This window comes from Mytilus trossulus, chromosome 6 (assembly GCF_036588685.1).
Source record: "Mytilus trossulus isolate FHL-02 chromosome 6, PNRI_Mtr1.1.1.hap1, whole genome shotgun sequence".
In the NCBI taxonomy this organism is placed as follows: domain Eukaryota; kingdom Metazoa; phylum Mollusca; class Bivalvia; order Mytilida; family Mytilidae; genus Mytilus; species Mytilus trossulus.
The window spans coordinates 41,313,606-41,890,321 of NC_086378.1; the positions used below are offsets into that span (position 1 = coordinate 41,313,606).

The 576,716-nt window shown below is 32.6% G+C and overlaps 7 protein-coding genes and 2 long non-coding RNA genes across 12 annotated transcripts; 5 read left to right on the plus strand and 4 right to left on the minus strand.

The window, feature by feature from the left end:
• The first annotated feature begins 4,055 nt into the window (after positions 1-4,055).
• Positions 4,056-7,463, plus strand: LOC134723430 (putative nuclease HARBI1). Its single transcript, XM_063587044.1, has 3 exons — positions 4,056-4,366; positions 6,457-6,596; positions 7,220-7,463. The coding sequence occupies exons 1-3, from the start codon at positions 4,113-4,115 to the stop codon at positions 7,453-7,455; spliced, it is 630 nt and encodes a 209-aa protein (XP_063443114.1). The 5' UTR covers positions 4,056-4,112; the 3' UTR covers positions 7,456-7,463.
• A 23,729-nt stretch (positions 7,464-31,192) lies between these two features.
• On the minus strand, positions 31,193-281,200 carry LOC134721351 (fibroblast growth factor receptor 2-like). Its single transcript, XM_063584292.1, has 20 exons — positions 281,021-281,200; positions 273,871-274,052; positions 247,100-247,340; positions 221,001-221,151; positions 204,616-204,776; positions 197,932-198,083; positions 189,988-190,219; positions 185,553-185,697; positions 179,659-179,804; positions 177,685-177,807; positions 171,952-172,077; positions 155,818-155,984; positions 149,726-149,806; positions 145,716-145,890; positions 116,630-116,740; positions 115,871-116,049; positions 102,878-103,000; positions 69,085-69,196; positions 49,416-49,512; positions 31,193-32,892 (listed from the first exon to the last, which is right to left on the minus strand). Exons 1-20 carry the CDS (start codon positions 281,031-281,033, stop codon positions 32,718-32,720), a joined length of 2,892 nt encoding a protein of 963 aa, XP_063440362.1. The 5' UTR covers positions 281,034-281,200; the 3' UTR covers positions 31,193-32,717.
• On the plus strand, positions 147,445-150,572 carry LOC134721352 (uncharacterized). Its single transcript, XR_010107841.1, has 2 exons — positions 147,445-147,564; positions 149,749-150,572. It is a non-coding gene; the product is annotated as an uncharacterized LOC134721352 (long non-coding RNA).
• On the plus strand, positions 251,126-253,241 carry LOC134721350 (uncharacterized). Its single transcript, XM_063584291.1, has 2 exons — positions 251,126-251,668; positions 251,745-253,241. The coding sequence occupies exon 2, from the start codon at positions 251,852-251,854 to the stop codon at positions 252,716-252,718; it is 867 nt and encodes a 288-aa protein (XP_063440361.1). The 5' UTR covers positions 251,126-251,668; positions 251,745-251,851; the 3' UTR covers positions 252,719-253,241.
• Positions 281,201-288,794: 7,594 nt separating the features above from the next.
• LOC134721353 (protein sel-1 homolog 3-like) lies at positions 288,795-439,886 on the plus strand. Its single transcript, XM_063584293.1, has 23 exons — positions 288,795-288,906; positions 308,270-308,846; positions 340,331-340,457; positions 341,948-342,069; positions 345,145-345,260; positions 349,948-350,006; positions 351,303-351,435; positions 358,204-358,342; positions 363,905-364,107; positions 368,555-368,689; positions 371,385-371,502; positions 374,001-374,182; positions 375,315-375,452; positions 377,680-377,742; positions 380,321-380,494; positions 389,685-389,809; positions 401,280-401,363; positions 411,778-411,868; positions 418,717-418,807; positions 420,044-420,150; positions 427,390-427,517; positions 434,947-435,049; positions 437,896-439,886. The coding sequence occupies exons 1-23, from the start codon at positions 288,844-288,846 to the stop codon at positions 437,998-438,000; spliced, it is 3,183 nt and encodes a 1,060-aa protein (XP_063440363.1). The 5' UTR covers positions 288,795-288,843; the 3' UTR covers positions 438,001-439,886.
• Positions 439,887-456,637: 16,751 nt separating this feature from the next.
• LOC134721354 (amyloid-beta precursor-like protein) lies at positions 456,638-509,505 on the minus strand. 4 transcript variants are annotated; one of them, XM_063584295.1, is made up of 11 exons: positions 509,293-509,505; positions 505,130-505,297; positions 501,663-501,777; positions 494,292-494,513; positions 486,177-486,388; positions 478,512-478,607; positions 476,442-476,600; positions 467,354-467,582; positions 462,830-462,946; positions 461,996-462,162; positions 456,638-461,406 (listed from the first exon to the last, which is right to left on the minus strand). In XM_063584295.1, the coding sequence occupies exons 1-11, from the start codon at positions 509,344-509,346 to the stop codon at positions 461,134-461,136; spliced, it is 1,812 nt and encodes a 603-aa protein (XP_063440365.1). In that variant the 5' UTR covers positions 509,347-509,505; the 3' UTR covers positions 456,638-461,133. The 4 variants fall into 4 exon arrangements, with proteins under 4 accessions (XP_063440365.1, XP_063440366.1, XP_063440364.1 ...); XM_063584296.1 differs by having other exon boundaries at positions 509,390-509,494; XM_063584294.1 differs by having other exon boundaries at positions 509,272-509,463.
• Positions 509,506-534,401: 24,896 nt separating this feature from the next.
• LOC134721356 (RNA-binding protein 7-like) lies at positions 534,402-539,754 on the minus strand. Its single transcript, XM_063584298.1, has 3 exons — positions 539,487-539,754; positions 536,788-536,950; positions 534,402-534,896 (listed from the first exon to the last, which is right to left on the minus strand). Exons 1-3 carry the CDS (start codon positions 539,574-539,576, stop codon positions 534,469-534,471), a joined length of 681 nt encoding a protein of 226 aa, XP_063440368.1. The 5' UTR covers positions 539,577-539,754; the 3' UTR covers positions 534,402-534,468.
• Positions 539,755-550,155: 10,401 nt separating this feature from the next.
• Positions 550,156-553,303, plus strand: LOC134722712 (uncharacterized). The gene is made up of 3 exons (XM_063586334.1): positions 550,156-550,263; positions 550,945-551,008; positions 552,377-553,303. Exons 2-3 carry the CDS (start codon positions 550,985-550,987, stop codon positions 553,301-553,303), a joined length of 951 nt encoding a protein of 316 aa, XP_063442404.1. The 5' UTR covers positions 550,156-550,263; positions 550,945-550,984.
• Positions 553,304-566,894: 13,591 nt separating this feature from the next.
• Positions 566,895-567,790, minus strand: LOC134723431 (uncharacterized). Its single transcript, XR_010108060.1, has 2 exons — positions 567,681-567,790; positions 566,895-567,264 (listed from the first exon to the last, which is right to left on the minus strand). It is a non-coding gene; the product is annotated as an uncharacterized LOC134723431 (long non-coding RNA).
• Positions 567,791-576,716: the final 8,926 nt, after the last annotated feature.

A 576,716-nucleotide genomic window follows, 5' to 3' on the forward strand; every position in this document is an offset into this window, starting at 1 on the left:
CAGTTAAAATGAGAAAAAAAGAGACAAATTATACATACCCAGATCCTAAAAAATAAGATCTGACTCAAATAGGACGAGATATGTGCTCAGAAAAGATAAGCAATTCAAATTATGAATACGGTATCATGTTCGGGAATGTGGATCCACGAAATACAGAGACAGTACAAATCACTCCCAATATATAGCGATCGATCAGACATAGTCTCGGAGAGATGACACTCAATATATTTGTAGGGATACTAATTTGCTATCCCGAGCTTATTCTAAAATCTAGAAAAATATAGGCCTCTTTTACAATGGCTGGTGGAGGTGCAGGACTGATGATTTACAACAAAACGTATTACGAAAAACAAATATGACAGACATGAACATTTCGGCAACTTCTATTTAGATATTCATGAGCCTCGGAAAAGTGATATCGGGTCTGTTACTGTATATGACATAAAAATATACAGTCAACGTACTTTGACTGCTTAAATTGAACGAGTGCAGTGACGTTACGCACGATATTGCGTCCCAATTGGTAACGTCAAAATTTGACGTTTTACGTCGGTAATCGAGGATACTTTGTTCGTTTTGATTGTAATCATTTTTGATCGATATGGATACTTCAAAGTCTTGAATATGTACGAAATATTTGCTACTGGTAGATACGCAAGCAAATGAACTTTTCGGACTTCTGATTCGGCTTGTGTTGTATTTTTCTTTATATTTATTGTAACTTTAGTTTTTTTGCTCTTTTCTTTTTAGTTTCTTTATCTCTTTACAATATCTAATTCTCTCTGTCTCGGATATGAAATTCTGTTGTTCTGTAATTAATAGTTTACCTATTTATTGTCAAATTACCATATGTTTTTTTTTCTTCATTTTAGATAATTCTTCATTTTCTATTTGATTATAACTACTTTTATATATTGCAGTTCTTATCATGGTTTCTATGATTCTATCTATTTTCGAAATTTGTAATTTGGTTATTTTGTTTTTTCCTCTGATCTTAAAACATAAAATCGAACCGTACTTGTTATTTAAAAAAAAACCAATGAAATATCATATGATGATACGAACTGCTTTCAAATTCGATGGCCCAGGAGGATGATTGGACTAATGATTTCATATAAAGTGATAAAAAGCATGGTAATTTTAAGATACGCTCGTGGCAAGATTTGTTCAACTCCGATGCTAATCGACAGTTATTGCAACTATTTTAACTTAAGGTCGCCTGATGTCCGGCTTCTCCTACCTTTGATGACAGGTCAATAAAATACAACAAATGTCGCTTATACATGTCACAGAGCTCCAGATAAGAATTCATAAATTGGGGTTTTGACCCACCATTTTCTTATATAATTGGGTGATAAAGTTTTTTAATTGCATTATCAATTCCAATTCACCCCTCAGGTTAATATCAAATTGGGTTTTTCACCACCAAGCTCCTTAATGTATTGGGTTTTTTCATCGACACAATATTGAATATTTAGGCAATATCAACCCCATACATGTAATATATGTTTCTGTCTTTGTTTAGCTCTTTTATTTGGTTAGGGTTTTGGTTAGGGTTATTTGCTAGCTGTTTTATTTGGTTTATTCACTGAGAAGCAATAATTGTAGGTTAAATTTGTGTCCCGTTTCAAACAGTTTTTTTTTCAAAAAAAGGATATGTGTATTCACAGGCACTCGTCTTATACCTTTATATGATAAATTCTGAGACCAGTGCCTGATCAGTGGCTGTGTGCATGGTGTGTGTATTCATTAATTAACCGTAAAATGAATAAAAAATAGTATATAAACTAATTATACTTGAATGATTTTCTTTTATTCAATTTACATAAATCTGGGTTTAGTTGTCTTTTATTAGAACTTTTGATTTCTGATGCTTTATCTTTTCATAATTGATTGGGCCTTTCACTTTTTCCAACTGAATTCGTTTTTGATGAAACCCCGTGTTTATTAGCAATGTTTTCGTTATGGTAGGCACACACGCCCGTGCGTTCGATGGACTGTTCCTAAAGACACTGGCTGAGTCTTGTTATCATAACTTTCCCTCAATTTTCCAAAATAAGCCGAAAACATGCTTCTATTCAATATTTTAACCGGACATTCACTTTCGTTTTAATTCGATGTATGTTATGAAAAATCCCGAGCAATGCGAAAGAAAATATGACTACATGACACACGCTAATTGGATAAACACCGAGAAGATCGAAATATTTACAAAAACACGTGTACCTATCGAGCAACGGAAAACTCAAACAGGGACCCATTACAGCTACTTGATGCAGGGATCTATTTTTAGAACGACAGGAAATTTCCAATTATAAATATTATAAAAATAGTTTACGCGACGACTGTAAACAGATAAGGGTAAATAACACAAACGGTAGCCAATAAAAGGGTTGAGAACTCATGGTTTTGGCATATAATTGGGTTTTCCGTTGAATTAATTGGGTTGTTGAACCCTTCAATGGACAATTGCATTGGGTTTTCTATTATTTGTATTGCGTGATCACGCAAATACGCAGCTTATCTGGAGCTATGCATGATGTGGTGTTTAACACCAAAACAAAGAACAAACTTTTAGAAATAATTTGAAAATACATATATGTATAGCGTCCCGAATCCAAAACGTTCAAAACGTAAGAAAATTGCTCAGTGGACAAACTTGCAAGACATTTGATTTGTTAAAAAACGAAGTCATTTCGACTTAACAGCTTATCAAAAAATATGTTATCGTATTGTGGGGTGAAAGCTCAATTACGAAAAAACACTGTTTTATATGCTACAAATTGAATATTTAATAAAATGACGTTGAAACTGACAGTGTTTTTGTAAAAAGCGGCGAAATTCGACATTGGACAATCTTGCAAGACATTTTCCCGAGGCCAATGCGTTTTTATTTGTGGTGCTAGTGCTGTAAAATTCCGGATTTGAAATGGTCTATCTAAGCACATTTGTAGGAATAATTTATAAAAACAAAATTTTATATCATCTGATATTTTAAAAAGCGATAAATTTTGATAACTTACCATTTTCAGAAACCTGACCATGGCGAGGATTATTCATTTTTGAAAGAATAAATTTTTACCGTTCGATCAACACAAAAAACAGCAATGGCGTCATAAATTATATTAGACTTTTATCATTCATGCGAATTTTCGCGGATTTTAAACTTTTTATTAGACCACAAAAATTCCCGTAAAAGTTATTTTGCGAATAATTTGTTACGTCTGACACGCATATTTTTGACGTTTTGGTAATATTTGTATCATTATTTGAAATTATTATGAAAAGATAAAGAATAATTTTAATATTTTTGGAAACAGTAATACCTGCCTAATCTACGGATATAAATTTCATAAAGCTGAACTAGTTAGTTTTCATAGAAGAGCTATTTATCAAATTGCTCTGTCGCATTTCACGGCATTGACGCAATAACGTGCTTAACGTCAGTATAAAAGCCAATAACAACTAGTTAAAAATCTAAAGACAATGTGTGACACTCTTGTCCCACTTGTGTTTTTGTCAAATTATCTAATTGTAAAAACTTAGAACATTATGTGATAATGTGTTTTGTGGCAAAATTGACAATTACTTTTCATTTAAAGATTGTGTCAAGAAGAAAAATATTTAGATATCATTGATTTTAAGAAAGGTAGTTAATATTTTGATGAGCGTCATTTTTCAATCGAATATTCATTTCAGAATAGTTTCAATTCAAAATATTTTATTGTTCAAATATCAAATGTACATTTAAACAAAGGGATCGGACAAAAGGACATTTCAGAATAATTTGAGGGACGAACTCTTTCAGCATATTTCTAGCACTTTTCAGAACTTTAAAAAGTTAGATAAACATGATTAATCTTCGATGTTAACACAAGAACACTTTTATACTATCATGGGTAAAATGATGATTTTATTGTTAGTTCTTTTGAATTATATAGTACAGTCGTGCTTTCCATTATCCGGTTCGTATCGACGGAACCGGTTCAGGATAATAGAACATCCAAGGGCAGACGATACGATCCAAGATGGCTTCCGCTGTACCTGTTATTTCTTATAGTTATCCCTTTTTAGACGATTTTTTAGATACATCTACACTTTTTGATTATTTTATGCAATTTGAAGATTCAGTTTATAATGACCATTTTGTTACACCTTTAAGAAATAACATTAACCGTATACAAAATTATTATGAAACGGTTATTCCAATTTATACCTTGGATGAATTTAGGTCTCATTTTCGTATGAGCAGGTCTACTGTTGAACAACTTTGTTCACAGTTAGTACTTACTGGGGAAATACCCACCATACATGAACACGGCCGGTCCTCGATAGAGTCGGAAAAACAGCTCCTGATGTACATATGGTAAAATTTATCATAATAGTAGTAAAAAGAAACAAAAACGAACATTAGTATCCATTACACACGTTTCACAGAAGCCCAAAAGTATGAACAACACAAAAACCATCATATTCATGATATTATTGATTGAAACCCAGGGCTCTAGAATGGAACGCAAAAGTTACTGCTCCACATGTGGCACCAATTATATAATATACCATCAGTGGCAGTATCATTGAGACCTGCCAAAGAGATGGGTAGGATGTTGAAGATGTGGGATGATTGCCAATGAGACAACTATCCACAAAAGACCAAATAGTTATCAAAAGTACCAGGATTACCAAAATGACACAAACATTAACAACTATAGGTCACCATACGGCCTTCAACAATAAGCAAAATAACAGCTATAAAATGCCCCGATAAGACAATGTAAAACAATTCAAAGGAGAAAACTAACGGCCTTATTTATGTAAAAAAATGAACGGAAAAACAAATATGTAACACATAAACAAACGACAACCACTGAATTACAGGCTCCTGAATGGCATGTAAACCACATGATAAATATGATATATTTCAGTTGACTTATATACATGTAATTTATGAAGAATAAACATAAACCTGCGGCTAGACATGTAAACCTTACAATAATTTCATACACCATGTACACCATATAGAGTAAAACTGTTGTATAGAGTATAATAAAAAAAACAGACCAAAACACAAATACTTAACTATAACCACTGAACCATGAAAATGAGATCAAGTTCAGATGACACCTGCCAGTTAGACTAGTCCTACAATATATGACTTTGGAGGTTGATATACGTATATTCAACCTTTTTTAATATCAGTATCATTGCTGAAAGTACACCTTATAGTCCTACTTAGTTCTATACACCAAATATACTTGACCTATTGCTTATTGTATCTGAGATATGGACTTTACCAACGATGAGGTACACACATACCAAATATAGTAATCCTATTATCATGATTATGACAAGGATTTGTATAGTGAGATCTCACCATACAAATCCTTGATTATGATAAGAGAATTTAACATTACATAAAATTCTTTTTTCAAGTAGTCACTGATGTACTGTATTTGTCATTTGTTTATGTTATTTATACCGGTTTCTCGTTTTTTTTTATATAGAAGAAGGACAAAAGATACATGAGGGAAAGTCAAACTCATTTTAAACTAAAAAATAAACTGACAAGGCCATGGCTAAAAATGAAAAACAGACAAACAATAATACAAAGGACACAACATAGAAAATTAAAAAATAAACAACACAAACCCCACCAAAAACTAAGGGTGATCTTACGTTCTCAGAAATGTTAAGGATATCCTGCTCCACCTGTGGCACCCATTCTGCTGTTTATGTGATTGGTTGGTTTTCCTGTTTGAAAGGTTTAACATGTCTAGTACATTGACCTATAATCAGATTATGGTTTACTTTTATAAATTGTTATTTGGATGGAAAGTTGTCTTATTGGCACTCATACCACATCTTCCTATATCTTCTAAACCACAAAAATGAGGTCAAGAATATTGGACATATAAATTATTATTTGGATGGAGAGTTATCTTATTGGCACTCATACCACATCTTCCTATATCTACTAAACCATGAAAATGAGGTGAAGAATATTGGACATGTTTCTGATAGAAATTTTGTAACATGAGGCATCTATATATAAATTATGAAGCATCTCAGTTTTCCACCTTCAAAATTATCAGGCTTTACAAATTAAAGATTGAAAAACCCAATGTATGGCGTTCATTATCACTGAACTAGTATATATTTGTTTAGGGGCCAGCTGAATGACGCCTCCAGGTGCGGGAATTTCTCGCTACATTGAAGACTTGTTGGTGACCTTCTGCTGTTTTTTTTTTTTTATTGTCGGGTTGTTGTCTCTTTGACATATTCCCCATTTCCATTCTCAATTTTATATTTGAAGTTTTCTTTGTTTGACCTTATTATATAAGTAGGATAAAAGATCAAATTTAATAAAGGAATATTTTGTTGCAGCAGATTAATGTAGTTATATGTTTTACAAAGTCATTTGTTACTAGTATTTTAAAAAAACAGTTCCTATTCTAGGTATATTGCTACATCTGAAACCTACAGATCAATCAGTGATCGCTTTGGTGTTACAATGTCCTCCACTCATCGTGCAGTGAGAAGATGCACAACTGCTGTAGTGCACATTGCAGACCAGTACATTTGTTGGCCAGATGAAGGTATTATAGGCATAGTAAAAAATAATACATTGTTATAGGAGCTTTCCTATCATAGATCTTTAATTATATTCTACAGCTGAAGCTGAAGTATAAATATGAGTATTCTAAATATATACAATCTTATTTTACTACAATTTTAACTGGTTGAAGGATTGGTATCAACTATTAACACTGTTCTGACAAATGAAATATATTGCTTTTACATTTATATAACATGTATAAGTGCATGTATAATGCAGATCATAAACATGTTGAACAAATATTGTTAAAGTTGATAAAATGTGTATCATTGCAGCTGAAAATTGACCTTAACTCTGCCAGGTTTTACCTGCCGGTCCCAAGCCCGGAATAAAGAGGAGGGAAGTCAGCTACTAAATGTTACTAATTATATATTTTTTAAATTTCAGATCTTTACGTGACTCTAACTCTGCCAGGTTCAATCCACAAGCAATTGTCTCTTAAACTTTTTTTTGATATAATATCAGAGACAAGCGCCTGAGGTTCAATCTGCCGGTCCCCAGCCCGGAAAAAACGAGGAGGGGAGTCATTGTTAAATTTAAATATTGTTTCCAAAGGTGTGCAGACATAATACATGTTATATGAATAATTGATTTTGGTTTTAGCTAAACAAGCAGAAATAAAAAATAAATTCAAAGTCATCAAAGGTCTTCCAGGAGTGATAGGAGCTGTGGACGGGACACATATCAGTATAAGGAAACCAACAGACCATCCACAGAGCTACCTGAACAGGAAGAAAGATTATTCCATTATTCTGCAGGTAATAAATTTGGATATAAGAATGATTGATTATTGGTTGCTTAATGTCCAGTGGCAAATATGTTATGCATGTTCAGGATGAGAGATAAAAGATAACAGTTAGAGCCCTGTAACCAGCATTAAAATTTCTGAGATGAAATAAAGCCAGTTAAAATTTCTTTGCAGACATTTTACTTTCAAAATTAATTTTTATACCTGAATGTTGCCTTTTTCAATGTTTCTTCAAAAACAAATATACAAAAAAAATCTTTTGGGTACTTTGAACTCTTTTAACTTTAATTTAAGGAATGATTGTAATTTTTTAAAAATATAAGTTATTTAATTCTGAATTCCTTGTAAACAATGAAAAAAGTTGAAGATGTCATGGTGACATGACAAAATTATGTCTATGAGCTGAAAAACAAAACAACGTCAGCCAATCAAAAAACGTATTACATCTAAAATTAAATTATTAGCTTTTGAACTTATGCTTATATACATTTTTGTCTGATGAAGAAAAGTAATTTTTTAATGCTCATTTGGTGTTAATAAATGGAGAAATAGACAGGTATTAGCATTTGAAATAAAAAAAAAATCTACCCATTCAGGTGACGAAAAATATAATATGATTGAGACATATAGCCTATTGACTTATTTTACATTTCAAAGGGTGTGTGTGATGCAGACATGACTTTCATTGATGTTTTTGTTGGTTGGCCTGGGTCAGTTCATGATGCAAGAGTATATAGGAATTCACCTCTGGAGGAAAAAATTTCCCTTCTGCCAATTGAAAGCCATTTATTGGGAGATGGTGCCTACCCACTGACTAAGTATAAATCTTTAAAATATTTTGATAGGATTCAGTTAATGCTCCTTAAAAATTTCATCATATGATATGATTTAATTTTCTATATACATGTATTCAAACAACTGTATTATGCTGACAAGGAGTATTTTCCCAAAATACTGATTCAGTGGTAATAACAATTGTTGATGAAGGAGAGTAAATCGGATACAACTTTGCATAACTCACCCTAAGGTTTTAAATAGATAGGTATAGTGTATCACAAATGGTAAATGTATGTCATCACAATTGATTAGTACATATCATCACAAATGAGCAGTACAATTAAACAAAAATGAGTAGTCTAGTTAAACACAAATGATTAGTACAGTTAAACACAAATGATTATTACAGTTAAACACAACTGATAAGTACACCTCATTTCAAGCAATTAGTATAGTTAAACACAAATGATTAATCAAGTTTATTGCAAGTGGTTAGTACAGGTCTGGTCAACCCAAATGGTTAAAACAAAATAAATAGTAACTACTATTTATTTAGATATTTTTTTCACAAACCAAATTACAAAGGTATAGAGTTACTGATCATATGTAAGATATATATAATTATTCAGAATATCACTTTTCTAACAAGAGTAACCACAAAACTTAAGCAATGCAGGCAAAAAAGCATGCAACATCATTTTTTTAATCTAAGTAACGGTAAGAATAAATGATTATACTATTACGCCAATGGCCCCCAATATTTGGTGTGGGCAACTTAACTTTCATCTTTTCTTTTAAAAAAAAAAAATGTAGGACATGATCTTAAAATTTTAGTCAACTTCTTTTATTATACATGTAGTAATGGCCTTATTATATAATTTCAGTGGGCTAATCACACCATACAGAGACACAGGCAGACTTGCAAGTGAGGAATTGAAATTTAACAAAGTGCAATCTGCAACCAGAAATAAAATAGAGTGCACATTTGGCATGCTGAAAGGCAAATGGAGACGTCTTAAATATTTAGACATGCTCGACATACCATGCATGGTGGATTTAATTTTTAGCTGTACTGTTATACACAATTTTGTTATTCAAAGAGAAGGTACTCATCTCGATGATGACTTTGATGATGAAGACACTCTTCAACCTCCCAATTTGGATGTGCCAACACGATTAGCATTTCAAAAGAGGGATATGTTAAAGATGTCAATACAGTAAAAAGTGTCTTGTCCCACGGTTTTAATATTATTTCTAAAAGTCTCCATAGGTTAAACAGGTCCTTATGTTTTTTTACATCCTTGAAATGACAGACTTCTGTACCTCATAAAAGATTATCTTCCAACGAGAAAGCAGATCATAGATACTTTTCTTTTGATTTTTAAAATACTTAAAACAATACCAATGCAAATAACAGTTTTCCACCCTTTAAAAAAATTAAATATTTGAAAAAGGATTGAATGATTGTTGGTTGATTTCGGTTAAGTGGCAAATATTTCATGCCTATTCAGGACGATCATAAAATGAGGAACTGCATGACATATCAATATCTTATAAAGCTAAATGCTAAATGTGTTTCTCAACTTCAATATGCTCTTCTGAATTAATACAATAATTTGTTAATTCCTATAAATTTGAAAATAACTATCATTTATTTCATGCATAGTCATACAGGTTTCAATTTAGTTAACTTTAATGAAGGCCAATTTACTTAATTTACCATTTCTTAAAACATGCAAAAAGTTTTGTATAATAAGATGTTGAAATCTGTTTAAATTTGAAAACTATAAACATTTGCCATGATGAAACAAACCTTATTACAGAATTAACACAATTATCATTGCTGGTGAATAAAACAATACAATTTTATAGTTATAACTAAAATAAAACCTGCTTTGACCTTTTTTAACATTTTTACCTCCACCAAACATTATAAATACCTTTACATAAATGGTATGCTGTTTTAATCAGTTACTTTACAATTTTCTGAAATAAACCTTCAACTATAAGTATGAATCATCAATCTTATCATCTGTATATATATATATATAATTAACAAGAATACCTTCTCTACAAAATTTTATATTTTCAATTGAAATCACTCATATTTAATAGAGAAATATTTGTTCTATCTTCTCTTTATTTCTTTCTTTAACAAATAGAATTCTTGCAAGAAATCTGTCTTTTTTCTTATTGTAATGAATGATACAGATTTAATCAATGACTGTGTTAAAAGGATTTATTTCGTGTTAACTATCAGTTATAATTTAAAAAAATGAATACAATTTCTAATGTTAAAATAAATATCACAAGGAAAAGGGAAAACTGATTTTTTTCAAAATTATTATATTTCATGCAGAAGATAAAACAAATTTGAAATTTAATTTCATAATATGGTAGTGATTATTGAATATGAAAAGCTAATGAACTAACAAAACAACATTTAATCCAATAAAAATAAAGTTATATGTGCATGATGTGGGAGAATATTTATTTATCTAGTGTTATAATTCCTAATTGTAATAAAAATGTTAATAACTTTTGAAGAAAAAATTTGAAGTTTCAATCATCTTATACAATATATTTGAACAAGTAAAATTTTGTTTTTTCTTTTATAGGAAGAGGAAATGAGTGTTCTCTCAGAGTTTATCATAATAAAGCATTATATTGACAATTTTTGCAGAAGAAAATTTTTATGTGCTTTTAATTTTTTCAAGACTTATTTCTATACATTAAAGCTGTTTAACTTTGCAAAAATTCTAAGTTGTCAAATTATTATATTGAAAAATTATTGAAGCTGCATCAAGTTTTATTGGATTAAATGTTGAAAAAATCCTTGGTTTCTCATTTATTGCAACTATTCTTAAACACATTTATAAACTCTCTCATTAAGTCACATCTCTCTTTATTTATCTCCTTTACCATACTCTCAAACCTCTCATACCTATCCTCTCTCTCCCTCTTCATTTCCCCCAAAGAATCTGTTAGTTCATTAGCTCTTCTCTTACGGGGTTGCTTCCCTTTTCCCTCTTTTTGCACTTTGTCTTTTTCAACACTCAAATCCATGGAGGAAATGGTCTTAGCTGGACGGATGTTGGTGTTGTCCCCAACAGCTTCTTCCATTTCCTCCATGTATTTGAAGTTATGTGTTCCTTCGCCACTCTTTCTATTTTTATCCTCCACCTGTTTGAACTTTGATTCAAGCTTCTGCCACTTGGATTTCAGTTGAATCCAAGTGACAGTTTTAGCTTGTTCATCGCTTGTGGCATTGAACTTTATAGCAATGATTTCCCACACTGCCTTCTTTGTTAATCTCCCCTCCTCAAATTTGTTGGAATGCTCTTTTCTATATTCGATGAGCCTCTTGATGCTGCAGTCATCCCAGATATATTTGTCTGAAATTATGTACCATTTTACTTACTTTACATGTTAAATTATATGTATTATTTCAAATCAAGATTATGTGGACTGTTATAGAAATATTTCTTTTTGTTAAAATGTTGGATTAGTTTTCATTTACCTTTTGACAACTTTCATCTGTTAAGCTGATTGGGGATGAAATAAACAATTACAGTATTGCCCTTTTGAGGTTATGTAGATCTATGTAGTTCTGCTGTCTCTGTGACTCAAACGACATTGGTGATGAGTACCATTATATTATGAATTGTGGATTTTTTATGTTTGAAAGAAAAATGTTTACCTTCATACTGCTGGTCAAACTGTAATATCTATGAATTTGATCAACTGTTATATTTATGTAATATTGTAATATTAGAAAAACTATGTAAATTTATTAAAGTTATAAATGTTAAAGTTAGTCCATCCAAGTTTATTTCGTTGTGTTGTTCACACATGCTTGTAAAAATTGTACCTTATAGTTATATTTGTGTATGTTCTCTATAACTATGTAATTATAGTTTTATGAGTAATATAGTATTCGTATTCGTACCCAGATATACCTATAAAAACTACAAGGCAAAAAATGTAGTTCAAGTTAAGTAATATTCATAAAAAAAAAAAAAAAATCTCAAGCAATGAGAACTTTACAAATTGGTTTTGATTTTTGGTTGCTTTATGCTGTATCTGCACAAAAAGGTTATTCCAGTTAATTTTTTTTTCAACAAATGGGTTATTTAGTGAAATGACTCAGTTATTAGTTGTATGCATTATATGTATTGTCATTACAACAAAGTTTATTGTGTTTTTTCTTATTTTCCTCATGGAAGTGATTCAAAATTTGATGAAATTAAATAATGTTCAATTTTAGACACTTTAGACCTCAATGTGGACCAATTTTTTAACGGGCCCAAATATTAAAAATCTAAATAAATGGTTAGATTCTGGATTCAGCATATTGAAGAACCCCATATATTCAAATTTTTTTTGCAATAAAAAAAACTTTAATGTCAACCCTTTGGACCTTCATTTAGACCAATTTGAAAACAGGACAATACTGTGCAAATTAATATTTCTTGCTATTGGGTAAAACTGTGCACTGGAAAATTTCTTGCTTTTGCGCAATATTGTGCAATTAGATATTTCTTGCTATTGTGCAATACTGTGCAGTTGAAGATTTCTTGCTATTGCACAATACTGTGCAACTGAAGATTTCTTGCTATTTCCCAATACTGTGCAATAGAATATTTCTTGCTATTGCACAATACTGTGCAATTGAAGATTTTTTGCTATTGCCCAATACTGTGGAATTTTAAATTATAATAAAAAAATCTATAAGTTTATGTTCAGATTCAGCATATCAAAGAACCCCAAGAATTCAATTTTTGTTAAAATCAAGCTAAGTTTAATTTTGAACCCTTTGGACTTTAATGTGTTCCAATTGGAAAATAGGACAAAAAATTAAGAATCTGGATACATGGTTAGATGTGGCATATCAAAGAACCCCAATCATTCATTTTTTTATGAAATCAAACAAAGTTTAATTTTGGCTCCTTTTGGCCCCTTTTTCCTGAACTGTTTAGACCACAACTCCCAAAATAAATCCAAACCTGCCTTTTGTGGTCATAAACCTTGTGTTAAAATTTTATAGATTTCTATTTACTTAAAATAAAGTGAGAGTGCAAAATCAAATGTCTTTGGACAACGACCCCAACATGATACCAATATACAACCAAAAAAAACTTTACGATTGTAAACAAATAATGAAGCCTTTATGATATTATATTGATATACATTATATATTTTTTATCTTTTGAATAAATTCCAACATTAATTGTTTTCCCTTCCATTCTGTTTAATCTACAGATACAAGTTAAGAAAAAACACATACCATTTTCTTCCTCTGCAGCCTTGCTTGTTGATGGTACTTCTTGGTCTGTACATATCTTTCCAACACTGGTACTTGCTGATTTAGCTATTGAAATAAGTTTTATTTTTTTTATTTTTTTTTAACTATAGGACTTCAGTTTGAAAAGAATGATATTGTTTCTTGTTATATATATATATTTGTTGTAATATACATATTGTTTCCTTGTTATATTTACATTTTTATTGTATGTACTGTACATATTGTTTCCTTGTTATATACATGATATATGCATTTGTTGCTCAATATTCATCATTTTTCAATGAATGAAGAAGGACTGTGATAAAACCTCTTTTATTAATTCTACAATGATAATAAATTTCAAAAGGTATTTAGTAGTTTTATTTTAAAAGAGTTATATATTTGCTGAATATTCATAAATTTTCAATGAATGAAGAAGGACTGTGATAAAACTTGTTTTAAAGCATTTTTAATTTTACAAGGATAATAAATTACACAAGGTATATAGTATATAAATGTACAAATGTATATATATATGTGAAAATGGATAGCAAACAACATGCAGGTCATGATACTGAGTGTTGTTTAATATTAATGTTGTTTTTTTCACCTATTTTGTTTTGGCTCCGATTGTAACTGAGACTTATGGTTAAATAAACTATATTATATTAGTACTGTAATGTCTTATGTTGACCAAATCATTATACCGCAGCTTCGAAAAAGTGGGGCGTATTCTGTTTTACCTCTGTCTGTCCATTCGTCCATCCGTCAGTTTGTCCGTCCCATGAATATTTGTGTTGCATCTTTTTCATGAACAACATTACAAGGATTTCTGAAATTTGGTTTCAGGGTTTATTGAAGTCGGCTATATCGTTTGATACATTTTCAGATTCGTAACTCAACAACTTTGTGTTTACCGAAATATTTGGGCGGGGTATCATTAGTAGCTCGGCATATACAAATCCTTGGTTTAATTTAAGATTTACCACTATACCAAAATTGACTTATCAGGTTGGGAACAACACCTCAAATGAGGGGTAACATCTCTATGTCATGACTATCACTGTCTATGTTCTCGTCTAAACTGTGTTTTCTAAAAAAAAAAAAGACACACTGAGATTTAAAAACCTAAAATAACACACTGAGAAATCGAAATTATACACGGAGATATTATGCATGCCTCGTTCACACGTACATTTAATTCGAATTGAATTCGAATCGAATGCGAATTGAATTCGCTAATCGCGTTCACACACTCTTCTTTTTTATTCGAATTGATTCGAATTGGCTAATTCGAATTTACTTATTCGCATTAGAAAAACGTTTTTGTTAATACGAATTAAAAGTTAACGTCGTTAGGACAGAAAGGCGATTTTGACGCGCATTGCAATTACAATTAAAATTGACGTTAGGACGTTAAAAATTTCGAATGCGAATTAAACTAATTCGAATTAGTAAATGCGAATCGAATTCGAATTACGTGTGAACTCAGCATTAAAAAGCCACACTGAGATAAAATAAATTGAAAAATACCCACTGAGAATTTTTAATTACACACTGAGACTAATATGCAAATTACTAATGAATATTCATGAGATGAATAATTCAACAGATTAATATCTTGATCTCAAGAACTCTTGTCATTATAATGAAATGCGATTCCTTCAACCAACATTCGTAATAAATTTCAAGACTTAACATCGCTCATATGCTTAAGTATGTTGCCTAAAATTCAGATCATTACTACCAGTGTATCGGGATTTTTTTTATTACTTAAAACCATTTAAGCATGGGTCCTTTTCAACGTCTTCCAGCTGTTACCCTGATTTTGCAACGTAATCTTTTATAATGTAGTCGTAATTGCTTGTCGATATCGTGTCAATCGTACGGTTGTTTTATCCGACCATGGAAGTATTATGTCAATATAATACTTCCATGGACTAACTAACTTGATACGCAAAATGTTGTTTTTTTAAGTAACCAAGTTCTGTCGTTTTTAACTGTGTATATGGGAAATGTTTTCGAAAATCTAATTTGTTCATAATTCTTTTATGTAATAAACTTATTTAAGTTTTGAATTCGGACCTGGCTTCCCTTGTCAGATTACCAGCATGGCTAAAGGTATTGCTCCCAAATGTAATTTTGTGAGGTGACACGTCAAGGTATTCACTGGTGGTAAGCGGATGGTCGTAACTTAAAGTAACGACCATCTGAATATGGGAGACAACTCTAGGGATAAGTTTTTCTTTTCCGATTTTAGTGCAGCAAAAGGTTCAATTGAGTCAAACCGCTTGTCTCAAATACACTTATTGTGAGTACGTTGTTATCGAAACCAAATTTGACTCATAAAATCATTCCAATTTTCGTAGATAAGTCATTCAAAAATTCGAGCATGCCATGATAGGCGTAACTTTAAATTGTGATGGTCGTAATGTCAAATATAGTATTGTTGATGATGGTCGTAACCGACACAATATGGTCGTACATGTAACTTTGAAAGATGACCGTAACTCAAGTATTTAGACGAACTTTTTTCAAATTATTTTAAAAAGCACTGTCACGCACATTACCATGTTAATAAACTCGGTTGTCATATAAAGTTTACTAACAACAATATTATTTAATTTCTTACTCTGATAATGGTATGCAAAAATCAAGTTAACGAATCATCAAACAAACATTTTTTATATATTCCGAACGACCATCATTTAGGAGTAACAGTGACAACTTATCATCTCGCATTAAGCCAAATATTATGTTAGGGTTGAGTATTAATATATTTTTACTGTACGTTAAGGCATCAAATTGTTGAATACACGTGTATTCCCTCATACTTGCATGATAATAACCAAAAACTGCAAAATTTTCTTAAAATTACCAATTCAGGGGCAGCCACTCAACAACGGGTTGTTCGATTCATCTGAACTTTTCCAGGCAGATGAGTCTTGACCTGATCAACAATTTTACTTCCTGTCAGATTTGCTCTTAATGCTTTGGTTTTTGAGTTAGAAGCCAAAAACTGCATTTTATCCCCATGTTCCATTATTAGCCATGGCGGCCATCTCGGTTGGTTGGCCGAGTTACCGGACACATGATTTTTTAAACTAGATACCCCAAAGATGATTGTGTCCAGGTTTCAATTAATTTGGCCCATTAGTTTCAGAGGAGAAGATTTTTCTAAAAGATAACTAAGATTTACGAAAAATGGTTAAAAATTGACTATAAAGGGCAATAACTCCTAAAATGGTCAACTGACCATTTTGGTCATGCTGACTTATTTGTAGATCTTACTTTGCTGAACATTATTGATGTTTACAGTTTATCTCTATCTATAATAATATTCAAGACAATAACTAAAAACAGCAAAATTATCTTAAAATTACCAATTCAGGGTCAGCAACCTAACAACGGAATGTCGGATTCATCTGAAAATTTCAGGGCAGATAGAAATTGACCTGATCAACAATTTTACCTCATGTCAGATTTGCTCTAAATGCTTTGGTTTTTGAGTTATAAGCCAAAAACTGCATTTTACCCCTAAAAGTATGTTCTATTTTAAGCCATGGCGGCCATCTTGTTGGGTTGACCGGGTCACCGGACACATTTTTGTATACTAGATACCCCAATGATGATTGTGGCCAAGTTTGGTTAAATTTGGCCCAGTAGTTTCAGAGAAGATTTTTGTAATAGTTAACGCCGGACGCAGGACGACGACGACGGACGACGACGGACGCCAAGTGATGGGAAAAGCTCAAGCTAAAAAGATGATGTGATATGAGTGCAAGTCACTATGAATTATTCAAAACAGAAGAGATTACAGTTATATCAACTGATTGCTATATACATAGAGATCTTTAGTAACTTGTTCTTCTGAAAGTTGTAGGCTCCTGCAGTAGCGGAGGGAGCATAAAGTTTAAAACTTGTCCGTCTGTACGTACGTCCGTCTTTTATTCTGTCTGTATGTCCCATTGTTGGTTGCCATTCTCTAACTTAAGGGCATACGATACAGTAGAGACCTCGTTGATTTTTTCTTGAAATTTTGATAGAAGGTCAATTTCAATGTGTACTTTTCAAATATGGAAAGAAAAAAGTACCTTCATGACTTACTTTTTGAGATAATTTGGTTCGAAATTTTCATATTTGGAAGAAAATCCCTGAAATTTGATAAATAAGGACTTTTAAAGAAAGTAACAATACTTTTGAACGAAAAGTCATAACTTAACCGGTTTTTTTGGTTAAACAGTTTTAAGGTTAAACCAAATTATAATTTTCCGGATTTAGATTGCAATATGCGAATTAAAGAATTTGACCATTTTTTTACGTCATTTCGGAAGTGCAGAAAAAAATTGATCGTTGATTTTTTCTTGAAATTTTGGCGGAGTGTTCATGAAACAGTACTTGATTGATTGCAAAAGAAAAAAATAGGGGTCCATGTGCTTGTTTTTTCAATAAAAGCCATATACCTTAATATTTTACGACGTCTGTCAGTATGGCGCTAAATTACGTTATGTTAAGTTTTAATCGCAAAGACGTCGTATAATCGTTCCCGCCGTACAAGACTATACTCTCAATTATAATTATATGCAGGTGTTTTCAAAAGCGTTGATACTTATCATAAAAATGCATATGATATGGTTCCTTGTAAAATGGCAAAACATATGTGCTAAACATTTACGAAACTACATTTGGACCGAAACCTTTTTATAATAACGTAAGGGATATAACAAAGGTTACTAGCAGATTACTTTTTAACTGAACGGCAATAAAGAAAACTCTGATATAAGTATAAAGGTGCATATCGGTCCGACATTAGTTCTAAATTGATTCATTTACTAAAAGAGGATAGAATATTATTTGAAAGGTTGATATGGCAAAATGTGAACCAACTTTAATTTGAGTGAGGTGATACCATTAAGTGACAATCGTATATAACCTTCAACAATGACAACCGTACAACCTTCTACAATGACAAAACCGATTCCATATCGTCAGCTTTAAAAGGACATACTTCGATTTTTCGTTTTCTTTCTACATTCAAAAGATAATCATCTTACAAACTTTTAATATAAGGAGTACTTATTGTTTTACAGTTGAAGCTGTTTCATCTCATTATTGCCTCAATCAACCGAAAATGAAGTTTTAGTATAACATTTCATATGAAGTACAGCAGCCGTATTAGAAAATGATATTGAACGATGTCATTATCAATAGATAACTTCCATTACCTTTTATGCGGCGTATAGATATTTATATGATATTGGCTTACTTCTTTGTCTAAGAGTAGAGCTATATTGCATACACGTTGTTTGATCTGTTGTCCGATCGTCTAACAATATGTTTGTTACTTTTCTTAGAAATAACCTTACTGATCGCGAATGACTTAATTCATATTTGCTCATCACCTTGAAAGCGACGAGTTTTGGCGTGTGTGTACACTCTCTGATCTGTCTTTCTGCAATTAATGTACATTTGCTGATTTTCAATTTTTATCTCTCAATATGTTAAAGTACAATACAGATGTACCTATACAAATAAGAAGACTTGATATGATTACCAATAAGACAAATCTCAACCAGAGACCAAATAACGCAGAAGTTAGCGACTGTAGGACATGGGACAGCCTTCAACAATGAGTAAACCCCATACCGCAGAATCAGCTGAGAAACGCCCCTACAAGAAAACCAGTTCTGAAGAAGCTTTGTTCTTTTGTAAAAAATATAAATTGTGTTTGTACTCCTGGCTTGTAACTTATGTAACCTCTCTCGCTTGTTTTGTACATATTGTAAATATTTATTGTTGTATTTGTTATCTCTGTACCGATGTAATGCATTGGCTTAATGAGAATAAAAAGATATAGATCTATACAAATTCAAAACAACTGAAACGGGAAACGTACGGCCTGATTTAACAATGAACGAAATACAAATATGATGCACGATAACGAACCGTAAACATTGAATAATAAGCTCTTTATTAGCATGTGAACGGTTATTTTCTTGTTTTGGTCTACTAGTATTACGCCCAGTTTGATAAACAAAACAAAAATACAACCAATTAATAAAACTGACGTGTGACAGTTTTGGATCATTTGGTACTAATTTGCTTAAAATCAACCCAAAAATGACACCAATATACTTTTTTGAAATCTTTTTAACATACTTGTATTGACAGTTTTTTTGCATACACTTATATATTATTAAACACTTCTAATGCTCAGATTGGTTCTCACCGCGTGCAACACAGTTAATAACACCATATAGAAAAACCATAGAACTCCTTTTGTCATAAGACACTGTCAAACATCCAAACATACTATCCACACTCATCTGTGTCCACACTTGTATATTTTTAAAATATCAATTTTAAATCGGCAATTTGTGTATGTACCAAATTCAAGTCCAGAACAGGATGATACACTCTATTCATTATTTTATTTACGAATAGGGTGTTGTACGACTTTGTCTACTCATGAGGGTCTCGCACATGCAGTTGGTTATGGTTTTTTGTTGGTAGTTTGTTAAATGTGGCTCTACAATGACAACACTCCATACAATTTTAAGTCTGCCAAATGCTACACAAAAAAAATTAAAAAAATAAAGACAAAAATAATTTAATTCCGATTGTTTTTAATTCAAGACAGTATTATTATCTTCTGTATCAATAATTAAAAAAACTTCTTGTCATGAAAAATATTGCAAAAATTTGTTGAGGATAGCTGTTTTGTCTGTCACTCTTGGTGTTCGATTGATACGTTTTTCAGTGAATACCTGTTGTACACCACGGTTGTTATGATTTTTGTGTATTGATTTTAAATCATCCAACACCAGACCCGATTCAGCCATCCTACGCGCCATAGATTTTGTTAAAAAATTATCATTTATCACAGTTTCATAAGTTTTCTCATTTCTCTTTGTTTCTGTGTCAAATTTCTGTTGCTCCATTAGGGATTCAATACTGAAAGAATGTAAAAGTAGTTCTTTTTTACCAATGCTCAATTTTTCCAATATACAATTCAATGCTGAAACATCTCCTATTGCGTTGTGAGCATCAAACTGTCCTCCACAAACATGTTCATACACTGTAGACTGCTTATAGTTTGGAAAACCCGGAAATTGTTTTTTGAACAAAGGCAAGGTATCGACAAATCCCTTAACAACTGTCTTGAATTCGGCAAAACATGTAAAATTCTTTATATTAAAAATTAAACGTTTAGAGTCAAATAACTTGGCGTTATGGCCAATTAGTATTACTGGTTTGTATTGACTTAGCCATATTACAAAATTTTGAAATGCTGCTTCTCGGTTGATTGCTCGTATTGGTTTACCATGGTGAAAAAGAACACCCCTTCATTTGTAAGTCCAGTGACAGCGCTACTCATCTTTGAGATGGACTTGGTTGGTTGTATATAACAACTAAATTCATTATCGTTAAATTTACAGGCTATTTGTAGAATTTCACAGTCCTCTTGTAACGAACTGGTCTCCAAGTCAAACACAGTAAAATTACCATCAAAATTGGTCACAGTTTCTATGTTAGAACGATATCGAATCCCAGGTATATTGTTTATCTCAGTGACCAGTGAAAAACCAACATCACTTTTATACGTAGTCCCTTCCACTTTCTCTTTCTTAGCTATTTCTGTCTTTTTTTCGTTATTTGTTTTAATTTTCCTTCTTTTCACCTCTGGTTGTTGGTTATAAATCAGTTGCCGTTTTCGCTCCTTTGAAAGACATTCGCTTTGTTTCTTTGTAATTTTGTTGGGCGATAACCCAGCCTCTAAATGAAGTTCCGAAATGTAATGGTATCCGATATTTTTCTGAGCTACTGTAGCAGAAACTCTGTTCTTCAAACTTTCACTGGCACTATAGCATATTCGCTTTGGTGCTTTAGACGCGAATATGCTATTTAGAGACTCTACATCTTTTGTTGATCCCCCTGGTGCAAGTTTATGTGCATTGTTTGACATGGTCTCAAATACAATGTACAAATCATTGTAAAGGTCATCACCGGATAATGCTTTTCCGCCAGGTAGGGATTTAAAGCTGAAGTTATCATTGTCCGCTTTACACCAATTACCACATTTTTCATGTTGACCAAAAGCGTGTGGAACTATCGAGATAAGTGTTTCCTTAAGTGCATTTTCTTGTTTTTTTGTTTTGTGATATTGCATAGGAAAAGCATTTTTGAAAGTACTTTATAACTGTGGTAGTTAAAGTTTTGTGTTTTTTTTGCAATGTGTTATACATAGAATTTCCAACCGACTTCCTTGAATGATTTATATCACTCCATTTTTCCACTGGATGTCCCAATCGTTCATTCACTTGGGACAGTGTGGCAGAATCGTCATCCATCACTAACACACCTACTTGTGTTCCCCCAATATCTTCTAATGTTTTTAGAAGTTCAGCTCCCGTATGTGCCTCCATTGCTTTAGGTGATTTATTCCAATTTTTCTGGCATTCGTGATTTTCTGGTTCTTTACCCAATTGCGATGCTTTTAAACATATCCGACAGTGGTCTGAACATACTTTGAAGTTTAAAACTTTTCCAGTGTTTTGCCCAATTACAGATCCAACACCCGAGTGGCTACTGTACGAACGACCGGAGCCCCTTTTTTGCCAACACATGTCGTATTTAGCCGTTAATTTTGGAATGTCAGTGCCATTTGTGGTTTCTACGTTTAACTGCTCCCTGTAGTGGAAAAAAAATCAAATCTATAAACCATTTCTTACAACAACAAAAAAAAAAGAGACAAAAGCAAGCAATTTTCAAATGACAATAAGTTGTGTTTTGTTCAGTTTTTTTTTTTATTTTTGTGAAAATATACCATCAGGTGAAATACCATAGGGAGAAGATTATCAACACAAATATTCGGTAATTTTTAATTTCCATTCTCTAACTTTAGTATGAAACTTATACACAATGCTCGTTGAATGATACTCTCTAAATAAATGTATATTGCCTAGAAAAAAAGTTTAACCTTATTTTTTTATACAGATTAGACTGTTGGTATTTTCCTGTTTGAATGGAGAGTTGTTTCATTGGCACTCATACCACATCTTCCTATAACTATTAACCCGAATTAAGAACTATTTAAAGTGTTCATGATTTATCCAACCTTTCCAATTTGTACCGAGTATTAGGTTAAGAATCCCGGCAACATATTCCTTCTTAACCTTGAAAATGTTGCAAAAGCTTGCAGATTTCTGGACTTAAAAAGATTGGGAAGTTTTACAAGTAAGTATATAGCTTGAAATAAGAAAAAAATCCGTTTTATTAACAAATAACTTAATTTGATTTGTATACCTGTTTGAGTGATATCTGCCTCGCTCACCTTCCCATTGTAGCTTAAATAACATATACATTGTAGCACCTCGCTAATTTTATCTTTATCATAGTGGGTTACCCAAATAAGTTATGGTTTTCTTATATGAATAAATCCAAACATTTGTGTTACGTTTTCCAAAGTAGCATGATGTCGATGAATGGCTGCTGAACGTCCAGTGGCAAATTAAATGCATGTTTTAATCTTATATGAATATTAACTCTGCATGGACTAAATCTGTACTTAAGTCTTTAATTGCCCCAAATGAATTCGAACCTTCACAATCTTGTTGGACATGCTACATGTGTACCCTGCTCCAATAAACCTACACATGACATTATTATGTACAATGTATATCAATAACAATTACATGTGCTCTATTTATATATCGCATATTTCTGCCTTCTTTTCAGACAAAGGAAAAAACACGAAGTTTTGGTCCATTACGAAAATTCCAAGATTCCTCTTCTGATAAACCAACACCGGTAGAATGGATGAATAGGACTACAAAACATCAAGATTCAGTTAGATTCGCCGGTGGGTCTGAATAGCATGTGAATAACATCCACAAAGTTTTGGTAAGGATCTTTGTTTTCAAATCAATAATTTGGATAGTACATCGCATATTATTTTATGGTGTACAAATATCTCTGTCCCAACATGATAAGATTCGAAGCAAGTAAATATCACTTTTATTGCTGTTCTTTACCCTAGAGTAAAAATGAGGCTTTCATCAAGGAGTACATCTCCAAATGTTTACCTTGATTTTCAATATCACAAACTATCCAGCATAGACCAGAGACGAAGACTTGAAACATCTATATATGGTCTCAAAAGGTTTTAAAACAATGGAAAAAGTGCTTTCACAACAGAGGTCTCAGGAGTAGCTAAAACCTTAATTTTTCTAAACATTAAATTCAGATTGTCATTAAAGCTGTCTCTTCATTAACCTTTTTAATAGAATGATATATTATTTTTGCAGGATGCTGATTTCAAGAGCTTCCCAAATACTTCTCATGTTCAACAATCAAAATATTAACGAGGTTAGTAAAACTTAGTCTGCTATATGGAAATAAAATTGTGAAGAACCAGTATTAAATGTGTTTCCCATTTTTATATACAACCTTAATGTGACAACTCGTGATCTACAGTAACCCCGGTACTTTTGGCCAACAATTTGTGATCCTGATTTTGACCAATCTAATTAAAATATTGATCTCTGATTACGTTATACTGCATATGCAGTATAACGTAATCAGAGATCAATAAACCAATCTAATTAAAATATTGATCTCTGATTACGTTATACTGCATATGCAGTATAACGTAATCAGAGATCAATATTTTAATTAGATTGGATTTTGACGAACTTTTCCCATTTTTCAATGTTGTGGGTCCTTCTTTTTGACAATTTTTCTCATATATGAAAACGAATATTTAATTGTGTCATCGATTCAAAATATCAGTCTACAAAATCCATCTTCTTACTTTTATAAATATAAATATATTATACATGTAAATAGCATTTTGTTTTGTTTCAGACTAATGACAATGTTGCACCCGGATTCTTTAATATACAAAATTGGAGAGAAACTTTTGAAAGGAAAATGCAGATATTTAGATACAAATGTTATTTTCTTTAAATTCAAAACTAGATTAGACTGCATATATATAAAAAGAGAAGACGTGGTATGATTGCCAATGAGACAACTCTCTACAAGAGACCAAATGACACAGAAATTAACAACTATAGATCACTGCACGGCCTTCAAAAATGAGCAAAGTCTATTCTAAGTTATAATTCTGCGCCTCGAATTATGTTTTTTTTTCTTGACTGCTTTGAGGATCTGGAATTGGAGTACCTTCATTTCTTTATTCTCTAATTTTGTATTATTTGCTCTACTCTTGATGTATTTTTCTCATTAGTCTCTATCCTTTATAATTTAAAAGGTACCATCTATGCATGTAAAAAAAATAAAAGCCACAATAACTTGAAAAAAGTCAAACAACAGTTCAGAAAATAATATTAGACAAAACGAACCCCAATAGAAAAGCGATTGAAGTCAGGTTCCCCGGAATTGATCCAATAATGAATGACGTTTTGCTTTCAGATACCAATGTATACTGGCTGCCCTGCTGCACTTCCCACACCGACTATTCTGACCATCTTGATTATCACTGCAAAGAAGTCCCCAGAGAAGAAGACCAATCAAATCAAGAGGACTTTTACTGGAATGAAGAACCGTATTACCGGTCTGCACAATGTTTTTTTATGTTGTTGACATTTTTCCTTTTGCCAATAATTTTATATAGAAATAAGAAGATGTGAAATGATTCGTAAAGAGACAATCATCCACAAGAGACCAAATAACACAGTAGTTAAAAACTATAAGTCACTGTACGACCTCCATCAATGAGCAAAATCCATACTGCATAGACAACTTTAAGTCCCCGAAATGACAAATAAAAAGAATTCAAACGAGAAAACAAACGACCTAATTTATTAACAAAATGATGAACGAAAAACATATATGATACACAGAAACAAACAAAAAGCACTTAATAACTGCATGCTTCTTGACATACTTTATACAGATTGTGTATACTTTGTGGAGCCTTATTTTTAATGATAAGGATATTGCTATGTATCCAAGTAGGGAGCATCTGGCCTTTGTTAGTATTGTATGTTTTTTAGTTTTAGTTTTAGTTCATTTTTTTTTTTTTTGGGAGTGCAGTGTACCTAACTGCCACCTGCGTTTAGCAGTGTGACGTACATTTTCACGGAATTAGTACATAGTCTTATTTATATGCCAGCTGGAGTAGCACTCCACAGTTAGGTGTGTAGTTTCGCATTTTGGCTCCTGTGGATTTTTCAAATATAAGAGCTAGTGTGCAATAAAATTCATTTTTGAATAGCTGAGTATTTAAATAGCCTTCGTATTGGGTTTATATGAACATCAAGATTATATAATGTATGTAATATAGGCTGTTTTCTGTATGACAGTCCGTATTTGTATGTCCATACCATACATTGGTCCAGCAATTATTGTAATTTTTTCCAACTTTTTATCGCACGAACTTTGTGATTAGATTTTACGAAAAAATGAGGCGAAAGACACCCATTATTTTATTTGATCATTAGGAAGATTTATGAAAACAGTTTCTAAAAAGGTATCGCTCAAAGGCATTGAAATTCTAGTTTGATCCAAATTTTGGGGGAATATGTGACATGTTTACCCCCCTTTTTAGCTCACCTGACCCAAAGGGCCAAGTGAGCTTTTCTCATCACTTGGCGTCCGGCGTCCGGCGTTTAGCGTCCGTCGTCTGTCGTCCGTCGTCCGTCGTCGTCGTCTTCCGTCGTTAGCTTTTACAAAAATCTGCTCCTCTGAAACTACTGGGGCAAATTTAACCAAATATGGCCAAAATCATTAGTCGGGTATCAAGTATAAATTGTGGTCGGTGACCTGGCCATCCAACCAAGATGGCCGCCACAGCTAAAAATAGAACTTAGGGGTAAAATGCAGTTTTGGGCTTAAAACTCAAAAACCAAAGCATTAAGAGCAAATCTGACCGAAATTAAATTGTTTATCAGGTCAAGATCTATCTGCCCTGAAATTTTCAGATAAATAGGACAACCTGTTGTTGGGTTGCTGCACCTGAATTGGTAATTTTCAGGATATTGAGCTGTTTTTGGTTATTATCTTGAATATTATTATAGCTAAAGATAAACTATAAACAGCTATAATGTTCAGCAAAGTCAGATTTACACATAAGTCAACTTGACCTAAATTGTCAGTTAACCCCCTAAGGAGTTATTGTCCTTTATAGTAAATTTTTAACAATTTTCAATAAGTTTGTAAATTTTTACTAGCATTTTCCTCTGAATCTACTGGGCCAAGTTCATTATAGATAGAGATAATTGTAAGCAGCAACAATGTTCAGTAAAGTAAGATTTACAAACACATCACCATCACCAAAACACAATTTTGTCATCAATCCTTCTGCTTCTTTTGTTTACTTGAATATTCACATAGACCAAGGTGAGCGACACAGGCTCTTTAGAGCCTCTAGTTGCAATATTTGATGGTAAATAAATGCAGAATGTTGCCATGGATACACATAAAAGTAATTATTTTTCACCCTTTTAACTTTTGAAAATCAAATCTGTGGAAGATACTGATTACATACATTATTATGCACATGTACAACACAAACAGTTAGATAAATGTATTAGAAATCATTAAGGAATAGGAGATGATAAAACATTTTGTGACTCATTTTTAATTTTATTTTCTAACTGTGGAGTGCTACCTGATGCCGACCTTCGGGTATTGGATTTTCTCGCTGCGTTGAAGACCCAATGGCGGCCTTCGGCTGGTTGTCAACTCTTTGATCGGGTTGTTGTTTCTTTGACATATAACCAATTTCCATCCTCAATTTTATTTTGAATTATAAGTCCAGGAATATAACAACATTCTTGGACATGACTTGACCATAAATTCCAGATAAAAGTACAGCTCTATGGTAAAAGTTTCTTAAAATAAATTTCATGGTTCTCTAAAAAAAGACATTTGTATGTATTGTTCATATGGTCCTATGTTAAACAAAGTCTCCCGCTGGTCATATTGGACGATGGATCGGCTACAAAAAGACAACACTTGGTCAACACACCTGTTTCATTTCATTTCGTGGTTCTCTAGAAGAAGTTCAAAATGTAAAAGTTTAATAACGACGACGAGACGACGGACAATGATGGACGTCAAGTGTTGAGAAACGCTCACTTGGCACTTCGGGCCAGGTGAGCTTAATTGAATAGCAACATTTAGTTTAGTTTTTAATATTCTGAAACTAAAAATGCCTTTGAATTTTCTTTATCTAGGTTCAGCCATGTTATAAAACTTTTACAGATGCAACATTAAGTCACCATACGACCTTCAATAATGAGTAAAACCCATATCGCATAGAAAAGGTCCTTGAATTTATTGGCTCAATCTATTGATGTTAATGTTAAAAAAATACAATCATGAAGGCATTGGTCCTAGCTTTATTTTGTTGGAGTAAAGAAAAATTACCTGCTTTGAACTAGCTGTCAATTGTCAGTCAGACTAGTCTCGTTATCGAGAAAAAGGTGCTATTTCTGTGGTGATGGAATTTCTCGCTGTGTTGAAGACCCATATAGTTGGCCTTCGTCTGCGATTGTTTACTCTTTGGTTGGGTTGCCTCTTTATCTCATTCTCCATTTCCATTCTCTGTCTAATTTAGAGACTATATTAAAATTGGAAGATTTATATGATTGCTAATAAGAAAACACCAGACCGTAACATAGAAGTTAACAACCACTATAGGTCATAGTACGGCATTCAATAATGATCAAAACCAATACCGCCTACTCACAATTGAGACTGGTTTGGTGTAATATAAGAAGACCAACAATGTATCGCATTTCAGATCCCATAAGATGATAAAGAAAACTTGAGTGAAAAGGCTTAAAATTTTTAAAGTCCCCGACACGTACAAAACAATAACAGAAAAACAAATATGATATACAGAACAAACGGCAACCACTGAATTATAGGTTCCTGAAAAGTGATATGCTCATATATATGTACATAATGCAGGGACTAAAACATAATTGCTGCCACCAAACGTCCCCGTGGTCTTGGTCAGTGGTATAATAGTACAACATTAAAACAACTTTAAGAATCAGTTGAAACGGGTTTCACCAAAGAGATCGATACAATGAGCAACCCCCCAAAATACTAAAAAACAAACCCCAAAAATCACATCACAAAAACATATGGTATATATTCAGAGAGTACTCACAGTTACAAAATGCTAGTTGAATACCAATAACAACAGTTTTCTAATACAACAATAAACAGCTGCGCCATGAGCGCGTGATACGCCCGACGTCTTGTGTGGAAGTTTGCAATAATCATAAATAGTTTCTGAGAAAGTTTTAAGCAATAACCATATATTGTTTTTGAGACACGGCGGGACATGTGAAACCCCCAACCTTGTTTTTCTTTAAAAAAAACACCTAAATATCACTAAAATAAAATTTTGAATCAAAACCAGAGAGTATACAGATCTTTAGATTGATACAACAAAGAAGTGTGTAAAGTTTTAAGCAATAATCATAAATTGTTTTGGAGATATGGCACAACATGTAAAACAAACCTCCCCCTTTTTTTACAAAATACTCAATAACTCAAATTTTTTTTTTGAATCATCACCAAAAAGTATACAGATAATAAGATTAATATAACTAAGAAGTGTTTAAAGTTTTAAGCCATAATCAAGAATCGTTTTTGAGAAACACACACCTCTTTTAGATACAAAGTGCCGTAACTCAAACAGTTTTAATCTTGTTTTCACCAAAAAGTATACAGATCATTTGACCATCATAAAAAACAACTATTTTAAGTTTCATGAAATTTGGATAAGTCGTTCTCAAGTTACGGTGCGACATGTTTACGCCGGACAGACAGACAGACAGACCGACAGACCGACCGACCGACCGACCGACCGACCGACCGACCGACAGACAGACAGACAGACATACAGACCGACCGACCGACCGACCGACCGACCGACCGACCGACCGACCGACCGACCGACCGACCGACCGACCGACCGACCGACCGACAGACAGACAGACAGACAGACAGACAGACAGACAGACAGACAGACAGACAGACAGACAGACAGACAGACAGACAGACAGACGGACGGACACCGGACATTTGTATACCATAATACGTCCCGTCAAAATTAGACGGGCGTATAAAAATGTATTTTCTAAGACTCAATATTTATAATTTCCCAGGAATTATAAAAAAGAAGATGTGGTATGATTGACGATGAGACAACTCTCTACAAGAGACCAACTGAAAGAAATTAACAGGTATAGGTTACCGTACGGCCTTCAACAATGAGAAAAAGCCCATACCGCAAAGTCAGTTATAAAAATCCCCCCAAATGACAAATGTATAACAAATAAATAAGAATACAAACAGACTAAGTTATGTACAAAAAATCTGAACGAAAAACAAATATGTAACATATAAACAAACGACAACATGCATAGATTACGTTCTGACATTGAAATTCAAAACACCAATACAGACACGTGACATAGCGAAAGAGTTTTGAGTGTGTACACACTATGTACGATTCATACTATAAGATGGTGTCGAAAGAACATAACCGTTCATGATGGAATCATGTTTAACATTATTGAAAGGAAAAAAAATCGTAAAAAGTAACTAGTTTTACAGTGTGTTGCTTTTGAATCTAATGGTCATTGGTTTAAGAGAAAATTTCTAAACCAGTTAATTCAAAATATGTTTAATTAATAATAGAAATAGCGAAATCAACGTCTGATTGGTTGAAACTATACCACGTGACGTCGAACAAAACTTCATATTCCCTTCTGAGTATCATATTATAGCAGTTGCTATTTGTCCGGCTAGCCTAGAATAGTACCAGGACTATTTGTACGGCCAATACAATGCGCATGTCACTATAATATTAGTGTGTGCGTGTAATATTATCTTCAGCAGCACCAGGGGGTAACACATGTTTGTAACCTTAAGTGTTAGGGCCATATCTTGTTACTAGTAATTGATTTTTTTTCCTTCATACTAGTATATAGTCCAATGTGGATAAACAATACATCGAAAAAAATCATAAAATATCCTATACTTTTAATATAAGAAGAGAGAAGAAATTACTTGTAAAACAAATTTGGGTAGTGTTGGTCTCGTGCATTTTAAAGTTAGCGTAGTTAGCTAAAAAAGGTACAAAATTATTAATCTGTAGCTGTCAAAGAGAATTATAGATCCCTTGCCATAAAGTTATCCATATTTTGAGTGAAAGGTGAGAGATTTTTCTATAATGCCCCCCCCCCCCCCCCCCCCCTAAACATTTTTTTTTATTTACGTGAGGGGGTTTTGTGACACGGTGTGCTCCTTTTCCCAAATTTCTCTTTTTTAGTTTTTCTCCTGATCCAATCTTTGTTGTCCCGTGTTTTTCAATAACCCCACTTTTTATAATCATATTTCCAACATCCCCACTTCAAGTTTGCAGCGCCCTTGGTGCTACTGAAGATAATATTACACTAACGTCCGAACGCACATGATATGACATGCACATTTCCATGGCCGGACAAATGGCCCTGGCACTATTCGTCCGGCTAGTCGGACAAATAGCCACTCCGTATCATATTCCCCTCTGAACGTCGGGATAACATTGAGCGACATTATCCGCAGTTAATGTTTTAAACTTTTTTATCACATTTTTTTAAAGATAGTAATTTAAAAGTAATTTCGTTTTTAAAAACTATTTCAGACCTAGAAACAGAAATAAAAATATAATAATAAAATACATATTGTTTTATCAATTTAAATTCATTAAACAAATCCATGATATTACATGTGCTTCTAATATATATTTTTATTATTATAATCATAGTCCGCAGAAAATAATATTGCAAAACTTGAAAAAGTTGAAAAAAGTAAAATCACAAAAATACTGAACTCTACGGAAATTCAAAACGGAAAGTAACTAATCGAATGGCATAATCAAAAGCTCATACAAATCAAACGAGTGGATAATAACTACAGTGAAACCTGACTAAACCGAATCCTGCATAAACAGAAAACATGTCTAAACCAAACAGGTTCGTAAGCACCGTCATATCAAATTATGTGCGTTGTGAACCTGATAAAACCGAACATCGGTCAAAACCGAACAAAATCCTAAGTCCCGATGAGGTTCGGTTTAAACAGGTTTCACTGTATCATATTCCTGACTTGTTACAGGCATTTTCTTATGTAGAAAATGGTAGATTGAAACTGATTTTATAGCTAGCTAAATCTCTCACTTTTATGACAGTCGCATCATAATCCATTATATTGACAATGATTCGTGAACAAAACAAACAAACATAATAGATAAAAATGTCAAATATACAGCAGTCAATATTGTGTTATAATCTTAATGACTAAAAAAATCAAACAAATATGTAACAAAGAAGCACAAAATAGCATAAATTTGCCAAAGCACAGTCCATGGCACAATAAATGGATATATAAGCACAGAGCCACGCCACATACATACATGTACGAAAATATCATAAACTAAAATGACAGGACATACAAGTACCACAAGCATCTTTATCACAACAAAAACATCAAATATTTAATAAAGAAGCACAGGCATATATCAAACCTAACAACCTCACCTATCGCTTTCCTATTTTTGAACCTTTGCATTTTATCTATGTATGCCAAATCCACTCATAAACCATGTACACAGTCCTGTCAAACGTATACCATATGATAAGGCAGTTAGAGGCGGCATTTCGAGGAAATATTGTACGACTAACGTTTGGATAACTACCCATCAGAGACAATCGTTTATTTAATGATGCAGATGTAAGCAAATATAGGTTACCATACGGCCTTTAACAATGGAGAAAAACCATACCGTATGATACAAAAAGCCAAAGCAAATTAACTTAATGTAAAACAATAAATAGAAAAAAAACCCAAAGCCTGTTTAATGTGGAAATCAAATAAACGAAAAACAAAAGAGGATAGACAACGACCAACGAAAATCTTTTAATTCCAGGTTTTTGAAGATGATGTCTTTTAGAATTTGTGATTAAATGCAATCTCTTTTGCACTCAAGGTACAATTCATTTTCCATGAATAAATGTCTTGAAAAGATCAAGGGAATAATTTTTTCGACCCTTTTGTGTGTGCAACCGGAAGTGATGTACTATGATTTGTTGGTATTACACCTTCATTTACAAAATGACATGGAGACAAAGTCCTCTCGTCTGAAATTTTCATAAGTATATGACTGAATAACAGAAAGGATAATGAAACCAATTTATAAAAAAAAAAAATTAATACTCATGATACTAATTATATAAAATTCTGTCAATTTGGTTATAAAATCACACCCGTTCATCAGATGTGTTTTCCAACATATTATATTTGTCCTCTTGGTATGTATTCAGTTCTATATATTCTGCCTCCTGGGAAAGCAAAGATTCCACATCACAGACAATCTCTTTAAATGTTGGACGACTTTCAGGTTCTGCGCCCCAGCATCTTGTCATCAATAGGTACCTGTGAAACATCAGTTAAGTATATATGTTGAACTTTCGACACTAAAATTAGCTTTGTTAGTTGTTAATATTAGTTAATGAGAAATGTGATATACAGAAATGAGACAACAACCTTAACCATTACAAAACAACAAAACACATACTGGTCGGGCTAGAGTCTCTAATGAGCCTGTGTCGCTCACATTGTTATATCTGCATATTTAACAAAGGATACACTCCAACATCGCAGACGAGAAATTCTTGAGAAAAATCTCTGTTTAGCTGATCTTGTATTGCTGATCATAAAGTCTGTTTAGTTTCTCTCTATATCCTTTAGTTTTTGATGAAAACACAAAAATGCGCAAAAAAAATATATGTCATTTATGGGAAATCACTCTTATAAAGAGTGAAAGTCTACTAACACTTTCGACAAAATTTGACTTGTTAGCAGACTTTGCCTTGATAACCATTTTTGTGATCTTAAATGTCTATTTATTTATGAAAGTTATGGTTAAACCAAAGTTTTGGTGAAAATCGGCATTAAAGGGCAATTACTACAAAAAGTAGTCGTTTGACGATTTCCTCCATATTGTCCTATAAATTTTGATCTTGTATTTTTGGAAATTTTTGCTTATTGGTCTATATATGATAATTTTTAAGATACAAGTTGCTTCCTTTGAAATAAAAGAAATGCAATCGTGAATCCAAATAGATATAGGAAGATGTGTTGTGAGTGCCAATGAGACAACCCTCCATCCAAATAACAATTTAAAAAAAAAGTTAAACCATTATAGGTCAATGTACGGCCTTCAACACGGAACCTTGGCTCACAACGAACAACAAGATATAAAGGGCCCCAAAATTACTAGACTAAGTGTAAAACCATTCAAACGGGAAAACCAAATGTCTAATCTATAAAAAAAAAAAAAAAAAACAAGAGGCTCTCAAGAGCCTGAATCGCTCACCTTTATATTTTTGGTTAAATCTCTCATCAATGATTATTTTGGCTTTTCAATTTATGTAAATGTTCTTTGAATGAATAGGACTATTTTCTTCAAAAGCAAAAAAAAAATAAATCATTTTCTCCTATGTTCTATTTTAGCCATAGGAGCTATGTTTCTTGACATACAAGGAAATAAAATATAAAAATTATACTAGGTATTCTGAAACTCATTTAGCCTAAGTTTGGCTGAAATTGATACAGCAGTTTCAAAGGAGAAGATTTTTAAAAGTAAGTCAACATGATGAACAAATTGTGAAATAAGTCTTTAAAGGGCATTAACTCCTGAAGGGGTCAATTGACAATTTTGATCAAATTGACTTATTTGTAGATCTTACTTTGCTAAACATTTTTGCTTTTAATAGTTTATCTGTATCTGTAATAATATTCAATAACCAAAAACTGCAAAAATTCTTTAAAATCATCAATTCAGGGGCATTATACCTGCAAAACCAGTTACCCGATTTGGCTGGAAATTTCAGGACAGGTAGACCTTGACCTAATAAATACTTTAACTTCTTTGTCTCCTTTGCTCTAAATGCTGGAGTTTTGAGATATAAACCAAAAACTGCATTTTAACCTGTGTTCTATTTTAGCCATGAAGGCCATGTTTTTTGATGAAATAGAAAATAAAGCACAAACTTTATTTTATACACCCTACTGATCATTCAGTTGAAGTTTGGTTGAATTTGGTTGAGTAGTTTTAGAGGAGAAGATTTTTAAAAGTTAGCAAATATGATGAACAAATTGTGAAAAATTGTCATTAAAGGACAATAACCCCTTAAGGGGTCAATTGCCAATTTTGGTCATATTAACTTATTTGTAGATCTTACTTTGCTGATCATTTTTGCTGTTTACAGTTTATCTTTATCTATAAAAATATTCAAGATAATGACCAAAAACCGCAAAATTTCCTTAAAATTACTTCGTTGTTCTCGTCGTTGTATAGTCCCTAGTGTTGACAGTGGGTTACTTGCCATTTATTTTTATACCCCTTCCAAATTTATTTCTCCATGTTCAATGCCTCAAATTGAAAGTAGGGGGATGAAATTACACTGTAAAAAAGTTTGGGTCCCGAATTTTAAAGGAAAGTAGTGATTTGGTCCAGCTGAAAAAGGTTGAAAATGATCACTTTGGAAGCTGTCAAAAGATTTCAAGACGCCCTAAACATAAAATTGTCCATATTTTGAGTTAGAGACGATGAAGTTTTCTATAAATTTGATATAATTTGTCCCAAAAGTAGTACAACACACTGTAAAAGTTTCTTTGAGAAAGCGCAGGTGGGATTTTTTTAATTTTCATTTATGTTCTAAAAGAAATGCACTACGAATTAATTGTGTTCTCGGACAAATTAAGTGGCAGCAACCCAACAATGGGTTGTTTGATTCATCTGAAAATTTCAGGGCTGATAGATCTTGACCTAATGAACATTTTTACCCCATGTCAGATTTGCTCTAAATGCTTTTGTTTTTGAGATATAAGCCAAAAACTGCTGAAAGTATTTGGCCCAGTAGTTTCAGAGGAGAAGATTCTTGAAATAGTTTACGACGACAACGACAGACGACGACGACGACGCCAGACGACGGACGACGGACGACGACGGACGCCAAGTGATGGCATAAGCTCACATGGCTATGCGGTCCGTGTATATCTGCGTCCATTCGTTTTTCGTTTTGAAATATCAAAAACAAAAAACAAAAAACGAAAGTGTTTTCATTTTTCGTTTTTGATTTCTTAAAAAACAAAATGAAAAACAAAAGTGTTTTCGTTTTTCGTTTTTGATTAACGAAAAACTAAATAATTTCATTTTTCAATTTTGATTTCTCAAAAACTAAAATCGGAAAATGAAAGTGTTTTCATTTTTCATTTTTGATTTCACGAAAACAAAAAACGAAAAACGAAAGTGTATTTATTTTATCCTTCCAACACTGTTTAAATGTCATTCAAAAAATGACAATGTTGTCATTTGTCATTCATTTAAAGGTCGTTAAAGTATACATAGTCCAGCAGCTAAGTCCAATATTTTGGGACAATTGATCACTTTATGGTAAAAGCATGAAACTTTGCACAGTGTTAGTTATGATGCTTATAAACATTTTTGGATATGGAGCCATAAAAAAAAAATCCACAATGGCCGCCAATTTCAAAATGGCCGCCAACAGTTATGAAGCAGAGTCCAAAAATATAGTATAATTTATCATTAGAAAATAAAAGCACACAACTTTGCATATTGCTAGTTCTGATGATTATTGATCTTTTCTGAATATGGAACAATAAAAAAAAATCCATAATGGCCGCCAATTTTTAAAATAGCCGCCAGCAGTCATGAAGCAGAGTCCCAAAATATGGTATAATTCATCATTTGAAAATAAAAGCATAACACTTTGCATATTGCTAGTTACGGTGCTTATTACTCTTTAATGAATATGGAACAATCAAAAATAATTCCATGATGGCCGACAAATTCAAAATGGCCGCCAACAGTCATGAGGCAGAGTAAAAAAAATGGTACAATTGATCATTTGAAAATAAAAACATAAAACTTTGCATATTGCTAGTTATGATGCTAATTAATCTTTTCTAATATTGAACAATCAAAAATAATTCCTTAATGGCCTATTATCAGAAACTATGTCGGGTATAGGGTGCAATCAACAGTTTTTTTCTATGACGTCATGTTTTGAGGGACCATGCATATGTGACCCTTACTGGTGGACTGATTAATAAAGATACTTGTATAAAACTAGATATCACTGGAATCAGAATGTTCTCTAGTTTATAATGAAATAAAAATAATGTGTACTTTAAACATATTATAAAAATTTCATCCAATGAACATGGGGGAAAAAAGGTATAATTTTAACATAAAAAACTTGAAATCAGGTCAAGTGCACACCCATGAAGACATGATCCATGCACATTTTTCATAATCAAAACTGTATCTTTTTGTAGGTTTTTACCTGGCCTTTCAAAAAAATCTTGTTTCAGGGTATGGTTTCCTGCTCCGAAAAGAGCTACAGTGGCTGCAAATAAGTTTTCAATTTTCACTGCTAAAAAAACCCAGACTGTTTACAGTGTTGCCTCCCCTCGAAACATGTTTATTTAATATAATTTTTAAAATTATTTCAATCATTCAACCTGTTTTAATTGAAAGCTAATTAACTAATTTTTACAATCAAATACAAAAATCATGATACTTTTTCACCAAGTAAGTAAATAAACAGGGGTTTTCCTCCATGGTTATTTTTAGACGGGGAATAAACTAGTTTTTAGTACGAAACTGTTTATAGCACCCATATCTAGAAAGCTATTAGCGTCACTGATATGTCATTTGTAGACGAAACGTCGCATCTGGCATACAGAAATTATCCACAAGGAATATATAAATCAATTTATGATAATAGTTTTTGCAACATGGCTACTGAAAAGACATTCAGGGTATCAAGTGTAGAATATGACAAACCGACTAAATCAAATAATATTGATTGGGCAAATTGTATCCTATGCCAAGACAGTATAGAGGAAAAACTTATATGCCCATTTGATTCTAAACGTCTAAATGTTGGAGCTGGTTATCAATCTTTAGCTGACAATATTAAGAAGTTTCATAAATTACGATTGATGCCTGAAGGCCTTAATGTGTGCATTGAAAATTTAGATGAGGGATCTGGAATAGCACAGTCTTTCATTGACCAAAAGGCATGTTGGCACAAATCTTGCAACTTAAAACTGAACAGAACAAAGTTGAATAGAGCAGAAAAACGAACCTCACATGAGAGGATATATAATAAAGCAACCACATCTAAAAGAAAATTATACATAGCTTTTCCTTTCAGTCCAACAGTAACCCGTCTGTGTGCTATTTCCATAATGAAAATAGCCAAGAAGCCCTTGATGAGTCCTCAACATTTGGATAAGATACACGTGTGAGAGAATGTGCAGTAAAATTAAATGACACATCGTTTCTTGCAAATTTCAGAACTGTTGATCTAATTGCACAGGAAGCAAAGTACCACTCGGAATGTTTAGTTTGCTTATATAATCGTGCATCTCGAATTGAAACGAAAAATGATAATGTCGAATATAAGAAGGAAAGTCAAATCCATGGTATTGCATTTTCAGAAATAGTCTCTTATATAAATGAAACAAGATCGTGCAATGAGACCATACGTGTTTACAAGTTGTCAGATCTATGTAAACTTTATACGGAAAAAATAACATGTCTAGGTGCAGATGTTTCATCTCGAGTTAATAGTACACAACTAAAACACAGAATTGTATCTAATTTCCATAACTTACATGCTTACAAACAAGGCCTTGAAAACATTCTTGCTTTCAAAGATGACATTGGTCCTGCATTGAAGAGAATCTGATTAGAAGGCTTTGATAATGAGTTTGTCAACATATCAAAAGCAGCTAGGTTTGTTCGTAAAGATATTTCGCATCAAATTTAGAATTTAAAGGAACCTTCCCAAATGGATGTCAGGAAGTTTCTGTACCCCAGTCATTGCTTTCTTTGGTCCGTCTGATTCAATTTCGACCTAACATTTAGGATCGTTCATATTCTGAGTCGACATTAACAATAACACAGCCTCTAATGTAAAGTTGTACAAAAAAAATATCCTACCGTCACATGAAAGATAATGAACTACCTCCAGTTTGTGCTTATTTGGAAATCATGATCTACTGTCATGACTGTAAGACTAGAAAACGTGATCTAGTAGATACTTTCTTCAAACTTAGACTGACTGTCATCTACAACCAAGTGTTAGAAATTTCTACTTCCATGGCCAAAGATGCTTGTCGTCGTTATGTCCAAGAAGGTATTGTTTGCCCTACCAATCTACAACGAAATGCGTTTACCTCATCTGCTGTAGACAACATTGGTCACAATCCAAGCAGTATCTCGTTAAAAGATTCATTCCATGGTACAGGTATATCTTTATTCAAGCATATTTCAGAGGTTGGTCAAGGCGTTGTTTAAACATTTGACCAATCTGAACCTATTTGCAAATGCCAATCAAAGAGAGTGCCTCTTTTACCAAAGAGTTATTCAAATCTTCCACCAGCTGTACTAAGATTCAGCGAACCAGATATCCCATTAGTTGAAGGAGAACTTTCAATTGACATGTCCTTAGTTCCAGCTGTATTAAAAGGGGAAGTCAAATGGCTGAACAGCTGTGGATAGGATTTGACACTGGAAAGAACTCCCGATATATTTCAATCCATGGATTGTGCCTTGCTCTAGGACCATTGAAATTGAAAGTATTTCCACTGTTCCATTCATTTGCCAGTTGTAACACAGTCTCAGCTTTTTTTGGGAAAGGTAAGAAATCAGCTTGGGACATATGGTTCGTATATGAGGAGTTGTCAGAGGCATTTCTGCAGGTTATCGAGAATTCAAATGAAGTGGAAATTTTAAAAGTGTTAAAAGTAATAGAATGATATATTGTGCTTTTGTATGACCGATCTAGTACAGCTAATGTGGTAAATGAGTAAAGAAAAAAGTTATTCACGCAGAAGACAAGAACAATTGACAATATTCCTCCAACACTGCACTTCTTCATTAAACATACGAAACGTGCAGCTTACCAAGGTAGTGTTATTTTGGGCAATTGTTTAGTTGCAAATCCAAGTATGACCTCACCAGATTTATTTGGTTGGCAAAAACTCTATGGTATCATTCTGATCTGTGCTTGCTGAAGCTTCAATGACATGCATGTAAATTCTTGAAAGCAGCATTTAAATGCACAGCATTATGAAACTGCTCACCGGACTGTGAAAGAGAAACTGATTAAGACTGTGCTTTCTTTTGATTTTCCTGCATTTGTATCATATTTTAATTATAATTTTGATCTGTTGTTATGTTGAATAGTAACTTGTGAGTTTTTTTTTATTTCTTATTTCATTTCTTAAAAAAGAAATACTCTTTGCACTGATTCAATACTGCATATGTTGGATATTTTTTTCATTTCAGGAAAATTGTGAAATTTTCTTAGGTCATTACCTGTAGCTGTGAAAAATAAGAACTCATCAAAACGCCATGTTGAGTTATATCGGCCATTTTTATTTCATAGTTAATGTCACCTGTTACATTAAATAATAATATGCTTGTTTATTCGTTCTTGTATTGAAATAATTGATCCATTATTTTTTAATTATTTTTATACCATATTTAAAAACAAACATCAAATTTTCATATGTTAAACGGCGCCATTTTGATTATTACCGCCATTTTGAAAATATTATCTATGCACCCAAGTATTTATGATACATTGTAGGCCTTTGTCGATATCAAATTATCCAGTTTCACGAATTTGGTAAATTTATAACACACAATGATGGTGTATACATACGAATACTGTCTAACTTAGACATTTTGACGCGCCATTTTGAATTTAGACGCCATTTTGATAATTTCTGTATTATAAGGTTTAAAAAAATAATAATTGACATATCTTAATTGTATTTCCTTAAGTTTGTGACATCTTCTGAACTCATTAAAATTGGAAGACTTCATCAAGTGAATTATGTTATGCTTATGTCGGCCATCTTGAATTTGGCGGCCATATTGGATTTTTTTTCGTGGCTCCATATCTAAATTTTGTCTATACCCCTTAATCTTGCACTATGCCAAGTTTCATGCTTTTACCATAAAGTGATCAATTATTCTGATATCCGCTGGACTAACATGCACAGTTGTTGTCAGATCAATACTTCTTTATTCGAAGATAATGTCGACGGATGCAAAAGTCTTTATCAATTTAAACAATAAGGGTGCGTGATCTTTACTTTTAAGTTTGGAGAGGTTAATCTAAGATGATAATACTGAAGCGTATCTAGCCTCTTTTACAAATAAAGCAAACTATATATTGTTGGCGAGGGAAGGGCTCAAGGACCCCAGAAGAACTGGAAAAAATGATACAAAATCTTTCAGACCCTTTCTTAATCTAAAGCGCAAGTTTTAATTTATCTATTTTATTATGTTCTTGTCTCGGAGCAAAATATATAGATACAGTACTAGGGTAGGACTTTTAGTATTTACATTTATGAATAATATCAAAAGACATATGTAGGATGATGAAAAAAATAATGTAATCCACAAAGTCAAGTGTGTGGCTATTGTTAGTTTAAACATATTTATTAAAAGTGGATTGGAAATGTTCTCCCCGGAACGGGGATCGAACAAGGAACTTATGTTTTTGTATAGTCCGATGCACTAAACTATGTTACTTTTGTATAATGAGGATCAATGGTCTAGTTCCTCGTTGAAAACCCTCCAGCTCCCTTCAAGATGAAGAACGGGAATAAAAGCCCTGTTCATTAATAATTTGTATTTTTTTCTATATATTGTGTGTGATTTTGTCCCGTTTACATTTACTCCACATCTCTTTATTTTCTATTTCGGACCTGGACAGGGCTCAATGCTAGTTTAGCCCTCCAATGTTAAACGTCATATGTTGTTTTTTTTAAATTATTTGATGCCGTGGGATTGGGATTTTTAGCTAAAATGTAAACCATGTCCGGTTTTTAACTTGTATTTACAGCAAAGATAGCCAGTTTTGTGTTCTGTAATATACTGTAACAGTTTAATTTTATATGTCCGGTCGCATCGTAACTTCTCAAAACATCTTCCGAACAATATCTGGACATCGGTGTCGTGGGCATGTACAATTCTAAACCACACGTGAACGTTCTTAAGTCTTCGTAGATCTATTCCAACTTGAAGTCTTTTTGAGTTTACGACAAGCAGAACATGATATCTTATACCATTAAATATTGAAGCCATAGTCATGAAGATCGATTACTTGATGATTGGTGTTCCGTTAACGTAGCCGCAGAACAAAAACGCGAGAGCTACTTTTGAATATTTCTACAATTTTAAGTAGTTTTCCACTTACAAACACAATAATATTTTTAACATTTATTAAAATAATTTTTTTTTACAAATCAATTTGACTTGAATTTGTGATCCCGCTAACATGTTTAACCCCGCCACATTCAAAATGAATGTGCCTGTCCCAAGTCAGGAGCCTGTAATTCAGTGGTTGTCGTTTGTTTATGTGTTACATTTTTGTTTTTCGTTCAATTTTTGTGCATAAATTAGGCCGTTAGTTTTCTTGTTTGAATTGTTTTACATTGTCATTTCGGGGCCTTTTATATCTGACTATGCGATATGGGCTTTGCTCATTGTTGAAGGCCGTACGATGACCTATAGTTGATAATTTCTGTGTGATTTTGTTCTCTTGTGGAGAGTTGTCTCATTGACAATCATACCCATCTTCTTTTTTTTTTATATTTATATGAGTATATTAAATAAACATGTATATACCGAGCTAAGTCAGTTTATATCTTGTTTTTCGTCTGACTATACAAAAGGCGAGGAAAGCTACTTTGCTAGATCAGGTTGACTGATAAGCTGTCTATATAAAGTAATGGGACAATGCATGGCATGAAGACATCACCAAATCACCGTATGCAATACTCAAAAAGACATTGAGAGCTTACCATATAGTCATCAACTACCCACCAACAGGCCATGTTAACTCAAATCCAAGAGCACAGCAAAATGTCAAAATATTCTTTTCAAACTGGGTGACCAGGGAGAAAAACATTGAAATTTTCCAAAGAAATACACACACCCCTCAACTTTTAATAAGAAGATTTGGTATTAATGCAAATGAGTCAACTATCCCACAAAGTTCAAATGTAGTGGATGTAAGCAATTATATATAGGCAACCATATAATCTTCAACAATGAGAAAAAACATACGGTATTGTCGGCTACAATAGTACATGAATTGAAAAATATGAAACAGTTCAATTGAGACAAATAACGGCATATTTTAAAACAACATAAATTACGAAAAAAACATATAAAAGACATCAACAAACGAAAACCACTGAACAACATGCTCCTGAGTTGGAGCAGGCACATGCAATATATTGTGGCGTTTAACATGCTTGTAAACAGCCGGGACAGTTTTGTTACAGCACAGCATAAGAACTATACAAATCAGTGGAAAAGGGCTTAACGTATGAGATCGTTACAAAACAGAAGAAAAAAAAAGGTCTAACAAAAACACATACCGAATGAGGCAGGGTATTTTTACCTCGTTTTCAAACAATCAAAGAACTGAAGTACTGAACATCGAATGACTGCAAGTTCTTTTGGATTAACACTTTGTCAATATCAGAAAATAATATTTAAAAAAAAATTAAAGTGTAAGGTAAACTGGATTGCTGAAATTCATAAATTGAAACAATCTATTCCACATAATTGGATTCATATTGTTAAAAAAGAAAATTCTGTTAAAAGTCAGTAAATGTCCAGAGAAATAAGATCACATGGAAAGATCGTTATTTTGAGACTACATGTTTTTCAAATAAAATGTTATATGATTCACTAGCGAACAATATAAACGAACCATCAATAGGGATAAACAAGTTGCTTAAGGTTTTATCAATGCAAGAAGCTCCAAATATGAGGTCATTGTATAATTTTATTTTTAAACATTTAACTGAAAATAAATTAAAAAAAATCAGATGGAAACTGCTACAATTTATTGTAGAACTTACATGTTTGTACTACCAACAAAAAAGCTTCTATCACAATGGAAAAAAACTAAAAATAATATGTGTAACTTTTGTAACCTAGAAGAAGACTATAATCATTATTTTTTTAAGTGTTCTTATTTGACAAGATTTTGGCAACACATAGATGACCTCCTTGTAAGATGTAATATGGATTTTGTGATAAAACTACTGTAACACCTAATATTTGGGTACAAAATCACAGACAACAAGTATTTCTCAATAATTTTTTTGCTTACAATACTTAGTTATTCTATATATAAGACATATTATGTATCTGAACAGAAAACAAAAAATATAGATGTCTACAGAATTTTTGGGAATGAATAGAATAAGAGAGTAGACACAAATAGAGATAAGACAATAATTCCAATGTTATCAAAAATTAAAAATAACATAACAAATGAATAATTTTATAGTATTGTTATTCTGCAGTAACTGTTTAACTTAATAAAATGTATATCTGTCAATTAATCTAATCAGCTGATTATTCCCTGGGTAGTCAATGGAGTGTAACAGGGTACATCAAGAGAAACCTGGAATCTTGATAGTTTTTGTAACAAGTAAAATTTTTATGTTGTTAAAAAAAAGAAGACAACGCGTGATCGAACGACGCATGGATTAAACGAGTGCGCAGCACGAGTTTAATCCATAGCGGCGTTCGGTCACAAATTGTCTTATTTTTGATATTCAAATACGGCGATTAGTTATACTTTTTATTACATTGGCTAATGGCTTTTTTTATGAGATTAGTGTAGAAAATGTAAGGAACTATATGTAATTTAATGCAACCAATGTAATAATCATAATTATTTGTTCGTGAAGCCAGTTCGTAAAACGTTCCATAAATCTTCTGAGATGTATTCTTTTTTGGTTATCCCGAACTTTTTTGTTTGTTAAATCAATCAAATTAGTCTATATGCTTTGGTCATTAGCTATTATATTCAAGATAATTATGTTTGACCTCAATCTATTTATACCACAGACAACAAACTCAAACCAAACTATTGGAGTGAAAGTGTTTGAAACCATAACTTCATGCCGTTGTTTAAACAAATCTTACTTGTCATTTTTAGCTCGTCTTGTGAATAGGCAAAAATCAAATTAATTTGTTGTTTTGTTGTTTTTATACGGTTGTGATTAAGATTTACAATAAAAATACGATTTTTTTAATCTAAAATCCAGACAACATAGGATTGTTACGAAATAAAAAAAAACAAAAAAAACACCAACATTTAAACAACAAAACGATAGACAAAATAAACATGTAGCATTGAAATAAAATATAAAAATTTATTACAACACCATTTTTGACAACATGCCTCCTCTTTAAAGTTATCATTTCAAATATCTTAGTTATACGGAACACTATGGTATTAGTCATGAATCATTCACAGTTCTTGCATCCCAGCTCCTTTCTTCTAACAGAGTGGAGTATTTTACAAAGGCGGACAAGATAGAAGCTGTTGAATGTCGCTCTTAATTTTATTTTTAGTTTAATATGAAACCAAGATAGAATTCTGACTAATGACTGTGTACTATCATTAGTATATTGGATATTGAACATTTAATTCTACACAAAAAGCAAGTATGTACAACAGAGCCAAGTTATTAACATATAATGATACTCTGAAATTGACCATTGTTTACGATTGTAAACAAAAATAGCGGACCCTGAAAATCGCATTGTAAATAACTCATTAGTGGATACTCCTGTTGGAAATTCAATCGAAAGTGCACGACAAGTTTTTTATGGACAGCATCTAAACTATATACCTTTCAACACACCAGCAAACCCCAAAATTTCGAACACACAAAAACACAAATCTGTCTAGAATCTATATTATCTATAAACGAGATTTATACAAAATTGTCACATCTTGATGCTTAACCGTCGATTGATAAACGTCTAGGGCACAGGGACTCGGTTAGCAGATTAAAATTTTGTAAATCAATGTTTTTAATTTGTTTTTTATTATTTCCTGTCTATTTGAATTACTTTATTAACGTTTAACGTTGCCATTACTATTTCTTTGTTTTCTGACAATGTGAAGTTTACCATCCATATCCGTATACTGAAAAAACCTAAGGTAGCAATAAACAGTTAGGAAAAAATACTAAAATTTTCCCTTATGAATTTTACCACCCCTTTTCATTGCTTTCTTGCAATATCAAGCTTACAGTTTGTGTCATATATGGGCATATGTATGTAATCAGAATCTTCCATAGATTTTATTTCCAGTATATGAAATGGTAAAATATAATTTCTTTTTGGTGTATCCATGGCAACAATCTGCATTTATTTGTTATAAAATATTGCAAAGGGGGGGGGGGGGGGGGGAAAGATGTCACATATTTCCCCAAAATTTGACTAAAAGTAGAATTGCAATCGCTTGAAGTAATACCTTTTCTGAAACTGTGTACATATATCATTCAGCAAATCCAATGAAATTCATATGTCTTTCGTCTCATTTTTTTGTAAAATTGCGTCAAAAACTTCGTGTAGAAAAAGAGTGTTTGTAAACAGTACATTAATTTCTGGACCGATGGCCGGTCTAGCTATGAAAATACGGACTGTCAAACAGAAAACAGCCCATAAAACATGTAAAAAATAATCTTGATGCTCTTATCAACCATCTTTGAAGGCTATATTAGCACTCATCTGTCTAAAAATGAATTTTATTACACAATACTTTCCTATTTGAAAAATCCACAGGGGCCATAATGCGAAACTAAACTCCTAACTGTGTATTGCTACCTAAAGGGATCTCAGTCGCCATCTTGTTATGCCTTCCCTACTTTAGATAAAAAAATAATAATTAAAAATATTAATAAATTACTTTATACCTTACAACAGCCCTCATTTTCTTCCGAAATTATTCTTCTATCACATGCATATTATGATTTGTGGATTAACAGAACCCTTACACAGCTTCAGTTGCATTCGTGTCACAATATTCAAATTGACCGTTATGGAACAACCATTACACAGAAATATCGGATATGTTGCTTACTTTCGTTTCCCCTTCCCTTTTCATGAATGTGACCGACCGAATTAGACTACTAGTATTTACCGGGTTTGTAATTACATGAGCAACACAACGGGTGTCACATGTGGAGCAGGACTTGCTAATGCTTAGTCCGTTTCTGTGTGTGTTGATCCATTGATTTTAGCATCTGAGAAGAGGACAACACTTAGGAAATTTAATATTGACCAATGAACCATGAAAATGAGGTCAATGACAAATAATACCTACCAGACAGACATGTGCACTTTAGAACTAATCCATTTACCTATATAATAATTGATATAATCCTTATATAAATTGTATTTGAAAGACCGTAAAATGAATAGGTAACAACAGTTTTGTATCTAATTACACATTACAAGTTGGAAATTTACCGAACAATTTGTGTTTTCACCAGTTGCTGAACCATTGAACACAGAGTTCAAAGACAATGGACCTATACTAGACAGAAAATTCGTAACATCAGGTATCTGTTACATTCACCAAAGGCGAAACAAAAAACCGCGTTTTCTTTAAACTTTCAATTGCATTGACTACATTCTGTAGTATGAATATATACAAAACAAGCGGTCAAGAACTTAACAATATTGTATAGAAACTCGTCTATTGGTAAATAATCTAGCTATCTTTAACGCACTGGTATATCACTTAAAGTGACCGGCAAAATTGCAAGAAGAGGTGCAGGAGAAAACTTTTTTTCAAATATTATCTCTTCACCATAAAAAGCTTCTGTCAATGTTTCATCAAATTCTATGAAACAATAACAAAAAAATTGATGCGTAACAAACTTTAATCTCAGACAGTATCTACATGTACTAGTTGATTGTAAAAAAATAAGTCCATTTATCAGTAAAATACGGGAAAAGGTAAATAAATATTGATGCAATTTTGCTCTGGATACTGTATTTTGATCATAAAGAAGCGTCTGTTTAAATTTCATATTATTCCATGAAGGATAAGTCAGCTTTACTTTTCTTATTAAAAATTCTTCACATTTGTATTGTATTTTTATCGTTAATTTTTTTTAACGTTGTCTCTAATATGGATACTCTAAGCGTGCCTTGAAAAGGTGCCCTTAGTAGTATCTTGACCGGAAAAATGACTGAAATTTAGTTCACTTTTATTTCAAAAACCATAGACGAAAATATTAGGACAGACAATTTCAAACAATGAAACATACATGCAATTCCTTTTATGAAATTGACCACGCAAATGCATAGGACAGTCCCAAGTGGTTGAACAGTAAATGCGCCAACGACTGTAGACATTGTCAAGTCAATACAATATCCGACATTGAGACAATTGATGTATTTGAATTTCTATGGGAACATAAGCATTAAAACTTTCAGACAAGTAAAACATAATATCAAAAAAATTGCATTCTGATAGTGATTAGGTTTCAAAAGCTATCTTGTGGTGAGGGCACGACCCCGTAACATTTCCTTTATAGCGGTTATCTCCCCTAACACCGAAAACCTTGTTATAATTCTAACTCCATAACCATAATAGGTAGAAAAAAACAAAGGGTGGAATTTGTTCACGAACAGATCCTGGTTCTTCGTTACATTGGATCGAAACGATTCAACGACTCATTGGTAGGGTTATGCCCCTTTGAAAATTAACCAAGGTCGGTTGGCCACTAAAACTAAGAAACCGTAAGTTGTAGCCACCTAGGATCATCACCAATGATCATCAATTCACGTGACCATGAAAATTGACCTAAGATCAAAGGTCAAGGTCATGACCTAGATTTTGACCTTGTTATCGGATTTACTCAATAACCGTAGAAGATGGCTGATAAAATATAACTGAGAAAATGTGTGTCTTGTCGAGATCTATATTTATTATGTTGGATTCCTCAAAATTATTGGAACAACTGTTATGGAACCATGGCACCAAAACTGTTTTTGGGGTTCCGAAATGATGACTGTTTGCTTATAACTCGAAAGTGGTTAGAGATAGAAAGAAACTTTGTATTGCAAAAAAATTCATCATAATAAGATCTACAAAGTTAGGTCAAGGTCAGAGGTCAAGTCCCTAGCAATGACATAAAACACTTGTTTTTGAACTTAGAAGGCTATGAATAATATAAATATGAATTTTTTAATACCGGAAATGACATTTTTGTCCCTTGCAACGACACACATTGTATAAGTCACAATCACTTATTTTTTTAACTTTAAATACTATGAATAGTACATATGACATTTTTAATACTGGTGGTAATATTTTTGTCCTTAGCAACCACTTGCTATGAACATAAAAGTCGTTAGAAACCATATATTTTTTTTAACTAAGAAGGCAATTAATAAACGAAAAAAGGAAAGACCTTTCAATTGTTCATGAACAATTGACTTTTTAATTTTTTACTTCTTTTATCATTGTTGTGTGACAGTGTTTATGAGTTTATACTTGGAGCTTCGCCATTCTAATGAAAACGTTTGGATGCGTTTATCTTTTTTCATTATTTCATTGGTTCATATTTACATGTAGAATGTGTTTTGTTACCAAATTTTGAAGCAGAAACTTCAAACAGTAACATTTTAGTACATTGCACTTTTTATCTAGTAACTTGTTACATTTAAGAGTGTCTTGACCGTTTCCAAAATGACAAAAAAAAAAATTATTAAAAAATAAAGAAATGTACAGTTTTGTTTTCACACTTTGAATATTATAATGCATCATATTTTTTTATCATTATTTTGATTGACATTAATTTTTTTCGTGATACAATAAAACATGAAATCCATGTGCGTTTTTTTTTAAATAACAGATTTTTGGAAACAAAAAAGGGGGATGACCAAAAAAATTGTCCTGTCCCCTATGATATTTTATTTTAAATAAAACAGATTATTAGAACCAATTGAGTGTCATCATTGGTACTTTTGTAAATAATATAATACATGTACGATTATTACTCACAGTTCTTGTTTGCAATGAAAGGGTTTCTGTAACCATTTACCAATGGTTACATCTTGAATTACCTCCCTTACTGTCATTCCTGGATATGGCGTGGCTCCTGTGAATAAAAATGTCGATTATTCTGCTGGTTAAAAAAAATGTAACTTTCGTGCATTGTCTACGGCATCAAAACTTTATCAGAACTAGTATAATTTTAGGCCTCCAAAGACAACTTATTAAATATTCCTGTGATATTAAGGCATTTTATGTATAGACATGTGACTGTGTAAAATGTAAAGAGATCATCGATAACTACAAAAAGAATTCATAGGTAAAAATGTCAAATATGCAGCACTCAACATTAAAGTTATATAATCTTAATCACTTAAAAAACAAACAAATATGTAGCAAAGAAGCACAAAATGGCATACAAAAAAAGCATATTACATGTAACAAAAAATTAAGACAAGAATACTCAAATTTTCCATAGCCAATAACACAATGACGGGATGTTCAGTGGATATCACTTCTAACCTCTAATTAGAACTGTCAGAATAATGTGTCATACATGTAGAAATATTCTAGTCGTAGAACTGTTCCAGCCGTAGAACTGTTCTAGCCGTAGAACCAAATAATTTCTAGGTTATAACTGTTTTAGCTAGAACTATCTAAAATGTGTCAGGATGACAGTTCTACATACTGTCCTATAACAGTTTTCCTAAGAAGAATTTGACAGATTTGATGAAAGGTTAGAAGTGATCTTCACTGTATAAGTACCACGTCATATATGTAACGAAGAAACTTAAAAATATGCATGTAAACAAAGCACAAAGCAAAAAGTTGATATTGCCAAACATTAGACCAAACATTTAATGTTAATAATTTACAAAGACAAAGTACTGAAAACATAGAAAGTATAACATTATACGGTTTTAGTCTTTCCTAACAGTACTGATATGTACGAGGGTAGAAATGTACCATAAACACGTGTGTTAATTAATGGTAGTGTATAACACGTCATTAAGATGACAAACAACGCCAGTACCATAATCTCCTAAGACTACTTCAAGACCATTGTTTGTTATTTGTGAAGTTGATAAGGAATATCTATTAACAATGTCTTCCAATTAACTTATTAGAATACGGAAATTGATAACTGCAAAGAAGTAGGTACAGTAAGACCCATTTTTGGCCACAAAATATAACAGTTTTACAAGATTGTTAAAATTTAAACTTTCAGTTATCTATTGGAAAGTAGAATGATTCTGCTACATAGATATGGGCTGTTTTTGACAAGACAATGCACATTTATCTGGTACTTCTATCATTAAGTCATGTGTATGGCACTCTGCTTGGTTCTTATAAAGAGCTGTACTTAAAAATCTTCATAATTTTAGCATTTTTGTTAAATTCTAGATGGTTTCCGTCTTAAATGAAAGTGGCCTCATTTGTGTTCATTCTTAATATTAATTGTAAGTTGTATTTGATGGTAATACATAACATATATAAAGGTTGAGGATGAACACGGATGCGGACACTTTCATTTTTTACAAAAACCATCTGAAAAATTACTTTTTTTGGCATATTTGATAGATTTTTCATATTTAAGCTTAAATTGGAGCGTTTTTAATGAGAAAATCAGTTAAAATCTTACACATAAACTATTTGAATCAACTGAAATAGACACTTAAGTGATTAAAAGGTGTCCAAAATCTTCCGTAAGATGAACCTGAAATTTGAGGCCAAAACCGGCCCTTACCGGACCTATTCCTGTAAAATCGTCTTTTTGTCATATTTATACTGTAATAACATCGCATGATAAATGCGATATATAAGTCTAAACGGGAAGCAGAGAAAGCCGTCTCTATTGTTTCTTTAATTTCTAGTTCTGGGGGATATATTAACGGATCGCAATTAGAAAAGCTTTGATTGGTTATTGAAAGAACATCTTCAAACTATCTGTATGTTAAATTAAATGATCTGGCTTCTTTTATGTGCTAATTCCTACTCATATGAAAGTAAGAAGAGGTCTGCAAAGGAGAGGCGCACAGTTGGTTCCCATAGGAATGTCGACAATTTATTGAAAAAGTCTACCTCCAAATTTAACAAATATGTTGTCAATAAAAAAAACTCTAGCATACTGGTCACGAGTTCCTCTGTGTAGCATGTTTTACTTTTTTGTTCACTATTAAACAAATATGCCATATGGTTTCTCAAGTTATGCTACCATTTTTATGTTGAATAGCATTGTGGATTATTTCTTTTAGACGATTTTTAAAATTTCACATTTGGGATGGTGGTACATGTATTTATGGTTGAAAAATCTAATTCTTTTTTATAAAACTATTTTCAGAGAAAGATCGAGATCTAAATTTTCCCGAAGTTCTTTAGAGTAGTTTAAAATCCACATATGATTAATACCACTACGTGAGTAAATAGTTTTACAGTATTTATGTAGAGTAGACCCTCTTTCACTGCACAAATAAAATTCTTTCTATCTTTTTATTGTAAGAAGCTTCTGTCAAAGTTTTATTCAAATCTAGGATAGTGTACGAATCTAATAAAGGTTTTAAATCTTTAACTGCAAACTTAATGTAGTGTTAACTGGAAGAAAAACTACGTCCATTTTTAAGTAAAATACGAATAAACAGGTTCAAAATATAACAAAATTTCCTTCTAGATACTAGCTTTTGATCACAAACAAGCTTCTGTCCAAGTTAGGTAGAAATCCAGTTTAATAAAGGCAACAGTAGTATACCGCTGTTCAAAACTCATAAATCCATAGACAAAAAACAAAATCGGGGTAACAAACTAAAACCGAGGGAAACGCATTAAATATAAGAGGAGAACAACGACATAACACCGAAACGGTACACACACAGAAACGGACCAAGCATCAGACAAAACACCACGAGAATAACAAATATAACATGAAATTCAAATACATGAATTTGTGATAGACAAGTACCGTGCCACGTCTTATCTCAATATCTCAAAAATAAGAGAAAACACAAACGACTCAACGTTAAAATGCAACACACACATAAACGAACAATAATATAACAATGGCCATCTTTCTTGACTTGGTACAGGACACTTTTAAAGGGGAATAAAAGTGGTGGGTTGAACCTGGTTTTGTGGCATGCCAAACCTCGCACTTTAATGGCATAGTTAAATATAACATTGAGATGACAACATAATATTACAGGACTACAATACAAATAAATAGGAGAACATATTAGACAAAGAAAAACATGATTAATAGATAACAAAAAACATCAGGTTTAAAATTCAATACGCCAAAAACGCGCCTTGTCTTAGAATTTAAGAAAGTTATTAAAATTAACCACAGAGTGAATGTTATGTTTCCTGGCAGAAAACGAAGTCCATTTTTAAGTTAAATACAGAAATAGTTATCAAAGGTACAAGGATTATAATTTTGTACGTTAGACGCGCGTTTCGTGTACATAAGACTCATCAGTGACGCTCTTATCAAAATCGTTATAAAGCCAAACAAGTAAAACTTTGAGAATACAAAATACAAACAGTTGTATAAAATACGGCAAAGATATTCTATACCTGGCATAAGATAATCCTCAGGTTTTTGAATAATTCAAAGTTTTGTAAACAGGAAATTTATAAAAATGACCACATGATTGATATTCATGTCAACACCGAAGTGCTGACTACTGGACTGGGGATACCATCGGGGACGAAACGTCATCAGCAGCTACACCAACCGGGGTTACCCAGTGGTGTACATAGTTATCAAAGGAACCAGGATTATAATTTCGTACGCCAGATGTGCGTTTTGTCTACATAAGACTCATCAGTGACGCTCATATCAAGATAGCTATAAAGCCAAACACGTTCCTTTTTTTTAATTATATATATTTGTTGTACAGCCACAGATGTCACCCAGTAGTACTTGTTTCTATTCACGAGAAGGTCGACTGCCGACTAAAAATTGGATGCTGGAATGTAAGAACAATTTGCAAACTCCTGCTAATATGTTTTTGTGAATGTAGATGGCGTGGATGGGGTAAAATATTTTCAAGTACATTGTATACTAAGTAATAAGGTAAAAACGACGAAAAACGCGATGGCCGAAGGAATACAACTATAACTAGCAGAAGGATGACTTTCCAGCTTACGTAAAACATGTCTGAGAAGGATAATGATAATATTCTGGCCTAACAAAATCTCCGACAAAGACCTACAAGAGATAACCAACACCAAGGACAAGAGAATGTACTGATACAAAAGATTGGTCATGTTCTACGCAAACCATCTGAAGTAATGACCAAGGTAGCCCTTAGATGGACACCAGAAGGAAAAAGAAAAAGAGGAAGACCTAAAACAACATTTAAACAGCTGTAGAAAATGAATAAAAGGAAAGATAACACACCTGGGGCACAGTGAAAAAAAGCAAACATCCAAAAGGAGCGGAGAAAACTTTTCCTTGCTCATGGTGTCATAAGGAGTAGCAAGGACTAAGTAAGAAAGTAAGAGAATATCATCGCGAAAATGTTAATTCTGCAAATTTGCGGACGCACATTTTTTTCTACTCTCGTCGGGAGGTAACTCATGCAATTGGGATATCGAGACAACACCGCCTGTACAGTGTTCATCATTCGTCTTCAAGTATTTGTTAATAACCTTTACATGTCCGATGGATCCAATCATATAATTGGAACCTCGTGATAGTTCGTAATTACGAAATAACCAGACGTGTCAGCTTTTAAGAGTTTTTCTGTGCTAAAAGAAATAAATAAAAAGAACTGTTTGCACAAAATAAATGAAGAACATCGCAGTTTAGTTACAATCAATTTTATAAGGAGCATTTTTATTCCCAAGGCGTCCGTTGCCTAAACAAACATAGTTGTAACAATATATATATATATCATAGGCTCAAAAATAAAAAAAGAGAGGGCTTTTTTCTGGGAGCATAATGATATAGCACATGTGCATTTATATCACATCTCATTATTACAATATTAGCGTGAATAACAATAAATTCATTGTGTAAAGAAAAACAAACGGTGGTAATGTTGTAAACCAGCCACTGAGGTTTATTGCTAAATTTAATGATTATTTTAATTAATTGTTTTCTGGAGTACAATGGCAAATATTTCATGCAATTCAACATGAAATAATTTATTCCTAAAAAAAATCAGTAAGATGCAATCTTGGACAAAGTAATAAAGTTGTTTTTTAACTTATTTACTTATGTGTAACAATTCATCTGTCTCGTAACCTTGTACACCCTATGTAGAGGTCATCACGTGCATGTAATTTAAAGCCTCTTTAATCTTCAATACATATTTGATAATAAAAATACGTTAATAACATTTCACCGTATTGAGACGATTAAGAAAACCGTAAATAGTCTTGTATACATACATTCGTTAAAAATTAACAACCTTTTAACTTAAAATCTATCGATCATTTGCCATCCTTCACACGTCACGCACATTAGGTACCGCAAACAGCAACCTCAAGGAACATAAGTCCGGATATTTCCCGAATTCCAAGGTCGATTGATCTTAAAGTCATAAGAAACCTCAAATTAAAAAAAAATAATGCATATAGGTTTTTTTTATAACGCAATGGATAGTTTTCATTATAAAATTTATGTACATATACTTTTTTCTGAAGAAAATTCTTTAAATTGTTCATATTTAGAAGAAGTTTACTTTATTTTAATTGCATCCTCCAGGAAGCAATTCCCCGACAAATTTTCCGTATGCAAAGTGACCTCCGTGTGACCCATCTCGTAAAAATCCGTTGATCGCAATACGCATGGATGTCCTTAAAATAAACTATTATCTGATTGTACATGTTAAACGCGTGCTCAATATCCATGCTTTTTTTGTTTATTGTTGACAAACAGGGGACAATCGTTCCGGCTACGGCTTCAAAACACGAACTTTAATTACCTGCCATATTTTCACAACAACACTGACCGATTGAAATATAAATTGACGATTATACGAAATTTATGCGAAAAAAAAGATAAAATCGTACACAGATGACTAAGTTAATGATGTATGTATGCATTGGTTCAAGAATTGGAATAATATTATTTCTATAGGTCACTCGTTTTTAGGACTTTAACATATTTAACAAATCCAAAAAATAATCTTAGTAATACCCTCTTTCCTAATGCAGGTAATTTTCTTATGTGATCTTGTGAAATATGGACCTTTTGTTTTTACACATATTTCGAGATTTTGGCTTAATTTATTGAACTGAAACATGTGTCTTTTTACAGGTGGCGATTCCCAAATAACCACGGGAGTTTCCGTGTTTATTTACATTGGTAGGTAGATAAGACATTCGAGACCGAATCACGTGAGAAGACCAGCTTCAGTTAACAGAACAGACGAAGGCAGCATCGCAGATACCCCAGAAAGGAATTATCACTGACTTGGCAAACTGATTTGTAATCTATTTTTTTTTAGAAATCAGAGTGATGCAAATGTGCTAATTTTTTGTTGGAGTTCCTGTCAATTTAATACTTTCATGGTAGAAGCTGTGTTAGTAACAAATTACATTTAAACTAGGCATTAAGACGGAATTAATTGCAGAATAGCTAAATATCGTAAGATACATTCACATAAATGGTTATTGTGTTCAGTTCGTCAAAACAAGTGACAACTATGGAACGCCACAGCTGCCTTATTATAACAGTAACCATATCATTACGAGTAAAGATATATCATGAAGCAAATATTCTATACTATAACTATACATTTGAATACAATACTCTGTCAATTTGCTATATCACTAATATAAATTAATATACTATAAAGACACTTTGATACAACATCGAGCTACCTTTTCATAACATTCTGTCATTTCACTTTGTTATTAAGATAATATTCCATGCTATGAAGACATCTTGATATAACATCATCATGGAGCTACATTTTCATACTGATTTGTCTAAACTATAATGTGATATTGTTATGTCATAAATATACATTTTATACTATAGCGATATCTTAATATAACATGAAGCAACTTGTTCATACTATTTTGTCACCACAGTATATTATAACGATAAATTTGTATTCTATACAATCTGATGAACATCGACATAGTACGGTATGTTCTGATTATCTACAAAATGTCATGAAATTCTGTTGTGCAGTTTCTGAGGAGTTGCGATGACAAACTGTTGCAGGAGTTTATTATGGCAAATATGTTAAAAGGGGCCGTAACCCCTAGGGAAAAAAATGAAATCATAATTTCCAGTCGATATGCACGTAAACATAGTATGTTTTGATTATCTACAAAGTATCACGAAATTCTGTTGTGCGGTTTCTGATGAGTTGCGATGACAAATTGTTGCAGTAGTCAGCACTTTGTGTGCTGACATGAATTGTCATTGATATGGGTATATTTATAAGTTTACTGTTCACAAAATTTTAAATTTTTTGAATTACTAAGGCTTTTCTACCTCAGGCATATATTACCTTAGCGGTATTTGGCAAAACTTTTAGGAATTTTGGTCCTCAATGCTCTCCAACTTCGTACTTTATTTAGCCTTTCAAACTTTTTTTGGATTCGAGCGTCACTGATGAGTCTTTTGTAGACGAAACGCGCGTCTGGCGTATATACTAAATTTGGTCCTGGTATCTATGATGAGTTTATTTACAACCACTGAGTCGATGCCACTGCTGGTGGAGATGTATTTCCCCGAGGGTATCACTAGCCCAGTAGTCAACACTTTTTGTGCTGACATGAATTGTCATTGATATGGGTATATTTATAAATTTATTGATGACAAAATTTTTAACTTTTTGAATTACTAAGGCTTTTCATCCTCAGGCATAGATTACCTTAGCAGTATTTGGCAAAAACTTTGGGAATTTTGGTCCTCATTGCTCTTCAACTTCGTACTTTATTTTGGCCTTTAAAACTTGTTTTGGATTCGAGCGTCACTGATGAGTCTTTTGCAGACGAAACGCGCGTCTGGCGTACATACTCAATTTAGTCCTGGTATCTATGATGAGTTTATTTGCAGTACTATTTTGAGGCAAATAAGTTCGAAGGGGCATAATTTAAAAAAAAATTGAATCGTACTATCCTGTCGATATTCACATCTACATCGTATGCCCTTATTATCTACAGAGTTTCATGATATTATGTTGTGACAAGAACAGGACTGATGGACAGAAAGACGTACGGGCGAATAAAAACTATTAGTCCCTCTGCAACTTCGGTGTTGACATGAATATAAAATATATATTAATTTTTATAAATTGAATGATTTCAAAAGATCCAATGTTTGGAAATACTAAGGATTTTCTGATTCAAGGCATATATTTTTTTGGACGTAATTGACACAACTTTTTGTAATTTAGGGTTTTCAATGCTCTTCAACATCGTACTTGTTTTTTTCTTTCTAACTATTTTAATATGAGGGTCACTAGTGAGTCTTATGAAGACGAAACACGCGTCTAATGTATCATAGTATAAGCCTTGTACCTTTGATAATTATTTTCACCACTAGGTCGAAGCCACTGCTGGTGAACGTTTCGTCCCCGCGGGTATCACCAGTCCAGTGGTCAGCACTTCGGGGAATATTAACAAAACAGAAAATAATAGAATATCAAACGAAAATCTTTGATAAACTTTCAGATTCGATGAATAAAAATCCTCAGGAATACAGGAAATTACTAAAATCACTAGAAAACAAAAATATAGATGATTAAAAAGAAATGTTAAAGGACAGTGAAAGCACAATCAAACATTTCCAAAATCAAGGAAAGTTTTCAAAAATAAATAAAGATTTTCAAACCAAAATTGAGCAGAAGCTGAAAATATTGAAGATACTATTTCTTTTAACCCTGAGACAGACAGATATAGGAAGATGTGGTGTGAGTGCCAATGAGACAACTCTCCATCCAAATAACAATTTAAAAAGTAAACCATTATAGGTTAAAGTACGGCCTTCAACACGGAGCCTTGGCTCACACCGAACAACAAGCTATACAGGGCCCAAAAATTACTAGTGTAAAACCATTCAAACGGGAAAACCAACGGTCTAATCTATATAAACAAAAAGGCCTATTATTTGCTCTGAATTTAAATGTATTTTGAAAAACTTTAAAAATGGAAAAGCAAGCGGTCCAGATAGTGTGTTGAACGAGGTAATTTAAATTTAGTAGTCCAGTAACTACCAAAGCATATGCTAAATTATTTAATCTTATGTTAAAAACAGGACACTATCCAACTTCATGGAATTCTGCATACATAACTTTAGTACATACATCTGGTGACAAATGTAATCCAAGCAATTACAGAGGAATTTCTTTAATCAACTGTATATCCAAATTATTTAGTAGTATCGTAAATCAAAGAATGATTAAAACTATGGGGGAAAAAATAACTAATGCCCAGTTTGGATTTAGAGTTAATTAGTCATAGAACTGCAGACAGTGTATTTATCCTTAAAACTTTGATTGATAAATATATTCATAAAAATAAAAGAAAACTTTATGTCTGTTTTGTAGATCTTAAAAAGGCTTTTGATTCCATTTTGGAGAATTGGAATGCTTTATAAATTAGCTAAAATGGATATAGGGAAACATGTTTGAAATAATAAAACAACAGTTTATTCATACTGAAGTATCTTTAAAATATAAGGATAAACATTCTAGATTCTTTCCCATTGACCGAGGAGTAAAACAAGGGGACTAATAAAACAACAGTTTATTCATACTGAAGTATCTTTAAAATATAAGGATAAACATTCTAGATTCTTTCCCATTGACCGAGGAGTAAAACAAGGGGACAGTATTAGTCCCACACTCTTCAATTAATTAATTAATAATAATATAGTTGAAATTTTGACCATAAAGGTTCAAAACCCTTGAGAATATTAAATTCTGAAATAGGAAGTCTTCTGTTTGTCGATGACCTTATAATTTTATTCGAAAGTAAAGAAGGTCTTCAAATAGCTAAAATAACTTATCAAATTACTGTGAAAAATGGCAGTGATGTCTAAATACTAAAATAACAAAAACAATGAGCATTGAACAAAGAACTACAAAACTGGAACCATACATTGTAAGGTTCAATAATGAAAAATATGATAACGTTACTGAGTATAAATTTCTGGGCACTCTCATAAAAAATAATGGAAATCCAATTGCAAGTTAAACAGATTTATCAAAAAAAGCTAGGCAAGCTCTGTTTTCATTAAAAACAAATGCAGCCTTTTGGGGAAATTTCCCTGTAATCTTTTTGATTCTCTTATAAAACCAATTTTAACATATAATGCTGAAATATCATACATGGATACATATCAATCTTATTACAGATTGACTTGACTATACAAGTCTTTATATATATTCTTTAATATGTTATCTCATCCGATTTTTTAGAATTTTATGCATTTTTATCATATGTTTAGTAGTAAATACAGTAGTTTTGCATATGTGACAAACAGCCTGCTGTTTTATCCATATCGCGCAACTTTTTGATGCGCACCCTTTATCGCATACCCTTTAACACACCCCTATCCTTTATCGCACCCCTACCCTTTATCACACCCCTACTTTTTTTTTTTTTAACATAATGTTAGTTTTATTTTTTTTTGCTAAAGGAAAATTTTCCTCAAAATAGGTCATTTTTTTTTAATGACGTCATTGTTTGGTATGTGACGTCACGAACGTCAAGTTTTCATATTTTTGGCACACTAAATGCAACTATTAAAACACACAAATAAATACAATAATAAACAACAGCACGCAAATTGTATGGTGCTCCGGATAAGTAATTGAGCAGTTCTTTTAAGAGGGGGATCGGGTGTTTTAAGCTCGGGATTTCGGGATTGACCGTTTTGGGATCCGGGAATTCTTTTTTTTTTCGGATTTCGTGACGTCGGGATTTGCTTTATTTGAATTCGGGATTACGGGATTTCGTGTTTTTAAGCTCGGGATTTCGGGATCAGGACCCCTTATATCCCCCCTCTTTTAAGGCCTTTGAAACAAGACAAAAATAGAACTGAAGGTAACCCAGTGCTATGGATAAAAAAAATAGTTCATATAATATAATACTCTTCTGTTGAAATATATGATAAAGCGTATAATACATGGCAAAATACGTATCACATGCCGTATCACCCTCGACCAATATCATCCCTCGGGTGTAAAGGCCCTTGGGCTGAAATTGATGTCTCGGGATGATTCGACATATGATAAGGATTTTGCCATGTATTATTCTCTATATAATGCATATTTTGTTTTTTATGTATATTATTTTTCAACTTCTCTGTAACCTTTGTACTTGCATAGTTTTATGAGAATACACTATCTATCTATTATAGAGCAAAAGGCCAAAAATCCCAAAACAAAGATATAGATAATTTCCCTGGTTGATGTAGATTTTTTTTAAATCATTACAAATATCATACATGGATACATATCAATCTTATTATAGAGCAAAAGGCAAATCATTACAAATATCATACATTGATACATATCGATCTTATTATAGAGCAAAAGGCAGATTAAATTCCCAAAACAAAGATATAGATAACTTCCCTGGTTGCTTTAAGATTTTTTTAAATCATCACAAATATCATACATGGATACATATCAATCTTATTATAGAGCAAAAGGCAGATTAAAATCCCAAAATAAAGATATAGATAATTTCCAATATTTTGATAAGACTCCCTTCGAAAAGGTTCATGTTAATTTCTGTAAATATATTCTAGGAACTAAAAAAACATCTGCTTATTTAGGTGTTAAAGCTGAACTTGGTAGACAACCATTAGAAAAATATATAAAAACACAAGCAATTCTTTATTGGGCTTGATTAAATACTGAAAACATACAAGTTTTACATTAGGTAAACACCTTGATTCACAAGGAGTTTATACTTGGTCCACTTTTATAAAAGATTCAACACAAGAAATGAATATTGATATACAAAAAGTAATGTCCTTTCAAAATATGGAACAAGTTAACAAATTAAAGACTATTAAGAATATTACAAGAAAATTTTATTCAGAACTACTGGAAAATGAAATAAATAGTTTGAACGAAAATAACAAACTTTTTCTTTACAAAAATATTAAAGTCAAACAAGACCAAGAATTTTATCTAAAATATAAAAATTTTGAAACTAGACGTTTATTTACAAAAATTAGAATTAGTGACCATATCTTGCTCATTGAGAAGGGCAGATATCTAAAAATACCTCGAGACAATAGAACATGTCCAACTTGTAAACCTTAGAAGATGAAAATCACTTTCTCCTCCACTGTCAAATTAATAATGTTTATGTATAAAACCTTTTAATGACATGGTAATAGATAATCCTATGTTTCCAAATCTATTTGATACTCAAAAACTAGTTGACCTACTAAATCCTTCTAATTTAAACCAAGTGAAAAAAACAGGTTCCTTTATAAAACAGTCTTTAGAGCTGAGGACAGGGACTCTTAGTTAGTTTTACTTGTATATATATAGATATGTGTTTGTTCAACTCAGTTATTTTATTGCTGTTGTTCTAAAAAAGTTCATCGGAAGGTATCAAGACCTTGTTGATAAATATTCCGTATCAACTTCTCAAATAATACACGATGGTCTTGATGTATAGATTCTGCGTTCTGATGTTGTTTATCATCTTAACAACATGTTTTATTGTTCTTTCATTTGTCTTTGTTCTAGTATTAATATTACTTTTACTGTTGAATGGTTTTATGTGATATCAGTTTGATCTCGTCAATGTGTTTGTATTGGCTTTCAATTTTATGTGGTTTGTTTTGTATATGCGACTTTTTGTATTTCTTTTCTTCTTATTACGTGACTCTGTAATTTAAAAGATCCCGTCAGTATTATATTGGTCTATTATATGTCATTACGATATATTTCTATTATGAATTACTATATACGTTGAACCACAAACGTCAAAATCATTCAATCGCGTAGTGGTATTAACTATTTTTGGATTCTCATAAATTCTACCTATAACTTTAGACTAGTTTTAATATCGGTCTATTTCTGGAATTTATTCTTACATACTTTTGATTTTTTAACCCTGTATGCTTACATTGCCTATGTAAATTTTAAAACTGTTTGTATGCACATTGAACGACAACTTTATGTGACGTATAAAATTTTCTGACGTCAGACAAATTATATTAAATCAATTAATGTGTTCGTAGATAGAAGATGTTTTTGTGTTCGGTTAAATTGTCCCCTTTTAAAATTGTTATACGATGATGACTGATGTACCCATATTTTGACTATTTTATTAATTGTGACTGTTTATTTAACGCATCATGTAAATATAACGGAATTTGATTAGACTGTTATTAAAGTGAGAGGGTTAGCGCTATAGAACCAGGTTTAATCCACCATTTTCTACATTTGAAAATGCCTGTACCAAGTCAGGAATATGACAGTTCTTGTCCATTCGTTTTTGATGCGTTTTGTTTTTTTGATTTTGCCATGTGATTATGGACTTTCCTAATTGATTTTCCTCTGAGTTCAGTATTTTTGTGATTTTTCTTTTTGTTACTTTTGTTTATGTCACAACTATAATGTTACTTATATGACAAATAAAGTTTATTATTATAAAATATGGTCATTATTATAAATTTACTGTTTGCAAAAGTATAAATTATTGAAAATAATATGGATTTTTTTTTATCTCAGGCATATGTTACCTTATCCGTGATTGGCACTTTTTTTTAAAAAATTTAAGATCCTCAATGCTCTTCAACTTCGTACTTGTTTTGGCTTTATAACTTTTGATGTGAGTATTACTGATGAGTCTAATGTAGACGAAATGCGCGTCTGGCGTATCAAATTATAAGCATACTTGTATGGTACCTTTGGTAACTATTTAATAACAAAACAAAATATGCGGTAATAAATATAAAAAATACCTCTACAACCTAATTATATACATGTATATGGTAAGGACTTCTTTTACAGACGAACACGTGTAATCCAAATGGGAGCCTCAACAACCTCTTCCCTGGTTGCTTTAAGTTTTTTTTTAATCAATGCAAATACTCGTGATTTATTTACTGTAAAGGACCATTTAGCACTATTATCTATATACAGAGCTGATGGATTCATTTTTTTTTTCAATTAAAGCCGAGATAATCCTAATGAATTGATCAAAATTGCAAAAAATGTACACCTGTTGATGGAAGTCACACATGCAATTTCACACTCAAGCACCTAGTTCCTTAACATACTAATTTTCAGAGGTAACAGATTTTTAAACCAAAATATAGTCCACGTAAAACTGTACAATTTGAGTTTTCTAAAAAGCTCTACGAAATATGTGTGCATGTGATAGCAAATTTTGTTTAGGAAATGTGGTATTTTTATACATTGATTGATATGAAATGGATTTACTTTAAGATTATGCGTTATATGCCAGCTTTAGCTGGCACTTATGGTAGAAGCATCGTTTTGGAATAAAGAACGATAACTCTCTGTACACGATCCATCTGAAAAGTTTCGTCACTCTCGTTAAATCTCGTACGATAATTTTTTTTAATGGCGGCCGAATTTAACGTTTTAACGCGATCTTGAAAAAACGGGACAGATCGGAATAATTTCGATGTTAAATACGACATGAATTTTTATTTGTTTGCAAAAACAAGAATTCAGATATTTTGGCTACTTGTGTAGCTTATTTAAATTTTATTGTACCACGGAAATTACCGTAGTTATGACAACAACATCTGACGCCATGTTTCGTCTGCTTCAACATTCCATTATCAGTGAGGTCAAAACAAATGTCTTAATCACAGGTACTTCATTCAAAAATCACAAAAACATAGTTAACGATAACATATTTAGCGTAACAGTTCCGTCCAGCCATGGGAACACAGAAAAAAACTCTACAAGCAGTACATTTTGCATTTCTTTTTTACAAATTGGCCATGCCGGGCATGCGGGGTAAACTCCGTTGCACTGGTTGATCATGACTCCTTATGTTCATCTGCCACATATCATTATTCCCCACACCAAGGAACAGTGATAATTATACAGTTGAATGTGATCACGGTTATTCATGTAGTCAATGGCGAATCTAGCATTTTTCATAAAAAGGGGGGGGGGGGGGGGCTGACGGGGCGCCCCAGTCATGCTTCAGTTATTCCCTATATAATCATCATTTTTTTCCCAAGAAAAGAATCTCCCTCAGGATCCTATGGTAGCCCACAGACTAATTCAAAACTTAACAAAAGTTACAATCAAGACATCTTTTCATTGATTATGTCACACCTTATACAGTCCCAGGAAATGGAAACTGTTTTGTTTTCTCTCTCTAAGTTTAATCATAAAGGAGACTCGAGTCAGAGTAGTACATTTAGAACTGACTACTGTATATATTGTATGCTACAATATTGTCCAAAATTGGATTTCATGGGAAGATGGAGTTATTATGATAACCCATGAAAATAAACCATGATAGGTATATACAGGGCATGTTACTTGGAATAATGTGGGCTACATCCTTTAAAATTCAAGCTGCAGCAGTCACCTGCATATTTTATGCATTATTTTATCCCTGATCAAAACATTTTCACTCTTCCAAGTACTTTATCACTTTATTACTATCAGGTTCACATTTCAACCTATTTAGCAATACACACTTATGATATAACATCACAGTACCAAAATTGTACTCAGTAACCAAATTGCACCTATTCAACAAAAAATACCGGCAAAAATCTTACAAGTTTTGTTTCACCATGTGCAATTATCTTATTATCATCCTTTTACTCTGGTAGATTAATTAATGAGTGATAGATTTCATTTAGAAGCACTTTAAAGGTCTGAGTGGCTAGTAACTATACAGAGAACAATACCTGTTGTGTTTGTTCAATGGGACAATAGAACTGCAAAAAGTTTAAATGGACAGGTAACTATCAGGTGAATCTATGGAAAGGTTCAATTGGGTTCCAATAAAATGAGCAAATTAAATGTGTTACCATGAACATCCTTTTCTTCCAAAAATAATAGTTACAGCATGAAATAAAACAAAATCTCTGTTTATATCCCAGTTTAAAGGATTTGAAATTAACCATACATGTAATGATTTATGGAATTTGGATACTGGCCTCATTACAGGATCATGGATTGTTTGGATGTAATTTCAAACTCATTTTTCAATGACTCTACATGGACTCAAAATTAAATTGGTGTAACTCTATTGTAAACAAGGAAAGTCTACAAAATAAGCACAGAATAAACTTTTGTCTGTTACATAAAAAGTTGGGTAAAAAAACCTGACAATTTAGGTAAAATAAGGGTATTCTCATGTTAGCAACTTCACAACAGACTTACATTTTCATGACCAAAACCAAAAAAAAAGTACAAACCTAAAGGCAATAAAATGCTTTGCCATGCACAGCCTGATATGACAGCAGATGTATAATGAGCATACAAATGACACCAAAATTTTTCATGTCAGTTGAAATCAAACATATTTTAATTTTGGATCATTTAAACTTCAATATGGACTAATTTGAAAACAGGTATCAGGTGGACCCACATATTTCTATTCAGCAGAAGTCTCGAACTATATGTACATATCTCCTTAATTTCATATGATAGTAAGTCCTACAAAATATTGAAAATGTGTACATTTAATTTTTTCTAGCTCCTCTCATGTGAAAGCAGTACCTTTTTGGTCACTATTTATGTGTTGCGTCTAAATAAGAATTGTAACACTTTATAGTGACTGAACAGGTTAAACAAATACTTCTGAAGAAACAGAAAAAGAAGACGACTTGAAACAGCATGTCAATTGTGAATATATACTTACGGTTACTAAATATATTTTCTTTATCATGATACTCACATCAACATTATTATGATTATCACGAAGTACAAATCATAGGAAAAATGCACAAACTACAGATAAAATATTTAAAACACCCTATTTTGAGTGCATCTCCTGTTAAATCAGTATTTGTTGAGTCTATATATACTAGATGAGAATAATCAATGTAAATAAGGTAATTTTTGGAAGAAAAACTCAAAACTTTGATTAAAACCCAACCCCCAATAATGTTGTACCACAACCCCAAAATCAATTATAATCTTCCTTTTGTGTATTGAATCTTCTAGTAAAATTTCATATAGATCCATTCACTTATATTCAAGTTATTGTCTGGAAACCAAATGTGTCTTCTTGAAAACAACTATGACATGATTCAGCAAATTTTTTTACATTGCATCTCCGATTTCCATTCTCAATTTTATTTTGCTGTCATATAAAAACTTGATAAGTAAGCTACATCATGTGCATGTAATACAAAAATATTTGCAAAAAATGACATAAAACTGACTCTGAATTAGTACATGAAATTGAAGATGATCAGACATACAATTGTTTTTTATTTGAGTCGATATTTTTTACCGAAGCCCCTCGACTAAAATTATTTAGTCAAAATTTAACACTAATATTAATGTTTATCATAACAAATTGGCAGAAACGGCCTAACTATTATACGACCTTCATTATCACCTAAACAAACCTACTGTCTACAAGCTTACATGTGCGGTTTGGGAAGTTTATATGTTTTGAGATATATATAAAAGTTAAATTTAATTTGCATATATATATCTGAAAGATAAAATCATTTTTGGTGAAGATCTGGATTAAAAAATAAATTTGTCCGATGCTTGAACAGATTTTTTATTCATCAATTTATGAACCAGAATATTTTTTCAGGAAAAAAACCATAACCCCGCATGCCTTTTCAAGTTCAATGTTCGTTCCCTAAACATTTTTTATCTGAACTTATAATTTAATTTAGACATAACCAATACGTTAATGTAGCCTAGGACATTTGTTCTGAACATGCATGAAATATTTGCCACTGGTCGTTAAATAACCATCAACTAATCTAAACATAGGACATTGTCTTAGTATAAAGCTGGCATTTAAGGTAGTGCCTTCCTCATATTACACTCATGCTTTTAAACTTATATTCACCTTACTTGTTGACAATCAAAACATTTACAAATAGACACGTCTCTACAGGTGTGCCTAGATTGGCAGACGTTATAAATACAGAGAACGAAATGTTGTACAGGAACATTGTTTGGCAAAACATGCAGATTAACAAAGCCAAAAAACACGTAATAATAATTGGTATTTCAATTTTAAATTTCAGTGTCCACACCTGAGGCGAATCAATGCCTTATTGTAAATAACCTATTGATAATTTGCTGTCGGTTTTCATTGGATTCAATACTGCTGCACTATTGCGTTTTATGAAGTTAATATTAGATTTAAACAGGAAATAGAGCTTGCATCATATCTTTAAATCATTGTCTAAAACAATCGTGAGCAGAAAAAAAATTTAATAATTTAAATGTTCAAAACACGGTTATACTATTTAAGTATGCTTTTATTGTGATACGGTAGTGTGTGTATATTTAAAAAAAAATATTTATGGAAAAAAGGTCAATAAAGGTTAATAATCGCATATCTCATATATAAAACCAATCTCTTTCATTTAAAACAAATACCTATTAAATTATAAACGTTATAGAAAATACGTCGCTTTTTGTGACGTTGATTAATTCGTGTGACGCGGAGTGTCCTTGCATTTGTTTGTATTGTATTCCTGTCACATACTGTTGTCATTCAAGCGTTTTTTTATTATTTGATTTTGCATAACCTTTTGTTATAGTTCAGTATTTCTGTTGTCCCATTTCCTGTTTTTGTATAATCGATCGTGGCTATTGAACATCGATAACTTCTATTGCCTTTATTCATATAAGCCCGGCTAGTCTAAATACACACCGAATCATCATTTTAATACACCGAATAAAGTTTACAAATTTAGAAATGATATAAATGTTTACCGTTGACATTGGTACACGAAAGCCGAGTTTTGAGCCATTCGAATATGATCGTTTATTTATTTTGCCTAAATAGCTTTTCTAGCATTGCAACAAACAAATGCCTTTCTACTTTCTCTTAGATAATTTTTTAGTTTTAGATATCATAAAACGTTTCTCACAGGTAATTTATTTCGATTGGTTGTTTGGTTAGTTTGAAGGTTCAATTGTAGGTAGCTAGTTGAAAGATTCAATTCAATTCTTTTATTACTTTGAGCAAATAATGCTCATCAGTACAGACATGTAATATATATGCAAATATAATATATCATAAATAAATACTTAATGCATAAATAACTGATAAATGAATACATCCGAGAAGAATAATGATCTAAAATAAGTATTGGTTACTTATAACATGTCTAAGTTTAAATACATGGACACGAAATTCACAAAGGTTACATATGTCTTTTACATTTTCTGTGCTCAACAACTTTATAAGCTTAGATAACGATTGAACTGTTTCATTTGTCAATTTTGACGTATTTTATTTAATTCATTAACTGATTGAATGGTTGATTGGCACTGCTTTTTGACAGTTTGCTGAACATAGAGGCGCATAATTTATATTGATTGATCATTGTACTATAGTGATAAATAAAGGCAACACAAGTATACCGCTGTTCAAAACTCGTAAATCTATGGACAAAAAACCAAAATAGGGGTAACAAACTAAAACTGAGGGAAACGCATTTAACATAAAAGGAGAACAACGACACAACATTAAAATGTAACACACACAGAAACGGACTAAGCATTAGACAAAATTAGATAATACTTACCAAGTGTAACGATCTCCCACAATAGTACACCATATGACCAGACATCAGTTTTCTTTGTAAACATTTGGTCATTTAATGATTCAGGCGCCATCCATCTAATTGGTAGGGGTCCCTGTAACACAAACATGCTGTTTAAGAACAGTAAGATTTTCATCTTGATTTTATATCTACTAACATTGATTTTGTGTTTGATAGGGTTATATATGTTACAGTAAATAGTTGAAATTAGAAATTACATGTAAATACTAAGATTTAGGAATTACATGTAATCACCGATGTACTTAGTAAATACAAGTAATTCCTGAAACGGCTTAGTTATTACCAGTTATTACTTATTTTAAAATAAATTTTTACACCTATTTACTAACTGTTGAAACAATGTTGTAATATGGTCAGCTGATCAAAAGTTATGGTAATTCTAGCTTTAGAAGATCAGTGATCGAGTACTCCTAAGAAGTGATCAGCCTTAAAATGTACCATTTCGTTATAGGAGCATTACCTACTAAATTAAATTAAATATGATTTTTTTATAATTCACTTTAAGCAGTCAATTGGTTCTATTTTACTAAAATGGTTGATGAGTTGTGCACTTGCAAGTCAATAATTGGACCTTATTTAATACGTGTTCAATTCAACCCCTAGCTGGAGATAGGTTACCGATGTGTTCGGATTTAAAATTATAAGGGTTTCGATGAACCCTGTATCTCGCCTACTTTAGCTGTTAGTCGTAGGCTCAACAAAAATAGGAAAAACAATATTAAAATTTTCCTCCAGTTACTATCTTTTGACTAGTGCTGTAAGAAGCTTCTGTCCATATTTGGTTAAAATCCAGGATGACCAGGATGGTTTATGAAATCTAATAAAAGAAAACTTTAACCGCAAAGTGTATGTAATGTCAACTAGAGAAAAAACGAAGTATATTTATAAGGAATATACGAAAAAGGATTTATTTTTTTTACCAAATTTACTTCTTGAAAATTATCTTATGATCATAAACAAGCTTCTGTTCACGTTTGGTAGAAATCCAGGATAATTTAAGAAAGTTATCAAAATTTAAAGAACTTTAATCGCATAGTGAATATTTGTGGACGATGCTGACGACAGAATGGTTTGCTATGTCTCGCTTTTGCGACGAAAGTCGTAGGCTCGACAAAAGTCGCAGGCTCGACAAAAAGAAACAGAATGACAACATTGAAAGTAAAACAAAAGGGATGACTTATTCAAGTCACAAAAGTAGACTTTTATACAGGTAACATTGATAATGAAATTTTATTGCGGTTATATAAGCTTGAGGTTGGGGGTCTTGAAAAACTCACAAAAAGGAGAAATTCAATAATATAAAAAAGTGACTCTCAACACCATCAAATAATATAAATTTGTTTGTGAAGAATAGCAGCTTCATTGCAACAGTCTGAAAAAAAAAGTCGTAAATACACCTATTTTGTAAAATGAATTTGACTTATGTCATTGGGCAAGTTTATATGTAAAGTATGCCTGATGGAGATTTTAATATAAAGATATTATGAGATTTTAAGAATTATAAAGATTATTAAACGGTTTCGGTACATATACATCATCGGATATCAAATGTTTGGCTTTGAGCGTTCCTGATGAAGGTAAATCCAGAAAAGCGCTTCGGACGCAAGACATTTTTAAACGTCTTGTTTTCAATTTTTTTTTAACCAAATTTGGTATTATCGAACGTTTAACATAAAAAAAAAGAGCTGGCAAAGGTGCCTGTAAACTTCTCACAAATGTATATCTCAAGTTTCGATTGATATCATTGCATGCTGCAAATGATTTTTAAGGAGTTTCACAACTTTTAAAACAACCATTTTCCAATTTCAATTCACAAACACTTAAGACGTGCCTTATATTCATTCATCCTTAATTAAGGCCACACCAATTTAATTTCTTGTTCTACGGATTTTTGAACTCTACAAATTGGGGCGAGCGAGCGATTTGAAAAAATATCTAATTTGCAATATTTTGAGGCGAAGATTAAAAAGTAAAGGTGAGCGATTATAATTTTTTTTGTAAAGATAAAAAAGCAGGTTTTGACAATATTAAAACTTGATTCATCACTTGTACTTTGACATTTCTTTAATTCATGAAGTACTTTTTCCCTGTTCACCAAGAAATAATTAAATAAATAAATGTGGTATACATGTATGTATGTATGCCAATGAGACAATTCTCCATCCTAGTCATAATCAGGTTGGGAACAACCCCTCAATTTTATAAAAATCCCTTTTATGAGGGGTCAATATAAGTTATAATATATCTTTTTGTAAATAACACTTTTTAGTACAAAAAGGCTCATATTTTTCAAAAGTACTAAATATCTACCTGGTATTAAATGGACAAAACATGTCCAAGAATTTTGTAAAATTCCTGGACTGTAACCATGTTAACACATTCACTTTAATATTATTCAAAATAAGGACCCCTCTTTTAGAAAAGTTGTTTAAACAATTATGTTTTCTCCCCTTTTTAAGTAAAAAAATGTTTTTCAAAAGATTTGTATAGTAGCACTATATAAATCCTTGGTAATTCTATTTTCTTTTCTACAACAGTTTTTCAAAAGATTTGTATAGAGGGACTATTTAAATCCTTGTTATTTCTATTTTCTTTTCTACAACAGTAAAATGACCCCATGTCTGAGGGAGGGATGTTCCAAACCTGATAATAACAAATACAGGTCACAGTACAGCCTTTATCACAGGGCTATGACCTAGATCAAACAGCGAGCTATAAGGGACCCCGCAATTATAAGGGTACACAATTTCAACAGGAAAACTAACGATCTAATTTTTATATATACAAACGGGAAAATACCAATGAACAACATCAACAAACTATAACTGTTGAATGACAGGCCACTGAATCAAGTTTCCTGAATCAATCAGGACAGGTGCATAAACATGCAACCGGTATGGATAGTTTTGTATCGCCAGCATACAATTTAATTGCAGTTGAAGGCAACTCTTTCAGAAGTTCTTTGTACTCTATTCTAACAGCGAACATTTTTTGATAGGGATTATAAGTAAAGGGGAAAGAAACCGTGGCAATGTTTTGGTTTGCACATGTATTTTCCTCTGTTATATATATTTATAACGGAGCACTCCCACTTGGGATAAATGGGTTTCATGTTGAATCAAATATTATCACAGTTATTTACAGTATGATGGGTTGCTTATAGGTTTAAAATCGTTATACACAGGTAAGACTGTGATTTTAAAAGCGAGTGTTTATAGGTGGCACGGTAGTATTTGCTTCCAACGTTTTAGGTTGCTCCTTTGTGTGTACCCTTCTTAGGTGAACACGTATGACACTGTGATTGGACATTGAAATGGATTATCAACCAGAAACATTTTTTTCAAGTATTTTAACCAATTATGAGTCTGAAAAATAGCAATTTTCAAATGTAACTATTGAAATAATTTTTTTACAATTTTTTTAGAATATTACATTTACTGCGACCAAATATGATGTAAATAACTGGTTCCCTTAGACTGGTGACAATAGCTAAAAAAGTAAACGGTCATGATGGTGTTTCTCATTTATTTTTGAATATCTGAATGAAAGTACTTCAAGTTACAGTAGGTTTAAGGTCTTGGGGAGTGTTAGAAAGTCATGAAAATCTGAAAAATGTTAACATTGTCGCCTATGGCAGGGAAATACTACCGTGCCACCTTAATCGAGATACATGTCTCCCATGTTGTCATGGTAATTGCCGCTGTATTCAAATTCTTTTCTGTTTTGACACATGTAGCCTAAGTCATTAATTATGGAAGCATTCTTTGAAAACATTTTACTTGAATTATGCAGAAAAAGCTCTATTTTACCCCTCGGCAATAAATGCATGCAGTGGAATGGTGCCTGTTCTGAAGCTGGCTATGGCAGGAAGAGAGTAACCTGGCCAGATGGAAAAAAACCTGTTGAAAAGACTCACAGACTTGTATATATGGCACACAATAAAATATTACATCCTCATTTACAAAATGAAAATGAATATGGAGAACAATTAGATGTCAGTCATCTATGCAACAATAAGAAATGTATCATAATTGAACATCTTGTGCCTGGGTCTCATTGTATAAATATGAACAGACATGAATGTTTTAAAAAAGGAAACTGTTCGAAACCGCACTATCCCTACTGCATGGTATGATACAAAAGGTATTCTTATCCTATGATCTTTTAGCCTTCTTCGTGTACGCTTCGTGATCACCTCTTGCTGTGTCGGCCAGTTTTTGTCGAATATGTTTTTGGCTCTTAAGTAGCATACCCTTTTCATATTTATTTACCTCCTGATTTTTAGAGTATAAATCAAATTTTGCTTTAGCTTTCTGTTTCCTGTTCTTCATATATTTAGCAAATTTTTTATATTGTTTGTGGTTTTCATAATTTTTTTGTTCTTGCTGTAGGTGTGTGTGAACTTTAGATCCAGCTGTGACCGGGGTACCAACAGACAAGCATAAAACCATCGCGGATTCACCTGGGCCATGGTTTGCTGAAGAAACAGCGCTATTCGCCCTGCGTTGGAAATTTTTGCTGAATGTATTACTTCTAGGAAAGGAACGCCTAATAATTCTGTTGACACATTCAGATTTTTGGGTATTTGTTCCCAGTTTAGTGCGCTCTAATTCTTTTGGGCCTTGTCTGTAATTAATACATTTTCTTAATTCTGACTGCTGTTTCAGAGTTATATTCAATTTAAGGGTTTTAGGCAAATAGATGCTCTTGTTGATCCATGGATCTTCTATCCCCTTGCAAACAAAGGAATTTCTTTTACAGATACAATGTTTACTTTGATAACAAAGAATAATAGCATCAACTGTGTGAGACAGCTTTCTTTTGAAGGTTTGGAAATTCCCATCACAATGTTTTAATGCAGATTTGTATTCGGCATGACATCTTTGGCTTAGATCTAATGCGAATCTGCCAATTAGATAACTCGCTGTTTTTTAGTCCTAGCCGGCATCAAACTAGTTAAAATTTCATTTTTCTTTATCTGTTTTCGGTGAATGTCAGAAAAGTGTCGCGTATCAATTAAATGCTCAGGTGTTACTTTTGAATTATAGTTGGAGGCCAATTGCTCAGCTGCTCTATAGGCACTGCTGTCAGGGTCTGTAGTAATATGTCTTACTTCAAAACCCTCACTGTACAGTTTGGATAAAACCTCACTTACAATCCGCTGCTCATTCCCTATGCTTTCGACCATTTGTAAGTTTTGTGTACATTTACAATTTTTTTTATTGATGTTTTCATTACTATGATCCTTCCCATGACTGCACAGTTTATTTTTGGTGACAATATTGATTACGAGCTTTTTATCTGTCATGTTTTCAACAACAACATAACAACTTTGGGTAGCTGGCTGAAATGGAGTTTTACCAATACCACTGTATAGGGGATTATTATAACATCCGTCGCCTTCAACATCAATATGAGATTCTGGATGACCCCGCATTTTGTTCATTGTTTTTAGTTCAGTTCTTATATCAGCCATATCAGCTACATTTTGAATTTCAATCTTTTCATTCACTTTGTTGGCAGAATTTTGCATACCCTTTGTTGAAGGAGCAGGAATGTTGCCGCTCAATAGTACAGTAGTTTCAAAGTTTTCGGGCAGTTCATTATTGGCCGCAACCAGCTGCACACTTCTTGGAATGCAATTCACTTTTTTTTTAGTTGTCTTTTTAAGTCTCAAATAAGTCCTCTTAACATCCTTAACTTTAAGGCCTTTGGAAGTTCCATTTCTGTTTGAATCAGGCTGTTTTAAGGTAGAAAAGTGTCCTTTTTTTCTTTTAGTATTTCCTTTCATGGTTAAATATTTCACAAATTTTCATAAAAAACTTATCTTTGTCTACAGTTAGAGAAATTTAATTTGGTTTTTGTATCAGGGAAAGGTCAGGACAGGTGGAATTGGATCTGTCAATAGTAGCATAAAAGTTGACTCAGAATCTAGTTAGTCAGAGTGTGTTGAGTGATTTATAGTGCAAGAAAGTAATAGATATATAAACCTCTGACATCATACATCCAATAAAATGCCATTTCAATAATAATTTACCTCTAATTGACAGAAATGCATTAGGTTATCAACTGTTTTAATATTACACTAGAAATAAGCACTCTACTTGTCACTTTTTATATGAAATAGGAATAAAAACTTTGAAATTTGACAGAAAACACCTGAAATAATTAAAAATAATGATACTAAAAGGCCTCAAGCTGGCCTTAAATGTGACCATCAGTCTCCATTTTACCTTTAAATGAAGTGCATTTCATTTCTACTTCAAATAAAACATAATAAGATGCAGTGCTCATTGTATTTAATGTCAAAAATTATCAAATACTAATTAGACTTATTTCTTCTTTTTCAGAGTTGAAAACTGGATTTCCGCAGCATATGGGTAGTCGTTTGATTTTCCTCTGTTTTCATGGAATGGATGTATGAACACCTCAAGATTTTTCAGACAGTTTAAGAAATGATTATAGATAGTGAATAAAAGACATTTACAGCATATTCTTTTAATTAAGTGGTGGTTAAGGTGGCACGGTAGTATTTGCTTCCAACGTTTATGGTTGCTCCTTTGTGTACCCTACTTAGGTGAATACTTATGACACTGTGATTGGACATTGAAATGGATTATCAACCAGAAACATTTTTTTCAAGTATTTTAACCAATTATGAGTCTGAAAAATCGCTTTTCAAATGTAACTATTGAAATAATTTTTTTACAATTTTTTTAGAATATTACATTTACTGCGGCCAAATATGATGTAAATGACTGGTTCCCTTAGACTGGTGACTATAGCTAAAAAAGTAAACGGTCATGATGGTTTTTCTCATTTATTTTTGAATATCTGAATGAAAGTACTTCAAGTTACAGTAGGTTTAAGGTCTTGGGGAGTGTTAGAAAGTCATGAAAATCTGAAAAATGTTAACATTGTCGCCTATGGCAGGGAAATACTACCGTGCCACCTATAGATATCTTTTTTATAATATTTACATAAAACGGAGCGGGAAATGGACATTATTACATTTACGGATGCGGGGAGCGGGAATAATAAAAAAAAAATTGTTTTGAAACAAAATAAGTGCGAGCGGGTCCGTCGACAAGGAATCAAATTAGTGTGGCCAAATTGAGCCCTAACAAACCTACCCTTTGACTTTCTTATTTGGTATCTTTAATTATATCTTCAATTTTAAAACAAAAATATTAAAGTAGGAAATAGCTGTAACAATTACAAAAAAAATCAGTGAATACCAGTTATCACTGAAACAATTGGTAAATATATATAATTACTGAATTGGCTATTTATTACAGGTATTTACTGAAATGTTAAGTAATTACATGTAATTCCTAATTTCACCTATTTACTGTAATATGTACATAACTTTATATTTATTTCTTTACACTTATAAAAACTTATTGTCCTACATCATGGTCGATAATAAATAAACTTATCATAGATACCCGGATTCAAATTCCATATTTACGCCAGACGTGCGTTTCGTCTACAAAAGACTCATCAGTGATCATCAGTGACGCTCGGATCAAAAAAATGTTTAAAAGGCCAAATAAAGTACGAAGTTGAAAAGCATTGCGAACCAAAAATTGCTAAAAGTTTTGCCAAATACAGCTAAGGTAATCTATTCCTGAGGAAGAAAAGCCTTAGTTTTTCCGAAATCCAAAGTTTTGTTTACAGTAAATTTATAATTTTTAACATATCAAATAACTCAAGTTAACACAGAAGTGCTGACTACTGGGCTGGTGATACCCTCGGGGAAATAAATCTCCACCAGCAGTGGCATCGACCCAGTGGTTGCAAATAAACTCATCATAGATACCCGGATTAAAATTCCATATAAACTTTATGTATGTATTTGCACAAGACTATTTATGTAACCTTATTTATGTATTTGCACAAGACTAGTTATGTCATGTATTCACCAAAATGGTTAAATGTGTAATGATGGATCCTATATATAGTCGGAGATAAAATGATCTATCTGTAAGTTGTTATTGTCTTTACAAATTAGCTTTCAGTAGCTCATTTACTCTTAGAGCGATACTTTGTGTTTTTGTCTTTATAATGGTTAACTGTCTATCTAATTAATGAGTCAACGCATTTTGATCGATTTTCCAGTTGGTTCTTATGTTGTGCTGTTACAACACATTCCCACCTTAATAGTTATTAATGGGTTGTGCGCTCACAAAGATGTGACATTCTTTATGTGCCTATTCAAAATCAGGAACCTTCTATTCTGTGATTGTCGTTGTTTGATGTCTGTCATATTTGTTTTTTTCCGTTTATTTTCGTTGGGTTTTTTTCGTTGTTTACTTCAGGCAATTGTCTTTTTTTTCGGTTGAATAGTATAACAATTTCTCGTTTTACGGGCTTTTAAATGTGGTATGAAATTTGCTCATAGATGAAGTGATTATTGATCTATAATAGTTATTTAATAATCCACGTTATTTGTACTCTGGAAAAAAGTTGTCTCATTGGCAATCAAACCAAATCTCCTAATTTTGTATTCTTTCAAAATGTTTTAGAGTTTAGAATTAGTAATACTAGTGTACATAATTCATTTTTTTTTTATATATTTTAACGAAAAATCTCTGTATTACTAAAATCTTTTTACATCAGGGTTTTCGATATCACAAACTAGTCGAAAAATTAACTTATTTTTATCATCGGTACAAGGACATCAATCGTAAATATAAATCAACATGCAGATATCTTATACGTTCAGGTATTTCACAAATACTATATAACGTTGATAGAAAACTAGTGGCTCTTTAGAGCCTGTGTCGGTCAACCGTGCATATTTATCAAAGGACATTAACCAACATTGAAGACAAGAATATAATTTAAGACAACGTTGTTTTGCTGATCTTGTATTGCTGATAATTTTTTCAGTTTAATGTCTCTCCATATTCTTTAGTTTTTGCTCGAAACACAAAAGAGGGCGAACAAAATCCTCATTTAAGGGCAATCCCTTCAATGAAGATATACAGTCTTCTAATGATATCGACAACATTTTATTTGTTTTAGATCTTGCCTGGATAATTTTTTTTTATCTAAAGTTAAGATTTAAGTAAAACAAATGATAAAATTCGTCATTGAAGGGCAATAACTCCAATGAGGAGTCGGACAATTATTTCCTCAATATAGTCTAAACTTGCTGATAACTAGTGTTCATTAAAGTATTTATCTATATATCATAATTTGTAAGATATAAGATATAAGGCAAAAACAACATATAAGTAAAAATTAAATAACAAACAAACCGAACTTCGAAGAAAAACCCTGGCAAATGACAATGTAAGGTTATCATCAAAGGGCATTAACTCTTAAGTCGTCTGATGATTTCGATAATGATCTGTTGATATTGTCTTGGTGATCATTTTGCATCTTAAAAAATCTCTTTATGTATTATCATCTAAAAATAATAGGCAGACTAAACAATTGCTAGAATCCAACATTTTGAACATTTTGCCCTGCCATTTTTTGTTTTTAACGATAACGGTTTTCAAAATAATAGAGAGCCGTGGTGTAGTGGTTAGTGCATCGGACTACTAGCACAAAGGTTCCTGGTTCGGTTCCCGTCTGGGATGAAAATTTCAGGAGCTCAATTTTCGGCTCTCCCTTGACACCATTTGCGAGTGTGGTCTTGAAGTAACGATGATAGTCCGTCGGAAGGGGACGATAAATGGCTGACCCGTGTTAAGAGAGAGCCATATCTCTTGCACGTTAAAGACACCCTTGTAGACTTCGAAAAAGAGTAGACTAATGCCGCTACAAGGCAGCACTCTCACCCGCAAAGTGGAAAGGGATTAATATAAGTTGCAAAACTTGTTTTTCAATCCACTATAAATAAATATGTTTAAACCAAAATAATAGACAAACTTGCAATAAAATTAACGGTACCAATTTTCTTGCACCAGATGCGCATTTCGACAATACATGTCTTTGCAATTTATCCCTATGTTTTATATTTAGTCATGTTGGTCATCTTGGTTTAAAACAAGAAACCTAATGATGATTGTTTGATTAAATTTGATCAAGTTGATTTATGGGAGAACGCCAAGTGGTTGGAAAAGCTAACTTGTCCCTTAAGGACATACGAGTTTAAATTTAGACGTGTACACACTTGAAAATGTCTTATTTTGAAAACCTTTACTGTATTGGATGTATCGATAATAATAAACACAAAAGCGTCTTCAATGTTTCTTATGCTTTACTAGTCTAAATATACAAGAGAGACGTCGGCAAGTGACGACGTTGCGGGCCTATTGTTACGTAAATGGCGGTAAAATGTTAAACAAATAAAAGAGTATAAAGTAACTATAACTAATTCACAACATGCTGGGGGCCGCAAAATGCAATTACTGTTCATGTATTGGTCATGAAAAGGCTATTGAAAAAACACTTTTAACAATTAAAGTTCATATTTCCAATGGCACCAGTTTCACAATTGGTCTTGTGGTAATCAGTCCATTTGATGTCCGAAGTTTCACTGCTCTCACTACTCCATCATTCCCGGTGATCTAATCTTCAATAACTGCTAGTTTCCACATCATTCTCAGTGAATTGTCCATGATTTGTACGACTGAACCGATTTTCACATGTGCGCTATGGTCTCCGGCGACGCGATGAAATTCTCTTAATCCAGTGAGGTATTCCATTTTCCATCGTTTTGCAAAGTGTACTTTATGATTAAAACGTTTGCTTGCCTCTTTGAAATCTAAATTAAAATTATTGTCCTCTGAATCAGAATTGTTCTCTTGTGATAATGATCTTTCCTTAGCAGCTGTGACGGCGTAAGCGGCTCTGGATCTCGGATGTCGGACGAAACATACGTAATCGGGCTATCGTTGATTGCACGTTCAATTTCTATCAAAGTTGTTCGTAATACGTCAGAATTTACTTGTGATTTTCCGAGCACTTTTGTCAATGTTGTTTTCGTAATTCCAACTAGTCTCTCCCACCATCCATCGTACCACGGTGCTGCTTTCGGGATAAATTTCCAATTAATTTGAATGTTCATTTCCTTCGGAATGTCATGTGAGGCGGAAACAAAGGTTGGTGCATTATCGCAATACAAATTACTCGGAATTCCTCTCCTACTTACGAATCGTCTAAACGCTAATTTAAATGACTGTCATATCCGTAACTAGTTCTACATGTAGGTGTACGGCACGAATACACGCACATGTGAATAGGCAAATATACGATTTTGTAACAAGTCCATTATCTTTAACGAATAGTGGTCCAGCGGAATCAACACCAGTTGTCGTAAACGGAATCATATCGGTGACTCTATCCTTTGGTAGCGGAGGCGAAATTTGCTGTGGAAATGCTTTTCCGGTCACTTTTCGGCACTTTATACATTTCTGTACGATGTGGTTAACGCTTTGTCTAATGGAAGGTATCCAATATGATTGGCGGATTTGCGTAATTGTCTGTCCAGCACCAGAATGTAACATCTGCAGGTGCGCGTTCAAAATAACTAAGTCCGTAAATTGATTTTTCGTCAGTAGTATCACTGGAATAAAATTAACAGTACCAATTTTCTTGCACCAGATGCGCATTTCGACTATACATGTCTCTTCAGTGATGCTCGTGGCCAAAATATTTGAAATCCAATATTTGGAAACTTCGCGGAGTCGTCTAATTGTGAATTGTGTATGCGCCTGGCGCATCGAATGACACCTTCTGTATCTATGAACAAGCGCAATTGTCTTACTAACGGTAGATTCTTGTCATGTGACAAATTTGCGAGTTGCTCCTTTTCACTACTGAATTTTTCATTTTGAATATTTGTAATCAATGTTCGAGTTGCGCGGTCGATTTCATCTTTAGTAACATCTTTTTCGTGTCTATCCTATTTCCTCAAGTTATACGGTCGCTTACTTTAACATATATTCACAAATTTAAACACGTAGCACATAACTCGTAGTAATTTCTTCAATGGCGAGAATCTTGATAGGTCGATTATTTTCGAAATTCTATTTAATACACACAGTTTCATCTTTTCGTTGTCATCTGTTGTCGTTAACAAAAGAGTCTCTTGTTTAACTTGTGGGGTCCATGTTGTCCAACTGTTCTCATCCGATATGCATGACGGTCCTTGCATCCACAAAGTCGATTCTTTGAATTGCGTTGATGATATTCCTAGAGTTTGAATGTCGGCTGGATTTAAGTCTGTTGGTACGTATTTCCAGTCGTAATTTTGTGTCGTTTCTTTAATTTCTAGCACACGCTTCTGAACAAATCTTCCAAATGATTTTAAAGACGAAATCCAGTGCAGAACAATCTGACCGTCACTCCATAGTACTGTGCGTTGTGGTTTTAGGGTTTTCGTGAGGATTTTAGCCATTCGAGCTCCTATTACTGCAGCCATCAATTCAAGCTTGGGTAATGTCATTTTGGCGAGCGGAGCGATCCGGTGTTTTGCAATCACAAGAGAAGAAGTGTTTCCTTTACATAAGTCGGCACTGGCCCCATAAGCGCGTTGTCTGGCATCAACTAAGACATGTAAAGTGATTTTTTCGTTGCGTTCGTTCTCATTTTGATCGTTGAAATAATGTCGTGCGATTTTCGTATTAACTGTTACATCTCGGATGTCATCTAAAATTTCACACCATGATTTAACTATGTTGCTTGGTAACACTTGGTCCCAATCGTTTCCTTCTTTCCATAATTTTTTATCAGTAGCTTGGCTCTTACGGTCACTGGTCCGAGAATTCCGAGTGGGTCGTAAATTGACGACGATTTACGCAATACTTCTCTCTTTGTCGCTTGTGAATTATCAATATCTATACGATCTTCATTTAATTTCGAAAATGTCAATATGTCTGAATTCGCATCCCAAGGCATTCCAAGAATTTTCGTCTCGCTATCCGTATCAAGTACGTTTGCCTTTGTAGCTTCGTTGCTAAGTTGATTGCTATTTGACTTCCAAGTTATGAAATTAAATCCTGCATTTGTCATAAGTTCATTAGATTCTTCAAAGAAATTTAATGCGGCTTTTTCCGTATTACTACTTGTAAGTACGTTGTCTACATACCAATCACACTTGGTATTTCAGCAGTAGCACTTGTAACCGTTGATAAATGTTTCAATAATGAAGCGTTGAGAATAAATGGCGAACATGTCGCTCCGAATAAAATTACCTTTAATCTGTATGTCTCAAGTTTACTCTTGGGGTTGCTTGGATCTCTGAGCCAGAAAAATCGGGTGGAATCGCGGTCTTTTTCGTCTAGTCCAATCTGGAGGAATGCTTTCTCAATATCAGTTGTTAAGGCGTATTTCCCGTAGCGGAATCTTGTAAGTATATCTGTTAGCTTATTAAGCTGCGGTGGTGCAGAAGAAAGGCAATCATTTAAGCTGGGTGATTCTGAATCTTGACGACAACTGCAATCATATACTATACGTATCGGTGCAGTCGATGAATCTCTTTTCACTGGGTGGTGCGGAATATAATGCACTCGATTAGTAGTCTCATCTGGGGTCTCAACCTTCTCTATAAAACCTCGATTTTCTTGGTCGTTGATAATGTTACCTTATATCTTAAGCATCTCAGGTTCTTTAGCAAGTCGGTTTATCACGTTGTATGCTCTCTTTCTGACGATCATCTCGTTGCTAGGCAACTCCGGATGTTCCTATTTCTATGGGAACTTGGCGATGTACCTATTGTCTTTCAGATGAATGTTATTCTCTTGGTAAGTGGTCATTTCTTGTTAGTCCGTTTTCGCTTTCACTTCGCTGTTTGTTTCTGTTCCTATAGATTCGATTTCCCAAAATTTATGTTTTTCACATTCTTCTAGTCTGTGTGGGGTTAAAATATTCATAATCGATGACGTTGATTGATTATTACTGTTAGTGTTCAATTGTATAGGTCCTGATAGCAAGTATCCAACTTTGGACTGTACAGCGGTTGGTCCGGAACCTCCAACTATATCCCAATAATAATCGGCGTCAACTAAGACTGATATCTCAAAATCCTCGTCCTGTTAAGCTGGGTGGGCTAACTTCAATCCATTTAAATGTGGAAAACTCGACTGGTTCCTTGCGTAAGTATGTATCGGATGACCAATCTGTGGTACTATAATAACTTCAATAGGGATAAGCGTATTCGTCAGACCTTTTATACATATAGAAGCTATTTGTAAATTTCTAACCTTCTTGTTGGATTCACCGAAAGCGGATATCGTTATCGCTTCTTTCTTATGTGATCTTAGATTCAATAAATCGGTCATCTCTTGAGTGATAAAGATTCGCTGGGCACCTTCGTGGAATAGTATATTAGCGGTGTTAAAATACTTCTTGTCATACGTGATAGGTGCTACAATACTTGCAATCTAACCGATGATGTGGATGAATGCATGCTTGCGACTGCGGTATCTGTATCTGGTTTTGAGGTACTGCTATCTTTAGACTTGGTATACTGGTGTGTTTCATTCTTTGAACAAATACTTGTCGTTTATTAAAATTTTTACACGTTTTATCGGATTTGCAACTCTGTGATTTTCTAAGCAATTGAAACATGCCTGTTTCTCCTTAACAATGCGTTTTCGATCTTCAATTTCCGTAAGCTAATGGGGCGTGAACTCCTTGAAAAAAAGATGCACGGCTTCTTGGTTATGTCTCTTTTCCCTTTCTGATTTGCGTAGTTGCGATTTGTACCCGTAAAGAATGCTGATGTGGGTGTGTAATTTGGCTCTATATCATCACCGTTTACCGACTGACCCGCTTCCTTAATCGTTATCTCATGTTGAATAGCTTGCCGTAAGGACGGCAAGTTTCAGTGGTCGCCTCCGTGGGCACGTACCATGTTTTCTCGTATTTTCCCAGGTAATTTATTTAATATTATAGGCACTAAAAGGCTTCCGAACGACTCGTGAGACTCCCCTATACTTTCAAGGCCACGGATGTAGTTTTCCTAACTGTCGTAGAATTTTTTCAAATGTGTAATATTCGACGTTGGACTAGAAAGGCTGATTAAACTCTGCATGTATGTTTGAACTATCTTATGTGGTTGACCGAATCTTTGTTTCAGTACATGTAATGCTTTTCCGTAATTTGTGTTAGTTATTTGTAGACCTGCTATGCATTTGGTGGCTTCTCCGAACAGTTGAAATTTCAAGTAATTAAATTTGTGTACATCGTTTAAAGACAGGTTATCGTGTACGGCAGCACTAAACGAATCCCAAAAGGGTTGCCATTCTAACATATTCCCACCGAACGTTGGTAAATTTAATTTGGGAAGTTTGTGGTACATGCTGGAGTTTGAAAAAACGGACGCTGACGTATTTGCGTGCATGAAACTGGGCTGTGGCTGACTTTCTTGATGATTTGTGTAATAAATAAACTCGTGTGCATTTGGGTTTAGCAATGACTTACTTCCCTGTTTGACTGTGATTTCCGATTCCTTAATGATTTTTGTTTAGGTACACTCATTTCTATGTCATATGTGTATTTGTCGGCTTCCTCTATTTCTTCGCTCACTTCCTCTTCCGATAGTTCCTCCACAATCTTCTCGTTCAGTTGATCGATCGTTTCCTGCTTCTTCACAATAAGTCATCGAATGGTTGAAAGTTTACTAACGTCATATTCCGGCAAAAGTTTCTCGGAACTCTGTTCCACTTTCTTCAGTAACTTTGTAAGAACTCCCCGATGTCCAGCTCGTCTGGTCTTCATATTCGCGGTACTCAGTTTACGTATTCTTTTTTGTCACGGCACCAATGTTTTGGACGTATCGATAATATTAAACACAAAAGCGTCTTCAATGTTTCGTATGCTTTACTAGTCTAAATATACAAGAGAGACGTCGGCAAGTGACGACGTTGCGGGCCTATTGTTACGTAAATGGCGGTAAAACGTTAAACAAATAAAAGAGTATAAAGTAACTATAACTAATTCACGACACTTACTTTGCTGATTTGCCCTGGTGATTTGGTCCTTGAGATAGGGTAGGTAGTTATCAAAAGTACCAGGATTATAATTTTATACGGCAGACGCGCGTTTTGTCTACATAAGACTCATCAGTGACGCTCAGATCAAAATAGTTAAAAAGCCAAACAAATACAAAGTTGAAGAGTATTTAGGACCCAAAATTCCAAAAAGTTGTGCCAAATACGGCTAAGGTAATCTACTCCTGGGGTAAGAAAATCCTTAGTTTTTCGAAAAATTCAAAGTTTTGTAAACAGAAAATTTATAAAAAATGACCATATAATTGATATTCATGTCAACACCGAAGTGCTGACTACTGGGCTGGTGATACCCTCGGGGACGAAACGTCCACCAGCAGTGGCATCGACCCAGTGGTGTAAATAGTTATCAAAAGTACCAGGATAGCACTTTCAGAGATTGCTTGACCAGTATTGATTATCCTTGGCAGAACAAATCCAAGCCCGAATTGAACGGTCAACCCATGGTGGTTTCATTTTGTTTTAAAATTATGTTCACACTTTAAAGGGGCATTAGCTACGAGATATACAAAACTCACATTTTTGTTCAATGATAAATGAAAGTGAAAAAAAAATCGCTTTTACCTGCTAGTACAGTTCACTTTTGTCAAGATAAACAAAGAAACACCATATAAATTAATCACTTGAAAGGTAATTATTCAATCCATTACATTTGTATATATATATTATGTAAGCTAGAGATATGTAACGCATGAACTAGGCGTGTTCAGCTGTTAAAAGGAAAACACTTTAAAAGGGATAAGCTACGAGATATATAAAATCAAATTTTTGTTGAATGATTAATGAAAGTAAATAGTGAAATAAAAATTCGCTTTTAGCGGCAAGTTTTGTTAAAAACATAAATAAATATCTCTAATTTATTATTTAATTTAAAGTGAAGAATTCGACGTCATTTAACTCGTAGTCATGTGACCCTTAGTTAGAGATATGTTACTCATGAACTAGGCGTGTTCAGCTATTTAAAGGAAAAGAATATCAACATTGGGAGTGAAACAAGGGTAAAACATTTGGTTGACAAACACTCTTTCTTCATACAGATAAAAATGTTTAGTAATACATTAATGAGAGAAATCTAAATGCATGAGTTCGCTATATATTTATATACATGTTTATACATATGTTTAAATCGATTAATATGACCGACGGCAATCTCCGGAAGGTCACCTCGACGGTTAATTGGATGGCGCCTTGACTAAAATACACATGAAATGATGATACATATTATCGATTATATATATATATATATGATAATTGGTAGAATTAAAAGTTTGTAAACCAGGAGTAAACAATTCTCAGATACAAGAGTTTAGAAAATTGAAAATTCTTTTCATTTTCTTTTATATCAATCTTCCTTTCTCAATAGAAAATACAAAATGAATAAATACGCCGATTGAGTAGTTTAAGGTGATCACATACGGAATTCTTAATATCCGCTCGTTTCATCCAAGCTAATTAGTGTGAGTCGCAATTATACTTTTGTAAACATTTTAAATAACTCTTCATCAACTCTAACAAAGTATCACTAAATATTTATCAAGTTGAAAAAAAAATCTTATGTAATGACTCGTGGAAGTAGTATGTCATAAATGGTCATTGACCAAAAATTTAAATACGCGTGTATTGTCAGATTACCTCATCAAACCCGGAGGTCATATTTTGACAAATGTGTATTATTTCGAGATAAAATAATCAATTATGAATGCTTTTGTTAACCTAAGATCCGTAGATTAAGTTCAACTCATCCTATTTTGAAACATCAGCCTTAGAAGTCAAAATACATATATTTATATGGAAGCAAGTTCGTGACCACGAGAAAACTTAGACTCATTCAAAATTTAAGTCAACCGAGTTCGAGACATAGGTAGTACTTCATTTGCCACAGCGGCTTAACCCGGGTTAGCTCGGTCGACGCTTCCGGTATAGGCACAGTCGCTTTGTTGGCTTTTAAATCAGCCGCCGGTCAAATAGGCATACGCCGCCCTCGCCGGTCTTCACTAACCGGCAAGCAATCAGCCGGTCACAAAAGTATAGCACAATTTAAGATAAATTGTCGGAATTTGAAAGGTTAAGATTGATTTTTCCTTTTCAATCGGACTATATTATATGATACTGCATTGGTCCACTATGACGATAATAAATTGCCATGTTGGGGAGCTACCATTTGATTTTTATGGGGGGGGGGGGGGCTTGCATTTTTGTTAGCTGTAATCTCTGTCCTGCCTTTTTATTTTTCACTCTGTTCGATCCTACCTTTTTTTTTTAGTTTATCCTGACTTTTGTTTACCTAAATTGTCGTCCTGACTTTTTTTATTTGCAAGTGTCTTATCCTGCCTTTTTTTTTTACTCAAAACTCCTGTCCTGCCTATTTTTTTCCAATTTCATCCTAGCCCCCCCCCCCCCCCCCCCCTAAAAATCAAATGGTATCTAACTAAAATTTGGTTACACAACTGTAAAACAATATCAAAATATAACAGTTAAATTTACCTTTTAAAATAAAGGGCATGGAAAATTTTCTTAAAAATATTAATGAACGGACATGATTTCCAAGGAAATTATTCTGAAGACATGATTTTTATTTACTGTTAATGCACAACTCTTTATTAAAAAATGTTGAAATATAAATATTGAGGTTCCATTGTTTATAAAGATTTCCCTTTTAAAATAAAGGGCATGGAAATTTGTAACTTAAGGAAAATTAGTCTGGGGACATAGATTACTAACATCGGACTTAATATACTAGTAAATTCTGTAACCATGAACTTTTAATACTAGTAATATTTGTGCGCACAGACATATTTAACCAGGACAAATTGATCACTAACACAAATCCGGTATCTATAATGAGTTCTGAATGCATTATTTAACTCTGGAGTGTACTCAGGAGGCCATGAGAAGTGTTAAAACGTACATTATAGATAAGCTCATCATAGATACCAGGACTAAATTTTGAATATACGCCAGACGCGCGTCTCGTCTACAAAAGACTCATCAGTGACGCTCGAATCCAAAAAAGTTAAAAAGGCCAAATAAAGTATGGCGTTGAAGAGCATAGTTGACCGATTGATATTTTCAGATTTTATGGACATTTTTCAAATCACAAGTATTCAACATGCTAAGGGTTAATACCGCCAAATGCTGGAAAATACTGAAAAATTCTGGAAAATACCTGTCTATTGAAATTCTGAGTGGTCATTACTGTAAATACCACCTGGTCAATTATTGTTAGTAATGAAATAATTAAAGTGTTGAAGCCCTTTTTACTGCTTTCATTTCTATTTTTACACTTCGGTGTTGACATGAATATCAACAATGTGGTCATTTTTATAAATTTCCTGTATACAAAACTTTGAACTTTTTGAAAAACTAAGGATTTTCTTATCCCAGGCATAGATTACCTTAGCCGTATTTGGCACAACCTTTTCGAATTTTGGATCCTCAATGCTCTTCAACTTTGTACTTGTTTGGGTTTATAAATATTTTTGATTTGAGCGTCACTGATGAGTCTTATGTAGACGAAACGCGCGTCTGGCGTACTAAATTATAATCCTGGTACCTTTGATAACTATTTACACCACTGGGTCGATGCCACTGCTGGTGGACGTTTCGTCCCCGAGGGTATCATCAGCCCAGTAGTCAACACTTCGGTGTTGACATGAATATCAATATTGTGGTCATTTTTATAAATTTCCTGTATACAAAACTTTGAACTTTTTGAAAAACTAAGGATTTTCTTATCCTAGGCATAGATTACCTTAGCCGTATTTGGCACAACCTTTTCGAATTTTGGATCCTCAATGCTCTTCAACTTTGTACTTGTTTGGGTTTATAAATATTTTTGATTTGAGCGTCACTGATGAGTCTTATGTAGACGAAACGCGCGTCTGGCGTACTAAATTATAATCCTGGTACCTTTGATAACTATTTACACCACTGGGTCGATGCCACTGCTGGTGGACGTTTCGTCCCCGAGGGTATCATCAGCCCAGTAGTCAACACTTCGGTGTTGACATGAATATCAATAATGTGGTCATTTTTATAAATTTCCTGTATACAAAACTTTGAACTTTTTGAAAAACTAAGGATTTTCTTATCCCAGGCATAGATTACCTTAGCCGTATTTGGCACAACCTTTTCGAATTTTGGATCCTCAATGCTCTTCAACTTTGTACTTGTTTGGGTTTATAAATATTTTTGATTTGAGCGTCTCTGATGAGTCTTATGTAGACGAAACGCGCGTCTGGCGACCTAAATTATAATCCTGGTACCTTTGATAACTATTTAAAATTGTTAATTCCTAATAAAAAGTGATTGCACATATGTTTGTAAAAATTGATAATAAATAGGGAAAGTGCATGCCACTTTATAGTAATTTTATAACATAAAACAATTAAAAAAACAACTTAAAAACATCGAATAACATATTTAATCCAATTTTATTCAAAATACTGATCTAATGCCATGATATTCACAAGCAATTAGGATAATTCAATCAAATTTGTTGATTGGATTATACACGGCTGAGTAGTTGTGTAAGCAGTGCCACGTGCCCTCATTATTTTATAAAATAAATAATGTCTCTCTATTTTCGTTTTTAAAATCTACTAAATCAACTTAAATAAACAGCGTGCATCGAATACATACATTTGGCCTGTGTGCATATACGATAACTATAATGAGTTCTGAACGTACTTTTAAGTCCTGAGTGCACTCAGAAGTTGATGAGCAGTGTTTAAACGTACCCTAATATAGTCGACAGTTTGATTTTGTCAGAGTTTAGGGACTTTTTCTAAGGACATGGTATGATAAGAGGCGTTTTTGGCAACCTTCCCAAATACGTTTATATATACATCATTGATAGCCTTAGTATAGAAACTCTTCAAAACTATGATTTTTTATGGTCCGGTGAAAGGAAGGTTGCCTAGCAACGGTTTTAATAAATAGCCAAAGTATCACATATGCATTGCTTTCTTATTACACATTAGCATAATTCAAAATAGTATTGTTTGTTTAACAATAACTTGAGTTTGCAAAGGAAAAGTCACTTCAATTTCAGTTAAAAAAAATGCTTAGCAACAACCTAGCAATAAAAGTTTTCCCTAGCAACAGTGATGTTCAGTATTTTTTTTTATATTTTTTTTTAAGATATGATTTGCTGATTTTGTTAATAGTTTTTGTCTACATTTTCTCTCCATCCATCTTCTCCTATAAGGTTAAAAAGAATTTGGTCCAAGGTTGGCAAAACAGTATTGATCATGCCAAGGGTAAATAAATTATCAAAAAAGAGAGAGTATACTATTTGTGTGTAAATATTATGATTATGAATAGGTAAAATTTATGACATTTTGGTTTGAAACAAACATTACAGAAGCCATGAACTTCCCATTTCCTACATAAAAAAGGTTTTTGCTTCACAGTTGAATAGACAGGAAACATTTTATTGTTTAAGGGAGTCACTAATATCACTTTTATTACTCATCATTCAGATCATCGTAACTTCTGATAGCTTGATAGGGTGTACTCGACTTACTACATTAAGTATAAGGATGTTTAAATGTTGCTAAATAAGAGGAAGTTTGTTGTATATATAATTTTCAGAAATGTCCTCCGTTATACTTGAAATTGTACAAACACACATATTTAATTGTTTTAGATCTATAAAAAATCATGTATTTACACACATTCGAGGCCGTACTGTAACCTATAATTGATCTTCACTTTTTTTCATGTAGAGCTGTCTCTTTGACACTCAATTGTACTTATGTTCCACATTTCTTCTTAACAAGTAACAACAGTTCCGAAGAAGTATTACATACATTAAGTGTGCATGCTTCACGTTGTGGAATAATAATTGTATTGTCCTTCTTAATTTTAGCAGGTATCAGTTTGAAGTTTTTTGTTCGGACATTTGTAATAGATGGAGAAACATGTGTTTCAACTTTCAGCTTTGATTCTTCCGAATCATGACGAATTATGCAATGATCTACTAGTTCTGCAAAAATCCTTTTACCGTTTTGTTCAATAAAAACAACGAAACTCTGTCATTGGATTATCTTGAAAAAGAAATATATCGTTTACTTGAATGCATTACAGTATTTATATTGATTTGAATTTAACATGTACATTTCATAAACAGTTTTCACATAACAAAGTCAGTGGACTAGATATTAATAATGCGCCTCCCTTTACTCCATCCCAAAGTTTTCATCAGGGTCGACTTATACCAACTTTTAGTCTGAATGTTTCTATAATGGGGCAGATGTAAATGAAACATGAAGATAAAAAAAACATAGCCGACTCCCATGGAAAATCAAAACAAGAGCCTTTCAGAAGGCAGCTATCCAGATTTTTTTTAGAATTTATTTACATCTTGCATTTTTCAATCTTCCAAGAACCATCTCTCTTGAACGTGGAATGTCAAAATCATCAATATCATACTTGACCTCCGTGTTAACATCAGTAACAACATATAAGAAGCATACCTTATGATCAGAAACAGTAAAAATCGTCGATATCAAACTTGACCTCCATTTTTGCATCAGATACGACAAAAAAAATTAAAAGCTTTGATTGAACGGTTCATGAGTAAAGGACATGGACAATGTTTGGCAGCATTCTTAAATCACCAAAGTAATATAAATAAGAAGATGAGGTATGAGTCAACTCTCAATCCAAGTCCCAATTTATTTTTAAATTGCAGTACAGCAGGTTTGATCGTTTTATTGGTCGCACCAACCTTCAACCTAACAACCGATTTTTCTGTGGAAAATCCTGTTAAAAAGGGTGAAAGTACTTAAACAAATTATTATCATTTTTACAAGTTGCAACGCAATTAAGAAATGCAATCAGTACAATGACATATATGGATTAACCCAGAAATCGATTAAAGTAAACTGATAAAATCCTTTTCATTTTAAATTCATTTGTTATTTATACAGATACTAATTTCTGTAAACGTAACCAAATTATATCACATGAATTATCCCCCTCAACGGCGGACGGTGTAAATAGTCTATAAAAATGTAATAGCTAACCAGCTAACTGCAACGATACACTAGTACAAAGTCCTCAAAATACATTTTTTTTGCCTTCTACAAAAATCATAAGAAATATATTTGTCTTGTCTGATGAAAGAATTTACACGTTATAGTTCCCTGGACAGTTAATAATATCACATAGACAAGTATATACCTTCAAATTGCCGTTGTTGTTTTTTTTTAAATCACGACTGGTCATACAGTCAAAAAATCTGAAATCGCTTCTAGAATTCAGTCATTTGTACACTGATCGTACAGTAATTTATTTTGGGATCCTCAAGAAAAACATATTTTTTATGGGAAGTACGAACATTCTACTTAAATACGAAAAGAATATTGAAACAGTATATATTTAACTGTAAACTGATGCAAATATTTGCAATAAGGACTATTTGTTTTGTACTACGAGAGCAACATTGTCCATCGATTTCACCTTTTTCTATCAAGTTGGTGTGATGCACACGTATATTTTATATTATAATGCATGTTTTTGTTACAGTTACTAATATTCATGATGCTATACATATCATGAAGATGTTCAAAGCACCTTATAGATATAGGAGTAAACAAATGATGAGAAAAGTCACCATAGGCAAAATCGTCCTGTTAGCCAGTTTGAAGTCATCGCTTCGAAAATCGCGACTTCCGGATAGCGTACAAAATAGTATCTACACTGTGGTAGTGATTTGGTCCAGTTAACTATTTTATCAGCAATCAAAGTCAGGCTTCAATGTAGTTGTGAAACTGCCTAATCTAGAGGTGGCGTGAATCAGATGTGGATACTTAAAAATTTCGAAGATCTTTTAGAGTACATACAATCTAAGACTCTTTCATCTTGCAATAGTATTAAAACATTTGACTTTTCTAAACTTCACACAAGTATTCCCCATTCCAAACTAAAAGACAAATTGAAAGAGTGGGTATTGCTTTGGTTGGTAATTCATAAACAAAGAATGGCCAAAAGAGGGACGAAAGATAACAAAGGGACAGTCAAACTCCTCAATCCAAAACAAACTGACAACGCCATGGCTAAAAATTAAAAAAGACAAACAGAAAAACAATAGTACACATGACACAACATAGAAAACTAAAGAATAAACAACACGAACCCCACCAAAAACTAGGGGTGATCTCAGGTGCTCCGGAAGGGTAAACAGATCCTGCCCCACATTTGGCACCAGTCGTGTTGCTTATGTGATTACAAATCCGGTAAATAGTCTAATTCGGTAACTCACATTTATGAAAGGGAAGGGGATTGTAGTTACGACGTAAGGAACATATCCGATATCATTTGTGAAACGGTTATTCCATAACGGTCAACCAACTCGTGATGGCGTCCGTAAAATTTACGAAGGGATGATTTCAACTTCACCATTTGGAATTCTTGGTTTAATAGCTTCCTTGTGAGCAGTAACCCTCTATCAAAAAATTCATGATAGGAAATGCAAGCACGGGAATATCGTATCAATTGGGAGATAAACACCCCGTATGCAGGTGCTGCTGGAATGTTGATACTTAGAAATGGAAAGTTCACAATTGGAAAGCTGAAATCATCTCTTTTGTCGTAAAGTTTTGTTTATAACCGACCCTCATTGTCAATTTCAGGCGAACATAGACACAAATTGTCTTAAGGAGGATACATCCTACATTGAAAAGAATCACTCTGATTCAAAAATATTCTCTGGAACTGACATTATCGAGATGCTTGATTTCTTGATTGACGACATTTTTGTTACGTTTGGAGGACGTATTTTTCAACAGACTGTTAACATTCCTATGGATGAAAGATAAAACGTTAAAATATCGTTTTACTTTACTTTCCACGATATATAGATGATGTTCTCTCATTAAATAGTTTAAAAAATGGTGACTTTGTTAAACGCATCTATCCCATCGAATTAGAGATAAAGGATACATCTGATACAGTTAAGTCTGCCTCATATCTTGACTACATCTAGAAATTGAGAGTGGTTTTTATGTTGTGATGTTACGCGTTTTTTACAGGGTTTGGTTAAGGTTGGTGCAATTTAAAACGTTCATAATTTCTGTCTTAAGAATATATTATAGGAACGATCCTAGAACAGTTTGGATAAACAGGCACCAGTTCTCATACTGTATTCATATTTTAGGCATTAAGCTAAATGCCTGCACCTATTTTTCAGGGATTAAGCTGAAATCCTAGGATTTAAGACTAATGCCTAACATCATTTAGACAATAGGCGTACTGCTTAGGCAATAGCTGATTGTATACGGAGATAATATTATTCTGGTTTTATTCATAGTCATTTTCAAAAAAGTTTAAAATGTGTGTGTGGGTTCCAATTATAATTTTTCACTTAAGCATTCGGCAAAAGTCTGAAGTTTCGGAAAAAATTAAAGTGGTGGTTATGGTTTTTCTGTTTTTATGTTTGTGTTAGGGTTTTAACATGTACACTTCTTTCATGTATTTGTCATTATGGATCGAGTAATGCAGATAGATTAAGACAGCGTGTCTGCATCATTTGAGTTCTGACATAATTGTATACACAATATTTAAAGCAACACATGCCTTTTCAAGAATCAGGTTGATTATATGATGCATACCACAACTTGAAACAGTGTATTCTTTGCAGCTGAACAAGCATGTCTTATTCATCGGCATATTGTACCTCAAATTAAAAGTAGAGAGCGAACTTTTAATCATTACCAGAATACGGCTTTAATTATAAGAGAACAATTTTATGATGTTCTATCTACGGCTTTATAGTAATTTGTCTCATAAAAAAATAAAACTTAATGATGATGAGGAAAGATTTGTCATCGCGTATCTATGACGGTCTGGCACGGTCGGGACATTTGAAAGTAACATAAAAATCTTTATAACAAAATAATTCTTTATGTTGGTATAAATTCATTTTAAACATTTCAAAAGGAATAAATAAAATTATAGATATATATAAATGTCTCTAAAAAAACAATCAAAAATACTAAAATGGTACTTCATTGATTTTGTAACGATTTAACATTCAATAGAATAACTATATGTTAAGATGAAATTATAACCCTGTTCAGTGCAGACAATCTACACATTGACATTTTAGGATTACACATAGTGCAAAGGAATGTTATTCTTGCATACAAATGACACATCAAAAGAATTAACTATACGTTATACCATAACTATAACAACATTCGTGCTCCACCTTCAATGACGGTTCTGAATTATCAATAACACCAACTGTTGTAAATCTATAGGATAGTGACAGCTAATGAATTCCAATCCATATGGTTGTTAAACATTATAAACCTCTAACAGTATAAGACACAATACACCTCGTGTGATTGCATTAACTTACCCAAATAGATATGTTTTTAAAACCTAAACATTTTGACATGTTGTTTACGTTTTATACATGTTGGAATTATAATCATATCACAAATTCCAGTTAAGATTTGACTGAATATCAATATCCCGATATCGTCTGGTAAATATGCTACTTTGTTGACAATGCAATATTTAATTTTAATTTCCCACTGATAAATTGACGCAATCTTTATCCTTCTGTGCTTACCAGTGATGGGGTAATCGTAATCTGTAATCGTAATCGATTGGCATTGATAACATTTTTTTCAAGTAATCGACAGTAATCTGTAATCGAAGTCATTTTCGATTACACATGTAATCGTACTTTGATCGATTACAGCAAAAATTTGGGTGAAATCATCGATTACTTTTCGATTACATTTCGATTACATTTGTAAAATAGTTTGATGAAAAATAACATATTTTAGGGGAAAATATGTATGTTATCACTTTGTAGTACAGATAAAAAAATATGCATCAACAATACTTGAGAGTTAAGCAACTGCCGTATTTCTATATATTGTCTCAAGCTGCATTATGAGTAATCACACATATGACTATATCACACATTATCCCCTACATTAATTTACTTTATATCTAGCTTTTGAAACAAATGGATGTATGTGCTTGTCAATAATTCAAGAGCTTTAAGATTTAAATACTAAAATAGATCTTAAATAAGAAATGTGTCTGTCTTTTGTTAAGTACTGTACTACCTTTTTTAAAAGTAGTCAGCTTATTTGTATTAAATTTCCTGAAAACATCATTTTCAATCAGAGTGGAAATTAAAGCTTAGAATAGATAAACAGTTGAGTTCTTAAATGTTAATATATAGTTTTTTACATGCATATAAATTAAATAAAAAAGAACACAAAATCCTTTTAACAATGAACCAATGGCAATGCATAGCAATTCTTTTTAGAAATAAATACATTTACCCCTTTGACACTATAGCTATAAATACATATTTTGTATATAATTTGATTTAAGAAGTTAACAAATCTTAACAACATTCTTTTACTAATGAGATGATCAAAGTCTTCTAATCAATAACAAACATACTTTGTTTTTATTTAAATTATCTTGTGTCTAATTATGAAGGAAATTTACAATATTTAGCCCCAGGTTATAAATTGTACTCCAGTGGCAGTTTAATAATCTGTAATCAGGGTGGTTATCCATACAAAAGGTTTAAATCATGCATGTCACTATTAAAATAAATTTTGATCTTAAAAATTAGCTGAACTAATTAATTATTCTACTTTTTTATATTTCCTTAAACATTATAATTAACTATGCTAAAAAAATAATTTAAAGAGTAAACACAAAAAACCTGATGTATGTCAGTAAAAAAGCTAAATTTTTGAAAAAACAATTAGTCATGATCGAATAAGTGATTGTTGCAATAGGATGACATCTTTCATTTATGTTAAAAGTCAAAATTTCAAGATTTTTTTTAAATATATCTTCATCAAGAGATTTGATATAAAACTAGAGGCTCTTAGAGCCTGTGTCGCTCACCTTGGTCTAGGTGAATATTAAACAAAGGAAGCAGATGGATTCATGACAAAATGGGTTTTGGTGATGGTGATGTGTTTGTACATCTTACTTTACTGAACAGTCTTGCTGCTTACAATTATCTCTATCTATAATGAACTTGGCCCAGTAGTTTCAGTGGAATATGTTAATAAAAATTTACAAATTTTATGAAAATTGTTAAAAATTGACTATAAAGGACAATAACTCCTTAGGGGGTCAATTGACCATTTCGGTAATGTTGACTTATTTGTAAATCTTACTTTGCCGAACATTATTGCTGTTTATCTTTATCTATAATAATATTCAAAATAACCAAAAACAGCAAAATTTCCTTAAAATTACCAATTCAGGGGCAGCAACCCAACAACAGGTTGTCCGATTTGTCTGAAAATTGCAGGGCAGATAGATCTTGATCTGATAAACAATTTAACCCATTGTCAGATTTCTCCTAAATGCTTTGGTTTTGGAGTTATAAGCCAAAAACTGCATTTTACCCCTAGGTTCTATTTTTAGCCATGGCAGCCATCTTGGTTGGTTGACCGGGTCACGCCACACATTTTTTTAAACTAGATACCCCCAAGATGATTGTTGCCAAGTTCAGATTAATTTGGCTCAGTAGTTTCAGAGGAGAAATTTTTTGTAAAAGATAACTAAGATTTACGAAAAATGGTTAAAAATTGACTATAAAGGGCAATGACTCCTGAAGGAGGCAACTGACCATTTCGGTCATGTAAAACTTATTTGTAAATCTTACTTTGCTGAACATTATTACTGTTTACAGTTTATCTCTATCTATAATAATATTCAAGATAATAACCAGAAACATCAAAATTTCCTTAAAATTACCAATTCAGGGGCAGCAACCCATCAACGGGTTGTTCGATTCGTTTGAAAATTTCAGGGTAGATAGATCTTGACCTTATAAACAATTTAACCCCCGTGTCAGATTTGCTCTAAATGCTTTGGTTTTTGAGTTATAAGCCAAAAACTGCATTTTACCGCAAGGTTCTATTTTTAGCCATGGCGGCCATCTTGGTTGGTTGACCGGGTCACACCACAAATTTTTTAAACCAGATACCCCAATGATGATTGTGGCCAAGTTTGGTTTAATTTGGCCCAGTAGTTTCAGAGGAGAAGATTTTTGTAAAAGATAACTAAGATTTACAAACTAGAGGCTCTAAAGAGCCTGTGTCGCTCACCTTGGTCTATGTGAATATTAAACAAAGGACACAGATGGATGACAAAATTGTGTTTTGGTGATAGTGATGTGTTTGTAGATCTTACTTTACTTAATATTCTTGCTGCTTACAATTATCTGTAACTATAATGAAATTGGTCCAGTTAGTTTCAGTGGAAAATGATAGTGAAAATTTAAAAATTTGATAAAAATTGTTAAAAATTGACTATAAAGGACAATAACTCCTTAAGAGGTCAGTTGACCATTTTGGTCATTTGACTTATTTGTAAATCTTACTCAGCTGAACAATATTGCTGTTTACAGTTTATCTCTATCTATAATAATATTCAAGATATTAACCAAAAACAGCAAAATTTCCTTAAAATTACCAATTCAAGGGCAGCAACCTAACAACAGGTTGTTCTAATCATTTAGATCAGGCAGATAGATCTTGACCTGAATAACAATTTTACCCATGTCAGATTTGCTCTAAATGCTTTGGTTTTTGAGTTGTAAGCCAAAACTGCATTTTACCCCTATGTTCTATTTTTAGCCATGGCGGCCATCTTGGATGGTTGGTCAGGTCATCAGACACATTTGTCAAACTAGATACCCCAATGATGATTGTGGCCAAGTTTGGTTAAATTTGGCCAAGTAGTTTCAGAGGAGAAGATTTTTCTAAAAGATTACTAAGATCTACGAAAAATGGTTAAAAATTGACTATAAAGGACAATAACTCCTTAGGAGGTCAGTTGACCATTTTGGTCATTTGACTTATTTGTGAATCTTACTCAGCTGAACAATATTGCTGTTTACAGTTTATCTCTATCTATAATAATATTCAAGATATTAACCAAAAACAGCAAAATTTTCTTAAAATTACCAATTCAGGGGCAACAACCTAACAACGGGTCATCCGATTCATCTGAAAATTTCAGGGCAGATAGATCTTGACTTGAATATCAATTTTACGCCATGTCAGATTTGCTCTAAATGCTTTGGTTTTTGAGTTATAAGCCAAAAACTGCATTTTACCTCTATGTTCTATTTTTAGCCATGGCGGCCATCTTGGATGGTTGGCCGGGTTGTCGGACACAATTTTTAAACTAGATACCCCAATGATGATTGTGGCCAAGTTTGGTTAAATTTGGCCCAGTAGTTTCAGAGGAGAAGATTTTTGTAAAAGTTAACGACGACAGACGACGGACGACGACAACGGACGACGACGGCCGACGGACGCCAAGTGATAAGAAAAGCTCTCTTGGCCCTTCGGGCCAGGTGAGCTAAAAAACTAGCTATCAACTTATAAATTATAAACAATGCTTTAAATGATGCATTAGGTAAAGTTCTTAATTTCCACTTTACAAATGTTAAGCAATATAATTGTGTTTTACTCATGTAATTTTTTGTTGAAAGGTTGAAGTATGTAATTGACCATAATCGAAAAGTAATGTAATTACTTTTGATAAAGTAATCAATTGTAATCGATTACATACTTAAATTTGAGTAATCGATTATTAATCGATTGCACAAAAATCCTTCATGTAATCGATTATTAATCGATTACATTTTTCAGTAATCGTGTCCATCCTTGGTGCTTACAAGCACTTTGATTTTAATATTATTTAGTACGTTGGTTTTCCTGTTGGATTGTTTTTCACTAGTCGTTTTGGGTGCCCTTTATATCTTGCTCTTCGGTGTGAGCCAAGGTTTCGTGTTGACGGTCGTACTTTGACCTTAAATTGTACACTTTTACATATTGGGACTTGGATAGAGAGTAGTCTCTTTGGCACTTGTACCCCATCTTCTTATATCTTTATATCACAGATTGTGGTAAAATTGAAAAACTAGAGGCTCTAAAGAGCCTGTGTCGCTCACCTTGGTCTATGTGCATATTAAACAAAGGACACAAATGGATTCATGACAAAATTGTATTTTGGTGATGGTGATGTGTTTGAAGTTCTTACTTAACTGAACGTTCTTGCTTCTTACAATTATATCTATAATGAACCTTGCCCATTAGTAACAGAGAAAAATATTTGGTAAAAATTTACATAAATTTACCGAATTAATGAAAATTGTTAAAAATTGACTATAAAGGGCAATAACTCCTTAAGGGGTCAATTGACCATTTAGGTCATTTGACTTATTTGTAGATCTTACTTTGCTGAACATTATTGCTGTTTACAGTTTATCTCTATCTATAATAGTATTCAAGATAATAACCAAAAACGGCAAAATTTCTTTAAAAATTACCAATTGGAGGGCAGCAAGCCAACAACCGATTGTCCAATTCATCTGAAAATTTCAGGGCAGATAGATCTTGTCCTGATAAACATTTTTACCCCTTGTCAGATTTCCTCTAAATGCTTTGGTTTTTGAGTTATAAGCCAAAAACTGCATTTTACCCCTATGTTCTATTTTTAGCCGTGGCGGCCATCTTGGTTGGATGACCGGGTCACGCCACACATTTTTTAAACTAGATACCCCAATGATGATTGTGGCCCAGTAGTTTCAGAGGAGAAGATTTTTGTAAAAGCTAACGCCGGACGACGACGGACGACGGACGCCGGACGCCTAGTGATGAGAAAAGCTCATTTGGCCCTTTGGGCCAGGTGAGCTAAAAATGCAATGAACTCTTTTATTTGATGAAATATTGATGATCAAGTGTTTTCAAAATAGATGACCATTTGTTTAAAAAACGTTTAAAAGGGACAAAATTGGTTCTCTAATTTGTCTTCAAATGATCAAATCTCCAATTTCTAGAACATAGATTTTACCTAGTTGGTATTAGAAAACGTCATATGTCAATTGTACTTTTGCATCTGGAACACAACTTTGAATATATATAGCGTGGACACGAAATAGGTGATCCTTTTAGTATTATTTTACATCAATAAAACCGAAATTTATGTCTCAACAACAAATGATTTATGTACCAAAATATGCGATTTAGTTGCGTTTATTGTAACTGAATCTGTCGTCCAATATGTCTGGAAAATTACACAACAGATTAGTATTGACCTGTTAATTAGTTTATTGTGTATAATGTAAAACCTACATTTCACTTTAATATATCAGCGACTATGTTTGTTAAAGGAACAAAGCCCTGTATATTCATTGTATATAGACCTCAAATTATCAAATTATCATAGATGTTCCAGTTAAGTAACATAGTAATAATGTTTCATTGAATACTTGCGTTAAACACATTTCTTAAATATTTCTGAACATTTTTACCCGATACACTTTGTACATGGTAGGTCACAAACATCTTGAAAATTTGTTTTTAAACATTATTAACTAGCCATAAGTCTCAGATTTTCAAATCATCATAACTACTATTATTTCACTAATTTATTTTAATAGGTGTTTGGTAGGGAAAATTGAACCCGAGCTTTTAGAAATTTTTATAGTTATTCAAACAACTTTTCATATGTATGCAGTAATAATGCATTAATAAGTCCTTGTTAGGAATTAAACATATTGAAATACACATCTAAACATTTATACACTTGTTATCAGTCATTGACAATTGAACTCCCAATTAATCTAAAATTTAAAATTGTCAAAAACGTATTCAGACACTTTATATGGTAAAAAGGCTTCAAAAAAGTATTTCGTATGCGAGAAGAAATGAACAATTATTAACTTCCCCTATTGACCTCAGATTTAAATTGTCATAGCTACTCAAACTACTTTATATTCTTATCCTGCCTTGATAAGTACTTGATAGCACTCAAACATGTAGATAAAGTAACTCAGCCATGCATTTAATTCCATTTCTTTAAAGACATAACAATGAGGATCATAATGCAAAATACCCTATACATCTGGGTTGGAAAAATAATAATATTTAATACCCTAGATTCGCGGTAGTACGTCGACGAGCGTGCGCGAAAGCGTATAAAGCAAGGATCGATAAAGGTTTTCGAATTTAGATATTTTCTTAAAAATTTGCGTTTTATGTGCAATAAATATTGTTACAATTATTAATTTAGGAAGTTAGGAAGTAGAAAGCACTACATTTATTTATACGTCATATCACAAATATTTCCGACTTTGTGCGGTTTCAGAGAAGTTGGGTCTTTATGAAATCGGTCTCCTCCTTTAGTAGTGAATAGAAATAATGCATTAAAAAGTACTTGGAAAGAATACATCATGTATGAAAATATTTTTCTACATTTTGTTTAGCCAAAACAAATTGAACCCCGCCCCCTATTTACCTCAGTGTTTTTTTCTTATTAGCATAGCTATTCAAACTGCTTTATAAAGTAATAATTCATTAATAAGTACTTGGTTGAAATAAAACAATATTTAAAACATTTTCACTCGGCCCTGAAAAACTGAATTCCCCTACAGTTCACAGATTTTCAAAGTGTCATAACTATTCCAAATATGATATGAAGTAAAAATGCATATATAAGAACTTGAAAGGATAAAACATGTTAGAATTTTAAACATTTTTACCACGAAACTGGACCTCAAATTGTTAAGTTGGCATAGCTTTTCAAACTATTTTATACATAAAACTGCATTCATAACAACTTTGTAGGAATAAAACATGTAAAAAAAATAATGACAGGCAACGGACAATATTTTAAGATGAATATGTTGTTTTGTGTGGCAGGAAACCAGTGAGGGCTTGTGTCATCAAATCTAATGATATCATAGAATGTTATTTACATACCTTCGATGTCCTTTCATAAACATCACAACCCTCAACATCTCTACTTAGGCCAAAATCACAGATTTTACAAGTAAAATCTGGAGTAATCAAGATATTCCTCGCTGACAAGTCTCGATGGATAATCTATAACAAAGATTTTACATAAATCATAAGACTGTCCTCGGTCACGCAATTAATAGAACTAATTAACCAAATATTTACTTAGTCTAACACTGTTCCCATGTTTTAGTGTAAGAATAGATAATCGAGCAATGTTGCATTGTAAAAGTAAAAAAGGAAAACAAGACAGAAGATACAAGCTGCACAATTAAAAACTACAAACAAACAACTCTCTAGCTAAATAAATACATGGGGAATATGTCTAATAGGGACACAGATGAGGCCCCCGCTAGCATATAACATTATACAGGGACATAACCCAAAAACTGTAAAAGTGACGCTTCTAAAATTTGAACTTAAACTAAATTAAGTTGTTATAAGCATTATATATACATTTCATAAAATTAAGTTTTGACAAACTTAAGTTAGAGAACGGAAACAAAATATCATATAAGGTTATAAAGGGACATTAGGAAAGTGCTTGTAAGCACCGAAGGGTACTGATTGTTTTAATTTTTCAGTCAACATTGTATTGTATAAAACATTGGTTGTAGTAGATTTAATTGTAAAATTGAATTTTAAAATAGGAGTAATCTTCCTTTGTCCATAATTGTAGTTGATTCAATTGAAGAAACTCCAATTTTAAAAATTAATTTATTACAATTTCATCTTTGATATTTTAACAGATATAAGATTTATATTTTTTTTTATTTGTAAAGGAGCAAAACTCTAGAACAAAAAGTGACACCACCAAATTCAAACAATAGTTCACATGACACAACATAGAAAACTAAAGAATAAACAACACAAACCGCACCAAAAACTAGCGGTAATCTCAGGTTCTCCGGAAGGGTAAGCAGATCCTGCTCCATATGTGGCACCCGTCGTGTTGCTTATGTGATAACAAATCCGGTAAATAGTTTAATTCGGTAGATCACATTCATGAAAGGGAAGGAGATTGAAGTTACCACGTAAAGAACATATCCGATATCATTTGTGAAACGGTTAACGGTCAACCAACTCGTGATGGCGTCCGTAAAATTTACGAAGTGGTGATTTCAACTTCACCATTTGGAACTCTTGGTATAAGTTCCAAAACATTTGGTTGTAGTAAACTTTAGTAAGAGAACAGAAACCAACTTTTGGATGTACGGACGTACGTTCTTACAGACGGACAAGTGTAAAACTTAATGCCCCCGCCGGACATAAAAAGAAAAACAGCGAAACTACAAGCCATAATTTAATACACATGAAAATAAAAAGCTCCCCAAAACATAGATAAATGCTGGCCGTTGTAGTACTGTTAAAATACATTGATATGTTGTAATTATACAAAATATAACAGAATATTGATGTATCTGTTATCGAATACTTAAACAATACCAGATTCACAAACCATCAGCACAAGTTAATTCACTAATTCCACTGTTGACCGAGTGTAAAAGTTTAAAAGGGTTTCAAGACAAAGGATAGACATTACATTTTGAGACAGAAACGTCAAAAAAATAAAAGAACAAAACGGGACAAACTACAAAACCTATAACTAAAACAAAAGAAACACGAATCACTTTAAATCAAATAAGAGTAGCTAGGATATTTATTGAAAGTAAAAGTAAGGTATTAGTCGCATACGGTGATGTATACGTAACTATCGTAAAAATGTGGACGGGATTACGGGTTTCAATGATAAGAACACATCAGTGACACAGATATTCTAAATCGATTTTACAAAATCACGACGGCGTCTGTAAAACTTTTCGAAGGAATGACTTCAATTTAAATAGGAAAACTAGTTCATTTCATTTTAAATAATTTAGGTGTTTATTGTTTCTCAACAAAAACGGAAATCATAATCAAATAAAATTGGGTTACAATTTACTACAAAAAAAATATATATGGAATTGCGTCACATTTTAGAATAAAACGTAACGAACTCAAATTTGTTAAATCAAAGTAGATTTTCGTTTTAAATAGTCAGGGAAGTTGTCAAAAATAACATTAAATCAACCACATTTCAAAGAAAGAACATGGGCTATATTGAAAATTACGTCAGGTTCAAAGGGGAATTACGTCTTTGAAAGAAACTTTTAAGCTTAAAAGGAATTTAAAAACTATGTTACACGTTCGGTTATCTTAATGATTTTTTGTATCATATCTGAATCACACGCATTGCAAATTCAATTTAAGTATTATGAAATCCGATGTTTATTAAACAATTATAGCCTTTCAATGAGATCGATCCGCGGTTTTATCGAATGAGGACGAACGAGGTTATATCGTACAACGAGAAACATATAGATTGAGGACGAAGTTTGAGGTCAATATGCTTCTCTTATGTCGATATAACCTACGTATCGACATCATACAAACTTGGACATCTTGAAAACCATTCTTACTGTCAAAGTCTTAAATGTACATTTACAAAATGTAACAACAGAATCACAACAATCAATATACATTTGTTTCCTTATTTAATTATAACAATATATAACAACTAACAGATAAAGTGACAAGATATTTACAACAAGAACATTTTGTATATGACTTCGAAGCTACACCTTTCAAGGGTTGTTCACATATAGGTGAACATTGAAATTTATATAAACAGCTGCATTGCTGCAGTCATCTAAAAATGGCATCTTCATATCTGGATGTGGTACTTTTAAGAAATTTTGATTTGGCATCAATGTCTCTGGTTCATTGTATTTGTATTTTTCTTGGAGGCTCCATAACCAAATTCTGCCATAATTTCATCAAATTTATCATTATGTCGTTCATCCACGCGAATTAATGAATGTGTTTGTAGTTATGTTTTTGTGTTCTGTTAAATTGTTCCTTTTAAAATTGTTACACGATGATGACGACTGTACTCATATTTTGACTATTTTATTTATTATGTCTGTTTAGTTCACGCATCATTGTTAATATAACGGGATTTGATGAGACTGTGAGAAAGTGAGAGGTTTAGCGCTAAAAAACCAGGTTTCATCAACCATTTTCTACATTGAAAATGCCTGTACTAAGTCAGGAACATGACAGTTTTTGTCCATTCGTTTTTTATGTGTTTTGTCTTTCGATTTTGCCATGTGATTATGGACTTTCTGATTAGATTTTTCTCTGAGTTCAGTATTTTTGTGATTTTACTTTTCATAACAGTTTCACTCTGTGAGTTAGATAAAAGTTCTAACTCAAAATTTGCATCATTCAAGTCAACAGGAACATTTTCCTCTTCTTTAACAGAAAAGGTACTTTGTGAGATGCATAGAAAATCAATATTAAATATACTTTATTACTTTGAATTATAATTTATTGCACACGTTTTTTCACTTAATATTTCTAACATATGTCGTTTTTTCCTCTCGCAATGGGATCCTTGGGGTCCATTGCGATGTGTTTTCTGGTCTTCTTTGGAAACGGTCATACCTGCAGGTATATCATCTGAATAGTTATGTTTCCATGGCTACTTTGCCGTGGACTTTCCTTTCTCGTTGTCAATAGCTATGTTCTTGTGTGAAATGTCGTTTACAAGATCTGTTGACGGCTGGTTGATGTTTCTTTTGATTGGTTCTGATAATGAATATACCATCTTTTACTGAACAGCGGTCGGCCTTGGCCTCTAATACCTTGGTCCTCAATAAATCCAAATAGTAGTCCGCTCCTATGAGTAAGTCGATTTCAAAACGATCTTCACTATGCACAGAGTGTGAATAAATTTAAGTCCACTCAAATGTGGCAAGCTCCTTGTAGTCTGTGAAATATTGTTATGAATCGGAACGGCAATTTCCGGAACAATGAGCGTGTTGATATTTACTTCTTCTTTAAAATTGTCTTTATTGTCTATTGACCAGAAAAACCTAGTTTTCCCCCTTTTTTGCCCCTAATTCTTAAATATTTTGAGCCATAACCCCCCAAAGGCAATACTAACTATCCCTTCATGGTATGGAAACCCGTGGTCTAATTTCAGAGAGATTCACACACTTAAACACAAGTTATTGTTGGAAAACTACAAACATTCTTATTTTGGGCACCCCTTTTAGCCCCTAGTTCCAAAAGTGTTGAGATCATAACCCCCAAAATCAATACTAACTATCAATCTATGGTATGGAAACTTGTGGTATAATTTCACAGAGATTCTTTCACTTACACATAAGTTATTGTTTGAAAACTAAAAAAAATCTTATTTTGGGCCCCCTTTATTGCCCCTAATTCCAAAACTATTGGGACAATTACCCCCAAAATCAATCCCAACCTTCTTTTAGTGGTATTGAACCTTCTGGTAAAAATTTGTAAAGATCCATTCACTAAAACTCTAAAGTTATTGTCCAGAAACTAAATCCGTCTTCGGTCGATGACGACGCAGACGACGACACAGACGACATGATAGCATTATACGACGCAAAAAATAATTTTTGCGGTCGTATAAAAATACATGTACGCATATTACCGTCTTACGTGTGTCTGTGAGTTTGCTCTTGTATGAATGTGATTGCTAACCATAAAAAAATGCAGAGGCGTACAATACTATTTAGTATGTCTGAATCCATGACTCCTTCTCCAGCTTCAAGTATGTCAAATCTCTTTAGTTATTGGTTCTTGTAGATTTTCCAATTTTCTAATATCAAATTATCTCTACCGTTTTCTTTTGCAATAGATTTTCTTATGTCAATCGAAAATTTGTCCAAAACTACTGGAACCAACAGCTAACTATACATCTCTGGTGTTTGACCAAGTGATTTTAATCCTCGCACATACGATTCTAATCTGTCTCCGTAAGACCTCAAGCTGAATGCATCATTTTTGGTGCGGGTTGGTTCATTAGTGCTTTCATGTAAGCATGTATCAGTTTGCTAGCTTGTCCGAATCGATCTCTGGGAAGGTTGACTGCGGTTTCGTTGTTTTCATTAGTCAAATCGAATCACTCAATAGTTTGCGCGGCTCTTCCATCAAGATGGGCGGGCTTTAAGATAGTTAAACTTTTTGATTGGCGTAAGACTACTATTAAAATGTATGGTAGATTCGTAAGAGTCCCAAAATGAGCTCCACTCCAAAACATCTGCGTCAAAATGTGGCAAATCTAATTTAGGTTATCTATGGTTGTTACTAAATACATTTGGTAGTTGGGCTGGTAGTTGGGCTGGTGGTTGTATATACGAACATTCTTCTTGAGTATTTTATGATTGTGAATTCGGGACAGCAAAGTTGCGTGATTGATTTCCGGTAGGATTTCCCTCTGATGGAATTCTTTCTCTAGTGCTCAGCGTTTAAACAGCTGATGTGTTAGTATTACTAGTGTTTAATCTAGGTATATAGCATTCAGCGTTAGCGTTCACTGTTAACGTTTCTTATAAATCAGAAGTATTGTTTGAAGATTTCCTTGTTTGATTAATTTTTCGTATTTGCCCAAGTTTATTGTCTAAATTAAACATATACTCATCCGAGTCTGTAATTTCTTGTTCTTTCTGATCCTCCTGTATAACTTCTATCATCTTCTCGTTTAAATCATGCAAAATCTTCTTTGAAATTCACAGTAGGTTTATTCTTAAACCGATAAGGCATTTTATTTGGAATTAAAATTGTTGTCATATGTGTTATACAATAAACTCATCATAGATACCAATGTTAAATTTTGTATTTACGCCAGACGCGCGTTTAGTTTACAAAAGACTCATCAGTGACGCTCGATTCCAACAATATTCCTAAAATACAAATAACCTTATATAACAAAAAGTTGTACATCCTTAAGATTTAAAAAAAAAATACAAGTAAATCTTCTTCTAATCACTCTCTTCCATGGAAGAGTGGTGTTCAATTGCAGCTAACCCTAGAATATATCTTCATTGCAAATGTCTATGTCCCTACATTTCTGTTTAAACGTTGTCTATAGGATTGCAAAGTTGTCTTTATATTATGTTTCCCTTTCTTACATCTCATTTCCAAATAAAACAATGCCAATTTACCTATCGTCCAGTTGCTCCATAGTGTACTGTTCAAATTCTATCGGCTTGCTTTTCTCGGTCAAATATTCCCTGAATAGTTAGACTACAGTGTTGTGCTGCCTTTTTGTGTTTTTCGTTTCCATATTTTCCATTATAAAGTCCCTTTTATCTAGTTCCAGGGACGCGAATCTAACTTCCGTCATGATTGCTGCAAACTGTTTACACAGGAAGTCGTTTTGATTGGCATGTGTCGACAATTTTCCATTTGCCAACTACCGATTTGATTCTGTTATTACACACTTTTTAAACAAATTACTTCCCTTTGTCAATCGTAGACTTGTTCTATACCGGAAAAAATTGGCAAAACAAAGAATGATGAATTGAAAGTGAGGTATCGGCGGTTTAAGTAGTTTTTCGTGAAAAATAATTTCAGATGTCAAAAGTATTGTGCTTAAAAACAAATTTATGTAATTAAAATATTTGAAAACCTTAAAGATAACCCACATCACGCATAGGTAAGTTTGCTCTTTCTGTTAGCTCTTCATTGTAAATGAAAATCAATGTCCCTCAAAAGGGAGTCAACTAAAAAAAGATATCTGTAGTTACAGGGTCAATTACGGGAATTGGCAAATGGACTATTTGGGATTTTTTAAATGTATTTTCAGTAACTTGCTGTATTCTCTGTGCAATATGCTTTTTGATATATGAAACGCTAACCATAGCAGATTTGTGTGCAGCCTGAGTAAATACAAATGAACATGTGATCAACTTTTAACGAAATATGAATCGCTAAAATAATACGATTAATAGTATAAGAATTTATCAAATCGAAATTGGACCCCGTTTGTGTTCAAAAGCGGTTCAGTAATGCGTAATTGTTGTTCTTGATTAATAAAATGTTCCAGACCATATGAGTATTTCGACTTATACTTATACGGTCTAGCACGAGCTGGACCATATATGTATTCGAATCATTTTGGGTTGATTCTAGACAAACATTTATCAAAATCTTTTTTTTAGTTTTACTAATCAATATTTTTGCAAGTAGATGAATGAATAAGGAAAATGAGTGGTAATTCAATCAGTCGTAAAAAAAATATTTCTTTGATCAAAACTGAGAATAGAAATGGGGAATATGTCAAAGAGACAACAAGCCGACAAACGAGTAGACAACAGCCTAAGGCCTCCAATGGGTATTCAACGCAGGGAGAAAATCCCACACCCGAAAGTGGTCTTCAGCTGTCCCCTAAATAAAGTTGTGTACTAGTTCAGTGAAAATGGAGGTCACACAAAACTCAAAAACATATAAATGAACTAGAATTAAAAAAACATGTAATTCAACTGTCTTTCTGAATCCTATTTTTTTAACTCTTAGCCAGGATTACTCTTGCTGCCATCAGAAACGTCATATGTGTTACATAAAAATGTTTCGTATATGCATTTTCCTTTGTATTATCATCTCTTGCTAGCAAGAAACAAGCTTTCTTTTCTTGCGGCAACAGATGCTATGAAGATCCTTCTGTTTTACGATTTGCAGTTACAATTAAGCGTGGCGAAATTTTTTATATAACACATATCGTAACAAGATTTTATTATGCTAAATGCACATGAAGGAATTTTTTAAGTAAAGTTCCTTAATCTTCTAAAAACTTTTCTTCCAACAATATGTTTATTTTCGATAACTTCACTTTTACAGTACAGTGTTTAATTTCATGTATTACTGACATTTTAAATATAGGAGATTAAGCGATTACATTAACGTGTTTTTTTATCGAGTAGTTCAAATATTTAGTTTTTAGTTTTTATGTTAACTAGAGATTTCAATTATGTTGAGCTGTATTTTAAATTTGTATCTAATAAAATTGACCAACTTCTTAAAACTAGGCATACCGTTTGCGTAGAGTACCGTATGGGTATTTTGAAAAAGTACGGTACTAATATGCATATGGTCTGGAAGATAGCAGACAAACCGAGCTCAAGATGGCTTCAGTTTCTGGATGAGATACAGTATTCACTGAACACACAGTGTCATTCTAGTATTAAAATAACGCCTTTTGAAACTGAATTTGGTCAAAAGGCTAATGGTGTTATATATGTAAGTTTGCAATAGATTGAGAAGTTCATTGACGAGGAAAAAGTAGAGCACCTGTTTGAAACAGACGGGGACTTAATGACTGGCACACAGACCGAAAAAGAGACCGATTAACAGACTGATAACGACACTGACTCACAAGCGCAAACGAGACCGACTCACAGACAGTAAACGAAACCGACTCACAGGCAGAAAACTCGACAGACTTACTGGCGGAAAACGAGACTGACTCACAGACAGACAGACAGACAGACAGACAGACAGACAGACAGAAGCTTTCATCGACTCACATACAGATGCTGAAACCGACTCACAGACATATGCTGAGGCCTAAAGACAGGAACTGCTCAATCTACCCGAAAACGACAACGAAAAGTCAGACATATTTACAGAGACATATGATGTTACAGACTACAGACCTGCACACGAGGACGAGGCAGTTGATGATTTAATGATACTGAATGACATTATAGCTGACCTTTCTGAGGACAGTAAATGTACCATGACAACGGACGACGCACAAATGACGATTCAAGACAAAATACGAAAGATACTTGACAGAAACTATCAGAAAAATGTTGAAAATACAATGAGAAAATATAACAAAAAACAGTGTCGAAAACTAATGCAAAGATTGAAAGAAGTATCTTTGTTAATGTGAGAATAAAAGTTGTTGATAGGGCATCGGGAGATTTTTCCCGATTGTTATGTAAAATTGATGATGTTATCTTTTTAGTTTGAACAAACTTTCAAGAGAATTTGGCATATTGAACTCTTATTATGATATGAGTGATATAGAACTTTTGAAACAGAAAATTGAAACTGCACATTGGAGAACACATAGAATTTCATTGCATGCTGCTGCAAAACAAGGAAGCTTTCCTCTTGCAAGCAAGATATACAAATACAAAGGAACAACAATGAACAAGACATACAAATAGAAGAAATCTGACATTTTTTTGTGGCAGCAAGTGTCACCCGGGCACTTATTGTCATCTTATTGTATTAACGTTAATTTGTAAGACTCAATAAAAGCTTTTTGATAAGTGTTAGTCTAAAAATAACCCAATTTGGTCTAAATACATTACTATATCGTACGAGTATATACGGTCATGTCCGTACGCGTACTGTCCAAATACTCATATGGTCTGGAACATATATCTATATATATATATATATGTTACAGTGAACTTGTATAATCAGTGATTATGTAGAATCCCTGAAATTTTCAGGGATTATGTAGAATCACTGGCTTGTTTAGGGATTATATATAATCACTAAAATTTTCAGGGATTATGTACAATCACTAGAAAAACGTTAGGGATTATACATAACAACTGAAATGAAGAAATATTTTTATTTATAAACAGTCAGGGGCATTACTTAAACAAGTAACAGTTAAAATTATACCTATACAAGTAATGTTTAAAACGAGGCTATCTTGAATATTACTTATATAAGTAACTTTTCTGAATATTATTTTTATAGTTGTCCAAAAATACAGATTTTACTGGCTTTAACTAATTTTCACAGTCTTCTGGTTATTTTTTCCATGAAATATAAAATACAATTTTTCTGAAACACTAATTAACTTTCTGACGCACTTATCTTTCATACCGACGCTTCTGGGTCAAGATTGGTCTCTTGGGACTATTAAATTATCATTTTCCTCCAAAATCTTGAAAGTAGCGTGATATAAGTAGATAGATACTTGTGAATTAATTAAGACTTGAAGGTATTTATAATTTGTAACCAAATTCAATTACATATATTCCTTAGATAAGTGTAATTACTATTTTTTTCAAAAATGTATAAAATAACCTAATTAAGTAATATTTTTTTCATTATTTTTTAAGGTAACCCTTTATCTCTTTACACCTCTCAAATCTGACAAATTCTTTATTTTCTGATATGAAATGATGTGAAAATTCATGAAAACTACATTAAGTCTATGTTTCTATTGAAAATTAAAATAACTCTTTTAAGTGATTTTATTATTTTTAAAAACAAAAATTACTTAAATAAGTAACTTTAAAAAATGACTTATTTAAGTAACGCCCCTGACTGATAAAGAAAATGAATAAAAGTCAAATAATTTATTCTATAAAATCATATCAAAACATCATTATAAACATAAATTGAAAAATGTTAAGCACAATATATCAAAATGATATGCTTCACAACTGTTTCTATCACAATTTCCACATTTAAAAAAACCCTTTCCTACACATATGGAATCAATTTTTCGACACACCTAAGAAAAATAAAGTGTTCAGTAAAACCATCTCAAGGTATCCTGAAAAAAAAGGGAATTAGCAACCTCAAATTCTTCGAGCAAAATACCATGTTTTGTGGCCAGGCAATATTCTTTTTCAGACTTTTTGTGAACAATTGCCAATGATTAACTTTTTTGGGTTTCCCTTTCCTTTTTTTCCCTGTGGAATTGTTATGAGAATATTACACCAAGTTCCAGCTTCCTCTAAAATTTTGTTCTATTTATCAATCCTTAGTTCTGTCTCATGAGATTTAGATGCGTAAGTTCTCTCAGTTTGAATTTTCTGTTGACAAACAAAAAAAAACAAAAAAAAAATCCAAAAACCACAAAATAGATGTTCCATAATCTTCTTTACCACAAATAACAAGCCTTATATATTTACAATTAGAACAGGAATATCCATTTGACGATGGCAACAATCAATACATGTCCACTTTTATTTTTGTCCATCTGATGAGTTAAGCCTTAAAAGATTTGTATAGTTCGTTCTTATGTTGTACTGTTAAACCACTGTCCCAGGTTAGGGGTTGGTTGGGATCCCGCTAACATGTTTAACCACGCCACAATATTTATGTATGTGCCTGTCCCAAGTCAGGAGCCTGTAAATTCAGTGGTTGTCGTTTGTTTATGTGTTACATATTTGTTTTTCGTTCATTTCTTTTACATAAATAAGGCCGTTAGTTTTCTCGTTTGAATTGTTTAACATTGTCTTATCTGGGCCTTTTATAACTGACTATGCAGTATGGGCTTTGCTCATTGTTGAAGGCCGTACGGTGACCTATAGTTGTTATGGTCTGTGTCATTTTGGTCTTTTGTGGATAGTTGTCTCATTGGCAATCATACCACATCTTCTTTTTTTCTTAAAGTTATCGCTATAAAGGGAATGTTGATTAATTATGATTTTGAAGTCTTCATATTGATCTCGAAACCTGTGTTGGTTATATATTTAAGATTATCATCTGTCTTTAAAAGCAAAATTGTTTCAACTGGCAAGAAATATGAAAGAAAAAAATGATAATAATATTTATTTTTTAACAAACAAAGGATCCTTAAATTATTGATTATCCCTGAAATCATATTAGGGAATATGTAGAATAATAATTAAAATGTTCAGTGATTATGTAAAATCAGTGGTCATTTTCAGTGATTATATATAATTACTAATGCTTTCAGTGATTCTACATATTCCCTGGAAAATCAGGGATTCTACATAATCCCTGATTATAGAAATTCACTGTAACATATATATATATATGAATGAATACATTCACGAGATTATAAAACGGCGATTTTTAATTAATTTGTGCAGTGACTTTTTTGGATTAGAAAATATATTGCGTTTGTTGAAACTAAATGTCAAACTACATAAATTCAATTGGTTTGACTTCAGATTCACAAATAATCAATTTATGTGTTCCTAACTTAGAAGAATTATACATCTTAACCTACGGAACATTTGATAAACGAATTTATTGTTACCTTTCCTTTCTGCAAACGTATATCCTACTACACTGCGGGCATAGCGAACGAGTTTGTGATATCTAAATACCGTAAGATGTTGCCAAAGGAAAATCATCATCCAAAAAAGGAAAATGAACAATAGGTAACGAAAATCATTCCTTTTGTCGTAAATTTTTATGTGGAGTTTCCTGTGTAAAATTGAAATATCTAAAGTGAAAAATCAGGTTTATGACCAGGTATTCTTATAACCTATTAATCAATTCAAATAGTTCTTATAATTATGTTTAATTTATATTCCTCACCTAGACGAAGTGGGCATCAATTGAGAAGTCATCTCTGCGAAATCGCTGTGAATAAAGTGTGGTAAAAAATCTTTTATATAGGACATGGGGTTGTCAACTGAAATCAAAGTGTTTAATCTTGACATTTGACCTTTGGAAGTTTAATACTCTTTATGACACAGCTTCAAGCTGATTAGTATACACGTCTTGTATCAAGTATGAAATTTTACAGTTCTCTATATATATAATATAGAGCATACACAATATGTTACGGACTGATCACTAATGGGCGACACGCTTTTCGGCAGGGTTTTAACAATGCATATTAACCCGGGTAAAACATTTGATAATCGAAAATATTGTTACATTTTCTTTTCTTACACGTATCTCTTACTCCATGTAAGTGCATGTTATAACAGAATCGGGGATCTTTTCCAAACAAAAGTTATCTTGGACACTATTTGCGGCCTTTCATAGACGACTATTCGCTTTCTAATTATTGAAGGACGTATGATAGCCTATAATTGCTTACATATACTCCATTTTTACCTTCAAATGGCAAAAATGGACCATGCCACATCTCATTATTTGTATTTACATGCATAAAAAGGTTGGTAAGAGATTTCTTAAGCGATATACGTTTTTTAATTTAAAATTTACAGGGAATGCAACTGAAAATTAGAATTTGTAAATTCATAATAAACTGAGTTTGGTAAAATGACAGAATAAATATAGAACCAAATAAATGCAGATACAAAATAATTGACTTCTGTATATGTGACTGCACTCTGACCCTTTCATAGAAAAGTCAAAAGTCAATGATTGTAATTTTCACAATAATTTACTCACTCCACTAGTATGTAAATTACTCATCCCTCTAGCTACTCCTAATGAAATCATTTTCAAGTCTTTCGCACTAGGTGGCAAAATCTCCTCACTGGTTGCAGTCTGTTGACTTGGTCGACATTTTCGTAAATATGATTGAAGATTGCCTCCCTTTACATATTCCATCAAAATATACACAGGATCTTTAATACGGAAACAAATCAATATTAAAAGAAAAAAGATGACAGGGCCATCTAGTTTTTACAGCGGAACCTCTTAGTTATAACATCCAAGATAATAGGAAGAAGTAAATTTATTTCTTATATTGGTGTAGAAATAGTGACATTTTGGAGGAAACTCTTGTGATGAGCATAATTTCTTGGCTAAATTGACCTTCATATGGCTATTTCGAAAATTTCGGACCCAGAGTAATAAGTGCAATTTCTTTATCAAAAAAGATGCGACACCATCCGTGTTACGCAGTTTTATTCACATCTAAAGTTTTTGAAAATTAAGAATTTGATTGTTTTTTCAACGTTTTTTGTTTACTGTTTTTTGTTATTTTGGTCTTTTATGTTCCTTTGTCAATGCGTTGTATGTTTATGTTTGACTAATCAGTTATAATGTTCCTATGTTTTTTTGTCTGTCTCTTGTAGTAATTTACATTTAAACTTTTAAAACTATGTAAGTTGATTTTTTGAGTTCAAAATCCTAAACCTAACAATTTGGTGACCTTTTCTATAAGATATTGTTTAAGTATTCTTTTTTTTCTACAATAAATACCTTGTTTTGTACAGCATCCTAAGTATGAAACAATATTTTTATGTTTAGGAATCTTTCTCATAACGTCCAATTCCTGAATAAGATCTTCTTTCTCGCAATCAGAAGATGAACCTTTCAATGTAAAAAGTTTAATTTCATCAACATAACTATTTCTATTTGAATAAGATACTGTTTAAAATGGGCATTTGCACCGAGATATAACAATAATTATCATTTTAATCAGTAATAGCAATCTTTTTAAACCTTTCGAAGTTGCAGTATTCATAATCTGAGATTTTTCTTAAATTTTGTTAGTTGATAGCTATCGATACACATTCAAGAACTATGATACCAAATATGTTGTTTGTGTCCCCGTTGCCATGGTAACAGGTCATCTCGGATTTGAAACAGTTATCATGCACACATTTTATTTTTGATGATTATAATAAGATATGTTCAATAAATTATAACACCTTAAGAGTGGGATAAAAGATAAACATTAAAAGAGGAGAAGGTGGCAATACTGATTAACATAAGGGAGTTGTCCTTGTGTTCAAGAAGGCAAATTAGAGACATTTTTCATGAACTTATTACACACCTTTGCAGTGTATATAAATGCAAATCCAGTTAGTTCATACGTGTATTTATTGTCGTATTTGAGTATATCTACTTAAGTCTGTAGAATAAAGGATGAAGGAAAAGACTGAATAATGTTTACTTTCTGAAAATACAAAATACTCAATTTTAGCATTACATATAGTGGCAGCTGAGGGTGAAACAAACATTTTTTTTCTTAGGGTCAAAAACAAATTATTTTTTTTCCAAAACTGGAAACAAACTTTTTTTTCCAAAAAAATCCATTTATCATGATTGTTGCTTTATATTACAATTCGACAAGCAACATCTGAAAATAGTCTTTAAATTTTTTATTGTTTATGATATTGGCAAATTGAAATGCAAGTTTTATATTACAATTCGACAAGCAACATCTGAAAGTAGTCTTTAAATGACTTTATAGTTTATGACATTTGCAAATTAAAATGCAAGCTTTATATTACAATTCGACAAGCAACATCTGAAAAAAGTCTTTAAATGACTTTATTGTTTATGATATTTGCAAATTAAAATGCAAGCTATTTGTAGATGCATACATGAATATACACGGGTATAACCAACGTATGGTTGATTCCGGTCGTTGAGCGTTGTGTACCGTTCATCAATTTTTTTTTGTTCCTTTGGTGCACGTCTACAACGTAGTATTTAAATTATAGTTATGTACTGTTGGTAAGTAAAACATCGAGAACAAATTAAGCAGTTTCTATTGAAATGCCTTTTTTTTTTTTTTAACTTTCTAGCAAGCATTTTCAACCTCTAAAACTATTTGACATTTCTAACGTTTCATATTGAAGATTAAAATCATACACGTTTTATCAAGCATATTGAAATATTTTTGGTGAGTTAGCGTGTAATGGATCCGAAATTTTACAGGAGCAGACATCCATGAATAAACGTATTTTTTAAGAACAATTTTACTTGAAGTTTTAGTACTCGCTTTAAAAAGTTTTGGAAATATATCACGACGTTTTATACACACTTCGACCATATCAATAGGCTTTTTCACAGGACTGTACAACGACCAGTACTTAAGTAAGAAGAAAAAAATGTGTCCATAGTACACGGATTCCCCACTTGCAATATAATTTTCTATGTTTAGTGGACCGTGAAATTGGGGTAAAAACTCTTATCAAAGATATTATATCATAGGGAACATGTATACTTATTTATTCGTTCATAGTTCACAATTTTTGGTTCTTCCCTCGCCTGATTCGAACCCATGCTACTGTGATATCGTGACCCCAGATCGCCTGTATTTTTAAAACTGTAAGAGTATGCCCAATTTTTAAAAGTGGCGATGCCTGTAATCCTGCTTATTAAAGACCAATAGCAGTTTTGCCTTGTCTCTCTAAAATCATAGAACGGCATATAGCTAATAGTTTGTATATATTTTTAAATAGACTAGTAATGACCTTCTTAATACTACACAGTCAGGTTTCAGACCTAAACATTCGTGTACTACTGCACTTACTAAATTAGTAGATAAATGGTTAGCAAATATAGATAATGTAGAGATAAACAGAGTTATATTTTTAGATTTAAAGAAAGCTTTTGATCTGGTTAATCATATAATTGTATTAAAAAAAACATTAATATTATAATGTTTCAAATAGTACACTAAACTGGTTTCACTAAACTGGTTTAAGTCATTCTTGTTTCAACGAAGCCAACTAGTTAAGGTCAATAACGTCATGTCAAATACTAAATGCATAAAAACTGGTGTACCACCAGGTTCTATCCTGGTCCCTTTGTTATTTATTCTATATATCAATGATTTACCACTTAATATAGAACATTCATTAATAGATTTATATGCAGATGATTCTACATTACATTGTAAAGGTAATGATGTAATTCAGTTAGCTTCTTTAGCTTCTAACCTTAAAATGATATTCATGTAATTGAAAACTGGTGTTTGCAAAATTGTATGAAATTAAATGCCAAAAAGTGTAAATCAATGATAATTGGTTCAAAACAAAGGCTTTGTTTAACTGGAAACAGTTAAGATATCAATATTTCAAATTAACAAATAGAAAATGTAGAATGTGATAAACTACTTGGTTTATATATTGACAAAAATTTAAATTGCAATCAGCAAATAGAAACAATGTCAATTACTATTTCAAATAGAATCAATTTATTACAAAAAATAAGAAAATATTTAACTATGCATATACGTATTATCTATTTTAATGCTTATATTCTGCCATTATTTGATTATTGTTGCAATATATGGGGAAGTTGTTGTGAAAGTGGAATAAATAAACTTAATAAGTTATTAAAGAAATCTGCTAAGGTTATAGTAGAAGCTGACATAATGACATCATCCAGTTTATTGTTTAATAGTTTACACTGGTTAAATGTGGAAAAACGAATTCAATACCAAAAGGCAATACTTGTATTTAAATCAATTAATAGTATGGTTCCAAACTATTTAGAAGAAAATTTTCATTTTACTGATAATCAAAACTATAACTTACGTTCAGCTGATGAAAAAATATTAAATCTTCCAAAACCAAAAACATTTTTTTTAAAGAAAACATTTACATATTCAGGTTCTCAAATATGGAACAGTTTACCAAATGAAATCAAAATGAGTGATACACTTGTATCTTTTAAAACAAAATGTTACACATTTTTCATCAATTGAGCAAATTAATATGCCTTTTCATTATTATTTCAATACAATTGTATATTGTGTATAATATAACTTTATAATACTGTGTGTACTTATAACTATGTTATTATTATTTTGAGGACTCTCAGGAAGATTAGTTTTAACTAATGGGATCATCCTCTTGAAATAAAAATTATTTATTTATTTATTTTATTTATTTATGGCTGTGTACATTATGTATATACAACTCGTCTAAACATCAACCCAACAATGTTAGATCTGTAAATTTGCTTTTGCAAATTTTTGGTTCTTCCCTCGCCTGGATTCGAACCCATGCTACTGTGATATCGTGACACCAAATCGCCTGCATTGCAGCCGTTCCGCTAGACCACACGACCACCTGGGCTCTACAACAATAGAGCTATCAGTGGCCATGTGTTATCTTTCCTCGTCAGTTTTAATCTAGCGGCGTACTACAGTACATGATAAATAAGGCATGAAGATGTTATTGTTACAGATCAGCTAAATTATCTATAGTAAAGGATCCTACAAATTAATGTAACTTTAAGATACAGTCACAGAAAATAATTATATTTATAAGTACGTCTGAGTAAGTGACAACTCTTCAACAGATGTATCCATCGGATCGCTATCAATGATGGAGATACATGGTTGTGTACATAATGTATATACAACTCGTCTAAACATCAACCCAACAATGTTAGATCAGTAAATTTGCTTTCGCAAATTTTTGGTTCTTCCTTCGCCTGGATTCGAACCCATGCTACTGTGATGTCGTGACACCAAATCGCCTGCACTGCAGCCGTCCCGCTAGACCACACGACCACCTGGGCACTACATATAGAGCTATCAGTGGCTGTGTGTTACCTTTCCCGTCAGTTTTAATGTAGCGGCGTACTACAGTACATGATATATAAGGCATGAAGATGTTAATATTGTTACAGATCAGCTAAATTATCTATAGTAAAGGATCCTTCAAATTAATGTAAGATACAGTCGCAGAAAATAATTATATTTATAAGTACGTCTGAGTCAGTGACAACTCTACAACAGATGTATCCATCAGATCGCCATCAATGATGGAATATATATATATATATACGTGAACAAACCAAATGTCATTTGAAAAAAAAGGGGGCCATGAACTCGTTTTCAAGTAAAATCAGTTGAATGATAGTAATCTAGCAATTTTACCTGACCATATCGGGAAATAGGTATTTAGTCGGATCTTAACACGTGTGATTTGTTTAAACCGGTTTTCGATAAAAAATATACGAAGAAATGTCAAAATGTTTAGGACTTAATTAAATCCATATTTCGGTAAGATTGTGCAAGCATACGATTTTTATTACGTCTTACACTTTGAGAAGCGAATAATCTGTAACTACTTTATTCAAATATTCTGTAAAAACGTTAATTTTGAGCTATGAAAGTCAAGTTGCTAGAGAATTTTTCCTGAGGAAGTTTTAAAAAAGTGCAAAAAAATATTTTTACAGTGGGTTAGCTTTCATTAGTCTTCACTATCTATAGATTAACAACTTTTGGTTATATTTATAATTCAGAATCATCATTGAAGGTGGAGCGCGATTGCGCAGTTAATTAATTATATGGATGTGCCATTTGTATGATGAGTGACATTCCGTGGTATTTATGTGCCAATTCGAAAAAGTTATACGAGAATTGTCTCCCCTTAACAGGTTCATTTTTGTCGAGCCTTCGACTTTAGTCGAAAAAGCGAGACTAAGCGATCCTACATTCCGTCGGCGTCGGCGTCGTCGGCGGCGTCAACAAATATTCACTCTGTGGTTAAAGTTTTTGAAATTTTAATAACTTTCTTTTTTTTTAACTTTCTAGCAAGCATTTTCAACCTCTAAAACTATTTGACATTTCTAACGTTTCATATTGAAGATTAAAATCATACACGTTTTATCAAGCATATTGAAATATTTTTGGTGAGTTAGCGTGTAATGGATCCGAAATTTTACAGGAGCAGACATCCATGAATAAACGTATTTTTTAAGAACAATTTTACTTGAAGTTTTAGTACTCGCTTTAAAAAGTTTTGGAAATATATCACGACGTTTTATACACACTTCGACCATATCAATAGGCTTTTTCACAGGACTGTACAACGACCAGTACTTAAGTAAGAAGAAAAAAATGTGTCCATAGTACACGGATTCCCCACTTGCAATATAATTTTCTATGTTTAGTGGACCGTGAAATTGGGGTAAAAACTCTTATCAAAGATATTATATCATAGGGAACATGTATACTTATTTATTCGTTCATAGTTCACAATTTTTGGTTCTTCCCTCGCCTGATTCGAACCCATGCTACTGTGATATCGTGACCCCAGATCGCCTGTATTTTTAAAACTGTAAGAGTATGCCCAATTTTTAAAAGTGGCGATGCCTGTAATCCTGCTTATTAAAGACCAATAGCAGTTTTGCCTTGTCTCTCTAAAATCATAGAACGGCATATAGCTAATAGTTTGTATATATTTTTAAATAGACTAGTAATGACCTTCTTAATACTACACAGTCAGGTTTCAGACCTAAACATTCGTGTACTACTGCACTTACTAAATTAGTAGATAAATGGTTAGCAAATATAGATAATGTAGAGATAAACAGAGTTATATTTTTAGATTTAAAGAAAGCTTTTGATCTGGTTAATCATATAATTGTATTAAAAAAAACATTAATATTATAATGTTTCAAATAGTACACTAAACTGGTTTCACTAAACTGGTTTAAGTCATTCTTGTTTCAACGAAGCCAACTAGTTAAGGTCAATAACGTCATGTCAAATACTAAATGCATAAAAACTGGTGTACCACCAGGTTCTATCCTGGTCCCTTTGTTATTTATTCTATATATCAATGATTTACCACTTAATATAGAACATTCATTAATAGATTTATATGCAGATGATTCTACATTACATTGTAAAGGTAATGATGTAATTCAGTTAGCTTCTTTAGCTTCTAACCTTAAAATGATATTCATGTAATTGAAAACTGGTGTTTGCAAAATTGTATGAAATTAAATGCCAAAAAGTGTAAATCAATGATAATTGGTTCAAAACAAAGGCTTTGTTTAACTGGAAACAGTTAAGATATCAATATTTCAAATTAACAAATAGAAAATGTAGAATGTGATAAACTACTTGGTTTATATATTGACAAAAATTTAAATTGCAATCAGCAAATAGAAACAATGTCAATTACTATTTCAAATAGAATCAATTTATTACAAAAAATAAGAAAATATTTAACTATGCATATACGTATTATCTATTTTAATGCTTATATTCTGCCATTATTTGATTATTGTTGCAATATATGGGGAAGTTGTTGTGAAAGTGGAATAAATAAACTTAATAAGTTATTAAAGAAATCTGCTAAGGTTATAGTAGAAGCTGACATAATGACATCATCCAGTTTATTGTTTAATAGTTTACACTGGTTAAATGTGGAAAAACGAATTCAATACCAAAAGGCAATACTTGTATTTAAATCAATTAATAGTATGGTTCCAAACTATTTAGAAGAAAATTTTCATTTTACTGATAATCAAAACTATAACTTACGTTCAGCTGATGAAAAAATATTAAATCTTCCAAAACCAAAAACATTTTTTTTAAAGAAAACATTTACATATTCAGGTTCTCAAATATGGAACAGTTTACCAAATGAAATCAAAATGAGTGATACACTTGTATCTTTTAAAACAAAATGTTACACATTTTTCATCAATTGAGCAAATTAATATGCCTTTTCATTATTATTTCAATACAATTGTATATTGTGTATAATATAACTTTATAATACTGTGTGTACTTATAACTATGTTATTATTATTTTGAGGACTCTCAGGAAGATTAGTTTTAACTAATGGGATCATCCTCTTGAAATAAAAATTATTTATTTATTTATTTTATTTATTTATGGCTGTGTACATTATGTATATACAACTCGTCTAAACATCAACCCAACAATGTTAGATCTGTAAATTTGCTTTTGCAAATTTTTGGTTCTTCCCTCGCCTGGATTCGAACCCATGCTACTGTGATATCGTGACACCAAATCGCCTGCATTGCAGCCGTTCCGCTAGACCACACGACCACCTGGGCTCTACAACAATAGAGCTATCAGTGGCCATGTGTTATCTTTCCTCGTCAGTTTTAATCTAGCGGCGTACTACAGTACATGATAAATAAGGCATGAAGATGTTATTGTTACAGATCAGCTAAATTATCTATAGTAAAGGATCCTACAAGTTAATGTAACTTTAAGATACAGTCACAGAAAATAATTATATTTATAAGTACGTCTGAGTAAGTGACAACTCTTCAACAGATGTATCCATCGGATCGCTATCAATGATGGAGATACATGGTTGTGTACATAATGTATATACAACTCGTCTAAACATCAACCCAACAATGTTAGATCAGTAAATTTGCTTTCGCAAATTTTTGGTTCTTCCTTCGCCTGGATTCGAACCCATGCTACTGTGATGTCGTGACACCAAATCGCCTGCACTGCAGCCGTCCCGCTAGACCACACAACCACCTGGGCACTACATATAGAGCTATCAGTGGCTGTGTGTTACCTTTCCCGTCAGTTTTAATGTAGCGGCGTACTACAGTACATGATATATAAGGCATGAAGATGTTAATATTGTTACAGATCAGCTAAATTATCTATAGTAAAGGATCCTTCAAATTAATGTAAGATACAGTCGCAGAAAATAATTATATTTATAAGTACGTCTGAGTCAGTGACAACTCTACAACAGATGTATCCATCAGATCGCCATCAATGATGGAATATATATATATATATACGTGAACAAACCAAATGTCATTTGAAAAAAAAGGGGGCCATGAACTCGTTTTCAAGTAAAATCAGTTGAATGATAGTAATCTAGCAATTTTACCTGACCATATCGGGAAATAGGTATTTAGTCGGATCTTAACACGTGTGATTTGTTTAAACCGGTTTTCGATAAAAATATACGAAGAAATGTCAAAATGTTTAGGACTTAATTAAATCCATATTTCGGTAAGATTGTGCAAGCATACGATTTTTATTACGTCTTACACTTTGAGAAGCGAATAATCTGTAACTACTTTATTCAAATATTCTGTAAAAACGTTAATTTTGAGCTATGAAAGTCAAGTTGCTAGAGAATTTTTCCTGAGGAAGTTTTAAAAAAGTGCAAAAAAATATTTTTACAGTGGGTTAGCTTTCATTAGTCTTCACTATCTATAGATTAACAACTTTTGGTTATATTTATAATTCAGAATCATCATTGAAGGTGGAGCGCGATTGCGCAGTTAATTAATTATATGGATGTGCCATTTGTATGATGAGTGACATTCCGTGGTATTTATGTGCCAATTCGAAAAAGTTATACGAGAATTGTCTCCCCTTAACAGGTTCATTTTTGTCGAGCCTTCGACTTTAGTCGAAAAAGCGAGACTAAGCGATCCTACATTCCGTCGGCGTCGGCGTCGTCGGCGGCGTCAACAAATATTCACTCTGTGGTTAAATTTTTTGAAATTTTAATAACTTTCTTAAACTATACTGGATTTCTACCAAACTTTGACAGAAGCTTGTTTATGATCATAAGATAATATCCAGAAGTAAATTTTGTAAAAATAAAATTTCATTTTTTCCGAATTTTACTTATAAATAGACTTAGATTTTTCTGCAGGGAAACATAACATTCACTCTGTGGTTAAAGTTTTTAGAATTTTAATAACTTTCTTAAACTATCCTGGGTTTGTACCAAACTTGGACAGAAGCTTGTTTATGATCATAAGATAGTATCCAGAAGTAAATTTTGTAAATAAATAAATCCATTTTTTCCATATTTTACTTTTAAATGGACTTAGTTTTTCTGCGGGGAACCATTACATTCACTCTGTGGTTAAAGTTTTTAAAATTTTAATAACTTTCTTAAACTATCCTGGGTTTGTACCAAACTTGGACAGAAGCTTATGTATGATCATAAGATTGTATCCAGAAGCAAAGTTTGTAAAAAGATTACTCTGTTTTTTATGTAATTTACTTTTAAATGGACTTAGATTTTCTTACAATCATAAAATAGTAACAAGAGGAATATTTTTATTGATTGTTTTCCTCATTGTTGTTGAGCCTGCGATTTACAGCAAAAATAGGCGAGACACTTGGTTCCACGGAACCCTTACAATTATTTTTTTATAATTATCTTTAGGTTTCTGATATAATTTTGAATAATTACAAAATGAATCAATGCAATATATTTCAGTTTTTGTTATTGATGTATCAAAACAATTGATGTACGAATATAATTTCATAAATTTGAAACGTTTAATATTTTTACATACCAATATAAAGAACTTTTTATCATTTTTGAAATAGACTATGAATAAAAATTGCATGAAATTACTGCCCTTCATGATAGATTGATTAGGATATGAGCCAGAGTTATCTATTTGTGATGACAGAGAGGGACTAGCAAGCAAATTTTGATTGCAGCTAATTCATTGTTAAAACAATGTTCCACTATAAACGAATGTTATTTTATACAAATATAAGGACTTAGTTAGCTAAATCTACAAATTTTATTTGAAATTATGATTTTTTATTGTAATAGATTAATATGCTAAGTAATCTGCCGAAAATGCATGTTTTCCTGATACGTCACAGTTTGACGTCGCGAAAAAAAAAACATTTTCCGTTAGCATGTTCTCGGATCCTTTTTTTTACACTCTCACGATGAAATGTAATACACGAAAACTTGAATTAAAAAAAACAACAACACAAAAACCAAACAAAAGGATAAGGTTCCCGAAGTGTTTAATTTGGCCCTCCATTTTTTGATGTTTTTTTTATCAGGCTAAAAAATTACAAATTTCACATAGAAATACTTTAGAAAAGACCACTACGACAAAAATATATATTCTTAATCTTGGCAGCCATCCACGATCCAAAAAAGGTTTTACGTAGTGAACAAAAATGGAATTTATTGGTTACAAAACATTTTTGATTGTATACATAGGTGGCGGTCAAGGTTTTCCCTAAGCTTTTAGGTTTGAAAATTGGACAAAATCATCATATTTTGCTAAAATGTCCAAAATGGAATTACTTTGTAGAATATTATGTATTTTTAGGAAAAGAACTGATTTATTTTGCATTAAGGATGTTGAAAAAGACCCATTTGTGTGACACTTTCTGTGATTTTAATGATAAAGTTGATGTTTTTTGCCATTTGGTGACATAACTGAACCTTGATATGTTTGATATTTTAGGCCATTTTGTGACATAAGTGAACCTTGTCCTTTTTTATAAAAAATAGACGAAGGAATGTTGTGTCTAACAAGCTACAATTTAAAAAAAATCGCCATATTAAAAATACGCTTTTTTCATGTTTTATTTTATTTTGAATTATGTTATCTTTGTATTTTTTGCACGTTATTACACGTTAAAAGGACCAGAAATACCAAAATTAACAAGAAGACATCGTTGATGCCGAAAAGATATTGACTTGATCGTTTTATCCGCTGACACGGTTTTTTTGCAACAGTCTGCACGTTACTTACTCTCCAATTAATCCGTTGAGTTATCGGTCGAATTAAAACAAGTTGCTTTCTTTAAAAAAAGAAAAGCAATACATGACCTTAAGACCGCTGACTGCCGGGTCATCAAAAGATTGTTGCTGAATTTGTGGTAGCTTTTGAATTGAAATAATTGACTGTGAATACAGCTACTAAACCACTCAACGTTCCCTCTTACACGGAACGAAAACGGAACGAACACGCGAATGGAATGGAATGAGAACGAACGAGTTAAATCAGTCAGAATCGTGTTTCTCCACTCATTCCATTCATATAAGTCAAATCGTGTTTTCCCGCTCACAGTCGTGTGTGAACGAAACGAACGAAACGAACGAAACGATCGGTATATTCCGTGTAAACAAACATGTTCCGTTAAGAAACGATACTATCTCACCTGATTGGTTGTTAGGCGATTATGCTAGTTTTCAAATTTCCAAATGAAACGAATAAATATACTAAAATTTATCGGCATATTATACTACTCATTATATTTATTTATGAATACATTTTTATACATACCGGGACTTGTTGTTTTGGCCGGTATGAAGGGAGAACCGGTATTAAGAGGGACCGGTTTAGAAAAGTTTCACTGTAGTTTTATTCATTACATTATTATGTTATTGCATTTAAAATAAAAGTAATAAGTCTGAAATTAATGTTTAAAAGGACAAGTAATATAAACAAATATTTTAATTATGAAAGGCTAACAAGATCAATCTAAATATTAAAATACTTTCTCTTCTTTTGCCGGCTTGTTATACGAGTTCTAAAAATAATGCATATTACTTGTAAAAAAAAATGTACGCAAACATTCTTTATTTCATTATTTACATCTATTCTTAAAGTTGTCCCGTAGTTTTTTATATTTATTTTTGCTTAGGGATCTTCATATTAGTTATTGAAATATACATCGTAAAAGACGTGAATAAATTCAAAGAGTATCTCAGAAACATAATTTAGTGACAGTCGCTCTCCCTGCATGGTTAAAATAAATAGAAATTATTATATTAACATTTGTGTGTCAATCTTTTTCGTTTTCAACGTCAAACGATTTGCATAGTTTTCTTTATTAAAGAAATGAATGACCGTGTTCGTGTTTGTAATTAAGCTTAAGCCTATTGCGGTTTTTCGAAAAAATAAAATAAAAAATCTTCTTATTTCGTTTCACGTAGGGAAACCATGTCTTACGATGACTGTAGTGAAAACATCTCCCTTTTTTTAAGCGTATGAACGGTATACATGTATTTAACCGTTTTCAAACCTAGTAAAATATACTGCAAGCGACATTCTTCAATTAAACCATTAACCAAATTATGTTAATATATTTGCATAAGCAGGCCAAGTCCAGTATTATCTACATATACAATGTATTTGTTTTTATTCAAGTGCAAACACCGGTAATGATTGGTTGTTGGTTTCTTAACGTCCAGTGGCACATATGTCATGCATGCTCAGGACGAATTACGCTCACTGATATACTTAGAAAGACTATTCAGTGAAGAAAATAATCATTCAATATATAGTACTTTCTGTTTACCTATATGAATCAAAACAATTAAACGGTTGATATTATTAGAAAATCTATCTGACGGAAATTACAAAACAGACGTTTATAAAAAAAAATGAAAATTAACCAGACACAAGAGAAGGGAGTCATTCTTAAAGTGTTTGAAAAAGAAATAAAACTGCTTTGAATATCTAAATATATTATGAAAATATTGGAATTGTCTTGGACAGTAAAATAAATACCAAATATGAAAAAAAATAAACTCTTATAAGATATTTGTTTTTATGTAATATGCAAGTAAGTGACGATTGGCTTGGAAATAGAAATAATCATGTTTAAAATAAACTTTATGAACTTTTAAATTAATAACATCACTCTTTATTTGTGCCTTTTTTGCGTTCTTCGCCGACCGCAAATACAAAGCTTTGATCGGAATCTCGCTAACTGTTAACAATTTCCAGATTAACTTCATACATGTAACACCTTTTTATTTCTCGTCCATATAATGTACATGTTGATTTTTAGCATCCGTCTATCACATCGTCACTTTTTGAAGTGTCCCACCTTGGGAGAGAAATAACAAGTCGCTATCTATTTCAAAATTGGGAACTTTTAGGTGTTCGAACTAAAATCAGAATAATGTTACAGTTTAATCACGTTTATCATCGATAATTTACCAATATTATGATTTAGTTTAAACTGTAATAAATCAGAAAATTGATAATGTTTTACACTTGTTTCATTTAGATTTAATAGTTGCAAAATTGTTATAGCAAACTTAAAAATTGCCAAAATGTCAATACATGTATATATATATATATAAAGGGGCCCTTTATAGCTTGTTTAGAAAGAATGTATTTATACTAGTATGTTATTTTTCATGTCATAAGCTTTGACATTTTAATATATACCTTTAATATAAAACAAGTTTAGCCCCGCCGTATTTTGTGATTCTTTCGTAGTCTTGTATGTTTTTTAATTTTAGCTCATTTATATATATTTCGGAGTGAAGTTGACGTCCATTATCACCGAACTAGTACACATTTTTTTGAAGGCCAACTGAAGCACGACTCCGAGTGCGGGATTTTCTCGATGTCTTGAAGACCCATTGGTGGCCTTCGGCTGTTTTCAACTCGTTAGTCGGGTTGTTTTCTCTTTGACACATTCCCCATTTCCATTCTCAATTTTACGTCATGTTAAGTTGGAAATAACCAGGATATTCAAATCATGGTCATATACATACACGTATCTATGATGAAAATAGAAAATATTCATGGTCGGATCAAGCCATTTTAAAAAAGGGGGGTTCCAACACAGGATAAAGAAGAGTTCCAATCATATGACCCAATCCAAAAGCATTGATTGTCAAAAATAGTTGGTTCCAACCCCCGTAACCCAACTGAATAAGATTTGAAAGACTCCGTTATATTTACGACAGATAAGTACTTATTCAAACTTTAATACTAAAACATATTAGTTCGAAAAAAACAAATTATAATAAAAACAAATTCTCAATTCTTTTTATTTTGTCAAGTAAACATAATGTATGATAGCTTTGTGAATCGATTCTCAGCTTATTTTGCTACGTTTTCCTAACGTACAGTGGCAAATATTTCACTTAAATTCCGGATGAAATAGTGGTAATAGCAAAATCTTACAATACTAAAATGTGTTCATCAAAATAGGATAAGAATTTTGACAGCTACTGAACATTGGAGAAATCATATATATAAAGGGGCATACATTTTGAGAGTACAGCAGGCCACATATATACGATCATTCAAAGTGTTGTTGTAATGGTTCGTTAACTCGCATAGTGCATGTAGTAATGTACCTACTCGATGTTACACGAGTCGTCGGTTTTAGCGTCCGTTTTCAACGAAACTTGGATGTTTATACTGCCTGCTCATCCATACTTATATCTCTGTTCGCGGCATTTAGTTTTACTGCTAGATGGAAGGTTCGATGATGTTTTTCATTTTAGATATATACATAAAATTGAGAATGTAAATGGGGAATTTTTCAAAGAGACAACAACCCGACCAAATAAATATACATACATGTATGTACTATGAAGACGACGAAATCGAAGTCATAATAATTTATCAATAATAAAGCGGAAAGGGTGCTCTCAGAATTGTCAAATGGCGGTTTTCTTTTATCAAGGACCAATTAACAGAATTTTTTTTAATATTCGGGACAAATTGCATGACAAGCAAGTATCATCAACGATCATCCTCTTTTTCTAATGGTGAAACAGACTCGAAATAAAAGATATACATGTAGTCATAAAAGCACTTGGGGTTAAAATCAGGATTTTTTTAGCACACAACACTTTATATGCATTTTGGTTATCAAAATTATTGAAAAAGAACTTGGCAAAACTATAGTTAAATGTTTAGAATAGTTTAGTGGAAAATAAAATGGACCATAGACCAAATATCATGCGAGACAGGAATTAATTTATTGCGTGCTACGTAAACAACTCCTATGAAGATAATTAACATTTCGTTTCATATTTCATAAAATTTGTCGCATTTTATTAAAACATCAGTTTTATAGATAGAAATATTCAAAACTGGGAGCTTATTGAATAACTGTGTTACACCTTGCATATTAGAGAAAAAAGAGAAAAACATTAAAGAAAAACTGCGAAAAGATACTGGAACAGAACTGAAATTAAATGTATCTATCTCTGATAGTTAGATTGTTCTTTTTTAACAAAATATTTCTCTTTTCGCGAATAATTAAGTTGGACACACAGCAATGCAGTGCAGTAAGCAAAAGAAAGCAATTGAAAGATTGATACTTTCTTTGAACCATTTTATTCATAAACACAACTGTAATGAAGTCTTTACAGCAACAGGATGACTTATTATCTGGTTTGAATCGTTTTGTGTCAGAACCTTTTTAGAGCTTACTATTCGGTATGGATTTTCTGTATGGTGACTGATGGTTGTTTTCATCTGTCATTAACTCTTATGGATAGTTGTCTCTTTTGCAATCATACCAAATCTTATTATTTCAGATTTATGTCATTCTCTGTATAATTAAACTATTAAACTACTATTTCGGAATATATACAATTAACGAATATTAATTGTATATCATTTTGATGTACCCCTGTCACGTACTATAATATAGTTAATTACCGCGAGATTTCAACTCAAACGTGCGTAGGATTTCGAGAAGGTGACCTATAACAACTAACATCTATAAAAACTGGATCCCTGTTGTGTTCACCTATCTCTACACTAACAGTACGAAGCTATAGACCAGTTTAATATCTATAAGTCATTTGGTCTCTGTTGGCAGGGGCGGATCCACCCATTTTAAAAAGGGGGTCCCAACCCAGAGTAAAAAGGGGGGTCCAACTTGTGCTCCCCTTCAAATGCATTGATCGTCCAAAAAAAGGGGGTTCCCACCCCCGGAACACCCCCCTCCCCCTGGATCCGCCACTGGTTGGGTAGTTGTTTCGTGCAAAATATAGCTTTTTTATTCGTTTTCTCGTCCTCAATACACTTTAAGTATTAACCAGTCGATAAAATGCAACTGTAGTATATTTCTAAGGTTTTACACGAATTTGCGACGACGCATTTTGTTACATACTTATTGAATATTCTTTTCTATGCTATCATTGCGATTTTTGTTATCCTTGTTTAATCTTAATATTACTTATATAATATATGATATATGAATAAACGAAAATTCAAAACTCTAAATACACTGTGCACTTTACACTAAATATAACTTGTTGTCCTTACTGACACAAAAGTGCAATATTTGAGATGATTTGTTGTAAAATTTCATATAGCTGTAAGTTATGAGTACAATTGATAAGAAAAAGGAAAAAAACGCTCTTTTTTATACCAGTTCCTTGTTTCAAACAGTTTTGATTCATTTTTTGTAGGTACTTTTTTATTGAAAATTTAAAGACAAGGCTGAAATATCTACACTACATTATTCATGGTTTTCTAAAATCTTTCATCGGCAACATTTAGGGCTGAATTCCAATTTCTGGTTTATGGAATTTGTAAAAGATCATTTTTTTTTTAGAAACATCATCATAAGTTATAAAAAAAAAAAAACATTGATGATGATGAAGTTTTTTAACGAACTTGACTGGCTATACAGCCCTTACATACATGTATCTACAGGTATGCTATGCGTATTAATTAATTTATTAATTAATTTTAAGCGTCAAATTACGGTAATAGTAAAGGTTCAGTAACTAAAAAAGCAACTATCAGTGAATAAATCGACAACTTGTTCTGGTTTATGCTTTTGTTTACACAACACAGATCATGCATATATAAAAAAAAGAGAAGATGTGGTATGATTACCAGTGAGATGATTCAGAGCTCCACAAGACACCAAATGACACAGAAATTAACAATTTTATAGATATATAACGGCTTTCAACAGTGTGCAAAACCCATTACAAATTGTAAGCAACCGGTGATTATTTTTCCTGTGACTTCTATTCTTGTGGCTTTTTTCCTGCGACTTCATTTCCTAGGGACTTTGTGCGACTTTTTTCCATGACTTTTTATTCGTTTACCGTTATCTTAACAGGTATCAGTTATCAGTACACTGTTATTGTCAGAATAGCTGAAAGCTAAAACATTTTGAATAAAAGAAATCAAAATACTGAATCATATTACTGTACATTTTGAACACCAAAAAAAAAATCTGTATATATTCATATATCTTTATCAGTCTCATTTGCTAAAAATAACAAAAATAAAAGATCCATTTGATAAAAGAAATTTAAGATAATTGGCGGTAGAATAATTATCTGTTGAACAACTAAGTGTGAAATGTCTGTCAATTTCTCTAAAGATGTCCTGCAGAGTTCGCCCGCTGGTTATTTAGATTGATTCAAAAATGCATTCTAACCTCGAAAGCGTTGTCACCACTTTAATTATTACACAACTGTTGCAATAAAATGTTGTTATAGCCATGTTAAGTAATTTTAGCCTAACAGAAATGTTTTATTTTAAATAGTCCACTAAACCCAAACACAATGCTGCATATACGTGTTTCATAATATGCATGATATTTACATGTATAATATGTAAATAAAAAAACACTTTCCTATAACAGTAACTGAATTCAAAAAAATATCTATCTTGTTTAATTTAACGAAACACAGACTTACTGAAATATTGTTCCTATTTTTTAAGCAATCGTAGATACATTTTATATAGCATTTACTTTATTTAAAATAGAAAGAAAAATAAACAAACTTCCACACTGCAATTTTGTACATTCGTTTTTTTTTTTGTAAATTAGTTAGACAACCATACATGTAGCTGAAACTCGGCGTATCCAATAAGCCATGTTTATAATACACTTTAAGATAGATATATTTTAAAACATCCTTTTTACCAAAATAAGGAACCAGTGAATACATTTAATCTCAATATGGTAAAATATTTCCCTCGAGATATTTCCATGTCTCAACAAGTTTTACCAAATTTCACATCATTTTATTATAATAAACGGTCTATTCAGACATGAGCAAATCTTTAATTATAATCCCATTCTCATTTTAGACACGTTCTTAGATTTTTTTCTTTGACGTTCTTTATACTTTTGTGTTTTCGTGACATATACATTTGAGGATAGTGATAAACATTTTAAATGATAAATCGTATGGGAAGAGCTAGATAAGTTCATGAGAGAGAGAGAAACAAAAAACACAGTAAAGAGAAATCGAGTTTTTTGTTGTTGTTCAAACCACTGAAATCTTTATCAGAAAAGTATACTGTAGTCTAAAGTATGTATTGAACAATGGACATACATTTGAGATTAGTTTTTTTATAATTAGAATAATAACACACATAATTTTGCAATTAGAATATACATTTTTTTTTTTTGCTAAACATATCTTCCGCAATTAACGAAAACCTCGGAAAAATGTATAAGAACCTATATGGAAGCAAGTATATAAGTTTATATGTGTTTTCAAATAATTTTTGTAATATGTTTGCGTTATAATGTCAGGAGTTAATTGGCGACTGATACATTGTGATCGTGTTATTTTTTTTTGTATTCAGTTACGAATCATGGGTTTGATCATAATTATTAATAAAAAAATGACTGGTATGACTTTTTGCGGACTGTTATCCTGTGAACCTTACGAAGTAGAAGTCATATTTATAACCAATCGACCTTTTTTCGCGTTGATTTACATATATATTTGCCACTGGACATCAAATATAAATCAATCATCATCCTTAACGGTGTTATCTGAACACCCAGTGACAAATATTAAATTGCTACATTGTACCTATTGACATGAATATGTGCAACAATCCCATAAAGATATACTGTGTAACGTTCCATGCAGACCGCAATCCAACAATTAAATTTAAAATAGAAATGTATACGACAAATTTGACCTATAGACATAGACAAGTGTCCACAGTTTATTATACATCCTTGACAATTCATTTTAATTTCAGCAGAAGCATACATTGTTCATGATATCGAAATGAACACCAATTCTTTGGCATGCAAACTTTTATTTTGTTTAGTATAAAACTATAAAAGTTATAAGTATTGTAGTTTACAAAAGCTAGTGCTCCAAAGAGATTGTGTGCAGTCGATTTTTAGTCTGTAAACTGATTCTAATCATTTTTTTTTTTTTATTACAAATACTATATTTATCGCTTTTATTGTTTAACTAAATAATCATATTGTTACAGAAATGGCTTCATTTAAAATGAATAAACTATCATGTGGTGGTCGTCGGTTTTGTTGATGAAGAAAATACATGTGATGATGTGATTATAAAATACGAAATTTGACTGTGAAACGAACCAAATTATATTTCGCTTTAGAATGATATAATCGTTCACACACACTGTAAACGTTTTCAAACGAAATGATTAGCTTCACGCGTTTACCGAACAACACGCTTGATATCATTCTATGTCGTGTATAAACGGAATGGAACACGGAATGTAACACGGAATGAACTCAAACGAAATGAACGAAATGAATGAAATGAATGACACGGAAACGGAATGAACGAAACACGCAAACGGAACGAATGAAAAACGGAGCGAGAACGGAAAAACGGGAAACTTGAGTGGTTCAGTAGCTGTAGAAGAAGCCAGTTGAAAGTATATATTTACAGCTTCTATTTGAATAGTTATTTTAAAGATCGACTATTTTATGTATTACTTGGGAATGTACATAATGTTTCCGATTATAACTCTTTGACAAATCCTAATTTCTACTAACCGGATGATTTATGCAAATTGTACAAACCTATCGCAATATAAATTTATGCACTCAGTTTGCTTTATAATCTAGAATTCTGGATGCATTTATTTTATCTACCATATATTTATATTTTGTTCTCAAGGTGGATGTTGTATGCGGTGAAACCTGTGGCATGCAATTGATTGGGACCTCTTATAAAACATCTCAAATGTTAAGGATTTCCTGATTTTACTTAGATCAATTCAAACATTATACAGGTAAACTTAGTTTTGCCGAAGAGTTTCTTAATTCAGAAGTTTATGAATACCTTTACACACTTTCGAAATAACCAATTTATATAAAAAGGTATGTAGATATAAAAAGATACAAGAATTAAAATGATGTTCGCCAGACACGAGTTAAGTCTACAAGAAAAGCATCAGTGACGCTCGAATGAAAAAAGTTAAAAAGCTAAATACATGTAAATTACAAATTTAAGGAATCTATTCTTTGGGTAGACAATCCTTAGCTTTTCGAACAGGTCAAAGTTAATAATAGAACAGTGACTCAAAAAAGAAATAAAATAGAAACAGCTCGAGGTCAGAATACCGTTAGTTATGATGACCGTACTGTAAGCTCTTTCTGCCGTGTCCTGTATTAAGATGACAAAAACGAACATAAGCTTTCACGAGTGAATTTAACAGTATTGTATGCAAGTAGTATTTTAGCGCACGAAATAGTAAATAGAAAGCATCTCACTGATACTCAGGAAAATCTAATAGTTGAATACGAATGTCAAACGGTCTACATTAAATGTTTTGCCTCCGGATTCATTGACATTTTATCCAGAAGTTTGAGAACGCAAACCGATAGTGTGCTTTTGAAATGTGATCTATAATGTGAATGAATCAAGACGTGTAGGATAGTTGGTCAACACAATGAATACAATTTTCAAAACCGTACCATAGTACAAGTATGTAGATGCTATAAGGTTAAACTATTAAAACAAACAAACAAAATTTGAATTGAAATTTCATAATAAACTAGCGTTCATGCTAGTATTTTGTTCAAATCCGTTGAATATATATAATATCAATAAACACGAACGTCAAGTATTTACGGATGGACATTTTATTTATCGAACGAATCTATTTTCAAATTCAAACATTCCACTATGTGAATTTATTACTATGCAAAATATTGCACAGGCTTCTAAATCCATACAAAACAGTATGAAATAATCAACATTATGGTCGTAATTAAATTTTGTTGTAATAATTGTAAATTATTTTTACGGTTGCTGTGAGCTGCAAGGATTTAAAATCATGCTTTATGAATTGAAAACACACAAGTATTTTTATTCACGACCCTTTAAAATTTGAGTATTTAATAAATTTATCTTACTCTCCGTTTTATGGATATATAATAATACAAAAAAAAATAAAAAAATAATTACTCATAAAACCCAAATAACAAAATAAATAACGTAGAAATATAAGGATTATTGTTTATAAACATTTTTTTGTATGATGCAAGAATTTATAAAGATTTGATTTTTATGTTTCCTGTACAAATGAATATTTAAAAATGCCAAAGCAGAGTATCTTGTCATATAAAATGCTTATTTTTTAATTGCAATTCTGAAAACATTCTGATTTCAATCATTGTTAGTTTCTTCAGAAACATAAATACAGTATATATTTTATATATACGTATTTGATTCGGATTGAAAAAAAAATTTGATAATAATTTGATCTTTCTGTTTCCCGATCTAATATCAATATTTTAACCAGAATGATCAATCTCGTAAGTCTATGATGAAATACACAGTATCCCGTGGTTCAATCTTATCGGGACAACAGACACTACCCGGCCACGTCCACTTGTATTTTTTGTCTATCTGATGAGTTAAGCTTTTATCAACTGATTTTTATAGTTCGTTCTTATGTTGTACTGTTATACCACTTTCCCAGGTTAGGGGGAGGATTGGGATCCCGCTAACATGATTAATCCCGCCACATTATTTATATATGTGCCTGTCCCAAGTCAGGAGCCTGTAATTCAGTGGTTGTCGTTTGTTTATGTGTTACATATTTGTTTTTCATTCATTTTTTTTTACTTAAATAAGGCCGTTAGTTTTCTCGTTTGAATTTTTTTACATTGTCTTATCGGGGCCTTTTATAGCTGACTATGCGGTATGGGCTTTGCTCATTGTTGAAGGCCGTACGGTGACCGATAGTTGTTAATGTCTGTGTCATTTTGGTCTTTTGTGGATAGTTGTCTCATTGGCAATCATACCACATCTTCTTTTTTATACTACCACGTTATAATTGACCTAGATATACACAGTGTACAGTAGTCGTTTTAAAACATATAATTGCATCGTCAAGGGCTATCAAGGGACCACATCAAAGACTTGATAACGACCTGTTAAGACCTGTATAAATAACCGAAAACTTTCGAAACGTTCCAAGAAATTTATTCTGACTTCCGGCCGAGATATATCGAGTGGCCCATAGACACATCCAAAACTCGCCAATATATAAGGGTTCATGGGTTCATGCAAACAAAATCTTATTGATATATAGGTCTAGTAAAATATTAGAAACTAGATACCATTGAGATGGGATCCATCTCTGTGGGCCCCGCTGTCAATTACGTGGGGTAAATAAGTTGTGTGGATAATCAGGTATGAAGCATTATTTGAAGTTATTACATAGTCTCATGTGTGATTTTATATTTTGTATGAAATATAAACGGTTCTCGAGAGGTAGAGCGGACACAATTTTTCAAGAACAACGAACGGATGGACAGACCGACGGACTGACCTTTGACCTAGGATGCATACATAATGACACATTCTCTGGTGTTGGTTAATATATACAATGTATGTTAAGTTGAAATGTTTGTCAGGTAAAAAGTATGAAATAACAACAGCTGTCATCTCAAAATATAGTGTGGATCAAATTTGTTAGCGATGGACAGACCAACAGACAGACATACCTTTGACCTAGGAAGTTGTACATACATCATGACACACCCTCGTGTGTTAGTTAAAATGGATGTCAAGTATAAACTTTGAAATCGTAACGGTTCTCAAGATATGGAGCGGACACAAAGTTAAAGTGTTACGGACGGATGGACGGACGGACAGACTGGTCACTTTAGGGCGAATCGCCTGAAGGCGGGGCCCTAATTATTTGAATATTAATGTACAGACAGTAAACAGATGATTTAAAGTAAGTTAACGAATTACAATCTTGTAGTAGTGATCAAACTAACGTTTTAGCTTGTAGGTTTTAATTTCAATTGGAAGTGAATTAACACTGGTAAACTAAGTAAAATTATGGTTTGCAACTAACTTAATGTTTATGACACTGAATACTACTGCCATTTTGTGGTTAGGTATAAGCATAAGCCCCATGTCAATCTGTTCGGCAATCTGTCATTTCAGTCCCAGGTGTGTCCGCAGTGTAAAAATACGGACTCCAAAACTATTCCGTCCCCGGATTGTCATGCACTTTATAAGCCTTACAACAGCAAAACATGTTTTGGTTGTCCGAAAGTGAATTGCTACAGGATAAAATGTGAACCCATTTCCGTCTGATATTTTTCAATAAACTGATCAGTTATTTTCTCCTGTGTAACAAATTGACCGAATATACTTTATAATATATTTCTAATACCAGCAAATCATGATTTTGTTTATTTATTTATGAAATGCACATTTATACCCCTGGGGGTGGAAGGCATATATACAAACAATACAACATACACAATGGAAAAAAATAACATATTAAACAACATATATAAAGTGGTAAAACAGTAATATTTATACAGGCGTTGTGTCCACTCCCTTCAGTGCAAAAGACTTTAATGAACGGAACAGTAAGCTGCATAATATCCAATGAAGATAGAATTAATTGTAATCTATCTGTTTCAGACAATTTAAAGTATTCTTGGCATATATCATTTACATCTTTTTCAAGCTGATTACGTGAAGATTTATTAATTTTACATTTTAAGAAAAAAGTGGCTTTCATCTTCAACCGCATTTATATTACAATGTTTACATATTCTATTTTCTCTTTGAATTCTATTATATCTACCCCTCTCTATTTCCAAGAAATGGTCACTTACTCGCATTTTACATAATAATTTTCTATTTTCAAAACTATTTTTAGAAATGTATTTGTCTATTTCATATTTTGTTTTTATTTTACTGTACAAGAATGTTTTATTGGTTTCATTAGTTAATTTTAATTTTTCAAAGAAAATATTTTCAAAGCTATCTTTTAGTTCCTTTTTAATATTTTTTTGAGAATGAACTCTTCTCTTGTTTATAAATTATATCCTGTATTTTATTTATGTCTTATTTATTTACATTGGCTATACTTTCTACAAATGAGAAAATATTCCGTTAGTGCTTAGCCACTTAGATAAACAGAAAGTATCATATAATAAAGGGTTATTTTCATCATTAGAAATTCTTTCTAAGTACTTCAATGTTTGTACTTTAATAAAGACATCTATGTGATACTGATCTAGTTCTGCTTTTGCAGCTATATTGACAGATTGTTTACTAAGCCCCAATATATATTTGCAAAATTTTAAATGTGTCTTCTCCACTTGGCTACTATCAATCATTGCTAGAATATCAAATTTACTCATGTCTTTAATTTGTGCTCGTCTTTCAGCTCTTATTATTTTGTCATAAAAATACATATACCAAATTTCAGAGTTATACACGAGAATAAGTTTAACTAGTGATTCAAACATTTTTTGGTATAGTTTTATAGACACATTTATTAAAGGAGAAAGATACTTAAAAATAGAAAACAAAACTTAAGTACCTTTCTTAGCCAATTCAGTGTGTGATGAGGTCAATTTCCCAGATGCTTCAATTATATTTCCAAGATATTTATATTTTAAAACTTTTTTCTAGTTTGTCACCAATTAAGTAAAAATCATATTTATTATATAAAATAACGGATGAAATTATCTAAGCAGTACTCTAATTGATTTAATCTTTTAACTTTTCCACTGCAGTTGATCAGTAAAGAATCGGATCACATGACAACATTATGTCTATAAGCTGATAGACAAAAAGCATTCGGTCACCCAGAAGACGTGTTACAAAATAAGATTATTCAAAAAGATAAAGCGTTTATTTCAGGTAAGGAATAAGATTGGTATTATATTATCAACTATATATAAAAAAAAATATTTCTATCGATTCGTGACTTTCAGTACGGCATCTTCAAGTGAAATAAAGATGTGCAGAGGAAAGGTTTTCATCAATAAGGCAGCAAATATAACATTCAATAAAATTTAAAAAAAAAATAACATGTAAAAGTCACCAAACAATAATTCTTATATCATTTGCATATCTATAAATACTTGAATTGGATTGGTCAAGTAGAATTTTTCTCTTGGTTTACACTTCGATAAACCATATTTCCGAAACTACTTTTGTAATCTATTCATGCGCGATACACATTCTTGCAGGGATACTGGGATTTTCAGCAAGATTATAAAACAATTACATGAAACAGTTGTTTCTATTCTAATGCATATATAACAAAAAAAAAAAAGAATAAAATAAATGCACTAAAGCTTCGAAAATGTATAAAAATAGAATTTAAATAAAATTCCGGGAAATTTCACGAATGATTTGGCGAACTTACGTCATGGCAAACACGACGTCATACGATTGAAAACTTTCAGACGGAAGATTGTTTCGTTACTTGTATGCGTCAAATTCGGATAATATCTAATTAAAATGAAGATTTTGAGGTAGGTGCTAGTTCATTTTAGATTATGTTGCATTTATCGAACATTTAAGTTTTTTAGAAAGTCAAGATGGCGGCGTACTCCTAAGTTACGACATGCCATTGTGCTTCTGATGGTACATATAGTAGCCATCAGAGTAATAATGTAAATTAGTAATCGCGCATGTTTGGCTGAAGAATTATAAGGATTAAACACATTTTTTCTAGAGGTTATTGATGTGTAAATCGGAAATTCGAAAGTATCATAAGATATGTCATAAGATATATCTTATGACATATTTTATGATCATCTTATGACTATCATATGATATGTCATAGGATGTAAATCAAAGCTATCTTAAGAGAGTCATAGCTATGATGCTCTTATGACTGTCATAAGTGAACATTATTTTCTATTATTTTAAAAAAATGATTTTAAAGAGTGATAAATATTTAAATGAAATTTAAAAGTATGCTCATATTAATTATGATTACCATTCCTAATATTTACGAATATTTTGTTTTTTTCATTATAATGATTACGAACATGAAATTTTATACAAACAAGAATTGCAATATGAGTTGATAATTTGTTTAAAATAAGTTTGTAATAAATAATAAATCTTGAACTTCGCTTTCGTGTATTAGCATACATGCATTGTTATTTAACTGTGAATACCTTTTAGATTTGGTACATCGAGTACCTGCTTAACAAAAAGCCCGTGCACATACTTTAATATAGAACTATTAAATATACTATGAACAAAATAATATGTATATTTATTATACAAATCATGAGTTAGAAAAGAATTCCAAATTGTATGTCGCAGGAGATTCAAATTTTAATTCACGTAGTTGAAAAAATCAAATCTTAAATATTTCGCTAACTGAGAAACACAACAAATATTTTTATTGCAATTAATATGAAATTATACATGAAAAGTAATTAAAATTGTAGTTGACAATCATAAGACCATCATAAGTCATGTCGCGAGGGGTCTTAAGATTACGACAAAAGTTATGAAGAATCGTAACTTGGGACACTTTCGAAAACATATCTTACGACTATGACATGTCCTAAGACCATCATAAGACATGTCTTAGTCATAAGATACTTTCGAAAACCAGGCCCCCGGGTCTTTAACTCCCAAAATTGACATAAAAGTCCTTCAGTTTGTGAGTTAACCGCCCCGGTTTACACATCAATAACCGCTAGAAAAAAATGTGTTTAATCCTATAATAATCCAGCATCTGTATAAAAGTAAAAATTATCCGACGTTTATACAAGTTGAAAGCAGTCCAATTACTTATAATGTCTTTGAACGTCAAGAACAAAAGGAAAAAAATTTAACATAAACAAAACAAATCTTCAATCTTCAATCTTTGTCGTGATGACAGAGTAATCTCTCTTGTGAATTATCCTCTCTTCTAAAATTATTATCACAAAATGTAGTTTCTCCTTTGTACTTAGATATTGTAGGTGGCGCTTTAAAAATATTATAGAATTATATAAATGTATTAAGTGAAAAAAAAAATGGCATGCAAAATTAAAATATTAAAGATTAAAAGAAATTTGTATCGAATTATCCACTAAAACGGTTTGTTTCCTCTATGTACTCCGCTAATAGTCGATTGATATTTTCTGCATTTGGCAAATTGATTGTTAATAAATTGTCTAAATCTGTTGGAATTTGTCCTGTTATGAATTATATTTGATGAAATAATTTGTCTCTGGCATCTGAATACATTCAAAAAGGTAGTGTTACATACATTTTCGTTTTGTTTGCAGTGATCACAGGTTTCCGAATTGATGTGCTGGTTTATTATAAATTGGTATGCATCTAATTTAGAATAACCTGTTCGTAAACTGTTGATTATGTTGTACATTTTTTTGACGGGAAGTCTTTTTTTACTTTATTTTTAACTTCAGGATGAAATCTGAAATAATGACGTCCAGCATTACTGCGTTGCCATTTTTTTGTAACAGAATTTCTAGCTGCTTTTTTTACATCTTGTTTTGTAAACACTATGTCATCAACTGCTAGTGTTTCTGCTTCTTTAGCAGCTTTTTTTGCCAGAGAGTCTGCCTCATCATTTCCTTTTATGTTGGCATGTCCTGGGGCCCTGTCAATGAAACTATCCTAGGATATGTCCTAAGATAGGTCTTAGGACGTGTCTGAGACATGTCTTATGATGTAAAACAAAGCTGTCTTAGGACTGTCCTAACTACGATGGTCCTAGGACCATCCTAACACATTTATTTAATTGAAAATATATGTAGAGATTTGTATGACATAGATTGAATTGTATTTTAGAACCTATATGTAAAGAGAGGGATGATGATTGACTCTAATATAGAAAAAATTAACGCAAAATAAAGTTAAAGTTTTTACGGAATACTAATAAATACGTTATTAAAAATATAATAAAATAAATGAATGAATTTAATACGAAAACAAGTGTAAATGGTTACACAACTTTGTGATATTCGTGCTGCAATTTTAGTACATAAACTAGTTTTGTCCTTAGGTCCACTCGATTTCATTACATACATGTATATCGAATCAGGATTAGGTAAAAAAAGAAGTAAACTTTTCCCCATATACATTTGAATTATTTAAAATATGTTGCTTATGATGATAGTATTGTTCAGGCTCAAAAAAAGGCAGCACGAAATAATTTGATATAATACAATTAAATCTTTAACAAACATTAAACATTTTTTTTGTTAATTTTATCTTATGATAGTTTTGTATTAGTATTTTTAGTATTGAGTTTATGCCATATTTGTTGTTTTTATTACGTTTTAGGACGATGTAACCTTTAGGACTATCCTAAGACACCTAATTGTATATCCTAACTTTAGGACCAAATTAAGGACATATCTTATTTTAAGAGACTTTCGTTAACCCGACTTAGGACTAAGACGTGTCCTAAGACCATCATAAGACATGTCTTAGTCCTAGGACAGCTTTGTTGACACGGCCCCTGGTGTCCAGTTTAAGTTTATTAAAATTCCATGTTTATTTAAATTTTTTATTTTCCCTTTGATTTCGTTAATGGTTTGATGATAGCTGTCACTTTTCCAATTAAGAGTTAATGCGATCTGACTGTCCGAAAATAAAGTTAAAGTATCAATTAAAAACAAACCCCTTCCTGTCTCGAGACAGGCATATTAAAATGTTGCAGTAAAAAGTAATCGAGTCAATACACCTTATCGCTAATCCCGGCTGATCCGGCCGCTTGAACTTTTGACGCATACAACAATCACTTTTCAATTGTGGCGTCAGATATTTTGTTTTATGACGTCAAAATATTACGGGAACCTGTGTGATATCCAGTAATGGCCGTCGAATAGCGATAAGGTGTATATACAGTCCTTCGTCTTTTTTCGGTCATTGTAATACGTATGTCGAAACTCAAAGTTTATTGAAAATAACCCGCGTTTTTTTCTACGCGGGAAGCAAAAACGACTACGACTGACCCTTCATCCTAATTGACAGAAATTAGGTATAAAACCACTTTGACGGTAGGTATTCGTCACCTAAAATTGCAGCATATTTATGACAAATTTCACATAAAACAGGTTGAATTTCAATCCACTTGGTACCCGGTTTTTTTGTGTGTTGTTTGTTATAATCACCTATGGTTTTAATACTGGTAAACTTTTATCAATAATATGACAAAGCATAGCCTATATCATCTTTGATATAATTCGAAACAAATGTTAATGATCCTTTCTATACAAACCTCTACAAGTTTTGACAGCTACCATTTCCCAGTTTCCATGGCCAGAGATATTCAATGCGCGAGCCATCATTACTTTACCAAATCGTCCCTGACCAAGATCTATTCCAAGCTGCAAACTTTGTCGTGGAAATTCATCTTCTAATATGGAATTATTGATGTTCGAGAGATAACAATTCTTAAATGAAAAAGAAAATTACAAAGTCTGTTTTCTTTTGTTGGAAAGGTGTTTAAGTCCATCTTTTGTAAAGTTGGAGCTTAACAGTAATAGTAATAAATGCCATACTGGTTCCAATAAAACTTGAATGAGCATGTTATAAACTGTGACATCTCGAGAAAAGATGCAATTTTCGACTGATTTTAATCATTCAAACTGATCAAATATTTGATTAAATCAGATAACAAGAGGCTGTCACAACGACAGCAAACCAGATTTATTAACATTTATTTGTGTCCTGGCAATATCACAAGAACCATTACTGATGAATAGTGAAAGTCAAAATCGTCATTATTAAACTTGACCTCTATTTTGTCATCAGTAACAACATATAAAAAATTCAAAAGCTTTGGTTGAAAGGTTCATGAGAAAATGCACGGACACGACTGGAAACACCATTTTTCAATCTTTCAAGAACCCTAACTCCTGAACGGTAAAAGTCAAAATCGTCATTATTGAACTTGACCTCCATTTGGTCATCAGTAACAACATAAAAAATTTGGGAAGCTTTGGTAGAACAGTTCATGCATGAATGCACGGACACGACTGGAAACTCCATTTTTCAATCTTTCAAGAACCATAACTCCTGAACGGTAAAAGTCAAAATCGCCATTATTGAACTTGACCTTCATTTAGTTGTCAGTAACAACATATTAGAATTTTGAAAGCTTTGGTTGAACGGTTCATGAGTAAATGCACGGACAACATTTGATTGCCACCCGCACCACCGATCGGCCGCCCGACCGCCGTACATCCCCAAATCAATAACCGACATTTTTGTCACAAAAATCCGGTTGAAAACTGGCCTATATGAAAATTTTCATCAAAATATCATTATGGCATCACAACTATATCGTATGCCCTTAATTGGACGCTTTCCAACATCTTCAAACTAGAGGCTCTAAAGAGCCTGTGTCGCTCACCTTGGTCTATGTTAATATTAAACAAAGGAAGCATATGGATTCATGACAAAATTGTGTTTTGGTGATGGTGATGTGTTTGTAAATCTTACTTTAATAAACAGTCTTTCTGCTTACAAATATCTCTATCTATAATGAACTTGGCCCAGTAGTTTCAGTGGAAAATGTTAATTAAAATTTACAAATTTTATGAAAATTGTTAAAAATTGACTATAAAGGACAATAACTCCTTAGGGGGTCAACTGACCATTTCGTTCATGTTGACTTATTTGTAAATCTTACTTTGTTGAACATTATTGCTGTTTACAGTTTATCTTTATCTATAATAATATTCAAGATAATAACCAAAAACAGCCAAATTTCCTTAAAATTACCGATTCAGGGGCAGCAACCCAACAGCGGGTTGTCAGATTCATCTGAAAATTACAGGGCAGATAGATCTTGATCTCATTAACAATTTTACCAAATGTCAGATTTGCTCTTAATGCTTTGGTTTTTCAGTTAAATTTCATAATGTTATAAGCCAAAAACTGTTATAAGCCAAAAACTGCATTTTACCCCTATGTTCTATTTTTAGCTGTGGCGGCCATCTTAATTTGATTGCCGGGACACCGGACACATTTTTAAAACAAGAATATCATACCCCAAAGATGATTGTTGCCAAGTTTGGATTAATTTTGCCCAGTAGTTTCAGAGGAGAAGATTTTTGTAAAAGGTAACTAAGATTTACGAAAAATGGTTAAAAATTGACTATAAAGAGCAATAACTCCTAAAGGAGTCAACTGACCATTTCAGTCATGTTGACTTATTTGTAAATCTTACTTTGCTGAACATTATTGCTATTTACAGTTTATCTCTATCTATAATAACATTCAAGATAATAACAAAAAACAGCAAAATTTCCTTTAAATAACAAATTCAGGGGCAGCAACCCAACAACGGGTTGTCCCATTTGTCTGAAAATTTCAGGACAGATAGATCTTGATCTGATAAACAATTATACCCCCATGTCAGATTTGCTCTAAATGCTTTGGTTTTTGAGTCATTAGCCAAAATCTGCATTTTACCCCTATGTTCTATTTTAAGCCATAGCGGCCATCTTGGTTGGTTGACCGGGTCACGCCACACATTTTTTTTTAAACTAGATACCCTAATAATGATTGTGGGTAAGTTTGGTTTAATTTGGCCCAGTAGTTTCAGATGAGAATATTTTTGTAAAAGCTAACGACGACGGACGACGACGACGCCGACGACGACGACGGACGACGGACGACGACGACGGACGACGGACGACGACGACGGACGCCAAGTGATGGGAAAAGCTCACTTGGCCCTTCGGGCCAGGTGAGCAAAAAATGAGGAGGATGAGGAGAAATTAGATCTGCCGAAATTTGAGTCTTGTGTATAGAGAAGCACAAGAAACAATAAAATTTCAACCGTCGGGCTTTCACAAACAATTGAAACAATTCTTCAACTAGGACAGCTACTATATGCTCAACTTCACGTTATCCACCTTCAATTAATCTGTACACAATCCACCGTGTAGAACGCCACATGCGGGATGTCGGCTTTATTTGACACGGGGTGAAAATTTCGAAGCCAAGAAAAACTATCAAAAGTAAGTTCAAGTATCAAAATATTTTTTTTTTAAGAATTCTTAGTACCATATAATGTATTGCACGAAAGGAACTGAAACATAATTTATTTACTGGAAGCAGAAGCAGTCGTTTTCAGTACCTTGTTTTCTCAAACACCTCTCCCTAGTTTTCCGTGTTGCAGATTTTGAGGCTTCATATCCAAATTTTTGGACAAAAAACTACTTTAGACGACTTCGCCCCGTATCATTTATATAGAATCAAATTCCTATCATGGATTTAACCAGATGCCAGCTCCTTACTTAAAACTAAATGGTTTTAAAACTAGTTGTTCGTCAAAGTATAAAGTGTCGCTCGGGGTGTCAGATTGTGTGTCTCAAGGGGTAGAGGCTTTTGATAAAAAAGAATAGATTGGCATTTAAATCGGTCTTTAACTGACACTTTTTGCTTCAAACACAACTTTTATATTACGATGACACATTTCAAACTGAAGGTACTTCATTTTGCTTGGTTTTTAGTTTGATAAGACGTGTGCTTTTGATTTCATAAATAGTAAAAAATGACTCAACATATTTTGTTTAAAGCTGGAAAATTAATTATTTTCCCTTCAGTCACTATCATGTTCAGAATTGAAAAAATAAAATATTATGATACTTGAACTTACTTTGATAGTTTTTCTTCGCTTCGAAATTTCCACCCCTTGTCAAACATAGCCGACACCCCGCATGTGGCGTTCTATACGGTGCAATTGGTTCAAATGAAAAACAAAATCGGCTCAAGTGAAAGAAAAAAACACGCGGAAATCTCGTTATATTATCGTTTCATGATGATGGAAAACCCGGTCCGGTAAACGCAGTTATTTGTATTACACTACCATAACTACATGTAAATGTCTCTGTATGCAAGACATAGATAACATGCAACAAAAGTATGAGCATAGCTGTTTTGATATGCGTATAGTCATTTTGAGTCCCATAAAGTGGTCTGATTTTAAAGATCTGCATCACACTTGTTATAAATATCATGTAATATTATAATTGCTTTGTACCCAGTTTGCATAATAATTGAGAACCTATAACCGCCAGAACAAAAATCGAAAACAACGGAAATATTCACATTTTGAACATATATATATATACGTTTTTAGTACATATACTTAGTATTGTAAACATCATATGAATTTGACATGTATTAAAATTAATAAACATTGTAAAAAGACAACACTTACCTTGAAAGTAATATACGCTGAGTAAAAAAAATGTACATGTAACTAAAGCTTACCAAATTAACATTATCTTTTTCAGCATTTTTCTCATACGCTACATTAGAATTGAAGACAGATTTCAAGCCATCACATTCATCCTGAAATATTTTTTTTCATCAATGAACACATCTAAATAATTCATACAAATGAACTTCTTGTAAATTTTTATTTTTTTTGTAATTGGAAAATATTCTTCCCCTTCCCTCCTGTCCACAGCCAACTCAGACAGATATAAATGTCAAATACATATCGTGTAAAGGAGCACTTCAATATTAACAGAAAGTACCTGTACCTTTCTAATAATTCCCATTAACAGTTAAAGTGTTGACACAGAACTATGTCTCGCTCATAGGATGATGAACGGAAATTTAATGATTTATGAACCGACGATACACGCACTGTGAATGATAATGCTGAATGCAGGATACCCACATATTGAATGACTCATAGACGAATACAAATGAAAAAATGCAAGATGAATGCACGATGAGCGATAAGCGTTTCACGGGGGATTAACGAAAAATGAATGATGAATTATGAACCCACGACACACGTACTGATAATGCTGAACGCATGATACACACATGTTGAATGATTCATAGACGAATACACAATGAGAAAATACACGAAAATATATTCGAAAATCTATTTCATCTAGAACGGCATTAAAAATTGACAGATGATAATTGAAATGTATAAGGGTATACACATATTAGATATATATGCTTTCAGTGTTGATTGGTCGGCAAGTTTACTAAACTTTCCATGCCGTACATACATTATTTGCCGTATATTTATTAGTCCATTTCCAATATAAACTCATCTATTTTCATAATTTAACTCAATATTAAACAAGAAAAATTATTTATGAATTAATTGTAACATTTTAAACAGGAGCAGATCCAGCCATTTTTAAAAAGGGAGTTCCCAATTCAGGATTGAAGGGGGTGGTTTCAACCACACTGTAAATCTAAATGTTAATAAATAGAACACTGCTTGGACGCTTTTTTGTAACACTTTTTGAACGTATAATGGTGTTCCAAATGTTTACACTAGTTTTCATCAATTGAATGTGTGGTGTTCAGTTTTTTTAAATGCCTTTGTGTTTCATTTTTGAACACTTGATGTTAGAGTCTTTAACACTAGTGTTCAACGATTTAACGTGTTCGAATGTTCAAAATCGTAATACGTCGACGCGTTCAACAGCCATGTAACACTTTTTGAACACATAGAACATGTTTAAAATCAAAGTGTTAAGATTCAGAACACCATACGTAAACTTTCAGAACAGTTGACATAAGTGTTCAAAGTAATGGTGTTTAAATGTGGAACATGTTATATTCTCAAGCGTACATAATTTTCCATAAGTACTCAACTCAATCAAATGTACTAGTAAGAAGAATAGATAGATTTGTAGTGGAACAACGAAATAAATCTATATTTGTAAGGAGCTTAGTGCAGCTTCGGCAGCCAGACAATAGTTGGAATTTTTATTGTATTTGGTTCTGATGGTAAAACATTAGCTAAAAGTTTATGTGTCGAAAATGGAGTCAGTTTGAATGTTGATTAACTCGTGATTTTCATTTGTAGAACCTCAATGTCAAATGTACGTCCAACAATAACGATAATTAATGTTAGCAGCCTTATCAGCCGGAGCAAAAACAAATTCCTTGGCGAGTTCTTTTAGCTTATGTTTGATACGTAAAATTGAGCTATTATGGTTGTATTTAGGAGTAAAATGATATTTAAAATGTTGAATACGTACATCAACTATGTTTATTACCGAATTAGAAAAAAAGAATCTTAAGAGTTTTCTTCATGAGTTATATTTACCAAACAGTTAATTAAAAGTTCATGAGAGGAGAAAACTCAAATTAAATGTCAACGTACCCATTTAACAAATATGTATATGTGTTATGACATGTCTTAACTAACAATTTAATAAGAGTATACTGTCGATATATCATACAGTATCTCAAGAAAAGCTATTGAAGCCAAGATCAAAATTCAAAACAATAACCTTGACCTTTCTTATTGAAAAGGAACAAGGACCTCGAATCAAATGATCATAGGTCTCTATCACTTATGGTCACTTATGGTCTACTAATTACGAACGATAATCGCTTTTATTAAATACATATGGGGAAATAATCTCCCAATAGCGTCGACCAGTATTTCCTCGAAATCTTAAGGATGTAACGAGCAATTATGAGAGCCGTGGTGTAGTGGTTAGTGCATCGGACTACTAACACAAAAGTTCCTGGTTCGATTCCCGTTTGGGATGAAAATTTCAGGAACTCAATTTTCGGCTCTCCCTTGACACCATTTGCGAGTATGGTCTTGAGGAAACGATGATAGTCCGTCGGAAGGGGACGATAAATGGCTGACCCGTGTTAAGAGAGAGCCATATCTCTTGCACGTTAAAGACACCCTTGTAGATTTCGAAAAAGAGTAGGCTAATGCCGCTACAAGGCAGCACTCGCATCCGCAAAGTGGAAAGGGATTAATATAAGTTGCAAAACTTGTTTCCCAATCCACTATAAATAAATATGTTTAAACTAACGAGCAATTTGGAAAAAATAAAAGAATTAACTTGTAAATAAAAGTGTTTGGTTTAACGGTGTCAGTTTCAAGAGTATGAAATGTTGGATATCATACACAAAATATCTAAGCGACATCTGGCGAAACATAATCTTCTCGCAAGAAATAAAAGTGGTGAAAAGAAAAATATAATCATATAAACATAATCAGAACAAAATCAATTTGTCTTTCCACGGAAAATAAAAAGACTTAATATAACAATAAATCCATTATTTGAAATAAAATTGTAAACGGTCTTTATCCTACGAAAAGTGTTTGGTTGGATTGATTGTTGATTGATGGATTGATTGATTTGTTGGTTGTTTGGTTAGTTGATCCATGAATGACTGATTCAACAACTGGACAAAGAACTCTAAAAGTCAAGTTTGTAATGAATTGAGAACCTACATCTCCGTTTAAACACTTGGGACGATAGCTATAGAAACAATCTGAAAAGGAATTGAGATCAAAGATCTCATGTTTAACACATGAGACCTGGACTTGAGAAACAAAACATGCGGGAATTGAGAGCCTAGATCTCTTGTTAAAACTCGGAACTGGGTCTCTAGGAACTAGAACGAACCTGCGTATAAGTGTCCCTGACCATATGAATATTGGACAATACGCATATGGTCATGACCATATGACTCATATTATCAGGGTGATTAATACGTTTACTTGACATGAATATCAATTATATGGTCATTTTTATAAATTTTCTGTTTACAAAACTTTGAATTATTCGAAAAACTAAGGATTTTCTTACCCCAGGAGTAGATTACCTTAGACGTATTTGGCACAACTTTTTGGAATTTTGGGTCTTCAATGCTCTTCAACTTTGTATTTGTTTGGCTTTTTAACTATTTTGATCTGAGCGTCACTGATGAGTCTTATGTAGATGAAACGCGCGTCGGCGTATAAAATTATAATCCTGGTACTTTTGATAACTATTTACTAGTACTTTTGATACTGATCTCATAAGGTATGGTCATTTTAGTTTTCACTTTTAAAAGACGCTATCAAAAGTCATTTTTCCGACGTAGTCGGTATAGTTTCGGTTTGTGCACTTTGAACTTAAGGACGCTTCACTATGGCAATGGCAACAGACTACGCATGCTCGAAAATCCTTCCTGTGATTGGACAAAATGCTGTCATTGTGGGTGATTTGGTTGTGTTTGAAAAAACGTCTCGAAAATTATATCGTGATGGAAAGCAAGTGAAAAACTATATATATTTGAAATAGATCTTACAAAGATTTATATTTTTATTAAAATAATCGTTTCTTTAATAGCTCTTTGCATCCATAACAGCTGTTTTTTTGGGACAATTAAATAATTTTTAATGTAAACTTTGTTGTACGAACGTCACATGACTTTTAGAACGCACCTACGCATGTGAGATTTACGCGGGGTTTTGGTGAATGTAAACAGAAAGATACTACTTATACTACCAATAGTTTCTAGCTTTGTTAACCATGAATTAAGTTTAATGTAAACAGTAGTAAATGTATATTTGTTTCTTTTTATTTGCACTAGATTTTTTGACAAATAAAAATTTTAGGTGTCATCACAATATTCTTATATATTATTGCCTTAATATAACCAGACTTAGTAAAGAATTTCTTGCAGTTACATTCAGATGGAGATTTTATTAAAGAGATCCTGCATCATTAAGTCATTGTGCTTCTGAAGGTTATCGAAATGACATTTTTAAACATATACTCGTATTTAGATACGTCGGATATCTTTTTTAAAGATTGTTCTTGTTAAAGATAAAGTATATTGAAACGTTCCTAATTCATATTTGAAGAAATACTCATATGGTCCGACCCGTTGATATTCAGACAAAAACTCATAAGGTCTGGAACATAATCAGTGAGCTAACGGATATGATTTTCTTTCATTAATAGTTAAATGGTGTATGGTCGTTAAACCCTGAGTGTTCGTGCAATACATACCTTTGTGAAAATTTGCAATGTATAATTTAACATATTTTTGCAGGATAAGATTCATATTTCAGAACTTACATAATCAGATCGGATTTTTACAATAAAATTAACGAGACAGAGGGAGATTTTCATCTAAATAGAATTCTGCAACAAACAAAACTTGAGGCTCTAAAGAGCCTGTGTTGCTCATCTTGGTCTATGTGCATATTAAACAAAGGACACACATTATAGACAAGATTTGAATTCATGACTAAAATTCTGTTTTTGTGATTGTGATGTATTTGTAGGTCTTAAGTTCTTGCTGTTTACAATGATCTCTATGTATAATGCCTAGTAGTTTCAGAGGAAAAGATTCGTTTAAGATTTTATTGGGTCAATTGGCAATTTTGATCACTTGACTTATTTGTAGTTCTTATTTACCCTGTTTACTGAACAATATTGATATTTGCAGTAAATCTCTATCTATTTTGATCATCAAGATTATCACCAAAAACTGCAAAATTCCGTTAAAATTACCAATTCAGGGGTAGCAACCCAAGAACGGGTGGTCTGATGGGTCTGAAAATTTCAGGGAGGATAATTCTTGATCTGAAGATTTTTTTTCCAATCAGATTTAGTTTCAGATGTATAAGCAAAAAACTGCATTTTACTCCTTTGATCTGTTTTTAGCCATGACCGCCATCTTGGTCGAAGACCGGAATCATCGGATATATGTGTTTAAACTAAATACCCTAAGGATTGTTTAAGCCACAATAGGTTTAATTTATTTCAGTAGTTTTAGAGGAGCATATTTTTGTAAAAGTTAACGGGCGACGACGACGAAGACGAACAACGACGAAGACAGACACCATGTGACGAGAAAAGTTCACTTGGCTAAAGATGTTGGAAGGTGGGATATGGGGTGTGCTTGTATTACTTTTTTTGTACATGATGGACCTTAGTTGGTTCATTGAAAAAGTGATATGTAGGTAATTCTTAAAACATGACCTTGACCTTTGACTTTGAACATAAATTCCTGTCTGTGAATCAAGGACCTTAAATCGGAAAGCTTACCTTTCATGCGATTCATCAAAACATCACTTACATCGGATATTCAAAGTTGGTTACTTATTTCAGAGACACTAACTCCGATAAGATGTTATTGGATTGATTCAAACCAAATGTAACATATCTTCTTCACAAACATTTTGCGCTAGTTATGTAATTTATATTCTTAAAAATGTCAGAGGATATCATGAAACAAGGAAAAACAATTTTTAGAATATGATCTTAATCTTTGACATTGACATTTGTGCTATACATTAATATATCACTTATGTTAATTAAAAACAGGGAAATAACTCTTATATGGAGTCCTTATGTCGATTCGATCAACATTTTTTGTTGCTGAGGGGTAAACTGAAGCCCGCCTCCAGGTGCGTGTTTGAGGACCCATTGGTGGCAGTCGGATGTTTTCTGCTTTTTAGTTGGGTTGTTGTCTCTTTCACACATTCCCCATTTCCATTATCAATCTTTCTTAAAATGAAAATATACTTGAAAATATAACACCTAATAAATTATCATTCAAATAAAAGTACACACCACTTGCAATGTTAGTCTTCTACAGTAAATGGCTGTCAATATCAATAGAACAATTGCCAAAAGTCCACCTGCACACACTCCAATAACTGAATACAATGTTTCTGGAGTAATTTCCATTGATAATTGATCTGTATCATTCTCTTCGCCAGAACCAAGGTCCATATTATCTTTAAAAAAACAGTCGTCAACTATTTCAAATGATTATCATGATTTATACAGTCAACATAAATAGAATCATATTCAAAACAGTGTGGTCCTGGCCATTGATTGACGACCTAAATTATCCCATTGACTGTGACAGATTAGGTGAACGTTTGTCTGTAACGACCATTGCTCACTTCTTACTTATTATAGAATTTAAACTGTGGGGTCACCAAAGGTTCTTAACGCCTTTAATAATAAAATAATTCGAAAAATTATTCAGGAATAACCTTTGTTTTGATTTATATTATTGATATAAATCAACACATCGTATTATTCCGGATTTGTTTTTCGAATTGCTTTATTTAGGTGTTGAGAACCTTTGGTGACCCCACAGATTCAGTGTCTTTAAAAAGTACATAGTGAGCAGTGATTGTTACCGACAAACGTTCACCTAATCTGTCCCAGTCAATGGGATAATTGAGGTCGTCAATCAATGGCCAGGACCACACTGTTTTGAATATGATTCTAATATTCTTAGCGACAAGACCAATAAGGGCTGATGGCAAAAGAAAAATAATTTCACTATATCATACTACAACATTTAAGTGAATAACTACACCTGAACATTACATTTGTTAATACTTCTACCGAAATTTCATTTCTTAGTATTCGATGTGTGCTTGTAGCATTTTTATTTCTATACAGTACTACTCTTTTTGTCTCTCTTGTAACGCGTCTTCGTAATAAATATGTTATAAAATATCATTCAAACAATTAATAACAAACAGTTGTAGATTTCATGCGTCCAAACCGCTTTTATAGATATACCTTTATCAGGAAATCTCAAACCAAATATTTGAAATTCAAGGATATATAAGCACGTCGATTATGTCCATTGATAAACACTCTATAGCTGACAGAAGGAAGGAAACAATAAATATGTAGTAGTACTCTGAATATGTTATAACTTTTGTTAGAATGGTAGTACAAAACACATAGCTAAATATGAAGCACAGCAACTTCATTATTTTGCATTGACGTAATTCTCAAATTTGCGATTTTTAGGAGACATTTATTTTTCAAACATTACTTTACCAATTCTCCTTAAAAATATTAATACTATATATGTAACAATTGCATAAATTTATAAATAAGACATAGTGAAAACAAAGGGCATTTGAAATATTGATGCGGAATCATGACGATATCAGTTGGTCGATCCCTTTTTTCTTGAAATCCCTATATGCAGAATGGTGTACATGAATTACATTATCGTAGAAGAATGTGTGTTTGGTGACAAGGTATTTTAACTTATCCGTTAAGTTATCACAAGTTTTATGAGTAACCTAGTCTGGATTTGGAAATACATTTCAGTTTAATATGTTGACGTTTTCAGTTTGCTTGAAAAATCAATCAATATTAATAAATGAGAACTTTTTCATTCCTGGAGCTTGATAAATGTGATGAATATTCCTAACTATACTCCTCGACATAGACACATTCATGGTCATTGTCATTATACATCACCAAATCCCCACGATGTCTCTGTTAATAACTAACTGCCATTTATACAAGTTTCGTTAAGTATTAATTTCATTCGCACGAAGCTTTATTTATTACCCCTTTCAAAACTTTATTCTCTGTACAACTTATGTTTTGAAACCTTTGTTCTATTCAGACACTTACAAACTACAGCTATCATTTCGGATATTGCAAGTCAAGACTTTTCAAACAAGTTCGCATTGGGAAGATGAAAAAGAGAAAAGATCCTTTATCAAACATTCCTTTGCCAAAAAAGGTCTCGATGTCTCGATGTCGTCAACTTGGACAATACCCATCATCACAAATTAGTTCAATCGAAAATACCTCCCTATTTTAAAGATCGGCATGTACTAATAATATGTAAAACTTTTACCAAAACCAATTGCAACAAATATTTTCAATTACAAACACGTGTTTCAACATGGATCTCAATAATGACAACTTCCAGTCTAAACCTCCTGTGGTAGTTCCCCATTCAGATATAATCCAGTTGGATACGTTATTGGCGGTGACTTAAACAGGGTCAATAATGCTCCCCTGCGAAATATGTTATCCAAATGTCAGAAACATCGTGAGCCATAATCCATCAATTGGCATTGCAACTTCAAAATACTTATGGGTTCAGTCGAGGATTGTGCCATGCAATGGGTTAAACGCGAGAAAGCAGACGTAGATACTCTTTCCGAATGGATTAAGGCTGTGAAGTCGTTGAAATCAATCAGAAGTAAGATACTGGATGGGTCTATCAATTGTCCTTGTAATGTTACAAAACACCTGTCCTACCTCACAGTATTGAATACCTAAACTATATATTAAGTGTCCTAACAAACAACGGTATATTGCTCGGCCTCCCAAGTGCTCTACGAAACCTTTCTAAATAATAAAGACATCTATTTTATCAGTAACCAAAGCCGGGCTTTAAAGTTATTGTGAAATTGCCAATTCTAGAGGTAGCGTGAATCAGATGTGAATACTAAAAAAATCAATAGATCTTTTAGAATTCATACAATCTTCCATCTTGCAATATTATTAAAACATTTGACTTTTCTACTCTTTACACAAGTATTTCCGACTTGCCGACTTGTTGTTGTGTTATTAAAAGGCTGGCTTCATACAGGAACTTCTAAGAAAGAAAGGAAAGAAGTGTCCTTTACATTAATTTTCTTAACGCTTTTCCATCGAACTTGGGATATAGAAGACTACATAAAAAGTAGAGTCTGCCTCATATATTAACCTACATGTTGAAAGTGACAATGAGGGTCGGTTAAAAACAAGACTTTACGACAAAAATGATGGTTTCAGCTACCCCATTGTGAACTTTCCATTGCAACATTCCAGCAGCGGCTGCTGAAGGAGTTATAGCTTCCAACTAAAACGATATTCCCGGGCTTTTATTTTCTATCCTGATTTCCTGCTCACAAGGAAGCTATTAAACCACATGATAGTTCCAAATGGTGAAGTTGAAATCACCCCTTTGTTCATTTTATGGTCACCATCACGAGTTGGTTGATGAAATTTAACTTCTGTTTTTAACATTTCATTTTGATCTATCAACAAACTTTTTAAATTGTAGTGACATGGTCAGTCAATTGGTAATTAGCATGGCTGATTACCGGTAAAGCAGCAGTTTTCCATTTGACAGTCACGTGTACCCTGGGGTATTTATAATTTATTTGGAATACATTAACTTAATGGGGAACATCCTGTCCACGAGTATATTGCAACAGATGACATAACACAAATTGTCTTCTGTTTGAAGACTTAGGATACAATAATACGTTGCTCTTTATAAAAACTACATTTTGATACAATAATTGATCATAAGTGTGTAAATGTAATTACCATTTCAACATTGAATATCATAAAGGGAAATAAAAATAAACCTACATGTATATCATGTATATAAAAGGTCATGATTTGTAAACGTAAGGGTGTACCCAACACCTTGACTAAAATTAATTTGGCTCGTTTAATTTTCCTAAAATTTTGACAAAATATTTACTATGACCCATTTAAAAAAAAAAAAATCAAAATTATTGAACCAATCATTTTCTCGGAAAAAAATAGTTGGAACTATAGCAGTTTGACAAACACTTATATAGATTATTGAGAAGCTTAATTTTTCCTTAACAATACAACATGATTAAAATTTTTAGCTGATTTTACAGAGTTATCCCCCTGTAGTACTAGGTACCACCTTAAAAAGAAAAAGGAAGAATGTCGAGAATCTGTCGAAAAATTTCAAAACAGTATTGAAATGTCAATAATTTGTCAAGAAGTTTTTAGACCATATTTAGAATGTGAGGATTGGTCAAGTGAAATTCATACAAATTTAATATAAATCCGAATTTGTCAAGAAAAATTAAGACACAATTCATACATTTGGAGAATGGCGGGTAATTGTTTATGCAAATTAAGACGAAAATTAGTCTTTTCAGACTTTTAGACTTTTGTTGTGCATGTAGGCATGATACAGGCACATTTCACAAAATCAAAACGGTATGATTTCACAGATTTTAACTTGGTCTTTCAAAATTCTTGATGTACGTTTGCCTGCTTTTGAAAGGCTACAAAAAAGTTTTCAATTTCCACTGCCAAAAAACACTGGATGTTTACGCCTATTTAATCTTATTTCCCCTTTTTTATCATTCAACCTATTTTAAATTGAAGCTAAGTAACTAATTTTTAAAATCAAAAACACAAAACATGAAACTTGTTTACCAATTATGTAATTAAAAAAGGATTTACCTCCATGGTTATTTTAAGTCCAGGAATAACCCCTAGTTTTTTTTATACAAATCTGTGACATATCGGGCAAAAATGCATTTTTCGACTGATTTTTATCATTCAAACTGATTTAATTTGAAAACGAGTTCATGGACCCCTATTTTTCAAAACAGCAATTGTTTCATTTTGCAGGGAGAATATTTGACCCAAATTTTATTAAACTGTAAATAGAGGAATTTTTTTAATTTTGATAAACATGCAGCAAAAATGACGTATTTTCTTCAATTCATGAACATTTGATAAATATGAGTTATTTCTGAATAAAAATTGCATAATTTTTAGAATACTTATAAAATAAAGAAATTACCGATTATTTAACAAAAAACTATTTGTGTTTATCTTTTATAACAAAAAAGTTATGTCTCTCTTTGGAAAAAGAAATTATGGCCACAAATCTGAATTTTGAGCAAACATACAAAATTTCGACCTCATTTAACTCAAAAAATAGCACATGAAGGAATATTTTTTATTACATATTTGATTTAATCAGGTAAAAAAATAGCCTATATGCAAATTTTTGCGAACTTGTAAATACAGAATCAAAACTGTATCGTATGCCCTTAACACGCTAGACGCGCGTTTCGTCTTCATTAGACTAAGCAGTGACGCTCTTATCAAAATAATGAGAAAGCCAAAAACAAGTTCAAAGTTATAGAGCATTAAGAACCCAAAATTCCAACAACAAAAATGTGTCAAATACGGCTAAGGTAATCTATAACTGGCATAAGAATAATTCATTATTTTGCAAACAGTAAATTAAAACAAAATTTCATATAATTCCGAAGTGCTGAATTCTAGGCTGGTGATAACATCGGGGACGAAACGTCCACCATCAGGGATATCGACTAAAATGATGTCTTACTTTTAGGACTGCGAGAATAAATAGTGAAACTACAGCTCTTTTTTTATGTCTCATAGTGGTGGCGTATTGACCAGTGGCAAATAGTTTAACTGGCATATTCCAAACATTTCCTGTATCACATTTCTTCAGTTTAATAAAGAAAAAAAATCATAAAAATTGCTTTACTGATCAGTAGTTTAGGTCAAAGTAGAAAAATCTACCCTTCTCATGTGCAACTTTTGGTTCCAAATCTGAGTCTGGGTTTCTTATATCTGGTTGCTATGTACAAATCTGTAATATTTGGATTAAATATAAAAAACTGATGATTTTAATCTAATGTATACATGCCATATAATATTTTTCACAATTTTTTTTTTTACTCCATTCACTAACACATGTCTTTGCTACATCCTAACTATATTATGTATAAAAAAGGAGATGTGGTATGATTGCCAATGAGACAACTCTCCACAAGAGACCAACTGAAACAGAAATTAACAACTATAGGTCACCGTACAAATTTCAACAATGATCTTATCCAATACCGCATAGTCAGCTTTAAATTGCCCCGAAATTACCAATGTCAAATAATTCAAACGAAAAAAACTAATGGCCTTATTTATGTACAAACTAGATGTGTCAAAGCGACACGAATGGCCCCGCCTCCAAAAGTTGAAAAATCTGAAATTTTTTAGATAACACATGTGGACACAAACATGCTGGTAGTATCACATATAAAAAATTAGCTCAAAATTTGGAGGCGTATAGAAAAAAAGTCCTTATAACTGTAAATTTCAACAATTTTCAAAATGACGGAATTACGGAATTACGGACAAAGATAAAACTATATGGCACCAACAACTTCGTGGCGGGGCCATTAAAATGAACGAACAACAAACAAGTAACACACCAACAAACGACAGCCACTGAATTACAGGCTGCTGACTTGGGACAAACACATTATCATTAACGGAAAGCTTAATACTAAAATTTATGATAAAACAGATGATTTCTCATTTCCTATCGTTAATTATCCATTTTTAAATGGTGAGGTTCCCTTGTCAACATCTAACGGTGTTTATATATCTCAACTTGTACGATTCGCTCGTATATATAACAATGTTTTAGATTTAACGTGAGAAATTTATGTATAACTGAAAAATTATTACACCAGGGTTATCGATATCACAAACTAGTCAAAACATTTACTAAATTTTATCATCGGTATAAGGACATCATTCGTAAATATAGCTCAACATGCAGACTGCTTATACGTTCAGGTATTTCAAATCCAACATGTTATGGAAATATTCTTTAAGGCTCACACATGTCAGTATTCACCTCAGAAGCTAACAAAACCTTTAAATAGACTTATTAAAGCTGGGGTCACACATTCACGATTTTTACTACCGTTCTTGATAGGACCATTCCCGATTAAAATTATTAAAAGTCTGATCAAGATCCTGTGAATCGTGGATGGAAATTCAAACTTAAATTAAAATTTGTAAAAAAAATAATTTGATCACGACAACAATCAGATAGTATTCAGGAAGCACCGATATTCAACCGTTTCTAAGCGAATTAGTCCCGATAATACCGTTCTGAATCCGCTTCTAATCCGATTTGTATTTTTCGCCAGGTAAAATTCGACCGAGTCTGTCACGACTGCGTCCCGACTCTACCGAATGTTATCCGACTGAGATCAGACAGTGACCGGACAGTGAACCGACGCTGACGGAAGTTATCCGTTCGAAAACTGTCGGCATATTCGGGATGATCAAGTACTGTCGGAACGTAATCCTATCATAGTCCGCTCTATCGCATTGCAAACGGCTTTGTCTGGTCTCAGTCGTATTGTATTCTGTAATTGTCGGGACTCTGACGTGGGTATCATTGACGAATTTCGTATTAATAACGGGACTGTTTCGGAACGGTTTCGGCAAAAAACGGTTCGCAATCGACAAGATCTGGATGCAATATGGACTCAATCGGCAGAAAAACAACTATGAAAAATTACTCCGGATCATTCCCGTTCCACAGGACACCGTCCAGAATACACAAGACATTGTTCGGAATTCGATCCGATACAGCAGAATCTGTCACGACATAGCCACGATTGTAATCCGACTAGACAAAATCGGCTGAGTTGCCCCGAATGTTACGGGACGCACCTAACTGTCGGGATGCTTTGCCGAACTATTCGGACCTTTCCCGATCCGTAGGAATCTGTTACGAACTAAAACGAATGCGTTCAGACAATGATAGGACATTCCAGATAATTGAGGATACTAATTCGACTTTTTCACTTTTCGTGTCGTATTGCTGTCTGATCTCAATCGGGAGCAATAATCGGCAATGTGTGAACCCCGCATTAGAAGGGATATAGTTACGATACTGTTGTCAGGTCATTAAAGATTGCATATTTTGGCGTTAATATCAATTCACTTATCGGGTTTTTGCGTCGGAACTAAACATATTTATTTTAAAACCAGTTGTTGGCATGACACGGTTTATGTTCTTCTCATATATATTATGATGGTATGTTACTACACCCCTAACGGGAAAGATTGTGCCTGATATTCATATGAGGTTTGGATCCATTAAAACGTTTAATCCCGCTGCAAATGTTTGCACCTGTCCTAAGTCAGGAATCTGATGTACAGTAGTTGTCGTTTGTTTATGTAATATATACGTGTTTCTCGTTTCTCGTTTCTCGTTTTGTTTATATAGATTAGACCGTTGGTTTTCCCGTTTGAATGGTTTTACACTAGTAATTTTGGGGCCCTTTATAGCTTGTTGTTCGGTGTGAGCCAAGGCTCCGTGTTGGAGGCCGTACTTTAACCTATAATGGTTTACTTTTTAAATTGTTATTTGGATGGAGAGTTGTCTCATTGGCACTCACACCACATCTTCCTATATCTATAATATTTCAATCAGTTTATTTCAAGTCTGGAGCTGGCATGTCAGTTAACTGCTAGTAGTTTGTTGTTATTCATGTATTATTGTCATTTTGATTACTTTCTTTGGTTACATCTTCTGACATTAGACTCGGACTTTTCTTGAACTGAATTATAATTTGCGTATAATATATATACGTTTACTTTTCTGCATTGGCTAGAGGTACAAAGGGAGGGTTGAGATCTCATAAACATGTTTAACCCCGCATTTTTGCGCCTGTCCTAAGTCAAAAGCCTCTGGCCTTTGTTAGTCTTGTATTATTTTTAATTTTAGTTTCTTGTGTACAATTTGGGGTTTAGTATGGCTTTCATTATCATTAAACTAGTATCTATATTTGTTTAGGGGCCAGGTGAAGGACGCTTCCGGGTGCAGGAATTTCTCGCTGCATTGACGACCTTTTTGTGACCTTCTGCTGTTGCCTGCTTTATGGTCGGGTTGTTGTCTCTTTGACACATTCACCATTTCCATTCTAAATTTTACATACATACAGAATGTAGAGGGGTTAAACATTTAAGCTTGATCCCAAACCCTCCTAACCTGGAACAGTGGTGTAACAGTACAACATGAGAACGAACTATAAAATTCTGATGAAAAAAGCTTAAATCATAAGATGGATGCAAAATAGAAATACTACAGAGAGTGGACGGGGCCGGGTACTTGTATATCTCAACAACAAAAAAGACACTTAGTAGAGATCAGAGAGTACTCGCAGTTACTGACTGCTACTTCAAAGCCACTAACAACTAATAAAAAAATCATGCATCTAAGACTATTCATTAATCAGTACACATCCAACATCTAATGGGTGTTTGTTGCATTAAAGGTGCAATCAACTGGTTTTCTATGACGCCATTCTTTGAGGGACCATGTATAAGGGACCCTTAGTGGTGGTATTGTTTATAAGAATACTTGTATAAAACTAAATATTACTGGAATCATAATTTTTCTAGTTTATAAAGAAAAAAAATAAAGTGTAATTTTAATATAATATTAAAGTTTCATCAAGAGAAAATGTGAAAAACTAATGCCTAAAAGGCTTACATAACATGAAAAATCTTAACTTGGGTCATTTCACATAATCAAAACTGTATGAATTTCATAGATTTTAACCTGGTTTTCAAAAAATGTTCGCCTGCTTCGAAAAAACTACAGTGGCTACAAAAAAGGGTTTTCAATTTTGACTGCCAAAAAAAACCCAGAATGTTTACAGTGCTGTCTCCCCTCAAAACACATATATTTAATCTAATTTTAAAAATCATTTTAATCATTCAACCTATTTTAATTGTTAACTATCACAATCAAATACAAAACATATTATACTTTTTCACTAATTATGTAAACTAGAGGCTCTTAATAGATATAGGAAGATGTGGTGTGAGTGCCAATGAGACAACTCTCCATCCAAATAACAATTTAAAAATTAAACCATTATAGGTTAAAGTACGGCCTTCAAAACGGAGCCTTGGCTATAGCCTGTTTCGCTCACCTTTGTTTATGTGCATATTTTAAAACAAAGGAAACAGATGGATTCATCACAAAATTGTGTTTTGGTGATGGTGATGTGTTTGTAGATCATACTTTACTGATCATTCTTGTTACTTACAATTTTCTCTATCTGTAATGAACTTGACCCTTAAGTTACAGAGGAAAACACTTTGTAAAAACTTTTTTTCCAAATTAGTAAAAATTGATAAAGTATGACTATAAAGGACAATAACTCCTTAAGGGGTCAACTGACCATTTTGGTAATGTTGACTTATTTGTAGATCTTAATTTGCTGAACATTATTGCTGTTTACAATTTATCTCTTTCTATAAAAGTATTCAAGATAATAACCAAAAACGGCCAATTTTTTTTCAAATTACTAATTGGGGGGCAGGAACCCAACTACCAGTTGTCCACTTCATCTGAAAATTTCAGGAAAGATATATATTTACTAGATAAACATGTTAACTCCTGTAAGATTTGCTCTAAATGCTTTGGTTTCAGAGTTATAAGCCAAAATCTACATTTTCTCCTATGTTCTATTTTTAGCCATGGCGGCCATCTCGATTGGTTTTGCGGGTCACGCCACACAAATTTTAAACTAGATATTCTTATAATGATTTTGGCTAAGGTTAGTTAAATTTGGCCCAGTAGTTTCCGAGAAGAAGAGTTTTGTTAAAGAGAAAAAAAATGAAAAATTGGTAAAAAATTACTATTACAGGCAATAACTCCTTAAGGGGTCCACTGACCATTTTGGTAATGTTGACTAACTTGTAGATCATACTTTGCTGAACATAATTGCTGTTTACAATTTATCTCTGTCTACAATAGTATTCAAGATAATAACCAAAATCGGCTATTTTTTTTTTTTAAAAGTTACCAATTGGGATGGCAGAATCCCAACAACCAGTTGTCCAATTCATCAGGAAATTTCAGGGCAGATAGATATTAACTAGATAAACAAGTTAACACACTGTAAGATTTGCTTTAAATGCTTTGGTTTCAGAGTTAAAAGCCAAATCTACATATTACCCCCATGTTTTATTTTTAGCCATGGCGGCCATCTTGGTTGGTTTTGCGGGTCACGCCACACAATTTTTAAACTAAATACCCTAATAATGATTTTTGCTAAGTTTCCTTAAACTTGGCCCAGTAGTTTCAGAGGAGAAGAGTTTTGTAAAAGAGAACAAAAATTTATGAAAAATTGGTAAAAAATGACTATTAAGGGCAATTACTCCTTAAGGGATCAACTGACCATTTTGATCATTTGACTTATTTGTAAATCATACTTTGCTGAACATAATTGCTGTTTACAGTTTATCTCTATCTATAATAATTTTCAAGATAATAACCGAAAACGGACAAAATGTCCTTAAAATTACCAATTCAGGGGCAGCAACCAAACAACCCATTGTCTAATTCATCTGTAAATTTCAGGGCAGATAGATCTTGACCTGATAAACAATTTTACCCATGTTAGATTTGCTCTAAATGCTTTGGTTTCAGAGTTATAAGCCAAAATATAAATTTTACCCGTATGTTCTATCTTTAGCCATGGCGGCCACCTTAGTTATTTTGGCGGGTCACCGGAAACAATTTTTAAACTAGATACCCCAATAATGATTGTAACCAAGTTTGGTTAAATTTGGCCCTGTAGTTTCAGAGGAGAAGATTTTTGTAAAAATTAACGACGACGACGGACGACGGACGCCAAGTGATGAGAAAAGCTCACTTGGCCCTTTGGGATTAAATTCCATGGTTATTTTTATTCGAAGCTATCTTGTTTATACGAATCTTTTTAGCACCCTTGGAAAAACCTTTTCGGAGATTTGGGTCTTCAGTGCTCTTTCATCTCGTACTTTTTTTGGCCTTTTGAACTCTTTTAAATCGATCGCTACTGATGAGTAATTTGTAGACGATACAAGCATTTGGCGTTTACAACTGGTATCTATGATGAGTTTATTTTTTACTGTACACAGCCATGTATCACCATCATTGATGGCGATCCGATGGATAAATCTGTTGAAGAGTTGTCACTGACTCAAACGTACTTATGAATATGATTATTTTCTGTGACTGTATCTTACATTAATTTGTAGGATCCTTTACTCTAGATAATTGAGTTGATCTGTAACAAAAACATCTCCATGCCTTATATATCATGTATTGTAGTACGCCGCTAGATCAAAACTGACGAGAAAAGGTAACACACGGCCACCGAAAGCTTTACTTTTGTGAAGCCCAGGTGGTCGTGTGGTCTAGCGGGACGGCTGCAGTGCAGGCGATTTGGTGTCACGATATCACAGAAGCATGGGTCCGAATCCCACCGAGGGAAGAACCAAAAATTTGCGAAAGCAAATTTACAGATCTTACATTGTTCGGTTGATGTATAGACGAGTTGTATATGTATATATAATACAACTCGTCTAAACATCAACCCAACAATGTTAGATCTGTAAATTTGCATTCGAAAATTTTTGGTTCTTCCCTCGCCGGAATTCGAACCCATGCTACTGTGATATCGCAACACCAAATCGCCTGCACTGAAGCCGTCCCACTAGACCACACGACCACCTGAACTCTAAATAATAGAGCTTTCGCTGGCCATGTGTTACCTTTCCTCGTCAGTTTTTATCTAGCGGCGTACTACATATATAATACAACTCGTCTAAACATCAACCCAACAATGTTAGATCTGTAAATTTGCATTCGCAAACTTTTGGTTCTTCCCTCGCCGGGATTCGAACCCATGCTACTGTAATATCGTGACACCAAATCGCCTGCACTGCAGCCGTCCCGCTAGACCACACGACCACCTGGGCTCTAAATAATAGAGCTTTCGCTGGCCGTGTGTTACCTTTCCTCGTCAGTTTTAATCTAGCGGCGTACTACAGTACATGATATATAAGGCATGAAGATGTTATTGTTACAGATCAGCTAAATTATCTATAGTAAAGGATCCTACAAATTAATGTAAGATACAGTCACAGAAAATAATTATTTTTATAAGTACGTCTGAGTCAGTGACAACTCTACAACAGATGTATCCATCGGATCGCCATTAATGAGGGTGATACATGGCTGTGTACATAATGTATATACAACTCGTCTAAATATATATATTCGAGTCCAAATTGAAAACTACGTTCAAACCTATGATTGCGTTGGTTAAGAACCGCAATTTTTATACGTACGCATGTAAATTAAATTTCGTTGTAGAAGGGTCTAAAAACAGCACAAACAACATTTTCCAAAAGACCAAAAAAGTGAAAAAGTATATTGAAACAAAACTTTTGACTAACAGGTCGAACACCTGATGTTCTTTAACCCTGCTGACTACCATTGGCGATTGCCAAATAAAATTGATCACAAGATATAACAAAATGGATCTTAATATAAATTTAATACTTAACAGAAAAAAAATTAACTTGTGGCCACGATGTTATGCCACAAACATACGGTGTCAATATTTTTTTAGTACACCAGATTCGGATTTTGACAATAAATGTCTCTTCAGTGGTGTTAGGGATCGAACGGTAATTGCAAGGCCATATAAAAAATAACCTCATTATTATAAAAAGTACCCTCATTTTTAGATAAACTCTTGAATTTTAATAGTCAATATAGGATGAACGGATCATATAAACCAGAGGAAGAATATGATACAAGCCGAAACAAAAAAGTATAAACGTTCTCTTACAAGTCATTATATGTTTTAAACTTTGAAAATTATAAGTTAAGCAACAATGTAAACTATAATATCATGGTTTTTTTTTGCTTGTTATATTTTGTCTATATACATCTATTGTTTATATGTGTGTAATAGTAGATTCATTATGTTTTACTGTTAGAAGCGGACTAGTTTTTAAATAATCCGCTGTAATGAGTCTTCAAAAATGAATTATATGTTTAATGCATATTACTCCTTTTTGATACGATATTCCCGTGCTTGCATTGCATTATCATGATTTTCTTGATAGAGGGTTGCTGCTCACAAGGAAGCAATTAAACCAATAGTTCCAAATGGTGAGGTTGAAATCATCTCTTCGTAAATTTTATGGACGCCATCACGAGTTGGTTGCCGTTATGGAATAACCAATTCACAAATGATACCGGATATGTTCCTTACATGATTTTATAATATCTTTATATATTACAATCTTACATTAATAACGTTGAGCAAAACGTAAGACATTCATATCTTAGTATATACATGTCGTGTACAAGTTGTGATTTTGTACACGTTATAATAAAATTAACGGTACCAATTTTCTTGCACCAGATGCGCATTTCGACAATACATGTCTCTTCAGTGATGCTCGCGTATAACCTATACAAAAATATTGGACATGTCATTATTTGAACAATGGAAAAATACAAGTGAAAACATGTCAGATTTACCTCGTTCATGTTATCATATGTACAAAATATTGCATAAAAATGATTTTCACTTCTTCAAAATTTGATAATAAAGATATGTTACTGTTACTACAACAATGTCATAAACCTCAAAAAATTTCATTCTTTTTATTGTTTATTCATGTTTTTTGCCTACTTTGTCCTTTTGTTAATCTATCAATAACCAGATAAATAGCTATAATATTATAATGCTAAAAACATTTTAAACCACACATGTAGTCAACGAACATTATTCAGTATTCTAAGCTGATGAATTTTAATTGTGAGTTTCAACTGAATACTTAAGCTGCATAAGGCCATGGTGGACTGCATAAAACATACAATTCCTTGAAAATGTATTATACTAACATAAGCCGTTAAGCAATAAGACATTTCTGAAACTCTGAGATCACTGTGCTCGAAAGAAAAAAAACACCTTACCATTTATTTTTTATTTAATAAATTTCAAATGTATATTCGGCTATATTTGAACTTTGTTTTAAAATTGTGTGCAAGTTAAACCCAAATTTAAAGCATTATCTAAGGTTCTTTTTTACATGCTATAACTTATATTTTGGCATTCTACAAGTTATAACATGAACAAACCTTCAGTACAGGTTATAACATGTATAAAACCGCAACTTGTACACAACATGATTATGTATTTAAAGGGATAGTAGCTACGATTTTGACAAAATTATGACAAGTTTTTTAGCTGCAAATATCAAAGATATGGACTAAAAATAAACAATAAGATCGCTAGAATGTTTTCATAAACTACAGAAGTGTTAATAATTGATAATTCATATCGTTTTGCGTGCCTGTTCACCTCATTAATTATGCATCGGGTTTACTTCCCGAACTTTGCCGACACAGCCAGTGAGCTAACCAAGATATAAATAGATATAAGCACGTGCTTTTTGTTTTCTTACGTACCTGCTAATAACTTTATATTAAACGTACATATTTGACGCCATTTACCAAATTATGTAAATAAAAAATATAACAAAAACCGGCATATTATTCCAACCCAACATTCTCCAACAATGGCGATATTATACACTTGTTATTACATGTGTATGACCAAACCATGCCGATAACGTCAACACGTGTTTGTGTGTAGAATAGGGGCCTCATGAAGGATACACGTGGAGAATAATACTAAATTGTAGAAAGTTGATTTCTAATTTCTTCTAAGGTGTGAGATTCCTGCCCGTAAATTTGTTAACATATCTTTGACAATAATGAACATGTTGCGATTTATTTTCATATCATGATCGGGAATTTTGAAGTAATAGTTAAGTTACGCAAACCGTCGGCTACTTCTGTTTGACTTAGCCTGCGTCGCAGGTGTTTTGAGTGATTTTAATAACCGATCTCATCGCCGTTTTTTATTTTTAATTTACAATAATATGTCTGCACCTCTTTTTTGTTTCTTTTCTCGCAGCAACTGTAAATTCACGTACCATTTTCGCGATAACATTCCCCTGTTCGACAAGTTTCCCACCGGGGCACAATGTGCGATTGCGCATTGGGAACTGTAGAGTTCAAATCAACATAGGTCACATGAATAAGGGTTGGGCTTAACATCGAATTATTATCTATAGACAAGAAATAAATTTAGGTTTTAAACGTTCGAAAGCTTCTAAATGATAAATCAAAAGTGACCAGTAGTTGTTTTAATGATATTTATTAAACTTTTTGTACAAAATCCGGCATTTAGATTAAAAAAGTAATTTTAATGAAAATCGTAGCTACTATCCGTTTAACCTAAAAATGTATATACCCATGTGGAAGTTAACTGAATAAAAAGGTATTTAAGAAAACGGCAAAAAGTTTCCTTACAAACATACCACCTGCGATTATTTAAAAGAATGTTATAATAAATATTATTTTGTCTAAATAACACTTATTTGCATTATAAAAAGTTAATGATTTATAGCGTAAGGTTATGTTTCATTCCTAAATAAGCTACTAACTTTTGCAGTCATAATTGTTACTTTCAATTGTATATCCATCCTTGCAGGAACATAAAAATGACCCATTTAAATTCGTACATATTTGAGAGCAGGTCTGTGTGTCTGGTTTGATACATTCATTTATATCTGTAATAAAAACATGTAATAAAATGAATATTTCTAAATGGTTCACGAAGATGAAGACTGCAAACAATCATTTTTCTACATTTTTTGATTATCTTTGACCTCTTAATCAGCTTGTGGTACTGATAAAAAATCTTTATTTTGCCAAAAAACCTTAGTTAAACGCATTAAATATGAGGAGCCTATATGAATAATTTTAAACGGTAGATAAATGGACCGATTTTGTAAAAAAAATAATTTTTGAAAACCTTTTTTGAGCAAAAATATATATCCCCCCCCCCCCCCCAGCCCAGTTGATATTAGAGAAATTCGCCTACTCTTCAGGTCCCTATTAAGTTAGTAAGCTTCTCTCATGTTCAGGTATTTTAACTTTCAAATGTATATGTGTTTGAGTTTTCTTGTTGAACCAAATTGATAAAGAGCGATCTTTGCCGCTTAAGAAAATATTTTTTTCATACAATCTGAATTGAGTATATGGTACAAAAAGGTATTTTATTAACAAATGAAAAAGCATTTTTAAAGTATTTGTTTATATAATTTGAGATATTTTATTTGATTGATTCGTGTTGATCGTCACTTTCAGTTTTAATTGGTTGATGATGCTGCCAGGAGAGAATATATAAGTGTAAAAAATAGAGAAAAATGCATATCCCCTTGGTCATATATCTAATATTTTAACGTGTAAACGCTAGGATTTTTTTTTTTAAATGTACATAAAAATAACTGTGCGTGGAAAGTATGCAAACACCAGTTGTTAGCAGTCAATAATATAACTTTTAGTGAATACATGCATCAGACTGGTAACTTTAAACACACAACGTTTGCAGTATGGCTTGTTTAAAACACTTTCAGGTAATATATTAGCTAAATTATGTTGGAGATGAACTTTAATTTGTTAATAAATAAACACAAAGTAGGATGTTGACTGGAGACAAAGGCAGGATTTGATACTTTATATAATCGCGAATGTTGGAATGATTAACTACTAACATTTATATTTACAGTATATTTATAGTATTTTGCAATACTCGAAACTTGTTATCAGAATAATTTCACACAGGTTCCATACATCTATAATACTAAAATAGGTCCAATTTGTCAGCCGCCATCGGGTAAAAACGACAAATAAAAGAATTCAACTTTATATATAGCTAATATAGGACACTGGTGTAGATTAAAAATTACACCACTCCAGACCCTTTTGTTTTCCACATAATCAATATTGCCAATAATTAACAAGTTCCGGGTCGAATCCGATACCGATACCAATAGTATATTCACCTGTTACCTATTACCTTATCTGTATATTCCGCATCTGACAAGCGCAACACCAAACGGTGTATTTAGGATTTTGCTATATACACGGGTCATAGTCACAGGGTTGACACTACTAAATTCAATCATTGTCAAATTGATCCCTATTGTAGTAATTTAAACAGTAAGATAACAATACGAATACTAAAAATCTGGACTTAAAATAAGGCGTTTAGGTACCGTTTTCAAATGTTAGGGGGCATGACGTTAAAAAGCGAATCAAATTATTCAACTTTATTTATAGCTAATATAGGACAATACTGTTGATTAAACATACTCTATTCCAGGACCTCTTGTTTTCCAAATAATTAATATTACCAATAATTGATAAGTTCCAGGTCGACGGGTTCAACAGAAATCAGAGGAAACTGTGTATCTTATAATCAGCATGACTTTATCATATGACAATACTAATACTAAAATAAGGCTAACGCATAGTTATATACTTCAATTCATTCAAGAACCCGAGATATCACGGGTATGTTCTAGTTTTATGTACGAAAACATGCTCTATAATTAAAGTCTATTATAATATATATAATATTTTGTGTACATGATATTTATCAACAAGGTATTGTTACCTTCCGATGACCTTTTCTTTAGATAAAGTACGAGACGTTCCATGACATACACATGGTTTATTAACTTTCGACACTGGTAACGTTAATAAAGTCTGCGGATCAGCTGCAAGCTCTTGGATACTGTATTACATATGCAGGTGAAGTTGGTTTAATTTTACTAAGGTGGTTAGACACACGTATGACTGCCTGGATGATAGGTCATTAGTGTCTGTGATCTTAAAACTTTTATCTCTTTTTATACAAATTTTTTGTTTTATTCTTTGTTGTATTTGTGGCTACCTTACTATCGTTTGGTATCTTCCATCTTTCTTTTTTACCCCAGACCCAGAGAAATATCAAGCTAGATTGTTTTAGGGTGAAGTGAGATTGGGTCAATTTCACCCTTCTGAAGTAATATTCCTTTATAATTGATCAAATCAACGATTTTGCGGTTTCCGTTGTATAACTTTACTTTGTCGCAATACAATGTTATGAAGCATGTACTCAATAGTTATTTTCACCAAAGACATATCAAATTTGAATAAAGATGACATGATTTTCAAAATAAGTATCACGTTCATTACAAATTATGTAAATTTAAGCATCAAATCTTTTAAATCTGTTTAGGGTATATTTGTTGTTACCTTGAATTACTTCCCTCCCTTTTAATCATAAACCATAGATCCGACGAAAATATTGATAGAATTATACGTTACTGATTTATAATCGAAAATGTAGATTCACGTTAGAATAAATAAGGCTGTAAGTTTACTAAATTGAACGTTTCATATTGTCGGGGTCTTTTATAGCCGATCATACGGTGTGGACTTTTTCTGATTGTTGAAGGCCGTACGGTTGCCTTTAATTTCTTACATCCACCTAATTATAACGTTGGTGGATAGTTGTTTCATTTGAAATCATACCATATCTCTTGATTTTTATAAGAATATACAAATAAATTCTTTGATGGAAGAACAGATCTCATTTATCAGTGTACTATTGCAATGCTGAGTTAGGAAAAAAATATAACATAAGCTATCGCACAAACCTTGCACCAAAAATATTTTTAGCGGAAGTTTGATATGTAACTATGCACTTGTTAAAATGTTGATGTCATATAAAAGATATAAAAAAATGATGCATACGTTGGTTTTTTTTTTTATAACTCAATGGCTAGTTATTATTATACAACTTACGTCCATACACTTTTTTCTGAAGAAAATTCTTTAATTTATAATAGCAATTTTACCTGACCATATCGGGAAATAGGTATTTAGTCGGATCTTAACACGTACTTGTGATTTGGGTCAAACCGATTTTGATATTTATGTCGAAATGTTCAGGACTTAATTAAATCCGTATTTCGGTAGGATGGTGCAAGCATACGATTTTTATTGCGTCTTACACTTTGAGAAGCGAATAATATTTAACTACTTTATTCAAATATTGTGTAAAAACGTTAATTTTGAGCTTTGAAAGTCAAGTGACTCGATCATTTTCCTGAGGAAGTTTAAAAAAATTACAAAGAAATATTTTTACAGTGGGTTAGCTTTCATTAATCTTCACTATCTATAGATTAACAACTTTTGGTTATATTTATAATTTAGAATCATCATTGAAGGTGGAGCACTATTGCGCTGTTAATTTATTCTATTGATGTGCCATTTGTATGCAAGAGTGACATTCCGTTGTATTATGTGCCAATTCGAAAAAGTTATGAGAGTATTCTCTCCCCTTAACAGGTTCATTATTTTATAATTAAGTTTACGTTTCTGATATTAATTTGAATAATTACAAAATGTATACATTCAATATATTTCAGTTTTTGTTATTGGTGTATCAAAAACATTGATGTACGAATATAACTTCATAAATTTGAAACGTTTAAAATGATAACATACCAATATAAAGAACCGTTCATCATTTTTGAAGAAGACTATGAACGAAATTTGAAAAAAATTATCTTCTCTTGATGATAGATTGATTGGCAAATGAACCAATGAATAAAGATAAAAAAAAAAGATTGGCAAATGAACCAGCGTTATCTAATGGTAATCACAGAAAGGGACCGGCGAGCAATTTTTAATTGTAGCCTATTCAACCTTAAAACAATTTCCCAATATAAACGAATGTTACTGTATACAAATATAAGGACTTCGTTAGCTAAATCTACAAATTTTATTAGATATTATGATTTGTTATTGCAATAGATTAATAAGCTACAAATAAGAAGAAGTTTAATTTTTTTTTATTGTTGGCTTCTAAACAACAATTCACCGACATATTTTCCATATACCTCATTTTGGCATTCTATAAAAAGTGCGAAGAGGAATACCAAATTTGCAGAGAGAGTCAACAAACGTAAACATCGCTCCGTCGTTGAAATAAACTGCATCTAATTGTACAAGTTATACACGTGCTTACCTGAATATCCATGCTTTTTAATTGATTATTTACAAAGATGAAAATCGGTAAACTTCTGTTAATAAAATCATAAATGCATGCATTGGTTCAAGAAATGATTGACATTAATTTTCACCAGTCACTCGTTTCATATGACTTGAAAATTTCAAAATGGTGCTTGGGTCAAAACGTACTGAAAAACATCCTTATTTCTGTATTTTTACTTATCTTTCTGATTATGACGTCTTTTGCACGTAAGTGTGACGTAACTAAACCTATTTTTGGTGGATAAAAATCATAGACTTATATTCTTATAATTTATGGAGAAAAATTTGTTCCGTTTACACTTTTATTGTTTTGTAAATCTTGGGCCCTTTTATGCCCTTAGGTCCGTGAACACAGTTGTTTATCTTCTCTTGATTTCCTTTGTCTACGAATGTAGGCCATAGTGGGGACAGTTTGTTACTAGTCTTTTTTTATATATCATTTCCTATTTTATATCTTCATTTATTATGTCTCGAAAAGCAGGTAGGGGATTTGATCTACATTTTTAGAAAATGGTTCAAGAATTTGAAAGTATAGTAGTTATTTGGTCCAGCTGAAAAGGTTAAAAATAAGCATTTCGGAAGCTGTCAAAAGAATTCCAAGACCCCTTACCATAAAATGTTCATATTTTGAGTTAGAGATGATGACTATTTCTACAATTTCAATATAGTGTGTCCCAAAAGTAGTAAACCTTACTGTAAAAATACTATAATTGAGAAAGGGCCGATTTTTTTTTAAATTTCCATTTACTTGTATTGTCTTAAAGAAATGCACTACGAAATAACTGTGTTCTCGGACCATTATAGCCCCTACTCCTTAGATTATAGACAACATTATTCTTATTAAAGACTCCATTAATGATGTCACAGGTTAATTTGTAAGGACTAATAACAATTATAACTGATGAATAGTAAGTAAAGCAGTACATCGAATTGATTTATTGATTGTTGTTGGCTAAATTTCCCGTGGAAAATTATTCATTGCTTTCAGGAAAACAGAAAAGTTAAGGTTACAAGGTAACAATGATAATAATAAGTCGAGTATATGATTCATGTACTCAAAATCGACCGGTGTTTTTTAAGGTAACAGTTTTCAAAACATATTAATAAACACATAAGTTTTCAGTATAATGAATCAAAACTTATTCCACTACTCAAACTTACCGAAGCAAAAAAAATCGTGGTGTTCAGTACAAAAATCAAATGATCTTCAAACAATTGATATTTCTAATTTCTAATAATTCATCACCATAAAACTACAAGTATAAGTACATCGTCTTCAAACCTACCTTCACAGTAAGTCAAACTGTCATTTGTAAAGGCATATCCATCATTGCACACACAAATGTAGGAACCAATATTATTTTTGCAGCCCTGGTTGCATGGAGGGTTATAGCTGCATTCATTAACATCTAAAAAAGTATCATTAATAATGCAAATAAGTAACACGATTTTACCTCTCACTTTTGACAATTATTAAACCATTATTCTAATAAATGAAGCTTTTTTGTCAGTAAAATGCATTTTTACATTTTTCATTTCTGTGCCTTTCATAACTGACTATGCGGTTAAAGTTTTGTTCATTGTTGAAGGCCGTTACCTGTTGGTCTGCCAGGCGGGATTAGATTAAATTAATTTTATCCATCATGTTGTATTTGTTTAAACGTCTCAGTTTTTGAATTTTTGCCTGATGGCGTTGGTATAAATTTCAAGTCTTTCGCCAACAGGATTTATTCTTGATTTGATAATATGCGTTACTGCATATTATATTCATTCCGTTCATTTTTATTGTAGAATCGGAATTTTTGATTTTTAGTATTTCTTCAAAAACATTTTTGAGTTCACATGAAGTGATTCTCTTAGCTACGTGCCTTTGTTGAGCACACATCGGGTGGCTGAGGAATTTTTAGGTTTACACATGTTATAAACCTTGAGACAAAATCCGCTCACATTCACGTGGGTTGATAGGCGGGGATAAGATAGCAGTTAGAAATTGTCCTTGTGGATGATGTTTAAATGAGTCACATTATTTTCTGGAATTTTTCAAAGTAAATCAGGCCATCAAGTATTTTACCTCATGGCTAAAAGCTCTATCCACCGGAACGATAACTTAGCACTGTATTCCATCAAACAGGAAATGCAAAAATACGATTCTCGGTAAAGTGCAGTAGGACCCGACACTATTTAAGTGTTTTGGCAGTTAAGCTTGGGATGGACATTTTAAGATGCATTATTTTAATATAATCATGTATGAAAATTATTCATTTAAATATTGATATATATATATATATATATATTTGAATTCTTCTTCCGTAGATCTAGTTATTATGACAGAAAAGAGCCATCATCAGCATGATCAGGGGTCCAACTGTCAATTTTATGTTTACGTCTTTAACATTGATCTACAAAGCATATCTCCAACACTCTTGTGTTTGCTATAGGCAACTGGTGTATGGAATATTTGTACACAATCTTCGTCAAACTGTAATAAATGCCAGTGTTTCATTATACGTTTCTTCATTTTACGTATATTTGGATTGTATTTAGTTATCAAAACTAATGAAAAATTTAGTTTTTCTTTTTAATTGTTTGGTTGTAGTAATTTAGTTTGGTCAATTGATAAAGCATCAGTAATACTATCATCTATTTCCACTTTATCATAACCCCTATCTAATAATTTCACTTTGTTTATTAATTTGTTATGGTCACTTTTGTTTCTAATTTGCCGTATTTCTTCACCTTTAATAAATCCTCTGAAAACATGCTGTGGTGACAGCTATTTCTGTGTAGAAACAAATAAGAATTGGTTTGTTTAAAATGTATTTCAAGGTCAAGAATGCCATGTGTTGTAAATCTTGGACCTTTAATTACATTAACCTCTAAGAACGACATTTTATCGTTTGAGATTTCATAGGTGAACTTTAATGAGGGTTTACAATCATTTGCTAGATAAATTAAATCTATAATTTCATCTGATGTTCCATCATATATTATGAATCCATCGTCTCTATATCGGGTCCTATCATGCAATATTGGATGCGTGGTTGCATGGGTGTTTTATTATAACAAAATGTTATTTGGTCTCTGATAATAAGTTGCTTCATTTGCAATCCTACCACATCTTCCTTTTTTCATAGTTGGGAAAATTATAAAAGATTAGCGCTTTTCCCTTGTCAATACACTATAGAATGCAAAGGTTGGTGATCAATATGCTAGTAAACAACAAATCAAATTACAACTTAAAAAAGGTTAAGTCTCATTACCTTGTATAATATGAATAGCCATAGCAGATCCAAGAGTATTATACACTCTACATGCATAGACACCAAAGTCATCAGTGGTAATAGACGAAATAGTCAGCAAAGAATTTTGTTCTATAGGGTTTAAACCCGTTATTTCAGTCTTGTATCTGCAATTCGAATTAAATAAATACTTAACGTTGTTATTGAAATAAATCAAATATAATTAATATCAAGATTATTACCTACCAGATACAAATCTAAGTTTAAGTCTTGCAACGCTTTTATCAGGAATATAAGCCTCGGTCTCTGTTTAATTTTGTTAATTATCTTCATGTTGCGTTTCTGATTTTCATATTCAAAGGAATGAGTTTTAACCATCTTTAATACATACGTATACTATCTCAAGATTATATATATGTGTTCCGGACCATATGAGTATTTTGACCATACGCGTATGGTCATGACCATATGCATATATTCATATGGTCCGACCGTAAACGTATGGTCGGAACATAAGAGTATATATATACTGGTTTGGATATTAACGGGCCGGACCATATGAGTATTTGGACCATATAAGGTATATTTCAAATATTGATAAACTTTATCAAAAAACAAACAATGATGTTTACATACAAATGTATTAATTTTATAATGCAAAGGCTATATAAAAATCAAATAGTGATGCCACAGTTAGTCTTCATCGCGAATTGTATTCCTTAAATTACGCTTAGGATGGCATTTACTGCCACACGGTACCATAACTTTTTCTGCCTTTGCACGTCTTGTTTGTGCACGATCCCTTTAACCATTTGAACCAGTTAAACCATTTGCATTCGAGCGAAAAGCTTGCCTTCTTATCAGCTGCGTGCAGTGATACCGCGGTCTCATAAAATTCCTTAACAGACATTAAGAAATTATAGAAATATCTAGCTAAGTCGACCTATTGCCATGCACTCGTAACAACAAGTCGTTAATGACTATATGTTTAAAATGTGTTTACTATAGTGAGTATAGTGAGTAAAATTAAATGCATGAAACTGCTTATTTTTTATTATAATATACAGTCCGCCAAAAGTTAAGCACCACCGAAATATAACTGGCAATATTTTTATAACTATTGCGAAAAAAATATTTATGTTTGGTGTTATGAATTACCTTTAATATACATTAAAAAAAATCATTACGACCAAAAAAAATGAACTCCGATAAAGCAGTCAGGCAACCTCTTATCAAAGGTCATCTGCGCGTTTTCAAATACACTGTTTCACAAGGTGGTCGTGTTAGTATTCGTACATTGGTCCGTCGACTTCAAAGAGGCAACCGAAGAGCAAGTCTTGGTGTATACAGACCTGTACTTACAGGTAGGCACTCTACCATCAGGTTTCAATGGGATAATGAATATTTATGCTTGAACATAAGAAGCTGACAAAACACTCATTGTTCAGATGGTAATCAATTTCTTTTACCGCCAGTAGACGTCATAATACGACTTTCGCGGGGAAACAAAACGGCATGTGACCAAAAACAATATTTGCACAGGGACTGCATTCAGTGCTGGTGGTGTTCTAGTACGGAAGTTGCTTCTTATACCGTTATAAGCTGGGTATGCGTATTCTGCAGTGTAACATAAACGGACAGACATACAGAGAGTTGGTGCCTTGCAACATTGTAGTCCCTCATTTTAATAATCCCCCACTGGCGTCAATATTACCAGGACCCTTGAACATGGACGACAACGCTGAAACACACAGGTCAAGGATTTTAACCGAGTCCAAAGAGCAACAAGCCATTTACACTATGTTTTAGGCTTCCACGTCTCCATACTAAACCCTATCAAACATGTCTGAAATGCCATTGGCGGAAATCTCAATCGCAGAGATCCATCTTCACAATATTTTGTCGATTTAAAAGTAGCATTTGTTGTTTAATGCAACAGATTTCCTAAACAAAAGCTTGAAGGCTTGAACCAAGAATGATATGTCGTGTTATGAAACTGTACCGGAAGAGAGTTTGTTACACGTGCAATTGACTCAAATATTGACATTAAATTTGCCGAACATACCAAAGTTTATGTGTAGAAAATTTTAATAATATTGGGTGATCAATTGTTGTAAAAAAATAAAATCACAGTGAAACTTAAATTCTGTTTCTGAATTGTGTAATTTACACTATTTCTATGAAGGAAAAATCTATATGCATAGAACCTTCATAAGTGACAAAAACTACATTTCTGTTTTGTTTATGGTATACATTAGCAAAATTGCTAAATGATGGTTTTTCTTTTTTTCTTGAAATAATTGATTTTTTAAATTTGAAAAAATATTCTATGAAATGAAAATAGGTGGTGCTTAACTTTTGGCGGACTGTATATAATGAAATGACCTTTGATTTTAGAGTTAGGTGTTACCTGTAAACTTTGTTAATTAGCCTGACCATACGCGTACGGTCGGACCATATGCGTTTTCTCAGACCATATGAGTATTATACCCATATGATCATGACCATACGCGTATGGTCCAAATACTCGTATGGTCCGGAACATATATTTAAATCGAAAAACATCCTAAACTATCCAAGATCTGTCCCGAGTCACCTGTACTGGCTTTCCGAAGGCCCGAAAGCCTTAAAAGCTTGCTGGCGAGAGCTGATTTATCCTACCAAGCAAGCTCTTCATCTGTGCGCTCTTGCAAAGGTTTCGGAAATAAACGATGTCTGACTTGCCAACAAATACTGGTTACCCAGACTTTTTACAGTCACTCTGCTGGTACAGAATACACCATATTTTGCAATGTTAATTTCAAGACTACTAATGTTGTGTACTCCTACAGTGAAATGTGGTAAACAGTATGTTAGCGTATCGGAACAGCCGTTTCATAAACGAATGACGGTCATCAGACCTCCTTCCCAGTCGACATTTTTAGATACCTTGGCAACACTAAGGCAGATCTCAATCGACTGACCATTAGAATCATTGACCACAACTCTTTTGGTCTAGGGAGGATAGACTCATTCGGGAAAGATTTTGGATAAGAAAATTAACAACTTTGGCATCAAATGGGATAAATGAAAAGATGTAGTTCGACTCCATGCAGTGCTTCATATTTGGGTTATATTACTAATTATTAAATTTAAATATAACAATTTTAATTGCTTAATTTTTTTAGGAATGTAAAAGAACCAAGCCACGTTCAAATAGTTAACTTTAGTCAACATTTATAATTATATTTTAACGGCCGTTTGTTTGCGTTGATTAAATACGCAGACTCTGTTGTAACTACTCTACCGTTGTCAAATTTGAAATGGTTACACATTTAGATCGTTCAGTGCTGTTTATTTTGAATTCTTTTTGACGAAATCGTTCTTGTATTAAACATCGTTAGATTTAGACGAGAGAAATTTGTGTATTACTGAATAATTACTACACAATAGGTTTTCGATATCACAAACTATTTAAAATATTCACTTAATTATATCATCGGTTTATGGACATCATTCGTGAATATAGCTGAACATGCAGACGTCTTATACGTTCAGGTATTTCACATCCAATTCTTTATGGAAATATTCTTTATCAAGCAAAAAAATGTCAGTATTCACCTCAGAAGCTAACAAAACCTTCAAATAGACTTATTGGGGAGGGATATAGTTACGATACTGTTGTCAGGTCATTAAAGATTGCATATTTTGGCGTTTATATTGATTCACTTATATGGTATTTGCATCGGACCTAAACACATTTATTTTAAAACCAGTTGTTGGCATGACACGGGTTATGTTCTTCTCATATATGTTATGATGATATTATACTAAACCCCTAACGGGAAGGATTATGCCTGATTTTAATAAGATGAAGACATCATCTTTCAATCAGTTAAATTGAAGTCTGGAGCTGGCATGTCAGTTAACTGCTATTAGTCTGTTGTTATTTATGTATTATTGTTATTTTGTTTATTTTCTTTGGTTATATCTCCTGACATCAGACTCGGACTTCTCTTGAACTGAATTTTAATGTGCATATTGTTATGCGTTTACTTTTCTACATTGGCTAGAGATATAGGGGGGTTGAGATCTCATAAACATGTTTAACCCCGCCGCATTTTTGTGCCTGTCCCAAGTCAGGAGCGTCTGGCCTTTGTTAGTCTTGTATTATTTTTAATATTTAGTTTCTTGTGTACAATTTGAAGTTTAGTATGGAGTTCATTATCACTGAACTAGTATATATATTTGTTTAGGGGCCAGCTGAAGGACGCCTCCGAGTGCGGGAATTTATCGCTGCATTGAAGACCTGTAGGTGACATTCTGCTGTTGTCGGTTCTATGGACTACGGGTTGTTGTCTCTTTGACACATTCCCCATTTCTATTCTCAATTCTATTTAGTTTCAAAATATTTATTTTCAAACGATCAAACTGATACCCATTTTAGGTAGAGTAGATCATTTAGAAAACCATCATGCTGTCACGGAAAGTATATATCAAATGTTCGTCCTTCAATTTTCAAGGTCGTACACTATTTAAGTTTGAACACAACACAAAACTGAAATTAGAATTAAAAACTCTAATTACAGCAGAAATTTAAGTGTTTATGGATTCAAACAGCTTATCAATTATCCTCTGAAATAAATTGGTTCCCCACAATCCCTCAAACTTCTATTGAACGCCAGATTTTAATTTTCGTCGTGCGATTATGCGTTATTTCCTATACCTAAACGGGTCAGCTTTGTGTTAAATATTTAGACATAACCGTACACATTGACAAAACCGGGTGCTACAAGTTTGACATGACCCATTTTTCTTGATTTTTCACGAATGGGCAAATTATCCTTATAACTGTCGGTTAGACAGAGTGATAATATATGTCTAATGGCTATATCCTCTACGCTCCCTCCGATTTCAGAAATAAAGCAGTCTATATGCGCCTCTTACTAAACCGTGGATAACTAATTATTAATAAACTGAAGACAAAGTCCTATTTTATTTTATTTTTGTTCACAATTCTTCTATAATTTGCATATACGGGAAAACGCTTTGTAGCAGTTATGTGTTTTATGTTGTTCCGTTGTTTTCATCTTTTTCGTGATAGTTGATGTGTTTTTCTCGGTTTTGGTTCGTGAACCGGATTTGGGCTTGCTAAGTGAATTTATGACTATTGAACAGCGGTATACTACTGTTTCCTTTAATCATTTGATTGATTTAGAGGGTTTCCGATAGTGGCTCTTGGGGTTAAAATTTTACGATATACGATGTCGACAGAAATACTGTTTGTTATCAATGTAAACAAGATGGCGGATATGATAACAGAAACCAGCTCGACATTCAAAACATTTACTTTCATTTCGTATTCATCGTTAAATGTTCCTAGAAATGTATAGGAGGTAAAATAAAATGAATGTTGTTTATCAAATAAGGGAAAACACAATCGATATGTTCAAAAATTCTCAAAACTTAAAAAAAATTAATGATTATGTTTTAATATATACCCCCTTAGTATCGTCTCCCATGTGTTGTAATCTTATAATGCATCATTTGACGTAATGCTAATATTTTATGACTGACGTTGCGAATTGAAAGAAAATTCCTTATCAATAGTTAATAAATTTTTTCTGAAGATTTTAAACCATTTTTTAACCCTACAGCCCGTTTTACACTGAATAAATCTTTTCGTTGTTTGAATTATTATTTGATTTGACTGACTGAATTATCAATTGATTGATAGGTTGATTGTTCTGTTTATCTCTTTACTATAATTGGTATCACATTTGAAGTATAGGGACCAAAATTTAATTGATGACATCTGAACTATTATACTTTTAAAAAGACGATATGCCACATTAAACATTTTAAAATGGAATTGTAATTATTCCACATATAATCTACAGAACTTGGAGTGACGCGAAATAAAGAACAGTCCTTACCTAGAACTTGATGATAACAAACTATCCTCTAGTTTCCACACTGTATAAGATGGATGTGGGTACGACCATATATGGCATTTCATTGAAATTGATTGTCCTAACGTAGCATTCAATACAAAATCACTGGATTCCACTATCGGCATACCTTTGGAGAGAGAGAGCGTGTAAGAAACACATTATGTTTATAAAATGTAAGCATATACACTGTTACACACTGTTGTACAATTCATATTGTTCAGGAAGATCTATGAAAGCAGTGAACGAGCTAGTTATTGTGATGAAAAAATGTGACGCAATTCAAACAAAAAACTAACGGCCTGATAAATGTAAAATATATTTACAGAAAACAAATATTAAATCCAGCAAAAAACCCACCAGAAAACTACTGATAAACAGGCTCGTGTGAAGGAAAGGCAGACACAATATGCGTTGTTAGTAAACATAGTTGCATATGCTCAAACCTAACCTTTACCGTGAACAGTGATGTATGTCTGTCCAAAGCGAAAACTTCTTTCTAATTTGAAACAAGACATTACAATAAACTTTTGAAATACGGATGAAAGTATAGAACATTACTATAACTGTGCATACTACATAATGTACATGTAAGAATATAAAGTTACACTTGATTTATATACAAGATCAATAAAAACAATATAAAGAAAAGGCTAACATGGAAAGCCTGCATATTGTTTTTTTAATCTTTATTACCTTTGTCAATTTCGAAGTATTTCAACAGTTATATTACCTTTGTATATGTGCATAATTCTGACTTATATATGTAATAGTGAGTTTGAATCATTAAGGATTCCGTAGAATCCTCGATTTTTCATGGATTATGCATAATCACGAAATTTGTTAGTGATTATAAAACATCCCAGAAAATGACCAGCGATTTAACATGATCACTCAAAATTTTAAAAAATTATTTCATAGATTCCTTGATATTATTTCAGGGATTTTAATAACCCAAAGATCATTTGTTTACTATAGATAAATCCAATAAAGACAAACAAATTTATTTCTTACTGTTTTGATCTTAAAGTGGACAATTTTCACACCCTGTCCATTTATCAAATATAAAAGTAGCAGTTTTTGCAGTGTTATTTAAATAAACAAATCTATTAAATATACAAGTTTTCAAAATCAAAATTAATAATACCAACATTTCCAATAAAAATAATAACTGCAAAGATATGCCAGGTATTTATAATATGCCCAAAACAGCGTCAAATGAACATTTGTGTTCCGAATGTAAATGCACAGTGCATGCAACTTGTTGTGAAACTTGGCATAGTTATGCAACTAAATGTACAAAAAAATCCAACGGAACTCATTATTAACAGACTCCAGGAATTGTAACTGACGTAAACGATTTAGACAGACTGAACACACTTTTGGAGAAAAACATTTGCTGTAAGGTTTTGCTATCAGATGCGCATATTTATCGTAGAGAGTGCGATTCAAAAACTATAATATCCATTGTCCATGACCGGACTGAATAGGGTATTGCCTTGCTACGAAAAAATAGAATTTTGCCCGAATCAATTTGAGATGGCTGAACCTCTTTTGCGACGTCTTTATATGTATTTAGTGAACGCTTTTGGTCTCTTCAATATGCATTAAAACAAGATGCAATATGTGAAAGAAAAGTTGCTTTTTAAAATGCATGGATGTTTATGCCGAAAAAAAAGAGAAAATCAGTGATTGGCATATCTGCAATAGTTGACGTTATCCACATTAACCGAATGCAGTTTGTAGAAATCAACGAATTATAGCACTGTATTATGTTTAACATTTTAATATTCATGCTTCTTAAAATGGTTATATATGTTCTTTTTGTATATTTATTCCAGTTATAGGTGTGCGGGAATTTCTCGCTACCTTGAAGACCTGTTGGTGACCTTCTGCTGTTGTTTTTTTATTTGGTCGGGTTGTTGTCTCTTTCACACATTCCCCATTTCCATTCTCAATTTTATATATGACTTTTTGGTAGTGTTTATCCATAACTCCCGATTTTTTTTTATAAAAGTGGTTATATATATATCTATACTATTAAACATGAAGACTTCATTTTGTGTGTCGCTTGTCTTCCTTCCACAATAAATTAATCTTCATGCCTCTGTGTCCTATATTAACCATGCATAGTCGCATTTATCATCCATTCTTATGTTTATTTAAATTGAGTTATTTTGGGTGAAAAACGAAAAAAAATGCGTCTGGATATTGTTTCCGTCATCAAACCGACTTTTGAGTCATAGATAAGACTTCTGGTTTTAAAACTTGCACATGCTTTTCATAAGTACTCGGAGAGAGTACAATTATTTTCGCGTTAATCTTCATGTATACTATGATTATACTACTATAATATATAGAGACTCTCTATATAATCATAGCAGTGATCGCCGTGGAGAGGAAACTTGGAATTGAAAGTTAATAGAAATACACTTTAATATAGTTCCAAATTATTATATGGGGTAAAGCTTCCTAAATATTCTGTCTACTGGTTTCTTGGAAATGTTTACTATTTAAAGGGATCATATCAGTTGCATGGTGTGGTAGAAATTAGCCTTATACATTTATTCAAGATTTTTATCTTACCATTGGCACGTTCATAGGGCTCTCAACAGAAAAGAAAAAGAACTGATTGATTGTTTTATTTTATAAGAATAATGATAATCTATAAGCGGTTACATTTATTTTATGTTTGAAGCAGTGCATACTTTTTAATTTAATTTGATTTTTACCAAAAAATGCATTGTAGCAAAGGGAAGAATAATTGTGGTTTGAGGTCAGAACCACGAAAATTATGGAATTTAACAGAAAAAAGACAAATAACCGAGAGGCCTTTTGATACCTTTTCTAAAATTCTCCAGACATAAAATCTTACGAACTCTATGTATTAATGGTAAATTATTAAACCATGAATATCGTTACCATAATTTACTTAAAACCTTTACCAATTTTTTCCATAAATATAAAGATTTGGTTTAGAATATAAAAAAGAAGTATGATTGCCAATGAGACAACTGTCCACAAGAGACCAAAATGACACAGAAATTAACAACTATAGGTCAACAATGAGCAAAGCACATACCGCATAGTCAGTTATAAAAGGCCTGTAGGTCTGTTTGATTTCAAGTTATAGGTTATGATCATAAATAAGCTTCTGGCATAGTTTGGCAGGAATACATAATATTTTAAAGGAGCACTTGCTATGAGATGTATAAAAAAATCTAATATCCTTTTTTTTTTTTTGCTCAATCAATAATGAAATGCAAATGGTGAAATAATAATTAGCTTTTAGAAGCCGGTATGGTTCAATATTTTTTTAAATAATCTAAAAACATTGACTATTAATTATTCACTTGACTTGAATAATTCGACCTCATTGAATCATGTGAACTTCAATTTAACCCCTTACCTTAAAATGGATAACACGTGAATTGTATGTGTAGTTATTTAAAGAGAAAGAATGTCAACATTGAACGTGAAACAAAGATAACTCATTTAATTGACTTATTCGATCCACAAAAAAACATTCTTATACAGGTAAAAAAATATTTTTCATCTATAATATGATATTATATAGACCTAGAATAACCCAACAGCACCAGTTTGCTTAATCTATTCATATCTGTATTTATGTTATCATCGCTTATATGGTCATCGTATGACTTTAGAGGTCAATTCAATAACTAATTAGATGGCGTCTGGACTAAAAAATACACACAAAACGAAGCTACGTATTTTCATGCTCGTGCCCTGATTATTATTTATTTTAGACTTTTAATAGTTGGAATAAATGTTATACATTGTTATCAATAAAATATGAGAATTTTATTAAAATCGGTGGACGGAAATTTGACAGCTAGTGCCCCTTTAAGAAAGTTGTTAAAACTTTAAAGACAGAGTGAAAAATATGTTAACTGGCAAAAAAATAGCCCTTTTATAAGTAAAATACGGATGTACAAGATTTTTTGTTGACAAAATTTACTTCTGGAAACTAACTTATGATCATCAACAAATTTCTGTCCAAGTTTGGTAGAAATGTAGGGAAGTTAAAGAATATTATTAAAATTTCAAAAACTTTAACCAATGAGTGAATAATTGTAGACGCTGCGGCCACCCAAGACGACGACGGAATGTATAGGATCGCTATGCTCGACAAAAATGACAACGTTTGTATTTTATGAAAAACTCAAGGTGTTTAAATGTGAAATACCATAATATGAAAATTTAAAAGATAGTCTAACATCTTATTTGAAATCTCGTTTTCTTTTAGTAAAATTCTAAATGGTGAAGATGTTGAACGAAAAAAATACACTAGCGGATATAATAAGTTATATTACAATTCGTAGTCAAGAACAGAATGTTATGATGGACTGGTGGTAAAACCTTCTACTACAAATCAATGATTTTCAAGAAAGCTTACCTGATACCGTCAAGTTAAGGTAGTCCATTGCTAAACCAGTATCAACACTAGAAGCTTCACACACATATTTTCCACTGTTACTAAAATGAAGTCTATCAACATACAAAGTGTAAAAACATCCTGTCCTGTTTTGTGTTGAAAATGTCTTTACAGTAGTATCACTGATCATTACCTCTTCATCCGCTGACAACTGTAAGTAGTTTCCAGCAACCCCATAAAAAACCCATGTCATCTATTTAAAAAAAACCATATTAATGAGTACTTAACGTTGGAATTTGCAATCCGTATGATTTACATTTTGTCGCTGCCAAGAAAATAATGCTAACAAAACATTCCTATCGATAGTGACCTATCTGCAGATGAAAACATACATCCCATCATTAGGGCAGCGGATTTTCAATTGTTCAAATGATGAAATATGATCTCGTTTTGGCGTGTATGTGAGTCTATGGTAACAAAAGAGGGACGAAAGATACCAAAGGGACAGTCAAACTCGTAAATCTAAAACAAACTGACAACGCCATGGCTAAAAATGAAAAAAGACAAACAGAAAAACAATAGTACACATGACACAACATAGAAAACTAAAGAATAAACAAACAACACGAACCCCACCAAAAAATAGGGGTGATCTCAGGTGCTCCGGAAGGGTAAGCAGATCCTGCTCCACATGCGGCACCCGTCGTGTTGCTTATGTGATTACAAATCCTGTTAATAGTCTAATTCGGTAGGTCAAATTCATGAAAGGGAAGGGGATTGTATTTACGACGTAAGGAACATATCCGATATCATTTGTGAAACGGTTATTCCATAACAGTCAACCAACTCGTGATGGCGTCCGTAAAATGTACGAAGGGATGATTTCAACTTCACCATTTGGAACTCTTGGTTTAATAGCTTCCTTGTGAGCAGTAACCCTCTATCAAGAAAATCATGATAAGAAATGCAAGCACGGGAATATCGTATCAATTGGGAGATATATACCCCGTATGCAGGTGCTGCTGGAATGTTGCTACTTAGAAATGGAAAGTTCACAATTGGAAAGCTGAAATCATCTCTTTTGTCGTAGAGTTTTGTCTTTAACCGACCCTCATTGTCAATTTCTAGATTTAAGTCAAGATATGAAGCCGACTTAACTGTATCTGTAGTATCCTTTATCTCAATTCGATGGGATAGATGCGATCCACATAGTCACCAAATTTTGAATTGTTTAGTGAAAGAACGTCATCTATATAGCGGAAAGTAGAGTTAAAGGATATTGCTAACTTCTTATCTTTCTTCCTAAGAAGTTCCTGCATGAAGTCAGCCTCATAATAATAAAGAAACAAGTCAGCAAGTAGAGGGGCACAGTTTGTTCCCATTGGGATGCCGACAGTCTGTTGAAAAACACGTCCTCCGAACGTAACAAATATGTTGTCAATATCAAGAAATCAAGCATCTTGATAATATCGGTTTCAGAGAATTTTTTGTTTGAATCAGAATGATTCTTTACAAAGTATGATTTATCCCTCCCTAAGACAAGATACTTGTATCTACGTTGGCCATTCTTTTTTATGAAGCAAAGTAATACCAACTCTTTTAATTTGTCTTTTAGTTTGGAATGTGGAATACTTGTGTAAAGAGTAGAAAAGTCAAATGTTTGAATACTGTTACAAGATGAAAGAGAGTTAGTTTGTATGTACTCTAAAAGATCTTTGGAATTTTTAAGTATCCACATCTGATTCACGCCACCTCTAGAATAGGCAGTTTCACAATAACTTTGAAGCCCGTCTTTGATTGCTGATAAAATGGATGTTAATAATTTAGAAAGGGGTTTCGTGGAGCACTTGGAAGACCCAGCAATATACCGTTGTTTGTAAGGACACTTATGTAGTTTAGGTATCCAATACAGTGATGGAAGATCCAGTTCTTCATCTTTGGTTGAAATACCAAAGGAACAAAGAACAGACCTATGATTATCCAGGATTTCCTCTTTGGTAAGTGTCGTGAGGGTATATGTTGGGTTTCCAAGTGAATTGTCTATACCTAATTCGTTTATCAAGCTATTAATGTAATGACTTTTACAGATAAAAACGATGTTATTTGGGGCTTTGTCTGCGGGGACAACAACATATTCATCATATAGGTCAGATAGGTGTTTAGCAACATTTGGATCTTTGAAGATTGACGTAGCATGGGCATTGATGGACCCATTCAGTTTCTTAATTCTGATTTGTATAAACGACCTCACTGCCTTAATCCATTCGGATAGAGTGTCTACGTCTTCCATCTCGCGCTTAGCCCATTGCCTGGCATAATCCTCGACTGAATCCATCAAAATTTTAAAGTTGTGTTTCCAATTGATGGATTTAGGCTCACGATATTTCGAACCTTTCGATAACACGTTTCGTAGAGAAGTGTTATTAACAATGTTAAGGTCACCGGTAATAACGTGGCCAGCAGGATTATATGTGAATTGGGAACTAGCACAAGTGCAATCAGGAGGTTTAGACTTGAAGTCGTCAATATCGAGATCCTTCAAAACGCGTTTGTAATTGAAAATTTTAGTTGCAATAGGTTTGGTATAGGTATAAGAAATTATTGGTACAGACTGGTCTTTGAAATAAGGAGGTATTTTCGATTGAACTAATTTATGATGAAGGATATCGCCTAGGTTGACGCCATCGAGACCTTTGTTGGCAAAGGAAAGATTTAGAAAAGATCTTTTCTCTTTTTCATCTTTTCCAATGCGAACTGGCTTGAAAAGTCTGTGACTAGCAATATCCGAAATTATAAAAATGTAACAATGTATACTGTTTCAAAGAGTACAACAGATGTTAGTCCGATTACATATCTATCTTATAAGAGTTCAGACCCTCGCAAGTAGGACAGATTCACTACGCTTGGTCAAAATTGTTGGGGTTACCTTATACCAATTTTTTTTTTTAGATATACAAGATACAGTTACGGTAGCACAAATGCAAATACAAATACAAATATTTTATTGGCACAAACACAATTACAATAATTGGCAAATGCCCATATTTCAATACAAATTTTTTTTCACCCCCAATCAGACAACTTTAAAGTGATGTTATGTCTTTCATCCAGCTCTTAATTTTATAAATGAGATATCAAAAGAAGAAGACAGATCAATCATGCAAATGGTAACAATTTTATCATGACATAGTTATCACATAATCAATTATTCAGTAATTAGTTGCTCAATTGTAAAGCCACACTTGAATGAAATTAGCTTCTTTGTTATTCATACCATCCCAATATAATTTAAAGATTCTTGTACAACACATTTTGACGTCCAGAACTGTGTCTAAGATTTTTCCTATTGTATTCCATTCTCCCATAAACCTTCAATGAAGTTTGCAACATCAAGTCATAAGCGATCACTTAATGAAACTGGGTATTAAAATGTGTTCTATTGATTTGTTTAGGAAATCTGAGACATGGTTTTGAGGATAAGAAACAGCCTGTGTTAAAACGGTGTATTCAACTTATGCCAACATTTGATAAAAATATATTCAACCTATGCCTAAAAACAAATTACAATAGGTGTTGTTATAGCAATTTTTAATTAATAATAGGTTAAATACAGTCAATATATTTAAGCATTAACTATTACTCTTTTAAAACTCAGAAACATTAAGAAGTATTTGCAAAATTGTGTTGTAGTAAAATTAGAATTATAATTTTTTTCTTAAAAGACAAAAATTGTCAAATACTAGAAAAAGTGTGATGAAATAAATCTAAAATTAATAATAATAAAAAAAAAATCTAAAATTAAACATTTCAGTATATTAACTGTACTTGAGAAAACGAGTTAAAAAGCTTATTTCATTTGTGCAGATTTGTATGATAAAGTTTGATCATTATTTTATTGTATTTAATATGAAACATGCTTAGACCGTTGGTTAACCCGTTTGAATGGTTTAAAACAAGTAATGTTGGGGCCCTTTATAGCTCAATGTTCGAGGTGAGCCAAGACTCTGTGTTGAAGGCCGTACTTTGACCTATAATGGTTTACTTTTATAAATTGTTTCTTGGATGGAGAGATGTTTCATTGGCATTTATACCACATTTTCCAATATATCTATTCAACAAGCAACAAAATATATCATACTTCAACAGAAACTTTTTTTTTTTTTTTTTTTTTTTAAATCAAATGAATTTTGCAATACAAAATTTAAAATAAGTATCAAATAAAATGATTTTGGTCCATTTATAGTCTGCAACTTTTCAGTGGGACAGTGCACCCTGTAATTACTTTGTTTTAGTTTATAAAATTGAAGTACATATTTATGTGTTTGTTTTTATTCATTATATTGAGTTGTAAGATTTATGGTTACATTTTGTGTCTCTTATTTGGAACTTCATCATCCGAATTGATAATTGGGTAATAAAAAAGATAATTTACAAAATTAATATTAAAAATGAGTGTTATTTATATAAACAAACTTGTGACTATCCTAAGAACATAAGAAACCTCTCGTGTAGTCCTTACTTTGTGACCAACTTTTAAAGATGTCCTAATTTAGAAAAAAACCCACCGAAGGACAAGAATATATACCGTAAAACTATCCTAAGACATGTCTTACTCATGAGATAGTTTTGTGAAACTTGCCCCAGAGACTCAAGGATAACAACAAGACACCAGTTGATTGTGCAGATGCAGCATCATATCTTATAGTAGGACTTCTGAGACTTTTATATTTTTCACTGATAGTTATCTAATATGACTAGATCATTGTTTCTTTAATAAGACTTATAAAATACTTGTCCACCCATTATTTCATTATGTTAATTTAAAACTCATTCATATATGAAATAGAGATCCTAAACACACAATAACCAACATTTTCTCTAGTACTGGTAAAAGAAATTGTATATTGAGTATACTACAACGGTAGGTTTAAACTGATTGTAAATTGATAAGCCCCTAATTAATTTATGTTTTTATAACATTTAATCTGTGACAAACTATTCAACCTATGCCAACAGTTTTTCATACAATTTTATACCTAAATTTCAAAATGTTGCAATAGATTGAATGATCCGTAAAAACAGGCACATAGGGGCACCCATCAAGGAGCTAATTTTATTTAAATCTACATTTTCATGACAAAAATTAATGCGTCACAATTAAATAAATAATGATTTTCCTACTTATACCCCATTAACTTCAATATAATTCACAAATGAATCATGGGGATACTTCAGGATTGGCCTTTAATCATAAATCAATAAGGTGTTGACCAGTAAGAAAGCATTCAATTTCAGCAATTTTAAACACATAAAGAAAATCCCTATGAATAAAAAATCAGATCTGGCGCGAGAAGTAATATCATTATTGACCATGTTGTAAGTCAGTTACTACTGATATGAGCATCACGACAGTGCAACATATGGAACAGTATTTGTTTGTCTTTCTAGAGCATACTAGATCACTCTCAGTGTTCGGTGGGTTCGTTTTGATTGGTCTTTAGTTTTCCATACATGTGTTGGATATGTACTAATTGTTTATTTAGTCTTAGATGCATGACTTTTGTATTAATCGTAAATGGCTTTGATCTAGAAGTCAGTTAAAGAGGGACAAAAGATACCAGAGAGGCAGTCAAATTCATAAATCGAAAATAAACTGACAAGGTCATGGCTAAAAAATGAAAAAGACAAACAGACAAACAATAGTACACATGACACAACATAGAACACTAGAGAATAAACCACACGAACCCCACCAAAAACTAGCGGTGATCTCAGGTACTCCGGAAGGGTAAGCAGATCCTGCTCGACATGAAGCATCCGTCGTGTTGCTTATGTGATAACAAATCTAGTAAATAGTCTAATTCGGTAGGTCACATTCATGAAAGGGAAGGGGATTGTAGTTACGACGTAAGGAACATATCCAATATCTTTTGTGAAACGGTTATTACCTTTGATAGCTATTTACACCACTGGGTCGATGCCACTGCTGGTGGACGTTTCGTCCCCGAGGGTATCACCAGCCCAGTAGTCAGCACTATAGTGTTGACATGAATATCAATTATGTGGTCATTTTTATAAATTTCCTGTTTACAAAACTTTGAATTTTTAGAAAAAACTAAGGATTTTCTTATCCCAGGAATAGATTACCTTAGCCGTATTTGGCACAACTTTTTGGAATTTTGGATCCTCAATGCTCTTCAACTTTTTATTTGTTTGGCTTTACAACTATTTTGATATGTGCATCACTGATGAGTCTTATGTAGACGAAACGCGCGTCTGGCGTACTAAATTATAATCCTGGTACCTTTGATAACTATTTACACCACTGGCTCAATGCCACTGCTGGTGGACGTTTCGTCCCCGAGGGTATCACCAGCCCAGTAGTCAGCACTTCAGTGTTGACATGAATATCAATTATGTGGTAATTTTTATAAATTTCCTGTTTACAAAACTTTGATTTTTTAGAAAAACTAAGGATTTTCTTATCCCAGGAATAGATTACCTTAGCCGTATTTTGCACAACTTTTTGGAATTTTGAATCCTCAATGCTCTTCAACTTTTTATTTGTTTGGCTTTACAACTATTTTGATATGAGCGTCACTGATGAGTCTTCTGTAGACGAAACGCGCGTCTGGCGTACTAAATTATAATCCTGGTACCTTTGATAACTAATTATTCCATAACGATCAACCAACTCGTAACAATTCTCAGAATTGTACTTAGGTTTTTTTTGTTCATTGGATATTCAAGTACACGGCCACGTTCAATCTGTGTTTTGTTAAATTATTTCTCAAAAGTGACGAATGCTTTATTTCTTTTGAAATAAAAATGATTTTTTTTTAATTTTGAATGTCATAGTTTGTTTTATTGAGAAAGAAAAACGAACGACCGATGAACATAGTAAAAAAACGCCTAAATTCCTTTTTATGGAGAAATTCAACAACACTTACCGTCATCTTGATGATATTTACTCCATCAAGGTATGAGATATAAAAACAAAATAAAATATGTTTTTAAAGAAGGGACTAGCTGTCAAATTAATGTTCACCGGTTTTACGCAAATTCTCATATATTAAGTTCTGTATAAAGGTCGATTTCTCTTCATTAGTAAGTTATATCGGCATATTAAAGGGGCATAAGCTGTGAAATTCATCTTCACCGATTAAGGTCCATGTTTATCGTTTTGTTGTTTTTGATATATCAAAACGAAAAACGAATGGACACAAATATACACAGCTCGATCTAACTCGAATTATCATATTTGATTTATAACAATGTCAAACATTTATCCAAAAGATTGAAAGTCTAATACGAATAATTAACAAAGCATGGGTTCGATAATATGTAGCATCGTTTCGTGTGTATTTTAGCCTAGACCCAATCTTATTTACCATCGAGTTGACCCTCAAAGACATCCGATGGTCATATAAGCGATATAAACATAGGTATAGATATAATTAATTAAGAAACTTCTCGTGCAAGTGGATATTTCTAGGTCTGTTTAATTCTATAGTATAGCTAGATTAAAGATCGATCAATGTTAATCATCGTTTTTACCTGTATCAGAATGATTTTTTGTTGATCGGATCAGACATTCAAATTATTTACCTTTGTTTTCTCTTTCCATGTTGACATTTTTTTTCCTTTAAGTAACCGAACACGCACACTGCATGCGTTATCAATCTCTACCTTAGGAGTTAAATTGAAGTTTACATGAGTACGGATTCAAAGATGTCGAATTATTTACTTGCAAGTGAATAAGTCATCATCATTTCTTCTTATCTTATTTCAACAAAATTAAATCATACTGGCTGCTTAAAGGGAGTTATAGTTTTACAATTTTACTTTCAATAATGATTGAATACAAAAAGCATATCTTAGATCTTTTATATACTTCGTAGCAAGTGCCCTTTACATGCCATACAGATTTGCCCCTTTAAATGCAATGTATATTTGTATACGTACGTTTTGAGGGTATGCAAATCCCTTAACTGCACAAATAACCTTGAATTCTGAATATAGATCACTATTCAATGTGCGAGAGTCTGGATAAATCTTTGATATAGTCAATGGTTTAACACCTGAGTCACGTACAGAATCATTCCATGCTTTGGAGACTACAAACAGAAAAAAGAAATGATAGATGTTTGATTATTGAATTTCTAACAAAAAGATAATGAGTAACATATGAATCGCTTTGGCACATATGTATACAATAGTCAAAAATAAAAACCTTACAAATGTAAATCTCATGTTTTGGGGATGAAATCTTAATTGTTTCCTAAAACTAAACAAATCCAAAACCTATAGCTTTGCTAAAACATAGAGGAAACGTTACCTCGGATTTTCAGGAAGGGCCTAATATTTTTGTTTATCTTGTTACATAATTTCTGTTGTCGATCTTAACGTTTTAAGTATGTAAATATGTGTCTGAGTGTTTCAAAATTAAATCCATTGTTTTTATAAGGTCTTTCCACTATTCTGTTGAAAGACCTATTGTATATGTTCTGATTTTTTGTTCCTTCTTCCGCCAAATTTGTTTCATGCCCTATAGCATGAATGGTAAGTAATAGCTACCTGAGGTATATTGATTTGATGACAAGGTGAAAGGTCAAGGTTATATTCGTATGTTTCCTTGTTATTTGATCCCCTCTGTCACTTTCAAAGATATATATAACAAAAACTTGTTCAAAATGTTTGCCTAATTGTGATTATGTTGTTGTTGTTATTGGTTCTGGTAGGCGGCTTACTTATGTAGTATTTGAATTCATATAACATAAATATTATGTATTTATACTTTCAGTCCTTACTTTATTTTTAGTATAACGTTTTGGCGAGTAATTATATGAAACTTTGACGAACATGGTTGACTGAGTTACTAAGAAATATATATATGTAGAGAGAAAAAAAAACACAAAACGGAAAGTACATGTAATAGGAAAATGAAAAAAAGCAAATGATAGTCCCTAATGAAATGTACATTATCAATTAATAGGTTTCATAAAATTGTTTAGACATTTTATCTGGTTGTTCACCTTTGGTGTCGTCTGTGATATACTTATAAAACAAAGCATATTAAGAAACATATAACAAGACATGTGCTAGTTAAATGCTACTAATGTAAGGACGTCTCCCTGGATTGATGTAGCAAATAAAGAATCCTTAAGTAAGGATTGGTTGTAGTTTTTCCTTTTCCATAACGGCAAGTTGCGTCAATTTTTTTCCAAATAAATTTCCAAAGACATACTGGTATTTAGTGATTCCTCATTCCTTGACGAGAAAAAAACACTTCTGTCATTGAACGTGAAATCATCCCTACCTACACCCTTAATCGCCTATTAAGATATATATGTAATATATAAATTGAGCAAAAATTGAAAAATATGAAAACATTTAATACCAGTATATTATTTAAACATTGACATTGTTTGATTTTGTTGGAAGTACAGAGAATGTCAGCGAAACAGAAGTGCTGGGATAAGCATTTATATAATTATACAATAATCTGTGTGTGTCTGTATAACTGACATCCTCTAGTACAAATTAGATTTTATCATTTTATTGTCATAGAAAAGGATTTAACTCTTGTTTCTACAGCGTAGTGATTGTGTTTGTTTATTTTTCTTATTTTCCATCATGGCAATATGACTATGGCTATAGTTGTCAGTTTTTGAAAATCTGAATAGACATATTGTATTTTCCTTTCATCTTTTAACATATAACGTTAAATAATTAAGATAAATATAAGTGTCACTTTCATAAAAAAAAAAACTAGTAGCAAATGTTTCTATTGTTAAATATCTAAGCTTAGTGTGTTGTGTTTGTTGTTTTCTTTTCTTAAAAAATATGACTGTAATTGTACATTGTAGAGAATCTTAAAATGATGTTGTATTTTCCCTTAATATTTACTGTTAACTTAGCTAGTATACTACTCTTCAATAGATCAGAGTGTTTAAATTGAATGTTGATACTTGTTATAATTAAATGCGTGCATTTCATCATCATGGTCAATTATTACTGGTGTTTGAAAGGTGAATGATTTACTGATGTATTACACAGGTAGAAAAAAAAGTCTGTTTGATTACGCTCAATGGACCGACACAAAGGTGAAGTGTGCATTTCACTTGTGACCTGCTTATGATTATTCTAGTGATATTTAGAAAGGAAATTATTTCAGATTCGGGAGAGTTTTTCTTTTATCTTTAATCTTGCTGGTTGTATAACTTGATGAATTAATTTAACTTAAGGGACCATCTGAGAAATAATTCATATACACTAGTTCCAAATACATCATTATTTGTTTTATAATATCCAAACTAAAGCTAACCGATACATGTAGTTGAGAGTCTTCCTATTTCTTATAAGTATATTAGTTTCTCGTAATGCACGGGACTGAAAGTTTGTGTGTATCCGGATAGAAGGTGTTTCAATGAGAGATATACTACTCCATTATTTTTAAGCGTATCAAATATCTGTTTTTGTTGCACATCATATTTTGAGAAGACTAATAGAAAGTGTGCAACATCGTCTATGACTTTGCATTTTTCACAAATTTCACTCGGGCTTTTCCCTATTTTGTAAAGATATTTTTTTTTATTTTTTTTTTGGACATAAATAGAGCCAAATCTTAACCTGAATATTATTCGCTCATTTTCTCTATTAATTTGTGAAATAGTAATCTTAAATGATACATTATTTTGGAAGAAGTGTAGTAATCTTCCCTTTGGCTTATCTGACCACTGTTTTTGCCAAATTTGTTTTGAATTTTTTTTTGTTTAACATTTAATGTCTTCTTTATATAGGGTAATATGACAATCTATTGTATCTGCATTAAGAGCTACTTTGGCAGTCTGGTCTGCAATTTCAATTCCTAAAATTCCGACGTGGTTTGGGATCCACTCAAATATTATGTTGCTACCTAGTTTGACTAACTGGTTGTATAAAAATATAATATCGTACAATACATAATTGTTTACCTTAAATTAATTACTCTTTAAGGCTTGGAGAACTGATAAAGAGTTGACAAACACAATAACATTATTTGGTTTAAATTCTTCTAACCATATAAGAGACAGAAATATTTCCATAAGCTCACAAGTGAAAATTGGCATATTCTTAGCCTGCAGTTTGAAACCTTTTTTTATTCCCATTTCAGGTATTGCAAATGCACATGATTTTTTATTAGAATTTGGATCTTTAGATCCGTCCGTATATATTTTTAAAAGCTGACGGTACTGCGTATCAATCATGAAGTTACTTTCACTTCGAATTAAGTGTGGATTGTCCTTTTTCGAGATGAGATTTGAAAGTTGTGTACCTACACGGGGTTTAGTCAAATGCCAAGGGGGTGTTGGGAATTGTTTGTATTTATATATGTGGTTAATATCTATATCATGCTGATTAATCATATCTTTTGAAACAATAAAATATGGTTTTTTATTCTGTGTTATTTCCCTGGAGTAGCAAAGAAATGTTGCCTTTTTTGCAAAACTTTTCTTAGTTGGATGGTTATCTTCATGACTAGATATGTTCAAAAACGATTTTGTAATAAGGCACTGCCTACGTTCTTCGTAGGGTGGGTCACCCATTTCTACTTGCAGTCCACTTGCGGCTACATTTGTATATGCACCGGTAATTGTAATTTAGATATGATGTATTTGGTCTGAAACAATACAGTGACATTTTATAGGAGTTATTGTCCCTGAACACCAAATGATTCAAATTAAGTTTAATTGATTTTAACTCCAATTTGATACATGATAAAGCCATCGGGTCTTTTATAAACTGTTTGTTAAAGCATATGACTTTGAAAAGTTTCAACCGGAAAATACCTTTAGAAAACCAGGAGTAGCAATTATTTCATTGATATTAGTACCTATAAACTAGATTAGTTTTAAATATGCATACATAACCTACCATTTGAGACCGGGAGTGACCTTCTCTAAACCGAAAGTATTTATTATCTCCCTTATTACAGGTAAAAGTATGTAGAAACCATACATGTTTTGAATCAGTATCAATAAAGTTATTATGTGAGACCGGAAGTGACTCGTTATCAACCGGCAGTTGACAATAATTATTATCTCCCTTACTTATTTAACCGGAAGAAGCTTTCCATCAATAATTTAGAAAAAGTTTGTGGAGAGACATTCAACTGGCGTTCTCTGAACAATTGGTTTTTAATTGTTCTTAATATTGTAATACATGTCACTCAGTCTGTCTACTACTATATCTAAATTACTTAAATTTAAGACTTATTTATTTTTAGTAACCACAAATCCTCTGAAACTAGTAATTGCATAAAACGGTACGTTTTAATTAATGAAAAATACACAACCACAACTATTTAGTATATTGAGAGGACGATGATACATTGAATCTTGGTGATAATGATGGTAAAGATATTTATCAAAACAGACAAAAACAAAACAAACGAAAGCTAGAAAAAAAAGGATAACATTGAAAATGACAAATACGAAGCAAATAAAAGCTGCAAAACTGTATATAAACAAGAGGTTTCCGATCGCTTCACCTGTAATTGTTTGCTAAAATCTTTCATTAATGATGATGGTTTTGGCTTTTCAATATATATATATATAGACGAGTTGTATATACATAATGTACACAACCATGTATCACCATCACTGCTGGTGATCCGATGGATAAATCTGTTTTATAGTTGTCACTGGCTCAGGCGTACTTATAAATGTAGTTATTGTCTGTGACTGTCTCTTACATTAATTTGTAGGATCCTTTACTATAGATAATTTAACTGATCTGTAAAAATAACATCTCCATGCCTTATATATCATGTACTGTAGTTCGACGCTAGATTAAAACTGACGTGGAAAGGTAACACCCGGCCACCGAAAGCTTCATTTTTAGGAAGCCCAGGTGGTCGTGTGGTCTAGCGGGACGGATACAGTGCAGGCAATTGGGTGGCACGATATGTCAGTAGCACGGGTTCGAATCCCGGCGAGGTTTGCGTAAGCAAATTTACAGATCTAACATTGGTGGGTTGATGTTTAGACGAGTTGTATATATATAACATCTTCATGCCTTATATATCATGTACTGTAGTACGCCGCTAGATTAAAACTGACGTGGAAAGGTAACATATGGCCAGCGAAAGCTCTTTTTTTGAGAGCCCAGGTGGTCGTGTGGTCTAGCGGGACGGCTGCAGTGCAGGCGATTTGGTGTCACGATATCACAGTAGCATGGGTTCGAATCCCGGCGAGGGAAGAACCAAAAATTTGCGAAAGCAAATTTACAGATCTAACATTGTTGGGTTGATGTTTAGACAAGTTATATATATATATATATACAATTCGTCATAGAAACATGGTGAGACATGGCTGTGTACATTATGTATATACAACTCGTCTCAACATCAACCCAACAATGTTAGATCTGTCAAATTGCTTTCGCAAATTTTTTGTTCTTCCCTTGCCGGGATTCGCCTGGATTCGAACCCATTCTACTGACATATCGTGACACCAAATCGCCTGAACTGTTGCCGGGACGCTAGACCACACGATCACCATTAAAATGAAGCTTACGTTGGCCGGGTGTTACCTTTCCACGTCAGTTTTTTTCTAGCGTCGTACTACAGTACTTTATATAAGGCATGGAGATGTTATTTATACAGATCAGCTAAATTATCTATAGTGACGGAATCTACAAAATCATGTAAGATACAGTCACAGAAAACTTATATAAGTCTGAAAATTACACCAAACAGTGTTAGAGTTAGATTTATATATATATAAATATATATTTTAATGAGTGGCTTAAAAATTCCTTTGACATGTTATTTGTATCTGTCCTATTTTCTTTAAAAGAAAAGAAATGCATTATACATCTATGTTCCATTTTAGGCATAGAGGCTATGTTTTTTGACGTACAAGAACATGCAATACAAATTGGTTGATAACAGTTATATTCAGTTTTGTTTTAATTGATTGATAAAAATAATAATTATACCAATAAAAACAATATGTAACATTTTTTTATAAGTGTATTTAAAAAAATGATAAGTTTCCTCGGATCGTATCTAATTGCATGGCCTAGGTTAACAACATCATCGTAAAAATAAGGATATACTCATCACCGTATACTTGAGCCAAAGAAACCACCGTCAAAGAAAGGGACATAAACAAGAAGAAATAGAAGAGTGTCCCTTTTGTCACGAATTTCTGTACAAAGTTTCCGGATTGGAAACTTAAAAAATATTTCTAAGAAAGAGCAATTGTTACTTTTGATATTCAATTTATTCAATAAGTAACCTTGAGTAAATTCCATCGTAAATGCATTTTGAGAATTCTCTGAATTATTTATCAAAAAGATATCATCAATTACGAATTCAGTCCATAGGTAGTTATTTTTTACTTTTCAAAAGCATTTAAAAAATTGTACTAATTTTTATTTTCTCGATAGTAAGACATATATATTTACAAATTCAAAATATATCATTTTCACACTCTCGGTTTGTTATTAAAAGATACATAATGATCACTGTGGTAGCCGAAAAAAAATCTAAAGAAATTTAACATTATTTACAGTATTTTTTGGGGTATTTGTTTTCATATAGATATCGAGTAACACAATTCCAGAAGGGGTTTTCACTATTTGAGTAAGATTCATAAATACCTTGAAGATCGATAGTTTCTACTGCACGCCCGAAATAATTTAATATCAAACATGTGTAATTTCCAGAATCTGTTGTCTTTGTATCTTTTACTTGCAGGTTAAATTCTCCATAACCAGGCATAATACCAGGAATGCTGCGAAAGGAAGCGGAATACTTGGCACTGCAATATATAACCTGTCTACTTATAATGATTGAAAGTCATACCGTACACCGTACAAAGTTATTATATACGAGAAACTACGGAAGCCGATAAGGGCCATTCAAAAAAAAAATTATGTCGTAATTACGACATAGCATGTCGTAATTTCGACATAACATGTCGTTATTACGACATCGCTATGTCGTAATTTCGACATAACATGTCGTTATAACGACATCGCTATGTCGTAATTTCGACATATCATGTCGTAATTTCGACAAATCAAGTCGTAATAACGACATCGCTATATATAAAAGAATATGTATTATGATTGCCAAGAGACTAAATGACACAGATATTAACAACTATACGTCATCATAATGCACCCAATAATTAGAAAAGCCCCCGCATAATCAGCTATAAAAGAGGGAGGAAAGATACCAGAGGGAGAGTCCCCGAAATGCTGTGTTGCAGACAGTGTTATTATTCAATTATTAACTCCAAATTTCATATTTAATGCATTTGATTGTTAAATAATTTACATGCTTAATTAGTATATATTTGTTAATTGCATAGCTTTTGCTATTTGAATTCATTGGTTAAAGATATTTATTTATATTGTAAAGTTTAATATTTGCATCGTCGCAAAATCTTTGGATACCTTTTTTGAATACCTTCAGTGATAAACTTATATATTTTATAACAACTCAATTGAGGTTAATAAATAAACGTTTGTCAAATGGCTGTACAGACTGATTAGGTAGATAATACAATGTGAATATGCGAGCCTAACTTGCCAGCTCAGCATTCCATCTCCCTCAAAATAAGAGTATACTACATGGCTTCTTGTAATAAGGATGAATTAAAGTATCAATTGCTTTAATGCTTCTTTCAAACGTTGGGCACGATATTCCTACAACACGTTACACATAAAATGCGACGTCGAAGAGGGTCTTTGACTTCGATTAATTTTTGCAAGTTTTATTCGTTTTTTTTATATTGTTGGTTGATTCTGGTTCTGTTCGTTTTGTTATGTCATTTTATCAAAAAATTACCTCGAGTTGTGGAAATCGATATAATAATGTTTACCCTTTAAGTTATTTCAACTTAAAATGCAGTACTGTTGCAAGTAATGTAGGAAGGAAAGATGGGACGGAAGTACATGTATACGGTTTTCCTATTTTTTTATCATAGGATGTTTAACTTTCAAGTTGCATATCATCTGTCATTATAAAATTTCTATATCTTAATTCATCCCCAATACAAATATATCTGACATTGTGCAAGTAAATCGAACATTTTAACCCTTGGTTAAATTTGAATAGAATTGTATTTTCCCTGACACATAAGTTGTCGAAATACATCCCTTCAATTACTTGAACCTTGGCTTGAGAATTATTTCCCAAGTCATCTTCAGATATATACATTTTAAAATATAGTAATCTACTCCTGGATCGTCCGCGAAAACGGCAAACAAAAAATATAATCCCGTTTTTTTTTAATTCGATGAAACGGTTTTCGTTGCTGTATAGCATTCGTCTTTCAATTACCTCCATTTCATACACAAGTTTATATTGACGAAAAGTTCCGGCTTCGCTAGTACAGGAATTACTTTCATCACGAAATAGCAGGACAAATCGCGAAGTAAAACATTCCGTGAACTGGTATTAAGTGTTTTGATATTGGTGATTGCACCTTACTGAAGTGACGACTTTAAATGATCTATGTCGGAGTACTTCCGTAACATAAATTTCAATTTATTTTACAAAATGGGATTTTCCCCCCATTTCCAAATTCTATTTCCCCGGGCGGAGTCTTTAGCAACATGCACTAATTTTTTTTCGGCAACAATCATTAACATCTTTCTCCAAATTTCATAACACGATTTGTTTTAATTATCATAAACATTTAATTGAAACTTTAGCACATTTAACGTCGGAAATTAGCGTCTTTAGGATTTTAGACGTTTTCAGACATTTGGAAAAATTGGCTACCGTTTTGTAATGTATGGAAGCATTTTATTCCTTTAAGACCCAAATATGTAGTTAATGAGGAAAGAATCTTGGCATTTTTTACTCTTCGCATATCTAACTTTTGTTTTGATCAATTATAAAAAAAACCGCCTTAACTGCTTTGAAAAATGAAATATCAACTTGGACAAAATGGCTACCGTTTGAAAAACGACTGTGTAGAGAAGATTTTATTGAATCAGCAATATTTTAACTTACATGAGGCAAATATTTGTACTTTTGTTAGATATTATTATTGTCTTACTATTTTTATTCATTTTCTACTATAATATGCAGTCGAGTCAAATGAAATTTGGAAAAATAACGGCTTTAACGCCACGAAGAACCGACACATGTCGTTGTTCCTGTCAAGAATCAAGAAGATCAGAGAATAAGAAATAGGATCACTATACATAAGAGTTAAAAAAGTTTTTCATAAATGTAACGTTGGATGGGGACATCCGTTTTTTTCACATAGCTTTCTTTTTTTAATCCTCAAATATGCTATATATTACTTAGGAGATGATCAAGAGCTGTAAAAACATAATTCAAAACATATATTGAATTTGTTTTAATATTGGTTCGTGTTTTCTAACATTTTTATTTTGTTTTGCGGATGAAATTTCGAAGATTTTGTTTTAAATCCTAGGGGTTGTAGGAACATCGCGCGTGCACAACGTTTGAAAGTAGAAACAGAGCTATCAATACATCAATACTCCCTTATACCAAGAAGCCATGTAGTTTGCGCTTACTTAAAGGGAGATGGAAAGCTTGGCTTGACTTGGTTGTACAATTTCAGTCCTCTAATAATTCCACATTTCATTCTTCCAACATGTGCGACGGCATAGCTATTCTACGACCGGTAACTTGTTAATCAAAACGACTTTGACTGACTGTACAGCCCTAGCATTATGGGCCAAGTTAATCTAAATTGGTATCTATAACATATATAAGTTTCTCACTGAAGGTATCCAAAGAAGGTAACCAAAGATTTTGCGACAATGCAAATATTAAACTTTACAATATTAATAAATAACTTCAACCAATGAATACAAATAGCAAAAGCTATGCAATTAACAAATATATACTTATTAATCTTCATGTAAATTATTTAACAATAGAATACATGAAAGTTGGAGTTTTACCAAGGGAGCTAATAATTGAATAATAACACTGTCTGCCACACAGCATTTCGGGGACTCTCCCTCTGGTAGCTTTCTTCCCTCTTTTATAGCTGACAATACGGGGGCTTTTATAACTATCGGGGACATTATGATGACGTATAATTGTTAATTTCTTTGTCATTTAGTCTCTTGTCAATCAGTAATACATATTCTTTTAAATATAGCGATGTCGTTGTAACGACATAGCTATGTCGTTTTAAACGACATAGTGATGTCGTTATTACGACATGTTATGTCGAAATTACGACATGCTATGTCGTAATAACGACATAAAACAGTTTTTTTGAATGGCCCTTATCGGCTTCCGTAAGAAACAGACGACCTGATAATGAAAATTAAATACAGAAAATAATTTTTATAAACTTTAACGAGATGCTCCGCAGGGTGCAGCTTTATACGACCGCAGACGTCGAACCCTGAACAGTTGGGGCAAGTCCATTTGCCAATTACCGATTTGATTCTGTCATTACACCCTTTTTAAACAAATTACTTCCCTTTGTCAATTGTAGACTGGTTCCATATAAAATTATAATCCTGGTACTTTTGATAACTATATCCATACCGGACAAAATTGGCTTTAGCCAATGCAAAGCATGATGGATTGAAAGTGATGTATCGGTGGTTAAACAAATTTTTCACGAAAAATAATTTCTGTTGTCAAAAGTATTAAGTTAAACAACAAATTAATGTTATTAAAAGATGAAAACCTTATAAATTACTCACATTACGCACAGGTAGATTTGCTCTTTCTGCTAGATCTCCATTGTAAATAAAAATTAATGTCCCTCATAAGGGAGACGATTATTTTAGGGATCTTTAATTACAGGGTCAATTACGGAAACTGGCAAATAGCCTATAATGGACACAACATTCAAGCTTGATACAGTTCTGAATTTGGATTGTGATTGAATAGTTGACACAGCATAGGTTTCTGACACAGAATGAAGATGGTCAAATGAGCCTAAATTTATTTTTTTTTGCTTTTTGAGCAATACCCTATGCTGTTGAATATTTATCCCCTCAAAAAGAGTTTGCAACAATAACTACTCATTTAAATACATCATAAAATATTAAATTATAAAACAACATACAGTCATGGTTAAAATCAGTATTAATTAATATTAACTGCTAACATGTCTAAATATAAATTTACAGCTAATCATCTCAAGACAATCATCATTTCATAATACGTAATTTTCAAGTAGTGTAAGGGAGGTAATAAAATATATACTTATGTATATACAAGTCTAAATTGAAAACTACGTTCAAACCTATGATTGCGTTGGATAAAAACCGCTATTTTTATACGTGTGCATGGAAACTAAATTTCGTTGTAGAAGGGTCTAAATACAGCACAAACAACATTTGTCTCTTAAGTGATGTTAGGGATCGAAACGGTATTTAGAAGGCCATATAATTTACCCTCAATTTTAGACAGACTCTTGAATTTTAAGAGTCCATATAGAAGAACGGATCATATAAACCGGAAGGAAATTACAATACAAGCCAAAACGAAAAAATATAAACAAATCTAAATTGAAAACTACGTTGAAACCTATGATTGCGTTGGATAAAAACCGCAATTTTTATACGTGTGCATGTAAAACAAATTTCGTTGTAGAAGGGTCTAAAAACAGCACAAACAACATTTTCCAATATACTTTTTCACTTTTTGGTCTTTTGGAAAATGTTGTTTGTGCTGTTTTTAGACCCTTCAGAACCCATGCTACTGTGATATCGTGACACCAAATCGCCTGCACTGCAGCCGTCCCGCTAGACCACACGACCACCTGGGCTCTCAAAAAAAGAGCTTTCGGTGGGCATGTGTTACCTTTCCGCGTCAGTTTATCGGGACGGCTGCAGTGCAGGCGATTTGGTGTCACGATATCACAGTAGCATGGGTCGAATCCCGGCGAGGGAAGAACCAAAAATTTGCGAAAGCAAATTTACAGATCTAACATTGTTGGGTTGATGTTTAGACGAGTTGTATATACATTATGTACACAGCCATGTATCACCATCATTGATGGCGATCCGATGGATACATCTGTTGTAGGGTTGTCACTGACTCAGACGTACTTATGAATATAATTATTTTCTGTGACTGTATCTTACATTAATTTGTAGGATCCTTTACTATAGATAATTTAGCTGATCTGTAACAATAACATCTTCATGCCTTATATATCATGTACTGTAGTACGCCGCTAGATTTAAACTGACGTGGAAAGGTAACACATGCCCACCGAAAGCTCTTTTTTTGAGAGCCCAGGTGGTCGTGTGGTCTAGCGGGACGGTTGCAGTGCAGGCGATTTGGTGTCACAATATCACAGTAGTATGGGTTCGAATCCCGGCGAGGGAAGAACCAAAAATTTGCAAAAGCAAATTTACAGATCTAACATTGTTGGGTTGATGTTTAGACGAGTTGTATATATATATATAAGAACCAAAAATTTGCGAAAGCAAATTTACAGATCTAACATTGTTGGGTTGATGTTTAGACGAGTTGTATATATATTGTTGGGTTGATGTTTAGACGAGTTGTATATATATTGTTGGGTTGATGTTTAGACGAGTTGTATATATATATATATATATATATAAACGAGTCTAAATTGAAAACTACGTTCAAACCTATGACTGCGTTGGATAAAAACCGCAATTTTTATACGTGTGCATGTCAAACAAATTTCGTTGTAGAAGGGTCTAAAAACAGCACAAACAACATTTTCCAAAAGACCAAAAGAGTGAAAAGGTATATTTAAACAAAACGCATTTGACTAACAGGTCGAACAACTGATGTTCTTTAACCCTGCTGACTGCCATTGGCGATTGCCAAATAAAATTGATCACAGGTTGTAACAAAATGGATCTTATTATAAATTTAATACGTCACAGAAAAAAAAAAGAAAAAAAATTGTTAACTTGTGGACAGGATGTAGTGCCACAAACATTCGGTGTCAATATTTCTTTAGTACACCATATCCGGATTTCGACAATAAATGTCTCTTCAGTGATGTTAGGGATCGAAACGGTATTTGGAAGGCCATATAAAAAGCACCCTCATTTTTAGAGAAAGTACCCTCATTTTTAGATTAACTCTTGAATTTTAAGAGTCAATATATAGGATGAACGGATCATATAAACCGGAGGGAAAATATGATACATGCCCAAACAAAAAATATAAACGAGTCTAAATTGAAAACTACGTTCAAACCTATGACTGCGTTGGATAAAAACCGCAATTTTTATACGTGTGCATGTCAAACAAATTTCGTTGTAGAAGGGTCTAAAAACAGCACAAACAACATTTTCCAAAAGACCAAAAGAGTGAAAAGGTATATTTAAACAAAACGCATTTGACTAACAGGTCGAACAACTGATGTTCTTTAACCCTGCTGACTGCCATTGGCGATTGCCAAATAAAATTGATCACAGGTTGTAACAAAATGGATCTTATTATACATTTAATACGTCACAGAAAAAAAAAATTGTTAACTTGTGGACAGGATGTTGTGCCACAAACATTCGGTGTCAATATTTCTTTAGTACACCATATCCGGATTTCGACAATAAATGTCTCTTCAGTGATGTTAGGGATCGAAACGGTATTTGGAAGGCCATATAAAAAGCACCCTCATTTTTAGAGAAAGTACCCTCATTTTTAGATTAACTCTTGAATTTTAAGAGTCAATATATAGGATGAACGGATCATATAAACCGGAGGGAAAATATGATACATGCCCAAACAAAAAATATAAACGAGTCTAAATTGAAAACTACGTTCAAACCTATCACTGCGTTGGATAAAACCCGCAATTTTTATACGTGTGCATGTCAAACAAATTTCGTTGTAGAAGGGTCTAAAAACAGCACAAACAACATTTTCCAAAAGACCAAAAGAGTGAAAAGGTATATTTAAACAAAACGCATTTGACTAACAGGTCGAACAACTGATGTTCTTTAACCCTGCTGACTGTCATTGGCGATTGCCAAATAAAATTGATCACAGGTTGTAACAAAATGGATCTTATTATAAATTTAATACGTCACAGAAAAAAAAAATTGTTAACTTGTGGACAGGATGTTGTGCCACAAACATTCGGTGTCAATATTTCTTTAGTACACCATATCCGGATTTCGACAATAAATGTCTCTTCAGTGATGTTAGGGATCGAAACGGTATTTGGAAGGCCATATAAAAAGCACCCTCATTTGTAGAGAAAGTACCCTCATTTTTAGATTAACTCTTGAATTTTAAGAGTCAATATATAGGATGAACGGATCATATAAACCGGAGGGAAAATATGATACATGCCCAAACAAAAAATATAAACGAGTCTAAATTGAAAACTACGTTCAAACCTATGACTGCGTTGGATAAAAACCGCAATTTTTATACGTGTGCATGTCAAACAAATTTCGTTGTAGAAGGGTCTAAAAACAGCACAAACAACATTTTCCAAAAGACCAAAAGAGTGAAAAGGTATATTTAAACAAAACGCATTTGACTAACAGGTCGAACAACTGATGTTCTTTAACCCTGCTGACTGCCATTGGCGATTGCCAAATAAAATTGATCACAGGTTGTAACAAAATGGATCTTATTATAAATTTAATACGTCACAGAAAAAAAAATATGTTAACTTGTGGACAGGATGTTGTGCCACAAACATTCGGTGTCAATATTTCTTTAGTACACCATATCCGGATTTCGACAATAAATGTCTCTTCAGTGATGTTAGGGATCGAAACGGTATTTGGAAGGCCATATAAAAAGCACCCTCGTTTTTAGAGAAAGTACCCTCATTTTTAGATTAACTCTTGAATTTTAAGAGTCAATATATATATACAACTCGTCTAAACATCAACCCAACAATGTTAGATCTGTAAATTTGCTTTCGCAAATTTTTGGTTCTTCCATACAACTCGTCTAAACATCAACCCAACAATGTTAGATCTGTAAATTTGCTTTCGCAAATTTTTGGTTCTTCCCTCGCCGTACTTATATATATATATATATCAGTATTCTTTAAATGGAATTGGCTTACCTCCCATAGACTGCTTTTGAATTGTCTAAATTATCCTTTAATCAGAAAAACCCTTGTTTTCCCCCTTTTTTGCCCCTGATTGCTTAATGATTTGAGCAAAAGAAAACCAACATCCCTTTGTATTACGGAAATTTGTGGTATAATTTCAGAGAGATGTATGCACTTAAACACAAGTTATTGACTGGAAACTACAAACATTTCTTATTTTGGCCCCTTTGTGGCCCCTAATTCCTAAACCTTTAGGACCATAACCCCCAAAACCGTTCCAAATCTTTTACTTGTGGTATTAAACATTGTGGTACAATTTCAGAGCAATTGAAATACTTATACACAAGTTAATATGCTGAAAGTAGAAAAATGCTTCTTTTGGGCCCCTAATTCCAAAACTGCTACATTGTAGGACCATCATCCCCAAAATCAATCCCAACCTTCCTTTTGTGGTATTAAACCTTCTTATTAAATTTCATAGAGATTCATTTACTTAAACTAAAGTTATTGTTCGGGCACCAAATGTGTCTTCGGACGACGCAGACGACGACGACGTAGGCGACGCAGACGACGATGACGACATGATATAATTATACGATCCCAAAAAAGTTTTTGCGGTCGTATAAAAATGAGGTCATGGTCAGACAAACCCTGCTAGACAACATTCACACCACGCAATAATTCCATTCATACATTTGACTTATTGCTTATAGTATTCGAGAAACGGAAATAGCCAGTCAAATTTAAATTGACTTATGAATGATAAAAATGGAGTTAAGGTCGAATGAACCATACATGTTCACCTTACAATCTATCAATACACCAATTATAGTTGAATTATTGCTTATCGTTTTGTTAACATAAACTATGCAAACTCAAATATACCAATGAGCCATGAAAATGAGGTAAAGGTCATACAAAACAAACTAGACAGAAATGCACACCTTAAATCATTCCAGACACCAAATAGTGTGGCTATATTGCTTTTATATCTCATGAATAAACCAAACTGATTACCCTTAACATTGCCAATCAACCATGGAAATGAGGTTAAGGTCATATGAGACCTACAAGTCTGATATACACACCGGACTTATAGTATCTGAGATATGGAATTGATCACAAAACTTATCCTCAATCAAATATCCATGTAATGAGTTTCGGGTAAGTTAAGCCCCGTAAGCCTCTGCTAGGATCCCATTCACCAAATATAGTTATTCCAATACTCAAAATAATTAAATATTTTACCTAACAAAACATCGTTAATCGAATAATATCAAGCAGTCCCTAACCATTAAAACGAGGCCAAGGACATATGACAGACATAAACTTTAAAATTAATTCGTTTAAGGAAATACAGATATTTTTGCATTGGTGTCCGCTGTTCTGATTTACCTTCAACATGAATACCAGAAGTTTGGAAAGCAAAAGCATAATAACACGTGAACGGCAATGTGAACAACAGATTATTATAAAAAGAAAAAGCGAGAATTGTCTAAGGTCAACTGACCGCACTGAAATAATTGTAATCTTTGTTTTTGAAGAAGAAAAAATATTTTCATTATTTACAAAAACAACAACAAAACATTTATGACCACTGAAAGATCGGTACGATCAAAATATTGACTGCTGACCAAAACAAAACATTAGATTTATTATCAAAGAGTATAAATGTTCACCTTACAAATGTCTAGAACGCAAAGAATAACTAGAGGCTCTAAAGAGCCTGTGTCGCTCACCTTGGTATATATGTGAATTTAACAAAGGAAGCAGACAGTTCATGACAAAATTGTGTTTAGGTGATTGTGATGAGTTTGTACATCTCACTTTACTGAACATTCTTGCTGCTTACAATTATCTCTATCTATAATGAACTAGTCCGTGTAGTTTCAGTGGAAAATGTTAGTAAATATTTACAAATTTTATGAAAATTGTTAAAAATTGATTGTAAATGACAATAACTTCTTAGGGGGTCAATTGACCATTTTGGTCATTTTGACTTATTTTTTAGTCTTAAATTGCTGTACATTATTGCTGTTTACAGTTTATCTCTATCTATAATAATATTCAAGATAATAACCAAAAACAGTAAAATTTCCTTAAAATTACCAATTTAGGGGCAGCAACCCAACAATGGGTTGTCTGATTCATCTGAAAATTTCAGGGCAGATAGATCTTGACCTGATAAACAATTTAACCCCATGACAGATTTGCTCTTAATGCTTTGGTTTTTGAGTTATAAGCCAAAATCTGCATTCTACCCCTATGTTCTATTTTTAGCCGTAGCGGCCATCTTGGTTGGTTTGCCTGGTCACAAAACACAAATTTTAAACTATATAGCCTAATAATGATTCTGGCTATATTTGATAAAATTTGGCCCAGTAGTTTCAGTGAAGAAGATTTTTGTAAAAGTTAACTAAGATTTACGAAAAATGGTTAAAAATTGACTATAAAGGGCAATAACTCCTAAAGGGGTCAACTGACCATTTTGGTCATGTTGACTTAATTGTAAATCTTACTTTGCTGAACATTATTGCTATTTACAGTTTATCTCCATCTATAATAATATTCAAGATAATAACCATAAACAGTAAAATTTCTTTAAAATTGCCAATTTAGGGGCAGCAACCTAACAATGGGTTGTCTGATTCGTCTGAAAATTTCAGGACAGAAAGATCTTGACCTGATAAACAATTTTACCCCATGTCAGATTTGCTCTAAATGCTTTGGTTTTTGAGTTATAAGCCAAAAACTGCATTTTACCCCTATGTTCTATTTTTAGCCATGGTGGCCATCTTGGTTGGTTGGCCGGGTCAAAAAACACAAATTTTAAACTAGATACATCAATGATGATTGTGGCCAAGTTTGGTTTAATTTGGCCCAGTACGTAGTTTCAGAGGAGAAAATGTTTGTAAAAGTTAACGACGGACGACGGACGACGGACGCCAGACGCCGGACGCCGGACGCCAAGTGATGAGAAAAGCTCACTTGGCCCTTCGGGCCCGGTGAGCTAAAAAATCGAAGGATGTAAACTGGTTTAGAACCAGGTGATGTACTTAATGTTATATTTGTCTCATCATATATATCATGGCGACGCTTGACATAACTGTTGCATACTACTTTAATGGAAAAACAAAGCGACAACAAAATTAGAGGCTCTCAAGAGACTATGTTGCTCGCCTTGTTCTTCTTATGTTTTAGAAATCATGTAAAAATACTTCAAAACCATAACGGATATCCTTCTTATGATTGAGACCAAATTTGTTTTAAGATGTAATACCACCAAATCATGGTATGTTACTTCCGGTTGTAAACGAAAAAAGGTCGAAAAAAATATTCCCTTGAATTTGACAGTTGTATGTAATTAATGCTACATTTTATTGCAGTAAAAAATTTCTGTTTCATAAAAACATGTCTTTTGTATTTCAAAGTACCATTATTTTATTATTTGGGGTTTCCATAGAATATTTTGTAAACTTGAGGTGCATGTAACATGGTTGACCTGTATATATGTTTATTTTAATTTTGTTCTGTTATTATACCACTTCTGTCAAGCTGTATATTATGTATATCTGCCTCTTGTAACAGTGTAAACTGTCAGAGTGTACAATAAAATCTTGAAATCTTGAATCTTGTTACTAAAGCTTGTACACAGAATACATAAGGGGAGAGATTTGATTGGTTAACTTCCATTGATGGTAATTTTCTTATATGCAATGAAATGGTATGTGAATGTTTTCTATAGTATTGGACAGGATATAACTTTACTCATGCCAACTATTTCTTTATTTGAAACAAAGATAAATTCTGCACAATTTTTGAAAAGTGCAAATTTAACAAAGACTAATAGGAGAAAATCAAACACATTAATATTGGCCTCGAAATTCAATGAAAAAAAATCTTGTGGACATCTTAAACAGTAAATCCAGAACGAGGTAGCAACACTTCCTCAGCACTTTATAAGGAATATTTCATATATTCATGCCATGTTCGAATTCATTCCATTGAATGGATCTTCAAAAGAAAAAGTTCTAGAGGAGAAAATATTTGTATGTATTTTCATAGGGTGCTATGTTAAACTTACTTCCTTTGCTGGCAGCCATCTGGTATGACTAATCAGCTACAACGTTACAACATTTGGTCAGCACCCAAAAAGAAACATTCATACGATGTTTGGTTTCAAATCATTTAGCGTTTTTTTAGAAGACATTTGTATATTTCCCCAAATGGTCATTTGTTAAACTTATTCCCCCGTTGGCAGTCATCTTCGTTGATGTATCTGCAACAAAGTAACAACACTGGGTTAGCACCTCATAAGGAACATTCCTGCCATGTTCGAATTCATTCCATTCAGTGGTTCTTCGAAAGAAGAGGTTCTATAGAAGAAGAAAATTTGTATGTATTTCTCATAGGATACTATAAAAGATAAACTTACTCCCCTGCTGGCAGCCATCATGTATGACAAATCAGCTACACCGTAACAACATTTAGTCAGCACCTCAAGAGAAACATTCATACTATGTTTGGTTTCATTCCATTGAAAGAGGGGCGAAAATACCAGAAGACAGTCAAACTCATAAATCGAAAACAAACTGACAACGCCATGGCTAAAAATTAAAAGACAAACTGACAAATAATAGTACACAAGAAACAACATAGAAAACTAAAGACTGAGCAACACGAATCCCACCAAAAACTGGATGAATATCAGGTTATCCGAAAGGGTAAGCAGATCCTGCTTCACATGTGGCACCCGCCGTGTTGCTCATGTTATTACAACCCGGTAAATAGTCTAAATCGGTCACATTCATGAAAAGGGAAGGGGATTGCAATTACGAAGTAAGAAACATATCCGATATCATCTATGAAACGGTTATTCGATAACGGTCAACCAACTCGCGATGGCGTCCGTAAAATTTACGAAGGGATAATTTCATCTTCACCATTTGGAACTCTTGGTTTAAAAGCTTTATTGTGAGCAGCAACTCTATATCAAGGAAATCATGATAGGAAATACAAGCTCGGGAATATCGAATCAATTGGGAGATATAATTATACTCCGTATGTAGGGCCTGCTGGAAAGTAGCTCCATAGAAAAGGAAGGTTCATAATTGGGAAGCTGAAATCATCTCGTTTGTCGTGAAGTTTTGTTTTCAACCGACCCTTATTGTCAATTTCTAGATGTAAATATAAAAAAGAAGATGTGGTATGATTGCCAATGAGACAACTTTCCACAATAGACCAAAAATAAGTCAAGAAATGAGGCAGATTTGTTATATCTTTTATCTCTCGTTCGATGAGATAAATGCATTCAATATAGTCACCAAATTTTATATTATTTAGTGAGAGAACACCATCTATATAGCGGAAAGTAAAGTTAAAGGATATTGCTAACTTCTTATTTTTCATCGTAAGAAGTTCCTGTATGAAACTAGCCTCATAATAATAAAGTAACAAGTCGGCAAGAAGAGGGGTACAATTTGTTCCTATTGGAATGCTGAAAAGTCTGTTGAAAACACAGCCTCCTAACTTAACAAATATGTTGTCAATCAAGAAATCAAGTATCGTGATATTGTCAGTTTCAGAGTGGTTAAAACCACTTAATGCTGGTTTAATAGCTTCTTGTGAGCAGCAATCCTCTATCAAGGAAATCATGATAGGAAACATTAGGTGGTTTTCTAGAAGATGATAATTGTATATATTTCCCATAGGTTCTTTTGTTAAACTAAGTCCCTCGTTTGTCAGTCATCTTGGTTGATTGATTTGTTACAAAGTAACAACTCTTGGTCAGCACCTCACAAAGAACATTCATTGTCATGTTCAAATTCATTCCATTTATTGGTTCTCCAAAAGAAGAAGTTTGTATGTATTTCACTTAGGGTCCTTTGATAAACTAAGTTACCCGCTGTCAGCTATTTTTGAGGATTGATGGGCTACAAAGTAACAACACTTGGTCAACATCTCATAAGGAAGATTCATGCCGTGTAAGGTATTATTTTATTCAGTGGTTTTCTAAAAAAAAACCAGGTGTATGTATTTCCCTTAGGGACCCCGCAGTCCTCCGTTTTGGAGGATTGATTTGCTACAAATTTATAACACTTAATCAGAACCTCATTTCGAACATTCATGCCATGTTTGGTTTCATTCCATTCCGTGGCTCTCTAAAAGAAGACATTGGTATATATGGCCTAAAGGGTCCTATGTTAAACTAAGTTCCCCCGCTGGCGTCCATCTAGGATGATGGATCGGCTTCAAAGAAAAAACATTTAGACAGCACCTCATAAGGAACATTCGTGTCATTTCTGGTTCAATCCATTTAGAAGAAGTTCAAAATGTAAAAAATGCACGACGACGACGGACAACGGACGCCAAATGATTAGAAAAGCTCAATAGGCACCTCAGCGAAGGTGAGATAAAAACGAAAACTAGAGGCTCGAAAGAGCATGCGTCGCTCATTTTGGTTTATGTGCATATACACTCTCGAATATTGTAGAGGAGAATATCTGGTTTTTTTAAATTTGTATTGCTAATCATTAAGTGTGTTGAGCGTCCCTTTTTCTTGGTTTTCATTTTTGCTCAAATCTTGACTTGTTAGTAGCACTTACCTTGTTAATAATTTTCGTAATTTAAGTGTCTATTTATCTATTATAATTGAGCAAATTGTACAAATATTTTCCATTTATACAATAACTCCTGGATATATAAGAAGTCCCCTGACAGTTTTTGACATCAACGGACAATTGGTAAGGCTCATCATTCATACATTAAAGACTAGTATCTCAATTGTTTGTAAAACAATTGATAGGTCTTTCATTTCAAAGTCGGATATTTGAATTGCATTCATTACAACCTTAAATTTTATATGCAACTATCAATAACATTAACGGTATCAATTTTCCTGCACCAGATGCGCATTTCGACAATACATGTCTCTTCAGTGATGCTCGTGGCCAATATCAAAACTACATAACCTTTCCTTTTATGCACTTAATAACCCTATCCAACTCAATTTGCGAGATCGGAAGTATACTATTTGCAATGTAGCTTGATGACCATTCATTTGATATGCGACCATCTAGTAAGTTTGAAATTTTGAACCTAATAACCCCATTCATCTCATTCTCGGGGACAGAGATGCATTTCATACTTGAAATATTCATCTGATCCTTATAACTATCAAGTAATTACAATTACTGATTCATTTCGGTAGATTTGTGATTATATACGCGATACTCGTCAATTTACTTTCTTAGATTGTTAAGTATCTGTGTATTAAATTTGATAGCCAAATAATTTTCACTAAAAAGCACAACCATCTAACCACAATCATGTTCAGTTTTAAATTAGTTTTAACACTATAAAAGGAAGAAAGTTTTCATGTATTGCTGATATACAGAAGAACGCTTTCAAATACTGTCGATCACTAATGGATAAAAATCGGTGTGGGTTCAAACTTATACAAAGTCATTTAGATAGAACTGAGAAAGGAAATAAGGAATATGTCAAAAAGACATAATCCCGACCATAGAACAGATAACAGCCGAAGTTTGTATGTACATGTACATGTATGCCCAGAGTAAATCTTGTGTTTGCTTAGGAAATACAGTAACAGACCTATTTAGAACCAAAATAAGTGCAAATGGTGCAGTAAAATTGGTTACCGTTAATATAATCAAATTTAAAGCCAAGTTTTATTAAAAAAAAAAATTTAATTTTAAATCCTTTCTGAAATCCGAAATAGTGTATGATCTTGTACTTGTGACCACCACCAGTTTATTGTATAGTATATATTGATATTTCTCAATTAACCTCAGGAAAAGAATTCAGAGAAGACTGAATTGGTTAAGTACATATAGCAAATAAACCTCAAAAAAACAAATATAGTATGTTCATATGTTTGTATTGTTATAAATCCGGCCAGAATATATATCAAGCATAACTTTATTTTAATCAAATATGTATGGTGTTTGTTTGTGATGTACATACTCTGTTTTTATTCGTATACTATTTTACCTGTGGTTGACTGTTTGTAGTTTCATCCCATTTAGGCTCCAGTAGGAAGTATTATAAGGTTTTGGCTTCGCTCGAAAATGGCAACTTAAATTGACAGTGAATCCCTCTTGAACACTGATAAACTGTTCAAACAATTTAATATTAGGTGGACCTGTAAAGATATTTTTAAATAATGGCGTTGAAAGATTTAAGTCAATTTAAAACCTCACCATTGGAATATTTTCCTTTGTTTAAAACCACATTGTAATCTTTGAATGTGGAAAATTTAACGCCCCCTTTTCATTCTTTCACTGACCAATCATTCAACATTTCTTGAATCTTCGATCGAACCCGTATCATTACAGCTTGACAGAGAAAATAATCATTGCTCCCTTGAAAGGAGTTCACGTAGTTTATGTATCTATCAAATCAAAAGCAACAATGTCTTGAAAAACAATATGTTAATGTTTCAAACATTCATAACAGCGGAATATTGTAATAATTTCGCTTAGAGTCAGTTCAATTTGGTAGAATAAAATGTTTAAAAAACATCGCAGAATGTTTATTGGCTTGCAATTTGATAATTCAACATCATTTGAATTCGTATTTATGTAACCCTTACTTGATTTGTAGATTGAGATTGATAACACATGCTTAAACGTGTTCAGTTATCAATATTGAAAAGTGTCAGATCGAATGTATGGAAAACCATGACTGCCTTATGTTGATGATCAGCATTATATGCAGTGTTCACACCATTATATGCAGTGCTCACACCATTATATGCAGTGGTCAAAACATTATATGCAGTGCTCACAACATTATATGAAGTGCTCACAACATTATAAGCAGTGGTCCCAACATTATATGCAGTTGTCGGGACATTATATGCAGTGGTCACAACATTATACGTTTTTTGTTGATGAAGGTGATGATCGGTGATGATGATGATGATGATGTTTGATTTATGATGAGATTGATGTATGATGAGATGATTCGGTAAACTTCGTTTTTTTTTTTAGCGGAAATTACCGAATCCATAATTGGTAATGCCCAGCAAATAAATTTGAACAGTTATTAAAGTTATGTTATCATTAAGGCAGTATACTAGATAGTTTATTCTCATAAAACCATGCAAGTACAAAGTTTACAGAGAAGTTGAAAAATAATATACATAAAAAATAAAATATGCATTAAAAATGCATAAAATTCAAAAATTATATACAAACAAAAAACTGATTGAAATAAGTATATTAAGAAGTATGATCAATTTACCACAAATTTATTCCACACCAGGGCATTTTAAACTTATTTTGATGATCAGTTTCACCATATTCACAACTTAATATGTATATACTTTAAGTGTTTGATAAATTGCTTCGCCGAACGCAGCTGGATACAATCGCAGAGGTCCAACCCTGAACCGTACTGACAAAAATTGACACACTATTCACGCTTGATAAAGGTCTGAATTTAGAATGTCATTAAATATTTGACACATAATAAGTTTCTGACACAGAATAACTGTAGTCAAAGAACTTAAAATTGGTTATATAATTTGAATTTATACTTAATTTTTTTGCTTTTGCACTACGCTGTTGCGAATTTCCCCACACCCTCCAAAAATTAAAAAAATACCCCCTTTTTTGTTGATTTTGTACAATACACTATGCTGTTGCATATTGACCCCAACCCGAAGAAAAAAAGAAAAATGTATCCCCATTTTCCATTTTAATTTCTGAAATCTGATATGAGTAAAAAAAATCTTTACACATAATTTTAAAGCAGTGTAAGGGAGGTAATCAAACATGTTTGGATTACCTCAATATATTTGGATTACCTTCCTTGCACTGGTTTCAAATTGGCCATTAACAAAGAAATCCTTGTTTTCCCCTCTTTTTTGCCTCTAACTCCTAAACGGTTTGAGCCATAACACCTTCCCTACCCAACTCTCCACGCAAATCATAACCATCCTTTAGTGGTATGGAAACTTGTGGCATAATTTCAGAGAGATTCATACACTTATTGACTGGAAACTACAAAAATGATTATTTGGACCCCCTTTTTGGCCCCTAATTCCTACAGTTCAGACCATAACACCCAAAAGCAATCCCAACCATTTTTTAGTGGTTGTAAACCTTGTGTTAAAATTTAATTGATTTCTATTTACTTATACAAAAGTTATTATCCGGAAACCATCTGACTTCGGCGACGCTGACGACGACGACCTGATAGCAATATTCGATCATTTTTTTTAATTTTGTTTGCAGTCGTATTAAAACCTATAGATTTATACACATTATATAATTGTGAATTTCTGATCATTCAACTCTGAATAAATATCTTCAGATTACTCAGGACTGCAATATAGATATGTTATGACCCAGTATTTTTCAAGGAGAACCAAATATCTGTCAGAAGTATACTGTTCATTGCAATTTTTGTTTTATCAATGTTGGTCAGCGATGCAGAATTTTACTTAAACATTTACGATTTTCAATCATATTTTGAAAAGGCATTGCACAGCAATGTTTGGGGCAAATAACTAGTTTGTGAATTTAAATACTAGTCAACAAAGGACGACTTTGGAATAAAAAAAATTCAAAAAGTATTAAGTATAAAACAAAATGAGATACTTTTTTTTTTAAAAAAATTCCATTTGCAATGTATGCACATACATTGTATGATAATGAAATATCAAAACCTGTCGGAAAGTAACTAAATTCCATGTACACGATCATAGGGTGCAAGTTATTTTTGCGGAAAGTTGGATAAAAAATCAACACACAATTTTCTAAGTACTAAATAAATTTTCAAATTTGTTAAAAAAATATTCAATATGCTAATCAAGTTATGTTCATTTTGTAAATAATGGGTTGAAATATTGTTTTTTCTTAGTTATTGGTAAAATCTCAAAAAAAGCAAAAAACATAAAAATGTTTACGTCTCAAATCAGTGTATTAGATATGAAAACAACGCACTGTAAATTTTGAACCTTTCGGATAAGTTTTAAGATTGTTACCGTTTTTTGAATTTCACTTTACACATACTGTCTATTGTAAATCAATTGATAATGTTTACATTTAAACAAATTCTTGTGGGCCGAACTTTGCTTTCCAAATAAACGAAGAAACTGTATCATTTAAAAAAAAAAAGCATTGATGGCAAACATTGTCTTCACCTTTAAATGAGAGGTTGGCATCATTAGTTGGAACTTCTGTTTTTAAAATTGTCGTTTTATGTAAATTTTGTAAAAAAAAAATCAAAAAATAACGCCAAATGACGTCATGAAAGCAAAAAATAGTTTTTTTTAAACGGATTTATATTTCCATGGTCATTAAGTATTTACTACCTTCAATATTAGTCGTATAAACGGAAAACTTCATATCTTTAATTCGAAAGAAGTCGTGCATCGTTTCTTTTGTTGACTAGTATATATAATTCGGACTATGCTATACATAAAAGTCAAATTAGTTTCGACAATTTTTCAATTTTTACTCCGTGAGTGATCAATATACATGAGAAAGAAGCCCCACAGAAACAATCAAGATCCATCGTCAAAAGTAACTTTCCAGATAACGAAAAAAATATTCAGATATAAAATTTTCAACCTCTTACATTGATCCTAACATGGGATATGGAAAAAAATTGGTAGCGAAAAGAACAAAAATCCCTAGACTATAGACAAGCTTGTATGTGAGAAGAATTAGAACGCCAATAACAACAACGAGAAGAATTCACGGTCAAACAATACTAGCAGTTCTCCATTAATATAATTATATTACAATTATATATTGACATAACGAGTATCGTTTTTTTGTGCTTCTGTTACAAAATATTAGTGTGGACTTTCAATAAAATCAAAGAGTTAGTGCTCAGTAACACATAGCATATCTCTTTTATGTGTTGTTGCTATCAACTAGACCTAAACACAAATTTGAATCTTTTTTCAAGGTCTATTGTTTTCAAAGAAGTGCGATCTAAAAGAAATCATTCTTCTATGACTTGTAGTTCATTAGATTTTGTATCTTAATGTATCTTAACCAGAATTTATTAATTTAGGTCAAGATTACTCTTTTTTCATGGACAATCGTTACTATCCAATAATTTTAAATCATTCTTTTTTACTCACAGTTTGTTTCAATCTTTACTTAAATGCAAAACTTGGATGCAAGTTTTGTAGCTGTCAGTAACTGCGAGTACTCTCAGATCAGTATTTAGTATCTTTTTGTTGTTGGGATATACAAGTACCCGCCCACGTCCACTCTATTTTTTTGTTAGATGTATTTTTATTTGTATCCATCTGATGAGTTGAGCCTTTTACAACTGATTTGCACAGTTCGTTCTTATGTTGTTCTGTTACACCACTGTTTCAGGTTAGAGAGAGGGTTGGGATCCCACTAACATGTTAACACCCGCCACATGCTGTATATATGTGTCCATCCCAAGTCAGGAGGAGCCTTTATTTCTTGGTGTCGTTTGTTAATGTGTTATATGTTCGTTTTTCGTTCGTTTGTTTGTACATAAATTAGGTCGTTAGTTTTCTCGTTTTGAATCATGAACGTTGATCATTTCGGGGCCTTTTATAGCTGATTGTTGAAGGCCGTACAGTGGCCTATAGTTGTTAATTTCTGTGTCATTTGGACTCTTGTGGAAAGTTGTTTCATTGGCAAGCATACCACTTTTTTTCATATATTAACCGTGCAGACTGACGAACAAACGTGTTCGTAGTAATCGTTCACCCCCACAAACTCAGTTTTCATAAGAGATGACAACTTTAAATGAAAATGTTAAACTGGGTCTTGAAAGGGGATTTTTTTCTTATCAAAGTTTATATCTCTATATAAGACTGCTGGTCATATTTAGAAGACAAACTGCTTGGCATGCTAAAAAGCTTGTAAAAAAAATGGAATGATTGATGTAAAGTTATGTTAAACACCTACAATGAAATGCTTTAAACTGCATTTTCCATATCTGTTAGATACTTATTCATTTAAAAATGCCAAATTATGGAAATCGATGCCAAAAATGACTCTATCATGACATATATATAAGCTAGCGTAATATGACACTTATGTGTTATAGAAAGCTGACTATTTTACTTAAAAGGTAATTAAGTTTTTTTAAACTGAGTACTGACTATAAACTTAACGTGGCACCTTGCTAAAGTTCTTCAGTAGGAAATGAACTCAAGGAATCTGTACATCATAAACAAGTTGCTTTCTTTAAAAAAAAAAAAAGAAAAGCAATACATGAACCTAAGACCGCTGACTGCCGGGTCACCAAAAGATTGTTGCTGAACTTGTGTTTGCTTTTGAATTGAAATAATTGACTGTGAATAGAAGAAGCCAGTTGAAAGTATATATTTACAGCTTCTATTTGAATAGATATTTTAAAGCTCGACTATTTTATTTATTACTTTTGAATGTACATAATTTTTCCGCTTATAACCTGACCCTTTGGCAAATCCTAATTTCGGATGACTTATGCAAATCGCACAAACCTATCGCACTATAAATGTATGCACTCAGTTTGCTTTATAATCTGGAATTCTGGATGCATTTATGTTATCTATCATATCTATAATTTGGTTTCTACATGAATGCCTTTATATTCTCAACTCGTATTTGAAGCTGTCTTTACTTATGGTAGATGTTGTATGCGGTGAAACCTAAAGCATGCAATTGATTCGGACCTCGTATGAAGAGACTTATTTTGGTCTCATGAAACATCTCAAATTTTAAGGATCTCCTGATTTTAATTAAATCAATTCAAACATTCTACAGGGATACTCAGTTTTGCCGAAGAATTTCTTAATTCAGGAGTTTATGAATACCTTTACGCACTTTCAAAATAACCAATTTATATAAAAAGGTATGTAGATATGACCGGACGAGAAGCATGCTAATTATTTGGACTTACGAGAGGGGCAAATATGACCGGACGAGAAGCATGCTAATTATTTGGACTATCATCTTTCTGACTTTAATTACTATATCTTTCAATTGTCATTTTTAGCTCAAATATCCCCACACAATTATCTTTGGTTTAAAATGTATGTTTCTGCTAATCCGATAATGGACTTCGTATCAACGTGCCAAAGACAGTTTTAGCAGATTATCTGAACAATGGACAATAATTGTTTAATCCCTAATTACATGTATTTCTTTGTCATTCTGTTTTATATACTTCTTAGAAATAATTTATATTCAGTTTTGGATAGGTTCTTAAACCGTGAACACCGGACTCAATATTGTAACATCGTTTATATTCTTGTTGGATCGTTTATTAAATTGTTAAACTTTATACCGACTTGAATCTTCATTTGATACCCAGCAAATAGTCTGGCTTTACAGATATAAGAATAAATGATGTCCGCCAGATACGAGTTAAGTCTACAAAAAAAAAGCATCAGTGACGCTCGAATAAAAAAAATTAAAAGGTTAAATACATTTCAAAGTTAAGGAATGTATTCCTTGGGAAGACAATCCTTAGCTTTTCAAGAAGGTCAAAGCTTATAATAGGAACGTGACTCAAAAATGGAACAACAGAGAAACAACTCGAGGTCAAGTTAGTGATGATGACCGTGCTTGAAAGTCGCATGTAAAGCTCTTTCTGTCGTGTCCTGAATTTAGAACGAAAATACGCTTTCACGAGTGAATTTAATAGTATTACATACAAGTAGTATTTTAGAGCACGAAATAATAAATAGAAAGCACCTCACTGATACTCAGGAAAAGAATACGCCTTTGCGTCATCACATATCTTAATATAGATAGTTGAATTTGAATGTCAAACGGCCTACATTAAATTGTTTGACTCCGGATTCATTGACATTTTATCCGGAATTGAGAAAATAGTGTGCTTTTGAAATGTGATCTATAATGTGAATAAATGAAACCAATCAAGACGTGTAGAATTGTTGGTCAACACAAGGAGGTCAATGAATAAAAATTTCAAACCGGTACCACAGTACAAATATGACGATGCGATAAGGTTAAACTATTAAAACAAACAAACAAAAATTGAATTGAATCAGAAATTCTATAATAAACTTACGTTACTGTTAGTATTTTTTTTCAAATTCTTTTGAATTTATATAATATCAATAAACACGAATGTCCAGTATTTACGGATGGACATTTTATTTATCGAATGAATCTATTTTTAAATTCTAACATTCCACTATGTGAATATATTACTATACAAAATATAAGCAAAGACTTCTAATTCCATACTGAAACAGTATAAAATAATCAATTTTATGGTTGTAATTGAATTTTGTTGTGATTATTGTAAATTATTTATTTTTACGATTTTTGTGACCTGCAAGGATTTAAAATCATGCTTGATGAATTGAAAACACTCAAGAACATTTTTATTTCCGATCGTTTAAAATTTATATATTTAATAAATCTATCTTACTTTCCGTTTTCTGGTTTTATTGATATATTACAATACAAAAAAAAAAATAATAATTACCCATAAAAGCTAAATACTAAAATGGTATGAAATAATTAACGTAGAAATATAATAGTTATTCAATTGTTTATAAACAATTTTTTTTGTAGGATGCAAGAATTTATTTAGATTTAATCTTAATGTTTTCTTTACAAATGAATATTTAAAAAAAACAAAGCAAAGTATCTTGTCATATAAAATACTTATTTCTTAATTGCAACTCTGAAAATATTCTGATTTCAATCATTGTTAGTTTCTTCAGAAACATAAATACAGTATACATTACGTACTATACATTTCTTTGATTCTGATTGAATAGATTGAGATTGATAACACATGCTTAAACGTGTTCAGTTATCAATATTGAAAAGTGTCAGATCGAATGTATGGAAAACCATGACTGCCTTATGTTGATGATCAGCATTATATGCAGTGTTCACACCATTATATGCAGTGCTCACACCATTATATGCAGTGGTCAAAACATTATATGCAGTGCTCACAACATTATATGAAGTGCTCACAACATTATAAGCAGTGGTCCCAACATTATATGCAGTTGTCGGGACATTATATGCAGTGGTCACAACATTATACGTTTTTTGTTGATGAAGGTGATGATCGGTGATGATGATGATGATGATGTTTGATTTATGATGAGATTGATGTATGATGAGATGATTCGGTAAACTTCGTTTTTTTTTTTAGCGGAAATTACCGAATCCATAATTGGTAATGCCCAGCAAATAAATTTGAACAGTTATTAAAGTTATGTTATCATTAAGGCAGTATACTAGATAGTTTATTCTCATAAAACCATGCAAGTACAAAGTTTACAGAGAAGTTGAAAAATAATATACATAAAAAATAAAATATGCATTAAAAATGCATAAAATTCAAAAATTATATACAAACAAAAAACTGATTGAAATAAGTATATTAAGAAGTATGATCAATTTACCACAAATTTATTCCACACCAGGGCATTTTAAACTTATTTTGATGATCAGTTTCACCATATTCACAACTTAATATGTATATACTTTAAGTGTTTGATAAATTGCTTCGCCGAACGCAGCTGGATACAATCGCAGAGGTCCAACCCTGAACCGTACTGACAAAAATTGACACACTATTCACGCTTGATAAAGGTCTGAATTTAGAATGTCATTAAATATTTGACACATAATAAGTTTCTGACACAGAATAACTGTAGTCAAAGAACTTAAAATTGGTTATATAATTTGAATTTATACTTAATTTTTTTGCTTTTGCACTACGCTGTTGCGAATTTCCCCACACCCTCCAAAAATTAAAAAAATACCCCCTTTTTTGTTGATTTTGTACAATACACTATGCTGTTGCATATTGACCCCAACCCGAAGAAAAAAAGAAAAATGTATCCCCATTTTCCATTTTAATTTCTGAAATCTGATATGAGTAAAAAAAATCTTTACACATAATTTTAAAGCAGTGTAAGGGAGGTAATCAAACATGTTTGGATTACCTCAATATATTTGGATTACCTTCCTTGCACTGGTTTCAAATTGGCCATTAACAAAGAAATCCTTGTTTTCCCCTCTTTTTTGCCTCTAACTCCTAAACGGTTTGAGCCATAACACCTTCCCTACCCAACTCTCCACGCAAATCATAACCATCCTTTAGTGGTATGGAAACTTGTGGCATAATTTCAGAGAGATTCATACACTTATTGACTGGAAACTACAAAAATGATTATTTGGACCCCCTTTTTGGCCCCTAATTCCTACAGTTCAGACCATAACACCCAAAAGCAATCCCAACCATTTTTTAGTGGTTGTAAACCTTGTGTTAAAATTTAATTGATTTCTATTTACTTATACAAAAGTTATTATCCGGAAACCATCTGACTTCGGCGACGCTGACGACGACGACCTGATAGCAATATTCGATCATTTTTTTTAATTTTGTTTGCAGTCGTATTAAAACCTATAGATTTATACACATTATATAATTGTGAATTTCTGATCATTCAACTCTGAATAAATATCTTCAGATTACTCAGGACTGCAATATAGATATGTTATGACCCAGTATTTTTCAAGGAGAACCAAATATCTGTCAGAAGTATACTGTTCATTGCAATTTTTGTTTTATCAATGTTGGTCAGCGATGCAGAATTTTACTTAAACATTTACGATTTTCAATCATATTTTGAAAAGGCATTGCACAGCAATGTTTGGGGCAAATAACTAGTTTGTGAATTTAAATACTAGTCAACAAAGGACGACTTTGGAATAAAAAAAATTCAAAAAGTATTAAGTATAAAACAAAATGAGATACTTTTTTTTTTAAAAAAATTCCATTTGCAATGTATGCACATACATTGTATGATAATGAAATATCAAAACCTGTCGGAAAGTAACTAAATTCCATGTACACGATCATAGGGTGCAAGTTATTTTTGCGGAAAGTTGGATAAAAAATCAACACACAATTTTCTAAGTACTAAATAAATTTTCAAATTTGTTAAAAAAATATTCAATATGCTAATCAAGTTATGTTCATTTTGTAAATAATGGGTTGAAATATTGTTTTTTCTTAGTTATTGGTAAAATCTCAAAAAAAGCAAAAAACATAAAAATGTTTACGTCTCAAATCAGTGTATTAGATATGAAAACAACGCACTGTAAATTTTGAACCTTTCGGATAAGTTTTAAGATTGTTACCGTTTTTTGAATTTCACTTTACACATACTGTCTATTGTAAATCAATTGATAATGTTTACATTTAAACAAATTCTTGTGGGCCGAACTTTGCTTTCCAAATAAACGAAGAAACTGTATCATTTAAAAAAAAAAAGCATTGATGGCAAACATTGTCTTCACCTTTAAATGAGAGGTTGGCATCATTAGTTGGAACTTCTGTTTTTAAAATTGTCGTTTTATGTAAATTTTGTAAAAAAAAAATCAAAAAATAACGCCAAATGACGTCATGAAAGCAAAAAATAGTTTTTTTTAAACGGATTTATATTTCCATGGTCATTAAGTATTTACTACCTTCAATATTAGTCGTATAAACGGAAAACTTCATATCTTTAATTCGAAAGAAGTCGTGCATCGTTTCTTTTGTTGACTAGTATATATAATTCGGACTATGCTATACATAAAAGTCAAATTAGTTTCGACAATTTTTCAATTTTTACTCCGTGAGTGATCAATATACATGAGAAAGAAGCCCCACAGAAACAATCAAGATCCATCGTCAAAAGTAACTTTCCAGATAACGAAAAAAATATTCAGATATAAAATTTTCAACCTCTTACATTGATCCTAACATGGGATATGGAAAAAAATTGGTAGCGAAAAGAACAAAAATCCCTAGACTATAGACAAGCTTGTATGTGAGAAGAATTAGAACGCCAATAACAACAACGAGAAGAATTCACGGTCAAACAATACTAGCAGTTCTCCATTAATATAATTATATTACAATTATATATTGACATAACGAGTATCGTTTTTTTGTGCTTCTGTTACAAAATATTAGTGTGGACTTTCAATAAAATCAAAGAGTTAGTGCTCAGTAACACATAGCATATCTCTTTTATGTGTTGTTGCTATCAACTAGACCTAAACACAAATTTGAATCTTTTTTCAAGGTCTATTGTTTTCAAAGAAGTGCGATCTAAAAGAAATCATTCTTCTATGACTTGTAGTTCATTAGATTTTGTATCTTAATGTATCTTAACCAGAATTTATTAATTTAGGTCAAGATTACTCTTTTTTCATGGACAATCGTTACTATCCAATAATTTTAAATCATTCTTTTTTACTCACAGTTTGTTTCAATCTTTACTTAAATGCAAAACTTGGATGCAAGTTTTGTAGCTGTCAGTAACTGCGAGTACTCTCAGATCAGTATTTAGTATCTTTTTGTTGTTGGGATATACAAGTACCCGCCCACGTCCACTCTATTTTTTTGTTAGATGTATTTTTATTTGTATCCATCTGATGAGTTGAGCCTTTTACAACTGATTTGCACAGTTCGTTCTTATGTTGTTCTGTTACACCACTGTTTCAGGTTAGAGAGAGGGTTGGGATCCCACTAACATGTTAACACCCGCCACATGCTGTATATATGTGTCCATCCCAAGTCAGGAGGAGCCTTTATTTCTTGGTGTCGTTTGTTAATGTGTTATATGTTCGTTTTTCGTTCGTTTGTTTGTACATAAATTAGGTCGTTAGTTTTCTCGTTTTGAATCATGAACGTTGATCATTTCGGGGCCTTTTATAGCTGATTGTTGAAGGCCGTACAGTGGCCTATAGTTGTTAATTTCTGTGTCATTTGGACTCTTGTGGAAAGTTGTTTCATTGGCAAGCATACCACTTTTTTTCATATATTAACCGTGCAGACTGACGAACAAACGTGTTCGTAGTAATCGTTCACCCCCACAAACTCAGTTTTCATAAGAGATGACAACTTTAAATGAAAATGTTAAACTGGGTCTTGAAAGGGGATTTTTTTCTTATCAAAGTTTATATCTCTATATAAGACTGCTGGTCATATTTAGAAGACAAACTGCTTGGCATGCTAAAAAGCTTGTAAAAAAAATGGAATGATTGATGTAAAGTTATGTTAAACACCTACAATGAAATGCTTTAAACTGCATTTTCCATATCTGTTAGATACTTATTCATTTAAAAATGCCAAATTATGGAAATCGATGCCAAAAATGACTCTATCATGACATATATATAAGCTAGCGTAATATGACACTTATGTGTTATAGAAAGCTGACTATTTTACTTAAAAGGTAATTAAGTTTTTTTAAACTGAGTACTGACTATAAACTTAACGTGGCACCTTGCTAAAGTTCTTCAGTAGGAAATGAACTCAAGGAATCTGTACATCATAAACAAGTTGCTTTCTTTAAAAAAAAAAAAAGAAAAGCAATACATGAACCTAAGACCGCTGACTGCCGGGTCACCAAAAGATTGTTGCTGAACTTGTGTTTGCTTTTGAATTGAAATAATTGACTGTGAATAGAAGAAGCCAGTTGAAAGTATATATTTACAGCTTCTATTTGAATAGATATTTTAAAGCTCGACTATTTTATTTATTACTTTTGAATGTACATAATTTTTCCGCTTATAACCTGACCCTTTGGCAAATCCTAATTTCGGATGACTTATGCAAATCGCACAAACCTATCGCACTATAAATGTATGCACTCAGTTTGCTTTATAATCTGGAATTCTGGATGCATTTATGTTATCTATCATATCTATAATTTGGTTTCTACATGAATGCCTTTATATTCTCAACTCGTATTTGAAGCTGTCTTTACTTATGGTAGATGTTGTATGCGGTGAAACCTAAAGCATGCAATTGATTCGGACCTCGTATGAAGAGACTTATTTTGGTCTCATGAAACATCTCAAATTTTAAGGATCTCCTGATTTTAATTAAATCAATTCAAACATTCTACAGGGATACTCAGTTTTGCCGAAGAATTTCTTAATTCAGGAGTTTATGAATACCTTTACGCACTTTCAAAATAACCAATTTATATAAAAAGGTATGTAGATATGACCGGACGAGAAGCATGCTAATTATTTGGACTTACGAGAGGGGCAAATATGACCGGACGAGAAGCATGCTAATTATTTGGACTATCATCTTTCTGACTTTAATTACTATATCTTTCAATTGTCATTTTTAGCTCAAATATCCCCACACAATTATCTTTGGTTTAAAATGTATGTTTCTGCTAATCCGATAATGGACTTCGTATCAACGTGCCAAAGACAGTTTTAGCAGATTATCTGAACAATGGACAATAATTGTTTAATCCCTAATTACATGTATTTCTTTGTCATTCTGTTTTATATACTTCTTAGAAATAATTTATATTCAGTTTTGGATAGGTTCTTAAACCGTGAACACCGGACTCAATATTGTAACATCGTTTATATTCTTGTTGGATCGTTTATTAAATTGTTAAACTTTATACCGACTTGAATCTTCATTTGATACCCAGCAAATAGTCTGGCTTTACAGATATAAGAATAAATGATGTCCGCCAGATACGAGTTAAGTCTACAAAAAAAAAGCATCAGTGACGCTCGAATAAAAAAAATTAAAAGGTTAAATACATTTCAAAGTTAAGGAATGTATTCCTTGGGAAGACAATCCTTAGCTTTTCAAGAAGGTCAAAGCTTATAATAGGAACGTGACTCAAAAATGGAACAACAGAGAAACAACTCGAGGTCAAGTTAGTGATGATGACCGTGCTTGAAAGTCGCATGTAAAGCTCTTTCTGTCGTGTCCTGAATTTAGAACGAAAATACGCTTTCACGAGTGAATTTAATAGTATTACATACAAGTAGTATTTTAGAGCACGAAATAATAAATAGAAAGCACCTCACTGATACTCAGGAAAAGAATACGCCTTTGCGTCATCACATATCTTAATATAGATAGTTGAATTTGAATGTCAAACGGCCTACATTAAATTGTTTGACTCCGGATTCATTGACATTTTATCCGGAATTGAGAAAATAGTGTGCTTTTGAAATGTGATCTATAATGTGAATAAATGAAACCAATCAAGACGTGTAGAATTGTTGGTCAACACAAGGAGGTCAATGAATAAAAATTTCAAACCGGTACCACAGTACAAATATGACGATGCGATAAGGTTAAACTATTAAAACAAACAAACAAAAATTGAATTGAATCAGAAATTCTATAATAAACTTACGTTACTGTTAGTATTTTTTTTCAAATTCTTTTGAATTTATATAATATCAATAAACACGAATGTCCAGTATTTACGGATGGACATTTTATTTATCGAATGAATCTATTTTTAAATTCTAACATTCCACTATGTGAATATATTACTATACAAAATATAAGCAAAGACTTCTAATTCCATACTGAAACAGTATAAAATAATCAATTTTATGGTTGTAATTGAATTTTGTTGTGATTATTGTAAATTATTTATTTTTACGATTTTTGTGACCTGCAAGGATTTAAAATCATGCTTGATGAATTGAAAACACTCAAGAACATTTTTATTTCCGATCGTTTAAAATTTATATATTTAATAAATCTATCTTACTTTCCGTTTTCTGGTTTTATTGATATATTACAATACAAAAAAAAAAATAATAATTACCCATAAAAGCTAAATACTAAAATGGTATGAAATAATTAACGTAGAAATATAATAGTTATTCAATTGTTTATAAACAATTTTTTTTGTAGGATGCAAGAATTTATTTAGATTTAATCTTAATGTTTTCTTTACAAATGAATATTTAAAAAAAACAAAGCAAAGTATCTTGTCATATAAAATACTTATTTCTTAATTGCAACTCTGAAAATATTCTGATTTCAATCATTGTTAGTTTCTTCAGAAACATAAATACAGTATACATTACGTACTATACATTTCTTTGATTCTGATTGAATAAAATACTTTGTATAAGAAAACTCTTTCTGCTTTCCGATCTAATATAAATATTATAACCAGAAAATTATCTTCCGTAAGTCTATGATGAAATACACAGTTTCCCGTGGTTGAATCTTCAAACATAATTACTTTACATGTTATCGAGACAACAGACAATACCACGTTATAATTGACCTAGATACACACAGTGTACAGTGATAGTTTTAAAACAAATATAATTGCATCGTCAAGGGCCATCAAGAGACCATATCAAAGACGTAGATAACAACCTGCTAAGACCTGTATAAATGACCGAAAACATTCGAGACGTTCCGAGAATTTTCTTCTGACTTCCGGCCGAGTGATATCGAGTGGCCCATAGACACATTCAAAACTCGCCAATATATAAGTATGAACCCCCTTCGATATTTCATTAACTAAAATGTTCATTATTTAACTTACATTATCAGTGTATGTAAAGTGCGGATCCTAAAATATCATTTTTACTGTATATGCCATAAATGTCTAATGCAGAATGATAAATAAACAGACGAACTTTTTTTAATTTTTGAAGAAAATGAAGAAAATTAATCAAAATGTATATGTTCAGAAATACATAATACTAATAAAACAAAGTAAGAGCTATACATATATCAGAAACCCCAAATTTTAGAAACTGGTATTTGATAGTATTCCTTGCATTTGAAGTGATAAATAGCATACAGAGAGCTGAATATAAGCGAAAATAATGATATTTTTGCTCGATTAAAAAAAAAAAAAAAAAGGGGGAGGGGGGCATCACAAGGCTCCTATAGGGTCCTGTCCTCAAGTACCTGTGGTTTACTGTCGAATAATGATACTATTCTTTCATTTTCACTGTGGAGCGAATCATTAGTATTGTATATGCGGTGCATTTTCACTGTATAATTTTTTTTTTTTTATCTATAATTACATATTGTTTAAAAATGTCAATCTTATTAACAAAGTTTGTATAAACAATTATACAAACAAAGCAAGCAAGCCAACCAAAGTTTTGCTTTACATGCATTAAGAAATTAGCTGTAAAGCCTTAATTTAGCCGACTTGCTCAAACAATAGATAAAGTAAGAGAAAGATTTGATAAAATTTAACTTACAGAGGAAAGTTTGGTTTTAAAACACTCTAATAAATTCAATAGAAATAACATTTATTTCAAATGTATTCCATATAGTTTCTTATAAAGCGTATAGGGATCTTTATCCTTATTTTTTCTATCCATTTCCATGACACTTCACCACTTATTACGTACATCTTGATAAAAATTGCACCTTTGTTTTCCCGTTTAAAATGTTTTACACTGGGGCCCTTTATAACTTGCTGTTCGGTGTGAGCCAAGACTCCATGTTGAAGACCGTATTTTGACGTATAATGGTCTACTTTTATAAATTGTGACTCGGATGCAGAGTTGTCTCATTGTCACATACGACATCTATATATGGCTCAAAAACGAAATTTAACGAGACGGGATAAAAATGGATAAAAAAATTCTACGCTACTTTTTTAATATATTTATAATGGGCTTAATATGAGTCAAAATAGAGTAAAATAGTGGGTCGCATTTGGGTATAAGCGTCACGCCGGATTGCCGATTTTTTGCAAGCGTGACAGGTGAAAGTCAAATGATTGTGTAGTGAAAAACGAGAAATGAAGTCTAGCGGGACACGGATAATTACAAAAAATTAGAACTGCATAGTATATAAGCGGGATACGGGAATCTGACAAAACAATAAGCGGAATACGGGAATCTGCAAAAACAGTAAGCGGGATCCGGGATCAGAACCCCCCAATGAGACCCCAGAATAAGATATTTTTGTATATTCATCCTATTGTTACAGTCATGCCTTAAATAACAAATGTATCCGATGCATGCATTTTTTTATATTTTTGGTCCCTTTTTCAATTTTGTGGGGTCCAAATTTATAGACAAAAGTCCTTTAATAGAGATATTTGGAATTCGTTGACATGCTGAATCTAACCGTGTATCTAGTTTGGGGATTTTTTGCCTAGTTGCTGAAATAGCCCACATAGAGTTCCAAAGGGTCTAAAATCAACAAAAATGAATTGTAGCATGCATTTCGTGTACAATAACCCAAATGTGCATGGTTTTACAAATGCGGTAGTATCCATTCGCGGATCTAGAATTTTTCACTGACTGCCTAAGAGGGCCCGCTGCTGTCACGCTCCAGTGATTCCCTATATAAGTTAAAATCAAGGAGAAACGTAATCTGAAGAATACAATATGACATTTTGAGAATCGCTTTTGTTACAAGTTTGAAAAGCTACATATTTGATGAAGAATGAGTGAGGAGTTTGTATTTCAATTTGAAAATACATGTATCACAAATTCTAAAATCATCAACTAAGTTTTTTTTCATTTGTTGCAAGTGCATTTATCACATAATTCTACAATAAAAATTCCCCGCATCTTTGAAAATTCTACATTAATAATGACTGCACTAACAGTGATAATTCATCGCATCTATAGTTAAAATGGATCGCTTTCAATAATCGATATGCTATATTATGATGCTTTTATAACACTTATTTGAACTTTAATGCTATGTTTGTATATTATAAAGATATTAATCACAATGAAAATATGTTAAAACTTAACTTAAAATCCTTTAACTTGATATTTTCAAAACGTTAACAAATACAGTTTTCCCATGATCCTTTATTCTACAATAGACATACCCGCATATAACAGTAAAGATGAACTAGCTGGATTCGCACTTTATATAAATGTACACTGATTATGCCATGCGTATTTTTGACGACGAACAGAACTAGTTCATTCATTCACCTCTTAGCTTCATCTTTTCCTCGGAATGAACTTCCAATAAATTAATAAAATTATATCTGTCCAATTGCAGACAATAGCAAGCGTTATTTTTTTCTGATATAATCGAATTGCCATGATAACATGACTTCAACAAGTGTTTCTATTTGTAGTACTGCAACTGACATCGAAAAAGACGCTTAGTTAAGGAGTTTAATGGTCCGGAATAACACACGGCTGCAAATTGTTTTAAATGATAGAATCATATCTATATTTTAATTTCCGTCGGGTCGTAAAAAGTTTCTATGGTCACATTTTTGTATTTTATCCCTTTAATGGGGGTACCCCTTAATGTACGGTTTTGGGTAGTTACCTTCAAACTCCAAAATATATTTTTTGGTTAAATTTCCCGCTATTTTCGTAAATATTTTCTATGCACATATCATCAAGGATCATCGGAATGATGAAGACATAAATATAATACCATCTCCAAGTAAAACTTTCAAACTTAAAGCTGGTTGTTTTTTATATAGAAATTTAACGCTTTTTTCTTTGAAAACGAGAAAACATATGATTCAAAAACAGTATTTGACATTTGAGAGGACAAAACATATTATTGCAATACTGCATGCAAATTTTGTTGGGTAAATTCCTAACAATTTTGTCAAAAACTCAAAAATAAAAACATCATTTGTACATTTTTTAAATACGGAAATTTCCTATCCGTCAATCAGTTTCACCATTTATTTTTTCCTTCACAATCAATTTGATAGTTTAGGTGTGATTATGTAGATTTTGTAGGAGAAGCTAATTTATTTTTGAGTGATTTGAATATATATATAGTAGTTCTTTCGTGTATTTTCTGTAAATAAGTTATATTTTTGTCAGTAAAATTTTGACTTTTCATAAAAGTTAACCAAATCCTGCGGATAAGAGTTTTTTCCGGAAATGGATATAGTTGATATTGTGTGTAAATACATTGTATGTCAATGTTAAACCTCAGAGCAATTAATATGCATGCAAGTGATCGGGGGAAAAGTACTATTGAAGTTTCGCAGAGATTTGGTGTGTGACAAGGGGATGCTAAAACCAACTTCTCTTGATATTCTGCTTTCCTTGGACGAATCATCAGTTATGTTATGAGACTTGCACCAGAAGGGAAAATTGGTGCGTCTTTAAATAAGATTGATTGATTGATTGTTGGTTGCCTAACGTCCAAGGGCAAATAGTTCATGCATTTTCAGGACGAGAACAAGTTAACAATAAAAACAATAAGTAGGTTTTGTCATAATAGAGGTCATTCGGGATGATGGTCGGGAAAATTTAGACTGCCACTGGAAAATGATGGTATATTGGATTGGGACCGAATTTGCCATTGCAACAGGCCACCTACGGACCAATCAAAGAGTTGTTGCAAGGGTTTTTAACGTGCAAAGAACGTGGCACTCCTTTTACACGAGGCATCGGATTTAACGTCCCCATTCTGACTGGACGTGACTGCGAACTAGATACATCCCGCACAGCCAAACGGACGTCCCACTTCGTTTTACTGCCGGTCGGGAGAAAACCAAGTGACCATATTTCGTTTTCCCAGTCACCCTTTTGGAACTTTAAATTAGAAACAACAGAAATCCATATATGTGATCAAACTGATCGACATGCATCCTCACAATCTGACACTTTTATACGATCTCGCGCTCAGTTTCTTCCATGTAGTTTGGATATGAAAACAGGGTTTTTGTTTAAAAGTAAAACCTTTGAAAAAACCGAAAACTACACAAAACTGAGTACTCTAAACCTGTTTACAGTCTTTTAAGTTGTGCTAATTAATGTGAGTATAATCATTTATTCATGCATAACCAAGTACTTATTGAAGTCAACACCCGTGCAATTAAGTAAAACAGTTACAAAAAAAATAGAATTTGAACTTGCTGTCAGTTCATTAATAACAATTGTTAGTAATGTGATTTGTTTTTCCATAAGAAAAAGCCTTTCTCATTGAGCACGACCCAATACATATACCGATCACTTTTACCCAAGATTGCATCTGATGCTTGCCAAACTGCCAAACTCCAGAACTAACTAGATATTGTGACACCTTACAATTCAGACACAATGAGGCCAAGGGATTGATATATAGAGTTTAGCTCTGAACTCAATATAGGGGATGCCATATCTGCTGCAAGAAAATCAAAGTCTATGTTGAGACTTTCAGAATTACACCAAGGTGTTTCTGAAAATATCAAGGATACATTAAAAGAAGAACAACTACTTCACCCTGCCACCAGTGCTCTTATGAGCTATGTCTTCGTTTTGGTATTTCTATAGAAATGATGCTCGCATAGCTTCTTAATATATATAGAAAGATGTGGTATGAATGCCAATGATACAACACACCATCCAAGTCACAATTTATAAAAGTTAAACCAATATAGGTCACAGTCCGGATTTCAACACGGAGCCTATGCTCAAAAGTTCATTTGTTAGTTAATTGATGAAAAATAACACAAAGGCGCTTCTGAACCGTATATGTCCCTAAAGATAACAAAAATTCGAAAATGTATGGCTATTATAAAATCAATCGTTTCTGTAGCAACATTCGCCCAATTACATTCGGGATTGGCAGTGCAGATATATCATGCATATGCATATGGGAATATGGGTCACGAATATTGATCGAAACTTTGCACTCACATTGTTTTTGTGTTTCCTATGCAAAAGTTAGAATATCTGACAAGTTTGACATAATCCTGACGGTATTTACGCTCCAGATAGCATTTGTACTCAAAAACTGTGTTTTCTTTGAACAAAATCTGCATGTCCTGTGCCGAACTTGTTCTTATAAGAAAAGGGAAGTGTCTTGTAATGCTTATACGCGTACTAAATCCGCATATGATGACTAAGAGATTTATTCATGTCCCTATTTAACATGTCTAATGAATACTTGAGCTATTGTGTGTCGATTTTAAAAGTTATATAAGGATCATGACTGATTTTGAATTACAACATCAGAAAATTGGCATTGCCTTGTATGATTTTTCATCCTCCCCTTAACAAATTAATGAGTTCACTTATTTTACCAGGAGTATCCCACTAAAAAATGTTCATGCACCAAACTGATTTTGTTTTACACTCATTTTTTTTTATAAACCTCGCATTCGCCTCGGGTGACTTTAGTATATTTTGTGTTATAACTGATCTGTTTTGACTTTGCAAAAACACAATATGTATTTATCTATAAGTAGATACTATTTTTTTAAAAATACACAACCTTTAGGATGCAAAATTAAAAACACTGTTTCAGCGCTTGAATTTTGTGTTTTTCAACGATAGAAAAAATATTGAAATAATTTGATAAACTGGTGTTTTATAGTTTAGAAAATAATTCTGTAATATACTTTAGTGAAACACTATATACAATATGAAAGTTTATGGATGTGAAAAGGACAAGGCCACTTCTTCTTTTGCCATGTCTTAAATGGAAAAAAATCAGAAGGTTCCAAATCAACGCCATTTTGTAATGGCAGCTATTCATATAAGTAGTAAAATTTGTCGTTTTAACATCGTTTATAGCATATGCTTATGATTGAATTGTTTTTGTAGCATTCTATTGAATAAATATCAGAATATTTCTCCTTTTTGTACTTGTAGTTGAAATAATGATAATTTTAGCTCTGACCTTTGACCTCAATTTCACAAAATTGTGACCACTCTGGATTTTTACGACCCAACTTTTCTTATTGTACACGATTTCCTCTTTCCATCGATATATAATTTAGGTGTGTGTTCTTCCGGACCATTAAAGTTTTAAAAAATGACCTCTGGTTGCAGTACTATTGTTTGCTATCAACTATGACTGTATTCGGTAATTTCCGATAAAAAAATTCCGAAGTTTACCGAATGAACCACTACTTCTTAATTAACTTATTTCAATCAATTTTAAATATTGTATACTGCCTTAATGATAACATGACTTTAATAACTGTTTAAATTTGTTTGCTGGGCATTATCAATTATGGATTCGGTAATTTCCGCTAACAAAACGAAGTTTATCGAATCATCTCATCATAGATCAATCTCATCATACATCAATCATCATCATCATCACCATCACTGATCATCACCTTCATCAACAAAAAACGTATAATGTTGTGACCACTTCATATAATGTTTTAACCACTTCATATAATGTTGTGACCACTGCATATAATGTTTGGACCACTGCGTATAATGTTGTGAGCACTTCATATAATGTCGTGAGCACTGCATATAATGTTTTGAGCACTGCATATAATGTTGTAAGCACTGCATATAATGTTGTGAGCACTGTATATAATGTTGTGAGCACTTCATATAATGCTGATCATTAACATAAGGCAGTCATGGCGTTCCGTACGAATGACTATCGGCAGTCTGTTGAGTTAATTTTGTTGTGTCTAGACGTCTAGAATTCGCACAAAAGTCTGCTACATTATAAAGATCCATTTAGTGTCAACTATTTCTTTTAAACTTTTTCAAAAATTTGGATTCACGTTTGATATATAATTAAGACTCAAATATATAAATTGGTAATAAGAATTTGAATTTGTACATTTAAAAAAACAGAAAAACGGATTGGCTATTCATGGGTTATGCGTTCTATAGATGTTGGACGATTCAAACAAAACAAATTGATTTTCAATGGCTCAGAGTGAATACCAGTTTATATGTATGTGAAACAATGGAATGGTGTAGAATTCCAGGTGTACACAAAAACATGCGACACAATACACTTAACTTAATAAATTTGCACGGTGGGTAAGGTTGTCCTGAAAACGTTCTGTGCTGGTGATTCGGTCCTGACCGGTGCTGGCGAAAACTTAAAAGGGTCGTAATATTACCAATACCCAAATAAAAGTGTATTTCTTAGTCTGGTATCCCCCCCCCCTCCCCCCCTCATTCATTTTCCACTCATTTTCAATTAAAATTAAGGCATATTTTATTTTTATTCTTGAAATATATTTATATTTAGAAAAGAAGGAGACATCGTTCACTCCCTCTCCCGTAATTCTTTATCATCCTTGACGACAAACTTTATTTTGGAGTTATAAATTGCAAAACTTAAAAAATCTTATTTCTGTTAATTTTATCTATGTTATCTCGTTTTCATTCTCTTAAAATTTCTAGTCTGCCCTTCCATAAAATGGTGAGAGAAAAAAAAGCAAGGCTTCTATCGAACTTGGGGGGGGGGGGGACAGACAACCGTTCAGACAAAAAAAAATATTTTGAAAAAATATTAAAGATACAGCAAGTGGTGTTTAATAGCTAAAAGATACATTTTTATTTTAAAGTAAAACTTTTAAATTTTAAAATTATCATCTACAGTAAGAAAATCGTTCTTGAACATCTGCATCAACTAATTTTTTATCAACAATTTAGAGTTTCAAAACTTTTCCAATTCCAAGCTTAGAAACTTTCTCGGACTCACCTGATTGTTTGTACCGGATTCTTACAAAACATGTTTTATCCCTACGCATTTTAGCGCCAAGCCCAAGTCAGGAGCCACTGACCTTTGTTAGTCTTGTAAGTTGTTTTTTTTAGTTCATTTATATGTTCATTGAACTAAAAAAACATTTTGTTTTAGGGCCGGCTGTAGCCCGCCCATTGGGGGCCATCAGCTGTTATCTGCTCTTTGCTCAGGTTGCTGTCTCTAACACATTCCCCGTTTTCATTATCAACTTTATTGACAAACATTCCACATCATCTTTTTTTTATATAGGTATTGTATATTTTACACCGTATTTTGGTGATCATGCAAAAGGATTGTTATCCCGAAAATCGTAAACATATTTTCTTATCTTAAAGGAGACAAGAGGGGTTCCATTAACAGACCAATAAAGACGCTTACAGTTAATTTAAAATATTGATAGTTGATAACAGCATTTTAAATAATCTTAAATGAGAAAACAAAAAACAGTTAAATACAAAATTAGGGGTATAATTTTTGGTAATAACAGTAAACAGATTCACAACAATGTCAATTTTTAGAAAAAAGATAACAGCTAATAAGTCAATTACAGTTAAGCATCACTTATCTTGAATATTTGCCATTTTTAACTAAAATATAAAGGAACAGAACCAGGACCCACCATCACAGTATCAGGACCGTTTTTCTAATCACCAGCACATCATCAGGACAATTTCGTTTTGCGAACTTGCACTACTTTTGCAATAAGAAATTGTTGTAATATTCTTTGCATGGTACTTATGACGTATCACTGAAAAATAAAGCAACAAAACAGTTGTTTTAGTGTCGTTCTGATACGATGTAAACAAACCCAACAGCACAGAATCAGGACCCACCAGCACCCGTCAGGACCGAATCACCAGCACAGAACGTTCTCTCGCAGGACAACCTTACCCACCCAAATTTGTAAGTAGTCAGAACTTTGTACACACGTAGAAGTTATAGATTTCGTCACCAGACATTATGGTCCTGTATAGCGCCGAAAAGGTGGATAAAATAAAGAACTAGAGGCTATCAAGAGCATGTGTCTCTCACCTTGGTCTATGTGCATATTAAACAAAGGACAAAATTGTGTTTTGGTGATGGTGATGTGTTTGTAGATCTTACTTTACTGAATATTCTTGCTTCTTACAACTATTCCAATTTATAATGAACTTGGCCCATTAGTTACAGAGGAAAATATTTTGTTAGTTTACCAAAAATTTACAAAATTTACAAAATTATCAAAAATTGACTATAAAGGGCAATTACCCCTTAACGGGTGAACTGACCTTTTTGGTCATGTTGACTTATTTGTGGATCTTACTTTGCTGAACATTATTGCTGTTTACAGTTTATCTATATCTAAGATATAATATTCAAGATAATAACTAAAAACAGCAAAATTTCCTTAAAAAATACCAATTCAGGGGCAGCAACCCAACACCCGGTTGTCGGATTTTATCGGTAAATTTCATGGTAGATAAACCTTGACTTGCAAAACAATTTAATGTCTGAATTGCTCTTAATGCTTTGGTTTCAGAGTTGTAAGCCAAAATCTACATTTTACCCCTATGTTCTATCTTTAGCCATGGCGGCCATATTGGTTGGTTGGCAGGGTTACCGGACACATTTTTAAACTAGATAGCTCAATGATGATTGTGGCCAAGTATGGTTAAACTTGGACCAGTAGTTTAAGAGAAGAATATTTTTGTAAAAGATTACAAAAAATTACGAAAAATTGGTAAAAATTACTTTAAAGGGCAATAACTCCTTAAGGGGTCAACTGACCATTTTAGTCATTTAACTTGTTTGTAGATCTTACTTTGCTGACCACTATTGCTGTTTACAGTTTATCTCTATCTTTAAAAAAAAATCAAGATAATAGCCAGTATAATTTCCTTAAAATTGCCAATTCAGGGGCAGCAACTCAACAACCGGTTGTTCAATTCGTCTGAAAATTTCAGGGCAGATACATGTAGATCTTCACCTGATAAACAAATTTAGCCTATGTCAAATTTGCTCTAAATGCTTTGGTTTCAGAGTTCTACATTTTACCCCTATGTTCTATTTTAGCCATGGCGGCCATCTTGGTTGGTTGGCCGGGTCACGCCACACATTTTTTAAACTAGATACCCCAATGATTATTGTGGCCAAGATTGGTTTGATTTGGCCCAGTAGTTTCAGAGGAGAAGATATTTTTGTAAAAGTTAACGACGACGGACGCCGGACGCCAAGTGATGAGGAAAGCTCACTTGGCCCTTTGGGCCAGGTGAGCTAAAAAGGAGTTTCACTCTGTACAGTGGTTATTTTTACCTATCTGAAGCTATTTACTTGTATGGTTGAAGAGGAATATTGATTTTGAATAATAAAGGGGAGAAAACTTAAATAAAGGGTGACAGAAACGACTTGAACGGGTTGAAGTTGTACCATGCCAGGAAATCATTTTTGGCAAAAATATTTGATCATTAACTGTTATGATTTCTTTGGAATAAAGATAATAAGTAAACTTTTTAAGTTCAAAATCAAGAATATGACCATAAAAGCGTCATTGACGTACCAAATTCAAACAGTGTATTTTGTGAATGTACCTTTTGATCATTTACAAAAAGTTTACCTTTAATAGGTGATTTTGGCTAGCCTATTCTTATTAAGTTCTTTATTGGAAATATAACTTCTCGTGCATGCGATAATACTTACACATTATTTGCTTAAAAGTTTAAATTTCATCGTTCCTAATAAAACTGAAAAAAGCGCAGTATGTGCATCAAATTTTGCAAGTATCATTTTGTGTGATGTGAGAATTTTGGCAAAATTCATTCTGATGTGGACGTTGGTTATTCTAAATAAAATAAAAATGGAAGTAATTAACTGATGTTTTCCATTTAATTCGGCTGAGGCGGTTCACTTACCGTCTACTTTCAGAATAAGTGTACTTTCTATTTTCTTTCCGCCATAGAATGTATAGCAGTTATATCCAGCCTCGTCTTCATACGATATATGTTTGATAGTCAAGTAAAATTCATCAACTGTGTCGTCCCCCGACGATGAGCCATGTCTGGCCTCGTATTTATTAGAATCTTCCGGTGTAGGGTTATACATACTAGTGATATGTTTAATATTTCCTGGTCCTTTCATCCTTTCCCAATAGGTCTACAATATTAAGAATTTTGTGTTATACATTTGTATGTAGCGCACCGACCTCTCTAAACACCTAGAACACTTTACATAAATTTATAAATATAACTCACATCATAATACTCAGGTGTCGTATAAAAAACTTTAGCTAAGTTAAACCCTTATTAAAAGGTATGCATATTACAAACCTTATCCATTTTCCCAAACTTCTTTCAGTGTTCTGATAAAAAATTATAAAATTTGAAATTTCGTCAGTTTAAGGGTAACCATTTAAGATTAAATAGGCCTGACAATTCTCTGCGTCAATAGTTTTTTCATTTTTGGATTCTATTTTTTTCTCTATAATTTTTGTATCCGTTTAATACATTGCTCATTAATGTCAAATGATGAACACATATTGTTTATGGCGCAAACAGTCGTAGGGAAAGAGAAATGTTAACTTTTGTATGTAAATGGCATTCATCATTATAAAAGCTAAGTTTGATCGATTATCCTGCAACCTGCAAAAAACTTTCATTTTTCTTTATTTTTATATGTATATTGAGATATCAAACATGAGTTGCTTCATACTCCGTATTTATTTTAACTAGTGTTGTCATAGGTTAACCGATTAACTTGTTAACCGTTTAAAAACCTGTATATCAAACACACAAAAAAAATCTAATCGCTTAACCGAACCTCTTTAAAGTTTCTATAGATTCGATTTAAACGGGTATTGTATTCATTATATTTGAAGTTTGTTTGAAATTGACAAATAAGTTATCCAGTATTTTACGGATAACGCATGTGTGTACAAAGAGGGTTGGTATTTATTCCTGAACGATACCCCAGATTAAATGTGACATTTTCTGGATGGTTCTATATGACACTGGTTAGCTCTATAGGAAACTATCAATACAAGTTATGTGAACAATTTTTATCAACTATTATATCAATTCGAAAAACGTTGTGAGAAACACGGTATAAGGCTGTGTTCACAATGTTGTCAAAGGTAATAGATTCATCTCACCATGACACCATCATCGTGTAGATGGCCACATACGGGGTGTCGGCTATGGTTGACACGAGATGGCGGTTTTGAAGCGAAGAAAAACGATAATGGAAAGTTCAGGCATCAAAATTTCGATTTTGAGAATTGTTAGTACCAAGTAATGTATTACACGGAAGCAGAAGTTTTAGTCTGTATGTTTTCTCAGAAACCTCTTCCTACTTATCCATGTTGCAGAACTTGAGGCTTCATATGCGAGTTTCAGGATAAAAAAAACCTACTTTTGACGATCTTTTTCATATTATTTATAATTCGAATTATATGCAAATCCGAGTATTCTTTTTTTCAATAAATGTCTTTATCTTTGAGATGCAAAATCTTACACCCCGAGCGAAGCATTGTATTTTGATGAAAATTGAGATTTAAGACCAATAAATTTGAACTAAGAAGCTGGCATTTGGTCATTTCCATACAATTCATACTGGGAAAACGCCAAATCGTGTTAAATTTGCAGTATAGAGATGAGCCATTATACAAGAAACCTATAAAAGCTTGTTTTATATTTTAAGCGACCTCAAATCCTATTGTCATAACTTTAAGGCACCTTTATGACCATATTAAACCTAATTTAATTAATGACAGTGAAATATAGGGGATGTTTTCAACCACTAGACTTATCAAACTTAAATGTAAGTATTGGAAGATTATGTACTAAAGATAAAAAAATATTGTAAAAGTTTTCTGGATCATTAGAAAGATATAAGAAAAAAATACTGTTGAATAAGGTAAAGGTAAACGCATGACTTATTTGATACATTTTTTTTGGTACAGACAAATATCTGTAATTAAAATAATTTAAAGATAGGAAAGCACTGTGCAAGATAAGAATACGTGCATACCCCTAAAAATAGAGACGGGTCGATATGCAAAAAATTATATACATTTTAGATAAATCAAAGATTATGTAAGAAAAAGAACGATTTCATTTAAACAATAAATGCACCTTGATTAAGTTGTAGACGAAGCACATTTTATATGTGATTGTCTCCTTTATTATCTTTTGAGAAAAGAATTTTATGATAACATTTTAGTTGTGAGAAAAACTAGAGGCTCTAAAGAGCCTGTGTCGCTCACCTTGGTCTGTGTGAATATTAAACAGAGGAAGCAGATGGATTCATGACAAAATTGTGTTTTGGTGATGGTGACATGTTTGTTCATCTTACTTTACTGAACATTCTTGCTGCTTACAATTATCACTATCTATAATTAACTTGGCCCAGTAGTTTCTCTGGAAAATGTTACTGGTAGTAAAAATTTACAAATTTTATGAAAAATGGTTAAAAATTGACTATAAAGGACAATAACTCCTTAGGGGGTCATCTGACTATTTTGGTCATGTTGACTTATTTGTAAATCTTACTTTGCTGAACATTATTGATGTTTACAGTTTATCTCTATCTATAATAGTATTCAAGATAATAACCCAAAAAACAGCAAAATTTCCTTAATATTAACAATTCAGGGGCAGCAACCTAACAACGGGTTGTCCGATTCATCTGAAAATTTCAGGGCAGATAGATCTTGACCTGATAAACAATTTGACCCCATGTCAGATTTGCTCTAAATGCTTTGGTTTTTGAGTTATAAGCCAAAAACTGCATTTTACCCCCATGTTCTATTTTTAGTCATGGCCGCCATCTTGGTTGGTTTGGCGGGTCACGCCACACATTTTTCAAACTAGATACACCAAAGATGATTGTGGCCAAGTTAGAATTAATTTGGCCCAGCAGTTTCAGAGGAGAAGATTTTTTGTAAAAGATATATAAAATTTACGAAAAATGGTTAAAAATTGACTTTAAAGGGCAATAACTCCTAAAGGGGTCAACTGACCATTTTGGTCATGTTGACTTATTTGTAAATCTTACTTTAATGAACATTATTGCTGTTTACAGTTTATCTCTATGTATAATAATATTCAAGATAATAACCAAAAACAGCAAAATTTCCTTAAAATTACCAATTCAGGGGCAGCAACCCAACAATGGGTTGTCTGATTCATCTGAAAATTTTAGAGCAGATAGATCTTGACCTGATAAACAATTTTACCCCATGTCAGATTTGCTCTAAATGCTTTGGTTTTTGAGTTATAAGCCGAAAACTGCATTTTACCCCTATGTTCTATTTTTAGCCATGGCGGCCATCTTGGTTGGTTTGGCGGGTCACGCCACACATTTTTTAAACTAGATACCCCAATGATGATTGTGGCCAAGTTTGGTTTAATTTGGCCCAGTAGTTTCAGAGGAGAAGATTTTTGTAAAAGTTAACGACGACGGACGACGACGACGACGACGACGGACGACGCCGGACGACGGACGCCAAGTGATGAGAAAAGCTCACTTGGCCCTTCGGGCCAGGTGAGCTAAAAATGAAAACTTAAGCACAAGTGCCAAATCGTATTGGCTTTTTATTCAAGAAAACCGAGAGGTATAAAAATTATTGCAATTATATTAATAAATGTTCTACTTCTATTTTGTAGTGACCGCCTTCAACACGTTGAAGTTTATGTCACTTGTACTACGCATTGCTTTGTTGAGACATATATACAGTGAAAAATTAACAGTTTTATAAATATAAACAAACAAAAATTCATAATACCATTTTTACATGGTGGAAGTGCATATTCTATTTTAATTATTTTTAATATTATTAATAAGATAAAACTATTTACACCTGATGAATTTGTGACAGTGGAAAAAGCAGCTTCAGTTTAATATTTTGGACTCTAATATCAAATTCTCAATTTTAATATTTTAGACTTTAATTCTCTGTGTTTTATAGTTCATTTTATTTTATATTTTCGTTTCTATTTACATTTCGTTTCAATGACTTAAAATCAACATGCTTTGATATGCAATTTAATTCTTAGTTTGGAAATTGAGTGACATGTTTCAATCTGTTGGGTAATTAGTGACATTCTACCTTATTCATAATGTATGTTCTTAATTGTTATAATCAGATTATCATTTAATATCTATTCTTCAAGTTCTAAAAATAGTTTAATCTTTGTCAGTGAACAATATCACTCAAATTAATTGTTATTTGTTATGTCTATACTTGTTAATTCAATTCTGTATAAATACTTGTTTATAATTTCTATAAGCAAGATTCGGATTCAGGACTTTACCCTGAACACAGTCCATCCGTAATAAAAGTAAAAGTATTCCATGCTGAATTATTGGTTTATGTATCGCTAGTTCCAGAGTCTCCGTAGTTAGTTTTCACCAGAGTTCCAGTGTCAGAGTTCTCATTGCTATTCACAGCAATCATTCGTTCGTGTGATCAGGTGCATCACACAGTTTCAGTAACAAGAGGCCATTCATTCAGGCTCTTGTTACACACCCTCAAAAGTCACCCAGTTTCCCCGGTGACAGATTGGTGGACGACGACGACGTGCTGACTTCTATGCTCAGCACACGATCAAGAGACCTTAAGCAGCCAAGCGAGTTCCCCAGATAAGTAGCGTAGACAATATTCAGTGATGGAGTACAGCTTTCGACCACAATGGAGACCATGGAACATCCAGTCAGGTTATAGTCCAGCATGTGGGAGGTGTGGCAAATTTCACAAACATTATATTTGTAACTCTTTCAATCAGAGATGTTACTCGTGCGGAAAATTCGGACATTATTCTAGTAAGTGTTTTTCTAAAGTTACAAAGGACAGCAAAAGTAAATCTGTTAGTGTGAAATCCAGAAAACAGAAAGAGCGCGATACAGCTAGGATAAACAGCTATATTCAGTGTAAAAATATTATCCGTGCTTTACCATTCTCTGGTATGCGTAATTCACCGTTCATTCAATATTTGGATATTTCAAATGTGCTCAAAACAGAATTAAAAAGTGTGAAACAGAAACATATCAAGGAAAGGAATACAAATCTAGAACAGCAAAAGTGCATCGAGGCACTCAAAATTCAATTAAAGAATACGCAAATCATCATATCAGAAAGAGACCAATTCAAGCAAGAACTTGAAAACCTGCGTCAACAGAAAGAAGAAAGTGCTTCGCGCATAAACGTACAGGAATATGTGGATCAAATTCAAGAATTAAAGGACCAAGTAATCGAAAAAGACGGGACTGTTAAAATGGTGCAAGATCTTTACTATATGCGTTCGACCGAATTTTCGGATGAAATCCAATCATTGAAAAATGAAAAACAAGCGTTAGAAAAAGAAAAAGCAGACCTATGTTCAAAGGTTAATCTTCAAGCGGACTCGATTTCTCAATTGACTTTTCAACTTCAGGACCTTAACCACGAACTCCATCTTGTATCCCGTCAAAACCAACAGCGTCCCAATTACAACAACAGACACTATAACAACCGCAGAGGAGGCCGATTCATATAGTGCTAAGTCCGAGGACGGAATTAATTGGGAGGAGAGGCATATGTGACAGTGGAAAAAGCAGCTTCAGTTTAATATTTGGACTCTAATATCAAATTCTCAATTTTAATATTTTAGACTTTAATTCTCTGTGTTTTATAGTTCATTTTATTTTATATTTTCGTTTCTATTTACATTTCGTTTCAATGACTTAAAATCAACATGCTTTGATATGCAATTTAATTCTTAGTTTGGAAATTGAGTGACATGTTTCAATATGTTGGGTAATTAGTGACATTCTACCTTATTCATAATGTATGTTCTTAATTGTTATAATCAGATTATCATTTAATATCTATTCTTCAAGTTCTAAAAATAGTTTAATCTTTGTCAGTGAACAATATCACTCAAATTAATTGTTATTTGTTATGTCTATACTTGTTAATTCAATTCTGTATAAATACTTGTTTATAATTTCTATAAGCAAGATTCGGATTCAGGACTTTACCCTGAACACAGTCCATCCGTAATAAAAGTAAAAGTATTCCATGCTGAATTATTGGTTTATGTATCGCTAGTTCCAGAGTCTCCGTAGTTAGTTTTCACCAGAGTTCCAGTGTCAGAGTTCTCATTGCTATTCACAGCAATCATTCGTTCGTGTGATCAGGTGCATCACACAATTTCAGTAACAAGAGGCCATTCAGTCAGGCTCTTGTTGCACGACCCTAAAGGTCACCCTTATTTCCCCGGTGACAAATTTACTGACTGTAGTGGTTGAGACGGCTGCTTTAAAAGACTCTATATAGTCGCTCATTACAATACTCAGAGGAAGGCTGTTTTAGTTTTTAATTGTTCGTGGAACATATGATTGTTGACGTATTTGTGTTCTTCAGGATGGAATTTGATATGAGATAGTGTGCATGTTCCGGGTCCGTCTGAGTGATTGTAGAATTAGTTTGTCTGCTTTTGTGATTGAGATAAGATGGTATGTGATTTTTTAAAACATGATACGGCGTAAATCTGTTATTCTGTGGGCGTGGCCTCTCGATTTTAAGTGATCTATCATGTAACTAATACTTGAGGTGTTTCTGTGTTGGTTAGTAAAAATTAAACCTAGCAGCCCTTTGCACCTTTTTAAGATTGTTATGTAAGGTAATGTAAGGGTCCCATACTGAACAGGCATATCCTAGTGGTGTTAAGATTCCTTCTAACAAAACCTAATGTGTTGTTAGCCTTGATACAGATGGTGTAGATGTGACTGTGCCATTTTATGTCTGATTGAATTGTCAAGCCTAGGTATTTTACCTGGTCAACATGTTCAAGACCGTGTAGAGTGTAACTGTATGCGAATGGATTTTTATTTCGACTGATGGACATGACATAACACTTGTCAGGATGAAAAGCCATTTTCCATGTATGTTCCCAAATGCCTAGTGTGTTTAACCAGGCTCAAGCTAGCAGCCACTCGCTAGCAGCCACTTCGCTAGCAGCCAGTTTTCAAATATGTCTATAAACCCAAAAGTTGCATAAGATTCAAACGTACTTTAAATGTTTTTATCAATCATATAATCACAAAATAATCTGTTTTTATATATGAGTGAGCAGCCGAAGACACTATTTAATGTTTGTTTTTTTCATATTAACATGTAATTTCCTGTTCATTACTTTATTCGCTTTTCATATACCAAACAGCGTACTGCGCGCAATTTTAAATAGTGTATGAAGAATAGTAAATAGTTATGCACTTATTTAAATGCTGGTAAAATTGTTGTTACATGATATCGACTTTTCCATAAGAAATCAATTTTGTGATATTGTAAGAAATAGTTTTCCATAGTCTCGGAATCCTGTCAAGTAGTTCCTAAAAAGTATCAATAGTTTTGCATTACAAGAATAGAAAATTGCACTCGTGCTTTACTATTTTTTTGTCAGACAAATTTGTTTTGACAAAAGATTCTACTTCTGAACAAGCGGCATGCGCTCACAGTTGATTATACGAAAGGTTTATTTGTTGTACTTAATGCATGGTGTGCACGGAAAATATAAATTAGCAATTCATAAAAGAAACCTACCTTTGGACCTATGGTGAAATTTTCCCACCTGGACCTTTTGGTCCATTGGACCCTAGCCCATTACCTACCAGTTCCACCTAGTGGCTGAAAAAGTGTTGCCGTAGGGATTTTTTTACACTCTTTTAAAAATTGGGGTAAGGCCTTTTTTTTTAAATCTAACTTTGGATCCATGGTGAGGACAAACCATGAGTTGTCCCACCTGGACCTTTGAACCATTGAACCTTAGACCCTTACCTATCATTTGCACCTTGTGGGTAAAAAAGTATTGCCGTAGGAAATTTTTGACAGACTTTTGAAAATTTGGGGTAGGCATGTTTGACCCTTAAGACCTAAGTTCGGACCCATGGTGAATACAAACTATGAGTTGTCCCACCTGGACTTTTGGTCCATTGGACCCTAGCCCATTACCTACCATTTCCACCTAGTGGCTAAAAAAGTATTGCCGTAGGTAATTTTTTACACTCTTTTAAAAATTGGGGTAAGGCATTTATTTTTTAAATCTTACTTTGGACCCATGGTGAGGACAAACCATGAGTTGTCCCACCTGGACCTTTTGACCCATTGGACCTTAGACCGTTACCTATCATTTGCACCTAGTGGGTAAAAAAAATATTGCCGTAGGGAATTTTTGACAGACTTTCGAAAATTAGGGGTAGGCATGTTTGACCCTTAAGACCTAAGTTCGGACCTATGGTGAATACAAACTATGAGTTGTCCAACCTGGACCTTTTGGCCCATTGGACCCTAGCCCATTACCTACCATTTCCACCTAGTGGCTAAATAAGTTTTGCCGAAGGGAGTTTTTTTACACTCTTTTAAAAATTGGGGTAAGGCATTTTTTTTTAAATCTAACTTTGGACCATGGTGAGGACAAACCATGAGTTGTCCCACCTACGCCTTTTGACCCATTGTACCTTAGACCATCACCTATCATTTACACCTGAGCATTTGGCTAATTTGACCTTGAATTATTACTTACCAATGTGCCTTTGTGAAGGAAAAGAGAAAAAAGCCACATAATAAACACAAGGTATGTCTGATCAGAGAGAGAATAAGGCTCAGGAGGTAGAAATCTTTAGTTGCCGGTACCCAGAATCTAAATCATTCATTTATGTATAGGAGCATACCGAGGAGGGGTGTCTTTGAAGGTGCTGGTACCACCTAATATCAGACCGGCTTCGTCGTTGAATTGCTGACCACATGCACGCCTCAAGTAAAGTCCATCACCATAGGTGATCCGGGCGTTTGAGGGTTTGAGGTAGAGATCGTTACCACTTGGATTCACTGTGCAAATAAACTCACCATAAATACCAGAATTGAAATATCTTAAAATTTCAAACGCATCCACCAAGTTTCAGGTAAAATCATGATCCCAATACCTTGTTGACGGGTACACCATCCAAAGCAATCAAGTCTCCAATACCCAAGGCAGATAGAATGGTTTTAGATAACATGTGAAATGCCCTCATTGCCAACCCTACGAACATGGGTAGGTATCCACCTACTTTTTGCATGTTTTCTTTATCTGCGTTGTACTCAGCTCCAGATTAATAACACCAGTAACTTTTTGAAGAAGTTTGATAATCGTTTGAACCTGCCGAGAGGTGAACCACATCAGGTTTGCATGGGACAAACAAATGGAGACTTGACAACCTTTCTTGACAGCCCAGTGTAGTTTATTTACTTGACCTTTCAAACCATTATCTTGATAAGTTATTTATTTATTCCCTTAGAAGACGAAAATGGATAGTGAGGTGTTCGCCGTGGAGTTTGATGGGGTCACCATCCTTATTGGTGAGATAAGTGCACATGCGATTGATGGTTTTCAGGGTCACTGGTGAGTACACCAGTCTTTAGGGGGTTCTTCATACCGGGATCGACACCGGGTAAGAAACTGCAGATTGTGGATAACTGCTTTCCATTAACTTAGCTCCCATAGATAATACGGCTATTTGCCAGCTGGATGCTGATGATGTTGATGATACTAACAATGTGTTCCCCTTCTGTATAGCCCTGTCGTGATGTAAATTTGCCGTTCTAATCCCAAGACGGTGTTGCGGCTATTTGTTAAGTTGAAATCTACTTCGTGGTGCCTGGCGAGAGTTAGTGTTGCTCTTAGGGTTTCCCGATTTGCATCGATAATGATTGTGGCTTTGTGTTTGTTGAGCCGCAGCTGTCGCTGTATTTCATCATTGATGTCATAGGAACCTGTGTGAATGTTCGGGATGGAGTATACGAAGTAGGTTACATGATTTACCAATGACATCTCATAATCCTTTCCAATTTTTAGTGGATTGAAGCGGGAATGAATTTGGCTATGGTTCCCGGATACTATATATATGAGGCCATAATAAAACAATAGGTTTGTTTGCCCAAACGCTACCTACCCAGAAAAAAACTGCCTACTCAAATTCTTTAATTGTCCTGATTTGAAGATTTTTTTTTTAATCAAATAGGCATGAAGACTAATAAACATCTGATACTTCAATTTCTTTTTTTTTGAAAAAAAAGAAAAATGCCTACCTACCTACCGACTGTCTCCAGCTTTGGGTAGGGTTTGGGCAAACCAAAATATTTTTACGTGTGGCCTGAGCGAGAACCCCTGCTTTTAGATCGGTTTTACTTACGAATTGCTGCAAAATAATGTTGTTCATTTATTTGCAGGCTTCAAACACGACGTTCATCTTGTGTTCGTCAGATTCGAAGTAAAGAGCTCTGTCGGAGATTCCAAGTGCAAATGTTTCGGTGTTGGCGGACACATTGCGATCGAATTCGGCTCGTATCTTGATGTCAACCGTGGATTCTTTCAGCCGCTCGGACTGATGACTTGCATATATGACAAACACCGGCTATAAGCCTGTGAAATCAGAGGTATTGCCGCCGTTACTGAGGAGGGTGACCATGTTGTAGAGTTTCTTTCTGATGTCTGCATCCTCCTTAAACACTCTGGAAACCCTATTTTGGGTGAAACCGGCATTAAATACGACGGCTGGGTAGCGTTCAGCGTTGACAGTAATATGGATGTTCCGCAATCGACAGTGATCGCACACGGCGGCGTCATGGGTGCTATCCACACTTTTGTCGGTTTGGATGGCAACGATTGTATATCTAGCCTTTTAAGTACCACTTGTGGCAGATAGGCGCCAGTTGAATTTTGTTTTTTTTTTGGGAACGGCGATAGAATCACACTGCCTCATGTGAAATCCACAGTCGATTTTACTTTTACTTTGTATGGTTTTGTACAGCCGCATCTTGTTTTCGTCTGATGGGGTGGCGTGAAGAACGAACATAGAGATCTGACTCAGAATATTTTTTGGCTCAGTGCATGGCATCGGCGTCTGAATCACGCGCACTAGTGACAATGCATGCTTTAATACTATACGATCTTGTCGTAGTCGTCTGAAAAGCCGAAAATATGTTGAATGAAAAAGCTCATTTGTTGGCAGGTTTGGGGATAATTTTACCATGACGTGCTGTGAACCCTATGTTTTCGGTCTCAGCCTCGGAAAATGAATCCTTGCACCACAGCTGGTTGAGACCTTGAGATTTTCTTTACCCACTAAGAGCAAATGATAGGTAAGGGTCTTGGGTCCAATGGGTCAAAAGGTCCAGGTGGGACAACTCATGGTTTGCCCTCACCATGGGTCCAAAGTTAGATTTAAAAAAAATGCCTTACCCCAAATTTTAAAAGAGTGTAAAAAATTACCTACGGCAACCCTTTTTTAGCCACTAGGTGAAAATGGTTGGTAATGGGCTAGGGTCCAATGGGCCAAAATGTCCAGGTGGGACAATTCATAGTTTGTCTTCACCATAGGTACGAACTTAGGTCTTAAGGATCAAACATGCCTTTAGATTTTTAGATTTAAAAAAAAATGCCTTACCCCTATTTTTAAAAGAGTATCTGCCACAAGTGGTTCTTAAAACCCTAGATATACAATCGCTGCCTTCCAAACCGACAAAAGTGTGGATAACATCCATGACGCCGCCGTGTGCGATTACTGTCGATTGCGGAACATCCATTCGTAAGTAAAACCGATCTAAAGCAGGGGTTCTCGTTCAGGCCACACTTAAAAATATTTTGGTATGCCCAAACCCTACCCAAAGCTTGAGACAGTCGGTAGGTAAGTAGGCATTTTCAAAAAAAAGAAATTGAAGTATCAGATGTTTATTAGTCTTCATGCCTATTTGATTATAAAAAACTTCTTCAAATCAGGACAATAAAAGAATTTGAGTAGGCAGCTTTTTTCTGGGTAGGTAGCGTTTGGGCAAACACACCTATTATTTATTATGGCCTCATAGTATCCGGAAACCATAGCCAAATTCATACCCGCTTCAATCCACTAAAAATTGGAAAGGATTATGAGATGTCATTGGTAAATCATGAAACCTACTACGTATACTCCATCCCCAACATTCACACAGGTTCCTATGACATCAATGATGAAATACAGCGACAGCAGCGGCTCAACAAACACAAAGCCAAAATCATTATCGATGCAAATAAATCGGGAAACCCTAAGAGCAACACTTACTCTCGCCAGGCACCACGAAGTAGATTTCAACTAAACAAATAGCCGCAACACCGTCTTAAGATTAGAACGGCAAATTTTCATGACGATAGGGCTATACAGAAGGGGAACACATTGTTAGTATCATCAACATCGTCAGCATCCAGCTGGCAAATAGCCGTATTATCTATGGGAGCTAAGTTAATGAAAAGCACTTATCCACCATCTGCAGTTTCTTTCCCGGTGTAGATCCTGGTATGAAGAACCCCCTAAAGACTGGTGTACTCACCAGTGACCATGAAAACCATCAATCGCATGTGCACTTATCTCACCGATCAGGATGGTGACCCGACCAAACTCCGCGGCGAACACCTCACTATCCATTTTCGTCTTCTAAGGGAATAAATAAATAACTTATCACGATAATGGTTTGAAAGGTCAAGTAAATAAACTACACTGGGCTGTCAAGTCTCCATTTGTTTGTCCCATGCAAACCTGATGTGGTTCACCTCACGGCAGGTTCAAAAGATTATCAAACTTCTTCAAAAAGTTACTGGTGTTATAAATTTGGAGCTGAGTACAACGCAGATAAAGAAAACATGCGAAAGTAGGTGGATACCTACCCATGTTCGTAGGGTTGGCAATGAGGGCATTCCACATGGTATCTAAAACCATTCTATCTGCCTTGGGTATTGGAGACTTGATTGCTTTGGGTGGTGTACCCGTCAACAAGGTATTGGAATCATGATTTTACCTGAAACTTGGTGGATGCGTTTGAAATTTTAAGATATTTCAATTCTGGTACTTATGGTGAGTTTATTTGCACAGTGAATCCCAGTGGTAACAATCTCTACCTCAAACCCTCAAACGCCCGGATCACCTATGGTGATGGACTTTACTTGAGGCGTGAATGTGGTCAGCAATTCAACGACGAAGCCGGTCTGATATTAGGTGCTACCAGCACCTTCAAAGACACCCCCCTCGGTATGCTCCTATAAATAAATGAATGATTTAGATTCTGGGTACCGGCAACTAAAGATTTCTACCTCCTGAGCCTTATTCTCTCTCTGATCAGACATACCTTGTGTTTATTATGTGGCTTTTTTCTCTTTTCCTTCACAAAGGCACATTGGAAAAGGTGGTAGATGGTTTATACCACTTTACCAACTACATGGTCGACGGTTTAGGATGCCCCTTTTTCAACACCTTTCAAGGCTACTGTGTCAAACAGTCCTCTACCACCATAGTCGTACTTTCGTGCGTAACCTTTTTTTATTTGCAACATTTATTTATAGGATGCTACAATGAAGCGCCTTATATTCATCAATGCTGATATGTCTACCCTTTTTCATAGCATCAATAATCGACACAATTTCGTTGCGCACACCATTATTTACTGATTGGTAAGCTGCAGCACACAGTTCCAAGCGATCGAAAAGCTGCTTGAAGTTGGCAGGAAGAAACACGACTGGCAGCCCATCGTTTTCAGATCGCAATCCAAGGTTGTGGTCGGCGGAAGAAGTTATACTGAGCTGCAACTACTGCTGTGTTCGAGGCGTAGGACGGTGACTTTAGGTGGTGCAATGGATAGAGGGTCGGCAAACTCGGGCGTTGGAGAAGGGAGGGCTGGCACAACTGGAGATAAATCTTCAATTGTTTTGGTGATTTTTTTAAACTGCTTTCCGCTGAGCCTTACCTCAGGCTTAAACACTTTGGAAAGGTCCAATCCTGTCAAGGCGGTGCTGCATGTTACATGATTGAATGCTCCGCTTAGTAACATGCAACTCCTTTGAGAATGCCTCCCGCTGCTTTGGGACGGGAGCGTTGGAACAAACGCCCCTAGGCGTTGGTGTGAACGGCTTCGAACGCCTTCAAGAGTTTGAAAGAACGCATTCGAGCGCACCTAAGCGTTGGTGTGAACGCCTTCGATTGCCTCGAATAGTGTTGGTTCGAATGCCAAATCGACCCAGGTCGATCGATTATATTCAATGGTTCAAGCGTGGGTCGAATGCCCATCTTCTGAAGATTCCTGTGTCTGAGACATACGTCTTTACGCGGTTTGCATCGGTGATTGCACTGATGACCGAAAAAAGTCTTGGCGGGCATTTGGGTTGTTGTGGGCGTTGGGATCTTCCATTATGGTTATAGCCAATTCAACAGACTTTCATCCCTATCGGGACATAAATAATGAAACACAATCCAACCACACTTGTAACACACTCTTCATACCTTGCCCGGGACCGACTCAAATTTACATTTGCAGGGCCATTCGTATTTCTTAGACTGGGGATCGAACTCTAGCTCCAGTTCCTTTTCAATTTCTGACAATGAATACTCTAGGAACTCTGAATCCTTGTACTCCGAGGGGTTATCTTTGTAACAATTCATTATTGATACTATACCTATAAAACTTCGTAAAAAATTGCATCGATTTTTTCCATTTGCCTTGGTGCTTTTAATATCGATGGTTGACCAGCAATGTTTACACTGAATGCCAAACTATTCCTTGGTGAGATTGTTGCAGTGATCTCGTTAGATTTGTTCGAAATTCTTAGCATCATGCTAGAAGAAGCATTGGACATTAGCATTCTCCCGGATAGACTGGCGGGGCAGTTGAAGTAGTTCTGTCACAATTAAAAACAATCAATATTGTGGCGATCACTCACGTAGTAGTATTCATTTGCTAAGCATCAAGTCGTCGAACACAATGAGGTTTGGTCGAGTTTCCGGGGCTTAGTTAGTCGCTCCTTTGGTCGAAGAAAAATTTTCGATATCACTCGGGTGTCGTGGTGGTGATAAGGGGTTGACCACATCGATCAACGAGTAGGGTGACTTACCTTTGCACTGTAGGGAGGTGAAATTACACTGTAAAAAAATTTGGGTCCAGAATTTTAGATGAAAGTAGTGATTTGGTCCAGCTGAAAAAGGTTAAAAATTAGCACTTCGGAAGCTGTCAAAAGATTTCAAGACACCCTAAACACAAAATTGTCCATATTTTGAGTTAGAGGCGATGAAGTTTTCTATAATTTTGATATAATTTGTCCCAAAAGTAATACAACAAACTGTAAAAATTTCATTGAGAAAGCGCAGGTGGGATTTATTTAATTTTCATGTATGTTCTAAAAGAAATGCACTACGAATTAATTGTGGTCTCGGACCATGTGAGCTGCCCCGATGTCGATCCCAGGTTCTTAATGAACAGATAACTATCATACCCAACCAGATTGTGAAAGATACAGGTATACACTTTGACTTTTGTACTTCAGGTTATGTGCTGCGCCCCTGTATTTTCGGTAAAGTGGCAGTAATCCCTCATCATGTCCTCACCAAGCGAACAATCACACAACCAGCGTTGCGTGGCCTCCTGGTGGCTTTCTTTTTCTCTTTCGTCAAGACCATATGCTTCATAAGATAGTTTCAGGTGTAATGGCCTTGATTTTCTTTCTCAATGCATTCAACAAAGACATGTGCCACATCTTCTCCCGGCTTTTGCATGATATACAGAACTGGTGCCTTGGTTTACACGTTGTCGTCAAAGCACTTGATGTGGTAGCAGAAACACGAAGGCATGTGCGTTTGGTAGGCTTTCGTATGTGGTTTATCAATCCTGGTTTCAACCTTCTCGGTTAAACACTAAAATTCCGCGAACACCACGAAAGGGACTCCTATCAAGTGAGTGTTGTCAAAGGTCTGGTAGGTCCCTTTCTTAATTAGCTTGGGCAGCTTGATCTTAACCGCCTTGTGGTTGACGCAACACTCTTTGTGGGTCTCCAGGACTTCTTTAATGTGAACTGGCGCACCTGTAGCACAGATGGGTCTCAAATTTGTGGTCCGAAGTCTGGCTCAACACCAGCAAAGACTTTTTTTTTATCAGAAGCAAGTTGATGTCTCTCTCCCGCTGTTCGCTCACGTCTGATCTGCACAGCGGGTAAACTTCATTGTCGTTAATTCATAATACATTGACTGTCAGGGTTGAATTGACCTTCTTGAACTTACCAATACTCTTAAGGCTGACCGAGAACTACATTTTTTTCCAGATTGAGCTCTTCCTGCCACGGTGGTACTGTGTTATCATGTCTGTATGTTTTGGGTCTACCTCGTCATGGTGCAAGGCCGAAAGTATGGCCCACAACAATCCTCATCAGGTTTTTTTTATATTGTTTACAGCCTTCTTTCAAAGTACTGTGACCCTCCCAGCGGCCGGTGTTTGTTAATATTGACTTGAAGTTTTACAATTGCTTTCAATGTTCAGCCACATTTTTCAGAGGTTTACTGGGCAATCTTTACTCCGATCTTTTTGTCCATCTAATCAAGGGTTTCAGCTAAGATCGTGGCCTCGGTGAAAATCTCGAGTGAAAGTATCCCTCGTTCTTATCATCTGCATTACCTGTTGGATTAATATTCACAAAGGTACAGTGTAGCACCACATTGAATTTTGCTCCTTTCAATGTCCAATTTATTTTAAGTTCCTCCGGTGACATCTGAGAGACGTCAAGGAAAGTCTGCACATCCATAGCAATAATGGGGGTCATCTTCCAGGTAGTAAATGCCTCTTTCAAGGCTTTCGTTGGCGGATGCACTATCGACAGCCTACTAATACCTTTCAACCCAAGTTTTTTTGCCTGGGTGATTATCGTCTTCCTCGTCTTGGATTTCAGACGACGCTGATATTTAAGGTTGGTTTCTTCTGTTACAATCAACTCAACCAACTGATCTTTCCCAAACATGGAGTACCATCAAAGGTGGTTCATTTTTGTAATACCTCTCAGGGCTTTGACATTTTCAACAACTTACTCCATGTCCGCTGTTGGATCCATGTCTTCATCCCAACAATAAAAAAAGATCAATTTAGGTTGCCCCAACCACCATCCCTAATTCAATTTATTAGACACTATTTTTTCGGTCCTAAAAATCATATCTTAACACCGTCACTCCTACCGTCCGTCTAATTCGTGGTAATCATACCAAGTGCGCCTGGATTTTTTTATACCATAGCTTTCAATTTGCAAAGTTCCATTAGTATCCTTGCCCAGACGGTGGACTAAAAAGCCTACCCCATATCTTTTAAAAGCTGCCAAAATTCCCCACGGCAATACTTTTTTTACTCACTAGAAGCAAATGATAGGTAATGATCTATTGTAAAATGGGCAAATAAGGCCCAGGAGGGACATCTCATGGTGTGTTTTCACAATGGGTCCAAAGTTAGATTTTTTTAAAAATGCCTTTTTACCCCAATTTTTAAAAGAGTGTCAAAAATTCCCTACGGCAATACTTTTTTACCCACTAGGTGCAAATGATAGGTAAGGGTCTAAGGTCCAATGGGTCACAAGTTCCAGGTGTGACAACTCATGGTTTGTCCTCACCATGGGTCCAAAGTTAGATTTTTAAAAAATGCCTAACCCCAATTTTTAAAAGAGTGTAAAAAAAACCCTACGGCAATACTTTTTTAGCCACTAGGTGGAAATGGTAGGTAATGGGCTAGGGTCCAATGGGCCAAAAGGTCCAGGTGGAACAACTCATAGTTAATCTTCACCATAGGTCCGAACTTAGGTCTTAAGGGTTAAACATGCCTACCCCTAATTTTCAAAAGTCTGTAAAAAATTCCCTACGGCAATGCTTTTTTACCCACTAGGGGCAAATGATAGGTAAGGGTCTAAGGTCCAATGGGTCAAAAGGTCCAGTAGGGATAACTCATGGTTTGTCCTTACCATGGGTCCAAATTTAGATTTTAAACAAATGCCTTACCCCAATTTTTAAAAGAGTGCAAATAATTCCCTACGGCAATTCTTTTTTAGCCACTAGGTGGAAATGGAAGGTAATGGGCTAGGGTCCAATGGGCCAAAAGGTCCAGGTGGGACAACTCATAGTTTGTCTTCACCATAGGTCCGAACTTGGGTCTTAAGGGTTAAATATGCCTACCCCTAATTTTCAAGTCTGTCAAAAATTCCCTACGGCAATTCTTTTTTAACCACTAGGTGCAAATGATAGGTAAGGGTCAAAAGGTCCAGGTGGGACAACTCATGGTTTGTCCTCGCCATGGGTCCAAATTTAGATTCTTAAAAAATGCCTTACCCCAATTTTTAAAAGAGTGTAAAAAATTCCCTACGGCAATATTTTTTTAGCCACTAGGTGGAAATGGTAGGTTATGGGCTAGGGTCCAATGGGCCAAAAGGTACAGGTGGGACAACTCATAGTTTGTCTTCATCATAGGTCCGAACTTGGGTCTTAAGGGTTAAATATGCCTACCCCTAATTTTCAAGTCTGTCAAAAATTCCCTACGGCAATTCTTTTTTACCCACTAGGTGCAAATGATAGGTAAGGGTCAAAAGGTCCAGGTGGGACAACTCATGGTTTGTCCTCGCCATGGGTCCAAATTTAGATTCTTAAAAAATGCCTTACCCCAATTTTTAAAAGAGTGTAAAAAATTCCCTACGGCAATATTTTTTTAGCCACTAGGTGGAAATGGTAGGTTATGGGCTAGGGTCCAATGGGCCAAAAGGTACAGGTGGGACAACTCATAGTTTGTCTTCATCATAGGTCCGAACTTGGGTCTTAAGGGTTAAATATGCCTACCCCTAATTTTCAAGTCTGTCAAAAATTCCCTACGGCAATTCTTTTTTACCCACTAGGTGCAAATGATAGGTAAGGGTCAAAAGGTCCAGGTGGGACAACTCATGGTTTGTCCTCGCCATGGGTCCAAATTTAGATTCTTAAAAAATGCCTTACCCCAATTTTTAAAAGAGTGTAAAAAATTCCCTACGGCAATATTTTTTTAGCCACTAGGTGGAAATGGTAGGTTATGGGCTAGGGTCCAATGGGCCAAAAGGTCAAGGTGGGACAACTCATAGTTTGTCTTCACCAAAGTTCCGAACTTAGGTCCAATGGGTCAAAAAGTCCAGTCGGGAAAATTTCACCATAGGCCCAAAGGTAGGTTTCTTTTATAAATTGCTAATTTATATTTTCCGTGCACACCATACATTATGTACAACAAATAAACCTTTCGTATAATCCACTGTGAGCGCATTCCGCTTGTTCAGAAGTAGAATCTTTTGTCAAAACAAATTTTTCTGACGAAAAAATAGCAAAGCACCAGTGCAATTTTCTATTCTTGTAATGCAAAACTATTGATACTTTTTAGGAACTACTTGACAGGATGCCGAGACTATGGAAAGCTATTCTTACAATATCACAAAATTAATTTCTTATGTAAAAGTCGATGTCATGTAACAACAATTTTGCCAGCATTTACATAAGTTCATAGCTATTTACTATTCTTCATACACGCGCGCAGTACGCTGTTTGGTATATGAAAAGCGAATAAAATAATAAACAGGAAATTACATGTTAATTTGAAAAAAACAACATTAAATAGTGTCTTCGGCTGCTCACTCATGTATAAAAACAGATTATTTTGTGATTATATGATTAATAAAAACATTTAAAGTACGTTTGAATCTTATGCAACTTTTAGGTTTATAGACATATTTGAAAACTGGCTGCTAGCGAAGTGGCTGCTAGCGAGTAGCTGCTAGCTTGAGCCTGGTGTGTGTTTTTTAATTAGATCTTTTCTTCAACCGCTGTTAAATTGTATCACCAGATAAGCAATGGTGTCGTCTGCAAATAGGCGTATGGTGGAATTTAACCCAACTGGTATAACATTAATATAAAAAGAAACAGATTTGGGCCGCCCGGAACAGATACTTGAGGCACTCTATACTTCAAAGTGACATCGCCTGGGATTACTGTTTTTGTACGACATGATAAAAAGCCCTGTATCCATGCATTTGTTTTCCCCTGTATCCATTAGTATTTTAGTTTGTTGGTTGATAAGTTATGATTGTCTTCATGAAAAGCTTTAGAGAAGTCCACTATAAGTACCAAAAAAAGTCATCTGTTTTAGTGACATCATCTTTAAATTCAGAAAGCTGAGTTTCACAAGATCTATTTTTTCGAAAGGGGATACCGGGGGATGTTATTCTGGAGATATATGATGTTATGGTTGTCTCCGCGAGTCATGATTGCGTTAACTACAATATGCTCTATGATTTTGCAACACATCTGGACTATATTTGGACCCTTTCTTGAAAACTGGGGAGACATGGGCAGTACGCCAGTTAGTGGAGACTTCGCCAGTGTCTAATGATTTCTGATATATGAGGCACAGTTTAGGTGTTTCATGTGCTAACTCCCTATGCTAAGGAGGTGTGGTTTAAGTTCGTCTGGTCCACTTGCTTTTTTGGGTTTAAATTTAAAAGTCGTTTGGAGACACCTTGGATGGTTATGTATAGGTTTTGCATGGTAGGGTAGGCTGTTTTCTGTGGCATGTACTAAATGTTTTCAAATTCAGTAGCAGTGATTTTGTGTGGTTCTGAGAAAACTGATTAAAATTGCCTGTTGAGTGCATTAGATTTCTATTTTGTGTTTTTTACAAGTTTACCATTTTGCTTTAGTGATGTTATTCCACTGTAGTCAGTTTTTTTCTTTTAATATATGACCGTTTCATGTTTGAAAATTTGTTTTCATCTGGTTTTCGTGTTACAATATTTTTAATGTATTGCCAGTATGATTGTCTTAGTTGTGTGTGTACTTGATGTTTAATTTACTTATATTTGTTTCTCATATTGTCATAGTCTCTAGTTTTCATTAATTTTCTTGTTTCAGCTGTAACCCATGGGGTTTTATTTTTTGTGGTTATCTTTTTGTGTGGAATACTAGTAGTTCATTTATATATATAAAAAAAGAAGATGTGGTATGACTGCCAATGAGACAACTGTCCGCAAGAGACCAAAATGACACAGACATTAACAAATATAGGTCACCGTACGGCCTTCACCAATGAGCAAAGTCAGCTATAAAAGGCCCCGATATGACAATGTAAAACAATTTAAACGAGAAAACTAACGGTCTTATTTATATATATAAAAGAAAACGAACGAAAAACAAATATGTAACATATAAACAAACGACAACCACTGATTTACAGGCTCCTGACTTGGGACTGGCACATACATAAATATTGTGGCCGGGTTAAACATGTTAGCGGGATCCAAACCCTCACCCTGATCTGGTTTTGTTTTGAATTCTAGCCAGAGTTCATCAACAATATGTGTATTAACCTTTTCCTGTATAGTAAGCTGTGGGTTATTTAATTCTTTTTTAACAGTTTACTTGCATTGAAATCCAAAACGTCATTACATACATGTACAGAGCAAACGATTTGTGGTATATAAACAACGTTGAAGAGTGCCAGAGAAAAATGAAAACAAAACAAAAGGAAAATTTACAATTATAGTAATTTGACTATTAAATGTTAGATTAAAAATCAACACAATGAGTACATTAAAGATAAGAAATAAATAAATGCTTGTTCTAAGTATGTTGCTATTTAAGAGTTTTTCAAAGATGAAATCTCTTTCTTGATAAAGACTGAGCCCTATGGAACCCGCGTAGACGACCACAGTCACGGACATTTTGGGAAATGTTGCAGCCACTAGATCCCTATATATAAAAGGTTCGGGCTTATACTAAAAAATTGCCTACCTACACCACTGAATATGATACATTTTAATCATTTATCTGGGTCTTAGTCAGTGTATATAAAGTGCGAATCCAGCTAGTTCATCTTTACTGTTATATGCGGGTATGTCTATTGTAGAATAAAGGATCATGGGAAAACTGTATTTGTTTACTTTTTGAAAATATCAAGTTAAAGGATTTTAAGTTGAGTTTTAACATATTTTCATTGTGATATATCTTTATAATATACAAACATAGCATTAAAGTTCAAATAAGTGTTATAAAAGCATCATAATATAGCATATCGATTATTGAAAGCGATCGATTTTAACTATAGATGCGATGAATTATCACTGTTAGTGCAGTCATTATTTCTGTAATGTAGAATTTTCAAAGATGCGGGGAATTTTTATTGTAGAATTATGTGATAAATGCACTTGCAACAAATGAAAAAAAAATTAGTTGATGACTTTAGGATTTATGATACATGTATTTTCAAATTGAAATACAAACTCCTCATTCATTCTTCATCAAATATGTAGCTTTTCAAACTTGTAACAAAAGCGATTCTCAAAATGTCATATTGTATTCTTCAGATTACGTTTCTCCTTGATTTTAACTTATATAGGGAATCACTGGAGCGTGACAGCAGCGGGCCCCCTTAGGCAGTCATTGGGCCCCTACTTATGAAAAATTATAGATCCGCGAATGGATACTACCGCATAGGTAAAACCATGCACATTTGGGTTATTGTACACGAAATGCATGCTACAATTCATTTTTGTTGATTTTAGACCCTTTGGGACTCTATGTGGGCTATTTCAGTAACTAGGCAAAAAATCCCCAAACTAGATACACGGTTAGATTCAGCATGTCAACGAATTCCAAATATCTATATTAAAAGACTTTTGTCTATAAATTTGGACCCCACAAAATTGAAAAAGGGACCAAAAATATGGTCTGGGGTCTCATTGGGGGGTTCTGATCCCGGATCGCGCTTATTGTTTTGGCAGATTCCCGTATTCCGCTTATTGTTTTGTCAGATTCCCGTATCCCGCTTATATACTATGCAGTTCTATTTTTTTGTAATTATCCGTGTCCCGCTAGACTTCTTTTCTCGTTTTTCACTACACAATCATTTGACTTTCACCTGTCACGCTTGCAAAAAAACGGCAATCCGGCTCGACGCTTATACCCAAATGCGAGCCACTATTTTACTCTATTTTGACTCATATTAAGCCCATTATAAATATATTAAAAAAGTAGCGTAGAATTTTTTTATCCATTTTTATCCCGTCTCGTTTCGTTTTTGAGCCATATATAGATGTCGTATGTGACAATGAGACAACTCTCCATCCGAGTCACAATTTATAAAAGTAGACCATTATACGTCAAAATATGGTCTTCAACATGGAGTCTTGGCTCACACCGAACAGCAAGTTATAAAGGGCTCCAGTGTAAAACCTTTTAAACGGGAAAACAAAGGTGCAATCTTTATCAAGATGTACGTAATAAGTGGTGAAGTGTCATGGAAATGGATAGAAAAAATAAGGATAAAGATCCCTATACGCTTTATAAGAAACTAAATGGATTTACATTTGAAATAAATGTTATTTCTATTGAATTTATTAGAGTGTTGTAAAACCAAACTTTGCTCTGTAAGTTAAATTTTATCAAATCTTTCTCTTACTTTATCTATTGTTTGAGCAAGTCGGCTAAATTAAGGCCTTACAGCTAATTTCTTAATGCATGTAAAGCAAAATTTTGGTTGGCTTGCTTGCTTTGTTTGTATAATTGTGTATACAAACTTTGTAAATAAGATTGACATTTTTAAACAATACTAGAACACACCCGTGATATCGCGGGTCCGTGACTGAATTAAAGTATACAACTACGCGCAAGCCTTATTTTAGTATTAGTATTGTCATCTGATAAAGTCATGCCGATTATAAGATACACAGTTTTCTCTGCTTTCAAATCTTTCTGTTTGAACCCGTCGAACTGGAACTTATCAATTTTTGGTAATATTAATTATTTTGAAAACAAAAGGTCCTGGAATGGAGAATTTTTTAATCAACAGCATTGTCCTATATTAGTTAATGTAGTTGAATTCTTTGATTCGCTGTTTTACGTCATGCCCGCTAACAAATTGAAAACTGTACCTATACGCCTTATTTTTAGTCCAGATTTACAATAGGTAATAATTTGACAATTTAATAGTGTCAACCCTGTGATAATGACCCGTGTATATAGCATATTAATCCTGAATACACCATTTGTTGGTGCGCCTGTCAGATGCGGAACGTACAGATAAGGTAATAGGTAACAGGAACAGGTGAATATACTATTGGTATCGGTATCGGACTCGACCCGGAACTTCTTAATTATTGGAAATATTAATTACGTGGAAAACAAAAGGACTTGGAGTGATGTAATTTTTAATCTACACCTTTGTACTATATAAGTTATATATAAAGTTGAATTCTTTGATTCGTCGTTTTTACGTGATGACGGCTGACAAATTCGACCTCGTAATTTTAGTACTATAGATGTAATAGATAAAAAAAATAATTATACTGTGAAAATGCACCGCATATACAATACTAATGATTCGCTCCACAGTGAAAATGAAAGAATAGTATCATTATTCGACAGTAAACATGACTAGCATTACGAAATCATCATAGTGGAATTTAGTTAAATATGAAGAAACTGAATGACAAAACATATTCTACGTTATACAACTTTAATAATTGTATTAAAATGAATATTTTTTACTGCAACAACATCTCACCTGTTAGTTATAAAGCACCTGCACGATCTGTTCGTGAAATGTTCTAAATATTCACCTATTTTGGTATATATTTCACAGCTGGATGGCTTTAGGCGCGATAAATCCCCGCTCGCATCTCTTACTTTGTTTTATTAGTATTATGTATTTCTGAACATATACATTTTAATTAATTTTCTTCACTTTCTTAAAAAATTTTAAAAAGTTCGTCTGTTTATTTATCATTCTACATTAGACATTTATGGCATATACAGTAAAAATGATATTTTAGAATCCGCACTTTACATACACTGTTAGTGAGATTGACAGAATAATATAGATAATAGTGGATCAATACTGCAGAAAATACAAAAGAATAGAGAAAAGTTAGACAAAAAAAACCAACAGAATAATAAGGTGCTTAATTATGAAAAATAAAGACTTACGGGCTATCAATTACGAAACAGACAAAAATGAACTAAATATAAAGGAAAACAGAAACGAAGGATCCCCCTTCTAGCATGTCTAAATTCTTATTTATATTTTAAAAAAAAACCTTCATGCTCTACAGTGACCTACATGTATAATTGGATCTTTCCACTTTTCTGTGGAAAGACCTATTGTTTTTTTTCTTCTGATTATCATTATTATTTTCTTCTTTCGTCACAAGAAAAATGTAATTGTAACTTGTAAACCATAAGTGATAGAGACCTTTGTAATGGAGGTCCTTGGTCCAAAAAGAAGAAAATTAGGTCAAGGTCAAAGGTGAAGTTCGTGTTCCAAAGTTTGATTTGGGCTTATTTTCATAATTCTAACTTAAATGTTAGTTGCGACATGTCCTAACACATACATTTTGGTTGAAAGGGTGCGTAAACATTAAATGGGAGTTTTAGCCCCCCTTGTATTTAGAAGTATGCGTATAGTAACATAACTCTTTAACCATGTATACTAAAGATCTAGGGTCTTTTGATTTGAAGTCCTTGGTTTGTGACCTTGAAAATAAGATCAAGTTCATAGGTAAATTTGACGTTCTAGATTTTGACCTATGCTTTCACTAACTATGTATTATGCTTGATAAGGCTATGGGACCTGTGCATTAAGTTGCAAGCCGTATGACCTTGAAAACCGGAAGAAGTTTTTTCATACTTTTTAAAAGTAAAAGTATATATAGAACCATATATTTTTGTAATCAGTGTCAAGATAAGATTCAAGATAACTATCAAATGAAACCGGAAGTTACATTTTTATACTGGAAGTAACAAATTATCTCACTTATCTAAAAAAAAATGTATAGAAACCATATGTTATTGGAATCAGCCGTCCCAGTTATATGTAATCCGACTATGTAAATGACATTTTAAACTCGATTTTAATATTAAACCTTGTATTATGGTATTAAAGATTTTTTCATTGTTGAAGACCCTTCAGCGACTATCAAGATGAAGAACTGAAATAAAAGCCCTGACCATTGATAATTTGTAATTTTTTTCTATTTATTGACTTTGTGTGCGATTAAGTCCCGTGCACGTTTACTCCATATTCCTTTATTTTCTGATAAAAGGTATGAACACGACTAAATGCAAGTTTAACCCATCAATATAAAAGGTCATATGGCAATATAATTGGTTTTTTTCAAATGATTTGATTCTGCGAGATTGGTGGTCTCACTTTAATTTAACACATGTCATCTTCTAAAAATATTTTCTCGCAGAATGTGTGGACATCAGAATATCGGTAGATATGCAACATTGCCACAACACAACCGTTCTTACAATTTAATGTACTTCTTTTTATTAGACAAAATGTGCTTCAGTATAAGAAAACTCGAGTTTAAAACAAAATTACTAAATTTACAAATGAAAATCAACACTTAAACTATAGTCATAAAGTAGGACAATAAATAAAAAAAAGACAAACCCGGGTACAGATAAGACACATAACTACAAACAGTAGACCACCAACACTGAATACTAAAAATAAATTAGAGAACATGGATCACAAAAACACGAAGGGGCGACATCAGAGAGTGAAGAGAAACTGCTTCTTGTCAGACAACAATTCAATATGAAGCGGACAAATTTTGTTTCGACTATTTTTTTTGAAAATTTCCGACATGAAGCATTTTGCATCGTTTGTCTCCATGTAGTTAAGTAAAGTGACTTTTTTGATCTCATAGTATTTTGAGGAGCAAACATAGTTATTTCAGCAAAAGGTTTACATGAACCTTATATAAAAAAATTAAAAGCTTTCTAGATTGGGAATTTTGAAAGAGGATGTTGAGTGTTGGTATATCTATACTTAAAAGCTTACCTTAATCTCTTCTAAAAAGCCAGAAGCAACACATTTTATTCGAATTTCCCCATCTATCTCAACAGTATATGGATTTTGATTCAGTGGTTCTATTATCAGAAGTCTCTCCACATCTTCTGACTCCCCTCCTCCATGTTCCAGACAATTAACTAGCGTCAATATCCATAGTAATGTTAAATAGTCTGAAAATAAATAAATAAAATAGTCTTCAACGGCTGACACTTTATTCAATATCGAGATTAGTTGATGCATTTCCTTTGTGAAAAGTTTGGATTTAGTATCCAAATTTTAAAAGTTAACTAAAATATTTGGCATTCAGATTGTTCACAGAAGTTATGTTTTAATTCACTGTGTTCAAGCATACATAAAATGCCGAAGCTACGTTGAAGCCATGTGAACATAATTGCTGCACGATAAGAGTAGCCATTCAGTTTGAGAATGCCAGCATCTAAATAGGAAGCTCGGTTTCTTAAACATTTTAAAACTTAGAAAATAGGACGGATATGACTTAATTGATTATTGCTGACGCACGTGCATTATTATTGATTGGTGGGTTGTTTTCTTATTGTCTAATAGCAAACGCATTTTACGCATGGTCAGGACACAAACAAATTAACAATTATTACAATATATAGGTTCCATAATATGGGTGTAATGGGATAAATTTTGGAGGGTTGGCCTGTCATTGGAAAATGTAATTTGATCTTGCAAAATGCAACCCATGAACCCCACAAAGTGTTGTTGCTATGATCTTTACCGTTCAAGTTGAACAACCGGCCTAGATGCAAAGGACTAGAATCGTCATCAAATGCATTCAACAAACAATGTTTAACGAGCTCATGCATCTTGTTGTTTTCGTTAAGTGAACTCGGACCAACATCTCCTCTTGAGAAAGGCTCAAAATCGTGAAAAATAAGAGTTATCGAAGTTTTTAATGGCTGCCATTTATTTTATCTTAATTTATTTCATCTGGAAGAACGTGCAAATGCCTAGTTTTCAATTAAAAAAAATGCCTTCAGATATGCACTGGTTAAATAATTTCAATTATGGCTTTGGTTGACTACAAAGTTAATAGATGCAAATTAACATTTAAACACATCAATAATTCATTAAAAAGACATGGACTCAAAACGGTTTTTATGAACAAATGCGATGTAATAGTCATTATTTGTATTAGAGCAACAAACTCGTCATATTTGGTGAAATTTATGTTAAGACAACTTATTTAGTACGACATCGTCTTTATTTGGAGTTCTTGGAAACACGTATAGGCTTACTGTAGTTTTACTTGTTCTTATCTATTAGGGAGCTACATGTACCATTTGATTTTTATGGTGATGAAATTTGAAAAAGGCAGGATGAGCAACTTGACAAAAAAGGCAGGATGTCAATTTATGTAAAAAAAAATGCCAGGATAGACTAATTATAAAATTCGTCGATGAGTTCATCCGAATATGACCGCAGAGGTCAAAACTCTGAACAGTTGGGGCATATTTGGACAAAATATTCATGCTTGATACTGTCTGAATTTTGAGTGTGATCAATATTTTGACATAATATAGGTTTCTGACACAAAAAAGATGTGGTCAAAATTCTTTAAAATCTTTTCGCCATACTGTACATTTGAAGATTTTGTATTGGAACTATTCAACAAATTTAAAATTTGAAATATTTTTTGAAAAAAGATAAAAATTTACCCCTTAAAAAAATTGGGGACTCCCTCACCCTTGTTGCAATTACCCCAAACTCAATCCCAGCCTTCTCTTTGTAGTATGGGTCCTTGTGGTACAATTTCAGAGAGATCCATACACTTAAACACAAGTGATTGTCTGGAAACTAAAAAAAATCTTGTTTTGGTCCCTTGTTTGTCCCCGATTCCTGCATGTTTTTTTGGCAATTTCCCCCAAACTTAATCCCAGCCTTTCCTTTGTAATAAGGAACGTTGTGGTGCAAGGTCAGAGAGATTCATACACTTACACACAAGTTATTGTCCCGAAACTATAAAAATGCTTGTTTGTGACCCTTTTTTGGTCCCTTATTCATAAACTGTTAGTACCTGGTCCCCAAAATCAACCCAACCTTCCTTTTGTGGTATTGACCTTCCTGTAAAATTTACTAGAGATCTATTCTCTTAAACTAAAGTTATTGTCCGGAAACCCATTTTTTTCGGACGACGACGCAGACGACAACGACAACATCATAGCATTATACGAACTCAACAAAATGTGTGCGGTCGTATAAAATAAGGTAGAACCGAATAGAGTGCAAAATTAAAAGGCAGGACAGAGATTACAACTAAAAAATGCAGGGCAATATTTTCATCCTAGACCTTAAAACTCCCATCTTAAAGTTGTAACCTTTTATCTTTCTCCTTTATCTCTAAGAGTGAAAATATTCAACGTGTGCTTTTTCTCGCTTTATATTATCGAACAATTTAAAGTTTTGTTATTGTTTTATTTCCTTTATCGTTTTCCATTCGTAAAATATCAGATTCATTCGTAAAATATTCGATCCATTCATTTCCTCTCACTTTTTATTTATGTCTACTAGAACACACCCGCGAAATCGTGGGCATTCAGAGCGTAGTTTAAAGTATGTAAAGTGTTGTGAGAAGAATTTTGTAAAATATTGAACGACTGGAGAATTTCAGCAAAAGTATCATAAGTCATAGGTTATTGGGGACAGGAAAATGCTTCTTTTTTTATCCCTCCTCCTTTATTTCCAATATTCCCATTTTTTGGTTCTCTATCAATTTCAATATGAACATAGTACATTTAGTTAAGTATGTTGTGCACATTCAAGTAAGGAGCCTGTAATTCAGTGGTTGTTGTTTGTTTATGTGTTACATATTTGTTTTTCGTTCCTTTTTTTTTTGTACATTAATAAGGTCGCTAGTTTCCTGGTTTGAATGTTTTACATTGTCAGTTCGGGGCCTTTTAAAGCTGAGTATGCGGTATGGGCTTTGCTCGTTGTTGAAGGTCGTACGGTAACCTATAGTTGTTAATATCTGTGTCATATTATAATTGGTCTCTTGTGGAGAGTTGGCTCAACATGGCAATTATACCAAATCTTCTTTTTTTCTTGTAATCAATGAATTTTGTAAAAAATTTAATGACTGAAAAATTTCAGAAATGGTATCAAAAGTTCACATGAAAATATTTAGCGCTTATCTGTATATTATGAACATTCATTACCACGGGTAGTAAGGTCGTCATATCGATGAGCGTTTAGTACAGTGATTTTGTCATAGTTTGGATAAGTTTGACATGACGGTGTTAAGTCTTTTTGATAACAATCAATGCAAAAAAGTAAACATTGGGATATTTTGTAAACAGAACTTCTGATCATTAATTCAAGCTGGTAAGTACCTTTGTATAAAGTAAATATACTAGTACATCACAAGTTGTATCATATAGTTAATGATTTAACACAGAACAAAGCTTGCGTATGTCAAAATTTAAAACTTGCTTATTGGTTTATCCTGCATAAAAAAAGTTATTTTCTTACAGTCTGTTACATCACATATATCTGCGTGATATAACACTGCGGTCAATTATTCTGAAAAAAAAACTACTTTTGCAATCAATTCAAAATTACTGAAATATCTGTGTCATGGTTTGGTTCATTCGTGTCATTGTTTAGTTCATGTTCGACATGGTTCAGTTATGTAATTCTTGTTGTGTATAATGAAGAGTAACTAACAAAATTAACAAAAATCGTTCCATTTGAAACACAAAAGGACATAAGAACGCACATACAATGTAGTAATATGTTATAAGTAGTTGTAATATGATTGCCAATGATATTACTATCCACCTGATAGTTATGACGTAGATGTTAACAGCTATTTGTCATCAAGAGGCCTTCAACATTCAATAATGAGCAAAACCATATTTCTATGCAAGATTTAAAAGGCTGTGACAAAATTCAATGTATAGGACTTCCAATTAGAAAACCATCAGCCTAATTTCTGTCCAAAATGAATAGCAAAATATGATACACAGCTACATACGATATTCACGGCATTACAGACACTTAACTTCAGACAGTATAAACAAAATATTGCGGAGTAAAACATGTTTACGGGCTCCCCAACCTCTTCGTCGCCTTAACCATTCTATACATGTTAAACTCACCAGATCTTATTTAAACAAGAAAATCAAGTAACAGAAACACTAAAAATACAAATAAAGTACTGATATTTAGTTGGACCTAGTTTCAAACAAATGATAAAAAGTCATGATTCTTAGATAGCTTCTTTTTGATTTCAGGATGGAATTCTGCTGCCAATATTGTGAGCATCTTTGGATTATGTCTAGCAATAAATAACGATATATATTTAACACTGTAGTTTCATTGAATAGCATTATATGAAACAATATTGAGAGGATCCTTTTTTTCAATATTTGTTTCTTAATTTTTAAATCTTTTATTGCCACAGTCATATTATAAACTTGCATCCTAAAGAACTAATTAAACAATACTACGTTTATTTATTTCAGCAGCCATGCAATGTTTGACCAACTCCGAAGATCTACTGCTAAACGTAAAAGTGCAATCGTGAATCCATATGATGGATTTGCACATGGTGCTCAAGGAATTCGTCAGTACCATAAAAGAGTGTATTATGATATCTGAAAATGTCATTATCTGGGAAATGAGACAATATATCATTTAAACTTTATGAATGCAAGAAATGAATCAGTATCACAAACAGCTTCAAATGACCCGTCTAAAGGAGCAATAGACTATTACTAATAGCAGCAATTGCCTCTGAAAAATTGTAAGAGTCCAAATCAATGTATTTGTGTAAAATTTGGAGCCTTATCGTGTGTATAAATAACAAAACAAACAATTATGAATTTGACTGCGTTGTTTTTATGCTAAACATATTTAGTTACACAAATTGAAAAGAAGTTATAAACTACGACATGATGAAAATATTAGTTTTCAACACAGACACTAAACAGGCATTCATAAGTGCTAACTATTGTGAAAGGAGGGGTTTTACACTTTAATTTAATTTCAAAAACTTATTTACTCAATTCCGAAGTTGCGACTCACCAAAAATGTTTAGAACCTAGTGATGCGACAAGTTGCGAAAAGTAAAAAAATTGAAATAATTTAATTATACTATTATCATAGTTATCAAAGGTACCAGGATTATAATTTAGTACGCCAGAAGCGCGTTTCGTCTACATAAGACTCATCAATGACGCTCATATCAAAATATTTATAAAGCCAAACACGTACAAAATTGAAGAGCATTGAGGATCCAAAATTGCAAAAAAGTTGTGCCAAATACGGCTAAGGTAATCTATGCCTGGGATAAGAAAATCCTTAGTTTTTCGAAAAATTCAAAGTTTTGTAACAGGAAATTTATTAAAATGACCACGATATAAAAAAGAAGATGTGGTATGAGTACCAATGAGACAACTATCCACAAAAGACAAAAATGACACAAACATTAACAACTATAGGTCACCGTACGGCCTTCAACAATGAGCAAAGCCAATACCGCATAGTCAGCTATAAAAGACCCCGATAAGACCATATAAAACAATTCAAACGAGAAAACCGCCTTACTTATGTAAAAAATTAATGATGCATTTATACAATATTACAAAGATTTTTATTGATTCGTAATAATTATTGAAAAACTTGAACATTTATATCGACTTTAATCCAAAATCGGAGTTGTGATCTTTCATATTTTAAATTCGAACTTTGAAAGTACTTTTTATTGTAATTACACCTATTATAGTTTTAAAACCAATAAGTTTTAAAACTCAGTGTTGTCCATGTCTCGCGTAACTATTTGGTTTCGTAAATGGTTGAAGACTTATGATGTCCTCTTAATATCTTTTGGTTAGTTTTGTAGTTGGTTTACTGTATCATGGACCTATAACCCCACATCTCCTTTTCTTCATCATAAACTGGTATAAAATTTAAAATAAAGAAAAACCAACAAATTTATAGTTTTCTAGAAAAGAAAATGAAAAACAAGAACTACTTTTTGACTGGCTGCCTCTTTTGAGTAGAAGTCTGAAGTATGACTAGTGATGCCGCTCATGATATCCCCGGTCGAGTCAAACATAGACATATGGTTAAAAGATTATACATGTGAAACAGAAGCAACGCTTTGTCTTTTTTTTTTGGTAAAATTATTTCGAAAGCTAGTTTAAAAGAGCCGTGACTTTTAAATTTATATTGTAGAAAACTTACTTAAAAGTAACATGACATGTTTAATTTACACTTTGACGATTACACCCACTAAATTTGGTTAAACAGGCTTTTTTTCTTCTCAGACAGTTAATATATAATGTAACTTCGTTCAATAACAGGCACTTTCAATCAAATTTTCAGTATTAAAGTGAAACACATATTTATTTATTTCTATCTAAACCATGACATTCTTGACCAAAACCATGACGAATTTCTAGACTCTTAACCAAACCATGTCAATCGCTTAACCAAACCATAGCAATTCCGATATCTTGCTTAATCTGCGTTAATTTCGTGAAATAACAATTCCAATAAAGATCGTTTGACCTCTAATACAGATTCAAGCATCTTATTTGCTTTTTATCTGCTCGTGTGAATAGAACTGAGGCAATAGTTTGTGGAAGCAACATAAATTAACCATGTCAAACTTATCCAAACTATGATAAAATCACTGTACTAAACGCTCCTCGATATAACGACCTTACTACCCGTGATTACTATATAAATATAGTGTAATTACTTTCAACTCGAAGTTTACTAATCGATCCATAGTGGTCATTTGTATAGTATACAGACCCTCTCTATTTAATAAACTCTGTGATTGCCGTGGATAGTAAGTTACAGTGTGACTGGGGCTTTAGATATTCTTTCATGATGATTTCTCTCGATAAACCGAATATGACACCCGTGGTATACGTTAATGTCTGTTTTTAAACAAATAGACTTATTCGTTTGCATGAAAAGGTATTCTTTCATAAAAAGAGACGTGAGGTTAATGGCAATCAGTATATGGTACAGTTATACTTAATATCCTCAAAACCAAATATGTCTTTAAATACTAACAAAAATGATTAAACAATGGTTTTATATTCTATCTTCGTAAATGTGTATTAACTCTGCGATCTAACATATATTGTGGTCATACCTTTTCCATCCATTGCAGTTCGTGGTAGGATGGTACAAGGTAATATCACATTCTTGTTTAATTCCTATTCAATCCAGGTTGTCCTACCAGATCGATAAACTCTTTATGGATTGCTATCATGAAACTAATGTCAATCATACAAAATGTCCGATCACGAAATATGTGTCCTCCATTACAACAACTGAACCGTAAATGTATTTAAACTTAAGAAAACCATACATAATACACATTATGTATATTAATACATTTTTTAAATAGGTATGAGTGCATGTCTAAATTTAGGAAACTTTAATTAACGGTATGTTGATAATGCTTTGTTAGCGATGTGAGTTGAAAATGTTTGTAAGCGGCTTCGACATTTACGTTATCCCAGTTCAGTCATACATATAAGACTAGGATATATACTTGAATGTAGCATGCTTATCGATTAGGTTTTATACGGGTACTTCACTCAATCTGCTTAGGTTCCAAGTGAATGCTATATTAAAATTAGATGAATGATTCGTTCACAAAACAATTCCTAGCAACACATTTTATTTGGATGAAATTAATATTGAATCGAAAAAAAATACAGGATTAAGATAAAAAAAAAAAAACAATTGTCAATACAAAGACGTGAATATAGTTTGACCTTTTCAACATGTTGGGCCTGTATCTAGCATCAGACTAAAGGATTGTATGTTAGTCTTTCACATCCGCGTGAGGTTTTTTTTTCGTATGAGTTCGGTGTCATACTACGTTTCTGCAAATTAAAAGTATACGTTTCCAGAAATTATATATTTTTTACTTTTCCGGAAATTTACATGTAACAGGTAGTAAATTGTTGATATTTGAATATATATGTTAGATAAATTATTTATTTCCTATTATTATACAAAAAAGGTTCTAATATCTACAATATACTGAAATAAAAAAAATATGGAAGTTTCACCTTAGTGAAAGATGATGATGTCGGAATCGTTATATTTTTATGTTTCACCAACTTGAAATGTCTATGATCGTCTGTGTAATGAAATAACTGATATTTTCATAGATGGCACAGTTAATTATTCGCTACATGGGTGTAAAATGGTGTAAAATGGTAACTTCATTCCTCTTGTGTTTGCGTTACTTTCACTTTTTATCAAAATGTGGGATCTGCTTATTGATGTGTGCACAACCCGAAGACTAAATCTCCAGCCCGAAGTAGATCATATTGACTTTCAATGTGCAGTGCATACTGCTGTCACAAAAAGTTCCATCTGCTACAATCAACGGTTGTTGCAGGTTCATTTAGGACAAAGTTCAAGGTACTCTTTCTTTATTTTCTCGAAAAAGTAATAATTTATTTTTTCCGGAATGGTTACTATTTTCACGGAAAAGTAAGGTATTTATTTCCGTAAACGTAGACTTTTTTTGCGGGAACGTCATTTTTTGTCCCCAGAAAAAGTAATGCCAACATTTCATTTGCCAATTACCGACTTGATTCTGTTATTACGGAAACGTAAAACGCTGAGTGAAGTTATGTTAACTGGCAGAAAAACTGAGTCCATTTAATATTCAATTTAGTAAAACTAGAACACACCCGCGAAATCGCGGGCATTCAGAACGTATTTGAAAGGATGTAAAGTGTTGTAGGAATAATTTTGTAAAAGATTTAATGACTTGAGAATTTCAGGAAAACTATCAAAACGTCATATGTACTTGGGGACAGGAAAATGTTTTTTTTAACCCTCCTCCTTTATTTCCAAAATTCCCATTTTTTGTTTTCTACTAATTTCATTATCAACATACATTTAGCGTACATGTATTATGAACATTCCAGTCAGGACTGGAGCCTGTAATTCAGTGGTTCAGTGATATTTGTTTTTCGTTCATTTTTTGTACATAAATAAGGCTGTTAGTTTTCTCTTTTGAATTGTTTTACATGGTCATATCAGACTATGCAGTATCGGCTTTTGCTTATATTTTGAAGGCCGTTAGGTGACCTTTAAATGTTAATTTCGGTGTCATTTTGGTCTTTTGTGGAGAGCTGTCTCATTGGCATTCATATCACATCTTCTTTTTTTTGTAAAACATTTAGTGACTTGAGAATTTCAATTAAGGTATCAAAAGTCATAGGTAATTTGGGACAGGATAATTGTATTTCTACCCCGGCTCTTCCTTTTTCAAAAAAAAAATCCTTTAGTTTTTTGTTTGTTCTCTATTGATTTTAATGACACATGAATAATTTTAGCGCTTATCTGTATATTATGAACATTCATTAAAGGGGGTCGGGGCAGAGGCGGATTTAGGGGGCCCGCCCCCCCCCCCCCCTTTTCTGGAAAATAATTGGTTGCTTATATAGGGAATAACTGAAGCAAGACCGGAGCGGGCCCCTCTTAGGCAGTCAACGGGCCACCGCGTATGAAAATTTCTGGATCCGCCACTACGGAGGGGCCCTGATCCCAATATCCCAGGCTTAAAAACATGAAATCCCGAGGTTCTGAATTTATCATATAAATTAAATATCTCGACATCCCGAAATTCGAAAAAAGAAATCCCGGATCCCGAAATGGTTAATACTGAAACACCCGTTCCAGATGTCCCGAAAGTGTATTTTCTTTTTACAGTCAATTCTCAGCTTAATAATTGATCCACAGCGGTCATTGATATATTATACAGAACCGCTCTGTTCGGTTTTCTAATAATTTGGTCATTCGGGAGACTGTCAAGCGGTGCTCCGACATTCGAAAAATAACAAGTTGCTTGATGGAAACTTTGACGAACTCTTATGTTCCTATATAACGTTTCTGCTTCAAGTTTTGATAGCTAAAACATTCTTTATGTAAATATGAACCAATAAAATAATAAGAAAGATATATGCATCAAAACGTTTTCCTTGGAATGGTGGAGTTCCGTGTAAAACGATCAAAATTGTCACACAACAGCGATCAAAAATGTCTAATAAACATCGAAAAATCAATGTTTGCTACCTGAATTTCCACATGTACCTTTTCTGATATATAGTCTTACCTGTCTGAAAGTTTCAAAGCCATTGTCCCAGTAGAAATCCAAATATATTCATTTTCTCCATGTCGGATATATTTATTGACTGTACAATCGCTCGCAAGTTTACTGTAATATCACTCGGAACCTTCCTGTACACTCACTCGGAGCTTTCCTGTAGAATTGCTTGGCCAAATTTATTAAATTCATTGCATATGCATTGCATTGGTTGTTTCTTGCCGTCCTATTATATTCATATATGGTATTTAAAATGAAAATAAGCATATACCCAGATATTTTGACAATTAAGATTCTATCAAGGAACGCTTTTAAGGTGACTATATCAGAGAGAAAAACAAAATGTGTATAAAATAGATATAAAAAAGAAGGTGTGGTATGATTGCCAAAGAGACAACTCTCTACAAGAGACCAACATGACACAGAAATTAACAACTATAGGTCATCGTACGGTCGTTAACAATGATCAAAGCCCATACCGCATAGTCAGCTATAAAACGTCCCGAAATAACAATGTAAAACTAGAAAACTGACGGCTTATTTATGTTAAAAAAAATGAACGAAAAACAAATATGTAACACCTAAACAAACAACCACTGAATAAGTATACAAGACATAATAAAAGTACAGTACAAAATATGTAAAGAATCTAATTTAAAATAAAAATGAAAATAATCCTCGTACAAAATAAATATTTATGTATTCCGAAAAGGTGACTAGATTCTCTTGAAGGGTAATTATCATATTTTGAATTTTACTTAATATATAATTATTTACCAGCAATTTAAAAAAAAAATAATAAATACATGTTTGAACAATACAACAAAGAATTTTTCATCACAGGATCGGGATATTGTAACAAGGAAAATGTAGAAGGGTGGTAGCTAACCACTGATCCTAGAAAAGTCACGTATATGTCAATAAACATGATATTAAAATACGAAGATGTGGTATAATTTCAAATGAGATGTCTGTTTATTACAAGTTATAGCTACTGGTAGAAAAGGCTCCAGTAAAATTAAATGTTATCAAGGATGAGAGAGGACTTTATAACTGAAATACAGAGTAAACACAAAATCCTTCAACATATTTTTTATATCAATGTCACGATTAAGGAACTTTTCAATATTCCCAACTATAGCATCCGACAAATGAACGAAACAGTTGGTTTATCAAACCACATTTATATCTTCAATATTAAAATAAGGAGATGTGATATGATTGTATGAAGTTCAAAAAATAAATGGATTTAAGGTCCCGACATGAAACATAAGAATCAATACATTTCGAATTTAACTGACAGCCTCATTCATAATAAAAAAAAATACCAAAAACATATACATGTATGACAGAAATGAACCAACGACTCTTGACTTCAAACAGGTACATAAAGAATTTGGCAGGGTTAAAAATGTCTGTGTGCGCTCATTTCTCTCCAAAACTAGCACAGCATAAGACCAAACTATGAAAAAGCAGATGAATGATCGGATCATCATACTATCATTGACGATATCAGACCAAGTGCAGATCCCGCCTTTCTGCAAAAAGAGGACCCAAACCACGGAACACCATGAAACGTCCACAACATAAAAAAAAATCGGAAAAAATTGGGTTTCAACCACCAAAACTCCCTCTACCCGCATACCGGATCCGCTAATGCAGGCTGCATCCATTCAAATAAAACTGAGCGTCAAACATCATTAAAACTTTTGTGTGTGTAATTTAGGTTTAAAAAAATTGTAAGGATTCCGCGGAACCCAGTGTCTCGCCTACTTTGACTGTTAATTGCAGGTTCAACAAAAAAGAGGAAACAAATCAATGAAAATATTCCTCTTGATACTATCTTTGGATTGTAAATAAGAAGCTTCCGTCCAGGATAGTTTATGAATCTAATAAATGTACACTTTCAGCAAATTTTCAAAGTGGATAATCGAGATTTGCTAAAAAAAATGATGCAACAAAATGTTTTTAAAAAGTAATGTTGAATAAATCTAGAAAAAAAGACTTTGTATATCAAGAAAATAAATCGTCAATTTTGCAAAATATATGTTGTGGATTTTATAACGACGAATTAACAGTACACATGTTTGGAAGATAGACGCGAAGTTGTCACTTATCGTCCAGTGCCTAATATTTCATGAATGTTAATTTAGGGCTATAGGCAAAACGCAGTTATACGCTAAAATAATCGTTCTGTTGCTCCGTTGTATAATATATACACATTTAGGGGTGGGGGCAATGAATATTACCAGGGGAGAGGCGATGATGCAAACGTAATGAAACGAGCACTAGAATATGGCATAGTATGAAGATCATCTCTTTTACTTCATTTTCATTTTATTATTTTGAGCGTAGCAAATTTTGAATCAAGGAAGTATTTGTGTTTCTGTTAGGGAAGAAGACAATGTATTTGCTTTGACATTTTCTTAGGTTAAATAGTGCAACATTGTAATATTGAAGAGTGGGGAGGGACCGGTTTTACATTTTTGAGATCTGAAGTATGATATATGTCACACAGGGTAGATGAGTTTTCATTTGATATGCGACAACGCCATGTTCTAGAAAGTTTGATTTTTGCACTTAATAACCCCATCCAACTAAGTTTTATAGGTGGGAATTTGATATTTAAAATGTACACATCATGACCTTTCATTTGATATACAACAACCTTATCGTAAAAGAAAATTTATTTTTTGCACTCAATGACCCCATCCAACCAATTTTTGGGGGACGTCAATTTGAAATTTGAAATGTACGCTTTATGTTCTTTCATTTGATATGCGACAACCTAACCATCTGAGAAATTAGATTTTTTTGCACTAAATGACCCCACCCTTCCACCTGATATGAAAAAGAGGTTTACATTTTTCATTTTTTAGGAGAGTTTATTTTTTGCACTAAATGACCCCACCCTTCCAGGTTAACATTTTTCATTTTTTAGGAGAGTTTATTGAGTGAGACCTTCAATTTGATATATCAGATGACCCGATTTGACAAAGTGCCAAAAATGATGCAATATCAACGATATAAATAGAAGTTATGAAACTTACAAAGTCAATGCAAAACATGAAAATTTCAAAATGATTTTTGGTGTTTTTCTAAATGGAATGTTTTTGGTATTTGGTCAAACATATAACTATGTTAACCTCTTCAATTTCTTGAACATTTTAAGTGGTAAGCTGTAACAGTTGTTGATTCAGAAATACATGCCGCCGCTCGCAAAATTTCAAACTGCATTATCTCTAAAACGACAATAGATATCTCAAATCTGTTAAATGGAAAATGATCTACAGTTAAAGGACAACATTATAGAAAAAGAATTGGGACAATTTCAAAGTTCACCAAGGTCACAATTAATCATCAAATATATGATGCAATACCAAACTTGAGAACCGGAAGTCATAGAGACATGGGACTATCACCATTCAAATCAGGACCACTTGACTTTTCAAATATCACAAGGTCAAGGTCATAGTATAATGTGAAGGTCAAGGTGAAATTTCATCATGACCTGACATTAACCTCCAATTGAAGATCTTGAATCACTGATCATCTTTGCAGTTTATAGTAGATTGATATCTGTTATCTTTAAAAAGATATACACAAAATACTATACTTTTAAGAATCATCCCGTTGTAACTTTTAAACAAACAGTCGGACACTTTTGTGCTCAGTGTATAAAATGTAGAACTCATCGAGAGGAACATTTTATACGCGTAAGTATGCAGTAAATTCTTATCATTTTCTTAATATGCAAGCTTAAAATTGCAGCGCAATTTTTTTTTGCACCTGGTGACCTTTGATCTTGGGTGCAAATTAAAGGTCACATGAACTTAAGATTATTGGTGTAGGTCCCAAGTCTTTACGACTTCCGGTTCTCCAGATACAATTTTTCAAAAATTGTGTATATTTTTTCAAGGGTAATAACTCCTTATAAGGGTTAAAAACAAAATGATTATATATGTTTATTAACATTGCCTTCTGGTCTTGTACATGTTGCCGTTTTCAAATCGATTCTATCTTGAATACTTTTTGAGAAAACTGCAAATAAAAGAGATAGCTTCAAGGGGATATAACTCTTAAAGGAGGTGATTAAATACTTAGCAGCCTCATATGGTGATACATCATGATGAGATGTATCTATTATCTAAATAAGGTCATGTTATCTTCAAAAACAACGAGGGGGGGGGGGGTCATATCAAAAATATCCAATAAAAGGGAGATAACTTCTAAAGGGGATGATGAAATCTTTAACAGGGTCATCTGGTTATACTTCATGATGAGGTCTATCTATGGTCCATATTTGGGCTTGATAACTTCAACAGAAACGGTGGGAGGCCATGCCAAAAAAATGTTGGAAGAAAAAACGGAAGAAAAACAATAAGGTCTTTCCTTTGTAGAGGAAAGACCTTAATTATCCATCCCCAATAGAAACATAGGAATAATTTTTAAAACAACTGCATAGCTTGTAATGAAGTGTTCAATCTCCGGAAAAGGGGAGGCTTTATTCACCTAAGTTGCTTGTGCACGTATTTAGTCGATTCCTCTTATTTTTGTAGTTAGTCAAATATTTATGGTATTGCGCTCCATATATTCAATTTCCTAACAGTAAGAAAATTGGATAATACTTCTTTATAAGATTCATACAACGAAATGAATGTAGTCACGATGAAAAATAACATATCTCTTTATAATATTTATTATAGTTATTGATATTTCAGTGTTCTATATAAAACTTTACTTGAAAGTTGTGACACACGTTATCGACATATGCAACAGCTGCCACAATGTACAACGTAGACTAAGGTGACTGAAATATTAAAAAAAAATCTGTGACAATGAATGAGAATAATGTCATCGTCTTTTACGAGTATTTCCTTGTTTTAATTCTAGCAAGCAAGGTAAAGTGAAAATTTATTTTCTTTTGTCAAATTGTGTTTTTTTTTTTTTATACAAAATGAATTTGGAACCATTTTAATTATTGAGATTAAACATTCACGTTTTTACGTCATGTCGAAAGCCTAGAAACACTTGAATTTCCGAAATACAATAAAACAAATTATTATTAATTTGTAAACATAAATTTAATTTCTTTTTTAGAGGTGTTATTTGATTGTCAATGATCAACGTTCACCATACACCAACTAAGTAGACGTAGTTATACGCATTGTAATTCATCAACAGGCAAAACCAATATGTCATAGTAAGCTATGAAACGCCCCGACATGACAAAATTAAAAAAAAAATGCAAACTGTTTTCTTTTCCTCGTATTTTTTTAAATGCAAGTGCAGACCTGCGTAATTTGTTCAGATTAAGGCCGTGTTCACATTTACCTAAATTCGGTGTTGTGTTTTTGTGTTCACATTAACCTAAATTCGGTGTTGTGTTAGTGTAACTTACACGTAAACTAAACACAATTGCATTCCCATTGATAAAACTCAATGTTTACATGTAGTTTAAATGATGTTTTATCTACACACAGTCGATAGTCAATGTAGGCCTTGTGTAGGTTAAGTGTACACAAAACTAGGCATTTTGGACATTAGTTTTCCCGTGTATAGATTTAAGGAGTCATGCAGTTCGAGTAATATTGTTATTTTTGATAATTATTAGTATAGTTCTTTACAGAAATTGTCAGTGTCTTAATTTTACAGGTTTTTTTTGTTAATTTTTTTTAACGTACTTTATTAGCCTCTGATCAAGACTCAAAGCAGCATCATTGCCGAACCCATATTAGGCAGCAACCCAATAGATTTTTTTTTTTGGGGGGGGGGGGGGGCTATTATAGTTGAGTATAAAACATAAAGGCAGGTTGGTCGGGGTGGTGGGCTATGGATTTTGTTTTGAAAAAAAAATGTTTCCAGTTTTTGGCCCTCAGCTGCCACTATATATAATGCTGAAATTGACTCCGACTTGTCACCAAAATTTGTCCTGAAAATAATCTATAGCTCACGCCCCCCTCACCTCCCCCCTAAAAAATAAATAAAATTTATAGTTGCTGCCTAATTCATTTGAAAAGGTCTTCCCAAATCGACTTGACGTACACAGAAATATTCGCCACTGGTCTTTATTCACACAACGATTCGCGCATAAATGCATGACTAAAAAAAGTGTGAGGTAAAGAATATGTTTGTCTAGTATCTTAGATCTGTTAAATAACACTTAAAATTAAAAAAAAACGTTACCCTATTCCTTAACAAATATTCCTTGGAGAAGAAATACAATTTTACACAAACAGAAAAGATAAAAATGTAGTGATCCTTAATATCTCAATCCTTTTTTTCGGCTGCAAGCACGCTGCTACAACTAACGTTTTCTAATACGTAATCGAGACATATCTAGTATATTCAAACTACTGCAAATTATAAAAATAGCTTTCATAAAGGAGCAACCACTTAACTTAATTTTTTTTCGCGAGTACGTTTTTATTCCGTTTTTTTTTTCAAATACCTTTTTTTCAATATTTAACACTATAATGTATGGGGAAACTCTTGATTCAGAATATTTTTCTATCATCTGTATGACCAGATTTATTTATTTTTTTATCAAATTAGGGATCAGAATATTCCCCCCCCCCCCTTTTAAGTCAAATGATCGTTCCATTACTACTAGAAAAATCGTTCTTAAACTTTGAATTGAGTTCTACGTAATAAACATTTAAATGACATATAGTTTACAAGTGGGAACAAATCTTATGTACAGGTAATTAAACAAGGTGTATAGATGTGAACAAATTTGATGTGACCAGTGTCCATTACTATGGAAAGCCAACGGGGTCAAAATTCTTACTTCGTATCTTGTCAATGTGTAACTTGTAACTGTGTGATTTGTCAATTTGTATATTGATGTTTTGTAACTTGTCGATTCGTGAATTGTCAATTTGTATATTGATGTTTTGTAACTTGTCGATTCGTAAATTGTCAATTTGTATATTGATGTTTTGTTACTTGTGGATCCGTTAAATGTCGATTTGCAAATTGTCAATTTGCATATTGATGTTTGCCGATTTGTAAATTGCATATTCAATTTGATGTTTTGTAACTTGTCGATTCGTAAATTGTCAATTTGTATATTGATGTTTTTTAACTTGCCGATTTGTAAATTGTCAATGTGAATATTGATGATTTGTAAATTGTCGATTCGTGAAATGTCAATGTGTGAAATGTCAATGTGTGAAATGTCAATGTGTGAAATGTCAATGTGTGAAATGTCATCTATGTATTATACTAACGATCATTATGACGACAGATGGCGCTCGGTAAAGTTATTCTTCGGTGTATAAGCCTCCTGTAAGTAGGAGCACCTCCATATGAAATATAAACCTAAATAATTTTAATTTATTAATTACAGCAAATGCCTCTAAAAGAAAACAATACAAAAATTGCATGTTTACAGGATCCGAGTTTTATTTTGTTTACTGAGTCAGACGTGGACTTTCGTTCGAGAACGGATTAAACTTTATAAAAATGCATCCGGACTAGTTTTAATAGTCCCTCGACGTAATCGATCTATCCAAATTGCGTGTTTAATGAAATACATTGTAGTCGTTGGTCAGTGGAATACAACGACTGGACTTTTCAGGTAAATACAATAAGAAGATGTGGTAATAAACCGTATGATTGTCAATGAGACAAATATTCACCAATGCTAAGTTCAAATAAAGACGATTTAAGCAAATATAGGCAATCTACGGTCTTCAACAATGAGAATACCATATAGTCGGCTATAAAAGGCTATATCATTACTGGAAAAACAGGTACTAGTAATAAACGATTTCTATTAATCATAAAATGGTATTATCGGACCATTTTATTCTGACTGGAGGGGAAAGGGCTGACATATATATATATATATTAGTAAACATGCCTATTGAATAGTTCTGGTCAAAAAGCTTAAAAATTGCCGCTATATTTTCTTTCTATAAAAATTTACAACCAAAAAGACCAAAATATTCACTAGTCCCTCGATCTCAACAGCTGCTTAACGCCCAGTCCTCCCGATATGAACCCCACCCGGTGCCACACCTCCATATAGCCCGGCAACTTTACCAAATCTAATATTTTGTCGATCGGATGGTTAACGAACCGAAATGAATCACGATGTTAATCAATAAAGCTATTTGTTTTAAAATCTGCATGTCATATTAAATAAAAGTAAATCATTTGCAATGGATTTGTAACAATATAATCATAATATCTAATTCACAAACCATGTTGTATTCCGCCTGCCTCTTCTGTCGAGCAGTCATTCAGGATCCCTGGCTACCATTTTACTCAAAAAATGACTCAATATATACCCCAGGGCCAAACCCCCAATCATGTGCAAATATTTTCAAGGAGAAATAAAATTAGTGTAAGCATATTTGAGATAATTGCCTCTGTCATGCAAATGGCGAGATGGCGAGATCTTTTCTCTGACAAGTCAAAGGGATAGGGCGTCACTTTGGTTAAAAGTGGGTGTATAAAAAAGGGGGCGGTTGAGATCTAACAAAAAATGTTTAAGCCCTTAGCCGTTTTTTAGCGTCTGTCCCAAGTCAGGAGCCACTGGCCTTTGTAAGTCTTGTATGATGATTTTTAATTGTAGTTTCTTGTGTATAATTCGGAGTTTAGTATGACGTCCGTTATCACTGAACTACTAGTATTCAAATTTGTTTAGGGGCCAGTTGAAGGACTCCTCCGGGTGCGGGAGTTTCTCGCTGCATTGAAGACCCATATTGGTGGCCTTCGGTTGTTGTCTGCTCTATGGTCGGGTTGTTGTCTCTTTGACACATTCTCAATTTTATGATAATTGTTAAATCGGGCCCTTGCCAGTAATTAGTGTTCTTTTTGAACGAGCTTTTTTTAATTGTCTGGTTCTATAACACTGAGAAACCAGCCCCTTGACCACCTCGTATAGAAATATTAATTTCTGGCTTGAGCGTCTTGTCTGTTTGTCTTGTAGTTTCAGTTTGGTGAGTGTGTTTGAGATGAAACCAACTTCTCTGGATTTGTCCCCTGTTATAAATCTCGCATGTTGTCGCTGTATTCTTTCAAGCTTATTGATTTTTGTGGTCCCATACTATTGACCATATGATATCCCATTATTGACCTGACCATTGAAATATATGCGGCCCCCGGTTTTCTTGCATTCCGATAAACAATATCTCAAATTTCTTATCAGGAATCCTAGTGTTAATTTGCCTTCTTGGCTACGTTGGAAATATTGGTAGTCCATTTAAGGTCCTCGTTTAGTTTTCTGGTGCCTTCAGATTTTATTTCAAAATAGTGCATATTCAATACAGTTTTGATATATAGTATACATTAACTAAGTGATTCATTTAAAATAATTGTTCACTTCAGTTTGTTTTGTAAAGTACAAATATGATATGCGGATAAAACATTTGTTATCTTCATTACTCATGCAGGAACCAAATATATAAAGATTGTTCTTCCATTTACTTCTTGTATTAAAAGATCATTAGATAATAACATTCTTTTCTGAAATTTCCATATTGAGATTATAATATTAAGAAATAATGGGTGTCAAACCATTTCTCCTACTATACATTTAGTCCAAAATTTGCGGCCCAGGATAATATTAGTATAAATTTTCAAGCCCCGTCTTATTTTGACCCGGTTAAATATTAAGTAGAAATTTCCTGCCAAGTGACAGTGATATATTTGCGAAGTTAATAAGGAAGCCCGTTCCAGCGACACGTCTATGTAAACCTTAATACAGGAAGTGACAAACCCCATCCCAGGTTTGGTGACCGGTACATTAGTAAACAAACATGCTTATTTGAGGTCACCTCTATATAAAACCGAGTCCCTGGTATACATGCCATATAAAACAAACAAATGCATTTATCTTTTTGTTTCTTTTATATGTATGTGGTGGTGCACAGAACTGATTTGAATTACTTTGGTATATATATTCCATATGGCGGTGCACATATTTACAGGAGGCTTATACACATAAGAAGAGACTGAGCGCCATCTGTCGTCATAATGATCGTTAGCATAATACAACGATGACATTTCACACATTGACATTTAACGAATCGACAAGTTACAAATCATCAATTTACAAATTAACAATTTACGAATCGACACGTACAAAACATCAATATATAAATTGACAATTTACGAATCGACATGTTACAAAACATCAATATACAAATAGACAATTTACAAATCGACATTTAACGAATCACAAGTAACAAAACATCAATATACAAATTGACAAATCACACAGTTACAACTGAGTTACAAATTGACAAGTCACGAATTAAGAATTTTGACCCCGTTGGCTTTCCATAGATTACATTCAACTTATTGTAAACGTGTTTACTGTACACGGCGTTTGGTGTGAACACGGCCGTTTAAGGCCGTGTTCACACCAAACGCCGTGTAGAGTAAACATGTTTACAATTAGTTTAGTGTAGTGTACACTGGTTTCACATTACATTTGTTCACATCTATACACCTTGTTTAGCTACCTGTACATAAGATTTGTTCCCACTTGTAAACTATATGTCATTTAAATGTTCATAACGTAGAACTAAATTCAAAATGTTTGGATAATTTTTCTAGCGGTAAGGGAACAACCATTTGACTTTAAAAAGGGGGTGGGGTGGGAATGGAAATATTCCGATACCCAATTTGATAATAAAAAAAAATGGTCATACAGATGATAAAAAATGTATTCCGAATCAAGAGTTTCCCCATACATTATAGTGTTAAATATTGAAAAAAAAGTATTTCATCACCAGCATCGAAAAAAAGGAATAAAAACCTACGCGCGAAAAAAAATCTGACTCAGATAAAAACAATAACCCTCCCCCTTTTTTATGATAAGTGGTTGCTACTTTATGAAAGCCATTTTTATAATTTCCAGTAGTTTGAATATACTAGAGATGTCTCGATTACGCATTAGAAAACGTTAGCTGCAGCAGCGTGCTTACAGCCGAAAAAAGGATTGAGATATTAGCATGATTAGGGATCACTACATTTTTATCTTTTCTGCTTCAAATTGTATTTCTTCTCCAAGGAGTATTTGGTAAAGGAATAGGGTAACGTTTTTTTAAATTTATTTTAAGTGTTATTTAACGGATCTGAGATACTAGACAAACAAATCATTTACCTCAGACTTTTTTAGTCATGCATTTATGCGTGAATCGTTGTTTGAGTAAAGACCAGTGGCGAATATTTCTGTGTACGTCAAGTCGATTCGGGAAGACCTTTTCAAATGAATGAGGCTAGCAACTATTTACTTCAATTTTTGTAGAGAGGGAGGGGGAGCGTTGTTAGAGGGGCGTGAGCTATTGATTTTTTTTTCAGGACAAATTTTGGTGACAAGTCTTAATCAATTTCAGCGTTATATATAGTTGCAGCTGAGGGTGAAACAAATAATTTTTTTCAGGGCCAAAAACTGGAAACATTTCTTGTTTCAAAAACAAAATCCATATCTAACCACCCTCACCCCCTTGCCCTTTATGTTTTTTACTCAACTATGATAGCCCCCCCCCCCCTTCCCCCGAAAATCAATTGATTGCTGCCGTATGGGTTCGGCAATGATGCTGCATTGAGTCTTGATCAGGGGTTAATAAAGTACGTTTAATTTTTAACAAAAAAAAATGTAAAATTTAAACAACAATTTCTGTAAAGAACTATACTAATAATTATCAAATATATCAATTTTACTCAAAAATAGTTTCCTCCTTAAATCTATACACGGTAAAACTAATGCCCTTAATGCCTAGTTTTGTGTACACTTAACCTACACAAGGCCTACATTGACTATCGACTGCGTGTAGATAAAACATGATTTAAACTACATGTAAACATTGCGTTTTATCAATGGGAACGCAATTGTGTTTAGTTTACGTGTGAGTTACACTAACACAACACCGAATTTAGGTCAATGTGAACACGGCCTAAGTTAATCAATGTAAAAAATCTTTTTTTAAAACGCTAAAAAGGAGGATTATATGTAAGTGTCCCCGTTATCGCCCGAAGTATACACGAACGTTTATGTGCTATTTAAAACAGAGGTCTAACATTATAAGCTGCAATTTATAATAGCCAGTTAAAAATTTGTGCCTTTCTCTAACATGTCTAATGAAAGTTAAGTTTAGATATGAGTTCACGTCAAATCAATATTTATCTTATTAGTTATGTATTGTGATTGTGACCTGTTATAATATATATGATTGATGTATTATAATTTACCTCAATTAAGGATAAAATCTTGAATTTTAAAGAGTCGACATATATTTATATAGATTGTTTATATTATAAAATTATTATAAAATGATTAACCTGATTCGTTCGGCAAGTTCATTCATGTCAAAAAGCGTTGACTGAACTTATTGATGAATGGTTAAAATATTTAGACAATGGAGAATTCTAATATGACGTGCTTCTTTCGAATTGTGAATAAACACATATGCTCTAAATCCGATAATTTTTTTTTGCACATGCGTATATTGACTACTGCAGAATAATGAATTTTATCAAATTTACATGCATTTAATATATTTCATTAACTTAAAACACTTCCAAACTCTTAAATGATGCACATGTTGTTACTAATTCATTTATAATGACTGTAATGTGTTGCATTCCGAAATTTACATATTTGAACTCGATACGACAACCGTTCATGCTGGCTGTTCAAAAATTCATCCCTCTGAAAAATCACAGTGCCACCTGTTTGATTCTTTACAAAAAGGAGGTTCATGGAAGAGCCTACACAATCGCTTAACCCTTATACACATCGAACATAGAAATCACCTAAATTGTCTTAATCTAGCAATCTTACCTGACCATATCGGGAAATAGGTATTTAGTCGGATCTTAACACGTACTTGTGATTTGTTTAAACCGGTTTTCGATATAAAAAAAAAATAAACGAAGAAATGTCAAAATGTTTAGGACTTAATTGAATCCGTATTTCGGTAAGATTGTGCAAGCATACGATTTCTATTGCGTCTTACACTTTGAGAAGCGAATAATCTGTAACTACTTTATTCAAATATTCTGTAAAAACGTTAATTTTGAGCTATGAAAGTCAAGTGGCTCGAGAATTTTTCTGAGGAATTTTTAAAAAAGTGCAAAAAAATATTTTTACAGTGGGTTAGCTTTCATTAGTCTTCACTATCTATAGATTAACAACTTTTGGTTATATTTATAATTCAGAATCATCATTGAAGGTGGAGCACGATTGCGCAGTTAATTAGTTATATGGATGTGCCATTTGTATGATGAGTGACATTTCGTGGTATTATGTGCCAATTCGAAAAGGTTATACGAGAATTGTCTCCCCTTAACAGTTCATTTTTTTTTATAATTATGTTTAGGTTTCTGATATAATTTTGAATAGAATCATATTCGAAACAGTGTGGTCCTGGCCATTGATTGACGACCTAAATTATCCCTTTGACTGGGACAGATTAGGTGAACGTTTGTCTGTATCGACCATTACTCACTTCTTACTTATTATAGAATTTAAACTGTGGGGTCATCAAAGGTTTTTATAAACGCCTTTAATAATAAAATAATTCGAAAAATTATTCAGGAATAACCTTTATGTTTTGATTTATATTATTGATATAAATCAACACATCGTATTATTCCGGATTCGTTTTTCGAATTGCTTAATTTAGGTGTTGAGAACCTTTGGTGACCCCACAGATTCAGTGTCTTTAACAAGTACATAGTGAGCAGTGATTGTTACAGACAAACGTTCACCTAATCTGTCCCAATCAAAATGAATCAATGCAATATATTTCAGTTTTTGTTATTGATGTATCAAAACAATTGATGTACGAATATAATTTCATAAATTTGAAACGTTTAAAATTTTTACATACCAATATAAAGAACTTTTTATCATTTTTGAAATAGACTATGAATGAAAGCTGCATGTATTTATTATTTTAATGATAGATTGATTGGGAAATTAGCCAGAGATATCTCTTTGTGATGACAGAGAGGGACTAGCAAGCAAATTGTAATTGTAGCTAATTTATAGATAAAACAATGTTCCACTATAAACGAATGTTATTTTATACAAATATAAGGACTTAGTTAGCTAAATCTACAAATTTTATTTGAAATTATGAATTTTTATTGCAATAGATTAGTATGCTACTTAATCAGAATCGAAATAATTGATGCAAGCTATACTTTATTGTAGTTTTAACATGGGTAGGCATTGTATTCCTCACTATCGCTCGGGCAAAAGTAATCACGAATATTATGCCTTCCCGTGTTAACACTACAATAAAGTATAGCTTGAATCAATTATTTCTCAAATAGTTGGTTCTGTGTATTTAGATTTCAGTAAGGCTTTTGACCTTATTAACCATGCCACAATTTTAAAAAGTTAAAATTTTATTATATCGGAGAATGATATTATGTATAACTGTCAACGAAACATGTATTGAGAATGGCCATTCGTTCAAATTACTTGGAAATGACATTGGTGAAAAATTAAGCTGGGAAGATCATGTTAATCGTATATGTAAGATTATCTCATCTAAAATATCACTTTATATAAAATTAAAGTTTACGTATTTGCCTATACACACAATACAACTATTTTATGATGCATATATTCTACCATATATACAAATGTATTGACTATTGTAGTTCAGTTTGGGGAAATTTATTATTGAAAGAGAATAAAAATTCAAAAAAGAGTAGCAAGAATTATACTAAAATGCGATATTTCTGTTCCATCTTATTTTATGTTTTCATCTTTAAAATGGCTATCTTTTACCAAAAGAATGAAAAAGCAACAATCAATTCTAATGTATAAAATTGTAAATGGACTAACGCCTGCATGACTACTAAGCAATGCTAAATTTTAATGATGTGCAACACCACAAATTACGATCTGTCTCTAATGATGATCTATTTGTTCAGAGACCAAATACACATTTTTATAAAATGTCTTTTCATTATTCTGCAATGTGAAAGTATTCAAGAACATTGTTCTTATCATTTCTTGACTTATGTAAAGGATCATTAGGGTTGACTTTTCGAAATTCATCTTATTTTTATTATCTATTTCAGTCATCCAGACTTATAACCATATCATTCTATAGAATTACAAAACTGGAACATGCTACTATATCAAATAAATCTGTATTCTTAGATTTTTTCTATATTCATTATATAATTATATATATATTATTTGTTTTATTGTGGTTTTTGTCAATGTGACTAGTTTACTTTTCGCCTTCACTATTCTTAGTGTCGTAGGACTTGGTCTTTAATCATCATGACAATATTCATTATATATTCGTGAAAAATATTGAAAACAAGAATGTGTCTTTAGTACATGGATGCCCAAATCGCAAGACTAACAATGGCCAGGAAATCCTAGGTTAGGACAGGCCCAAAAAATCGGCAGATTTAAACATGTTATTTTTGCGATCTCAAACCCCTTCTCCCTTTACCTCTAGGCAAAGTAGAAAAAAATCAAACACACAATACACGCAGTAAAATTTACTTCAAAAAAGGTCTGAGTCTGATGTCAGATTCAACTACCTTGACCAAAACTTAAACCTGAAGCGAGACACAAGGACAATCGGACGAACAGACTGACATACGCACGGATGAACAGACGCATAGATCAGAAAACATAATGCCCACAAATGGGGCTCAACAACAAAGCCGGGTCACATTTTAAAATGTTCACTTCATTTGCACGCATGATTATAAAACTATTCAAAACATAACCTTTAAAAAGGTAACGGACATGTAGTATGCTTACAGACTTCAGGCTCTTGTTTCTATGCATGGAAAGGTCAATTATCCATATATATATATACATTTGCAAATTTACAGATCTTACATTGTTGGGTTGATGTTTAGACGAGTTGTATACACATAATGTACACAGCCATGTATCACCATCACTGCTGGTGATCCAATGGATAAATCTGTTGTAGAGTTGTCACAGGCTCAGGCGTACTTATATAATTATATATATATACATGTTTATACGGATATATATGGATAGTCTACCTTATGCCGTTTCCGTTTTTTACCATCATATTTTATAGAACTTGTTCTCTGTGCACATTACCCACAAAGACACATCCAATTGGAATATAGGTAGTGTCATTTTCGAAATAAATCTCGTGTTTCTCGCCAATTATGGAAATTTAAGTAAAATACGCCCCCCCCCCCCCCCCCCCCCCCTTTTGTTACATAAATCATGAATCTGACCCTAATACCAGAGAGAGAAGATTGCCCCATTCAAACAACAAATTTTGAATTTATAATTAGCAAAAAGATCAGAAATGTACAGATTTTGTTATATTGAAGGTCTATCTTAAATTTCATAATTAAAAAAAATGCCTTCAAAGTTGTTATTGACTCCCTTACACATGAAGTTCATTGCTGTCGGATTTTTTAAAGAAATTTAACTAGATAAACTTACGGAAATATAATTAGGAATACACTTTACATTCATAAACCAAAAAATAAGTTTCTATAGGCATAAGAATGTATAAACTTAACTTTGTCAGATTAAAAGGTCCAATTTGGACGGCAAATTTCAGCTTTTTATTGCTCCGCTTGGCTATGAAAAATATAAATTAAACTATCGCACCAACCTTGCACCAAAAAGATTTTTTATCCGAAGTTTGATATGTATGAACTTGTCAAAATGTTAAAATTTCTTATTGGTGCAAGCATGGTGCGGTGGTCAAAATTTAGAAAAACCATCAAATTTTTGGTATTTTTGCCTATTTTCCCAATTATGACGTCATTTGCACCTACCATTGTGACGTCATTGAACCTTTTTTAGTTAAATAAAAACATTTTTTTTAAATCATTTACTCATATTCTAATAATTTATGGAGAAAAATCTGCTCTGTTAGAATTTTTATTATCTTGTAAATCTGGGGCCATTTTAGGCCATTAAAGCCCCTACTCCAAATTTTGAAATGTATTTTAAACTGAAAATCATAAGTGATAGAGACCTCGGGTCTTTTGATTTGAGATCCTTGGTCCAAAAAAATGAAAATTAGGTCAAGGTCAAAGGTCAAGGTCATGTACAAAGGGACAGATTATGTGATTTTGGCACTACTTGAAGAGTTTTATGTGTGTTTGCCAACCAACCAACCAACCAACCAACCAACCAACCAATCAATCAATCAATCATGTGTTTAATATAGTGTCCAAAATCTTTGTTTCTTTTTCGCTGTTTTAATTGACCCTATCCAACGTGTTTAACCAACCAACCAACCAATCAATCATGATCATGATCAATCAATCATGATCGTGATCAATTAATCATGATCGTGATCAATCAATTATAATTCCGTCTTATGTGTTTAATAAAGGGGTTCAAGATCTTCTTTGTTTCTTCTTCGCAGTTTCAATTGACCCTATCCAACGTGTTTAACCAACCAACCAACCAACTAATCAATCAATCAATCAATCAATCAATCAATCAATCATGATCATGATCAATCAATCATGTGTCCGTCTCATGTGTTTAATATAGGGTCCAAGATCTTTGCATCTTTTTCGCTGTTTCAATTGACCCTCTCCAACGTGTTTAACCAACCAACCAACTAATCAATCAATCAATCAATCAATCAATCAATCAATCAATCAATCAATCAATCATGATCATGATCAATCAATCATGTGTTTAATATAGGGTCCAAGATCTTTGCATCTTTTTCGCTGTTTCAATTGACCCTATCCAACGTGTTTAACCAACCAACCAACCTACCAACCAACTAATCAATCAATCAATCATGATCATGATCAATCAATCATGTGTCCGTCTCATGAATTTAATATAGGGTTCAAGATCTTTGTTTCTTTTTCGCTGTTTCAATTGACCCTATCCAACGTGTTTAACCAACCAACCAACCAATCAACCAACTAATCAACCAATCAATCAATCAACCAACCAACCAACCAACCAACCAATCAATCAATCAATCAATCAATCAATCAATCAATCATGATCAATCAATCATGTTTCATGAAAAATCGAAATTCAATATTGTTCTTGCGTCACTTCTGAAAAAAAATCCACATGTACTCTGAAACTACAAGTACAATCGACCTCAAAATTTGCAGTCAGCAGGGCATACATGTACTGAAAATTTATAAAAAAACTTGGTGCAGATATCTCTCAAAGCTTTCCCTAGAGAAAAGAAATGGCAATGCCGTAAAAATCGCTTGCTAGGTCCGTAAATCTCAGTAAAAACCTACAATAAAATGTCCGCTCCGAGATTGAAATACTAATCTGTGTTACAAACAGGTGCTGAAAAATGTACAATATCAGAAAATAATCAATAAATGTGTTTTAAAGTTACACCGGATCAATTAAATCCAAAACATGCACTGCCCGTGAACTGTCATCAAGTTGTCAATTTCCTACAATGACAAAAGAAATTACATTGTGTACATTCCATCTCTACACATGTTGTCTGTTTAAAACGTCCCGACCGAAAAAGAAATTAAAAGACTAAGTTTTTCTTAATATAAACCCGCGTCACGTGGTGTCTCCTCAATCTGGCACGCGCTGCACCTGAAATAAAATAAAAACTTTCAGAAATAAACATGAAACTTCTCCGGTAACACAATACTATAGACCCCTTACAGAAACAAACAAACGAACAAACGAACAAACGAACAAACAAATAACCAGACCCCCCCCCCCCCCTATAATCAATTTCAAAGGGGGAAAGACCTTTTACAATTGCTTTTTTAAAGCAATTGATTTATATTTATTATTATTATTATTATAATTTTTTCAAAAGGTCTTGTAACTGGAATATTTATTATAAGCGAAACGAAATTGGTAAATGTTTTGCCAAATCAACAGGAAAAGTATACATTAAAATGTGAATTGTCTGTTTTTTAAGCTGACGTTCCCTTGACAACATCGTATGGTGTTTACCTAACTTGTTCGATACGCTCGTGTATAAATGTCACAACGGATTCGATTTTAACAAAATAAATATTTGTATTACTGCAAAATTAAAACGCCGGGATTTTCTATATCACAAACTTGTCAAAATGTTTACCAAATTTTAACATCGGAAGTAGGACTTCAATGCGTTGATATAAATCAACGTGCAGAAATCCGTATACGCTCAGGATTATCCAAAACACAACGATGTCGTCATTCACCTCAAAAGCTTTAAACAGACTTATTCACATGGGATAAAGTTACGATACTGTTGTTCTATAGTGATCACTCTGTCCGTCCGTCCGTTCATGCGAAACAAATTGTGTCTGCTCTATATCTAGAGAACCATTACAATTTCCTTATATTTACTTGACATGTATATTAACTAACACCCGAGGGTCATAATATTTGTACAACTTCCTAGGTCAAAGTTCTAGTCCAAAAACTTTAGATACAGTTTATAAACATATGTCCAATGACAAAGATCATGTCTGCTCTATATTTGAATACCGTTATGATTTCGAAGTATATTCCTGACATGTTTATCGGAGGATGTGTTATAATGTATGTACAACTTACTAAGTCAAGGTCCGTCTGTCTGTATGTGTATTCGTCCTTAACAAATTGTGGCCCTCATGCAGCAAATTCTCATTTTTTTAACATTTAAAAAGCAATATTTTGTGATGGGTCATAATATATTGAAGGTAATTACTATAACTTTGAACAATTGTGACAAATAGCTATGTATAAGCAACTTAAACATAACATTATTCAAACATCAACCCATATATCCAAAAGTCCCCTAGTGACAATGATTTCACATCGTGTAGTCATATGACTATTTAATTAAATTGCCAAATATAACACTTTAACTAAAACATACAATAAAACCACCCTCAGCACATCAGCTTATAGACTAAACTTTTAACACACATTATTTACACCGGGGACAACAGAGATGGCTTCCATCTCAATAATGCCTAGTTTATGATGAAATGATACTAAAACCCCAACAGGACGGCGTGTGCTTGGTTTGCAAATGATGAATACATATTTCTTCGATCTGTGTAATTGAGGTCTGAATTTGGCATGTCATAGAAGTCCTTTTTAGCTCACCTGGCCCATGGTCCAATTGAGCTTTTTATCACTTGGCGTCCGTCGTCCGTCGTCGTTAACTTTTACAAAAATCTTCTCCTCTGAAACTACTGGGCCAAATTTAATTTAATTGGGGTATCTAGTTTATAAAATTTGTCCGGCGACCCGTCCAACCAACCAAGATGGCCGCCATGGCTAATAGATAGAGATAAACTGTAATCAGAAATAATGTTCAATAAAATAAGATTTACAAATAAGTCAACGTAACCGAAATGGTCAGAAATTGTTGACCTCTTTAGGAGTTATTGCCCTTTATAGTCAATTTTTAACCATTTTTCGTAAATCTTAGTAATCCTTTACAAAAATCTTCTCCTCTGAAACTACTATGCCAAATTAATCCAAACTTGGCCACAATCTTCTTTGGGGTATCTAGTTTAAAAAATGAGTCCAGTGACCCGGCGATCTACCCAAGATGGCCGCCATGGCTAAAAATAGAACCTAGGGGTAAAATACAGGTTTTGGCTTATAACTAAAAAACCAAAGCATTTAGAGCAAATCTCACACGATTAAATTGTTCATCAGGTCAAGATCTATCAGCCCTAAAATTTTCAGATGAATCGGACAACCTGTTATTGGGTTGCTGCACCTTAATTTGTAATTTTAAGGAAATTTTGCTGTTTTTAGTTATTATCTTAAATATTATTATTGATAGAGATAAACTGTAAACAGCAATAATGTTCAGCAAAGTAAGATTTACAAATCAGTAAACATGACCGAAATGGTCAGTTGACCCCTTTAGGAGTTATTGCCCTTTATAGTCAGTTTTTAACCATTTTTCGTAAATCTTAGTAATCTTTTACAAAAATCTTCTCTTCTCAAACTGCTGGGCCAAATTAATCCAAACTTGGCCACAATTATCTTTGGGGTATCTTGTTTAAAACACTTGTCCGGTGACCAGGCCATCCAACCAAGATGGCCGCCATGGCTAAAATTAGAACATAGGGGTAAAATGCATTTTTTGGCTTATAACTCAAAAACCAAAGCATTAAGAGCAAATTTGACAGGGTTAAAATGTTTATCAGGTCAAGATCTATCTGCCCTGAAATTTTCAGATGAATCAGACAACACGTTGTTGGGTTGCTGCACCTGAATTGGTAATTTTAAGGAAATGTTGCTGTTTTTGGTTACCATCTTGAATATTATTATAGATAGAGATAATCTGTAAACAGCAATAATGTTCAGCAAAGTAAGATTTACAAATAAGTCAACATGACCGAAATAGTCAATTGACCCCCTAAGGAGTTTTTGTCCTTTATAGTCAATTTTTAATAATTTTCATAAAATTTGTAAATTTTTTCTAACATTTTCCACTGAAACTACTGGACCAAGTTCATTATAAATAGAGATAATTGTAAGCAGCAAGAATTTTCAGTAAAGTAAAATGTACAAACACATCACCATCACCAAATCACAATTTTGTCATTAATCAATCTGCTTCCTTTGTTTAATATTCACATAGACCAAGGTGAGGGACACAGGCTCTTTAGAGCCTCTAGTTTAACATATGTTGATCATTGTCAGATTGCTTACTTTCTACAGTACTGTAACCTATGTTAATATCGGACTCGGACTTCTTCTAAACTGAGTTTAACTTTGCGAATGTGTGTTTGTTTTTTCTCCGTTAGATAGAGGTACAGGAAGAGGGTTGAGATTTCACAAGTTATGCTGAACTCCGTCGCCTTATTGTGCCTATCCAAAGTCCTGAACCTTTGCTAGTCTTTTGTGTGTTTTTGTTTAAATTTGGTTTATTAATACTTTTCGAAGTTAAATAGGACGTCCATTTCCCTGAACTAATATACATTACAGTTAATGGACAGCTGTTACCCGCCTTCGGGAGCTGGAGTTTCACCCTGCGTTGCAGACCCATTGTTACCTTGATGGGTCTGCTCTTTGGTCAGTGTGTCTCTTTCACACATTCTCCATTTCCATTCTCAGTTCTATCTAAAACATTTCCGTAATGTCGTGTCATTAAGTTCAAATCAAAAGCAGACCATCTATTTCAAAGTAATGAAATGAAATCCAGGATTAATTCCTCAGATATTTTAGATAAAAAAAATTATAATAATAGATTTAACAGTCAAAAAAAATAACATATCTTCTAAATGCTAAACCAAATGCAACCATGTGTGATTATCTGGAGTCAAGGCTAGTTTGTAAAGTAATTACAATTAACAGAAATATTCTACATTTATACTTCAAAGGACAGACACTACATGCATCGACTGATACTTAATGCCACATTTACGGGGTAATGCAGCGTTCACCCAGTGCCGATCATTGCTCCCGTTTGATATCAGACAGCACTAAGACACGAAAAAAAGGCGAATTACTATCCTCAATGATCTGGAATGTACTATTATTGCCTGAACGCTGTAGTAGATTCCTACGGATCGGAAAGGTCGGACAAGCACCCCGACAGTCAGGTGCCTTCCGTAACATACGGGAAAACTCTTCCGATTTTGTCTAGTCGGATAACAATCGTGATTATGTCGTGACAAATTCTGCTTTATTAGATCAAAATCGTAACAATTCTCTGTGTTTTTTGGACAGTGTCCTGTAGAACGGGCATGATCTGGAGAGATTTGTCATTTCTGTTTTTTTGCCGATTGGTCCAGATTGAATTCCGATTGCGAACCGTCTTTGACGAAACCGTTCCGGAACAGTACCCGTTATTAATACGAAATTCGGCAATAATACCCTCGTCTGAGTCCCAACAATTACAGAACACGATACTACTGAGTCCAGACCAAGCCGTTGGCAATGCGTTCCAGCAGACTGAGATAGGATTGCGTTCCGACAGTACCTGATCATCACAAATATGGCGACAGTTTTCTTATGCGGGGTTCACACATTGCCGATTATGTTTGCTCCCGTTTGAGATCAGACAGCGGTAGGACACGAAAAGTGAAAAAGTCGGATTACTATCCTCAATAGTTCATTTGTCAATTACCGATTTTATTCTGTTATTACACACTTTTTAAACAAATTACTTCCCTTTGTCAATCGTAGACCGGTTCCATACCGGACAAAATTGGTTTTAGCCAATGCAAAGCATGATGATTTGAAATTGACGTATCGGCAGTTTAACCAATATTTCACGAAACATAATTTCTGATGTCAAAAGTATTTAGTTAAACAACAAATTAATGTTATTAAAAGATTTGAAAACCTTATAAATTACTCATATTACGCACAGGTAGATTTGCTCTTTCTGCTAGCTCTCCATTGTAAATAAAAATTCTAATATGAAGTCCTTATTACGCTTTGTTAACAAAGCCGTGTTCTAATGAGCACAAAAAATATGTTTGACACATGCGCACGGACTTACTGTTTATTTAAACGTTATTTCCATCGTTATCCTTTTAAATATTTACATTTAAGCAGCTAACATAAACTTTTACTATATATTTTTTTTATCAAAAAACATATATTTGCCCTGCTCGTAGTTTTCAAACTTATCAAATATGAAATGTGATATACAGACTCCTCGGGGATGACACGAGAACAGCCAAACATTCTTACGGTATTTTCGTTCGCTTTAATCTATAAATATATTGTATTTGTCATATTAGAATCGAAATAATTCCTTCATTTCATGCTCTATGCTCATTTTAACATGGGTAGGCATTATATTTGACCACATTTTACACCTCGCTAACGCTCAGTGTAAAATATCGACAAATATAATGCCTACCCATGTTAAAATGAGCATAAAGCATGACATGAAGGAATTATTTCTTAATTAATGTCCCTCATTACGGGAATAGGCAAATAGCCTATTATCTGAATGTCCTATCATTGTCTGAACGCAGTCGTTCAAGTTCGTAACAGATTCCTACGGATCGGGAATGGTCCGGATAGTTCGGCGAAGTACCCCGACAGTTAGGTGCGTCCCCTAACATTTAGGGAAACTCAGCCGATTTTGTCTAGTCGGATTACAATCGTGACTATTTCGTGACAGATTCTCAGTGATGTATCGGATCAAAATCCTAACAATGTTCAGTGTTTTCTGGACGTTGTCCGGTGGAACGGGAATGGTCTGGAGAAATTTATCATTGCTGTTTTTCTGCCGATTGATTTGTCTCCCTTTCGCTACAAAATATTGTAAACCCGACACTTGAAGGGATTTTTTTTTACATTTTTGTATCATGTTGTTCTTATTTAATGTTTTACAGGTTCTTATTAGTGGGTCGAGCGAGACAGTTCCTAAACCAATTTCTGTTATCGTGCACAAGGATGTTTGGCGTGATCAGGAGTATGTCAAAGTAATAAATCCACCGTCTGTTTTAACAAATGCGAGTAATTTGGAAGTTCAATATTCATGCTCAGGACAAAAAATAGTTTCTGTTGAAATAGAAGCTGTTATAAAATATAACTATAAGGATGTGCATTCAAAATTATTACACAAATCCTGGAAATGTTCAAAAGGAGCGTTAAAAACTCGAAATATACCACTCAAACTTAATGAAAAAATTGTGTTCAGACCGGATTTTATAAACACAGACTTGATTTTTATTGATGATGATAGTGTTATCATCCGAGCCTGGATATTAAACACAGATATATCATCGATTGCAAAACAGAACGACGACGGATATAAACGAGCAAGAGTGAAAGTGTTTTATTTATCTTCTATTCCACCACCTTTCTCGCGTCCGCAAAGAAAAGTTTATAACTCATGTCTTAGCTGGAGATACACAGTTCTTGTGTCATTGTCTGTTTTGAAAATCAAGACTTGTCCGTATGAAAATGGTAAGTTTGTTTGTCTTCTATTTGAATCTATGATCTGATCAAATTACAGCTACTACAAGTATTGCACAATGCTATGCATGTTTACATTAAAGTATAATGTGGACATGCAGCAAATGAATTGGCCTTTCCTTTGATTCTGTCGGTAAAAGAACCCATAAACACTATGGTGATATAACAAATACATCAATGTTAAATACTTTATTCTTTAAGAGAAAAAAATTGTGAACGCAACGAAATTTAATATTTGATCTAGGAAAGAGCAAAACTTTGATTACACGGCTAAAACACAGAATAAAATTACCAAGGGATTAAAAGAGGCTGAAAACAGAAGGACAGTACAAAATAAACAATCGAATTAAATCCAAAAAAAAACATTACAAAAAAAAACAAAAAAAAAAAACAAATCTCCTTGCACTTCGCCCGAGGCGCTAGACCCCTCGACCACATACACTCTACAATAATAAAGTTTTCGGTGGTCGGGTGTTAACTTTCCTCGTCAGTTTTGATCAAGCGTCTTTACACACAGTTACTGTACATGATATATAAGGCATGCAGATTGTTACAGATAAGCTGAATTATCTATTGTTTATGATCCTACAAATATATTTATATATACATGATAAGCAAGTCTAAAAGGGTACACCATCACAAAGAAAATAGTAAAACCATGATCAAATATTGAATATTTTGGGAAACTTATGGTCCGAGACCACAATTATTTCGTAGTGCATTTCTTATAGAACATAAATGAAAATTAAAAAAATCCCACCTGCGCTTTCTCAAAGAAACTTTACAGTGTATTGAATTGAACTACTTTTGGGATAAATTATATAAAAATTATAGAAAACTTCATCGGCTCTAACTCAAAATATGGACAATTTTATGTTTAGGGCGTCTTGAAATCTTTTGACAGCTTCCGAAGTGCTAATTTTAAACCTTTTTCAGCTGGACCAAATCACTACTTTCCTTTAAAATTCTGAATCCACTGAATTTGTTTACAGTGTAATTTCACCCCCTACTTGCAATTTGATGCATTAAATATAGAGAAATAAATTTGGAAGGGTTATAAAAATTAATGGCAAGTAACCCACTGTCAACACTAGGGACTATATTTGTGGTCTCGGACCTTATATCCTTCATAAGTAAGATGTCAAATAATTCTTATCTAGACATGTATTCGAACTGAAATTATAACATTGAGCATTATTCAAATTATCACTAATCAATACGCTGGTAAATTTTGATATTTTAGAAGAGGAATACATTCATTATTTAAAACTGAAGTCTGAGTTACAGGAAATAATATAGTGTTATTAACTGGCTGTTTCTGTATTTGCCCTGTTATAGATTCGAGGTCAGCTATATTAGACCCGAGACACAAAGGTTCGAGGGCCAATACAGCTGGTCGAGAATCTATAACAGGGCCAATACAAAAACAACCATAACACTTTTATTAAATGATTTTAAGAAAATTAAAACCGGAAGTATTAGTACATGGGCAAAATGTTGTTATGCATAACGAATTATTCAATACCACCAGAGTTATGTAACGGCGTAAGAAAATTGAAACCGGAAGTAAACGTCCCGTATTAGCCCATGGGCAAATACGACTTTTTTCCGTATTGGCCTAGTTCCAAAAGCAATACACAGTTAGGAAAAAAACTTAAAATTGACACTCATGATTTTAAATCACCCTCTTTCCCCTCCTGTCTAACAAAGAAGGCTTTATATGTGTGTTATGCATGTATATACTTGTAGAAAGAAAATCTTCCATAGATTTGATTTCTAATGCTCATTAGGGTGAAATATAATCCATTTTGGGTGTAACCATGGCAACAATCTGCATTTCTTAGACACAAAATATAGCAAAAAAGGGAGGTGAACATGTCACAAAAGTCTCCAAAATTTGGTCTAAAAGAAAATTTCAATGAATTACAGTGATACCTTTCCTGAATCCATAGGTTTATATCTATCAAGTGGTCCAAAAAAAATCATATGCTTTCCTGCTCCTTTTTCCATAAAATTGAATTGAAAAGATTGAGCGCAAAATCTTTGTTGATAAACACTTCAATAATTTTAGGATCTATGAACGGTACGGATAGGAAAATACGGATTGTCAATCATACAAATGGCCTATAAAACATGTTAAAATCAATCTAAATGTTCATATAAACCCACTAAGAAGGCTCTATTATTCTTCAATCATCAAAAAATCAATTTATTGTACAAAAACTTTCATATTTAAAAAAATTCACAGGGGCCATAATGCGAAACTAAAGTTCTAACTGTGTATTGCTACCTTAAGGATAAACATTTTTTTTCCCCAATTCCACTTTAAATGGATTTCTGTTTTCTACTAGTGAAAACGAGCATTTTCGCCTGCTAATTTTTAAAATCGGTTCAGAAATAAATATTTTATGAAGGTTTGCAGTTGACACTGAAATGCAACAAAAAAGTGATTTTATGAAACATGCCATGTCAGAGTGCATTTTCACCTTTTTTAGTCAATTTTCTAAAACTATACCTTCTAACCCTGTCTTTTCTTATTTAAAAACTTAAATTAACCTTAACAGTAGACAGCTTTTATAAGTTAATGCTATTTTAAAGCTCTAGAATGTCAATTTTGTTGTGTATTACCATACCAAAGCCTTGGTTAAAATTTAGTTAATACTGAATTTATTTATAACAGCGGGGAAAAAATTAGGCTTAATTCATGCTAAATTGTGACTTTATACTTGCTAAAATAATAAATTTGATTTAGTCGAATGAAAAAATATAAAGTGTTCCCTTCTAAGGTTTCTACATAACGCGCAATCTTCTTTTCCAAGGGGTAGCCAATTAAGTATCAATTTATAACGGAACCAAGTCTTTGTGTGAAAATGTCTATATTGGTTGCTAAGGACAGTAAACAACAAAACTAACATATATTGTTATACTAAAGGTTGTTTCTCCCTTAGAATTGTATCTATAACATAAATATCAATAGTTTTTGTGGTATGTTTGTCTTAAAAAAAGCAATTATTTGCTTTGTCAAATGCCATATGGTAGCAATACACAGTTAGGAAAAAAACTTAAAATTGACACTCATGATTTTAAATCACCCTCTTTCCCCTCCTGTCTAACAAAGAAGGCTTTATATGTGTGTTATGCATGTATATACTTATAAAGAAAATCTTCCATAGATTTGATTTCTAATGCTCATTAGGGTGAAATATAATCCATTTTGGGTGTAACCATGGCAACAATCTGCATTTCTTAGATACAAAATATAGCAAAAAAGGGGGGTGAACATGTCACAAAAGTCTCCAAAATTTGGTCTGAAGGAAAATTTCAATGAATTACAGTGATACCTTTCCTGAATCCATAGGTTTATATCTATCAAGTGGTCCAAAAAGAATCATATGCTTTCCTGCTCCTTTTTCCATAAAATTGAATTGAAAAGATTGAGCGCAAAATCTTTGTTGATAAACACTTCAATAATTTTAGGACCTATGAACGGTACGGATAGGAAAATACGGACTGTCAATCATACAAATGGCCTATAAAACATGTTAAAATCAATCTAAATGTTCATATAAACCCACTAAGAAGGCTCTATTATTCTTCAATTATCTAAAAATCAATTTTATTGTACAAAAACTTTCATATTTAAAAAATTCACAGGGGCCATAATGCGAAACTAAAGTTCTAACTGTGTATTGCTACCTTAAGGATAAACATTTTTTTTCCCAATTCCACTTTAAATGGATTTCTGTTTTCTACTAGTGAAAACGAGCATTTTCGCCTGCTAGTTTTTAAAATCGGTTCAGAAATAAATATTTTATGAAGGTTAGCAGTTGACACTGAAATGCAACAAAAAAGTGATTTTATGAAACATGCCATGTCAGAGTGCATTTTCACCTTTTTTAGTCAATTTTCTAAAACTTTACCTTCTAACCCTGTCTTTTCTTATTTAAAAACTTAAATTAACCTTAACAGTAGACAGCTTTTATAAGTTAATGCTATTTTAAAGCTCTAGAATGTCAATTTTGTTGTGTATTACCATACCAAAGCCTTGGTTAAAATTTAGTTAATACTGAATTTATTTATAACAGCGGGGAAAAAAATAGGCTTAATTCATGCTAAATTGTGACTTTATACTTCCTAAAATAATAAATTTGATTTAGTCGAATGAAAAAATATAAAGTGTTCCCTTCTAAGGTTTCTACATAACGCGCAATCTTCTTTTCCAAGGGGTAGCCAATTAAGTATCAATTTATAACGGAACCAAGTCTTTGTGTGAAAATGTCTATATTGGTTGCTAAGGACAATAAACAACAAAACTAACATATATTGTCATACTAAAGGTTGTTTCTCCCTTAGAATTGTATCTATAACATAAATATCAATAGTTTTTGTGGTATGTTTGTCTTAAAAAAAGCAATTATTTGCTTTGTCAAATGCCATAAGGTAGCAATACACAGTTAGGAAAAAAACTTAAAATTGACACTCATGATTTTAAATCACCCTCTTTCCCCTCCTGTCTAACAAAGAAGGCTTTATATGTGTGTTATGCATGTATATACTTGTAGAAAGAAAATCTTCCATAGATTTGATTTCTAATGCTCATTAGGGTGAAATATAATCCATTTTGGGTGTAACCATGTCAACAATCTGCATTTCTTAGATACAAAATATAGCAAAAAAGGGGGGTGAACATGTCACAAAAGTCTCCAAAATTTGGTCTAAAGGAAAATTTCAATGAATTACAGTGATACCTTTCCTGAATCCATAGGTTTATATCTATCAAGTGGTCCAAAAAAAATCATATGCTTTCCTGCTCCTTTTTCCATAAAATTGAATTGAAAAGATTGAGCGCAAAATCTTTGTTGATAAACACTTCAATAATTTTAGGATCTATGAACGGTACGGATAGGAAAATACGGATTGTCAATCATACAAATGGCCTATAAAACATGTTAAAATCAATCTAAATGTTCATATAAACCCACTAAGAAGGCTCTATTATTCTTCAATCATCAAAAAATCAATTTATTGTACAAAAACTTTCATATTTAAAAAAATTCACAGGGGCCATAATGCGAAACTAAAGTTCTAACTGTGTATTGCTACCTTAAGGATAAACATTTTTTTTCCCCAATTCCACTTTAAATGGATTTCTGTTTTCTACTAGTGAAAACGAGCATTTTCGCCTGCTAATTTTTAAAATCGGTTCAGAAATAAATATTTTATGAAGGTTTGCAGTTGACACTGAAATGCAACAAAAAAGTGATTTTATGAAACATGCCATGTCAGAGTGCATTTTCACCTTTTTTAGTCAATTTTCTAAAACTATACCTTCTAACCCTGTCTTTTCTTATTTAAAAACTTAAATTAACCTTAACAGTAGACAGCTTTTATAAGTTAATGCTATTTTAAAGCTCTAGAATGTCAATTTTGTTGTGTATTACCATACCAAAGCCTTGGTTAAAATTTAGTTAATACTGAATTTATTTATAACAGCGGGGAAAAAATTAGGCTTAATTCATGCTAAATTGTGACTTTATACTTGCTAAAATAATAAATTTGATTTAGTCGAATGAAAAAATATAAAGTGTTCCCTTCTAAGGTTTCTACATAACGCGCAATCTTCTTTTCCAAGGGGTAGCCAATTAAGTATCAATTTATAACGGAACCAAGTCTTTGTGTGAAAATGTCTATATTGGTTGCTAAGGACAGTAAACAACAAAACTAACATATATTGTTATACTAAAGGTTGTTTCTCCCTTAGAATTGTATCTATAACATAAATATCAATAGTTTTTGTGGTATGTTTGTCTTAAAAAAAGCAATTATTTGCTTTGTCAAATGCCATATGGTAGCAATACACAGTTAGGAAAAAAACTTAAAATTGACACTCATGATTTTAAATCACCCTCTTTCCCCTCCTGTCTAACAAAGAAGGCTTTATATGTGTGTTATGCATGTATATACTTATAAAGAAAATCTTCCATAGATTTGATTTCTAATGCTCATTAGGGTGAAATATAATCCATTTTGGGTGTAACCATGGCAACAATCTGCATTTCTTAGATACAAAATATAGCAAAAAAGGGGGGTGAACATGTCACAAAAGTCTCCAAAATTTGGTCTGAAGGAAAATTTCAATGAATTACAGTGATACCTTTCCTGAATCCATAGGTTTATATCTATCAAGTGGTCCAAAAAGAATCATATGCTTTCCTGCTCCTTTTTCCATAAAATTGAATTGAAAAGATTGAGCGCAAAATCTTTGTTGATAAACACTTCAATAATTTTAGGACCTATGAACGGTACGGATAGGAAAATACGGACTGTCAATCATACAAATGGCCTATAAAACATGTTAAAATCAATCTAAATGTTCATATAAACCCACTAAGAAGGCTCTATTATTCTTCAATTATCTAAAAATCAATTTTATTGTACAAAAACTTTCATATTTAAAAAATTCACAGGGGCCATAATGCGAAACTAAAGTTCTAACTGTGTATTGCTACCTTAAGGATAAACATTTTTTTTCCCAATTCCACTTTAAATGGATTTCTGTTTTCTACTAGTGAAAACGAGCATTTTCGCCTGCTAGTTTTTAAAATCGGTTCAGAAATAAATATTTTATGAAGGTTAGCAGTTGACACTGAAATGCAACAAAAAAGTGATTTTATGAAACATGCCATGTCAGAGTGCATTTTCACCTTTTTTAGTCAATTTTCTAAAACTTTACCTTCTAACCCTGTCTTTTCTTATTTAAAAACTTAAATTAACCTTAACAGTAGACAGCTTTTATAAGTTAATGCTATTTTAAAGCTCTAGAATGTCAATTTTGTTGTGTATTACCATACCAAAGCCTTGGTTAAAATTTAGTTAATACTGAATTTATTTATAACAGCGGGGAAAAAAATAGGCTTAATTCATGCTAAATTGTGACTTTATACTTCCTAAAATAATAAATTTGATTTAGTCGAATGAAAAAATATAAAGTGTTCCCTTCTAAGGTTTCTACATAACGCGCAATCTTCTTTTCCAAGGGGTAGCCAATTAAGTATCAATTTATAACGGAACCAAGTCTTTGTGTGAAAATGTCTATATTGGTTGCTAAGGACAATAAACAACAAAACTAACATATATTGTCATACTAAAGGTTGTTTCTCCCTTAGAATTGTATCTATAACATAAATATCAATAGTTTTTGTGGTATGTTTGTCTTAAAAAAAGCAATTATTTGCTTTGTCAAATGCCATAAGGTAGCAATACACAGTTAGGAAAAAAACTTAAAATTGACACTCATGATTTTAAATCACCCTCTTTCCCCTCCTGTCTAACAAAGAAGGCTTTATATGTGTGTTATGCATGTATATACTTGTAGAAAGAAAATCTTCCATAGATTTGATTTCTAATGCTCATTAGGGTGAAATATAATCCATTTTGGGTGTAACCATGTCAACAATCTGCATTTCTTAGATACAAAATATAGCAAAAAAGGGGGGTGAACATGTCACAAAAGTCTCCAAAATTTGGTCTAAAGGAAAATTTCAATGAATTACAGTGATACCTTTCCTGAATCCATAGGTTTATATCTATCAAGTGGTCCAAAAAAAATCATATGCTTTCCTGCTCCTTTTTCCATAAAATTGAATTGAAAAGATTGAGCGCAAAATCTTTGTTGATAAACACTTCAATAATTTTAGGACCTATGAACGGTACGGATAGGAAAATACGGACTGTCAATCATACAAATGGCCTATAAAACATGTTAAAATCAATCTAAATGTTCATATAAACCCACTAAGAAGGCTCTATTATTCTTCAATTATCTAAAAATCAATTTTATTGTACAAAAACTTTCATATTTAAAAAATTCACAGGGGCCATAATGCGAAACTAAAGTTCTAACTGTGTATTGCTACCTTAAGGATAAACATTTTTTTTCCCAATTCCACTTTAAATGGATTTCTGTTTTCTACTAGTGAAAACGAGCATTTTCGCCTGCTAGTTTTTAAAATCGGTTCAGAAATAAATATTTTATGAAGGTTAGCAGTTGACACTGAAATGCAACAAAAAAGTGATTTTATGAAACATGCCATGTCAGAGTGCATTTTCACCTTTTTTAGTCAATTTTCTAAAACTATACCTTCTAACCCTGTCTTTTCTTATTTAAAAACTTAAATTAACCTTAACAGTAGACAGCTTTTATAAGTTAATGCTATTTTAAAGCTCTAGAATGTCAATTTTGTTGTGTATTACCATACCAAAGCCTTGGTTAAAATTTAGTTAATACTGAATTTATTTATAACAGCGGGGAAAAAAATAGGCTTAATTCATGCTAAATTGTGACTTTATACTTCCTAAAATAATAAATTTGATTTAGTCGAATGAAAAAATATAAAGTGTTCCCTTCTAAGGTTTCTACATAACGCGCAATCTTCTTTTCCAAGGGGTAGCCAATTAAGTATCAATTTATAACGGAACCAAGTCTTTGTGTGAAAATGTCTATATTGGTTGCTAAGGACAATAAACAACAAAACTAACATATATTGTCATACTAAAGGTTGTTTCTCCCTTAGAATTGTATCTATAACATAAATATCAATAGTTTTTGTGGTATGTTTGTCTTAAAAAAAGCCATTATTTGCTTTGTCAAATGCCATAAGGTAGCAATACACAGTTAGGAAAAAAACTTAAAATTGACACTCATGATTTTAAATCACCCTCTTTCCCCTCCTGTCTAACAAAGAAGGCTTTATATGTGTGTTATGCATGTATATACTTGTAGAAAGAAAATCTTCCATAGATTTGATTTCTAATGCTCATTAGGGTGAAATATAATCCATTTTGGGTGTAACCATGTCAACAATCTGCATTTCTTAGATACAAAATATAGCAAAAAAGGGGGGTGAACATGTCACAAAAGTCTCCAAAATTTGGTCTAAAGGAAAATTTCAATGAATTACAGTGATACCTTTCCTGAATCCATAGGTTTATATCTATCAAATGGTCCAAAAAAAATCATATGCTTTCCTGCTCCTTTTTCCATAAAATTGAATTGAAAAGATTGAGCGCAAAATCTTTGTTGATAAACACTTCAATAATTTTAGGACCTATGAACGGTACGGATAGGAAAATACGGACTGTCAATCATACAAATGGCCTATAAAACATGTTAAAATCAATCTAAATGTTCATATAAACCCACTAAGAAGGCTCTATTATTCTTCAATTATCTAAAAATCAATTTTATTGTACAAAAACTTTCATATTTAAAAAATTCACAGGGGCCATAATGCGAAACTAAAGTTCTAACTGTGTATTGCTACCTTAAGGATAAACATTTTTTTTCCCAATTCCACTTTAAATGGATTTCTGTTTTCTACTAGTGAAAACGAGCATTTTCGCCTGCTAGTTTTTAAAATCGGTTCAGAAATAAATATTTTATGAAGGTTAGCAGTTGACACTGAAATGCAACAAAAAAGTGATTTTATGAAACATGCCATGTCAGAGTGCATTTTCACCTTTTTTAGTCAATTTTCTAAAACTATACCTTCTAACCCTGTCTTTTCTTATTTAAAAACTTAAATTAACCTTAACAGTAGACATCTTTTATAAGTTAATGCTATTTTAAAGCTCTAGAATGTCAATTTTGTTGTGTATTACCATACCAAAGCCTTGGTTAAAATTTAGTTAATACTGAATATATTTATAACAGCGGGGAAAAAAATAGGCTTAATTCATGCTAAATTGTGACTTTATACTTCCTAAAATAATAAATTTGATTTAGTCGAATGAAAAAATATAAAGTGTTCCCTTCTAAGGTTTCTACATAACGCGCAATCTTCTTTTCCAAGGGGTAGCCAATTAAGTATCAATTTATAACGGAACCAAGTCTTTGTGTGAAAATGTCTATATTGGTTGCTAAGGACAATAAACAACAAAACTAACATATATTGTCATACTAAAGGTTGTTTCTCCCTTAGAATTGTATCTATAACATAAATATCAATAGTTTTTGTGGTATGTTTGTCTTAAAAAAAGCAATTATTTGCTTTGTCAAATGCCATAAGGTAGCAATACACAGTTAGGAAAAAAACTTAAAATTGACACTCATGATTTTAAATCACCCTCTTTCCCCTCCTGTCTAACAAAGAAGGCTTTATATGTGTGTTATGCATGTATATACTTGTAGAAAGAAAATCTTCTATAGATTTGATTTCTAATGCTCATTAGGGTGAAATATAATCCATTTTGGGTGTAACCATGTCAACAATCTGCATTTCTTAGATACAAAATATAGCAAAAAAGGGGGGTGAACATGTCACAAAAGTCTCCAAAATTTGGTCTAAAGGAAAATTTCAATGAATTACAGTGATACCTTTCCTGAATCCATAGGTTTATATCTATCAAGTGGTCCAAAAAAAATCATATGCTTTCCTGCTCCTTTTTCCATAAAATTGAATTGAAAAGATTGAGCGCAAAATCTTTGTTGATAAACACTTCAATAATTTTAGGACCTATGAACGGTACGGATAGGAAAATACGGACTGTCAATCATACAAATGGCCTATAAAACATGTTAAAATCAATCTAAATGTTCATATAAACCCACTAAGAAGGCTCTATTATTCTTCAATTATCAAAAAATCAATTTTATTGTACAAAAACTTTCATATTTAAAAAATTCACAGGGGCCATAATGCGAAACTAAAGTTCTAACTGTGTATTGCTACCTTAAGGATAAACATTTTTTTTCCCCAATTCCACTTTAAATGAATTTCTGTTTTCTACTAGTGAAAACGAGCATTTTCGCCTGCTAGTTTTAAAAATCGGTTCAGAAATAAATATTTTATGAAGGTTAGCAGTTGACACTGAAATGCAACAAAAAAGTGATTTTATGAAACATGCCATGTCAGAGTGCATTTTCACCTTTTTTAGTCAATTTTCTAAAACTATACCTTCTAACCCTGTCTTTTCTTATTTAAAAACTTAAATTAACCTTAACAGTAGACAGCTTTTATAAGTTAATGCTATTTTAAAGCTCTAGAATGTCAATTTTGTTGTGTATTACCATACCAAAGCCTTGGTTAAAATTTAGTTAATACTAAATTTATTTATAACAGCGGGGAAAAAATTAGGCTTAATTCATGCTAAATTGTGACTTTATACTTGCTAAAATAATAAATTTGATTTAGTCGAATGAAAAAATATAAAGTGTTCCCTTCTAAGGTTTCTACATAACGCGCAATCTTCTTTTCCAAGGGGTAGCCAATTAAGTATCAATTTATAACGGAACCAAGTCTTTGTGTGAAAATGTCTATATTGGTTGCTAAGGACAATAAACAACAAAACTAACATATATTGTCATACTAAAGGTTGTTTCTCCCTTAGAATTGTATCTATAACATAAATATCAATAGTTTTTGTGGTATGTTTGTCTTAAAAAAAGCAATTATTTGCTTTTTCAAATGCCATAAGGTAGCAATACACAGTTAGGAAAAAAACTTAAAATTGACACTCATGATTTTAAATCACCCTCTTTCCCCTCCTGTCTAACAAAGAAGGCTTTATATGTGTGTTATGCATGTATATACTTGTAGAAAGAAAATCTTCTATAGATTTGATTTCTAATGCTCATTAGGGTGAAATATAATCCATTTTGGGTGTAACCATGTCAACAATCTGCATTTCTTAGATACAAAATATAGCAAAAAAGGGGGGTGAACATGTCACAAAAGTCTCCAAAATTTGGTCTAAAGGAAAATTTCAATGAATTACAGTGATACCTTTCCTGAATCCATAGGTTTATATCTATCAAGTGGTCCAAAAAAAATCATATGCTTTCCTGCTCCTTTTTCCATAAAATTGAATTGAAAAGATTGAGCGCAAAATCTTTGTTGATAAACACTTCAATAATTTTAGGACCTATGAACGGTACGGATAGGAAAATACGGACTGTCAATCATACAAATGGCCTATAAAACATGTTAAAATCAATCTAAATGTTCATATAAACCCACTAAGAAGGCTCTATTATTCTTCAATTATCAAAAAATCAATTTTATTGTACAAAAACTTTCATATTTAAAAAATTCACAGGGGCCATAATGCGAAACTAAAGTTCTAACTGTGTATTGCTACCTTAAGGATAAACATTTTTTTTGCCAATTCCACTTTAAATGGATTTCTGTTTTCTACTAGTGAAAACGAGCATTTTCGCCTGCTAGTTTTAAAAATCGGTTCAGAAATAAATATTTTATGAAGGTTAGCAGTTGACACTGAAATGCAACAAAAAAGTGATTTTATGAAACATGCCATGTCAGAGTGCATTTTCACCTTTTTTAGTCAATTTTCTAAAACTATACCTTCTAACCCTGTCTTTTCTTATTTAAAAACTTAAATTAACCTTAACAGTAGACAGCTTTTATAAGTTAATGCTATTTTAAAGCTCTAGAATGTCAATTTTGTTGTGTATTACCATACCAAAGCCTTGGTTAAAATTTAGTTAATACTGAATTTATTTATAACAGCGGGGAAAAAATTAGGCTTAATTCATGCTAAATTGTGACTTTATACTTGCTAAAATAATAAATTTGATTTAGTCGAATGAAAAAATATAAAGTGTTCCCTTCTAAGGTTTCTACATAACGCGCAATCTTCTTTTCCAAGGGGTAGCCAATTAAGTATCAATTTATAACGGAACCAAGTCTTTGTGTGAAAATGTCTATATTGGTTGCTAAGGACAATAAACAACAAAACTAACATATATTGTCATACTAAAGGTTGTTTCTCCCTTAGAATTGTATCTATAACATAAATATCAATAGTTTTTGTGGTATGTTTGTCTTAAAAAAAGCCATTATTTGCTTTGTCAAATGCCATAAGGTAGCAATACACAGTTAGGAAAAAAACTTAAAATTGACACTCATGATTTTAAATCACCCTCTTTCCCCTCCTGTCTAACAAAGAAGGCTTTATATGTGTGTTATGCATGTATATACTTGTAGAAAGAAAATCTTCTATAGATTTGATTTCTAATGCTCATTAGGGTGAAATATAATCCATTTTGGGTGTAACCATGTCAACAATCTGCATTTCTTAGATACAAAATATAGCAAAAAAGGGGGGTGAACATGTCACAAAAGTCTCCAAAATTTGGTCTAAAGGAAAATTTCAATGAATTACAGTGATACCTTTCCTGAATCCATAGGTTTATATCTATCAAGTGGTCCAAAAAAAATCATATGCTTTCCTGCTCCTTTTTCCATAAAATTGAACTGAAAAGATTGAGCGCAAAATCTTTGTTGATAAACACTTCAATAATTTTAGGACCTATGAACGGTACGGATAGGAAAATACGGACTGTCAATCATACAAATGGCCTATAAAACATGTTAAAATCAATCTAAATGTTCATATAAACCCACTAAGAAGGCTCTATTATTCTTCAATTATCAAAAAATCAATTTTATTGTACAAAAACTTTCATATTTAAAAAATTCACAGGGGCCATAATGCGAAACTAAAGTTCTAACTGTGTATTGCTACCTTAAGGATAAACATTTTTTTCCCCAATTCCACTTTAAATGGATTTCTGTTTTCTACTAGTGAAAACGAGCATTTTCGCCTGCTAGTTTTTAAAATCGGTTCAGAAATAAATATTTTATGAAGGTTAGCAGTTGACACTGAAATGCAACAAAAAAGTGATTTTATGAAACATGCCATGTCAGAGTGCATTTTCACCTTTTTTAGTCAATTTTCTAAAACTATACCTTCTAACCCTGTCTTTTCTTATTTAAAAACTTAAATTAACCTTAACAGTAGACAGCTTTTATAAGTTAATGCTATTTTAAAGCTCTAGAATGTCAATTTTGTTGTGTATTACCATACCAAAGCCTTGGTTAAAATTTAGTTAATACTGAATTTATTTATAACAGCGGGGAAAAAATTAGGCTTAATTCATGCTAAATTGTGACTTTATACTTCCTGAAATAATAAATTTGATTTAGTCGAATGAAAAAATATAAAGTGTTCCCTTCTAAGGTTTCTACATAACGCGCAATCTTCTTTTCCAAGGGGTAGCCAATTAAGTATCAATTTATAACGGAACCAAGTCTTTGTGTGAAAATGTCTATATTGGTTGCTAAGGACAATAAACAACAAAACTAACATATATTGTCATACTAAAGGTTGTTTCTCCCTTAGAATTGTATCTATAACATAAATATCAATAGTTTTTGTGGTATGTTTGTCTTAAAAAAAGCAACTATTTGCTTTGTCAAATGCCATAAGGTAGCAATACACAGTTAGGAAAAAAATTTAAAATTGACACTCATGATTTTAAATCACCCTCTTTCCCCTCCTGTCTAACAAAGAAGGCTTTATATGTGTGTTATGCATGTATATACTTGTAGAAAGAAAATCTTCCATAGATTTGATTTCTAATGCTCATTAGGGTGAAATATAATCCATTTTGGGTGTAACCATGGCAACAATCTGCATTTCTTAGATACAAAATATAGCAAAAAAGGGGGGTGAACATGTCACAAAAGTCTCCAAAATTTGGTCTAAAGGAAAATTTCAATGAATTACAGTGATACCTTTCCTGAATCCATAGGTTTATATCTATCAAGTGGTCCAAAAAAAATCATATGCTTTCCTGCTCCTTTTTCCATAAAATTGAATTGAAAAGATTGAGCGCAAAATCTTTGTTGATAAACACTTCAATAATTTTAGGACCTATGAACGGTACGGATAGGAAAATACGGACTGTCAATCATACAAATGGCCTATAAAACATGTTAAAATCAATCTAAATGTTCATATAAACCCACTAAGAAGGCTCTATTATTCTTCAATTATCTAAAAATCAATTTTATTGTACAAAAACTTTCATATTTAAAAAATTCACAGGGGCCATAATGCGAAACTAAAGCTCTAACTGTGTATTGCTACCTTAACTCTTGATTAATATCGACAGTGGAACGTTCTCAGTATTGCACATGCTGATTTATCCGTATTTGGGCTGATTTGCTCATATCATTTAATAAGTAATAGTATGGACTTAATTTGTCTTAAATTTAGTTCAACAATGTTATATCTTCACATTTGCTTTAGCGATATTTTTGCCCTTCACTCAGCTGGATTCAAACACTTGCATCTGTGACATCGTGGCAACATCGTTTGAAACGTGTCCAGCGCTATATACTTATCGACTACGTAAGCTATATAAAATATAGCTTCTGATGGTCGATGTAATTCCCGTTTGGAGAATGTCGTTTGTGTAATGAAATACGCTGGAAATGTTGCCTACAGATGCATTACTCATGAAGGCTATTTGTTAAGCCGAGGTCTTTGTCAAAACGACATTATATAATCATCTTCGTATATTACAATCTTAAATAACTTAAAGTACCGTTGTGTAAATATTTAGACATATATTCAATTCACTATTTTATTGAAAAGAGCACAATAGAGGCGTGGCGTGATCCAATTACAGACAATTATACCAGAGACATATAATACAATGTATTATATGTCTCTGATTATACTATTAAAACAACATATAAATGAAATAAAGATGCATGTATAACAAGTCATAAGCCAATTTTATGCATACCATTACATTATAAAGAGAATAATACATGGCAAAATCCGTATCGTATGTCGTAAAATCCCAAGACATCAATATCAGCCCAAGGGTCTTTAGGTCGAGGGTGATACGGGATTTTGCCATGTATTATACGCTTTATCATATATTTCAATAGAAGAGTTGTATTATATTATATGAACTGTTTTCTGATTCATAGCACTTGGTTACTTTCAGTTCTACTTTTGTATTGTTTCAAATGCCTTAAAAGAAGGCGGGTGTGATAAAGGGTAGGGGCGCGATAAAGGGTTGCGATAAAGGGTAGGGGTGTGATAATGGGTATGCGATAAGGAAGTACACCACTAATTCATGGTCCCATTGCTTTCTATGTTAAATTCCTCCGTTTCAAGCAGGCACACCTCTTTTATTTTAAGTTCAAATAAAGTGGCAATCATTGCATGTCAAAGCAACACCTTCTGGTGTCCTGTACTGAAAAAATCAACATACCTTACATTGCATATAAGAAAGTACTGGTTCCCAGAACTTCGGATGTACCAAAACAGGTACTTCCGATCTGACAAAAAAGCAAAATGTACCCTCCTTTTTAAATTTCATGCCATTTTTTTTTATTATTCAAATTTATCAGTCAAAAATTATTCTACAATGATCACCAGTCATGCAGCTTTCATTTGATACCAAAATTAATAAAATATTCTAAATATTTTGAAAGTTATGTCCATGCGTAGGAACTATTTTGTGTTAAATATGTACTTCTTTCTGGTATGTGCTTTCTGGCTGGGCCCGAATTAGTGGTGTTACACCTATAACAGAACCAAACTTGCTATATTGACTTGAGCATTACTTTATTTCATTCTATGATATATTTCAAGCAATAAAAAACACATAAAGCTTTAATCCAAGTACTATTTTATTAATTTTAATCTCAAATTGGACTGGTAGTAACATATGGATTATTCAAAGAAAACTGCATGTGTATATTACCATTGGCCAATATACTTTTTTTATTTTCAATATCATTGTTTTATTTATTAATTTCTATTAGGAAAGCTATGTGTTTAATATTAGTCATACTATTATCAGAGGTGTTTCATTAAATAAAAATATATTAGTCCAAACTTAAGACATAAATGAGAAATTATCCCCCCTTTTTTCTTGAAATTGGAAAAAGGCTTTTTTTTTGTATGAACCATAATTCTGTGGTAAAACATAGATTAATAAGAGCAATTTATATATCCCTCAGCTAGATAACTTGCTTAACTGGTTCAAAATTGCATGTAGTGATATTTTAGAATTCTTATATGAGTATATATACCATTTGCCTAGATTGTAAAAGGCTACCATAAGAAAAACAAAAAAAACTTGAAAAATCATAAGATTACTTTGACCAAGAGCTATTCTTTTCTATATACAAGTCATAAAATATATGTTTTATTGATTTCAATCAGAAAAAATGCAAAAATAAGAACTTGGAGTCAAGTTTTAACTGCATGCATGTTGTATGACCATAAAAGGCTAACATACATGAGTATGCCAATTTAAGAGCTTAAATTTCCCATAAGCAGGACTGTTGACCCAAAAAAAATGATTAGACATGATTACTAACATCATATTTGATTTATTTCATTGGAATAGGTACAACTTCTAAAAATTGGATTTCTGGTGATTCTCTGTAATAGGAAGTACACCACTAATTCATGGTCCCATTGCTTTCTATGTTAAATTCCTCCGTTTCAAGCAGGCACACCTCTTTTATTTTAAGTTCAAATAAAGTGGCAATCATTGCATGTCAAAGCAACACCTTCTGGTGTCCTGTACTGAAAAAATCAACATACCTTACATTGCATATAAGAAAGTACTGGTTCCCAGAACTTCGGATGTACCAAAACAGGTACTTCCGATCTGACAAAAAAGCAAAATGTACCCTCCTTTTTAAATTTCATTACATTTTTTTATTATTCAAATTTATCAGTAAAAAATTGTTCTACAATGATCACCAGTCATGCAGCTTTCATTTGATACCAAAATTAATAAAATATTCTAAATATTTTGAAAGTTATGTCCATGCGTAGGAACTATTTTGTGTTAAATATGTACTACTTTCTGGTATGTGCTTTCTGGCTGGGCCCGAATTAGTGGTGTTACATCTATAACAGAACCAAACTTGCTATATTGACTTGAGCATTACTTTATTTCATTCTATGATATATTTCAAGCAATAAAAAACACATAAAGCTTTAATCCAAGTACTATTTTATTAATTTTAATCTCAAATTGGACTGGTAGTAACATATGGGTTATTCAAAGAAAACTGCCTGTGTATATTACCATTGGCCAATATACTTTTTTTATTTTCAATATCATTGTTTTATTTATTAATTTCTATTAGGAAAGCTATGTGTTTAATATTAGTCATACTATTATCAGAGGTGTTTCATTAAATAAAAATATATTAGTCCAAACTCAAGACATAAATGAGAAATTATCCCCCCTTTTTTCTTGAAATTGGAAAAAGGCTTTTTTTTTGTATGAACCATAATTCTGTGGTAAAACATAGATTAATAAGAGCAATTTATATATCCCTCAGCTAGATAACTTGATTAACTGGTTCATAATTGCATGTACAGTGATATTTTAGAATTCTTATATGAGTATATACCATTTGCCTAGATTGTAAAAGGCTACCATAAGAAAAACAAAAAAACTTGAAAAATCATAAGATTACTTTGACCAAGAGCTATTCTTTTCTATATACAAGTCATAAAATATATGTTTTATTGATTTCAATCAGAAAAAATGCAAAAATAAGAACTTGGAGTCAAGTCTTAACTGCATGCATGTTGTATGACCATAAAAGGCTAACATACATGAGTATGCCAATTTAAGAGCTTAAATTTCCCATAAGCAGGACTGTTGACCCCAAAAAAATGATTAGACATGATTACTAACATCATATTTGACTTATTTTCATTGGAATAGGTACAACTTCTAAAAATTGGATTTCTGGTGATTCTCTGTAATAGGAAGTACACCACTAATTCATGGTCCCATTGCTTTATATGTTAAATTCCTCCGTTTCAAGCAGGCACACCTCTTTTATTTTAAGTTCAAATAAAGTGGCAATCATTGCATGTCAAAGCAACACCTTCTGGTGTCCTATACTGAAAAAATCAACATACCTTACATTGTATATAAGAAAGTACTGGTTCCCAGAACTTCGGATGTACCAAAACAGGTACTTCCGATCTGACAAAAAAGCAAAATGTACCCTCCTTTTTAAATTTCATGCCATTTTTTTATTATTCAAATTTATCAGTCAAAAATTGTTCTACAATTATCACCAGTCATGCAGCTTTCATTTGATACCAAAATTAATAAAATATTCTAAATATTTTGAAGTTATGTCCATGCGTAGGAACTATTTTGTGTTAAATATGTACTACTTTCTAGTATGTGCTTTCTGGCCGGGCCCGAATTAGTGGTGTTACACCATAAAGGGTGCGCATCAATGTTGCGCGATATAGATTAAACAGCTGGCTATTTATCAAATATGCATAACTACTGTATTTATTACTCAGTTTACAAAAATGAATAACCGACCAAAAACAAATCCTTCTGCCCCCCCCCCCCCCCCAGAATATCAAATGGTCGTCCCCTAATAGCAATAAAATAACGTAAATTCCATATTTTTCGAATTGGTGCTTAGCGGGCTGATATGAAAAGTTTATCACATGCTTCGAGTGTTATCACATGCCTTTCAGTAACGTTATCGCATGGCATTCCGGTGAAACTCGACAAATTCCGGAAATACACCTCAATGCTACGTTTTCACTGAAAAACATTACAAAGTAGTGTACAAAACAATTATTTGGATACTGGAATTTATATTTTGTAAGATAATTTGAAGAAAAAAAAACAATCAAATTATTAAATCACAATCCAATTATTAAATAAATGCATTTTTTAAAAGTTTCAAAAATAATTTTAGAAAGTTCTGACATTTAAAAAAAAGTTAACTTTTTCAAACAGCGTTCTTTATGTATATTTTTGAATTATTTTTTGTCGTTTTGTCAAAATTTAAATGTTTTTCCTTTCTGTTGAGGCATATGATAGAAAGATTTCATATTGAATGTACAAAATTTGGGGTCCGACGTCCATGAACTTTTCACTCTTTGAACTTCTATTTGGGAACCACGTATAAGGATCAATATATAATATATGAATCTGTGATTTTTCTCCATCGTTGAAGCATATGATAAAAAGATCATAACATGTCATTTTTCGAAATACAAGGGTGTCTTTAACGTGCAAGATATATGTCTCTCTCTTAATACGGGTCAGCCATTTATCGTTCCCTTCCGACGGACTATCATCGTTTCCCCAAGATTTAATGCTAATGGGTAATGTGCCCAATTCACACCGCACTGCTAGATTTGAAGACTTTACATGAACCCCAAGTATGTTTTTAAATATGGAGTTTTGTGTTTTTTTCTAATTTACTTTTGTCTAATGCTTCAAAATTTGGTTTGAATTCTGATATCCATGCTTCTGATCTACATAAAGAGAGAAACAGTTATTCAAAAAAGAATTCATAATACTGCTGACATATGTATATGCATATCTTGCATAAAAATGGAAAATTCATAATATGAATATTGAAATCATCTCTTCAGGGATTTGTGTCTCGTCTGCAATGAGTTACAGAATACAAGACATATGGATAAGAATCCGTCAGCGACCTCAACGGCGTAAACCGTTTGTATTAAGATTCATATTTCTGAAGATAAAATACCTGAATGCTTCATACTTTGCATGCAGACACCATATGTTGCAAAGTTTCCGTCTTTCATATGTCTATTGTATTTGACAATAGTTTCATAATCCAGTGAATGCTTGGAAAATAATAGGTCGATTTTCAAATGAAATATTCACTTATCATGAGTAATATAATAACTTTACTTGGTATATTGATTAGTGGAAAGGTCTACATATCCATCCGATTTGATTCACCTGACCTCGACCTCATTACATGGATCAGTGAGTAAGGTTGAAGTAACGTGGTCAAGCTTGTATATAAGATAATAAAGGCAATAGGTTTCTTCTGACCTTGACGTAATTTTTATGGTTCATTGAACCATCAGGAAAGTCTTTGTAAAAGCATACAGAAATCGTGTCACTCGTGGTAAGGTCTTATAGACGCAATAAGAGCATTGCAAGACCGTAACTACATTGTAGAACATGGTACTGTCGTCGTAAAATCATAGCAAGGTCAGAGTATGAACGTAAAAAACTATACACTGTTGAATATACTACAATGAGTTGTCTCAATGAGTTGTCTAAATGGCAAGAAATGTAAATTTACAATCTGATTTTACATTATATAATAGGGCCAACTACAACATATGTGTGGTTCCTGTTACCCTACCACACCTTCTGTTTAGCCTTATTAATAGGCTTCTGGTATCTAAATATTGTTTGGTCATTTTCGATTAAGCTCTGTTTTAAGTCAGAATGTTGCTCCAATAGACCCAATGTAAAAAAAAGACATATTATACATTTTTTTATATGTAACTGGAACCACATATACTATTTTAAACGGCCTTATTCATAACTGTATGTTCTTTAATGTAAAATCAGATTGTAAATTTACATTTATTCTTCTAAGTAATAAAAGTTGTTAGTACTATAGTCCTTGAAGTTCGATGAATCAGATCATCAATGAACTTAAGATTTTACATTAAACAAAGTTGATGCTCTTCGTCTTTGTACTTTATTTGGCCTTTTAAAATTTTTTGGAATCGAGCGTCATTGGTGAGTCTTTTGTAGAATAAACGCGCGTCTGTCGTTTATACAAAATTTATTCCTGGTATCTATGATGAGTTTATTCGTAATAAAACTTTTCCATGCTCAATTATTGAATAATTCATCGTGTGTTTTTTTTTCTTTTCAGTCTCATAGGTTTTTGCCCCAGTGTTTCATATTAAGAGTTTTAGTCAATTATAATTCAGCATGTCATTGTCATTTAGAGTAACGTATATTGTGTGGTCAGCGTCATCACACTATTCAGTAATTCGCAACACACTCAGTCAGGATCTTGTTACACAATCCGGTCACCATATTACCCGGTGCCAGTTCTCTCACACGTGGAACAGTCAGTCCAGTCATAGTTAAATGCCAATAATATGAAAACCGATATGAACTTAAAAAGAATACTAGTATTAGTAATTCAGAAGACGCGATTTAAGGGTCACAATAATTTTTTATGCTCTATCACCTTTGCATCTATGAGGTATTTATATTGTTTTTACTGCTTAGGAAATGATATTAGTACCAATATAAATATAATTTGCATTGCATCGTATAAACTTCCAGGAATATCATTGTTTAAAAGTTAGCACGAAGGACCGTGCATATTCCATTCTATTGTCGTAACTACAATTTCGTATAGTGCTTTACTGTTTCTTGAATGTCACCTACCGCATTAGACATATAACCCAAAGACTGACGGATTTGTACTTACAAGAGTACCACGACCACATGTAGAACCTGACCTGCCTACACTTCAGAAGCACGCGAGATCATCCCCATTTAATAATAGTACTTTGAATGACTTACTGGCTATTTTATAGCCAAAACCGAAGTTTAAAATTCTAGCGCAGAATATATATATCCATTTTGTTACATCTTGTGATCAATTTATTTCGCAATCGTCAATGGCAGTCAGCAGGGTTTAAAAACATAAGTTGTTCCACCTGTTAGTCAAATGTGTTTTGTAAAATTACACCTTTTCACTTTTTTGGTCTTTTGGAAAATGTTGTTTGTACTGTATTTAGACTCCTCTACAACAAAATTTGTTTTGCATGCACAAGTATAAAATCTGCGGTTTTTATCCAACGCAATCATAGGTTTGAACGTTGTTTTCAATTTAGACTTGTATATATATATAGTGCAAGGCGATTTGGTGTCACGCTATCTCAGTAGATATATCTCAAGTGATGAAAGGATCAAAGTTTGTAAAAGCAAATTTTCAGATCTTACATTGTTTGGCTGATACCAACGCAATCATAGGTTTGAAGGTAGTTTTCAATTTAGACTTGTTTATATTTTTTCGTTTGGGCTTGTATCACATTTTCCCTCCGGTTTATATGATCCGTTCATCCTATATTGACTCTCAAATTTCAAGAGTCAATTTTAAATTGAGGGTAAATAATATGGCCTTCCAAATACCGTTTCGATCCCTAACATCACTGAAGAGACATTTATTGTCGAAATCCGGTTCTGGTGTACACAAAAATTTTTTGACACCTTATGTTTGTGGCATAATATATTTGCCACAAGTTTAATATTTTCTGTTTAGTATTGAATTCATATTAAGATTTATTTTGGTACATCTTGTGATCAATTTTATTTTGCAATCGCCAATGGCAGTAAGCAGGGTTAAAGAAAATCAGTTGTTCGACCTGTTAGTCAAATGCGTTTTGTTTAAATATACTTTTCCAATTTTTTGGTCTTTTGGAAAATGTTGTGTGTGCTGTATTTAGACCCTTTTACAACAACATTTGTTTTACATGCACATGTATAAAAATTGCGGTTTTTATCCATCGCAATCATAGGTTTGAACGTAGTTTTCAATTTATACTTGTTTATATGTATACGGGAAGGAAGTTACGAATCAAAACTCTAACTTTAATGTACAATATAATATATAAATATATACTGTACTGTATATATGTTACAGTGAATTTGTATAATCAGGGATTAGGTAGAATCCCTGATTTTTCAGGGAATATGTAGAATCACTGAAATCATTAGTAATTTTATATAATCCCTGAAAATGACCAGTGATTTTACATAATCACTGAACATTTTAATAATTATTCTACATGTTCCCTAATATGATTTCAGGGATTAAAAATAATTTAAGGAACCTTTGTTTGTTAAAAAATAAATAATATAGACAAATTATATTTTTTTTCTTTCATATTCCTTGCCAGATGAAATAATTTTGCTTTAAAACACAGAGGATAATCATACATATATAACCAACACAGGATTTCGAATAAAGGTTGAAGACTTCAAAATTAATAATAATCAAAATTCCCTTTATAGCGATAACTTTTTGCTTAAAAGCCAGCGTTAAATGGATATTCATGTTCCATTTGTAAATCCAAAGAGCTTGTTATTTGGGGCAAATAATTTTTTGGTCAAATGAACAAGAAAATTCAAACCGAGTGAACTTTAATACGCATCTAAATGTCATGATGATAAAACAGGCAGAACTAAGGATTGATAAATATATTTTTTTAGAGGAAGCTGGCATTTGGTGTAATATTCTCAAAGCAAATCCGAGGGAAAAAGGGAAAAGGGAAACCCAAAAAACATAATCATTGGCAATTGTTCACAAAAAATCTGAAAAAATAAATATTGCCTGGCCACTAAAAATGGTATTTTGCTCGAACAGATTTGAGGTTGCTTCTTTCCTTTTTTTCGGGGTACCTTGAGATGGTTTTACTGAACACTTTATTTTTCTTAGGTGTGTCGAAAAATTTGATTCGATATGTGAAGGACAAAGTTTTTATACGACCGCAAAATTTGAAAAAAATTTCGTCGTATATTGCTATCGAGTTGGCGTCGTCGTCTGCGTCGTCGTCGTCGTCGTCCGAATACTTTTAGTTTTCGCACTCTAACTTTAGTAAAAGTGAATAGAAATCAATGATATTTTAACACAAGGTTTATGACCACAAAAGGAAGGCTGGGATTGATTTTGAGAGTTTTGGTTAAAACAGTTTAGGAATTAGGGACAAAAAAAGGGCCCAAATAAGCACTATTCTTGGTTTTCGCACAATAACTTTAGTTTAAGTATAAAGAAAGCAATGAAATTTAAACCCAATGTTTATGACCACAAAAGGAAGGTGGATATTGATTTTGGGAGTTTAGTTCCCAACAGTTAAGGAATTAGGGCCCAAAAAGGGACCCAAATAAGCATTTTTCTTGGTTTTCGCACCATAACGTAAGTATTTATAAATAGAAATCTATGAAATTTAAACATAAGGTTTATGACCATAAAAGGAAGGTTGGTATTGATTTTTTTCTATGCTGAATCTAAAAATGTACTTAGATTTTTCATTATTGGCCCAGTTTTCAAGTTGGCCCAAATCGGGGTCCAAAATTAAATTTTGTTTGATTTCATCAAAAATTGAATAATTGGGGTTCTTTGATACGCCAAATCTAACTGTGTATGTAGATTCTTAATTTTTGGTCCCGTTTTAAAATTGGTCTACATTAAAGTCCAAAGGGTCCAAAATTAAACTAAGTTTGATTTTAACAAAAATTGAATTCTTGGGCCTCTTTGATATGCTGAATCTAAACATGTACTTAGATTTTTTATTATGGGCCCAGTTTTCAAGTTGGTCCAAATCAGGATCCAAAATTATTATTTTAAGTATTGTGCAATAGCAAGAAATTTTCAATTGCACAGTTATAAATTCAGCAATAGCAAGAAGTCTTCAATTGCACAATATTGTGCAATAGCAAGAAATCTTCAATTGCACAGTATTGTGCAATAGCAAATATTTTCAATTGCACAGTATTGCACAATAGCAAGAAATATCTAATTGCACAATATTGTGCAATAGCAAGAAATTCCAATTGGATTTCAATTGAAGTTATCTTTCTTTGTCCAGAATAGTAGTTGAATCAACTTAAATCATTGTTTTATACAATATACAATGTATATTCACTTTTACTACCAACTGATAGATTAAAACAATCTTTACCATTCAGTCATTGTCAGTGAAAACAAGCACTATTTTCTACATTTTAATATTTTATGATGTATTTAAATGAGTAGTTATTGTTGCAAACTTCATTAGAAATTTGAATTGAGATTAGTTTTGAAATAAGGGAAAGGGGGATGTGAAAAAAAAATTGGGGGGGGGGGGGGGGGGGGGGTCAATTTTTTTCATTTCAGATTTCATAAATAAAAAGAAAATTTCTTCAAACATTTTTTTGAGAGGATTAATATTCAACAGCATAGTGAATTGCTCAAAGGCAACATTTTTTTTTAAGTTCATTAGACATCATTCATTCTGTGTCAGAAACCTTTGCTGTGTCAACTATATAATCACAATCCAAATTTAGAGCTGAATCCAGCTTGAATGTTGTGTCCATACTTGCCCCAACCGTTCAGGGTTTAACCTCTGCGTTCGTATAAAGCTGCGCCCTGCGGAGCATCTGGTTTAAAATGTGGATATTGTGATAGAAACAAATGTTAAGCATATTATTTTGATATATTGTGTTTAACGTTTTAGAATATTGTGCCTAACATTTTAAAATATTGTGCCTAACATTTTTAAAAATGGGATTATCATTTTGATATATTGTGCTTAACATTTTACAATTGTATGTTTATAATGATGTTTTAATGTGATTTTGTAGAATAAATTATTTGACTTTTATTCATTTTTTTTTATAAATAAAACTATTTGTTCAATTCAGTTATTATGTATAATCCCTAACGTTTTTTCTAGTGATTATACATAATCCCTAAAAAGTTTAGTGATTATATATAATCCCTAAACTAGCCAGTGATTCTACATAATCCCTGAAAATTTCAGGGATTCTACATAATCACTGATTATACAAATTCACTATAACATATATATATATTATATTGTACTGTATATATATATTTACTGTAACATATATATAGTCTGTTGTAGAGTTGTCACTGACGCAGAAATACTTATAAATATAATTATTTTCTGTGACTGTATCTTACATTAATTTGTAGGATCCTTTACTATAGATAATTTAGCTGATCTGTAAAAATAACATCTCCATGCCTTATATATCATGTACTGTAGTACGACGCTAGATTAAAACTGAAGTGGAAAGGTAACACTCGGCCACCGAAAGCTTCTATGAAGCCTAGGTGGTCGTGTGGTCTAGCGGGACGGCTACAGTGCATGCGATTTGGTGTCACGATATCTCAGTAATCTCGGCGAGGGAAGAACAAAAAATTAGCGAAAGCAAATTTACAGATCTAACATTTAGGAGATAACTGTATTGTATTTTAAGCTCCGACGGCATCAATTGGGGATTTAATGGTCGCAAATTAAGTTTACTGGCGACGCTATAGCGGAGACAGTAAACGGGCATGGGTTCGAATCCCGGCGAGGGAAGAACCAAAAATTTGCGAAAGCAAATTTACAGATCTAACATTGTTGGGTTGATGTTTCGACGAGTTGTATGTTTATATATATATATATTATATATGTTACAGTGAGTTTGTATAATCAGGGATTATGTAGAATACATAACTTTTCAGGGAATATGTAGAATAACTAAAATCATTAGTAATTAATAATAATCCCTGAAAATGACCAGTGATTTTACATAATCACTGAACATTTTAATAATTATTCTACAAATTCCCTAATATAATTTCAGGGATTATGAATCATTTAAGGATCCTTTGTTTGATAAAACAAAATGAAAATAGGTAAACAAATTCTTATTTTTTACTTTTATATTCCTTGCCAGATGAAATAATTTTGCTTTTAAACACAGATGGTGGTCTTAAAGATATAACCAGCACAGGATTTCAAGATAAAGTTTAAGACTTCAAAATTGACGATATCAAGATTCCGTTTATAGCCATAATTTTACATGTCATGCATGTAGTGTTTGTTTATTAAAAGCAAGCTTCAAATGGATATCCATGATCTATTCTTAAATCAACAGAACATGTCATTTGTAATACATGTAACACAAATGGTGAAGAAGATTATGGAACATGTTTTTTTTTCGTTATTGTTCAAACACAGACATGTTTCTGGTTCAGATGAACAAGAAATCCAAACAGAGAAATCTTACAAATCTAAATATATTGAAAAGCTAAGGATTGACAATTAGGACAAAGTTTAAGAGCATTTGGTGTTATATTCTCATAGCAAAAAAAGGAAAGGGAATACAGAAAAATAATGGTAATTGTTCAACAAAAGTCTGAAAAAGAGATATTGCCTGGCAAAAAAAATAAATCTTGATCGAACCAGTTCGAGGTTGCTAATTCCCTTTTTTACAGATGTTTTATCTGAACACTTTGTTCTTAGGCGGGTCATAAAATCTGATTCGATATGTATAGGAAAATGTTTTCTAAAATTTGGATATTGTCAATGTGGTAAAAACAGATGTGAAGCACATTATTTTAATATATTGTGTTTAACATTTTGATAACATTTTGAAAAAGAACAAATATCAGCTGATTATACAAATTCACTGTAACATATATATATATATATATATACAACTCGTCTAAACATCAACCCAACAATTTTAGATCTTAATATATATATTAAAAATTAAATAAACATAAAGAGTTTTAAAGCAGCATTGTTTAGCGCTTTCATCCTTCTTGGGACTTTTCAAGACTATGAACGTCGTAATGAACGTCGTTATGGGGAACACATTAGTATTATGACGTAACGTCATTGTTCGTAACATGCTTAGTAGTTACATGAACAATAACGTTGCGTCATACTACTAACGGTATTTGGAAGGCCATATAAAAAGTACCCTCATTTTTAGAAAAAAAGTACCCTAATTTTAGATAAACTCCTCAATTTTAAGAGTCAATATAGGATGAACGGATCATATAAACCGGAGGGAAAATATGATACAAGCCCAAACAAAAAAATATAAACGAGTCTAAATTGAAAACTACGTTCAAACCTATGATTGCGTTGGATAAAAACCGCAATTTTTATACGTGTGCATGTAAAACAAATTTCGTTGTAGAAGGGTCTAAAAACAGCACAAACAACATTTTCCAAAAGACCAAAAAGTGAAAAAGTACATTTCAACAAAACGCATTTGACTAACAGGTCGAACAACTGATGTCCTTTAACCCTGATGACTGCCATTGGCGATTGCCAAATAAAATTGATCACAAGATGTAACAAAATGGATCTTAATATACATTTAATACTTAACAGAAAAAATATTTTAACTTGTGGCCACATATATATATATGTTACAGTAAATAGGTGAAATTAGGAACTACACGTAATTACTTAACATTTCAGTAATTACCTGTAATTACTAGTCAATTTAATAATTACAGTTATTTACTAGTTGTTTCTAATCAGTGATTACTGGTATTCACTGATTGTTTTTGTCATTTTTACAGCTAACTTGATATTTTTGTTTAAAAAATAAAGACATAATTAAAGATTTCAAATAAGAAAGTAAAGAGGTAGGGATTTTTAGGGCGTACTTAAGGATTTTGGATTATAAGGCACATTAAAAGTACATACTCTTTAGTGTTTGCAAGACATTTTTGAGAAGTATATAGGCAACTTAGCCTGCTCTTTTTGAAGCTGACATTCTTCGAAAGCAAATTTTACAAGAGTGACATTTTCATATTTCCTGTTTTTTGTGTTTCTCTTTTTTTATGAGTTTTTCCAAACTAAAGCTTATATACCTGCAATTAAATTTTATCATCGTTTCTTCCTGTTTAAGAATGATCTTTTTGTGTATTGACTACGTCAATTAAATGGTCTATTCCTTTTCTTTTACTTTCATTGTTGACATACTTTCCTTTTCGTTGAGCCTGCATATTTTGTCGCAAAAACAAAACATAGCTTACCAACCTTTATTCCGACGCCAGCGGCGTCAACAAATATTTTCTTTGTTGTTAAAGTTTTTTTTTCAATTTTTATAAGTTTCTTAAATTACCCTGAATTTCTACCAAACTTGAACAGAAGCTTGTTTATGATCAATAGATAAATTTCAAGAAGTAAATTTTGTAAAAAGTTTCTCTGTATTTTACTTATAAATGGACTTAGTTTGTATGCCAGTTAACATTACTTTCACACTGTGGTTGAAGTTTTTTTAAATTTTAATAACTTTCTCAAAATATCCTTGATTTCTACCAAAATTGGACAGAAGCTTGTTTATGATCATAAGATCCAGAAGTAAGGTTTGTAAAAAAAATACCTTTTTTCGTGTATTACTTATAAATGGACTAGTTTTTTCAGTCAACATAATATACACTCTGCAGTTAAAGTTTTGAAACATTTATTAGATTTCATTAACCATCTCGAATGTTTACCAAATTTGGACAGAAGCTTCTTACGGAACTTGTCAAAATATAGTATCTAGAGGAAAATTTTAATATTTTTTTCCTATTTTTGTTGGACCTGCGACTCACAGCAAAAGTAGGCGAGACACAGGGTTCTACGAAATCCTTTCGATTTTGATAACTGAATAACCATCGGTAACCAATCTCCACCTAGGGGTTGTGTAGAAGGTCAAATACATATGTTTTCAATGAGGTCCACTTATTAACTTGCAAGTGCACAACTCATCAACCATGTTTCTCGGCGTATTTAACAAAATAGAAACAGATAGGCTGCTGAAAGTGAAATTATTTCACAATATTATTTTCATTAATGATTTAGCAACAACAAAAATCATGTTTTTTTTTCATTTCGTAGCTAATGCAACTATAGCAAAAAGGTACATTTTAGGCTGATTACTTTTTAAGAGTACTCACTGAATTTCTAGTTAGTAATACCATAACTTTTGATCAGTTAAACATATTACAACATTGTTTTAACAGTTAGTAAATAGGTGTAAAAATTCATTTTAAAATTAGTAATTACTGGTAATTACTGGACCGTTTTAGGAATTACTTGTATTTACTAAGTGCATTGCATGTAATTCCTAAATTTTAGTAATTACGTGTAATTCCTAATTCCACCTATTTACTGTAACATATATACGACTCGTCTAAACCTCGTCTAAACCTCAACCCATCAAATTTAGATCTGTAAATTTGATTTCGTAAATATTTTGTTCTTCCCTCGCCGGGATTCAAGCCCATGCTACTGAGATATCGTGACACCAAATCGCCTGCACTGTAGCCGTCCCGCTAGACCACACGACCACCTGGGCTTCATAAAAATGAAGCTTGCGGTGGCCGGGTGTTGCCTTACCACGTCAGTTTTAATCTAGCGTCGTTATACAGTACATGATATATAAGGCATGGAGATGTTATTTTTACAGATCAGCTAAATTATCTATAGTAAAGGATCCTACAAATTAATGTAAGATACAGTCATAGAAAATAATTATATTGATAAGTACGTCTGAGCCAGTGACAACTCTACAACAGATTTATCCATCGGATCACCAGCAGTGATGGTGATACATTGCTGTGTACATTATGTATATACAACTTGTCTACAAATCAACCCAACAATGTTAGATCTGTAAATTTGCTTTTGCAAATTTTTTGTTCTTCCCTCTCCGGGATTCGAACCCATGCTACTGAGATATCGTGACACCAAATCGCCTGCACTGTAGCCGTCCCACTAGACCACACGACCACCTGGGCTACATAAAAATGAATCTCTCGGTGGCCGGGTGTTACCCTTCCACCTCAGTTTAATCTAGCGTCGTACTACAGTACATGATAGATAAGCCATTGAAATGTTATTTTTACAGATCAGCTAAATTATCTATAGTAAAGGATCCTACAAATTAATGTAAGATAAAGTCACAGAAAATAATTATATTTATAAGTACGTCTGAGTCAGTGACACTTCTACAACATATTTGCTGTAGGGGGTCAATTTTTCAATTTGCACTGCATGTAACAGACAATAATACCTAGACTTAACGATAGCTTTGATGGAATAAGATTAAAATAGTAATCATTATTTCTTTTTATGATGATCCTATTTTCTAAATATGAAAAAAATGATTTCCTTTATCATCATTATTTAAACAGGTGAGAAGTAGCAAAGAAATTTGCTTTATGTCTAATAATTGGTCAGCGGTTAATATTTAATTTTTCTTTAATTAGAAGTAGCAGATTTTCTAAAATATCCTCTGTCATTAAATGGTTTGCAATATGGAGTATACAGATCTGTAAATAAGTATATGAATAATGAGCTGGAGTATAAGAGGGTGCAGCTAGTGAATAAACCAAGGTTTGTAGTTAATTTTCAGTGTTTCCATCGAACAATAACAGCTTAGTAATCTAACCGTTATTCTTCTCAATGGTATAGTTACAGGTTTTTTTTGCAATATTGAGATTCGCCTACTCATCAAAGTTAGCACAAATTTGCAGATCCTCGTTCAGTCAAATACCATTATTTTCCCTTTTTATATTTTTTCCTGTATATCAATTGAAATAAAAAGATGCGGTAGAGTGCCAATGAGACAACTCTCTATTTAAGTCAAATATGTAAAAAGTAAGCAATTATGGATCAAAGTACGTCTATCAGTACCAAGTATTGGCTAACGTCGAACAGCAAGCTATAAAGGACTTTAAATGACTAGTGTAAAACAATTCAAACAGAAAAACAAAAGGTCGAATCAATACAAAAAAAACAAAAAACGCTGATGAGCCACACAAACAAACTTCATCGCATGTTTTGAAATAAACACAGATCGACTGCCTACCTATAATCTTATTTTTGCCTAGTGATATTTAATATTACTTATGGAGGTTTCCTCATTGTCACTCATACCATATCTATTCAATTTTACCAATTAAAATAGAATTCCGCTATTTTACATTAAAAACCAACACTTATGCAATTATTTATTAGAACAATGACCCACAAAAAAAGAAAAAAATTGTCAGTTTAAACAAATTATTATAACTTCTGAAGTCATTTTTACTGTCTTCACCATTAAAACGTTGATAGATCAACAACCACTTCAAGAAATTAGAGCTAATTTGGGACCCTTAATTCGTGATTTTGTGCACCCGTCTGTCCGTCCGACCAAATTGCTTTCCGATTGAATACTTGGGGTTTACTTGCTTAGGGCTGTTTTCTCCTCTGTTGTAAAAGATTTGTGAAATACTGTTATGAATAAATAGAATACAAATAACGGTTCTTAAAAACCTAGAAAATATTAGGTTTTTGAGGTTTAATCAATTGAAAATTTGGCGATGAATGATTCTCTTTAGATTTTTCCTATGTTTAACATTTACACTTATTTTCTTTCAACAACTATGAATACATAACTAGGATTTTCAAAAATGTTTTTATTATATGTAATAAAATAATTAACATACAGTTAGGGTTAGCAGACATTTTTTATCAGCACTTCAAGAATAAAACAAGAGAATTTCGAATATCTGACCAAACGTCAAAACAAGAGTAGCGAGCATCCTCAATTTAAGCATAATTATATCAATCAGTTAAGATTAAGGGATACACAATTAGTCTGTTATTTTAAGGTCAATAGACGCATTTTGTTGATTCTGGGCGATTTCCTGAATGTATATCTATTTGATTAACAAATACAAAAGTATGTCATTGATAAACAGTTGGAATGTTATGCTTGCTTTGCATGAAATGTTCCTATGTTTTCCTGATCCCCTTCTCTATTAATTACGATTTTAGATTCAATCGAATCAAGCTTTACAATATAATTGAATCTCTCATAACATCGAATTCTTTTTAAGGTTTACAATAACAGCATGGGTGTATATTCTTGAATACTGTGCAAGATCTCTGTGTAGTATTGTTCATCGTGCAATGTGGAATGGAACTTATAATACTCCGCTGATTTTTGTCACCAAGAAAGGTATGATTACATGTTGTTATTATGTTGATAATTTTAGTCATAGCCTTGTCGGTTTCTCATGACTTATGAGATTTGAATGTCGCCTTCCTATTCTGCCACTTTGCCACCTCAAACACTAACCTACAAGACCACTGCAAAGACAAAGGCAACATAGTTTCAATGTTCTCAACAGAACATTTAGCTTGGTCCGTAATAGATAATTATTTTCTTTTAAATTGTTTGAAAGAGAAGCGAACATAATATAGGTGATTTATTCAATAATTCGATAACAAACTGACAACACCATGAGCATATACATGTATGCCCTTGTCAGATGTTCTCTATCTTTTGTACAGCCTTTTTCGGTTTACTATGCATTTTCCTTTTGATTTTGAATTGAAATAAAGGACTGTGAGAAGAATAAGCAAAATGATGATGTTACAACACCTTTATTTAAGATGTGTAATCGTGTGTAGATTCTTGGACAATTCAGTTGATAGCAATGTTGGAGAGTTGTGAAATTAATAGAAAAGTGACTTTACTTGGGAATGTACATCATTTTTCATATTAACCATTTTGCAAATCCCAGTTTCTTCAAACCAGATGTCTACACAAACCAATCACAATATAAATTTAACCACTCAATTTGCTAAAACAATCTTGGTGCATTTGAATACGAACAAAACAATTAAAAATTAAGATTTTTCAAATTGGTTTATATCAATTTTTTTGAAAAAATTTTTTTAACTAAAAAAAAAAGGATGAAAAATTAAATCATATTTAACACAAACTTATTATTACTGTTTTTTTATATCCTCGTGAAATCAAAACTTGTAATATCATGAAAATTACAAATTTTAAATCTCATTTATAAATGATTTTACAAAAATTACTTCAAAAGATTGTTGTTGCATTTATTCAAACCAATTAATTTCAAAATTTGTAAAGCATTTTGCAAAATCTTTTTTTTTTCAGTTTAAAATGACAGATGTTTGGCGTAAATTTACACGGTCTTATCAAGAATGTTTCATCGAATTAACATGTATTTGGATGAAAAATAAAATCCCCAAAAGTGACTTATTGCCTTAAATAATGTTGTGATAATCATCATCAAAGGAGTAGGGGCAATAAGGCCCTTATTTGGCCCAAAAATTACTGCAAATTCAAAAGTTATCATACATATTCTCGAATTACTGAAAACTTGACTAAGTTATTCAGAAAAACAAAACAAGTTTGACATTAAACAAGTAACCATGGCAACAAATCATGACATAATTTGCATATTTTGTAAACTGTCGTGATTTTCCTTGTTTTTCGTCAAATTTTAAGTATATTTAAGATTGAAAAAGTATGTGCGCACCCAAGAACAACTTTATATTTGGTGAGATTATGTCAATAGTTATAACTAAGCTTCTGTTAAATTATTTTGTTGTTTCTTGGCTGACCACGATGTTTCCTCAACGAAAATAAAGATAGAAAACTGCATAAATTCTGTATTTTGAATCGTTTTTGTGAAAAACAGTACATATTATGACGTAATTGTGACGTCGTCAGATAAAAATCTTGATGTTTTTCATTTATATTTCTTGACCCTATGCATTCCTTAACATTATGTGCCATTTTGAAATAGTTATCTTTTTATTTCTTGGGCCAAAACCAAGCCTTACTGCCCCTACCGGAAATATGCTTAATGTCTGGAAGTTTCAGGCAAAAACTTTGCTAAAAAAAATAATTAAAGGTGGTATGGGAGTCTGAAATAAAAAAGATAGAATTTGTTCATACTTTGCCAAAACGTAGTATCTATTGATATATGTTGAAAAATATAATAAAAATGATAGATCATCGCGCATTTCCTCAAGCTACATGATGGGACAAAACGACACATTTTGTATGGATTATACAGAAAAAAACACCACTTTGTGATTAGAAACTAAACAAAATGATAGAATTGTTAAATACTTAAGGAAAAGATAGCTTTCAGACAATGCATTGAGAATATCAAAAAAAAAGATAGGGTCACCATACGTTTTTCCCGGCTAAAATACAAAATAGGAGAATTCTATGTAGAATCCTTCAGAAAATGCAATATTTTAGAGCTACCTCCCCTTAAAATGCCAATTTAAATAAAAAAATAAAAAATAACCAAAAATAATCAACATTTGCAAAAATATTAATATTTATAAGTTATATTCTCTATAAATTGGTTCTTTTAAATGAAAATTCACATTAAATATATATCTGCATTCCTGCATCAAATTTTGCTAACTTGATAGAAAAACTGGACCTTTGGTTCTCTGTTTTTTTACAATCAAAGATGGAGGAAGACACCCATACCACCTTAAATCTGAAATCCATCAAATTTTTCAAAACATTTTGAAGATGACCTTAATAGTCTTTGTAAAACTGACAACAATCCTATTGTTTCAGTGCATTGATTTTTTTAAATGATAAACACCCCAGGTGTTTTCGTTGGGGAGATCAAATAATAAAACAAACTCTGTCGTTGGTCGCCTCACAATTAAATATATTTCATGCATGAAGCATTTGCTCATTTCGTATTGATAAAAAAAGTTGGAAAGCGAACAAAACATGCAATCACTATGCAATACAAAGAATGGTAACGGACAATGTGTCAAAGGGACAACAACCCGACCAAAGAGCAATGAGTATGCAATGCAGTAAGTAAATTCCGCACCAGGAGGCGGCTTCAACTGGCAACTGAATATTATATAATGTATACTCGAAATCGACACAACAACTAAAACAAAAACGCATAAGACTAACACAGACTACAGGTTTCTGACTTGGGACAACGCATAAAATGCAATGGAGTTAAACATGTTTTGTAAGACCTCAACCCTCCTCCTATACCTCAAGCAAATATAGAATTAACAAACAGAAATCAATACGCACAGTTCAATTCATCATGATAAAACATAATTCGAGGACAAATCAACTCGTTCGTTGAACTGTACAATCAAAAGTTTTATAGCCAATAGACAATATTTATTAGCCCGAACACATTTACATTAAATGATTACGGCATACAAAATTAAGACAATAAACTTACAATATATAAATTGATCCATGTTTCAGGAAATCTTCACATACAGGTAACGTTGACGAACGGAGAAACACGAGCTGCTATAACAGATATAACAATTCCACGTCATCAATGGGTTAGATTGGTATTTGTTTTTGACAGAAAAAAGGTATGATGCACGTACGTTATCAACATGATACAGATTCGGTACTTACATACGAATAAGGAAATGTGGAATGAAACACCAATCATTCAGAGTTCAGTGAAGTAGATTCAAGTAATTATACACAGCCGTATGGCTTTGAACAATGAAGAGAAAACACCACCGTATAGGCTTTGATAGAGATTTTCAATAAAATGACATACGTACGTAACTCGACGTACGGACGTAATGGGACGGGTTATTGCCAACCATCAAATATGATTGAATACGTCTCTTCAGTTTGAACAAAGTGTTCCAAGACTTTTAAAATCACACACTGAAATGATCGCCTATATGATTTTTTTTTTATTATGACGAAAAATGATAGAAATATTGCATTTTTATTCATCACGTGGTTTTCCAGATTCCTGCTTTATTTAATTGACATAAGATCACGTAACAAACGTATCCCATACCTATCATAAGTACGATTCAAGTTATCTTACGTGGTTTTTATTATGAACATTATTTTTCAATACACTTTGCAGATGAACGCCCCATTATACTTTTTTTTTCTGTCTTTCTTTATAGTGTAAAGATCTTTTTATTACATTTGTTTCGGGGAAAATATTTAGAAGGATATGTTTCTGACAATTTCAGAAATATCGAAAGCAGAATTTGTCAGAATCTATCTTCATAAAGGTTGAAAATTCAGATATAACTATCGCTTCCATTTACTTTATAAACAAAAGTATTTATCATTTATCATACTATGTATTGATTAAGAAATCCCTATATGTTAGGTTTTTTTTTAAGAATTAAGGTGTGTTCGATTAGGGATTTTTTTTTTACGGGAATGCTATCGGAGTCCAAATACAAAAGATATTTCTAGGGAATATATATTTAATATACCTTGAAGTGAACTTACTAAGAGCATTTTATTGATAAAGAACTAAAAGGGGGTCACCGAATTCAAAATGTAACTCATTAACGGAAATGTGTAAGGTAAGTAACATTTAACAACATAACATAATAAGATTTTGTTGCCGGATGCGAATCCAAGATGCATCATAAAATGAATCAGCTTGATACGGTAATTTGTTTAAGTAACAGACAAAGTATAAATCGCAAAAAACTGAATCAAACAAGAGGTCATTACTGCGGGTTTTTTTAGAACGAACTTGTTACTTTGGGTGTGCAAAGTTTAAAACAGACACGTGGCATTCCTACATTTTATGGAGTACTCTTCTACCTTGTTTAATATAAGCAAAACTTAATATAGTTATCCATGTTATTACATGTATCAGCATCCATGCATGTTGACAAAAGTTTAATTAAATTAATAAAGTTAAGAGACATAGTGGATCTTAAACTTAGTAACCCCAAATTTGAAAAAAAGCGTTTTAGAGGAGGCCATACATATAATTTTGTCGATCAGGAACCTATTTTAATTATAATACCTAACCGAATACTGAGATTTAAGCCTTTAACCAAAGTTTCATTGAAATATAATGATTAAATGCGCACTAGAAATATATTTTAATGATAGAATTCCACAAATCTTAATTTTTCATAGACAGTATCTTTTAGCCATTGTGTGACCTATAAAGAGTATGATCACATACACCTATATTTTGCGATTCCTATTTTCAAGGTACCGTCCACTCCCTACTATACTAGCATAGACGTCTTTAAACCAAGGTGAGGCTTTAACTGCCATGATTCAAATCATTTGCCTCACCAGAAATAAAATTCAAGTTACGCTACTGTCGATTGATTGACAGTTGGTTGCTTAACGTCTAGTGGAAAATATTTCATTAACAATTAACGTGTAGAGAGCGCCTGCGTACATGTTCATCCCGCACATCTAAACGGACTCCCAACTTTGGCAATGGTTTAACTGCCGATCGCAATAAGACCAATAGTGATCATATTTCAATTCCCTTGATCAGGTTACTGTCGAGACGTGGCGACCAAAGTGACAGTTATTAAACGCCATATATTTTAGAAAAAATAATTTAAGAACATTGACGTTATATTACACCTACGTTTGTACGGGATCTTCCTAGAATTCATGCTTCATAATAATTAAAACCATGATATAAATAAATTAACTGATTCAGTAAAGTGTAATCGTATTTTTCCTACAGATGCGTCCTCATCAATTCCATTTGATAAAATTCTACGGAAAGGTGACCTGATTTTGTTTAACCTTCGACAAGAGTATCTTGAAATAAATTATAGAGGTATGCTAAAAAGGAGAAGTGGCAAGTCGGGTACACCTTTTACATTCCGGCGTGTTTGAAACTCTTTTCTTAATCTTATAACTTAAAAATGAGAATATGATCACGCTTCATATTCCATTATTTTTATTTGTTCAAACTTAATTTTGATTTATGAGTTTTACGAATTCACTGTTTAAGAGATAAATATATGTGTCAATTGAAATGATACAGTAATGATCGATGTGTTTGATTACCGGTTATTGAACTAATTATTCCCTTTAAGGTTGTTTTCGATGAAATCACTAAAAATTTAATAACAAAATATGTAAAAAATTAAAATAGTAGTTTGTGCTAGTTTTTAAATAATATTTCTTCCAACGAAGTATGTGTATTTAACACGTCAAAACTTTATGCAGTCTATGGTCCCCTCCGTCAACCTTCACTGCAAAGGCCGAGATACGATTAGATAGGTCGGTTATGTCGAGTTATGTCATTTTATTGGAAATCTCTATTAGACCGAGAAACGATGAGATAGGTCGGTTATGTCGAGTTATGTCATTTTATGGGAAATCTCTATTATTTTGTCTGACTGTAAATGACGTCTTTACACTTAATCCATTAGATGTTGAATACGTATTGATTGATATTTTAGTCTTAGATGCATAATAATCTTTTATTAGTTGTTATTGGCTAAAGCTGAGTACTCTTTGTCTTTTGTTGTAAGGATGTATGAGTATCCTGCCACGTCTTCTCTGTGTTTTTTAGGTATATTTCTATATTTATTCATCTGATTATTTAATTCTTTTTAACTGATTTTTATAGTGTGTTCATGTATTGTACACCATTGTCCCAGGTTAGGAGGAGGGTTGTTCCGTTCAAACTAGATTATGTGTAGATTCGACAGTCTAATAATGCCTCTCCTAAGTCAGGAGTAGATTAGTTCTTTTAGTTTATTGCAGTTTCTCATACATGTATTTGTATTTCGTTAATTGCAGTTTCTCGTATTTGTATTTCACTAATTGCAGTTTCTCATATTTGTTTTTCGTTTATTGCAGTTTCTCATATTTGTATTTGAATTGTTTATTGCAGTTTCTCATATTTTTATTTGAATTGTTTATTGCAGTTTCTTATATTTGTATTTTGTTTATTGCAGTTTCTCATATTTGTATTTCGTTTATTGCAGTTTCTCATATTTGTATTTCGTTTATCGCAAACGTAGTTTCTCATATTTGTATTTCGTTTATTGCAGTTTCTCATATTTGTATTTCGTTTATTGCAGTTTCTCATATTTGTATTTCGTTTATTGCAGTTTCTCATATTTGTATTTCGTTTATTGTTTTGTATATTCTTATCCTGTATTGTATCGTTGCACCACGGTCATAGGTTATGGAAAGCGTTTGGCGCAAAGTTTAACCCCGCGACATTCTGCATATATAAAGAGAAGATGTTGTAAGTTGTGCCAACGTGAAAACTCTCCAAAAGAGACTGAATGACACATTCAGCTGCCTGTTCTTCTGCGGTTGTCGTTTGTTGCTCAGTAACATATTTGCTTTTTGTTCATTATTTTGAACATAAATTAAGCCGTTAGTTTTCTCGTTTGATATGTTTTACATTTGTCATTCTGAGGTCTTTTAAAGATACCTATACGGTTTGTGCTGCGATCGTTATTGAAGACCGTACGATGACCTATATATAGTTGCAATTTCTGTGTCATTTGGTCATAAGGAGAGTTCTTTGATTGGCAATCACACCACATCTTCAATATATTTTATATACACTTTCTTTCTCATCAGACCGATACAAAGCAACAAAAACACTATCAAAAACACAAAAGACACAAAGAACAAATCTAAAAGTTTCGCAGTTGCTGAAACCTAATTTGAAACAAATGACAAACAATAATACAAAATCATGCATCTAAGACTAAATATCAATTGCATGTAGTACACATTCAACTTCGAATATTTTTAGTGTAAAGATGTCATTAACAGAAAAAAATGACCTTAAGCTTAGCCAAAATATAGGTACCAATAGATTGTGAGACTGTGAATGTACACATGTGTATAAAACACAACCGTAAAAATATGATGTGCTATCTCGTTTTAATTAGTTTTATACAGGTGCAGTCAAACTACAACTGTACATCGTATATCTGTATGCAAATGAAAAAAATAAGAAAAGGGTTTTAAGTAATGTATGGTAACGTTACAATTTACCTGTAACACTTTCATTGAAAACATCATTACAGACAAGGGCATAGCGAGTTCAGATACCATTTGCTATCTCGTTTTTAATTAGTTTTCTACAGGTGCGGTCAAACTACAACTGTACATCGTATATCTGTATGCAAATGAAAGAATTAAGAAAAGGGTTTTAAGTAATGTATGGTAACGTTACAATTTACCTGTAACACTTTCATTGAAAACATCATTACAGACAAGGGTATAGCGAGTTCAGATATCATTTGCATGTTTCTTTTTTTTACGCAGTGGAAGCTTACGTTTAACTATGGCAAAGAGTTCAATCAAACAAAATCAACGGAGTTCAGGTAAGTACATTATTTCAGTATGATATGCCAAATTTCCATTATAAGCTGAACTTTTTTAAATGTTGGGAAATTAAAACTTGTTCTTGATATGTCTATGAATATCAATCAACGGTTTACCGGTTTAATCGTCGAAAGGACCGAAAGTCAAATATTCAAAAATCGCTTATTTGTTAACAAGACCTTCTTCGATTTTACTAGATTTGATAAAAATGTTTCAGTAATTCTTACTCGATTTATCCCTTTCTTGACCTGTTGGTTATTTTGGTTTCTCTTATTCTTTCACGAAAAAAAAATCTTTTTGCAGATCATTTGAAAAGAAGGAATAAGTTTGCCTGGGTTTTTTTAAACATCATTAGAGAAACAGATTCCACCACCGAATAAATCACGGATTTTGAAAAAAGGGGAGGGCTAAAATTAATTGTCCTGCCCCCGAGAACCTATGACTTTTGATACCTTTCCTGAAATTCTCCAGTCATAATATATTTTACAAAAATTAACTCTAATACAGTTCACGTATTTCCAACCACTGTGACACCTAAATGCCAACTATTTCGCGGGTGTCTTCTAGTTAAAGTTTAAATATAAAAAAATTAATTTGAAAACTTTACTGTCTCGAGTGGGATAAATATCGAATCTCACTTGATGCAGTGGTAGAATCTATTTACATTGTTTGTATTGAACGCATTAATAAATGCTGTTCATTTCTCAAATGATCATCGTTTTTAGATTAATTTGACAGATCAATCGTCCAGTGTACTGCTTGTAGTTAGTAACCTCGAAACATAAAATTAATAAACACAAATTAAGGTCTATTAGCACGAGGTGAAATCTTAATTAAGCATTTTAGGCATATATGTAGTTTAACCGTTGTAAGTCGATTAGATTTTGCGGTTTATATGAAAATAAGCAAATATAGTTTGATTGCAAATGCCCAATGATCTCTCCACAGAGGCCACAGATATTAACAAGATTTATCAAGATTTAATTCATAACCTCAGACACCAACAAGTTTACAAGAGGAAAGTCAAAAGGAGAATTCGAAGAACGAAAGAGAAAAATATTTCTGTTTTTCACGTTCTCATGTTTTGCTGTAAGAAATATCGAAGGCATAAATTCTTTTTGCGGGCATAGAGAATAATTTTCTTCATAGGAGAAATTTCTACAAAATTTGTTCCATTTATTCCTTCCAACATGAGTAGATATTTGCGTATTTTAATCTAATTCCCCTTTTAATACCAATTGCTAATATCAACCCTTTAGGTATAGTAAAACTGAAGAAAACCCTTTTGTTTCTAGTTTTGATTCAGCAGTATATATGGATGATACAGAAGGATTGTTTGTAATTGGAGGATCTGATACAACACCAGGCTTCAGTGGTTTTATAGGAAAGCTTCAATGGTACAGGAACAAGGCTGTTGAATCCGATCAGGTTTGAAAGAATTATTAACGGGTTCACGTTTTAACAGATTTCAAAGACTAGATGTTATTTATATGCTTTCATTACTAAAATTGAAATAAAAAAAAACAAGAAAAATGCATATGGCTTAGGTTTAAAACTAGCAATGTCACCGTCGTTTTATGCTACTTTCCTTTATTAACATACGTATGTAAAGTTATATTTAAAAACAGACGTCTTTTTTTGGTGTTATACTTCATAACATTCTAGAAGTTTGTATTCTATTATTCACAGAACAATTAGGGTTCATTTATTTCCTTTTACTAGAACACACCCGTGATATCGCGGGTATGTGACTGAATTAAAGAATATAAATATGCGTTAGCCTTATTTTAGTATTGGTATTGCCATCTGATAAAGTCATGCCGATAATAATCTTTACAGTTTTCTCCTCTTTCAAAATCTTTCTGTTTGAATCCGTCGACCTGGAACTTATCAATTATTGGTTATATTAATTATTTGGAAAAAAGTGCCTGGAATGAAGTATTTGGAGATTTGGGTAAATAGCTAGACTGATTGCAATAGTACAATCCAAGTAGCGATAAACCATTAATCACCTTAAAACATTCTTGAAACATCAAATTAAATAATAAAACAGTAAAATTAACAATCCTTACTTTTATTTTCACATGTTTAAATCAAATTAAACTTAAAATAAACATTTAAGTAATAAATAATTGATCTGTCCAAATTAAGGGGAATAAACCACATCTTCACATTCCTCTCTCCTTATGACAAATTTTAAAGAATTTAATAATTGGAAAAAGAAATATTAAACATGGATGTGCTGAAAGCAATTAACAAAAGTATAAATCAATGCTAATAAAATGTCAATAAATGTCACAAAATCTCATATAAGCACACGGTTCCACACGGCATATAAACGTAAAGGAAAAGGACGATAAACACATGTTATAGAGAACAGTCACCCACAGAATGTATATAATAATGGTATAAGGACACAAGTATATGAATTCTTCAATAAAATACAGTTCTTCAAATGGAAATGGAATGTAATTAAGGTATATCTGCATGGTTCAAGTTTACAACCAATGGTGTTCTCACGAAACCACGTTAAACGTGTATTTTTGCGTCCTCTAAAGTCAACCTGTAATAGCGGATCTCACGGAATCACGTTAAACTTGTGATTACGGGTTCAAGATGATTAAACGTTGTAAAAAGTAAGAAAATTGATTCAAGAACGGCTTACTTTATCAGCTGGTTGTCTTCATTCAATCTTTCTGGAACTCAATATATTTCTGCCATGACTTATAAAAGTCACAAAATAGCTAGACTGATTGCAATAGTACAATCCAAGTAGCGATAAACCATTAATCACCTTAAAACATTCTTGAAACATCAAATTAAATAATAAAACAGTAAAATTAACAATCCTTACTTTTATTTTCACATGTTTAAATCAAATTAAACTTAAAATAAACATTTAAGTAATAAATAATTGATCTGTCCAAATTAAGGGGAATAAACCACATCTTCACATTCCTCTCTCCTTATGACAAATTTTAAAGAATTTAATAATTGGAAAAAGAAATATTAAACATGGATGTGCTGAAAGCAATTAACAAAAGTATAAATCAATGCTAATAAAATGTCAATAAATGTCACAAAATCTCATATAAGCACACGGTTCCACACGGCATATAAACGTAAAGGAAAAGGACGATAAACACATGTTATAGAGAACAGTCACCCACAGAATGTATATAATAATGGTATAAGGACACAAGTATATGAATTCTTCAATAAAATACAGTTCTTCAAATGGAAATGGAATGTAATTAAGGTATATCTGCATGGTTCAAGTTTACAACCAATGGTGTTCTCACGAAACCACGTTAAACGTGTATTTTTGCGTCCTCTAAAGTCAACCTGTAATAGCGGATCTCACGGAATCACGTTAAACTTGTGATTACGGGTTCAAGATGATTAAACGTTGTAAAAAGTAAGAAAATTGATTCAAGAACGGCTTACTTTATCAGCTGGTTGTCTTCATTCAATCTTTCTGGAACTCAATATATTTCTGCCATGACTTATAAAAGTCACAAAAGGAACACCTTAACCAACTAAACACAATTCAAACATCCAAATTTGGTAAAAAGGTTAAAAAAAATCCAAATAAATGAGCAAACTCATATACAAACCTATTCAAACAAGAATCTTAGCAACAGGCTAAACAAACCCACATCTAAAGAAAAAACACAACTAAATAAAACAACGTTTTTGAGGGTGGTTTCGATTGCAAAACTGGCTCAAAAACGCGATAAAGAAAAAACAACAAATCCAATCAAAAGTTTGAAACCATACATTCTTAACAATATGAATTGACAAAATAAGTGAAATACTTAATATGCATATTAAAACGCATAAAAGAGGGACGAAAGATACCAGAGGGACAATCAAACTCATAAATCGAAAATAACTGACAACGCCATGGCTAAAAATGAAAAGGACAAACAGACAAACAATAGTACACATGACACAACATAGAAAACTTAAGAATAAACAACACGAACCCCACCAAAAACTAGGGGTGATCTCAGGTACTCCGGTAGGGTAAGCAGACCTTGTTCCACATGTGGCACCCGTCGTGTTTTTTAATGAGATAACAAATCCGATAAATAGTCTAATTCGGTAAGTCACATTCATGAAAGGGAAGGTGATTGTAGTTACGACGTAAGAAACATATCCGATATCATTTGGGAAACGGTTGTTCCATAACGGTCAATCAACTCGTGATGGCGTCCAAAAAATTTACGAAGAGATTATTTCAACTTCACCATTTGAAAATCTTGATTTAATAGCTTCCTTGTGATCAAAAACACTCTGTCAAGAAGATCATGATAAGAAATGCAAGCACGGGAATATCGTATCTATTGGGAGATATATACACCGTATGCAGGTGCTGCTGGAATGTTGGTACTTAGAAATTGAAAGTTCACACTGGGAAAGCTGAAATCATCTCTTTTGTTTAAAGTTTTGTTTTCAATCGACCCTCATTGTCAATTTATAAATGTAAGTCAAGATATGAGGACGACTTAACTGTATCTGTTGTATCCTTTATCTCTAATTCAATGGGATAGATGCATTCGACCTAGTCACAAAACTTTGAATTATTTAGTGAAAGAACTTCATCTATATAGCGGAAAGTAGAGTTAAAGGATATTGCTAACTTCTTATCTTTCTTCCAAAGAAGTTCCTGTATGAAGTCAGCCTCATAATAATAAAGAAACAAGTCGGCAAGAAGAGGGGCACAATTCGTTCCCATTTGAATGCCGATAGTCTGTTGAAAAACACGTCCTCCGAACGTAACAAATATGTTGTCAATCAAGAAAATAAAGCATCTTGATACTGTCAGTTTCAGAGAATTTTTTATTTGAATAAAGCAATACCAACTCTTTCAATATAAAACATTATATATCCAATCTTCAACTGGCTTATCCGTCAAACAGGAAAATTTATCAACTCTAGTTTTCAAATTGTCAGAAAAACTCTTACCCAAATCATACATAATTAAATTTTGCACTCTGTTGACAACTTTGCATGATTTTTTTTCACATCCCTTTTAACTGAATAAGAAACTGTTTTTTTTTGGTTAAACAACTGGTTCAATAACATGCACATAATTGAAACTTTTACCAACCTTATGTGGAAAATTAGTTCAAATATATACACCTGCCGAACAATTCAAACATTTTTCAACTTAAAACTTCCTATAAACCAGCTTTATAAGAATTTTGACAATATGATTAAAAGAAGACTTCACACAAATTAAATCTAAATTGTCTTCAGTTTCACCACTTTCAACAGTTTCAATTGTCAAAGACTAAAACTCTGTAGCTAACAAAATAGCATCATCAAAAGTTTCAGGATGCTTAAACTGAACAAATATCCTATTTCCTTTTCTAATTTGCTAACAAAAAGATCCATAAAATAAGATTGTAAACTGTGAAAATTATCTGAATAAGCACGATGACATACCGGTTTGAATCTATGTCCAAAATCTTAGATTAATCAAGCAAAATTGTACAACTTTTAAGTAGATTTATAAAAAGCTATCTTTTCCTTACGATAATTAAAACTTTGCAATAAAATATTTTTTTTTAAATCATAGCTTTGCAACTGATTAGGAGTGAGAAGACTTAAATTAGTTCGTGCTACTTCTCTTAAATCTATTACTAGCTAAAGAGCCTATTCAGATAAATTCCAGTTATTCCACAAACTAACAACTTCATATTTAATTTTAAAAATCTTGTAAATCTGCACTAAAACCGTCAAAAGTACAAGGTTTCTGTTCAAACTTTATCATATTGCAAATCAATAATTAAATATAAGCAACATAATTAAGAGATCAAATATCCTGGCAACGGCACCATTTGTAACGAGAGGAGGTCGGTGAAGACACCTCCCGGGACATGTTGGGGCGATTACTTCCTTCCTATTCGACCATATCTATAATACTAAAATAACGAGGTCAGCTGCCTTGGGGTAAAAACGACAAATGAAAGAATATAACTTTATATATAGCTTATATAGGACAATGGTGTTGATTAAAAATTACATAGACCCTTTTGTTTTCAACGTAATTATTAATGCCAATAATTAACAAGTTCCGGGTCGAATCCGATACCGATACCAATAGTATATTCATATGTTACCTAATACCTTATCTGTACGTTCCGCATCTGACAGGCGCATCACCAAACGGTGTATTTAGTATTTTGCTATATACACGGCCGGGTCATAATAACAGGGTTGACACTACTAAATTGAATCATTGTCACATTATTCCCTATTGTAGTACTTTAATTAAAGTGTGACTTTCTAAGATAACAATACGAATACTAAAAATCTGGACTTAAAATAATGCGTATAGATACAGTTTTCAATTTGTTTGCCGGCATGACGTAAAACATCGAATCAAAGAATTCAACTTTATTTATAACTAATGCAGGACAATGCTGTTGATTAAAAAATACTCAATTCCAGGCAGTTTTGTTTTCCAAATAATTAATATTACCAATAATTGATAAGTTCCAGGTCGACGGGTTCAAACAGAAAGATTTTGAAAGAAGAGAAAACTGTACAATTTATAATCGGCATGACTCTGTCAGATGGCAATACCAATACTAAAATAAAGCTTACGCATATTTATATACTTTAATTCAATCACAGACCCGCAATATCACGGGTGTGTTCTAGTGTACATCAGATTGTGGTTGAAAATGGACATAATTCAATTGAAACTATATTGATTTACTAATGTACAATAAAAACAAAGTCGGAAATAACCAGAGTACGAAAACTAATTTCTAAATGCAGTTCAAAAATAAAGATGTTCCGAAAGTTTTTCCTAAGTATATTATTAAATTGTTTTTCGCATTGTGTTTTTAAAGTATTAAAACTTGCACTAAAAAGAGTGACTAATTCCGGAGAACTGCATTTCAACGATGGCTAACTCTGGCCTCCAGTAGGATGATTTCCACACCGGAGAGGATTTGGAGGCCTGTGTAAGGCCGACTTCGACTGATCATAAACTTTAAGCTTTATCTTGTCATTTATCGTTTTATAGAGTGCACTCTTTATAGCCCACCAAGATTAAAATTTTCACAAAAATTGTTTCAAAAATTTGCAAATCTGTAAAATATAAATTTAGAAAATCTCTTTATCTGGATAATGACAAATGAAGATTTAGTTTTTAATACAGATTTGAGTCTATACATAAATAAAAAATTTCCAGATCAGACAGAAAAATAAAGAGACAAAAGTAAAGACAAATTGATAGATAGTTATCAAAGGTACCAGGATTATAATTTAGTACGCCAGACGCGCATTTCGTCTTCATAAGACTTATCAGTGGCGCAAAATGTTTATAAAGCCAAACAAGTACAAAGTTGAAGAGCATTGAGGATCTAAAATTCCAAAAAGTTGTGCCAAATACGGCTAAGGTAAACTATTTCTGGGATAAGAAAATCCTGAGTTTTTCGAAAAATTAAAAGGTTTGTAAACAGGAAATTTATAAAACCACATTATTGATATTCATGTCAATAATAAAGTTATTCCTCTTTGTAATGGCTCTCTCCTACCATGTACATGTTATTTTATAGTCATATTCAAAATTTAGAATAAAAATAGGGAATGTTTCAAAAAGACAATAACCCAAATAAAGATCAGACAACAGTCGTAGGCCACTAATGGGTCTTTCCAAATCAGATTTAATTATTCACAATCAGTATGAATGTTACATTGCATGTGTTTTTTGTATGGATATTGTATGAACTTCGTGATTTGTGTTGATTTATATTCTCTTTATGGAACATTTGATAAGGAATAAAGATATTTAATTTGATTTGATATAAACAGCACAGTCATTGAAAAATTTAAAGCACCATAAAAACACCTAATACTAATTTAAAAGTAAGATCAACGGGAACCCGTTTTAAACAAAATAACTGGCGATCTCATGTGCTTCTAAGGGTAAAAGATCACATTTCCCGTATGTCATTGTTGTGCTGCTTATGTAAATAAAAATGTGTGATTAGTCACATTCGATGATAAGGGAACGGGATTGTAGTAATGATAATTGGAACATATATGTCGTCATCTGTGAAGCAGATACTTAAAGTCAATAAAAGTCAAACAACTTGTGTTGGTTTCGATAAAACTTTTGGAGATATTTTTGGTAGACGTCATTTTTAGGTTTTTTTGTGTTTGTTTTTTTAGATTGCTTATCCGGACCAACACCATCCCATGTTTCAGTTGGATTTTGTTAACAGAGAGATAATGTGTCAGAGATTCAAAGAAAGAAATCAAAGACTATTTTCAGCCTATAAAACCAAAAGAAACACCATTAGTGCAGAAGGTAACTGTTTTCAAGTTAAGAGTGATGATTCGTATACGACCATTGTTCTATGGCGTTTAATAGTACACCAAAAAAATATATAATACTTCATTGGGAACCCCACAAAATAAAAAATATTTCCATACTAAATTGAATTCCACGAAGTCAACATAATCTGTCCAATAAAATATTAATCGCTTACAAGGATTTCTGCTTACATTCCTTTTGTTCCAATTGAGAAGAAATATTTGTCTCAAAATCATTCATGGCTGTGGATTTACACATAAAATGGTATGTCAGTAAGTCAATAATTCATTTAAAACACCAATCCCTCAAACAAATCACTAGTGTTTCAAAAATTGCTGCGGACGCATGAAATTCATAAAATGTTGTTATATTTTAACAGTGCCAGGTCGATACCACTGTTGGTAGATTGTACAAAACTCTCTAAGTCTTTTTTGTCTCTAATTTGATTCATTTTTCAGATCTTTTAAAACGCTTCACAATGTCCGATGTTTACTTTGACACTGGAAGTGAACCAATGGCATCAAAACTTGTATTAAATATCGTTTTAATAAAAAAAAAAGGTTGAATGTGTTTTATAAACATGTACATGTTTAAAAGCAGTGAATGTGAAGTTCATTCAAAAAGAAAATCAAAATCTTCATAAATGTTCCAAAATAGAATTATTGACTTCTCAGACACTAATTCGCCGATATTTTCCCGGAAACAGGGGCCTAAGACTACGAGTCGAATAAAAGCTCTACAGAGCTTATGTTGTTTTGTTATATATATATATGTGTAACCGACTTTAAATAAATCTTTTATGCTTATGCTAGACCTCTCGTTATAACTTCGACCGAGGACAGCGCAAGTGCGAGTAAAAAACCATGACGAAAAAATGTAGACAAACGTGTTCTTAAAGGTTAATTGTAATACTATGATCTGTTAAGCTATAGTTTAATTAAAAATGGGAACACATGGAAAATATGAAAAAAAAACAAATGTCATGGCTCTTTCAATTCAACTTTCTGTCTCCATTCCACGTGCTTATCAATGTTACGATCCGATTTTCGGCAACAAACTCGAAAGTTAATTAGCTTGCGATCAACTGATCGAAATATTAGTTGTCGACAATACATGTACGTTATAGATGTGTAAATAAAAAAAAAGCCTGAATTCATGACTAAGTTTAGTATATAAGCAAACATTGGTTCAATGATAACATTGAAATTTCAAATAAGACGTGTAATACAAATAAAATTCTAACTAGGTTAACCTTCAATTTTAAATCTCGAATCATGGATAATCATAATCAAGTGATTGCTTTTTTAGAAATTTATTATTTTATTCTTTATCTTCGACCATTATAACATGGTAAATTGTGTGTTGTCAACATTATTACACCGAGCGCAGGCATACATTATGAAACCCATATCAAAATGAGATAGAGCATGTCATAAAGGTTTTATTTCGATTAATATAGAAAATCCGGATTCATGTTCGTACCATGAAGCAAATATAAAAGACAGGATCAAAAGGCAGCCATTGTCATTAGATGAATATGTATATTATAGAAAACCAAGCGATTTACAATTTAAAAGTATTCAAAATAAATTAGCGCTTAATATAACAATTATTCTATTTACTTTCCTATTGAGCAATACCAACATAAATGTCCATTTTATTCTCTGGTGTCTTGGACACACAACTGTTGATGCAAATTTATTTATGACGTCCCCATGATTCAACCCAGAATTTTTTTAATTGACCTGTATCAATTATATGGAATATGGCAGTTGTTATCTAAAGTTCATTTCTATGTATGTTGGCGTTAGCTTTTGTTGTCATTCAGTGTGACTGTTGGTCTGTTTACCTCTTATAGTTGATGTGTATTCCTCAGTTTAAGTTCGTAATCCGTATTAGAATTTGCATTATCCGAATATAACTATAAGTGTAAAAAGTCGTCTTAATCTGCTCTAAATAGCACATGTCTATAATGGTCTTGACTGAAATACCAATATATCTTCTTAATTTTTCGTCCTATCGTAAGAATTTCGTATAGTCATATTTTCTAAAAAATCGTTTAAAGGACTGATAGTATATTGGAAAGTTTTCAACTCCCATTTTATAAAATAAACATTTACATACATGTATTAAAACAAATTCTAAGCTATTATCAATTCAAATAACTTATTCCGTATCCTATTTTTTCTAATCTTTAAAATTAGAACAGTTTTAAATGATTTTCAAAAGTGAAACCATCTTTTTTTTTAAATTCAGACACAAGCTTTAGTGTCTTCTTTTTCGCTATTATATACATCTTTACCAATATTTTCGATTAATTATGTACTAAAACATGTAAATCGTTTGTTTTTTATGTCCGGATTATGTAAAAATCCGACAGTCCCATAATCTGACAGTCATGTAGTCCGAGTCTTATATCGGAAAATCCTATAGTTTGACAGTCTAATAATCCGGCAGCCCAGATGTCTGACGCTCGGTCAGTTGTCTTTGAAAAAAATGACGGATAATGTCAGTTATCATTCCGCGACGTGTACGGTTCGTCAACTCAATTCAAGCCTCCTCCTTCATCAAAAGAAAAGACAAAAGTCGTTTTATGCGTTCAAAATTCAAAATATGTAAAAAGACATCGACTGAAATTTTGCAAGCAGTATACCATCGTTCATATTACAAAAGTTCTACCAGTATACATAATTGTTCCCTCTTTAGTAGTGAAGAAGCTTCCAACCTGGCATTTTATGAAGACAGACCATCATCGGACTGTTGTCCCTCAGTTTTGGTATTTGAACGCGTCCTAAAATTCAGACATTCGACTAAAATTTTTGTATATTTTGTTGCAACAAATTATTCAAGAAAGATAAGAACGTCCGCAAGTTTCAATCACATGAGCTTATCAAAAATATTTTAGCCGTGACATAAAGCAACGACGAAATTTTTTAAACTTTAAGCAAAATATCATTCTGGTAGCATTGCAAAATATTTGCTCAACACATTAATATGAACCCTGGAATCAGAAATCATAGATCACGATACTGCTTTTACTAAATTTATATTGGTTACTGACTACGATTTAATGGTGCAAAACGCATTCCAGTTAACAACATAACTTGATAAATATAGATCTTTCCTTCCTTCTGGTTTTTAGTTAAGATATTCTACTTGGAAGGTGCAGTCTAAATTCATTTTTATAATATCTCAGTTGTCATACAACCACCGCAAGGTCAATACAAATCTAGCATTATATTCAATAGCAACATAACTTTTGGGGATGTCTTATCAGCTGCTTGTTTTAAAAACCTGTTGATCTCAATGTCATATACAGATCTGTGTCCATGCCAGGCAGGTGAAATATGTAGAAATAGTAATACAAGTCTTGTAATGGTCAATGAAAATAAAAATCAGGCTTGATTTTTATAGTTTGTCCTGATTTTTTATTGTTACACCACTGTGCAAGGTTAGAGGAGGGTTGTTTATCCCGTCACATTCTGTATGTGCCTGTTCCAACTCTGGAGCCTATAATTCTTTCTGTATACATTTTTGATTTTTATTATACATTAATTGTATTTTTGTACATAAACCAGGCCGTTTGATTTTTCGTTCGAGTTGTTTTACATTTGCCATTTCGGGGACATTTAGAGTTTAACATGTGGTATGTGTTGTACTCATTACTGAAGGTCACACGGTGTCGTTTAGTTGTTAATTTCAGTGTCATGTGGTCTCATTTGGAGAGTTGTCTCATTGGCAATCATACCACACCTTCCTATTTCTATATGGAATATCTTGTGAATTCTGTGGTACGTTTCTAGGGGGAAAAAGAGGGTGTTTTGGGTGTTTACCCGATCATGTTATAGAAATTAACCAAAATAAAATACACAGCAGTAGATAATGACAGCACCAATAATTGCCAAAAAAAGGAGCAAGAGGTAGACTACAAAAAACAAAATATTCAATTTGAGGTCAAATTTGACTGTAGCTACTGGGTTGATACCTCACCAAATATGCTAGTTTAAACAATAATTTAGTATTGTCCTTCATGAAACTTGATTTTTACCATCAATTAAAATTATTTATATGTTTAAGGTGTTGTGAACAGTTTATTGGTGGATACTAGATTTTTGAAGTTTTGTTTATAAAACGTCGTTTTGGGAAATTTGTTGAGAAAGAAATATCAAAGATTTAGATTTATGTAATCAAACATTAATAAAGCCAAAACAGTATCGTACATTACGTATTAAAGTCTTATGAAACCTCAATTTAAAAAAAACAATGCATATGTTTCTTTTAACTAAAAGGCGAGTTTTCATTATAAAACTTACTTCCATTTACTTTTTGCTGATAACAATTCTTCAAATGTCAAAATTCAGAAGAAATTTTCTTTTTCTCAATTGCTTGATTCCAGCCAACAATTCGCCTACATTTTCCCGTATGCAATAACCATAGCGGGACCTTTCTCGCAAAAAATCCGGTGACTGTAATTACACAAGTGCGAAGGGGAAAACAAAACTCACTAAGAAAGTTAACAAACGTAAACATCCGTCATCAAAATAATATATATCTTATTGTACAAGTTATACTTTTTGGACCTTTTGGATTATAGCTCTTCATCTTTTATGTAAGCTTTGGATTTCAAATATTTTGGCTACGAGCATCACTGAAGAGACATGCATTGTCGAAATGCGCATCTGGTGCAACAAAATTGGTACCGTTGATTTTATTATACATGTGCTTATCTGAATATCAATACAAAAGTGACAATCGATAAACTTCGGCTTCAAAGCAAGACCATAAGCTGTCATATTTGAATAACACTGGACGAGTGAAATATTGTTTGACGATTATACGAAATTAATGTGTAATTATAGATTATCGTTGATCATATCAACGAGATTGATTTTCTCGCTTGAGCCGGGACGGCGAAAATGTGAAAGGCAATCGAGTTGAGATGACCAATGGTAATCTGTTTATCGCTATTTTACATATGAGAACGATGTCAATTTCATGTTAATTTCGTTAGCAACGTCACGTTCCTGCTTAAATTCTAGCGATAATTTTCCATCTCAAGCGAATATCATGATTTGAAAAATTATCACAAAAAAAGATCAAAGAAAAATGCACAAAATAGCGATAATAAATGATAAAATCGTGCACAGAAGACTTAGTTTATGATATATGCATGCAATTGGGCAAGAATTTGATTATTTTTTTAAACAGTCACTCTTTTTAAATAAAGATCAGAAATAGAAGAAAACAAATCAAAATTGAAACCCTTTAAGATTTGTAAAGATGAATTTGACTTCAATAATTTTTTTTAACCATATCAGGTTATAACGGCAGACATATTGTTATAGTACAAGGTCTCCTCTTTCGAATGATATATGATATAGGTATGTGTTCGGTGGGGAGATTAAATTCAAAACATTCTATCCTCAGTCACTGCATATTGACAATCGGTATACTCATGTTGCCTTTGTTTATCTGAGCTTGTGTAACAAAGCGAAAGGAAGCTATATTATGTGTATTCATATGTAAATAAAATTGACGACATTTGATACCTTTCAGGTACATGTCAGCAGTTCTTATATCGATACCTTCAACAAGGGAATCAAATGGAAATGATCAATAAGTGTTTACAGTCAGATGAACCAATACCGAAGTACCACAAACATATCAGGCGGATAATGAAATACCAGGCTGCCATGAAAAACACCTTTATATTAACCGATGCAAATCGCATGTTGTATGAAAAAGGAGTTAAACTTATGGTATGCTATTTTTGTTTTGAATATTGAAACGGAAAGGATAAACTATGATAAGAATAAGCACCATTAAAAAGGTTTTACCTATTCCATAACATATGCTAGTTTCATACTGTGGACCTGATCATATCGAATACTAGTATTCAAATAACAACGAAAAAACAATTTGAATTCGTCTACAGTCTGATTGAATTTCCGATTGATCATTACTCGTTGAAACTGTAATAAGAATGACGATATCATAAATCTTATTTGAATGTACCTAATTCTGTTACTGCCTTCAGTTTAAGTTTAAGAAACGGTTCCACAAAGAGACATAACAAAGCACAGTTTGGTTTATTTTTTATTACAATTATAGTACAAATTTGTATGATACAATCTCTTCATAGTCTTTTAAGAAACTGATATCCAGAATTCGGATTTTTAAAGTAAAGTTAATTTTTTTGTTGATTATCTCCCTGAACATGGAGTAGGATTGTTTCGCGATATTTAGCTCTATCAAGAGTTAACGATTAATAGTTTTTAATCTTAGTTGATTTAACTATTATTTTGGTTAATATGAATATGCAAATTATTAATGTTATTATCAAGTTCGATTAATAGCTGAAAATGTTTGTTCATTAAAGTTAACCATTGTTTTCAATTTTACTTCTCATTACAGTTCGTAAAAGATAATGTCACTAGCGCTTTCATACCCTATCCGTAAATTTACAGATCTAACATTGTTCGGCTGATATTTAGACTAATTATATATATATATATATATATATATATATCTATAAACGAGTCTAAATTGAAAACTACGTTCAAACCTATGATTGCGTCGCAGATTTTTTGTTCTTCCCTCGTCGGGTTTCGAACCCATGCTACTGTGATATCGTGACTCCAAATCGCCTGCACTGCAGCCGTCCCGCTAGACCTCACTACCACATGGGCTCTACAAAAATAAAGCTTTTAGTGGCCGTGTGTTACCTTTCCTCGTCAGTTTTATCTAGCGGCGTACTACAGTACATGATATATAAGCATGGAGATGTTATTATACCCCACGCAACGAGTTGCGGAGGGTATAATGTTTTTGACCTGTCCGTCCGTCCGTCCGTCAGTCGTACCGTCCATCCGTCCGTCAGTCCTGTTTCTTGTCATCGCAACTCCTCTCAAACCACTCAACAGAATTTCACGAAACCTTTTCAGATAATAAGGACATACTATGTAGTTGTGCATATCGACGGGAAATTGCGATTCAATTTTTTTACCAGGAGTTACCCCCGATTGAACTTATTTACTTTAACGAACTACTGCAACAGTTTGTCATCGCAACTCCTCTCAAACCACACAACAGAATTTCACGAAACCTTTTCAGTTAATAAGGACATACTATGTAGTTGTGCATATCGACGGGAAATTGCGATTCAATTTTTTTACCAGGAGTTACCCCCGATTGAACTTATTTACTTTAACGAACTACTGCAACAGTTTGTCATCGCAACTCCTCTCAAACCACACAACAGAATTTCACGAAACCTTTTCAGTTAATAAGGACATACTATGTAGTTGTGCATATCGACGGGAAATTGCGATTCAATTTTTTTTCTAGGAGTTATGCCCCTCTGAACTCATTTACTTTAGTGTACTACTGCAATAGTTTGTCATCGCAACTCCTCTCAAACCACACAACAGAATTTCACAACCTTTTCAGATAATAAGGACATACTATGTAGTTGTGCATATCGACGGGAAATTGCGATTCAATTTTTTTACCAGGAGTTACCCCCCATTGAACTTATTTACTTTAACGTACTACTGCAACAGTTTGTCATCGCAACTCCTCTCAAACCACACAACAGAATTTCACGAAACCTTTTCAGTTAATAAGGACATACTATGTAGTTGTGCATATCGACGGGGAATTGTGATTCAATTTTTTTTCTAGGAGTTACGCCCCTTTGAACTTATTTACTTTAATGTACTACTGCAACAGTTTGTCATCGCAACTCCTCTGAAACTACTCAACAGAATTTCACGAAACCTTTTCAGTTAATAAGGACATACTATGTAGTTGTGCATATCGACGGGAAATTGCGATTCAATTTTTTTTTCTAGGAGTTACGCCCCTTTGAACTTATTTACTTTAATGTACTACTGCAACAGTTTGTCATCGCAACTCCTCTCAAACCACACAACAGAATTTCACGAAACCTTTTCAGATAATAAGGACATACTATGTATTTGTGCATGTTGACGGAAAATTGCGATTAAATTTTTTTTCTAGGAGTTACGCCCCTTTGAACTTATTTACTTTAATATAATACTGCAACAGTTTGTCATCGCAACTCCTCTGAAACTACTCAACAGAATTTCATGAAACCTTTTCAGATAATAAGGACATACTATGTAGATGTGCATATCGGCAGAAAATTACGATTCAATTTTTTTTCTAGGAGTTACACCTGTTTGAACTTATTTGCTTTAAGGTACTACTTCCACAGTTTGTCATCTCAACTCCTCTCAAACAGAATTTCATGAAACTTTGTAGATAATAAGTACATACTACGTAGATGTGTATTTCGACAACAAATTTTGATTCATTTTTTTTTCTAGGAGTTGCGCCCCTTTGAACTTATTTGCTTCAATGTACTTTTGCAACAGTTTGTCATCTCAACTCCTCTGAAACCACACAACAGAATTTCATGAAATTTTGTAAATAATAAGGACATACTTTGCATGTAGATGTGGATATTGACAGGAAATTATTATTCAATATTTTTTCTTATACAATGTTTTTCCTTACACTTATTTAATTTCTCCAATGACAATGTGGGGACGTGGGGTATGTGAGCGTGCTCACTAAGGTTCTTTAATTGTTACAGATCAGCTCAATTATCTATGGTAAAGGATCCTACAAATTAATGTAAGATACAGTCACAGAAAATAATTATATTTATAAGTACGTCTGAGTCAGTGACAACTCTACACCAGATGTATCCATCGGATCGCCATCAATGATGGTGATACTTGGCTGTGTACATAATGTATATAATGACTGTCAACGATTAATCTTACAGAACGATGGAACATGTAATGATACTGTACACTACAAAATTTAATATATAACAAGTTAAAAAGGGTACAACATCGCCTTATAACAACTATAAAATGAACAAATATTAGATATTTCGGATAACAGATATCCTTCTTCAATAATAGCACGATGTCAAATGAATCATGTCAATATATTCAAACTGAGACACTATCAAAATCTTGAAAATTTTTACAATTTAAGCGAACATCATAGACGCTGGTACTATTTAAAAGTTCTAAATACGGCGCAAAGACTACAAAGATATGCCAAAATAAAGGAATGTATCTCCCTCATGCAAAGCTCTGATTCCTTTCACGGATTTAGCTATACATTTTTAACCTTTTGGATTATAGCTCTTCATTTTTAATATAAGCTTTGGATTTCAAATATTTTGGCCACGAGCATCACTGAAGAGACATGTATTGTCGAAATGCGCATCTGCTGCAGAAAATTTGATACCATTAATGTTATTCAAGGACAAATTAGTTTTTGATCGAACACGAAGAAAGACTTAATTATCCGTGTACTTGAGATAATTTATATTTTTCAATCTACAACTAAGGTAGGTAAAACAAAAAAGAACGAGGTTGAGAAGTGCACATTATACTAGTAAAGTACCTAGGATTTTGCTGATATGGGGGGGAGTAAAATATAAAATAAATTATTAAACTTAGAGAATTTTATTACAAAAAAATTTCAAAATGAGATGTTTCTGGTTGTCGGGAGCGGTGAGTTTTATATCGGGTTGTCATGTTCCTGCTACAATATATATGCTATTGCTAATTGTTTACTTTAGTATATGCAGCTATTAGTCTCCATTTCTTCCAATATGAATTTACTTTAATAAGTATAATTGATTGTTGTATTTGAATTTTAGCTAAAGTTCAAGTTAACATTGTAATCACACATTCGTACATTGACAATTTACATACAATAAACAAATCGTAAGAAAATGCAAGATTAAAACCAATATGACAACAATCATCTACATTTAATGTGGGTCAAATACTTTCTTCAACAATTTAAAATAGTTCTTGCTTCTTCATAAAACATTTTGAAGGATTGTCAATTCTTTCTTTCTGGGTAAATGAGGAACAATATAGATTTATTGGGGAAGTTTATGTAATTTTTTATATTGTATTTTGCCTCTATATTGTTTATAATAATCTATTTTTTGACGGTTAAACCTTTTTGGGAATTATCCTAAAAATGTATAATTTTTCATAAAGACCTGTAAACTCAAGCTTAACATTTTGTTATTGTGTATATTGAAGCAATACTAATATATTTCGTTTGCTATGTTTTAAAATTTGTTTTGGAAGAGGTCAAAATGATGTTATCTGGTTCTATTTATGCCATTAATGTCTATTATAGGAGAAGGGTCTAAGAAGCGTAAAAGCAGCACTACCAATATTGAAACAATCAGCCTGTTTTGGAAACTACGATGCGATGTTTATGGTGTCGGTAATATTGAACAATGGTATAGGAGTTAAAGTTGATGAAATACAGGTATTGCTATTACTATGGTTACATTTTTAAACAAATAGTTTCATATTTCATAAACATATTTGTGAATGCAACATTCAATGAGCGTCATTGAAGACTTATTTATGCGTCTGGCGTACTAAATTATAATCCTGGTACCTTTGATAACTATTACTTATCTTAAAAGCATCAAATGGATATCTTGTATGTTCAATCAAAAGTGTGGATGAATGATTTTTAAATGTATTTTATTATTGTTTTAAATTATCAGTCTGTTTTAGTAAATAACAAGCGGAAGTGAGATACTGCTCACTGATGAAACCCCTCCAAATACTACGGTATAGATGACTTATATCAGGAACAGTGTTCCCAGCTAATATAAACCATGAAACGAAATTTCGAAAATCTTTGTATTGTAGTTCATGAGAAAGATGCGACGAAAATTTTCAACATGAATATAATGTGTAAAATGATACAAGTGTTCGGTTAACAGTAAGTTGTTGGGTGCTAAATCTGTAAATGCATCACACGGTATAGCTGACTTATTTAAACCCTGAAACCCAATTTTAGATATTATTATGAGAAAGATGTGATGAAAAAAATCATGGGACGGACAGACAGATGGACTGACGGAAGAGTGGACGGACGAACAGACAGCAGTAAAACAGTATACATCCACTGTTTACAAGCAGGGTATAATTATATGTTCAAAGCTCTCGAATCCAATAGCTATTAACGTTCTCTGTGAAACATCTATCGGACGACACAAAACGTCAAAAGCCATCTTTCTTCGATGACGGACGACTGACTTCTTTTGTGGTAGTATAAAATTCTTAGTTATTGAAATCAAGAAAGTTGTTACAGAAAGATGGGGAAACTGAGGTCTGTATCATACAATAGGTAAGACAGAATATGGTGTATCAGTCATGCATATGTGAATATTATTATATTTTGTACCAATAAGTCAGTTTCGATGTAAGTGGACCGTCAATACATAGGAATATAATCCTCCGATTAAGCTAGTTATTCGGTACTGTAATGATTTGAATGATCGATTCTCAGTATAAAATATCCTCCTTAAATCAAATGTTTTTGATAATTATAGATTATCGTTGGTCATCTCTACGAGATTGAGTTGTTCGATTGAGTCGATAAGGCGAAAGCGAGAAAAGCAATAGAGTTGAGATGATCAATGATAATCTGTTAAGGAGGTTCGCTACTCAGTTTCATAAAACAAGCTTTTCATAACACTAGTATATATTGATAGGCGATTTTTTAGTTTAGTTATTTTAGTATTGGTATTGGCATATGATAAAGTCATGCCGATTATAAGATGTACAGTTTTCTCTGCTTTCAAAATCTTTCTGTTTGAACCCGTCGACCTGGAACTTATCACTTATTAGTAATATTGATTTTTTGGAAAACAAAAGGGCCTGCGATGGAGTAGTTTTTTTACTCAACAGCATTGTCCTTTATGAGTTATAAATAAAGTTGAATGCTTTGATTCGATGTTTTACATCATGCCGGTTAACAAATTTAAAAGTGTACCTATACGCCTTATTTTAAATCCAGATTTTTAGTATTCGTATTGTCATCTTTGACAGTCATACTGATTAAAATACTACAATAGGGAACAATGTGACAATGATTGAATTAAGTAGTGTCAACCCTGTTATTTAACCCGGTGTATAAAGCAAAATCCTAAATACAACGTTTGGTGGTGCTCCTGTCAGATACGAAACGTACAGATAAGTTGCCAGGAACCAGTTATTTTACAATACACCTTTAGAATTGCATGAATTAATGATTTTATTTTCTTGAAAATTCATTCAAGCTTATAAACAAATAAAATGTATGCTTGCAAGGAACTAAGATGTGTGCGTGCTTATGTAAATATACAGAAAAACCTTTAAATTTGGGTGCATGGAGATTTTAAAATTCATAAATGCATTGCAAATAAGGCAAAAAATGTAATGCTCTGATACCAATCAATTCTCACCTACAACCTGCAGAATCCTGGCAACAAGAGTTTTAGGCAAACTTCAAGAGATAAAGGATATCTAGTGAATTAGAGTCTTGTCTGAACCTATCCTTACCATCGGAATCTCAAGATATTTTTGTTTACAGAAAAATGAATATTTCCCCCACTTTGATTGGATGCCGTCAATTGAGGTGACCACAGTTTTGACATCTGATTGAACCCATATGTGAAGGAAATCCCCAACCTGTGTATGCAACTACTCACTTGTGTAGTACACTAGCCTAGAATTTACATTCATTTATTGTTTCAGTCCACATGATGCAATTATAAACCTCAATACTTAATTTAACAAAATTTCTGCGTGGGACACATGTTCTGGTACACCAAAACTGGTACCTGCCACCTAAGGTAATAGATAACAGGTGAATATACTATTGGTATCGGTATTGGATTCGACCCAGAACTTGTTAATTATTGGCAATATTAATTATGTGGAAAATAAAAGGGTCTGCAGTGGTGTAATTTTTAATCAACCTCCTATATATGCTATATATAAAGTTGAATTCTTTGATTTGTCGTTTTTCCTCATGACGGCGGACAAATTTGACCTCGTTATTTTAGTATTATAGATGAAGTCTCTGATAAAAGTATTTGCAAGCAATTTATATTTATAATTCAGTTTCATGAGGTAATTTTCAAAATTTATAGATTCTAATTCGTGCGTTTTTTTGTTTTTAGAGTCAGGCATACCTTCTCCTCGCTGCAAGAGGCCAACATCGTCTTTCATCACTGAGTCTTGGTCACAAACATATGTATGGTTTAGATGGAGTGCCAGTAGATAAGGAGCAAGCTTACCGTAAGTGCAAATTTCAACTACAATGCATAAAAAAGAACTTAGTTTTAACTTTCGTAGTAGCATATACATGTACCGTAAGTCAGTTGTGGTAAGCGGATGGTCGTAAATTGAAGAGAGGGGTACGAAGTGCGAAACGGAAGAAAAATTGGAACGAATTAAAAAAAAAAAGTACAAAATGAAATGAACAGTCACTGTTACTTCAAGATATAATGGATAAAATTAACCAATACGAAAATAGTTGTAAGCGAATAAATTCAACAACTGTGTAAATTTGTAAATTTCTCATAAGTTTATAACTCATTTTAAAACAAGCAACACAGCTCTGGTTATGATCATTCTTCGTTACGAATAAAGAAAAGGCGTTTTAACAAATTGGACATCACATGAATAACAGTATCCTGATATTTTTTCTTTAGATTTTGCATCTATTGAAAAGGTAAACTTTTAAAAAACTATAATATACCTTCTTCATGTAGGTGGAATTAAAAAAAAATAATATACAATTAAAAATTGATACTTTAAGTCGAAAGAGCATAAATACGGAATCAAAATAATGTTATGGATGTCGTTATCGAGATTATACCATACCCGCGATTTCGTAGGTCCGTATACGTACCTGAATTAAAGAAGACGCGCCATGTTCTTAGCCTGGATTTTGAGAAGTCGTATTGTCATTTGGAAGTCAAGCTGATTATAAGGTGCAATATCGAAGTTCAGGTATAATCATATACGTTGTTATAGCAAATCCTGAATATGCCTATTGGTACCATGCTCTCCGCTATACACACTGAACTTAAGAATGGAATCAAATACATGTATGAGTAGCTTGTAGCCAGGATAATATTAAAAAGATAGAACTTTATGTCTCAGCTCAGAACGCTGGTCTTTTAAAGCTCAATACATTCATACAATATGAACATATAACATAAACATTGTTTTCAACCTGCATATTTAGATGATAGTGGCCGCAGTACATTTTGTTCTACCATGTAATATTATCCTGGCTACAAACTACTTATATTTGATCTTACTTGACTTACTTATTTGATTGGTTAATTACATCGCTGTAAATAACACCCCATCCTTGTTCACCTCAAAATAAATAAAATATTGCAAAATAATAAAAGAATTAAAAAAAAAATGCAAAACTAAAGAAAAAAAATAAAATGTAAAAAAATATATATATGCATACATTAGACCGTTGGTTTTCCCGTTTGAATGGTTTTACACTAGTAATTTTGGGGCCCTTTATAGCTTGTTGTTCGGTGTGAGCCAAGGCTCCGTGTTGAAGGCCATACTTTAACCTATAATGGTTTAATTTTTAAATTGTTATTTGGATGGAGAGTTGTCTCATTGGCACTCACACCACATCTTCCTATATCTATGTATAAATTTTTTAAAAAGTAGTTATGTTTTGGGTCCTTTGGCAAATGAGAAATCGAAATAAAACGGAAGTTTGCGTCCGAGTGACATTTTTTCAAAATTGTTAGTTAAGTACCTTGTGTTTTATTAAGATATATAGGATTTTTTCTGAGACAAGTGCCTGTCCAGTAATTATGGAATGTTGAATATGTATATATTATACACCTCATTTGTGCACCTCGTGTTTGTGGTAAACTATCTTTCCCGCAAATTTTATTGTTTTCTGTTTGGTAAAAATCTAATATAAACATCCATTTTTTACATCTTGTGATCAATTTATTTTGCAATCGTCAATGGCAGTCAGCAGGAATTAAGAACATCAGTTTTTCGACCAGTCAGTCAAATGTGTTTTGTTAAAATATACTTTTTCACTGTTTTGGTCTTTTGGAAAATGTTGTTTGTGCTGTATTTAGACCCCTCTACCACAAAATTTGTTTTACATGCACACGTATACAAATTGCGAATTTTATTCAACGCAGTCATATGTTTGAACGTTGTTTTCAATTTGTTCTTTTTTGTATTTCTTCGTTTGGACTGCATCATTTTTTCTCTCGGGTTTATATGATCTGTCATCCAATTTGATTCTTTAAAATTTAAATGCGTATGTTTATATAAAAATACAAAGTAGACACGGGAGTGTGTTTTTGACATCCCAAGACCGCAATAGACCCCTTTTGATTTTTTAATTGTCTACTAATGTAGTCCTTAGGGACTTAGCCAGCTGAAGTACGCCTCCGGGTGCGGGAATTTCTCGCTACATTGAAGACCTGTTGGTGACCTTCTGCTGTTGTTTTTTATTTGGTCGGGTTGTTGTCTCTTTGACACATTCCCCATTTCCATTCTCAATTTTTCTTATTGTAGACTGTTTACTACTTTCCACCACATCCATCCCCAACAGCAAGTAACAGAAAGGGAAAATACATTAAAATTGTAGTTGTAAATCTCATGAATTATTTGTTTGTTACAACTTAATAAATATATAATATTCAAAATATTTAAAATCTAAGACTTTCGTTTAAATTTCTGCAGATTCTTAAATATTTGTTATAAAATATATTGATAAACATATTTTTTAGCGTACCTTAAGTATGTTGCTGATACAACCAGGGAGGACAAAGAAATATATAAAAACACTGACGTTTACACAGAATCAATCAGACTAATTGATGAGGATCAAATAAAACAGCAGACGGATGAAGATGGAGACATATTTCATTGGCTTAAGTTTCAAGCAAAGAAAGGTGTACTGTCTGCCCAGGTAATATGAATTTGTGTTACCCGGATCAAGTATGGCAGGACCTGTGGTAGATAACATGCACATAGCTCAAATGTATGTTATTTTTTTAAATGATAATTTTGTCTGACGAAGCATTCATTAAACTACGACATTACAGAACTTTTTGAGAGAAAACAGTTGATTTAAATATTTCGCCGTGAAAACTGTTAAGATTTTAGAATTCAAAATGTTAACTATTGCACAAAATTATAAAATCAATAATATGGTCATTTTTATAAATTTACTGTTTGCCAAAGTATAAATTATTCTAAATACTAAGGATTTTCTTATCCCAGGCATAGTTAACCTGAGACGAATTTTGGATCATCAATGCTCTTCAACTTTGTTCTCGTTTGTCTTTCTTACTGTTTTGATCTGAGCGGCACTAATGAGTCTTATTTGACGAAGTGCGCGTCTAGCCTGGTACCTTTGATAACTATTAGCATGTCGTGTAATGATGTCATTTTAGTATTATATTCAACATTGACATTAAAGCGCGAGGTTTGGCTAGCCACAAAATCAAGTTCGACCCACGATTTTTTCTGAAAAATGTCATGTACCAAATCAGGAAAATTACAGTTGTTATGTTTAGTTCGTTTCTGTGTGTGTTGCATTGTCTTTTGATTTTTGTTGCGTTTCTTGTTTCGGTGTTTTCATCTTATAGCTGATGTGTTTCCCTCGGTTTTAGTTTGTAACCTGGGTTGGTTTCCTCTCAATCGATTTATGACTTTCGAACAGCGGTATACTTCTGTTGCCTTTATTTAGCTAGCTTTAACCAGGTTTAATCCACCATTTTCTACATAAGAAAATGCCTGTACCATTTCAGGAATATGACAGTTCTTATTCATTCGTTTAATGTGTTTGAACGTTTGATTTTGTTTTGTCGTTTGAAGAGGGACTTTCCGTTTTGAATTTTTCCACTTAAAGTGGGAGGTTCAGCTCTCCGTTGAAAATCCTTTTCGTTAAGTAATTTTTTATGGACTTGTCCTTTTAAAGTGGCATTGGCCTTCGGTATGTTTTTTTTTTAGTTTTATCTTTATAGTTGTCTAGTTGGCGATCATACCACATCTTTTAATCTTATACATTTTTTAAATGGGAATCTTCTTCATTGCAGCAAAACATTGGCAGAGCTTTATTTTGGGGATCACAAGGGTTAAAGCGTAATATTCATACAGCCTTGCAATACTTGCGGATGAGTGCCGAAACAGAGGATGCACAATCCATGTATGACTACGGTATCATTCTGTTAAGGGTAAGACATGTTTACTGCAAAACCTATTTCGGTCCAAGCTGTGTGCAACACATTATTTTTTCAGAAATGAATGCGTGCAGCCCTAAAAAAATAATTTGTAAACTTAATATACATAGTTGTATCAAATACCATGGCATTTAATCTATAACTTTTTTGAAGAAGTACAGTATCTTCCAAATGTCCCTTATGCTTTTTTTTTTAAATGAAAGGTATTGGATTTTAAAGGGTCACTAGCTACGAGATATAGGAAAAATCTAATATTTTGTTTTTTGCCAAACCATTAATGAAATGCAAATAGTGAAATAATAATTCACTTTAAGCAGCCAGTGTGGTTCAATTTTGTTTAAATAAGCTAAAGAATATTGATAATGAATTATTCACTTGCAAGTGAATAATTCGACCTCATTGAATCCGTATTCATCTGAACTTCAATTTAACCCCTTAGTTTGAGATGGATAGCAAGTGAATTGTATGTGCAAAGTTTTTTTAAAGGAAAAGAATGTCAACATTGAAAGTGAAACAAAGGTAAATCATTTGTATTTAGTGACTGATTCGATCCACAAAAAAAACATTATTATACAGGTAAAAACGATGATAAACATTTATTTTTTATCTATGATATGAAATTATATAGACCTAAAATAATCCAACAGCACGAACTTGCTTAATCTATTTATATCTATATGTATGTTTAAATCGCTTATATGTGCATCAGATGTCTTTAAAGGTCAACTCGATAATTATTAGATGTCGTCTGGAATAAAATACACAGGAAACGAGTTTTTATGCCAATGCCCTGTTAATTGTTTATTTTAAACTTTTAATAGTTTTGATAAATGTTTTACATTGTTATAAATCAAATATGAGAATTTGATTAAAATAGGTGAACATTAATTTGACAGCTAGTGCCCCTTTAAGTAACCAAAATATATATATGAAGTTAAATGGATTTCTCGACTAGTACTGTTCGAACGAATTTTCTTCCCTCCCGATACGATGATAGCAAACTTTTTTTTAGTATAGCAGATTGTGCAGCAGGATATATACAAAACACTTCATGTCATCATAATTCTAAAGAATTTTGTGACGTATAGTATTCGGCTTTTATTTTTAATTAGGTCTTCCCACTTTAAAGGGGGAATACATTTTGATTTTGTTATGATTATTATAATATCTGTTCACTTTTCCATGAAAAAACCTTTTCCTTTTTTTTGGATTATTTTTTTACAACTTTAACAATGATGTTAGTAAAATAATAAAGGTATCGAAGTAGTGTCAAAGGATGTTGACCCTTATTTTTTCATCATGTGTCAGTATTGGATTATCAAATCATCAACAATACAGCTATGATCATGAAACAAGTTTTATTTACTGTCAGTTAATAAGATTTAAGGTAGAACAATTTCATTTCAAACTACTGATGGGGTTTGGGTTATTTTATGCAATGTTTACATAAGTCTATGCTACCTGCCAAATCCATGGAATGACGTCACGTACTGATATACCTGGAAAAAATCAAATAATTTCATAAAATTTTTAAAGCAACATTTTTTTTGGGTTGTAAACAAGCTCTGATTTGATGTTTATTACAACAGAAACAACTTACTGTGCATTCATAATAATTTGAGACATTATTTTATATGAGTTAAAATTGTCAGGGTGAAAGACCCAAAAATACCACAAATTCGGGTTAAATGCTATAATTTGAAAAATGAGACTTTTAAACAAAAAAAATGAAATGTGACTAGCATTTCAAATGATCAGTTAAGACAAAACAAGTCAATTGGTATCTTAGTTTTTGGTTCTATCGTTTTTCGTTTTAAAGGTGTCAGATCACCAATTCAAAATCTCTATCTATTTAGCCAAATTTTGCAATTTTTTCCAGCTTTTTCAATATTTTACATTTAACTTCATAGAAAACAGGCATGTCCTGCATTGTTCATGTATCACCTTTCTAAATGCCAATTTGCAACCCATGCATACATGTTTCTACTGCCTTTTGGGAGATAATTACTTTTCAAAAACTTCGTTGTTTAGTTTAAGTAAACAATAACTTCAAAGGCACTATTTTGTGTCAGAGAAGGGCTACTTAAACATACATTCTAAATTGGAGGGAATAAATTGGTTGTCTCACACCTAAATCATACTGATTTTTTTCTAATGACGAAAAAAAACTATAATAGACGAAGTCATTTTTTATTTCATATGTATGCTGGTGTATTTATAGGGACATGGCACATCTGTAAATGAGACTGAGGCTATGACGCACATTAAAAAGTCTGCAGAAAAGGTAAGCTATGCTCATATAGAAGTTGTGAATACAAATAAACGATTTTAGTTTTAAAAGTATCTAAACTATCTCTACCCTGAAACAAATCAAGGTTAGATAGATAAATGATTTTGTGTCCCTTAGTTTGCTAGCTCCTTTTTAAAAAAACTATTGCAGTTTTGCCCAATAAACAAAGAATGCTCACCATGAAAACTGATGTCATCTCTTTTGTCATAACTTTCAGTTCAGTTTCATCGAATTTCTTATCGTAAATTATAATGTACAAATTGACACATTGATCAGGATGTGCTGTATTCTCTCTTTCAAGTTCAGTTAAATAGATGAAATTAAAAAAAAAATGATATTTTCCAATTACATTAGAATTCCTTCTCTCCGTTATAAAGCATTTTGTCGAAAGCAATGATTTTTTTAGTTCTGTGATTCTGTGGTTACATGTATGACACTAAAGTAAACATTACGATAATGTTTTAAACAATATCATTACAATATGGCAATTACCTTACTATGCCCAAGGACGTCAAACTTTAATCAATAACCTATTGATCAGTCAGTATTCTACTTCTTCACAATTATCTCCCTATTACGCCAACATTTTTTTATAATCGTTAAAATGGAAGCCATTGTAATGATGACGCCCTGTCAATTTAGCTCTTGAATATCGATAAACTTATCTAATTAGCATAATTTTGATCCTTTTACGCCTCTTGTATTTTAAAAGACAAATGTATCTAACTATTGGTTATAATCAAATGTAAAGGGGTAGGTTCAGTAAGACCTCTTTTTGGCCACAAAATATAGCAGTTTTACAAAATTGTTAAAATGTAATCTTTTAGCTATTTACTGGAAAGTAGAATGCTTCTGCTACATAAATATGGACTGTTTTTGCCTGTATATGTTGCCTTTATTTGACAATTCACTGCACATATTTCAGGTACTAGCATCATTAAGTCATGTTAAATTACTGAAATCTTCACAATTTTAGCCTTTTAGTTAAATTATAGACGGTTTCCGTCTAAAATGAAAGTAGCCGCATTCGTGTTCATTCATAATATTTGAATGTAAGTTGTATTTGATGATAATACATAACATATATAAAGGTTGAGGATGAACACGGATGCGGCCACTTTCATTTTTGACAAAAACCATCTGAAAAGTTACGTTTTTTGGTATATTTGAGAGATTTTTTATATTTATGCATGAATCGGAGCGTTTTCAATGACTAAATCAGTTAAAATCTTTCACATAAACTAATTGAATCAATTTAAATAGACACTTAAGTGTTTAAAAAGTGTCCAAAATGTTTCGTTAGATGAACCTGAAATTTGAGGTCAAAATCGGCCGTTTCCGACTCCTTTGTACATTAAGTCAACTCAAAACTGTGTATGACCAAGTTTGGTTAAATTTGTTTCAGTAATTTTAGAGGAGAAATTTTTGTAAAGGATAACAAAAATTTACGAAATATTATTAAAAATTGACTTTAAAGGACAATTACTCCTTGATTATTTAAGTGAATTCTATATGTCCAATGACCATAACTCTGCAAAAAAATCATCAGACCGGAACAAAATTCGAGTTTGATCTACAACTTGTCAAGATAAAACTTTATAATAATTATCAAATCAATATCTTCAAGAATGACAAAAAAACAGAGTCGAAACTTATTATTTTAGTCAATTTTATCACTCGCTTACACTCAGGATAAATTTGAATATCATGACCGAGGCAATGTGTAAATTTCCAACAAAACTATGGCCTCCATGAAGCATTTCTTAAATAAAATGTAAAACCTTTATCAAAAATATATTATTATCTAAACAAAAAAGTTCACTTCATCCAAATTTTTTAAAATATAAAGCATTCGGAAAAAAAAGTTTATACAGAATCAACAACAAACAAACCTACCACTATATTCTTTAAAACAATTTACCAAAGAAAAAGAACACCAAAATGTCATTTGTCATTAATAAAAATATCTTTGACAATATTTTTTTTTAAATGTGTTATTTACCTTTGATAAGAAATCAAATACTTAATAAGTATTTAGTCAAAATTTTAATTCTAGAGAAAGGGCTATAACTGAACAAAAGCTAAAATCGTGATAATTGAACCTTACCTCTAACTTGTCATGATCAAACAGTACACCAAATATCAAACCAATATATATAAGCATGAAGAAAAAAAGTCTGGAAAACTGATTTGCGGGACAGACAGACAGACAGATAGAGTCGGTAGGGGACTAGAAAATGGTGTGCAAAATTGCATTAACATAACCAATCAAGGGGCGGCAACCAAACAACTTTTCATGATTGATAAGAACTATACACAGTATGTATACAGTAAAATTAAAATTATAAAGAAAATAATGTTGAATTGATTATAAAGAAAATAATGTTGAATTGATTATAAAGAAAATAATGTTGAATTGATTCTATTGTAAAAATAGTGTGCTATCCTATAACTCTATGCATGTATTTTAACCATCCATTTTGAAAAAAATATTTTACAGTATTTATCAAATTTGAAAAAAGATATATAAAGATTTGTTGGTTTTGAATAAATGGAAATGTTTTTATTCCAGAAAAATCCTTCTGCATTGAATGCCTTAGGATGGTACGCATTAAATTATGATCGAAATACTACAGAAGCGGTAAAATATTTTGAGGAAGCATATTTATTGGGATGTCCTGATGCAGCGTATAATTTAGGTATACTTCATTTAACGGGAGGATTTCCTGGTAAAACTGTTGATGCTGTAAGTAAAGTTTGATTTTATAATTATTTGTCATGGCGACCAGCATATTCATGTCAACTTAACAAGGGAACACATTTTGAATTAAAAAGTATTAGTATCACTTAAGTCTTCACAAAATTAACCGTTCTATATTTAGTCAATTTGCAATCCCTTTTATTCTGATTTAATTCCTATCTTTTTTAAAATGGCTCTGATACAATTGGCTTATATGGAATATGCTCAGGAGAGCAACTAAGCAATCAAGTAATGCAACACGAACACAACAAAAACAGTGTTGAACTCCGTTGTTTTAGAAGTTTGAAATATTTTTTTCCTCATGTTTTGGTCTTATTTTGTATGTGTTTGGTTTATAACTATTTCGATATGAGCGTCACTGATGAGTCTTATGTAGACGAAACGCGCGTCTGGCGTACTAAATTATAATCCTGGTACCTTTGATAACTATTTACACCACTGGGTCGATGCCTCTGCTGGTGGACGTTTCGTCCCCGAGGGTATCACCAGCCCAGTAGTCAGCACTTCGGTGTTGACATGAATATCAATTATGTGGTCATTTTTATAAATTTCCTGTTCACAGAATTTTGAATTTTTCGAAAAACTAAGGATTTTCTTATCCCAGGCATAGATTACCTTAGCCGTATTTGGCACAACTTTTTGGAATTTTTGATCCTCAATGCTCTTCAACTTTGTATGTGTTTGGTTTATAACTATTTCGATATGAGCGTCACTGATGAGTCTTATGTAGACGAAACGCGCGTCTGGCGTACTAAATTATAATCCTGGTACCTTTGATAACTATTTACACCACTGGGTCGGTGCCTCTGCTGGTGGACGTTTCGTCCCCGAGGGTATCACCAGCCCAGTAGTCAGCACTTCGGTGTTGACATGAATATCAATTATGTGGTCATTTTTATAAATTTCCTGTTAACAAAATTTTGAATTTTTCGAAAAACTAAGGATTTTCTTATCCCAGGCATAGATTACCTTAGCCGTATTTGGCACAACTTTTTGGAATTTTTGATCCTCAATGCTCTTCATCTTTGTATGTGTTTGGTTTATAACTATTCGATATGAGCGTCACTGATGAGTCTTATGTAGACGAAACGCGCGTCTGGCGTACTAAATTATAATCCTGGTACCTTTGATAACTATTTACACCACTGGGTCGATGCCTCTGCTGGTGGACGTTTCGTCCCCGAGTGTATCACCATCCCAGTAGTCAGCACTTCGGTGTTGACTTGAATATCAATAATGTGGTCATTTTTATAAATATCCTGTTAAGAAAATTTTGATTTTTTCGAAAAACTAAGGATTTTCTTATCCCAGGCATAGATTACCTTAGCCGTACTTGGCACAACCTTTTGGAATTTTTGATCCTCAATGCTCTCCAACTTTGTATGTGTTTGGTTTATAACTATTTCGATGTGAGCGTCACTGATGAGTCTTATGTAGACGAAACGCGCGTCTGGCGTACTAAATTATAATCCTGGTACCTTTGATAACTATTTACACCACTGGGTCGGTGCCTCTGCTGGTGGACGTTTCGTCCCCGAGGGTATCACCAGCCCAGTAGTCAGCACTTCGGTGTTGACATGAATATCAATTATGTGGTCATTTTTATAAATTTCCTGTTAACAAAATTTTGAATTTTTCGAAAAACTAAGGATTTTCTTATCCCAGGCATAGATTACCTTAGCCGTATTTGGCACAACTTTTTGGAATTTTTGATCCTCAATGCTCTTCATCTTTGTATGTGTTTGGTTTATAACTATTTCGATATGAGCGTCACTGATGAGTCTTATGTAGACGAAACGCGCGTCTGGCGTACTAAATTATAATCCTGGTACCTTTGATAATTATTTACACCACTGGTTCGATGCCTCTGCTGGTGGACGTTTCGTCCCCGAGGGTATCACCAGCCCAGTAGTCAGCACTTCGGTGTTGACATGAATATCAATTATGTGGTCATTTTTATAAATTTCCTGTTAACAAAATTTTGAATTTTTCGAAAAACTAAGGATTTTCTTATTCCAGGCATAGATTACCTTAGCCGTATTTGGCACAACTTTTTGGAATTTTTTATCCTCAATGCTCTTCAACTTTGTATGTGTTTGGTTTATAACTATTTCGATATGAGCGTCACTGATGAGTCTTATGTAGACGAAACGCGCGTCTGGCGTACTAAATTATAATCCTGGTACCTTTGATAACTATTTACACCACTGGGTCGATGCCTCTGCTGGTGGACGTTTCGTCCCCGAGGGTATCACCAGCCCAGTAGTCAGCACTTTGGTGTTGACATGAATATCAATTATGTGGTTATTTTTATAAATTTCCTGTTAACAAAATTTTGAATTTTTCGAAAAACTAAGGATGTTCTTATCCCAGGCATAGATTACCTTAGCCGTATTTGGCACAACTTTTTGGAATTTTTGATCCTCAATGCTCTTCAACTTTGTATGTGTTTGGTTTATAACTATTTCGATATGAGCGTCACTGATGAGTCTTAAGTAGACGAAACGCGCGTCTGGCGTACTAAATTATAATCCTGGTACCTTTGATAACTATTTGAGTTCATTGTGCTTTGACAAAAAATCTTATAATTTGTACAAAAACCCTGTACAAATTATAACTTGTACAAACTTACATCTTGTACACAACATATATATATAAAAAAAACAATTGGAACTCTGAAAAGATGGTGTGTGATGATGTGAATGGTTATACACAATATTCATGTATTTGCACTTCATAATGTGCTATATTGTCTGCTCTCTGGTCAGGTTGTTGTCGCTTTAACACATTCACCATTTCCTTCTTCAATTTTATATTACAAAATGTTAAAAAAAAACAAAGGGCTCTTTAATGCCATTTTAATGTTCTTTGTTTCTGCCAAAAACATTAAAAAAAATGCAGTATACTCCTATGTTACATTTTAGTCACAGTCGCTATGTTTCTTGACGTACAAGGAAATAAAATACAAAATTTTTACTAGATAAACAGAAATTCATTCAGTCCAAGTTTGTCAGAATTGATTCAGCAGAGAGGATTTTTAAAGTAAGCAATTTAGATGAACAAATTACGTAAAGGGCAATAACTCTTCAAGGAGTCAATAAATTTTTTTTTTATCAAATTAAGTTATTTGAAGATTTTACTTTGTTGAACATTTTTTTGCGGGACAGTTTATCTCTATCTATAATAATATTCAAGATACTAACAAAACACTGCCACATTTCGTTAAAATTACTAATTTAGTGGCAGCAAACCAACAACAGGTTGTTCGGTTCATCTGTAAATTTAAATCCTTGTAGATTTCGACCTATTGAACAATTTTAAACCACAACAGAACTCTGTAATTATCTAACTTACCTTCCTAACATTAACACAAAATGACAAACAAAAACTGTATCCATGTCTGCACTGTAAATACCAACGGGTTACAAAAACCTGAAAAAAGAAATAGAATTATTGAATGGGCTAACCAACAAAAATGTAATATAGTATTCCTACAAGAAACGCATTCCACTCAAATTTTAGAACCAAAGCTAAAACAAGAATTCAAAGGTGAAGTAATCTTTAGTAACGGGTTAAGTAATGCAAGAGGGGTTGCCATATGGATAAAAAGCAGATTAAACTTTAGATTATTGACCAATATAAAGATTCTGAAGGTAGATTCATTTTAGTTAATATAGAAATAGATGACAATTTATATACATTAGTGAACCTAATATGCACCTTATAATTGTAAAGTAAGAAACACCTTTTTTAAATCAGTAAACAAAATAATTGAAAATCACAGTATTGGCCAGTCAATAATTGGAGGCAACTTCAACGACATATAATCTAAAACTGACACAAAGAAAAAAATAGGAAATAAAAAATTTGATTAACCAGTTCATAACCTTAAAATGTTTATCAAGAATCTTAAACTAACTGATGTGTGGAGAAGCAAAAACATAAATAAAACCCAATTTACCTGGAGAAGGAAAAACTTATCAGAATCTACAAGAATTGATTCCTTTTTAGTAAGTCATGAAGTTAAAAAAAATTGCATTACATGCGACATAAGACCAATAGCTCTACAACACACGGAGCATTACGCGGTTTCATTAAAAATCAACATTAATAGAACCTCAAAAGGGCGAGGTTACTGGAAATTAAATAGCAGCATCCTGGATGATGAACAGTATCAAAAAAATATTTCCAAATTGATTGATACATATAAAATAAAATCAGAAACATCTCTCAACCTAGATATTTTATGGGATAACTTTAAAGTTGAGGTAAGGGATTATTCCATCCAATACTGCAAATTAAAGGCGAATATAAAAAAATATTCTATTGAAATTCTAGAAAATACATTAAAACCCTTATCTGAAGAAATTGATTGTGATAATTATATAAATAAGAAGAAAGTCAACCTAAAAGAAAACATTGAAAAACAATTAGCAAGTTTATATAATGAAAAAATTAAAGGAAATCAAATTAGATCACGCGTAAAATGGCTAGAAGAAGGGGAGAAAAACACATATTTTTTTCTTGGTCTAGAAAAAACACGACAAAGTAAAAAAAACTATAACTCAACTGTATGATGAAAATAATCAAGTAACATATGACCAAAACAAAATACTAAATTTGGAAGTCAATTATTATACTAAATTATACACTTCAACAAAACCTGATACAGAAAAGGTAAAACAATACTTTGAAACTATCAAAGAAAGTAAAATAATAAATGAATCTGAAAGTAATACATGCGAGGGAAAAATTACTATAAGGGAATGCACAGAGGCTATATTTAAGATGAAATTAAACAAGGCCACAGGGCTGGACGGACTGAACGTGGAGTTTTATAGAAAATTTTGGGAACAGATTAAAGATTTCATAGTACAAGTTTTCAACTATTGCTATAAAAAAGGAGAATTAACAAACTCCCAAAAAATTGGAGCCATATCTCTTTTGTTTAAAAAAAAAATGATCCCCTCTCCCTTGATAACTATAGACCTATTACATTATTAAACTATGATGTTAAATTACAAGCTTATGCCTTAGCGCAACGACTAAAATCAGTACTACCAAAAGTTATTCACTCTGATCAAAAAGGTTACATAAAAAACAGATACATAGGTTTTAACATAAGACAAATCCAAGACATTATTGATTATTCTGAAAAGTTTAATGTAGATGGTGCAATTTTATTTTTAGACTTTACTAAAGCTTTCGACTCACTTGAGTGGTGCTTTATGTTTGAATCTTTAAAAAAATTTGGTTTTAAAAAAGAATTCATACAATGGGTTGAAACTATGTATACAGACATAAAAGGATGTATTTTAAATAATGGATGGGTGTCTGCCCCCTTCAATTCATTTCGTGGGATTAGACAAGGATGTCCGTTTTCCTCGTTAATTTTTGTATTGTGTGTTGAAATAATGGCAATTAAATTAAGAGAAAATAAAGAATTAAAAGGATTTGAAATCAAATTAGATGGAAAATCATGCTCACTAAAAATATGTCAACTGGCAGATGATACTGAATTGTTTTTAAAAACACACAAAGATATAAGTATTGCCCTTAATATCATTGAAACTTTTGGAAGCCTTTCTGGGCTCAAACTGAATAGAAACAAAACAGAAGGCTTATGGCTTGGCAAATTTAAAAAGTCAAAAGATAAATTTGAAAATATAAACTGGAAACAAGACCACATTAAAAGTCTAGGAATATACTTTGGATACAATCATCAAGAATGTCAAAAATTAAACACAGAGAAACAAATAGATAAATGTGAAAAATTGATTCAAGGATGGAACAAACGCAACTTAACATTAATAGGAAAAATTACTGTAGTAAAATCCCTAATTTTACCAAACCTAACATACACAGCATCATGTATGATAATAACACATGAAATAAAACAAAAGTTCAAAAATTTAATATATAGTTTTATATGGAGCGGAAAAAAAGACAGAATTAAACGCTCTATATTGTGTAAGCCAAACCTTGATGGAGGATTAAAATGATAGATTTAGACTCCTATATAAAATCCTTGCAAATTAGATGGGTTTCAAAACTATTAAAAAACGATAATGATAACTGGAAAATTATTCCAAGATTTTATCTTAATAAATTTGGGAAAGATTTTCTTTTATTCAGAATGAATTTAACAAATGTAAATTTGCTTAATAAAATAGAGTATAAATCCTTGCCTGAATTCTATAAACAATTAATTAAAACCTGGGTAGAAGTAAAAGGAGGTCAAACTATCACTCCTAAAAACTTTCTTGAAGTTAGAAAACAAATTATATGGGGAAATAATCTTATCAAAGAAAATGGGAAATGTCTGTTTTTTTAAAATTGGATTAGCAGTAATATTTTGTACATCAATAATATAATAGACGAAAACGGACACATCTCATCAAAAACTGTTTTAAAAAATCTTAAGAATAAACAAGATTGGATTAGAGAATTTTCTATAGTTAAAAAAGCTATACCAAAGCACTGGCAAAATATTTTAAAACAAGACAGTTCTTATAAAACTGATGTCAATATAAAGAAATCAGTAAACTTAAATATCCTACTAAAACATGAAATTTCACCAGACTCGACCAATAAAGAAATATACACGTCCCTACAAAGTCAATTTACAAATGATAAACGAACAGGAATTTTAATATGGGAAAGAATTCTGCATAAAAAAATGTCTACAAAATTTAAATCCACATTCAACTTTATTTTTAACTACCTTGAAAACAACAAATTTAAAATGTTTAAATGGAAAATAATGCATTATATATTAGCCTGTAATGAATTACTTTATAATTGGAAAATAGTACCGAGTAGTTTGTGCTTCCATTGTAAACAACATGATGATTATGAACACTTCTTTTTTTTCCTGTTCATATAATGTTCAGTATTGGCACAAAGTTGAACAGCTTTTAGCACTATTAAAAATTGAAAAGTATATATTCAGTCTTCAAAGTTTAGTAACTGGCTATAAAATTGAAGATGAAGATTATTTTGATATGAAATATTTATTAACTATAATTTACTTTTCAATTTATAAAGCATATAACATGTCTGACAAGAAAGACAAGGTCATTGATATTTTTAAAATATTCCAAAATGAAATCAGGGATATAATTAATATAAATAAAATTAGAGGGAAAAAAAATCAGAGAATCATACTTAAAACTTTGGAATATTTCGAATTTTTATAATTGTGAATGAATTCAAGCTGTGACCTAGTTAGTTCATGACTGCACAGGACATGCATGTGTCCGGTCAGGTGATACAATTTATGCATCAAATGAAATTCGCTATTCTACTCTTTTATCATGTTTATATATAATTTATCATATCTATTATAGCTACACTGAATTAATATTGTTATTAGTTTACACAATACAATGCTTGGATACTGCATTCATGTATCGTTAATAATTTATACCACGTGTACTTTCGATCTTTTCTCTTGATCTTTGGTTTGATCGCAAAAAATACCATTTACTGAAAAAAATATGTTGTTCATATAATGTGTGGAAAAAACAACGGTCTTACCTAATAATTTAAGACTCCTTTTCACAATTACACGGAGTAAACTAACAAACAAAATTCTACTGTCGGCTGAAAAGTCATGCTGTCAGTATCAAGGATCATCATCAATTTTACGGTTCAGTGAAGCTTCAATAAATAAATCATATACAGTTTAGGTTAAGAAACGTACCGTATTCCGGTATGAAATTATACTCTGTAGAACTGCTATTATGACTATTATGTATGTAATAAATGCAACTAATTTTATAGATATACTTATTGAATATTTTTCCCTAAATATTCAATGACTAGTTTAAGGGATACTTACATGTAATTGAAGCTGTAGATTGAGTAAATTGTTTTTTTTTTTTTTTTTTTTTTTTTTTTTTTTTTTTTGTTAACAGCAAAAGTGCAATAAAACTTTGATTAATTTAAAAAACAAAAAAAAGAACAATTTTAAACCATGTCAGATTTGCTGAAAATGCTTTAGTTTTTCAGATATATGACCAGGCATAAAAGTAGGTTTAATCCACCATTTTCTGCATAAGAAAACGCAAAGTCATGAGTATGACAGTTGTTATCCATTCGTTTGATTTCTTTGAGCTTTTGATTTTGCCTTTTGATTTTTCGTATTGAGTTCGGATGTTTTGCTATTCTACTTTTTTGTGACCCCTATGATGCATTTATTGTCATGTTTGTTGATTAATCAAAACTCTGATACAATTTATTAACTAGACACCCTAAGAAAAGTAATTTAAAGTTTGGAGGTATTTGGCCCAGGAATTTGAAAGGAGAAAATTTTTAATTGGTTTACGACGACGAAGACGACAGACAACGGACGACCACGAAGGCTAAGTGATGACATAAACTCACACGGATATCTTCGGGCACCCATGAGCTAAAAAGGAGATGTGGTATGATTTCCAATGAGAGAAGTATTAATAAAAGTTCAAATAAAATGGATTCAAGCAATCATTGGCAACCGTACGGCGTTCAACAATGACAAAAACAAATACCGCATATATATAGATATGTTTATACAACTCGTCTAAACATCAACCTAACAATGTTAGATCTGTAAATTTGCTTTGGCAGTGAAGCCCAGGTGGTCGTGTGGTCTAGAGGTACGACTACAGTGCAGGCGATTTGGTGTCACGGTATCACAGTAGCATGGGTTCGAATCCCGGCGAGGGAAAAACAAAAAAATTGCGAAAGCAAATTTACAGATCTAACATTGTTAAGTTGATGTTTGGACGAGTTTTATATACATAATGTACACAGCTATGTATCACCATTATTGCTGGTGATCCGATGGATAAATCTGTTGTAGAGTTGTCACAGACAGACGTACTTATGTATATGTATATATATATAGTCGGCAATTGTGAAAACTAACGACCTTATTTATAACAAAACGATTTAAGATCTTTTTGACGGCTTTAACTCTTAAGGGATTTTTGTATCAAATGTTTCTTCAATTACTAGTATTACGTGTTTGGTTCCGAGCAGTTGGTTATTAATGAAGGATATTTTACCGAAACACATATCATACGCACTCAGGTATAAATATTATTTGAATTTTGTTATTGGTTATTTAAAACTGAGACTGTTTGATACACACCATTAAAACTTTGAAGACGTAAACTTTAATATTTATTAGGATAAAGCATTGGCATACTTTAACTTTGCTGGAGCTAGAAACCAAATCGATGCAGGAATACAAGTTGCTTCTTTGAATATGAAAGGAACTTCAAGACATCGAAGACATATACAGATAGGCGTCGAGTATGTAGTTTTCATTAGTTTGGTATTGATAGGGACTATTACAAACACAACAATCATACACATTTAATGCATATTATATAGATAGGAACTCTCGTTGATTTTCCTTAAAAGTTTGACCCAAAGTCAGTTTTGTAATAAACCTTCAAAAGATGATTAAAAAGAATATATCTTCATGACTTACTTCGGATAATCCAGTTTGAAATTTGTACATTTAATGTAAAAGGACATACTGTTGCACTTTAGGGTTTGATTTGGTGGAAAACAAAGATCCAAGTCTGTTTGAGGCAGACACTTTACGATATTGGTATAGAAATAGCATTTGCTATGGAGAAAAAAAGGGGGTGCAACTGGACCATGAGAACACACACATTTCTTTTAAAAGCAGACATAACTATTTTTGTCATCTGATTAACGATTTTCGGCGTCTGTCACACAAATTAGAGGTTTAGTAAGCTATTAAATCATTTTGAACATAAGAAAATACCTGTAACACGGAAGGTATATGACAGTTGTTATTCATACGTTTGATGAGTTTAGGCTTTTTATTTTGCTATTTGGTTAGGGACTATCCGTTTTGAATTTCCCTCGGAGTTCAGTATTTTTGTGCTTTACGTTTTACATGCATTTTATTTTCTTTTCCAAATTAACAATAAAGCTAAGTTAAGAAACATATTATTCAATATAGGAAATAACTTCTTCACATCCGACTATGACATTAAAACACGTAGTCATATATGTCTTACTATGGAAAGCCACAGTGAACCCCCCGATTATTATTATTATTATTATTATTTTCCCTTAAACATACATGGATACAAATAAATCTTCGGCTTTGACAATCCCGCCGATTATTATAATTTTTACAATCTTCGGCTTTTTCAAAATCTTCGGCTTTTCAAAATCTATGGCTTTTCAAATTCGTCGGCTTTTTAAAATCTACGGCTTTTCAATATCTACGGCTTTTCAAAATCTTCGGCTTTTCAAAATCTTCGGCTTTTTAAAATCTACGGCTTTTCAAAATCATCGGCTTTTCAATATCTTCGGCTTTTCAAAATCTTCGGCTTTTTAAAATCTACGGCTTTTCAAAATCATCGGCTTTTCAATATCTACGGCTTTTCAAAATCTTCGGCTTTTTAAAATCTACGGCTTTTCAAAATCATCGGCTTTTCAATATCTACGGCTTTTCAAAATCTACGGCTTTTCAAAATCTTCGGCTTTTTAAAAATCTACGGCTTTTCATAATCTTCGGCTTTTAAAAATTCACCGACGATTATTATCATAAAATGCAGACGCGGAACCTAACTCCGTACAGTGCCTTTCGGAACTATTTTCCTTTACTCCATCAAACGAATATCTACGCAAATAATTTCCTCAGAACCATTAGTTACCGGTTTGAAAAACGTCAATTTTTAAATATCTTCCCAAAATTTTGAAAAGCCGTAGATATTGAAAAGCCGAAGATTTTGAAAAGCCGTAGATTTTGAAAAGCCGTAGATATTCAAAAGCCGCCGATTTTGAAAAGCCGTAGATTTTGAAAAGCCGAAGATTTTGAAAAGCCGTAGATTTTGAAAAGCCGAAGATTTTGAAAAGCCGAAGATTTTAAAAAGCCGAAGATTTTGAAAAGCCGAAGATTTTGAAAAGCCGTAGATATTGAAAAGCCGTAGATTTTAAAAAGCCGACGAATTTGAAAAGCCATAGATTTTGAAAAGCCGAAGATTTTGAAAAAGCCGAAGATTGTAAAAATTATAATAATCGGCGGGATTGTCAAAGCCGAAGATTTATTTGTATATATGTATTTTTAATGGGAAAAAATAATAATAATAATAATAATCGGGGGGTTCACTGTGGCTTTCCATATCTTTCACCTCTGTATATAATTTTATATAATTCAAACTAAGTGCATAGATTTCTATTTTCTCGCTCACCATTAATCATTCCTAAGTTTTATAGTAGAGTGTTGATGATTTATCAAGTAAATACACAACTAATGAAGCTTCTGAAAGAAATGTTTTCCAAGTATTTCCAATTTTTAGACATGTCATTTTCCAAATGTCAAAAATCGTATGTATCAACAATTCTAAGAAGTCAATTAATATACATCTCTCAGTTAAAGACGAGAGTTAACATCACAACCTCACCGCAAATATTTATAAATCATATAAACTAAAACTGTCTGAGTATCATGACTAATTATAATAACCGAATGGTCTTCTCTCATAGAAATAAGTTCTATAGTCGCTGGCGAGACAAAAATTATTTTAAAAGAGATTGCATGAATGACAAATTGTCCCCTGTAAATCTTTAAAATAAATAACTTCAAACGTTAATACATTTATTCATGTTGACTATTCATAAAGTTAACATGTTAATTTAAAAAATGTAACATCTATTCACCCTCTACAATTTAGAAAACTAGTCCTAATCTGAAAAAATAGTGCATTTATTGTTGGTTTCTTCAAATCAACTAGAAAAACCTAATCTGAATGAAAACATAAATTGCATGAGCTTGCGACTCAGTTGAAGGGTAGTTATGCTGAATAGTATTTTCAGATGAAAGATGCTTCATCAACATCATGTTTTACTAACAAGACTTTACACGATGGTTGAAAGTTGACATTTAGAAAGTTGATACATGTATAAATCTAGATTTATACGGTTTAATTGAGGTAAAAGATAAAATGTTAAAAGTGAAATATTCATAATTCTAATAGATTTAAATGTGGTTGAACATATAGGGATTCCTACTTGATGATCGGCCACATTTGTAGGAAATTCAGAGTGAACCAACAACAGAAGAAAACAATTGAGATTAAGGTTTTTTGACCGATCATGTGAAATACAGATAGCCACATTTAAATTTTTGTAAGCATAAAAAGTGATAAAAAGTAATCTAACAAATATGAGTTAAATAGAAGTATAGAAATAAAAAATAGAAAAAAATATAGAAACACACATTTTTAATAAATAAAAAAAAATTAAAATAAAAAAATATCATGATCTTTAAAAAGTATCATGATCCTTGCCGGTGATGTCACCTACTTTCCCTTTGGGATCGTTCGTCCCTCTTCTACTTTAAACAATAAAATTCCTTTTAAACAATGTTCATTTGATTTTGACATCTTCTCATAATTGTACTTACAAATAGTAAGAAATATTAACTGTGTGAAACTGGTTCTTTTTTTATAAGTATTTTTTCATATATAATAAACTGACATTTAAGTGACGTAACAAACAGAAGAGTCACACCTTATAAAGAGTTTAAAACAATACGTGTTGATTACCCCGACCATACGCGTACGGTCCGACCATATGAGTATATACCCATATGGTCATGACCATACGCGTATGGGCCAGATACTCATATGGTCCGGAACATATATATGTATATGTATATATGTTACAGTGAATTTGTATAATCAGTGATTTTTTAGGGATATTGTATAACACTGACCTGATTAGTGATTTTGTAAAATCCCTGATTTTTATTTGGGATTTAACAAAATCACTGAAATAATTTAAGATCTTTTTTACAGATTCTCCAATTAAATTATAGGGATTTAAAAAAAAAAACACTTTTTATTGGAAAATTCAAAAACTCTTTAAAAAAAAGCAAACATCAGTTACCCTCAACCAATTTGAGGTTAATTTAACCTTTTATATTAATACTTAGTAAGTGAATTTAATTTATTGTACTACTTGTTCAAACTGTACATGCTTTGAGTGGAAGCGATGCTATAACTGAAGAGTATCAGTCAAAAGCAATAATACGAAAACGGTCATTGAAATAAACCTGCCAACGCTTCTCAACCAATGGAATAATAAGCAAATCGTATGTTAAGTCAGTCTAAAAGAGTTTCTTGGGCGTGGATAGAGCGACACAATAAATATCATGGCAATTGTCCATAGAAAGTCAGAGAAAGGTTGTCGTCTTGCTTCCAAAGATGGAATTTAGTTAAATGCACACACTAGAAACCAGTTTTACATTGTTTTACCACAACTGATTCTCTGTTTTGAGTCCGTCCGCTGTATCTATTGAAAATTTCATATCTTTCACACACGCAGTTAAACTGTCTTCCATTTGTGATTTACAATATTTTAGAATGTGAATGTTCTGGAAAGAATAGATGTAACGAAAACAGATGTGTCTGTCGAAATGCAGGCCAATTATGTGACAGTAGTGTCACCAAAGCTTATTAGGCAAAGAATAAGTAAACTGTAGTATCAATATCAGTTCATATCATTTCATTCATAATTACTGTACACTAGTTTAAACTAGAAGTGTTTATTAGAAGAAAAAATAAATGAAAAGAATTTGTCATTCTATATTCAGGAAAAAAACACATATTTCTAATATCAAGTTTGAACTTGTAATGAGGGATTCTATAGGTTGCATATCTGGAAATATCTGCAATGCAATTTTCTATAAGATCTCCTTTTTCAGCTAAAAATGTACCTTGAAGTTTTGAAAAAAAATTATATCCTGGAATAAGAAGTTCGTAGGCACTACTATTTTTTTAAAGGTAAAAAATATAGGGATTATTTTCAACATTGATATGCGCCGAACTTTTAAGAGTTTAAACTGTGTAGGGTTCCTATAGATTACAATTTGACCAAAATGCATATGCATATTTACTGGTAACATTACCAACTAATGTCTCTACGAGATAAAACATAGAGATCACATCTGGGAACCAGTACGTCAACAGAATTAATTATCCTAAAGGAGGCGTAGTTTGAGAAACAGCTGTATTGATTAAATGCAACCTATATATTTCCAAGCAATATTTACATTGATTTTATGAAATCCATAATAATTTCAAATTAGGGGAAACACTCCAAAGTAAAGGAATAAAACTAAAAAAATAGACAAAAATGAGAAAAGAGAATAAAAATGTTCAGAATACAGAATAATGAGTAAAATAAACAAATTATAAAGAAACTATTTATCTAAAAATTAAAGAGTTAAGAGTTAAATCTAGACCCTCATAATAGCTGTTATCCAAAGTGACAATGTAGTTTAAAGCCGTCATTTACATTTATGAAATAAGTAAATTCATGTATATAAGTATGCATATTTACAGAATGGTTTCGACTACGAATGAATTGTTTATTCTCTATTCTCATTTTTTTATTCTTTATTCTCATTTTTGTCTATTTTTTTAGTTTTATTCCTTTACTGTGGAGTGTTTTCCCTAATTTGATAATATGTAAACTTAGACTCTTTATCATTATAAATTTGCTACGCTTATTCGTTGTTTTGCAACGACCCTCCTTTATTTTACTCCCCAAAAAAACCCGAAACCATAGCCTTGAGATATCGAATCCAATTTAAGTGCATTTTGAGGAAAAATAAAGTGTTTCTTAAAAAAAATTTGTATAAATGTTTCGAAAGATGTTCAAATATAATATTATAGATAAATAAATTTACTTTCATTTATTGTTTCTTCATTCCAGATATTATGAATAATCCCTGATTTTTTTTCTAATTGTGTCTTCATTCCAGTTCTTTTGTAAAATTCCTGAAAATTTTTCAAATGATGATGCATAATTCCTGAAAATTTTATAACTTATACATAATCACTAAAATTACCAGTGATTCTACAAAATCCTTGACAAAATCAGAGATAATCCCTGATTCTAAAAATTAACCGTAACATTCACAAAATAAACAAAGTTTAAAATGAGATGAATCAGACCTAGGGTCACTTACATGCCAAAGTAATCAATTGCATTTCAATTACATTGATTTTTAAATGTAATTTATAACATCACAATTACATTGATTTGCAAAGGTAGTTAATTACTTTACAATTATATTTCAAATGTAATTAATTACATTTTAACTACTTTTATCTAAAGACAAGTAAGTAATAGTTATGACAGCAGGCTAGAATGGAATAAACCTGATGCATACTTATATACATGAACGTTCACTTTTTTACAATGAAAACATTTGAACAAGATTTGTGTAAAAAAATATTCTTAAGACATTCATTTTTTAACTATTAGACTTTCAATACTGAAAACTTGATTGCATTTTTTTTGTATGTGTTAACAATTTAAAAACTTTACATATATATATAATTAAAGAACATCAGTTGTTCGACCTGTTAGTCAAATGCGTTTTGTTTAAATATACTTTTTCACTCTTTTGGTCTTTTGGAAAATGTTGTTTGTGCTGTTTTTAGACCCTTCTACAACGAAATTTGTTTGACATGCACACGTATAAAAACTGCGGTTTTTATCCAACGCAGTCATAGGTTGGAACGTAGTTTTCAATTTAGACTCGTTTATATTTTTTGTTTGGGCATGTATCATATTTTCCCTCCGGTTTATCTGATCCGTTCATCCTATATATTGACTCTTAAAATTCAAGAGTTAATCTAAAAATGAGGGTACTTTCTCTAAAAATGAGGGTACTTTTTATATGGCCTTCCAAATATCGTTTCGATCCCTAACATCACTGAAGAGACATTTATTGTCGAAATCCGGATATGGTGTACTAAAGAAATATTGACACCGAATGTTTGTGGCACAACATCCTGTCCACAAGTTAACTATTTTTTTTTCTGTGACGTATTTAATTTATATTAGGATCCATTTTGTTACATCTTGTGATCAATTTTATTTGGCAATCGTCAATGGCAGTCAGCAGGGTTAAAGAACATCAGTTGTTCGACCTGTTAGTCAAATGCGTTTTGTTTAAATATACTTTTTCACTCTTTTGGTCTTTTGGAAAATGTTGTTTGTGCTGTTTTTAGACCCTTCTACAACGAAATTTGTTTGACATGCACACGTATAAAAACTGCGGTTTTTATCCAACGCAGTCATAGGTTTGAACGTAGTTTTCAATTTAGACTCGTTTATATATATATATAAATTAAAACTATTCATACCGGAAATGTTGGATTTATTAGTAATCTATATATATTTCTATACACAAGAACATTTATTATAGTGATCTTTATATATATATATATATAGAAAGCAAATTTACAGATCTAACATTGTTGGGTTGATGTTTAGACGAGTTGTATATACATTATGTACACAGCCATGTATCACCATCATTGATGGCGATCCGATGGATACATCTGTTGTAGGGTTGTCACTGACTCAGACGTACTTATGAATATAATTATTTTCTGTGACTGTATCTTACATTAATTTGTAGGATCCTTTACTATAGATAATTTAGCTGATCTGTAACAATAACATCTTCATGCCTTATATATCATGTACTGTAGTACGCCGCTAGATTAAAACTGACGTGGAAAGGTAACATATGGCCACCGAAAGCTCTTTTTTTGAGAGCCCAGGTGGTCGTGTGGTCTAGCGGGACGGCTGCAGTGCAGGCGATTTGGTGTCACGATATCACAGTAGCATGGGTTCGAATCCCGGCGAGGGAAGAACCAAAAATTTGCGAAAGCAAATTTACAGATCTAACATTGTTGGGTTGATGTTTAGACGAGTTGTATATATATATATATATATATATATAAAGATCCAGATTAAGTTATAAGTCATTCTTATGATTTTTTTCTTAAAATTTCAAGTTTCTACTAAAATGTTCATTTATATCAAAAATGTTTTCTTGTGTACCTCATTTGAAGTAATCTAAAAGCTTCCATTTATTGCAGAAGAGTAATGATAGCATTTTTAAGAATTGTATAATGACGTACCAAAACTGTCAAGTATATAGAACAACATTCTTGTATTTAAAATGGATTTGTACATATTTTAACATATGAATATAATGGTTTAGAAAAACATTGCCTTTGGAATTTTAATCAAGGGAAATTTATACTAAATAACTAGTTTATTCAAAGGAAAAGCCTGTGGCTACGGTTTTATCTAATTGTTATTTATAACATATCTAAAAACTGTATGTTAAAGTCATAATAAACGAGTGACCGGTGAAAAATAATGATATCCCAATTCTTGAACCAATGTATACAAACATCATAAACTTAGTCTTTTGTGCACGATTGTATCATTTTTTTTGCATAAATTTCGTATAATCGTCAATTTTTTTTTCAATCGGTCAGTGCTGTGAAAATATGGCAGGTAATTAAAGATCGTGTTTTGAAGCCGAAGTTTAACGATTGTCACCTGTTGTCAACAAACAACAAAAAAGCATGGACATTGAGCACGTGTTTAATATTTACAATCCGATAATAGTTTATTTTAAGGACATCCATGCGTATTGCGATCATCGGATTTTTACGAGATGGGTCACACAGAGGTTTCTTTGCATACGGAAAATATGTCGGGGAATTCCAGAAAGCAATCAAAATTAAGTAAACTTCTTCTCAATATGAACACATTAAAGAATTTTCTTCAGAAAAAAGTATATGTACATAAGTTTTATAATGAAATCTATCCATTGAGTTAAAACAAAAACACATGCATTGTTTATTTTTTTAATTTGAGGTTTCTTATGACTTTAAATTAGCTAGCTGTCAAATTCATGTCACCGATTTGACTCAAATTCTCACATCTGATTTATAACAATGTAAAACATTTATCCAAGCTATCAAAAGTCTTAAATAAACAGTATACAGAGCATGGTGTAGATAATATGTAGGTTCGTTTCGTGTATGTTAGCCCAGACGCCATCTAATTAACTATTGATTTGACCTCAGATGAACATATAAGCGATGTAAACATAAATACCGATATGAATAGATTAAACCAACACATGCAGTTGGATTTTTATAGGTCTGTTTGATTTTATTCTATAGATTAAAAATGTATGTTTATCATTGTTTTGACCGTATAAGAATGATTTTATATAGATTGAATCAGTAATCAAATGATTTACCGTAGTTTCACTTTCAATGTTGACATTCTTTTTCTTTAAATAACCTGCACACGTATAATGCATGCGTTGTCAATCTCTAGTTAGGGGTTAAATTGAAGTTCACATGAATACGGATTTAATGAGGTCGACTAATTCACTTGCAAGTGAATGAGTAACTATCAATGTTTCTTCGCTTAATTTAACAAAATTGAATCATTTTCGCTGCTAAAAGCGAATTAATATTTCACTATTTCACATTCATTATTGATTGAACAAAAAAAATCTAATTGTTTTAATTTCTAGATATTTTAAGTAAACATGTGAAAAATCCATGAATTAAATACAAATAAAGATATTTATACATGTCATTTTGATTAATAAGATACTTTGAGGAACGTTATAAATTTTAATGATGATGAATATTTAACAGATTTAACCTTTTGCACATAGTATCTTAGAATTAAACTTAACCAGGAAAATTTAGCATCGATTAATGAACCTTGAAAATGAGGTCATGGTCAGATAAAAAAATTCAGACAGGCAGAAACACCTTACATTCATTTCATACACCAACTATAGTTAACGTGGTGGTTAAAAACAAAAACAGACAACAAAAAAACAACTTAACATTGAGCAATCAACCATAAAAAGGGAGTCAAGTTCAAATTAAATATGATACACTGACATGAACATTGTTTGTGAATTTTCATACACCAAATATAGTTGGCTTATTGCATACAGTATAAGAAAAACACACCAAAACAAAAAAACTTTACTTAAGCCACTGGACCTTGAAAATGAGATCACAGTCAGATGACACGTTCATGTTGGACATGTTCACCTTACAATAAAATATAGAAGACCTGCTGCTTATAGTACTTAAACATATATTACCTTGTTCACTGATCCATGAAATGAGGTCGAGGTCAGGTGAAAACTGTATGACGGGCATCAGGACCTAACAAGGTGCGCAGATATTAAATAAAGCCATCGTATTACTCATAGTAAGAGATAAATAAAAAAATTCTAAAAATCTGAACTTTTTTTTGTAATAACTGAACCATGCAAATGAGGTGAAGGACCATGAAAACATGACAAACGGAAACTTCAATACATAAGACATCCATATACATAGTTTAAAAGATCCAGATCTTCTACCTTCAACCATTGTAAGCGTTTGAGAAGTGTTTTTACTCCGTCGCCGCCGAGTCTGAGTTCGGCTCGACAAATAAATGAAACAATCAATATACTTGATAAAACACACCAAGATACTCAGAAATAAAAACACAGCTTATCTTTTGATTTATAAATCTCAAACACACCTGTTTATCGTCACAATTATTCATTTGTAATGTATGTAGCACGGAAACTCTTAATTTTAAACAATATGTTGATTGAAGTATTAAGCTTATAGACAGCTACAATATATGTATTTAAAAGAAGAAAACAACATTTAACTATCATACAAGTCATTTATCTTAATAACATGTATCATTTTCACAAATTGATCTATATCTCGTATGTTGCATTGTCACACCCGTGTTGTTTGTTTTGGTGGGGGATTTTTTGTGGTTAGGTTCAGGTTGCTTAGTCTTAGTTTTCTATGTTGTGCTTTGCATACTGTTGGCTCTATTGTTTTAATGATTGTTTAAACGGAAAGGAAAATTGTTTGAACGAATTGTGAAAATAATTGTATAAAGATAGAGATTGCATGTTAGTTACATTAGCGCCTCACTGTTTCATTATGGTGTTTTGTGTTGATGAAATATATTTGTTGTTATTCTGTGGTTTGCATGTTGTATCGACTATTATATTATTTGTGTGTGCATTTCTCTTTTCCTGTTGTTCCTTTGTTTTCCTCTATAGTTAATGTGTTTTTCTCGGTTTTGGTTTGCAACCAAGCTTTGGTTTCTCTCAATCGATGTATGACTTTTAAACACCTGTTTACTACTGTTACCTTTATTTATACGAACTACATTAAGTTTGAATACGTTGAATTTAAAAAGTTAGAACTCTGCAAACATGATGTTTATCGAGAAACAGCATATATACTTACATTAAAAAAACTTTTTAAAAAATTTTGATAAAAGAGATGACTTGTCATTTCCTATCGTTAATTGTGCATTTTTAGATGGTGACATTCCCTTGTCACCATCTTATGGTGTTTATATATCTCAACTTGTACGATTCGTTCGTGTATGAAACAACGTATTAGATTTAAGCGAGAGAAATTTCTGTATACTGAAAAATTATTACACCAGGATTTTCGATATCACAAACTAGTCAAAACATTTACTAAATTTTATCATCGGTATAAGGAAATAATTCGTAAACATAACTCAACATGCAGACATCTTATACGTTCAGGTATTTCACATCCAATCTTTTATTTTAATATTCTTTACACAGCACAAAAATGTCAGTATTCACCTCAAAAGCTTACAAAATCTTTACACAGACTTATTAAGAAGGGATATAGCTACGATACTATTGTCAGGTCATTAAAGATTGCATATTTTGGCTTTAATATTGATTCACTTATAGGGTCTTTGCATCGGAACTAAACACATTTATTTAAAAAAACAGTTGTTGGCATGACACGGGTTATGTTTTTCTCATATATTTTATAGGAGGATATTAGTAAAATGTTTTCATGTTTATTTACAGATGGGCTAGATTTATTGCAGAGAAGAATCCAGCATTGGGGTTGGTTCTTAGAAAAGCACTCAAAGCCTACAGAAACTTAGACCTGTAAGTGAAATATAGCAAATTAGACGAAAAAAACATAGTTATTAATGTCGTTTGTTGTCAATTTATGGACAATTTATGTGCCTGTTTAATCACTTCTAAAATAGCAAAGACAAGACGCAAACACTAAACACACATTCACCAGGCTTGAAATTTGTTACCGAACACATTATTCTAAGTCATTGCGCAAGATTCCTTGATTCGTCGTCAGCTTTCATTGTGTAATTGTACAAGCAGATATTAATGGCATTAAATTACAGATATTTTGGTATTGACATTTATTGTTACGTAATTTTAGATATTTTTACAAATTAATAGAAAAAAAAGATTACTTAAATGACTTAAGCTAAAAGAAAAATATCATTTTTGGTTTATGAAGTCTTTTATATGTTTCGGCCTCGAGCATAACTGAAGAGATATAATTGTGGAACAACATGTGCATCTGTTGCAGAAAACTAAATACTGATTGAAAGATTATGGAATTGAAACGACAACTTTTTTACTATAACGACTTTGAACACATATGTATACAAATTTGATACGTTACAATACATCTATCCAAAATTGATTCACATTATTGAAAATCTGCTAAATGTACGTACAAAAGTTTTTGGAACTATATTTGAAATTTCATTTATTAATAAAACTATGCAAACCAATAAAAAAAGAAAATCCTCATCATAAAAAATCCAGCAAGTTTTAATATTTTTTTAACATACTTGGCTTTCAAATGATTTTGATTCGAATGTTCCTAATGAAGTTTAATCCCGAAAAGCGATTTGATCGAGGAATCTCGTAAATTCTCGAGAAAGTGTAATCATCATATAGTAGAACGGGATCAATACTACTGCATGTGTTCTCTAAGTAGATAAAGTCAACATCAGATCAGTAGACAGGGTATCTGGGTTTTCTCACTACAAAAGTCGAAAAGTTAGAAAAGACCAATTTTTGTCTCAATTTGCATGACCAATTACTCGACATTCTCAAAAAAATTGCTACGCCGAGCGAAGAAGGACACGACGTCGCAGGTTCAACACTGAACAGTTGGGGCATCAAATAGACACAATATTTGCGCTTGTTACAGGTGTGAATTTGGATTGTAATTTAATATTTGACACATAATAGGTTTCTTACACAGAATAATCAAAGAACATAGAATATGTTATATGATTTGAATTTACATTAAACTTTTTGCTTTTGTGCAATAAACTATGCTTTTGCGAATTTACCCCCTCCCTTCCATAAAAATGTTTTGTTTATATACCACCCCCCCCCCCCCTTGTTTGCATAAAACAAAATTTTGGAAGAATTACTTTTAATTACTAGTACTGAAATCTAAAATTAGAAAGAAATGCCCCTTCCACACAATAACCCCCCCCCCCTCCAAAAAATAAAACCAATCGTTTTTTAACCTTCACCCGCCCATATCCAAACATAATTATTCTTGACTGTCCTCAAGATATATAATCTCAATTAAAATTTTCAATGGAGTTTGCAACCATAATTACCCATTAAAATACATCATAAAAGTCTTAAAATAGAACATGACATACATAATCATGGCTAAAAGTACTATTCCTAAATCCGCATTTAATTGTAACTTCTAAAAGTAAATTGACAGCTAATCATCTCAAGGCAATACAACATTTTATTTATTTATTTACAAGATTGATCGTTTATATAAATATGCAGTGTTAATTTCCATTGTTTAACCCAAGCGTACATTTTAGATAAATATAGATTGAATGAAAACTACGGTTTCTAATGTGTGCATAGGGATTAAAAATTCGATGTGTATCATTACTTTCTTTTGTTTACAACTCTGTCATGTATTGTTCTGGTCGTACTATTTCAAATTTTCAATTTCATGACTGTATCATGTGTTTCCATACGTTTACCATAGTACTATCATATGGTTGGGTTAAAAATAAATGGTAAACCCTATAGTTAGTAGTGTGTTAATGTCTAATCTTACCGTTTTAATTTATAAGACGGGTTTAACTTTGCATTGTTGCGAGAGTTTATATTCTTTGTTGAAGTAAATTGTAGTGACCAACAATACAAGTACCATTCAATTGAATTTAGTTATACGGAGTGTGTATTCGTCCGGCTAGCTGGACGAATATTTAAAAATCTCTTTTCGTCCGGCCATCCGCCTCCGTCTGTGGATGCGCAAATCTTCAATATCAATAAAAGTGTCATGTGAGGCGGGAAGTGTCCCGGAGGAGGTGTCAGATAACACACGCGGTGTCGAATAACACAGGCGCGTATGCAATGGACGTTTTGAGAATTGGAGATCGTGATTTATATTTAAAGATTTTATAGAGAAACCTGAGAGAATGTGATTGCTTTAAACAAATGTATATAAGAGTGATTCCAGAACAATTATAGCGTGTACATGTTAACTGTGAGGAATAAGCCTGCAATCAGAGTGAAATTGATGATTTAACCCCATTTATCTTATCATGCTTATGGAGACAAAACGCATTCGGAAAAAAATACTATATCAAACTTGCTTGGATGCATTATTTTCAAGTTATACTACAACGGAGATATATGAACATACTGATATGCCTTGACTGGTAATAAGACACCAGGGTTGGGGTATCCCCCTTTTTTTCTGTTGTATCTAATACACATTTGTTTCTAAAACAATCTTATCGAAAACACAATCCTACTTTTGGGGACAGGTTACACGTGCCTGCCCTTTTCTCTAATTTTCTATGAATTAAAAATCGCCGAACAATTTAAATGAAGAATCGTGCATAACCATATGGGGACCATACTTTAACCAAACTTCACAGAAACAATAAGTTCAGGATCTCTTGAAATCATAGATAAAGCCAATAATGATTGGCCCGACTATTTACCTTACATGAAATTCATAGGCAGAACTACAAAAGAGAGAATCATTCCCCCCTTTTTTACCCAAATTCCTTTAGAATATTAGAATAAAAAAAATCTGAATCAAATGTAAAGTTTTTTTGTTTTGTTTTCTATTATAATGAGTTCTTTTTCATAAAACGATGTTGGACAATATAATTATTTTAAAACAACTCGTGCTTTATTTAAAACTTTTTTTTATAACTTTTTTCCAACTAATTAAAGCTTACCAACTTAATTATTGATCATAACGTTCCTTTATATGTCTTTTAACATTCTGTTTTGAAAAAAAAAGATTTCTTACATATACTTCACATGTATTTCTTTCAAATCTGACATTATTAAAAAAAAACCATTAAATAAAATTCAGTCGAACTTGAAAAAAATGTGCAATCAAATGTATATGCAAGTCGTCAACTGGTCAAGTGGCTAGGTGCACATATCGTTAGCCATATAAAGAACATGTCCTAATTGGGTGGTTTTAAAACTTCTAGCATATGCGGATCCAGGAGGGTGAGCCCCCCTTTTTGTGGGAAACCGCCACTGTCTAGACATATTTACGTACATAAGGGAGGAGTAAAGGAAAAAACAGAAGAAAATAAAATGACTGAATCAAATAAAAAGTAAAAACACAAAAATACCGAACTCCGAGGAAAATTCAAAAAGGAAATTCAAAATCAAAAGGCAAAATCAAAAGTCCAAACACATCAAACGAATGGATAACAACTGTCATATTCCTGACTTGGTACAGGCATTTTCTAATGTAGAAAATGGTGGATTGAACCTGGTTTTATAGCTAGCTAAACCTCTCACTTGTATGACAGTCGCATCAAATTCCATTACATTGTCAACGATGTATGAACAAAACAAACATACTCAAAGAGTAAAAAGGATGTTCGATGTTCTGTTTACTTCGGTTTGTTTAAAACAAAATCTTTACGATGCTTTTTTTTTCTATATAAAAAAGAAGATGTGGTATGATTGCCAATGAGACAACTATCCACAAAAGACCAAAATGACACAAACATTAACAATTATAGGTCACCGTACGGCCTTCAACAATGAGCAAAGCCCATACCGCATATAGTCAGCTATAAAAGGCCCCGATAAGACAATGTAAAACAATTCAAACGAGAAAACTAACGGCCTTATTTATGTAAAAAAATGAACGAAAAACAAATATGTAACACATAAACAAACGACAACCACTGAATTACAGGCTCCTGACTTGTGACAGGCACATACATAAATAATATGACGGGGTTAAACATGTTAGCGGGATCCCAACTCTCCCCTTACCTGGGACAGTGGTATAACAGTACAACATAAGAACGAACTATAAAAATCAGTTGAAAAAGGCTTAACTCATCAGATAGACAAAAAATACAAGTGGACGTGGCCGGGTACTTATACATCCCGACACAAAAAGACACAATGAACAGATCTGAGAGTACTCGCAGTTATCTGACAGCTAGTTCAAAGCCATTAACAACTAATAAAAAATCATGCCTCTAAGACTAAGCAATCAATCCGTACACATCCAACATACAATGGATTTAGTGTAAAGACGTCATAAACGGCCAGAGAAAAACATGACCTTGTGCAATGCCAAGTTACAGGTATCGACAGATTGTAGATCCACGAAAATGTATATGTATATAACATACTAGTAATATTTAGTTAGCTTTTAATCTACTTATAACAAATTTCAATATTTATACCAATAAAAACAATATTCAATGATCTTATTACAGTGTTGAATAGGTAACCTTTAAGAATAAGTTTATTTAAAGGAGCAACAAGTTTACATGGATCATTTCTAAATTTCCGGGCACGGTTAACAACATTTCCGTAAAAATGAGGATGTGCTATCCCGTTTGAAATAAGTTTTCTACAGGTACAACTAAACTTCAAAACCAAAACTTTATATCTATGGGAAAATTTAGTAAAGGTTTTAAGTAATTTATGGTAACGATATCCCTGGTTTAATAATTTACCAGTAATACATAGGTTGCGTTCGTTTAAATCAAAAACGTCACAACAGACACGGGCATAGCGAACAAGTTGTGAAATATAAACACCGTAAGATGGTGCCAAAGGAACATCACCATCTAAAAATGAAAAATTAACAATAGGGAACGAAAAATCGTCTCTTTTGTCTTAAATTTTAGGGTGTAGTTTCCCGTTTGAAACCGAAATAACTAAATCCAGGAAAGGACAGTTATTTCCGAATACATTTGATTTATTTAAAGTAAGTTCCTTGGGGTAAATGTCAGCAGTATATTGAGAAAATTCTTGATAATTTTTAACGAAAAAATATCTTCAAGATAACGGTAAGTGTTGTTGAATTTATCAATTAAATGCAATTTCGACGGGTCTTTACTGAGTTTAGTCATTAACTGTGATTCCTAATAGTACAAAAACAAGTCTGCTATTAAAGGGGCACAATTAGTGCCCATTGGGATACATACAATCTGTCGATAAACTTTGTTGCCGAAACGTACGTAAATATTATCAAGGAAAAAATTAACAGTCTCAATCATCTCATCACATTTCCAGTAAATATATCTGGCATATTTACCTTTCACATTAGTGAAGAAGGCTTTAAATGAGTTGCAGCAAATATATTTACATTCAGCTTTCCCAAACGACCATTTAATTAAATAGGAAAACTTTTGATTACTAAGATAGTGTGGGAGTGTAGTGTAAAGAGTAGAAAAATCAAAACAATTAACAGAATCAAAAGGACCATCAAAAGCCCGCAATTTATCTAAAACATCCAAAAAATATTTTACACTCCAAAAATGGTTTATACCACTATGTTCATATATTTTATTACAATAATTTATGATAAGGTCTTTAATAGTAGTTAATGAACTAGTTGAGAGCACTGACAGATTAGTTGTAGAACACTTACTAAAGGCCGAGATGAAACGATATTTAAATGTTTTTTTGTGTAGTTTAGGTAGCCAATACATAGTAGGGACCTTCAAATGTTAAGAAGAAGCCTTAAGCTTTGGTGTGGCTGTGATCTTTGGTGTGGCTGTGATATGCTTGTTTACTATATGACTCTCTGTTTTCTTTTCATAATAATTAAAACGAGAAGATAAATACCTAATAGCTTCCTTTACCGTCGATGCTAAAATGTTTAATGTTATAAAATAATTATAGCGTTTTTGACCTACTTTACCTTTGTATTCGGAGACTTGCGGTTATCTTCTGTTATGTTCATCGGGAACATTAGAATGATCTAGAATAGAACCAAGATGGGACTAAGAGGCGGATCCAGGGGGGGGGGAGGCCTTCGTGTTAAAAAATTTGTTGATTATATAGGGAATCATTGAAGCATGACTGGAGCGGCCTCCTTAGGAAAAGTTCTGGATCCGCCACTATCTAGACATATTTACGTAAATAACAAAGAGATGAGAAAAGGAAAAAAAAACCAAACAAAATGACTGAATTAACTAAAAGGATGTTCGATGTACTCTATACTTCGGTTTGTTTTAAAAATTTATACGATGCTTTATTTTTATCTAGTTTCCTTATCAAAATAATTAAAATGAGAAGATAAATACTTTATACTCCGCAGGGGCGGATTTAGGCGGGGGCGTGGCGGACGTGTGCCCCCCCCCCCCCTAAAATTAGCAAAGCATGGGTTGACTTCAACATATTAAAGTATCAGAAGAGACCATTTAATTTTTTTTAACATTCAAATTATATAAAACAGTCAGTTTAACAGAATCAACATGATTACTAATCAACTGACCTACGCTTTATTAAAGTTCAATAAATAATTTCAAAGGAAGGTGTTTAACGCGGAGCTGCGTTTGATGACAAATCGATAATCGGTTTTTAGCAGTTAAAGTAAAAAATAAATCTTACATTGAATTTTCGGTTTTTATTATCAATTTTATTGATAATCGAAGTTCCAAAACATCCCTTAATCACTTCAATTTCACAATTTCATCATGACACGGTCAAGAAAACAGTCGGCAGGTGAAATTCTTTTACTGAAAGATATATATAGAAATAATGTTTCAAGCGAAAGGTTAGTTTTTTATTAATTTGTATCTCTGTGTCTATATGTATTTCTCACTTGCAACCTAAATATTCAGCCGAATGCTGTACCGTATTCTTGTATGCTTGGGATCCCAAGAAAATAAATATAACTGCGTAAATGCATCTCATTCTGATTTTAGTTGTTTATGGCGAACACAGTAAGTCTGGCACGACCTCCGAAAAACAAAAAAGTATTTTAAAAAGCAGATAGTATGAAAGGACAATTAAAAATCGGTCAGGTGAGCAATTGTGGTATCGTCTCACTTTGCGACCGTCTGTCCGCCCGTCTATGTAGATTGTTGTCAGGTGTGGATTAAGGCAGTTTCAGCTTGAAACTTTAATTCCTCGCTAATTTTAACACACAACAATTCCAGATATCTACATTTCACCCCTTTAGAAGAATATTTCAATAATGTTAGTTAAAAAAAACTCCAAAAATTTTTGGAGTCGCTCCGCTCGGCGAAAATAAAAATTTGCGCCCCCCTAACTGAAAATCCTGGATCCGCCCCTACTCCGCTTCCTTTACCGTCGATTCTAAAATGTTTAATGTTATAATGTTATAAAATAATTTTAGCGTCTTTGACCTACTTTACCTTTTTATTCGGAGACTTGCGGTTATCTTCTGTTATGTTCAATGGGAACATAAGAATGTTCTAGAATACAACCCAGATGGAACCAAGACGTTGGGTTGCCTAAACCAAACAACCCGGATGTTGAAACTGTTGCCATGGTTTCAAACCAAAGAACCAGAAAACCCAGATGAAACCAAGGTTCAGAACCAGAAAACCCAGATCAAAACCAAGGTTTAGAACCAGAGTGCCCGGATATAACCTATTTGCATTCGGAATTCTCATGACTCTTTATACCTTCAATGTATTTTCCAAATCATTTATTTATTTAGTATATTATTATATAATTTATATATAATTATATATTATATATAATTTAAAAGCAGTGTAAGGGGGGTAATCAAACATTGTGTTTGGATAACTTGCATTTAAATTGTCTAAAGTAATTGTCCATTAACCAGGAAACCCTTGTTTTCCCCGATTTTTAACCCTGAATCCTCAATGGTTTGAGCCATAATCCCCCCTCCCCTCTTAAAAGCAAATCCTAACAATCCCGTTGTAGTATGGACACTTGTGGTATAATTTCAGAGAGATCAATACACCGTTCCACACGTTATTGTATGGAAACTAGCAACATAATTATTTGGGCCCCTTTGTGGCCCATCATTCCTAAACTGTTACGACCATAACCCCCAAAAATCAATCTCAACCTTCCTTTTGTGGTTATAAAACTTGTCTTTAAATTTCATAGATTTCTATTTATTTATGCTACAGTTATTGACAGGAAACCAAATGTCTTCGGACGACGCTGACGACGTGATACCAATATACGACCGCAAATTTTTTTCCGGTAAAAAAAGTATCACTTAACAATTTCTGATTTATGTTAAATGTGTATGAAATTTACTCGACATATTCTTGACATTCTTGACATGGTCTTTAAAAATTCTTTACATATAAGTAAAGGCAACAGTAGTATACCGATGTTCAAAACATATTATCGACATTTGAGTAATATGTTTGTCCATTAACCAGGAATCCCTTGTTTCCCCCGATTTTTTACCCAAAATCCTTAATGGTTTGAGCCATAATCCCCCCTTGACATTTGTTAACAGGTTCTCTACATGCTTTGTTTTTATAGTTAAAAATGTGGGTAAATAAATATTTTCATGAATACCAATATGGGTATTAAACTTTTCACAAATATAAATATGTGATTATGCTGATATATCACCAGTTTAAATGTGGGTTTGTAAATAATTACCCCTTTTTTTTTTTTAATAAATCTAATAAATAATTGCTAAATGATTGAAAAAAAAACTGTAGACATATTTCTTTTTCATGCATAATATTCAAGGTTTATATGGTAAATAATAATAATAATAATAATAAGCAATAATAGAAATGCGTATAAAACAGGAAAAGGAAGTGTTTAAACAGTAAGGAATGTGTCTATATACAATGCGAGTGAAATTTATACTGTTGAGATAGTGTCAAGACATTTTTGAGAACATCAAAAATGTGTTAAGATACATTCAGACCGCTTTAAGAATAAGAATAGGTCAAGACTTATTCAGACATCATTTAAAATGTCAAATATATGTCAAGACATATTCAGACATAATGTTTTACAAAAATTTCATACAAAAAGAGAATGTCGAGTGAAAATTAATTCAAATTCAGACACATAATGGTCTTTTCAGACGTTTTGATAGCTGTAGCGTCTTTATTTCACAATTGAAAACAAAAATGGATATTATCACGTTCCAATTACATCGGGCAAAGTGTGCTTTAATATCGTTGAATAAATCACACATTTCAACTAACGCGAACGTAAGACCTCGTTTTCATTGAAACGCAATCTTTTTCATGAAATTTGGAAAATCACGACTTGTCGTTATTACATGTATCAATGTTATATTTGATAAAAAGTCACGTCACTTTGAAAAAAATAATGTTTGCGTAGTAAATCTTGTTGTTATTGTTATTGGAAATCATATAATTGATATCATCATATTCTGAGGGACAAGTGAAAACGATAAGTTGCTAAAATAATTCTCCCTCTGTTTAACTGATGAACTACCAGTTTTAATGAAATGCGCATTGTTGTTATAGCTTATAAAAATGTCATAACCAAAAGTTAAGCAGATTCATATTTTTTTTTCTTTCGATTTGAGAACAGAAAAATGACAATGCTGCATATAAGGTAAAAAATATCGAAAAATCAAAAAAAACAAAAGGAGTTTCATAACCTATCGATATTTCTAGCTTTTTTTTTTAATTTACAGATGCTCTTCAGACTTAAAGTATCAATTTTATATTTCACCGAACTACATCCTTATGCTACCATACAGTGAACACAGTAAAAAATAGATTTTTTTAGATGACCCCGACATAAACCCCTCTATTCTTTCAAAAATTCTCGTGCGAATCTCGTTCGAAAGATTTTTATTTGTGTGCATTCCTTGTAAATATTTGCCACTTTTATTTCTATTTTTTTTCCTGTATACTTCTCTTTTATGGTCATATCTTTGACGAAAAAAAGGTCACAAAGAAACACGGCAATTATCTGAAAACAATAACCTTACATTATATTTTATCAGAGTTAAGTGTCTGTGTTGACAACAGAATAATGTTGAATGTGTACCGTAAACAAAATAGGAATTTTACTGAGATTCCACAACAAAGCGTCTAGTGTAATTCATTAACACTGCAAGGTCCCAAAAGACAAGAACAATGTTGCGCTGAATTTCCTTCTGTAAATAACCATAGTTTTTACCGTAAGATTACTCAGTTTGTAAACTCTTGAGAATACGATACAGTTTTATATCAAGCGCTATTCATTTTTTATTCGTCAGGAAGCCTATAATTATTACTCATGATATATAACAATATTACATTTTCAGGCAGTCATCGCTTTTCTATTACTTGATGGCTTCGGATGCAGGATTGGAGGTAGCCTCATTTAATAGTGCTTATCTGTGCGAGAGCAGTCAGGTAAGGGATGTTAACAACGTGTGTGCAGTTTTTTTCTAGGAGGTGACATATGTTTTGAACCATTTCCTTATCTGAATAAGAAATTGCCTGTAACAAGTCAGGAATATGACAGTTGTTATCCATTCGTTTGATGTGTTTGAACTTTTGATTTTGCCCTGTGATTCGGGAATTTCCGTTTTGGTTTTCCTCTGTATTTTTGGGAACTTACTTTTTTCTTGCAAATTAGTTAAGAAAGTTATAAAAGGTTCCAGGATTATAATTTAGTACGCCAGACGCGCGTTTCGTCTACATAAGACTCATCAGTGACGTGCATATCAAAATATTTATATAGCCAAACAAGTACAAAGTTGAAGAGCATTGAGGATCTAAAATTCCAAAACGTTGTGCCTAATACGGCTAAGGTAATCTATGCCTGGGACAAGAACATCCTTAGTTTTTCGAAAAATTCAAAGTTTTGTAAACAGGAAATTTATTAAAATGACCACATTATTGATATTCATGTCAACACCGAAGTGTTGACTACTGGGCTGGTGATACTATTCACTACACCTTTTTTATGATTATTATTTATTTCGATTTTGTAAGTTTATCATTAAACTGGTGTAAAATTCATCTGCGTAATTGTTTAATATAGTGCCCGGCTTTAGTTCGACTCATTTGGCTGTATTTGGCAAAACTTTTAGGAATTTTTGGTCCTCAATGCTCTTCAACTTCGTACTTTATTTATCCATTTAAACATTGTTTTATTCGAGCGTCATTGTTGAGTCTTTTGTAGACGAAATTCATGTCTGGCGTTAATATAAAATTTCAATCCTGGTATCTATGATGAGTGTATTTACTTTATAGAATGATCCGTCTTTGGCTTCCAATATGTTGGAGGGTTAAAGCTTCTATTTTTACAAACGCTGCATTCAGGACATCATGCAAGACATGATAGTTCTTAGTTGGCCAATATTTTCATTTAGTCTTACCAGAACAAAAATGGCTTCCCCAACATGAAAGTTTTAATGGTGTAACAATGCATTCTTTAGTAACTAAGTAACAAAGCGGGAGAATCGAAAAATATTTTTTATTACGGAACTTAATATTCTACATGTAAATGGAAAAAACAAAACTAAAGCTGAGTTTTTTGGTGGCATACATATTCAATCATCGAAACAGATGTTTGTAATAGTTTTATTTTTTTACTTTAAACATGGGTTCCAATTTTTGAATTTGTAACAAATTATCAGCAACATTTTGATAAGGGTTGTTATTCGTAAGATACATTTTCATACAAAAAAGTGAAAGCACAAAAATACGGCACTCAGAGAAAAATTCAAAAAGGAAAGTCCTTAATCAAATGGCAAACTCATCAAACGACAGGATAACAACTATCGAAACCCCTCACTTGTATATAAGTTAAATCATTTTAGATAACATAAATAAAAAGTTTGAATAATGTTCCGTGCTAAAAAAACGTGTTGAAACTTTCAATAATATCACTATTTAATTTCCGTTGATTAATCATAAAAACGCAGTTGATTCAGGAGTATTCGCTAACTGACTAAATTATTATTCCTAGCTGCTTTATACTTTCTATATGAAATGAATTATAATAGCAAATATTGAGTGATTGGACGAAAAATCAGAATTTTGTTTTAGAGTTTTATGAACTGGCTGTTTTTGTACTGGTCCTGTTATAGATTATAGATCAGCTGTATTGGCCCTCGACTCTACAAGTCTCGGGGCAAAAACTGCTAAACTCGAATCTATAACAGGGCCAATACAGAAACAGCCAGTTCATAACACTATATTATGATATGGTTGTTAAACATTATATATCTCTAACAGTATAAGAAACAATGCAGATCGTATGTTTGCATCAAATTACCCAAATGAAGTTCCTAATAAACGTCTGAAGATTTCAACACTGGTTTTTTTTTCATTCGTGTCGGGCTTTTTGTTATATTATCACAATTTCCTGTTAGATAAAGATAAGTACGTACGCTAGATGATATGATATAAATGTTAAGTTAATATGATAGACATGTTGTGGTGATATGACGTCGACGTTATTACTACATGGATTTTCTAAGGATTTATAAATTCTTCTACCTTCCATGTCATGTGCTCCACTGGGGTAACCAGAAACTTTGTTTTGAGTGAATACAAAAGAGTATACTGGAACTTTATAGATAAAAGGGCAACGTGAAAGTTGTGTATTTGTATTTATTTTTATGTTTACATCATGTCATTGTGACCTCCGAAATTCGTCGAAGATCGCCTCCATGGTTCATATTTAGATAAGTGCGGCGACTGAGGGCATATTTTTTTTTATCTAATATCCAAACCGAACCCCTTAACAATATATCATTCGGAAGAGGAGTCATTTTGAATGATTTAGAAAAATATAACCATAAAAATGACGAAATTCTTACAACAGGGTGGAAAATCAAGAAAATATATTTGTCTTTAAGTGCAGACAAATTTTAGTTGTGTGTCGAATATTTTGACGACTTTTAACACTAACTGCACTAGATGACGTTTATCTTAAAAATACACACGAAATGTTGAGTTTGGTTTTCTTTACAGTTGAACGGCAAACGATTTAATGGCTTCTAAGGTCAAGACATTGGTCACGTGATAAAAGGTCAGAGTTTACGATTTTTGGTAAACGTGCACGCCTCGTGGTTTTTGGACTCGTATTGTCTTATTTGTACTCGTACATTGATAAAAACCAAAGAGTTCAATTCTAGATTGAATAAGCTTCCTTATTTTATATAATTATCATTAAAAAGTGTTGTAAAAATGTTATAAATTCACGAGTGAAGTGAAACTTTTTTTCTGAAAATTTGCGTAGGTCCACGGAAAATCCTTTATAATTCCTCAAATAGGTTTGGTAACGTGTTGAGGGGTATAAAATATGAAGTAAAACCATTTTTTGCTTCATATAATACTTTATCAGATCACAAAAACCCCGGATACGCAATTGTGTCAGATTATTCGTTGCGAAGCGGAGATCAAAGGGAGATAACTCGGTACGCGCATCGTAGGATATTGCAAGTTCACAACAGTAAATTCGAGTAAAATTAATGATTGCAGATATATTTCGACAATTACTTCAGTAAATTTTCAATATTCCATGTTCCTCTACTGTTGTAACATTAAAATAGTCATGGGAAGGTTGAAAATGACATTTTTTTTCAAGTACTTACAGGTTATTGAACACTTCCAAAGAAGAAAATTCTGAACTTGGACTTATTGTATTTTCTCAAACACCCTTTTGGTAGATAGAAGGATACAAGAGGGGTTTATCAGTTGTCAGTAGAACCTGTGTTACAATAGAATTGAACTTTTCATTGCATGAAAGCAAACTGAATATGGAAACAAAGGAAATATAGTCTTTAAAATTGTGAACATTTATACTTTTGAATGAAAATAATATGAATTTGCAGTGGACAGAAGTACATGTACAATGCTTGTTTTATTGTACCTGCTTTAAGATACAGTGGTGGATCCCAGGGGTTCTGGTGACCTCCTCTTTTATGGAAGATTAATGCATTTGAATTCAGGGATCATATAGTTAACTCTCCTTTTTATCCTTGGTTGAGAATACCACCTCTTATGTTTAAAATTGTCTGGATTCACCCTGAGATAAGAACCTTTATAAGATGTACAAGTTATGTTGCTTGCCTTAATCAAGAGAAAATATCTGAACCCAAAGAACCAGAAAGGGATTTAGAACATAATAATCAACACAAAGATAACTGAGCAAAAGCTGTATTGCAACCTGATATCATGCAGTTCTCATCATAATTCCTATTATATGTATTATTTCAAATTTTGCTTTATTTTTCTTCTTCTTATATTTGAATTCAATAGTCCTGCAACCAACTGTTGAGTGCATTCAATTAAATTATTGATTGAATAATAAGCTATAAAGCTGACCAGTAAATAAAGTTTGAAAATGCTTTGTTGAAATACAATAGTGGTATTATATCATAAAATATACTGAATCAACTTCAAATTTAATCCAAATTCATACTTACCTGCTCTAAAATGCATAATCAATTGAAAAACAAAAACCTGAGAACACTACAATGTACAACATAGAGATTGCACGACCACTTCCCATGTTATAGTAGTCATAGACAAAAATAAAACTGACTTAAATTAAGTATGTTAATGTTTTTTTGTAAAAAGGACAACAATAAGATATTTATTATTCTGATATCAGAAATAATCTCATAGTATCAAATAAGAATGTCAGTTCTTTTAATTGAGATAATCAATTTAATCACATTATTTACTTTTATAAAAAAAACTCGTGATATTATCTGTATTTACAATCATGGACTATATAAAAGCTTGTCAACATCTCACTTACTTCAAATGCTTTTAAAATTAACCTGTTAGTACTAAAATAAAAGAGATGTGGTATAAGATAAGATAAGATATTTTATTCCAATTAAAAAAGGCCATGAAGAGCAAAGTAATGTGTTACAATGATTTATATAATTGACACAATAATGTTGATATAAATCAGATAAACATGAATATAACAAACTTCATTCTTAGATTTTAAACCACAGCCAGACCAGGGCCACACATATATTAGAAAAAAAGGGTATAACAATTATATCTTCTATTATCATGATTATTAAACAGGCAAATATTCTCAAAGTCTTAATTAAAACAATATCTGTACTGTATTTATAGTTTTCTGAGTGCAAAACATTTATTTTAAATTGCAACATTTTTCAATATCTCTAGATTTTCTTGAATATGCCAATTAAATTTTGCACTTGTGCTAAACATTTCAAATTTTTTACAACTTATTATACTGTCATTTAATTCTTTTCTTTAAAAGTTATAAAGGGGAAACTGACATTTAAATATGGTATAATTGCCAATAAGATAACAGTCTAGAAACTTATCACCAGAGTCCAAGTACCTGTTAGCAGTGACAGTTAAATTACAAGTCACTTTACATACATCAACAATGAATACATTCCATTGTTTTCAGGCAAATGAGGAAAATAAGAGTACCAATAGCTTTTGTCTTACTACATGTACAAGAGAATAATAGAAATGATAATATAAATAAGGAATAATCAGAGACAAAAAAGACAGGACTTAGCCATTGGACTATATGTAAAGTATTCCCTTACTAATCCTTGGAGGAGCTGCTGTATACTTTACAGAAAAAACTATGTTGAGGATTTGGCCCCATCAATCAGGATTTTAGACATTTAATACATAATAATGTCAATTGCAATCTGCTCTATTTGTTCCAATGTATAATGAGTATAAAATTTTATACCTAAATGTCTTAAATCCATGCAAGTTTATTGTTCTTTGTGTACATAAAATGTACATGTATATGAAATATATCAAATGCAAAAAAAAATGCTGTAATGTAAATATGGTAATTTGTAAACATCACATTACACCCTCACTATTTAAAGACCTAGTAAAGGAAGTCCCTGCACCTCGCTAGACCAGTTTCTTAGACAAGATGTTTTATATAACTCTTGAAAGTATAACACGATAAAGGTTATTGCTAAGTATATATGTAACATCGACGTGCAATAATTTAAGGTAAAGCAAACTGTCAAACATAAACAATCTACCACGTGTTTGTCGGCTGTACTTGAATTCAAAACGACCCATCAGGCCTTATTTACACGAATTTTTGCTAAAGCAGACAGCTAAATATGTCTGTTTACCTTATGAGGTCTGTAAAGAATGGATTTGGTGGTATGACTTGTGTATGCATGGAAATATAATGAAGAAAACATTGATTTTTACCGTAACTTTTGAATACACAACATTCCCAAGGTATCCCCACAAAACACATGGCTACTTTGTAACGATGGCTGGTAACGTATAGCCACTTTCTAACGGCAAATCTAATTGGATGATCTCCAAAGATCAATAATAAAATTGCTAATAAATGATTGGATATGCAATTGTGTCAGATTATAAATAGAGGAAAAAATGTAAACATTGAAATCCGCCATTTTGACGTAGGAAACAAACTAATTTTCAATCTTCGATTAAAGGACATTGCGCACATTGCCAGCGTATCATGCATAACCAGTCATCTGCAAATATATCTTTCAATATGTTTTTTACACTTACTTTTATATGTTTTAGTTAATTTAATGTTTTAATTTACTACAGAACGGGACATCGTTCTCAAAGATGCCGTAGACAAAATTATAGGTGGCGCTGTTTGTGGGCGTAAACCTTTTACATACGGGTCCTTTTTTTGTCGACAAATTGACCTTTAACTGTCAGATTCAGGCGTTTGCCTTCCAACTGTTTAGGACTTTTTTGTAATTTGAATAGAAGTATGTTTTAAACAGAATATGGGATGTTGAGTCGAACCAGTGAACATGATTATGACGAACTAATGTTAATTATATGAAAATTAATACCCAAAAGAATCATAATGCATGCAGTGATATATCAATAGCAACTCAGTTGGTGTGTGAATAAAACAAATAGTTAAAGGAAGCCAAACTAGTTTTCAATTTCAAATAGGACAAGACATTAATTGTGAATACTTTAATTTTAGAATGTCTGCATGTATGGCTGCTGAAAACAATAGACCAAGACATAATGACGATCTTAAATCGTTTTAATGATAATATCTCTCAAAGCCTACTCAAACTCTATAGGGAGCAGTTTATATAACAGCAAATGCACTCTCTGCGGGAAGTTTCATATTGCTTAATGATGCTTAACATGTTTGATACCTATTCTCATCTGTCTTATTTCATTCAGATATTGTATTATGGAAAATATGCAAAAAAACTTCTATCAATGCATGGTAACTTATGATGAAGTAAATTTTATAGGATGGAATGGTAACAGTTATAGAGAAAGATTGTCAATGGCGAAATTATAACTTATCAACTCTGAGAGAAAAACAATTTGTTCATGCTTATTGTAAGTACTTGCATCTTTAACATTCCGTTATACATGTAGTAGGACATATGGGATAACATGCAGTTTATAGCTTAAATCTCTGATACTTAAGAAAAAGTATAATGGTTGCATATTTCATGCATCAGTGTAAACACAAAGACCAGTTGAATGACACAGGTCATGGGAGCCTGTAGTTAATGTTGTTATTAAGATTTTTTAATTTTTCGAATAAATGTGACTTGTCAACGGTATTATCATATCGTCTTTTACATAGTTGTCTGTTTCCGTTCGATTCCGTTATATACCAATTCCTCAGAGTAATTGGTGCTTTGCATAATGAATAGTAACATAATAACAAATCTAAAATCAGAATCAATGTTCTAATCACTGTCGGAAAGGACGACGGGATGTCTGTCCTCTTAGATATCATAATGATATCATAATGAATTATATTTTGGGACAATCAACAGCTATTTTCTGACTACTGGGCTGGTACAACATGTAATACCCTCGGGGAATTAAAATTCTACCAGCAATGGCATCGATTCAGTGGTTGTAAATAAACTCATCATAGATACCAGAGAAGTCACAATTTTTTTCGACAAAATCGTAATAACAACATAATGTGTTGCTCACCTGACCTTTGTGTTTACATTGATGTATGAAATATTGGAACCACCATAATTTGGCTTTAGTTCCAGAGATTTAAACCAAAAATAGCATTTTACTTCCATGTCCTATGTTTAGCAGACTGGGTCATCAGATATATTTTTAAAACTAGATATTCCTATGATTAGTGTGGCATAGTTTGGTTAAATTTATCTTAGTAGTTTTAGAAGAGAAGATTTTTGTAAAAGATTTGTTCAGGACTGTTGATCATACAATTTTTGTACTGATAGCTTTCTAAGTTCAAAACTTATTATAATGCCGTATCAATTCGTATGATTTTCTTTACTGGTTTAAAATAGGATAAAATGAAGATTTTAAAAGAACACTATATACCTGATAAGTTAAATACTTTATATGAACATATGAAGCTGACCTTTCTGGACATCAATATATCCCTTTGATGATATTTTAATATTTCATGAATTTCTGAATTCATAACGCAAAAACGATGTTTTAGTTAAACTGATGAAATGAAAGTGATATTGTACTGTGCAACAAAATATATTTATTTATCAAAAGAAACTAATTGGTAACTACTTATGTTATCATGTTGCTTATAAGAATAATATTCAATATTCTAATCTACAGCTTTAATTAAAATGGGAGATTTCTACTGGTATGGCTGTGGAAAGAAACAAAACATAGAAAAAGCAGCGGATTATTATACACAGGCTGCTCTTAAAGGTGACCCACATGTGAGTTAAGCAAATATGTCATTAAAATGGGGGGGGGGGGGATATGGTAACTTTCTTATAGGAATACAAAATATAACCAATAAGAAAGGAAACTCAATAGTCAATTACGATTAGCCAATTTAAAAATTCACCAATCTAAAGCTTCTGTCTTCTTCATTTATCCTGTAGGTTAGTAAACAAACCGCCGGCGGATAACTAGACGTCATTGAGATGGAAGCCATCTCTGTGTGCCCCGTTGAAAATAACAGATTGACAGACAAAACGACCGACCTTAAACCTCGGAAGTTGTAAATACATTATGACAAACCCTCTAGTGTTTGTTAACATACATGTTGGAAAAATTTTACATGGTTAAAAACTTATTATGAAAATTTGAGTAAAATCTGGTCTAAAATCAAAACTTGAATAAGACTTTTCTTTCGTTTACAATAATAAACAAAAAGTATTGTGTAATACTAATTACTATGATACCCCGTTAGAAAATTTGGAAGGCAGTAACTTTATAAGCTTTGAACATAAATAAAAAGCTTAAAAAGAGAAAAAAAATATTACCATAACTCTTTAAAACTGATAGACGAAAGAACGAAAGTCAATAAATTCATCCACCTCTGGGTATATTATTTAGTAACATATGAACTCGTACCGATAAAATGACACATTTGCTCATAATAGACATGTTCACCATAAGCCGATACCAAAACCGAAACCGATACTGAAACCAAAAAAAATAGAGAGGTAAATAGTTAATGCTTATAAGGTTAATTAACTCAACTCTTTTACTCCATTATATTGTTTAAAATTTGAATTCACTAGATGGAGTATTACTTTAGTACATCAATTCACGTGAATCTATCAAAATCAAAGTTAAATTAAACCATTATTTAATATACTAATGCAAGTAATATATAATTTAAGATTTTGATACAATTGATTTATGGTGAATATTAATCATGAAGCGGGTTTCATTGAAGGGGAAAAGCTTCACATAGTTCTACAATAGGTGCAATATCGTTCTGACTATGTCTATACAGTGAACCTAGTATTTTATAATTTTCTTATTCGTCTTATGGACTCTTCTTGCACGAATCTTTTCATTGTTTGCGGATAAGTGCATTCTGATTGCATAGCTGCCTTTCAGTTTATAGTGTTGAAATAGGATGTTCATATGAATATAGTGTATTGCCAAGTAAGTAACCATCCCAAGGAAACGGTAATATCTCGTGTAGACCGATCGCATCCTTCAATTTGTAAGTCATCGCGTCATTGTTATGACATAAGACACCAGATTTGATGTATCTTATTTATTTCTTATGTCTATTAAACCTTTTCAACAACTCTCGACACCAACTAATGACACCTACAGTTTACAGGTAAAATGGAGGGGTCGTCTCAAAGACAAAAAAACCGTCAGATTATCATAACGATACATAAATTCGGTTTGGCGGTTATATATAGCCACAGAAGATATAAATAATATAAAAAGTAAATAAAAATATTTCTCTATGATAAAATATTCTTATTACATGTATTACACGAAATTTCACGTTGAATTGATTAAAAAATTACTGCACTCATTCCGCATCCTGATCATTTTTCTTTTCAACTTTATGATTATGCCGCATGTCAATAAGAATAAATGTGTATCTGTGAAAGTTTTTCTGAAAATTTCTGAGAATTTCTGAAACATTATTACTGGACTGTTTGTTGGTCTGTTATAACACTTGTAGACACGGTCGAGACTTTTGTAAATGATCTGAACCTTACCCGATGTACATATTCAATTTTGGGAGGGTTAAAAACATATAGATTTCAAAGGTCGAAGGGAGAGATCAAGATACCTTGTTAAAGTTGGTGTATTTCCTTCTTGAATAAGGGGGATTTATCAACATTTAAGCAGTACATACCGGCGTGTGGAATTTATAATTCAGCATACTAGTTACTATAGAGCTTAAAATTGTCATTGTTAATTCTTTTTGGATAGTGCTAAGCAGTGGTTGGGAGTCCAATGACTTTTTTCCCTCATTTAATTATATGGTCGTCCTCACGAACTGATTGTCCAATATAATTGCCCGTGTTCCGAAAAAAACAACAGACGTTGTCCTTTTTATCGTAGAGCCATTCCTCAGTTCTCGACAATTACCTCCGAGTTTCTTGCAAGAAGCGGGAATTGCTGAGGAATAGAGTTTAATGGGGTCCGTGTTGATCAAGTATCGTTGGTTTTATATGTTATATTTTATTTGTTGTCAACAGGTCAGAAATTGTTTCTTTTTTCCTTGACAAATCTTTGCCGGTTTTATAATCTTTTAATTTTGTTTTTTTCGTACTAATGATTCTTTTTAAATTTTCGTCTATGACCGTGCATAAGGGATTTTTTTTTATATCTAATTAGATAAGTGAAACCCCGTCTCATTTTTTGTGCGCCTGAACCAAGTCCTGAAAATGTTGATACTGTGTACGGCCTTTTTTGGAAATTATGCTTCGTCTTCTAATTTGATTTCTTTTTAGTCGATCAGAGATCGCTGTTTCTTTTGTTTGGTTTTTTTATCTGTTTTTTTATTCTGTTTTTTTTTTCCACCGTACAGTAAGTTGATCTTTGTTTTTTCCTTCTAGTTTTAAAAACCCATGCCATTTAACTCTGTTGGAAAGTTATATCATTATCAATCAAACAAATTTCGAGCATTCAATCTCTTAGTAATGCATAGTATTATTTTCAATTTTCTATTTTTGAGACGACCCCTTACTTATCAGACTTGCGTATGAATACAATGTATATGACGATGTTCACTAAACAACAATGCCTGGTTTCCGCTTGGGCTATTTATTCTATGGGAGCTGCCATCATAAGATCCAAATGCTTCTTCAAATTCTGGCCAATAACCCGTTATAGATTCCTATTCTTTAACTGAATGCCATGTTACCATTGATCTGAAAGTTTGATAAAGATTTTGCCAAATTTTATGATAGCTTTGTGAACAAAAGTTTTGCTAACATCAAACATCAAAGCCATTTGTTCAAATGAAGGGAAACATCTATAAAAAAAAAATATGAAAACCATTAAAAGTATATTTTGCCAGATAGTTTGTTCTTTTTTTCGAAGAAACTTCATTCATGGTTAATACACACCTTAAAATGTATATAATTACTTGTATTAGTGTATACTCTTTGAATATTCTTTGCTTTTTTTTTATAAGATTTATGTAAGTTGTTGAATTGAAGAAATACTCCATCTAGTGTATTTAAATTCTAGTAAAAGGGTGAAGATAGGTAAACATTATAAACATTCATCATTTGCCAGTCTACTATTTTTGGTTTCGGTATCGGCTTATGGTGAACATGTCTATAAGTCATTAATGCTAATCAAACATGACCACAGATCTTTTCTTGTCATAATTCATCAGTAAATTCACCGTGTAGAACGCTAAATGCTGGGTGATGGCTATGTTTAACACAGGGTTCGGTTTTGAAGCGGAGCAAAAGCTATCAAGGTAAGTAAAAGTATCAATATGTCTCTTTTGTTAATTGTTAGCACCAAATCATGTATTAAACGATGGAACAAAACCATATTCATAAATACTAAACATATCAAGTTTCAGTATAAGATAAAACTACTATTAGCGATGTTTCCTGTATGATTTTGATAAAAATGATTTCCTATTATAGAATTTAGCCAAATGCCAGCAATCTGTTGTTGGTTTTTTTTTCGTCGAAATTTAATATGTAGTTCGAGGTGTCATATTTTATGTCTTAACATTAGTTAAATCGAGAATAGATTTGTTAATAATTCTACCTTTATCTGATAGTTTGCAATTCAAAATCACCTGTAATGTAAAATCAAGAATTGATATAATTGCCAACGAGACAACTCTACACCAGAGACCGAATGACAAAGAAGTTGACAACTAAATATCACCGTGCGGCAAGCGTACGAAAAACAATACCTTGATCATAGTCAGCTATAAAAAGTATTATAAATTAAACAATGGAGAAAAAGCCTAGAGGTTAATATAAAAAGATTATATACCATACGGTTCTATTGATTTGTTCCGGATGCATGATGAGCTTCTTCTTTTAAAAAAAAATACCCGGTGAAGAGATGCAAGTTTTAATTATTTGAGTAACAGATTCATGCCAATATTACTATTATCATTCTGCTATAATAAAGAATCCATTTTCATCGTCAAATTGCTACTCTTAAACTTGGATCAGTATTTTAATCGGATCGCCTTGTTTTTCATAAGGCCCAAAAAATAGCAAAACATATTGATTTTGGGAGTATATGTACATGCATAAAAGTATATGTTTTTTAAAGTGCGTTCTTTTGAAATAAATAATGGAAAATTTTCTTCAGTGTAATACATAATGTGGTGCTAACACTTCTCAAAAATGAAATTTTGATAATTTTACTGAAGAGTTGTGGCATTCTATGCGGTGAAATTCCGACTCTCAAAACGATGTACATTTATTATGTCTTATCTATGTATAACATTCATACTTAAGAAACAAAGTACAAATAAATGAAAATTGACAAATAATTGAAAAAAGAAGAATATCTGCAGATTTAATCCACCATTTTCTGCATGAGGAAATGCATGTACCATATGGTATATGACGGTTGTTTTACATTAGATTAGTGTGTTTAAATTTTGTCATTTGATATATTACTGTGTGTAAACCAAGGCTCTGAGTTGAAGGGCGTACTTTGACCTATAGTGGCTTACTTTTCACAGTACCACACCATATCTATCTCCTTATAATTTTTATTTTACAGTTTAATCCCTTTTTATTCTATCCGATTATAAAAAAAAAAAATCCAATTTTCCTAACGAAGTATCCCAAATCTTAGAAGCATTGTGATTATGTTTTTTTTTTCTTATGTTGACCAACATCTAATCATGTTTAACGGAGTTATATTCATTGCGTACCCTAACCATTTCGTACCTTGGCAAAAAACATGTTGTACCCTGATAATTTCGTAAAAAACTGTATAATTGAAGTGCGCCATTTCGTAACTTATAGAAGACTTTTATGTATACCATTTCCGCATCATGAAAGATTCATATATATGCCATTTCGTACCTTATGAAAGATTTGTATGTTTACCATTTCGTACCACATGGAAGGTTTGTATAATCGCAAAGCACAAGTGCAAAGGAAACACCGTGATAAAGAGAAGTAAATAAACTAGAAGAAGTTAGTTTTATCCGATTCAGAAATATAAATAATAATACACACAATCATTTACTTGAATTTTTTAAATACTAATAAAATTGAGAAAGGAAATGGTGAATATGTCAAAGCGACAACCACCCGACCATAGAGCAAACAACAGCCGAAGGCAACCAATGGGTCTTCAATGTAGCGAGAATTCCCGCACCCGTAGGTGTCCTTCAGCTGGCCCCTAAAATATGCATAATAGTACAGTGATAATGGACGTCATACTAAACTCCGAACTATACACAAGAAACTAAAATTTAAAATCATACAAGACTAACAAAGGCCAGAGGCTCCTGACTTGAGACAGGTGCAAAATTGCGGCGGGATTAAACATGTTTATGAGATCTCAACCCTCCCCCTATACCTCTAGCCAATGTAGAAAGGTAAAAGAATAACAATACGCACATTAAAATTCAGTTCAAGAGAAGTCCGAGTCCGATGTCAAAAGATGCAACAGAAGAAAATAAATAAAATGACAATAATACATAAATAACAACAGACTACTAGCAGTTAACTGACATGCCAGCTCCAGACCTCAATTAAACTGATTGAAAGATTATGTCTTCATCATATGAATATCAGGTACAATCCCTCCCGTTAGGGGTTTAGTATCATACTATCATAAAATATATGAGAAGAACATAACCCGTGTCATGCCAACAACTGTTTTTTTTAGAAATAAATGTGTTTAGTTCCGATGCAAAGACCCTATCAGTGAATCAATGTTAAAGCCAAAGGCTTTTCTACCTCAGGAATAGATAACTTGTACCTTAGCTGTGTTTGGCCAAACTTTTAGGAATTTTGGTCCTCAATGCTCTTTAACTTCGTACTTAATTTGGCCTTTGTAACTTTTTTGGATTTGAGCGTCACTGATGAGACTTTTGTAGACGAACACGCGTCTGGCGTAAGTACAGAATTTAAATCCTGGTATCTATGATGAGTTTATTTACCTGTTATTAAGGTCTTTCCTTTTTCAAAAAGGGAAACTGTATTTCTTCTGTATTTCTTCTGTTTATTATTACTCTTCCGCCAAACTTTGACGAAGTTAGCAGCCTTAACCGTAAGACGTATCGCTTTTATGTTCACACTTTGTATCGGTGCCATGAATACCTATCCGGAACTCACCCTGTAAGTCGAAATATTTTGTCGATTCGGAGTAATCCCTCCGAAACCCAAAAACCTTGTTATCGTTCCAACACCGTAACCGTAATAGGTAGATGAAAAACAAAGGGTGAAATTTGTTCAGGACCAGACCCCGGTTCTTCGTTACATTTGGATCGAAAAGATTCAACGACTTATTGGTAGGGTAATGCCCCTATTAAAATTAACCGGTGTCGGTTGGCCACCAAAACTCAGAAACCGTAAGTCGTACCACTTAGGATCTTCATCATTCATCATCAATTCATGTGACTTTGAAAAATATCCCAAGGTCAAATGTGTATGTTGACCTTGACCTTTGACCTAACACCTTGTTATGGGATAATCTCAGCAACCTAAATACTTTCAGAAGTGTTGTATAGTGGAAAATGTTTGGGTCATTAATGCGCAACTTTGTTACACTTTGACTGAAGAGAGTTGACCCCTCTGTAAGGGGCATAACCCCTGTTTTAGATTTCTGAAAAGAGAAAATCAGCTTTTACTACATTAACAAAAGTCCTTGACCCTTGGGGTCTTCAGCAATGACATTGGTGATTAATGACCTTGACAAAGGTCACAAATTCAAAGGTCGAGGTCAAGTCCCATATAGCGAATTATGTGTTTTTGACCTTATTTAAAGGATTTTCAGTGTGTTTAAAGCTTTTTAAGGTTGACCTTGACCTTTTCAATGCATTCTACGTCTGTTGGAACATGTATTTTACATTACAAAAGGAAAGACCTATCAATTGTTCAAGAACAATTGACATTTTAATTTCATACTCTATTTATAAAACCTCGCCTAGTGTATTGATTCAAACGTTTCATAATATTATCATCACCAAAAACTCGTTTCATATGATTATAACATAAATGATTGTATCTTTACAGGCTCTCTTTAACCTTGGTTTTATGATTGAAGAAGACTCAAAGCTAACAGACGACTTTTGGATAAAACTAAAAATACCTCTTAAAGACAGAATAGAAAGAAACCGGCTGCTAAAGTCACTTTATACAAGGTATATTTGATTTTTCTAATTTTCTTTTGGTCTCTTATACTAAAATCGAGAATGGAAATGGGGAATGTGTCAAAGAGACAACAACCCGACCAAAATAAAAAACAACAGCAGAAGGTCACCAACAGGTCTTCAATGTAGCGAGAAATTCCCGCACCCGGAGGCGTCCTTCAGCTGGCCCCTAAACAAATATATACTAGTTCAGTGATAATGAACGCCATACTAATTTCCAAATTGTACACAAGAAACTAATATAAAAATAATACAAGACTAACAAGGGCCAGAGGCTCCTGACTTGGGACAGGCGCAAAAATGCGGCGGGGTTAAACATGTTTGTGAGATCTCAACCCTCCCCCTATACCTCTAACCAATGTAGAAAAACAAACGCATAACAATACGCACATTAAAATTCAGTTCAAGAGAAGTCCGAGTCTGATGTCTTATACTAGATTATTTAAATTAGATATTTGAATAACTTATAGAAGGGCTTACTTTCATATTTGTATGAATGCTTATTATGTTGACAGAAAAACAAATATTCGAGTAGTCGTTACTTTGTCAGTACGTTACGAGGTCCAAAACAAATAATAACGGATAGAAAAGAAGGACGAAAGATACCATAGAAGATACGGATAGAAGTTTGAGTAACATTGGTGATTTTTTTTATTAACTAAGAAAGATAAAATAAAAAAGGGAAGGACTGGTGTATGTCTAAATATCAATGAAACGATGTATATCTATTTCCAAATGATAACTTGAGTAAGCATTGTTTAGTTAATTTTGATTGAAAATACGCTGCCTATTGATTTAGGAATTAAATGTTAAGTGGTAGGGTTTGCTGTTTCAATAAATGTTAAAGAACCACCGTTAGATATGTAATCTTTTCAAACTGAGTACAGGCAGGCTAAAATTCCCACTTGCATCACATTTGTTTGTAGTTCCGTTTATTTAAACATATTCATACGTCATCATTATACCATGGACATAAAACAAATGTCCCTGCAAGGATGATCGAGGCTAAAATATTTAAAATCAAAACGCTAAAAAGCCAATACAACCAAACAGGACCAATAGTAAAAGTTAAAACCGCACAAAGAAAACAGAAGAATGTACGAAAGAGATACATCCCTCAATTCAAATTTTTTTATAGAAGTGAATGTTAATAAAACAATATCCATATTTTCATGACAGTAAATTAGTGCTGGCTACAAGACTGATATAAAACTCGGAGACAAAAGTTAGTCACCAGAGGTATTGATGATTTGCAGCAATACGTTTACTGCAACATTTCAGAGATGTTCGGGGCCATTATATTTATAAAACTAAAGGAAGCAGAGTTTCTCACTTGGGAGACATATATCAACTAGATTTCATCTGTAGCACAATAGTTAGGATCAAAGAACTTATCATATATTTTTGTAATAAAATATAGGAAAGTAGTGTAATTAAATATTTTTGGTGTGTAAACATTCTTTAAATGTTTTAGATAAATTACGTGCTTTTGTGGTCTTTTTGGTTCTGCTGACAGAGTTTTCCACTTTTTACACTAAACACACACTGTTCTTATCAATTTTTGTTTTATATTTTTAAAAAGTAAAATAAAAAAAATACTGAACTTGGAGGAAAATCAATTCGAAAAGTCCATAATCACATGGCAAAATCAAATAACAAAACGCATCAAAAACGAATGGACAAGAACTGTCATATTCCTGACTTGGTACAGGCATTTTCAAATGTAGAAAATGGTGGATTAAACCTGGTTTTATAGCGCTAACCCTCACACTTTGATGACAGTCTCATCAAATTCCGTTATATTTACATTGATGCGTTAACTGAACAGACATAAATAGTCTTTCAGTAAATCTGAATACAAATATATTTGCTGCAACTCATTTAAAGCCTTCTACTCTAATAAGAAAGGTAAATATGCTATATATACTTACTTGAGGTGTGATGAGCTGATTGAAGCTGTCAATTTTTTCTCCTCGATAATATTTATGTACGTTTCGGCAAAAAAGTTTATCGAAATTTGTAAATATTCCTATGGGCACTAATTGCGCTCATTTGATGGCAGAGTTGTTTTTGCACTGTTATGAATCACAGTTTATAACCAAACTCAGTAAAAGCCTGTCTAAATTGCATTTTATTGATAAATTCAACAACACTATATCTTGATATTTTTACCATAAAAAATCAAGATTTCTAAATATACTGCAGCAATTTACCCAAAGGCAGTTAATTTAAATAAATCAAAGGAAAACGATAATAACTGTCCTTTCCTGGATTTATATATTTCAGTTTTACACGGGAAACTCAAAACTAATATTATCGAGAAAAAAAAGGTACGATTTTTGGTTCCCTATTGTGAAATTTCTTTTTTTGAGGGCTAGTGATGTTCCTTTGGCACCAGCTGCTGTTCCTTTGGCATCATCTTGCGGTGTTTATACTTCACAAATTATTCGCTCTGCCCGTTTTTATTGCGATGTTTTCGATTTTATGAACGTTATCTTTGTATTACTGGTAAATTATTAAATCAGGGATTTCGTTGCCATAAATTTCTTAAAACCTTTACAAAAGAAGGGTTTACAATCTGTCGATACCTTGTTCTTTGACATTGCACAATGTCATGTTTTTCTCAGACTGTTTATGATGTCTTTCCATTAGTATCCATCTAATGAGTTAAGTCTTTCTCAACTGTTTTTTATAGTTCGTGTTTGTGTTCTACTGTTAAAACACTGCCCCAGGTTAGGGCGGCTGGGATCCCGCTTGTTTCACCCCGCTATATTATGTATGTATGTGCCTGTCCCAAGTCAGGATTCTGTAATGCAGATGAGTGGTTGTCGTTGGTTGCTGTGTTACTTATTTGTATTTCGTTAATTTTTTGTGCATTAATTGGGCCGTTAGTTTTTTCGTTTGAATTGTTTTACATTTGTCATTTCGGGGCCATTAATATCTGACTATGTGATATTGGCTTTGCTCATTATTGAAGACCGTACGGTGATATATATATAAAACTATTTTTGTGTCAATTTGGTCTCTTGTGTAGAGTTGTCTAATTGGTAATTATACCACATCTTCTTTTTTGTAATTAATCCTGAATTATTAGACTTAACAAAATATATCTATGTATGTTTGTCTCGAGAGAAAAAAAAATAAACTAGTAACAACCAAAAATAAATGTTGGCTGCCCTACGTATGGGACAATTATGAGTAAAATATAGGGTTAAGAACCTTTTTTTTCAGTTACGATTTTAATTAAAAATACCATTCTTAAAAATGCTTAAGCTGCATAAGAAGCTATCATATAATTTTAAATATTCAACTCTTTGTCATGTAGTGACATCTAATTTACTTGAACTTATATTTCTTTTATTAAATCTTACATACTTTTGATCTTTTAACCCTGTATGCTAACATTGCCTATATGAAATTTTAAAATTGTTTTTACGACAAATATATGTGACGTATAAAAATTTCTGACGTCAGACACGCGAATCAATGAATGTGTTTGTAGATAGATGTTTTGTGTCCTGCTAAATTGTTCCTTTTAAAATTGTTACACGGTGATGACTACTGTACCCATATTTTGACTATTTTATATATTATGTCTGTTTAGTTCACGCATCATTGTAAATATAACGGAATTTGATGAAACTGTCATCAAAGTGAGAGGGTTAGCGCTATAAAACCAGGTTTAATCCACCATTTTCTACATTTGAAAATGCCTGTACCAAGTCAGGAATATGACAGTTCTTGTCCATTCGTTTTTGATGTGTTTTGTTATTTGATTTTGCCATGTGATTATGGACTTTCGATTAGACTTTCCTCTAAGTTCAGTTTTTTTAGTGATTTTACTTTTCATGCTTTTTAATTTTTGTTATAACTGTTATTTCCCTCCAAATCCCGCAAACTGTTGTGTTTTGTTTTGTTTTGTTTCGAGCAATATGGTAACTTATGTGTAAACAAAAAAAATGTACGTAAGGGGTATTAAATGAAAGCCTTGTTTAAGTGACGAGATTTTACATCTGATTTGTATTACTTTGTGTTACCATTTGAACTCGGCAGTTCTAACTTGTTGAAAACACCTGCGTCTATGTTTCGTTATCTTGTGACATGTTGACACGATGTGTGTAAAATAAAGTAATCTTCAAATTTAACCTTTGTAAAAAAAAAAAATTTCATTTCCACATTAATCTTAATTTTAATATATTGTTGATAAGTGTATAACTTATATATGTAATCTAAGTTGTTGATGGCTCCTGGGGTTTTTTCGGAGCTAGCTTTTTTTTATCAGATGATGATAAAGATTTAAATTCCACCATCGGCAGGTTTATGTAACTGTACAAGGATATCTAAGTATTTACCTTCTCTTCCATACTAGTGTAACGGAAATCGGTCATAGTATATTTATTTTGATGTGAAACTCCAGTTGTCTTTACCTGTTTATTGTGTTTCTATATGTTTATAAGTTTCTCCATAGTTGGAGCACCATCTATCTATTACTTTAAACACCCCTATCTTTGGTATAGTCTTGATTTTCACCCCTTCACGTATAATGGACCGTTCCATATGGTAGTATATAAACCAGCTCAAGACAGAGAAACTTTGTCAGTTTTATGTGGACCATTGAAGAGTTAACTTCTAGGATTAAATATTCCAACTGGTAAGTAGAGTGGCTTTAGTGATTCAAAGGATATAAGTTAAAGTGTTTGGATTTATATGTGAATATTTGGAATAGTGATCGATTGTGTTATAAAGTGATCTTATATAATAAGTTATTGTACAGTGAAAGTACAAAGTGTATATTTGCTTGTGTTGCAAGTTTTTACATTGTGACGTGTATTAGTGGGAATACATTGTGAAATCTTGCTGGTGTTGCAAGTTGTTATATTGTGGAAGTGTTTAAGTGAAAGTGCACTGTGTTTAATCTTACCAGTTTGGAATATATTCATTGCGTTCAGATTCATAGTGATAATTAGTGTGTGAGTTGAGCTGTGTTCATATACATTCCTTGTGCATTGAAGCATTGTGCAAGTGTTGTTGTGTCACTGTGTTATAGTGGTTTATTGAAAACTCAAAGGTGATATTACAAATTGGTGGATATTGTTAATAGATGTTGTATATATGTGATAATGTGTTTATATGTTTTGTGTGATATAAATTGATGCATGTTGCATAGTAATCCGTTGGTGACATTGTGTAATAAAGTGTCTGATGCATGTTGCATAGTGATATATTAGTGACATTGTGAATACTCAGGCTTAATGCATGTTGCAAAGTGATTGCATAGTGACATTGTGTGTATATATTCTATAATAAGGCATTGTGTTTATACAAAGTGAATGAGGAACTTCACCTTGTAATTTAGTTTATGTGTATTGTGTAGCTTATATATTTGACATTGTGAATTCATTTAAGGGTGTGTTAATTGTTTTAAATAGGACAACTTGTTGTGGTGCAAATTGAACACTTGAAATCCTGATTTATTCAGATACAGATCCATTGATCGCCCGGTTACACGTTACACTTTTTACCTTCTCTTCCCTAGTATTTCCAAACCGTATATACATGTTGTGTACAAGATGTAAGCTTGTACAAATTTTAATTTGTACAGGGTTTTTATACAAATGATACGTTTTTTGACACATACCGTTTTGCACCAGGTGATTAAACATTTAAGTTTATCTGAATCAGTATCTATACTATTAAACGACAAGACCTCATTTTGGGTGTCGCTTCTCTTCTTTCCACAATTAATTAATCATCATGCCTCTGTGTCCTATGGGTACAGTGCATAATCGCATTTGTCATCCATTCATATGATTATTCAGATTGAGTTATTTTGGGTGAAAAACGAGAAAAAAGACGTCCGGATATGTTTCCGGCATTGGGCCAAATTTTAAGTCAGATTATACTTCCGGTATGCGTTTTTCTTTTTACTTTGAAACAAATACATATACTACGAATAAAGTGTATTTTCTGTCTGATATCATTGTCAAGTTTACTATCCACGGCATTCACAGGGTTTATTTAATAGAAAGGGTCTGAATAATATATCAATGACCGCTGTGGATCAATTATTAAACTGAGAATTGACTGTAAAAAAATACACTTTCGAGACGTCTGGAACGGGTGTTTTTAAGATCGAAATTTCAGGATTGACCATTTCGGGATCCGGGATTTCTTTTTTCGAATTTCGGGATGTCGAGATATTTAATTTGTATAATAAATTCAGAACCTCGAGATTTCATGTTTTCAAGCCCGGGATATTGGGATCAGGGCCCCTCCGCAGTGGCGGATCTAGACATTTTCATACGCAGGGGCCCGTTGACTGCCTAAGAGGGGCCCGCTCCTGTCATGCTTCAGTGATTCCCTATATAAGCAACCAATTATTTTCCAGAAAAGGGGGCCGGGTCACCTAATTCCCGCCTTTGCCCCGACACCCCCCCCCCCTTTAATGAAGGTTCATAATATACAGATAAGCGCTAAAATTATTCACGTGTCATTATAATTAAAAGAGAACAAATTAAAAAAAAAATTAAGATCGAAATTTCAGGATTGACCATTTCGGGATCCGGGATTTCTTTTTTCGAATTCAGTCGGGATGTGGAGATATTTAATTTGTATAATAAATTCAGAACCTCGGGATTTCATGTTTTTAAGCCCGGGATATTGGGATCAGGGCCCCTACGCAGTGGCGGATCCAGAAATTTTCATACGCAGGGGCCGTTGACTGTCTAAGAGGGGCCCGCTCCGGTCATGCCCCAGTGATTCCCTATATAAGCAACCAATTATTTTCCAGAAAAGGGTGCGGGCCTCCTAAATCCGCCTCTGCCCCGACCCCCCCCTTTTTATGAATGTCAATAATAAACAATAAGCGCTAAAATTATTCACGTGTCATTAAAATTAATAGAGAACAAATAAAAAAAAAATTAAGATCGAAATTTCAGGATTGACCATTTCGGGATCCGGGATTTCTTTTTTCGAATTCAGTCGGGAATTCTTCCTACAACACTTCACATCTATTCAAATACGCTCTGAATGTTCGCGATTTCGCGGGTGTGTTCTAGTAATGTTTTTAAATGCAAACTTAGATACTTCAACTTAACATATACCATGTATACATTGAGTGCTATTCTCGTGGTCTTCAAACTGGAAATAATGACACCTTGATGGTTTAAATTATATTTTTATTTGTTCTCCTTATATAAAAATCATATACTAGTAGCTATATAAAATAATGTGTTCTTATAATATTTATTAGTATCAATGTTCAGTATACGAAAATCATTTAGCTAGTATATAAAAAGTATTAATGTGTTCTTATAATGTTTATTAGTATCGATACATATGTTTAGAAGACGTTATAAGTAATTCCTTATATGATATCCCATATATAAGTGTGTGATCATTTAACTAAATATGTTTACAGGTGTCAAGAATCGAAACATACAGAAGCCTATATACCATGTACCGTTGCGTTGTATAGGATTTTGATTTTAGAACAGTGGTTGAAATACAAATTCATTTTACAGGTAACTTTTATTAGAAAAACATGGAATATAGGGTATCCATCCATGACACAAAATCAGTTCATGCACAGCAAATAAAAACACAATAGGCAAATGAACAGCGCTTTTATTGCTCATCTCAAAGTCACAATGAGGCCTGCAACACGGAACCAAAAAAAAAACTCTCACCTCACTGCGAAATTTTGAGTGAGATATTTACACTTTTTCCATTATGTACAATGGAAGGAAATCGTGCTGGTTGTGAATTTTTTATAAAACGTTTAAAATAATATAATTTTTATAGTCTCTTTGCTATTTGCTGTAAGGTATTAGAACACGTCTTAACAAGCAATATTAGAAAACATTTAGATTTAAATAATATTTTAAATGATTGCCAACATGGCTTTAGGAGTAAACGTTTCTGTGAAGCACAACTTGTTTTCAGAATACAGGACATGGCAAAATATTTTGCAAATGGTAATCAGGTTTAGATTTTTCTAAAGCTTTCGATAAGGTCCCCCATGAAAGATTAACAACAAAACTTCATTACTATAGTATACGTAAAAATAGTTTACTATGGATAAAATATTTTTTGTCAAACATGCAACAGCAAGTCCTACTTAACGGTGTGCAATCTTTCAATCAGCTGTTGACTCTGGTGTTCCTCAGGGCGCAGTATTAGGCCCAACTTTATTTGTGTTATTCATAAACGACCTACCTGAGCATGTCTCCTGTAAGGTTCGTCTTTTTGCTGACGACTGTTTACTTTATAAAATATCTAATAATATAAATGAGTCTCAAGCACTCCAAAAAGATCTATCAAACCTTGAAAAATGGGAATCTGAATGGCGAATGAAATTATTCATGAAAAGAGCTATGTCATAAATATTTCTAAAAAATTAAAACCTAACTTATTTCAATATAAATTACATAATCATGTACTGGAATCTGTCAAAGACAGTAAGTATCTAGGAGTTACAATAAGCAATGATTTTGACTGGGGGCCCCATATTAATAATATAACTTCAAAGGCTAATAAAAACACTAGGCTTTCTACGCAGAAACATAAAAAAACTGTACACGTAAGGTTAAAAACCATACGTACACATCACTTGTGCGTCCGACCGTCGAGTACCCCTCAATAGTTTGGAATCCATACAAACAAAACCAAATCAACCAAATTGAGCAGATACAACGCAAGGCAGAGGGCCCTCATGGGGTTTTTGATTATGTGATTACTTGGCCGTTTTTTTAATGATTATTTGATTATTAAGCCAAATATTTCATGATTATTTGATTACCTAGGACTGTATTTTTAGTTTATGATTATTTGATTACTAAAGATAAGCAAATATTTAATGATTATGTGATTATATTGGCAAAAAAATGGTGATTATGTGATTACTAGGACCCCCCCCCCCCCCCCATGAGGGGCCTCAAGGCAGCAAGATATGTGTTTAATGACTTAAATGATAGATCACCAGGAGCTGTCACTGGTATGTTAAACAAACTAAAATGGGAAAACTAGTAATCTCGTAGTACAAAAGCTAAACTTGTTTTGATTTATAAGATTAATGGGGGGGGGGGGGGGGCATCTTTTTTTCCCAAGCACTATTTCTGTCCGGAACAATCTCCCAGAAGCAAAGTGCATGTCACCCTCCCTAGAATCCTTTAAAGGTGGTATGTCCGCCTTAACATTTGCAGGATTCTGTCTGGCTAATTAATTATTGTATTTAAGCCACTGTACATAATGTGAATATGTTTAAAATTTAGCTACAACTAGTGTTATTTTAAATTGTAGTTGAACTGTGGCAAATATTTTATTTTGTTATAACACAATTTTCTACCTCCATTTGCATGTACATAGCGCCTCAGTTCCTGGATATTCACACTCAGGCACCGGAGTCTTTCTCGTACCTGGAAGAAAAAGAATGGGGCTAGTAAAAAAGCACATACTAGAAAATAGCACATAATGTCATATTTAAAACAAAAAAGTGTCTCCGCATTGGTGTAAATCTAATACTATTTAGCATATATGTTAATAATTATGGTATCAGGAATGTCTCTTTGGTATCGTTCGCGTCTCTTTTAAAGGTGAAGTACTGGTTATCCTTGTAGAACACATAATTTACTTATAATTTTGAATAATATAAAAAAAAATTGAAATGAGGGCTGCGCGTTTTGTTACCAACATATACAGAAACACCTCAAGCGTTGGTAACATGTTACAACACTTTGAATAGCGCAGCCTCTCTGACAGAAGAAAAGACTCAAGATGGGTAATGCCTTATAGAATTGAACACGAAAAGGTTGCAATACCTAGAAATGATAAATTAATCCCACAAAAAAGACAAACAAGACATTCTAATTCTAATAGCTTCCAAATTATATCCTGCAAAACACAGTACAGAAAAGAATCCTATTTTGCAAGAACTATTATATACCGACTGGAACAAACTACCGGATAACATTGTAAATTGAACTTCAGTAGACTCTTTCAAATCTTCAATTTCAAAGCACCAATATTAACTCAACTATTACATCGAACTTATTACAAAGGATTTTTTTCATTTGTCCTATTATTTTTCCAATTGTATATATAAATCAATCTATGTCTAGTGTTAAGTTTCCTCCTGTGACATCGTCTTCAATTTGTAGAAGGCGGTAACTATATGGTAGAATAAAAAAGAACTTATGAATTACGAAATCTAGGTTGTAGCTTGATTAAAGATAGGAAAACACCTTTAGAGTTGTTTGTGTTGTTCATCTATACTTGAGGTTACATCGGATTTATTTCGTCAATGTTCTTATTATAGATTTTAGACATGTATCCACAATGTATATGAATTTTCTACTTTTATATTTTTCAGGTTGTTGGATTTGTAGTAGTCTCAGTCATGGCTATATTAAGTGTTGTGATGATCTATCGACATACGAATGGAGGAACTGAGGCATTACTTAGAATGACGATATAACAAATTAACTGTTCATAGATTTAGGCTTTCTCTACTTAATTTTACTAGGATGTCTTTCTAATTCTTATTATATCACTATCGTGTTGATTTTTAGGTTTCAAATGCATATCGCCAATGCTGTCTATTATAATTATTCAATATAGTATCATAAAGCAGATTGATTGCTGACTGTACATGGTATGGGTTATGCTCATAGTTGAAGATATTGCTTATTGTTTACCGTCTTTCATTGACCTATAATTGCTAAAATATCGTTATTTTGGCCTATGTTGAATAGTTGTTACTTCGGCAATCATAATACCCCATCTCTTCTTTTATTTATTTATCATGAACCTTTCATGAAAAGGTGCCGAAGTTTCTTGAAATGCAGTGTGCAACTTTTATCGTAAATGTTTTCATAAGAAAACATATAGCAGTTTGAGAAAAATATAACATTAATAAGATTTTCATTTTAAGAAAATAAAGATATAAGAAGATGTTGTATGAGTGCCAATGAGACAACTCTCCATCCAAGTCAGAATTTGTAAAAGTAAACCGTTATAGGTCAAAGTACGGTCTTCAACACGGAGTCTTAGCTCACACCGAACAGCAAGCTATAAAGGGCCCCAAAAATGACTAGTGGCAAACTATTCAAACGGTATAATTTATATATAAAACACGAGGACGAGAAACACTTAAGAACCACATCAACAAACGACAACTACTGAACATAAGGTTCCTGACTAAAACAGGTACAAACAAATGCAGTGGGTTTAAACGTTTTAAATCCTGGTACCTTTGATAACTATTTAATAGGGAACAACCTTTATCCTTATCTGAAACAATAGTGTAACATCAAAACATAGAAAGACACATTATTAAATATCAATTGAAATGTCTTAACTCAATCAAATTAAAGTCGTATAAACACAGACACATTAGATGTTAAACAAGTTCAGAAAGAAAACAATAACCTTAAACAGAATGCCGCCAATAGAATAATGTTCACAGGTAAATGAAAATAATTTTGTGTATCTATTTTATTTGAAATATAGCACTCATACAGTCATGATCCTACTCTGTCAACATTATCTCTCCATAATCGTAAAAATGGAAGCCATTGTAGGGATAACGCGCTGCCAATTTATCTCTTTAAAGCTGATTAAATTATCCACATACATTTTTAGCATCATTTCGGTCCTTATTTGCCGGTTCTATTTTGATAGACAATGAATCTACTAGCTTTTTTGGAATCAGTGTCAAGTAAACCTATCAAATAATATCGGAAGTTATATTTTTCAAACCGGAAGTAACAAATTAGATCTCTTATTTAGAAAAAAATGTATAGAAATCGCATAATTTGGAAATCAGCGTACAATAAGCTATCATTTGACCTAGAAATAACACAATTTAAATATTTAAGGAATAACTTGTATATGTTTTCTGTCTATGAAGTAATAACATAAAAGATGTGGTGCACACTGAATAACCCGCGTAGCGGGTTCTTTAAAAGTGTGTACCACATTTTTTATGTTGTTTCGAATAGACAGAAAAAATATTACAGTCATTTCTTATAATTTAATTCTACATTCCATTTTAAACCAGAGTAAACTATGAAAAAACGTTGATAACGTCACGGTCACATGACAAAATAATCACGGTCTTTGAGCTGGTCAGCCAATCAGAAGATTCATTACATCCAAAATTGAATTATTTCCTTTAAAAAATCAATCTTTACGGTTGGAAAGACCATTTTCTCTGAACAATTGGTTTTTAATTATGTTTTATATCGCTTGTATGACCATCGGAGGTATTCGAAGGTCAACTCGATAGGTAATTAGATGGTGTATTTTGAAAGACAATGTATCTACTAGCTATTGAGCATCATTAAAAGTATTTTCTTCCTTCTTCTTCTTTAAGTTTTCCAGTTTTCCATCTGAATAAAGATGATTAATAACTGGTGCATACGTGGCCTATTTATTAAAATTAAGTTAATATTTTAGTTATTTACAAACGGTGCAAAGAACAGATGTAGTGATTAAAACTATGTACAGGAGGTGACGTTTTTTAAATAATGGTGACGAGAGCAGCATATGTAAGCTGATCTCTAAAATAGTCGACTGTCTGTATTTACTACTGAGGTTGGTAACATATTCCATTGAGTTATTGTGTATGGGAAAAATGAAAATATGTACAAGTCTTTTTATGTATACATGTGTCTGAAGGTGTGAGAATGGTGTTTTCTGGTTCTTGGGTCTGATGAAATGAGAATTGTGCTAGATGGTATAGCAACAAGATGATGTGTGATCTTGTACATCATAAACAGTCGTGCACTCAGTCTGCGTTGTGTTAAAATAGGCAAGTTTAGTGAGTTCAGCATGTTTGATACACTACTAGTATTATGATACCTGTTGCAGGCATACCGAGCAGCTCGCCTTCGGACCATTTCTATTTTTTAAATAGATTCTGAAGTGTGGGGATCCCAAACTGAGCAAGAGTATTCGAGTTTGGGACGGACAAGTGATGATATGCCTGGCTCTTGATGTTTTGATTTGATGTTTTCAGGTTTCTTCGAAGGAACCGAGAGTTTTGTTGGCTTTCGAAATATTGTTATCTATGTGTTTGTCCAATTAAAGGTTTGATTGTAATGTGATGCCTAAGTACTTAGCAGATGTAACAGTTTCTAGAATAAGATTGTGAAGAGTGTAATTATGTTGTAAAGGTTGACGTTTAGTTGTTACAGAGAGAACATTACACTTGTCTGGGCGGAAGGCCATCAGCCAGTCATCTTCCCATTTTGCAGCTTTTTTCCGATTCTGTCAACTTAAAGGGGCACTAGCTATGAGATATTATGAAAAATCTGAGAAGTATGATGTTTTTCCCCATTTATTAATGAACCTGTATGTCATTGAGCCCATGCCCTGTAAATAGTTTATTTTATAACTTAGATAATTTAGATAAATGTTTAACATAAACATTGTAGTTGTTAATCAAATGTGAGAATTTGAGTCAAATCGGTAAACATGTATTTGAGTGCTATTTTTTTATTTCCTAATAATATGGTCCATATCAATCATTTTCGCTCCGCTAGATTTGATTGTGTTAATTAGATATAAGTTTCTATACCATATAAAAGACGTGGAATGACGTATACTGGTAAATCTTGCATGAAAAAAAGTAAAATCACAAAAATACTGAACTTAGAGGAAAATCTAATCGGAAAGTCCATAATCACATGGCAAAATCAAATAACAAAACACATCAAAAACGAATTGACAAGAACTGTCATATTCCTGACTTGGTACAGGCATTTTCAAATGTAATCGTGGTTTTATAAAATCCCTTTATATTTACAATGATGCGTGAACTAAACAGACATAATAAATAAAATATTCAAAATATGGGTACAGCAGACATCATCGTGTAACAATTTTAAAAGGCACAATTTAACAGAACACAAAAACATCTATCTACACACACATTCATTGATTCGCTTGTCTGACTTCAGAAATTTTTTGAAGTTCTTGGGTCGAGTTCATTTGTACCATGAATGCCAGTATAGTGTTCTTCGTGATAGTGACATCCTGTCATTGATATTAACTTTAGTTTCCTCAAATGTTGTTCTTTTAAGACCTAGATGTGACGTTTCTGATTTAAATTCCATTATGTTATCGCCTAAAGTAAATGTTCTGTTGTTTGCTGTATTCTTTCACTAGTTGTTGACACTTTTAACTATTGTATTGCTTTTTATTGGATGGATTAATGATCTTTGATCGCTAGAGTAATCATACACCGTGTTGAGCATTTCGTGCATTTTGTTTTGGTCATTTGATAGCAGTAGAATATCATCTGCACAGCTATGACACCCTGCATTTGTAATTCCTATAGATATTCCCATGTTCTGAACTTCTAGTTTTTAGAGTTACTCATAAATATTGTTTGGATAGATAAAGGCAACAGTAGTATACCGCTGTTCGAAATTCATAAATCGATTGAGAAAAAAACAAATCCGGGTTACAAACTAAAACTGAGGGAAACACATCAAATATAAGAGAACTACGACACAACAGAAATTCATCATTAAAATGTAACACACACAGAAACGAAAGATAATTTATTACGCCAGACGCGCGTTTCGTCCACGCAAGACTAACCAGTGACGATTTGATAACAAAAGTTCGAAAGCAAAAAAAAGATCAAGTTGAAGAGCATTAAGGACCAAATGTTCCAAAAAGTTGTGCCCAATACGACAAGGGTTTTCTGCCTGGGATAAAAACATCCTTATTATTTAGAAAAATTCATACTTTTACAAACAGTAAATTTTTATAAAATGACTATATAATAGATATAAATGATAAAACCAGCGACTAACTACAAAATAAAACGGATAGATAAATAACCTAAACCAGCATATAAAATTTCACAGCCGCGGTAGCCAAATCGATAAACGCACAAATTTAAGTGACGTCACATGTGAATTTCTTAAAAAAAATCCAAAAATAGGATAGAATAAGGATAGAATTCAAGATTAGGTTTGTATTGTTGATATAATATTTATTGATAACAATGAAACTTACTATACTAATTATTACTAGTATCAAATTGTGGTAGTAATTAGATAATTTATTTATTATCTAGCTATGTCGGTATTTCTTCTAAATCAAACTGTAAACCAAATGTATCGTATAAACACTAAAATCTAATAAATGAACTAGATCATATAGATGTGAAGATAAGGTTCCACTCTGTCTTACTCCCTGATCAATAATAAACGAGAGACGTGTGTCTCCTTGTCATTTCAAAGTTGAGGTGGCACCATTGTACATATCCTCAATAACATTCCAATATTCAATATCTACTCCTAGATAGTAGAGTTTGTCTAGCAAGATTTGATGATTGACCACTTCAAATGCTTTTTGACTGTCTAGTGTTGTTATAAATAATAAATCTTTTCCATTGATTTCTGAGTATACTTCTGACAATATCAGCACGCAATGCTAGTTGAGAGTCCTTCAGTAAAACCGAATTGTAGGTTTGATTGATTGTATTCTTTAAACCTGCCTTTTCAATCATGCAGCACATACTCATATACTTTCCCATCATCATATGCCTCTGTAATTTGTAGCTTGGGTAAGATCACCTGTTTTAAAGCTGCTTGCCACTTTTCCTTCCTCAAATATCTGGTTGAAAATGTTTTGGTATATATGGGTTATTTCGTTCATTGCATACTTGATATGTTCAGCTGTGATACCATATTCATCAGGTAACTTTCCATTTTTAAGCCATTGAATAGCATTTAATATTTCTTGTTGTGTAACTAGTATTTTCTTTTTTGGTAATATTTTTGAAGACCTCTTTAATTAAATTGCACCTATTTCTGCTGCTAGTAATTTAAGTAATTCGTCTTTGAAATTTGGATTTTCTTGTGGAGTAGCTAGCTTTTTGAAGTAGTCTGCAAAAGTTTCTCTATGACTTGAAGGCGTTTTTGCTGTTTTAACGCCATCTATCAGAATTTCAGGAGAATTTACACTATATTCATTTCACTTTGTTTTTTAATCCAGTTATCTTAATGAGTTTTTTGGTACTACTTTGTCTGCTGATTTGTGAAAAATGAAGGTACGTTGGTTTACTTTTTCGTTTACAGCACAGTCGTTTCAGTTACAAGTTGCTATCATCTGGTTGAGTACGTTTCTGTATTCTTTTTTGTCAGTTTTTACCATAAAAGTTTGTGAGTTGTGTGGCTTTTCTTTCCTTTTTTCACTCCTGTCTTTAATCTTTTAGTTAAATTGGCTATGACCGGCAGATGTGAAGATTAGTTTATAGGATCTTGTTGCATTACAATGGCAGTATTAATAGCATCGTTGTTTGAAAATAAGTAATCTATTTGTGTAGTTGATTTGCCGTCGTTATGATAGAAGGTTGGCGTTGAATTTTTGATCATCTCCTGATGTACGTTCAGTTTGTTGGTTTTGATAAATTTAGCAAGTTTCTTATCGTGACTGTTGTTTCTTTTCTTTATTATAGTGCTATTCACATCACCACAGAACACAATCGTATGCGTGTCTTCATATTCATTCGTAATAGCCTGTAAAATGTCTAAATGAGCTTGATAGTCTACGTCAAAGTTGGATTTTTTCGTTGGCATGTACACATTCACTAGACAGGTAGCTTTGTTCATAGTTTGAATTTCTATGGCTATTATTCTTTCGTTTCCATCGTCTAGTTTTTGGATCATTAACTTCATGACATCGACTATGATTCATCGTGTCTGGTACTAGTATATGTTTATCAATACAGTCCTTTTCATAAGTCCAAAGCCAATGTTCCTGGAGAAAGATAAATGCTTGATTATGAGGTTACTTTTCTAGAAATTTCATATTTGCCTTTACACCCTCGATGTTACATATTATGACATCTATATCCTAATAAGATTGTTTTCCATTTGTAATGGGTCTAGAACTGGAGGAATTTTCTTTAGGCATGGAATTTCTAAAAATTTATGATTCGGTTTTCGATTTTGGTCCACTGCTTGTTCTTCTATGTGCTTGATGGCCTCTATTAAGTTCTTTTGGTTGTTATCTTTCCTTTCTCTCTTTGCTGTGGAGTTGTTTTTTTGGGTTTTTTTGTCTTGCTCCGTTGTTAGCTTCTGTCGATTCTTTCTTGTGAGTGTACAGGTCATTTTCTTGTGGCATATTGATATTAGATCTGGTCTGTTATTCATGGTTATCTTTTTCTGGTTGTGATGGGTCCATAGAATATTGGGAAAATACAGATGTTTCTTTGTTCTGAGCTTGGTCTGAATGTATATTTGGACTTGTATTGTATTGAAGCCACTTTGAAAATATGTTTATTAATCTGATATTGATACCGTTGGTTTGGAAGCTGGATGAAGGATGGAACATGTATCTGATAATGAAATGGCGGGGGTTGTTGCAATACTGTTGGTGTGGGTTGTCCCATTTATTGGTTCATAAACTGGTGTGGTCTGAAAGTAGGCATTGGCGGTGGTATATAAAATGAAGTGGAAATATATGTCCCTGTTGATAGATTCACTGTATACATTCCATGAGTGTATGACTGGTATTGTCCAGGCAGTGGCATTGCCTGTTTTAGGAGTATAGTTTGCTGTAGTTGCATTGCCATTTGTAATTCCAGTGCTGTATTCATGCATATATGTTAAGTAAGCTGGAACTCAAGCATTTTTACATTTTTCATAATTTGTTGAATTTGGCAGCTATTGTTGTTTGAGTTACATCCATTGTGATTGTTTGCATGGCAGGTGTTTGTATAATTCTGTTCTTGTTTGTTCATGTGTGATGTTTGGTCCCTTCTTTTGATAGTTGCCTTTGATTAAGACCAGTATTCTTGGTAGCTTTTGATTGTTAACAGTAACGTTTTGTTGTTCATTTGGCATAAAGTTGGATGCGTTGGTTATCTGTACTATCTGCTCACTTTGCTGTTCTGTAGAGGTTGGCATGTCAATAAGGCTCAGATAAACCCGTGCTGATTGATAAGAGACCTATTTGTTAGTCTTCCTCTGTTTGATGTGTACTTTCAGATACCGCTATAGCTATTGTATTAGTTATATCATTTGTAGAATCAGTGTATCTTGGAAAAGACTGTGCCAGTTGTGGTGTGGTAGTTTTACTTGGCGAAATACCAGTTATTGATTTAACTATTGGGGGAAGGTTTGTGTTGTCATCCTCAGTTCCAGTGTAGCTCGGGAAAACCCCAGCTGACTGAGGCGTGAAAGCTTGATTCGGTTCTTGTTCGATGCTCTGTTGTTGCCATTTATAGTACTATCCATGTCTTTTGGAAGTTGATACAATTGGTTCTCTATGCATTGTTTGCATATATATGGTATGCTATGATCTATTTTTTGGGCTTGGGTTCTTGTAAGTCCTACACATTCAAAATGTAGCCAATCATTACATTCTTCGCATGCATTTGGTTTCAGTAGTTGGTTTTGAACTTTAAGCAGCAATTTGTTGGTGTACAGTTCGACCCTGTTTTATGTTTCGAACAATTGAATTTTCAATTCTGTAGTTAAGCTCATTAAGGTTGTTTCAATTTGCATCTAATGCTTCTTTAATTTTGGGCAAGATGTGTTCAATGAATAAATTCAGCTTTGATCAATTAACAAGCAGGGAAGTGTTTGTATGGTAGCTATTAATTGTGAATTTTAGTTTATTTCCTGGCTTTCCAGTTTTGAGTTGGTTAAGAACACGAAATCTAGTGTCTACTTCAGCAATATTCAGGTCAAGCCCCCTGTGTATAGAAATAGCAAGAAATTAATTCTTTGTCCGTGTAGTTCTTAAGGATAACAGACAGCTTTGCTTTTGATAATTCATATGCTGCTATTCTCATGTACATCCTGAAATTATCATTTTGTTTCATTACAGTTTGCAGATGTTCTGTATTGCAATGTGTGTGTTTCTTTTCCAATGCTTTATCCACATTGAGCATGTATGGTTTAGATGTTTCATTTACTAAGTTTGAAGTTTTTTTGTGGACTCAAGCTTGATCTGGTAAGGTTGAATTACGTTGGCTTTTACGCAAAGTCCCCCCCCCCCTTTAAAGTGTTCTTATCTCCATATTAGTGATTTTTTCTTGTTTTCGCAGATATAAGGTGTTTTATCAGTATAGCTCAGAAAAACCCGTGCAGACTGATGTGTAGAATAAGATGTGCCGTATAGCTCGGGAAATACCCGTTATGACTGATGTGAAGATGGTTTGTTTATTTATTTCCAACAGTATCTACTCATTTGGTTAATAAATTACCGTAGCCAGTATCTAGCTAATGTATGACAAGGATGTAATCCGTCACTGTATAGCTCAAATTTGTAGTAATAGCGGTTTTTATGACGTTTATGAGCTTTAACTTTTCTGTGATTTCGAATGTCGGTAGAAAATTGAAGACTGTATACTCCTAGTGCTTTGTTGATGTTTCTTATGTAGCTATTTAGAGTATAGACTTGTGCTACTAGTTGTTTGTCTTGACTTTCAAATTGTTCCGGGGATGAGTGTCTTAATGATTTGTTGTACTTAGATATAGAATATGTTGGAATTTCAATGATTGATCTTATGCAGCTTGGATGTTCTTTTATCAGGTTAATTATTTTTTGTATATATTCTACACATTTGTCTACAGTAGATGTGTAAGTGGATCTTAGTGATATATAACGGCCGTCTTTTTGTGTGAGGTTACAAGTACCTAGCCAAACATATAACCATACATTGCCTGTTGTTGTTAGCTTGCTGCTTATGTTTGCTTTCAGCCAGTCGTAACGGTTTTGAAAAGTTTCACCACTTATGCACCACCATCGGATGTGTCGAGTAACAGGATGGTCTGAAAATACTTTATTTTTTAATTTAATTCCTTTACTATCAGATACAAGCACTGGAGTATAAACTCTTGTATTTGTTGGGGATATTTTAGCTTGCTAAGCTGTTTGTAAAGTTTATTCAGTGACATATGTGTGGCAGAAGTTAGCGATTCTGGATTTGTTTAATGTTAGAAATATATATTATGTCAAGCACTATATTGATATAATCATGGCACTATACTACTCTATATGCAAGCTTAATATTGTATATAAGCACTGGAAGCAGACAATAATTCTGATGTTAATTTTATGCAATCAATTATAGTTGCAATGCCGTGTATAATGTCGATGAAAAAAATAGGAAAAAACTTCTGTTAAAGAAGATTGTTTGAATTTCGCGCATCCGTGAAAAAATGGCGTCAAATTTTCCTGACAGGTACATGTATCGTCAGTGGGTTTTCACTGATAAAACCCTATTTAATTGTGGGCTTTTTAATAAATATCAATGCAAGGATATAACGACTTTCTATGTACAAATATAACACAATGAAACTGAAGATAAAGACACAGATCTTTCAAATATTCGCTCCAAGTTAGATTCACGTCTTCTATCTTCAATCACTCATATAAAGTCTCTCAACATGCTAACATGGAAACACCACTTAGTCACAGAAATACCCCAAAAACATGTGATCGGTTTGACGGTAAACCAGATATATGCGATATTCCATCAAGGGAGAAAGGGAGAAAGACCATTCACACATTGTCTTACATTTGTTTTTCTCTTTTTAAAACTGAACACTTAATGTTGTGTTACTCACTCCCTTATTTGTATATGTCGTGTACAAGTTGCGATTTTGTACAGGTTATAACATGTACAAAAATGTTGTACATGTTATAACTTGTATGATGCAAAAATACAAGTTATAATATGTACAAAAGTACCCCATACATGTTATAACCTGTACAAAATATTGCTTAAAAATGGTTTTAACTTGTACAAAATTTTAAAATAAATCTTAAAGAAGTAAAATATACATTTAAATTCACCCATGCATAAAGAACAACAATAAATAGGCCAGAAGAACGTGTCTTTTTCTGTTAAGGACAATGATCACAAAGTTTCAGAAATATATGTTTCATGAATAATGTTGGCAAAATGTGTTTTCATGTTATTGTATGTTTTATGCAGTCCATCATGGTTGAAATAAGTGTGAAACTATTTACTAAAAGCTTGCATTCCTCAATGACAATTACATTAGATACAAGTTTCTAAATTCTGCCAAAAAATATAAGAATGATTCTTAATAATTTTGGGAAATACTCCTCCCTCTCTTGTTTATAGCATGCAAAGACTAAAACAATGTCGTATATGCTTACTCTGTAAAAGCAAGAGAGAGCTGAAATAGTTTTCATTGGACGACACTTCATTATCAATATCTTTGGATCTACTCTTCAACATTTTTGGCCTTCAGCATGACTTTTGTAAATTTATAACTCACTTTTTGTTTATAAACTATAAGATCATTGCATGAGGTGAATGTCATTTTGATGTTTTAAATATATATCCTCTACTATTTGTAGCCTTTGGATGTTTTCTTCTCCATTGGCGGGTTGTTGTCGTTAGACACATGCCCCATGTCAATTCCCAATTTTATTTGTATTTACACATCTATCCTGGCCATCCTCTTATGTCTTTTAGTGTGAACAGAATGACATACAATTACTGTCTTTTGTTTCGGCAAATACGGGGTTTTATTGACTTTGAAAAACTGAAATTCACTTTTTCAAAAGTCAATAAAACTGCATATTTACCTCATCAAAAGACAGTAATTGTATGTCATTCTGTTGCGATAATAAAAACATATTCTTATTTTTTGATTTTGTACAAGTTAAAACCATTTTTAAGCAATATTTTGTACAGGTTATAACATGTATGAGGTACTTTTGTACATGTTATAACTTGTATTTTTGCATTATACTAGTTATAACATGTACAATATTTTTGTACATGTTATAACCTGTACAAAATCCCAACTTGTACACGACATATACATATTTGTTTAGGGGCTAGCTGAAGGACGTCTCCGGGTGCGGGAGTTTCTCGCTTCATTAAAGACCCATTGGTGGCCTTCTGTTGTTGTCTGTTCTATGGTCGGGTTGTTGTCTCTTTGACACGTTCCCCATTTCCATTCTCAATGTTACATTGTACAATAAAACAAATTAAAAAGAGGCAGAATAAACCAGGTGCTCCTAAGGGCTCGGCTTCATACGACCGCAGAAGTCGAACCCACAGTTGGGACAAGTATGGACACAACATTCAAACTTGATACAGCGCTGAATTTGGATTGCGATCAAATATTTGACATAATATGAGTTTCTGACACAAAACAAATGTCAAGATCTAACAAAGAGGTAGGGCCAATATGCCGAGGATTTTTTTCACAGATGGGGCCAATTTCAAAAAGTGCCAACAGAGTAAAATTTCTTATAAAAACAAAAAATAAAAATGCTTTTTGATCAATATCTCGATTTACATATAGTATGATATGTGTGATTAATAGTTAATTTTAACCCTAAAAAAGGATGAAAGTCAAATATCCGGATTTTCGGGTGTTTTTATGTGGAAAAATCAGGGAATCCCCAAAAGAAGGACATTTCAAACCAAAAAAAAGTTATGCTTTTTATGACTTTTGTTATTCATACTACTTTTTACTTCAAAAATGAAATTGGTTTAGTGTGTCCTTATTACATAAAAAACAACTTTTAAAAAAAAAATTGTAACATCGATAAATTGTACCAATATAGCTTCTAAATAAGAATTATAATGACAAGAATCGCCGTAGCTCCACCAGTAGAGCATAGAACTAATAAAGATAAAAAAAAAAAAAAAAAAAAGAGCATAGAACTACGAATAAAGGACGGTTTTGAAGAAAGGGTTCGAACCTCGATCAGAACTTTTGCATTTTTTTGTGTTGTTACATTAAATTTTAAAGTTTCTATCATATTTTTTCGGATGTTTGCTTGATTCATAGAGTCATTCTGGTTCATTTTGACTATTCAGTTGGTGTACTAGTATATGATTTTACGTGTATCAAAGAAAAAACAATGTATCGCTTATTGTGTGCAATCCTATGACTGTCCATACTCAGAACAAATCAATTACACTACAAATCGTGATTGAAGGTAAAACATCAAGAAGCTGTTGCATCTGTATCACAACGAAGGGCCGATTTGTTAAAATTACAGAAAAGGCAATAAAACATGAAGTAGTAACACAGGGTGATCTATGACCAACTGATGTAAGATGTTCACCGGTTAAAATATAATACTTGTACATGTATTTTCTTGTCTTATCTTATAGACGATAAAACCTTAAAAGACCAGGACAAATACTGTGTAACAGATATACATATTCAGAATGAGAAAATCACGATTTGAATTAGTTCGATATTATTTGGCTCCTTGACAAGTTACATGGTATGGCACCTTGCATAAAGGATGCTAATAATGAAATAAAATCAATATGAAAAAATCAATAGTCATGGCCCACAGGCACTTGTCTCAAAAAAAAAATTCCTATATACCTTAATATAACACAAGGTACTTAACTAAATTTTTGAATAATGACACCCAGTCCCAAATTCCCGGTTTTTTTTTATTTCTCGGTTGTCAAACCTACTTAAACTTAATATGCCGTAAATCTAAATTGATTTATCTACACAATGGTATATGACACGTCTATCATTGTTGTCGGGATCATAAGTAGCAGGCCTCAGAAGTCGGTCAACGGGATGTTTTTTTGCCTTCGTCTCAATTTTTGGCAACACCCAGCCCGCAGTGATTGAATTATTATAAAAAATTATTAAAATAAAAACTGTCAGCTTCCCTCTGACTATGAATTATTACCTTTATTGTAAATTCTTTACAGATTATGTGAAACAAACCCAAATAAGGTTGTTATGAAACACACGTGTACACAACGACACTAATGTAGAGTTATAAATTGACCAAAATTTCCCACATTTATTTTTAGCCAGACGATTGACCAATGAGAAACCAGTATAAAGTTACATGCGGACTGGGTGTTGCCAAAAATTGAGACGAAGGCAAAAAAACATCCCGTTGACCGACTTCTGATGCCTGCTACTAATGATCCCGACAACAATGATAGTCGTGTCTTATACCATTGTGTAGATAAATCAATTTAGATTTACGGCATATTAAGTTTAAGTAGGTTTGACAACCGAGAAATAAAAAAAATAACAGGAATTTGGGACTGGGTGTCATTATTCAAAAATTTAGTTAAGTACCTTGTGTTATATTAAGGTATATAGGAATTTTTTTTTTTAGAGACAAGTGCCTGTGTCATGGCCTTGTTTTTGTAGGATTACCTGTTCAAGGTATGAAAATAAATGATGTGACGTATTTTTATGTACTATAATTAGCATATATCGGGCTATTTAAAACATGATTTACCTATCTTATCGAATGAAACAAATTGTCCCTACCTCTTTATTGTTCAATATTGTGCAATTAAAGATTGCTTCTACTACTTCTAAAACTACTACCACCCCCTTTTTTTTTGCAATTAGTCTAAAACCTGACACTTCTTTATACATAATATAAAAGTAGTTTAAGGGAGGTAAATCCGAACAAATTCAACATTGTATGTTAAATATTTAAGAATTACCTCCCATACACTGCTTTTAAATTGTCTTGACAAGAAATACCTAATTTTCCCCCTTTTTTCCCCTAATTCCTGAACATTTTGAGCCATAACCCCTTGAGGTCAATATTAACCATCCCTTCATGGTATGGAAACTTGTGGTTTAATTTCAGAGAGATTCATACACTTAAACATAAGTTATTGTTTGCAAACTACAAAAATTATTATTTTGGACCCCCTTTTTTGCCCCTAATTCCTAAACTATTTGGACCATTACCCCCAAAATCAATCCACACCTTTCTTTAATGTAGTGGTATTGAATCTTCTTGTAAAAAATTATAGAGATCAATACACTTAAACACAAGTTATTGTCTGTAAACTATAAAATGCTTCTTTTTTGCACTTTTTATTGGCCCCTTATTCCCAATCTCAATCCCACCCTTCCCTGTGTTATTTTGAACCTTGTGGTACAATATCAGAGGGATCCATACAGTCACACGCAAGTTATTGTCCTGAAACTAGAAAAAAATGCTTTTTGTTTGCCCCTTTTTGGCCTTTAATTCCCAGACTGTTAGCCAAAAAAAAAACTTAAAATAAATCCCAACCTTCTTATGGTATTAAATCATACTCTTATGATGATTGTGGACAGTGGACAAGTTTGATTACATTGTGTCTTATCCCGGCCTCGTTAACATTAGTAAATAACATATAATGCAGATATTAAGAGTATTTGTTAGTAATAATTAATTTTCACATTACATTGTATAATGACATAATAAAATAAAAATATATACCACAACAGAAATAACAATTTGGATGTTCCTTAACAATCTAAATAGCTTAAAATTTACTATACTTTAAATAACAAAACATACAGATTTATATATTAAAAAAGTGTTTGAATTAGAAAAAAATAATGAATAAATACAACAAATCATAGGGAGTTCTGCATTATAGACCAGATATTGAAGAGAACTAATAATTAGAGAGAAGAAAAAAAGAAAAAGAAAAAATTTTGCCTAGTAGATGAATTTTAATTTAAACATCCTATCCTATTTCTGTCAAATTTAAACATAAAAGTTTGCTTCTATAAGTTTGTACATTTATTTATTTAACTGTCAAATAATATAGTGAAAGTATTCCACATTTCATAGAAAATTTCCAATTTCTTGTTTTTAACAGCAATGTTTCAAGATTAGCACCATGTTCAAACGAAGAGGCTGACATTTGAATCGAGATGAAGCGTCTGATGCAGTGAAACACAGATTTAACTGAGTCATGCTGTTTCCTTTTCGGTGACATAGGAGCAGAAGACCTTTGGCTTGCATTTGGAGTGGGAAAAGCTTCAGATATATATCTATCCATGAGCTTTCAAATACACTAGGCATTGAGAGATTACACGTTTGCTAGAAAAGGAACTGCGTTGGTGACATGGATGGTGTATAAAGATGTGACTCTATCATTTAGAATGATGATTGATCAGCCAACATCATCAGATATGGATTTGACAATGTCATTGATAGAACAATACGTGGTTTTGTTGTAAGATCGAATAAACTTATCAGATTGGGTTAACGAATCAAGAAAACATGTGCTTTTGGAAGAGGAAATACTTATTGAGGCTATTCCCACGAGTCGGTCTAGTCTTTTTCAGCAAGTAAAACGTGCAATATACCATGGCGGGTGCGAATGAGTAACAAGCTTGGTATTGGTTCCTATGCTAACTAGTCCATCGCTTATGAATGGCAAAGGGGAAAATGTGATCCATGGGAACTTTTTTGGACAACTCTTTGTGAGGCCTCTTCATCTTATCAGGAGCTTGTACATTATAGATGTAAGCTGGGAACAGTATATCTTTTATATATATGTTCCTGATGTAAGAAACATACCACGATCTTTGTAAATTTGGAAAATAAGCTCTTCGATTGTGAATAAACATGTATTTGCGGATAAATAAGTCATTCTAAAGATGTTTAAGAACTTTAGTGATTTTATTTTGTTTTAATCAATCTATCCAAAACTTCATCTATATTGAAGATATGGATTGAGGACTCATCTTTATAATTTACGCCATATTGGAGGTTTTTTTCCGGAAGTGGTAACTTTGTATTTAAACATATAAAGCTGAATAGAATTAGTGGTTTTGAGGATGACTTAAAGCCAAAAAATTAATGACCAGCTAAAAAAAACTTTTCTTTACATTTTGAAAAAAGTTATATATTAGATTGAAAAATTATCAATATTTCTATGCCCGCCATATTGGATATCACCGGACGTAAGGGTTTTAAAGACATATATAGTATACATTGTATCCTTGAGAAGCACCAAAGAACGGTTCGTGCAAAATATAATGATAGTAGCAATACTTTAAAACACATTTCAATTACCCTCCTTAAAAATAAGCTGATTTTAGTACAATGTCCACCATGTTGGATTTTACCGGAAGTAGGGTTTTTGAAGACATATAATCTAGAACAAAACAAAGGTGTTTACCAAATAGTATGATAGAAGCATGTTTTAAAAATAACACCTTTTCACATACTAGCTTCGATATTGGGCTAATTTAAGTATGGATTTTACCTGAAGTGAGACATTTTTTTTCAAACTAAGTTTAATTTTGGACCCTTTGGACCTTAATGTAGACCAATTTGAAAACGGGACCAAAAATTAAGAATCTACATACACAGTTAGATTCAGCATATCAAAGAACTCCAATTATTCAATTTTTGATGAAATCAAACAAAGTTTAATTTTGTACCCTTTGGGCCCCTTATTCCTAAACTGTTGAGACCAAAACTCCCAAAATCAATCCCAACCTTCCTTTTATGGTCATAAACCTTGTGTTTAAATTTCATAGATTTCTATTTACTTATACTAAAGTTATGGTGCAACAAGAGTGCACACACTGAAATGGCTCGCCTTCTTTACTAATCCTCGATACTATCTTGATAGACCTAAATATAAAGCTTTATTACAACTGTCACATAAACACAACATATAAAAAAACGGCAAAATTTCCTTAAAATTAACAATTTAGGGGCAGCAACCCAACAACGGGTTCTTCGATTCATCTGAAAATAACAGAGCAAATAGATCTTAACCTGATAAACAATTTAACTCATGTTAGATTTGCTCTACATACTTTGGTTTCAGAGATATAAGCCAAAAATTACATATTACCCCTATGTTCTATTTTAAGCCATGGCGACCATCTTGGTTGGTTGGCCGGGTCAACAAACACATTTTTTAAACTTGATGCCCCAATGATGATTGTGGTTTAGTTTGGCCCAGTAGTTTCAGAGGAGAAGATTTTTGTAAAAGTTAACGACGACAGACGTCGACAACGATGACCCGGACGCAAAGTGATGAGAAAAGCTCACTTTGCCCTTTGGGCCAGGTGAGCTTAAAGTGTACTAAAGATACAATTATAGTGTATCACTGGGCCTTTGTCCATGGTAGCCTCGAAAGAGTTGATCATGACCTCTAAATTTTCTCCACTGTCCTCGACCTCTATTATGACTTAGTCGATTTTTATTAGGTGTGTAAATTGGATCATACTGATAACTATAGCCTTGAAAGTTATCATGTAGAGTATTTGTGCACTGATGAGTCTTATGTAGACGAAACGCGCGTCTGTCATATTAAACTATAATCCTGGTAACTTTGATTACTTTTTGTGCCTTTCGATTGTTCCTTCCATGGGCTACATAGTTTGATGCACGCTGACGGAAACGAGAACTTGATCAATATGTTAATTACAAGCCATGTTGCTATTATAACAAAGCGTAACATTGTCTTTATAATCATTGTTGAATTTTTCTTTTAACCTAATCATGATAATGCTCAAAATGTGCACTTTAATGTTAAGGCTTTCAACAAAAGGAAGAGAAATAATGATCTTCAAGTTTTTCAGCAATTTTTATGTTTAGAAAGGGGCATATCACAAAGAATGGTAAAAGTGATGCCACTCAATTTCACATTTGATCTATGTTTTGTAGTTTTAAGCATTGTGTATAAGGTACATAGCTTTTAGTTAGGCAAACTAAAGTTAGAGAACAGAAACCAAATTTAGGACATACAGACGGACGCAGTTTAGTAGAATTATGGAAAAGGTGCCATCTGCTATTGCTTGCAATGGCAAATCTAATTATCATTGTTGTTCTCAGCTTTCTTATTTGTGTCTTCTCATTGTTTTTTTTCAATTTTTGCCATGGAATTATCAGATTTTGACTTATGAGTATGAATATTCCTTTGGTATCTTTTGCCTCTCTTCTATAAGCAGTTTTAAAGATCAGATAAAACTATAATTTTACCCCTATGTTCTATTTTTGGCATCAATATTAATGTACATTTGCAGGTGGGATCAACTAAACATTCTTAAACAATTTATCCCACTGATGATAATGGTCAAGTTTGGTTCCGTTTCTGAAGAAAAGATTTGTGCAAGAGTTAACAGACAACTGTCGACAGACAATGGGACAAAGTGAGCAGAACTGCACATTTGACCCTTATGTTTTTGCTTCAATGTTAAATTTTATCTCATTTGAACAGCTTGCACTTGAAAGTACTACAGGTGGTAGATTTTGCTGGGTACCAGTTACCTGTAAAAGCTTTGTATGTTACCTTTTAAGTGTATTTTTTCTCAAATGAAAAAAAGATAGACTGAGTGTACAAGTTTTATTATTAAAACAATTATATGAACATTTATTTTGTAGAACTAAACTGGCCACTAAGGAATGTGAACACAAAATGTTAAAAGCAGATTACAAAGTTCAAAGTGTCAATGACTACAAAATAATAACACTTATCAATAGACTTTTTTAATAAGGTACCTTTATAGGTACCAAGGAGTTACACATCTGCAACTCATTTCATCAAAAAATCTTCAAGAGAAAAAATACTGGTAAGTCTGGATCATTACTGTATAATTTAACAATGCATTTTTTTCATAAGATATTTTGTGAAAGGATCCCATTGGTTTGTGCTTCAAATGTCATAACTTAATTATATAAGGATTTTTTTAATTTAAAAAAAACAATTATTTGAGCTTAAATAGATGATCACTTTAGAAATATTTGAATTCAACATTCCAAAATTTTTGCTTTTTGTGTTCTTTTGAACTGGGCATATTTTTTTCCAAAATGAAAAATTTAAAATTTCTATTAAGTCCTAATAAATCTTCATTGAGGTTGGTTTTATTACTACAAGTTTTTTTTTCATTCGTAATTTATAGCTTTGACTTCAGAAAAAAACACCCATCTTAAATTAAATAATAATAAATCACATTAAGGTCTCAAATAAAATGTAGTATTGAAGATAAAATGTTTCAATAGCAAACCTACTGCTCTGCTCAGACAACAGGTTTAAAATGAGTTATGAAATTAGATGAACACAAATTATTATTATACAACCAAAGCTTCATTGTATGAGTACATGTAACTGTTGTATCTAATAAACAATTTTCTTACACAAATAATTCTTCTAATAATTACCTTTTTGAACAGAATATGTATTTTTTTACAATTTCAGAAAGGAAAGTTATACTTATTTATTGAATAAATGATTGTATCATTTAACTTTGTATCATTTAACTATAGTTGTCCGTGTTAGTTGAGGCCAAGACCCTCATAAAAAGGCTCCTTAACTAACAGATTATGGAACAGCAGTATTTATAGGTACTGATACTCCATAATTTACTTGTACACTCATTACACAACATCATGAATATGATTAAGCTAAAACAGTTGATATACACTTAGGATAAAAAAAAAACATTTGTTAATATCAAAGTAAAGATTAAATAAATTGTATTCTCATATCCAATTTTCTTCCATAGAGAGTACAAGACGTTTGTAGCAAAAAATAGGTAGGAAAATGAAAATGAGAACAGTTCAATGTGACACAACCAGAACAAATCATTGAATCTTAAATATAATTCACAACCAAAATTATTTTAATCATTTCTGCAATGTTAATCAAATGAAAGAGTTATCCTCCTATATCTAAATTGATATCTTCAGTTTGATAAAAAATTTCATCTATGAAAAAAGAATGATCAGAAGTAAAACTAAGAAAAGTTGAATTAAGCTGTGCAAGTTTGCAAATATTTGTGAAAATGGCAGAAAGCTCTACAGTTTCAAACATAAAGGAAAGTAATATGAAAATTTTCTTTAAGTCTTATTCATACAAGAATTAAAATAATGCATATTTTACCAATTGGGAGAAATGCTTTAAGAATTATTGCTTGTATGCTCATTATGAGAATTGATCTGTATGTATAATGAAGAAAATACAACAAAAAAACAAATATTATCACAAGCTTTTGAATTTAAAAAAAATCATATTACAAACAGTATATTTAAAAGCAGTTAACATTAATGTATAAATTGTATTTCACATAATTGAAAGACTAGTATCCAACCTTCTCTCCTAAAATTTAGAAAAAGACAACAGACACAGCATGATGAAATGGGCCAATTGTTTTCATTGGAAAGTTCAACAAGCATATATTTATGAACAGAATTGTGCCTTGCTCTGGTATAAAATTCTGTCTAATGCCCTTTTGGCTTTCACAATTTTCTAATTAAAAAGCCAATTAGTGTTTTCAGATAAATTCAAAGAAAAAAAGAAAAATCTGGATTCAAAAACATTTGTATAATCAATCCATTTAATCTTGGTAACAGTAAGAATGCAATAAATAAATCAATCAAAATTTGATAAAAGTCAATGCATGTTGCACTTATGAAAAATAGTGCTGGTGCCTTAAGGTAATTTATCAAGAATTTAGATTTCGAGGATCCATTAACATAACAAAAGTAATGGCATTGACAATGTTTTTGTCTACAGCTTGACAACAACAATAATGTAGGTCAAAACCATTCTACTCCACCTTATATTACCTTTAATATTCTGAGTCTTATTTCTTTTTGAATTAGCAACACTCTTAACTTTACATGATTACTGAAAGATATTATATATTAACAATAATGTACTAAATATATATATATATATATATATAATTATGTCTATATTTTTTATGAAAAATTATATTCTACCAGTATATATATATTTATCCTTTTTTGAAAATAGTAAAGGCTAATCAAAGATGGAATAGATAGAGTAGAAAGCACAGATAGATTTTAAATGCACTAGCAACATACAATTTGTCCTGGTTTACTTAACAAGATGAATGACGCTAGTGTTTTTTTTCTCTCAAAATATGCATAAAGCTTTTGGTTGTAACGAGATTCATAATTAATTTTTTTCATATAACTTCAAAAGTTTATATAAAAAAATATTTAAACCCTACACATTTGCTAAAATGTGTGTAACAAATCCTGTTTACAACTCCTATTTAAAACACTATTTCATGTTTAGTCAATTTTACATAATGCATTATATTCAAACTGCATGGTTCTATTCTAATTTCTAGATATAGTTCAGAGGGTTAAAACCATTACAAAAAGATAGTTTTGACATTTGAAATTTCCTCATTATTGGCAATTACAAAATCAAAATAACAATTTACAGATGATGTGTCAAATAACTAAGATTATATATAACAGGTTAAAAAAACAATTCAAAAAAATTAACTTCAGGAAATTGTTATCATGACAGATAAATTACAATTAACTAACATTCAAATACACTTACAAGTAGTATAAAATGTACATGATCTATTTACAATGTAATAAATCCAGTTTGCAGTCTGACAATTTTCAAGTAGTATCCATAATCTGGTTGTAGCATTACTAATATAAACATGCTATGATAACTTAATCATTTGCATAAAACATGATATTGTGTGTTTTTTCTCAATCATGTAATTTATATACTTACCGTAAATTAAAGCTGTACTAGGACATAATGAAAGTATGCTTGTTGGATTATCAACTGTGTCATTTACAATTGATAAACACCAGCAGCATATATATAACTGACAAGCATAGCCTTACATACAATAACTCTTCTGCTTGTTAAGTATAAAATGGAAATGCTCTAGATCAACCATAATCTGGTGTAATAACATCATCAAAATGTTGGTAAATACAAATAGTACATCGAAAAATATTGCTACAATTGATGGCGAAATAGTTTATGTTATTTGATACAATGTCCGACTACAAACTGAGATATATAAAGCTAGTATATAAAACAATGGAATGGTGCAAATGTTGAAAATGGTTTTTTTTGGTAATGACTTTGTTCAGTATATCAGAAAAAAATATCAACTTATTGTTTACAAATCCAGTACTGGCAATGCTTATATGCTTCAACAAGATAACATATTACTTATCTCCTAGAATTTGGATTTGGAGAGTGCAGTTAAAGACAATCTTTAATTCACTCAATATTTGATGCTACTTATTTTTTCATTTTCTGATTCAATTCTTGACCAACATCTATCAATTGCATATAAAACATAAGAATATTAAGTTTACAGATCTAACAGGAAACATTGATTGATGAATGCATTACAACTTTCCTTATCCAAAATGATGTTTAAAATTCTAATACATTTTATTGACCAATATGCAACTCTTTAACAGTTTAAACTGTTGAACTACAGGCTTTAAAAAGCAATGTACATTTAAAGTTCATTTATAAGAATAAGAAAACACTCTATAAAAAAACGATTGGTCTTTTTACCAAACTTTTTAACATTTTTTTTTTTCTAAAGTAGGAGTCATTTTTTCAGATCCCCAAATTATAATTTTTTTCCTATATAGACCAGTTGCTTTTGGAAACAAATTAATTATCATCCTTTAACCCTACCCCCTATAAAAACTGACAAAATAATTGTCCAAAAACTGTTTTAAAATATACAAAGCATTGAGTCAAATCAATTATAAAAGTTTAAACTTTTTAATTCAGGAATGAGTGGATATTTTATCATATGCAAAAAATAAAGAGAATTAAAATATACTGCAGTAAAATAAAAGTAAATATCATAAAAATAAGTATGTAAAATAGGCAATATGGTTGAATTGACACCAAAGACAGAGCATAAAATCTTTATAATAAAGGACAAAAAAAAATCAAATTTTCAGCTGTATGCATATGCTCCAGTTCTTAATAAATTGGAATTTTCAAGCTAATCATTTTAAATATTTCATCCCTGGAAAAGATGGTTCATTGAATAATGTTTCATTACATTCTTTAGCATTTTTTTACTCCACTTAGTTCAAAGTATTTATAAGTTGGATTCTCATAGCCATTCATTTGCATGTTTGCTACATGTCTTTCTTCGGGTGATGCTGCTGGGTCTACCTCAACAAAACCATGAGTAACAGGATGTCGATGTGATTTATTTCTTCTCAGCATGATCACAGCCACAACAATAATCACAAAAACAGCAACACTGCCAATTGCAATACCGAAAACACTTCCTGTTGAATTGACAATATGATGTACTGGATTGTTAACAAAACCCTGAAAGAAATCAAAGAAAACAAAAGATATTACATTATGATAAATCTTTTTTGATTTGCATATCTACAAATACTTTAACCGTATTGGTCAGTTAGAAGAATTATTTCACATGGTTTACACTTCCAGTGACCATTCAACATGAATAAAGAGCTGCTTCATGAGCCCATGATATGCCTATCGCCCTTTCATCTGGGGTTTTAATCTTTAAAAGATTTTAAATGATCAAATTGAAATTCTGTAAGCACTGCTCGATAAATATCTCTCCCCCAACCAAAAAAAAAGCCCCCAAAAAAACAATTGAAACAGCGAGCTACTGCTCACTGATGATACCTTTGCCCAAATACTTGACGGTAAACAGGGATTGTTGATTGATGAATCTGAAAACACATCACAAGGAATAGCCAATTTACTTAAAACCTTGAAACAACATTTCAGAAATCATTGTAGTGTAGTTGTACACTAAAACAGAATAAATGTTGCCACCAAAATTCAAACTTAATCTGTTCTTTGTGTTTATATAAGTACTATATAATTGAAACATATAAATGTCTGTCTCATGAACACATATACAGTCTATATGTAACATTACCTGATGCTTGACATTTTGTTGATCACTGAGATGCTGAGCAGCAAAACCCTGATGTTCATTTTCCATATCTTCTTGATTATCATCCTGAGATTCTTCCAGCTGTTTATCAATTATCACTTCTTGTTTGTTGTTCAGAGGAATTTGAATCTTTTCATTATCCCAAGACTCTAAAAAAGTAGACATAAAGTGATCAGCAGCAATGTAAGTGTATTGCTTACCAGTTGCCTAATTTACTTGAGCTAAGGTTTTAAATGAGCTGACAATTTGTTCTGGATTAAAGTGAATTGTTTCAGTTATCAAAGCAGGATTTTCTGCTTAAAAAAAAAACATATAAGAAAGTAGTATATATTCAAACACACAATAGCTCCTATGCCTAGCTGAATCTTTTGTTGATAGGTGACATATATGGGTAGTTTTGGTATCAAAAGAAAGCTTGGGACTTGGGATCACTGTAGAAATAAAATAAATAGTGAATGTGTCTATGGGACACAGATGATGCCCCCATATTAACATATTTTTATAAACAGCTGCACCCTTAGCGCATAATATGAAGGATACAAATAGAAATATAACTAACAAAAACACAGAGTGAACATGGCTGGGTATTTGTATATCCCAAAAGCAAAAAGACATTAAGTACTGAGATTTCTCACAGTTACTGACAGCTAGTTAAAAGCTATTAACAACTAATAACAAAAATCATGCATCTATTAAAGACTAAATTATCAATCAGTACACACCCAAAATCCAATGGATCCTTTTGTCTTTTATTTGATGCACTAAATAAAAGCTTTAATAGTCAACTTGTTATATATTTATCAATATCAATTTTACCTGAATTATCAAAGCCATCATCTGTTTTTGATTTTCTTAATTCTTCTTGTGTGAATGGTCTCATTATTACATGTAGAGCACTCTCAGATAAGGACTTGTAGTGTGACAGGAAATCTTCTGTAATAAAAATATTCAAACTTGATGATTAATTGAATCAATCAATTGAAAAAAAATACTCAAACAATACCATAATAGCTGGTGCACAACTTCCAAACTATATCATGTATATGAGCAATAATTCTGTCAAGTATCAAAGATCTGTATTGAAAACTTTAGGAGTAGATTTCATTAAACTTGCATTCTTTTAAAGGGGCACAAGCTGTCAAATTCATGTTCACTGATTTGACTCAAATTTTCATATTTGATTTATAACATACTAAAACGTATATCCAAATTACATGAATTACAATAAATCTGATATAATCAATTAAGAAATCTATAATATATATCAGAGTTTAATGTGAATTTAAGTTTAGACCCCATCCAATTAACTATTGAGATGACCTCTTCATACTGCCGATAGTCACAAACCCTATATAACCATAAGCATATATATAAATAGATTACGACCTTATTATATTGAATATTATAAGTCTGTTTGATTTCATGTTATAAGTAAAACCAGATGCTAAGCAGGGCGCAGCTTTATACAACTGTAGAGGTCGAACCCTGAACGGTTGGGGCTAGTATGGACACAACATTCAAACTGGATACAGCTCTGAATTTGGATTGTGATTTAATAGTTGACACAGCATAGGTTTCTGACACAAAATGAATGTGGTCTAATGAACTTAAAATGTTTTTTTTTGCTTTTGAGCAATTCACTATGCTGTTGAATATTAATCCTTTGATATTTGAAGAAATTTTCTTTTTCATTTCTGAAATCTGAAATAAGAAAAATTGAACCCCCCTTTCCCTTATTCCAAAAATGATCTCAATTCAAATTTCTAATGGAGTTTTCAACAACAACTACTCATTTAAATACATCATAAAATATAAAATGTCATACAGTCATGATTTAAGTTGATTTGACTACTATTCTGGACAAAGAAAGATAACTCCAATGCAACATTTTATATTGGCAAATTTCCAATGAAGTTCATTAAACTAAAGTTTTTGGCAAATTTCCAATGGAATTTATTAATAACAAAGTTTTTAGCAAATTTCCAATTAACATAATTTAAGAGCAGTTTACGTGAGCTATTTAAATGAGTTTCAATTACCAACCTTACACTGCTTTTAAATTATGTTTTGTACTTAAGTAATTGTCTATTAACCTGGAAACCCTTTTCCCCCCTTTTTTGCACCTTATTCCTTAACGATTTGAGCCATAACTCACAAAGACAATTCTTACCATCCCTTTGTGGTATTCCAATATCCAAAATCTAAATACATGGTTAGATTCGTCATATCAAAGAACCCCAAGAATTCAATTTTTGATGAAAATCAAATAAAGTTCAATTTTGGACCAATTTGATAACCGGTCCTAAATATTAAAAATCTAAATACATGGTTAGATTCAGCATATTGAAGAACCCCATAAATTGAATTTTTGTTGAAATCAAACTAAGTTTAATTTTGGACCCCGATTTGGACCAACTTGAAAACTGGGCCCATAATCAACCAGATGCTCCGCAGGGCGTAGCTTTATACGACCGCAGAGGTTGAACCCTGAACGGTTGGGGCAAGTATGGACACAACATTCAAGCTGGATTCAGCTCTAAATTTGGATTGTGATTAAATAGTTGACACAGCATAGGTTTCTGACACAGAATGAATGTTTTCTAATGAACTTAAAATTTTTGTTTTCTCTTAGAGCAATTCACTATGCTGTTGAATATTAATCCTCTCAAAAAAATGTTTGAAGAAATTTTCATTCTATTTATGAAATTTCATTTCAAATGAGAAAATTGAACCCAATTTTTTTAATCACATCCCCCTTTCCCTTATTCCAAATTAATCTCAATTAAATTTCTAATGGAGTTTGCAACAATAACTACTCATTTAAATACATCATAAAATATTAAGATGTAAAAAAAACTGCTTGTTATCACTGAATGGTAAAGATTATTTTAATTTATCAGTTGGTAGTAAAAAGTGAATATACATTGTATATAACAAAGATTTGAGTTGATTCTGGACAAAGAAAGATAACTCCAATTAAAAAAAAATATTGCTATTTCACAATATTGTGCAATTAAATATTTCTTGCTTACTATTCTGGACAAAGAAAGATAACTCTAATTAAAAAAAAATATTGCTATTTCACAATATTGTGCAATTAGATATTTCTTGCCATTGTGCAATACTGTGCAATTGTAAAGACTTGCTATTGCACAATACTTAATATAATATTTTAGATCCTGATTGGGACCAACTTGAAAACTGGGCCCATAATCAAAAATCTAAGTACATGTTTGGATTCAGCATATCAAAGAACCCCAAGATTTCAATTTTTGATAAAATCAAACTAAGTTTAATTTTGGACCCTTTGGACTTTAATGTAGACCAATTTGAAAACAGGACCAAAAATGAAGAATCTACATACACAGTTAGATTTGGCATATCAAAGAACCCCATTTATTCAATTTTTAATGAAATCAAACAATGTTTAATTTTGGACCCCGATTTGGACCAACTTGAAAACTGGGCCAATAATCAAGAATCTAAATACATTTTTAGATTCAGCATATCAAAGAACCAAACTGATTAATTTTTTGTCAAAATCAAACTAAGTTTAATTTTGGACCCTTTGGACCTTAATGTAGACCAATTTGAAAATGGGACCAAAAATTAAGAATCTACATACACAGTTAGATTCCGCATATCAAAGAACCCCAATTATTCAATTCTTGATGAAATCAAACAAAGTTTAATTTTGGACCCTTTGGGCCCCTTTTTCCTAAACTGTTAGAACCAAAACTCCCAAAATCAATACCAACCTTCCTTTTATGGTCATAAACCTTGTGTTTAAATTTCATAGATTTCTATTTACTTATACTAAAGTTATTGTGCGAAAACCAAGAATAATGCTTATTTGGGCCCTTTTTTGGCCCCTAATTCCTAAACTGTTAAAACCAAAACTCCCAAAATCAATCCCAACCTTTCTTTTGTGGTCATAAACCTTGTGTCAAAATTTCATAGATTTCTATTAACTTTAACTAAAGTTATAGTGCGAAAACCAAGAAAATGCTTATTTGGGCCCTTTTTGGCCCCTAATTCCTAAAATGATGGGACCAAAACTCCCAAAATCAATACCAACCTTCCTTTTGTGGTCATAAACCTTGTGTTAAAATTTCATAGATTTCTATTCACTTTTACTAAAGTTAGAGTGCGAAAACTAAAAGTATTCGGACGACGACGACGACGCCAACGTGATAGCAATATACGACGAAAATTTTTTCAAAATTTGCGGTCGTATAAAAAACTAAGTACATGTTTAGATACAGCATATCAAAGAACCCCAAGAATTCAATTTTTGTTAAAATCAAACTAAGTTTAATTTTGGACCCTTTGGACCTTAATGTAGACCAATTTGAAAACCGGACCAAAAATTAAGAATCTAAATACATGGTTAGATTCCGTATATCAAAGAACCCCAATAGTTCAATTTTTGATGAAATCAAACAAAGTTTAATTTTGGACCCTTTTGACCCCTAATTGTTGGGACCAAAACTCCCAAAATCAATCCAAACCTTCCTTTTGTGGTCATAAACCTTGTGTTAAAATTTCATAGATTTCTATTAACTTATAATAAAGTTTTTGTGCAAAAACCAAGAAAAATGCTTATTTTGGAACCTGTTTTTGGCCCCTAATTCCTAAACTGTTGGGACTCAAACTCCCAAAATCAATACCAACCTTCCTATTGTGGTCATAGACCTTATGTTAAAATTTCATAGATTTCTGTTTACTTATTCAAAAGTTATTGTGCGAAAACCAAGACAAATGCTTATTTGGGCCCTTTTTGGCCCCTTTTTGGCCCCTAATTCCTAAACTGTTGGGACCAAAACATTCAAAATCAATCCCAACCTTCCTTTTCTGGTCATAAACCTTGTTTTTTAAAATTTCATAGATTTCTATTTACTTTTACTAAAGTTAGAGTTCGAAAACCAAATGTCTTCAGACGAAGACGCCAACTTGATACCAATCTACGACCAAAAAATTTTCAATTTTTGCGGTGGTATAAAAATAAGAAGTTAATTAACATTTTAACCTGTATAAGAATGGATCGGAACTGTGTAAGTCAACAAAATGGTTCACTCTTCGTTTCACTTTCATGGTTGACATTCTTTTCCTTTTAATTGCTGAACACGACTTGTGCATGTACAAACAATCGCTAGCTAATGGATTTGAGGGTCACATGAATACAAATATATTGAGGTCGAATAATTAATGAACCCCAAGTTAATTTTCCATTATAACTTGGTAATGTTGGGGTTCAACATTACCATACGACACCAGGTAACCATTATGATAAAACTGCAAAGAAATTATAATACCACACATAATAACATAGTAACATACTTATGTCAGGAAGGATTTCTTTTTCTATTTTCTTGTAATGATGCAACATATCAAGACTCTGTTTTATTCTCTCATCAATGACTTTCAAATGTTCAGATGTGTCTTTTTGCATGTGCTTGGCCTCAGCTGGATCACTGCGTCTCACATGGGTAAAATGGTTCAGTGTGTGCATACGATCTTTTTCTTCTACTCTGATATAAGCTTCTAAGAATTTTTTCACTTTGTGAACCTAAAATATTAAAAGAACAGAGTTCCAATGTCTCCAACATTGTACACATGTTATCTATCCAAGGGCAATAACAAAATAAATTAATTGATCAACACTTATTTTCATTTGTCAAAGACATTGTCATGTGTAAAAGACATTGCTGATATAAGCCTATGATATAAGTTCGTAAAATTCTAGATCTAGAGAGATAACATTGCAATTTTCCATACATCGAAAACTAGAGATTTTTTGTGGGATTGTAACAAAAATTTACTAATACAAGTGATTTAAAAAAAAAGGGGGGGGGGAGATTATTCAAACATAATTATAATTAACTTTTATCATATACATTTGTACTTAGTAATAAATACAGTAGTTCAGAATATTTGATAAAAAGCCTGCTGTTTAATCCATATCACCCAACTTTGATGCGCACCTTTTATCAGACCCTTTATCACACCCCTACCCTTTATAGCACCCTTTATCATACTACTCACTTTTTTTTTCTTTTTTTTTTTTTTAACTCCCGTTTTAATTTATGCAAGCTTCTTTAGAATTTTTTTTCTTAAATTTCTTAAATTTTCTTCCTCAAAATTGATCCTAAATGAACGGTCATTTGGATGTGACGCAATTTATAAAATGACATTATTGTTTGGAATGCGACGTCACAAACGTCAAGTTTTCATATTTCTGACACACGAAATGCAAATATAAACTAGAGGCTCTAAAGAGCCTGTGTCGCTCACCTTGGTCTATGTGAATATTAAACAAAGGACGCAGATGGATTCATGACTACTTTGTGTTTTTGTGATGGTAATGTGTTTGTACATCTTACTTTACTGTAAATTCTTGCTGCTAACAATTATTTCTATCTATAATGAACTTGGCCCAGTAGTTTTAGTGGAAAATGTTAGTAAAAATTTACAAATTTTATGAAAATTGTTAAAAGTTGACTCTAAAGGACAATAACTCCTTAGGGGGTCAATTGACCATTTTGGTCATGTTGACTTTTTTTAAGGTATCATTTTGCTGTACATTATTGCTGTTTACAGTTTTTCTCTATCTATAATAGTATTCAAAATAAAAACCAAAAACGACAAAATTTCATTAAAATTACCAATTCAGGGGCAGCAACCTAACAACAGGTTGTCCGATCCATCTGAAAATTTCAAGGCAGATAGACAATTTTCCTAAGCCAGATTTGCTCTAAATGCTTTGGTTATAAGCCAAAAACTTCATTTTACACCAATGTTCTATTTTTAGCCATGGTGGCCATCTTAGTTGGATTTCCATTTTTTAAACAAGATACCCCAAAGATAATTGTGGCCAAGTTTGGTTTAATTTGGCCCAGTAGTTTCAGGAGAAAATTTTTGTAAAAGATTACTAAGATTTACAAAAATGGTTAAAAATTGACTATAAAGGGCAATAACTCCTAAAGGGGTCAACTGACCATTTTGGTCATGTTGACTTATTTGTAAATCTTACTTTGCTGAAAATTATTGCTGTTTACAGTTTATCTCTATCTATAATACTATTCAAGATAATAACCAAAAACAGCAAAATTTCCTTAAAACTACCAATTCAGGGACAGCAACCCAACAACGGGTTCTCTGATTCATCTGAAAATTTCAGGGCAGATAGATACAATAATCAAAAATCGAAGTACATTTTTAGATACAGCATATCAAAGAACCCCAAGGATTCAATTTTTGATAAAATCAAACTAAGTTTAATTTTGGACCCTTTGGATCTTAATGTAGACCAATTTGAAAACAGGACCAACCAGATGCTCCGCAGGGCGTAGCTTTATACGACCGCAGAGGTTGAACCCTGAACGGTTGGGGCAAGTATGGACACAACATTCAAGCTGGATTCCGCTCTAAATTTGGATTGTGATTAAATAGTTGACACAGCATAGGTTTCTGACACAGAATGAATGTATTCAAATGAACTTAAAATTTTTGTTTTCTCTTAGAGCAATTCACTATGCTGTTGAATATTAATCCTCTCAAAAAAATGTTTGAAGAAATTTTCTTTTTATTTATGAAATTTCAAATGAGAAAAATTGAACCCAATTTTTTAATCACATCCCCCTTTCCCTTATTCCAAAACTAATTTCAATTAAAATATTCTAATGGAGTTTGCAACAATTACTACTCATTTAAATACATCATAAAATATTAAGATGTAAAATAACTGCTTGTTATCACTGAATGGTAAAGATTATTCAAATTTATCAGTTGGTAGTAAAAAGTGAATATACATTGTATATTGTATGTAACAAAGATTTAAGTTGATTCTGGACAAAGAAAGATAACTCCAATTAAAAAAAAATATTGCAGATATTTCTTGCTTACTATACTGGACAAAGAAAGATAACTCTTAATTAAAAAAAAATTTGCTATTTCACAATATTGTGAAATTAGATATTTCTTGCCATTGCACAATACTGTGCAATTGAAAAGACTTGCTATTGCACAATACTTAATATAATAATTTTAGATCCTGATTTGGACCAACTTGAAAACTGGGCCCATAATCAAAAATCTAAGTACATGTTTAAATTCAGCATATCAAAGAGGCCCAAGAATTTAATTTTTGTTAAAATCAAACTTAATTTAATTTTGGACCCTTTGCACTTTAATTTAGACCAATTTTAAAACTGGACCGAAAATTAAGAATCTACATACACAGTTAGATTTGGCATATCAAAGAACCCCAATTATTCAATTTTTGATGAAATCAAACAATGTTTAATTTTGGACCTCAATTTGGGCCAACTTGAAAACTGGGCCAATAATCAAAAATCTAAGTACATTTTTAGATTCAGCATATCAAAGAACCCCAAGGTTTCAATTTTTGTTAAAATCAAACTAAGTTTAATTTTGGACCCTTTGGACCTTAATGTAGACCAATTTGAAAACAGGACCAAAAATTAAGAATCTACATACACAGTTAGATTCGGCATATTAAAGAACCCCAATTATTCAATTTTGATGAAATCAAACAAAATTTAATTTTGGATCCTTTGGGCCCCTTTTTCCTTAACTGTTGGGACCAAAACTCCCAAAATCAATACCAACCTTCCTTTAATAGTCATAAACCTTGTGTTTAAATTTCATAGATTTCTATTTACTTATACTAACGCTATGGTGCGAAAACCAAGAAAAATGCTTATTTGGGTCCCTTTTTGGCCCCTAATTCCTAAACTGTTGGGACTGAAACCCCCAAAATCAATACCAACCTTCCTTTTGTGGTCATAAACATTGTGTTTAAATTTCATTGATTTCTATTTACTTTAACTAAAGTTATTGTGCGAAAACCAAGAATAATGCTTATTTGGGCCCTTTTTTGGCCCCTAATTCCTAAACTATTGAAACCAATACTCCCAAAATCAATCCCAACCTTTCTTTTGTGGTCATAAACCTTGTGTCAAAATTTCATAGATTTCTATTGACTTAAACTAAAGTTATAGTGCGAAAACCAAGAAAATGCTTATTTGGGCCCTTTTTGGCCCCTAATTCCTAAAATGTTGGGACCAAAACTCCCACAATCAATACCAGCCTTCCTTTTATGGTCATAAACCTTGTGTTAAAATTTCATAGATTTCTATTCACTTTTACTAAAGTTAGAGTGCGAAAACTAAAAGTATTCGGACGACGACGACGACGACGACGACGACGCCAACGTGATAGCAATATACGACGAAAATTTTTTCAAAATTTGCGGTCGTATAAAAATTAAGAATCTACATACACAGTTAGATTCAGCATATCAAAGAACCCCAATTATTCAATTTTTGATGAAATCAAACAAAGTTTAATTTTGGACCCTTTGGGCCCCTTAATCCTAAACTGTTGGGACCAAAACTCTCAATATCAATCCCATTCTTCCTTTTATGGTCATAAACCTTGCTTTTAAATTTCATTGATTTCTATTTACTTAAACTTAAGTTATAGTGCGAAAACCATGAAAATGCTTATTTGGGCCCTTTTTGGCCCCTAATTCCTAAACTGTTGGGACCAAACCTCCTAAAATCAATCCCAACCTTCCTTTTGTGGTCATAAACCCTGTGTAAAAATTTCATAGATTTCTATTCACTTATACTAAAGTTATATTGCGAAAACCAAATGTCTTTGGACGACGACGATGATGCAGACGCCAACATGATACCAATATACGACCAAAAAATTTTCTATTTTTGCGGTCCTATAAAAAGTAGAACTGAAGGTAACCCAGGCTAGGGATCAGAGAGTGTGTCATATATACTCTCCTGTTGAAATATATGATAAAGTGTATAAAACATGGCAAAATCCATATCACATGCCGTATCACCCTTGACCAATATCATCCTACGGGCCTAAAGGCCCTCTGGCTGATATTGGTATCTCGGGATGATACGGCATATGATACGGATTTTGCCATGTATTATTCTATATATATACAGTCTAGTCACCTAATTTCGTGGTTACATAAGTTCGTGGACTTCCGGAAATCCTTAATATCTCTCATGCGTGTTATTGTTATGACGTCATCAATGGCATGATTTGATTGCTATAGGATATCCCTACAACAACATCATACAAAAATCAATCGCGACGTTTCAAGCAAGGTAAGACTTATTACTTACGACCTCAATAACTTATTCCCAAGCTATAATCCCAAATCCACGTGTTGTCTGATTACGCTACTTTCTAATGAACAATATCACGTGATAAACAAGGAGATTCCCTGTCAGCCAAAAAAATCTATGGAACGCAATCAGTGTCATATTCTTATATGTTTTAGATGAATTTTAACAATAAAAGATGACTTTTGGTTAATCAAATGAACTTCAAAAAGGAGTTATTTAGCACAATTCTTGTTAATTAAGTTCAACTAACGTCGATAACTTGAGTTTTAAAGAGGATTTGTATAAACAGTTTTAACTAATTTTTATTTGTTTTGTTTGAGAAAAAAAATAGAAGATTTGTGTATCACAAAATAATTAATTTTCATTTTTTAATATTTACAGGTTCAACTTAAATGGCAGAAAAATAAGCAGAACGAAACTGAAAATAGCAATTATGATGTATACATTTGTAAATTATTGGACTGTGTTTTCAGTTTTATTTATATTTACCATTTACTATTGACAGTTCTGTATTAACAGTTGGACTACTTTTGAGTAGTGAACATTTGCTCGATTTTAATAAATGTGAACTTTATCTTCTGGGGGGAAAATAATCATGATTCCAAAGGGAAAAAATGACTGTAGCCTAAGATTATTTTTTTTATAATTAATGGGAAGTAAAATAACTTTTAAATCTGTTACTTATAATTATTTTAATAATATTTAAAAAGTTGAAAAAAAAAAAGATTTTTGGTGTTTCAATTTTTTTTTTATTTTTTAAGATTTTCAGGCTCAATAAAATAAAATCAAATACTTTGTCTTTAAACAATGTTTTATTTAGTTTCACTGATCTGAAAATGTACAAAAATATGCTTGTATGAAATTACAATTATATGCTCACCACTGGGCTTCCATACTGTGTGTTCTTCTTGTGTTATTTTTAGAACGAACTTTTTCCACGAAAATAGGTGACGTACTTGGCATCATATGCCGATTTGTGTACACTAGAAATGTAGGTCATATAAAAACCAGATGCTCCGCAGGGCGTAGCTTTATACGACCGCAGAGGTTGAACCCTGAACGGTTGGGGCAAGTATGGACACAACATTCAAGCTGGATTCCGCTCTAAATTTGGATTGTGATTAAATAGTTGACACAGCATAGGTTTCTGACACAGAATGAATGTATTCAAATGAACTTAAAATTTTTGTTTTCTCTTAGAGCAATTCACTATGCTGTTGAATATTAATCCTCTCAAAAAAATGTTTGAAGAAATTTTCTTTTTATTTATGAAATTTCAAATGAGAAAAATTGAACCCAATTTTTTAATCACATCCCCCTTTCCCTTATTCCAAAACTAATTTCAATTAAAATATTCTAATGGAGTTTGCAACAATTACTACTCATTTAAATACATCATAAAATATTAAGATGTAAAATAACTGCTTGTTATCACTGAATGGTAAAGATTATTTAAATTTATCAGTTGGTAGTAAAAAGTGAATATACATTGTATATTGTATATAACAAAGATTTAAGTTGATTCTGGACAAAGAAAGATAACTCCAATTAAAAAAAATTCTTGCAGATATTTCTTGCTTACTATACTGGACAAAGAAAGATAACTCTTAATTAAAAAAAAATTTGCTATTTCACAATATTGTGAAATTAGATATTTCTTGCCATTGCACAATACTGTGCAATTGAAAAGACTTGCTATTGCACAATACTTAATATAATAATTTTAGATCCTGATTTGGACCAACTTGAAAACTGGGCCCATAATCAAAAATCTAAGTACATGTTTAGATTAAGCATATCAAAGAGGCCCAAGAATTTAATTTTTGTTAAAATCAAACTTAGTTTAATTTTGGAACCTTTGCACTTTAATTTAGACCAATTTTAAAACTGGACCAAAAATTAAGAATCTACATACACAGTTAGATTTGGCATATCAAAGAACCCCAATTATTCAATTTTTGATGAAATCAAACAATGTTTAATTTTGGACCTCGATTTGGGCCAACTTGAAAACTGGGCCAAGAATCAAAAATCTAAGTACATTTTTAGATTCAGCATATCAAAGAACCCAAAGGTTTCAATTTTTGTTAAAATCAAACTAAGTTTAATTTTGGACCCTTTGGACCTTAATGTAGACCAATTTGAAAACGGGACCAAAAATTAAGAATCTACATACACAGTTAGATTCGGCATATTAAAGAACCCCAATTATTCAATTTTGATGAAATCAAACAAAATTTAATTTTGGACCCTTTGGGCCCCTTTTTCCTTAACTGTTGGGACCAAAACTCCCAAAATCAATACCAACCTTCCTTTAATAGTCAGAAACCTTGTGTTTAAATTTCATAGATTTCTATATACTTATACTAACGCTATGGTGGGAAAACCAAGAAAAATGCTTATTTGGGTCCCTTTTTGGCCCCTAATTCCTAAACTGTTGGGACCGAAACTCCCAAAATCAATACCAACCTTCCTTTTGTGGTCATAAACATTGTGTTTAAATTTCATTGATTTCTATTTACTTTAACTAAAGTTATTGTGCGAAAACCAAGAATAATGCTTATTTGGGCCCTTTTTTGGCCCCTAATTCCTAAACTGTTGAAACCAAAACTCCCAAAATCAATCCCAACCTTTCTTTTGTGGTCATAAACCTTGTGTCAAAATTTCATAGATTTCTATTAACTTAAACTAAAGTTATAGTGCGAAAACCAAGAAAATGCTTATTTGGGCCCTTTTTGGCCCCTAATTCCTAAAATGTTGGGACCAAAACTCCCAAAATCAATACCAGCCTTCCTTTTATGGTCATAAACCTTGTGTTAAAATTTCATAGATTTCTATTCACTTTTACTAAAGTTAGAGTGCGAAAACTAAAAGTATTCGGACGACGACGACGACGACGACGACGACGACGACGACGCCAACGTGATAGCAATATACGACGAAAATTTTTTCAAAATTTGCGGTCGTATAATTTCAAAATTTGCGGTCGTATAAAAACTAGCTAACGGAAAGAATCAAACTAACTTGTATTATTTTAATGAAATTCTAAGGTAACATTATCGACATATAAAACAAATTGTTGTTTTTTAGTTTTACTGCATTCCGTGTGAATAGTCTTATATCCACGAATATAGGTGACACTACCGTATATAAGGATATTTTTTTTTATTTCTTAAAGTAAATGAAGATTAATTGTACAAGTAGTACCCCTGAATGTTATACCTTCCTGTTTGGTGTGAGCCAACTCTCTGTGTTGAAGACCATACAAGGTGTGACTTGGATGGAGAGTTGTATCATTGGCACTATTACCACATCTTCTTATATCTATGTGTCATGTATAATATCTATGTGTCATGTATAAATAAAATCGCATAACCCTTTGATGTTTCAGAATAAAAATACATATTACTTGTTGAGTTTTTATATTTCCTTGCTTTTATATTTCTTGACATTTCTTTTAAGTTCTAAATATATATTTTAGTGATGCATGTTGTAGTTGATAAAATTTACTAATGACAGTTTATTATACATAAATATTCCATCTTCATGCCTTATATATCATGCACTGTATTACAACGCTAGATTAAAACTGACGAGGAATGGTAACACCCGGCTACCGAAAGCTCTATTATTGTGAAACCAAGGTGGTCCAGCGCGTCGGGTACAATGCAGGCGATTTGGTGTCACGATATATCTGTAGCATGAGTTCGAATCCTGGTGAGGGAAAAACAAAAAATAAACAAATGCACATTTTCAGATCTTACATTGTTCGGCTGATGTTTAGATGAATTATATATATATTGTAACATTTTAAAATCATTCAGAGTAACATTTTTTTTGTATTACCTTTAAATTTAAAATTTGCATTAAGATTTGTTTTTCTAATTTCAGTACATCACAAACAAATTTTTTGGTTTTATTTTCCAAAATGTCTAGTATGCCTATCTATATCTTTCAATAATTAATTGCTTTATTTTTCAAATCTCTTAAACAGGCAAACCTTTGGAAATAGATGAAATAAATGATCTGTGAAGTGTTCAACAAAGTACACATGATTAAAAACAGAATTTATCAAAAAAATGAAATCAAATGATGCAAAAAATCTTTGGAATAATCTGAGTTCATGAAAGAATATAAAGCTGTAACTCCACTCCTATCCCTGTGACTAAAGGCTTCGTGCATTGGTAAGAAACAAAATGATTAATTCAGACAGTTAAAGATAACTGCACAATGTATAATGACCTTACCTTTGGGGGTTGTTTCTGTAATTCTGCCATATACTTTTCCAAGTTTATGCGTTTTCTCTTATTCAATTCAGCTTGTCTGTGTTGCATATGCAGGGCCACTAACTGTTTCTTTTCAGCTTGGTCAGCTTGCTCATATCCACTGTACAACCTCTGAAATCTCTGAATATTTTTTTCTATATATTAGATTGAAATCAATATCATATAAATTGCTTCGCCGATCGCATCTAAATACAACTGCAGAGGTCCAACTCTTTTGTACACTAATGTAAGGTGGCGTTTTTGAATAAAACACTTGCAACCAGGTGTTGTTTTGTTTTAAAAACATTTCCAACTGGTTGTTTTTTTTTACTGTTGGTTGTGGTCACAAAAAGAAGAATTAGTATTGTATTCACATTTAATGGAATTGAAAAAAATGTCAAATATTCTATGCTGATTTATTTCTTTTCAATAATTTTATTCCTTTTTTGAATTTTCTCTTCTTTCATTCACTATTTTATGTATCTTGGATAGCAGATGATTTTTACAAGACTCCCTCCTCCTGCCAATGCATAGCCTATTGATACAAGTTTCTGTCCTGTTCCTCTCTTTAGTGCTTTTGACACACAGAACAGTAGTTTAAAGTTCTGTTCCCGAATTTTTTTTTATCTTCGTGTGTGTTCCTTTATAGTAACTTTGATGATTTATTTTTCAATTTCAATATAACTATCTGTTTAAGTTGACTTATTTGGCGAAGAATTTTCCTTATCACCATTGTTATCTACCTTTCTCTTCCCCCGATTCATAAAAGAAAACATTAACAAGAGGCTGTCACAATGACAGCAAACCGGATTTATTAACATTTATTTGTGTCCTGGCAATATCACAAGAACCATTACTGATGATTGGTGAAAGTGAAAATCGTCAATATCAAATTTGACCTCTATTTTGTCATCAGTAACAACATATTAAAATTTGAAAAGCTTTGGTTGAATGGTTCATGAGAAAATGCACGGACACGACTGGAAACACCATTTTTTCAATCTTTCAAGAACCATAACTCCTGAACGGTAAAAGTCAAAATCGTCATTATTGAACTTGACCTCCATTTAGTCGTCAGTAACAACATATTAAAATTTGGGAAGCTTCGGTAGAACAGTTCATTAGTTAATGCACAGACACGACTGGAAACGCCATTTTACGATCTTTCAAGAACTATAACTACTGAACGGTAAAAGTCAAAATCATCATTATTGAACTTGACCTCTATTTTGTCATCAGTAACAACATAATAGAATTTGAAAAGCTTTGGTTGAATGGTTCATGAGAAAATGCACGGACACGACTGGAAACACCATTTTTCAATCTTTCAAGAACCATAACTCCTGAACAGTAAAAGTCAAAATCGTCATTTTTGAACTTGACCTCCATTTTGTCACCAGTAACAACATATTAAAATTTGGGAAGCTTTGGAAGAACAGTTCATGCGTAAATGCACGGACACGACTGGAAACGCCATTTTTCAATCTTTCAAAAACCATAACTCCTGAACAGTAAAAGTCAAAATCGCCATTATTAAACTTGACCTTCATTTAGTTGTCAGTAACAACATATTAAAATTTTAATTTGAGCATCCCCAAATCAATAACCGACATTTTTGTCACAAAAATCCGGTTAAAAACTGTTGATCTGTCATTTTTGTCAATGAAAACAAATCAGTGAGAAGTGATAAGTATTTAAATTTTTATGGTGCAGAACAGAAAAAAATCAGGAATTTGAAGAAAAAAAAAACACCACCTAAAATGGAAAGTTTTCAAAAGAAAGTGGTCGGCACACCTGGCATAAATGACGAATGGAAAACACTGCATGGCAATGATGACGACAAAGCTGACAAAGTGATAGCATTGTACAACCTCAAAATTTATTTGAATGTGTATATTTCAGTTATGATAATAGAGAATGGGAATGGGAAATGACTGTTTTCTATATTTTTCATGTCCAATATATATTTTGTTTTTCTTAAACATTCATTATTCATGATTGTAGTTTTATTTATCTGTTTCAAATGATAAATTTACAGATGATTTAAAATACCTGCATAATATCTTTGTTGAGTTTTTCAGCACCCTTTGGATTTGACTCCTTTAATTTGTTTACATTGGTTCTTGCTTCTTGCCATTCTTTCATCATCTGAAAATGGAAACAATATTTTTTGCAGCTTCTGAGAATCATCTACAGCTAAAAGGGGCATATCAAACATTCAAAGGTCCACTAAAAATAAAGGGTCTCAGCAGTTAACAAGAATGTGTCCATAGTACACCGATGCCCTAAACAGGATGAAATAAAAATTATAATTTACACACACAGCAACAAAAATTATATATATAGCACTCAGAAAGTTAATTTATACAGAATAACAAACACCCCTACCACAAAGTTCTTTAACCCTTTAGCCCCCAATCCCGCTTGTAGGTGTGATGGCGACAACCATTCTTTGATGGCCCGTATGACCCTCCATACTTTTCTTGAACTGCCCCAGCTGAACTGTATTGACAGAATGGCTTCAACCAAGCAGTTCATGGTCCATACAATCTTCTCAGATGTCTGTTTATGAAAATATGGCACTTTGAAAGCCGTTTAAGAACTCAAAATCGGAAAAATTGAAAAGTAGCCAAAATCAGGTGGGATGGGTATCTTTCGATGGCCAATTTGTTACTGGAAGTGATTGTAGGTATAAACTATTAACATAAATGCATGCATAGGTGGTACAGGAACACAACAAGGTATAAGATGGCCAATAGGAATCTAGTCTGTAAAATCTAGGTCACCGTTTTGTCAGAAATCAGTAACAAGAGTGCACACACTGAAATGTCTCGCCTTCTTTACTAATCCTTGATACTATCTTGATAGACCTAAATATAAAGCTTTATTAAAACCGTCACATAAACTCAACATTAACCAAGAAAATGAAACATTGATCAGTGAACCATGAAAATGAGGTCAAGGTCAGATGAACCATGCCAGGCAGACATGTACAGCTAACAATTCTTCAATACCACAAATATAGTTGAACTATTGCTTATAAATAAAGAAAAACAGACCAAAACACAAAAACTTAGCAATGGACCGTGAAAACGAGGTCAAGGTCAAATCAAACCTGCGTAACCAACATTTAGATCATAAAATATTTCCATACACCAAATATAGTTGACCTAATGCATAAAGTATTAGAAAAATAGACCAAAACTAAACAAGAGTGCACACACTGAAATGTCTCGCCTTCTTTATTATACATTGATATTATGTTGATAGTCCTAAATATAAAACCTCATTAAAACTGTCACATAAACTTAACATGAACCAAGATAACTAAACATATACCAATGAACCAAGGATCCGGAAATTTTTTCACCTAATTTCGGTCATTTTCATACAACTTAAAAGTTGATACCCCTTTTCAAAAGATGATTGCCAAAATCACATTACTGCATGAGACTCATTATGAGTATGCTCATACTCGATCGTCATGTTCTTAGCATCAACAAACTTGTTTCATAGTTGCATCGCATTTACTTCATGATTTGTCCTACCATTTTCCAAAAATCAATCCAGGGCAATTAAGGGAAGGCAGCAGTTTAAAAATAAAATGATTTTAATGACTCAAAACGATAATATTCTCAGTTATTGCTTACGTTTCTTTCGATTCTGAAGTCAAAATTCAAACCGGATGTACTGAGACAATACTAAAACGAACAATTCCCGACTCATTTCCGGGATTTGTTTTGTTTATCCAAATCACAGGAATTCATCGGCTTTTTAATTTTTTATCTTTAATAGTGTAAGAATATTAATTAAAGTAGTTGCACTGGCTTTATTTAGGATGAAATTATTTAAAATTTACGATTAATTGTCTAAATCTGTGGAAGAGAATTTCAAGCATGCGTATAACATAGTAAACAAAGCACGTGTGTTAGAAGTAAAAAAATATTTTTTTCTACAAAATTAAACCAAGTTTTAATTTGATTTTAAATCATAATTGACAATTGTCTGACTTGTTGAGTAATTAAATATTGAAGCCAGTTGGTATGGAATTTTTATTTCTTTATAATAATAGTTTGGAGCTTGTGATTAATAGCCAGGTGTGAATTACAATGAATTAACCAGATGCTCCGCAGGGCGTAGCTTTATACGACCGCAGAGGTTGAACCCTGAACAGTTGGGGCAAGTATGGACACAACATTCAAGCTGGATTCAGCTCTTAATTTGGATTGTGATTAAATAGTTGACACAGCATAGGTTTCTGACACAGAATGAATGTGTTCTAATGAACTTAAAATTTTTGTTTTCTCTTAGAGCAATTCACTATGCTGTTGAATATTAATCCTCTCAAAAAAATGTTTGAAGAAATTTTCTTTTTATTTATGAAATTTCAAATGAGAAAAATTGAACCCAATTTTTTAATCACATCCCCCTTTCCCTTATTCCAAAACTAATCTCAATTAAAATATTCTAATGGAGTTTGCAACAATAACTACTCATTTAAATACATCATAAAATATTAAGATGTAAAAAAACTGCTTGTTATCACTGAATGGTAAAGATCATTTAAATTTATCAGTTGGTAGTAAAAAGTGAATATACATTGTATATTGTATATAACAAAGATTTAAGTTGATTCTGGACAAAGAAAGATAACTCCAATTAAAAAAAATTCTTGCAATAAGATATTTCTTGCTTACTATTCTGGACAAAGAAAGATAACTCTAATTAAAAAAAAAAATTGCTATTTCACAATATTGTGAAATTAGATATTTCTTGCCATTGCACAATACTGTGCAATTGAAAAGACTTGCTATTGCACAATACTTAATATGATAATTTTAGATCCTGATTTGGACCAACTTAAAAACTGGGCCCATAATCAAAAATCTAAGTACATGTTTAGATTCAGCATATCAAAGAGGCCCAAGAATTTAATTTTTGTTAAAATCAAACTTAGTTTAATTATGGACCCTTTGGACCTTAATGTAGGCCAATTTGAAAACAGGACCAAAAATGAAGTATCTACATACACAGTTAGATTCGGCATATCAAAGAACCCAAATTATTCAATTTTGATGAAATCAAACAAAGTTTAATTTTGGACCCTTTGGGCCCCTTTTTCCTAAACTGTTGGGACCAAAACTCCCAAAATCAATACCAACCTTCCTTTTATGGTCATAAACCTTGTGTTTAAATTTCATAGATTTCTATTTACTTATACTAACGTTATGGTGCGAAAAACCAAGAAAAATGCTTATTTGGGTCCCTTTTTGGCCCCTAATTCCTAAACTGTTGGGACCTACACTCCCAAAATAAATACCAACCTTCCTTTTGTGGTCATAAACATTGTGTTTAAATTTCATTGATTTCTATTAACTTAAACTAAAGTTATAGTGCGAAAACCAAGAAAATGCTTATTTGGGCCCTTTTTGGCCCCTAATTCCTAAAATGTTGGGACCAAAACTCCCAAAATTAATACCAACCTTCCTTTTATGGTCATATACCTTGTGTTAAAATTTCATAGATTTCTATTCACTTTTACTAAAGTTAGAGTGCGAAAACTAAAAGTATTCGGACGACGACGACGACGACGCAGACGACGACGCCAACGTGATAGCAATTTACGACGAAATTTTTTTAAAAATTTGCGGTCGTATAAAAACACAGGTAAAGAGATTAGCAATCATTAGCCAATAGCTCCCCGAGGCATTAATATAGTTGTTAGGAGGGCCCTAAGGATTATAACACTTTATTGGAGTGGCAGTTTATTACAGGAAGTCGACAACTAAACAAAAATATGTTCAAAATGGCGATTTTGAAAGTCGATCTCAACAAAATGACCGAAATAATAAATGTAGAAAAATAAAATTTGACCTAAATCCCAATTAAAAGTTTAGGACATTATAGTTTCAGTTTAGGACATGACTGGCAAATATGACCGTTTCCGGACCCTTGCAATGAACCATGAAAATGAGGTCAAGGTCAAATGACCCATGGCAGGCAGACATGAACAGCTAACAATTTTTCCATACAACAAATACAGTTGACCTATTGCTTATAGTTTAAGAAAAACAAACCAAAACACAACCAGATGCTCCGCAGGGCGTAGCTTTATACGACCGCAGAGGTTGAACCCTGAACAGTTGGGGCAAGTATGGACACAACATTCAAGCTGGATTCCGCTCTAAATTTGGATTGTGATTAAATAGTTGACACAGCATAGGTTTCTGACACAGAATGAATGTATTCAAATGAACTTAAAATTTTTGTTTTCTCTTAGAGCAATTCACTATGCTGTTGAAAATTAATCCTCTCAAAAAAATGTATGAAGAAATTTTCTATTTATTTATGAAATTTCAAATGAGAAAAATTGAACCCAATTTTTTAATCACATCCCCCTTTCCATTATTCCAAAACTAATTTCAATTAAAATATTCTAATGGAGTTTGCAACAATTACTACTCAGTTAAATACATCATAAAATATTAAGATGTAAAAAAACTGCTTGTTATCACTGAATGGTAAAGATAATTTAAATTTATCAGTTGGTAGTAAAAAGTGAATATACATTGTATATTGTATATAACAAAGATTTAAGTTGATTCTGGACAAAGAAAGATAACTCCAATTAAAAAAAAAATCTTGCAGATATTTCTTGCTTACTTTACTGGACAAAGAAAGATAACTCTTAATTAAAAAAAAATTTGCTATTTCACAATATTGTGAAATTAGATATTTCTTGCCATTGCACAATACTGTGCAATTGAAAAGACTTGCTATTGCACAATACTTAATATAATAATTTTAGATCCTGATTTGGACCAACTTGAAAACTGGGCCCATAATCAAAAATCTAAGTACATGTTTAGATTCAGCATATCAAAGAGGCCCAAGAATTTGATTTTTGTTAAAATCAAACTTAGTTTAATTTTGGACCCTTTGCACTTTAATTTAGACCAATTTTAAAACTGGACCAAAAATTAAGAATCTACATACACAGTTAGATTTGGCATCTCAAAGAACCCCAATTATTCAATTTTTGATGAAATCAAACAATGTTTAATTTTGGACCTCGATTTGGGCCTACTTGAAAACTGGGCCAATAATCAAAAATCTAAGTACATTTTTAGATTCAGCATATCAAAGAACCCCAATGTTTCAATTTTTGTTAAAATCAAACTAAGTTTAATTTTGGACCCTTTGGACCTTAATGTAGACCAATTTGAAAACGGGACCAAAAATTAAGAATCTACATACACAGTTAGATTCGGCATATTAAAGAACCCCAATTATTCAATTTTGATGAAATCAAAACAAAGTTTAATTTTGGACCCTTTGGGCCCCTTTTTCCTTAACTGTTGGGACCAAAACTCCCAAAATCAATACCAACCTTCCTTTTATAGTCATAAACCTTGTGTTTAAATTTCATAGATTTCTATTTACTTATACTAACGCTATGGTGCAAAAACCAAGAAAAATGCTTATTTGGGTCCCTTTTTGGCCCCTAATTCCTAAACTGTTGGGACCGAAACTCCCAAAATCAATACCAACCTTCCTTTTGTGGTCATAAACATTGTGTTTAAATTTCATTGATTTCTATTTACTTTAACTAAAGTTATTGTGCGAAAACCAAGAATAATGCTTATTTGGACCTTTTTTGGCCCCTAATTCCTAAACTGTTGAAACCAAAACTCCCAAAATCAATCCCAACCTTTCTTTTGTGGTCATAAACCTTGTGTCAAAATTTCATAGATTTCTATTAACTTAAACTAAAGTTATAGTGCGAAAACCAAGAAAATGCTTATTTGGGTCCTTTTTGGCCCCTAATTCCTAAAATATTGGGACCAAAACTCCCAAAATCAATACCAGCCTTCCTTTTATGGTCATAAACCTTGTGTTAAAATTTCATAGATTTCTATTCACTTTTACTAAAGTTAGAGTGCGAAAACTGAAAGTATTCGGACGACGACGACGACGACGACGACGACGACGACGACGCCAACGTGATAGCAATATACGACGAAAATTTTTTCAAAATTTGCGGTCGTATAAAAAGTCAACACTGAGCAATGAACCTTGAAAATAAGGTCAAGGTCAAGGTCAAATAAAACCTGCGCTACTGACATTATAGATCATAAAATATTTCCATACACCAAATATAGTTGATTTATGACATATAGTATTAGAGAAAAACATCAAATCTGAAAAACTTTACATTGACCACTGAACCATGAAAATGAGGTCAAGGTCAGATGACATCTGCCCGCTAGACATGCACACCTTCCAATCATTCCATACAACAATTATAGCAGACCTATTGCATACAGTATGAGAAAAACAGACCAAAACACAAAAATCTAACTATAACCACTGAACCATGAAAATGAGGTCAAGGTCAGATGACACCTGCCAGTTGGACATGTACACCTTACAGTCCTTCCATACACCGAATATACTAGACCTACTGCTTATAGTATCTCAGATATGGACTTGACCACCAAAACTTAACCTTGTTTACTGATCCATGAAATGAGGTCTAGGTCAAGTGAAAACTGTCTGACAGGCATGAGGACCTTGCAAGGTAGGCACATACCAAATATAGTTATCCTAATACTTATAATAAGAGAGAATTTAACATTACAAAAAATCTGAACTTTTTTTTCAAGTAGTCACTGAACCATGAAAATGAGGTCAAGGACATTGGACATGTGACTGACGAAAGTTCGTAACATGAGACATCTATATACAAAGTATGAAGCATCCAGGTCGTCTACCTTCTAAAATATAAAGCTTTTAAGAAGTGAGCTAATACCGCCGCCGCCGGATCACTATCCCTTTGTCAAGCTTTCTGCAACAAATGTTGCAGGCTCGACAAAAACGAACATTTCGGCAGACCTGACTTGACAATAATAATTCCCCAGGAAGACATTCAAGTCTCACATACTCCCAGTTAGCATGATTGGACTGCTGTAGGGTAATACTTGATGGACGAAGAAACAGTGTTGTCAATGTTCACCTCTCAAGGTCGTTTTAAAATTAAAAAAATACCCTTTTTTAGTGGGGGTGGGTTCAAACCCACGAGAAAATATAGTCCCCTACTGGTTAGAAAATCATGCTATTGGAACAAAATTCCAACTTGATCTATTTCTTGTCATAACCAGTGTAATTAAACTATAGTCCTTGGACTTTGAAAACTGGAAAATACCCTTTTTTTTAATGAATAAAACCCCATAACTTGTAAACCTCAAATCTAAAATTTAATAAAACACACAAGGGAGCTCACATCAATAGTTATAAACAATTCACCAAATTTTTATGCAAATTGGTGAAAGTGTTTTTTAATTTAATGTCCGACGTGTCGAGGATGGAAGGACAACAGCATACCATAATACATCCTGTAATGAGGAGCGTATAAAGAGCATTGTATATAATTTTTCATAACATTTGGTTGAGGCCAACTACAGTTAGAGAATGGAAACCAATTTCAGGACATAAAGACAGACATACAAACCAACAACAGAAAAACTTAATGCCCCCCACCATAAACCCTTTTTTTTACCTACAAATATACAAATAGCCATACCCTTTTTGATAAATATGTTTGATAGATTTAACTTACATCAATAACAGATACTTTTTGGCTAGTAGTGTTCAAGCAGTATTAACTTCTGTACTGTCATTGACTGTAGCTTATACAATTACATATAAAGTTCTTACCTTTGTAATTCGTTCATGGTGGTGAGAATCCATTGCACTTTCTGCAGCTAGAAATTTGTCATGTTCATTGTCATATTTACTTAGGAAAGAGTCATCAGCTCTGAGGTATGCAATGTAAGCATCTTCTTTGTTGTCATCTCCACCAAGAAGTATTTCTTGTGGCTTCGTCTTTACTGGAGTCAATTCTACTGGCACATCCAGTGGTTTTTCAGCTAAAAGAAAGAAGAAAAAAATAACATTACTTGAAAGAAAGAATTCACTAACTGCCTTTCTTTGAAAAAAGTTTATTAAATTTTATGGTAGGGAATATAATTATACGTTCTTATTAGATCCTTGAATGACAGCATCATTGCTAAGGGATAAACAGGAGTTCCAAGAGACTTAATTCTTTAACAGTCAGACTGTATTCCAATGATAACTGCAAAATAAGCAGCTGTCCCAAGACTGAATGATCACACCCAAGCTATTGGGATAAATCCTGATGTAGAATGTGAGAGTTTCAACAATGACTTTTGGGTTACAAAGTGGGTTTTAAACTAGATCTTCAAAATGTCTTATACAAGGGGTACAATCAAAATCACGTGATGGATATACCCACTCCGGAAGTAACAGTCGAACTCGCCGCTTGAAAGGTAAGTAGTTGCATTTTCTTGTTTATATCAATTAAATTTTGATTAATAAGTTGGCACACCGAATGTCGGATAGTATGTAGTTTTGAAACACACAATTGTGTTTGCTAGAAAGCGTGCAGTTATTGCAAACACTTCGACACAGTTCCAAATGTTCGACGGATAACTGTGTCGAAGTGTTAGCATTAACTGCACGCTTTCCAGCAAGGATAATTGTGTATTTCAAAACTAGATAGTATCCGACATTCGGTGCACTACCTTATTTATTAAATTTTATTGATATAAACAAATAAATACGACTACTTACCTTTCAAGCGGTCTGCTCGACTGATACTTCCGGTGTGTGTATATCCATCATGTGATTTTGATTGTACCCCTTGTTATAATGAACAGTAAATTTATAACTATATTTATAAAACTCCTATATCATGTATATCATCAACACTTAGAAACAGAAAATATTCAAATAAATCTGTCGCTTCAATTATAATTGTCAAATAAGACATTAACCATATGCTTAGTAAACTGTTGCACATTATGTATAAAGGCTTAGTGTAATCAAACTTTATGTATATAATTTACCATATGATTTCTGAACAAAGAGAAACGACTCAATCACATTATAAATACCTCTTTTGGATATTATAAAGGGCAATAACTCAACAACGAAGAGAGCTAAACTCATGAAAATTGAACTTGACATTCATATATTAATTAGCAAGCTTCAACATATCTTAATTTGATATTTGGGTTTTCATGTTATTAAAGGGACACTGTTTGGCAAAATCCACCCGACCATCCATCTTAATTACATCCCAAAATCAGTAACTGATATTTTCCTAAATCCTGTTAAAAACTGCAAAATTTCCTGAAAACAAGCATTCTGTTAAAATTCATTGTAATAGAATGAAATTCTAACTTGATCTATAACTTGTTGTAAATAACATAAAAATATTAAGTCAATATCTTCAAGCATGATGAAACAAGAGTGCACACGCTGAAATGTCTCACCTTCTTTATTAACCATTGATTTTATGTTGATAGTCTTAAATATATATATCTTTCATATAAACTTAAAATGATAAAAAAAAATGAGGTCAAGGTCATATAAACCATATAAAAGAAATACATGTACACCTTACAATCATTCAATACACTAAATATATGTGACCTATAGCTAATAGTTTCTAAGAAACAGATTAAATCAAGAAAATTATACATTGACCAATGAACATGAAAATGAGTTCAAGGTCAAATACAACCTGTGAGTCTGACATGTACATAATAAAATATTTTTAGAAATAAATATTTCACCAAATATAGTTGACCTATTGCTTATAGTTTAAGAAAAACAGTTCATAACATACATAACTAAAACAGATTTTTTTTCCATTAGATTGAAGATTGGATCACCAGTGATGGTGATTATAGTAACAAAGCTGAAAACACATTCTGTTTATATAATATGTCAAAATATCAGCCCAATGAAGCAGAAGCAATTTTTTTGTTCTTCCCTGGCCAGGATTCAAATTTGTGCTACTGAGATATGGTCACACCAAATCGCCTTACACTATGCAAGATGTGCTAGACCACTCGAAAAATTTGTAAAATGAGTCATCTGCATACAAGGTATGAAGCATTCTACCTTCTGAAATAAAAATTTAAAGCTTTATAGCTATAGTATAGAAATAGTTTAAAAGACTGTCACAGTTGGATGCTTATCTCTTTATAATTTTCAGACTACAACTTTTGTTTTAGGTGAGACAAAAACTGAATTGTTTATCCCTCTATAGTTTTGTTGTGTAAAATAATACATGAATGTGTACAGATGTCAATTGATACTAAGGTAAATGTATCATGAAAAACATATCTTAATGAAAAACATTGGAACAAGAAAAGTGAGCTTAAACTATTAGATCACGAGTTGACCATGTGCACTGTAGCATACACTGGATCAATTTACATCACAGAAATCGATATTGGAGCCTATATAGTGATGAATACAAAACAACATGTTCACTGATATAAAACAGGAAAATCAATAGCTTATCCATTTTTAATACACATATTATATGACTCATTTTACCTGGTAAATGACTATTTACAAGAGATTTCAATGACAACAGTAAACAGTTTGTTGTATTCATAACTTTTTCAGACTTTAATAAGTTGACAAAAAAATAAAAATGTGATATTTTGTTTTTGTCTCAAAGTGGAATTATGAAATATTATTAAGCTTAACTAGCAGTCAGCTTTGATAAAAAAAAAAAGAATCAATATAAGCTGAACAACACTGAGGCCTAAATTGAAATATTGTTTGTTTCCCCAATCCCTACCCAGCCAAGCCATGTGTGGGTAGGTAGGTAGGGAAATAATTTTATTTTTCCAAAAGCCTTGAACATTATCGGACAACCGGCAAGCCTGAAAATCCAAAATGAATTAAATAATATTTGACTTAGTTTTGACAATAAAATTTTATGAGTAGCACCAATTTTTCAGGGTCGGTCGGGATTGGGGAAACAAACAATATTTTATTTTAGGCATGATGGCTTGCAAGTCATTGATTCAACTCATTTGAATCCACATTCACTTATGGCACAAAATGGCCTTAAATATCAACTTTATCATTAAACACCAAACAGGTCACAATTTTGTTTATAAATACATTGTAGGTCTATTTCAAAAGCCTTAATGCTAAATACATCAGTGTTTTTCTTAAAAGTACTGTGAAAGTACTTTAATTCGTGGGTATCAATTTTCGTGGTTTGAACAACATTTACATGTTCATGGGTTTTTAAATTCATGGATTTCAGTTTTCTAAAAAAAAAACTGAAAACATTTCAGACATTAGAAACGAAGGATACAAAAAGTCTGGATTGAAGGAAATTGCAAAGTAAACATTGTCCCCTGTAAATCATAGTGATCACACTAGTTAACCTGAGATAAAGTGATCAACAGATTAAAGATCATCAAAGGTGTTGATAAGGCCATAAACATGTCACCTAAAGAAATCAGTTACATTAACAAATGCTATAAACCTGTATCTTGAACATGTTGTATGGAAAAATAATTCTTATAAAAAGCAAGCCCAGCCTGAAAAAAAATTTAATTATTATTTTCCATACACGATATATGGACCATAATTTGCTATTGGGCTCCGTTTCCTATAACTATAGAAAAGTGATAAAATGTGAATTACTGTAAGAAAAGTTGTAACTGCATCTAAAGATGCCATTATTTTTATCAACATACAAGTGTATGCTACTCTTCCCTAGAAAAAAAATTAAAATATACGAATTTCAAAGATTCTACAACCGTATTTTTGTGTCGTTTCTCGTGTTACTTTTTGCTTCTGAAGAGCATAACGCTGACTGATTTATAGATAATCGTCACCGGCAAATTCGTAACTTTTGCTTTCAAATAACAAAGAACATCGACCAATAAGAATAGTGAGAAGAAAATGCCAAGAACTATAAGTATTTATGTAGCAGATGTATTAGAACAGTGGCGTGATTTTTGTGTCCGATTTCGTAACGCAATTTTTAGATGATGTAATCTGCTTTGTTGTAATAGAATTCTTAAAAACAATTTGCAAATATGAACTCTCACGAGATGTTCAAACCGGTAAATCCGAGATGATTTAATTTACATTCTTGTTTTGATCTTCGTAACAATTAAGTAAGAAAATTACGTTATCGTTATGCGTTACATTTCACACGAAACAGAAGTCCAGTTATTTATTAAAATTGTTTTTGTCCTTAAGTTCTAATCATTTCCGGTCATACATGAAACATGTGACTAACATGTGATAACGCCATTACGGCCAGATGTACGAAATACTAGGTCTAAACATTGTTTTTGTTTCCAACGGGATGTTAGCAAACATAATCTGTAGACTTGTTTCGTCTTGTTTAAAAGAGGAAAATACAATTGTCAAAGAGATTGCGCCGGTGGTCTGTTATTTCTCCTATGTGCATAATGTTACATACGATCCTGTGTGAAAATAAATGCCCAATGACTTGACATAATCGATTTCATATTTGACAGACGTTAGAACACACTTCATTTCCCGATAATGACGTGAAGAGTCCTTGGAAAAATCAATCGAAATTACGTCTCTTATCATTGTACCAATGCTCGTTGGATTGATTTAACTTCAGCAGTAAATATTACTGTATATTTTAGGTGAATAAATATAATTTAATAAAAAATACATGTTAATATACCGTTACACTTGGAATGTACAAAGTTGGAATCTTTGTCACAGTTTTTAATTAATATTTTTTATTCATGTTCTGCAAACACTTATCAGAAACGCAATAAACTTGTCAAAGGAGAAGTAAACTTTTACCATGCATGACTTGAAAGGAAGTACTTTATTGATTTTAGCCCACTAAAGTAGGTTAAAATGTGGAAACCATGTAGATGGTGTACAAGTCACAAGTATCACATTGTGCCTATTTTAAAGATTTTAATTCCAAGTTAAAAGTTTTTTTCTTTACTGGATTTAAAGAATGTTACATTGCCAATGATTTGGAATAAATTGTATATAACTGGAATATCAAAACCAAATATAAATACATTTTTTGGCTTAAACATCAAGATACATCGATTATGGTACCCTGTATCAATGAAGAAAATATGGAAAATTCTGAATAAATTGTACTAATTGTTTTCAAAACAAGCACATATTTAGGAGTTTTATAATACTGTTACATTTAAGATGGATTTTAAGAAAAAGTATACTGTTCAGATTATTTTAAGCAGATTTTGCAATAAAATAAAACTAAAAAAATGCTTTCGGTTTCTTATGGTTTCCTGTCAGGTTTAAAAAAAACTTTAATATAACATTGAAAATAGATTTTAAATATTAACATGAAGCAAGTAACACTAGTAATGGTGTTTATTTATGCCTTTTGAATTATATTGTGCAAAATTAAGAAAATAAAGATTGGTTTCCTGTTTGGTTTCATGTCACGTAAACGGTGAATCAAAATGTATTAATTTTTTCTCGAAAAACTCAATTTATCCATTCATACTATTCTTACACCAACACAACCCACAAAATAAAAGTTAAAATTTTAGAACCTATAAAAAAGGATACAAAAAGAAATCAAAGGCCGAATACCAAATCATGGTCCATATACGAGATTCATGAGGACATAAAATGAATACTTTATTATAGCATATCAATATTGGTTGAGGCAAATTAAAGAAAGAGAACAGAAACAAAAAAGTTAGCAATTTTTCTAATTGTAAATGGGCATAACTCTAGAACGGTTAAAGTGACACAGTAGTAATTAGCATTGTGTGTAAGTTTTAAAACAATTGGTTGAGGTAAACTAAAGAATAAAAACCAACTTTGGGAGGATCCTACAAACAGAGAGACAAGGGTGAAACCTAATGCCAGCTCCACCAAGTCAGGGGCATAAAAATGATTTGAGAATATCAAAAGAAAATATAGGGTCACCATATGTTTTTTCAAGTTTAAATACAAGAGTTCACACACTGAAATGTCTTGCCTTCTTTACTAAGTATTAATATCATGTTGATAGTCCTAACTATAAACCTTTATTACTATATCACATAAACAAAACATGATCAAGAAAATAAGGTCAAGGTCAGATAAACCAACCATTAACCAAGAAATACATGTACAATCATTCAATACACTAAATATAGATGACCTATTTAATTTGAAAAATGTCTCCCATCCTTTATGGCTGTCCCTCTGGTATCTGTCGCCCCTCTTTTATTCTGAAATCAAAAGAACTCTTCCTTTCCTGACCTTAATCAAACTTCAGACTTTTACAAGAAAACAATGACTTGTCTATAAATCAAATTCAGGGATATAACTCTATAGGGTTATTACAGGAAAATAACATGCATTTGTTATTTTGGACTAAAAAATCAAAGAACTGTGATAACATACATATGTTACATGTTTCAAAGGGACAATATACATCATAAGTTTAGTTGAAATGAAAACAAGTTCAATTGATATTACTATTGTCTTTATGTGTACTCAACTATTAAAAGATATAAGGAAGTACACCACTAATTCATGGTCCCATTGCTTTCTATGTTAAATTCCTCCATTTCAAGCAGGCACACCTCTTTTATTTTAAGTTCAAATAAAGTGGCAATCATTGCATTTCAAAGCAACACTTTATGGTGTCTTGTACTGAAAAAATCAACATACCTTACATAACCCGAATAATTCAGTCGTTATATTCCGCTGATCTACGAAGGCTACATTAACGCCTGAACGTCTTCCTCGACCAAGACCGTCAATCGGAAAGTTCACACCGCTTTGCAATATGGGAATTTTGATTTAAATTGGCAGCTAAGGAAGGAGGAGTTCCAGATGTTAATTGATGTTAAATGATGTTAACTGATGTTAATTGATGTTAATTAATTATTATCGGATTTGTGTTAATTGAACACACGTGTTTGGTAAGACAATTACAGGACAGTTGCGCAGACTCATTATCCTGATCGCCGCCGATTGGCTCTCTGTAACAGAGAGCAGGCGACGCGGCCAATGATCATAAGGAGTTCAAGCCCTCGTGTGGGAGAAAATCGGACACGGAAAGGGCTTGAATTATTCGAGTTATACCTTACATGGCATATAAGAAAGAACTGGTTCCCGGAACTTCAGATGTACCAAAACAGGTACTTCAGATCTGACAAACAGACAAAATGTACCCTCTTTTTAAAATTTGGTGCAGTTTTTTAATATTCAAAATTAAAAGTCCAAAAGTGTTCTACAATGTTCACCAGTCCTTCAGCTTTCATTTGATACCAAAAATACCAAAATATTCTACATATTTTGCAAGTTACACTCATGCGTAGGAACTATTTTGTGTTAAATATGTACTACTTTCTGGTATGTGCTTTCTGGCAAGGCCTGAATTAGTGGTGTTACACCATAACAGTTCATAGTATTCCAATTTTGAATAGTACACCTATATGGTATTACAGAAAAAATATGCCTGTAATAACTAAAGGGTGTTATCACTGCTTCTCTATATCACTTCAAAGCATTTGCTCAGACATAATCATGCTTAATTACAATGTATTTAAATTTATTGTAAGAAATAATGACCAGAGCATGTAATGAGGTTCTGCTCAAGTTTCTTGGTAATTCCCAAGTGTCTTATATAATAAGTTACATTGCTTTAATAACTAAACCTTGTTATCACAGCTAAGTTAATTCCTTACTAGCCTTGTCTCATTAATTAACCATGGTTAATCAAAAATGTATTATTTCAATTTAAAAATTAATTATCAAGGCTATTCATTTAGGCAAAGTCTCAAGAGTTCCCTAGAGTCCACTATACATTAAATATATTATTTTACAAATAACAAACATATGTTATTACAGATTTAAGAAAAGTATCTGTTATAACGCACGTAAGTTATTTTCTGTAATAACCCTATTGAGTTATATCTCTGACTGTCTATAAATCAAACATAAATGTACCTTGTTCATCGGGGCAGCAAACATATTCAACTCCATTGAACTTGCCAATATCACAGTCAAGTAGCATTGCAAAATCATTTCTCTTCATATTTTGTGCCTTGCATTTCTTGTCTGCTACATCTGCCCAATATTGATAGCCTTCACATACTACAGGTAAGCCATGTTCATGTTCAAATTTACAGTGTCTAGGTACCAATAAAGCATCGCTCTCGAAACGTCCCACTATGAAAAAAGTTTAAATTCATGTGTCTATTTATCAATATTAGAATTATTCTCATGAATTTAAACAAGAGGCTCTCAAGAGCCTGAATCACTCACCTGTTATTTTTTTGCTTAAATTTCATCAATGATCTTTCTTGCTTTTTAATATATATTAATGAGTGGCTTAAAAATGTCATTTAAATGTTCATTGTTTCTCATGTATCTGTCATATTTGCTTCAAAAGCAAATAAATGCCTTTTACCCATATGTTCTATTTTAGATATATACTGTCTATGTTTCTTGATGTACCGTACAAGGAAATGAAATACAAAATTTATACTAGATTCAATGGAGAAGATTTTTAAAGCTGCAAAAACATAAACAACTTGTGTAAAATTGTCCTTAAAAGTTAGTGAATATTGAGATTCGGGACACTTAAACATGTTGAATATAGTTAGTGATAGAGAATGGATGTGTCTCTTTATTGAACAATGTAATATAATGAAAGTGTATATATATATATGAACTTGTTCATAATAAATATGTATATATGAAAATTAGTTTTTAAAGCCAGTGTTATATTTATCTTTTTAATACTGGTTAATGAAATCATTACAGAGAGAACTGGCTGGTCATTATCATGTATGATATGATTTTGACACACCTACATAGCTAATAAATATTCATGGCTTTATAGATAAGATCAGCATGTGTAGCCATAAACTGGGAGTTGCAGATTTGTAGTACAACTGTACATGTCATATGTAGCTTTAAGAATACAGAATAGATACAAAAATATTGTTTTTAATAATAATAATCCGAGCAAGTAAAACACAGATTTATCACCAGTGCCTTAGAAGAGCTCCGTGACAGTTGACAGGCAGGGGAAATCTGGCTAAACAGAGATAAAATTGAGATGGGAGCCATTTTTTTTACCTTGACCTTTGACCTAGGAAGTTGAACATACATGTACATCATGACACGCCCTCTGGTGGTGGTTAAAATGGATGTCAAGTATAAACTTTGAAATCATAACGGTTATCTAGATATGGAGCGGACACTATCTTCACCACAGGACACGGGGTTGTCAACTGAAACCAAAGTTTTTGACCTTGACCTTTGACCTAAGAAGTTGTACATACATCATGACACACCCTCTGGTGTTGGTTAATAAGCATGTTTAGTATTAAGGATAAAATCATAACGGTTATCTAGATATGGAGCGGACATGATCTTCACCACAGGACACGGGGTTGTCAACTGAAACCAAAGTTTTTGACCTTGACCTATGACCTAGGAAGTTGTACATACATCATGACACACCCTCTGGTGTTGGTTAAAATGGATGTCAAGTATAAACTTTGAAATCATAACGGTTTTCAAGATATAGAGCGGACACGATCTTCACCACAGGACACAGGGTTGTCAACTGAATCCAAAGGTTTTTTTACCTTGACCTTTGACCTAGGAAGTTGTACATACATCATGACATGCCCTCTGGTGGTGGTTAATAAACATGTAAAGTATAAAGTATGAAATCATAATGGTTCTCTAGATATGGAGCGGACACAAAGTTAAAGTGTTACGGACGGACAGACTGATCACAATAGGGTGACCCACCTGAAGGCGGGGCCCTAATTACAATTGTACAACATCATGTACAAAGTCCATTTTTCTAATTGCAATAATTACATATATCACAATGTATATATAGATTGCATAACAATGTAATTTTAACACACTTTTAAGTATGAAAATATTAGAATGTTTAAAATGTTTACATACATGACATAATGATAAAAGTAAACGCAATATTTTGCTAGACAAACTAGCCTTATCAAAGGTGCATCTATCCAGGTAAAATATGATGTAGATGATAAGAAACTTTTGCAGCTCAATGTACATGATGCACTTGAATTTAGCTGCCTTTTAAATAATACTAAATTTAGATGAAGTTCAAGATTATTTACAAAATTGGTGGTTGAAGTTTGTAAAACTAACTTTGCTGAACATTATTGATGTTTACAGTTTATCTCTATCTATAATAATATTCAAGATAATAACCAAAAAAAGCAAAATTTCCTCAAAATTACCAATTCAGGGGCAGCAACCCAACAACCAATTGACCGATTCATCTGAAAATTTCAGGGCAGATAGATCTTGACCTGATAAACATTTTTACCGCATGTCAGATTTGCTCTAAATGCTTTGGTTTTTGAGTTATAAGCCAAAAACTGCATCTTACCCCTATGTTCTATTTTTAGCCGTGGCAGCCATCTTGGTTGGTTGACCGGGTCACGCCACACATTTTTTAAACTAGATACCCCAAAGATCAATGTGGCCAAGTTTAAATTAATTTGGCCAAGTAGTTTCAGAGGAGAAGATTTTTGTAAAAGATAACTTTAATTTACGAAAAATGGTTAACCAGATGCTCCGCAGGGCGTAGCTTTATACGACCAAAAGTTAGAACTCCTAAACGGGTCAACTGACCATTTTGGTCATGTTGACTTATTTGTAGATCTTACTTTGCTGAACATTATTGCTGTTTACAGTTTATCTCTATCTATAATAATATTCAAGATAATAACCAAAACAAGAGGCTTTGATTTTGAGTTATAAGCCAAAAACTGCATTTGACCCCTATGTTCTATTTTTAGCAATGGCGACCATGTTTGTTGATAGATCAAAACTTCGGATACAATTTATAAAGTAGATACCCTAAGGAACATTCAGTTAAAGTTTGAAAGTATTTGGCCCAGTAGTTTCAGAGGAGAAGATTTTTGTAAAAGATTACTAAGATTTACGAAAAATGGTTAAAAATTGACTATAAAGGGCAATAACTCCTAAAGGGGTCAACTGACCATTTCGGTCATGTTGACTTATTTGTAAATCTTACTTTGCTGAACATTATTACTGTTTACAGTTTATCTCTATCTATAATAATATTCAAGATAATAACCAAAAACAGCAAAATTTCCTAAAAATTACCAATTCAGGGGCAACAACCCAACAACAGGTTGTCTGATTCATCTGAAAATTTCAGGGCAGATAGATCTTGACCTGATAAACAATATAACCCCAGTCAGATTTGCTCTTAATGCTTTGGTTTTTGAGTTATAAGCCAAAAACTGCATTTGACCCCTATGTTCTATTTTTAGCAATGGCGACCATGTTTGTTGATAGATCATAACTTCTGATACAATTTATAAACCTAGATACCCTAAGGAACATTCAGTTAAAGTTTGGAAGTTTTTGGCCCAGTAGTTTCAGAGAAGAAGATTTTTGTAAAAGATTACTAAGATTTACGAAAAATGGTTAAAAATTGACTATAAAGGGCAATAACTCCTAAAGGGGTCAACTGACCATTTCGGTCATGTTGACTTATTTGTAAATCTTACTTTGCTGAACATTATTGCTGTTTACAGTTTATCTCTATCTATAACCAGATGCTCCGCAGGGCGTAGCTTTATACGACCGCAGAGGTTGAACCCTGAACGGTTGGGGCAAGTATGGACACAACATTCAAGCTGGATTCTGCTCTAAATTTGGATTGTGATTAAATAGTTGACACAGCATAGGTTTCTGACACAGAATGAATGTATTCAAATGAACTTAAAATTTTTGTTTTCTCTTAGAGCAATTCACTATGCTGTTGAATATTAATCCTCTCAAAAAAATGTTTGAAGAAATTTTCTTTTTATTTATGAAATTTCAAATGAGAAAAATTTAACCCAATTTTTTATTCACATCCCCCTTTCCCTTATTCCAAAACTAATTTCAATTAAAATATTCTAATGGAGTTTGCAACAATTACTACTCATTTAAATACATGATGTAAAAAAACTGCTTGTTATCACTGAATGGTAAAGATTATTTAAATTTATCAGTTGGTATAAAAAGTGAATATACATTGTATATTGTATATATAACAAAGATTTAAGTTGATTCTGGACAAAGAAAGATAACTCCAATTAAAAAAAATTCTTGCAGATATTTCTTGCTTACTATACTGGACAAAGAAAGATAACTCTTAATTAAAAAAAAATTTGCTATTTCACAATATTGTGAAATTAGATATTTCTTGCCATTGCACAATACTGTGCAATTGAAAAGACTTGCTATTGCACAATACTTAATATAATAATTTTAGATCCTGATTTGGACCAACTTGAAAACTGGGCCCATAATCAAAAATCTAAGTACATGTTTAGATTCAGCATATCAAAGAGGCCCAAGAATTTAATTTTTGTTAAAATCAAACTTAGTTTAATTTTGGACCCTTTGCACTTTAATTTAGACCAATTTTAAAACTGGACCAAAAATTAAGAATCTACATACACAGTTAGATTTGGCATATCAAAGAACCCCAATTATTCAATTTTTGATGAAATCAAACAATGTTTAATTTTGGACCCCGATTTGGGCCAACTTGAAAACTGGGCCAATAATCAAAAATCTAAGTACATTTTAAGATTCAGCATATCAAAGAACCCCAAGGTTTCAATTATTGTTAAAATCAAACTTAGTTTAATTTTGGACCCTTTGGACCTTAATGTAGACCAATTTGAAAACGGGACCAAAAATTAAGAATCTACATACACAGTTAGATTACACAGGTAGAACCCCAATTATTCAATTTTGATGAAATCAAACAAAGTTTAATTTTGGACCCTTTGGGCCCCTTTTTCCTTAACTGTTGAGACCAAAACTTTCAAAATCAATACCAACCTTCCTTTTATAGTCATAAACCTTGTGTTTAAATTTCATAGATTTCTATTTACTTATACTAACGCTATGGTGCGAAAACCAAGAAAAATGCTTATTTGGGTCCCTTTTTGGCCCCTAATTCCTAAACGGTTGGGACCGAAACTCCCAAAATCAATACCAACCTTCCTTTTGTGGTCATAAACATTGTGTTTAAATTTCATTGATTTCTATTTACTTTAACTAAAGTTATTGTGCGAAAACCAAGAATAATGCTTATTTGGGCCCTTTTTTGGCCCCTAATTCCTAAACTGTTGAAAATAAAACTCCCAAAATCAATCCCAACCTTTATTTTGTGGTTATAAACCTTGTGTCAAAATTTCATAGATTTCTATTAACTTAAACTAAAGTTATAGTGCGAAAACCAAGAAAATGCTTATTTGGGCCCTTTTTGGCTCCTAATTCCTAAAATGTTAGGACCAAAACTCCCAAAATCAATACCAGCCTTCCTTTTATGGTCATAAACCTTGTGTTAAAATTTCATAGATTTTTATTCACTTTTACTAAAGTTAGAGTGCGAAAACTAAAAGTATTCGGACGACGACGACGACGACGCCAACGTGATAGCAATATACGACGAAAATTTTTTCAAAATTTGCGGTCGTATAATAATATTCAAGATAATAATCAAAAACAGCAAAATTTCCGTAAAATTACCAATTCAGGGGCAGCAACCCAACAACGGGTTGTCTGATTCATCTGAAAATTTCAGGGCAGATAGATCTTGACCTGTTAACAATAATACCCCTGTCAGATTTGCTCTAAATGCTTTGGTTTTTGAGTTATAAGCCAAAAACTGCATTTGACCCCTATGTTCTATTTTTAGCCGTGGCAGCCATCTTGGTTGGTTGACCAGGTCACGCCACACATTTTTTAAACTAGATACCCCAAAGATCAATGTGGCCAAGTTTGGTTTGATTTGGCCCAGTAGTTTCAGAGAAGAAGATTTTTGTAAAAGTTAACGCCGGACAACAGATGACAGTCGACGGACGACGGACGCAAAGTGATGAGAAAAGCTAATATTGGTCCTTTGAGGCCCTTCGGGCCAGGTGAGCTAAAAATGAAGCTTTTGATGGCCGGGTGTTACCTTTCCACGTCAGTTTTAATCTAGCGTTGTGCTACAGTACATGATATATAAGGCATATATACATGATATATATATATAGAAAGTGCCTAGAAAATCAACCTAACAATGTTAGAGTAGATCTGATTCATAACTTCCTCCCCAAATGGGGCTGAAACCTGTTCTTTTTATTTCTTACTTCTACAACAACACCACCTAGCATTGCGCAGAGACCTTTTCCCTGCCTCTAACTCTAGCTAACACCGCCTAGCATTGTGCAGAGACCTTATCCCCGCCTCTAACTCTAGCTTATTATATATATAATGTGTGGTCTAACGCGCCGGTTACAGTGCAGGCAATTTGGTGTCATGATATCTCAGTAGCATGGGTTCAAATCCCGGTGAGGGAAGAATAAAAATTTGCGAAAACAAATTTAAAGATCTAACATTGTTGGGTTGATGATTAGATGAGTTGTATATATATATATGTGCAGGCGATTTGGTGTCACGATATCACAGCAGCATGGGTTCGAATCCCGGCGAGGGAAGAACCAAAAATTTGCTTTCGATCTAACATTGTTGGGTTGATGGTTAGACGAGTTGTATATATATAGAGGGAAGAACCAAAAATTTATATATACAACTCGTCTAAACATCAACCCAACAATGTTAGATCTGTTAATTGGCTTTCGCAAATTTTTGGTTCTTCCCTCGCCGGGATTCGAACCCATGCTTCTGTGATATCATGACACTGCAGCCATCCCGCTAGACCACACGACCACCTGGGCTCTACAATAATAGAGCTTTTGCTGTATATATATATATATATATATATAAAGTATTTTTATATTACATACCGTATATATATATATAAATATATGTGTGTAATATAAAAATTAAGGATTTTAACTCAGTCAATAAGTTATATATGGTCAATGTTATATTATATTGACTCTGGGACTTTGTCCTCATTCAATATAGTCTGAACAGGTCAATATTAAAAGTATTGACCTTGTCTAAAGTCCATAATTGTCATGATTGTAAAAGTATTCTATGAACAGGAAGCTCAAGAGCTATGAAATTAAGCATTTTGATACAACAAATATTTTCAAAAATTCAGTTTAGCCAAGGAAGAAGCAATGTCTGAGAAAAGTGCTGAACTGATTACTTCAAGCTGCTGACCAAATGTTTTGTCAGTATTTTCTGAGAAAAGTGTGTCAAAACTTTATGTTGGACAAAGAAGGTGATTATAATATATTCAACACTCTTTAATATGGGATATAACATTCTTCTTCTTTCCAAAAATGTGTTGTCATCACAGTTTTGAGGAGATAAATATCTTACCTATACATCTGTAGGGTGTAACTGCTATTTCCTCAGTTTTCCCAAATTTGTCTGGCCAATTAATTGTAACTTCATGATCTTCAACAATGTTAGTTATAGAAAAATTTTTGAACACCTGCAAGAATTGAAAATACACTTAATATTTAATTAACAGTAGAGGGATGTTAAATGTGAATTTCACACGAATTGAGATTCATATGAATCTCCCATGAAATTTTTCACATGAATTTCATGTGATCTTTTAAAGAAATAATTTAGTATTTTTCATGATTTTAATTGAATTTAAAAATTTGTAAGGGTTCCACGGAACCCAGTGTCTCGCCTACTTTTGCTGTAAATCGCAGGCTCAACAAAAATGAGGAAAAAAATCAATAAAAATATTCCTCTTGATACTATCCTATGATTGTAAGAAGGTTCTGTCCAAGTTTGGTAAAAATCTAGGACAGTTAATGAATCTAATAAATGTGTTTAAAACTTTAACTGCAGACTGTATGTAATGTTAACTGGAAGAAAATCTAAGTTAATTTAAAAGTAAAATACAGAAAAAATGGAGTTATCTTCAAACAAAATTTACTAACTTATGATCATAAATAAGCTTCTGTCCAAGTTTGGTACAAACCCAGGATAGTTTAAGAAAGTTAATCAAATTTTAAAAACTTTTACCACAGAGTGAATGTAATGTTTCCCTGCAGAAAAAATAAGTCCATTTAAAGGTAAAATACAGAATAAATGGATTTATTATTTTATAAATTTTGCCTCTGGATACTATCTTATGATCATAAACAAGCATCTGTCTAAGTTTGGTACAAACCAAGGATAGTTTAAGAAAGTTATTAAAATTCTAAAAACTTTAACCACAGAGTGAATGTAATGTTTCCCTGCAGAAAAAACTAAGTCCATTTAAAAGTAAAATAGGGAAAAAATGGATTTATTTTTTTATAAAATTTGCTTCTGGATACTATCTTATGATCATAAACAAGCATCTGTCCAAGTTTGGTACAAACCAAGGATAGCTTAAGAAAGTTATTAAAATTCTAAAAACTTTAACCACAGAGTGAATGTAATGTTTCCCCTCAGAAAAAACTAAGTCCATTTAAAAGTAAAATACGGAAAAAATAAAATTTTATTTTTACAAAATTTTCTTCTAAATACTATCTTATGATCATAAACAAGCTTCTGTCCAAGTTTGGTAGAAATCCAGTATAGTTTAAGAAAGATATTAAAATTTCAAAAACTTTAACCACAGAGTGAATATTTGTGGACGCCGCCGACGACGACGCCGACGGAATGTAGGATCGCTTAGTCTCGCTTTTTCGACTAAAGTCGAAGGCTCGACAAAAATTAAGATGTTATTTGAATTACATTATTATAAAATTTCATGTGAATTTTCATGTTAAAAAAAATGAAATTCACTTGAATTCCACATGAGATTCACGTGAAACTCACATAAATTGATTTCACATGAGTTTCAGGTATCAGTTTGTTTGAGATGAAATTCACCTGAATTTTATGTGAGATTTACATGAATTTAAATTCATGTGAAATTGATGTGAGTGAAATTTGCCAGTGTATATATATAGTCTTGAAGTCTGGAGCTGGCATGTCAGTTAACTGCTAGTAGTCTGTTGTTATTTATGTATTATGGTCATTTTGTTTATTTTCTTTGGTTACATTTTCTGACATCAGACTTGGACTTCTCTTGAACTGAATTTTAATGTTTGTATTGTTATCATGGTTATGCGTTTACTTTTCTACATTGGTTAGAGGTATAGGGGGAGGGTTGAGATCTCACAAACATGTTTAACCCCGCCGCATTTTTGCGCCTGTCAGAAGTCAGGAGCCCCTGGCCTTTGTTAGTCTTGTATTATTTTAATTTTAGTTTCTTGTGTACAATTTGGAAATTAGTATGGCGTTCATTATCACTGAACTAGTATATATTTGTTTAGGGGCCAGCTGAAGGACGCCTCCGGGTGCGGGAATTTCTCGCTACATTGAAGACCTGTTGGTGACCTTCTGCTGTTGTTTTTTTATTTGGTCGGGTTGTTGTCTCTTTGACACATTCCCCATTTCCATTCTCAATTTTATCTTGAAACACAGAAAATTCCTTCTGAGACCTTGGATATTTACTAGCCAGAAAACAGTTGACTCACCTATTAGCGTTCCTCATGTTTCTAAGCATGTGTAACTTTTGACTATTGACCATATGCATCTGACCCTTAAATTGAGAGGTCCCTTCTTTTACTACTATTAACCACGTGCACTTGAATTAGTTTATTTAAAAATCTGACCCAGAAATATCAAACTGTGAGTAATATTTCTACATTTTCAGTTTTTCCGTGCACCCACCCCCCCTCCCCCTTCATAGGATTCTCTCTTATCATGCTTATTTATTGGTTAGTTTTGGAAGTGTCCAATGAATATCCTCGGAATCAAGATTCTCTGATCATTTATACGGTCCCTCTCTGGATAGGCTACCACGTGACATTGTATATTTCAACAATCAAAGTACATTTGTACATTGGTAAGTAAACAATAAAAACTTTAGATTGTACTATCAAGAGTGCACACGCTGAAATGTCCTGCATTCTTATTTACTAATCATTACTTATCATTGATATTATGTTGATAGTTCTAAATATAAAGCTTTACTACAACCTACAACTATCACATGAACTTAACAAAATCCAAGAAAATGAGGTCAAGGTGATATAATTATAAACCAAACAAGAAATGCATGTACATGAACACATTACAATCATTCAATACTCTAAATATAGTTGACCTATTGCTTTTTTATTGCTATTGCTTTTAAGAAAACTACATGTAAACATTGACAAATGAACCATGAAAATAAGGTCAAGATCAGATGAACCATGCCAGACAGACATGTACAGCAGAATATCATCTGACGGACATGAGGACCTTGCAAGGAAGGCACATACCAAATATAGTTTTCCTTTTACTCATAATAAGAGAGAAATTAACATTTTTTTCAAGTAGTCACTGAACCATGAAAATGAGGTCAAGGACACTGGACATATGACAGATGGAAACTTCGTAACTTGAGGCATCTATATACCAAGTAAAAAGCATCCAGGTCTTACACCTTTTTAAACATTAAGTTTTTTTAAAGAAGTTAGCTAACAACGCTGCCATCGCATCACTATACCTATGTTGAGTTTTGTAGGGTAAGTTTTTGTTTGATGACCATACAATTTTTATTGTTGAAACTGTACGGTGACCTGTATTTGCTTTTGCTTTTGTCATTTCAGATCTAGTGAACAGTTCATTTGCATCATACCATATCTCCTTATTTTGATAGTGTGTAGTATAGCAGTTATCAGTTATTTGTAAACACAAGACAAATTAGTCATATCAACATGTACATTCTTGGGATAGTTGTCTTGTATCGGCATATTGAAGATATATTTTTTCCATTTGAACTGGAAGTATTTAACATTACTCACACTTTGACAGTATTTAAGAATATCTAGTTTATCCTCTTTACAGTCTGTATTGATATCCTTCTGCCACCCTGTGCTTGTTTTGTGCATTGCTGGTCTTCCACATTTAAATGCAACAGATGGAACAAATTTTGATGCAGGTATATCATTATCAATATTAGCTGCAAGTGCCTGAAAGATTCACAAAAAGAAATTATCAATTTTAAAAATATAAACAAACATGTATTTCTTATTTTCTATGAGTTTCCAATAAAATTTCACCAAAAATAATAAAAACAGAACAGTACCACATACATTTTTGAACCAGTATGTAATACTGTTTACATAGGTAAATTTCATCAAAATCCAATACAAATGTACATACCATGGCCAACAGACACAAGCATGGGAAACGAGTCCTGTGTAAAACAGAAATCTATCAATTGGCAGTTATTACTGATTATATATGACTTTTAAGCAGGAAGTAAGATCCTGTGGGAAAAATTTCAGCAGAATAATTAGAAATTTTTTGATTATTTATTGAAATAAATTGCTTTGCCAAGCGCAGCTGGATACAACGGGTCAAACCATGAACAGTTGGGGCAAAAATGGACACAATATTCGCGCTTAATGCAGTTCTGAATTTGGATTGTAATTAAATATTTCACACATCAGAGGTTTCTGACATAGAATAACTGTAGTTAAAGAATTAAGAATTGATTATATGATTTGAATTTATATTCAGTTTTTTGCATTTGTGCAAAATACTATGCTGTTGCAAATTGACCCCCCCCCCCCCCCAAAAAAAAAGTGTTTAACCCCCTCCCCCAATTTTTCGGCCTAAAAAAATAATTTCTGTAATCTGGAGGAGAAAACATTGTCCCACCACCACACAATCCCCCCCTCCCCTTTTTTCAGAAAAAAAATTCTTTCCGACAATGTATGGTCATAAATATCTCAATTCAAATTTCCAATGCAGTTTGCAACCATAGTTCCAAAAATGTACCCATTTAAATACATTATATAAGTTTCAACATAGAACCAGATGCTTTGCAGGGCACAGCTTTATACGACCACAGAGGTCGAACCCTGAACAGTTGGGGCAAGTATGGACACAACATTTAAGCTTGATACAGCTCTAAATTTGGATTGTGATTAAATAGTTGACACAACATAGGTTTCTGACACAGACTGAATGTGGTCTAAGAACTTAAACTTAAAAACTTAAAAATTTTAAATTGGACATTTACCTATTATGGTCCAATATCCAAAATCTAAATTTATACATGGTGAGATTCAGCATATCATAGAACCCCAAGAATTAAATTTTTGATAAAATCAAATAATGTTCAATTTAAGACCCTTTAGACCTCAATGTGGACCAATTTGATAACCGGGCCCAAATATTAAAAATCTAAATACACGGTTATATTCAGCAAATTGAAGAACCCCATGTATTCAATTTTTGTTTAAATCAAACAAAGTTTAATTTTTGACCCTTTGGACCTTACATGTACCAATTTGAAAACGGGACAATACTGTACAATTGCATATTTCTTGCTATTGCGCAAAACTGTGTAATTTAAAATTTCTTGCTATTGTGCAATATTGTGCAATTAGATATTTCTTGCTATTGCGCAATACTGTGCAATTGAAGATTTCTTGCTATTGCACAATACTGTGCAATTGAAGATTTCTTGCTATTGCGGAATACTGTGCAATTGAACTTTTCTTGCTATTGCACAATACTTAGTATAATAATTTTGGACCCCGATTTGGACCAACTTGAAAACTGGTTCCATAATAAAAAATCTTAGTACATATTTAGATTCAGCTTATCAAAGAACCCCAAGAATTCAATTTTTGTTAAAATCAAGCTAAGTTTAATTTTGGACCCTTTGTAGACCAATTTGAAAACAGGACCAAAAATTAAGAATATGAATAAATGGTTAGATTTGGCATATCAAAGAACCCCAATAATTCATTTTTTGATGAAATCAAACAAAGTTCAATTGTGGACCCTTTTGGCCCCTAATTTTTTGGGACCCAAACTCCCAAAATCCATCCAAACCTTCCTTTTGTGGTCATAAACCTTGTGTTAAAATTTCATAGATTTATATTAATTTATACTAAAGTTATTGTGCAAAAAAACAAGAAAAATGCTTATTTGGGACCTGTTTTTGGACCCTCATTCCTAAACTGTTCAGACTAAAACTCCCAAAATCAATCCCAACCTTCCTATTGTGGTCATAGACCTTATGTTAAAATTTCATAGATTTCTGTTTACTTATACGAAAGTTATTGTGGGAAAACCAAGAATAATGCTTATTTGGGCCCTTTTTTGGCCCCTAATTCCTAAACTGTTGGAACCAAAACTCCCAAAATCAATCCCAACCTTCCTTTTGTGGTCATAAACCTTGTGTCAAATTTCATAGATTTCTATTTACTTAAACTAAAGTTATAGTGCGAAAACCAAGAAAATGCTTATTTGGGCCCTTTTTGGCGCCTAATTCCTAAAATGTTGGGACCAAAACTCCCAAAATCAATCCCAAACTCCCTTTTGTGGTCATAAACCTTGTGTTAAAATTTCATAGATTTCTATTCACTTTTACTAAAGTTAGAGTGCGAAAACTAAAAGTATTCGAACGACGACGACGACGCCAACGTGATACCAATATACATGTACGACCAAAAAATTTTCTTGCGGTTTAAGACCCATTGTAGGCCTTTGGCTGTTTTCTGCTCTCTGGTTGGGTTGTTGTCTCTTTGACATATTACCCACTTCCATTCTCAATTTTGTATCATCACACATATTGGAAGATTCTTAAAAGAAGTGTCGTCTTCACAATTGTGAATATTTAGATATACATGTACATGTACATTGTTTGATCATTCATGATATCAAGCAATAAATCAATTTTATTGACAATTCTACCTTTGCTTTTGACACAAGTTCAGTTAATTTTTTACTTTAAAACAGAATATATTGACTAAGCATGCTGAGTGTCTGGTACCTCGAATGACCGAATAACACTGTTAATATCCGAATAACACTTTTAATGACCGAATAACACTTGAAATTTTTATATTAGCAAATATTTGTGACTTTTAAACATGTTAAACATTGATTATTAAATAATAGTATATTATCCATGTATTTTATAACTAAAAATTGATTCACAGACATGACAGAAAGCAGATAAGGTCATAAAGATCTTTTTAAATTTAGTGTGTGCATCCAACATGGTGACCACGGAAATCACAATGGCCGCCATGTTGGATGTACACACTAAATTTAAAAAGATCTTTATGAACTTGTCTGCTTTCTGTAAATTATTCTTAAGCTATAAAATACATCGATAATATATTATTATTTAATAATCAATGTTTAAAAGTCACCAATATGTGCTAATATTAAAATTTCAGGTGATATTCGGTCATTAAAAGTGTTATTCAGATATTAACAGTGTTATTCGGTCATTCGTGTTACCCCTGAGTGTCAGCTCTTAAAAGAAGGGTTAGTCAGGTAACTGCAAACAGACGTATATGTATTTTTGTGCTTATATATTTTTAATTGTGATATTTTAAACAAGATTATTCCGGTTAACTACTGTCTATTTTATTAGTATGCAGCATGATGTCTATAAAGAACAATATATAGGCTGAAATAAAGCTTTCGTAGACCATATATTGAGTGCATTTAAATAGCTTGGTACGAAATAACTATATATTAATGAATATCCAATTCTTATCCTAAGGACTTTGCACAACTTGTCCCTTGATGTTTCTTGGTTTTCATGCTGTTGCTGAAAGTAGTTTCTGCTGGTACTATTAAACAATATAACTGTTACTGTTAGTCACAGGCGCATGATGTAGTATATGTATAATAATATATACATTTACAGCATTTGTACAATAAGAAGCTCAAAAATATCACTCAAAAACCTTTAGTGACATTTTTTTTTTTACCACAAATGATTTACCTCACTATATGTCAAATGGTGGATTATACCTAATTTGAGGTATAATCCGCCTAGTAATGGATATTTTCTTGAGCTGTTAACGTGTATTTAAGGTCAATAAGAATCTTGTCTGGACCCTGAGAGTGCAGCATAAAATCCTGCATTTGACATGTCATTTGCGGGATAAAAACGATAGAGAATTACCTCAATGTATGCAAGACTGACCTTTGTAAGTACAACGAACAATATGAACACTGATTGACCGTTTACAGTCCGCATTTTCACTGGTAAATGTATAATTTCCTATGATATTATTACTAACAATGACAAATATGTCTGGTAGATGACATGACGTCATTCATTCATTAATTCTGGAAAGGTGCTTATGGTTGGTCTAAATTTTGTATCTTATTTTCATAACTAGTTGCCGACAGACGAACGACACACTGAGAACGATATCTTAAACTTTCGTCCAACCTCTGCTGATTCCGATACCCCCCAGTAACGATACAATCGGTCGCCCGGTGTTCTACTACGGGGGTTGTTTTCGAACATTAATCTATCAATGAGGGTCTCACGGAACGAAAGTAAGTTCGGGTTACACTAAAGACATAAAGGTAAACAAATCATGGACAGAAAAAAATATTCGGCACACCTCCGCAGGTAAGATATGGTATCGGGTCCATTCGCCCTAATAACATATTCGCCCAGTGTCCGTTCTTAGCATTTGTCATGATATTAATTTTTAAATTTGTCATTGATACAAATTTTTAAAGAATACATTTATCGGTTAGGGCAAGGATTTGTATAGTTCTAACTATACAAATCCTTGGTTAGGGGTATAAATGTGATACCAGTGTATATATAAAGAAAGAGAGGAATTTTAAAGTATGTGACATGACTTTTAATCAACACAGAAACATTGTAAATACATGATAACGGAATTGTAATATAATTGTGTGTGGGTAGGATCTCACTGTGTATATAGTCTCAGCACTGCAACACATTTGGTGGAGGCATCACTGTATATTAGAAAGCCACAAGTTATACATACTAGCGTATGGTTCCTCTACAAAGGGGGTTAAAGATACAGAGGTAAGGTAAGGTAAGGTTCACCCTGGGTTAGTTCGCCCTACTTTTAAAAAAAATTATCGATATTAAGGGCATACAAATTTAATAAACTTATTCAAATATTTATATGGTATATATTCTTGGAATTTATAAAAACAAGTGGATGCTTGTTCAATGACATAATACGCAGTAGACATATTAAATACATGACAAATGCTACTTTATTTTTAAAATGTTTGAAATCAAGCCACAAATTTCTCATATTTTTTTTAAACCGAAACAATTCTGTGTATATTAGTTTTCATTTAAGTGTGGCGACACAGTTGACAGTCTTGACAGACCTGAAAATTATATATTTTAGTGAAGTAATAATTCGCTTTAGCAGCCAGTATATAGTTCAATTTTCTCAAATTAAGATAAGAAACATTGATGATGAATCATTCATACCTGCTAACTGTCACTATCTGCGGGATTTTTCCCCCATGAAAGCCACAGGCACTTGTCTCCAAAAAAAATTCCTATTTACCTTTATATAAAGGTATATAGGATTTTTTTTTTAGACAAGTGCCTGTGATGAAAGCTCCCAAATGTAAATTTTGTAAGAGCAATTTTGTCTACAATTTTAAACAAAACAGTAAATTTTAAGGATTTTAAAAGAATGAAGAATCAAAAAACACCATTAAAGTACATTTGAAGGCTCACTTGAAGGTTTTTTTAAGGTCTACAAGAGCCATCTTGCACGCTAAACCCCCATGGGCATTTTGAAAAGTTGGCAGGTATGACCATTCACTTGCACTTGTTCTTTTCTGAGTCTCTGACACTACCACCCAAATATTTGTTTTCTGAGAAATTACTAGCACTAATATAGACATTTTTCCTAAAAATCATGATTCAGAACATTATATTGTCATCTGCTTGACCACATCATATTTTTACTCATAAAATTGGAGATTAAAATATTGTAATTTCTTTCAGTAAAAAAACACAACCCCCTTTTAAAGTTAAATGCCTTAGTGTACTGATCTGTGTACTGATATATATGAATAGTTATTTACTGGAATTGTTTGAAAAAAATATATATTTATTGATGCTTAAGGTAGATCACAAGTATATATTTTTTTAGACAGAACTTTTTTATAATTTGCCAAAATGAAGATTTTACTATGCTCTTTTCAAAAATTTAATAAAAAGTATGGGTCACCATGCTATTTTTCAAGCTATGAGTCGTTGAAAACTGCAAAAAAATGGTTAGTTTGTTCATGAAAAAACACATTAGTGTGCTTAACAAAATTTTTATGGGATAGAATTTTGAAATAAATTGTGAGAAGAAAGGTTTCATAATATGTTTTAAGAAAATAAAAAGAAAACATGGTGTCACCGAACTTGTTTTCTTGCTACAAGGAAAAATAAAAAAAAATCCCTATTAGCCCAGTATAAATTTTGTACCAAAAGAGTTATCTCCCCTTAAATGGTTCATTTGGGGGGGGGGAATGATTTTTAAACCAAAAAAAATGATATTTGTTAAAATATTTTGAATTATACAATTAATTAACAAATTTTCTTTAAATAGAAAAAACATTCTAATCAATGAGTTGCAAATCTGTCTCCAAGTTTGCAGATTTAGGCAAATAACTAGACCGATTTTGTACTGTGTTTGTACAATCCAAGATGGCAGTATACCATGAATCTACCTTACACAAAAACACGATGTAGGAAGTCTGTAGCAAGATGTATAGATTTAACAATCAAATCTAGAACCCACGAAGGGCATCATTCCAAAACAATATGCACATTATCATTGAAAAAATAAAACAAGAACTTAAAATATTTCTATCATGTTATGGATAGGACCAGAGCCTCACGTGTCTCATGCATATAACTATTACAACATATCTCATAATAATCAAATATCATTTATATATTTTGTTTCCTTTTGGATCTCATATCTACACACTGAAAAATATCATTTCCTAGGCACTTAAAAGTTGGTAAATTCTCATTTGTGAACAGCCAGTCATATGTTTTAGCATTGGGTAATTCTTTAAAATTAGTACAAAAAATGTTTACTATATCCAATGATAGTATTCTCTGTTCGCTATATAAAGGACAAATTACTGTAAAATGGGTCCCATCTTCAATAGATTTTGATCTATGTAATAAGCATGATAGCATATAAAATCGGAGATCAACTTACTTGTTCGTAATAAATAATCAGAAGGACTTCTTTGCACTCTATGACAGAATTTAATACTGTAGGTTTATTTTAGTTGTTCGAATTCATTATCTATAATCCAATTCTTATATTTTTCTGAAATTCGTCAAGAATCGTCTTTCACACGTATGAGAAATTTTACTAACGTTAAAGGTACGAATAAGGGATCAAATAATAGATACACTAATCAATCCCCATACAGAAGCTTGTTAGTCTTGTATTTTTTTTTAAATTTTAATTCATTTATATGTTTTGGAGTATATATCGTATGACGTCCATTTTCACTGAACTAGTACACATTTTTTTTCGGGAGCCAGGTGATGTCCACCTCCGAATGCGGGACTGTCTCACTGCATTGAAGACCCTTTGGTGACCTCTGGATGCTATCTGCTCTTTGGTTGGGTTGTTGTCTCTTTGACATATTCCCAATTTCCATTTTAATTTTTTCTAATATAATATTTATTGAACACAAATGTCAGTTCAATTATATTTTAGTAAGTCGTTAGTATAATCATTTGAAAATTATTCTAGTCAATTACATTCATTGATTCAAGGAATTTTTTTTTTCATTGGCAACCGAATAGTGAATACTGATTATTTGTTTTCAATTTTACTTACTAGAATGCATTTCTAGAAAAAAAAATATGACGGAAAATTCCAATTTATTACTCAGTATGAAATCTCAGCTCCCTTATTCTACATAAAAAAAAACCTTCTGCTGCAATGTCGAAATAGATTAATTGAAAATAAAACTAATTTCAAAATCATGCAAGAACTAATTATAATATGAAAACTACGCTTTTACACGTTAACAAATATAACCAACACCAGTACTATCATGTGTTTTAGAAAGTAGTAACAGTAGTCTATAGATATTATGTTAATTATTCCAAAGTCTCACTCTGTCAGAAAACAATCTTTAAGAGAAACGCAAATCTTTTTAAATTTAGAATCTATAAGTCCGTGTTAACCAAGTTCGTTAAAAGGTCTGATTGTTTCATGCACTTGTGCATAACTAAGTCATCCCACAAATAATCATAAACTAAGAGTTCTTGAAACGTTGAAATCGTTATCAAATAAATAGTTAAGCTAGTTTTTTGGTAATTCGCATTTCAATTCTTTTGATTTTATCATGATGAATAAAATAATTTCATGCTTAAAATGATACCTCCAAAACAGCACTAACGATTGCTAAATACGTACCAACCGTACCTGATATACGTAACAAATCGGGAAACCTCTGTTATACTTTGTCTGAGTTGTCATTATAGACGGTCCGAGAAGACTAAATTGTAGACGGTCCGAGTTAACTTGTTAGTCGGTCCGATTTGACTCTATATATAAACATTTATTTTTAAGTATATATAAAAATATTGCATGTATTTTTGAAAGTTTTGAATATAATTTCTTTTTTTGAATCAATATATTTTTTTTAATATTGAAACGTTCAAGACGTTGTGTTATAGAATGTGTAAAAAGTTATCAATACTTAGTTAGGCTTGCTACTGACTGAAAAAATTGTCGAGCCAAAAAAAATCGAGACATAGCGATAAGATATAAGACATGTCTGTAGCTTTATTTAGAGTCGGTGTATGCACTACAAGTACAAACATAAGCTCTGATGGTTTTAAAACCGACAGAGCAACAAGTGAAACAAAACATACTTATCAAGTCATGCACACATAAATTAAACATAAAAAGCAAGAGTTCATAACAGTATATAAACATGCAGCACAAAATATAAAAAAAGAAGATGTGGTGCAATGAGACAACTCTCCACAAGAAACTAAAATGACACAGAAATTAACAACTATAGGTCACCGTACGGCTTTCAACAATGAGCCAAGCCCATACCACATAGTCAGCAATAAAAGGCCCCGAAATGACAATGTAAAATAATCCAAACGAGAAAACTAACGGCCTTATTTATGTACAAAAAATGAACGAGGTCTTAAAGCATCTTACAAGTTAAACACACACTGAACCCTGCAATTATGAGATAAAAACACAAAAGCAAAATAAAATAGTTGTACATTTAAAGGATACTAGAACACACCCGTGATATCGCGGGTCTGTGAATGAATTAAAGTATATAACTATGCGCGAGCCTTGTCATCTGATAAATTCATGCCGATTATAAGATACACAGTTTTCTCAGCTTTCAAATCTTTCTGTTTGAACCCGTCGAACTGGAACTTATAATTTATTTGGAAAACTATATAACTATGCGCAAGCCTTATTTTAGTATTACTGAGTATTGTCATCTGATAAAGTCATGCCGATTATAAGATACACAGTTTTCTCTGCTTTCAAATCTTTCTGTTTGAACCCGTCGGACTGGAACTTATCAATTATTGGTAATATTAATTATTTGGAAAACAAAAGGTCCTGGAATGGAGTATTTTTTAATCAACAGCATTGTAATATATTAGTTATGAATAAAGTTGAATTCTTTGATTCGCTGTTTAATGTCATGCATGCCCACAAACAAATTGAAAACTGTACCTATACGCCTTATTTTTTGTCTAGATTTGTTATCTTAGAAAGTCTTACTGATTACTATACTACAATAGGTAACAATTTGACAATTTAGTAGTGTCAACCCTGTGATTATGACCCGTGTATATAGCATATTAATCCTGAATACACCGTTTCGTGGTGCGCCTGTCAGATGCGGAACGTACAGATAAGGTAATAGGTAACAGGTGAAAATACTTTTGGTATCGGTATCGGACTCGACCTGGAACTTCTTAATTATTGGCAATTTTAATTACGTGGAAAACAAAAGGGCCTGGAGTGTTGTAATTTTTAATCTACACCTTTGTACTATATAAGTTAAATATAAAGTTGAATTCTTTGATTCGTCGTTTTTACGTGATGACGGCTGACAAATTGGACCTCGTAATTTTAGTATTATAGATATAGATAAGATAGTTGGGTCATTATCTAAAAAAAACATGCAAAACTATGTTATTCGGTATGTTTAAGTCAAAAGACATAACATTATATCAAAATAACACTTGGATATGTTAGATATGAATGTTTTGTGATACACTATATACAGTTTACCATATGAAATGTTATAAAAAAACATCTTTAATGTTTAAACCCTTGGATATAGCCAGAATCAACTGTTATTTTTTACTATAAATCCTTTCAGATCTGATATAGGACTATTATTTATATACCATTTGTTATTAGGATTTATCACTTTTTAATTGCATTTTGATACATACAAACCTTTTTTAGTGATTTGGGAGGTGAATGTTGGTTTTATGATAAAAAAAAAAATCACCAAAAAAAAAATGTCTCATTTCTAAAGTCACTGGGTGTATCCAAAAGACAAATGGGTAGGGTAAGAGTTATCTTTCTCAAGATTTCAGCATTTGCAATAGTTTCGTCTTAGCAATGTTACCTGTAAGCATGTTATGCAAAAGAAAACAAACATTTATGTTGAAAATTTAGTGAAAAAATCTTAAAACTACATCATAATTGAAAATGGTGTACCCTTATAAAAATTATTTTTTGAAAACATTTCCTGAACTTTGAATTATGAAATTTATTGATTATAGAAAAGAGGGACGAAAGATACCAAAGGGACAGTCAAACTCATAAATCGAAAATAAACTTACAACGCCATGGCTAAAAATGAAAAAGACAAACAATAGTACACATGACACAACCAAGAATGAACATAACGAACCCCACCAAAACAAGGGGTGATCTCAGGTGCTCCGGAAGGGTTAGCAGATCCTGCTCCAAATGTGGCACCCGTCGTGTTGCTTATGTGATAACAAATCTGGTAAACAGTCTAATTCGGTAGGTCACATTCATGAAAGGGAAGGGGATTGTAGTTACGACGTAAGAAACATATCCGATATCATTTGTGAAACGGTTATTCCATAACGGTCAACCAACTCGTGATGGCGTCCGTAAAATTTACGAAGGGATGATTTCAACTTCACCATTTGGAACTCTTGGTTTGATAGCTTCCTTGTGAGCAGCAACCCTCTATTAAGAAAATCCTGAAAGGATATGCAAGCACGGGAATATCGTATCAATTTGGAGATATATACCCCGTATGCAGGTGCTGCTGGAATGTTGCTACTTAGAAATGGAAAGTTCACAATTGGAAAGCTGAAATCATCTCTTTTGTCGTAAAGTTTTGTTTCTACCGACCCTCATTGTCAATTTCTAGGTGTAAGTCAAGATATGCACCAGAAACATGCACCAGAAACATGCACCAGTAACAACATATATATATATATACTGGGGGAATGGAGCACTTATTTCGTAACTAAATCTTAAAATACACCTTAACTTAGTGGTGTTACTGTCAATGGTTAATCCATTTTGATAGAAATAACACCATTGACCAGTTAAGTAACACAACTGAAGATATCATGAAAATCAGCATTGTTTTGTGTTTCTTTCATGCTTAACAAGCGAAACTGGCATCATATTATTTATGAAACAACAATATTTATTTAACAATGTTTTAACAATATCATGTATTACATATACAAAGTTTTCACAAACTGGTGTATGCTGTTAACACCAATGACACTATTTAGTAACACTATTGACATTTTTAGTTATTGATGTTATGTTATATAGTTTGAGATATTTTAGCCTAAGAAATATTTTTTCATCTTTTTCTTTTGCTCGGTGTTCTTGGTTATGGGCGTCAAGTTGGTTACTTATTCCCTATTCCCTATTCGTTACCTATTCCCTATTCCCTATATATTCGTTACCTATTCCCTATTCCCTATTCGTTACCTGTTTCCTATTCGTTACCTATTCGTTACTTATTTGATTTTTAATATCCTTCCCCCTTTTTAATTATGGCATGGAATGGTTTAATATGGCTGCCGTTACCATGGAAACGGCACAAATGTGATAAAAATCAGTTTTTGGTTTTGGTGAACTGTTTGGATATGCTTCAACTCAGAATCATCATATTTTAAAACAATGTAGGTGCCCACTATATACAGGTGTTGGATCATTTTGGCGATCATTGGAACTACTACACCAAAATTTTCAAAAATCTCAAAATGCTCAAAACTTCATGAAACTTCACAGTAATGATGAGCAAAATTGGAAGATGTGGCATTTGGAGTTGGAATTTCCAAAATAGGTCCTGTTACCATGGAAACAATGCAAAAAGGTCAAAAATTTCAAAAATAAGAATTTTGAGCAACCTGGATGAAACTTTACAGGAATGGTAACTGGCATAGGCAGAGTTGGATTTTGAGGATAGAATTTTCAAAATGGCCGCCGTAACCATGGAAACAGCAAAAATATCGAAAATTGCAAAAATGTTACCAGACATCTGTAGATGCTCTCTTTGACTTTGGAATTGTCAAAATGGCTGCCGCTCACCTGGCAATAGGGGGAAGGGTGCCATCCGTTCTTGCTAGCAATTACAAATCTAGTTGTTTTAAAACGCTTATATCTGGTAATAGTTCTAAATTTGTTGAGGTAAAATGATCTTTTTATGACCTATTTATATGTGTTTGTGCTCAACCGATCCTTTTACTTCATGTTCGATACGCATTTGTTCCTTATTAGTTTTTTTTATACGTTCTACCTTTTAACTGCTTTATGTCCGTATGTTTGAAGATGGATCCTTGTTCGACGGGATGAAATCCCCGTGTTAGCGCTTGCATAAAAAAGAAGATGTGGTATGATTGCCAATGAGACAACACTCCACAATAGACCAAAATGACACAGAAATTATCAACTATAGGTCACTGTACGACCTTCAACAATGAGCATAGCCCAAACCGTGTAGTCACCTATAAAAGGTCTAGACATGACAACCTCACACAATTAAAACAACAAAACTGACGGCCGTATTTCATATACAAAAAAATAAACAAAAAACAAATATGTAACACAAAAACAAACGATAACTACTTAATTTCGGGCTCTTGTCTAGGGACAGGCATATACTAACATAATGTGGTGGGGTTAAACATGTAAGCAGGGTGTACATCGTTTCGGAGCATGCTATTACCTTGTTTAATTCGTTCCATCAGGGACGTATATAAATCCTTGGTTCCATCACTCGCTTATAATTCCCTTATAATACGTGTATCATACGTTGCACCTTTTAAAACATGATTTTTAATTGTTTTGTTGTCTCTGGTCACCGTGGTATATTTGGGTTCTTAGAGGTGATATAACTCTATAAGCGCATTTGTACCCGTTCCAGCACTCGGATAATACCCAGTTAAATATTCGTTACTTATTCACTTTTAATACGTTTGTTATACGTTGCACCTTTTAGAAAAGAATTTTCAATTGTGTTCATATCTCTGGTGGTAATAATGTGTTCTTATATATTAAATACCCCTATTAGCGCGTATGTACCCGTTCCAGCGCTCAGATACCCTGTTACTTAGTCGTTCCTGATTCGCTTTTAATGCGCGGGGTATACGTTGCACCTTGAAATAAATCGTTTTTTAATTGTGTTCATGTCTCTGATGGTAACTATGTGTTCTTGGAGATGAAATTACCCTATTAGAGCGCATGTACCCGTTCCAGCGCTCGGTTAATACCCTGTTACCTATTCGTTTCCTATTCACTAATAATACGTTTGTTGTACGCTGCACCTTTAAGAAAAAGGATTTTCAATTGTGTCCGTGTCTGTGGTGGTAACAATGTTTTCTTATAGATGAAATGACCCTATTAGCACGCATGTACCCGTTCCAGCGCTCGGTAAATAACCTGTTCCCTATTCGTTACTTATTCACTTATAATACGTTTGTTGTACGTTGCACCTTTTAGAAAAGGATTTTAATTGTGTCCGTGCCTCTGGTGGTAACAATGTGTTCTTAAAGATGAAATGACCCTATTAGCGCGCATGTACCCGTTCCAGCGCTCGGTAAATAACCTGTTACATTGTACCTTTTCGTTACCTATTTGTTACTTATTTACTTATAAAACGTTTGTTGTACGTTGTACCTTTTAGAAAAGGGTTTTCAATTGTGTTCATGTCTCTGGTGGTAACAATGTGTTCTTAGAGATGAAATGACCCTATTAGAGCGCATGTACCCGTTCCAGCGCTCGGTTAATACCCTGTTACCTATTCGTTACTTATTCGCTTTTAATACGTTTGTTGTAAGTTGCACCTTTTACAAAAGGATTTTCAATTTAGTTCATATCTCTGATGGGTATAATGTGTTCTTAGAGATCAAATGACCCTATGAGCGCGCATGTTCCCGTTCCAGCGCTCGGTAAATAACCTGTTACCTATTCGTTACCTATTCGTTACCTAATCACTTATGATATGTTTGTGGTACATTGCACCCTTATAAAAGGATTTTCAATTGTGTCCGTGTCTCTGGTGGTAACAATGTGTTCTTAGAGATGAAATGACCCTATTAGCTCGCATGTACCCGTTCCAGCGCTCGGTTAATACCCTGTTACCTTTTCGTTACCTATTCACTTATAATACGTTTGTTGTACGTTGCACCTTTTAGAAAAGGATTTTCAATTAAGTTCATATCTCTGGTGGTAATAATGTTTTCTTATAGATGAAATACCCCTATTAGCGCAAATGTACTCGTACCAGCGTTCGGAAAATATACCCTGTTACTTATTCATTCCTTACTCGCTTTGAATGCGAGGAGTATACGTTGCACCTTGAAATAACTCGCTTTTTAATTGTGTTCATGTCTCTGGTGGTAACAATGTGTTCTTTGAGATGAAATGACCCTATTAACGCGAATGTACCCGTTCCAGCGCTCGGTTAATACCCTGTTACATATTCGTTACCTATTCACTTGTAATACGTTTGTTGTACCTTGCTACATTTTAGAAAAGGATTTTCAATTGTGTTCATGTCTCTGATTTTATAAATATTTTTATATGAGCGTCACTGATGAGTCTTATGTAGACGAAACGCGCGTCTGGCGATCGCGTGTTCAATCCTCACTGCCGGAGGGCGGAGAATTTATTTCCTATATTGAATGTATCTTAACTTTACTTTACTTTCAATTTCAATTAAGACAACTGAAATACGTGATTAAGTTAATAAGAAATCCCCCTTTTTTCTCCTCTCTCTCTGTTTTTGTTACATTCTTAGCCTTGATACTCAAACATACCAGATTCTCATTAGATATTCACTCAAAGTTCTTTCCAAAAGGCTCATTCTGTAAGCAGTTTTGAATAACACATCTTTTGCAGAAACTTGTGCCATTTATTTGACTTTGACAAAATTTCTTCAAAATTGACTATTTTTTCGGTCTTGCAAGCATTGATATATCTACCCATCAGGCAGGTTTTACATCTTTCTGTATAAAGTTTTCACCTAAAACGTTTCTAAAAGTCTTCATGCATTACTTTTACACTAAAACTATGTTCTATTTTTGTCACTAAAAGTCTGTACAACCGCTTTTCCGCTTGAATTGTACATATTTTTCATTTAATTCAGCATGTCACGTGACTTTTTGAGAGATATCACGTGACCAACGAAAGATTTTCTGGAAACTTTGATCAATTATCTGTCAGATGAGTCTTAATTGCCCTTTGAGTGAGTTTTTTTTATACCGAAATCAGTGTACAATTGATTGAAACTAGATAGCCTTTATTCGGGTAGAAATGGTAAAAAAAAAACTGGAACGTTAAAGGGTGAAAGACCTGCTGCCTTTCATACAAAAATTCGTAAGGGTTCCGCGGAACCGAGTGTCTCGCCTACTTTTGCTGCTAATCGCAGGCTCAACAAAAAATGAGGAACAAAATTAATAAAATCCTCTCAATACTTTCTTTTTATTCTAAACAAGCTTCTGTCCAAGTTTGGTAAAAATCTAGTGGTGTTTATGAAACTTATAAATGTTTAAAAACTAACTGCAGACTGTATGTAATGTTAACTGGAAGAAAAACTAAGTCCATTTATAAGAAAAATACGGATAATCAGGTACACATTTGTTTAATTAATAAAATTTCCTTCTAGTTACTAGCTTTTAGATCTTAAATAAGCTTCTGTACAAATTTAATATAAATGCAGGATAGTTTAAGAAAGTTATTAAAATTTAAAAAAAACAACAGAGTGAATGTTATGTTTCCTGACAGAAAAACTTAAGTCCATTTATAAGTAAAATACGGATAAAAATGGAAATTTATCTTTACAAAATTTTCTTGGGTATACTATCTTATGATCTTATGATAAACATGCTTCTGTCCAAGTTTGGTAGAAATCCAGGATGGTTTAAGAAAGTTATTAAAATTTTAAAAACTTTAACCACAGAGTGAATATTTGTGGACGACGCCGACGACGGAATGTAGGATCGCTGTATCTCGCTTTTTCGAGAAAATTGTTATGTATTCATCAAATTCACACGAAGCTTTATTTATTACCACTTTTAAATCTTAGTTCTCTGATTACTTGTTTGGAAACTATTCACAACCCCTCATCTAACCAATATAAACTTACGTAAAAGTCATTTATCAACTGAATATTATTTATTTATTTATTTGTACCTATCATTTCTTATACCTATATTTAGCAATTGCAATTAAACTAAAATTTTCTAAATTACAGTAGTCAGCACTTCTGTGTTGAGTTGAGTTATCATTGATATGTTCATAATTGTAAATTAACTGTTAACAAACTTTGAATAATTTGAAAAACTAAGGCTTTTCTACCTCAGGAAAAGATTACCTTAGCTGTATTTGGCAAAACTTTTAGGAATTTTTGGTCCTCAATGCTCTTCAACTTCGTACTTTATTTGGCCTTTTAAACTGTTTTCGATTAGAGCGTCACTGATGAGTCTTTTGTAGACGAAACGCGCGTCTGGCGTAAATATACAATCTTAATCCTGGTATCTATGATGAGTTTATTTACAAGCATTCGTTGTAGGGTCTCAATATTGACGACTTATAGTCTAAACCTCTTGATTGCACCTGTGCTACTTCTCTGCGAAATGTGTTATCCAAAGGCTCGAAATATCGCAGTCCATCAATTTGAATTACAAGTTTAAAATAAATACTGATGGATTCAGACGAGCATTATGCCAGGCAATGGGTTTACCGCGAGAAAGAAGATGCAGAAACTCTTTCTGAATGGGTTAAGGCTGTTAGGAGGTTGATACAAATCAGAATTTAAAAAAGAAAAATGAATGTTTCTATGAACACCAATGCTACATCAATCTTTAACTAGAGGCTGACAGAGTGAGTGACAACAAACCGGATTTTCCTGCAGAATTCGAACATTGAACAGTGAGCACGCTTGGACACTTCATTTAAGCTTAAACAACTCTGAATTTGGATTGTGAATGAATATTTGACACATCATACATATTTGAAATATGACATTTACCTATTATGGTCCAATATCTACAATATTCGTACATTGTTAGAATCAGCATATCAAATATTCTAAATTTTGATGAAATCAAACAATAGTATATAAAAAATTTGAAAGGGTTCCGCGGAACCCAGTGTCTCGCCTACTTATGCTGTAAATGGCTTGCTCAACAAAAATGAGATAAAAAATGTGTAAGGGTTCCGCGGAACCCAGTGTCTCGCCTATTTTTGCTGTAAATCGCAGGCTCAACAACAATGAGGAAAAAAATCAATAAAAATATTCCTCTTGTTACTATTTTATGATTGTAAGAAAATCTTAGTCCATTTAAAAGTAAATTACAGAAAAAACGGAGTAATCTTTTTACAAACTTTACTTCTGGATACAATCTCATGATCATAAATAAGCTTCTGTCCAAGTTTAGAACAAACCCAGGATAGTTTAAGAAAGTTATTTAAATTCTAAAAACTTTAACCACAGAGCGAATGTAATGTTTCCCCGCAGAAAAAACTAAGTCCATTTAAAAGTAAAATATGGAAAAAATGGATTTATTTATTTACAAAACTTACTTCTGGATATTATCTTATGATCATAAACAAGCTTCTGTCCAAGCTTGGTACAAACCCAGGATAGTTTAAGAAATTTATTAAAATTCTAAAAACTTTAACCACAGAGTGAATGTTTTGTTTCCCCACAGAAAAAACTAAGTCCATTTAATTTTATAGTAAAATACAGAAAAAATGGATTTTTTTTTTACAAAATTTACTTCTGGATACTATCTTATGATCATAAACAAGCTTCTGTCCAAATTTGGTACAAACTCAGGATAGTTTGAGAAAGTTATTAAAATTTTAAAAACTTTAACCACAGAGTGAATATTTGTTGACGCCGCCGCCGACGCCGACGCCGACGGAATGTAGGATCGCTTAGTCTCGCTTTTTCGACTAAAGTCGAAGGCTCGACAAAAATCAATAAAAATATTCCTCTTAATACAATCTTTTGATTGTAAGAAGCTTCTGTCCAAGTTTGGTAAAAATCCAGCATAGTGTATGAATCAAATAAATGCTTTAATAAACAGCTGCGCCATGAGCGCATGATACGTCCGACGTCTTGTGTGGAAGTTTTATGCAATAATCATAAATAATTTCCGAGAAAGTTGTAAGCAATAACCATATATTGCTTTTGAGACACGGCGGGACATGTGAAACCCCCAATCCCTTTTTTTTTTTTTTAAACTAAATATCACTAAAATAAAATTTTGAATCAAAACCAAAAAGTATACAGATCTTTAGATTAATATAACAAAGAAGTGTGTTAAGTTTAAAGCAATAATCATAAATTATTTTTGAGATACGGTGCGACATGTAAAAAAAAACTCCCCTGTTTAACAAAATACTCAATAACTCCAAAATAAACTTTTGAATCATCACCAAAAAGTATACAGATCTTTAGATTAATATAACAAAAAAGTGTGTAAAGTTTTAAGCAATAATCATAAATTGTTTTTGAGATACGGCACAACATGTAAAAAAAAACCTCCCCCTTTTTTACAAAATACTCAATAACTCAAAAATGAAATTTTGAATCATCACCAAAAAGTATACAGATTTTTAGATTAATAAAACAAAGACATGTTTAAAGTTTTAAGCAATAATCATAAATCGTTTTTGAGATATGGTGCGAAATGTTAAAAAAAAACCTCCCCCTTTTTTTTTACAAAATACTCAATTACTCAAAAATTAAATTTTGAATCATCACCAAAAAGTATACAGATATTAAGATTAATATAACTAAGAAGTGTTTAAAGTTTTAAGCCATAAGCAAGAATCGTTTTTGAGATACGGTGCGACATGTGAAAAAACAACACACCCCTGTTTTAGTTACAAAGTGCCGTAACTCAAAAAGTTTTAATCTTATTTTCACCAAAAAGTTTACAGATCATTTGACCATCATAAGAAACAACAATGTTAAGTTTCATGAAATTTGGATAAGTCGTTCTCAAGTAACGGTGCGACATGTTTACGCCGGACAGACAGACGGACGGACGAACACCGGACATTTGTATACCATAATACGTCCCGTCAAAATTTTGACGGGCGTATAAAAACTTTAACTGCAGACTTTACACGTATGTAATGTTAACTGGAAGAAAATCTAAGTCCATTTAAAAGTAAAATTATTTTTACAAAATTTATTTCTGTATACTATCTTATGATCATAAATAAGCTTCTGTCCAATTTTGTTACAAACCCAGGATAGTTTAAGAAAGTTATTAAAATTTAAAAACTTTAACCACAGAGTGAATGTAAAGTTTCCCCGCAGAAAAACTAAGTCCATTTACAAGTAAAATTTTGAAAAAATGGTATTTTATTTTTACAAAATTTACTTCTGGATACTATCTTATGATCATAAACAAGCTTCTGTCCAAGTTTGGTAGAAATCCAGTAAAGTTTAAGAAAGTTATTAAAATTTCAAAAACTTTAACCACAGAGTGAATATTTGTGGACGCCGCCGACGACGACACCGACGGAATGCAGGATCGCTTAGTCTCGCTTTTTCGACTAAAGTCGAAGGCTCGACAATAATACATAGCTGAGAGGGTGATAGAGCAGATTGTTACCCCGAGAAAACATTGTAAACCGCGACTGAGTGAATATCCCATCATTATTGTCTTTTACAGATTAATAATATTTTAAAAGTATTTTCTATGACGTTGCGTATATACATAACAACGTTACGGGTATTAGAAAAACAACAAAAATGAGGCAATTTGTTTTATTTTGTTTTTATTTTGACATTCCAATACTAAAATCTGCGCCAATACGCAGAACTTAAGCATTGTATTCAATTACTTAATGTAAATTCAATTCTTTGTCCTTTAAATTATCGATTTTGATTGGTCCGGACGAGAGGGTGACATTAAAAAAAAGTGTTACCCGCTCAGCCATGTGATAGAGTAAATTAACACCTTCATGTAAGCCAATCAAAATATGGCATTTTAACATGAAGTGTAATAATCTAATTTAGGACCTTTTGGATCTCAATGTGGACCAATTTGATTAAGGGTAATCCAAAATCTCTCAATACATGGTGAGATTCAGCATTTCAAAGAACCCCATAAATTCTTGTTGAATCAAACAAAAAAAGTTTAATTTGGACCGTGGCCTGATTTTGTACCAACTTGTATACTGGGCCCAAAAAACTAATAATAAATACAGGTGTTGATTCAGCATTTGAAAGAACCCATATACTACTATGTATAGATCACGTGATTTATATGACCAGGACGTCACCAGTGTGACACATGCCGTTTTGGTAGTATTAGGGCCTTTTTATTATTTAATAATACTAGAACAAACCCGCGAAATCGCGGGCATATACAGCTTGTGAACTGTTGTAGGATGATTTTTTGTAAAAGATATATTATGTACCGAGAATTACATAAAAGGTATCTCCCTTTTTCCAAAGTCCGATATATTTCCTTTCTGTTAAATTCAATTATATTCGTGTTTCTGGCCTACGACCACAATGCTTCTCCTTTGCAAAAATGCTTCTTTTGGTAAAAGTCAAATCAAATTAAAAATTTACACCGTTTCAAACATGAATTAAATGTAAATTTTTATATATATACCCTTATTAGTCTAAAAAAATGCTTCTATGACAATCCATCAGTACTTTTTTTTTGAGAGCCTTATTAACATGCCAATGGTAGGATTTGAATCATGTATAAATGACTAATACCGACTTAGGCTAATTTGAGGGGTTGTCGATCGGAGGGGTCCTGATCCCGAAATCCCGGGCTAAAAATCACGAAATCCCGAGATTCAGAATTTAAAGAAATTAATATCCCGAATTCGAAAAATATATTCCCGGATCTCGTAAGGATCAATCCCCAAATCCCGAGCTTAAAAACACCCGATACCGACGCCTCGAAAAAGGTCCTGCCACCCTCTAATCTCTACCTTACTTTCATTTTTGCCAAATCACTATTTTCTCTTTTAACAATAATTTGTTATGCCCCAATTATGGGCATTATGTTTTCTAGTCTGTGCATCCGTGCGTTCGTTTTCGTTTGTTCGGTCGTCCGTCCATCCGTCTCTCCCACTTCAGGTAAAAGTTTTTGGTCGAGGTAGGTTTAGATGAAGTTGAGCATGTTTTATTTATTTTAATATATATGCAAGTGGTATGACCCCTTAAAAAGTAAACATTTGAAAGAAAACAGTAAACAGAATCAGGGACTTTCTATACTAACATAGAAATTCCCTGACAGAATACAGAGAGTCTCTATATATTAAAGTAGTATAATCGTAGTTTACATGTAGATAAACGCGAAAAATATTTGTCCTCTCTAAGGAAGTATAAGAGTTGAGATTATGCGATCTAAACACCATGATATGGAGAACGCTCTACGATTGGTTGCACTTGTGTCACATGTTTTACTTTTTTTTTAAATATAAATGCAACTGGTATGACCCCTTAAATAGAGAACATTTAAAAAGAAACAGTAGACAGAATACAGAGAGTCTCTATATATTAAAGTAGTATAATCGTAGTTTACATGTAGGTAAACGCGAAAAATAATTGTCCTCTCTAAAGAGGTATAATATATAGTTGTGGTTCTATATTCCCGGATCCCGTAAGGATCAATCCCCGAATCCCGAGCTTAAAAACACCCGATCCCGACGCCCCGAAAAAGGTCCTGCCACCCTCTAATCTCTACCTTACTTTCATTTTTGCCAAATCACTATTTTCCCTTTTAACAATAAATGTGTATGCCCCAATTATGGGCAATCTGAATAATCATAAGAATAGATGACAAATGCGACTATGCATGTTACCTATAGGACACAGAGACGATTTATTGTGGAAGGAAGAGAAGCGACACACAAAATGAGGTCTTCTCGTTTAATTAATAGTATAGATACTTCTGGAAAAATAAACGGAAGAGGAAATTGTCTATGAATAAAAGCCGGGGTGATGACGGACACATATCCGGACTTCTTTTTTTCCGTTTTTCTCCCAAAATAACCGAAACTGAATAATCATAAGAATGGATGACAAATGCGAATATGCATGGTACCTATAGGACATACAGTCACAATGATCAATTTATTGTGGAAGGAGGAGAAGCGACACCAAAAATGAGGTCTTCTCGTTTAATAGTATAGATAGTTTTATTTAACTGGTTCTGTATTGGCGCTGATATAGATTCAAGTTTGCTGTATTGGCCTCGAGACCCTACGGTCTCGAGGTCAATATAGCAAACAACCTTGAATCTATACCAGTGCCAGTACAGAAACAGCCAGTTAATAACAAGTATAATATTTAGTTTATGTAATTGTTGAAATGAAACACACTCAGTTAAATTTTATCCATATATTTTCTGTGCAAAGCAAAATAACTCAAACCAATTCTTAGAACATTTTACCAAAGAAAGGAAAAAAATCGAAAATTGTATTTATGATTAAAACAATGTCTTTTAAAAATCTATACAACTAATCTGAAATTATCTTCAAAATGTCTAAAAATGAATAGTAAATGCCGGCTTACTATATTTATACAATCCTATATAGCTAATGATCATCAGCACTTAGGAAACAGAAAATGTTCAAATAAATCTGTCATTCCTATTTAACTGTGAGATAAGACATTTACCATATACATGTATATGCTTCGCCATATAATAAATCTGATCACAGGACTCGGAAAATTATTTAAAAACACTTTGAGTAATCAAACTTTCTAAAAATAATTAAACATTTCTGTACAAAGAGAAATGACTCAATCACATCATAAATACCACTTTTGGATATTAAAAAGGGCAATAACTCAACAAGGAGAAAAGCCGAAAAAATGAACTTGACCTTCATTTAGTCACAGGATACAACATATCATATGTCAATTTGGAAAACAATCATTAAAGCGTTTTGATGTTATTGAACGGTCACTGTTTAGCAGCCGCCCGCCCGCCCGTACATCACCAAATCTTAATCATCAAAGACCATAACTCTGGCGGCAAAATCGTCAAACCGTCACAAAATTTGATCTCACTTGTCTTCATAAAACTATATACCAATCTTCAAATCAATATCTTCGAGCATGACGAAAAAAGTGCGGAAAAATTATTAATTTGAGTAATTTTAGATGAGCTTCCGACTTTTTTGCAATCCTACATTCCGGCGGCGGTATTTGTTCAAAGTCAAAGGACCATAAATCTGCATTGACCTACTCAGAAACTTGTCATGATAAAACCATGCATACACCAAATATCAAATCAATATCTTCAAGCATGAAGAAAAAAAGAATGGAAAACTGATTTGCCGGACTGACAGACAGACAGACAAACGGACGGAGTGCAAACCTAGTAAAGTCTCATTCGACCTCGTCGGTAGGGGACTTATAACCGATTTTTCCTACGAAAATCCAGTTAACTTGAACCCAAATGGTGAAAAATAAAACCTGTCCTACCTCCATGACACATATGTTGTCCCCGCAGTTAAAGCCCCAAACAACATCGTTTTTGTGTGTAAATCACATTAAATAAACTTTTTGATAAATGAATTAGGTATTTGCAATTCACTTGGAAACTCAACATATGCCACAGGCACACAACACTTTCCAAAGTGGAATTCCTGTATAATCATACAGCATATTATACAGGTCTGTTCAGTGTTCCTTTAGAGATTTCAACCAAAGGGGAAGCACTGGATCTTCCGTTACCTGGATCACAACTCGGTTAGCAGATAAAAACAATTTTATCCAAGTTCACTGAACTAGTATATATTTGTTTAGGGACCAGCTGAAGGACGCTTCCGGGTGTGGGGATTTCTCGCTGCATTGAAGACCTGTTGGTGACCTTCTGCTGTTGTTTTTTTATTTGGTCGGGTTGTTGTCTCTTTGACACATTCCCCATTTCCATTCTCAATTTTATTTTGCAATTTTATTCGGTCTCACTAATTAGCGACAACAAGAATTTTAGCGACAAGAAGCGACAACAAGAATTATTTTAGCGACAACAAGCGACAAGAAACTATTTAGCGACAAGAAACTATTTAGCGACAAGAAAACATATTTTTTTAATTAGAATTAATAAATATTGAAAGAATTTGCAAAAGAAAATTATTTTAGCGACAAGAAAGTTAAAATTGAGAGAAAAAAATGAAACATTATTTATATAATATTTTATCATCTATTATGTATAACAGCCAGTATTACGTTTAATTATTGTATTGTGAGATTACTTTTCCTTGTGTTTTAGAACATATCATTTTTCTTATAATTTATTTTTTAGAACTCTTTTCGTGCAATATATATTTTTAAAGCTCGTAAAATTAATTATTTGTGCATCATTGTCTTGAAAATATTGACACAAATTTTGAAATACAAAGAACTGAAATCAAACAAGAGGAAAAGAAAATTGAAATGTGAATGTTTTTATCTTTTTATTTGTTTCTTGCCTCATTAAACGATATGTATCATGTTTATACATATTGATTGAAGATTAAAGGAAATTAATGACAATCTTGAGTTTTCAACAGGTGTTCACACTATTTACAATGATTGTATATTCTGGCGCGTGTAATTGTATAGTCTGACGCGTGTACAAAGTTGAAGGTGTTAATTGGATGTTATTATAGCATTAAAACAGGGGACACGCGCGTCGTTAATCTCATTTGATAATCCTGACAATCCCCAAAACAAGTGCATGTGCACGTAAACCTTGCCAACGGAAACGTATTAAAAATGCTAAAACTACAACTTCAAAAAGGGCAAAAATACAGTGACTAGTGGTAAAAATCTACGGTTTATCAAAATGGGACCACCAATTGTCCATGTACAAAATGTATAAATATTATGTTAGAAAGGAATGTACATATTACTATATAATGACTAAAAATAATTAAAATTTTTTTTTTTTTAAATATATGGACCTCAAGGTAGAACCACGTCCTCGTCGTGGGGTCTGGAAACACGCTTAAATAATAAAGATGGCAAAGCGTGGCTGAGAGTTCTACAAATAAAGCATCGAATTGACATAACAAGAGTTCACTTAGAGTTCACTTAAACCCAACATATACCCTCACGACACTTACCAAAGAGGAAATCCTGGATAATCATAGGTCTGTTCTTTGTTCCTTTGGTATTTCAACCAAAGATGAAGAACTGGATCTTCCATCACTGTATTGGATACCTAAACTACATAAGTGTCCTTACAAACAACGGTATATTGCTGGGTCTTCCAAGTGCTCCACGAAACCCCTTTCTAAATTATTAACATCTATTTTATCAGCAATCAAAGACGGGCTTCAAAGTTATTGTGAAACTGCCTATATTCTAGAGGTGGCGTGAATCAGATGTGGATACTTAAAAAATCCAAAGATCTTTTAGAGTACATACAATCTAACTCTCTTTCATCTTGTAACAGTATTAAAACATTTGACTTTTCTACTCTTTACACAGGTATTCCACATTCCAAACTAAAACACAAATTAAAAGAGTTGGTATTACTTTGCTTCATAAAAAAGAATGGCCAACGTAGATACAATTTAAAGTATCTTGTCTTAGGAAGGGATAAATCCTACTTTGTAAAGAATCATTCGGATTCAAACAAAAAATTCTCTGAAACCGATATTACCAAGATGCTTGATTTCTTGATTGACAACATATTTGTTACGTTCGGAGGACGTGTTTTTCAACAGACTGTCGGCATCCCAATGGGAACAAACTGTGCCCCTCTACATACGGGGTGTATATCTCCCAATTGATACGATATTCCCGTGCTAGTGTGCATTCTATCATGATTTTCTTGATAGAGGGTTACTGCTCACAAGGAAGCTATTAAACCAAGAGTTCCAAATGGTGAAGTTGAAATCATCCCTTCGTAAATTTTACGGACGCCATCAAGAGTTGGTTGACCGTTATGGAATAACCGTTTCACAAATGATATCGGATATATGCTCCTTACGTCGTTACTACAATCCCCTTCACTTTCATGAATTTGACCTACCGAATTAGACTATTTACCGGATTTGTAATCACATAAGCAACACGACGGATGCCGCATGTGGAGCAGGATCTGCTTACCCTTCCGAAGCACCTGAGATCACCCCTAGTTTTTGGTGGGGTTCGTGTTGTTTATTCTTTAGTTTTCTATGTTGTGTCATGTGTACTATTGTTTTTCTGTTTGTCTTTTTCATTTTTAGCCATGGCGTTGTCAGTTTGTTTTAAATTTACGAGTTTGACTGTCCCTTTGGTATCTTTCGTCCCTCTTTTAGAGCATAGTATTAAGCAAATGAATCAAAATATTACATTCTATTATGCCCGCTCCATATATATCTCCCAATATACTAATACAAACTTCACAATCTCTTTCTTCCTCACAAATGTTTCATTTCTTCGTCTATCTATATAATAAAACATTTTAATTAGACATATCTGCTAGTAAATTAAAAAAAAACACCATTACATACAAATTTCTTTATAACTTATAAAAAAAAAGTTTTCTTGTCGCTAAATAGTCTTCTTGTCGCTTGTTGTCGCTAAAATAATTCTTGTTGTCGCTTGTTGACGCTTGTTGTCGCTAATTAGTGAGACCCATACTATTTAGGAGATAACTGTATAGTATTTTTTAAGCTTGGCCTTCGTAAAACGTAGATTTTACTGTCGCAAATTGAGTTTACCTAGCGACGCGGAGCGTAGATAGGTAAACGGATATTTGCGACAGTAAAATCAAGTTTTATGAAGGCCAAGCTTAAAATACAATACAGTTATCTCCATTCTAATGCCACGTATTAAAATAAATGTCATTTAATAAATATTTTGGTAAAAAATGGCATAAATGAAAAAGTCCGCAAAACTGTTGCATCGTCTTCAGCATCTAAACAAAGTGACGTCATATGTATACTCTGGATGTCAAACATGAATACTAAACGTATTTTTACTTTTCGTACGCTTCAGAATGGTTTAAATAAGGACAAAAAGAAGGTTTTGAGGCTTAAAATATGACTATCTTGTTTATTTTTTGAGAAATAACATACCCAAAAAAAAATGAAATTCAAAATGGTGGCTTTCTTAGTTACGGACTAGTAGAACGTGGAATCTAACCCCTCAAAATATTTGTCAACGTCCAATGAAAAGTATCGTTACAAAATGATTGCATTAGAATTTCGTATTTCCTGTCTATTTCTATTACATTATTAACGTTTTAGGATTTTTCAGTATACGGATAGTAAACTGCACATTGCAATAAAACAAAGAAATATTGATGCCAACGTTAAGAAATTTCTTAATTATTTTGAAGCCCGGTTTTGATTGCTGATAAAAAAAGATGATTATGAGAAAGAGGTTTCAGGGAGCGGTACCTCGAATTACCGAATAACATTGTTATTATCCGAATAACTCATGTAATTACCGAATAACTCTTCAAATATCAATATTAACACATTTAAATGACTTTTAAACATATATTATTGAATAAAATTACAATAGAAGTGTATTTTATAACCTAAAAATAAAAAAAAAGTTGCAGGTAAGTTAATATTGATCATTATAAAATTATGGATATCGGTGTGTAGTTGTAAATATTTATTTGTGTTCTATTTTTCATTATTATAATTATTGGTGTTGGTAATGCAGCCTTGGTATACCAAGACAGTCACAAGCCTGTTTAATGCAGAGTGTCCATACTGTAATATAATTTCATTATCTCTTAATGATTAATTATGTAATGCGCACGTGTCAGTAAACAACAACCCAATTAACAATCTAACAGAAGTGTGAGGTAATGATTATTTTGTTTATTGGAGCACTTAGAAACATTTTGAAACATTGAAAACTTGGAAGACCCAGCATTATAACGTTGTTTGTAAGTACACATGTGTTGGTTATGCACCCAATACAGATCACAGGTACTCGGTTAGCAGATAAAAAAAATTGTATCCATGTTTTTTTAATCTTTTTTGCGTATTTCTTGTCTATTTGTATTACATTATTTAAGGTGGCGTGAATAGATGGGACCTTTTTAAAATTTTCAAAGAAAGTGGTACTTATACATATTTGGCTGTCAAATATTTGGCTTTGGGCGTTCTTAATGAAGGCTTGGACTACTATAACATGTGTCATAAAAGGTTATACTATAAACTAAATTATCTTTTTTAATTAACCAAAATTTTCGAGCTTGACCAAGACAGTAATCATATAAACCTATGATACAAGTTTCATAAAAAGGATATGGCAAGAAGTGTACAACTGAGTGCCAACAAGACCAAACGTAGGACAGGGGAAGGTATTGATATGTCCACTGCAATGTTAGTTATATCGTCTTGGTAGGAGTGGGCACCTCCAATACTCATCATTAAATTTTTGAAAGACAACATCAACAAATCGTCTAACATTTGTAACCATACTCTCTCAGTATATCATTATCATATTACTATTTTTACATATACCCAGCTGAGACTACTATAACATGTGTTATAGTAGTCTCAGTACCCAGGAACATACATTGTTCCCACTTAGACCTCACCAACTAGTTATTGTATGTGTGAGTGTTTTAAATTGAAGCTACCTGCGTATAAAATGTCCTTAACTTAAAAGTATTTACAAAACAATATCCACTGGAATGATGGGAAACTCAACTCTAAACCTGAACCTCCCTGAAAAAATACAATACTTTCAACTTATACTTGGAAAACGGAAACTATAAGATTTAGAATACAGATGGAATCATACACATTTACGATATCATGATCATGAAGGCTTTAATAAGAACAAAAATAAAAATAAAATAAAAGTCACTGCTCAGATATTATTAATATCTTCTGTATGATCTTTGTTGTTGCTGTTGTTGTTGCTGTTGCCAAGGTTGAAAGTTCCCATAAGGATTTTGTGGAGGATAGTTTCTCTGACGATGAGCATCTAATGAGACCTTCTGCTGCTGTAGAACTCTCTCTCTCCGTATCTGAAGTGATAAGGGATCAATATTGCTGTCTGGACTATGGCCTTGTAAAGGTAACTGGTCACAATTTCGTGGTGATAACATTGGACCTCCCATATTGCTTGGAGTTTGTCTTGAATTATATGACCCCTCACTGTTCTGTCGTCCATATCTTTCTTTCCCATGCCATGTGTTTCCTCTTGTCATTGGGCTAGTATTGTTATTACTCACTGAATACTGTGGGTAATTTGTATAGACTGGCGACTGCTGGCTAGATGGATTTGGTGAATTGTGAGATGATCCTGTTGAAGACATAAAAATACAACTTTATTTCATCTACTTTGTACATAAATTGACTGATTACTATTGTAGTAAGGAAGCTCTTCTTACATATGAGCAATTGCCATACTTTTTTATATGTAATAATAAGAACTAGAGGCTCAAAGCAGCCTTTGTCGCTCACCTGATATTTTTTATTTTGCAACTTAAATAATGCAACCAATATACTTTTGCTTTAGTTTCAGAGGTATAAGTCAACAAGAGTGCACACACTGAAATGCCTCGCCTTCTTTATTAATCCTTGATACTATCTTGATAGACCTAAATATAAAGCTTTATAACAACTGTCACATAAACTCAACATTAACCAAGAAAATGAAACATTAATCAATGAACCATGAAAATGAGGTCAAGGTCAGATGAACCATGCCAGGAAGACATGTACAGCTAACAATTCTTCAATACAACAAATATAGTTGACTTATTGCTTATAAATAAAAGATAAACAGACCAAAACACAAACACTTAAAACTTAGCAATGGACCGTGAAAATGAGGTCAAGGTTAAATAAAACCTGCGTAACAGACATATAGATCATAAAATGTTTCCATACACCAAATATAGTTGACCTAATGCATAAAGTATTAGAAAAATAGACCAAAACTAAAAAACTTAACTTTGACCACTTAACCATGAAAATGAGGTCAAGGTCAGATGACACCTGTCAGCTAGACATGTACACCTTACAATCATTCCATACACCAATTATAGTAGACCTATTGCATAAAGTATAAAAAAACACCAGACCAAAACACAAAAACTTAACTATAACCACTGAACCATGAGAATGAGGTCAAGGTCAGTTGACACCTGCCAGTTGGACATGTACACCTTACAGTCCTTCCATACACTGAATATACTAGACCTATTGCTTATAGTACCTGAGATATTGACTTGAATATGAAAACTTAACCTTGTTCGCTGATTCATGAAATGAGGTCAAGGTCAAGTGAAAACTGTCTGACAGTCATGAGGACCTTGCAAAGTACGCACATACCAAATATAGTTATCCAATTACTTATAATAAGAGAGAATTTAACATTACAAAAAATCTGAACTTTTTTTTCAAGTAGTCACTGAACCATGAAAATGAGGTCAAGGACATTGGACATGTGACTGACGGAAAGTTCGTAACATGAGGCATCTATATACAAAGGATATAAAGCTTTTAAGAAGTGAGCTAACACCGCTGCTGCCGCCGCCGGATCACTATCCCTATGTCGAGCTTTCTGAAACAAAAGTTGCAGGCTCGACAAAAACTGCATTTTCCTCCTATTTTCTATTTTAAGCCATGTCTGCCATGTTGTTTGGCAGGCAGGGTAATCAGACACATTCTTCAAACTAGATACCCTAATGCTAATTGTGACCAAGTTTGATTAAATTTGTCTCAGGTGTTCCAGAAGAAGACTTTTGTAAAAGATTACAAAAATTTACGAAAATTGTTAAATTGACTTTAGAATACATTTGTAACTCCTTAGTTATGGGGACAATTGATCATTTTGGCCATGTTTGACTTCATTGTAGATCTTACTTTGCTGAACAGTATTGCTGTTTACAGTTTAGTTCTATCTATAATAATAATTAATATTCAAGATAATAACCAAAAACTGCAAAATTTTCTTAACATTACCAATTTTGGGTAGCAACCCAACAACAGGTTGCCCGATTGGTCTGAAAATTTCAGGGCAGATATAATTTTTTTGATGGCATTTCAATTGTTCAGAAAAAAAATGCTGTCTGTTGGAGAAAAGTGATTGTAATTTTATATATATGATTTCAAGAATTTCAATTTGATAAGGAAAAACGAAGGAGTAAATTTAAATATAATAAACATCTTCTTGGCATTTTTCATACCTGTTCTAGTTTGAAGTTTCAGACTGTTGCCAAACAACTGTATACCAGACATCAGATCTATCGTATATGGTACTGAACATGCATGTTTGAATGTGATAAATGCAAATCTTTTTGACCTGCCATCTTTGTCTGTAGCCAACTTCACTTTTTGCAGTGGACCAGCCTATAAGTATCAATTTATCATTACTTTGTACCTTTCAGCTAGAAATCACTAACATGTAGATACACAGCATGAACACAATCATTTTTTATTTTACATGTAGCACATCAATATCAAATGAATATTGTATAACTATTCTTATTTAAACCTTACTGTTGGCCTCTATCACATGTCTGTAGACATTTTATATGACGCAAAAAATAGTAGATTGATATGATGTCTGCGTTGTCGTCTGAAGACATATTTTGTTTCCGGACAATAACTTGTGAGTAAGTATATGCATCTCTCTGACATTAAAGTTCCATATTACAAAGGGAAGGCTGGGATTGAGTTTGGGGGTAATTGCCCAAAACATATATAGGAATTAGGGGCAAAAATTGTTAAATAAAAAGCATTTTTCTAGTTTCCAAACAGTAACTTGTGTTAAAGTGTATGGATCTCTCTAAAAATTGTGCTACATGTACAAGGTTCCATACTATAAAGGGAAGGCTGGGATTGAGTTTACAGGTAATTGCACCAAGGTTTTGGGAGGGGGGAGGGATTTTTTTCCCCAATTTTTGAAGGGGTTCATACTTTATTTTCAAATTTTTCAAACTCTAACTTTCAATTTTGTTTTTATGTTAAAATTTTGATCACAATCAAAATTCAGACAGTATGATTGAAGCTTAAATATTTTGTCCAAATAAGCCCCATCTGTTCATGGTTCAACCATTGCAGTCATATCAGGCTGGACTCAGCAAATCATTTTATTTAAATTATTATATGGTGGTACAAGGACCCTTTTTAACGTGCAGCATAGAAGACTTATAAGCAGTGCTAATTGTTAACCCATTGAAATGTAAAAATTAACAAAAGAGGAGTCAATGACAGTGGGTTAATTTGTATTATATGTCTCTGATTAAACCCAAAATCTGACAAAACTGAACAAAATCTAAAAGCCTTATGAAAACAAGTGACTGTAGTCCCAGAAAAAAAAAATAGCCTTGCCAGACGTCGTTATTATTTGGACTAAAGTGACTGGTGAAAACACAGGCACTTGTTTCTATCCATTGGAAGACCCACTATCAACGTATATTTACGAGAAGGTACCCAACTACTTTTTTCACCTCTCCGCTTAAAACCCTTATTTCTCTGTCAATTCAGTCTCAATTTTTTTGTTCCATTCACCATTTGATTCATGAAAAGTTTATCTTCCAGATGATATGCATTGTATTTGCCCTTAGAGTATCCCTTACCCCCAGTCCACAAGATTTGTCAATAAATTTTCATAAATATACGTTGATAGTGGGTCTTCCAATGGATAGAAACAAGTGCCTGTGCTCATGGTGGGTGAAAACAGAGACATATAATTGTATTATATGTCTCTGGTGAAAAGTAATGTTTATTCAGTTCTTGAACCAGTGCATGTATAAATCATAAACTTAATCTTCTGTGCACGATTTTATCAAGGCGTCTCGGAAAAAAATTAAAATAGCCTTGCCAGATGTCATAATTATTTGGACTAGTAAATTTTTAACAGATATATCATGTTAAGGAGGGGTATGTGCGAAAAGAATGTTAAATTTCCTGAGCCGTTAGGCGAGGGAAATTCATTCTCAAGACTGGTATTTTTCGCAAATACCCCTCCTAAACATGATATATCTGTTTAATTACACCAATGTTAATGTTCAAAAACGCATTGATGATCGTGACGTTACAAGCGTCCAGTCGGATAGAGTATTTTTTGGCAAATACCACAGCAGAGAGGGTAAAAAAGGTATATCCTTTTGGCAAATAGCCTGGCGGCGTTAAAAAATGAACGATATTCATTTGATATTTAACAGTGAATTGGTGAAAAATACACTGGCTATCAACCAATCAAAACCCAGGATTCTTACATAAGGTGTAATTAATGAATGTAGGACAGAAAGTCACAGGACAAAAAGTCACAGACAAAAATTCACGGACAAAAAGTCACAATTCATTTTTTCTGATTATTTTCTTTGATAAAAAACGCTTATTTCTACATAAATATTTTTGTATTTTTCTTGAACTATTGTATATTAACCAAAATTTTAAATAAAATGTATCAAAAAAATATCAAAGATGATTAAATAATTGTTAAAAAAACAAAATGTCGAACTGGCTTGGCACTTAAATGGCTTCATGGTGCCAAGAAATCTTTCTTTTGCATGATTAAAACTAAATAAATCTTTAATTTTCAAGTATAATGACACATTTCCTAAACTTTAATATGAATATATGTATTAAAAAGTAAATATTTCAAGATATTTCTCTTAGTCTTACATACATGACATATTCAAACAATTGTAAACATATTATTTGTGACTTTTTGTCCTGTGACTTTTTGTCCTACCAAATTTGTGACTTTATGTCCTGTGACTTTTTGTCCTGTGACTTTCTGTCCGTTTACCTAATTAATAGCTAAAAGATTACATTTTCACAATTTTCAATGATTTCGTAAAACTGTTATATTTTGGGACCAAAAAGGGGTCTTACTGAATCTACTCCTTTTTTTTTTAGCTAGAAATTAAGAGACCTGTAAAAACAATTCAAATAAGAGCTCTTCTGTAACGGTTTCGGGTAAATTTCCGACCCAAACTGTTCGATCAACTTCTCCGTCTGCCATTTTCCAAGTTCTTAGAAATACGAGGGAAAGATACGAATGTCACATGCGGTTTAAAATAGTAGTGTACGTAAATGCCTCCGTTACTCGAGGCACCCCTTGATATCACAGTGGAATCCGTGTGCACTTCCTTAGACCTATCAGACATATGTTGACCATAAGCTGATACCGACATTAAAACCGAAACCAAAAATAGAAGCGAGGTAAATGGTAAATGCAGAGACATATAATATATAATTGTATTATATGTCTCTGGTAAATGCATGTTTATATAAATGTTTAATTAACTCACTGAATTAACTCAACCCTTCTTCTTCATTATATTGTTTGAAATTTGAATACAATATTTTGATAGACTAAATGATTATAATTATTCAACAATTTACATCTGGGAACAGTTAATATGTATATATGTTCCTGTTTACATGAATCCATCAAGAAAGCAAAGTTTAATTCAATTCGTATCAAAATACACTAATCATGAAGCAAAGGAGTAGGTTCAGTAAGACCCCTTTTTGGCCCCAAAATATAACAATTTTACAAAATTGTGAAAATGTAATCTTTTAGCTATTTACTGGAAAGTAGAATGCTTCTGCTACATAAATATGGACTGTTTTTGACAATACAATGCACGTATATCGGGTACTAGCATCATTAAGTCATGCTAACTTACTGAAATCTTCACAATTTTAACATTTTAGTTAAGTGTGTTCATTCTTAATATTGTAATGTTAGTTGTATTTGATGATAATACATAACATATATAAAGGTTGAGGATGAACACGGATGCGGCCACTTTCATATTTGACAAAAAAACTTTCTGAAAAGTTACGTTTTTTGGCATATTTATTAGATTTTTCATATTTTAGCTTGAATCGGAGCGTTTTTAATGACTAAATCAGTTAAAATCTTTCACATAAACTAATTGAATCAATTGAAATAGACACTTAAGTACAACTCTTTATAAGAACCAGGCAGTGTGCCATATACTAAAGATGCATGATTTTTATTAGTTGTGGCTTTATTATTGATGGTGAGACGTTAATAAAATATTATTGTATTGTATTGTATTGTATTGTATTGTATTGTATTGTATTGTATTGTATTGTATTGTATTGTATTGTATTGTGATATATGGGGGGGGGGGGGGGGGTCCAGATTTTATCTATAATTGGGGGTGTCTTCCTCGAATGCCAACATTTTATGTTACCTATTCCTTGAATGCCAACAAAAATATTTCAATGGATGTTTATATAATAACAATAGGTGTTGTTATAAGTATTTAACTGTAAAAAATAATTAGTGAACTTGATGAAATTGCTACATTTTATCACTTTTTAAGAAGAAAAAATAGCAAAATTTAGGGGTTTAAATTATTATGAATTTAAAGAAAGAAAGAAATGAAAACATTTTTACTATTCATTGAAAAAAAAAATGTGGAATAAAAATGTTTATTAACATAATAAGACATATTTAGATGAATTTAGTCTAAAGATGCATGATTTTTATTAGTTGTGGCTTTAAACTAGTCTACTAGTAACTGTCAGTAACTGCAAGTTTTCTCAGAGGCTGTACTTTAGTGTCTTTTTGTTGTTGGGATATACAAGTACCTGACCACGTCCATTCTGTGTAGTATTTCTATATGCATCTATTTCTATATACTTCCGATGTAAACATGAGAACGAAAATGCTTTTTCACCTAGCTTCCTTCTTGGTGTTTATGAATAAGAATATCTATGAATAGCCACAACAAGAACTATTCCATCAGTTTACATATGAGTCCAAGGTACCAACACAAACTTGCACTTCAACTTGTGTAAATAGTAAACAACAGCTATTTTATAATTATGAGATAACCCTTGCAAATGACCTGCATGTTGACAATCATTCAATGCTGTTTTACCATATGAAATACAGCAGACCTCCTCTATGTTTTCAACCTATAAATATATCACAAAGATGTCATAGACTAATGATAATTCTGATAATAAGCGGTGATATATCATTAAATCCTGGTCCAGTAAAGAATCCATGTGGCCTATGCCATAGACCAGTTGCTAAAAACCATCGTGCAATATACTGTGAATCATGCTACTGCTGGTGGCATATCAAATGTGCGAACATCACCCCAACAGATTATAAGATGTGGGGCAATACTGACGATCCATGGGTATGTCCAGAGTGCAACTCGTTTCACTTCAGCGACTCCTATTTCAACAATTCCTATGAGATCAATAGTAATGCGGAAAATTCTTTCTCCTCACTTTCATCATCACTAATTTACCAAAATGATACATTACCCAGTGATGACTCACCAAGTGAAAGTGATGTATTTGACCAACTCAGAGAACTTAAAAAGAGACATCCAATGCAACTCACCTGTGCATACTTAAATATAAATAGCCTAAGACATAAATTTTGCTTAATTGAAGACTTGCTATCATCTAGTCTAGTTGAAATGTTATTCATTGCTGAAACTAAAATAGACAGTTCTTTTCCAGATGCTCAGTTTCGTGTAAATGACTATCATTTTTGGAGAGCAGATAGAAATCAGAACGGGGGAGGACTTGTCGCATATGCTCGATCAGATCTGGTATGTGACAGGAAGTGTAATTTAGAATTTAACTCAGTAGAATCAATTTGTGTAGACCTATTTGTCAATAATAGAAAATGGCTAATAACAGGGTTATATAGACCATCTATGTCAAATTCAAAATTTAGCAAAGACTTTATAGATACCTTTGACAAAGCTTCAACAAAATATGATAATATTTTAATGTTAGGTGATCTCAATTATGATATGCTAGTAAATGAGAAAAGTAATACTTTAAAAGATGCTTGTGATGTTTGTGATTTAACAAATCTGGTCCATGAACCTACATGTCATACTAAGGGGAATAATCCAAGTCTGATAGATGTTGTACTGACAAATAAATCTAGTTTATGTATGAATATAAGAAATTTTAATACTGGTATTAGTGATGTTCACAATATGATCAGTGTGCAGATAAAGGGTCAAATTTCAAATAAGACCAAAGAATATAAAACTTATAGAAGCTTTAAAAAATTAGATCAAGATAATTTTATTTCAGACTTAGAAAAAAATGAATTTTCTAAAATAATAGATCAAGATGATATAAATCAAGCATATTCAGATTTTGAAAAGGCTGTGGTAAATGTTTTAGACCAACATGCTCCATTGAAAAAAAGAAAACAATGTAAACAACCAGCACCATTTATGAACCAGGAGCTACGAAAAGCAGTGTACAAAAAAAGACAACTGTACAACAGGTATAACAAACAAAAATCAGGTAATACCTGGGAACTCTATAGACAACAGAGAAATCTAGTCAATAAAATAAAGAAAAAATCCATTAAAACATATTTTTACGAACGCTGCATAGGCGGACCAAAAACATCTGATTTCTGGCCTACTATTAAACCTTTTATTACAAACAAAGGTAGCAACTTCACAAAAAATATCATTCTATGTGATGAAGAAAACATAATAAGTGATCAAAAGAAAGTAGCAGAACACTTCAATGACTTCTTTATAAATGTGGCTAAAGATATTGGCAACAACACACCTGCTAATAATAACCATCCAAGTGTTAAAAAAATACACGAAAACAAAACTGCCACACAACAACTAGAATTTAGTGCCATCTCAAATGAATTTGTAGATAAACAACTTAAAAAATTAAACATAAAAAAGGCAACAGGAATACCGAATAGATGGCATATCAGTTAAAGTTCTAAAACTAGCACAACCAGTTATCACAAAACCAATGACTGAATTGATAAACAAGACTATTAAATCAGCCACTTTTCCAGACAAATTAAAAGAGGCACAAGTTGTACCATTGCATAAAAAGAACAATGTACTTGATGTGGGCAACTATAGACCAGTAGTTTAAGTATACTTCCAGCAATTTCAAAATTTTCTGAACGAGCAATTTACAACCAGCTAGTTGAATACTTTAATACACACTTTTATACTTATCTGCATTTCGACCAAAATATGGATGTCAAACTACTCTACTCAGGATTATAGAGGACTGGAAAATGGCACTTGATCAAAATAAGTTTATTGGCTCAATTCTAATGGATCTATCTAAGGCTTTCGATTGTCTCCCTCACGATCTTCTACTGCTTAAGCTTGAAGCATATGGTCTTTCAACATCCTCATTAAAACTCATTAAAAATTACTTATCTAACAGGAAACAATGTGTTCGAGTTGGCTCTAGTCTGAGCAATTGGCAAAACATATACAAAGGAGTACCACAAGGTTCTATTCTAGGTCCTATACTGTTCAACATCTTCATTAATGACATATTTCACTTCATTACAAACAGTTCACTCTACAATTATGCTGATGACAACACATTATCTTATGCAAATAGAGATATAGACACCGTTATCTCCACACTTGAAAAAGACAGTTTGGCTCTAATAGAATGGTTTTCTTCCAATCAAATGAAGGCAAACCCTGAAAAATTGCAAGCTTTGGCAATTGGCAAAAAAACAATGGGCAAAAACATTACATTTGATCTAGCAGGTAACAAAATAAAATGTGAAAAAGAGGTCAAACTATTAGGCATCACCATTGACTTTGAACTACATTTCAACACGCATATATCAAACATCTGCAAAAAAGCATCCAGACAACTAAATGTATTAAAAAGACTTGGCAAATACTTAAACAAACTTGGAAAATTAACAATATATCACTCCTTTATCATGCCAAACTTCTGTTCATTGTCCTGGCATTTCTGCAGCGAGGCCAACACTAAAAAAATTGAAAATACAAGAAAGAGCACTTCGCTTCATTTACCAGGATCACAACAGCACATATGAAGACTTACTTTTAAAATAAAAAATGCCATCACTTAAAGTAAGACGCCTAAGAACCATGGCAATAGAGGTCTTTAGAACACTCAATCATGAAAATCCAGTATACCTCCATGACCTTATAAATATTAAAAAAACAAAATATTCTTTCAGATACCAAAATTTAGCTGAAATACCAGACGTAAGAACAACAAGGTATGGCTTGAAATCTTTCAGATATTCTGCTGCCAAACTATGGAATGAGTTGCCAAACCACTTTAGAACTGAAACATCTTTTACCCAATTCAAGAGTCTAATAAACTCATGGAATGGCAACTCATGCCATTGCAATGCATGTGCATGTGCATTGTTTTATTTATTTTATGTTATAGCTTGAAATATAATAGTGCTGCTTCTTGTGAATGTTTGCTAAGCTTTTTATAATTTGTGAATGCTGTGCTTCAGTTTTTATGTTTGCTTTTAGTGCTTATGCATGTGTATAATATAGTATTTAATAGTGCAGCCTAAATGTGCATGAAATGTATGTTCTATGTCTTTTATGTTTTAATATTTGTATTGTGTATGATTGTTATGTAAATGTATGCGTTTGTCGGTTATAAAAGCTCAGAGAGCTTATGTTTATTTGTTATATGACATGCCGACTCCAAATAAAGCTTTGAATTGAATTGAATTGACATAAGACGTTTTCGACTGATTTTTATAGTTAGTTCGACTATTTGGTATGGGCTTTGATCATGTTGATGACTGTACGGTGAACTATTATAGTTGTTAATTTCTGTTTTATTTGGTCTCTTGTGGAGAGTTGTCTCAATGTTACGGAAGCCGATAAGGGCCATTCAAAAAAAAATATTTTATGTCGTTATTACGACATAGCATGTCGTAATTTCGACATAACATGTCGTTTTTACGACATCGTTATGTCGTAATTTCGACATATCATGTCGTAATAACGACATAGCTATGTCGTTAAACGACATCGCTATATTTAAAAGAATATGTATTATGATTGGCAAGAGACTAAATGACAAAGAAATTAACAATTATACGTCATCATAATGTCCCCGATAATTATAAAAGCCCCCGCATGGTCAGCTATAAAAGAGGGAAGAAAGCTACCAGAGGGAGGGTCCCCGAAATGCTGTGTGGCAGACAGTGTTATTATTCAATTATTAGCTCCCTTGGTAAAACTCCAAATTTCATATTTAATGTATTCTATTGTTAAATAATTTACATGAAGCTTAATAGTATATATTTGTTAATTGCATAGCTTTTGCTATTTGAATTCATTGGTTAAAGATATTTATTTATATTGTAAAGTTTAATATTTGCATCGTCGCAAAATCTTTGGTTACCTTCTTTGGATACCTTCAGTGAGAAACTTATATATGTTATAGATACCAATTTAGATTAACTTGGCCCATAGTGCTGTACAGTCAGTCAAAGTCGTTTAGATTAACAAGTTTAAAACCGGTCGTAGAATAGCTATGCAGTCACACATGTTGGAAGAATGACATGTGGAATTATTAGAGGACTGAAATTGTACAACCAAGTCAAGCCAAGCTTTCCATCTCCCTTTAAATAAGCACAAACTACATGGCTTCTTGGTATAAGGGTGTATTGAAGTATTGATAGCTCTATTTCTACTTTCAAACGTTGGGCACGCGCGATGTTCCTACAACCCTTTCGGATTTAAAACAGAATCTTCGAAATTTCATCCGCAAAACAAAATAAAAATGTTAGAAAACACGAACCAATATTAAAACAAATTCAATATATGTTTTAAATTATGTTTTTACAGCTCTTGATCATCTCCTAAGTAATATCTAGTATATTTGAGGATTAAAAAAAGAAAGCTATGTGAAAAAAACGGATGTCCCCATCCAACGTTACATTTATGAAAAACTGTTTTAACTCTTATGTATAGTGATCCTATTTCTTATTATCTGATCTTCTTGATTCTTGACAGGAACAACGACATGTGTCGGTTCTTTTTGGCGTTAAAGCCGTTATTTTACCAAATTTCATTTGACTCGACTGCATCTGTAGAAAATGAATAAAAATAGTCAGACAATAATAATATCTAACAAAAGTACAAATATTTGCCTCATGTGAGTTCAAATATTGCTGATTCAATAAAAATCTTCTCTACACAGTCGTTTTTAAAACGGTAGCCATTTTGTACAAGTTGATATTTCATTTTTCAAAGCAGTTAAGGCGTTTTTTTATAATTGATCAAAACAAAAGTTAGATATACGAAGAGTAAAAAATGCCTAGATTCTATCCTTATTAACTACATATTTGGGTCTTAAAGGAATAAAATGCTTCCATACATTAAAAAACGGTAGCCAATTTTTCCAAATGTCTGAAAACGTCTAAATTCCTAAAGACGCTAATTTCCGACGTTAAATGTGCTAAAGTTTCAATTTAATGTTTATGATAATTAAAACAAATCGTGTTATGAAACTTGGAGAAAGATGTTAAGGATTGCTGCCGAAAAAAAAATAGTGCATGTTGCTAAAGACTCCGCCCGGGGAAATAGGTTCGACACAGGTTAAATTTTGCAATTTTTATTAATTGTATAGCTTTTAACGATTTATTTAAAAGAATTTGGAAATGGGGGAAAAATCCCATTTTATAAAATAAATTGAAATTATGTTACGGAATTACTCCGAAATAGATCATTTAAAGTCGTCACTTCAGTTAGGTGCAATCACCAATATCAAAACACTTAATACCAGTTCACGGAATGTTTTACTTCGCGATTTGTCCTGCTATTTCGTGATGAAAGTAATTCCTGTACTAGCGAAGCCGGAACTTTTCGTCAATATAAACTTGTGCATGAAATGGAGGTAATTGAAAGACGAATCCCAAACAGCAACGAAAACCGTTTCATCGAATTAAAAAAAAACCGGGATTATATTTTTATTTGCCATTTTCGCGGACGACCCAGGAGTAGATTACTATATTTCAAAATGTATATATCTGAAGATGACTTGGGAAATAATTCTCAAGCCAAGGTTCAAGTAATTGAAGGGGTGTATTTCGACAACTTATGTGTCAGGGAAAATACAATTCTATTCAAATTTAACCAAGGGTATAAAATGTTCGATTTACTTGCAGAGTGTCAGATATATTTGTATTGGGGATGAATTAAGATATAGAAATTTTACAATGACAGATGATATGCAACTTGAAAGTTAAACATCCTATGATAAAAAAAAAATATGAAAACCGTATACATGTACTTCCGTCCCATCTTTCCTTCCTACATTACTTGCGACAGTACTGCATTTTAAGTTGAAATAACTTAGGGAGCTACCATTGGATTTGTATGGGGGGGGGGGGGGACTAGGATGACAATTGTTGTAAAAAAGTCAGGATAAGCTAAGAAAAAAAAAGGCAGGACCGAATAGACTGAAAAATAAAAAGGCAGGACAGAGATTACAACTAAAAAAAAAGGCAGGACAAAATTTTTCATCCTAGCCCCCCCATAAAAATCAAATGGTAGCTCCCTTAAAGGGTAAACATTATTATATCGATTTCCACAACTCGAGGTAATTTTTTGATAAAATGACATCACAAAACGAACAGAACCAGAATCAACCAACAATATAAAAAAACGAATAAAACTTGCAAAAATTAATCGAAGTCAAAGACCCTCTTCGACGTCGCATTTTAAGTGTATCGTGTTGTAGAAATATCGTGCCCAACGTTTGAAAGTAGCTTTAGAGCAATTGATACTTTAATTCACCCTTATTGCAAGAAGCCATGTAGTATGCGCTTAATTTGAGGGAGATGGGCTGCTCAGCTGGCAAGTTAGGCTCGTATATTCACATAGTATTATCTACCGGATCTGTCTGTACAGCCAATTGTAAAACATTATTTCATTACACTCAATTGTTTTTTTTATAAAATATATAAGTTTCTCACTGAAGGTATTCAAAGAAGGTATCCAAAGATTTTGCGACGATGCAAATATTAAACTTTACAATATAAATAAATATCTTTAACCAATGAATTCAAAAAGCAAAAGCTATGCAATTAACAAGTATATACTTATGAAGCTTCATGTAAATTATTTAACAATAACATGCATTAAATATGAAATTTGGAGTTTTACCAAGGGAGCTAATAATTGAATAATAACACTGTCCGCAACGCAGCATTTCGGGGACTCTCCCTCTGGTATCTTTCTTCCCTCTTTTATAGCTGACCATGCGGGGGCTTTTATAATTATCGGGGACATTATGATGACGTATAATTGTTAATTTCTTTGTCATTTAGTCTCTTGCCAATCATAATACATATTCTTTTAAATATAGCGATGTCGTTATTACGACATAGCTATGTCGTTATTACGACATGATATGTCGAAATTACGACATAGCGATGTCGTTATAACGACATGTTATGTCGAAATTACGACATAGCGATGTCGTAATAACGACATGTTATGTCGAAATTACGACATGCTATGTCGTAATTACGACATATTTTTTTTTTTGAATGGCCCTTATCGGCTTCCGTACAATGTCAATCATACCTCATCTTCTTATTTATAAGAACATTATGGAAGCTTATAATAGTCACGAGTTGAACAGTTCTCAGCTCAACTTGTTGACATAAAAAAGTGGTAATGTTTATATCCAACCTTGTTAACTTGATTGTGTGTACTTGTTAAGTTATTTTCTAAACATTCCGACTTTCAGAAAGTGTACTTGTTAACTTCTTCTGAACAAGTTGACTTTGACAAAGTGAACAAAAAAGTATAGACTCGCCGTGTGTACATGGTCTTTGTTCACTTGTAACATAAAACTAGGCTGATAGTTATGGAAGCTTATAATAGTCACGAGTTGAACAGTTCTCAGCTCAACTTGTTGACATAAATAAGTGGTAAAGTTGCATTATATCCAACCTTGTTAACTTGATTGTGTGAACTTGTTAAGTTATTTTCTAAACATTCCGACTTTCAGAAAGTGTACTTGTTAACTTCTTCTGAACAAGTTGACTTTGACAAAGTGAACAAAAAAGTATAGACTCGCCTTGTGTACATGGTCTTTGTTCACTTGTAACATAAAACTAGGCTGATAGTTATGGAAGCTTATAATAGTCACGAGTTGAACAGTTCTCAGCTCAACTTGTTGACATAAATAAGTGGTAAAGTTGCATTATATCCAACCTTGTGTACTTGGTAGTGTGTACTTGTTTAGTTATTTTCTAAACTTTCCGACTTTCAGAAAGTGTACTTGTTAACTTCTTCAGAACAAGTTGGCTTTGACAAAGTGAACAAAAAGTATAGACTCTCCTTGTGTGCATGGCCTTTGTTCACTTATACCATACAACTAGTATGGAAGCGCATATGGTACACCCCTTGTAAAGTTATTTTGTTGCTAATAAGTCGGAATTATTAGTTAAGTTGTGTGTTATAAGCTGGAATCTTATCATCAAGTTGAAGTCAAGTTGTCGGAATGATGTAGAAAAATTGTTTTACAATGTCGACTTGCTGATATAAATATAATGGCATAGTAATAAGAAGTCGACACGTTGAATTCAACTTGTTAATTGATTAAGTCGACAACTTGTTTATTTGATATTAAATCATCATATTGAAGTCAACTTGTCGGAATGATAAAGAAAAAGTTTTTGATTACGATGTCGACTTGTTAATATAAATGTAAATGACATAAAATAAGAAGTCGACTTGTTTATTAATTAAGTCATACTTTATTCGTTCTCACGGTCAGATTCCCACGGTCCGTATTTTACTTCCTGTGCTGACACATTAAAGATGGAGATCGACAGCAACAACATCAGCGGGAGCAGTGGAAACGAGTCATAAGTAAGTTTATATTTGTTTTCTTTGGAGACTTAGCGTTATATTTTAATATGAAGCAATACTGAACACAAAATGAAAAAGATCATAGGGAGAAAAAACGTTATTGTTTGAATGAAAGGGCATTGAAAAGTTACAGTTTAACGTGACCTGTGATAAGATCTAGAGTAAGACGTCTGCTATTATTAAAGATATATTCTACTTAAAGGGTTTCACCCCTCTCCCCACCATCCCATCACAAGTACACTACCCGCTCTGTACGACTGTCAATGAAAAATGGAAAAAAAACTGAATGGTCCCTCTCTTTCGCCTTTCAGAGTCCTTTGTAGATCAATCTCCATGACTCATTTAATTCATAACAGCTAAGCAAAAAAAAATTAGTAATCTAAACAAATAATTTGATTCACAACTAGCAGGGTGGATCTTGTCATTTATAAGGGTTGGGTATGGGGATCCTAGCCCACGATAAAGGGGAGTTCCAACTATATGTCCCCATTCAATTGCATTGATCTTCCAAATAAATGTAAAAGAGGGTTCCAACCCCGGACCCCCTGCTTTCGCCACTAATGCCAGGTAGAAAAGCATGATGCGAAACGAAATATGTGTTCACTTTATTTTGATATTGACCGATTAGAAGATTTTGCTATTCATTAAACATTTCAATTGAAAGAATATCGTCTATTTCAGCTGCTTGGTCACCTGCCCGTCTTATAAATGGTCAAAGACTATGGAAGCAAGCAATATTTTAAAGGTAATGTTGAAAGTAAAACAAAGAAATATGTTGCTGACATCGAACATCAAATCAACACACTTTGGCTTAAAAACAAACAAAATTTGTCAAAACTTTCTTGTATGGTTTTTATAATGTTTTTCTTCATTTAGACTAATCAGCTCCATCTTCGTGGAAAGTATGAAAAAGGTTTAATACTGTATTATGATTTATTTTGTAAAAACTGCACCTTAAACGGCCAAAAATTACAAAAAATAAAGGATTACCAAAATAGGAAAAATGAGCACACATTTACACGGCTCTAGCGAAAAATATAGTGAACCATGATATAAAGTTTTCTTCATATTTTGTCTAGCATGCGCAGTAAAAGCGAGACATGTAGGTACGGTTTTACAGGCGACGGTGAATATATGGCGTTAACATTGCAACCAAGTTTGCTGCTCATGTCTTTATCTCGTGAAGCATAACGAGTAAGGTTCTTATATTTAGGATGCAGATTTCCTACATATTGTTCTTGCCAGTCAGTCATGCGCCATTTATCTTTGACCTATTTTAAATGCTTGAATGACCCTGAAGAAATTTAATAGTCAATTTTGCAACCGAGTTTACTGCTTAAGTCCATATCTCAAGAAATAGAAGTCTAAGGTTGATAATATTTGGCATTAACGTCTCCAACTACAAGGGGATGATAGTCTGAAGTGTAATTTTAGCTTTGACTTAGGTTGATGATATTAGACAAGGAGTTTCCCTACTACCAGGGGATGTCATTTTGATACCTGTAATTTGATCTTGGCCTTGTTTTTATGGTTGATTGACTTTGACAATATGCGACCAAATTTTATAAATTAGTCAATGATTGATAAAGAACTAGATATCATGTTTAAGGAGGCATGATGTTACAACAAATTTAGCAAAAATTGAAACATATTTTTTTCATAACAAATTTTATTCATTAGGTACACTATTCGTTGTTTCTTTAAGATATGGTACAAAAATCAACCAAACAAAATAAATTCGTTTAGGCATCAGATGACTTTTAAAATGTTTATTCGATTGCAATATGCTGGAAGAAGATATGTCCTCTTGTTTGAAAATGAAAACATGTTCAAATGTAAAAATATCATATGCTTATACCTGATACCTATAACGGGTAAATTTAAAAATGAAATATGTTATAAATATCGCCATGAAGATTTATTTTGGATTGTCAAAACTTACTGTGTATTTTTCCATTTCGTATTCCATTAAATGTGAAGGCGCAGCGCATTTCCTAGTAGTTTTATAGTAAGCTGATGACGTCACAGTGAACACCCTATTTAGATATCAAGCCAATCGGATTTTTCATTTTATTATTACATCATACGTGTAATTTCTATCTTTATGTTTCAGTTACTCTGTTGTCTCCTTTGTGTTGCTGATCATGACGTTACAGGAATACCTTACCCAGGCGATGATGCTTCTGTGCCTGAACTAGTCCAATACTATCATCAATTATGCTACACGTCCCTTCAAATATGTGGATTTCTTTTGTTTGTCCACGGAACATTCATGAGTTGTTCCATGTTAAAAAGACTTAAGAGAAGATTAAATATCAGACGGCGTAACAACCAGTCGCCATTACCTACAGTTGTAAGGACAATCCTGGCTTTACACCGTAATGGCCTGTCTAATGTTGGATACAGGTATATGTGGAGGACTCTGAACATAGGCTTTGGACTTTGCGTCACACAATCAAGAGCAAGGCTTTGCTTAAGAACAATAGACCAACAGGGTGTACTCAACAGATCGCGTCGAGTTCTTCGAAGGAGAGTGTACTACAATAGAGGACCAAACTATCTGATTCATGTCGATGGTTACGATAAATTAAAACCCTACGGCATAGCTATACATGGGGCAATCGATGGATACTCTCGTAAACTTTTATGGTTGATAGCAAGTCCCTCCAACAATAACCCCAGATATGTCGGTTACTGGTATCTTAATTGGATCAAACAAAGAAAGATGCTTCCAAGGGTTGTTCGATCGGATGCAGGAACAGAAAACGTCATAATGAGGGATTTACAAAGATCGTTGCGACATAATCAAAACGATGAAATGTCGGGACAAAATTCTTTTCTCGTCGGCAGATCTGTTGCAAATCAAAGAATAGAAAGGCTTTGGGGTACACTAAAAACGAGTTTCACCCAGTTTTGGAGAAACCGTTTCCAGGATTTCCAAGACACTGGACTTCTTAATGTATCGTGTCCAGTACATAAAGAATGTGTTCGATTTTTGTTTCCTCTCCGTTATCCAACATCAATTGGACATGTTTGCTGAGAACTGGAACTCACATAGAATAAGAAGACAACGTGCTGAAGTTGTAACACCAAGTGGTATTCCAAATATGTTATACTATCAGCCAGAGATCTTTGGTGGAAGAGACTGTTCATTTCCTTTACCATGTAACTTACAAACAATTGACAATCTCATAGAGGAATATACAGAGAACTTTCCAGAGCATGGCTGTAGCAATGAATTTATTAACATTGTCGAGTTGCTTACTGGAAACAGACGAGATCAGTTTCCCATCATCACATCATACGATGACGCAGAGCTATTGTTTCGGACATTGATTGCTGCCTTACCGAATTGAACATTTGCTATACATTTTTTATACAATAATGATTTTTCAAACATATTTTTAGAAATTAATTAAATATATAATATAAGTAGGTTTGATATTTGGTTTTACCATACAAGAATTAAATCAAACAAAATTACTATGAGTTACTATATACTGTTTCTGGGTCCAGATTTTTTGTTGTTGATTATGGTAAATATAAAAGAAAATACTCTCTACGCCTAGTGCAGCATGATACGATCACATTTATCAAGGGAACAAACAGTAGGGCAAGTGTTGACACAAAGCTCATGCCTGATTTGTAACGCCTGGTCTCGGCACAAAAAAGTTTGCCAATGAGATATGATATTCCTATGTTGATCGCATTCGTTTGAATGGTTTTGTTTCTACTTTCTTGTACTCAAGGATCTAGTTTAATGACAAACTTTGTGTGCCAATACTTTAGGATATGAAACAAAAGACTTTTAAGAGGCTGTATCGCTCACATCAACCGTGGCTACATAAGCCAGCCCAATTTAGACCCCGATATTATAGGTATGTTCCCCGTTATTGCCCATCAAGGATGGATATAGCACTGCTTGAAAAGTGTTCATACAAAAACAAATGTTATCAAGTTTGGTCTCAGTAGTTTTGTTTAAGATCTTTGATCCCCCTGGCCCTCAGCTCAGGGTCCAATGTTACACTATGTTGTTAGTAATTCCTGCAATCTTGGGTTATAGTCTTGAACCTACCAGAAATAGTTTGCCTGTGCATTTTAAAAGATCATTGTGACCAAGTTTCATTGTAATTTGCACGGTACTTTTAGAAAATATCTTTCAATAAATTTCGCCATATGGTATAATCTCAACTACGTTCGTCACTGGCAATCAAGTTGGATTGTACCCTGTCCTGCCGAACACAATTTTGCTAGAAGGTCATCCAATGATAAGTTTTGCTTCAATTTGCTTAGTAGTTTCTAAGTAGAAGATCTTTCTATGCATTTCCAAATAAGATGCACTTACACTACGTTTTCCGCGGGCGGCCATCTACGATTGGAGACATACCTGACAGATATATTTATTGTAAGAATTTACTAATAGTTTGTTTGCAATTAGTTCTATAAATTCTGTGTAAAAATGTGCTCCGTAGAGCGTAGCAAGTAACGACCGTATAAAGGGTACATTCGGGTAAGTGTTGACACAAAGTAAATGTAGACATATTAAATTGCTAGACTCCATCCAATTCAATCGCCCCGAAAGGGCCAATCACATCTCTAGACCCGATTTGGGCCTCTTGTGTGTTGGAAACGATAAACAAAAAACTTAAAAAATTAAGTAAAACACAATGTATGAAATCTACAAAATAAAAATATAAATCTATAAAGTATACACATGTCGAACAACATTTTTCGTTTCATCAAGTTGAAGCATTTTCAGTCTAGATCCTTTTTGGTACTCTTCTCAGTTTTCAAAACCGCCAACAAATTACATAATCCATTAAAATACCTTCATATGATTTCTGTTCCAAACATCTTCATCAAAATCGGACAAAAAAAAAATGATTTCCAATTTGTTCTTGGTTCACCCCTTTTGGCCTTGTGTTTCTCAAAAACGGTAATTTCAACATCAAATATTTAAAACTATCTCCTACAGGGTCCAATGTGAAATCGTTGTTCCCCTCGGAGGCCTTGGATCAAACCAAAACCGGCCGGAAACAATTTGCAAAGGGAACTAGGTTTTGTTCCAATTGGTTGTTTTGAGCAACTGTTTAACTATGTTCCCGCTATGCCAGATCGTTTAAAAAGAATCAATACAAGAACCAATGTAAACAAGTTTGGTTCCTATAATTGTTAATGTTTGTGTCATTTTGGTCTTTTGTGGATAGTTGTCTCATTGGCAATCATACCACATCTTCTTTTTTATAAGTAAGTTCAGAGAAGATATTTGAATGCATTTCATACAAGTGTGGCAGTTAGGATTATTATTTCATCATTATTTCCCTTGTTTAAAACTATAAATTTCATATTTCTTTATTTGATAATTTAGATGAAGCTTATTCGCTATATATTTGTTAAATAGCATAGCTTTTGCTATTTGAATTCATTGGTAAAGGATATCTATTTATATTGTAAAGTTTAATATTTGCACCGTCGCAAAACCTTTGAGAAACTTATATATTTTAAAGAACTCGTTAACCGGATTTTAGGGACAAAAATGTCGGTTATTGATTGGGGATGTACGGCGACAGGGCGGGCGGCAATCAAATGTTGTCCGTGCATTAACTCATGAACCGTTCAACCAAAGCTTTTTAAAAAAATACTGATAACTAAATGGGGGTCAAGTTCAATAATGGCGAATTTGACTTTTACCGTTCAGGAGTTATGGTTCTTAAATGATGGAAAAATGGAGTTTCCAGTCGTGTCCGTGCATTTACTCATGAACAGTTCAACCAAAGCTTTTAAAATTTTAATATGTTGTTACTGACAACTAAATGAAGGTCAAGTTCAATAATGGCGATTTTGACTTTTACTGTTCAGGAGTTATGGTTCTTGAAAGATACAATATTGAAGTTTCCAGTCGTGTCCATGCATTTACACATGAACTGTTCTACCAAATCTTCCCAAATTTTAATATGTTATTATTGATGACAAAATGAAGGTCAAGTTCAATAATGACGATTTTGACTTTTTCCGTTTAGGAGTTATGGTTCTTGAAAGAATGTGAAATGGCATTTCCATTCAAGTGGTTGCATTTACTCATGAACCATTCCATCTAAGCTTTTCAAATTTAAATATGTTGATACTGATGACAAAGTGAAGGTCAAATTTGATACTGACAATTTTCACTTTCACCGTCCATCAGTTATGGTTCTTCTGATATTGGCAGGACAAAAATAAATGATAATAAATCCGGTTTGCTGTCGTTGTGACAGCCAGCCTCTTGTTTTAGATTATTATCTTGAATTCTCTAAGGATTGATATTCAGTCCAACCAAAGAAAGCCAAGCTCTCAAAACAGAATTTAGGTTAGTGCATTTGCTACATGCCTCCATAGTACATTAGTGCATTTGCTACATGCCTCCATAGTACATTAGTGCATTTGCTACATGCTTTCTAAGTACGAGTTTGAAGATATTGAACGCTCCATTTCTGATTACCTTTGGCATGTGATAATAAAAGTTGTACTTTGTTAATTAAATTATATATTGTTTTCAGTTTTTGGTTTTCATTCACTTAGATATATTTTAGCGCATCACATTTGGCATCAGTCATTTCTATTACATCAGTTTACAAACTAGAACTAGTATCTCAATTGTTTGTAAAACAATTGAAAGGTCTTTCCTGTTAAAGTGATGTTTTCGTAATGTACTTTGTACGACCTTTCGTTTGATATACGACAAGCATACCTTCTAAAACTTTTCGCTTATAACACTTAATGGTCTCATCCGCCTAATTTTTTTTAGATCGGAAGTATGATATATGTAACATAGAGTATATGAGCTTTCATTTGATATGCGACAACTCCATGTTCTAGAAAGTTTGATTTTTGCACTTAATAACCCTATTCAACTTATTTTTGGAGGTTGGGAATTTGATATTTCATATGTTCATATCATGACCTTTCATTTGATATACAACAACCCTATCTTTAAAGAAAATGTATTGTTTGCACTCAATAACCCCATTGGCCAAGTAATTTCAGAGGAAAAGATTCTTCAATGTTAAGGTCCTGTTATGTTTTGATATGTTACATGTATGTTGTCAACAATTTTTGTTTAGAAACGAACTTACTGGACTAACATTTTAAAGCAAGTGATCCAAGGACCATTGTGACTAAGTTTCAGAAAAGATCTTTGAAGTATTTTTCCTTATTAAAGGTCCATTGTTAAACTAAGTTCCATGATATATGATATGTACTGGAACGGACCTTGACCTGTCGAACACAATTTTCAAAGGGTACCATTTAAGAGTCGTTGAGACCAAGTATGGTTCTAATTGACCATTTAGTTCCAGAGGGAAACAATTGTGAAAGTTTTACCATAGGTTTAAATGTTAAACTCTGTTAACAGCTGTTGGTCATCTTGGAAAATATCTTTGAATGTTTCCTATAGTGTCGAATGTTTTAATGTTTCCCTCTTGCGGTAATCTTGGATGGTACCATAAACTGCTGACATAATTTAATCAAAGCACTGTAAGCGCTGTAGGCAGTTAACCAAAAACCAAGCCAAACATAATTATAAAAACTGTGGCAATGTTGCTTCAATTTTTTTAAAGATTTTTTTAAAATGAACAAACATTAGACAGTCATATATTGTACATTTATGTTCATTTAATGAATTAATCATTAAGGCAAATAATTAATATTTTGTCAAAGTTTTAAAAGCATCGCATATATCAAGTATATTTTTTTCATGGTAATGAGTCTGCAGTGGTACAAGTTTGCAATGATTGTAGTTCTTCTAGTTGATAGTTAACGTTGGTATAATTTGACTGTTAGTAGTTCAAGTTGCCTTCAGTAAGAGCTTGTAAAAGTAGGAATGGACTTGCTTCCCTGGAAAGAAAACTGAGTGTGTGTTCAACAGTACAAAAGTTATGAGACACAAATTAGACAAATGTTTACTACTACAAGGATCAAAGGTGAGGTCTGACTAACCTCTCCATAGTAAATGTTAATGTCCCCCACCTTCACCCCAAGTTTATGATGTCTGAGTTTGGAATAAAATGGCAGGTAATTATAAAAACAGTTGGTCAAACATTCTTGGGCTTGAAAGATATGTTTTCTTAATAATGAACCATATGAAAATGCAAATTTTTATAGGACCAGTAATAATTCAAATTATAATTAAGGGAAATTCTTTAAACCTACTAATTATTTTCCATCAATAAAATTTTACAATTATCAAAAAAAATATTGTTACATAATGCTGTTATGAAGTCTTCCAAACAAAACTTCAATAATTATTCATTCCTATGGTCACCGAAAATTGGGCAAGATCTAGTACACGTTGGTTAGGTCTATCAAAGTGACATAGATATAGGACGATATGGTGTGACTGCTAATGAGACAACGCTCCATCCAAATAACAATTTCAGTATAGGTCAATGTACGGCCTTCAACACGGATCCTTGGCTCACACCAAACAACAAGCTATAAAGGGCCCCAAATTACATAAACAAACGGCAACTACTGTACATCAGATTCCTGACTTAGGACAGGTGCAAACATTTGCAGCGGGAATAAACGTTTTAATGGATCCAAACCTTCTCCCTTTTTCAGAAACAATAGCATAACATCACAACATAGAAAGACATGCATATGTGACGCCTATGAGATTGACATTGTATGTCATTCAATCTTTTTGAAATGACAAACAGGAATGAATATGATTTAGTTTAGGAGTTGGTTTTTCAATCTTTTACAAGTTCTCAAAACACACACAAGAGGGGATGGGGTGACCCTAGGGACTGCCCTTATATTTCATTTAATGTTTTTGTATCTTGTCCCATACATGCATATATATGGTTTGGGGTGGGGATCTCAATCGTTATCAAGTTTTCAAACAGGAGGGGTGGGATGATCCTAGTATATTTCATTTGATTTGTTATGTTGTCCAATACATGGATATATATGGTTGAGGAAGCATTATTTGAAACATCAGTGACTAGCAGACTTATAATCCACTCACACCACATCTTCCTATATCTATTATAATCCAGATGAAATAAAGTGGAAAATTTTGGATATAAATTTCTGTTTCTAAGTTATCAAACAGGAGTTTGTAGGGTGACCCTAAGGACTCTCCCTATATTTCATTTGATTAGTTCTCAATCATGAATATATATGGTTTAATTTAAAGGTGGGGATCTCGACTGTTTCGATTCGGGGGATAATAAACAACATAAGGAATCCTAATGTGCTCTACTTCCTATGTGCAACTTCAAAACTTTTGGGAAAATCGATCATTTAAGGTTTTTCTGGTCATATCTTTTGTAATTCAGAACGAAAAGTATGAAAAAACTATCCTTTAAGTTATAAATAGCATAGTTACCAGCTAGATAAGAACAATGGCAAGTATTTCAGCATTTATTGGGTAGAACACAAATCCAGGGTGCTTGCATAAAGCAGCTTAACTGCATAAAAAGGTTACATTCCAAGGACCACCATGATCAATTTTGATCCTTATTGGCCAAATACTTTCAGCTATCTTAGCTTGTGTTTCCCTTTTAAGTTCAAATGTTCAATTAAGATCTGTGGCATGTTGTTAACCATCTTGGATCGGACCCGAACCTTCTGGATACCCATTTTGACCATGTTTGGTTACAATTTGGCAAGTAGTTTCATAGACTTTCCTTATGGTCCAATGTTTAACTATGTTCCATGCTGGCAGTAATCTTATAGATTGAACCTACCAGACACAATTTTTAAAGGGCGCCATCCGTAAATAGTTGTGATAGAGTTTGGTTCTAATTGGCATAGGAAGGAACAGATCTCACAATTCATGCCATACCAATATGCAACCACAAAAACTGTTTGAGGCCATATAAAATGAAGTCCACGATAAAGAGGAAGTGAATGTTTAATTGCTCTCTGATTGCACCCAGGGTATGGCATTAATACATAATGAATTGTCCATCAGGATTCAAAGATGGGTAGTTGCTGAGAACAATGTGATCAATATTTGGTGAAGTCATCACTTTATTAATTCCACCCAAACTATGAATTTACCAAGTCAAACTGAACTGCCGCATCGTTAGCTAATAGCTGTTATTTACCAGTTCTTCATATTTTTGGCATTATTTTAGCTGTTCTTAGCATTCCATATAATACCAGTTTGAAAAAAATGCCTAATTTGACCATTTCTTAGCAGTCATGGTACCTTTTAGAGTGTTGTCAATTGGACAACAGTTATGACAGCAGTTCCATGGCAGTTAGATAGCTGATTGGATTTTAATCTTTGTTATAAAAATGCTTGGACCTGACTTGTGTTTTCAGCTTGAAAGTAAACCTTCATTTGAATGATCAAATGTGCATTTTTGGCTCCAAACTGTGTGTAAATTCTTGCTAGTGAAAAACTATTTTTGTCAATTATAAATTATAATTTAGGCTAAATGGAATGCATTCACAAACCCACAGTACAGTAAGTTGAAGTTACAGTTAATGCATGTGTATATTCTGACATAAATTTGTAGGGGAAAACAGAAATCACACAGACAGCCCAAAAAGGGGGGATAGTGGTTTATTCAAATAGAATAGTTGATGTTGACAGGAATGTAATAAACTAATATCATATACTTGCAGTGCAAGATGTTATTTGAAAATGAAGATACGACTATTTTAATATGATTTTGTTAAAAAACAAAAATACATCATATTCATTATTCAAGACTTGAAAAACGGGGAGGGAGTATTAGGTAAACATAGGCTGCAAATAGCCGATTGGTTATGGTTAATATTGACCAAACAATCCATTTTATGAGTTTGACTGTCCTTCTGGTATCTTTCGTCCCTCTTTTAATGAAGTTGATGTATGTTACTGAAGTTTGTTTCCAAAATTGGAAACATAATTTTGGAAACATAATACAATGTTTTACATATTACATAACATTATTATTACGTGTATTAATTTTTTTTTGTTTAAATCCAAAAGAGAAAGAGAATTAATATAGTTTCACCACTGCAACAAGTGTGTTGCAATATTTCTCCACTGGAGATATTTTAAGTACTAGGCTTTCTTAGTTTTTTTTAAAATTTTACTGTGGAGAATGGAGAAATATTGTAATACACGAGTTATTAGTGTTGATCATGAAATCTGTTTCTCTGATGTACAGCTTAGAAAATCAACTTAGCACTTTGTATGAATATGCATTATTGATAGCTGTTAGTATACCAGTTCTCATGAATATTCAGTGCTGACATCAGTTTTTTGGGGTACATGTATCTCATTTAAAATTTTCGTCACAAAAACCTGCTAATAATTGTGAAGGCTAAATAAACTGCTATGAAATGCCTATTATGCAAACTAGCCATTGCCTTGAATTTGTCAACTGTGAATGCTAATGAACTGCTGTCATTAGTTAGAACTGTGAATGCTAATAAACTGCTGTCCACTTTGACTTGGGTTATCAAAACATTCAAGTATTCATTTTAAAAAGTTGAATATACTTGACTTTATACTTCATCTGGGCACTGATTGAGTCAAAATTAACAATGAAACAGATGTTATTAGTATCTGTTATTCTTGTATCTTTCTTTGTAAACGCATTTTGAATGTTCAGTTATGTATTGGTTTATTAGGACCCAGCTACAAAATGTGGCTGATGCCTTATAGTGATCAGGTCGTCCAGACATAACACAGTGTCCAGGCTGTGCCTCTTTATATAATTGGCATTACAGTACTGCAACTGATCTCAAAAGAGACGCTTAGTTAAAAGTTTAATATTCATTTTTTTTTTACATAAATAAGGCCGTTAGTTTTCTCGTTTGAATTGTTTTACCGGTCTTATCGTGGCCTTTTATAGCTGACTATGCGGTATGGGCTTTGCTCATTGTTGAAGGCCGTACGATGACCTATAGTTGTTAATGTTTGGGTCATTTTTGTGGATATTTATAGTTGCCTCATTGGCAATCATACCACATCTTCTTTTTTATAATATAACAGTTCCGGAATAAAACACGGCTGCAAATTGTTTTAAATGATAGACTAGTATATAGATTTAAATTTCTTTCTGTTCATAAAAAGTTTTGTGGTCACATTTTTGTATTTTAGCACTTTTAATTGGGTATACACCTCAATTTACGGTGTTAGTAGTCACCTTTAAATCCCAAAACCAAAATCATTTTGTTATTTATTGACTCTTTTTATTGAAATTTTCGATGCACATATAATCAAGGATCATTGGACTGATGAAGACATAAATTTAATACCATCCTCGAGTAAAACTCTCAAACTTAAAGTTGGCAGTTTCTAAGATGGAAATTTAACGCATTTGTTTTTGGAAAACAAGAAAATATATGATTCAAAAGTAATATTTGACGTTTCAGAGGACAAATCATTATTATTGTGATACTGCATGCAAAATTTGTTGGGCAAGTTCCAAAGTTTTGTAAAAAAAATAAAAAAAAAAAAAATAAATTAAAACATCATTTAAAGGGAAACCGGTACTACAATATATTACATTTCCCCAACATTAGGTTGGCCTTTTGTGTACCCAAGGCAGATGAAGGAAGTCAACTTAGAAACGCCGTGATTGGATGCAAGAGTACAATATATTTTTTTTACTGATCTATGAATATTAAACTGCAGTGTGTATATTTACAATTAAAATTTAAAAACCCATTGAAGATTTTCTAGAGAATATTCGAAAAGACTTCCAAAATTTCATAAATTTGGTGTAAAATGAGGGCGAGCATGGATAACACTCAGCAATGATGATCTAGTCTTAAAAAATTTTTCATCCTACTTTCCAGATATGCCAGACCTAAATCAGAAACTCGCTGCAAATGTTTGCACCTGTCCTAAGACAGGAATCTGATTTACAGTAGTTGTCGTTTGTTTATGTAATATATACGTGTTTCTCGTTTTGTTTATATAGATTAGACCGTTGGTTTTCCCGTTTGAATGGTTTTACACTAGTAATTTTGGGGCCCTTTATAGCTTGTGATTCGGTGAGCCAAGGCTCCGTGTTGAAGGCCGTACTTTAACCTATAATGGTTTACTTTTTAAATTGTTATTTGGATGGAGAGTTGTCTCATTGGCACACACACCACATCTTCCTATATCTATTGATGTCTTGGTACCTTAGACCATACTGTCTATTGATTACAGCTTATTTTTGGTGAAGCATTATATAAAAAGTATGTATAGGCTGAACATTGGTCTCAAAATGGAAGCAAAACAAAACAGTACTATACATATGATATTAAATTTTATTGCAATCAAATTATTCCTGAGTAAAACAAAAAGTAAATATCACAGTACTGCCTGTACAAATCTTGTATTATAACTAAGTTACAGTGTTCAATGGGCATACAAAAACCCACACCTGTATCAAAACAAAGATACGTAAAATGCCTTTCTGAGGCTAGCGTACCAAAATCCACATCTGTATCAAAAACAACGATACTGAAAGGCCTTTCTGAGGCTAGCATAATCAAATTTGTATCTAGATAACATGTATAAACTTCAAAACCTTTCTTTTGGCTGTTTGCAATGAACAAGGCAACGGCCTGCCTATCGGTACATCCCCTTAAACAGAATTCAATAAAAAATAAAGTCAAAACAAGTGAGAACACTAAATGATTGACAGAAATGGTACAAATACAGAAAATGCATACTTCATGTACTTGATGGTCATGAAGTAGGTAAAATCAATTTAGCAAAAATCAATAGGTTTCCAATTCTCCACAAGGAAAGTACATATTTCATGATGTTTAAAGGAATGGAGAAAAAATACAGTTTATAAAGCGTTTATAAGAATTAAATCAGAATTATTAAGAAAATGTAAAATGATCTTGACCTAAACCAGAAGACAGATAAGGCATAAAGGCCTACATAAATTAATGAGTGTATGTACCATCTAAATTAAAAATCAAAACATTTCAGCAATCAGTCGTATAAAAGAACAATTCATCGAAAACTTTTCTTTAATGTGTAAGAGTTTATACATATGGAGAAAAAATAAACACACAATATACAATGCTAAAAATTAATCATGCAATTAAATTCTCCTGACAGGTAAAAATTAAACTAGATGTTTCAATGACATGAATGGCCCCTTCTTTAAAAGTTGTAAACTATGCAATTTCACACAAACATGATGGTAGTCTCACATATCAATTTTTTTTGTCTATGGTTACATCATGTTATTGTTTGTAGTATTGTAGATTTGTTTGTCTGTCAGTTGTATATAAATAGACAATCTTAAAAAAGCAAGGAAATTTCATGTATTTAGAGATATACAACAAAATATTTATATTCAATTGATATAAACAGTACAGCGAGTGGTCCATTTATTTTTTAAGATTGGCAATTTCTACATATATGTATCAAAACAAGCACTTTCAACTGAAAAAAACCCATTGTAACACTTCTATCAAACAAAGTTGAAGCCTGTTGTGGAACTAAATAGTTAAAGGTACACTGGCAATATCTTTTTTAATTCAGATTTACTTTAGATAAAAACTTACACTAATACACAGTGTAGATGCAATTTTTTCAATGAAGGTTTCTGACTGACAAAAAAAATCCTTTCTATCTACTAACATGACCTTTACATTTGGAAATGTGAAAGGGGTAGAAATCGCAGAAATTTCAGACGTGTTGTCAAATCCAAAACCCCATATTTATCTTCTGTCCAAAGAAAAGGTAAGTAGATTTAAATTTACTTGTATTTGCCAAATACAAAACATTTGGTAAGGGAGAGACCAACTTAAATATTTATGAATTGTAACAAAAGGGCAGGCCCTGGTATCATTTTCAATATATCTTTTTTGTGACAATGTAAATTATACAATAATAATTTTGATACGCCCGTCAAAAATTTTGATGGAAAGTATTATGGTATACAAATGTTTGCCCTGGCATCCGTCTGTCTGTCAGGCGTAAACATGTCACACCGTAACTTGAAAATTTCCAAATTTCATGAAACTTAATATAGTTGCTTTTTATGATGGTGAAACTATCTATATACTTTTTGGTGAAAATAAGATCACAACTTTTTGAGTTACAGGACATTGTAACTAAAACGGGAGTGTATTTTTATACAAATGCAAACATTTCAATTTTTTGGTCGTATATTGGTATCACGTTGGCGTCGTCGTCATCGTCCTAATACTTTTAGTTTTCGTACTCTAACTTTAGTAAAAGGGAATAGATATCTATGAAATTTTAACACAAGGTTTATGACCACAAAAGGAAGGTTGGGATTGATTTTGGGAGTTTTGGTCCGTGGACCCAACAGTTGAGGAATTAGGGGCCAAAAAGGGCCTAAATAAGCATTTTCTTGGTTTTCGCACTATAACTTTAGTTTCAGTAAATAGAAATCTATGAAATTTTGACACAAGGTTTTATGACTACAAAAGACAGGTTGGGATTGATTTTGGGAGTTAAGGTCTGAACAGTTTAGGAATAAGAGGCCCAAAGGGTCCAACATTAAACTTTGCTTGATTTCATAAAATTGAATAATTGGGGTTCTTTGATATGCCGAATCTAACTGTGTATGTAGATACTTAATTTTTGGTCCCATTTTGAAATTGGTCTACATTAAGGTTCAAAGGGTCCAAAATTAAACTTAGTTTGATTTTAACAAAAGTTGAATCCTTGGGTTTCTTTGATATGCCTAATCCAAATTGACTTTAGATTTTTTATTATTGGCCCAGTTTTCAAGTTGGTCCAAATCAGGGTCTAAAATTAAACTTTGTTTGATTTCATCAAAAATTGAATAATTCGGGTTCTTTGATATGCCAAATCTAAATGTGTATGAAGATTCTTAATTTTTGGTCCCGTTCAAATTGGTCTACATTAAAGTCCAAAGGGTCCAAAATTAAACTAAGTTTGATTTTAACAAAAATTGACTTCATCAAAAACTACCTTGACCAAAAACTTGAACCTGAACTTCACACTATCATTTTCTATGTTCAGTGGACCATAACATTGGGGTCAAAACTATAATTTGGCATTAAAATTAGAAAGATCATATCATGGGGAACATGTGTACTAAGTTTCAAGTTGATTGGACTTCAACTTCTTTAAAAACTACCTTGACCAAAAACTTTAACCTGAAGCGAACGGACGCACAGAAGGACAGACCAGAAAACATAATGCCCCTCTACTTTCGTAGGTGGGGCATAAAAATGCATTTTTAAGTAACCTGTATGTTCTATTTTTATCCATCTCTGCCATGTGAGTTGGCAGGAAGGGTTATCAGACACTTGTTTTAAACTAGATACCCTCATGATCTGATGGTTGTGGCAAAGTTTTGTTAAATTTGGCACATTAGTTTTAGAGAAGATTTCTGTAAATTGCAAGTTAAGGATGATGACAGAGCCAATCGATGAGAAAAATGTATACAAACAAATGTCTGAGGGGCTCTAAATCATGTTAAAAACATCTCCATTTAGGTCACACTAGTGCAAATGGCCCTTTTTAGGATTATGAAAATGAAATCAGATAAGGAGTAATCATGAATTTAACCGAGATACATCAGCTGTCAAAAATAAATAAATAAAATGGAATGGCGAACCACCGACTCTATTTTTTAAAGTGAGGTAGCAGGAAACACATTTTTTTGGACATGCAACGATACAAAACATACAATATCAATTTTAATGAAAACGTGTATGACATCCTTTCATACAGTACAATCATTATTATTGTTACTCTTCACTGCTTACTAATGATGCCACCAAGTGAGCTTAAGACGATATCAATTCCTCATGAAAACATGTATGGCATCCTACCATACACAATCCTACAACAGTAAACTATCATCATTTTTACATGTCACTGCTTACTAGTGATCCCACATTTGTAATGTCAGTTCTGCATATTGGGCAGGGCTGTCCTGTAGTCTTGACTCTTGTGGCACAAGGAAAACAAAACTTATGAGCACAAGGAACTAAAAATGCATTTATGTCCATATCATAGCATACGCAACATTTATTCCTTGAATTTAAGCATACCTGAAAGTGGAAAAAATAGTGTCAATATACAATTTTTTTTTTTTTTAAGTATCTTCTTTTGTTTTAATGTCATGTTATTCAACACACAGAAATTTGGATGAGTTTGTTTACATTTTCTGATTGTTGATTTTTTTGGTGTAATAGTTGGATGTGAAAACCAACCTGGGCATGTTTCACTGGAAACTTTTTTGTGCTTTATTGTGAATTATGTGTTTGCATTAAGAAGTTGGGTGCTCATTGATATTGGCTTTGGTGCCGTTTCTATAGGACATCAAATTAGTACACATGTAAAGCAAAATATTGTCCTATGAAACAATAACGTTTTTTCTCCCTATGATCTTTTTCATTTTGTGTTCAGTATTGCTTCATATTAAAATATAACGCTAAGTCTCCAAAGAAAACAAATATAAACTTACTTATGACTCGTTTCCACTGCTCCCGCTGATGTTGTTGCTGTCGATCTCCATCTTTAATGTGTCAGCACAGGAAGTAAAATACGGACCGTGGGAATCTGACCGTGAGAACGAATAAAGTAAACATCAAATAAGCAAGTTGACTTAATTAATAAACAAGTCGACCTCTTATTTTATGTCATTTACATTTATATTAACAAGTCGACATCGTAATCAAAAACTTTTTCTTTATCATTCCGACAAGTTGACTTCAATATGATGATTTAATATCAAATAAACAAGTTGTCGACTTAATCAATTAACAAGTTGAATTCAACGTGTCGACTTCTTATTACTATGCCATTATATTTATATCAGCAAGTCGACATTGTAAAACAATTTTTCTACATCATTCCGACAACTGGACTTCAACTTGATGATAAGATTCCAGCTTATAACACACAACTTAACTAATAATTCCGACTTATTAGCAACAAAATAACTTTACAAGGGGTGTACCATATGCGCTTCCATAAACTAGTGTGCTAGTAGCATTGCAACACATCTTATATATTTCATTTTGTGTACTTGTTTAGTTGATTTCTAAACTCTCCGACTTTCAGAAAGTGCACTTGTTAACTTCTTCTGAACAAGTTTATATCAACAAAGTGAACAAAATGTTTATTCTCATCTTGTGAAGTTGTTTTTGTTGACTTTCCTTGCTAAAAAGGTTTACTTGTCGACTTGTCTCTCACCTTTCTCATTTACTAAAAGTATACTTGTTTTGTTTGTATCTAACTAAGTGTACTTTTCACAAATACATTTGCTTTGGAAATATTGCAAGTTTATTTGTTGAAAGTCAAGATCAAAGGTGACCATGCATGCATCCATGTTTAATAAGGACAGGGGCATATACAATGTGCAGCGGGTTTAAACGTTTTGACCGGCGCGCCAACCTTCAACCTAACGCGAGACAGTGTTACTGTTTAAGTATTATTTTTTGTGTTAGATTCAGCATATCCGGCAAAAAGCCACAAAGATTCAATTTTTGAATAAACTATCAAACAAAGTTTAATTTTTGGACCCTTTTGACCTCAAAGTGGACCAATTTCAAACGGGACCCAATATCATAATAAAAAAAACCTTAGCAATTCGAGTCTTTAAACTAATTCCCATTGCATTTTTATTTTTCAATTGGTTGTTGCGCAATTTCGAGTAAATTAGATTTCAGAACCTTTTTAGGTACAATTTTAAAGAAAGCAATACTCTTAAACATAGGGAACTGTCTGGAAACCCGAAAACTAATTTTCACCGCTTGATTGTCCTTAATTCCGAAACGGCAAGGACCCAAATAATTGAAGTGTATCAAAATGATTTTTACTCCTTGAAATTTCTTAACAGATTTGTATTTATTTTCAATTTAAGATTTCTTGCAATTTCGCTAAAAACCATGAGGTTGCTAAATGACGTGCTGCTACGCAATACTGAGTAAATAAGTTTTTTATAATGATCAATACGAATCGTTGGAATTTAGATTACCTTATTATGAAAATTTAATTTCATTTTAAGTTTAGTGTGAAAATTGAAAGGTATCCATATCAGATATGATTTGAAATATATATCCAAGACCACCCATTTCATGTTATGAGGATGAAATAAATTTAAAAGTTGCATTTTCCTTTATTTGAACCATTTCTATCGATTTGATGAGGTTAAAGCTTATTGAATGGGTTACTGATGTAAATAGCTTCATTTTTCAATGAGAACACGTACTGAAAAAACGATAACATGTTGTGCTTCACTTCAAAAATGTCCTCTTGGTACCTGGAAATCCCAAGACTGACCGTCTTTAGTCGACCCTCTGGTCAAATATTGAACTGTTTTCCACTATTTTTCAAGATGAATTTTAAAATTATATTCCAAACAAAAAAAATGTAAATATTAAAAGAATATGCATCAATGTAGACTTATGTATGTGTTGGTATGATTGCCAATGAATCAACACATCGTGCGTCCAAGACCTAAACGGTTAAATTATCAAATATAGGCAAATATAGTTCAAAGTACACATTCAAAGTGGAGCCTTGACTTTTATCGTTTAAAGCTCGACTTAGGGAAAGTGATCCGGCATCGGCGTCTGCTACGGCGGCGGCGATGTAAGATAACTTTTCAAAAGCTATATGTTTTAGGTGGAAAACTTGAGTGCTTCATACTTTGTATATAGATGCCTTATGTTACAAAGTTGCCGTCTGTCACGTGTCCATTGTCCTTGACCTTTAATATTATCATTGTTTTGTGACTACTTGAAAAAAAAGTTAAGATTTTTTGTAATGTTAATTTCTCTCTTGTTATGAGTAATACGGTAACTATATTTGGTATGCGAGTACCTTGCAAGGTCCTCATGCCCGTCACACAGTTTTCAGGGATCAGTGAACAAGGTTAAGTTTTGGTGGTCAAGTCCATATCTCAGATACTATAAACAGTAGGTGTAGTATATTTGGTGTATGTAATGATTGTAAGGTGTCGTCTGACCTTGACCTCATTTTCATCGATCAATGATTATAGTAAAGTTTTTGTGTTTTGGACTGTTTCTACTGTATGCAATAGTCTACTATATTTGGTGTATGGTTTGATTGTAAGGCGTACATGTCCAACTGACCGGTGTACTCTGACCTTGATCTTATTTTCGTGGTTCAGTGGTCAAAGTTAAGTTTTGATTTTTGGTCTTTTTTTTTTATAATACTACATGTATATGCAATTATAGGTCAACGATATTTGGTGCATGTAAGGATTTTAAGCTGTACATGTCTGTCTGGTTCTTCTGACCTAGATCTCATTTTCATGGTTCATTGGTCAATGTTTAGTTTTCTCAGTTAAGTCTGTTTCTAAGAAAATGTAAGCAATAGGTCAACTATGTTTAGTGTATTGATTGATTGTAAGGTGTACATGTATTTTTTGTTTGACCCCTTGACCTCATATTTTTTAATCGTGTTAAGTTTACGTAATAGTTGTAGTAAGACTTTCTTGTTAGGACTATCAACATAATGTCAATGGCTAGTAAATAAGAAGAGCCATTTTAGTGTATGCACTTTTGTTGTTATAAATCTGGCCGTTGGTTTGTCCCGTCTCATATGTTTTACTCAAGTAATTTCGGGTCATTTTAGATGACTTCGCAGTGCGCCACTTTGAAAATCGTCTCATTGGCAATCCTATCATATCTTCGTATCTTTATATCATTATTTTACACAAGAGTTAAAAAATATATCCTTTATAATATAATGATTTTTTATGTCATTATTATATACTACTAACACAAGAATGTCGTTAAATGTAATTGAATACCCTGCATTTATCATGTTTTCCAATAAAATGAGGACAAAATTGCTGAAAGACCAGCCCCCTCATGCATTATAGAAATCTATCATTTACATTGTTTCTAATATTTAGGTATACATTAGATATACCAACTCGGGATAACAACATGGTGTATCTGATACTCACAAACCGTCAATAAAATTGAGAATGGAAATGGGGAATGTGTCAAAGAGACAACAACCCGACCAAATAAAAAAACAACAGCAGAAGGTCACCAACGTACATGTATATATATATTTCGGCAAAAATTACCAGAGCAGAACGAAACGTTAACTCGATCTGTTACCCATCATAGTGGAATCGCATACCAAACATTGCCCAATATCTGGAGGCGTTTAGAAAAAAGTCTGGTTAACTGTTTTTTTCCAGATTCCCCAAATTTCGGCAAAAATCAGAGGAGCACAACGAAACGTAAACTCGATCTGTAACTCATCACAGTAGACTCACATACCAAAAATCAACTCTATATCTTTAAAAAGGCGTTTAGAAAAAAATTAAAGAATGTTTCCATTGGCCACAGAAATATTTTTTTTTTTTTTATTTTTTTTTTATGAAAGAGGCATTACTTAGGAACAGTTTAAGTGTGACCCCCAATTTCGAACTTGATCTGTGTTTTATGGTAATATTAAAGCATTTTATATACGTTTTATAAGATTTGGTTGAGGCAACTAAAGTTAGAGAATAGAAACGGCAGATTTAGCATTTTTTATTTTTATAAATGGCCATAACTCAAGAACGGTAACATAGACACTCCCAAATTTCGAACTTGATAATCTTTTTATGGTAATAAGCATAATGTTTAAGTTTCATAATACATATAATAGGTTTTAATTGATTTTTGGCCCGTTTGAAATGGTCAAAAGGATTCAAATTAAACTATGTTTGATAGTTTATTCAAAAATTAAATCTTTGTGGCTTTTTGCCGGATATGCTGAAAACAAAAATTTACACTTTAACAGTAACACTCTAAATTGCAGACGTTGAAGTTATATGCATTTCATTATGATATGTTATATTATATTTTAAACTACTGTCTCGCGTTAGGATGAAGGTTGATCCGCCGGTCAAAACGTTTAAACCCGCTGCACATTTTATATGCCCCTGTCCTGATTAAACATGGATTTATGCATGGTCACCTTTGATCTTGTCTTTCAACAAATAAACTTGCAATATTTCCAAAGCAAGTGTATTTGTGAAAAGTACACTTAGTTAGATACAAACAAAACAAGTATACTTTTAGTAAATGAGAAAGGTGAGAGACAACTCGACAAGTAAACATTATTAGCAAGGAAAGTGAACAAAAACAACACCACAAGATGAGAATAAACATTTTGTTTACTTTGTTGATATAAATTTGTTCAGAAGAAGTTAACAAGTGCACTTTCTGAAAGTCGGAGAGTTTAGAAAACAACTAAACAAGTACACAAAATGAAGTATACCAGATATGTTGCAATGCTACTAGCACACTAGTTGTATGGTATAAGTATGGAAGCTTATAATAGTCACGAGTTGAACAGTTCTCAGCGCAACTTGTTGAAATGAATAAGTGGTAAAGTTGCATTATATCCAACCTTGTGTACTTGGTAGTGTGTACTTGGTCAGTTATTTTCTAAACTTTCCGACTTTCAGAAAGTGTACTTGTTAACTTCTTCTGAACAAGTTGACTTTGACAAAGTGAACAAAAAGTATAGACTCCCCTTGTATACCATACAACTAGTGTGCTAGTCGCATTGCAACATATCTTGTATACTTCATTTTGTCACTTGTTTAGTTGTTTTCTTAACTTTCCGACTTTCAGAAAGTGCACTTGTTAACTTCTTCTGAACAAGTTTATATCAACAAAGTAAACAAAATGTTTATTCTCATCTTGTGGTGTTGTTTTTGTTCACTTTCCTTGCTAATAATGTTTACTTGTCGAGTTATCTCTCACCTTTCTCATTTACTAAAAGTATACTTGTTTTGTTTGTATCTAACTAAGTGTACTTTTCACAAATACACTTGCTTTGGGAATATTGCAAGTTTATTTGTTGAAAGTCAAAATCAAAGGTGACCATGCATGAATCCATGTTTAATCAGGACAGGGGCATATAAAATGTGCAGCGGGTTTAAACGTTTTGACCGGCATATCAACCTTCATCCTAACGCGAGACAGTAGTTTAAAATATAACATATCATAATGAAATGCATATAACTTCAACGTCTGCAATTTAGAGTGCTACTGTTAAAGTATAAATTTTTGTTTTCAGCATATCCGACAAAAAGCCACAAAGATTTAATTTTTGAATAAACTATCAAACATAGTTTAATTTTAATCCTTTTGACCACAAAATGGATCAATTTCAAACGGGCCAAAAATCAATTAAAACCTAATATATGTATTATGAAACTTAAACATTATGCTTATTACCAATAAAAAGATTATCAAGTTCGAAATTTGGGAGTGTCTATGTTACCGTTCTTGAGTTATGGCCATTTATAAATATAAAAAATGCTAAATCTGCCGTTTCTATTCTCTAACTTTAGTTGCCTCAACCAAATCTTATAAAACTTATATAAAATGCTTTAATATTACCATAAAACACAGATCAAGTTCGAAATTGGGGGTCACACTTAAACTGTTCCTGAGAAATGCCTCTTTTATAAAAAAAATTAATAAAAAAAATATATATATTTCCAGGCGGGGGCATCTGTGGCCAATGGAAACATTCTTTAATTTGTTTCTAAACGACTTTTTAAAGATATAGAGTTGATTTTTTGGTATGTGAGTCTACTGTGTTGAGTTACAGATCGAGTTTACGTTTCGTTGTGCTCCTCTGATTTTTGCCAAAATTTCTTTGGACATTGAAAATTTCTGGAAAAAAACAGTTAACCAGACTTTTTTCTAAACGCCTCCAGATATTGGGCAATGTTTGGGATGCGATTCCACTACGATGGGTAACAGATCGAGTTAACGTTTCGTTCTGCTCTGTTATTTTTTGCCGAAATTAGCTATATATATACGTTGGTGACCTTCTGTTGTTGTTTTTTTATTTGGTCGGGTTGTTGTCTCTTTGACACATTCCCCATTTCCATTCTCAATTTTATTGACGGTTTGTGAGTATTAGATACACCATGAGGGCGTTGTTATCCCGAGTTGGTATATCTAATGTATACCTAAATATTATAATCAATGTAAATGATAGATTTCTATAATGCAAGAGGGGGCTGGTCTTTCAGCAATTTTGTCCTCATTTTATTGGAAAACATGATAAATGCAGGGTATTCAATTACATTTAACGACATTCTTGTGTTAGTAGTATATAATAATGACATACAAAATCATAATATTATAAAGGATATATTTTTTAACTCTTGTGTAAAATAATGATATAAATATACGAATATATGATAGGATTGCCAATGAGACGATTTTCAAAGTGGCGCACTGCGAAGTTATCTAAAATGACCCGAAATGACTTGAGTAAAACATATGAGACGGGACAAACCAACGGCCAGATTTATACCAACAAAAGTGCATACACTAAAATGTTTTTTCTTATTTACTAGCCATTGACATTATGTTGATAGTCCTAACAAGAAAGTCTTACTACAACTATTACGTAAACTTAACACGATTAAAAAAAATGAGGTCAAGGCCATATAAACCAAACAAGAAATACATGTACACCTTACAATCAATCAATACACTAAACATAGTTGACCTATTGCTTACATTTTCTTAGAAACAGACTTAACTAAGAAAACTAAACATTGACCAATGAACCATGAAAATGAGGTCTAGGTCAGAAGAACCAGACAGTCATGTACAGCTAAAAATCCTTACATGCACCAAATATCGTTGACCTATAATTGCATATAGTCTTATAAAAAAAAGACAAAAAATCAAAAACTTAACTTTGACCACTGAACCACCGTCGGAAAATAAGATCAAGGTCAGAGTACACCGGTCAGTTGGACATGTACGCCTTACAATCAAACCCTACACCAAATATAGTAGACTATTGCATACAGTAGAAACAGTCCAAAACACAAACACTTTACAATAATCATTGAACGATGAAAATGAGGTCAAGGTCAGACGACACCTCACAATCATTACATACACCAAATATACTACACCTACTGTTTATAGTATCTGAGATATGGACTTGACCACCAAAACTTAACCTTGTTCACTGATCCCTGAAAACTGTGTGACGGGCATGAGGACCTTGCAAGGTACTCGCATACCAAATATAGTTACGGTATTACTCATAACAAGAGAGAAATTAACATTACAAAAAAATCTTAACTTTTTTTTAAGTAGTCACAAAACAATAAAAATATTAAAGGTCAAGAACAATGGACACATGACAGACGGCAACTTTGTAACATAAGGCATCTATATACAAAGTATGAAGCACTCAAGTTTTCCACCTAAAACATATAGCTTTTGAAAAGTTATCTTACATCGCCGCCGCCGTAGCAGACGCCGATGCCGGATCACTTTCCCTAAGTCGAGCTTTAAGCGATAAAAGTCGCAGGCTCAAAAAACGAAAAACGAAAAAAGGTGCGAGTCAAGGCTCCACTTTGAATGTGTACTTTGAACTATATTTGCCTATATTTAATAATTTAACCGTTTAGGTCTTGGACGCACGGTGTGTTGATTCATTGGCAATCATACCAACACATACATAAGTTTACATTGATGCATATTCTTTTAATATTTACATTTTTTTTTGTTTGGAATATTATCTTAAAATTCATCTTGAAAAATAGTGGAAAACAGTTCAATATTTGACCAGAGGGTCGACTAAAGACGGTCAGTCTTGAGATTTCCAGGTACCAAGAGGACATTTTTGAAGTGAAGCACAACATGTTATCGTTTTTTCAGTACGTGTTCTCATTGAAAAATGAAGCTATTTACATCATTTACCCATTCAATAAGCTCTAACCTCATCAAATCGATAGAAATGGTTCAAATAAAGGAAAATGCAACTTTTAAATTTATTTCATCCTCATAACATGAAATGGGTGGTCTTGGATATATAATTCAAATCATATCTGATATGGATACCTTTCAATTTTCACACTAAACTAAAAATGAAATTAAAATTTCATAATAAGGTAATCTAAATTCCAACAATTCGTATTGATCATTATAAAAAACTTATTTACTCAGTATTGCGTAGCAGCACGTCATTGAGCAACCTCATGGTTTTTAGCGAAATTGCAAGAAATCTTTAATTGAAAATAAATACAAATCTGTTCAGAAATTTCAAGGAGTAAAAATCATTTTGATACACTTCAATTATTGGGGTCCTTGCCGTTTCGGAATTAGGGACAATCAAGCGGTGAAAATTAGTTTTCGGGTTTCCAGACAGTTTCCTATGTTTAAGTGTATTGCTTTCTTTAAAATTGCACCTAAAAAGGTTCTGAAATCTAATTTACTCGAAATTGCGCAACAAACAATTGAAAAATAAAAATGCAATGGGAATTAGTTTAAAGACTCGAATTGCTAAGGGTTATTTTATTATGATATTGGGCCCCGTTTGAAATTGGTCCACTTTGAGGTCAAAAGAGTCCAAAAATTAAACTTTGTTTGATAGTTTATTTAAAAATTGAATCTTTGTGGCTTTTTGCCGGATATGCTGAATCTAACACAAAAAAATATACTTTAACAGTAACACTGTCTCGCGTTAGGTT

Excerpts from the sequence above, each read along its gene's own strand:
- LOC134723430 (XM_063587044.1), top strand. The coding sequence starts at position 4,113 with ATGCAATTTGAAGATTCAGTTTATAATGACCATTTTGTTACACCTTTA. Across the intron at positions 4,367-6,456 it reads CAGCTCCTGATGTACATATG|GTATATTGCTACATCTGAAA; the intron begins GTAAAATTTATC and ends TTCCTATTCTAG. Across the intron at positions 6,597-7,219 it reads CATTTGTTGGCCAGATGAAG|CTAAACAAGCAGAAATAAAA; the intron begins GTATTATAGGCA and ends TTTTGGTTTTAG.
- LOC134721350 (XM_063584291.1), top strand. The coding sequence starts at position 251,852 with ATGGAGTACAGCTTTCGACCACAATGGAGACCATGGAACATCCAGTCA.
- LOC134721351 (XM_063584292.1), bottom strand. Across the intron at positions 221,152-247,099 it reads ACTTATTCTGAAAGTAGACG|GTCCACCTAATATTAAATTG; the intron begins GTAAGTGAACCG and ends ATATCTTTACAG. Across the intron at positions 116,050-116,629 it reads AGGATGCTGTACAAAACAAG|ATCCTGTGTATATTTTGATG; the intron begins GTATTTATTGTA and ends TCCGTATTAAAG.
- LOC134721353 (XM_063584293.1), top strand. The coding sequence starts at position 288,844 with ATGAATGAGAATAATGTCATCGTCTTTTACGAGTATTTCCTTGTTTTA. Across the intron at positions 351,436-358,203 it reads AGGCTGTTGAATCCGATCAG|ATTGCTTATCCGGACCAACA; the intron begins GTTTGAAAGAAT and ends TTGTTTTTTTAG. Across the intron at positions 377,743-380,320 it reads TTAAAAAGTCTGCAGAAAAG|AAAAATCCTTCTGCATTGAA; the intron begins GTAAGCTATGCT and ends TTTTTATTCCAG.
- LOC134721354 (XM_063584294.1), bottom strand. The coding sequence starts at position 509,346 with ATGCGGACTGTAAACGGTCAATCAGTGTTCATATTGTTCGTTGTACTT. Across the intron at positions 462,947-467,353 it reads AGAAATCCTTCCTGACATAA|AAGATTTCCTGTCACACTAC; the intron begins GTATGTTACTAT and ends TTTTTATTACAG. Across the intron at positions 462,163-462,829 it reads TGATGGCTTTGATAATTCAG|AGTCTTGGGATAATGAAAAG; the intron begins GTAAAATTGATA and ends CTACTTTTTTAG.
- LOC134721356 (XM_063584298.1), bottom strand. The coding sequence starts at position 539,576 with ATGGCAGACGGAGAAGTTGATCGAACAGTTTGGGTCGGAAATTTACCC. Across the intron at positions 536,951-539,486 it reads TATTTGAATTGTTTTTACAG|GCTGGTCCACTGCAAAAAGT; the intron begins GTCTCTTAATTT and ends TGATACTTATAG. Across the intron at positions 534,897-536,787 it reads GAAACTTCAAACTAGAACAG|GATCATCTCACAATTCACCA; the intron begins GTATGAAAAATG and ends TGTCTTCAACAG.
- LOC134722712 (XM_063586334.1), top strand. The coding sequence starts at position 550,985 with ATGGAAGCAAGCAATATTTTAAAG. Across the intron at positions 551,009-552,376 it reads AAGCAAGCAATATTTTAAAG|TTACTCTGTTGTCTCCTTTG; the intron begins GTAATGTTGAAA and ends TTTATGTTTCAG.